The sequence below is a fragment of the Cygnus olor genome, chromosome 2, assembly GCF_009769625.2.
Source record: "Cygnus olor isolate bCygOlo1 chromosome 2, bCygOlo1.pri.v2, whole genome shotgun sequence".
NCBI lineage: Eukaryota > Metazoa > Chordata > Aves > Anseriformes > Anatidae > Cygnus > Cygnus olor.
In genome coordinates this window covers 46,287,815-46,791,352 of record NC_049170.1, presented here as the reverse complement: position 1 = coordinate 46,791,352, position 503,538 = coordinate 46,287,815, and the positions used below count along the sequence as shown (strand labels likewise).

The window sequence follows — 503,538 nt, the reverse complement described above, 5'->3', positions numbered from 1 at the left end:
AAAGAAAATGTTTTAGCTAGGTTTGTAAGTTGTTGGTGTCTCCAAATCAGAGTATTTTTGCCTGCGTGTAGCAAGGTTACAGAGGCAAGTCTTGATGGCTTTTCTTCTATCCGTAAGCCTCCATGTTGGCAACGAGAGCCTGGAAACTCAAAGTCAAGTGAATACTTGTGTCTGTTGTTGCATGAACGTTGCCCAAGCCTGAGAGAGATTTTGATCACAGTAATCTCATCAAAAACATCCTGCGATACTGAACATGGACGACATTTCCTTGTATGCTCGTCTGCCTGCGCCATGCCAATTTGCACTCCATTTTAGGGAGCCTAATTGCTCCCTCAGCAAAGGAACATGTAAACAGAAAAAGCTGAAGTATAATCAGTTGAATATCCACATTCTTTCTGCATGTGCTTGTGATGCAGCCTGGGACATTTGGGGTCTTCTAAGAATTCTAAAAGAAGTTCTTTTAAGAGCCGGATCTTCTTCAATATAATTCTCAGCAGACTTTATACATCTACATGAAAATAAACGTGTGCCTTTGTACTTGCTCTCTTGGATGCAAGTGCCCAAGTCTTGATTTTGCACACACATGGTGTGAGTCAGATGCAAGCTCAGACTTTTGCGTCCTGTGCCCCACTGGAGCTTAACAGTGGCTCTGTGGCTGCGCTCTCTGGGCTGGGTGCAAGGGAAGAGCCCGCAGTCAGACCTAAGGCCCCAAACTTCCTTATCTCTGAGTAGTTGTTTGCATGTGCCAAAAGCGAGCGTAAAAGGTCCAAGGTTCTCCTAGTACACCCACCTTCTGCTGCCAGGAGAAACACACAAACTGCTGAGCAATGGGAGTTGCTCTCCAACAGCTACGCGTGGTGCCAGCAATGTGTGAAGCTGAATACACGCAGTCATAGCAGCTGCAGATGATCCAAGGCGCACCGGTCAGGAATAATAAACACAGGACAAATAGCCAGGGCAGAAAAGAGAGCGGTTTAATAAAGCAGCATGACACGTCGCCGGCATTGGCAGCCTGGATTTGTTTCTGATGAAGATTAAGAGAGTCGGTGTAACAGGAAACTGTTTTCTGCTACAAAGGAAAATCAATTGTTTTTTAAATACTCAGCAGTATAATTAGCAAATCTTACTAATTGCTGCAAAGCAGAAATACAGGCATGCTTGCTAGGCGGGCTAAGCCAAGAAAGTGTTGTGAAAAAACTGCAGAAGCTTTTAGAAATGAATATTTTTCTTAAGTACGTCTCCATCCCTGGAGATCCACGTGGCTGGATGAAATAGCAAGGGTGCAATAAAAATATGTTCTTTGCAATTTTCCCATGTGAAAGAGCATTCAAAACCATCTGTTAGTCAGAGAGAGATCCTTCCAGGACATGCACGGAAGAGCGGGTGGATGCACTGACTGCGTCTGCTGAGTCCACTCAAAGCCCAGCAGGATGATTATTGTGGGATGGCGTCCCACTTGCAGAGAGCTCTTCCAGCCCAGGATTACTAAAGGCCACGCGTGTTGGTTAAATAGGTCACCGTGCTGTTTGCATTACTGCGCTGATAAAGAGGCAAGGAAATGGAGCTGGCAAATTCTCCAGAGGAGTTTTTGTCCCGACTGAAGGCTCTTTTTAGCAGAAAACAGAAAAGCAAATTGTTCCATATTCTTTCAGGCAGGGGTAGTGAAGAGGAAAACTACCAAAGCGTTACTTTGGTGTAACTCTGAAGCCACCAAAAGCAGGCGTTTGGCCTGGTAGACTGATGGCAAAGGGGGCCCAGGATCACACCCGCCGCCGCTGGTGGCACCTGGAGAAAGAGAAGAGAGAAATGCAGGCAGCGTGCTCTGCCCCAAAGCAGCTGCAGCAGCAGCTGGCCCAATTGCCTGGTGACTGGCTTTGGCTTTCCTCCGGGATAGGATAGATATTGAACCACTGCAGCTTTCCTTGTCTGGGCCGGGCACCTCCTCAGCAACCCAAAATTTCTCCTGCCCTGGGGTTTAACCCCATGTGCACAGAGGAGAGGCGCTGCTGCGTCCACACTTGCCCCACAGCAGCAACTTGGGATGAGGGACCCTGCACCAGGACCAGGGTGGCATCGCCCTTCCCTGCCTGTGCTCCTTGGGGGTTAAATTTGGAGGCAAAGCGGGAGGAGGCAGCCAGGGCAGGCCTCCCGGAGGAATGCAGAGGCCCCTGGGGCAGCGGTGGGGAGGAACAACATCTCCAAACTGCTGCATTCCCGTAGGTGTTTCTGAAGGTGGAGGCTGAGGTTTGGGCTCTCCACCCTGACAAAGTCCCTTTCGGCAGCCCAGCACCCACCAGCAGCTCCACTTTTCTGCCCGCCATCCTGCCCAGGATCACCTGCCACAGGCAAAAAAAAAAAAAAAAAAAAAAAAAAAAAAGGAGGAGAAAAAAATCATCTGTTTTCTCTCCCTCTCCAGAAAAGGGCACACTGCTGTGTTAGGGACAGACGGTGCTTCCTCTAATGCTGCTGAGGCCTGATTCTTACTTGCCCGCCAGCCTTGTCCTCCTGGTACAAAACACCTGGCGGATGCAGACAAATTGCTCTTTTATTGAAAGCCTTTATTGCTTTCCTGCTAAAACACACCACGGGCTGCACCTTTGCCCGTCACTGCCGCTGAGATGGGGCTGCCCGCGCCCCGGGTGGAGGCTTTGTGGCCAGCAAAGGGCGCTGGGTGCCGCAGGGTGCCCTGCGTGATGCCTGTGAGGGCGCAGGGGAAATCCCTCGGGTGGTTTTCATGCAGCATCGCCCTTCGCACCACCCTCAGAGCTCAGCCAAGCATGGCCCCAGTGTTCATAAACCAACACCCTCATTCTTGGTGAGGGATAAAACCCTGCTGAACTGCCCCTACCGGGGCAGGGGAAGCACCTCCTCTGCTGCACAGAAATTCCCCGCTGGGGTTCGGTGCCTCTCTGTTGGCCCCGAGCCATTCTCCCGCAGGGCGTCCTCCCGAAAGAGCTGCCTGCCTTCATCCTGCGGGCAGCTGCGTTTTCCACGTGGAGGGTGGCTCTGTTGTGAGTCATCAGCATTATTTTGCATGAGTAAATACAGCATGAAGACAGTAAATACACTGCAATATGTAAGCCCTGCCCACAGGAACTAACGTGGATTAAATCAGTGATGGTTTTTCTCCCAGGGACAGTGTTTATATTAAGTTAATTCAAGTAAGAATGTACATTTTGGCCTTGTACTATGACAGCAGTTGAAGACCCCTTAATTCCTTAATAGGCATGGGCTGTAAAGCTCACAGGAACTGTAAAAATTTGGGCCGGTATCTAATTACAGCATAAGGGTGTGCAAGGCAGTGTAGTGTTACGTCTCCATTCTGGTAGAAAGTTCAAGTTAATCATCTCTTCGCTTGGGAATATCCCCGGCCCAAATCTCACAGAGGGTAAATACAAGCACAAAACTTCAAAGGTACTTTGCTGCCTAGCATTCACCGAAACCACCGCGCGTTAGGCACCGAGATGCCTTTGAGTCGCTTGGCTACGATTCCTGTCCGCGGGAGCCTGCAATCAAAGCGTGTGCTCATGCGTGCGGAGCCTGGAGCGAGGCCAAGTGCAGCTTCACGTTTCAGTATCTGAAGGTCTTCAGCAGCGTTTTCCATGTTGTCTGTGCATGCATTGTTCTTCACACAGCTGATTTTATCCTTTGGCATAGGAAGGAAATGTACTTTACATAGCTGGTGAAGGTCAGCAGTGTCAGCGCGTCAGTTCAGCAAGAAGGCTGCTTCCCCCAGAGGTGGAGAGCTCCTGCAGGTCCAACTGTAAATCAACTCACAGATGTTAGCTCGCAGATAAAAGGTAACGCAGTGGTAAAATGTGTGCACAACCCTTACAAAAGAAAGTCGGAAAAGGCCATGATCTGAGCGAAGTCACAGATTCTTCCTTGTTTTGTTTTTTGAAAGCTGAAAATAGATACTTCTATTCCAAAATAGATACCTCCATTCCAAAATACTTCTGTTCCACCAAAGGGTTTGTTTCCTAGAGGTCTGAAGAGCCTCATCTCAGTCCGCAGGAAAAAAAAACACAGTAGGCATTGGCTGGGTCTCCAATGTGCTGGATAGGAGCTTACCTTAACTTGCTGAACTTTGCATCCTTTGGTGAGGAGGAGGGAAGAAGGTACGGGGAGGATGTGTGATTTCCTTCTCGATTGCTCTTTGCCTGTGAACATTGCAGATTCCTCCCAGGATAAAGCAGTGGGATTTATGCTCCATTCCTTATCTACCTGCTGGTGCATTTTCTGTTTGTAGTTCTCTTAGGTCACACAAATTCAATGTTGTTTGGTACCAACTTTGTTGCTTATTGTTTCAGCCTGTGACTCTCCCCATTTAAAACGAAAGCAGTAATACCTGAAACTGAGCCTTAGCATCTCAGCTAGTTCGGTTTCCAGAAGTGTGCTGAAGCCAGTGGGAAGGAGGGGGTGTCGAACGCCCAAACTGTCTGCTGTGGTTCTGCTCATCAGCTCTGGAAGTTGGGAATTCACAGCTTTGCACCTGGAAATTCCTGGACCTCGTGGAACAATGTTGCTAGTGTCCCATCCAAGTGCTGCCTCAGTCCTCTTTTCCTGACCACAGACACAACCAGAAGAAATCACCATTCTGAGCAAAGCAGCAAAAAGGAAAACCTAGGATGGCCTTTTGGGAGAAGCAGCGTAGACCTGTGAAGTTATCCTCTCTGGGAGATAGTCTCCGGATTGTTTAAGCCTCCTTTCCCTGCCCACTCCAGGGGACGAGGTGGATTTGCCACCATGGAGGAACCTGGGCTCACACATCCCGGCCTTTCAGGTTCCTTCCTCAGAGCACAAGCACTGCCCCACAGACATCATCTGGGTATTGCTTGAGGGTTTTCATAGGTCGGCTCAAATAAGGGAAACAAAACCCCATGCTGCTCTTTGTTCTTGGTTTTTGTACCGCAAAGGGTGAGGGAAGTTCCCAGTCCCAGACGAGCTGCGGCGGTCTCAGAGCAGCACCCACCAGCTCCTCTCGCTCACTCAAAACTCAGCAGTTTCCTTCCCAGGGCAATCCCCAGTGCCAAAGCTGGCCTTACGCACGCCTCTCCGAGGATGCTGCTGAGATTTTGAAACTCGGCTTAGGCTTTGGCTGCCCCCACTGGGTTTAATCTCAAGGCTCCGTGGTTTTGATGGAGTCCTGCAAAAGAGTTAATTAGCGGTAGCCCAAGCCAAAACCCACCTGGCACAAAACATCTGCTGGGGCCGTTCCCTGCCCTACCTAACACTCCACATCCTCACAAACCCTGCTCTCCAGAGCTGCCATTACCTGTTCTTGGTGGCAACTCTTAGCGGTTCATGTTTGGGCTGCTGTTTTTTCTGGGAAGGGAACATAAAAGTGGACAGCACCTGTTGGTTTATCGTGTCCAGTCTCCAGGTGTATTTTTCATCAGAAAAGGAGAGAGACATTTCTCTTTCACCCTGCAGGCTTTTATGTGGTACCCTCCTACACACATCCGGAGGGTGGGACAGGGAGGGGGACACTCCGTGGTTTTCATGAAGATGTCCGGTTGCAAACCAAACCCTCCTGACCTGCTGGGGCTTGTGCAGCAGGGGGCTCAGCCTCTGGGCACCCAGGCTGTCTGAAAGCGAACAGTGGTTTGTTCAGCCCGGCCTTGGGATCCTCCTTTCCCCAGCCTCCCTGTGGCAGAGCAAGGCTTAAAAAGGCCAGGTAGATGGGATCGCTTGACAGATGGGATCATTTTCCCTATGCGCTCCATCACTTAAAAGCTCAACAGGCTACAAAGGTCTCCTTCTGAGTGTTTTTTTTTGCTTCTTACAGCTTGGGGTAGCACATCCCCCAGCCTGAGGCTGTCGCCTGCCTCACCCCTGGGCCTGCCTTCCCCAGAAATCATAAAAACAATGATCTAACGGCATCCAGGCCCGCTCCTGCGAGTCCGAAGTTTATCAGCTTATCAGCTCGGGCTCGAGCACGAGACTGGCGCTGCAGGGAGTGAGCATTGGTCTTGTTTGGAGCCCGCAAGGCGTCTGTGCTGGGAGGCACACGCCTCTTGTAGGGGGGATGCAGATTGCAAACGTGTCCGGCTGCACCCCGCTGGAGTGTGCAGTGTCGGACCTGGCAAGCCGTCCCAATTGATAAGCAGAGTTTTTGTGAGGGAACTGTTAAAAAAGGGAGGGGATTCTTTGGTTTCTGACACGTTTTGGAGTCGCGATTATTAAAGGCAGCGAATATGTGCATTCCTTAACATCTGAGTCCTGGGGGAGCATTAAAAGTCTGAGCACACCTGCCCGGGCCTGCAGGATCGACCATATCAGTGCATTCACTGGGAGGCACCACAGCCCCACAAACCCCATCACAGCCTTCAGAGCCCCAAACCAGGCACCGGAGCAGGTTTTGCACGGTGGGGTTGGCTTTGTTTTGGGGTTTCTGCCACAGGCGGGCCAGGATGGGCCTGTACTTCAGTGTAAAAGCCAGGGCGGCTTAACCTGTGCTCTCATTCCTGCAGCTCTCGCTCCAGGAATGCAAACTATTTCCCTGGCAGCTCAGGGCTCTGCTTTATCACTGCTGGAGGCGGCCAAGTGCTCCGGGGGATGCGGCAGAGAGAACAGCGTGCCCTCCAGCTGGGCGGCCCTGCCCAGAGGGAAAACTTGTCCTTGCCTCAACCACACAACGTTGGCCTCGAGAGCCAGCTTGTCCCTCTCTAAAAAGTCGTATGTTTTTGCAGTCTGAGCGTTACCCGTGGGCTTTTCAAACACAGCGACGTGGCTTGGCTCTGTGGGCATGCCACCTGTACTGGGCCAAGCAGGTTGTGTGCAGGCGTTTGGTGCTTGAATCTGTGTGTCTGGGTGCGTGTGCCTTTCACAAGGTCTTTACATAAACCCACTGCTGACTGCACTGCGTGCCTTTTACAGCTCACGGCATCACAGAAGGGTGTAGCTGCCCACTCCCTGCACTGCCTTCATCGTGTGTTTGTCACCGCTCCCGTGTTAAAATTGTTAAAATGCCTTTGTTAGCCATGTAAACCCTCAGCTCTGCTATGAGGAGAGGCTGGGGAGCTGGGACTGCTCAGCCTGGAGACGAGGAGGCTCAGGGGGATCAGTGTCTGTAAACACTTAAGTGAGGACACCGAGAGGACAGAGCCAGGCTCTTGTGAGTGGTGCTCAGTGCCAGGGCAAGAGGCAGCAGGCACGAACTGAACCCAGGAGGTTCTTCTGAACACCGGGGGTGATGGACGGGGCACTGGCATAGCGGGCTCTCCCTCCTCGGAGCCCCCCAAAAGCCGCCTGGGCACCCTGCTTGGGCGTCCCTGCCGGGGCAGGGGCTGGAGCAGCCGCCCCCAATCCCCTCCCCAACCTCAGCCACGCCGTGACCCCCCGGCTCCCTCCCTCCGAGGCCACCCCAATCCTCCTCCTCCTCCTCCTCCCGCCGCCGGCAGCGCCCCCCTCGGTCCCGCACCGGGCTGCAGCTCTGCGGGGCCGCCCCCCGGCTCCGCCCCGGCCCCCGCCTCCGTTTCGCCGCCTGGGACGGGCCGGCAGCGGCGGGAGGGACCGGCAGGGACCGGCAGGGACCGGGAGGCAGCGGGGGCACGGCCCCGGCCCCGCCGCCACCGAGAGCCCCGGACCCGGCCCCGGCTCGGAGCGGGCGGCCCCGGCCCCGCGGTGCCGGCGGTGCTGCGGTGCCTCCTCCCCGGCGGCAGCTCCGCGGGAAGAGGGGGAAAAAGAAAAAAAGAAAGGGAAGACAAAACCCAAACTTCTGCCGGGCCGGCCCCGGGGCAGAGCGCGGGGCGAGATGGACAAGTACGACGACCTGGGCCTGGAGGCCAGCAAGTTCATCGAGGACCTCAACATGTACGAGGCCTCCAAGGACGGGCTCTTTCGGGTGGACAGAGCGGCCGGCAACAACCCCGAGTTCGAGGAGACCCGGCGGGTCTTCGCCACCAAAATGGCCAAGATCCACCTCCAGCAGCAGCAGCAGCAGCAGCAGGAGGAGATGCTGATGGCAGCCGCCGCCGCCTCACTCAACGGCGGGGCCGGCTTGGGCACCCCACAGCCACGGTCCAGCCTGCCGGCACCCCGGGGTGCCCAGCCGGGGGGCGGCGGCGGTGCCAAGCCACCCCTGGCCTCTGCCACCGGACCCCAGCCCCAAATGGTGGCCGAGGGTCCCGGCTGCAGCCGGCCGGGCACCTGCAGGGCCTTCCCTGCACCCACGGCGGGGGACTGCGGCGCCCCGGGGGGCCAGGCGGGGCGGCGGGGCTGGGAAGCGGAGCCCCGCGGAGACCCCCAGGAGAACGGCGGCGAGGGCCGGCGGGGCGGCTGGGGCCGGGAGCCGAAGCCGGCCGGGCAGAGGTCCTCATCCTTCTCGCACGTGCGCAGCGCCCCGGCACCCTCGGTTGGGCGCGAGGATGGCGTGCCAGCGACCATGCCGCAGCACCGGTCCTCCTCTTTTTCGGCTCCCATGGCACAGCCTGCCACGGGGTTTTCAGCCCTCGCCGAGCCCTGCGGTCCAAGGGCCGGTGTGGATGGGCCGGCTGCAGATGGTGGCCAGCTGTGGTACCAGGGCAGCCCGCGGGCCTTTCCATCCAGCTCCGCTCCCGGCGTGGACTATCAGCAAGCTGGCGCCCACCCCAGCCCCGCCGGCCACTTCGTGGCCCACGGCCACAACCACCGGCCCAACGGTGGCCCTGAGCTGGGCTCCTCGCACCCGGCAGCGGCGCAGGGGCCATTGACTTCTGATGCGCCGAAGCCGCCTTTCAAGGAGAGCATCAGCAGCCTCCATCCTGACGGCGGGCACCAGGAGGGCTCCGGCACAGCCAAAGTCAAGTTGCCCTGCCAGACCCTCCTTCCGCAGCAGGAGCAGGGGCCGTCTGCGGCTGAGCTGAAGCTGGAAGCGCTCACCCAGCGCCTGGAGCAGGAGATGGACGCTCGGCCTAAGGCCGACTACTTCGGTAAGTGTAGCTGCAGAAGGACGTAGTCCGTGAGTCGGTGTGACGGTGGTTCATTGGTGGGTGTCGTTGCAGCGTTCACGCCTTCGGGGTTGTGTTTCACGGTTAATTCTGTTGGGTTGAACTTTTTCTGTTGTTCCCATTCTTTTTTTATGTAATCGTTATTTATCACAGGTACTGGAAGCTCTTCTTCCTACGAAGCTTTTTTCTTAATCCTTAAATTTTAAGCACAGGTAGGGAAGCAGCTTTGGGGAGGACAGTGCTGAGCACAAGCTGGAGCAGTGTCTTTTGAAGTGACCATCATTGCTGCCCGGGAGTTGCTTTTCTTCACAGCATTTACGATTCTCCATGTGCTCAAAGCACATTTGGATGGCAAGGTAGCCTGCTGAAGAGTGGGACGGCATCACACCTGCGTGCCCTGCGGGACTGGAGAAGGCAGCTGAGCCCTGAGGAGGCTGTGGAGGCAGCTGAGCCTGGAGGAGGCTCTGTGCTCGGTGGTGCTCACCCCAAAAGATCCCCACGTGTGGCTTCATAGAGAGGCTGTGGTGGCCCTGGGCTGTGCAACCTGCGAGGGAGCTGCAGCTGGAGTGGGATTTGAAGGAGCTGGCTGTGCACGCCTGTGGGATCTCATGGAGAGAAGATGCTTAGGGCTGGGAAGGTTGGTGGCTTCCCAAAGTCACCAGGATTTCCCATGCCCCCAGGTGTCAGTCCCTGTTGGCTTTCAAACCAATTCATTGGATCGCAGATATTTTAGAAAAACAGGCGACTTGCAGACCGAAATGTCAGGTCCACAGGTAGTGCAGACCACCACCAGAGGTTCATGTATGTGCTTTGCAATGGGAAGAGACTGCTTACACCCATGGATATCAGCACGAGAATATAAACGTACTACCAAACTGATTTAGTACCACAGGATGGCAAAAAGTCACAGGAGAAGCCAGCGTTTCCTTTCTCCCTGCTGCTCTTTGTGATTTAACAGCAGAGGAGAGAGTTCAGCCCTTTGTCTCTTTAGGAAAAGGAGACCTGGTGTTGCTTTTGCTGGAACCACCGAGAGTGCTGCTGCTAACGTAACGAGTGACAGGAGCGGCTCTAGTTTGTGTTTCCCTCACCATTTTAGATCCACGGTCACAAAAGCAGAAGCAGGAACAGATCAGACGCTGCAGCCTGGTGCAGAGGAACCGTGTGTGACTCAGCCAGCAGTCCTCGTGCCCCCTTCCCGCTGCGAGCAGGGTGGATCGGTGGTGCTCTGCGCGTACAGGAGCCGCGTTACACGTGGACTTGGCACCGAGCTTCGTGGACATAGCTGAAGGGACCGCAAAGTGTTTAGTTGCAAATTGCATAATAAAATGTGTTTCTTGGCATCGAGTGCTGGTACTCGCCTGCAGAGGGCTTTGCTGCGATTGTTTATCTTAATATTCGAGATCGAATTTAGCTTTGTGGCAGGGCAGATATGTTTCTATTCTCTGGCAGAAAAGTGATCTGCCAAGTTGCTTTACTTGGATCGCTTTATCCTGGAGATGTGCTCGGGTGCTCTACGTGCCGTGCGGGGAGCGTGCCGCTTGGCTGAGCTCAGGACCCTACCTCAGGAGTGCTGAGCACTGCTGGAAAGGAGCTGATCGTGGGCATGGGCTGGGAGAGAAACCTTGTGGGAGACGATGTGCAAAAATGTGAAGGTTTACTGGTTGCCAGTAAAGCAGCGAGGTTGTACCTACTATACAATGTGCATGGAAATGAGGTGAGAAAGCAGACGGATGTAGTTGGAGGCTAGATTTATTTTTACATTTTTGTCACGAAATAGGTGGTAGCGCCAGGGGAAGGCTTTTATCTCACAGGAAATCTGTAATGAGGGAGTAGTAATGCTGGCAACACGGCAGGTCATGCTGGTGATCCCGCTGAGGCCTGGGGAGGGGAAGGAGCAGAGCTGCCTACTTCCCAGCAAGGTGTTTTGATGTGTTCCTGGCAGGAGGCTTTGCACCGGCGCATGGTGTGTGAGAGAGGGGAAAGGAAGGAGCAGGAGAGTGAGAAATGAGAAGATGTGAGTGTAGCAGAGGAAGACGTAAAGCTTTGTGGAGCCTCAGCTCTGCAGAGGAGGACTCACCAGCCCTGCCCTGAGGACGGCCAGGGAGGGCAAGGGCTGGTGCGGAGGTATTTTAACTCTCTGCCCTTTCTTCCTTTCTTTCTTGCTTTTATTTTCATTTTTTCACAGATGTCCTATTTCCTTTGGAATAATAAAGGACATGGTGTTTCGAATCTGTGTTTGCACACCCTCAACTTAGCAAACTTTAGGATGGAAAATGAGTATTTTTATGTTATAGTGATAAAGAGGATCAACAGTTTGTTTTGTCACAGACTTTCCCCTGTGACAGCGAAGACTAAGGCAGCAGCTTTGCCATCAGAGCCAGGGAATGAAACCAGGATAGAAGTGCAGACGGCCAAACTGATTTGTCTCACGCTTTCAGCTCTGCTGACTTTGGGTGCTGCTTTTGTTAACAAGGAGGCTTTTGCAAGACAGGTCCGTCTGTCCTGGTAGTGTAGCATGGGGCGAGGGTCACTGAGCGGAGGGAGCCTGGTGCGGGAGCGCAGCCCAGGTTTTACCACTTGTTTTAGCAGATCCTGGGGTTCAGAACAGTTCCGCGATCTGCAGGCACGGAGGGATGCTTGTGGAGGTGTAAGGTGTAGCATCACGTTTTTACCAGTGCTTATTTCATATAGCTAGATGGAAATCTCGATCTGATAGACCATCTACAAAGTTACCAAGAGCGTTTCTAAACAATGTTCGTAAATGGCTTTCTTACTAGAAATATCTGTGAGGTGTTAAGTTCCGACTTCCTTCCTTCCGCAGAGCTGATATGCTGCAGGTATTTTAGGAGGGCCCAGGCATCTTGTTTTGCAGAATAGCAGGATGCTTCCCAGCAAAACGGCAGAGAAGATCTGGTGAAGCCAACAGATTTCTTTTCCGCTCCGCAGAAGCAGAGCTGTCACCCAGTCTTTGAAACCCGGTGGAGACCTGGAACCCCAGCACGTATGGATGGGTATAATCAGCCCGAAGGCCGGTGGCACTCTTTTGAAGTCTTACACGTGGTGAAATTTGCATTTTATCACTGCAGGAAGCACAAATCATTTAACCCTAAGGCTGTCCTCACCTGCAGACTTCACCGAACGCTGCTGACAGCAGTGCCCCAGCATGTGTCAGAGGCAACAAGGGTAACTTCAGGGCTGTGGAGTGGAGAGTTTCAGGTTAAAATGAGTGTTTTCCTGAGGTTTGTTTTGTATGTGGGTGATGATAACAGTATTGTTTCCACTGGGCACTGGCGGGCACATTGCTCCCTGCCTGCTGCTGGGAGAACAGCGCAACCCACGTCTGCAGCGAAGAGAAGGGGGAGGCAGGAAGAGGGGAGTCATGCTGGAGCAAGGAAGGCTGGAAGGACCTCAGCGCACAGATTATTGCTTGTATGCAGGTCACCAAGGTCATCTGGCAGCAAGGAACCAAGCAGGTAAGTGTCTGTCTGGGATGTGCTTCTTCAGAGGGGTGCGTGCTTCCCCTCCCCTCCTCTTGGAAGATCAGCTGGGTTTGTTATGAGAAAGTCTGCACCAGAAGGAGAGAAAAAGGAAGGAGTTCAGACAGAGGATCAATAGGTCTTTCAGCCAGGACACTGTCGCTGTGGGGACTGAAAGTAATGAGGAGCCTCATTCATTTTGTGCTGGAGTCAGCACCATCTCTTACATCACTGTAAGGTACTTGTCACTGGCAGGAATTTGATTTTATTTTTCACTGGCACTGCATGTGTGACTGTGCAATGCAGCGAAGCTGGGGTTCAACAACAGGGCATGCAAATAACAGCACAGAAAAACTGCATTTTCCAGCTTTGTGATTCTTCAGGCAGGAAGTACCTGTCCTTTGCTACTTCGAGTGGTGGCGCGGGGTTGATACGGGTGGCGATACCGAGTGATGAGTGAGGTCAGGCTTCCAAGTTTTCCAAGCACTCAGTTTCTCACAGGAATCCGGATTTCCTTGAACTCAGCACTTTGGGACAGGTGATTGCTTAGTATTGGATAGCAGTGTACCAAGGCACGTGGTATGTGGGAGGGCCATGTCCCTGTCACGCTGAACATACAAATGACTTGGTAAGGTGAGGCACAGGGAGCTGGCATCGGGGGTAAAAGCAGCAGAACTGAGAGCATCATGATGGATGTGGCATGGTGGACTCCTTTTCAGTGGATGGTCTTTGAAAAGTGTGCGCATGCGTCGAGGAGTTGGTTCTTACAGAACAAATCGGTGGGTCTTCAAGAGGGGGGTGAGAAACACTGAAACGTTTCATGAGTGTCCTCCCTGTTGGAGCGTAAAATGGGAGCAAGGTAAGAGAAAAGCTGGTTTGGAGCCCGAAGGCAGCAGGGCGCGTTTCTGGATTAGCTGTGTGCATGCCTGGGCAGACAGGAAAGATGATACCAGAGGTGTTTACATGCAGGCTCTGAGGCTTCTCCCAAATGCAAGCGGGTGTCCTTCAGCACAAATCCAGCCTCCTGTGAGGAGGGGTCGAGAGCTTGCCAAACCGTGGGGAATTTAATTGCAAAAATAAACAAACAGTTGCCTCTGATGGAGAAGAATCAAACTGGTCGGGGAAACGTGTAAGCAAAAGGAGTAGGACGGACTTGCTCTTCTGAGCCATTCCTGGATGAGCTGCGTGTGCAGATGCATGCCCAGAGTCTCCTGCCACTGGGTGCCTCTAACCCAGGACTGATGCACCAGGACATTCACCTGTTGCTCCCACTGACGCAGCACGCTGTCGCATTTGGCCCTCCAGACTTCACTGGTGTTTGTGGGAGACCTGACCAGGAAGACATGCAGGAAGGCTTGGCTGTCCTGGACACTGCTGAGAAGAGGGGGATGAAACCAACCCCGCGGCATTCTTGGTGTGTAGACAGACGATGCCTGGTACGAGGAAATAAATCACAGCCACCCGCCACGGAAAATGCTGTCGTTCGCTGGTCTTTGCCGTGAGTTTTTAGCAAGGAGCGGGATATGGTCAGAATGGAATAGCAGCGCTCCTGGCCTGCTGGGCCTGGCGGGTTGGCAGCTGCTCGCTGTTGGTGGTGGGCATCAAGCATGGTGGGCACGGGGACACAGCCCCCCCAGCCCATCCTCGGTCCCCGCTGCGCCCCAAGGCTCCTCCGTCGCCTGCCGCTGCGTCACGCGGCAGGGAACAGAGGTTTCTTTGTTGCCCCGGGGCCGAGCTGCCCTACCAGCAGAAATTGGACTGAAGTCAGCAGTTCGCATCCCTCGCCCTTCCCGGCTCTGGCTGCCATTCTGCCGGTGCGCTCGAGTGTGAATTCACCGGCGCTGCGCGTCCGCGGTTCCTCGGGCTCAGCGTCCTCTTGCTGCAGGAGAGAAAAAAAAAATTACACCCTAATAACGCCTAATAAGGCCTGATGATGTTTTTTTTACTAAAAATTGCCCTACGCCAAGAAAACCACCCGGAGCTGCTGCGGTCGGTCAGAGCTGGGTTGGAGCAGGGCAGGGGCAGGGGTCTGCCATGGCATGGGGCCGGGTGCGGGCTGCAGAGCTCAGTAGCCACCGGTCTGTGGGCAGTGGGCTGTGTGCCCCCTCCTCACCTAACCAGAGCTGGAGCTGGAGGAACGGGGCCATCCCGGCAGCAGGGAGCGAGCCGTGGCAGCAGAAAGAAGCAAAGGGGAAAAAGTACTAAGAATTGCCTCTTTTCCCCCAAAGGACGTCGCTAAAAATACTGCAGAGTATTGTACTTGGAAGATGCAAAGGCTGGCTTCTGTAATTCCAATTGCTACCGGCATTTAATGGGCTTTTAAGAAGTAGCGGGTACAAGTAGAAGTGTAACAAACTATACACAGCCCTGCCATAGTGCCATTATTCAGCTGTCAACCTTGCCGTAGGACATCTATAAATATTTATAGTGTGGTTGGTTATTACACAGCGGAGTAATTAATTTAAGGTGTTATATTTTTTGCAGGCAGCATCACCAACTTATTTTACAAGCCCTTACATTCATTGCCTTTATTTCCCCCTCTTTTAGGGGGCCTAAATATTGGAATAAGTGGACGGGAGGGTTGAGCAGGAGGCGAAGGAGAGCACGGAGGGGCAGAGAGGGGCACGGGGCAGCAGAGGAGGGATGGTGGCGGATGTGGCCGGACCCCTGGGGACCACAGGGCAGTGCCCATGCTCTGCAGCACCACGAGGCCAGGCAGCTTGTGGCTGCTGGTGCAAGTTCGGTGCCCACTGCTCTCTGCAGAGGTGGAAGGAGAGCACGCAGGACGATTTCTGGAGCAGCCCTCGTTGACACGGAGGAGGGAAAAATGCAGGCGCTTCCAGCACAAGGAGGGCGTCGTTGCTCTGGAAAGCCTTGTGAATATCACGGGGAGAAGGTTTTTAAGCTGCAAAACCTGCAGTTTTTCTGCTCTCCGCTCCACATTGTTGTAGTCGGGGGGGAATTTTGGGAGCTAGCCCTTTGCTTTGTGCTGGGCAATTGCACAACGAGTTGGGCTGGAGCAGATTGTGCATGTTTGGGACAGAGCACAGGCATGTGAAAAGCCAAATTTTTCTTATCTTGTCTCATTTTATTTTTTAATTTTGGTAGTGCCTGTGTGATTCATCTCATCTTTCATTCCCGATCCCATTTGTTTTCTTAAAATGCTTGTTTCGGTAAATAACTGAGATAAATCTGCTTGGTCCGAGAAGAACCAGCGAGTTTTACAAATATGGTGCCGGTGCGGGCGCTGGGGCGGGCCTGCAGCCAAGCCAGGCTTTCAGCTGAGGTCTGATTTGGACAAAGCAGAGCAACTCCTTACTCCCTGCAGCCTCCCTGGGGGTTTTGTCGGTGTGGGCTCGGGCTCTGGGCGCAGCGGGGTTTGGAGCAGCTCAAGTGACAGCGGTGCAGTGCACAAAGCCTGTCTGGGAACATGAACTGTCTGCTCTTCAGCAAATGTGAGCTACTGCAAAGGCTTCTTGAGCGTTTTTATCCCTGTACATGCGAGCTGGCGGTCGCAGCTCTCCACCACGGGAAGAGATCCCTAACCAAACTGGGGCTGCCAGCGCCGTGCTGCCAGGACGGGGAGTTACTTTTCAGTGCTTTCCTGCGTGTGTTGGTTCTCTTCCCAGCTCTCACCAGCCCTTTCCAATGACTCCGGAGCTTGCGGTACCCCAAAAGCAGTGAGGTTTTGCTAACCACAGCGTGACTAAGGATCTCCAGTAGGATGAGGCTGTCCCTCGCGTCGGACATGTAGGAGCAAGATGTTGTGGACGATCCCTGCTGCGAGGAGCTTTGAGTCAGAGGACGTGTTGCTGGAGGGAGAGTCCCGGAGGTGGAGTCCCAAACACGGGGTTGCTGCAGAGCAGAGAGAGGGCTTTGTGCCTGCTGTGCAGTTTATTTTGTGCAAAAGGCCTTAGCTGTGCAGCCTGGATGATCATAGTGGCCACCGTTAGCAGCATTCCCCAGGTTACGTGACACCCGTGTCGCCTACGTGGTGTGGCTGCAACTCGCTGCCCGTCCCTGAGCTGAGCAGCAGTGCCAAACTGCAGGTGCAATAACACTCGTGGCGGGCCCGCCCGTCCCTACGTCAGCTAGCCAGGCTCCCAAACCCTGCTTCTGACCTCTCTTGCCCTCCGTCTCTTGCAGGAACCTGCGTGAAGTGCAGCAAAGGGGTGTACGGAGCAAACCAGGCTTGCCAGGCCATGGGCAACCTCTACCACGACGGCTGCTTCACCTGCGGGGCCTGCAGTAAGTAACCCCTCGCCCGGCGCCCACTCGAGCTCTGCCCTCTGACAAATTCCTCTGGCTTAACGTTTTTCTGGTTTAAGGGGAAAAAACAAAGAAGGATGCGGTTGTTCATTTGTCTGCCAGCTGGAGGCTGCTGCAGCTGTGTGCCTTTGTGGTGCTGCTGGCTGTTTGTTTTTGAATAGATTCTCGCAAGGCATGTAGAAAAGATACTCGGGATTGTGCCTGCCTTCTGCTTTCTGGTGGGGGGGGGAGGTTATTTTCATTCCTTTGTCTCTCAGTTATAGCCACATTTTCTTATTTACACGAGCGCTTTGTTTCCAAGCAGCAGTAAGCATGCCTTAACTGGGATTTAGGTTTTCCCACGTGTCCAGGCAGACCTTAAAGCCCTTCTGCCTTCCCGCCTGCGAATCCAAAGGCGAGCTGCTGCGTCCGACACCTTGCAGCCCGCTGCTGGCAGGACGCGGGTAGCAGTAGGCTCCCAACGTTATCATCCACCATCCCAAGCGGGGAGCCAGCCTTGAGCATCCCTGGCCTTGGAGAGGAGTTTGTAAACTGCACAGACAGCGAAACAGCGCTGTGCCCTGAGACCACAGCCCGTCTCCTCGCTCCCAGCTGGGTGCTGTGCTCGTGGTCTCAGCCTGGCGAGCCCCGCGATGTGCCAATTCTCCCCGGGGGGCTTTTCGAGGAAGCCCGCGATGGGGCTGGGCCCAGAAACCAGGCCTCTCGGTTTCAGATCGCGGCTGTGTTTGTGAGGCGGTGGTTTTTCTGTTTTGTTATGCCTAGCCCCGGAGCTAGTAGCATATTTTTAGGAATGTAGCTACATATGCGGCGGCAGTAAAAATAATAATAATCCATCTGGTGCTTTTGCATGTATCAGTTTGGTTTTCCGAGATGAACTTTTACAGTTTTTTGTTTTGTTTTGTTTTTCCTGTGGTGTATTTAGAGTTGTAAATTCATCAGGACTGTAAAGGCTAGTGGTTTTTTTTGGAGCTATAAAGTAGGAATAAATATAGAAAGATGTGTTTGCTTTTTAATAGCAGCTGAACCTTGATCTCTGCTGGTTCCCCAGCTGCCCGGCACCAACCGCGTGGCCTCACCTAGGTTTGCAGTGGAGCACTGCACCGTCATCTGGCTGAAGACAGGAAAACTGAAAAGAAAGAGGGGTGTTTGCACAGGATGGCAGCTTCCTAAAGGCTCAGAAGTCTGCAGCTTGCTCTTCTGTCCTCTCTTCTAAGCTAATTTGAAATCTTCTCCTGCAGAGAGGATCCCTGGCTGCAGCCGGGGCTTTGCTTCAGGGACCTTTCTCCCTCTCTGTCCAGGCAGCCTCCGAACTGCCCTTCCCTGCAGAGCTCCTGTCAAAAATAATCCAGCAGCAGGTTCAAGCTGTCTTAAATTTCTAAAATTACAGCTGTGCAACTGGTGCTTCAGAAATACACTGCAGAAAATACAGGATAGCCCTACGAGAGAAAAAGCCTACATTTGACCAGTGGTCAAAGTGAACCCTTTTACATGTCCTTTCAGGCAGCAGTGGTTGTCCGCCACGGGGGATGGACAGAAATACTTTTCTCATGTGAACGTTGTGGAACAAAAAACCTTCTTCACTAATGTCCAAAAACCAGAGAGAAGCAGAGTTCCAGAAATCCACTGAGTGTCCAGCCTTCAGGTTGTTCACCAAAAGCGCGTTGTGCCTTCAGGGATGTGTTCGCTTCTTTCCTTCCCAGTCCAGCCACTGGCAGGCAAACAATAACAAAAAGGCCCATAGTATGCAGATCAAGGAAATGACTTCTCCCCTTCCCTCCCTGCTCCCAGGCGATTTGTTGGTAAAAGAGAAAAGGAAATGTACTTCAAATGCTACACGCTTCTGCGAGCACTGTTCTCCTCTTTCCGGCCTCAGCGCTCGCTGCCGCCCGGCGGTGATTAGTCCTCTTGTTCACTTGTTGCTTGGACGGCTGGATTCACCTGCTAGCATCTCTTGCGAGTCTTCCTAGCTACGTTTGAGTGGAGAGAGAGGCTCTACGCAGCCAGCAGTAAATGCTGTTGCTGTGGTTCAGCCTTGGCACCGGCCCGCTTCCACTCCCAGTAACCTCTCGATGAGTGACTCTCAGTGAGGCTGGCTTAACACAGAAGGTGCACTTCTGCAAAACTGGGTGGCACACCACTCCATGAGCATAAATGAGAGCGTAACGTAACCCCCTTTCACAGGCTGAGACAATTTCCACTGTGGATGAAGTGCCTGCAAGTCTGTCCCCAGCATGCACCTCTTTGCAGGCTTTCTGTGGTCTGCACCACGGTACCGCCGTGGTAAATATGTTGGGATTTGTTTTAACTGCCAGAAAAATACATGCTTCTCTGGACAGTATCGCCTGTCTAGCTGCAAAGAACATCTTGAGCAGCATATGTGGAAACTCTGCTTTCTATCTGAAAAGTAAGTGGTGAGGCTGTGCTTTTAAGGTCAAGTGAAGTTCATCTTGGACAGCATCCAGAGCACACTGTCTTTGAGAAGTCAAGGTTGCTCATGATTTCAACCCTAAAATCCGTGCTCTGGTAGAACGCTGAATATCTCCCCTCCAATAAATAGCACAAAATTACCTATTAAGGTAAAGCATATTGTCCTCCAGATATTTATATCCGCTGTCTTGCTGTTTTCATTTTAGTAAGGATTTCTAATTTTGTTCATGGTTGGATTCGTGTCCAAATGGTGCGCTGGTTTCCCAGATACAGAAAGCTGAGAGGGTCTGAAGGGGTGGGGGGGCTGATACCTCATGGTGCTGAATTTCCTACACCCCTTATGTCCCTACATCCTATGTTCAGAGATAAATGGTAGGGGAGAGCAATTGGTCGAGCAGAGCTATGCATTCGTTACAGGGTTCAGTTGTCAGGAAAAAAATGTTCTGTATTATCTGAGCCACTGGCATGTAATGCAGAAAATTTAGCTTAGAGGTCAAAACAACAGATTTAGAGTGATTACTTTGGCATAAATGTCTCGTTTATCTTGTTGTTTGTTACAGGGCAGACACACAAATAGGGTAGCTTTCTGGAGAGGGGAGAAAGGGAGGAAAAAATGCGGGCTCTTTTTGCTGCTTCAGTAATAAATAATTTCTGCCTTACACAAAGGCCATGAAAGTAGGTTCAAAAAAAGTCCTCGAAAGTCATACAGCTATTTTCTGCGAGCTTAAGGTGTCTGCTTACATCTTCTTTGTTTTTTTTTCTCTGCTTGTTAGACAAACCTTTTTTCTTATCAAATGGTTTGTTACACATTAACCTTTCACGTCTCTGTGTAATGCCAAACCTCCTTAGAATGCCAAAACCCACAGGTGTTTCCAGATGTTGACATCTGTTATTTAACCAGTGCAGGCCAGTATCTGGCCTTACAAGTGATACATATTTAATTAGATAGCATCGCTTTAACCTGTTGTGCTGTTTTAGCATTTCTCTCTAGGACTCGGGCAGACTGGAAAACAGACCTCTAGCCCTGCTGCCAGCACACTCGAGAGCATATGGGTCTTGTACTCGCGCCACTTGGTCCTCGGAGGAAACCTGAAAGCTAAAAAAGTGCAAGGGAAGTGTCAGAGATGACTATGAAGGAAACCAGTAGGCGAGGACGGAAGTCAGAAAGAAAGAACTGATTGCAAGGTGGTTTGACATAAAACTTCAGCAGAAGGACCCACGCGAGGACCAGATTGTGACCCCTTATTACAAAGAGGTGGAAGTCTTGCACGTTCGCCAGATTACAGGAGTCGACCTTTGACATGTCTGCGTGACTTTTTTTTTATAATCTCAGATTAATGCTGATGTCTGTGTAAGGGTAACAGGCGGCTGTCCCAGTGGCAGAGTTTGAAATAGCACAAGCTGGCTGTCTCCGGCTACCCTGTGGGGATCTTTTTTTAAATATATTTCACAATGTAGTTGTGTTTAAAGGTACCAAGGGTCATTTACTAAACGAGGTAGCTAAGGTATCGAGCAGTTTAACTGTGAGCGTAGCCCTCTGCTTGAGCTAATTAGTCGTGCTTCAGTGATTATAACACACAAGTACTTAGAGCTGTGCTGCTCTTGGTATCCTTGGGCTCATTACCCTGTATAAGCGTGCCCTGTACTGGTGTATAATTCCTGGAACAACCAGGCCATGGTTTTTATTGGGACCAGTAAATAACGCTACAAGCAAGTGCAGCCTAACCCCAGGCAGACAGGCAGACAACCTTGTCTAGGGGGTTCCCCCTCAGCACGTGCATACGTACCATTATCTTCAGGTGCAAAAGCTGTTCCAGTGCTGGTAACTGGCTCACGCAGGCTCTGAATGTAAAACCACTGCACTGATCGACACGTGAGAGATGTGCAGATCTACAAAGTGGGGACTGTTAAGTGTTGCCAGGAAGCCTTCCTCAGCATCCCTTCAGTAAAATGACCATGAAGAGGCTGCGCACTAAATGATACGTTTTTTAGCAAAAGTAATCTCAGCAAAGATGCGGACATGCCTGGCTTTACAGACCGTTTGGGAGAAGGACAGGCATCAGTGCATGTTCCCGCTCCACTCTAAATTGCTGCTTTGTGCTCACTGACTTTTTGTCTTCAGGATCTCAGCTCGCTGGTGAGAAATCCCCACTGTCTGTCACAAGTGCTCGCTGTACATGAGGAACTTCAGGGCAGCTTCCATGGTAGGCTTCTCTCCTGTTCCTCTCCTGGCCTGGTCGCATGGCAATACCGCTTTCAGGTCTGAGCTGAAGGGTTTTGGCATGGTGCAGATGTCCTCGGTAGATATCCCTACTGGAAGGGTACACGTCCAGATCACACATGGCAGAAGCAGTCAGGGCTTTATGAGTAAGCCTGGTGGTTTGTGTCAGTTGTTGGCTGAGGGTCTGAAGTTGTAAGGACAAAATGAGGAAAAAGAGCTCAGTCCTTTAATGGACTATATTTCTAGTCTTTCTGGCGTTTCTGTTTTTCAAAGTAATCTTCAAAATACTGCTTTTTGTTAAGAAGAGGCATAAGATTAATTGTGCTGTGAAGATGTAGATGCGGTTGAACAAGGTACTAGATACCTCATCTAGGCTCCCTTTTCCCATGGAAGGTTGTACCTAATGATCTTTTGAGGTCTCTTCCAGCCTGGGCTGCTCTGTGATTTTAAGAGGTCCCGGCTGCATCTCACATGGGACACTGCTCAGGAGGCAGAAGCTGCCCCAGCTCCCTCTTCCTCGGCGTGTTTGAGGATTTTGGTGATGATGGGGTGGAAGGACAGCTCTGAGCACCGCCTGGTTCAGTGCATTTTGGTGAGCACAGCAGCTGTCCCCGGAGCAGAGAGCGGCCGATACTGGGGCAGGGAGTCTGAGGTCATAACGCTGCTTGTCCCAGGGTGAGTGTATCGGTCTGTGAGCTGCTGGGTTTGCCACTAGCAATGAAGAGGTGTTGCTCAGCTACGTGGCTTGCTGTGGTTTTGCACAGTTTCCCTTTGAAGAGCCATTTCTGCCTTCACCTGCGGTTGCTTTGCCGTTAGTGGTGGCTAACCTTTTGCTGTGTGTGCCAGAGCATGCTTTCAGCTTTCAGGCCTCAGATTTCTTTTCTCTGAGTTTTGTTTTTACTATCTCAAGTGTTTTCTGATAGCATAGAGGGTGTTTTGCAATTTTACAATCCAGCTGATGTAGCTGAGAGAGAGAGACTGGTAATGGGGCTGCTGTCTCAGTGCAGTTTCTTCTAAGAGAGATCACGTCCTGCCCACAGTTTCACCAAGCCTTTGATCTGAACTGGGTTATCTGCCTGTTGATCTCAGCTGAGTAGACCTCATCTGGAGTATGTGCAGGCGCCTAAGTGACCCTTTCTCACAGCCCCAGTTTCAGAGCGGACAGGAAATACTGACATTTGTGTCAGATTCGCTGCTGCATCTATCTCTAATGGTGGCCAACAGAAATGGGACAGATACCAGAAATTAATGAGAGCTCTCTGATGCTCTGCCTGGTCTGCCACACACAATGGGACACCATCCTGCATGTCAGCAAAGTCAGTATCCACAGAAGGCCCCAAAAAAGCATGTGCCAGCTGGGGACTGGTAGATCTTGTGCTCGATGGGCAGCAGGGACTTCCGTGCTGGGTTAGGCAGCTGAGGTCTCTGGGCACCACGTGCTGCTGTTGTGGTGCTACAGGATGCACACGGACCTGGGTGGGTTCTTCCATCTCAACCTTCCCAGCTTTACCTGGGGGAAATGAAAAATGGGAATGCAGCCAGAGCTATCCAGGATGGAGGAGGAGCTTGTTTTGATCCGGAGCACCTAGAAGGCTGGGATTTCCAGCCGGCTGCCCAAGCAGTGTGTCAGGAGGCTGCATCCAGAAACTGAAACCCTTCTGTCTTTCACCTGCCTCTGGTAATCACGTGCCCACATGTATCTCATAGCTGTGACACTGTGAGGAGGGCTGATTTTTGTAATGACAGAGGCTCAGGGCTGGCAGCATGAAAAGGACTCCAGGAGCAGCTGCCAGTCTGCAGGGAGTCCTGCCCAGCTCTGTGCAGATACCGCAGGGAGCTCCCAGATAAGAGAAGTAAGGTCCTTGGTGCATCCCCACCGAGCCCTGGGATCTGGACATGGCCCTGTACCACTACATGCACCGAGAGCGGTCTCTGGTCTTTGAACATGGGTTTGTGGCCTCCATTGCCCTTTTAGCAAATAATGGAAAAGCAACTTCAAAAGAGAAAGCTTGTTCCAGCTCCCCAGCAAGCCAATGACGGATCTCTCAGCATCCTCCCTGAGCCACTCCAAGTCCCTGGTAAACCTCTGTGTGTAACCTTCAGAGGGAGCGAGCTGCCAGCCGAGAAAATGATGCACAAAAGCACCAGTGGCCTGGCAGTGCGGCCCAGTGGTGTGCTTGTGATCAGCTGCTGAGCAAGTAGTGTTCATCTTAGCACGAAGGCACCAGTGACTAAGCTTGAAATATTCTGAAATTGGTGCTTAAATGACCGCGAGGCCATTCTGAAGGCCCCACAGCTGGGTAGATCAGACAGATGTGCTGGGAATGAGCACTACGTAAAAGCACGCGGCCCAAACTTCCTGTCAGGGAAGGGGGCATGAAATCTTGTAACGATGAGTGAAGACAAAAGGATTGAAATGCCAGAGAATTATAATTGTCTGGTTTTGTTTCAGATGAGAGATGAGCTAAATTGAGGGTGAAGTGAAAGTGAAATAGTGAGGAGATGGCAGTTGAACACATGTATTAGAGCAAGTGATCCTGAAAGTGGCAAGCCATGTGTTAATATTCCTGGGTTTATCAAAGGACATTGTCCCTGTAGTCATTGTGATGCATATTTGAAGTGATGCATATTTAAACGCAGTAATCATCAATCTGTGGTTCTGTAGATGCCGCTTAAGTTCCTGATACACTTTCTCACAGTGAAATTACGACAGCCCAACTGTGCTGGAGCACGGCCTGTGCCAAGCCCCTGCAGGCCCACAGTCAGAAGTGTCACTATTGAGTGGGACATGTTTCATGTCAGGCACGGTCCCACGCACGTTCACGTTGCTGGAGGAGTCTGGGGACATCGGCCATTGCCACGCGGTGCTCACTTTTTTGGCAAATTTCCTTTTGGGTTTCTTCTAGGGGCTTAAAGAAAAGACAGTTGTGGAGAGGAGCTAAAAATAAGTCAAAATGTTCACCTGGTCCCTAAAGAAAGTGATTAAATCATCCTTCCCTTCTTTCCTTAAAGTGTTCTTGGTGTTAGCACCTCTTCTTCATCAGCCCACGTAAAACCAACAGCCAAGTTAAAGATCCTTTATAAAAGGGTTTATTCCTTTGCTGAATTAGTTTCCAGCAGGAGCCAGCGCACTGGCTGTGGTGGCTTCCCTGAAGGTCTGTTGCCATCAGTCTGCACCTGCTAATGTCACGGGGTTAAAAATATACCGGGTGCAGAAAGCCCGGTAAAGGCTTTTTAGTCACCGTGGAGGAATGGCAAGGTGGCAGCTATCCCAGCGTCACCCCCTCTGCTGGGACAGGCACTGCTCCTGCACCAGCCAGGGCCGATGTCCAAAGAAATGTCCACGTTGTGTGGCCCCGTGCATGTTTTTTCCTCACCACTGCCAGCTTGGCTTTAAGGAGACGTTGCATACAGGTAGAAAGGCACTTGGGGAAATCAGCAGAGCCCACGTTACCATGTGCTCTAAAACCAAAGTGAAGCATTTCTCTTTCTCTTTTCTAAACCGACCACTGCGGTTTAGCGGGGCTGCATTTCAGACATCTCTCACCTCCGGGTAACACAGTGGTCTCCAGCAGAGATTAGTAGGAAACGATGATGAGTGTGCCGGAGTGGTATGTTTAGGGCCCCTGTGGCATCCAGTGGACGCCCCGCTGGGCTCAGTGCAAAGCTTTTGGGCTGCGCTGGAGCCTCCCATGTCCCGCGTAGCACGGCGAGTTGTTTCCCAGCCTGAGAGTGCCCTCTGGCGTAGCCAGCAAACAGTAAAGAGTTTAGTTTACTGAAGTGGCTTCTCTTGGCATCCTCCTCTTCTTAATCCTTTGCAGACAGCGTGATTATTCGTCAAAGGCTGCCAAACAGGGGTGTGCCAGAAAGCACCGAGAGGTGAGCTCCAGACCTGGTGTCTTCTGCATTTATAGACCAAGAATCAAATTACAGTATTTTTAATGATTTTTGCCACGTGCAGCATATCAAGCGGGACCTGTCTGGGCCCCGGTGGCTCGGCTCCTTCTGCAGGTGCCTGGCAAGTCCCTGTCACCAGCCCTGCCCCAGGTCCTGCCTCTGGGCATGCGCCTGGGGGCCCTTCGCCGAGCAGAACAAGTGGAGCTGCTCCAGCATTGGTCTGCGTGTCTGTGTGTCAAACCCCTGCCCCAACAGGGGAAGGAGGCTGCAAAGAGGTAGAAGCAGCTTTTTACAAAGAAGCAAAGCCTAGCCTTTTTTCTCCAGGTCCCCCTTTAGGAGAGCAGCAGCATGAGCGGGTGTTGCCATAGTTATGTGGAACAGAATACAGACTGAATGTGAGGCATAAACACTAAAGCTGTAGTAAATACAAATCTTAGCCATATGTGGAGTCCTTTCTTGGAAAACTTCATCTTCATGTCTCCATGAGGACATTTGGTTTAAAAAAAATGCTTTTCTTACATACAGTTGAACGTTCAGACTTTAGTTGGCAGCTGCAGTAATGAGCGTGTCGGTGGGGAGCAGAGAGAAGCGTGTCCGTGTTGTGAACCTCCTTCCTCCTGCCTGGAGCTTGGGGCTGCTGTCAGTATCCAGTGACCAGCACTCGCCAGCGGCTGCCAGTGAAGGGAAAAGCGGAGTCAGTGGGGCTGGAGGCCAGCAGGACCTGTGCTGGAGGTGGATGCTCTTCTCCAGCTCGTGGCTGCCCTGCTCTGATGCCTTTGCTGCCGATCATTTCCCTGTTACTGCTGTTCAGCACTTGTTTTTTGTTCACATTTTCTCCCTGCTTTTTGCTGACCTTTCTCTTCTCCCTGCGTTATTTTTTTTCCTTAGGTCGAAAGCTGAGAGGAAAAGCCTTCTATTTTGTCAATGGAAAGGTGTTCTGTGAAGAAGATTTCCTGGTAAGCGCACAGCTGACCCTTGTGCTCCCACAGAGCTGTCGCATCTCAGCCTCCATGGGAGACGCACAGCCTTTCTCCCTGGCAGCTTTGCCTGCATTTCACACAGCTCTAGTGGCCACAGTTTCAGGGTTCAGAACCCACAGTCAAAGCCATAGCCTCTTGTGATGGCTCCTTCAAAGTGTGTCTCTGTTGCCATTTCTGGAGACAGGAGGCAGGTGAATGGCTACAGAAGAACGAACGAGGGAATTTTCTTTTCCAATGAACCGTTTCTGCTTGGGCATCTTAACGGCTATCTTTACCCTCTGTGGGTTTTGTCTGAATGTATCTGAGCATGAAGCAACTCCACAGTCCTCTCCTTCACTGGTAGAGATAAGCATCACTACCCCGATGCTACAGAACATGCAAAAAGCTGTGAGTCCCCCAAGCCCTCATAGATTAAGCCTTCACTGAGACTTGAAAAAGTCATATTTGCCTACTTACTGGAGAAGATTAGTGATTTCTGTCAAAGAGAAACAGATTAGTTTCTTTGCTCTCACCAGGATAATCTACACAGGCTGAAAATGGAAACATTGGTCAAATGCATCTGAAGTGTTCCATGTTTCCACCATTTGCATTTCCACCATTTAGACAGGATTGAAACTTTAGTTAGATGATGTGTTGTGCCTGAGGTGTGTGTTGCGTGCATGACAGTCAGTTCCTTGCCATTAGATCATAGCAACAGCAGAAAAAAAAAAAAAAAAAAAAAAAAAAAAAAAAAAAAAAGATGTTCAGGGCAAAACACGATTGCAAGCAAGAGCTGGGACAACACCACCAACCTCAGACAATCTTCAGTAGGCATAGAACAGTGTAAACAAAGGTAGAATTTGGCAGCTGTTGTGATATGAATATGTGATAAATACAAGTAAGTTCCTGGATCGTAGACTCACATGGTCAAATAAGGAAGTAAGCCTTACGAATAAGTGCCTTATTTGCATCTGCATTATGGTATTTACTCATATACTAAATTAACTTTAAATTTAGGACTTGAAAGTTACAGGAACTTGTACTTCTTCTGAACACCAAATGTCTCATGTCTATAGAATATTCTCCATGACCCCATCCACAGTTTCAAATACTAAAAAAAAAAAAAAAGAACAACAGTGGAGGGTTTAGTTTGTGTAAGGAGTACAGAAAGTGGCCAAGCAAATAACGCCAAAAGCTTAATAGCGCCAAATAACGCTGTTGCTTATGCTCTACTAGCCTTGTGAAATGTTAAGCCAATTCTTTTTTGTCCTTGCAGTATTCTGGTTTCCAGCAGTCAGCTGACAGGTGTTTCATTTGTGGCCATTTGATAATGGACATGGTAAGTGATAATTGCTTTAGGAAAAAAAAATCCCACGGCGTTTTAGAGGAATGCATCAAAAGCAAAACATTCTCATATCCGGTACTGTTGTTATCATCTGCTAGTCTGCCTAGTGTGAGATTGGTAGCAGAAAGAAAATCCACTAAGCCTTTTGTTGTTTTTTTGCAAGGATGTGAAGCTGGCACCCTGCTGTGTGTGGTACAGAGACTTTGCTCATCCTGTTTTCAGTGCAAGTAGAAAAGTGGAGCCTTCAGCTCTTTCATCCCTTTTTGGGCTTCCCTGGACAGTGTTTGTGTAATCCTGTGCAAAAGGGCAGTGGCTCTGCAGTGTTCCCTTGCTGTGGGGTGCCGAGCCTGTTTTTCCTAGAGTCAAGCTGTGGGTTCCCATGTACCGTGAGGATGAAGCTGCTGCCTTGTCGCAGCTTTGTGTGTGTGCTGGAAGGCACAGGACTGACATTGCTGGGGAGTCAGTTTGACCCAGAGTGTGTGAACCAGTTCAGATCCATCCAGGTCCTTGAAAAACGTTCAGCAGATGTGTGGACATCCTGCTGAAGCAGGAATTTCTCCTTAGCTTATGACATGTTACCATCCGCTCAGGATTTGCGCAGAGGGGATGACGTCTCAAGGGGTCAGCTGGCCTTCAGCCAGCACCAGGCACTATTTGGTTGTGGGTGATCTGGAGGGAGAAAAATTCATGATCATGGTGCTGGTGGTGTAAAACTATGGCCGTGACAAAGAAATGAGGACTTTCTAGGTGATTAGTTCACAGCACTCCTCCCAAGGTTTTCTAATGCTTGTTGTTAATTATCTTTGCTTGCCCACTTACACTGGAAAGCATTAAAATCGGAAAAGTTGTTTTGTATAGAAGGTGAATTTCAGCTGTTGAGTTCAACACAGTTTCCATAATCTATGTTAAGTAGAAGGCCAGACTAGTGAGAACAAAGCTCCTAGAAATCTAAAGTGTTATTAAAACCTAGCAATAGTAATTGTTTCAGCCTCTCACGGAGAACGTAAAGAAATATTTCCTTTTGTTGGTCTGGTATGTATTGCTTTGTGATTATGCTAAGTATTCTCCACCTTTTGGCTTCAGAAATTATTTTCTTCCCCTTAAGTCCTGTTGCTTTTATCTTTTGTGATGCTAAATATCTTGAATGAGATTCCATAAATTATTTTCTTACCCATGCTAATAATTCAGCTCCCTGAACCAGGCGATCTGTATCAATTCCAGCTGACCTTTCTATTCCTGTTAACTCATTTTTTAGAAGAGGTGCCTGAAAAATGACACAGTACTGCTGATGAGCATGCAGCATTGTCTGATGCAAAGCTGTGAGTGTATTATTTTCACCTTTATTGCCTGTTCACACACTTTTTTCTTGTCTCTTGGTTTATTGCAGATCCTGCAGGCTCTAGGGAAATCATATCATCCAGGTTGCTTCCGATGTGTGGTCTGCAATGAGTGTCTGGATGGTGTGCCATTTACTGTAGACACTGAAAACAAAATCTACTGTGTCAGAGATTACCACAAGTAAGGACAAAATATACAGCAGATATAATCCCATCAACAAGCATTTAATTTATTTTTTCAGCTAATTAGGATTAGTAAAACAGATACAGGATTAGAAGCTAGAAGTTTGAGGGTGGGACTAGACCCTAGAAGTTCTTGATGTCTCTCTTCTTGCCCTGCCACCGAATTCCCATGTAACTTTGAGGAAGTCACTTAACCTCTGGGCTTCAGCTGCCCTTTCTGCAAAGCAGAGAGAGTGTTTAGTGGTCTCACAGGGTAAGTGTGAAATAGTGCTCATGAAGTGTTCAGTGATGAAAGGAATCAGTCTGCTCCAAAGGAAGACTGAGAAATCAATGCGAGTTGCTTTTGTGTAGCTGCAGGGCTGAGTTTGACTTTCAAAGAACGCTTTTAGACATCACCACTGAACATGCAAAGGAAAACTTTTTATCCAGCTTTAAATTAAACTGGTAAGTCCACTTAAAAATCACTTGTCACTTGGACAGTAAAATAGAAGAGCTGCACTCCTAGCTGGTAGTTACAACATTAGACATTAGAGCAGCATACGTTTTGAGTGCCTGTTTGGCTAACTTCTGCTCCATGCTCCTGTTTTCTGAGCAGACAGACAGTAACTGTTGCTCGAGCAGTCCCTGGAATTGTTCTGTGTTGTGCTAAGATTAGAATCGCCTCCGTGTGTCACCGTCATTCTGAAATGACACACATTTCCCTGCAATTTCATTTATTTATTGTACTACGTTGTGTTGTAGGCCCTTGATGAACCTTGTCCCGTGTGTTGAACTGTCTTTTGGTGTTTTCTCTGAGATTTCCTGCCCCAGTGCAAGGCAGCCAGTTCTTTTAATTTGTTTTTCTGGGGCCGGTCCTGCTCAGTTTCTCTTCATTCTCTCTTTCAAATCTCTTAATAATGGCCAAGAATTTTACAGTGTTTTTATTTTTATTTTTTGCCTGACTGAGCAACGTGTGCCAAGCATTACTTACAATCCATCCTAAAATTAATTTATGATCTTAGGATGTAAAACATTCCTGTGGATAAATTGTTTACAGCTGTAGCTTTTTGTCTTATCACCAAGAACAAGCAGGTCTCACTTTTTATGTCGATGTATAACTTGCCTTCAATTTCTTGTTTCTTTTGCAGAGTTTTAGCTCCAAAGTGTGCAGCATGTGGACTTCCCATTCTGCCCTCTGAGGTGAGAGCTTTTTATTTCTTATCCCCTCTGGGGAGGGAGCGTTGTGTCTCGGGTCTTGCTCTTTTTCACACTTGAGCCCATGTCGAAATGAGTGTCCCTGTGGATGGGGAGAGACAATTGCTTCCTCCAGAGCACAGCCTTTTGACCTAAGCTCGTACACTGCCTTTGAAATGTGACCCTTCCTTTGCCTGATAACGCAGCTTATTCCCTCTGGGCCAGGCTGCTTTATTAATCTCCTGCCGAGATTATACTGCCGTTAGTGTCATTCAGGGATACCTTTCCTTCACATAAACACTGGTAGTGCTTGTGTGCTCGCTTTTATGTGACCCCTGTGAGACTAACTCATTTTAATATTTTGAGGAGATGGGTCTCCTCAAAAAACAAGCTAAAGTTCTAAGAAATGTGATATATTGAAACTACCAAATCATCAGTGTGTGTTGTGGGATAGCTCTGACTAGTAAACAGAGAGAATTTGTGATGTTACATTTTAGAGGATATTGGCAGTGAACTGATGATGAAGCTTTAGTGTAAAAATAACTGTAGGTGGCAGGATTTATTTGTGGTTTCCAACCAGCAGCCAAAATGCGTTTGTCCAACATTTATATTGTTGCAGGAAGCGATCCACAGAGTGCATTTGTCTGATCATCCTGTAATCCTCTGTAATTTCTCATTTGCTTGAATGCTTACAGGGGTCTGATGAAACCATTCGGGTTGTGTCCATGGACAAGGATTACCACGTGGAATGTTACCACTGTGAGGTAGGTCAGCAGCTTTCTAGGGGAATGGGTGCTTAATAGTGTTCATAATTATTATTTTTTAAATGGAAGTAGATCTTCTCCCTTCCAGTGACAGTATATGAGCAATTCAAACCTTGCTTTGTGTAATCCTTAATATCAATGGCTAAGAAATTTCCAGTTTGAGGACCAAAGTCCCATTTGTGATTTAATTTGCTATCTATAAAGTTATGGGCAAGAAACTAATTGGCACTTTTAAACTTCGCAGTTTACTTGTTAATGGAGGAAATGTGTTGAATTAGTAAGATTCTATTGCTGCTTTTCAGAAGCCTTGAGTGCCAGATCACATTAGTGTATCTGATTTCCAAGTCAGCTTGTTCAAAAATGCCGAGGTGATGACTGATCCTGTCTGGTGTAAGTTACTTTCACTTACGAAAGAAAGGAATGTGTGGTCAGGGGTGAGGAGAGGATATGGCTGCCCAAAAAATCCCAAGAGATGTGAGCTGTTAAACATTCATGCAGGGCTTTCCGGAGAGCCTTCATACTTACGTAATGTGAATTAAATATGTAGATGTCGTCTATCGTTGTGTTTGTAATGCAGTGGAAAGAAACCCTGACTCTGCAGGTCAGTTTTGCATTAGTACGACAGCGATTAATCTAATGCAAAGTGGTGAATCCTACCTGAGAGGAAACATGAGCACATTTAAAATATGTGGGGACTCAACTCACCATAAGATAAAGCTTACACAGTAAAACTACTTAAGATAAACTTGTGCAAGGCTGCCCAGATGCTTTCCTGCTCATGACAAATATTGAACTTATTAGGAAGGAGCTGCCGGTGAGGTATCTGCTGTCCTAGTCACAACATCATCCTCCTGCAAGCCAGACCCCAGTTGACACTAGGATATTAACACACGCTCTAATTAAATGTGTATGACCTCTCTTTGCAGGACTGTGGGATGGAGTTGAACGACGAAGATGGGCATCGCTGTTACCCTCTAGATGAACATTTGCTTTGTCACTCCTGTCACCTGAAACACATAGAGAATGGCACAACCCCAGCAGCTGTGTACCAGCATCACTACTAGCCAGCGTGGCTGGCATCTGGAAGCCCGTACAGATGGCTCATTACGTGATCTCCCTCTCCCCACCCTCAGTTGATTTCCTGTGCATGTTTTTCTCCAATCGGCAGTTTTCCTGTAAAAGGATATGAGAGATTTTTGCTGGATTCTCAGAGCCTGTATGCGTGTGAGTTCCAGCTGTATCAAACTGTGTCTACTTGACCAAGAATGTGGCATGTTATCTAAGCTGACTGGTCTACTCTTACGTGCCTTTTTCTGCTCTCTGGAGATTCCTTTTGGCTCGTTTTGGAAGGCTCTTCAGAGAAAGCACAACGTGCTGTCATGCCTATGAACTCAGATCATGCCGTGCACAATTAAAAAGCCAGAGGCTGGCTTGCCTGCCTCCAGGGAACGTTCCTGGGAAGTGTTTCCTGACAAGGACGTTTCATCAGATTCCCTGAAGGACTTCAAATTATTAATACCAGTTTTTAGACACTCTCTCTCTTAGTAATTCTTTAGGAAAAGAATGGAGTCTGCACAAAATGGCGCGCTCAGACCTTCCAGTTAATTCCCTGAACTCTGGTATCAAGTCTGGCTGTAAATCAACCCAGGCATGCTGGCTAGCAGCTGGAGATTGACATCCCATTTCAAACAGAACAAGAAGCTGGAACAAACTGGACTAAAATACCATGGTGACTTGGGACCTGGGCTGCTGCTTGCGTGTTGCTGCAATACACAGGGGCCAGTCTGCTGTGTCAGAGTCTGAATAGCAGATTATGTTTGGAAAGGTTGGGATGCTGGAAGTGTAGACACCAGGGAAATCCATTCTCATTCTTGCTTACAGAGCTCACTGTGGAAAAAAGTTCTCCGCATACAAATATTTGCCTGAGGTTTTCACAGTTTGTCCCCACAGCTCAGCCCCAGCCTGGCCACTCCCTTCTGTAGTGTTTACCCAGCACAAAGCCATTTCATAATGGTGCTTATTTAGAGTTCTGGGAACAAACTCAAGATTGTTATGCAGGCTTTGTTATACAGGGATTTAGAGCCCAGCTCCTCAACCTGTACTCAAATTTGTCCAGCCACTGGTATAAACAGATTTGCTCACATGAATAATATCGGCTTATCTGAGCAAGGGGCTGGACAGTTGGGCCCTTATTTTCTGTTCTGTTGAGAAAGCAGAAAGGCAGATTGTTTCTCTTTGTGAATCCCCTTGCTTCATAGTCAAAGAAGTCTGCTCCCCCGATATGTGTTGCCTATGTGACAGGTGTACCTGCAGTGCATGTTCTGTAGGTATGAGTGCTGTGCAGCCCCTCACGTACAGGTACAAAGCTTTTGTTTAAGAAAAAGCTTTTCATTTAAAGTCTCAGATGCAATTGGGAGCCTCAGCTACCCTTGCCAACAAATACTATGTAGAAAACTAGTTAAATCCTCTTGTGTGCATGCTAGAAATGTAAATTTATTTCTGATTGATAGAGGACTGGATCACATTGGTGAAGGTCTCTTTGGTGAGCTACAGTAAATTAGCTGAGCAATGGCACTGAGACTCCAGAAATGAGCCCATCCTGAGAACCCACAGTGGTTCAACCATACACCTTTTCCCGTAGCACAAATGTAGCTAGACGGATGCTTGAACTTCACACCGTGTCGTCAGACTGTGTCACGTACTCAGCTGGAGCAGTACCTCTAATTCTCAGAGCAGTACCTCAAAGCAGTTCTTCAGGCCAGAAGGCCTGACTTACCTTGTTTTCAGTGTCAAATGGTAAAATCATTTTTCAGCTCAGCACCACTACCACAGGACAAAGAGGGCTGCCGTCCTGGGCCCTTTCGACCCAAGAAGCAGCAGCTTGCCTTTTCCTTGCCCATCCTGCAACCCCTCAGGGGGTGACCGAAAGCCCGTGGGGACTGTCCCATTGCAGTATGCAGAGAAGAGGAGGTAGAATTAACCCCAAATGCATGAGCTCCCTACAGCCTTAAATTGGGGCTCCAGATGCTGGATAGCAAAGGGATGGGGGCTGACACAAACCATTATAACCAGTGCCGTATCTAGGCAGCGTGAGTCGGATGCAATAAAACACACAAGGGCAGGCTCCCCGGTGCCCCCATCCCAGCAGGCGACGTCCATGGGTACGTATTGCTTGTCGCCTGCATCATGGCCCGGCCCAGGAGCAGTCGAAGGATGTGACGGTGATCTTGGGACTGCCTAAAGGTGCTGGGTTGGGAAGTAATGCCAGCTGAATGTTCCTGGTGAATAATTCAGATAGTCCTTGGCAGGCGGTTCCCCTCACTGAGCTTGCTTGGCAGCAAAGGCAGTATGATATCGAAGGGGCTTCTGGAAGTGAGCTGGAAACACCAGTCTCGATGTGCTGCACTGTCTCCGAGAGACCAGCGACTGCGTGGCTAACGCTGTTCGGTTTTGGAGCATCTGCTGATGCACATTTTCTGGCCTTCCTTTTGAGAAGATCTGAAAACACTAGCAGGACTGATTCTTTTCTTTTTAAGCAGTGGTTTAAACTGCTGTTTCACTCTTGCAGCCTTCCCCACACCCCAAAATAAGCAGGAAAGAAGGGGAGGGGGAGATAAGAACATTTTCCTTTGTGGAAAGCCTCAACCAGCCAGTTTGCTCTGAGCTATCTTGCCGAAGCCTCCTTTGAAGCAGTGGAAAGTTCGGCCTCTGCTTTTGTATGGTGTCTTGTTACTCCTGTCAGCCACCCTGTACTCCTCAGCACTGGGGAAACGAAGGCTGTCCTACTTTCAGTTTTGAGGTCCTGTATAAATTATTAAGTGTGAATGCTCTCCTTTTGTGTATTTACCAACAGCTGGAAATGACAATGTGAAGTTGTTGAAAATCGAGTGTCTGAGTTGATGGTTTTGAAGCTAAAGCATATACCACATTGCCTTGCTCACCTATGTGTTTTAATGTGTACCGCCTCTGTCTTTGGGAATCTGAATTAATTTAAGCTCTGTGTTACTCCTGCCTCCTCTCCGAAGCCGTGGCTGTCAGAGTTGATGTTGTGTCCCCCACTTGTCCCTGTCCCTGCAGCCTGCCTGGAAGTGGCTCCATGGGGGAGGAAGGGAGGAGAGGCGCCTGCACAACCAGGATTTTCCTCCTCACCCCCCGGGCATCTTTGCATCTGCAGGTCCTCACCTTCTGGCAGCTCCCCCCTGAGCTAAAAAATGCAGGTAGCTCTCAGGTGAACGTGCAAGGCGCTGAGTGCCAGCTCCCACTTCCCAGCTCAGTGAAGCGTTGAGCCAGGACAGGCCCTTTTCATCTGCAGCTTCAGAGACTTCGCTGGGCCTGCTGCCATGGTCATTTTGGCAAGAAAATAAGATTAAGGCATAATTGGGCAATTCAGAACAGTCCCAGTTTAAAGCTGCTTCTACAGAAGAATTTCAGAAAACACGTGTTAAATTCTGCCTGTCACCTGGCTTGTTCACATGGGATTTTGCTTTTCACACACACCTTGCCTTTTTATTTACCAAGATACTGACATGTGCTGTCTGCTATGAAAAGTTAGTTTAGTCCTTAATTCCTACCCTTGTTCTTCTGACTTGTTTTAGAGTAAGGGATGCTTGGAAGCCCCTGTGTGCTGGTAATGAGTAGCTCACATGCAAATAGTTATTTAAATGAATCCCCTAAAGCTTGCTTTCAGGAGCCAGCGTTTAATAGATTCTCGTTCAGATCATGCTGTTAAGTTTCTATTGTTTAGAATGCAGAAGTTCATTTAAACAGAGATTTTTGCATAAAGCCAGAAGAAAAAAAAAACAGCTGTAGAAGCAGCAGATATTTTTGTGTATTTTCAATTGCAAGAAGCGTCCTGGCCAAGGTGATTTCACAAACACGTCCTGACATTGAGCAAAGGGAGGAGCGTTTCCCCTGGCACGGGTGAAGGGCATTTGATGAGCCAGAGGGCTGTGGCTCTTCAGCTTTCAACTTCCACTTGGGGGCTTTTAAGACTGGGAAAACCTTTTTCGGGGTTTAAATTATTTAGTTGGGGGTGGGGAAATATATCTTATTTTCTACAAACGGAATAGTTCCTGGGCCTGGAAATGGCGCAGTTTCGTCGGCAATGAGGTGTGTTATGGCAGAGGTGAGGTGAAGCCGGGCTGGTACAGGGCTGCTGAGCCATTCCGAGAAAAGAAGTCTCTTTGGCCCTCAGGAGAGGAGAGTAAATACCTCCCTGTGCTTTTTCCTTGTGCTGATTATTAGCACTGGGCAAATATCCCTCGGTTTCAGCATTGGGTCTGACGAGACCTCCACCTCTCCCTGCCACAAGCTCACAGCCCTGGGGGGAATTGTAGGCTCTTTCTTCCTAAAGCATTTACTCCCTGTTTTGCACTTCTGAATTTCCCTGGAAATATTGCCACTTTGTTTTTCAGCAACAGCAAAACCAGGTCCTTGCTTAAAGGAGAATGACACACAGCCCCCATCCTTTAGGCAGACTGTGCCTTCATTAAACTTCAGGTGCACAGGCAGTCCCAGTGAAACCAGTAAGGAGATAAATATGTGTGGATAAGTGTGTGTTGGATCAAGGTCAGAGTGATTTAATACAAATGAGACATACCTGGGGATGCCTTGAAATGACCACTGAAATGGACTGCTTTTTTGATCCATAAACAACAACAAAATGCGCTAAAGCAGTGGGGTGCATGGGGAAAGAAGGATGTGATGGAAAGCACCCAGGAGGGCAGGCAACCGCCAAGGACATGGAGGAGCATGGAGCATGGAGGGTATGGCCCAACATCCCCATCTCCTGAGGCCAGATGGAGAGAGGTCGGGAGGATGTTTTCCCCTCATCACACAGCATTTGTGCATTCCTGTTTCTTTACATCGCCGCCGCTATAGCTGCACAGCGGCATGAGGTGCGGCTAAGGAAGGCCGTCAGGCTGTTGTCTGCCTGTGGCAAGCGGCGAGACAGAGCCCAGCTCACTGCTCCTTTTCCTAAAGGGCAGGAAACGGAGGATTTTCACAGTAAAAATTCTCACCCTGTTTTCTTCCAGAGTGGCCAGACACCCGTGCAGCAACAAGCACCAAGCAGCCTGCTCAGGCAAGCTGAGGGTTGGGAGAAGGCTGTCCCTGCGTGGACACCAGAGGCATGGAGCCCCGCGAAGGTGGGTGATGGGGACATCCCACCAGGACACGGGGACACCCCACCAGGATATGGGGACACCCACCAGGACACAGGGACACCCGTCCTGCAGCTTCCAGCCCCACTGGCAGTGACCCATGTCACACAGCAGGAGTGTGGTGCATGGCCTGTGGCTTTCTGTGTCTGGAAAGCAAGCCCAGAGCCCAGCTAGTGGTACTGAGTGGTACTAATTATTTTTTATTATTATTATTTTTTGTGGCTCCTTTAAAGGGCAACTCTGGGAGAAAGTGTTTTATTAGGGTGCCTGCTGGTGTACCTAGCTGCAGCCACGTGTGAATACAGCCCTCTTGTCTTCTGTGCCGCTGAATATTTATAAAGGCCGGTAGCAGCGGTGAAGCTGCTGGCCTGTTGTGATTTCAGTGATTAAAGACAATACCAAACAGCAGTGATCAGCATGAAGTCTTTCCTAAAATCCCGGTTGCGCCGGTCATCACCCAGAGCAGACGGGGGGAAGCTGCACCATGAAATGCTGGTTCCCCCCCATCCCTGGCCTGGCAAGGGGAGGCCTCCTTGCTGGGGTCTCCAGCTCCTTTGGAGGCCTTGGCCTTTGCCGCAGCCCACCCTGGAGGCCGATGAGTGCTGAGGAGCTGCAGGGAATGCAGTGCTGCCCACTACCGGGCCGCATTTTTTCTTCTGGCCAATGCAGGAGAGTCTGTGGTGAGCCCCCGTGCCTTTCCTGAGCCAACCCCAATGGGGGGCTCCAGCCCCATGGGGTGAGCTGGAAGGGGCTGCAGTGGTGGCTGCCTTCTTTCCTCAGTGAGGGGACAGCATTGGGGATGGGAGAAGCTGCCAGAAGGCAGGGGGTGACGCATGGAGTGCTGGAGCTGGGGGGATCAGAGGTGCCCCAGGCCTGGTCCCATGCAGGGGCTGCTGAGGGCAGCGCCCACGATGGTGTGGGGAAAACTGGTGGCTGCTGAGGGTGAGTAGCACTTCTCGTCTGCCGGCGGGGGGATGCAGGGGTGCAGGCAGCACTCCCGGGTTGGCCTCGGGGAAGAAATTATTTTAACAGGAGACGGCAGAAAAGTGAGGGGAAAAAAGAAAAAGCGTTAAAAGAGCAGCCGAGCCAGCCAGGAGTCGAACCTAGAATCTTCTGATCCGTAGTCAGACGCGTTATCCATTGCGCCACTGGCCCTGCTCGAGCAAATTGTCTAGCACACGCGCATTTCTCCTGCACACACGGGGGGCGGGGGGGGTGCGGGCGGGGCCGGTGCGCGGTGTCCCCGCCTCCCACAGGCGGTGCCGCCCGCAGGCAGTTTGTCCCGCGCCGGGCGCCGTCCGCGGGGCCGCGTCAGCCGGGCAGGGCCGGGCCGGGCCGGGAGGGGGCGAGGCCGGGTCGGGGGCAGGCGGAGGGGCCGGATGGCGGCGGCGGGTGCGGGAGCGGCGGCGGCGGCAGCCTACGGCAGCCTGGAGCTGTGAGTGGCGCGGTCGCGGGGGTAACGGCCGGGGGGCGGCCGTTGGGGCCGGGCGGGAGCCTCGGAGCTGTGAGGGGGCCGGGGGGGGCCGGAGCCGCTGAGGGGCGGCGGTGAAACGTCCTTGGGCGTCCTGCGGGCTCCCGGCGGGGCTAGGCACGGCCTGAGGGCCCCGGGGTGCCGCTGAGGGCGGTGTAAGCGCGCCTCAGAGCGCTGCTGGGGTTCGGCCGTCGCTGGGCTCCTCTCCTCAGACCCCTTGTGAGGGGATGCGGGCACTGAGTGCCGTAAAATCGTCAGCGAAGGCTGAAAGACGTGCTCGTCTGGCAGGAAGTTCTGTTTTCTTCTTGTCGCCCAAATAATATTAGTGTTTTGTTAGAGGAGCTCGTGATCTGTTTGCGTGCGGAGGAAAAAAGGTGAGCAGCACAAGTAACCGTTGTGTGACTTGTCCTTATAGCTGTGGTGGTGGACGTCAACGCGCTTCTCAGGGTACAGGCTGGTAAAGGATCCTCTCATTTCAACTTTAACCAAAAGGAACTTTTGATTATTCTAGAACAAGGCTGTGCCAAGTGTGCCCTTGCAGCACAAAGCTGCCGGCCTCCTGGGCTGCCTCAGGCAGAGCAGTGCCAGCAGGGCGAGGGACCCTTGCCCTCTGTGCGGCACTGGCAAGGCCGCACCTGGAGCTCTGGCCTCCCCAGTACCAGAGAGACAGACTGGAGAGGGTCCAGCCAAGCGCCATGGGCATGGTGGAGGGCCTGGAGCTCCTCTCCTGTGACGGGAGGCTGAGGGGGCTGGGACTGCTCAGCCTGGAGAAGAGGCTCAGGGGGATCTCATCAGTGTCTGTAAATGCCCAAAGGGAGGGTGCAAAGATGCCGTGTTTTGGACAAGACGACCTCTAGAGGCCCCTCCCAACCCCAACCGTTCTGTGACCATGCAAAATACAGTTTAGCAAATTGTTGGATTTTTTTTCTCCATGAACTTGAGAATAGAACTGTTTTCTGGCTTGAAAACTAGGCTTTTCTTCCTGTCTTCACAAAAAATGGGGGTAATGCCTGCAGACTTCCTACCAAACGCTGTAAGAGATAGGGCCGTAAGTTAGCTGATGAGCCAAACTTACCAGCTTGGCAAGGTCAAAGGGGAATGTTCTTTGGAGAAATCCAGGCTTGACTCAAACCAGGAGTTTAAGTGGCAGTAGTCTTTCTTTATCTCACTTTTCATCTTCACTACAACGTGCAACCGCGCCTGTGCTGGGTAGCCGAGTGGCCCTGCGCAGAGCCTCAGGGACTGTAGCATGCCCTGCAGGGCCCCTCTGTGTAGGTCCCACCGCATGCTCGAGCTCCGAATACAAGCTTCTTCTGGGTCGTGTTATCACAAGCGGTGACACAAAACCTTTATCCTGACTGACATCTTCAGACGCGTTTAAGTGATGCAGGTGCTGTCAAGCTTCAATGCTACCAGTTGACCTTTACCACCAGGCATTCAGGGAGGAATATTAACCCCAAAATGGTGCTCTGCTTAATTGTCACCTATGTCACTGCTGTGCTTACTTAGCTTCCTCAGGAAGAAACTGGAAAAAAATCAAACAGCCGTTGCAGGTAGCAAGCTGGTGGATGGTAGTGGAGCCACCAGTTCAGTTAATCAATAAAAACTGTTCGGCAAAGCTGGCTGGAGAACAGAGAGAATCTCAGCTGTTGTTTTAGCTCATTTAAAAACACTTTTTTTGGAGTGAAACCTTTATTTTGCTGATTTTGAAGCATCGTAAGGGTCTCCAACGCTAGCTGTGTTTCAAATTTCACTCCTCCTGCGCATCATTATGCTTACATGTTTTGTGTAAGTACTGGTCAGTCATTAGTAGCTGCTGTATATGAACACCGCTTTCTACCTGTCTGTATTTGGGGAGAAGTCCAAAAGTGCATTTTGGCTTTTGTTTTCTTCTAACTTGAGCTTTCAGAGTTTGGATAACGCTTCCAGAAAGAGCCGCTACACTTCTTTTTCCTCCTTGCTTCATCTGTCATGATGCTCAGGGCTGTTGATTGAGGAGGGCATTAAGTTATGCGGTAAATTATTTGTCATCTTAAGTGAAACACAACTGCAAATAGTTGTTATGAAGCGATGCCTTTAATATGGCGTTTGTTTTCTCAGTGGTATTTCCATTGGTGGTTTTTTTTTTACATCCTAGGATTATGCTCCTTCTCTTCCCTGCAATTATTATTCCATGGAAATGTTCCAGTTCCTTGAGCTGGTTCTGCCCAAGGAATAATATTTATTGTGGGTGTATAATTAGAGCACCTGCTCACCTAGAAAAGCTGGAATCTCAGGAGGGTTGGAACCAGCAGCGTGTTAGTGCTGTTACTTAACTGTCTGCTGGGACTGCCTGCCTCTAGTAACGCCTTGCTATAGCTCGCTGCAGACCGCTCGGTGTCTTGAGCACAGCAAATGCATTGCTGCGCAGTACAGGACGTGCTCTTGGCTCGTTTTATTACAGTATTCAGAGGCTGACATCTACGAGCTTCCTGCATTAGAGTAACGTTAAGTATTTATGGTGAAATAATCAATTACTGAAGTAAGGTTTTGGCTGCTGAGGACTAGAAGGCTTAAGTGATATTGAGTGAGGTACTATCTTTAGTGGCCATTAGACCGTGATGGGTTTTCTTTCCTGTGTTTGGATATGGCATGCATATTCTTGTCTGTTGGATCAGCCTAATTAAAATGTGAGATGCGGCTCTGCTTTGTGTTCGTGCTGTACAACACTGCTTCATAATAAAGCTAGAGCAAGTGAAACTTCACAACACACACAAACTAAAACGACTGTCTCACTTAAAGTTGGCTTCCCTTACAGTTATAATTGGTGTAAGGAAGCAGTGTTTTTTCTTCTATGTTTCTCCTATGTTAAAAATCAACCCTTTCCTTGTAACACAGGCTTGTGACTTGGATTATTAAATGGGAGCTTGTCCTGTCCCCTTCTCTGGCCCTGTTAAACAGTCTCTTGTCCGGGTGTTAAAAACCCCTCTTGCATCTGAAAGTTTATGCTGCAATGTGATGCGTGGCTCAGCTGTGGGGAGTATGGGGACTAATTTCATTAGAGCCACTTAGTTTTCTCTTCATTTACTAGACTGGGAGAAGTGCTCATGCCAATGCCTAGAATGATTTCGGAAGAGGTAGTAGCAGTGCCTGAACTGGAGAAACTAGAAAACCAAAAGGCTATATTTTAGTGGGAGTTCATCTGAATTTTCTTTTTGCTCATTAAAAGCACTCTTTAATTGTAGCCTCCGTGCACCCTTTTTACATATTTTTTTTTTCTTTTGATTGCTGCTTCAGCAACATGAGCTAAAATAATGTCTTTTCATTAATCTCCAACTAAAAGCCTGATGTCTGATTGTGCCTTGTTTTCCTTCTGAGTCGTCTTTAAACAGCTTGCAGATGCTGCTTCTTCCTCAGCTTTGAATTGTGAGAGTGGAATCCAGCAGACGCGTTGCTGTATCTCTTGGCACACGAGTTCCTGAATAGGAGACTTTCAGATGAGATCCAAGGCAGCTTTAGTTATACTTCAGACGTGAATTTGTTAGGTGCAGTGCTTCAATACCTTTTCTTGAGGGTCATGAGGTATGCTCTCAGTGTTGAATACTTTCATTTATCACTGTTTTTAGCAACACTGAGAAATAGTCTGTGATAGTGGTGGTCATTCCTTGTATAAAGGAAATTAAATTGGAGGAACTCAAACTTTGTGAAGGTCTTATGTGCTTTTAAGCAAGATTTTGCTGGTAAGATTTCTTGTTGGTTTGGGTGGTTATAGACAGCAGTAACAACATAGCAAGGACAAGGAAGGCTCTAGCATCAAATATGAAGGTTATACAAAGACAGTATAGCTCTCTGTGTAGTTTCATATAGGTATATGAAAACTAGTTTCATAAGGAACTGCGGAGATTATGGGCTTCTAGAAAATGCTGCAGCCTCTTTCATTATTTCTGATATAACACTAGCATTTGGACTCCTATCTTTATTATCTATTTCATTAAAGTTAGAATGATTCTGCCTGCAAGTTCCTTATTATGAACGATCCATTTTTCAGTATTCTGATATCTTCTCAGATCACTGAAGTAAATGCGTGTTATCTCGATAAGCTTGCGATAGGCACACAGGCTTTTACCTCAGTACTGAGGGGAAAAAGCACTGTTCTCACATGGATGTTCATCAGCTTCCTCCTTGAAAGAGAAATAGGAGGCGATCATCCTAGTTATAGCAATCTTACAGTTGAAAAAGGTCACCTCAACTAGGATGAGACTATTAGCCTACTTTTGGTAATTGGTGAGTTTGTAAATTGGCGTTTGGGCAGAAACCTCCTTGATTCTTGGCGTCTTCCTCAATTACATTTATTTTAGGAAACTTTCAAGTATTTACACAAAAGGACTAAAAGTGAAGCACCTTCCTGCTAAGAACTTGGAAGAGCACTAATTCTCCCTCTCTTTCTGAAGCAAGGACTTAACATTTTGTCTTTGTTAAAAGATGAAGGCTTTTCAGTTTGTGTTGTACAGTTGTATTTTGGACAGCTTGCAGCGGTGATCCCAACTGAGAAATGCCCAGGTTCTCTCAATTCAGGCTGCCAGCGTGATTCCCCCCATGAACTCCAGAACACAAACACCTGAAGCAGTCATCAGCGAGCCTGTTGCTGCAGGCTGCTCAATCCTGGAGCCATCTCAGTCCCTTGAGCTGCAAACAGGGAGCGCTCGTCCGACATTCTCCGTGACGGCCTCCGTGACCAGCGCTCCTCTTGGAGACAACCACGGGAAGGAGGATTTTGATTGCAAAGTTTGTTTTCTTCTGTTGTCTGGAGAGCAAAGCATAGTGTAAGCCGAGAGAGATGTACAGGTCTTGTGTAAGAGAAGGTGATCAAAAACTGTAAAGGGGGGAACAACAGAGCAGGAGACAAAATGCAGACTGGGATTTGAGAGAGAAGTAGTAGGCTCTGGTCTAACAATCAGGGCACGTGATGCTTATTGAGAGTCCAGGCATAATTTGTGCTGGCAGCCTTAATTCTCTCATTTTTCTTAACTTGTAGATAATGAAGGTGAAAGGCTTCGTGGTCTTCAGGGAGAAGTTCTTCCTGATTACTAAATTGATTTGGTTTTATAATAACCGTTCCATATCTGCAAGCTTTTTCCCAGTTTTCCCAGCTGTCTGAAATCAGACTTAACTACCGCACAGGTGGATCTCAGGGCTGAACATGACACAGTTGTACCTGTATTATTACACTTTGAAATGAAAAGACCAGCTTTTAGAAGTAGTGGTCACATAAGGAAGTGCGCGGTTGGGCTCTGTGTGCTGCAGCATTCAGGCACCACTTGCAGCCTAGGTTAAGAGAGATCTTTCCACTTAAGACAAAGCTGTCTCAGTAAGGGTGCAGAAGCATCGTGTTAAAGGCACGAAGGTCCAATATTCACCTTCCTAGTGTCTCTTCCCATTTTTTTTTAGGTGGAAACTTGTGAATAAGCTGACCTCCCAGCAACACCTGACTGGTTAATGAAACCAGCAGGAGTTATGTGGCTTTCTCCTGGGGGAGGGAAAGGTTGACAACCGCCTCCTGCCAGCTAGCATTAGGAGTCGAACTGCACCTTAAATAGGATATCCTGAGTTCTTCTCACATTCCTTAACAAATTAAGCACCTAGAAATGTCCTTAAGCCTGTCCTGCCCATTCTATCTGTGTAAGCTTGTTTGGTGTTCACTGCAAAAACTGCTCCCATCCGTGCTGTGAGACCCCGGTAAAGGCACGGGATTCTCTCGCGCCCTTCATCATAAACAGAAGCAGTGGAAGGAAAAATAACTCCGAGGCTTCAGCGTGCAGCAAATTGCATGTCTGTGTTTTTAGTTCTGAAGATGAAGGACTTCAAGGCATCTCGTGTGTACACGGAAGATTCAGAAGGATGACTTACAAGGGCGATGCTGTCGATGCCTCCTCCACGTTAGGAGAGGCAGGCAGATTTTAATTAATGAAGTTAAATATCTGAGGAACAGTTAATGATTAATGAGTTTGTTTTCACATTTTTTAAATTCAGATAAACAGTTGGTGTCTACTGACCGACCTTCCTCTAGTTGCCCAGAGGCTGTGGAATCCCTGGGCTTGCAGAGTCAAAACTCCCCCAAGAAAGAGGGGTCAGCTCTGAAGGTGGACACAGCACAGAAGTTGGGCAGGGCAGGGGTGGGCCGCCAGACTTGGGAAGTGGTCCTTTAGAGCTGTCAGAGGGCTCTTCTGACCTAAATCATGATTCCAATTCAGCTCTCTGAAGGACTTAAACCGAACAAAAAAACTATAAAAGATGTGAAGAAATGTGAGATCTACGCAGGAAGAAACAGTCTAAAAATATTTACTGTCCTGTGGAGTAAACTGCTAGAAGATTATTTAAAACTTTGACCCTTAGTCTCGTCAAGCCTCAAACTAAGGGAAATTTAAGAGTTAAGAGCATCAGTTCAGGGGAGTGTGTGTTTTGTTTAGCACTTCCTACAGCTAAAAGTCCGTTCTGCAGAGCTGTAGTCTTCTTGCATGGATCATCTGTCTTCTCCTTAGTATCTCAACAGACACTTTTTTTAAACAATCCTGCGAAGCATTCTGAAACGCTTTACATCTGGTGTTGTCCTGCATGTGGTTTACATGAAGAAAAGATGGGTGTGAAGTCAGAACAGGATGTCTGTGGTGTTCGCGTGATGCCCTAGATGGTGCGCATACAGGACGGGCTGCCGCAGCCATGTCGCAGGCTGGGCTGACAAAGCCAGGGACTGGTGATGTTGAAACACCTTCAATAAGCTGCTGACTAATTTTGCCCATGTTTCCTGTGCCATTTCTAGTGGATTTTTTTTTTACAATACTCAGAAGACTCTACTGTGAAATGTGTTTCTATTGCCTTGAGCATGACTTTTTGTTTATTAGGCTTGCATCAGGGATGTGGTGTTTTAGTTTGTTTAGTTTCTTTTTTTTTGAATCTGTTTGGCTTTATGGGGCTTTTGAAGTGACAAAGTTCAAGCTTATGTGAACTGTACAGTGGACCAGTATGTACACAAACCCAGTTCCATGTCCTCAGCTTCCAGTGTTACAAAGGATTATGTTTACAACAAGCCATGGGTCTTTCAATAACTGATTATTTTGATTTACTTTTTATACACTGCTAGCAGCAGTGACTGTTAGGAAGTAATCAAGTGAGAATTTTTTTTTGCAGCTGAAACAAGGTTTAAAATTGGATTTGTTTGTTTATATTTGCTCTGTCTTCAGGTGGTGAAGAGCCTAATCAAAGATTAAAAAAATGTTTTTCCCTCTCCATTCTGTTAAAGGCATATCACACCAGAGAAATTCTATGTGGAAGCCTGTGATGATGGAGCAGATGATGTGCTGGCTATCGATAGAGTCTCCACAGAAGTCACTCTTACAGGTACTTTCCTTGCCAGTGCTTCTTAATATAAAGCCTCTTCGTCCTTTGGTCTGTTATTTTGCTCCAGGCACTCCCAGAAGATCTTCAGAAACTTGTGTTGGTACTGAAAGGTTTTTTTATCTTTAGAGATTTAAAATAGTGTATTTCATAAATAGTGCTTTGTATTCTGTCCTCCAAATAACTTTGTTTGTGATGCCTTTTCCCTGTGGATTTTATGTTGTGGGAAACCAGGATAATTCGCTTGCCAGTTTTCAGTAAAACTGTCAGTCACACCAGTGAAAACTGACTCATCCAGACTAGTTGGGGTTGGTGCTACAAGCCCAAGATCAAGCATGGGAAGGGTTGAATGCTGGGCTTCTGCGGCTTTTGCCAAATGATCAGCGTTGGTTTTTATCTAGTACCAAAACCAGAATTTTCAAAAAGTCTTTAGAAACAACAACAGTAAAACAAACAATAACAAACAGCAACAACCTCACTGTAAATGTTTAATATTTCTTTAAGAATATGAAATTAATGCATTAAAAAAAAATCGAAGAACTTGCATTAAATGACAGCGTGAAGTTAAGGCTATGGGTGACTTCCTTTTTTGATACTTTGGGAGTTGTTACCTCAGTAATATCGTAGCATTCAGTCTGTTTAGAGACTGGTAATGCTAATGTAAAAGCAGTAATTCCTTTCCTTTTTATTAGACCTCTTTATATAAAAGTAGTGGGCATATCTCACTGTTTTTAGTGTTCTAGTATAGTATGTCAATTTCTCTTTCAAAGTTGTCCCTTCAGAACTGTTAAGACAGCTCTCCAAAGTTGTCTGTTAGTCTAGATCTGTTTCTGTTACTCCTGTTTTATCAGATGAACCTGTGAGGTGTTTAAAACACAGAAAAAATCAAGCACTGTCTCTGTTGTCTGGACTTTGGAGTAAGGGAAAACGCTTAACTCTGGATTGGGTATTTTTTTTGTGTTCAACTTCCCTAATATTGATTCTGATATTCTAGAGAAGGGGTAGAGGAAAGTTTAATATGTTAGCAGTTGCAATTGATAGTTGGATACCTTTTGTGTTTTGGTATGTTCTTTGGAAACTGTATTCCTTGCCACATCTGTGCTTTTGTTGGTAGTGCTGCAGAGAGAGATGAAAGAGCAGGCTAAGACTTCTGAAATGGAAACAGGCTAAGCAGAAGTAATCAAAAGTAGGAGTCGCAAGCACTTGTAGCTTGTTTGTCCTTGGTGTCTTGATGGATTCAAAACAAAAAGCTTCTGGAAGGTGGCAGGGCAATACATTGTTCAGGAGTCTACTTGCTCTGCTATCACATGAATGAGATTGAATTTGTTCAATCAAACGACTACTTTGATTGAACAAAATAAAAAAATGTTAGAGTGCTTCCACATCCTTTTTTTTTCCCCATCAGGCTTTAAAATTCTGATGCATTGCTTCGTATGCAAGCAAAACTTGATTTGGCCAAGAAGCTTTGACAAACTTGGTTTTCCAATATAGTCACGAAACAGTCTGAAATTCTGATACGTTTTGTTTCTGACTTTTTTTTTTCCAGTTAAAAAAGATGTTCCCCCTTCAGCTGTTACAAGGCCTATATATGGTATTCTGGGAACAATACGATTGGTGGCAGGTAAGCAAAGCAGAACTGTGCTCATCAAAAATACTTGGGGAAAATACACTGCTAGGGAAGCTTTCAAGACAAAAATAGTCTTTGTGGGTATCTGATACATTTTATTCAGCATGGTGGCCTCTTGTGGTTGCTGGAGGATGGAGGTATCCAAATATAGTTGACATGAATGTTCATGACCCTCTTAAAGCCATAGCTGCTCTAAAGATAGGGTTAATTGACAGCTTGTTGATATTTGCATGCAGTTGAAATGCGTTCTTAAATATCTGTCATAACTGTAGATGAAGTTCTCTGTTTTCATCTTAGCTGGAGGATTTAATGCAGCAGTCACGTATTTTGTTGTGAAGCTTGACTTCAAGTCAATGTTGATACACAAATAACTGAGTGACAGGGTGATAGAGTCTTTAGGATGCAGCTCTTTAGGTAATGAATGTATTCAAACTATTTTACAAATCTGAAGGAAATTCAACATTGTTGCAATCGATCCATTTTCTTTCAGTTCGAAAATGCTAGGGAGTTACAGGGTAAGGTAAGAACAAGCTGTCCTTATTTCATAATAGCAGTATTTGGATATAAACAGTCACGGCTACAAATAAATATGATACATAAGGTCCAAGCTTCCAGGAGAGTAAGCATTGTTATTCAAAAAATCTTTTGTGGGTAGATTTTATTTTTTTTAGAGGTTGAAACTAACATAGCCTGAAAAATAATGTAATAAGGAAAATACTGAATGAAGGCCTCCATACATAGAAAAGAATTAAGTTCAGTCTTTGTGGTATTCTCAACTGAAGCAAAGTTTCACTGTGTTAAATACAGTGACTTCTGACAGGATCTTAAACTATCCAACTCTATATGCTCATATTCTGAACAAGAATTGCAGAGCAAGAGCAGTGTAACGCCCACCTTTAAGCACTTGGCAAGCCCTGGTTGTGTTAAAATTGCACGGCCCCAAAGGGAAATTTTCACAACTTGGGGTTTGGTAATGGCTTTCATTCGTCTGACTGAATATTGCAGCAGAGCATGTAACTTTTTCTTCAGTAGCCTGTTTTTCCCACACACTCCCCAAAGCCTGACGCTGTCAAATACAGCTGTCAACTACAGATTGTATCAGTTAATGTTTAGCTAAGCATGGTTACACATTTCACTGTTATCTGTAAGGCTGGTTCAATATCCAGCAGTGCAGCATCACTAACAGGCATGAATATTCTTCCCCTATTAGAGTATTAGGGGAAAAACTGATAGAATTGTATCTGAAATGCTTGAAATCTCAAACCAAAAGTCACATACTCAAACAGGAAAGGACAATATTGAACATTCATGTTGGATTAAATGCCTCTATTTATACAGCCTCTTTGTGGCATAGTGATGAACAAAAGGCCCTGTTTTTGTAACATATCTGGATGCTTGTGACATACCAGCCAAAAGCAATACGTGTACCTTGATGCAAGCATGCTAGAGCCTTCTTAAGTGCTTGAATATTCCACCAAAACAAATGGTACAAAACTAGAGCTGGGGAGTTAAACAAAAAACAAAAAAAAAGTGGGGTGGGGACTTGTTCTTCGACTAACTAAATAGGCTAGATACTTGTTGTATATCTAGGTAAAGTAATAAAAAAAAAAATATTTAATAGCCAAATCAGAAAGAGTTCACATTGCAAGCTGTACATTTATCCATTGTTTTCTTTTAAATGCTTTACTAAAAGTACTAGATTTTGTGGTTTTGTGCTTCTGCATGGCCTGTGTATTGGTTTATTCAAATGAAGCTTAAAGTAAACATGTAATGGTTATATGGTGTATGAAAGATTTTTTTTTCTGCCAATGTATTATTTCATGAAATCTTTTCTTCAGAAACAAGGTGGCACCAAAATAAAGCTATATTGCATTTTCCAGCAAGTGTAAATCAATTGCTTTGAGTGTACTATCATGATTCTTTTTTGCTTTTTTACTTATGCAACCAGGAAAAGAGTAGACTTGCCCTTTTAAATTATTAAAACAAACAAAATCCCTCCTCTTCTCTATTTTGAACCTATTAGGACAATCTTTTTTAGCCTAAGGTGAGTAGGCTCTTGGAATCCCAAAGTATGCTGCTTTTCTTATATTTGTGACTTGCCTCAAACTTGATTTGGGAAGCACAGATCCATTGGCCACTTTCTACATTTGAAACCCTAGAAGCTTTGACCAAATTGTTAATAAAAGTAGCTGACTACTTGTTTCTCCTTGTCCATCTTGTAAATTCCTTAAACTTATTGAGTAGTTCAAGATCTGTGAATATAGAGGAGTTGGTAGCTTAGAAAGTGTTTGTTTCTGTTCCAGCCCCTTGGTGCTGTGAAGAACAAAATCCTAGGTGGAATTTGAAGAAACCTTACTCTTATTGGTTTCATTTTTTTTTGCTATGGTTTTAGGTTACTTTTCTTTAAAAAAAGAAGTGTTAACTTTCCTTTTTCTGATTTACAGGCACATATCTTATTGTAATAACAAAAAAGAAAAAAGTAGGTGAGATTTTCAGTCACGCGATTTGGAAAGCAACAGACTTTGACATCCTCTCCTACAAAAAGACCATGCTGCACTTAACTGATATTCAGGTAGAAGTGGATTGACTGGGGGTGGGGAGGAATTTATGTTGATCCTTATTACCACAGGACTTAATTTGGTGAAACTACAAAAGTTAGTTTTGTCTTTTTCAGAGTCTTTTAACTATACTTCTCTTCTGATTTCTTCAGCGTACTATAACTGCTGGAGTATTTGGGTATAGGTGTATATAAAGTGATGTCCTTTGAGATAACAAACTAACATTGTGCCACTTAGAGTAACAGTCCCATTGAGTTTGATCAGTGTGGGTGTTTTTCCCCCTTTTAGGATGGTACAATATGGTAGGATGGAGTTGTCTGTCTTGCTGTATCTGTTCTTGTTCCTGAATCTTCTAGCATTTTTCCTCTCCTGAGGGCCTTAATGAAGGCTTTGCTTGCCTGCTGTACTGCAGAGGTGTTCTAGTGCTACATTCTATGCAGGCTGTTACAAAGCAGTCTTCCCAAGCCAGTCATAAAACCACAACCCTCTTCCTGTTGCATCTTTCTCTTAGCTTTACTATTCCTGCAGTCTCTGAAATAAGCTGCCTTGCTGACATCTAATTATCTGCATTCTTAATTTATGGAATTTTTCAATTACATAATTACCCAGCAGGGACAAATTGATTTTGAGAGGGAGGAAAAGGGTGAAGGTTTTTAAAAATAGATATGTTGTGGATTGATAAAGAGTAGATAAGTGTCTAACTGTCAGAGCTGAAAGGGAATATGATCCTCCTTTCGGGAAAGGAATGAGATTAATCAGTATGAATCAGAACACATTTGTTATTGGGATAATCTTGACAGTAAGTTTTGTAGCCTTTCTTTTGCATTTCCATTTTGTCTTTTTTTAACTAAATGGTTTTCAGGGAAACTAGCTTATAAGAGTAGGTATTTTGACAGTAATGAATGATAACTTCTATTTTTCCTCTCAACAGTTACAGGACAATAAAGTATTTTTGTCAATGCTTAGTCACGTTTTGAGTGTGGATGGATTTTATTTCTCAACAACTTATGACTTAACACATACTCTACAACGGTTAGCCAACACCAGCCCAGAGTTCCAGGAAATGAGCCTATTGGAGAGGGTAAGTATTTCATCTTTTGTATCTGTCTCAGATGTTGTCAATCAGTTCTGAATGGCATAAGTTTATTTTATGTGGTTGGTGTTAAATAACAAACTAAAAGCTTAAAAAAAGTTTAGGATGAGATTGCTGAAATCAGTGGCCCCATTACACTTGAGCTTAAACTTTCTACTCTTTTTTTTAACAGTGACCTAATACACATTAATACCATCTGCTACCATTTAGCATGACTATCACTTAAACTAAAAATGACTTTATTATTTTAATCATTAAACTAGTGAGATGGATTTGTCTTGATTAAATACAAATCTTATAATAGTGTTTTCCCTTCCCCTCCACTTCTATACTGCTAAACTGTGTAAGCTTTATTACCTCTGATCTTGTCAGTCAAGCTGTACTGGAGCGGTTCTCTTGATTAAGAAGCTGTGACAGCAGGAAGAAAAAAGCAACCAAGCAAGTGCACAAAATACATTAAATCAAGCTATAGGTTGAGTTTGCTTCATGGTGTGCCTAGAATAAGCTTGGAAATTGCTGGTGTGTAATGCTTTGGTACAGAAGTCTGTTCAGCATTGTGGCATCCTAACCATTACAGCTGAGTATACTTGTCCACTCAAGTTTCATAGCTTGTTAGCAACATCAAGTTTTAGAAACTTGTTTGAATGTGGTGTCAGACTTCTAGATCAGGCAGATTAGAAGTACTTTCTGAGATGTCTGGTTTAAATGAATTTTAAAAACTTGAGATGGAGTTTGCCTCTGCTTTCAATATTAAACACTTATAATTGTTAAACACTTCTAATTGCAATAGGGAGGAGGGACAAGTGTATGTGTGGGGAAAGGTACTTGTCTTTGTATTCTGTTATTCCAGGATAATGTGGAACAAAACTGCAAGTTTATGGCTCTTGGCACTGGTATTCTGTTTAAACTATGCTGATTCCTTATGTTTGAAGCACGTATTTAATATGTTGTGGTCTTAAAGACAGCAGAGCCACACAGCCAGACACAATAGAGTTAAAACTGTTGTGCTTCCACAGTTCCAGAATCCTTATTCTGGTAAATAACTGTATAGTGCAGCATAAACAAGGTTGAAGCTGCCTAGGCAATAAAATACTGAAACCTTGCAAGTGAATAACACTTTTTTCTTCTATTGGCAGTAGAGTCACCAAAATGTGGCCTCTTCATTACTGAAACTGTCTGCTCTGGAGAAGCAGTTCACTTTGTTCTTTCTAAAGCTTAAACAACAACAACAAAAAAAAAAACATTTTCCAGTTTATAACTAGGGACTCTTTTGTACTATCAAATGCTTTTCATGAGGTACTCATGCAAGGAAGAGCAGCTGCTGACATGAAAAGATTGGTTTGCTGTAAAATTGTGGTACCTTAAAAGGTTGCTTGAAAGATGAATCAGGTTGTTTTTTTTTAAAAGACTGAAGTAAATTCAGATGTTAGTTGGCTAAAACCATTTTAATGCAATGTCATACTCCTTGTTGCAGTATGCTGGTTTAACAAAAGACTGATGGTGATTTCAGGGATCTCCGTTTCACCTCTGCAAAAGAAGCCTGGCCTGTGGTGGGGGGGGTGGGTCCTTAACAGTCCTAGCAGAAGGAAACAACCCCAATATGAGGGCACTAACACATCATGCCATGTTCTTCTACTAGTTCAAATCCTACTTGTGGTATCTTCTGGCAGATAGTTTTATCTATCTTTTTCTGTTAGATCAGTGAATATTCCAACACTGAGCTTGAATTCTTCTCATCCTCACTGATGCATTGTCTTGCCCGCCTCATCTTAGAGTTGAGATTTGTGCCATCTCCCTAGAGCCTGCACTGTGTTCTGCAGGAAATGTCACTTTCATGACTAATCTGCTAGCTTTTTGGAACGTGCTCAGCAACCTGCTCAAGACATTCTTGAGGTGAACTGGGAACAGGAAATACATGAAGTTGAAGAGAATCATTTATGCAGCTGAAAATAAATTTTCTTCAACTACAATTATTGTTCAACTTCTGATCCTCAGGATTATAATGAGTTCTGCATGCAGTAATCAACACTCTTACTATCTGCTTGCCTTAGGAATGTTACCTTGCTATTGTTCTTAATTTGGGGTAATCTCTTTGTGCCTTATGTAAAACAAATTTGAATGTTTCCTGATACTACAGGTGAATTGTTAATAGCTTAGCACATCTGAAGTGTCTGGTAACCCACCTCAAAGATGGGAGACAACTGTTCTTTTAACAATTTTAATTTTATACAGATTTCTATTTGAAGATATATGAATGGTACTAGTGAAAGAAGGGTGTTTCACCTCCACGCACATCTAAACTTGCATAATGCATGGATACTATGGTATTACCCTTACATTGAATTAAACAACTAAGGGTTTCTAAAAGCATGTTTTGTTGTTTTTTTTACTGCAGGCAGATCCACGGTTTGTATGGAATGGGCATCTTCTTAGAGAATTTGCTGCTCAACCAGAGGTAAACCCTTTGTAATGATTATGTTGATACAGAATGAATATACTTTTACTAAAATTATACATTTTCCTATAATTCTGTCTCTTATTTCAGACAGAAATCTAGCATAACTTGGTTATTCGTCTTCTAGTTGAGAGCAGTGATGGTCTTCTACTTTTAAGTTTCCAACTTTACATCATTGTCCTCAACAGCACACACAGTAAAGCTGGCTCTTCAGAGGTGTCTGCTTTCAGTTTACATGAGCATGGTCTCAGCACAGTATATTTTTGAAGTACAACTACTAATTTTTCTTTAGGTATAAGCAAGGTTCAGCTCACCTCTCTGAGTACAGTTTAAACTCCACTTGCCTATTGAGTAGGTCATAAAGCTGACACTTGAGTAAGACACTCTATATTCTTTATATTTCCAATAGAGACTAATGCAATGTAACTTTTGAATTTGCTTAGTCCAGCAAATACAAGTGTAGGACCATGAGCTGCACCTGTAGTATCTCGGTGACCAGACTGATCTAAGTTCCTTCCTCCTAGAGGTTTTAGAAATGTATTAAACTTACAGAATTGTCTGCACTACAGCAACCTTTTCTCTTTATCTGTACTTCCCATTTATGCAAGTGGATGATGCAGTTTCTATTTCTGTCTTGGTAACCTGTGGAGATGTGCTTTTATGTTAAGCGCTGTTTGAAAAGGCTGAATTGTGCACTGCTTCTGGAATGTGAAGATACGAATTAGCAAAGAGCTGTTGTGCATCTTCCAGAGGCATATGAATGGGTAGATGGTTTAGATGGTGTTATACAAACAATGCTGGGGAAATGAGAGAGAACTTGTGGTGGGAAGAGCAAAGACAGCTAACTGGCTGGCTGCTGAAAACAGAAGTAGGAGGCAAAACATGGAAGTTGAAGAGGGAGATAACTGATGTGTGAGAGGAAGCATGACCTAATGCTGCCTACAGGTGGTTTGCCATAGTAACAGCTGCAGGTAATGAGATGCAAAAATTCTGACTTCTAGCATTGGAAAAATTTCATTTTAAACTTCATTGAAAGAGCAGGTTATTCAGGTGTGGCAGGATGGGAAAAATACTGGAACAAGCATTTCAAGTATTAATCACAGAGAACTGTTCCTTACTGAAGTCTTGTATTGTTGACTGCTATCTCAGCTTACATCCTTCTGCTGAGATACAGCAAATAAAAGGTTTTTGGTGTAGACTGGTTTATATCTAGCATGTTTGTAGATGAGTAAATGCCGTGTATAGAACAAAGCAGCTTTGTTCTGTCTTTAAACTTTTCTCTGAAAGAATTACTGCATCCTAAATAAAAAGTAAAGGGTATCAACCATATAGAGCTATCTTAAACTCTTAAATAAACCTTAGTTAATAATCTTTTTTGGCTGTTTAATATTTTTAAAACACATTGTGTGGGGTTTTCTTCTTTGTTTCAGATCCATAGGTTCGCTACGCCAGTGATGCATGGATGTATCCTTTTATGCTGTGAAGCTCAATGCTGAATTTGGTGCTTTGTTTGCTACAGAGTTTGTGATGTTGGCAATGTAACAGAACATAATATCAAAATTGGGCTGTAATTTGTTCAGATAGGAACGCTACATGTAGTTTGATAGCCCATTTGCATGGTAACTCATCTAAATATTCTGCTTTTAAGACCTAATATACTTATTTTTACAGGCATAATTTGCATAACTGTTTTTAAGGAAGTAAAGGTTAAGACGAATATCACAAATGTTCTTACATCAGCCTTAGTGCTTCTTATCTTGCTGTAAGAATACCTACGCTTAGCATTTACACTGGATTTAAAATAAGGGAGAATAGTTTTGACTTAAGGAATGCTTGTGAATGTTCCTGTTGAATAAAAAAAATGAGTAGTTGTGCTGAAGGCTCCTGGAACACTTCTCCTAGCTGGCTGCTCTTCCTGCACCACACTTTGGGTAACAGACTTCTTAGCAAAGCAGCCTTGAGTTTATTTCTGAGGGCGCGTAGTCCTGTGAGTACGCCTAATGCTCTTTGGAAGCAACGTTCTTCATGCAGCGTGTGATCAACAGCAAGTCCTGCTTCTGACTTGGCAGCATGAAAAGGAGTGGCTAAGACTTGACAATAATTTATGCAGCATTCTCCTTCTCTCTTCTGCTGCAAAGGCGGCTCAGGTGTGTGCGGGGAATGAATGGCTTCCAGACTGCATCAGTTGCTCTGGTAGGGCTGTTAGCAACTGGCAGACCTCCAGGCCTTCTTTCCTGTGACTTCATTTAATGGAAAATGTTGTGGGAGTAGGTGGAGAGGCAAGGCAAGATAGCAAAGGGGAACTGTCAAAACAACCCAATCCATATCCTGCTTCTGCAGGTCCTGGGTGGAAGAGTCTGGGTGGATTGCAATTAGCAATTGGCAGACTGCAATTAACACCTTTCTCTGTCCTACTTTCACTATATAAATGATTAGCACGAGTAATACATGGTGCTGTACTTCTCATATTAACTAAACATGTTAGAGAACCCAAGAATTCAAACTGTTTTTAGTGCTGGAAATGCTATGAAGAGCCTTAAGTGGAACTGTAATGGTGCCACTACAAGCTAATTCATTAAAATCAAATCAAAGATCTTTTTCCATATATATTTTGTTCAGCTATCTAGACCAGGGTTCTAATCTTGCAGTGATGAGAAATAATGGACTTGAGTAATTGAGACTTTGATCAACTGAAGTCTAAACTAGCATTAATATTTCCCTTGCTGCTACCCCTTCTTTCTCCTTACCCCACCCTCGGGGGGGGGGGGGGGGGGGGGGGGGGGAAGAAACTCTAAAAACAGTAAGTTATGTCTTTTCATTTTTAGAGTGGATGTAGTCAATAAGCAAGTTGACACTTAAGTTGGGACAGACTATGGACAGAAAGTGATGAATATTACATTACATTCCTGGAGAGCAAAATGCTTTGGATTACTTAAAGTTGTTTGGGCTTTGCAGCCTTTCTTTCCTTCCAAGAAGGATTTTATATTAGTGTGAGATTCTGTTGATTGCTTCCAATACGGTATGCTAATACTGCAGCCTGCAAAAATTGCCTGTTTCAGTCTTGTGCTTATTTTAAAGGTACAGATTTCACTTATTAGTGGCAAAGGATGAAAGCCTGCGTATTCACGTGGAGAAACTTCATGGGGAATGCTGGTCTCTTTTTGATTGAATAATTTACCATAAATCCAATAAAGGCAGAATAAATAAGCAGAACAGAGCAAGAATCCAAAATTGAAACTGGTTGTTAATGACCTATCTTTGTCCACTGCTTAAACTTAGTCTTAGGGTGCATTTGTCACTTTGGGTATGTAGCCTGAGCAGGAAAGCATACTTCCCTAAGAAGCTCACGCTGAAGACTTGGTGTGCATTCCCCTGCTTGGTGTGGACTAGAAAGCCAGTCTACCTTACTGCTGGTTCTGGAATCTCTTAGTGTGATATACGTTGTACCTTACAGGTACAAGGTTTAATAGTCTAAGATACTTCCTTCTCTAATGTAAAGTTTTGAAGCGGTCCTTTTCATTAAAAGCAGTAGGGACAAGAAACTTAAGACGGCTTAATAAAGTTGTGGATGAGTTGGCAAGGAATAGAACTTCAGAAGTCAGTCCATTTAATGATATGCTTAGGACCATAACGCCAGATTAATGTTCTTTTAAGAAGTCCCCCTTCCTAAAAATTATAGTAGTTTCAATGTATGTTCATCAGTGACATCCCCTTTATGCTGTATTTTGAGATGCCCCTACTGATACGAAGAAGTTACTTTCTCTAAAGTTTAATGTTTACCTGTTCTTGATATGAGAAGTGTTTACAGATTTCTTTGAATGTGATTACTTGGTTCCTTGATGTTGACTATCTCTTGATATGTAAAAATATCCTAAGAAAAGTTTGTGGGTTTTTTTTCCTTATTGATATTCATTAGTTATCACTATGCACTCTTGTTCTATTAACGGCAAGTGTTTTGACTGGCTGCTTGTTTCCAGAAGAAGCTGTTTCAGGGCTGGTGTACGCTACTATGTAAGAGGTAAAATAAATTTCCTTACTTTAGATGGAATTCACTTTTTTTAAATATGTTACTTCCTCTAAGACCAATTGCTGTACAATGGATTGAATAAAAAATAGTTGATATCAAGACTTCAGTGCTTCAAAAGAAAAATGGGAACCTGTATGAGGAACTGAGGCATGTTCTGATATATTTTTTTAAATTGTCTTCTCTTTATTCCTCCTAGAGGTTACTGGCTTGATAGGGGTTAAACGCAAATGCACGATAGAGCTTTTGGCCTAGCAGTAAACTAAACTGAAAGCATCACTGGTGCTGCCAGGGAAACCTTGAAGAGTGATGTTCTCTAATTGTTTCAGGTTAAAAAGTGAACAAGGAAATGGTTTAAATTGCTTTTTTTCTTCTGTGTGAGTCCCAACATACGTGCTTTTGAAGAAATAAGTCAGTTTATACAGTACCTTTGCTACTGAATTATGGATATTGTAGTGTCAGAGCACTTGTGTTTTATTTTCTATTAACCTATTCAATTTCTAGGACTGTAATTATCAAAATGTGGTAAGCACAACTGTGCTTCAGTAATTAAATTTGGTACAGATCATGTTAAACTTCTGCCAAAGGCATTTTTAATTTACCATCTTCAGTATTTTCATGCTTTTTTGTGTGTTTCGAGGGGAAGGGTAGGAAGCCTTTTGCTGTTTTGTTGCAGTTCTGCAGCCAGCCTGATCTGGTTAATGAGGTCTTTTTCCTACTTAGGTATTGATTCAGAAGGACATGCAGCTAATTTTGTTGAAACGGAACAAATTGTGCATTACAAGGGGAGCAAAGCATCATTTGTTCAGGTAAAGTCAGTGTAACAAACTGCTGAGTGGCTTAAGGGGGGTGTGTGTGTATAAGTCAGTCAGTCTTTCTGTATTTATGTAGATTAAATATTTAAAAAAGATGCGCGTGCACAAATAAACCAGTCTGTTTTATTTTAAAATGGCAACTAAGTTTGTAAGTTCTGTTGTTTAAAGTTATTTATGTATTCTTTTTCAGACTCGTGGATCAATTCCTTTTTTCTGGTCTCAAAGACCAAACCTCAAGTATAAACCAAAGCCACAGATCAGCAAGTCAGTAAATCATGTATGTGAGTGCTTGTGTCTTGGGGTCTCAGTGTATTTCTGGGCTTGTGTAGATATGATAGGGTGACAGATTTATAATCAGACGAATAAAAATAAGCAATATTGTTTTTAAGTAGCAGTAAGAACCCTTGTATTACTTGAGAGAAGTTTAGAGCTTGAAAAAAAGTCCAACAGTGAGGGTAGTGGTTTCTCTTTGGTTCTTCTTTGCAGGAGCTTTAATAGTTGCACAATGCTCGTTATCCATGGCTTGCTTAAGGAGAGCTAAATGGTCTTGGGGGGTGAAAGTAGAAATATATTAACACAATGGAGAACTACCAGCGCTTTTTTAGTTATAAAATTCGCCTATGCAGTATCACCAAAAAGATGATTGTGGAAGGATTTCTTGTAAATCACATCTTAAGTCTGTTATCACATTTCCTTTCTTTTCTAGATGGACGGCTTCCAAAGACATTTTGACTCGCAAATAATCAGCTATGGAAAGCAAATGATTGTTAACTTGGTATGCTTTCACTTCTTTTTCCTGAGAAAGTGGCTGTTCTTTCAGGCAGGCTTACAAATAATGCTGTCATTTTTCCTTTATTTCCAGGTTAACCAAAAGGGTTCTGAGAAGCCTCTTGAGCAGACATTTGCAAAAATGGTGAACAGCATGGCAAATGGAATGGTCAAGTATGTGAGAAGTGAAATGATCCATTCCTGTGTTTAAAAACTGAGCTGAGTGATCAGTGCTTCATTCTTTCACCAGATAGCTGCTTTGTTAGTTTTATTTTTATGAAGTCACCTGCATATGACCAGTACCCCTACCTCAGAGCTTAAATTCTAAGCAGGCATGAGACTGGAGATGGGACAAAGAGGAGACAAACAGAACAAAGAAGGGAGGTCAAGGGTCATGGTAATGCCAGCATTGGAATAATGGTATGCTATGAGAACTGTGGATTGGAGATCTTCTGGCTTTTAGGGGAGGGAAATCATACCCTATAGAACAAGCTTCTGGTAGAAGGGCTTGTTTACGTTGCTAGCTTAGTAGGGGAGTGCTAAATGTGAGCAAAAGAGTATTGGAGATGAAGCTGGAAAAAAAAAAGATGTGTTCTTCTCACACTCGCATCTAGGCTGGTATTGATATTTTTGCTGTACGAAGTTTGGAATTCCATGCATCTTTATTCTCAGTTCCACCAGCTTACTCTATAGCAATATGTACAACTTTGTCAGGGTGTTTGTAGTGATGATTTCTGCTCTGTATGTGTCTTTAAAAAAAAAAAAAAGCGTTTCTCACTTTTTCTTAATACTGCCGAATTCCTTTTCTATTTTTAATTAATTTTGACTGGCATTTACCTGCCAGACTTACATGACTTGAGTCTTCAATGCATGTATGTGAATTTTCTTCCCATGAATAGCCTTTACAGATCGGCAAATAACTTTTGGACTACGAGAACTTAAGGGGAAGATCTTAATGCCTTTCAGTTCACAGCAAATGTATATGTATAAATGTTGTATCAAACACCAGTCACTTCAAGCACTGTTTTATCAGAAATGAATTGGCTGTTAAACATCTGACTTGGAACAAGATTTTAATTTTTATTATGGCAGAGAAGTTGCCATAATAAAGACAGAACTAGGTTTCTAGAGAGCCATTGAGGTATCTTGCTTCATGCCAGAGGAGAATGTTACATTTCAACACCTGTGTCTCTTTATAAGTGAGCAAGTTCAGTGTGTTTGCTTGGATCAGAGAAGGCAGAGGAATTCTGGGCAGACACTGAAATCCTGTCAGTGCTCAAATATCCTGACCGATACATGCTGGAAGCTCTCTTTAAAGAAAAGCAAATCTTCTGTCGCTGCCAGGTTGATAGATCAGCCCTTCCCTGTGGATTTTTCTGATACCTTCACTGCAGTATGTATTTAATCTAGAAAGATGCTTCTTTCTCTGAACAGATACATAGCATTTGATTTCCATAAAGAGTGCAGTCGGATGAGGTGGGATCGACTTCAGATTTTGATGGATCAACTAGCAGAACAGCAAGATGAGTTTAGGTAAGACTGGTTCTCTCACTTCTGTACTGTTAAAATGAGTCTGCTTTCTCACGGTCTGTTTCCTTGAGTTAAGGAATGCTAAAACAGACTTGTAATCTTCTGTAAAGATGATGTATTCCTATACATCAATGCTTCCATATCTTTTATCTCTTGCTGATACCTGGTGCAATGTTAAAGACCTGGTAGTAAGTAAAATACAGAGCCCTCTTTCACGTCCCAATAAAATGGCTCTGAGAACCACAGCAGCCCTTTGTTGTGCCTTAAGAACTGCCTTTGTCCTTTGGATAAACAATTTAATGAAGAAATCAGCATGCATACAACTGAAGTTACTTTTTAAAAAAAGTTTCCTTTGTTGGTATTTTCTAAACCAGGAGTCATTCCTTGTGTTGACAGCAAAACTTTCTGCTATGTGATGTTAAAAACTTAGTGCTCCCTTGGCTCCAGCCCTGTGCACACTTTCTTTGTTGTTTTTGAAAGTGTTTTATATCTCTAATGCACACTGTTTGTTGTACCAAACCTTGGAACAAACTCTGATTGTTGGTCTTTGGTAACAAAAGTAATCCACAAGGAACTAAATTCTCATTTTGTTTAAGTCAGGTAAAAGTAGATTAAGTGTCCAAATCAACTTAAGTGTGTATCTAGTCCCCTGAGTTTGTTGCATTAAGCAATTCTTGGTCTTTGCTACTCGTAGATGTGTAGCTTGATAGGACAATGGCATAGTTAGTTCTGCTTCTCCAATTGCTTCCTTCGTGCTAGGTCTTGTGTTAGCTGATCTACTTCCTGCTTTAGGCACAGTACAGAAATGGCAATGTTATAGTAACTAAAAAGAGGCGCGAGGTGCAGAATAGAACAGGAGTTGCATGGATGAGATATCTTGCTTCGAATGAAGACTGTCAGAATAATATGAATTTATCGTGTGGTAGCGAATACAGTTTCCCCACCACCGAAAGAAGGACCCTAACCCTCCTGAACAGCAGAATAAATTGGTTTCTGAGCACTTCAAAGAAGGAGAAATAAGTGTAGGTTTCCTACACAGCAAGGATCCTTTATTAGAGTGAACGCTGAGAATCATATTACATGTTTACTGTCAACTGCCATTGGAGGCTTACAAAAGAACCAAGTTTTCTTGATATGAAAAAGGAGGCAGTGTCTGTTACAAGATATAGAAACGAAAGCTCTTCCTCAAGATCAGGTTGCTTCTACCTTGCTTTGTTTTATTTTCATCTTGGGTGACCGTTGTTCAAATAGTAACAGGAAAAATCTGAATTCTGATGCTCTTAAAAATAATTCTGCACCCCAGAGAGAGGTAAACACTTTCATCTTCTACAGATTGCAAAAGATCTGGTAGAAGGCTTACTCTTGTGTATTAATGATTTTTAAAGAGCTATTATAGGATATGCATTACTTAATCTGTCATTAACCAGAAATGCCTACTCTTCAACTATGCTACTTATCCTAATACCAGTTCTAGGCAAAACTTAAGGGAGGAGGGGAAAACAAAGTTTTCGTGGGTGTAAGCTCTCCTTTAATCATTCAACAATGTAAAACAGTTTAATAAAACTAGTTCTTCAAGAATTAGAAAACTAGATCTTGTTAACACAGGGCTGATCAAAGTAAATACAGATGCTTCTAAGTAGGGTTCTTGACATTTAGTACTACATGACTCTAGTATGATTTTTTTTAGTCTTAAAATGCTATGCAGTAGCAGTGGATTGTATACTGGTCCAAATTCGGAGTTCAGAATTACCTAAGGGAGTAACTTAATCTACAGAGTATGATCTGCAAATCTTGAAGCAACTGGGAGCTTAACGGTACAGCAGAAGGATAAGTCCCATTCATGTATCCAGTGGATGATTTGATTTGCATATTTGTTTCACTAGCTCAGTTATCAAAATATTCACATGCAATTCAATATTTAAAATGAGCTGTTTAATACCAGTTACTGAGAGGTTGAGGGAGAAAGTGACTGGTTTAGTTGGTTTAAAAAAAATTGAGGTAATGATTAGCATATGTAGTTGCAAGAGGGAACACCTGGTTCCCTCAGATCTCCATATAATGGAGAAGAGGATGTTAAGAACTGGTAGTAGAACTACTACTGGTAGTTAACTGGTAGTTACTTAACTGGTAGTTAAGAACTACTGGTAGTAGACTTTCAGCAGTGGCCTTAAAGATTTGAATACCTTTGTGGAAGAAGCGTTCCTGACAGTTTATATTACTCTGTGGTGGTGGTGACTCGACTGAAGCTGGTAACTCCTGGTACATAGGTCCAAATCTGGTTACTTTGCTGTTTACACTCTGCTAGTGATCTTGCTAACTGTGGAACTAGGACTATAATTACACAGAAACATAAAACTTAAGTCACTGTTGCACTAGAAATTGCTCTTCACAGTGGCAGATAGCTCAATATTGCTTTGTCTGCATGATAATAGTGAGTGCTGTTCAGAGACTTCCAAATGTTCATGTACTGATTGCTGCTTTTCAGTGTGGGAGGGGAAACATTCAGGAAGGTATCACAGTTCAAAGACATGGCCAACAACTCTCCATATGCTCTAGACAACTGTTTTGGCTGCTGGAATGTTGTGAAAATGTACACTTTATATAGACTTATCTGTAAATACTTAGGTGGATTGTGCGTTAGTTATTTTCTAGTTGATTCCGATGGTAAAATCGTGACTCAGCAGGAAGGAATATTCCGCAGTAATTGTATGGACTGCCTTGATCGGACAAATGTGATTCAGAGCTTGTTAGCGCGCCGATCTCTTCAAGCCCAGCTTCAGGTAAATGTTTTATTCTTGTTTAACAAGCTCTTAAGAGGAGGAAGGCTTTGCTTGGAACTGAAGTGTAATTTAACACTTCAATAAAAGCTTGCATACTTGAGTTACTGTAGCGCTTGTTTGAAATGCTCTGGCCAGATTCTAGTTTAATGAATAAAGCTTTTTCTAAAAGCAAATCCTAATGTTTCTAATGACCTGCTAGTGAGCTTCAATGTGCTTTTTGTTTCAGAGGCTAGGTGTTTTGCATGTTGGACAGAGAATTGAGGAGCAGGCTGACTTTGAGAAAATCTACAAAAATGGTATGCAGTTCATAGAGTTTAAAAAAAAAAAACACAACACTCTTCCAAACAAAGTAAACAACTTCCTTAATCTTTCTCAATGTTTTCCTGTTCACAGCATGGGCTGATAATGCTAATGCTTGTGCCAAACAATATGCTGGAACTGGTGCCTTAAAGACAGATTACACAAGGCAAGTCACCCTTTCTTGTAAAGGTCTTCTGGGTTTTTGTGCACATTTGGGACTTTCTTTGGGTCTTAATATCTGAAAAGATCACTAATTTGGGGCTCAGGCCATTAATGAATTCTGCAATTGTTTAGTTCAATTGGTAAAATGTGAGACTAGAATCTATAGAAGAACACTATTCTTTGCTTCATACTAACGTATGAAATGAAAAAAGGTAATCTGGAAATAAAAACAAGAAAATGAGCCCATTCAAAGTACATTTGTGTCATGGGATGGAGAGAAGGGCAATTCTATTTTCAAATAAATTTTGTTACAAATGCGTGTGGTATTAATGCAGAGGTAGCACTAGATTATTTTATGTATGTGTAGGTATTCATTAAGCATAGTACACACTTGAGCAATGAAAGGACTGTAAATCTGAAACTCTGTTCCTGAATGTATACATCTATTACAAATATTTTTCAAAACTTCTTGCAGAACTGGAAAGAGGACTCAGTGGGGCTTAATAATGGATGGCTGGAACTCATTAATACGTTACTACAAAAATAACTTCTCTGATGGATTTAGACAAGTAAGTTAGGCTTTTAACTGTGGGAAAATGTATCTGATAAATATCAAATTTGCTGTGTGTTTTTAACTCTTGCTCTGTTTCTCTTCCAGGATGCTATTGATCTCTTTCTCGGAAATTACTCAGTGGATGAAGTAGAACCTGCTAGTCCTCTACACGTCAAGAAAGATTGGAAGTTCTTAGCTGTGAGTATGGGGACTTTACTCATGTTTGGAGAAACACATGAAACCTATTTAGTCCCTTGCATCAGTAAGACAAAGTGGAAATTGTCTATTTAGTAATGGAGTGTCCCTATAATATGGTTCTGTTTCTATGATACCTGCTTATAGGACTAAACCCAGACTGTTTCCTTGACAGAAAATGGAGTGTCCTTGAGGTATTGAAAAAACTGCTGCTTGCTTTTTTTAAATCTGCTTCATCCAGTGGAAAGGGAGAAATTCTACTAATCACCATCAGTGACTGTTTCCTTCTGCAGAAGAAGCTTGTGAAGATCTCTTCTCATATTTCATGCAGAAGCATAGACTGTAACATGAAGAAAACCTTTTTTTTCCTCACCTTTTATGTAGCAAAATGGGGCTTGGGGACATTAGGGATTTAATTGATAGCTAGTGTTTTTTTTAAAACTTCGCATCTTATCCAATAGATGTGTTTTAATTCTGAACCTCAATATTGAACATACTTTACCAAATTTTGGAACTCTCCAAAATTTTACAGTAGTACCTGACATCAGCAGTTGAAGCAATTTTATGGTAAAGCTAGTAAATAGCTTTGCAATACATTCTAGCTTAAAGGAATTTAAGAAATGTATGTGCTATTATATCATTTAATTATTCTTTTTTCTTTCCCTAGTTGCCTATTATTATGGTGGTTGCTTTCTCCATGTGCATTATTTGTTTGCTAATGGCTGGTAAGTTGCTACTGAGCTAAATTTCCCAAAATTAGCTTGCTTGTGTGGGGACTGTGTGTGTGTGGTTTTTTTCCCCTTCAAATGGTTACTTAGAAAATATTCAGTATAAATGTGCTTCTCAGTCATACCGGAAGGCGTTTGAGCAAGGCTCTGGAGACTGAGGGTCAGCACGATACCATGAATGTGGAAAAACCTGTAATACTATAGAAAAAACACTAAAACTTTTGTAGAAGTCACTTGGGGGCAATTAATTGACCCTGAATCCCTGAATTTAGTTCTACCTGAGTAGATGTATAGCTTTATTATAGCCTGGATGAATCTCCTGAAGAATCTTTTAACTTTTGGCACAAAGGCAATTCGGAAAAGCCAGATATAGTCATAAGTTCAGCCTGACAAATGTTGCCCTAGCCTACATATGTGCTGGGAATTAAAGTCTTTGCTTTCTGCTTTTGTCTTGGATTTTCTAACGTTAGTGCCAGTGGGGTTCTTGACTCTGTGACCTATGTAGCGGTGTCAAAGCACTCTAAGAACTATACAGCAAACAGAACGCTAGTTTATGAACAACCAACTTTTGTCAAGTCAACTGCTAGGTAAGGAAATACTGAATGGTGTAAGAGAAGACACTAGTTCCTTTGAAGCACTTTTAACTTCATTTGATATCTGTGGGAGAGCTTGCAATATTTTGGTTTTGTATTTAGATATTCTCTCTGATAGATGGAAATAATAAACTACGGTGTCTGACTCTTAACAGGTGATACATGGACTGAGACACTGGCCTACGTGCTTTTCTGGGGAAGCGCAAGCTTTGGAACTTTCGCTATCATCCTTTACAACGGCAAGGATTTTGTAGATGCACCCAAGTTGGTCCAGAAAGAGAAGATGGACTGAATTTGTGTGTGTGGAAAGCGGCTTGGTACTGAGGATTCCTCAAGCCACACCTGGAGTCTCTACTGACCTGCTTTCCACACCAAACTGTGGTCTAATGAACATTCTTCCTTGGCAGCCTTGTGGGGAGAGAAAATAGTGTCTTTTGGTGGTAGCTTTCAACTGAGATCTGACTCAGCAATCTTAGTTGCAATGGTTTTTGGAATATTGCATTTGTGGAGGGGGCTCCACTCAGTTTACTGAGATGATTCAAAGATTCCAGACACCAAAAAGCTGGCTTTAATGTTATAGGGTGTAAGCGGACTGCTTTAGCTCACAGTCCAAGTGTGCAATTTCAGCTGAATTTTGTTGTCTGGCTTGAGAGGAGGGAGCTCTGCTGTTCATATGACAAAATACCTAGGTGTTGAAGCACTAATAACGGAGCTTCTTTGAACAAATAAGGCTTCATAAGAACACAGTCTTGTTCCAAGACTCATAGCTGGATTACATTTGCTGTGATAAAGTCCATGTTAACAAGTCCTTTGTGCATATGTGTGTGTTGTTTCTTGTCCCCACCAAATTAAAGGATCCGTTGAATCCTAATGCTCTTCCAAAATGAGCTTTTTGTCCTATGTTATCTGGGACTGATGCAATATTCTACTAATCATTGTTTGGGTGAAAGGACAGTGTAATTGGATGCTCCTGAAGTTGCAAATGTCTTGCACTGTTTCAGTACTACAGCCTCCAGATGATGATTCATTAGTTAGCACATTAAAGATTTTTTTCTAAATATGTAAATGAAATCAAAGAATGTAAAAATCCTTTGCGGTGTTTATTGAACCCTCCTTATGCTAAAGGTCCAAAGTATTCCATTACTTTAAGAGCAGTCACAATGTAAAAGGTGAACTTCATATTGTTTTGCTAGTCAGCTGCTTCTATACTTTATGTTGAAATAATTTACGAAAAAAGGAGTAAGAATCTGAGGAGAAAGTATTAGCCTAACACCATGGTTGCACTTGGGAGCAGCAGCTTGCTTTTTGTGCATGATGATATAACATTTAAAAAAAAAGGTAAAAAAAGCTACACTATAATTTGTGTTGGTTAACAATAAATGTGTGTCTTTAAATTTAGTGCTTCCAAGCTGTAAACAAAAAAGTAATCCTAATCAAGGACCAATTTTAAACTATTTTGTCACTTATTTTATATGGTTTGTTTGAAACCAGAGATGAAACTTGCTTAAGGCGCTGTGCATTGTTTAATATTTCCTGTAAGTACAGCTGTATATTCAGATTGCGATTATAAAATTTAAATGGGGGGAAGGGAGAAATATGTAGAATATTAGAACTAGCACAGTTGTCATTGAAGCTAGAACATAAGACACTGATAATCCAGTGTTTCACTGTGTTATGACTGAAAATATGTACAGATTTTTGCAATTGTTAATGTTCATTTTAATCTTGAATGTTTCTGGAGGCCTCTCTGGGTTTTGTGTAAACATAACCTGCTCATAAACACTAGTACTTGCGAAGTATCTGTTAGCTTTTAGATGCTGTAATGGAAGTACCAGTTGGCGGTTAACTGGAAAATCCTCTAACTTAACATTTCTGAACATGAACTCTGTAACATGAACTCTGTAACAGACACAAAGTACAAAACATAATCTCACTATTTAATGGTTTTTATGGCTCACAGGCAGGTGCCATTTGGAACTTGGTTGTCTTGCAGGCTAGAACTGAACCTTCGCATCTGTGGTGTGGAAAAACTTGTTGTGGCAAAGACCAAACGTGATTAAATGAAGATCAAATGTGATTAAACGGATCGTAAGACATAGACTAACATAGGTTTTTGAAGCTGGAAGGCATCTGTATTTCAGTGCTTTGCACAGTCTGTATTTCTAGAATCACAAACGGTGTACTCGTAAAGGACAATAAATGCCCAACTTTTCTAGATGCTGTCTGCTGCCGTGTGTGCTTTGGGTCAGCCTTGCCTCCACCTTGCTCCTTGGGGACTGTTTCTCAGCGGACGGCAGCCGGGGCTGTGTCCGGGTTCTTTGTGAGGCGCACTTCGCTGTCTGAGGACTTAATTTCATGCACCGGAGCCAGCGCAGGGCGCAGTCGCGGACCCGGGCTCGGCCCTTTCCGCCGCGCCGCTTCCGCCCCTTGGCGCTGTGGGCGGCGGCCGCTTGCTGGCGGCGCGGCCCTGTGGCAGGAGCCCCCCGCAGCCCGTCCTGCCGCTCTCCGCCGCCCGCCCGAACCCCCCCGGCCGCGGCGCCGGGCTCCCGCCGCCATGAAGCTCGTCAGGTGAGCGGATGGGGGCGGATGGCCGCCCGGCCGCCATGGCGCCCGCCAACCGCCGCCATGGCGCCCGCCATAACGGCCGCCAACCGCTATGGCGCCCGCCCTCCTCTGTGTGGGGCTTGGCGGGAGCGGCCCCGAGGGTCGCGCTAACGCCGCGTTATGTGGTAACGGTGGGGAATTAACGGCGTGTTCTTAATTGGCAGGTTCCTAATGAAGCTGAGCCACGAGACGGTGACCATCGAGCTGAAGAACGGGACGCAGGTGCACGGAACCATCACGGGTAGGGCGCGGGGGCGGCCCGCAGCAGCGCCCAGCCCGTTAGCTCGGTGCTGGGCATCGGCAGGAGCCATGGCCGAGGCTGGGCTTTGTTGCTTTGTGCTCCCTCCGGAGGAGACCTGCGCGGATGGATGCGGGCGGCCTGCTCGCGGGTGGGCAGGAGTGAGAGGGGTTCGCTGCGGTAGGGCCCAGACATCTGCTGGAAAGTGGGGATGGTGGTGAGCTGTGACCTGCCAGCTCCCCGCAGCCAGACACACACGCTTCAAAACTTCAGTTGGTCACAGGTCCACACTGACACACGGGTGGGCGAGTTCATCCACGGTCAAACTTATGCTGCTGTTTGTCTTGTGATAAGCTTTCCATCAATAAGGCGGTGCTGGGAGGTAGTAAATTCAGTCATCCTGGGAGCCTTTCGGTCTGACCAGAGCTTTGTTTACAAGTAGGATGAGGAGTAAAGGAAGTTCATCCCATTCCCAATCGTTTTGTGGACAAAGCTGGCATAAGGATGTTATTCGCTTAGAATTTTAGTAGCATGATTATGTTGGTAAGGTAGTTTTACTACCTTATAAAACTGATAAAACTGATGGTGGATACACAGCCTGAACTTTTATAAGATGCTTCAGTGCTTCTGACTTTGATTAGAGCAGTTGTGACAAGCGATAGTCATATAAAAACATTACACCCAAGTCACCAGCAGAGGGATTTTTTCTTAAAATAGTAGTACAAATAAGCAGCGAGTGTTAAATGTTGATGCAGCCTTAAATTGGTTAAACTTCACGTGTAACCAATGTTAATCTAAAAGGGAGTTATTTCCTTCGAGCCTGTTTTTGCTCTGTTTGTGGTGAATTTGCATGGATATGCATCTTTGTATATACTTTTGTTGGTTTCGTGAAACTGATTTGAAGACATGTAGCTTGGGAAGACATGTAGCATAGGGATTAAGGGCAACAAGGAATCCTGGTGTCAAGAACGTGGCGTCCTGCTGTTGCCAAAGGTCTGTCACACAAAATAAGTTTGTGAGTATTAGTATCTGGGGAAGAGCTTAGTGTCTGTGCTGATCCCTAAAATGAAGGAGCTCCTTTGTATCGCTGAATTGAAGGCATCGGGGAGAGCCTTTGTAGGTGATTATTTCATTCTCGTGTGTGGAAAAATGCATGGACTGCTTTGTTTGCTTGAGTAACATCAGAGACTGAGTGTTCTCAAAATAATATCACATTAGAATTACTTAAAGACATTCAGGTACGTAGGGGGGGCTGTTGCATTTCATAAAGCAAACCGTTGTGGTGGTTAAGCTAATGATCGTGCTTGATCTCCTTTCCTTCACCTACTTGAAGTTACTTTTGGAGGCTCTTCTATCCTGACTAGAAGAACAAAAAACAGTTCAAACTTGGCAAAGTTGTAATTCAGGGGATTGCTTAGGTGCTTTTTTGGCCCGTAGCAATCTGCTGAGATTTGGCAAAATTAAAAATTGGCGTTATTTTGCAGCCAGATGCATCAGCGCTGATTAGCACCTGAATGCACCGCCCGGTATTCGAGTGCAGCATGCTCCATTGAACCCGGCTAGGTAGGAGGCAAACAGCCTGCATGTCTCCTTCTGACCTCGCTGCTTCTGGGCTTGATCATTGAGCAAAGTCTCCCTCGTGCTCTGCTAAGGATCTGTAAGACCTCTGAATGCAATCCCTGTTTCTAAGGGGACAGTCTTCCCTTTACGTTGGTGCACAAACCCCGGTAACAACTCCCGGGTTCGCGCCATTTCCTCTTCCTCCTTCCGCCGCCAGAGCAGCCCTGCTGAAGGAGCGGGTTTGTGTAACGCTCACGCTGCCAGGAGGGGACAGGACGGGTGGAGTACAGGAGTCAGAACCGTGCAAAACGTAGAACAATGGGGAGACAATAGGGAAATAAGAATAGCACAGTGATTCTTCTGGTTCTAGCCTGCTGCTCGCTCGCGTTATTTGCCTTGGTAAAACGTCTTACAGTTTGTTTTTCCATATTTGTGAAACAAGACAGTGTTTTGACTGTGAAGGGTTGGTTGTCTGTACAGAAGTTTGAACACACTAAAATCTTGCTCGTATGGGTCACTGAATAAACAGTAATTAATGTGTGTAAACAAATAAAAGATATCACACTAGAATTAGATGTCTTTTATCAGAAACTAAATGCTTGACAGTTGGGCTTTTTCTTAGGTGTATAGCAAGAAGAAACGATCGTTTTTTTCACCTGCTCAGTGGTTTGTTTTGCTTCCTTTTTGAAGGAGCAAAAAGACTAATGCTAGACTTCTGTAAAAAACAAAAAAAAACAAAAAAAAACAGCAGTTTATTTGTTGCTCAAAGGAGTTTTAATTGTTCACAGAATTGCTGTGACTGGCTAAGACCTAGATGAAGACCTGTAGCAACACTGTTCAGTTAGTAGCAAATGGTTCTTCCGTCAACAATTTTTAATTGAGGTGTTGTGGGCAGCAGTTGATAAATTATTGAGCATGATTTAAGAGAGAAAAAAGATGCAGTTTCTCGCAGTTAGAAACTTAATTAATTAATGGCATAGATCCTGAAGTGTGTTTTAATGAACAGGATAAAACTTCAAGCATGTGCTTACTTCAGGTGGTCCCTTTTTGAGTGTTTTTATGTGCTTTCATATGTAAAAATGAGAATTCTGTTGTTTCAGGAGTGGATGTCAGTATGAATACTCATCTCAAAGCAGTCAAAATGACGCTGAAGAACAGAGAACCTGTACAGCTGGAGACGCTGAGTATTCGAGGGAATAACATCCGCTACTTCATTCTGCCAGACAGTTTGCCGCTGGATACTTTGCTAGTGGATGTTGAGCCAAAAGTCAAGTCCAAGAAGAGAGAAGCAGGTTAGTCTGTGATTTCCCAGCCTCTCTTTGTTCTGCCTTTGAGATCTCTGAATCTGAAAACGATGAGAGTCTGCGTTGGGCAGCTCGTTCTTTCACGCTTGAGGGTTTGATACTGACCTTGCTCACTCTGCCTCGCCTACCTTATTGACCTCTGTAGAGTTTTCTTTCATGTAAAATTATTTATATGACTTCTCATGCTTCTGTTTTAAAAATGTAAATATTTTTAAGCTTGAGTAAGTCTTAACCTGTCACGTTATCAGGGGTGACAGCAAAGAGATTTACAATTCCTCTTTTCTGACTTTCTGTTTCCCCAGTTTGTATGGGGAACTTCAAATATAGCCTAATAAGAAAGTACAGAACAGCCTCACGAACAGGGCGGAACTGAAATCCCCCTTGGCAGTGGATAAAAATAATTTGCTGGAGAACTGAATTGGAGAGACTTCTGAACTGTGAGGGAGTCAAAGCAGTATTCTGATGAGCTGCTATCTGTTGGAAAGAAAGCCCTTTTCCTCAGAAGCCTAACAGTATAAGGAATACTTCAGTTCTATTTCACACTTAAAAATTAATATCCAGTAAACTCCACAAAATTTGTATGTCTTCAGGCAGTAAACATTTGCCCAGTGGTTACTGCATGTTTTTAAAAGAAGTTAAAATGAAAGTTAATTGTGCTCTAAGATAATGTCTTACCATTTCCCCTGTAATTCTTGTTCAAGTACTTGGATCTGCAGTCTTTGATCCATGCTATGTTCTAAAAATAGATCATAATTAATCTGTCTACCTTACTGAAATGGTATAAGGCAGCCTCGGGTGTGTGTGTCACAAAGCGCCAGTGTTGTGGCTGCTGGCTTTATTAGAGGATAAGGACAAGGCTCCTGAAACGGTTTTGCTCCTCTCATGTCCATTAAAAATAATCTGACCACAAGGAGAAAGTGCAGTGCAGTTGGATTACCTTTTTTCTGAACCTCACAACGTGACGTGAACCAGAACATCGCTGTGCCTTTCTAACCCTGAGGAAAGAGAAGGAGCTGTGACAGGGCTGCGTACCTGCGTTCAGTACTCCCTGCGCCCTCGCTGTGCTGAAGCAGTCTCAGACCACGCTGTGCTGCGGCGCGCTTTGCCTTAGTCTGGAAATGCCCTTGGGCTGCAGAACCTCACGCCACATGGTCTCTCCTTGGCAGACTAAAGCGGTGATGGAAGGCTGGATGCTGCTGAGAGATCTGTGGGGGTGTCTGTGCAGTGGGTTTGAGTGTGATGATGCTTCGGAGTATTTTGGAGTCAGGAAAAGGGGGTACAGTGATGTTACCACGTGGACCATATGACCTCCAGCAGTTCCTTCAGCCCGAATTATTCAGTAATTCTGTCATCCCCTTACTGTACAATGAAATAGCAGGATTTAAAAGTAGGAGGAAGTAATCAGCCTGAGAATCACGTCTGAAATTGGCACAGGCACCACTGAGAGCAGTAGGAGCTGTTTGGTGGTGGGATCCTTTAAAAATGCAGCCACTACACATAACAGCTGAGAGGGAGAGAGCTTGGAAATCTGTGTGTTAAACTGTGTATTTCCCTTTTGCAGCATACTTAATAAAGCACAATGTGAGCTGAGGCAGAAGAAAATCTTTTCCAGGGAGATGAATAGTAACCAAAACGCTCACTGCAGGAAAACCTTGCACATTCAGTTTTTTGATTCCTGAAAAACTTATCAAACAGAGAAGAGGAGCTACAGTTCTGTGTCAGGGCACTATACGTGTGCTATAGAATTTAGGGATACGCATATATAATGTATAGCATGTTTCATCCCCTCGTTATCTGTAGAGCAGTCAGAGACAGACGGGAGTCTATGGAAATTGCACACTGCAAAATCTAGCACAAAATAGGAACGTACTGTCTAAAACATTCAAGTGTTAACAGATTTAATATCTGACCTGCTGCTTCCTTACGATGAAACATTTGGCTGTTTATGCTAGCTACAGAATGTTTTAATCTAAGTTAAAGTATTGCCAGGTCTCACTTGATTTATCCTTTCTGTTTTATTTGCTAAGTCGCTGGAAGAGGCCGTGGCCGAGGACGTGGGAGAGGCCGGGGCCGCGGAAGAGGAAGAGGGGGCCCGAGACGATAACTTCTCACCACACAACTGTTACCAAATTCTGGGCAATTTTGGATTTTTTTTTTTTGTACAGGTCTTGTTTATGGTATCCATTTTTAATAAACTGAAAAGTGAAAAAGTTGTCTTTGCTGTGTTAGTTAAGTCTGGGGAGGGAGGCGCGTACTTCTAGAGGCTGTTGCACATTAAGCATGCCCTGTTGGTTATGATTTTCAAGATTTTATCCACCCTTAAGGCTGTAAAATTACCTCTTGCTCTTTGCCCCGTAGAGAAATGCTTGTGTTGGTGTACTTTGGAAATGTTTGAAACGAATCCCTCTTTTACAAGGCTCTTGCCATCTTCTAATGGTTATGTAATTAAGACGCTATATTAAGAACCTGTTTCCCGTGAGTGTTTCTCTTACGTTGTTCTTCAGTGACCTCTTTAAAAGTTCATAGATAAAATTTTTACTGTTTTCTGCAACATGAAGCTTAAATTTTAAACATGGTACTTTATAAAACGTTCACATAGGCAAATGAAACAGTTCTATGGAGCTGCTGCATTGTTGCTTCTCACGATTAAAATTAAAGTATATTAGATATGAACTTTGTCAAAGCTAATTACATGGCATACTTCTGCTTGGGTGGGGCTTGTAAAGGAGCTTTATCACAGGGTTTTTTAGTGTACCTATAGTGAGTGCATCCCTAGCAAATTCCAAGTACAGCACAGGGCAGAATTGCATACTGGAAGTGGAAGTTTACTTCTGGAGATGAGAACTTCTGCAGCTCATATATAAACTGCTTTGCTGGACACAAATATAAAAGAAGCCATGTTGGCTGTAGTTACACCATCGTACTGATTTCTCCCTTGCAGGAAAGGGATTGTTACATTCACGTTACAAAACTTCAGCAATTTCACCTGTTGATGAAACACACGCATGCGTAAGGGTTGGCTTTGTGGACCAGTAAGGATATTTGCCAGTACTTTTATCCAGGAACATGCTTAGCTGGTTGCTCATGTTTCCAGGTAGGCAGTGCTAGAGCAGAGAGGAAAGGAATTGCCTAAGGTACGTAATGGGTCGATCTGCTGGTTAATTCCTGCTAGCTAGCATGTTGTGAGCTGCTGTTCTGCTTTTCCCCCTCTTTCAGAGGCCATGTTAAAGCTTCATCCTGTTAGAGAAGAGCTTGTTTTCTGAACCGTTGTGGGACCTCCCGGGAGCGCTTTTTGGTAAATATAGCACCCAAGATCCTCAAATCTCTAAGTAGCTGCTACAGATAATGGTTGCTGCTGTCTTCCAGAAGCGCCCCGGCGCTGGCGATGCGGGTGAGGTCTTCCCAAATCCAGCTGTTGGTGTTCATGCGACGGTTGAGACTCTTTCCCTCTTCAGCCTCTTCTGTACAAAAGTGACGAGTGCCCCCAGGGGTATGCACATGGTGGACGATGCCACCAGCAGTCCTATCACTGCCAGGGCGTAGCCGGGGTAGTCTTTTGTCACCAGCTGCCCCTGCAAGGGAGAGAAGCAGCGTTGGGTCTGTGCCTTGTGGTGTCCCGAAGTCAGCCCGCCCTCGAACAAAGCTGCGCCACGGGGAAGCACCACGTGCTGCCTGGGCTGCAGCAGCTCACCGGTGTCCTTGGCACTTTCCTTTGCCCAACTTTACCAGCTTAAAATTGGTAACAAGAACAGAGCTGCTGTAGCTGTTACGCAAGGGAAAAATAGAGGGGGAAACATTTCTGCAAGCTTTGGTAAAGAGCAGAGTTTGGCTCAATTTGTTTTTCCTAATGAGAGGGCTCAGCGCTGACCTCTGTCAGGGCTTTTCATCCCACTCCTGGAGCCCATGGGCTCATGCTGATGCCTGATCAACAGGCTTGGCCCTTCGCAGGCTCCCAAATTAGTGGTGACGTGAGAACGAGGTACTTAATTTGTTTCTACACACTAGGAACATTTCCACAAAAAGGTTGGAGCCAGCAATTACTTACCCAATAGTAATTCCTTTGTGATAAATACAGTTAAGCATTCTTACAAACGTGTTTTGGCCATGAAGAAAAACGGATGTGGTAACTTTCAGCAGGGGACTGCTTTGTGAAAGATACTTATTTATTCCAGCAGAAGCTCAGTTTTGTTAAAATACCACTAATTTTGACCAAAATACTACAATTTGAAGGTATTTTTTCTGTTTAATGTCTAGTTTTTAAAAAGGTATTTTGGTCTTCAGTCAACGCAAATACAATTTTACTGTTTGAAGGGGTCAATTTATAGGAGTTTTAGAGGGAATTTAGTCTGTTTTATAGGACCATGGCATTGCTACCGCTAGGTCAAGTTTTCACTGTTCTACCTTGCTGGGAAACAAAGGCATAGGCATCGATTCCAGCTGCTTTCAGGGGACACTTCAGGAAGGAAGGCTGTATCCTTGAAATAATTAAAATAAATAAATAAACAAACAACTGTTCTACCTGCGTGGCATCCCATGCTTGGTATTGAAGTGTTCCCGTGAGGATATAGTCGGTGAGGTAAAATATAAATAGGCTTATAATCAGCAAAGGACTAGCAAAAGCCCACATAACTTTCCAATACCAGTTGAGCTTGCGTCCAATCATCATGTGAAGATCTTTCTCAAATCTGTGTTTTAAAGAAAAAAGAAAAAAAAAGGCATATTCTTGAGAGCATACATTCAATCAGCACCTTGATCTGGGTTACTTTAGAAACACCTACAGAATTATACATGCAAGCAGAGGAAGGGGAGAGCATGCTTGACCAGGAGAGCAGTGGGCAAAGAGGTAATAGCAATGCAGGTGGCCATTTGTGCACTTTTTGCTTTTTGATCTGGCAGCATATTAAAGCTCTTTCCTCTAGCTACCACCAGATACCCTGAGTGCAAACACCTTTCTCTCCTGTTTAAAACCTTTCCTGATGCAGAAACACTTTCAGCTGCAAGTGTTGACAGCCCAGCCCCTGCATAACTCTGAACCTAAGACCCTGGAAAAAGGGGCTGGCAGGGCAGGGTGACCCCCCCCCCATTGCCTTGCTGACAGCAGCACTTAGGAGAAAAACAACCCCGGGTGGCACTTTTAGTCTTGGCCTGTGGTTACCATCCCTCATGCAGTCAGGCGAGGAAAGAAGGCGGTGCGGATATTTTACCTTCTCAGCCCGTAGATGTAACACACAGCAATGGTTTCTACCAGCACAATGAGCAGCAGCGAGAGGGTGGCTGCGTAGTCATTGAAGATGTCAAACCAGTAATTGCCAGCCTCCATGGTGAATATCAGGCCAATGATGCAGTTAATGAAACACACGACACCTGCGGGGATAGAACAGAGCCTGCCTGCACACCAGGGAAATAAAACTGCGAGGGAAAAAAATGCAATGCTTAGGGGAGTGCCTGCTGCTGCCAGGGGATTGAGGAAGGCTGAATTACTTTCCCATTGTTTGGTTCCGCACTAAGTCCTATTTCAGCACCTAGCCACATGGTATCCTTTGCGCCTCATAAAGATCTCAAAGTGCCACAGAGTAAGGGTTGCAAGACCCAGAGGAGAAAGATAATTTTTTTGCCCTTTGGCAAAGAACTGCCCCTGTTTGTGTGTTAGTGAATACACTGGTGTATCCTTGAACTACTGATCACCTCTGCTTCCTGAGACCTGCATAATCGCAGCACGTTGTCACAACGGCGTCAAGAAAACTGGGTCATAGCCACAGCCTTGTGAAGTGCACGTGCAGCAGCCTGCTGGGCTCTGTGGTGCCAGCTATTACAGCTGCAGGGCATGGGATTTTTTTTGTGTGTGTGTGTGTTACTGGACTGTCCATGCCCTTTTCTCTGGCTGATGAGAGCAAGGATTTTAAATGCTTCCCCCCACACACTCTCGTCTGCATGGAGGACCCTTTGAAATCTGGACACTGATAAGAGTGGTAAAACAGCTTTTAAGGTGGGACAACTGACTTTGATGCATGAATGGGAGCATGTGCCACTTTTGGCCACAGAACAAGCTGGTTCCCAGTTGGGATACCAGTGATGTGCATGCAAAACTCAGAGCCACTTACTACAGCTGTCCTGACTTTTCTCCTGGCCTTTTGAATTTCACTGTTCTGTAGGCACCAGTCTGAATTCCCAGCCAAACGGTGTGTGTTGGAAAGCCCACAGGTGCACAGCCACAACTGTCTTGGTACTTTGAGGTCTCTCAATGGAAATTGCTAGGTATTTCCCAAGTGCAGGCAGGCCCTTCTGGCAGTATACTTGATACTCCCTGCCCCCCTCAAGAACAGAGGGACCCTCAAAGGCTGTGGGACGCCAAAGCTTTTGCACACACGCTCTCTCCCTATGAGACCTCTGCTGCTGTGGGGTGGGCACTTACCCGAGATGACCTCCTTGGGGAAGCGGGTGGCGATGACCTTGCTGTCGGTCAGGGGCGTGAGGATGGCGGCGGTGTTTCCCAGCATGCTGCCGATGCCCAGCATCAAAAGCATGACAAAGTAGAGCACGGAGTACAGCTGAGACACCTCCATGTTTTTGATTGCTTCAGAGTAGACGATAAACGCTAACCCTGTTCCCTGGACAGCCTGATGGCGAGAACGAGAGACTGAATGAGTTGGGGTCAGCTCTATCACCTATGGGCTTATAGGAAGGCAGCATTTCAATGGGGGGCATTAAAATTCCTGCCAATTTCAGTCCCTTTTCAGGACCCAGGGGTGCAGGACGTTAAGGGGGACCAGAGCCCAGACACCAGCGCAAAGCAGCCCCTTACCGTGTCTAACTCAGCTTCCAAGCTGCAGTTTTTAAGCTGCGGCAGTAATTGGGCATATTCCTGCGGGTGGGTGGCCATGAGGTAGTCTTTCATCTCGTTGAGGTTGTCTGCTGTTAAGGAGCCTTCCTCCAGGTCAAAAGCATTCAGCAGCAGCAGGATCACCCTGGGGCGGACAATGGGGATTTAGTTTCTGTTGGCTGGTTGGAGCCACCAGGGCCAAGTGATGGAAAGGGGAGCATGATGGCAGTGCTGAAAGCAGTGGGTGGACAAGCGTTGCCCAGGGAAAGCCCAGCCTCACACAGGGGTTCAGACCACCCCGGAGGCCAAGGCATAGCACTTATGCTGTTTTTACTCCCTGTCCCCATTGCCATCGGCCAGGGCACCCGGGATTCTGGGCACAGGCCAGCGCTGGCTGGTGTCCCTTCCCCTTTGCCCTCTGGTCCCACTTCCACACGCACCCCCAGCTTAACAAGCCTTTTGGCAACACATGGGGACTAGCAGCTTGGCTTCCTCTCCGATCAGCAGATAGATAGAAAGCTATAAAAACACGAGTAAAAGTGTAACTGCTGCAGGCCCTGTGCCAGGGACTGCTGCCTCGGGGCATGACCCTGCAGGGTGCTGAGTGCCTCCAGAACATCCCCACCGAGGATGCTGAGCCCCTGGTGCAGGGATTGGCCTTAAAGGGGGAGTCAGAGCATTGCTGCATTTTGCTAATCACCACCTCCATCGTCCTGAAGCCCACAGAGCAGGGCACACAGGAAAGCACTGCTGTGACCCTGCCCAGGAAAACCCATTCTCTTCAGCCAGCCTGTGCCGTGAGCCAGCACCCAGGTGTCAAAAGGCAATCCAGCTCTGACCTTTCATCTCATCCTTCATCACTTTAAATAGCACTATTACCTTTATTAGAGCAGTATCAAGTCTGGTCTCTGGCCAGCACTGCATGCTGTTATTTATTTACCTCCCCTTCTATTATTTCCCCAAGAATAGCTTGCAGTAGCAAACAAGGAAAATACACAGCTCTTACTTGTTTATACAGCTTTCGTAGTTAAACGTTGCCTTGAAGCCATAGATGGAGAAAGTCACGATGCTGGCAAATATGGACGTGGCGCTGTTGATGAGGGAGACAATGATGGCATGGCGCTCACAGTTGTTGCTCGGCTCATTGTAGCTGGCAAAGGCGATGAGGCTGCCAAAGCCCAGGCCCAGCGAGAAGAAGATCTGTGTGGCGGCACTGATCCATGTTTTGGGGTTCGACAGCTGCTCCAGCTGCAAAACCAGACAGGGAGGACAGGGCTGTGAAGCTGCACTCAGTGCCCAGCACTGCCCCTCTGAGCCTGCAGGAAAAAGGACAGGGAAAGTGATGGCAATGAGGTCCCCTACACCCAGGAATGAAGGGAGATGGGTTGGGTCCCTTTGCACACCCATTTTAGCTCACGGACATTTTTTTTGGCAGGGTTAGCACTCAGTTTGGAAGTAACATACTGCAAGATATGTTACAGGGCTTGTCCTTCACTGCAGGTGAACACAAGAAGCCCATGGTAATGTGGCAGAAGAACTTCCAGCAGCTTACAGCTGGGGGTTTTCAGAAGTCTGACCCAAGCCACTGCCACAAAAATTTAATATGAAGAGAAGTATCATTGCCACCTCTTGAAAACCTATACATTCAGTCACTAATTATGTTTTGTTAAAAATTCAGTGCAGTTTTTCCATACCTTTGGTGTAAACATGTAAATAAGCCCATTGACAGCACCGTGAAGTGTTAACCCCCTGATGAGGTATATGATGAGAACGCAGTACGGCAAGGAGGCCGTGACATAGACGACCTGCAAGAAGGAGGGGCGACACACTGGTCTAAAGAACACACAAGACTGCCCGTAACAGATTAGCTCTTTCTCACTTAATGTACATAAAACATTATCATTAGTGTATTATTTGTTATCTTGTACTAACCTTTAAACAAATATTTTCAGATAAATCTAACTTAAGAATTAGATCTTAGGGAAATAGGTATTTATTATTAATGAAGACCCATGCTACTGTCCTGAGGGTCTTCTCATTGACTGGAAAAAAAAATTAAAATATTTGCAGCTTTTACAAACTCAGTTCTGCTGCATTTAGTGGAATAACATTGGTTTGCACCTCTTTGACAAGTCAAAGGTCAACATCTTCTCTACGAGGAAGGACAGCAGACTTCATAAAAGGTCAAATCAAAGTGGAATAACAATATCTTAATTCAGAGGTGAAAAAAGACTTTAGCTTTATATAACTCAGATTTCTTTTTAAGTAAAAGAAATCTTTCAGTTGTCTTCCAAGAGCTTTTGGTCACCCCCTGAATCTAAATCTAAATCTTAAATCACCACCTTAGAAAGAGCCAAGTGCAAAAATGGGAGAAGCCAACCAACCCGTCTTTGTGTACATCCCAATGAATCAGCTAAAAACAAGTGTAAAAATTAATTCACAATACACATTTCTTGGGAAAACAAACTCCTGGGAAGAGACCAGTACACGGGGATGAGCTCAACATGTGCAGCACCAACCCCTTCTGATGTTGGAGTCCTAATGGGGAAGGAGCCCAACAACACTGCATTTGGGTGCAGGGCAACTCCTCCCAGAAGCTACATGTCTGTACCTCCAGGTGTCTGTCTTTCTTTGTAACAGGGCTTAAAGTACATTGGCTTTGAGTTCCTCGGCAAGACAGCCCTGTGCTCGCCACACAAACCTTTCTTCTGTTCTGTTGCTGCAGATGCACTGGGTCTGCCCTCACTCTCTCTGAGGAACCCCTGCCTTTGCTATGCACTTTCAGTGCACTTTGCCTATTTTATTTTTTCTTTGCCCACAAACCCAGCTGCAGCAAGTTTAAAAGGTGACTTAGTTTGCAGTCTCTTGGGTTTCTGTGTTTGTCTAATGCGATTTGTGGATTACAGCCCTCAGCTCTGTTCTTAGTGAAGGCTCAGCCAGGACATTTCTTTCCCCCCCTCCTCATAACTTCTGTTGAGAATAAAAAGAAATCAAAATTACCCAGTAGTCATTTTTTTTTTCTCTTGCAAAGCCCAAGGAATAGGTCTCTCCTGAGAAGATCAGCATCACCAGGATCTGCAACTACTTCTCACCTTGCCGGTGGACTCAGTGCCGCGGAGGATGCAGAGGTAGACCACCAGCCAGGCCAGCGTCAGGCACAGTGCCTGCTCCCACTGCACGGCCCCGCTGACCTCCAGCGAGGGGGAGATGTTCAGGGTCTGCCGGTACCAGAAGTACTGGGTGGACGACGTCTTCTCACATTCCTCCTCATACCCCGTGCGGTTGCTGTTCAGGGGGCAGGTGGCCCATGGCAGTGGGTCCTGTGAGGGAGGGAGGATGGTGGGGGAAATGGAGGTGAGGGAGGCTCTCCCCCTGGGGCTGGCTTGTCCCCATGTTGCACCACCTCGCCCTGTGCTGACTGTCTCCCTCAGTAGTGACTCCTGGGGACAACTCACTCTCCAAGGACTGCCCCTCTCCTCTGGGGATGACCCTCTCCCTAAGGGACAACCCTCTCCCTGTGAACAACCCTCTCTGTCCATCTCTGCTGGAGCCAACCGTGTCTCCTAGGTTCAATCCTCTCCCCAAGGACTGACACCCTGTCCTGGAGCCAACCCTATCCCTTCAGGATGATCATCTCCCTTAGAGTTTATCCTCAACCCAAGGAGTGACTCTCTCCAACCCCCTCCCTTAGAACCAACCCTGTCCCTTGGGGACGACCCTCTCCCTGAGGACTGAACTATGACCCTCTCCCCTGCCTTTGGACAGATCCACCCCACCCCAGGCAGCAGCCCACAGTGGCTGCTGAGCCACATGCAAGCAATGCGTAGCAGGGCTGGCCTCGACCCATGTTTTGTGATGAGGAGAAGATGCTCCAAAGCCCCTGGTCACACAGCTGTCTCACGTTTTTCCCCAGAAAGGACCCAGGAGGGTTTCTGGAGCTTGTGCCCCCCCAGGTTGATGATGGCTCTGGACAATGTCTAGCACCGATGCAAACCCCCTGGGTCCCTCCATGGGGCCGAGGCACTCTGCTGGGCGCCCACACACCTGGAAGGAGTGGAAGAGGTACCAGAAGGCCCAGGCGTTGATCACATTGTAGTACATGGAGAGGAAGAAGGAGACGACCACGCTGGCAACGCCTGTGGGTGAGAGGGAGTGTGTGGTCAGCGGCAAAGCCCAGAAACCAGCCCTGGCATGATGGTATCCTCCCTCCTCCTGACAGGGCTGGCCTGAACTGAGCTTTACCTTCTAGTCACCCTGGCGGGTGAACATTCAATTTATTTTTACAACAAAATGTGCACGTAAGCACGTTAATTTGGGACATCAGGGTGATTTAATGACTTAATAAAGCCGCAAGGACTGGGTGCTGGTAAACCTGAGGCCATGGCAGAGAAGCCAAGGCTCCGTACTGCCCCGTACTACTGGTGGGGTCAGCACCCAGTACGGGCAGCCTGGAGCTGGGTTTGGCCCTGCCCTTCAGGCCGCCGTTTTGGCAGCCTGCCTCAAGCCAGTGGGGCTCAGGCCGCTATGCACGAGCAGGGTCTGGCCCCAGTGCCTGGCAAGGGAGAGGGAAAATGCCAGGCTGGCACTATGTGCCTGGGAGGCTGCTTTGCGCAGCATGGTGGAACCCCACCTCCCGCCTGCTTCCTACTCTGAAAGAGAAAGCTCTCCACTCAAAATCATCCGAGCTCCTCATGTACTGAAATAAATAAATAAATAAGATATAAACAGAGAACGTACCAACCCCGCAGAGGTAGGGGCTTATTATTTTCCAGGCACCAATGCTCCCCTGGCGCATGCGCTGCCCCACTGCCAGCTCCAGGTAGAGCAGCGGCATCCCCTCCACGATCAGCATGATGAAATACGGAATCAAAAAGCCACCTGCAAGGGAAAGCAGACAGTGTCCAGCAGACCAGCAGCCTGCAAACACCTTATTGCCCAATGAATGGCCAAATTGCCCTTGGTGGTGGTTGCTGGCTGGAGGGCTCCCATACCGGCACAGCCCTGAGGGATATTTCAGGGGACTTCAAGCGGCGTCCTTTCTTGGACTGGGAATTTTCCATGGGCATTTGGCATGGCTGGGACTTCGGTTGTTAAATTGCATGTCACCAGCAGCTGGAGCAATGTGCAGGTTGGAATTGTTAACGGGTAACGAAACACCAGCCCGGCCTTTTGAAAGGTAATGAGAGAAAGAGGGCAAGGGAGAGATGGACTTCATGTGCAGTGTTCTGCGGTGGATAGAAAAGCAACAGGAACATCCATGCGGAATGGAGAGTTTTAAGTAACTTATTGAAGCCTGGCAGGAGGTGAGGGAGAGAGGATGAAGAGGCAGGATGCACCTCAGCTTGAATTTCTGCTGAGAAGAAAAAAATCCTCCCCTTCGATTTTGAAAAAGGGCTGCTGACTGAGTCAAAAACCGGATTTTTTTTCACGAAGCCTTTCCTGGTTCCCTTTTTACAATGAGCCAAAAATATTTACGTAAATATCTCTTATTTAGGATTTAATCTGTGGCATTAACATTCTTCGCAATGGGCTTGGCGCAGTGGCACAGCGGAATGGGCTCTGGCGGTGGCCGAGGCAAAGAACTGGAAATAAACACAGCGCAATAATCCGGTTTATTCTGGGAATTAATTTCCTACCTCCCAGCTCTGTCTTTATTAACAAGCCCTTTGTTAGCCTGTTAGATAACTTCCCAAACTGCAAGGGAGGTGACCAAGAGGGTTTTGCGACATCTTGGTGTAGGATCGGCATTAGCCTTTGGAGGTCGTAAAGCCTGCAGATATCTTGTCTGCTAGTATCATGGGTGATAAGGGCTCTATTGCTCTGCTGGGCAATACCAGGGCTGGCTCCTGCTTCCCTGCAAGGAAGATGCCAAACAAGCAGTAGTTGGCATCCCCCCAGTGCCTGGCATATCCAGCTCTTAAGTTCTTGGAACAATGTTTTGTCTGCATGGGTTTTGCAGACCCCTGGAAAGCCTCTCAATAATTTCTAAGAGGGCAGTGACAAATAATTAGGAAAAGCAAAGCCTGCTGTCAGGAATTTTAGACTCACAATAAGGAGAGCTGCCAATCCACCGGGAAATGTAACTGGGGGGGACAAAACTACGGGAGAAACTACACTTATAAAAACAAGTTTTTCAGAAAATATTTGTTTTTAATTATTCTTTTTCTTTGGTTAATCAAATGTTCCAGCTTTGGTTACATTTCAGAGAATTTTCACCATTATTACACTATTGATTCTGATAAGAGTTTGAGTTTTGCTGTCCTTCAGGATGTCTGCCAAGAGAGGCTGTTGGTGCACTCATCACATGCAGTTTAATTACTCTCTGCTTAGAAAAGTATACCCAGAATCGCAGCCCTTCCATCACTTCTGCTCTCTGAAATGTCTAAGAAAGCTTCAGACACAGCAGCACGTAGCTTCTACTGTAGTTTTGCCCATGGCATTATCTGTTTTTGTTTGTTCGTTTGTTTTTTTCTGACCCAATCCTGCAGGGCAGCTCTGATACGGTCCCAGCACTGAGCTGGCTTTTCAACAACCAGCACAAACCAAATCCTACCACCTGTGCATTTAAAAGCAAGCTACAAGCCAATGTTCACTGCAGCAAACAAGCTAAAAGCACTCAAACATGTTGGTGTAATTCTTTTCTGAAAGGAAGAAAAGTCAGAAACAGACCAGAAGTAAATAAGGCAGACATTAATCATGTCACTTAATGCACGAGTGAGATGGGTCCGATGCTATGACAATGGATGCAGCACGAGAGAAGTTGTATAAAACTGGGATGTCTTATAAAGACAGCAAAAGACTATAAAGTTTATACAGAGAGGATTCTTCAGAAAATGGTAGTTAACCAGTGGTAGTTATACACTAGAAGAGTGTTGTTTTTCAACTAACCTAATTAACTGACTTTTAATTTCTAAGAAAGAACATCTGTGGCTGCCATATGTCACAGACATCACCTTTCTCCAGTTTTAACCTAGGAGAGGGATAGACTTTCAAAGGTATTTTATTATTATTGTATTTTTTTAGCCCTAACCAATTTATTCCCTGCTTTCAAAACTTCCTGTGGGGTTTTAGCAGCAGAACTCCTGCTGATTAGGGAGTTTTAGCCAGTTTCGAGATAGACTTGCAGCCAAGTTATCACCTCCTAAAGCAAGGCTTTGTATAAAAGACAACACATTAACGACAGCATCTTGAAATGCTACAGCAGATCCATAAATCAAATCAGTGAAAGCAGCTCCCCCTTCCCACTACATTCGAGTACCCATCTGTGAACTTGCAAAGAACTGAACCAGCTCCTGGTGCCTACACCTGGCTGAAATGGGCAAGAAAGTAATAAATTAATATCATATGGACCTACATCTCCCACTATACTTCCATCCCTTTCACAAGACACGGGCCTTCCCACTGCTTCATTGTACTTCTAGGAAACGAGTGCTGCTGTCTAGGGGCAAATGCCAGGTAAATGTCTTATGCAAAACAAAACACAGATTTATAGGCAGAGTCAGCTGTATTTTATGTCTCTTGCCTGCACAGTACAAAGAACTTTCCTCCCGAAACACACAGACAAAACAACCTGACCTCCTGCTCTGCCCTGGATCCTGGTGGGGGTCAACACGGACAACACACACTTGGAGTTTCAGCTTACCGTGCTTCTCCTACAAGTAGAAAGCAAGAAACGTAAACCACCCTTACCTCCTCCGTACATCTGGCATAAATATGGAAACCTCCACACATTTCCCAGCCCCACGGCGTAAGAAATGCAGGCGAAAACAAACTGCACGGGGTTGTCCCATAGCGGCCGGGATTTCTCCATTTCCTGCTGGCGGGCAGAGCCTTCAGCAGCGCTGTCCTGCCGTCGCTCCTGCAGGTGCTCTGCCAGCCCTGCGGCCTCCACGCCAACCCGGCTCGGAGGGGAGGGAAAGGTGGAGGCATGCTTGCCAATTCCTATCAAGCTTTTTAATTACTAATCTTATTAACAGGCACATACTGAAGGAGGAATGCTGGTAAATAGATTATAGACACACACAGCACTATAAAATTGGTACTTTGGGTGAATAGCTGCTTGGGGTTTGACTGGTGTTTCTGGGAAGGATGTGAATCCAGGGATTTTTATCGGTTCACGTGCTGACTTGTCACTGAAAGGAAATAACAGTGGGGCTGTAGCTTGGTTTGTGATACTGAAAAATTGTTCCCCACATGGCTGCCTCCTCTGGGAGCAGCGTTCATGTGAGTGGGAAACCAGCCTGGATTTGATAATAAGGGAAGATGTTTCTGCACCTTTGGGACTTGTTTTAGTGGTTGTTGGAGCTGGCTTTTATTGGAAGTGTCTGTTGTCCTAAACCGGTCCGTCCTTGGGCATCCATCACTCCCACCCTGGTGCTCACCCCAGCCAGCCCAGCATGCTCCCCAACTCCAGAAGTGCCCTTGAAACAGTCTCTGTCACCTATGTGAGTCCCCAGCCCGCTGCAGCTTTGAGATCACCACTTCAGCCATAGCCCAGACTCTCTTCACTTCCTTCGTGCTCAAACCCCGCTGCTGCAGACAAACTTTTCTGAGGGGTTGCTGTTTTAGAATGCTTTCAAGCATACAAAGGCCACTGGGAAAAAGCCCGTGGCCCACTGAGGAGGCAGAAGGACTGAGGAGGTCCCTGGGTTGTCTGCAAGCATGCTGAGGTGCCAGGTCTGGACGTGAACCCTGTGTGCTTGGGCTCCTGCCAAGGTACACTTTGAGCTCAAGCACTGCAGACAGATCTGCCAGCAAAGGAGGCTACCAGCAGTGCCACCAGCAATAAAAAAGGGCTGAACAAGTCCAAGGACTCAGCTTCCTTCCCCTGTCTAACTGTGGCTTCTTTTTTTTTTTTTTTCTCAGGCCAGCACTGGGCACCTTTCAGGTCCCTTTTACAAATAACACCCACTTGCCTGCTGTCAGCATCCCTCCTCCAGCACCAGCCGCTTGCTCACTGCAGCAGTGTGCACGTCACTCCAGCCATCGGGCACTGGCAGAGCGGAGACGAGTGCCCAGCTGCAGACATGGGGGAGAACTCCAACCACAGGACATCTGGACACAAGCCCAAACCGCAGGATATGTCAAGCAGTGTTGCCGAAACCAGCAGAACAGACCCAGGTGAAGCTTCCCCAAGAGGTTCTCCATGAATGCTCCCAGCCCACCAGGCTCGGTGTAGATGGTTGCCTGCCTCTGTGACTTGCTGACCAGCCACAGGTGGTAGCCAGGTCACAAAGTGGGACAGAGGGAGACCCTTTTTTGGATGCCACAAAAGATGACTGCAACAGGTTTATGCATCTCACATAAATGAAGCCAGTATGGTCACTGGATAATGTCAGGGTTTGTCAGACGTACAGTTTTTGAGGGAGCTCGTGCTTCTGCAGCACTCTTACTGTTCCTGTCTTGCCCACAGAATTGCAGTGTGCCAGCTAGCCCTGGAAATACATCACATGGATAACACTGAAGTCTGCCGGAAGGAAAAATCTGAGACAATTTTAGGGCCAAAAGCTACTAAACCGAAGGACGCACTGAGAAGCTCCAGGTATGGTTAACTATCCCACATCAAGAAAACTGTTGCAAATTATTAAAAAATTAAATGTCCCTCGCTGCCTGTGGGATTTATTACAAACGATGCTTGTAAATAACTGACGGCCTTCAATAACACACAGGAAGGAGAGCCTTAAAAATAGCACATCACTAGCACTTGGGATGCTTCTGTGTGAATAGATTACAGCTACTGATGAGCATAATCAAGTTAAACATTTCCTTGGCTCTCTACCTCCTTCCCATTACATTTCAAACTAGCTTACTAATGGACGTGGGAGGCTGTGCAGGCACAGAGGTGTGCCATCCTCAGCTCAGGTCAGGCCAGATCAGGAAGTTCAGATGCAATGAAATGAATCATTGCCTCTCTCATAAATGCCAGTCTCACAAACAGCTCGGGTTCTTGCTCTAGGATTTTCCACACATTCCTCAGAAAATCGAGATGCTATTTCTGATGACAGTCAAGATTTTATCTTCAGTAGGTTTCCTTCCTTTAGGATGGGTGAGGACTTTTGCTTTATCTGGAGGAACAGAGATAAGTCTTTAATAGATAAGCAAGAAATGTTGATCATTTCATTGGTAATGTTAAAGGATGATCAGTAAGAACTTTTTTTGCCCTGTATATCACAAATTCAAGAGCGTGTGGTCTGGGGGAATGGGTGAAAAACAGTAGGGGTTCATCCCCAGAGCAGGCCAGGGATGGCATGAGAGCTGCCGCCTGTAAACCTAATCAGAAGGTGCTAAACAAAGCAGAGAATCCCATTTCTCACTGAAGCAAAACTGGAATTACTTAGTTGAAGGAACCAATTGAAAATCCTTGGCTTTTGTCACTTGATGTCAGTACAGTAAGAAGCCAAGCACCCTCCCAGCTATTTCAAATGCAGACAGAAAGGGAGTCTGGGTCCTAGCAACAGGATGGGGCCTATGATTCACGGGTAGAGAGAAGCCTTATTTTATTTTAGTACTGAAAGAGACGGAAATAAGGGAAGGGGGAGTAATAAACAGCAGTGGAAGAAGCCTGGTATCTCATAGATAATTCCACCTGGTAGCCTGTATGGTATTAAGCTCCAACCAACATTTAGGACTATGTCCCCTAGATTTAAAAAAAAAAGCCCACGACAAGAGGGTTTACCTTTGTCAGCCAGATGTGGGAGTGGGAACGAAGTGTCAGCAGGGGCCGTACCTGGTGTTCAGTACCGGCCAGTCCTGGAGGTGCTGCCTTCCCCGTGGAAACGTGCTGGCTGCTAGCATGTTAGATGATGAGCAAAGGGAAGCGTTAGAGGAGTCTCAGCAAATGGTATCCGTCGTTGATGGTGATGCTGTCAAAGAAAGCAGCTATACAGACGAGATGGCAGCTCCCATGTATGGTAGCACATGCTGTTGTTTCTTCACTTCATGAGAGAAGAAGAATTCAGCTGGATTTCCAGATCTTTGACAGCTCATAGGCCATGACACCACTGGTTGATTGCTCCAGATGTAGCTGGAGAGTACGGTTATTTCCCTAAGCAGTTATTAGGATTGCCGGATTGCAATTATTCGTCCTGCTTATCACTACTTCTTGCTGCTTGCTTCCAAACTGGAGATGATGCCCTTGAGGTCAGTACTCTGAACTCTTACACCCACCCCATTAATCACCCTGAAACCATTTTGCACTACCTCAATCTCCAGAGATCAATAATATAAAGCACCTTTATGGAGGCCTTATACCCAAGAAAATATGCCTGAGAAGAGTCCTTCTTTTCTCTTTCCTGGCTTTTCTGTAGCATCACTGATATCATTTCTAGACTCCGTTTATTTTTAGGGTATTCCCTCCAAGAAGATGTACTCAATGCAGTTCTGCTTCAGAGAATTGCACCTACTTCACCCAACCCTCAGACCCATCCTCTGAAAAACTAAATTGCCCTAAATATTTCCTACCTGCTCACACGCAAACCTGTCCTGAAATGACATTAAATGATTTTTAGTGTGTTTTAAAAGGCTTGCACTCCTTGAACAGCTTCAATTTTTTTGAGCTCGATCCATTCAGCCACCTTACACCCCAAGATGATTCATGTTCATTTCCTGGGGCAGAAAGAACCATTTGCCTGGTTTGACAGCCTTTGCTACCATGCAGAAAACAAGAGCTGTCCTTGAGAATGCCAGAAGGTGGAAATCAAACCAAGGAATCTCAAGAACTTTTTGGCTGGATTTAAAAAAGAAAAAAAAAAAAAGAAAAAAAAAGGAAAAAAAAAAAGAAAAAAAGATGACTGTGCTTTTCCCAAAATCAAGTATGTGGGAAACGTCCAAATTGCAGCTGTCCTGACATCAGACTATCAAATGAAAGAAAAGCAGTTGCAGATTATGGTTTATGTATTAGCATTCATTTTATGACATTGAAAGAATGGCTATTATCCACAAGAGAAAAAACATTAAGGAGTACTTTATGAACAGCTAAAGAAGGTTGGGTAATATGCTGTCTCATAAGGAAGGCAGCATGCAGCACTGCTGGCTCGTCTATTAATGACCAACTGCTGCGCTCAGGTCATGGCTGCAGCACAGGTTTGTTGGTTGGCTGTCACAGTCAATACCAGCAAAGCTGAGCTGCCTACATTACATTCCTGTAGGAAATGCTCTTCAGTTTGCAAGCAAAGCACAGAAAACGAAACAAAACAAACAAACAAAAGCAATCAACGAGAGAGAGTTCATTCCTGCAGATCAGCTGCTCATGGAGAAATTTTCTTTTTAAATATTCCCTTCAGGCATAACTTGGTAACTACCAGCTGGAGTGGAAAAAATGGATGATGCCTATTTGAGCAGTATAATAAACTTCCAAGAACAAAAGCTAGTAAAAGCAACATTAGAATTTACACTATGGGGAAATAAGTGAAGTTTTAGAAATGTCAGACATGATCAGGAGAGGTTCAGATGTCATCTCCATCTTCAAAATACCATGCCAATCTCAACAAAAAGAGAATCGCTGTTGGATAATGCTCCAGGTCTACTTTGACAGGCAGACAGACGTTTATGTTTATCTAGAGCTCCAAACAAGACCTTTCCCTTAACCATCAGCAATACAAATGACAGCAATCACGCTAATCTCATACTCACTAAACCGGCAATCAGCAAGATAGGTAATCAAAATCAGTGTTTCGATTTTGCACTGCACAGCTCCCTATGAGATTTGCCTTACTCCTTTGAAGAGACAACAAGGTCTGTAACTGCGCTAGCCTATGGCCTACTCATTTATTGAGACTGAAATGGAGAGCATACGTGCTTGCTGAAATGGTTTCTAACCAATTACTGCAGGCATATCAGAGATTTAATAGTCTAGCTAAGTCAACTGCCAAGGATTCACCAGAAAAAAGCAGCAGCCTTTCTCTACCTTTGCTTGCCATTTTAGAAATAGTAAGAGATCTTGTTAAAATTAGTTTCATTACAAAGCAAAACACAGTATTCACCCAGACAAGCCATCGTGTTGGTGTCAACATAATTGCTGTGAGGAAACATAAGCCAGGAAGCTCTTTGGTACATCCCTATTAAGAACATAACATTTTTGTGACTATACAAAGAACGAAATAATCTCTCCTGAATTTAACTGACCTTGTGTGTGGAGCACATCAACCCACAAAGCCCTGCTGTCATACTACAGAAACAATATCACGCTACAGACACTGGACTTTATTCCAAACCAAACTTCTTTAAACAGTGGGGAGAAACAGACGACAGACTACAAATGTACAGCAGATTTGACTGTGGAATCACTAAAAGAGCCATTTTAACAACTTTGCCTGTTCAAGAAAGAGTGAGGAAAAATGATCCATTTCAGCTCAAGCAGCTCCCAAGACGAGTACATTTATATGTCAGTTTCTCTGACAGAGGCACCTCTTCCCAGCCCTGCCACTGAAACTTTTTTACAGCTGTTTGATGGGGTGTGGCTCTGGGCATGAATCTGTTATTTACATCTCTGCATTTCCAGAAAGATCTTTTACTGATCTGGGAGTATTTTTTATATATTTAAAAGATATATTAAAAAATCCTATTAAAAAACAAACACAAAACCAACAGCAACAGTAACAGAAAAACTCCTTGATGTTTGAAAACATAATGGTTTTATTTGGAGAAATATACAACATACATAGGAACAGAGAAAGTTGAACAAGTAAAACATGCTATTAAGAGGCTGCCAGATAATTCAAGGCAGAGGATTACAAATAAAAGACTTTGAGAGAAGTAAACTGTTTTCTGGTGAGGTTACAAATAAGGAGGTGAAAATATCTAAAGTAACGTATTTCCTGAGAAAGCTGCTCCATTAGCAACTTCCTCGTGCTTTTTCAGATTGTCATCTTAACATTGAGAGTATTGGAACAATCAGAACTGGTATTCCAATGTTCACATTTGTTTCAAATAATTTAAAGGGAAAGATCATAGCTCCAATAAGTGGTTTTATCTGAAAGGGTCTAGTGCTTCCCCTGTAAAGCATATTTACCTCACCCAATGAGTACCATCTAGCAAAATGTTACTGGTCACATTTTGTTAAGGGATCAGCTATTCAGTGTGAAATAATGCTATGGAATCAGTATGTTTCTTTCTTTTTTTCCTACTTTTTACTGTTACTGATGCAATTTTCACATATAATGCCGCTTTGTGGCTATGTGAACTATACAAACATAAGTCAAGTTTTCACCTCAGAGACAACAATATAAAAACCTGGTGCTTATTTTTATTTTTCTTTTCTTAACAAAAATAAACTCCTTTCTTTGTAAAGAATTGTCTCAGTTCTTCAATAAGTTGCTGTTTGCTATTTCTCAAGGAATGTCAATGGTTAATTAAAAACATGACTACATAAGCTAATAGCTATAAATTGCAAATCTATAAGGAAGTAAGGTAGAAGTTTCAGCATCCTTTTTAGCGTTAATAGGAAGTTATTTCAAGCACTAGAAACATAGAATAAACCATTCAAAACAAAAATTGTTAAAAAATAACGTCAGTCTACATCTTCCTTCTATGGCAGCTTTTGATAGATTAGATGGTTTTAGTATCTCAGTCCTCTGGCTCATATCTGAGGATGAAAAAATAAATAACAGAATAGAAAATAGTCAAGAGACATTTTATCTCTAAAGAAAATACAAAACCCAAGTAATGAATTACTGCCATTAGCAATGCATTCCTGTCAAGGTGCACCACGTGACTTCGGGCACAGACAAATGTACATACTTTCCAGATTACTTGCTCCTTTTAAAATCGGCCAGTTTACCAAATAGCAGAATGAGAGAATGAATTGGAATGTACCCACAGATCCCCAGATACAGGCAGAAGTTTAAACAGAATTTTAAATTTCCTCCTCTGACCTCCTACAGGCATCAACATTGTCAAAGCTCAGTTGCCATTTGCAGAATGACCCTATTCAAGTCTTCTACCCAATATAAGGGACAGGGGGTATCCTTACTTATCCAATATGAGCCTAACCATGCTTACATACTATGCACTTCTCATTCTCATCAGGAAGTGTGGAAGAAAAAAGGTAAAGCTGGTACACCTCCCTTCTGTATCTCTTTGTCTAGGTTCTGGGGGCTTTCCCACTGCACTCACTAATACTTTGTATCCCCTCCACACTACATTACTTGATAGGCAATAGCTAAGGTTGCATGCACAATTCAGTCCCATTCACCTTGTGTCCATTAAAAGGACTGTCTTGTCAAAAATCAGGGAACAGCCTACTAGAAATTCTTTTTAAGGGAAAATTTGCAGTCTGCTTTAGAGATAGAATCACAGAATCACAGAACTGAGGGGGTTGGAAGGGACCTCGAAAGATCATCGGGTCCAACCGCCCTGCCAAAGCAGGTTCCTTAGAGCAGGCTGTCCAGGTAGGCGTCCAGATGGGCCTTGAGTATCTCCAGAGAAGGAGACTCCACAACCTCCCTGGGCAGCCTGTTCCAGTGCTCCATCACCAAACAACAACAACACAGAACAACAACAACAACAAATATGAGCAGAATACAGATCCTGTTTGGACAGACAACAGTACCACTTACTTGGAAAGCCTTCGACGTAGATCCTTTATCTGTTCATTCTTCTTAGTAAGAATTTCTTTCATGTTGCGGTAAGCAGCTGTTTGCTGAAATTTCTTCTCTAGTTCCTATGTGATAATAACAACATATTATTTGCATATTATGAAAACCATGCTAACACACTTTTTAAAATATGACCTTCTTTTCCCCCTCAAGTTTCAGGATAGCAGTTCTATTCCTTCTTCAAATTTAGATGAAATCAGCTAGTAGATTCAGATGATATTACTGGGACAGAAAGAGGGAAATACAAGCTTCACTTTCTATGGAAAGCAGTCTAAAATATTCGGAAGACTGGGAACACCATCTTCATTCAAAAATGAATATGCAGACAAAGAGGCAATTTTAAAATATTAATTTCATTGCAACCACACAGTTAGTTGTGGCTTTGCTATTCTACACATAACATGTTTTCCAAAGAAATAACAAAAATACACTAGCACCAATGTGACCCGATAAACTCTGTGTCCTGTAGCATGTGCTTTTTAATTCACTAATCAGGTAAAAAGTGAGTAAGGAGCTCATCTTTACATTACAACGAAATGCCAACCTTCTCAGCTGTGGATAGCTGATCCTGAAGCTTAAGCAAGTCATGCTTTGTCATCACCAAGTTCTCTTCCAGGGATTTTTGGTTTGCAGTAGAATCATTCAAAGTCTTCTCTAACTGGCATTTCAAAGCTGCCACTCTGTTCTCGAGTTCAGTGATATCCTTGTTTACATTTGTCTTCAAAAGAAGAAATATTTAAAATATGTTAAATGCAAGAGAAATATTTAAAATGTCAAAAGCAAAATTCCACATAAAATAGGTACATCTTATGTTTTATGAACAATGTTCACTTTTTTCCTGTAAAGCCTAAACTAAAAGTGCTTTAATTAACAAAGTTATTTAACAGTGAGATAACTAGTGAAGTTAGTTTAAGCACTAGATGATTTCTAACTTAAAAAAACCTGTTGATAAATGCATTTTAAAGATAGCTGAAATAGCTCCTCTTCCCCACTGAGATGTCACGATCTTGTTTTACTTCTCTAGGCATTAAGCAAAACCACATGATGAAGCATATCACAAGAAGGTCTTCCACACAGAGAAACAGAAAGTTACAGCGTAAGATTAAAACATCATCTATGCTATAGTGTGTTTTTAAAGAGGGTAACATATCACAGCCGTTTTAAAAGCCATTAGGGTAATGCTTTGCAGGAATGGATGAAAATGTTAAGGATCATATTATCAACCATGTACCAATAAGTGCACTGTTCTCAGATGAAATACAAGAGCCTCCACAGTTGCTACTGAAGCAACTTTATGTTTTCCTTGCGAGACGAAACAACCCAAACCCTTCTGGCAATCAGTCCTGGGTCACAAAACATTATATTCATGTAACTATCCTATGGATTTTCATTAAAAAAACCCCTATCTCAGGAATCAAAGCTGAACTTCAAACTCTCAAAAGTCTAATGACTCAGGATGAGGCTGAACCACTGGCACCTTAAAAAGCACAAAACTTGAGAACAAAGGAAGCTCTGCTCCTTTGTCTATGTGGAGTATATTAGTATGTATAGCATAGATCCCTATCTATTCTGAACTGTAACACTGAAAAAATTGCACAAAAATTCTAAATCCTCATGCTAGACTGATCCAACAGAGCAGTTGCTCCCCAAGTGTGGTCCGCACTTGGTCTGCGGCATCATATTAATCTATTAAAAAAAGAAAATGAAATAGACAAAGTCTGCTGAGCTAACAGCTGGTCCTTAAAAAATGTGGTTTGGCACTCATGACATGTTTGTCTAAAGAGTTTGAGAACTACTGCTTAATGTGCAACTGGGTTCATATGATTTTATTGACACCCATCTTATAAAAATATGAAGAGAAGCCAGATAAAATTTGGCATTTTCTCCAAACAACTAATGCATTCATTAACTAAATACAGTTGTATATATCTACACTGTATCTGCTAGCTAGTTTCAACCACATATACATGCCCAGAAACAGACAAAGAGCTGAAAAAGAAGGTGACAGATTAGAGAGAGCAAGTTAGAACATGAAAGCTGTAGATAACTCAGTCACCACCTTGACATTCAGGCCAATTCATATTTAACCAGAAAAGTAGGATGAGATTTGCTTCCAATCTTTTAAAACTACAAGCATGATTATCCAGGATTTAATAAAACCCTCTAATATTAAACCTTTAATAATTTAAGGCTTAACAAAACAGATAAAATATTTGCCTGAATGACAAATCAAATTCCCTATTAAATAGTATTATTGAATACAGATTTTGGAATTTACTAGATACAACTAAAACATACTAAGAAAGCCAAGTACATACCATAAACCAATTAGAAAGCAAAATAAAAAGAAAGCAGGATTAAAATATGAAAATTAAAGCGAAAATGTTTATGATACTGAACTTAGCTTCAAGTCTGTAAATATGGCAGGAATTAAAAAAAAAAGTTTCTCAAAACAATGGCATTACAGTGTCTGGCTTGTCTATATCCAGTTAAGTGTGACAAATGTTTGAAATAATTAGTGTTTTCTTTTGCCACACAAACAAACAAGCAAACGACCAGATTAAATAGGAAGAAAAACAAAAATAAATCTGTATCTGTTAATGCAAACATTGCTCTTAAGAATATGAACTCTGGAATACTATTCCCTGACAGTATCTGGAATAATACTTCTGATAGTAACTTATCATGGTCTATGGGACATGAAATATGTGTCATAAAATTAGCTAGCATACTGGATTATCTGCTAATTGACAGACCAGCAGGAACAAGACAATGTCAGCAGGAACGTGACAACACTAACCTGAAGTTTTGAATCTGCCATAAAAGAAACAGCATACAGACCTACTTTTCAGATGTACAGGCAACAGTTATGTTTGTTTAACACAGGGAGCGGGGTGAAAATTACAGAATTTTAGGTTGGAAAAAGACGTCTAAGATCTACTCCAAACTTCAACCCAGCACTGCCAAATCCACCATTAAACCATGTTCCAAAGGTCTACTTCTACATGTTTTTTGGGTACCTCCTGGGATGGTGACTCAACTACTTCCCTGGACAGCCTGTTCCAATACTTCACAACCTTTTCAGTGAAGAAATTTTTCCTAATACCCAACCCAAGCCTCCCCTGCCACAACTTAAGGCCATTTCCTCTTGTCTTACCACTTGGTGCTAGGGAGAAGTGCCCGAACTCCACCTCACTATAGTCTCCTTTAAGGTAATTGCAGAGCACAGTAAGGTCTCCCCAAGCCCCCTCTTCTCCAAGCTAAACAACCCCAGTACACTCAGCCACTCCTCCTAGACTTGTTCACTAGACCCCTCACCGGCTTTATTGCCCTTCTTTGGACGTGCTCCAGTGCCTCAGTGTCCTTCTTGTAGTGAGAGGCCCAAATCTTAGTTATATTTACCTTTTGATCTCCCTGGATCATCTGTAAATCCTTCAGTGACTTCTCCAGTTTGGACTTTTCATCTAATGCAGCTGTAGCCTGTGATACATTGAAAAATAAATAGATTTTAATTGAAAACTTTGAAAAATTAAAAATAATAGCCATGGAACTCTTATTTTGATTTCTTTAATATGTAAACAGCATTAAGTACCCAGGCTTACAGAAAATTTACCTGTGTTTCTATTGTCCTCAGTCTGGTCTTCAGCTTTTCATTTTCTTCTTGGAGACAAGCAACTGTCTTTGAGCACATAAAAAAAAAAGTTTGTGAACAGTCTTGTGCTATTTTGAATTTTCCAAATATTTCCTAGGCTATTCTTATTTGAAAGCAAGCAGGCTTGTAAATGCTCATAAAAATGGCCTTGCTGATAAGGACTCCTGATTTCTTCTTAAAGCCTATCTTGCAAATTATTGGGTTTTCTGCCTCAGTCAGCAAGAAATTTGAGTCTCCAGTTCTACTGTAATCTACAGGACCTCTCATTTAAATTTAGCACGTGTTTTACTGAATTGGGATTAGCCAGTTCAGCATCTTTTGAGTATCAAGATCCTCAATAAACCAAATTGCATGTTTAGAGATGAAAATCTTATTGCTGCTTATTGCTTGTATTTTCAATCAACAGGCAGATAAGAATTTATTTATGGTTCCTGTTTTAGAGAGACAAATACCAGGTTACCTCAGATTATATTCTGTGTCACATGGAATCACAGAATCATAGAATCATTAAGGTTGGAAAAGACCTCCAAGATCATCTGGTCCAACCATCCCCCTACCACCAATATTACCCACTAAACCACGCCCCTAAGCGTGGTGTTATATAAAATAAGTGTATTTTATCAGTCATAATAAATTCACTGTATTTTTGGAAAAAAAAAAATCATCAGATGTATGTGCTGTACAAAAACCTGTTGTGTGACAGATTTTTAATTTATTTTTGAAGAAAAACTACACTGAGCCATAACATACATTTAAGATGAATGTTTTAATTATTTTACAAGTAAACAACAACTTGATTCAAACATTGTACTTGACAGATCATTTGGTAATGCAGGTTAGAAGACAGAAAGAAAACACAACTCCTCACAAAATTTCTGGATTCCCCATATATTAAAAGTGTATTGTAAGAAGTGTGGCATTTTAAAAAGAGCTTGATTGTACTAAATGAGTTCAATACACAATAAAAACAATTGAAAATATTAATATAAGAATGTTTCTTATTATTCTGAAATTCTTTAACAAGTGGGAAATCAGACATTTACAAAATTATTAAATTCCAAATTCTTTAAGTGTCTATTCTTTTAGGAGGAATTTAAGCTACTACTAACAACAAAAAAGACTGCATGTAACAGGATTGACTTCCAGTGGCAAAGAACACGTCCGATAACCTAACAGCCAGATAAAAATTTTAATTTATTTCCCTGTTGGAAAGCCAGCCTCATAAAACAAATTATATACTGGTTTCTACTAATTAAACTCATTAATGGAAAAATAAATAATTACAAATCCCAAAATGTCTTTGCAAAAGGAAGTTCAATATTTCAATACACGTGAAAGGCTGTAATTACACAAGAAATAGATGATGCTTTACAAAATTAATTTATTAGCATTTTGCTTTACATTCTGTGGTATGTTACATTGACATTGAAATAGTGACAGGGACATTACAGACACACTACTGTAGAGTATGTCCAGAGTATTTCCAGTTCAGTTGAATAAGAACAGTCATCAACTACAACTGCATCAAGGGACAAATCCTTACCTTGTTTAGCAGCTCTGACCCACCTTCATTTATTGGAGCCAGTTTTGGTTTAATGAGATCTGCACTGGGCTAAAGAAACAATAAATGTTAAAAAATTACATTATACAGAATTCTAGGAGGAAGAAAAGTATTCATTTAGTCTGTAAAATAACAATTAATAGCCAATTCAAACGAATGATTGTCTAGTTAATTCTTTACTGATACCTTGGCTCCTAAATTACATATGCCACTTCCAGCTAAAGTTAAACAAAAATACTACATATAGTCAGAAAAGGATTGTGAACTTGAGTTTATAGAAGACTACCCCTGCTGCAATAACCAAAAGACAAAAAAGTTAAGAAAAAAAACCAAAATATTTAAATGTTTGTAAGAGTCAAAAATATATACAGAGGTCAAAATAATTTTAATTCTTACTTTAAGTGTTCAAATATAACATGTATTAACTAAACATGTATTTATGCTACAAAACAAATAAGATGCATTGCTAACCATACAAGGTAAGTCAGAGTCACACCCAAGATGCAGCACTAAAATATTTCAAACATCTGTCATGACACCACATGGCATTTAATTATGATAGTTTAAAATAAAACTCTACCTTCTTGTTTGAAGAAGTAAATTCTGACTTTTCAAATTCAGCAACCTGTTCCAACAGTTCTCTTGAAAATAAAAATAAAAAAAAAAGGAGGCATTTATTTACTAAATGAACTATGCTATGAAACACATTTGGCCAGGCTGATGCTTATTATTGCTTATAAGATTCCCCTTGGAAGTACAGGATGAAGTCCCAAGCAAATGCAATAAATGCTACAGATAACGTCATGCAATGGTAGGGAAGATGCATTAGAACTGCAAGATTTGGCATCCTTGATTTAAATATAATCTACTTAGACAATACATGCTTTTTAGTCAAATCCTACTAGCTGCTCCTAATCGATGAATTAATCAAGTAGGAACATTATCAATAAAAACATCTTCCTGAAAAAATTGAAAGCATCATGTATGTCACTAATTTACAGATAGAAGTCGTGAAATTAACCTCTCATTGATAAAATAGTAAAAGAGTAGGTTTCTATGGTTAGGAAAAGAATGCAAATAATCAACATTTGGAAGTTTTCTTATTACTAAAAGACATTTTATATAGCCCAATATACGTTACCGATTCTCCAATTCAGAGATGTCTGTCTGTAACTTAAGGTACCATTTCTCAGCCTGTGTAAAGAGCTGGCGCAGAAGTAAAACATTGGTGTAAGTTGTATTTATGAGCTCGGACTCCACTTCACTGTGTACAACAGTCTGCAGCCCATCCAGCATGTCTATCACCTCATCAACTGTGAAGGTCTCCTCAACAAGTCTAGACAGGGAAGTAAAGGTGAGTCATATATGATCAAGGTAACAATTTTGCGCTGTTGTGAGACCCCACTACACTAGGTATCACTTGTATATAATGCAACGTCCTCCTGAAAACATCCCCTGTCAGTAGTTATTAAACAACGACATTAGTAATTGGTTGTTGCATTTAGATTTTATCTCGATATCATTAAAAATCACAAATGCTACTTCCGCTACACTCATGCATCAAATTTACACACCAGAAGTAAGATATAAAGAAATGTCACACTGTCTATCTCTGTTAATTCCCAAGAATTCAAACAACTCAATATTAAAAAGAACTGACTTGTGACATTTGGAAAAATTGTGTCTTTCTTCCTCAGTAGGAATACACAAATGTAAACTGAGAAAAGTCACCCATAAAGCACTTTAACCTGCAGTTGTTTCCAACATATTCTGCTCTGTTCTTGCTCCTTCCATCTTATAATGTAATACAGAACCCTTTCATGGTACCTGCTGTCCTTAAGGTCCTGAAAGCAAGAATCCACTGTTTTGAGACACAGGCCACGCTTGAAACGAGCAAAGCGCATATAGCTGATGGCTTCATTCTGGTGGTGCTCATTGAGGCCTAGCTCTGCCTGCAGATACAAGGATACAGGATATAAGCATACAGATAAGGATATTGAAGCCTTGGTTTTGTGGCTAGAGCTGAGTCTTATCACGCGAGGTCAATACAACAATTTAACAATTTCAGCAACCCCTTCAGCTTACTGTGTTACATAATTTGTATTTTATACTTATTTCAATATAAGCATACAGATAAATACACACTGAAATAACTAAAAAGGAACGTAAGTATTGCCAAGAGTTACCTCCCAACTAGTTTCTGTGCTTGCTTTCAAAGGACTGTTGTATTGGCTGGTATGTTAAAAAATAATTGTATTTTCATGTGTAACCCCTACATGCTTCACAAGTGCTCCCCCAAGTGACCAATATCCAGAACCCTGAAAAGTTATAAAATGTCAGAGATGATCAGAATCAGAAAAAAAAGGTTATAAAGGATCACAATCTGAGGAGCTTTAGGGGAGAGGATGCTGTTGGAAAAATTTGTCTTTGTATTGCATGTCCATGTATATAACGTAGAACAATACATCTTTTAAAGGCGCATTAAAAAAAAAAACACACCAGAAAGTACGTTGCATTTCTTTGTTGGTTTATACGTGAAACCTTCAGCGATCACCAGATCGCCTCCCACCAGCCTGCTGTCCCGAGGCAAACATTTCCAGGACCCATTAGGAAGGATTAACTGCTCTGAGGTCTGCCCAAGCAGCCCTTCACGTACGTGCCTATTTTAATGCCTGAGAGAAGGCCGCTGAAAGGCAGGCACAGCCACCGGCCGCCCGGAGGCAGGGCCGCCCAGGGGCCGCCCCGCAGCAGCCAACGGCCCCGCGCTGCGGCTGCCCCCGGCCGCACGGCCCGGGCCGGGCCCCGCTACTCACCATGGCGACGCCTTCGCCGCTGCGGGGCGGCCGTTGGGCAGGGCGGGCTGCCCGTTGCCGTGGCAACGGAGCCTCGCCGGCGCCCGCGCCGCGCTCCTATTGGTGGAGGCCCGCTGACGTCACTCGCGGCGCCCGTTTCTCCTCCCTGCCGCGGCGGTGCGCAGCCGCGTGCGGACGTTTCCCCGGGCAACCGCCGTCGCCCTTCGGCGGCTTCAGGGTGTGCGCATGCGCGCTCTGTCCCGTGCCGCTCGGCCAGCCCGGCGCCATCTTGGTGCGGGCTCAGGCTGCCGTCGGGCGACCTGAGAGGGGCGCGCTGCAGGCGGACGGGGAGCGAGTGCTCCTTTTAGTTCTATTTCTCTTGCAGTATCTGTGGTGTTTCTGTTTGCTTGCTTGTTTTCTGTTTTTTTAATGTCATCGGGAAATAAAAAAGTTCTGGCTTTGGAGTTGTTGGCTCTCTGTTTAAAAACAGCATCCCAGCCCACTCAATAATGAACACACGAGAGCTTAAGCATGCAAATCAAGTTGTGCCTGCCCTCTGCTATTTCAGGTGCTATGAAGATGTGAGAAATGCTACCTGGAGGGCTCAGGCATTCTGAAATTTGTGTCTGAGAGTACTGAGACCAGTAGCAGGCAGCAGGAATACCGTTTTACATCAAAACCTCTTGCACCTCTCTGTTCCTCCGTAAGTCGGTCATGCTCTAAATTTGGCTCAGTCAGCAGCTGCACGGTCCTTCTGCCTTGGTAGGGGATGTACAGGCGTTACCCGTCACCTCAAACCACTTCCAGATCACAAGTTGCCTTGGGGACCCTGCCAGCAGTGCCATGCCCAAGTCACCCAATGGTCCATGATCCAGATGTGACCCTGCCTGAATTAGGGAAATGGGGGGCTCTGCTCCCTGGTTGGCACCTACTTGAAGCACAGCTGTTTTCTTTTTCCCGATTAGTATGATCAGTGATGAGCTGTAAACATGCTTGTCCTAGAGGACGCTTTTAATCTCAGTTAAAACATATGGCTAAGCTAAGCCATCAGGCTGTAGGAGACTGTAGCTAGAAAGAAGGTTGACCTGTCGCCAGGTTTCTCTCCAGGCTGCAGCTGACCAATTTTGCCATGCACCACAGTGTGTCCTGCTTGTCCTCTGTCTCCTGACTTGCTGTGCTGACTGCCATATCACCTGCTTGTATGAGCATCCTAGGGACAGAAATCCTGGCATTTGGGTGGAGATGAGCAAACTGAATGGGAGGTTATAACAAAAAAGTTAAGTGGATATGAATTTGTGAGCTTCCTAACTGGTAAACAGTTCTAAGTGCCCCATTTTGCACTGCAATTTTTGCATTCAGTGTTACTGCATGGTATGCTGCAAATTTTGTTTCATTTGGCTCATGTTGCTGAAGTAATCCTGCTGAAACTTAATTCAACTGATTCTTTACCTAGGTAACACTGATAACCACTCCTATGTGACAAAGACTAAGATCCAGTGATCTGTTGAAGTATTTTCATACAGAGCCACAATAAATTCTTGCCTCAAACAAGATTATTAGATCTTAAATATGGATTAATAGCTCTTATATGAAAGAACCTGAAACTGTTAAGGAACTTTGTTTATAATGTTGTGGTGTTGGACAGATGCATACGTGATGGTTAGCACTCACTAAAACTGAAACCTGGACACTCCTTAGTTTAGTTTTGCTTGTGCTCCACAAAGCAAATAAACAAAGCCAAAGCAGCAAACAGAAATCACAATGATAATTATCTTTAAAACCAGATAAAAGATACAATGATGAAATGAATGTTTTTCCAGCAACAATAACATGTATGTGGACTCAGATATAAAGACTTGAAACATTTTAAAAAACATTAAAGGATCATTCTTATTCATATACAGGCTTTAAAAATCACTTTTAGTGGGTTTTATTTATAGGTGATAATCTGTTAACACAGCATTTTTTTCTCAGTATCTTTGCACAGCAGCTTTAAAAAAACAATGCAAGTTCTACATTTTTTTTGTAAAGTTTGTAGAAATTAGGTATTAAGTAGTCTAGTCTGTTTGTAATAATGATTACCAACACCTTTTAGTTCATACAAAATGCACCAGATTTGTCTGTGTTCTTTACAGTTTTTAAAATGTTTTTGTCTTCAAAACGCATTGTAATAATGAAAACATTAGTCCACTGACACAGTTGCACTTTCAATCTTTTTTAATTTGATGATGAAGGAATGAAGATGCCTACAGATAAATGCACGTCCACGAATACATAAACCCCAGAGAGCTTCTGTTCCCTTGTGCTGTCTGTACACCTCCCCAAGACAGTGGGGAATCGTTACTCATAGGCTTAGATCTGTCAGTTGTCTACTGGGTCAGTCTGAACAAATTGCTGTGCTCTGGTTTTCTCTCCATAAAACAGGAATGACTCTGCTCCAACACCCTGCAGAGGTGGTGTTTGGAAGTATACTGAATTTATAAAAATACTTTGAGATTCCCGCATCAAAACACCTTGCATGTGCAAAGCATCTTGCGGTTTATCAGTACTAAGTGCTACCATTGAGGTTTCTGCACTTGTACATTACAACTTCAGTGTAATCAGGAAGTTTGCCTCCTTTTTGTGGTGCTAATGTTTATATTCCTATAACAATTTGGGGCAGAAATGGCAGGCTTATTTCAGCCATGCTGTCCCCAGAGAGGGCAGCAAAAGCAGCTGTCTGATCCCAATGTCTCAGCATGATACAAAGGATGGCTATGCTGATTTAAGTTAAGGTACTGGGGAAGTTTCATATAGATACAAATTAGAACTCTGCTTCTCAACTTCTGTGTTTTCTTCATTTTTATTTTTTCCTTCAAAGTTGGTTTGCAGTGATGAAGAGATGCATGCAGCAGCTGCATTATTTTCTTATTATCACATTTGCTTCCACTATTAATGATTCTGCACCAAGCCTGCAGGCTCTGTCTGGGCATATGTGTTGGGCTCTTGGTTAGATGAAGAGGAGCTAACGGAGGGAGAGCAGAAAGCAAACTGCTGCAATGTGTGCCTACAGCTTGGAAGCAGGAGGAAAAGAGCTATCCAGGCAGCCTGAACCTTGGAGGTGGGCAGTCACCCCAATTGGGACGTTGCCAAACTATAGGACTGTGTAGCATAGACACAGTGTGTGCCTGTTACGTATGGGTTGAGTTTAGGGCAGAGAATCTCACTGTGTGCCTTTAGGATGTATGGATAGGCGTGGTGCTAGACTGAAATTTATGTGGTGCATAATGTTGGTGAGAATGGTTTACAGCAGGCTAGGTGCATTTTTGCTAGTGTTGCTCCTGAGGGTGGACAAAACCTGACCCATGCAACCAATAATAAATTTATATGATATTGGTCCCTCACTATCTCTCTTTCTTACCTAAGTACCTTGCCATTCTGTTTATTTGCTGGATATTTCTTCTAATGTTGGCCACAAACTCCTTTTTTTTACTGGCTTTGAGTTTTCAATTACAGCATGTAAGTTTGAATTTTCAATTACAGGCAATGAAGAGAATGAAGAGCAAAAAAAAAAAAAGTGTAAAATGCATACTTCTACAACATCTTTATGGATTCCAGAAAAAGATCTGGACCTTCTGAAATCAATGAAACATCTTCAAGTGGAGCAAGTGCAAAACAAACAAACAAACAAACAAGACAAAACAAAACAAAATCACATATATGCTATGTAAAAGGAATAGCATCAGGGACAATACTACAATTTTGCTGTCTAGAACATTAATGCATCCTTCCTAAGGCTATCTATTGCAGATTTAGTCAGCCCATTTTATGTAAGGTATGCTGGAATTATAGACACAGGCAATAAAAATGATCGTATCCTTGGCGCTGCTTCCGTATGAAGAGAGGTTTAAAAAGAGTACTCAGTAGAGAAGTAAGTGAATAAGAAACAAAATATATTAGAGGAACAATAAGTGGAAAAGGGTAGAGGAATATTAGTCAAATGTGCACAATCTAGAACTATGGGAATACTGTATATAATCAGAGAAAGGAAAACTAGAGCTGATAAATAAAAACTTTTCCTATATAAAAACTCCCACTGATCTCATTGCTATAAAAAGTCATCAAGATGATAAAGTCCCAGCTTTAGGACTACAATGAGAGAGTGATGAGAGGTGAATGAGGTGCTGTGAGAACAGCTTCCAGCAGTAAACGTGGGTGATAATTACTGAGCTCTCTGGCAATCTCTTGAATGCCACTGAGAAATCCTGGGCATCGGAGTGCTCGCTGTGGAGCTTTATGCAGTCTGGGTCAACCTCTGTCCAGACTTCACTGGTCCCTGGGGCAGGATGGTGCTTCCCGTCTCATCCATAGGATGCCCTGTTGAGACCTCTGCTTCCTTTGGTAGACTTTTCTTTTCACTTTAAAGCTCAAACTATCATTGCCTTTTGTGAAAGTCTTGCTTGCTAAGAGGTTGCATTCGAAGTGGTACAACCTCTCTCTAGCACGGTGAGCATGTTTTTTGTTTCCTCAGAGACTTTCCAGTGGAAACTGCTTCACAACCACCTGTGATGTACAGGGCAGACTGTAAGTTTGGTGGGATGACATAGGATGCCAAATTCGACCCCAATTCCAGATGGAAACATTCAGTAAGATTCTATATATGTATTTAAAAAAATATGTTGACAAAGAGTGGCAGTGAGTCTACACATACGTCCTAAGAAGAGCTCACATCTTGGTCCGGTCTCACCTGGCTCTTCTGTTAGCCCTCAGTGGCACCTTTCAAGGTGCTGCTGGGGGAGAACTTTTTGGGAAGTTTTCTATGTTGGGAAGCAAAATGCCTGTTTTATATGCTGGGTGGTGTGAACAGAGCAATCAGCACTTCGTCTGTTAACATGGCTCTTCCTCCACGCTCCCCCTCCTCCAACACAGGGAGTTTCACAAGCTCTGTGTCTCATAACCACAGTGTGGCTTACTGAGCGGGTGGAGGATGTAGGAGAACCTATGATGAATTGCAGAATGAGCTGGCCCTACAGCCAGTGCAGCCACAGATGTAACTTTACTCTCAGCTCGGCTCACTCCTTTTATCTGGGAGTTCCCAAGTGCTTCAATTACTTCTTTCTGTGGGTAGGAGAGAAGGTGATGACCTCTCTTAAAAGTAACATTACAAAAAGGAAAACAATGGATTATTTTGGTTATCTGGGTTATAGCATCTGGCTCTGAAAAAGAATGAGTGGACAACCATCGTGTGGTGTTGGGAACAAGCAGCTGGCCGTGGGGAAAGCATGGGCTGACCTCAGCAGGTATCTCCACCTGGAGTTTCAGCTGACGTAAAGACAGACTAGTAGAATGGTTTGGGTCAGAAGGGACATTTAAAGATCATCCAGTCCAACATGCTGCTGTTCCTCGCATTCACAATATTAGATACATTAATAGCATTTTCTGGTGATTGCCTTTTTTTTGATCTTTGGGGTTCAAAAGCTTGTTGCTGTATTCCAGCATATTTTCCAGTCTAGAAGATAACTTTTCTCAGAGGACTCTGTGAGCTCCTGCCATTCCAGAATCATGCAGTCTGAGCATTGATGTGCCAAGACACACGGGGTGCCTCAGCAAGTGAATATCTCATACTATAAGAGGGCCATCAAACTTAGGATAAGGTCCCTTCCTTCAAGCACACCCCATCTGCTACACCTTCCCAGAGTCTTGCTTGAAGGCTAAATGATATGGTGTAGCATGGAGGAAAGCCAGAGACCTGTGCTCTCTCCCAGTGAAAGCAGTTCTCTAAGGAAGAGGGCAGAAAAAAACCCAGATCAGTATTTTGATGTGCCTTCCTCCTTGACAGGAGACTTTAAACAGACATGGGTGTGAACAAGAAACCACCTCATAAGTCTGGTTATTCTGATCGCTGACTCCATTCAGGCACTGACGTGCTGTGACCTACAGCATCGCCTGACAAGGTGTGTTGGCAGCTGTAGTCCCTGCTTTGCTGGTGAATGCTCTCACTTACAGGCTGAAGATTTTCTCTCCTGGGGCACTTCCTCTTCATGTGGGCACTACCACTTAAAGGCCAGAATGATGGAGGAAAAGATCTTCCCTGACTTATCCCCAGATCCTTTCTTGGGGCTTCACCCAAAGAGAATTTTTTTTCTCAAAAAGAGAGTTCTAGCAACCTAGCAATGCACAAAATTGTGCATTATTGTGCAAAATTGTGCAAATTATCTGTATGTTTGACGTTGATCAGCTTGCCCCATAGCTGTCTCTCATGCTGCTCTTGTGGTATTGTTCAGCACTTCCACAGCTGGCTCCAAACAGGTATGCTTTTTTGGGGCTTTATGCACTGGACTTCTCTGAGACCTGGCTTATTTTTATATTTGAAGGTTGTCTAGTTCCTTGTTGACATAGTAGTGGCCCAAACTACTATGAAATGCTTCTCAGGGGTCAAAAGTTTAGGCCAAGGCAAAGCAGTGCAGATCTGAGTAAGTGCTAAGAAAGCGGTGGCAACTGAAGTGACTCATCAAGCAAACTTTTGAACTCAGTTCTCAGACAAGGAGACCCACATTTTCACACTAAAAAGCAAATATAAAGAAGGCAGAGACTTTCAGGACATGGTAAAGGTTGTTTTCTGGTGACAGCATCAAACGCTGGTGATGAGAACTCCTTGATGATGTGGCTCCTTGAGAGCCACAGCCCAGACATTATTTCCACACAGCTCGGCTGGTCTGAGGATGGGAAGAGCGATTAAAGAGAGCAAGAGTGATCCTCAGCCTCAGGAAAAGTCATCTAGCTCATGCCACCCGCAATGGCAGCTTATTCTGGAGTGTCTGTCCTGGTCAGAAATGGGTTAGGGACTGCCTTGGAGCCCACCTAGGAGGACCACCAGGGTGAAGCTCAGGTACTCTTCTTGACAGACAACTTTTTGGTGAGAACGGGGTTCTGAGACGGTAAAAGCTTTTCTTTTGGGTATTTCTGCAAGTGGCACTTTGGAATGGCTTTCCATGTCCATTCCTCGGCTTTATTTCAAATAAAGGCTCTGGCTGAGGTCAGACCGAAGGTGGATGAGATGCCCTGTTTTGTTCCCCATGACAAGACTGCTAGCCGGGTGCACCCAAGGGATGGAGCAGGTGGTTTCTGGCTGCACGTACCTTGTTTTGTGGAGTCCCAGCACCTCGTGTGTGAGACAAGACTGACAGAAATGCGGCCTGCGCTTCCACCTGCAACTGGGTCAGTAGAGGGAAGTCGTGAAAACATGGTGTAGCCTCAAAAAAAAACAAAACAAGCAGGTCATAAACATGTCAAACTTTACATCTGAACTCACAAACGGTTTTGATTATTTTAATTACTCTATACACTCACTGTGAATGGCAATAACAATACTCTTGTTTGCTCAGCGTGGGAAACTGCAGCAAGCCCCGGCTTGGCATTTGGAAAGTGCCTGCAACGAGTGAGGAGCGGTGCACAAACAGGGGCACGCTGCCGGTGCTGCGGGGACAGGGGAAACTGAGGCAGGGAGAAGAAAAGAGATTACACAGGAGGTGAGAGACACAGCAAACAGCACAGAGTCCAGGCCTACAAGCTCCTTATACGACGCACTGTCCATAGATCTCCTTCCTTCTTGCTTTCTCTTGGTGTAATTAATGCATTGGGTTCATTACGGACTTGGGTGAGAAAAACAAATCCTAGGATTAGAGTCCTTGGGCAGGCCCATGCCTTAGTGCACAGCCTGCATAAGCAAGTCATCGGATTAGGCTCTATTAAATCTAAAAGTTTGTTCACTCGCAGGCTAATGTTCTCCTCTTACTTGGGGAGGGGAAATTCAGTGTTTTTTTCTGGAGAGGGGGGTGTATTTTAAGTCAGATTTAGTGTAAGCGCTGTACAGTTTTCACTGTGAAAAATGAAACCTCGAGGTCAGCCTCAGAAGAGGGTGTAACCCCAAGCTTTGTTCCATTTCTGCAAAATCTTTCCAGCACCTGATCAGTGCATCAAGCTAAGCACATCTCTGTCACTAGTATGTGGACTGGATCAGGAGTTTAAAAAATCACTACCAAATTGCGCCTTAAGTTAAATGCCCTGAGGTTAAAAAGAAGACATAAGAAACGCTAATGGTTTCTTATTTTTCCCATGTACATTAAACAGATGAAAAAAAAATATACACTTTTGTGTTCTTTTGGCGAGCATGAAAGTGATATATTTGTGAGGAAAGCAGAGGTGCTTGCCCAATTTCATAACAATGTGAGCTGGAGGGAAACCACAAGATTCGGTTTGGAGCTAATTATCTGTGGATGGCAGTAAGCAAGGATGTGAACAGGGAGCTGAGTCGTCAGAAATTTGGCAAGATTTGTAACGTTCACGCTGTTACACCTCAGTTCCCACTGTTGTGGGCAAAAATGCCATTCTCAATGGCAATAAATGGCACATGGCAGGAAGAAAAAGGTAACTGACAAGATTAACAATGGCCCATGCTCTGTTCTAGAGATTTGGGGAAATGGAACTGGCTGTATGAGGAGAGTAGGTTAAATCATTGCTGCTATGAAGAATTAAGCACAGTCTCATTAAAGTCACTAAAATTCAGAGGGCTCAGGTTCATAAAGGAGATAATGGAGGTTGTGAACATAATTCTACACCAGAGGATCTGCCCGTGGGCATGCCTTTGTCCTGCTACAGTTAATGTCACTCAACCAACCCTGTATTGCCTTGCATTACACAGATGGCCAGTGTAGCTTGAATTAGGAAAAACTCCCATGGTGCAGATCTCTGCCAGCCCACGGTAACCCATGCCTGCACCCTACACTTTCCCCAGCAGGGCCCTGAGCTTAGCTGAGAGCTGCTCCCCCACCTCTCCTTTCCTAGCGTAGTTATCCAAATGCATCTCCCCAGTCCTGTTTGCTCCTCTGAGGGGCTTCGTCTTCCAGCTACAAACCATCCAGGCACTTCGCCTGGCTGGGAGGCACATCCTGGCTTGTGGAAAATCCCCAGCCTTGTCTTCCTCTTTCCAGACATGGAAGAAGGAGACAGTACAACACCTGCTGCCACACAAACACGGGGAGCAAAGGAAGTGGTTATAGCATTTAAATAGGGATGGTATCTGGTAATAACAATGCATGATCAACTTAGAAACACCTTGGGGTCTCCAGCAACGAGGTCTTGGATTACCAAAAACTCAAACCGAAATTACTTTCCAGTGCTCATGGCATCTACCTTCATATCATTTACAGCTCCAGCATCTGCCGCTGAAACCTGCAGTAAAAACTACCAAAGCTTCCCAAGGAAACAAGCAGATTTTCTTTGCAGAAGAGCTGCCATCACTTGCCTGCCATTTAACTAGTTTGTTACAGACAGGCAATGCTGGCTCCTTCCCCGTGGCCATGCTCAGCCCTGAAGCCGTGCTGATGCGGATGCTGAAGCGTGGTGCCAAGAGACAGCTGAGCCCAGCCCAAAGCCTGGTGCCAGTTGTTGCTGTTCCACTAATTCCCTGGCTGGTAATTGGAGCTGAACCCGAACATAGGTTTGGAAATTTTGCTGGAGCTGGAGTGGAACCAGCGCCAGTCACAGCTGAGCACCGTCCGGCAGCTCAGCAAAGAGCATGGTTTGAGCTTCCTGTAGAGAAGGGAACTTGAATCACGATTTGCATGCCAGCTTACCAGGAAGAAGACACACGATCAGCCACTTCTCCCTGCCATTCTCTTCAAAGTTTTGCCTGCTGCATTCCCCAGGCTGGCAGCGCCACGAGGCACGCCTCCAGCAAGGGTGCACTGCCGTCACCCGTGGTCCTGCCCTGTGTCTCCCTGTTTTCACCACCCACCTCATGAGGTGGCCCTGCACCCACCCCATGCACACCGTGCTGCCCCAGCACACCTGGACACAACCTCTGGAGCCACTTGGGTACCGCTGGCAAGCTGCGCTAAGACACTGCACCCTGCGGATGGGGACCGTGGCTGAGGGCCAGCTTGGAGCAGGCAGGATGGGACTCCCGGCTCTTCACTCCCTGGGCACACTGGTGGCTCCTCAGGGGACCCAGTTCTTGTTTGGGGATTTCTTTTTTCCCCCAATGAAAGTGTTTTTCCGTCAGGATGACGGCACGCTGGGAGCAGCCTCTGTGTTGCCCTGTGCTAGCTGGCGCACCTAAGTAGAAAATTGTGGTAAGAGTGGTCTCCAATTTGCTATTGAAAGAGCTCACCAAAAAAAAGGAAAGAAAAAAAAATAATTAAAAAAAAAATTGTCATCTGTGTGTAAGCCACCTAAACCATGCAAACCACAGAGAAAACAGCCGCTCAGAGGTTTGATTAGGCCCGGGTCCCGGGAGCACACACCCAGCGCAGGCTTCAAAAAGCCCCGGGCTCGGTGCGGGCGCACAGAGCAGGCAGGGCGTGCAGCGGGGCGCCAGGGCCGGGCTGACCTCCCCCCAGAGACCCTCCCGGTGAGTGCCACCTCTGCTTTCAGGGCACCTGCTTCCCACACGCAGCCCCAGCGGAAAGGACGCCGAGTTACAAATTGCCCTTTTGTTTTTGGGAAAGTTCGCTGTCGACCTCACCCACTTAGGATCAATTTTTTTCTGTTGCAGCGCAAGGTAGGTCTGAAGGAGACAACACAGGTATTTCGCATCGCCCTGGGGGCATGCTGAGCTCCCACAGTTTCCCCAACCAAGCAGCTCTGTATCCTGCAGCAGCCTCTAGAAGAACATTTTGGAAACGGTGATGGGGGACAAACCAGCAGCGAGCTGGCTGCTTCTTGCTAGCCATGCTCACCAGTGCCTGGTGCACCTCGACAGCTGGTCTCGACATGCCAAGGGATTTTTGAGCAGACGTCCTGCAGCAGGTGGGGCCTACCAGGTCTGGTGCTGCCGGAAAGGATGAGCCGTGCAGGGCTGCCTTGAGCCATGCCTTTCCCCAAAAATAGGTGGAAAGGGGTCTCTAATTCTGGTTACTGAGCTGCCCCTCCTTGTCTCAAGGGGCTGTCTGCTGGCCGCCAACTTGCAGCATGCAGGAGAAAATCAAGTGCTCGCTAGAGCATCTGAAAGCTCATTATACCTAAAACAGAATTATTGCTATTATTAATATAATCCGTAGCAAGTGCAGCGACAACAAAACCCCAGCTTGAGGACTCTGCTGTGGTTAGCACGCTGTGCTTTCTGCTGCGAGGCTGACATTGCGATGCACTGCTTCTTGGATGGTGCAAAGCCAGCTCAGTTTTTGGCTGCACCTGCATTTACCGTGATGATCCCGTGTGTTACAAGGGGCTGGAACCAGATGGGGATGGGGACGGGGAAAAAAACCTTGTGGGGCTGTTGCCACCAGAGGTTTTGCCATTCCACCCGTTAATGCAGCACTGCCCAGCATAGTTCATATATCCATGGCTACAGCTGGTCTTAATTTCTCTGTCTTAGTATTTATGTATAGGTGTTATACAGATGGTTTCTTTCGGTCTGCTTACATATTTTTACTTTCCCTGGTTGTCTGCTTTGAAAGGAGGATAAATAAAAACTATTCTGAGTTTTGCGCACCAGAAATTCAGCCGGTATGTACAGGGCATGGGTGGTGTTTTGATAAGTCGGGTACTAAATTTATGTCTCTATTTGACCCTCCAGGGACAAACATAATTCTACATGTAGGTCTTGATAGAAAATGTAAAAAAAGCTACGAGCACATGTTTATGTCTATTTTTATTTCTTCAGTTTATTTTAAGCAAGTGCTCTGCACTGAGATTAATGTTCTTTTATTGCCAAGAACTCATGCTGCAAACCTCACTCCTAGATAATTTGTATTCATTAAAGTTGCTCCACTGAGGCAAAAAATGTAAGGTTTGGATCTCAATTTTTGCTTTCTGAAGACAATCCTTTTTCAATAGACGAAAACGACTGCTTTACATTTGTTGGACCAAATTACAAAACCCTGCAAACGTTCGCTGCGAACACCCCCTCCCAAGAGTACGGAAAAAGACAAAGGGCAATTTGGACCAGAGAGCAACCCAAAAACCCACTTAATGTCCCTAAGAGAAGCTGCTTGCTGCTTGCCGCAGTTAACACAGGTGATTTTAGCAGGCACACAGGAGAAACTGAAGGGAAAACACACGAACGTGAGCATTGGCTGTTTCCCCCTGGAAAAGTTGGGGCTCAGTGGTGGCTGTGTGACTGGGCTCTGCTTTTTGTGGTGGCAGCCTGGCTCCAACACAAAGCAATCTGCAGCACAGAAAAAAAATACCAGTTTTTCGTTGTTATGGGGGCATAATGAGCTGTTGTGCAGGGCCCAACATCGCGTCGCAGCTTGCAGATAAGAGTTGCTGCAGGCAGAGTGCAGGGGATGCCGTTATCAGTCACTGCAGAGGATGCAAATATTTTAACACTGCAAGCTGCCCCTGAAGGTGGGTACTTTTCTTTGTTAGTTGTTGTTAGACAATTTGAGACATGTTGCTTTTTCTCATGAAGCTTTTGGAAGTTATGGTGCTTTCAGATGCCTTTCTTTTTTAATGTGTGCAGTGGGGACTCTACATCTTACTAAAAATGAAATCTCAGTGACTCTAGTAAGTCAAAGGATGCAATCAGCACAGCGGCAGAGAGGAGCCGAAGCCCTGATTTAACCTAAATGTAATTTTTACTGCATTAAGGATCTTTTCTGACTCTCTATTAGCAAAATGGAAACATCTCAGTAATTCAAACCAGTGACATCAATTTCTGCTTGGTTTGCTCATCTCCTGTCCAGACTCGTTTCAAAGAGTTACAAAGCTTCGGTTCAGAAAGCTAACCATAAGTCCTGATGAGGTTTTTATAAAAACAAAATAGTTGAGATAAAAGAGTCACAGTTCTGTTTCGAAACAAAATCAGGTATTTTGCTCCTATCTTTCCTCCCCAGGTTGTGGTGCCTCCTTCAAGACCAAGTTGAGATTTGGCTGAAGATGGCACTTGCAAGCATAGTGAGTACACACTGACATTGCTGTGCAATCTCAGTTTTTCCTTCCCTCAACATCAGTTTTCTACTCACAAAAGCCAACTGTGCTGCCCCATCATAGCAGTAATGCAGAATTATTTTCCGTACCTCTTTGCAAGCTTGGGATTTTGCATTTTGTTACGTATTTGAAGCTTCTCTTGGGTGCGGGTGCATGTCAATCCATCTGAAACCCACTGTGTTTTGCTGGCAGCCTTTGTGCTTTCCCACCTAAAATGGGAGATGTTGGGGATCTTAAGCTACATCTGGTGGGGAGGGGCAAATTTATACTTTACTGGGCCAACTCAGCGTGAATTTACCTGGTGTCTCACCACAGGTCACCCAACCTAGCAAGACCAGCCTGGATTACTACAGGAACAGCACGGTGATGTCCCTCTATGGGAACCCCACCAATGACACAGAGCTCATGTGTGACAGGAGGCAGGTCTGGCAGTTTGCTCGAGCCTTCCTGCCTGTATTTTTCTGGCTCATCTTCTCTGTGGGAACAGTGGGAAACACCTTGGTCATTCTCATCTACTGCAAATATCGCTTCAGGAGGAGCACGATGGACCGCTACCTGCTGCATCTGGCCGTTGCAGATCTGCTCCTCCTTTTTACCCTCCCTTTCTGGGCCAAGGCTGCCTCTGATGGCTGGGTCTTTAGGAATTTCTTGTGCAAAGTCGTCAACAGCATGTACAAGATCAACTTCTACGGCTGCATCCTGTTCCTGACGTGCATCAGTTTTGACAGGTACATCACCATTGTCCAGGCAACAAAAGCTAAAACTTCCAAGCGGAGGCGGCTCCTGCACAACAAACTCATGTGCTTGGCCGTCTGGCTGATGTCCATCAGCCTGTGCATCCCTGAGATCATGTACAGCCAAAGCAAGCAAGTCGGTGACGTGACTGTGTGCAAAATGATGTACCCACCAAACGTCAGCATGGTCTTCAGGGTTGCTGTCCTGGCTCTGAAAGTCACGATAGGCTTCTTCCTCCCATTCCTGGTCATGGTTATTTGCTACACCCTGATCATCAACACCCTCCTCCAAGCTAAAAGATGCCAAAAGCAGAAGTCACTGAAGATCATCACCATGATCATCACCGCCTTTCTCCTCTCTCAGTTCCCATACAACATTGTTTTGCTGGTCAAGACCATCAACACATATACCGGAGTGGTGTACAGCTGCTGGGCCACCAACGGGCTGGACATTGGCCTGCAGGTCACCCAGAGCATCGCCTTCCTCCACAGCTGCCTCAACCCCTTCCTCTACGTCTTTGCCGGTGAGCGCTTCAGGACAGCGCTGGCCAGGCTCGTGTGGAGGACCAGGGGCCAGGAGCAGTGCTCCTCCGTGTGTGACAGCCAGGAGCACAGCTCCAACTGGTCCTTTGCCATGCTGGGGCGGCGGCGGGTGAGGAGCTCGCTCACCCTCAGCACCCATTTGACCTCCTCCATTGTTCCTGCTTCATGCCAAGTCTTCGTGTAAGCCAGTACCGCCCGAGGGGTACCAAGCACGGCCTTTCGGACACTGTTCCTGCACCCCAAAGACTGCCTCGGAGGAGGGCTGAACCTCCTAGGTCCATGCAAGCTGGTGCCAGCGGCAGCAAGGCCACCAAGGGCTCCTCATGCACTTCATGCTGTGCCTGGCCAGACCAGGCCTCACCGCGCAGCGAAGTGAAACCGTCAACGCCATGCAGCAAAATGGAGCCGGATGTGCTGCGAGCAGAGGTGACAGAAGATAAGAGCTACCTTTGAGACAGTCGAAGCACCCAGCTCACCTGTGGCTTGAACCACAGCCCAAAATAGCAAGCCCCTCAGAGAACCACCAGCCCAGCAGCAGCAGCAGGCCCGGCTGGAGCAGGACGAGCCTTCTTCCTAGCCATGACGAGCGGCAGGAGGGAGCCGAGCCCTCGCTGAAGACCAGCTCCACATTAACTCGTTTGTCAGCCATTGCTTGATTTCAGCATGTGGAGGCTGCTCCCTGCACACACAGACACAATTCTGCTCTGTGGAACTGGCTGCTCTTGTTGCAAAGGAAAGCTGATCTTCCATGCTCCTTACAGAATTAAATCCTCCTGTATTTTAGCTCTTTGATGTAGGGTGAAAGTAGGCTCAATTTATTTGCTGCAGCTTGTATTTCTCTGTATTGGCAAGCCACAACTCGCAATAAAAATTCAAGGCCACTGGATATATTGAGTTTTCTGTCCCTGAGAAAAAGATTGCTAGCACCCAAACCCCAAACCCATGACTCAACAACCTGCCTGTTATGTGCTGGTACCTTTGCTAGGGTGACAAAAGACATTTAACCCAGGACCAGTAAGACAGAGTCGTTAAGTCTCAAACCTACCGTTGATGACATTTTGGTTGAGATACTGCTCTTTGGGCTGGTGTAGGCAAAGGTTTGTGCAGGCGGGTGCTGCAGCACACCCACCACTTTCTCTGGGGACTTTGGATGAGCTGAGGATGGCACCAGAGGGACACAAGTGTCCTGCTAGCCATTGCAATTCCCATCCCTGGCACCCCTGAGCATTAATTGCTTGTTTTAATCCTCAGGAGGCTTTCTTTTAAATAATCAATTTTAATCTGCTTTGGCATTTGGTGACTATCTTCTTCAAGAAGAAATTGTTTGCATTGTGTATTAATCAGTAAAGCGTCTTGGTTTTCTGCAAGGTTTGGCAGTACTTTTCTAGCTAATACATTAAATCTGGGCAGACAGGGTTCTAGTTTCATATTATTATTATTATTATTATTATTATTATTATTATTATTATTATTATTATTATTTTTCCCTTTGGGAAGGAAATGATGAAAGATGCATACATTTTTTTACTATACGTGTTTGGTATTTTTGCAATCTATGTTGAACTCAAATCAAGTAGCAGCTGAAATTCCCTTCAACAAAAGCACCATCACATACACTGAGGGGATGAACTGGTGCTGTCTTTGCCTACAAGCCCGCACCAGTTTCTCACCCATCCACACAACCTGTTTCCATTCACGTTTGAGAAGGAGCAAATAGCCTCCCCTATGTTTTTAATTCCCAGTAAGTTGGGAAGCCTAAAACCAGACATGCAATGCACGCTGAAATGCAATGACGTGCCCTTCTCCCCGCACAAAATGGGTGTGCGATGGCTTGGGGCATCCATGCTCCGACCCAGGGGCTCCTCGCTGCCCCGACAGGCGACTGGGGAGCCCGCATGTGGGGTGAGCAGTGAAGGCAGCCAGTGTCCCCCGAGATGTCCCCTGAAATGTCACACGAGGGTGACAGCCCTGGCTGCCATGTCGAGCTGGGAGCTGCTCCCAAACCTCCTCTGTTGTGTGGATTAATTGCCTTGGCACTCACAGTAAGTCTTTTTAGCCATTTTTTTTCCCCAGACTTTTTAACAACTTCAAATACGCACAGCAGATCACCTAAAAAAATCCATTCTAAGCTTGCCCACCTGTGGGGGGAAAGGGTGGAAAGGAGGACCTGGGAAATCACCCCTCTCCTGGCACTAGCAATTATTAAAGCAAGGAGACTTACCCCACTCAGAGTTGCCTTCTGAACTGCTGTCCTCCCAAAAAGCAGGCATGCAAACCCAGCACCCGGTGGCCTCGAGCTGCGGGGTGGCGATGAGGCGCGGGCTCCTGGGGGAGCTGCGCTTCGACGTGCAGGTAGAAGCTGCGCCTTCGCTCGGCAAAACCGTGGTGGGAAATTCTCATGCTCGGTCGGCGAGTGAAACTGCTGAGGCTGGTGACACGGCGGTGAACTTTCAGCGGGCTCAGGGCCGCCGGGTCATCCCCCGGTCACGTTGCGTCCTGCTCTGAGTCAGGCTGCTCCTGCCGCCGCACAGTCCCCAGCGGGGGCTCGGCGCAGAGGTGGATGCTCCTCAGAGCCCTCCTCCCTGCCTTGTGTCCCCCTCTCCCCGCCCCGCAGCCAGTCCCCTACATTTTGTCATGTGGCCCCGTCCTCACATTTTCACCGCATGGGCTGCGCCGTGCGTCCTCTGCTCCTGGAACACCAGGAACAAGACCTGACACACTCCATCTACCAGGGTCCCTGGAGATGGGTTCAAGTGTTTTTGACCACTTTTTGAGGTGTTTTCCAAGTTTTATTAGGCAACGCTGAGTTCCTCCATGCTCTTGCAGCACCACGATCTGCCAAAGCACGAGGTCACGCTGCAGGTTCACACGGTGAGAGCCTTCACGTCGCGGCGCGCCAGCCTGGCTGCGGTGCAGGGAGAGGAAGCGACAGGACAGCCATGAGAGACTTTCACTTTCTGCAGACAAAGCCGCCCGACGGACGGCTGCGCCTGCCTGAGACACGGACGGGCTTTACTGGAACGCCTCTTCCAGAGAGCAGAAAAACTGCAGAAAGGATTGCAGTGGGTGCTGCAACCACCACCCGAAGGCGCAGTGAGTAGCGTAGTCCAGTTACATACGTCCTGAAACCTGAACCATCAATCTGAATTTGGTGTGCGTACACCCACCATTTCCAAGTATGATCTGGACCAACCATCCATGGTTTCACTGATCAGATACCATAGTCCCCATGCCCCTGAGTGCTGCCTGTTTTTTCCAAGCCTCCTGGGCCAGAAGAATTTCCAGACCTTGTATTTGGACTACAGAGTGACACTTCAAGGACTAATATCATTGTTTTGTGGCAGCCATGTGTTTACACAAGGTCCACAGAGCAGAATGTCATACTGGGCATGCCAAGTCCAGTATTTGGGGCACATGCTATGAATCGGGCAAGTTAAAACCCCATGTAAGACGGCATTCGGGCTGGGAGCGTCTTGGCCCTAGCATCAAGGAAGTCGTTCTGTATGGCCAAAAATTGGTCATTGGAGACTTACCCCCAGACTTTCAGCAGCTACAGCCTTCCTTGCAGAGCTGCACAGCAAGGTGCAATGCACTTACACATGCATTTAGTAGCGCAAACTTAACTTTTGCAGTTCCCTTGTGCTCTAGGCGAGAGGTCACCGAGACTTGATTGTAGGGCAGCCTTTGAGCGTGGTGCTCAGGGCTGCTGCTCCTGCTGGAGTGCAGGGATAGGAAGCAGCGCATCCTCTCTACCCCAGCAGAAAACTCCCGTGAGGACACAGAAATAAGCAGCAACTGAAGAAAGCAGCGATGACTGATCGCGACAGGCCTGTTGTGCTCCTGACCGCATTCAGATGGCCCCAGTAGGTCAGGTCAGCCTACGTGCTTAACACGTTGTGGGTCTGGGTCTACAGATGCAAACAGAATTTTTTTTTCCACCTCCTTCAAGACAAGGAGCAGAGGTGACGTGAAGAGCGCCTCTGACTCACACAGCATTTCTTTCCCTCCCACAGCCATTCAACATAAACCAGACACACAGACCCTTATTTTCTAACATTTTTCCAGCTTAGAAGTAGGTCATCCAATCTACCTGATTTATCTTCCAGACAAAGCTATCTCTACATGGCACAAAAGGGACATACACTCAATGATATATAATTTTATTTTTTTTAATTCCTGAGGTTATAAAAGGAAAAAAAAGCATCAAGAAACAGTCCAGTAGACAACCGTCTACATCTCCGTGACTGCACAGACTGTGGTATACATAAATCTCTTTTTTCCTCCATGTGGGACATGAAATTTGATGTGAACGGGGTTTGCAATTCTTTGGCAGCTAAGATTAAAAGATGTTTCTGAACGAGCTACAATATAAGTGATTGAGTATAATTAAAACTATAGTGCAATTTCAATTTTAAAAAAGAAGCAAAGTCAGGCTTTTGTAGCTTTGCTACTTTGTACTGTGGTCCAACCTTGTGCAATATATCTCAGTGATTTTTCATACAGCAACACTGAATAATGTTGACTAAAGGAACATTGTCATTTTCTTAAAGCAACTATATTCTTTCCTCTGCACAAACCTCTGCATAACAAAAAGAAATATTATCCTTCACTGCTCTAGTACCCAAGAAAAATGCCCAACTGCTTAAGCTGACCACAACATACACTTTTTCTCCTGTGGGTGTGACATCCCCTTAAATCAATTTTGTGACTGATTTTAAAAAATTATTTTCCCTTAATTGCATTGCTGGGGATGATCTATTAATAGAAGGCCAAATTCAACAAAACTGTTGGTATAAAACTGTTGGTATAAAAACTGTGGGTATAAAGATTTATTAGTGTCAAAGGCATACCTCACACGAACAGGTTCTTTGTGAATGGGGATATAAAGACCTCGACTGAAATCTCTTGCACAAACCTACACTTCTGCCAAGTCTTCCATCAGGTTTCTGGGACAATCAAACAAAAGCTTGGTAGCAAAGACAGGTTCTTTACTGTCTTCTCTGCACAGCCTCTGAGGTGGAAGTCTCTCTCATCTAGATGACACAGTGGGTTTCCTGCTCTTGAACAGTTCCTTCAGACAGCTGCAATCTTGTCTGCTTGTTGCACCTTACCGTTTGAGTATTTCCTCTACTGAAACTTCTGCTTAAATACTCTCCCCTGTTAAAAGCAAACGTTTTCTTTTCATCTTCAAACTACAGGTCCTGGCTCCCCCCCTTATTCCTCTTTCAGAGAGTAGAAAAGCCATAAAACTACTCTCATGAGGCAGCTATGGTACCGTAAAGACTCAAATGCTAAATAAACATAATCCAGTGTTTTTATTTCCTGCCTCCCAAACACAAGTTTCAGCAAGCCTCAGGACTGTGTACATGCAAAACTTGCAGAGGAAAATCTGGCTTACTAGATGGAGCCATACACTTTAAGAATTACATAAACATTGGCTTAAGAATATTTGCCACCTGATGAAAAAATATTAAGAACTAGGATGCAGAGGAAATCCAGAGACAAGTCTGTCAAATAATTCTGAATAGAGGTAACAAATACTTCTGAGCAGAGATATCATATTTTGGCCTAAGACATTTGACAGTGTCCCTTTAACTTACATTTGGCATTTTAATAAAGATACCCTATTAAGATTAGTATTCTAAGTAATACAACAACAAAACGCTTTTAAAAATCACACCTAAAAGCTTAAAGGAAAACTGCAGCAGACTTCAGTAACAGCCCTGTGAAATTGCATAGCATATGGTACACAGTATTCCATTTTTAAGCAATAAATAATTTCTTCTTGCCTCATTAAATAAAAAACACAGCTTCGATGCTGAAATCTGCCATAACTCATGAATGGATCAGTGCGTCATTTATTGCCTGTTTCAGTCTCTTGTCTATCTCATCTTTGTGCACACAGCCCGTTCCGGGTCTAACTGCATTGTAACCTGTTAGCTCAGGAGGAGGAGGAGGAAGCCAGCTCGCACCTTTCACTGACCCCTCTGCCCAGCACAGTACATCTCCTGTACTGGGAAGAGGCATCTGAAGAGAAAGCTTTCCATGAGCCAGCAGCCTAGCTGAAGGCCCCCTGACTTCAGCTTGGCACCACCCAGACTGTAATTCCTTGTTATAAAGTCCTGTATGTGCAACCTAAAATCTAGGTGGTCCATGAAGGGCAGTCATTCTTTCACAATGTTTTTCAAGACTGATGTATTTATGCATTGCTAACAACTGGAATGAATGATTAGCAACCTTCATCAGCAGTAATGTTTTCTTTTCTGTGATCAGAAATTTCCCTCTACCTTAGCTGCTACAGTGTAAATGTCAAACACTTGTATGGTGAATCTCTATTTTTAAACAACCACTCTATTGTTGTAGAATCAGATCCCCCACAGAGAGCTCATTAGGGCTGGATGTGCATTCACTTTCAGATGGACTTTCTGAGACTGATTCAACCATTATTGCTACCTTCCACTCAGTCTAGAGAGAGAGGCAGCGCTGGCCTCCTCAGAGACTGTGCTTTCACGTGAACGTGATGACTAAGGTGCTAAAGCAGGAAAAAGGAATGCTCCTCTTTCTAGTGTCACACAGTGAGCAGTACTTTATTCTACAAATTATGCCCCTGATTCTGCCACTGGTACTCACCATAAGAGCTGATTTCAGTGGAACAGCTTACAGAGTAGAGTATGGTGAGCAAAAGTGAAACGAATTGCTGCTTCGTGTTTTATTGCTTTGTAACTGGTATGCAATACCAAAGCATTTATAAAAGCCAGTTAAGACTTACCAAATCTTAGTCCAATATGTAAAAAAACTCTACATTTGCTGTTTATAAAAATTGAAAAAGATAAAAAATTCTAGATGGATTACAATATACGCCTGTGAAGACTGAAGTATTGCATAGTTGTTGTTCTGACTGTGAGAGCAGTAGAGCAGAACAGAAATGGTTATGTTTACTCCTCAGTGAAGAGGTGAACAAAGATACTTTTTTCTTTAAACTTCCTTTTGAAGGATATTTTTGGAAGAAAAGTCATTCAATTTTCAGTAGAGAATTTCAGTTTGCATTTAGACACCTCCACACTTATTTTTCTCCCCAACGAAAAAAAAGATAATTAAATGGTTGGAACATTACTTGACCTGTTAAATTAAACAACATGGCTTTTGAGCAATCTGTACACAGTACAGAACCATTAGTGTTCCTAAAAAGGCTTTGTTCTTCTAATGTATACATGTTCTCTAAGTGCATTATAACTATTGCATAGTTTCAAAATCTTCAAACAGTGGTCATCATAATGCTTACATATACATAAATAATAGCATTTCTTAAAAATGTAATTAAAAATAACACAGTGTATTCAAGGCTATGGAAAATCACTTCCATCATAGATGACAGGTCGCTCAACAGTCAAGTGATAAAACACTCTTTTTGAGATAAATCTGTCAAGAAACAAAAGAAAGGAAGATGATCATGTTAGCTGAAGGCAACTAGACAGAAAGTCTTAAAAGTTTACTCAATCTTTCAGTTTATACTCAGGCAAAGAAAATGACTGGTGTTAAAAACAAGTCTGTCTGCACATGGGCTATCAGGTCTCTTATTAATAAGATCCTGACTAAACTATCTCGCAAAGAATCACAAATTACTTGCCTACTTCCATTTACCCTCTCAGAGGTCAAGACAAAAGAGTGGAATTCTGCTATGGGATGAGAAAAAATAAACAAAGAATAACAAGAACCAAAACCGAGGTTGAAGATATTTGGCAAACAGGGAGCAATTTCTCACACCTACTTCCAAACAGCAGAAGAATGGTACATCTGAACAGTTCCACAGACTGTTAAACCATGCTTATTTCACCTTTTACACTCATGTGGGACCCACCTGGAGAATGTGTTGTCAAATATCAGTGTGTAGATTCCGGAGTTTCTGACTTTCACCTGTCCTCTGATAGTTTCCTTATGAGAATTGCAGCGGGTCATTGGAATAAGAACCTGGAATTCAATACAAATCAAACTGAAACTTGCTATTTGACCTATAAAGTGACATTTACCTTCAGAAACCCCTAAAGTGCATATACGCCTGCAAAACTATTTATTTTCACTGATTAGCATTAAAAATTCACCCAAAGTAAAATCTCAGAGCGTGACATCTGCTTTCCTTTGACATCTTCTTTCCAGCATTAAGTTATGGCTACAAATCTCAGCTTTAGAGAGATTCAAGTGCTCATCTTTTTTACATTTTTTAAACAAAGCAAGATTACTAACATCAGCAATGCTACATTAAATCTATACAAACATATCCAAGAGCAGAATTAGCTACTTCATGCCTTTTGGTATATGCTTTTATACTCCCTGCATTATAAGGGTGATGGAGAAGATCCTCCTGGAAATTATGCTAAAGCACATGGAAAACAAGGAGGTGATTGGCGACAGCCAACCTAGCTTCACTAAGGGCAGATTGTGCCTGACACATCTGGTGGCCTTCTGTGACAGGGTTACAGCATTGGTGGATAAGGGAAGAGCAGCTGACATCATCTGCCTGGACTTGTGCAAAGCATTTGACACTGTCCCCCATGACATCCCTGTCTCTAAATTGGAGAGACGTGGATTTGATGGATGGACCACTTGGTGGGTAAGGAATTGGGTGGATGGTCGCACTCAAAGAGCTGTGGTCAACAGCTCAAAGTCCAGGTAGAGACCAGTGATGAGTGGTGTTCCTTGGGGGTCAGTATTGGGACCAGCATTATTTAATGCCTTTGTTGGTGACATGGACAGTGGAATTGAGTGCACCCTCAGCAAGTCTGCTGATGACACCAAGCTGTGTGGTGTGGTCGACACAGTGGAAGGAAGGGCTGCCATCCAGAGGGACCTGGACAGGCTTGAGAGATGGCCCTGTGCAAACCTCATGAGGTTCAACAAGGCCAAGTGCAAGTGCAAGTGCCTCCATCTGGGCCAGGGCAATCCCAAGCACAAATAGAGGCTGGGTGGAGAATGGATTAAGAGCAGCCATGAGGGGAAGGACCTAGGGATGTTGGTTGGGGCCCCTACCATAAGAAGGACATGGAGGTGCTGGAGTGAGTCCAGGGGGGCAGAAAGATTCTCAGAGGGCTGGAACACCTCTCCTATGAAGACAGGCTGAGGGAGTTGGGGTTGTTTGGCCTGGAGACGAGAAGTCTGTGGGGAGACCTTATAGCAGCCTTCCGGTCCCTAAAGGGGAACTGCAGAAAAGTTGGAGAGGGGCTCTTTATCAGAGTGTAGTGAGAAGACAAGGGGTAATGGCTTTAAGCTAAAAAAGGGTAGACTTAGATTAGATATTCAGAAGAAATTCTTTACTCTGAGGGTGGTGAGGCACTGGCACAGGCTGCCCAGAGAAGCTGTGGATGCCCCATCCCTGGAGGTGTCCAAGGCCAGGCTGGATGGGGCTTTGGGCAACCTGGTCTAGTGGGATATATCCCTGCCTATGGCAAGGGGTTGGAATGAGATGATGTTTAAGGTCCCTTCCAATCCAAACCATCCTATGATTCTATGATTCTGTAAGATAAGCTTTCTCAGCAAATCTTAACCATTTAGCTAAATTTACAGCAAAAGTGGGTGTAACCATCTATCTTGCTGTAAACACCTAGCAGAGATAGCGGTTTTCATCTCAGAACAGCAGCTGATGCAGATCAAGGACAATGCTGTGCTACCCAAAGTTATGTTAAATAGATATATTAAGACAGAACCAACATGAAATCTTAAACTTTCAGATGAAGAAAACATACATTTTACCCGGAGTTAGTTACCCTGGAATGAATCGACTCATGCTGCATAAATGTCTTTTATTCTCCCAGTGAAATCACAGCCTTAGAGCTGCCCCTGATATGGTGTTAAAACAGCAACTGCCCCATCTTCGTTACAACTTTGGAATGAGCTGGGTAATGTAGATTCACTCACTGCATAACCCTCATAAAATACAGCACATATAAAATCTGGTACCTTGGGCATAGGCAAAGTGATTTTGCAGGATGTGGGAACACTATCAAGGCCCCTAAACATGAGTTTAACTGTAAGAAATGGAAGTAACCCATCCATTTATCTGTTTACTTGTGGCCTCTGCTTAAAATCTGGCAAAATAAGCACTAAGCAACTACAAATTAAGCAATACTGAAGAGGGAGAAGAGACTAATTTTGCAAGATTGGGCTTTTATTTTTGTTTAATAATAGTGAGTGAATTTCAGATGCGACTAATAGAAGCTACAGTGCTTTGCAGGCAACACGAAATAATTAAAGATGTAGCTCTGCCTCCAGGAGAACTACAGCTTAATTGGAGAAACAATTCCTTATAATGCAATTGCAACTGGCACTACTGTGGAGATCTACTGGCTGTACTGGCTGATTTCTCTGGGCAGCCTACTGAAGTGTACTACAGTTTCTAAGGGAGTAAGGAAAAAAAAAAAAAAACAAAAAAAACCACTAGGAAATAAAGGCCTTACTTTGCACTGATCCAGTGGCGTGTCTTCTGATTCTTGGTAGACAACGCTGAAGGAGATGCTTTTAGGGTCTGATGAAAATATCCAGCTAATGGTTAGCCCCATCTCTGTAACGGTGATGGGAATGATACTGTAAGTGCTGGATTTAATGAACAGCTCTCTGTTGCCTTCCCCAAAATTTAAGATCTCCTCCACTGTAAGGGGTAACTTGATCCTGTAATGGAGAAAGAGACAGTCATTTGAAGAGATCGAATCTAATACCATGACAGAAACAATAATCATTATTTTTTGTTTTCCATCTATTTTAGGCAGGCTCCACAGCAACTTTGGGACAAGTCCATAGGATGTGGGAAAATTCAGCCATGGATGAAAGCAAGAATCACAGAAAAGCCAACTGATATCAAACACTTTCACTGTTCTGGCGAATGTGAATATCAGTCATTTATTTCATTTCAACAAGAAAAATCTTGTGCCTGGAATAAAGCTTTTTAGCACTAGCATGATTTTAAAAAAAGAGTCTGCTGCCCTCTGCTGTTCTTTTTACACAGAAGTTTAAACGGAATTTCACTAACCTACTTTACTCCCTCTCTAGAAATCATTTGTACAGGAAACAGGGATCAGGAGTGCAGAGGGGAAAGACAGATGGAATGTGAACAGCAGATTTGTCTAGATCCTCTGGAGCACTTACTGATACAGCTTGGTCTGGTTTATCCAAGCGAGCTGCATAAAAGCTGATTCAAAGTACCTCCAATGAAAAAGAAGGTTCTCAGCACCCGGATGATCCTTATTCCTGAGGCATTTTATTAGCCTACCTCATTCTTACCTCATTCAGACTGGTGTGAGGACCTTGAACAGCAGAACGCTGCTTGTCTTTTTCAAAGGAAACCAGTAGTTTCTAAGAGCTGAGAATCTCACTGGTGTGGGGTCTGGAGAACAAGTCTTACGAGGAGCGGCTGAGGGAGCTGGGGTTGTTTAGCCTGGAGAAGAGGAGGCTCAGGGGAGACCTCATCGCTCTCTATAGGTACCTTAAAGGAGGCTGTAGAGAGGTGGGGGTTGGTCTATTCTCCCACGTGCCTGGTGACAGGACGAGGGGGAATGGGCTCAAGTTGTATCAGGGGAGGTTTAGGTTGGATATTAGGAAGAACTTCTTTACTGAAAGGGTTGTTAGGCATTGGAATGGGCTGCCCAGGGAAGTGGTTGAGTCGCCATCCCTGGAGGTCTTTAAAAGACGTTTAGATGTAGAGCTTAGTGATATGGTTTAGTGGAAGTCTTGTTAGTGTTAGGACAGAGGTTGGACTAGATGATCTTGGAGGTCTCTTCCAACCTAGATGATTCTGTGATTCTGTGATTCACCTACTTTATACTAACTAAAACTGATCTAACACATCACTCTTTAGGCCAAATAAATTGCTTCCCAAGCAACAAGCTCACAGTAGATCACAGTACCATGATGTGTTTATCAGCAGCTTTTAAAACCTAACAGATTTGCCAGAAAATACCACACAGTCACCATGATGATTTCCTGTTCTAGAGTAAGAAGTTCAGTTTCCAACCAATAATACACAGTGGTTAGGGATCACAACTCATTTATTATGAGAACTCTTGCACTTTGGTCAGAGAGGAAGCTTTACACTACGTTTTACCTACCTTGTTACTTTCTCCTCTTAGCTGAAATAGCTGCTACAGTGTCTCAGCTGATCTTTGACTGTAATAAACTAATGATAACTCTAGTTTTTGCCCCACAGCCCAGCTATGATTTTAGTTCATTTTCCTGGTTCTCTGAACAGCATGAGATTGAAACATGGATTAATTAACTTCACTGTAGTCAAAAGTTTAAAATCTTCCCCACAACCAGGCCAGAATTTCAAAGCTAGGCTTAAGGGGAGAGTGAGGAAAGGGGAATTACTCCAGGTCATTAGCATTTTCATGTGTCAGATCCACTTTGTGGCTCTGAGAGTGACATGGAGTATCACTACCTCACATAACTCATAATTTTTGAGCAGGGTACATGTAAGAATTGTGTGCACACAGCTCACTGTGTTTAAGCTGAACATTCCATGCTAAGCATGTATCATCCAGCACAGGTAGAGAGTTTCTGTGAGACTATAGGTAAGGGCTACCAAGAAATAATAGACACATGCTCCAGAAGTCCATGAATTCCCTTCCCATCATCAAGGTCCAACTAGTGCAGCACTCCCTGACTCTCTCTCGCAGTTTTTTTCCAGAGATTACCAGAACTACACAGCCTTCCCTCTAAGCCCCTTTCCTGTTCACAGCACCTCTCGCAGCAAGAACAGGAAGGAAGGTTTTCTGATGTGACATGGACCCAAATCTTTTCTTCGTCCCCATTTGTACTGAAGCTTTTAAGAGAGAGGACCTGGCTCACTGCTGCTGCTCTGCTTAGCTGGGCTATACTCTCTGCCCCTCCTCAGACCACGTTCTGCTGTGGGACACAAGCAATCAGCTCTTCCAGGAGTCTGCAGGGCATGTTCACATAGCTCGTATCTGAGTTCAGAACTTTATCCTTTCAGCCTGGTAGTAATGAAACTGTTCTGCTTACATGATTTCTCCTGACTTCAACAAGCTTATCTCAGCATCTTGAGCAACTTGCCACTCTTCTGATTCATCATAGGTCGAAGAATTGCATGTGCTGTTTCTAGGACAAGAAAATATAATCAAGTGGTCAAATATCGTCCGCATGCATAGGTCTTCCTGAAACAGAAATGTTTTAATAGCCTTGATGAGAAACTCTAGAATTTTATTTTGTATGCTCTAGTGACAGAACTATCTGGGCAAAAGTACAGCCCTGTTCTGCTAACCACTGCGCAAAAATGCAAAACAGCTCTTATTCTGGTTTCATGAGCTAAGAGGAAGAGATGCATCTAGAACATCTCTACAGCAGTCTTAGGATATACTGCCTACTGAGATGCTGACAGGTCTTAAAGCTTCCCTGATGGGTGTAAATCTTCATGGGGGACAGAAACAAGCAACACCATCCAGACTCTTCTCTTAAACAAAGCCTCCCCAGTATGACATTTGTCCTGTATTTAATCTGTGAGGTGTTTTACCAGAATTTTATCCAGTTCCTTATTCTGACAAATAGTACACAAAACGTATTTTCTCACTGTAGAATCGCTATCATTATCTCCTTTTCCTGGATGATTCAAATACACCAAAGAAACTGCTACAGGATGACAAAGTTTTATGCCTCCCACCCACCACGATGTGTCCCAGAGAATGAAGGAAGTAGATGGAAGAATCTCCCATCCACTCTTTACCTCAAACTGAGTACACACGAGTAGCACAGACTATGAATTACACGGCTGGGGCAGAGAGGTAAACAGGAGAGAAGAATGAATTTTGAGAGTCAGTAAACAAATGCTGACGGTTTCCAAGTAAGTTAGAGCTTCTCTATCTGATACTTGCTTTGTTTCCTGCATCTCAGCAGGCTGGTAGCTGAGACAATTAGGCTGTCATTTTGCCAGAAAATGTCCAAGATTACCTACAGGGAACCAAACACTTGGTACCTTCCAAAAGCCAGTGGAATCTAATAAAATGTGACACTATTTATATGTGCTTTTGAACAGTCAAGTCCAATCATGTAGCAAGGGCAGAATTGTTACAAATTCTGTAGACCAATTCTCAAAACCAATGCAGAGTTTAGTGTTTTCTTTTAAATCCTAAAGGGCATAGCTCTACAAGCAGCAGTGCTGAGTGGAAGAGTGGGAGAAAACATCTCCAGGTAACAGCACCTTCGTCTGTCATTAGCAGCGTCTGCATTTACTGTGTCAGCACTTGCAACCACTTGTGAGCTTAGTGGGGTAACAGCACTGGCTGGGACCAGGAAGAATTTACTGCTAGGACTGCTAATTAAACTGCAAATTACACTGCACCCACTGTCTACACACTTCCTGAACCCATAAAGCACTGTTATCTGTGGAATTCGGGTTCTCTCACTTTTTAGACAACTTTTGACTTCTTCAGAGTCACACCACTACTGGTAAGTCTCTAAGGAGACAGCTGTGAGCTGCAGGGAAGACTCAAATCTGTGACCGACAGCCAAAACCCGAGCCACAACCAAACATTACCTGCCCACTGAAATGAAGGAATGACACAGTCCGTGTTGGTACATAAAGGTTAATATGCCTCTCTCCATCACATTTGAAAAGTCCTGGCAGGCAGGTGAAGTCTCTGGTGACTGGAAAAAGGGAAACATCACTGCCACTTTTAAAAAGGATACACCAGAAGGAAGGGATGCCATCCAAAGGGACCTGGACAGGCTGGAGAAGTGGGCCCATGCGAACAAAATGAGATTCAACCAGTCCACGTGCAAGGTGCTGCACCTGGGTCAGGGCAATCCCAGGCATGAGGACAGACTGGGAGAAGAACTGATTTAAACTCAAGATTCAGAAGAACTCATGATTTAAATGGTCTCGTCAAGACCATTTCTTCCCATACGACTTCTTCACACTAGGTGGCAGCCTGTAGAGCATTATGAATATATACCACTACACAGACCCCTGGTGTATCTGTTGAAATCCACATTTTTTCTCTTCTTTTCCTTTTAAAAGCAAAATGAAGCAGGACTGATAAGCACAAAGTACCGAAGCATAGAAAAAATGCTACAACAAGAGCACAGTTCAGCATCCTTGAGGCATAGACTGCTGGAGGCTGGTAGGGCGTTTTGAAAAAAAAATTCATGCTTATCCTGTTCTTATGCTTTTCCTCAGGCATGTGCGGTTAGTCACTGTCCCTGGGCTGGATAGTCTGGGCCAGCTGGGCCTGCTGCTACCTAGCAGGTCAGACATATCACAGGCACCCTAAATTAGCTATCCACCTTCCATTGCAGCCCATCAAAGGGAAAGGAAAAGAGAAAGAAAACAGTGGAGGATCAGAAGAGAGAATGCACAGACAGCCCTTGGAAAGAGCAGGAAGAGAGGCACAATTTGGGATGAAGCACGGAGGATATGGAGCTTGCTGAGTTTGCAACAGGGTACATGAGAGTATCTTGTCTGAAGGAGTTCGTATGGTTGCAAGGAGGACAGAGGAGTCATGGGCAGACCCTGACGTACTTGAGCATGAGAAAGTGTCATGCAGACAGCTGATGAAAAAGAGTGGACAGACCTGAAGATCTCCCGCTGTGGGTGACCTGCACATTGGTACTTAGGAAGCCCCAGCCAGTTCTCAGAAAAAAAATCAGGATTTAACTATGCTACATTCTCTATGAAAACAAACAAAAAAACACACACCCCCTCCCACAAACACACAAAAAGGCGTTCCTTGCCTTAAAACTGGTTACGCTCTATCTGTAAGACCAGAGGCAACTGGTGCATACACAGAAAGCAAGCTAGGGAAATGACCAGTCATGACAAAGGGCTATCTCTGTGCATCAAGTGACAACATGAAAAATCTCATGAGATACTTTTAGCGTTGTGTTATGAAAGAGGTTTGGCAAAGGCCCTGAGATGAAGACAGCTTTCAATCATCAGCCTGTGTTTGCACGAAGTTCAGAAAACAGATTTCAAAACAACAAGTTGGGGTTACCAGGGTGCCTTCCAGCCTCTTCACCAGCAGGAGGCAGCAAACATGACTATCAGAATCAGCACGAGAAATACTGGCAAGCCTCTGCCCCCGAGACCCTAAACACTGCACCGTCTGTAGGTCACCAGCATTACAACCAGCTCTATGTGTAACCCTAGCTGTTCAGTGGTGAGGTACGTGCTCTCAAAAATGAGCTGTTTTTTTTTCCTAGATGCCTTTGAATTTTCTCCTCGCGCAGTTCTTTAGAGGATATTAGAGGGAAACCGAGGCAGGACGACAGCAGAGGCCGCTGCTGGGTTGGATTTACACTGCTAACCCCCAGGAGCATCAGGCTCTTTCAGCAGGGCTGCTGCCCAACCCAGCAGCACCCAGCCAGCTCAGCTCTGTTTTCCATAATTCCTAGGTCGCAGCAATAATTCAGTCATACTAGAATGGGTATCCTGCAGGCAAACTGAGGAATGCCATCTGGTCTTATGGAGCTGTATACATGCAGGTATATGTACCAGCAGCTCTCACCACTCCCGTGCTGGAGAGGGCTTCTTAGAACAGGCCATCCAAAAATACTTTGCAGAAACACAGTTTACGAAACCAAGGAGGACACAGGTCAAATTACAGTTAGGGGAGCAAGCTGAAATGAACTCTGAGTTTCTTTTCATTACTACCTCATGACAAAGAGTTTAAAGCTGCTGATACTGCAGTCTTCTTTGGTAAAGGGTTTATCGGAATCTAAACAGAAATGGATGAATGATGCCAGGGTACCTTACATATGGATTAGGGCAAATGGATGTGGGAAGGGTCTCCATGGGAAGGCCATCCCTGCACATACAGCCTGAGAGATGAACATCTCTGGTGATTCTGGAGGCAGCACCTGCAAGAAGGGCACTACGATCCAGATAAAGTAGCTCAGATTCAGTTCTCCCTAAATGCACAAATAACAAATTGAACAGTAGCTCTGAACACCTTCTGGTTTTCAGGAGTTTAAGTGGGCCTCGTCGGTAGAAAGGGCTTACTGTTGGCCCTCTACAACATGGAGGGAACTTCATCTTTTCTCAAGGCAGACACTGACATTCATTTTAGGGGGCGTACGCTACCACATAGCTTAGCCACCACTTTGTCATACTCATACCCTATTCTGCATCCGAAAATAACTGCTAAAAACAGGCAGCTCTTGCAACCTGTTGTTCACTTGTTTGATAGAAACAGATTTGTTTCTCTGAGACAGGAATTGCTAATACATGTACTGAAGCACAAGGGAGAGTTCAATGTAATTTTAAAGAGCATTAGGGGGCCATACATTTCTTTCGCAAGTAGTCTTCTTTCAGTAAATGATGCTGTAGGGTTAGGCCAGGTTTGCAGGTACCAAATCCAAGGACGCAGAGGTGCAAGCATACTGCTCTGTGGGGCTGAATGCCCAGAGCACTCCAGCTCTGCACAGGCTGCTGCAAAGACCTACCTTCATGGGTTGGATTCTCTGCACACTGCCTCCCTCTCTTGCAGAATCTGTCCATGAGAAAGGCTACAACTTTTCTGCGCTGATCACTGCTTTTGAAGATGAGTCTCCAAAGTTTACCAAGAGCAGTCAGGCTCACTAAGGAAGCAAGCACAGCTGATACACACACCTTGGAAACACATCTAGGAAACCACCTGAAATGCCACATACAATGCAGTACTTTGCTTTATGGCATGTGCAGGCTTCTTATATAGGAAAGAATACTACAGGAAAGCTCAAATGAAAGATACAGCTCATGAAGAGTTATGGCGGTGGCCAAGCATGTAGCTTGGTTACAAGGAGTGCACAGAGCTGTCCCTAATCACAGAAGGGACAAATGACAGCAGAGTATCACCTCATCCAGTGGCATCGCCCAGGCACCTCTGCTTCTCTGCACCCTCTCCAGAGCCTCCTCGCAACTATTTCTCTCCCAGGTCTTGTACCCACAGACTGTAAGTCAATTCTACCCCTGGAGGTGAAAGAGTCACCCTTGCATAGGGTAGGCTCTTTCCATCTCCTTTTTAAAGATATGGAGGCCCTCCCTGCTTTTTTGTTGTCTCTGAAAGAAAATTTAGCACATGCATTAACCAGGAACAAGATTGCCTTAGAGGTCGAAGACTCACTTGGGGATGGTCACCAACACACTGTATTTCTGTGCATCTCTACTCTACTCATCTCAGATAGGAAAATAAAAGAGAAAAAAAAAGCACTATTTTTCCAGAAAAAAATACAAAACCTAGAAAAAAGATGGAAAACCAAGTATTCTCCAACAGCTCTCATAAAATACATGAGTGGTCAAAACAGAAAAGTGATACATGCAGATTAAGTTTTAATTCTGCAAATTTTTTTGAAAAATAGATCATTTGATTCCAGTCATTTCAGTAGAACAGCCACAGGTAAATGAAACACAGATATTTTGAACTGGATCTTGAGAGCACAGCGCGTTCATATTACCATACCTGCAGTTGTATCACTCAAGAATGTGCCTCAAAAACAAAGGAGTAACTTCACATCACGTTGCTTTGGTCAACAACTACGAAAGCCGTGACACAGCAGCACAGACTTCAGCGCTGATAAATAAAGCAAACTGCTGCTTTCTGACTTCCTTTGAAAGATATGACAGCTGCGTATCCCCGAGATGTGACACTGTTTAGTAAGTGACTATTTTCTTGACTTCAGGTGAATAGGTAGACAGTAAAAATACAGCTTTAGCATTTAAAATATTCAAACTTGAAAGATTCTGTTAGATTAATAGATGTTGTCCAACTTGAAACGCAAAATCTAAGAGAAATGGTGGGATTATATTCAAAATGTTGGAGATACTGATTTTGCATTTTAGTTTTGTTATTAAATCTTTTCTGATGCCTTGTTCTTGCAGCAGCTTTTTGGTTTACACTTGCTAGCTTTTGAAGAAGTCCTTTAGACATTTTTTTTTGGATATCTGGAACTTAGATGATATTTGTGTTAATTATCTCCTTTCTATTTATGCTCCAGAATCTATTTTTCCTACTTATATTTGCTTGAAAACTTCTCCTCTCTTCCAACAAATACATACATGAGATAATTTCACCTTTTCTGATTATAATCTCAAAACCCTTTTGCAATGAAATTGGTTCATTTTTAAGCAAGTCAAATTAAATGATGTTGATGAGCATTTTTTAACCAAATGGGAAAACAGACAAACAAACAAACAAACAAACAAAACCACACCACTGTAACACAGACTACCAGCTCCTGGTATAACCAAATCCATGTACTCTGAATTCCCAGTGCGCTGGAAATTATAAACAGCCTTCTTCTGGTGACAGGATGAGAACTATCCATGCTGGAGCAAACCAGAATAGCAAGTTCTGACTCACCATTACTTTCCTGAATTTCCATTTCATTAATTTGACAGTTAATTCTAAACGAACCAGATCTCAAAGTAAAACCTGTATTAACATTACTGGACACTGCACAGCTTTCTTCAATTCACTTTTCTTACCATGATGTTGTTCTTGTGCAATTTAAGCTTCATTTAAAATTCTAAATCTTTTTAGAACCTAATTTCAGTCCATTACAGATTCTACCATTTTCCTGCAAATAAACTTATCCTGCTCAAAATTCTCCTGATCACAGAATTTTGTTCTTCCTCCTTTGCTATTTACCTAACACAATGCTTTCCCACTATTTGAGTTCAGGTAGAAATATTACTTCTGTTCCTTCTATTGAAAAAAGCTGGAATAACTCCATGAACAGTCTGACAAGGAACAGCAACTCTGAAGTTTGAGACAAGACAATGCGGATTTTAAGTCAGGTGTATGAGGATAAAAGCAGAATACTATAAGAGCTTCTGGCTAGAAGGTATAATAATAACAATGAATCGTGAATAAATGAAAACTTTTTAAAATGGAAGTTGTTGTACTTTCTTTCTTTTAAAAGTTACCACCCACTGGAATGAGAAAAAAAGAAAAAAGCTTACAGGTCATTGTTTTAGTGGACTGGAAAGGCCGGTCGTCTGCAGAAGGTAAGGATCTTCCCCTTCATTTCTAATTTATGCACCAGTTTATCACACTTGCAGCATATTTTCAATGTGAAAATACTTGACAGAGGTAGTCAGCTGATCCAGAAGCTGTTCAGCCTCATAATGCAGGATCAGCCTTTAAGGCACAAATACTGAACAACTCTGAAATGTAGCATCAGCTTGTCTGAAACACAACAGTTGAGACTAAAAGGTTTTCAGCTTTAGCAGCTCTTTCTGAGCTCCTTATTGGTCTCCAACATTAAATAAATAAACAAACAAGTAAATAAACAACCTATTTTTATGCATGTAGGGCTTTCTATTTTTTTAAAGAGGGGTTCATAATCAGTCAGACATTTGAGACTCATTTCTCCTGATGTCAAACCAAAAAAGAACTTAAATAGCTACATCCAGCCAGGAAAGGAAGGAAAAGAAAGAACACTAAAGCCTTTAAGATCACAAAAACTTATCAAAAAACCTCACAAAATTTATAGAATATCAGTTGACAGGTCACTTTCAAGGACTCCCATAATCTTTTGAAATCTATCTGTTTGATGGTGTAAGTCACCTCACCTCTTTCCCAGAATACGATCCATACACCCTGAGTTTAGGGGCTCTGCTAACTGAGGAATGTAAAGTGTGTGACATGCTAAAAAACACTTTTAATTTAGAAAGATCCCTGCTGCAACTTTCTGTTCTCCATCAGTATGAAGATCTGCTCACGTCAGTGCAAAGGCAGTATGTGGGGGAAACAGGATATCAGAATGGTCTACCATTTGTACGTAAGAAAATACTTCAGAGGTGGCATTCAAAAATTATTCAAGCCTGGCTTCCATATGAAATCCACAGTAAAACTCCCATCTGCTTTCACCAAAACCAAATTAGGGTATTACTGCCTGAATTTGAACATTCCTGTGAAGAAAAAAATTGTAATAGAAAAAAAAATAATTAAAATTTGAAATATTTTGGTCTGTCCAAAGGGTAAATACTGCATTCTACTACAGCAAAAACAATTATGCACTAAAAGCGGGAATTAAAAATACTTCTTTTGAAAGAGTCAGTAAGGCTCTCCCAAAGGCGAATTTCCAGTAAGCTTGGACACCAGAAAGGTGTACAACTTTGGTAGAGCTACTGATATAATGTTATGCTGTCAAAATATGTAACTAAGTACGTGGTAATTTATTTGTTTCAGCATAGAGGAAAACACATTTACTTCAGAAGAAAGAGGCAAGAAACATCAGCTGATAGCTGTTTCAAAGAGTATGTAAAGTCAAACAAAGTGCTTCCATTTCTTTCAGAATGCATTGCTTTGATGTTGTCGAGCCTAACTTACTTTTGCTGCTTATCTTCATCTCAAGCTTGGCTAAGTAAGGCATTTTACAAAGAGATGGTAACTTTTCAAAGGGACACGCAGTCTTACAGGACTTCTCCAGTGACTAACAGACTGAGTTGGCTCTGCTGCTCAGCCCCACATCTGAAACTACTTTTTTGGATGACATTCAATCTGCTGCACATTTTAACTCACACAGAAAAAGCCATCCTGCCATTCTAAATGATTCAGAGGTGAATTCTGCTAATCTTATGCTGAGTAATATATTATAGTAGGATTAGTCTCACAGAAACATGCTCTTTGTGGCTCAAGAGAGAGGACATTTAACCTTAGGCAAAATATTAAAAAACCCTATTAACATGTTTCACAAAGGATGTGTGACTCTTCTGCAGCAACCCAGTGCTGGCACTGGCCTCTCTGGGTGGGGGGTGCTATCTGTGGTGTTTTATTGTAGCCTGGTACAGTTTCTACCTTCTGAGAATATGTCAAAATTGTTTTTTTCTAAGAAACGAGCAATGAGCAATACAATTCTGGCCTGAAAAAATAGTTGTATTAAAAAATCGCCAAACTTTCAGGTAATAAAAATATAATTGAAAAAAATAGAAAAAGTAATGCAATCCCATGAATAACAATGGCAAGATGTAGTCAGGCTGTTCTAAGTCCGGCTGTTACGTCCATTAGTTTTACCTAACTGCTATGGCAGAAACCAGACTCTCTTGCCTTGGAGAGCTCAGGCCATTTTACCGCACCACCTCTAGTGACAGGGTGTGTTGGAGGGGGTTTACAGATCAGTGGTCGCTCCTATGACAACAATATAAATGTTTGAAACAGACTGACTGAAATCAAACAGGGAAGAGACATCAATGAAAATCCTCCATGTTGTCATTAACTCACTTGAGAAGGGAAACAGATGTGGTGGCACTTAGATGTGACTAAACAACAAACTGAGGCTGAATCACAAGCTCAAAAAAAGCTCACTTAGTGAGGCTCAAACCCCAGTTTTCAAGAGAGGTCTACCTCAAACGAAATGACCCTGATGCTTGGAGTACAAAATCTGAGCCTTAAGGCTGAATTTGGCCAAATGAATTCTGTTTTTCTCATGGGTGTCTCCAGAATCCCTAGATCCAGTCACTGAAACACGGAATGCATTTGAAAGCCTAATCCATCTTCTGTGTTTTCAGAGGCCTCTTTGTAATCATCTTGTTTATGCTTTTGAGTCCCCATCAGAGTAAATCTGCTAACAGATGACGCATTTAAATCCAACAGCTGTTGTGTTTGGGTCTTGACTGCCAAGACAATTGTCTTCAGCAAATTTATTTATTTGCTTTTGTCTGTGGTGGATGCCTTACTACAACTCTTCTCTGTTAGACACTTGGGACTTTGTCTGTCTCCTGGATGCATTAGGATTTAACTACTTGCCAAGTAAAAAAATCTCAATGTGTCTCCTTACAGGCTGCCTTTAAAAAGAAGGCAACATGACAACTGCAGATGCTGTTACCTTTTATTATAACTTCTCAGCCATTGATCCCAATGAAAACGGAATTGAGAATTTTTACACATTTATAAGTATCTTTCTGCCCTGTATGTATTCATTTGTTTTTATCTTAGGGCTAGCAGGAAATGCTCTGGTCTTCATCATACTAGTCTTCTATGAGAAACTGAAGACACTGACAGATATATTTTTGTTGAACTTGGCTATAGCTGACTGGATCTTCCTTTGGACACTGCCATTCTGGGCATATTCTGCTGCTCAGGAGTGGATTTTTGGCACTGTGGCATGTCGTATTATACGGGGCCTGTACAATCTGAACTTGTACACTTCAATGTTAACTCTAACGTCTATTACCTTTGACAGGCTTATTGCTATTACTTTTGCCACCAAAGCACATATGTGTCAAACCAAACGAATGAAATGGGGCAAATTAATCTGCGGCTTGATCTGGGTGATTTCACTCGCATTTGCCACACCACAGCTTATTTTTAGTGATGTGTTTACTATTGATAAGGCAATATGCCTGGAAAAATACCCAAACCACCACACAGAATTGGTTCTTGAAGTTATTCAAGTGACCCTTGGCTACTTTATTCCCATGCTAACCATGATCATCTGCTACTCCCTAATTATTAAAACCTTACTGCATGCCAGGAATTTCCAAAGGAACAAATCTCTCAAAAAAATATTTTCTGTAGTTGTTATATTTATTCTTACTCAGTCACCCTACACTTTCTTGAGACTGATGAAGATCATAGACTGGAGATTTAACTTGGACAGCAACTTTGACTACGCAATTGTTATAACAGAAGCTCTTGCTTATTTCCACGGCTGTCTTAACCCTGTTATGTATTTCTTCATGGGGGTGAAATTCAGGAAGAACTTCCAGAAAATTATTAAAAACTCAAGATGCTTTAAACAGCAAGTTACTGTTAAACAGTGGCACACCACTGAAGAGGAAGGCTCTAGAACTTGTACTGTCTCAAATAATGCAGATGCAACAAGCATGTACCCTCTATAAAACTGTCCAGAGTACATGGCAAGTATTTACAGCTTTTTTTTGATTATTATTTTATTTTTTAAAACTGAGATAGGCAGCCTCCTTGAAGGAGGAAATACTGTCCCATTAGTAAGGACACTGCAATCTGCTTTAAGCCAGCATAACTGAAAGCATCACACTTCACTGTTTCCTGCTTTTCCTGGTCAGAGCTGACCCTAATGCAAAGCTGAGAATTGAGTTAACTGTGCAGAAGTTTCCCAAAGGTAGTGGACACAGTAAGACAAAACTCACTTCTTCTCGACGTGAAGCCAACTTGGACCTCATGATTCCAGAGGGCCTGGAGACATTTACCAAACCTCTTGCCTGCTGATCTTCCAGGAAAGATGTTTGTTAACAAAAGCATTTAAGATATTTTGTTTCAAAGATGTTATGGATTTTAGTTCATCTGATTCATTTAATGAAAATTCTTGGATTAAACACACATACATATTCATGATGTGTTTCATGTACGATTTTTTTTTGGGGGGGGTGGTATTTTTCCATTCGGGAGAAGGCCTCCACACACACTCCTTTTCCTTTAGCGGTCACCTAAAATTTTGGTAGTAAAACAGCATATTCATCTACCTTCCATCAAATATCAGGTCTGTGATCTGAACCTCCCATACACATCCGTGTGTTTCATTTCTGATAAAAGATGACCGGGCCCTCTGTCAACACAAGGAACATCATACTGCACCTCAGCTCTAACACTGAACAGTGTTTCCTTAGACACAAAATCTCACACCCTAATTCCCACACATTCTTTGCTGCTTGACATTGTTCCAGTTTGTTTTTCCTGTCATCCCCCTGGCATCCTGGTTCCCTTGCCATGAAACTATGGATTCCTCGATTCCTCTCCTTCTTTGTCCCCTCAATCCCTACTTTCCACTTTTGGCCTTTTCACTTCCCAGTGAGAGGCAAAAAGATAGACAGAGAGCAGTGCAGACTTGGGGAGAAAGCATGCAAAAGCTTTTGAAGAGTAGCTGAGCAGGGGTGGAGACTGAAACAGGGAAAAACAAGAAGGGATGTTGGAGAGGAGCTGCTGTGGCTTGTCTGTAATGAAGTCAGGGATGGGTCCAGCTCAAAGGCATCAAGTCCTTTGCCTTATAGCTTTGAAACACGAGTTTTGACCTGTTTCAAACCATTCTGGCAGTAACCATTCTCATTCTGGATGCTCCTTTTCTCCTCATTAACACTCAGTCCCTTCTACCAGACTGCTGCAACCCAGTGGCACCTGACCTTTATCAGCACCATCGCGTCCATGTCACCTTCACTTAGAAAACAGCTCTTAGGCAATCCCTTCCTTTCTACATAGTCTCTTGTTTCTTACACGCTAAAATGGTGCAGAATCCTCAAAAACAAAACTAGGAGGGAACTATGTGGCAAGTAAAGCTGCTATCTCAACACGCAGCTCCAGGGAAGGCTTTGCCAGCAGAGGGTGGCAAGAGGTGCTCCTGTCCCCGTTCTTCTCAGCTGGTTCTGCCCAAGGCGTTCAGACTGTATGCAGTTACCCCTTCTGGCTATGCTGGCACCCTGCACAGTCACACGAGCCGTAATTAGGTCAGGAAAAAATGTTATGAGTCATTAAGAAAGAATCCAAAACAAAGCAACCACATTGCAAATAGGCTGAGATGTCCTTTCTACAACATGCAGTACCAAGGTGTGAACAAACTCATTGTAACCACACCACGGTAGTGGTATTTTTAAAAAACACTGTCTATGGTCTTGATTCTGCTACTCCAGCGTTGATTATTTCAATAATCCAGCATGTTATTTCAGTAATATGTTGGAAAGGAAACAGAGTGAATTGGTTTACTCTGGGGACTTTGACCAAGTGCTATACATTATCCTGACCCGTGTTTTAAGACACAATCTGCAGCTGTGAACACTTAGAAATAAAAGAGTTTAAAATACAACACTTCAAAAGAGAACCCATGAGCCTCGAAGAAGTAGGATCTACCACAACAGTACAACTTATCTCAGCTTCTCACATTACATTTTCAATCAGGTTGCTCCAAATTTACATAACAGAACCAGAAGTGTGAAACAATTGCGCAACTGCTCACTGTAAGGAGATCTGCCTCAAGGCCAGTCAGAGTTATGTTGGTAGCCATGCCTCTTGCCTTGCCACACACCTGTGCAGCTCATGAACAAGATGAGTTTTATTTGGTTCTGAACTGACTTGTGTCAATAAAGACAGTTTCTCAAAATTTGCTGTTAAGAAATAATGCTACTGTAGTTATTTCATGTCATTTCAAGGGAAAAAATACAGCTGCAGGGCTCAGTAAACAGAACAAGTTAAAACGAGAACAGCACCATAAAAAGCAAAAGGGAAACAAATAGAAAAGAAGGCATCTTTTAAGACAATTCACTGCACCAGCTCCCATTTCCAGTTCAGGAAGGACTTGAACCCAGAAAAACGTAAGGTCATTGCCAAAACCTGATGCAGACACACAGAGAGAGTACAGACATAAGAAACTCTGTCAACAGAGCATGCCTATTGCAAACCTTCTCTCAGTCAGTTTGGACCAGCCAGTCTCCCTTCTCTCACCTCCCTTGTCTCCTTCCCTTTTATAGCTGTTACAATTAACTTAAATCTCTGGAAAAAAAAAAAAAAAAAAAAAAAAAAAAAAGTATAGCTTTGACTACTTTCAGCAGAATCTTGATACAAAGTCTGGCCTGGTAACTTGTTTATTTGTATGCAACCCTCAAACATGGGTCCCACAAGCACAATCTTGGATTCTTTGCATCTTCTCCAGGCACAACATCAAAGCAAATTCTACCTCATATATTTGACTTCATGCAAAGAGAACATTATTGGGATGATGGTGGGTAATTATTTATACTTCAAGACTACCTTAAGTCTACAAATAGGAATGAGGCCCCATTTATCTGGACACTCTGAAAAAAAATCAAAGGTCAAGGTGGTCCACCTGTTCAGTATGGCCAAGAAATCTACAGTACTGAAATCAGTAGCTCAGAAAGTCCCTGGCCTGCAGATCCTTGGCAGGTGGGAGAAAACAGACTGGGAAATTATCAGTACATCTGCTATGGGCTGCTGTCAAAGACAGGAGAGAGGGTTAGCTGAACCTTTGTTTAGGTTCATTATAGTGGCTGATGCTGCCTTATCTGCTCATGTCCTGTAAACTTGGGCTTTGGGTACCTGTAAACTCTTCACCACAAATAAAGTGAGAAAACTTCTGGGCTCTCATAGTCAATGCAGTTCTCTTCTTTTTCTCTTCAGCACACACCACAGGTGCCACACAATCATCAGACTCACGTATCAGTTTTTGCATCTCTCCCGTAACACAAAACCACACAATCATCACAAGATGCTTAAGCAATCCACTATGTAAGAAGGCCATCCTGCTACTAAGTCAGTGTTCGTGCTCCTGAGACCTTCCAAATGTCCCAAATGGTGCAGGGGTGGGCAGGTGTAGTCTGCATTCTCCGCAAAGTATGTCTCAAGCCCAAAGTATAATGATACTACGAGCCTCCCCACTGCTCATAATACTAATAAAACTGAAGGATTAAACACTATTTCCTAGCTTTTCTGACTATAATTTGTGAACAACGGGAGATGGGCAGCCTTCATAAATTTGCTTGATGCAAGTAGCATGTTGCATGGGAGCCCTTCAAGAATAGTCTTCCAGTGTTAGTGGCAATCCTTCCTTTCATCCTGAATACTCTGTGGGACAAGAAGAACCCAGTCCAGTGCCAAATTGAAAAAAAACAGTCACAGACACTCATTTCTTCTCTCCTACTTGTATTCTCCAGAACTAACTCGCTAGTGACGCCTCTTCTGGCAATAGCATGAAATCTCACAGGTCTCTAATTCAGAAAAGTTGCACATTACACATTTTTTTTATCTTCTTAAAAACAGACTATCAAAGAGACAAAACCCCTCCACTACAAACTGTACCTTTGCAAAGCAAATGTACTACTAACTTCACAAGAGCACTGTGAAGTTCAGTTCATTCATGTCTGCCCAACGTGTGGTGAACATGAATGTATTGTCAGTGTGGATGGTATACAAAACTGGTGGAATACATAGAACTTACTTACCAAGAAATAAAAGTGAAGATTTTTAAAAGGTTGCTTTCTAAATAAACAACTCTGTACATTCTGCTTCTACTAAATAGCAAGTCACTGTGGTTTATGCCGGAAATGGCTCTGCTAGGGGCAAAAAAGTCTAGCTCTGCTTTCTCAGCAGCAAACTGGTTACTCTGTGGCTATTCACTGTTTAGCATTTAGATTTATCACACTGATTTTTCTGCTCAGAAGCAAAAGAAGTACAAACTTAGGTGAAAATGCTCTTTTTTATTTCCTTTCTCAAATATATAAAAGTTGCAGCTTTTTCAACAAAAAAGTATTAGCAAAAATGTTCATTTTTGAAAGATAACGTATTTTACAAAATTGAATTTTTCAAGAATACTTGAAGATATTTGAATGATAGCAAAACAACACTTTATATAAGCATGGATATGCATCAAGCTATAGTACTACTATATAGTTTTCAAACCAAATACTTAGCCTTAGCTCTTCTTCATTGTGATTGAAACCTGCATTTAATCTCATTTTCTTATGGAAAAGAAGAACTTATGCCAGATTTAACCATGCATTTCTAGTTCTTTTCCTTTTCTCTAAGCTGTATCTTTAAAGTAGTAAGGAATCCTACACAGAAAGACCACTTATTTTATACTCAGTTCAATGAAATGTGTCACAGAAAATGACAGATCTTTCCTTATTTTCCCCCCACGCCCCCAATTCTCTTGATATAAAGTAATGGTAACTTTGATAGACAGTATCATTTAGCCCCTACTGTAAATTAAGTGTGAATGACCAGTGATCCATTTGGGCCTACAAATTGATTTTAACAGTGACAGCTGGCCTGTGACAGCACAGAACTGGGACTATTCCTCTGTGCTGTGGAGAAGCAGGTAGAGCGCAATGACAGACCTGTTTGGATTTACTAGATTTGATGCTGACTGTGCAAATGGGTCAAAATTATCTTGTGTTGGTCTACTGAACATGTGGCTGGGAACAGAAGTGTCCTCTCCCTATGCAGGGGTTGGCTACCTCCACTGAATGGCAAAAAAACCAACCTCCAACCAAAATCCAGAAGAGTCCCCTCTCCATGAAACAGTGTTTACTCACAGATCTGTCACACTTTGATCCAGAGAGTCCCTCTCCATCTGACTTTCATTGTGGAGTGAGTCTGATTCTTGTACTTGGCACAACTCCTCATCAGTGATTATATCAAATGCTGCATCATCTGGTGGTTTAGAGGCATCACTTGCAACTGTGCCATAAAAGGACATGAAAAGAAACAGTAATATTAAGTAGTTGTATGTAAAACAAACAAACAAGCAAAACTGTTAAGGGGGATGACTGGGCCATTCCTCTATCTTTACAGAAGCATTAGGTAACTACCAAGAACCAATTGAAATCCTCAAGCTGACTGACACCCATTTAACATACATGCAGATTTCTGTCAATACCAATTAAATACTGAGATGGGACCAATATCATCCTGAAAACACTCTATGAACATGCAGGCCCTTGGAGATGGAGCTGACCACGTGGTTTCTTGGAGAACATCTAAGAACCCTACTTCTCAGCGGCAAGCAAAAACCACACTAACCAAAAGCCCTCTCTTCTGGTGACAGTGGTGATTCCAATGAACCTGGGGATCCTTCCTGGTTGGCACTGGATCCAGAATCATCTGCATTGTCCACGATCACTCTGGGCTTACTAAAGCAAGCTTTGCAGCAACGTTCCTTCTTCCCACCGGGTTTTGTCACCATGTAGTTGTTGCAGCAATAGTAGCAGAAAATGCGACCACACATTCTAGAAATGATTAAAAACCAAAGGTGTTAGAATGGTACCACATAAAGGTAGAACAAAATTAATGGCACAGACCGGGGCTTTGTCATAATGGTCTTGCTGCTTGGAAAAGCCCAAATGCCACATCCATGACAAAACTCATGCTGCAGACTGAGTTTTGAGAATGCTTTCTGAGGTGAAGCAAGTTTTCTTGACAAATCGAGGGCAGAAACGCACATTCAATTTTGCTGCCTTAAGCCAGAAAAAAAACATAAAAATACTACAAAAAATTACATTTAAAAATAAATACCCACAGTTATGCAATGCAGATAAAAAATGCATATATGAAGTACATATGAAACAACTGCCCTTAATCATATTAGAAAGGCCAAATCTCATGCTCGGATAGAGTAGAAATCTATATAGTTTTAAGGAGTGTAAGAACATGTCTGTATGTCTCTACTTGGTCAACAACCCCCTCTCCTTCATACAGAGAAGAAGAGACAATATTGGACATACAATATTGCACATTCATCCCTCCTGCCCTCCCTGTTCTGCAATCCATCAGCATTAAACCTGTCAACTACTTTTTAATGAACATATTAGGATTTTCACGAAGAAAAGCAGCCAGCAGGGATGACTGTCATTTATGAAGTCTTGGTGACTTTGTTTTTCAAAATCATTTAACTCTTTAATAGGTACTGGTAAAACACCAGGAGGTTTCACAGGTTTTAGTAGAAATGAGTAATTTGAAACTTCTTATTGGAAATGACTTAACTATTCAGTAATCACTACCGAATGTTCCTTTATTAATATGCAATTGAAACAGTCCCAGTCCTACACACCTTAGATGATGAATCAGGTTGTGAGGATAAAGAATAGTAAAGAGCAAAAACAAGCATAGCACTGAGACCCTGAAATGTATCAACTTAAATATATTTGAATAAATCTAGATCAGGTAACTTACAGCTCCAGGCTAGCTGTATAGGAAATAATTTAAATAATTTAATATGAACTTTTTTTTATAAGATTCCTATCCAATTGGTAATTATCTCTGAATGTGTCTAGTGTAAGTAATCAAATTCATAATTGCACAGCATGTTGGATTTGTACTGGAATACTTTTATCACAATGCAAAACCACCTTACTGAACGTTATTTACAGCATGCACAGAGCAGTGCATAATAAATATATTAAAAACACAGTCCTTCCAGCCCTGTGAAATATTAAAAACACTGAATGTTGTTCATAAGAACAGATTAAGTTTCACAGTGGGTGAGATAAATGTCCATCTAGTCAGTAATTCTGACAATGGTCAGCAGCAGCAAGTAGTCAGTAGTCAGTTTGAGAAAAGATTATAAGATATACTGTATGTAGGGTATGATTATCTTTGCTTCCAGATATCAGAAACTGATAGACTCTCCAAGTCAAAGCTTGCATCTAGATCTTTGTCTTAACATGTCAAGAGACACTTCCATTATAATGTCTCTTATCCCTTTGTGAACACATGTTCTTTCAGGCTCTACAACGTCTTCCATCTATGATTTTGACAAATGAATTATGAATTTTAAAAAGCATTTCATCTGTGTCAACAATCATACTGGCTTTTGCTTTTGAACAGCGTAAGAGTTCAACAAACTGACCTGCAGTGGTGTCGACGCACCATCCATGAGAACTCCCTCTGGCAGTCCAGGCAATGGTTAACCTCTGTGTCCCCCTGCCACCTTTGCTCTGCACTAAGCTTCTGCTGGAACTCGAGAGCATCTGATTTTTGCCACAAAGCATCCTTATCTCTACAGAGAGACAGTTAGAGAAATTAAAATCATACAAATTATCAGTGTTTACTGTTAGCCAACCTCAATTCGAATGCTGGTGAAAGCTTCATCACCAAAAACAGCTTTTCTGTAACTTCTGGAGAGCTTTCAGGAATAAAGATAGATCAAGAAACCTACTGAAATACATGGGAAGCGGGGGAGAAAAATGCATGCCATGCAGAGAACTACACATTTTTGCAAACAAGACAGGTAATTAAAGAGATCATATTGGGTATTATATTTTTGACTGCATTAAAGAAATGCAGAATTTCAGCTGCTTATGAACTTGGCCATTACCTTCATCATCAAATCAGGAAAACAAGAGTGAAACATTTAGGCAGTACCCCTTAAAATCCTAAACTAGGGTTTTAATTTCTGTTTGCTATTTGTTTTGATGCCAACCTGATAAGTTCTATTAAGCGTTCTTCAAGGAACTGTTTTGTTCTTGTCAGGTCATCCAGCTCAGCAAACAATTTCTGGTCACTGCTGTCTTTGTCTGCTGCCACCTTGCTGAGCTTCTCACTGTAATCCAGCGCCTGCTCTCTTGCTTCATCAGCTTCCTTTTGGGTCCTGATCAAATACAAAGGCAATTAAAAATCTTTTTTAGTTCATATGCATTCAAGTCTTCCCCATCTAATAAAGGGGTCCTCCATTTTAGAAGCACATAGTTTCAGTGAAATTGTTCTCAGTGTGCATATTTTTTAAAGCCAGAATTTCTCCAGCTTTCTGCATCACTGACAGTGCACACAGATCTGTTATCCAGTGAAAACTGTTAGCCATCAGCAATTTCTAGGATGCCCTGCTTGTAGCAAAGCTTATGATGGCTGCCACATTGGGAAAAAAAATAGTGTTCTTTGAAGCTATAATCATTAGAACCTGCAAGCTGAGCTAAACAGGCAAAGCCCTATAGCCACAGGTTGCCCAGTATTTGCAGGTTGCACTCGGAAGGGCCATTTAACACCTACTTCTCTATAGCCTTCATGTTTACACAAGGGAAGCAAACCAGTTTCTCAGTATAGTCTTCTAATACAGACAAAATTCAAAATCTAAAGGTTATGACAATTCATTTCACTGCATAGTCAGTGGAAAGAAGAGCCCCCAGAAAGCTTCACAGAATGTAGGTCATGGCTTGATGATATAGTAAGTTCAGTACTTAGTCCTAGCAATGGATCAAAACTGTTACAGCAACACAACGCAGTGGGCTGAGCTGGTCTGAACACTCAGTCAACTCAGCTGAATTCAAATATTTTGATGAGTTTTGTACTGACAGATTCTATCATAGAACAAGAATCACCAGTCTTCCCACAAAGACAGATGATATCAGCATAACAGTGTAAAAATACATAGGCTTTGGTTAACCCATCAGTATTCTGTGTGTCCAAGCTAAGATCTATTTTGGACTGCCAGATAACACACGCCACACAGGACCAAAATTACAGACCTTGGAAACATAGCCCCTGTTAGATGCTTAAAACTGCCGAGAAACCTGCCAAAATAAGCTATGCAGGATGTGGTCCCATTTAAATAATTCTTACTGTGTCCCTGAAACATCATGGACAGGAGAGAAAAACAAACCATAAGAGAGTGCAAATTTTCCAATCCTTATTAAAAAAAAGAAACAATACTGGTATTTTAATTTTGTGACTAAGCTATAAGATAAAAGAAGTTTATGAAATGTCTTACAGTTTCATAAAGGAAGAGAGATAATGAATTTACGTCATCAGCCGAATTAACGAAGTATTAAAACCTAAACCTTGCATTCATGTGTGCTGTATAATTTACATACTTCTTGTCTTAAATGTCAATCTGATATTCCCCACCAGTGTCCATGCACTACTTCCCCTATATAAACCCTGGGGTAAATGCCACTTCATATACCACAGCAATTTTCAGCCCCATCAGCCCCGCTTGGCTTTCAATTAACAATTTGCATAAAAGAACCCAAACTCGCACCTTTCCAAGAGTTCTCTCAAAGACGTCACCTCCTCTTCCTTCTGCAGCCGAGCAGATTCTGATTCAGACAGCTGCTCTCTTACTTCATCCAGCTTTCTAGACAAACTTGTGTTCTCAGCCTAGAGAAATATTTTACTATATTTACTTACACGTAAAAACAACACTTTACCAAGCATTGGACAAATACCAAGACAACTAAACAATGCTTTAAAGGAGTCGGTTAAAGCCATACCATCAATTAAGGTATTATTGTATAAGCAGACACGAACTATCGGTACACTAGTGATTGATTATTTCTGTCACATTGAATAAGGGATAAACTTGAAAGTAAGACAGTATTAACCACAACCTGTAATTCTTATTATTCTGTCATTTAAGCTTTTGTCTCTGTATTAAGGAAAATCTCTCAAAGATAATGGTGAAAGAATAAGCCATTACTCATTTTTTTCACCACCTAAAAGTTTCAAAAGAGAAGAAATAAAAATGAGGAAAATGCTTAGTTTTTGTCCTGTTCATATGTGGAACATTAAAAACAATAGAAACAAAAACTTCTTTCTCAGCTAGCCTCTGCAGGCAAATCTGCCAAACTGAGTCCTCAAGGCACTGAGGCCTCTAAAATTTCATGTACATCTGCTAGCAGGCAGGGCCAGGTTCAATAACCTTAACTTTCTTTTTTCCTGATCCCTTACTAACACCTCAGTACAACTCCCCTAACTCAACCATTAGATAAATTCATTACAGAAATCCTGTTTTTTTCCAGTTAGGTTATTTCTCAGCAGTATCAGTTCTCTGATTCAGTGACCCTAGCAACCTTAAAATAGTTGGATCCAAAAGTGTGGCTGTGTGGAGTGAGCCTGCAGAGCATAAGACAGACACCTTTCAAACCTGTACCCCCCATTTAAGAAATGTATACATATCCATGTCTTGGATGAAACCTGACTAGTTTAAAAGCAGGACAAGTCTGAAGTACTTCTGATAATCTCTGTTTCAGTGGCTAACTTTAGGCTGCCAAGTATTTTTGCTGCAGCATCTGTATTTGTTCAAGGGCATTCTTAGACTCACAGCCATTCATCAGAAATGCTGCCTTCCTTCTCCCTTATAACAAACACTAATGCCAGCAGACACGTACATCTCTGTCTTTTAATCAGATCGAGCACCTACTTGTAAATCTGCAATCTCTTCCTCAGCAGCATGCTGTTGTCGCTTCTGCTCCTCAAGTTGCTCTCTTACTTTCTCACATTCTTCACTGGCAGCCTAGCAAAAAGATTGAGCCAGAAGTTAGCATTTGTCTAGCTGCCCCCATTTCACCTACAAAATTCCCAATTATGAATCACGAGTGCTCTTACTGCCATGCATGGGATAAACGCAGCATCACTATCAGGCTCATGAAAGACAGCTAGAGACACCTAACTCATACTTTCAAGAACCTTCTGATGTCGTAGACTAGCTGTGTTTTACAGTTACTTGCTATGCGTATTACAGCTGTCAACAAAAAGAAGGCTCAGTTTGCTTTCCCTCAAAAGGGTGAGGTAGCCTAAATCATACGGAAGTCTAAGAAGTGTTTATGAAAAGGAAACATAAATGAACGCACACTATTTCTTCAAACTCATTGGATTTCTGGACACCACCGGTGTCACAAACCTCTGATTAGCTGCCAGTCTTAGATGCCATCTCTGAATGGCAGAACAAGAATAAATTATTTAGTGTTTAGGCATGCCATTTCACGTATACAGGGTTGATTCATGTTTTTATGGAAGCGAAACTTTGGTCTTCTTGGCTGCAACCTTGAGCAGCTGAACACAAAAGCACATGACGGAATTATTTGTAATAGTATCCAATGTCAGTCTAACTTTGTTTCATCAAAATCAGTTTTCAGGAGAAGCAGAGTTAAGGGTGTAGGGAACACTGTTCCTACCAAAATAAATAAATAAATAAATATGTGTGTATATATATATATATATATATATATCACAACTGTAACCTCAGGGGACAGTTAAAGAAGATACTACCCTCAACGCCAATGTAAGAAATCATCACCTGCTCCACTACTGGCTGGCTTTTCCATATCACATGGCCCCTCCAGGGTGCTGATAGGGCCACATTATACATCTCCAAAAAATCTCCGGAGTTATTTTACCTCGAATCAGCCTAACTCATGAGTGTAGAAGCATTTTTAGATTTCCGAGCTCAGGCTAGCTGCATACTAGTCTCAGAGCCTGACCAATGCAAACCTTAGGATTTCACCCAATACTTTTTGCAGCAGATGGTAAAGCGGGGGGAAGTCCTGCACAGTTCCTTCAGCTGCAGTAATCACATTAATTTACCTTGAATTTTGTCTGATAACTTAGAATTTCTGTGCTCATTTGAAATTTCATTGCAGACAGCTCTTCTTGGCTGGTCTCCTGGAAGTACTGTGCTTGTTTCTTTGCTGTCTCCAGCTGTGTTTGCAGAGTTGGGACAGCTGCGGCGTGTGTCTGAGCCTCCTCTAGTTTCTCTTGCAGGCTCTTGTTCTCCTGTCTGAGATCAGAGATGTCATGCTTCAGGCTCTCCTGTTGTGCTGCTGCCTGTTCTTCCAGTTCTTTGAGCCTCTTTGTGGCTTGGGCTAATTGCTCTTCTGCAAGCACCTTTTCAGAGGTCAAGGCACAAATCTGAATACCAAGTTCAGCCATATCCGTGTTGGTCCTGTGGAGGAGATCTTTGTTTTCTTCATTTTCCATTCTAGCAACGTCCAAGTACTGCTTAACCTTGAAGAGCTCTTCCTTCAGGTTCAGCAAATTATTTTCCAGCTCAGCTTTTTGATGGGCTACTGCCTCCTGCTCTTTTTTCAGTACTTCTTCTCTTTCTTTGCATTGCATCAATTCTTGCACATGGTTTCTGTTGAGGGACTCAGTTTGCTCTTTCAGCTGCTGGACAAGCACCTTCTGCTCCCCTAAGCCAGCCTCTGAGATCACCAGCTCACTTTTCACCTGCTCTCTCTCATCAGTGATCTGCTGAAGCTTGACTCGCAGGTCAAGGACTTCCGCTTGCAGCCTAGACACCTCATCTCGGTTGACCTGCAGCTGCTCTTCACTTATGATCAGCCTGGAGGCCAGCTCTTTCGCCTCCTTCTCCCGAGAAGCTGCCTGCTGTAGTTGGTGTTTTTCCACTGACTCCTTTTCCGAGGTGAGGGATTCAATAAGCTTTGTCTGTTGGAGGCATGTATTTTCAACGCTGAGCTTTTCTACCTCAAGAGTCTCTGCTTTCTTCCTATGTCTTTCAGCTTCTGCTCTTAACTGCTCACACTGGTTCTCCATGCCTTCCAGTTCTACTTCCTTCTCTGTGAGCTGTGACTGGAGCAACTCTTTGCTTTCCTTCAAGGTGCCTAAGCTTTTTTCCATTTGTAAACCGTGTTGTTTGGCACTCTTCAGTTGTTCTTCAAGTAAGGCGTAAGAGTCCTTGGTGGTCTCTTCCTTTTCCTTTAGTTCTTTATAGTCTGAGTGCAGAGCCTCTAACCTCTCCTCCAGAATTTGGCTTTGTCTCCTGGCATTCTGCAAGTCTTCATCCAACTGTTTGTTCTGGCTCCGGAGCTTCTTTTCTTTTTCATCGACTGACACTAGGGCATCGTCAATCTCACTCTGAAGCTGTTTCTCAGAGGCTCTCAGCCTGGCCACCTCAGCTTCCAGGGATGCTTTAGAGACTTCCATATTTTTCAGCTTCCCTTCCATCTTCTCCTTGGACTGCCGCAAATTTGCATTTTCGGCTTTCAGCTTCCTACTCTCCTCACCCATTTCGTTCACTGCAAAGTTTTGCTGCTCCATCTGCTCCTCCAGTTCCTTGACTTTCTGGCTGAGATGCTCTTTCTCAGACAAGAGTTTCTGCTTTTCCTCCTCCAGGCTACACACAGACTGACTCACCTTTGTTAAGCGACTCTCCTGTAGTTCAAGTTGTTCTGCCTGTGACTGGGTTTCCTCCTTCAGTGCTCTTTCCCTCTTACCATACTCCTCCTCAAGCTTCTCTTTTTCTTTCCTTTCCTCATCAAGATTTTTTTCCAGTGACCCCACCTGAGCCAGCGACCCCATTACCTGGGTCTGGAGCTCAGCCATCTCCTTTCCTTTCAGGGTTAGGGCTTTCTGAAGTACATCCATTTCCTTTGCCATGGTTTCCAGGCTCCCGAGCAGCCTTTCACTCTCTTCTTTAGAGTCAGCAGCGAGGTGATTGTATCTGGACTCCAGTTCCCTCTGTGCCTCTTCTTTCAGCTGTAACTCTTCTCTTGCAGCTTTCAGCTGAGATGCATGTTCATCACTGAGTCTTTGCATATCTGCCTTTTCCTTTTCTGCCTGCTGAAGTTTCTCTAACAGTGCCTGGATCTGTACGGCAGAGTCACATTGGGCTGTGGCTTGCTGTCCTTTTTCCTCCAAGGCAGCATCAACTTTTGCAAGGAGGTCGAGGTTCTTTTGTTCTGCAAAACTCAGCTTTGCTTTAAGCTCATCAATGCAAAGCTCCTTCATGCTAACTAAAGCCCTAGAGGCCTCCAACTCCCGATTCATCTCCTGCAGCTTTGAGGCACAGTCCTCCTTGCTGTTTGCCAGCTGCTCCAGCTTTGTTGAATATTCCTTCTGCTGCTCCACGGCATTCAGTTCCAGTGAATGCAGGCACTTCTGCAGGTCATGAACAGTGCTCTGAGTGGAGTGTGAGACCTCACACTGCTTCTGTAACTCTGTGATCATCTTTGACAGCCGGGAGTTCTCCTCACTGTAGTTATTGCTCTTCTCCTTTTCCAGCTGTACTTGTTCTTTGTGAAAACTGACAGCTGCCTGGAGCTCCTGGTTTTCCATTTCCAACTGGTGAATACGACCCTGAAGTTCTCTCTGCCTCAGTTCAGCCTGGTCAAGTTCTACACGCATCTCTTCAAAGCCCTCAAGGTGTTCAACATTTATTGAGTTATTTGCATCAGGGCTGGAGGGAAACTCTTGAGCCTAAATGAACACAAGGGGAAAAGAGAGTTGGAAAATTGAAGAAGAGCTGCATTTTTCAAAGAAAAAGACTCAAAAGTTTTAGAAATTAGGATGCCTTAGATTTTTGTTATTGGTGATAATAATGGTAAGAACATTGAGGAGTCACTACCAGGATTAAAAAAAGTAACTGAGAATTCGAGTTTTTAATATCGTCCTTGACTGATGGATTTATAGACATTTTTATAATGCACAGCACCTTGACATCTTAACACTTGAATTTTTAAATTAATCCTATTTGTTGGTATAAATAAATCTGTAATGAAGACCTAACTCAGCCAAAAATGTACATCTACCAGCTTCAGGTGGAATTAAACATGCATTTAAATGCCATGTTCACATGAGAGCAAATTCAGGTTCTCAATGCACAGTGACTTTGTGTGTTGGGTTCATACAACTAAAAGACATCAACTTATAGGAAAAGGGGCGTGTTTTCACAAAAGATAAATGAAAATATGCCTATCTGTAGGCAACTTTCTGCATATATATTTTTGTTTCCTGTACAAGATTTGTATGCAGTTGAACCAGCTGCAGGCCAATTCCCTTTCCTTTTAATCAAAGAACTCTTTTTGTAGCTTACCATTATAAGAATCAAAATCATCATAAAACTTTCAAGCTCTTTGGAACTATGCCATTAATTAAAGATCTCCTGTTCCACACGAACATTTATTTGTAATTTGCTTACCTGCAAGTAATTGCTCACTAAACTGCTCATGCTGGAACTGCGACTTGGGGGCTTCCATAAATATGCTGAAGATCCAAGCGAGGACAACGTCCTCCTGTTGATCACATGGTGAAACAATACGTAAGACTAAGCACATACATACATGTCTTTCTACTCCTATATGTAAGATTTGCCTAGTTATAACTACCACATACAAAAAGACATAACTATGACTGGTGTGTGGGTCAACGACCGCTGAAGTTGACAAAAAACAAAATAGGGGTATCAAAGGCACTTACAAAGGATTATGGGGTTGGTAGCCGTGACTTCCCAAATCCTCATGAACCAATGCAATTTACCTTTACAAAACAGTACTGCTACATGGTGGGTGCTCAACCAGGTGGTGGCAGCATGCAGCCCTGGAAAACCCCCACTGATGGACATGGATCTAGTTCAGACCTAGAAGTTTCCTTCCACACTTTGAGCTGGAATCAGGCCTTCTGTAGTGACTGCACAATGGCATCTCCACCACTGCTGCAACTGAAGCAGAATGCTTGGCCATTCAGTCACTCGGTGCCTCAGCTCTTGAAACAGAGGGAGCTAAGAACATATCTTCCTGTGTCTGTGAAGATGGCAATAGCTTGGGATTGGGCCTAAACTGCAGTTACTGGAAGGACTCCATTACAGACTTCCGTGAACTTCAACTCTTTTACACAAAATATATTGTATTACACAGTATAGTGAAGTCAAAAAGAATAGCTTGATAGCTCAGTCATAGACTGATTATATTGAGAAAGTGTGTACCTGCTCTAACACAAGTGTTCCTACCTTCAAGAGCAGAAGCTTTTACAGGTTCTGCAGCAGGTAAATATTTTATGCAATGAAGTGCTGCTATCTTACCTGGCAAATGCTGGCCAAGCAGCATCTAAATCATAGCCTCGTGATGCCAAGTCAAACTGAACATCAGTGAGCTCATACAGCTGACCCACAATATCAGAACTCATTTTGGAATTCAGAAATGGACTTCTTGCATAGTACCAGTCACTTGAAAACAAAAAAAAATGAAGTAGTATTCATTCATAAGTAAAAAAATAAAACCATCATTATTCACTCTTTCCCAGGAAAATTATAACACTATATTATATGTAAGCTGAAAACAAAAAACATCCTATCCCTCTAATGTGAATGAAACAAAACAGATTCAGTGAAGCCCATAAAGATATCCTTGAAGGAGTCCCTGCACAAAACATTTTTTGCTGTAGTGCTTGGGAAAAACACTGGTAAGACAAAATATTTGCTATACACTGGATAATCATGCAGTAAATACAAAAAGCACACACATAATATGTCAATAATGGACAGAAAGCGGCAACCAGGGTTAAACACATGGTGCGTACAGCTGGCTTTTTCTTAAAAAAAAAATGGACTTTGGATGGACCTTGCTAGTGTCCATCCAATTAACTATGAACTGTCTTTGGTGTTGCTTGGCCAGGGGCAAGCTTCTCCTCTGAGTAACAATCCACGTATATATGCAAGTGTTTGTACAAACACAACCAAATGAATCCTCCCTTATGATACACAGCACAGATCAAACCCGTGCACTTCAATGCTTATAAAAATGCAACCTTCGAAACCCACACAAAGCATCATCATCACCACCCACTTCACACACATTCAGCTGTAACAACTTTCAACATTTACCAGCCTAAGGTAAGTATGAACCTGTGACCCAGGCCAAAAGGTCTGTTATCCTTTGTATCCAATTACCAGCCCTCTAAGCCAACGGTTTGGAAGGGTTTCAATTTCTTTCAGTAGCTACTGGGTCATGTTGCTCTTTCATACTGAGTAAACACCTATTAGTTAACGAGGTACTTTGCTGTTCACCTGGTCACCTTGGTGTTCATAAAACATTGCTGCAAGGTGTCTGCTAGCCTTTGGTGAACCAGAGAGTAACGCAGAAATGCTCTTCCTTTCCCAAGAGATGTTCGTAGCTGGAACAGATTAAAAAAAATTAAATATTGTTTGTTATCACGTAGGGAGGCTTGACCAGTACAGTCTATATACCTACACAAAAACCAAACCAAAATAAAACAAACAAAAAACCACACACAGTAAGCCACTAGCTATAAAAGAAGTAATAAGAACTGCCACTGAGAGACACCTTCACCCAGTACTGTTGTTGGGAGAAGTTTTTTTTGAATGACAAACCTATATCTTTAGCTGGCTGTTGTCCACCTTATAATGTAAAAGGCATCACAAGAGCAATAAATATTCTCACATATTGGGTACAGGAGTACCTACTCTGTTAAGGGCAATTCCCAACATAATGTAAAATCTCATTGTGCCCAGGAAAGCCAGAACTGACTGCTTAAGTAATTTAAGCTGTGGACGGCCACATACACATTAGGGCTAATCTAGTCATAGAACAAAGATGTACACATATACATATATATATCTCCCTGGAAACAATAGCCCCAAAATATGCAAAAAGCTTTTCTTAATACTTAGCTATGTGAGAAACACTCCGTAGCCAATAACTTAGGCTCAGGCGAGTATCTCAGTGAAGTAGTAATTTATTCGCGATTGCAATGGCGGGCACCCCACAAGCAGGAGAGCGCACCTACTAGTTCCAAAACACAGTTTATATACTTTTTGATGACAGGACCCTCCCCTGTTTCCCCACTGGAGTGGGTAATCCAGGTTCACAATCTATCTGATGCTTCACAGACAATGCCTGGCCTTCAGTTGCCGGCCTGTTTTTGAGGTGGTAACGTTTTCTCCCCTTATCTGGCTTGACTTAACATAGTGATTTTCACCTGATTGCTCTAAGGAGTCTGGTTGTCTGCATTTACGAGGTCACCTGCTGAGCTTTCTTATCACTGTAAGCATATCTCAATACCACATTCCTTCCTTCTAAACTATGTAACACTGCAAAAACAACATTTCTATTCCCACAGCTATTAAGTTGATAAAATCTAGATCTTACTTCAGACCAAGAGTAGCTGCATTTAGTGAATCCCTTAAGAATTGTCCAAAACAAAAAAAAAACAAACACCAGAAGCCACTCAACTAACCCTATGCTTATTCCTATTGATTTATCAATATAAACAGCAATTCCTTTTTTATGCATGGAGATACTAGAACAAATTGTATGGCAAGAGAAGAATAGGAAAATATTCACATATATACAGCTACCAGCAGCCAAAGAGTATTCAATTAGCAAGCAAAACCATGCCACGTCCTGCTAGAGTCCTGCCAGCAAGGCATGCCACGTCTGGCATTGCCCGTGTTTCTATGCTGACTGCAAACATTGCAGCTAATATAGTAGTGTGCAGAATGTATGGCTGCAAAGATTTGGAAGGCTGTGTTTCCAAAACAAATCACCCTTTGAAAGAAAGGCAGAAACCTAGAGCTCACTGCTCACCTAATGCCATCAAGGACAATGCTCACTGTATAATTAACAGCTGGCCCTTTCCCAGGGTACTCCTACTCCTGTTTGCTTCCTTGCTCTGCCTCTAGCGTATCACGCACCCTAATAGAAGCACTGCAGGCAAAGCAGAAGAGGAGGCAGTATGCTGTTAAATGTATGACCATTCTTAAAAAGCAACTGACGTTACTCTTTCCTCCTTGTTCACTTTCATCTTTAGAATTCAACAAGTATTCTTCAGTGAATAAACAAATGATATTTGGAAACCTTTGCATTTTATCCAGCCAAGTTCAAATATTGGCTGCTGATTTCCACCTGTAATGAAGGGGAACAACCAACATGTTTCTCCGCTATCTGTCATTTCATTTCAGAACCCGAGTCTGCCATCTCAGTTAATATCTCAGAAGTGGTTGACCGGTATTTTTCTTTGAGCTCATTTCCTAAACCACAAGCTTATACAGAAAGTAAAAAGTCTTCCACAAGCTAATTTCTATGGCTGCAAAGAAATTGAAAAAGGAAATATCCTTCTTCCAAACAATAATTTCTGATATCATGCAAACCATTAAATGGTCAGAGGTACTAAAGAATGAGGAAAGAGTAGAACCTTTATATATGATAACATGAAGGTATTATCACAGGCAACTGAATGTTGAAGGCTACAGTACAGTCACCTTTATAGAGAAGTCAGGTTAGCTACTGCTGCTGAGAGTTTAAGGGCCAGTTGCTTCAGTCACAGGCCCTTTGCTGCAACTGCAGTCACTGCCCTTACTTCTCCAGTCTTCCTGGAAGTAGTGGAAAATGAAAGCCCAACTTCCATTGTTCCTCTTCCCAGTGATAAAACAAACCCAGACCTTCCTTGGCTTGTTCACTTTGGAACAGCAGAATTCAATGCTGCCTGAGCTACTGAGAGAAGAGAGGGAGGGAATATAGACAGGCTTTGCTATAGTATCATGGCTCTCCTTCAGATGACTCAAGACAACATTGTCTGTAGCTGCTGCAGAGGAATTATTGAGAGAATTGGTAAATCTGCTGTAAATAGTAACTTGCTAATACAAGTTAGCATTGCTCATTGATAACAGAACTGAGTGTCAGGGCAACGCTGGTTGGCACCACCACCTCTTTTACTCACAAGGAGAGTTCTCTTTAAATGCTTCTAAAGACTAAAGACAGCACAGGAAGCTTCTCACAACACTCATTTCACCCACTCGTTGAGCTGAAGATGTAACATGGCTGTTACAAGATTAAGCTTTTATTACTGCATCTAATAAAAATAAAGCGTTTTGTCCTGTTCGTGTCAGCTTACCCAAGGGGATAATGATAACCATCCTGAGACATTACATCATGATTTTTGACATGATGGAACAAATTTGAGTAAGAAGATGAAAATCTACTCTCACTTACTCCTCCTCAACTCTACTGATTAGTTGAGAAAGTCTTAACAAAGGTCAAACATTGTGGTTCTTTCCTTTTACACTTGGAGCAAGTCCTCTCTTAAGCTGTGCTTAAAATGCAGGCTCTACCATTGATATAATTTTTCATTTCTTTTTAGAGAAAATGGAACTTATTTAATGAAAAGGTATGGCACAAACAGAGATAAATAGAACCATTCATTTGTGTAAGTGATCTTCAAAATAAGCAACATACTATCCAAGCCTATATAATTTGGTACCATACCAAAAAGATGTGTAACCTTGCATTTTTATACTTTACATGAGAACTAAAAAAAACATTTCCAACATTTTTTTCCTATGTTAAAAGTAATATATTTTTTTGGTTTCTCTGCTTTCTGAAAATACATACCAAAACACAATGCATGTACTGTGATGATTAACTGATCTACTTACTTCTGTAATAGACTTGACAAAGCGGATTCCATCATTAGCTCCTTTTACTTTTGCCAGACAGTCACAGAAATAATCCCAGTAGTCTTTTCTGTTCCCCAGCAATGTGCTTTTTTCTTTCTGGTCAAACTTAATCAAAGAAAACAGAAAGCAATAAGTAAAACTTAAATAGAAATATAGTTATGTACATCTGCTGTAGAATTGTTCCTCTCCCACCAACATCTGCTTTCCTGACTCCTCATACGTATTAGCCAACATATTCACAAAGCGAAGAGACATTGTACTGCACTGATGCAATCCAGCAATTACTAAAGATACTTTACAGACAGTAACAGACAATCATGTTGTTGGTTAAGCTAAAATACAGACATCCATTCAACACTGCTCAAATAAAGATTAACAGCAGTTTTAGCAGCTGTTCAAGAGCAAGGAACTGACAGTCAGTTGCTGAGACCGCTGCAATCAAGTGTGGCAGTAACGCAAATGCCCATACCAGCACAACCTGCTCTAGCAAAATCATACTCAGAGCAGTGATGCAGTAAGGGCAGCTGACTGCAGCTTGGAGCAATCAAATCTGAAAGGATTTCTTCAGCTTCTGCTGAATCCTCGGCAACCCAATTAAAACTATCTTGACTAGATTAAGTCTAGTTTAGCATGTCCATGTTGCTGTCAGTGGCATGATTACAGTATATGTAGACACAGACAACACGAACCGAATTTCAGTTTGCCCAGCAGTGTCCCCTTTCACTTAAATTTTCAGGATGGCCAAAAAGCAGCATTCCAGATTCAAAACCAGCCTTTTGCATTAAGCTTTCTATACAACAAAAATCAATTTCCACAATTAAATTGCTAAAAATTCTCTAAATTACTCTTACTGTTATATTTGCACCATCAGCTGCTTACTAGCATTTATTTTGCATTAAAATGTAAAGATTTCATTACCATAGCTTTTCCAGGATAATTTAGAAGTGTACATCTTCAAAATCAAGCTCAAATCTTTCAGATCAATAGAGAAATGCTGTACAATCTTCAGTCAACCTGCCAGCACTGCCTTTTGATTACAATTATTTATTTTCACTTGAAATATGTACAACGAACTGCACTCATTTCAGTCCACTTACTGGAAAAAAAGAAGACTCAAATGGATACTTATGATTATTTGAGTTAAACCCCACATACTGAAGAGGCAATAACAGAAAACAAGGCCTAGCTTTGACAGTGGATTACAAATTACACACATCACTTTTTACCTGTAGAAGATACTCAAGCTTGTAGGAGAATTTTTGCAAGTTGACACTGTCATCTGTGATCGGCTCCCCTCCTTCTTTAAATTCTTTACTTAATTCAGTAACAGCATCTTTAAAACAAGACACCAAAATGATTAACTAATGCTAGAGATACATAGGACTGAATCCATAAGCAACTCAACAAACATATTTTCTGCTTGGACATTATGCATGTGTATTTAGTTTCCATCAATCAAATGTCTTAATCACAGTGCAAAAAGCTTGTTGAAACGCTTGCAATTTAATACCACCTATAACAAAAACCAGAGCTCAGGTTATGTCAGTCTGCCATACTGAGTTATTATTTCTTCTTCTTAGAAAGAGAACCTCCTCCAGACACATATAAAAAAAGGGGTAACAGACAGTTGCTAGCTGGTTCTTCGGCAGAGGAAAGAGAAATATTTTTGTGAATGTCTCATGCACATGAAAGTTTTCCTATTGCCACAGGACAAACAGAATTCTGATTAGAAAGGACAAAGCATGTAATCTGCTAAAGGGGATCAGTAAAACGATAACAGTTGTTCAGTCAGCACATTTATCTTCTCCGTGCTTTATTCAGGAAGGTTCAGCTTGTGCTGCTTACAAAACACCAATGGGAAAATAATGTACGTAAAAATAAGGATACAACAACTCCTCTTACCTAAAACCTACTCCCATAGGGGGTGAGCAAAACTCAAGTCAAAGCAAACTCTGCTGTCTCCCTGGATGCTCTGGCCACCAAAGTGTGCACTTCTCAGCATCAGAAATTAATGATTTTGAACGTGCTTTCCACTTGGTTTTGTACTTCTTTCAGGTGCCTGAGTGAGCCTTAGCTCCCAGTCACACTCGATCCCCTTTGCAAATTAATATCTCTTCCTTTTAGCAGGCACACAGATTTTCTTACCTACAGGAAGATCTAGATTCCTAGCTTTGGTGCATACTATATCTTACATTTAATAAATATGAAAAGGAAAAATATCTGGATCTTGGTACAGGCAGCTGATTAGGACAGAGAAAGAGCAGAAAAATGGTTATGGATCTGCTGCCAATTCTGCCTGCAGCAGAACTGCAGAAAATGAGATTGGCTACTGCTAGTGGAGGACAAGTCAGATGCACAGAAAGTGTGTTCCACTGCAGCAAGAAGAGCAGATGCAATTGTCCAGCACTCTCCCTCTGGGTCTCCATTCCCATTTTGGGTTGATCTCCTGTTTTTTTTTTCCCTTCCCATATTAGGAGAACTCAATGCCAGCTTTTCATCAAGTGACGTTCTAAATATCAGCCCTTCTCCTTCTCACAAGAAGTCTTATAACTGCATAGTTCTACTCATGCAAACAAAGCCCTAGCTCACACCATGCAAAAGAATAATTTTAATTTCACCCTGCAGACATTTTTTTTTAATTGTAAGGCTTATTTGTAATAGTGCATATTTAAATATGCAGGATTTAAGAATTTAGGATTCTGAATATTTTTTTTCGGAAAAAAAACAGTCACATCTGTATTGAGCACATGGCACACCTTGAACTATGTTGTTAGAATTGCTGCACAGAAGTGTTATACAACTTGAAATACAGTTCCTACTCTCTGTTACCTAAAACAAGAAGGATTCGATCCAGCATATAGAACAAATCTGTCAGCATGATACCTTGCAAGTCCCTGATAATCCGCTGCAGCTGGCTTTCACCACCAGTTGCTGCCATCTTGAAAACCAGTGAGGCTCCCCTTCTGGGTTGTTAACCTTTTCATCCATCTAGATAACAACAGCAGAGTTCATATCCTCGATGACCGCCGGGCTGATGGAGATTATTCTTCTCTGTGACACTTGCAACTCTGTAAAATTCAAAAATAGAATGCAACTCTTTATCATCTCAAATGAGCAAAACAGAGGTGCTTTGGCATTTTAAATCCTGGTTAGTAATGAATTCTCACATTGCCAACTCTTTTCCAGAAACCTCCTTTACATTTCCTTCTAGATTCCACTTTCCTTTTCAGTTGTTTCTGTTTCCACCTTTCAAAACTACTGAGCAAACCCCAGAGAGCAGTTTTCCCTCGTCGGAGTTACGACACAGTCTACAGTCCAGCTCAGGCTGGCATTTCACACAACTCATCTCATGACCCTGACGGAGGTTCTGATGACACGGGACTTTCCCTACAAAAATCCTCTGCCCGACCTTCCCTACAGCCTGCAGAGTAAAAAGATACAACAACATCGCCATTTCAGGGAGACTTTCAAGACACAGCCTAGTCACAGATCGAGGTGTCCAAAAGTGATACATGCTTGATCCTCTGGCATTGGAGGATGTTTTTTACTCATAAGAGCTAGCAAAAGATTTAGCACTTGAGATTGGTTTTAGCACGAGAAACATCTTTCATCCCCCCTCAGAACCCCCTGTTCCCAACACATGTAAGAGGATACCGCTTTATTTTAAGCTGTGACAGCATTCCTGGCAGGGTAAATATACCTTGCACATCAGAACATCCACCTCCCCTGCTCAGAACAATGATGGGTAAGTTATACCTAGCACTTGTGAAGAATTACTTATCCATTAATGAAAATAAATGAATTAAAGATCAACTAAAAGCCTCAAGCGCTTTACTAACACAACCATGCTTGGTGATCCAAACTTTCAAACACTCATGGGAACAATAACTCAAAAAAGCCACATGGAAACTAAACTACACAGGAAACTTATCAAGCGTCTTGTCCTCAAAGGTTGTACCCAATTCTGCCTGCAATGGCACAGCCAAATTTTCAAGCAAGCCTAACACCTGAAGTACTGAACCTATAGAAAATTTGCTGCTACCTTTCTGTGCTTGTGTTATAATTCAAACTGAACTACAATGAAATTAAATTGCAATGAAAAAATAAATTAAAATTAAATTAAAATACGACAAGCTTTTGAAATGCAAATGGCATTATATCAAATGATCATATTTCCTCTCCCTTCTCTTTCTTACACCTCCGAATTAATTAAAATGGCATTGCTCAAGTAGGTGTCTGGACGGATCCAACAAATCATCCTTCTACCCCATGTATCGAGGTATCATTTGCAAACTGCCCTGATGCAACCCTGTTTGTTTTTTTTCTTTTCGATACAAGGTAGAGGTGGTTCAAAGCAAATCTTAAAGCAAGACAGAAACATGGTAAATATTAAAAAAAAAAAAAACCCTATGCTTACTAGTATGTTTCTCTCAATACCTGCGTTTTGCCACCTGCTGGTTTCATTGCCATATTTCGATGGCAGTCGTTATGCCGTTGTGGGGACGATGTGCTGCCTGGGAAGGGCCTCGGCCTGCCACATCCCCACAACCGCGCTGCTTTAGGGAGAGAAGGCCAGCACAGACTGGTCCCGCTGACCTCTTTTCAATGCACCAGATGCTTCTGGCCAACCTTGGCAAAAGGTAGAAGTCTTCAAAATACTGTGCTCTTCCATGTGCGATCAAAAGGGGTTGCCAAACACAATTTTTTCACTGTAAATCAACAATATCACGTACACAATATTCCTATCTTGACTCTACTCGGTGATTGCATAGACCCCATTTCCTGGTAACTTGAGTTTGGATACCGATGAGAAAAAGTAATAACAAAGCAGTGAGTCAACGTTCCCACTTCTAAGAACACACAGTAATATCAGCCCTATCTGTTCAGACTGGCAACCGCTACCCAAAGCTACCAAGAGCAGACTGTGGCAAGCCAAAACACACGGCCGACCCAAACGTCCCCCCCTCACACGACAGGAGAAATGGGTCCTGCTCGTCCCTCCTGAAGGCCAGAACGAGCCCTGGTACAAGGCTCCTGAGGCACAAGGTGTGGCAGGAGAGCTGCAGGTGGCAGAGGTGGGATGCTGATGTTGGGCCCGTATTTTGCAACAGCCAGCGGGGAGCAGGACGTGGGGCACCCTGGGGCTGACGGGAGCAGCTCGGGACCTTGCAAATGAAGAACACACATCTTTATTCCTGCTAGGATCTCCCCAGCAGAATATGTGAGCCCTGAACAGAGACCACAGCTCAGCTGGAGGTGCGTGGCTGCACAGCCCACTCCTGTCTGCTCACCAATCCCCCTTTCCTCGGTACAGGTCTCACCGTTTCCCCCTTCCTTGCATCAGCTCCTGCCCGTGAGCTCCTGCCCATTTACTCCCTTCTCTTCTCAGAGGTGAAGGGGATCTTTCAGCCTGGTTATAGCACTTTTCTACCTGCCTTCTTCACTGCTAATCGGGGAGAAAGGTATGTCTCCCGTCCGTGGTCCTTCCACGGATGTGCCTAGAAAACGCAACACATCCCACACCACAGAAGGGTGCACAGCTCTCACCTCCCACTGGCAAACAAAGCTGACAATGCACCTGAACTGGTTTCCTGAGCTTTCAGAGTAGGAAGAGCTTCTGCAAACACCTGATCTAGTCCTTCCTGACCACAGACATTTTGCTCAGGATTGTTTAGGGCACGACCCTGCTCCTCCAAGCATTTCCTCTCCTATTATGTGTGTCTGCAATTATCTGCCTTGTCTGAGCAGCATGATACATGTGTGAGGCACAAGTGACCTGCTTTGGGTCAAAAGCTTTCTAGGTGATGCGTCACAACCTCTTATGTAATAGCATTTGACTACAGCCATGGGCATTAACTTGTAAAACACTGCGGTGCTGTAAAGGACTCAGTGGAGTTGCATCAAGGACCCGGCACCGAGTAAGGCAGCGAAAGCAAGACGTCGTATGTCACCAGTCCCCTGGGCTGTGCCTGCTGATGGCTGAAGATAGCTGTCCCCTCTCCTGCTGGTTTAAGTACCCACGTGTGGGTGAGAATCTTCTTTGCAGATGAAGCTATCCTGGAGATTAAGGAAGGAAGCAGAAAGGGAACAGCCCACTCACAAGAAAAGACTTAGTTGACAGTGAGTGGGACACAGAAGAAACAGCAAACAAAACTTAATGACTGTAATTACATTGCGTAGTGGAGTGGCTACAGTGACCTGCTTTCACTCTGATTTCATAAAATCTCTCTCTGTGTTACTGTGGGCATGTCTGCATCTCCAGCAGCTACAATTTTTTGAATTGACTGGTTGATTTCAGCCAACCTTGGCAGAATGCAGAAGTCTTCAAAATATTATGCTCCTCCACGTGCAATCAAAACGGGAAGCTGGGAAGAATTCCACAAGCAGTTTCTCTTCCCTGACCAAAAGGCTGCAGAGACCTTGGCTGCAGCCTGACAGCAGAGAATGCACCCCTCAGCCAAGGGCCTTTTCAGTGCACACCAAGAGCAGAGCTCACACTGCAGACCTGGGGTAATCCTGCTGAAAAATAAATCAGATCTGCAAGACAAATTCATTGGAAGCCAAGTCCCTAAACTGCTTACAGAAATGTTTTATCTTAACACAACTTTTCTGGTCTAGCCACCCCAAACACGGGCACTTTGCCACGTTTCCCTTACAGAGAGAGATCTCCCGTACAGTGATCACAAGACCTTTAGTCATCCGCAATTCTATACCTGTTGTGCATTAACACTCTGTATGAAACAAAACAGGCATCGAGGATACCGAGCCAAATCCTATGTCCATGAGTCACATTAATTTTACCTCTATTACTCCCTTGTGTAGTGTGAAGGTGATTTGTCCCATAAACGCAGATGCTGACCAATGATTGTGAGGGACAATTCTAGAATATGACATAGAAGACCAACCCACCTGGGCACACAGTGGCTACAATACACACAGAGAGAGGAACACAAGGCAAATCTCACAGCAAAGACGAAAGAACTGGGAAAAAGAAAGTCTGCCTCCCAGGACCGCAATACCACTGATTTAGTTAAAAAATTTAATTCCAATAGTTGTTTGGAAAAAGCACTTTGTACTTAGATATTGCAAGAAACAGAGTCCCAGTGGATTGTACTATAGCTGTGCTGCTAGCTTTTTCTCATCTGGTACCATTCAGGCACCTGCACATCCATTATATTAAGCTGAAGAACTGTTTGCTGCAAAGAAGGGTCTGAGGTGAGCAGCAAATTTGAGCATGCATTAATGCAGCTCTGCTGGGCAACTCAACCCTTTGTGCTTCCACGCTGCACATAAAGGTATGTGAGTGACCGATGAAAGGCACACTGGGCTGCACTGGATCAGACAATTGAAAACAAAAGACAGGCAAAGCGGGAAGGTCAGCTAAGGTTTCCATTCTGAGTTTTGAAGCTCAGTTCCCCTCTGAGAAGTGAAATTTTCTTGCTAAACGAATCTTCCCGCTTCACTTTCTACACCAACAAACCTTCACATTTCATTTACAAAAATACATTTTGAAGAGTTTTTTTTTTAAACTTCTTTTAATACTTCAAACAGGTAGCAGGAGAATACACTGCAAACATACATGGGATTCCCACCCCCTGACACCACCACACACAAAAGCCTTGTTTTGAACTGTTTGGGCGTATAAACATTTAGTAGTAAAATGCATCTTGCAGAAAATACATGTCCAGAAAAAAAATAAAAATCAAAGAGTGTCATAGCACTGGGGAACACAGTTAACGAGGTGAAGTGCACAAAAACATTCACGTCTTTGAGAAAAGCAGCATGTTTACAGATAGGGGTTCCCCACGGTAAAGCCCTTTTTGTGGGTAGGTCCTTGAGCTCTACAGGTATTTTTACGATGTTTTTCAGCCCAAGAATACAAATTAATGACATTCCTAAAATACTGCTTGCAACCCTAACCTGACTGTCACAAGCGAGTTGGTAAAGTTTTGCAGTCTCTGTGCAAACTTCACTGTGCTATGGACAGCTGGCTTGCGTTCTCCCCCTATTTTATTCCTTGTATTTGACAACCGTTCTCAGAAAAACGCCAAAACCAAGCAACAGATAAGGGTATACAAGTGGCTTGATAAGAACTCCATCAGCTAGAGCTAATTTTAACCCTCTGTGGGGAAAGCTAGCAACCCTAACAACTTTTTTTAATGCTGCACCTAATGAACCAGGCCTCCACTTCAAGGCCTGACTTAAACCTGGTTAAAGGATCACATCCATCATTTGCCAAACGGGACGGACACGTTAGACCGCGTGTTTCTTAGTTTGGAGAATACAGTGCGCTGTCTCTGATATTCTTCACGCTGATAACCAGCAACGTGAACACAAATCACCACTTCTGGCAGCCAGAAAACAAGGATGAGCTTGTATTTATCCCACAAAGACAAGCCTGTCTCAGCCCCATCCCCTGACACAGAAGCTGCCTGTTTGAGGAAGCAGTCAGTTCACAAAGAGAAGAGTGCTCCTCTGATAACAGGAATTGCACCAGTATCGCTCTTAACCCCTCTGCCCTTATTGCCTAGGGCATGCCACACCTCAACCCATGTCAGGAAAGCTACGCAGTGCTTACTGGAATCTACGAGTTAACCTACTTTAATAATAAATACTAAATATCAAACAATAATTTTGAGAATAATACCAGATTAACCTCCCAGAGACTTGCTTCTCCTCAGCTGCTCCAACCCAGTTTCACTCCCCATGGGGAAGCACACCCTTCCCACGATAAGTGGAGAGTCAAAAAGACAGGTGTCATTCAAAAATGAGAAGATTTTTCCCACTTTGCACCCTCATTCTTCCAAGCCACTTTCCCCATGAGCCCATGTATCCTCCCTGCTACAGAACCTGCCCTTCCTCCCAGTAACACACCCAACTATTTGCATCTCTCTTATGTATTCTTCCAACCAGAGACCATATGCTTGGATGCTACTCTGTGGAGCATCATAAAGATACCTGTACAAATAGAAAGAGTAGAGGACTTCCAACTGCAAAGTAGTGCTAGTGATTTACGATGCTCAACTTGCTTGCTGCAGGAGCTTAGGATCTTCCAAAAGTCTCTTGTTTTTCAGGTCTCCCAAGCTGGCCTCTGAGAAATGGGTGCTGTGTTAACTTCCACAGCAAGCTTGGCCTGACTAACGCATCATCTCAGGCACCTCTCAGGCTTGGGGATAGTTAAAAGCAACAACCATTACACCATAACTCCGAGCTGCCTCCATTCGAACAGGGGCTTTCCTCTCAGCAGGATTTTTTACCTCTGTGTCTATCGGTCCACACTGTCCCTCCAAGCAGAGATTTCAGAAGCGCTTGAAAAGACTGCCTCCAACTAATCGTTTTCGGAAGCACAGCAGGTGGGTGTTGAGAATTGCCCGTGTGTAGCACTCCATCTGCCCTTCATCCAGCCAACAGCAGCGGGAGCTCCCCAGGGCAACTCCTGACCTATTTGTAGTTCCCAGTGTGAACAAGCAACAAGCAACACTGAAAATTACAGGTTCTGGCTGCACAACTGCAGATCAAACAGGAGGCAAGCCCATTAAGCAAACCAAGCTGAGACAACCCAGGCTGACTGAGTGAATCATGCCACCCCTGGGCCCATAGCAAAAATTCCTGTTTTCTTCCCTCTGCAGCAGGAAGTATTTCCTTTTCGCCCTGTTGTCTCCAAGTTTCCCTGTAATGGTGACCATTCGGGGAGAAGGGAGAATTTCAGAGTTACAAACCCCAAAGATTTAGGAAGCCTTTGGAAGCGGAGCCCGTACACCACTGCTGCCTCTCAGCCTGCTGGGGACAGACAGGCTCACAGATGACGCAGGCTGGGCTCAAGCCCAGTAATTCGGGGATCGCCTGATCCAACCCGCTCACTTTCAAAACCTAAGCTGGCTTGCAGCAGTAGCAAGACCATCCTCCTTCCCAGCAGTAAATTAAATGTCATGGTAGACACACTTGCGGATTAACTGTTTACAAATATCCTGCTTAGACCGCAATATCATGAGCAACCACAGAACACTGTGATGGACAAAAATATTAAACCAGAGGGAAGGGTGTAAGAGTTAAGGCCATGTGCAGGTTTCACGGGGTTTCCCTGCACTATGAGACTGAGACAGTGTATACAAAGGGTTCTTCTGCTCCTTCCACCGTTGTTACAAAATGTGATGCCTTCTTCTGAACACATTCGGATAGCATACTTCAAATTACTACTAATATGGCACTTTTGGACACAACCAACCACCACTCCCTGAACAAACTGGAATTACTACAGGCAAATATGAAAAGGATACAGACTAGATTCACACTGAAAAAAAATATCTTTGTACTGGCAAACCAAATATAAACATGGTGTGTAAATAAATAAAAATAATAATGTGTAATAATAAAACCACTCAGGGCTCTTACAATTCCCTCTACTTCAATAATCTAAACAGCACCTAAAGAATACCAGAAGGGTTCAGGGTTTGTTTCACAAATGGGCAACTGTAATTTTTAAAGGTAATCTACTAAGAAAAACAAACAACCCAAGCTAAAAACAATTTTCAGCACTGCTTTTCCTTAAGGCCAATCTGATAATTTCTGCAATTTTGCAGGCAAACACTTTTAAAAATATATTTTAATAGTGTTCTTCCCCACTGACCAAGTCTTAGCAGACCAGGCCTTCAGACATTAGGACAAATTCCTCTTCCTTTTATGTAACCGTCCAGCAGTGGAGAGAGGAACTGCAGATATAATACACCCTTTCACTATTGTCAGCTGGTGCACCAAAGAGGCTCCTGTATACAAGAAAATAGGCTCCATAACTAATTAACTGGCTCTTCAGGAGTACCAAAACCACCCACGTTCACACAAAACGCTGGCAAATATATATACACTACAGCAAGAAGAAAAGCAAAACCAGCTTGCATTTGTTTTTCACCATAGGTGGCTTCGATACAACTTTTTAACAGCAGTGCAGTCTTCTACACACAAATGTTTGGAAACATTACTAGGAACATCTGGAACATCTAAATTTAAGCACTCCCAGGAGGATCCCTGGAGGACCTTAAGAAATTGCCTTGTACACAATATGTGGAAAATAAAAAATACACTACTGCAGGACAATTTGTCTCCTCTGCTGCACATCCTGCCGCCTAACACCAGAACTGAAAACAAAAACACCAACAGAAAGCCCATCGCCATGTTGCTGACAAGTCCATGCTGTGCCCTGCGAGTTTAATCACAGTAAACACCCGCTTTCACTCTTCAGCAGTAAAAAGATAAAAGGCCTGGGATTCCTCCTCCTCTGTTTACACTCGAGAAGCAGCTCAGTGCAAAGGGAGAGGCCGAACCCGGAGCATGACAGCTGCAGCCGACCCACTCCGCACGCCAAACAAGCCTTTGCGCTGGCAAAAATCAGCAGGCAGCTCGGCACGACGACAACCCATGGGACCAACAACTGGGGCCCCAAATTCCTCTACAAGCAGCTGAAGCAGCAAGGGGTCTGCCACCCTGCAGGCTGGGGCACAGACCCTCCGCAGAGCAACCGAGCACCGCAGGACGTCTACCTGAGGAGAATCCCAAGCGCGAAGGCTGCCCACCATTTCACGCAAGCCTCCTCCAAAGCCCACCGCTCGCTGTGTGTCGCGGGGAGCGATGTGTGCCGGAGGGGTGCTGGCATCTGCTCTGGAGACAGGAGCCAGTGCCAGCAAAACCCTCCCTGTCATCCGCCAGAGATTTGCTGACACAAGGACAAGCGGGATTAGGACCGGGGGAAATATTTGTCTCCGTCAGCGCTTCGCAGCCGGTGAGGGCACACAGCAGCGCAGCGGGCGTTTGGCCTTTGGGGAGCAGCGATGAAGGGCCAGGGGAATCGGGTGGGTTTGTTCGGTGTGGGGGGAAAAGCGCCGCGTTTACGGTGGCACAAAACCACCACAGCTCGAAGGGGGCCAGTGAGGACACCCCCAGCACCCGTGCCTGCACGCTGCCCGGCGCTGCCTCTGCCCCACCGCCCGCCCCGCCGTGCCCGTGTGCGGGGACAGCCGCACCCCCCGCCGCCCCCCGAGCTCACCCCGCCGCCCCCAGCCCTGGTAGCCACCGAAGGGGCCGCATCGCGGCTCCTCCCCTCGGCGCCGGGCCTCCGGCGGCAACAAGTGGGCGCCGCCGGAGTTTCCTTCCCCGTCCCTCCGGCCGCCGCCGCCGCCGCCGCCTCTTCCCCGCCGCAGGTACCTGCGCGGCGGCCGCCATGTCGCGGCCAGGCCGCCCGGGGACAGGCTCTGGCCCCGCTCGCCGCCGACTACAAGTCCCGTGAGGCCCCGGGGAGGTGGTGGCGGCACCGGGACGGGGCCTGGCCGGAGGGGAGGAGGAGGAGGCTCGGGAGAGGCCAACAGCGTGAAAATGAAGGGGTTTAGAAGGTTTCTCGGGGAGTTATCGCCGCTATCCCCAACGGCTGCAGGCTGGGGGTGGTTTCTGGTACTGTCAAGCAAGGTCGCCTGTCAAGAAGTATAATTTTTACATAGTACTCACTGTCACTTTTACTACAGCTCAGTATTTTTGTTTGTTTGTGTATGCGGTTTGTTTGTGTACGTACCGGTTCATCATGGTCTTTGCACGGACAACTGAAGTGAATCTTCAGAAAGTCGTGCTCGATAAAGCCAGTAAGTAGCAGATTTCTTTCTGTTCCTGCTGAGGACAGAAAAACACTCTTCCCACAGCTATAAGGTGTAGGAGGCCACATAACATAAGAAACTGGGAGAACAAGGGTGTGAAACTGGAACGTAATATCACTTCCTAATGTGGTGCTTCCACACCTCATCTCCCAGCATAAGCTTCTCCTTCCACAAACAGTCTATTTCTACTCTTTTTTTTTTTCAAACTTGCACCCTTCACTAACCCATGATTCTCTGAAAAGAAGTTTCACAGTGTCTGAAGTTGGCTACAGTGTTTTTGTATTTGAAAGATACTGGAAAATAAGTTCTTTTCCTTTTTTTTTCTTTTTTTTTTCATTATCATTAACTTAAATAAACGATTTTAAATAAAACTTGTGATCAGTTTGTCATCAATTCTTGCCACAATGCTTCTATTAATGTCATAAAATTTAGCTTTGGCAGACATAAGATCAAAGCATCCTATTTTCAAGACTATAAGGAAATACATGGTGTATGTAGTCACTGACATGCCTCCATCATTCTCATTTTTTTCATCCTCAACCTAAGGATGACTAAGTGACCTTGAAGTTTTGGTGAATAGCCTTCACCTAATGTATGATTTTAAAAAGCCTGAAAACATTTTAATGTCCTCAGACGTGCAGGTTATGGGGCTAAGCATGTTTTGGGCACATGACTCATGAAATGCAATGGGATGTCTTACATTGCTCTGAAGCAACATTCAGGCTGACTTCTCAGCATGCTTTGCCACGTCATGCAGTACACAACCAGGAGCATCTGCTGAAAACAAATGTTTGTTTTCCATTGATCAGCAGGCAACTGGGTCTTCCAAAATTAACCTTAGGGTCATATGTTGCAAATAACAATTAATCAGATCCCAGATAATTTCAGTGCAGTGGAGGTTTTACATATTTTCAAAAAATCTTTGTGTGGTTTAATTTCTCACATATAAAGAAGTAGAATGGATTGCTCCTGCTTTTTAATTATGTAGTGGCAAGCTACTTTTAGAAGTATTTAATTATTAACATTACTTACTGAATTATGATCTGTTTATACAGACATCAGTGTCTACAGAGAAAAGCACCCTGTTTCCAACAAAGTCCATAGCTGACCAACACTTCCTTAGAATTTTCTGCATATTCTAATTTCTTAGCAACAAAGTAGTTTCAAGGTTTTTTGCTTTTTGGAAGACTCCCCAGAAAAATAAATGCATTTTCTGCTCCATTTATGTAGTTTATTTTTATTTAGAGAAAATCTGTAGATTAACTTCTTCATAAACTATGATGAGCTGGATGGGAATTTTTGTCAATTTTACTATCCCAGGGAAGGTCATGTCAGTCACAGCAGCAAATGGAAAACCTTTGTTGGGAAATATCTTTTGACTAGTTGTTGGAATGTTATGGAAGTAATTGTAAATATAAAGGTACATAACTCAATAATTAAGGATCATGAAACAATCATGCTGTATCCTTTAGGTTCTGTTCCATGTGGCTGAAATGTAGGCCAAGATAACTATATAAAAGCTAAAATCAACTGCTAACATTGAATGTGGAGCTTAGATCTAATACTAGCTGCAGTTCTTTTACACAGAGTGATTCTGCAAGCACAATTTGAGAATGATTTTTTATTTTTTTTGGTGGCACTAGAAACCATTTCTGTACAAGATTTGCAAATAAATGTAGATGCCTTTGTTTTTAATGGTGCATAAGTTTGCATAAAGGTGCTCTTTTTATGTGGGGAGAGTTTCCTCTATTGAGGCAAGCCAATTCACACTGTCTAGCTCATCATAAAGTAAAATTACACATTGTCATCAATCATGTCATGCTGACAGCAGTTTGGTGCCTCATTGACTAGAGGAGATCTTTATTAAGCCCTGTTAACTAACTGGGCTCCATCAGACAACCAGAAAAAATGTTTCATGTGGCTATTATATTCTGCGAATATTTCATAGTGGTCTCTGAGTACATGTCTGCAGAATGCATTCTGTCCAGCTGTCTGAGATTATTGTTGTATGTACTACATGTTCGTATTATTTTTAAAGCATTAATTGATATGTAATAACTGGGGAGGGTTTTGCTTCCACTGGGCACTTGAGGTATTTTATGAGGGTAACAAGTTCCCAGCTTCCCTGGTCACCCTCAGTGGATTAACATACCATTGTAGCTAGACTGAACAACACACTGCTGTTCATCATCAGAGACTTTCTGTGACTGCAGGGAGAAAGCTTTGGAAGCACTTTTTTGCATTTGTTTGCATTTTGCTTTGCGTTCTGTTTTGAATAGGTGGACAAAGAGAAAATGATTGTCAGTAGGTATAAAGGTAGTAGCAGGCAAAAGAAAAACAGCAGAGCTCTGGAAAACCTCTAGAAGCAAATTTGGTATTTTGGACAAGGTGGCTGAGGGACTTGGAAGAATACTCTGCTTATATCAGTTGAGCTCCTGAGACTGCCAGCTGGCACACTGGAATTAGGAGCTATCGCTGCTCAGAACTGGCTGCACTTCACCCCTGTGTAAATAAAGTGAGGTAGCAAGATTTTGAATTGATTTAGCACTGGCTCAGCTGAATCAGCAATGGTACAGAAGAGCCAGGACACAGACTTTGGACTGTGCACTTTAAATGTACTAGAGTCTTCTGCACACATTTAGATGTGTGGCACATGGATAAAGAGCATACTAAGGCTTTGGAGATTAAGGGCTGGTTAAGATGTCTGGAAGGATGCAGCCACCAAGAAGCAGAACTTAATCTCAGAAAACAGCATTATTTGGAGGACAAAAACAAAAGTATTTTGGACTTGGTATCTCAAAAGTTCCTCAACATGGAGTGAGTACTCCACTCCCAGAACTTTTCTCTGTCATTTTTAGTTCTTTGCTTCATTCCAGAAGGGTCTCCAGACTTAAACTGCTCTTCTGATTTCAAACCAAAGATACATATCTTCTTTGGACATTTACAGAGCCTAAAGCTCCTATCTGACAATGCCCATGATCTGTCAGAAGGGGCTGGCTTCCTTTCAGACCTCTCCCGTTCATAGAGTACCTATTGAACCTTTGCAGTAAAGTAAATACTGGTCCTGTGTGCAGCAGGGATTTCTTGTTTACATGCCCATGAATGACTCTTTCCAGCCATTTCCTTACCTACATACAAAAGCAAAATAAGACCTTTAAGTAGCACTTTAAAAAACAAATGAACAAACAAACAACAAAAAAAAACAGGCATAGTCTCAGCTAGGAAATCAGTCACTTCCATGACATTCATTGCACAGGTCAGTGAAGACTTGGACAACAAAACCTAACTTTTCAGTTTTGAGTTTTGTGTTCAGTTCTTTAGAAAATGCTGTTGTTCAGGCTGAATCCTACTCTGAAACAAATTTTCAGCAACTTTTGCTTGGTTTAACATTTCTCCAGCAACAACTTATAAAATCATAGAGTAGTTTAGGTTTGAAAGGACCTCTTGAGGTCTCTAGTCCATCTTCTTGCTCAAAGCAGATGTAATGAAATGATGATGCTCAAGGCTGTATCCAGTCTACTCTTGAACACCTCCAAGGACAGCAATCCCACCACCTTTCTGAGTCTCTGTTACAGTATTTGACTACTCTTGTAGAGCAAAAAAAATGCTTATAACTAACTGGAATATGCCAGGTACCAGTTTAAATCTGTTGCTTTTCAATCCCATTGTTATGAAGCATTGTTATAATGCAATCCCATTGTTATCTCCAAGAAGAATCTGGCTCCATCTTCTCTGTATCCTCCCGTCGGGAAGCTGCAGACACTGTGTGCTGTTCCCTGAGCCTTCTCTTCCTAAGGCCAGATGAACTCAGCTCCCTCAGCCTCTCCGTGTCCATCACATGCTGCAACCCCCAAGTGGCTTGGTGGCCTCCACCAGACTGCCTCCAGTATGTCTATGACCTCCACATACTGGGCTCCTTCTCCAGATGCATCCTTACAAAGTGCCAAAGTGTCCTGGTTTCAGTTAGGACAGAGTTAATTTTCCTCCTAGTAGCTGGCAGGGTGCTATGTTTTGGATTAGGATGAGAAGAGCGCTGATAACATGCTGATGTTTTAATTGTTGTAGAGCAGTGCTTACACCAAGCCAAGGACTTTTCAGCTTCTCGCTCTGTCCTGCTAGCGAGCAGGCTAGGGATGCAGCAGGAGCTGGGAGGGGACAGACCCAGGACAGCTGACCCAAACTGGCCAAAGGGGTATTCCATACCATCTGACGTCATGCTGAACAATATATAGGGGTGGCTAGCCGGGGTGGGGGGCCGGCTGCTCGGGGATAGGCTGGGCATCGGTCAACGGGTGGTGAGCAATTGCATTGTGCATCACTTGTTTCGTACACATTATTATTAATACTATTATTATTATTATTATTATTATTGTTATTATTATTTTCCTGTCTTAATAAACTGTCTTTATCTCAATTCACAGGCTTCACTTTCCCATTTCTCTCCCCCATCCCAGAGAGGGAGTGGGGAGGGTGAGCGAACGGCTGTGTGGTGTTTAGCTGCCAGCCGGGCTAAACCACAACACAAAGAGAGGGGAAGGATCACTCTGCTGGTTCTAATGGCTATGCTCTTGCTAATTCAGCCCAGGATGTGGCTGGCCTTCTTTGCTGCAAGCATGCTTGATAGCTTATGTTCAAAGACCCCCAGATCCTTTTCTGCAAAAAAATGACTCCAGGCAACTGCCTGCCTAACCTGTGGTGGTGTTCCACCCCAGACACAAGTCTTTTCAGATTAAGTAAGAAATGAATAATCATCTTGTTTGCAAAACTCAAAGTGTTTTCTGTGTGGCTAGCTTTACCAGGTTCTATGGTCTTTCACCACTAACAATCCTACGTGAGGAAGGTGAAATGCAGAGCAAGAGTGCTAGTGGCAGTCCCTTTCCATGCGCAATTGCTGTGAGATGACTTCAGTGTTCATCGTATTCTTAACGTGGTTAGGATTCTTGATGTGAATACATGGGCCTGTGGCTCACTAAAATTTGGTCTGCTTAGGAGTGGGTGAGTTCATCTCAAGAATGGCTCTGTGCTGGTACGTAAAGTACTGGTGGTTACGTTCCTCTTTTATGGTGATGCATAACTAGTCTTCATAGGTCATCTTTACAGGTACTTCTTATAGTCTGTTCTCATTTTGACTGACAGCAAACTTACACTAATTTCTTTTCTAATTTTTGTACTTACTTTAGTTTTGCTTCCTGAAGAACACATAGGCATCTGATCGGTATAGAAAGTATCAGTCAAACTTCTCTCCATTTAACACAGGGCCTTCCCGTTTCAACACTGGATGAGCAAGAGCGTTTCAAACTGCTTTGTAACTGTAAGGAGAAGACAAAATAGAATTTTATTGATGATTTTAATAGCACTGTTGGTGCTTTCAAAATACCGAGTTATAGAAGGAGGCATCTTTGTTCCTGGTCAAAATACTCCCGGCAATAAGCAGTGCATGCCAGGCTTTGTCCAACACATTGCACCCCTTTATGAGCCTAGTGTCTGACTCTTGCTCTGACTATGATCAGAGGTAAAATTATCATTGATTTTAGTGGGAGTGGGATGCTTTTTTAAATGTGCAGATTTTAAGTATTCTAATTTAATTTAAGAATATACTTTAGATATGGAAAGGATTAATTTGGATACCTGCCTTACCCCTTACCAGTGAGGATTTTCCCCTGCTGGCAGATCATTGACAGATACAGGCTCCCACAGCTTCACGAAGCTGGGGGCTCTGATGGTTTATGGCAGTGATGCTCAGTTTTGTGTGGGCCTTTCCCCTGTGCCCCAGCAGATGGTGGAGTGAATTCTCCTGAAAGCCATTACCAAACAGCTGTGGACAAATACTGTTTGTGGCTAATACTGTTTAACATCTTCTTCAGCAACCTTAATGGCGGGACAGGGTGCACTTTCAGCAAGATCATGGATGACACCAAGTAAAACTTGATGGGCTTGATGATCTTTGAGGTCTTTTCCATCCTAAATGATTGGTTCTATGACTCTAAGAGGGAGCAGGTGAGTTGCAGGGCTACCATGCAAAGAGTCTTCAGAAAGTGGAAGGAATGACCTGACAGGAGCCCTGGAAGTCCAACAGTGGCAAATACAAAGTCCTGCACCTGGGCTGGCCTAACTCCTTGCAACTGCATAGGCTGGGGGACACCAAGCTAGAGATCAGCTTTGCTGGAAAAGACCTGGGAGCTCAAGTGGACAACGAGTTGAACACAACTCAGTCAGATGCCCTTGCAGCGGTGAACCATAACTATGTATGATCCTGCATTACCAATGGGTTGAGGAAAAACATTATTCCCCTCTACCTGACGTTCGTGTGGTCATAAGCAGAGTAGCATATCCAGTTTGGGGCTCCCCAAATACAACAGAGAGGTTGACCGACTGAAGTGAGGCCAATGGAGGATGACCAAGATAGTTCAGGAGCCGGAGCACTTGACTCATGTGGAAACTAGATTGGCTGGGTTTGTTTAGCCCCAGGAAAAAACATGGCTCAGCAGAGACCTGATTGCTCTTTTCCACTATGCAATGGGGCCATAGAGAAAAGAGATCCAGACTCTTAGAGGAGTGCATTTAATGGACAAGAGGGAGCAGCACCAGGTTACAGCAAAGGAAATTTTGTTCATGTAAAATGAAAAAAAATCCACCATGAGAATGGTTAAGCACTGGAACAGAGGACCCAGAGTAGTTTTATGCAATCTCTGTTCTTGGAGATTTTCAGAGTTTGAACAGACAAGGCCCTGAGCAGCCTCATCTAACAGGGACAACAGAATGCTGTGAGCAGGGTAGGGGAGTGGCTGACCTCCAGAAGTCTCTTGCAAACTAAATGAATCTATGAAAATACACAATTTTTCATTTGAAAATATCTCAAATTTAATAGGTAGTTACCAAAGGCAGAGAACAAAGGTAACAGTGTAATATTCTATTGAATTTCAGACTGTTTATTAGTACCACTTCATTATAGCAGGAGAGGAACTCTTCACGTGCTGAGTTACTTTGGCAGCAGTAGGCAGCAGTACAATTGGGTAATATTCAGCATTCCCTTTACATATTCAGATATACTGTAACAAAATATGCTCAAGCTACAAACATTAAATAACTTGTTAAAAACTGAGCAGAGCAGGACTGTTTACATCTTTTGTGCTTCAGTTATAATTCCTGACTTTTTTAGATATGTATGAAAAGTACTGACATTAAAAAATTGAGGTTAGTGTAGCTCTAGGACAATGAGTTGAATGACAGTTTGTTGAAATGATGTAAGTGCATGAGACCTTCTTCCACTCACTGCTGCAGCATTTCCCCCTCCCAGAGTTTTGCTGGTATACATGAAGTACTCCAGGTTTACAAAACACAGAAGAAAAATGCGGAATCCTTTGTCCTTCAGTAGGCTGTCTCTTCAAAGTTTAAGATATTGAATTCCGGTCCAAAGTCTTTTGAAGTGCATAAAAGCAATCATATTCATTTCAAATGTCTCTTATCCTTTATCAGAAGACAAGAGCCAAAGTCTGGTTTCCACTCCGACCAGATCAATGGCAGCTTCCACTCTTCCATGGTTTGTCTGAACACAAGTGAGTTCCCTATTTGATTAATGAATAGCCTTATTTTTACTTTTTAAGCTTTAGGCAATTATGGTAGTATTGGGATACTATTGACCTGTTCAGAGAGGTACATCTGGTGATAAGGGACAAGATATGATCAATGTGTTCTGGCAGCTAAACTGAAGCACAAATTAGAAACTGCAGGCAAACCCTAAGAAGACTATTTGGATGTGTCATGTATGTCTGCCCCATTCACTTTTCCCTAGGCATTTTTGCTTCCAGATAGTTCTGATACAGGGTATCATACTATGGGCATTCCTGAGTTTCTGCTTTTTATAAACTATACAAAAGCTGAGAAAAATCTCTTGTCAGCTAAGGTGGCTGCCAAAAAAGCTGAGTTATTACTTAGAACCATTGTCAAACTACTGGTTGGTGAAATTTTTACTCTAAGCTAGTTTTATATACATTTGCCTATCAATAGGTAAAATAACATTTACACACAGAGAGAACCAGTGAGTTCAGCAATGACAAACACTGTGAAGCATTAAAAGCCACAGAAATCCTTGTGTGTCCATTGCTATAATAAGTGTTTTAAGGTAGGCAAGAAAGCAATGCACACCACCATTCATGTTAAGACCCGATGTTTAACTCCCAAAGGAAAAAGCAAACTTTTTTTTTTTTTAAAGAAAAATGTAAATAAGAGAAAATCCATCTCACAGTGCAAAAAAAGCATAAAGGTAAGATTTACAGACCAATGAAGTCACTTCTCCATCCCACCACAAATACATTTTAAAGTTATTTCCCATGTTTGCAATGAGTAAATTTATGTCGCTTTCTCAAGGAAGTGACTTTAAGAATTAGAGATCATCCATGGCTTTTCAAATCTTAAAGTTTATCCAGGATAAGTGCCAATAGTTAGGTATCCCTTCAGTAGATGGATGCATCTTCATAGTGAAATTTGCCTTGAGAACAGATCCTGGGGCTGGAAACTTGACTGTTGCCACAAGGTAAGCACTGGCTGCATAGACGTATCAAATGTCTCTTGAATTTGACTCCAACAAATACATAAAGCACAGGGTTAAGGCAGCAATGGGAGAAAGCAATTTTACGGCTGATGTGAAAGGCAAGGGTGGTGTCTTTTTCATACTGACAGGTAGACGGTGGAAAAGTAATCAGAAAACTGAGGATGTTGTAAGGTGCCCAGCTCAGGAAGAAAGCCATCACGATAATGAGGATGAGTTTCACAGTTCTGTGCTTTCTGCGAGATCTTGTTCCTAGCAGAATTATCAGTATCCTGAAGTAACAGAATATAATAACCCCAAAGGAAAACAGGAAGAGTACATTTCTCTGATAAACATCCACCTTTTTCCATTTCCAATCATTGTAATCACAGGTCTTGGACCCATCCACGTCTTCTTGAACTGTGGTGTGAATCACCTCGGGAACCACAATTAAAATGCTACAAGTCCAAACAACCAAGCTCACCAGAGAACCACAGCATTGTGTCGGGGATCTCAAAGTGGAAAGAGGGTTCACGACGGACAAGTACCGTAGAATAGTCATGAGAGTCAAAAAGAAAACACCACTGTAGTAGCCAATGGAGAAAATGGCATTCATTGCTTTGCAAAGAAACTCACCAAAAATCCACCCGAAGGACTGGTCCACTACCCAGAAAGGCAGCATGCAGGAGAATATCAAGTCAGAGACACAGAGATTCATGATGAAGATGTTTGTTAAAGACACAAGGTTTTCATATTTGAATAGGATCCATAACACCAGGGTATTTCCCAGCAGGCTAAGAAAAAATGCCAGAGTGTAGATAACAGTAGTGAAATGGGTATAAAACACAAAATAGTTACCCATTTCACAGACATTGCTTTCATTAATGGAATACTCATATGAGTAATTGTTATCTGAATCTTCTGGATACTGTTCTTCATCCATTTGGCTGTGCAAACCTCACACTGTTCTCTAGCAGGTACTTCAAAGAATCACAGGAGTGAAGGTAATGTATTTGTGAAAAGCAACACAATAACATAAGAGTCCCACTCTGGATGCTTCTGTTTTAAAGAAGAAAAGAAGCAGTGAAACTATCTTATTTGTCCTAGTTTGGGGAAAGAAAGGAATCATTTCCTCTTACAAATACAGCATGAACAGGTAGATACTAAAGATTTTCCCTCAAAGCATCATCAAGATCTTAAATAATTAAGAAGTCAGAAACTAAGATGTTTCTAAACCAATATGGTCAGTGACAACTGCTAATTGTTAAACCTTTATTATGTGAATGTTGATGGCATAGTTTTTTAATATAAGTATCTCAGGTGCCAAGACTTTCAAATCTGCTACTGTTTTTTAGGTTGTCTGAAGTGGTATAAAATTTCGAAACACTTGACCATGTATGTGATTCTTTGGTACTGAGGTTCAACACTGGAGAAACAGAAAGCCACGGAGTTCCAGTATCAACAAGGGCAAGAACTAAGAACAGGAAAAGCTTCCTTCAGATTTTTGTCTAGGGATTGGTTGGTATCTAAAAACCTGCACACTCTGGTGGAAGCACCCCTGAACTGGGCACTCAGAGCATCGCTGTGGCCTGTTGGTTCTCAGAGGTGTCATAAGAACAGAGCTCACACCACAGGCATTTCTAAGGGCTTTACCTCTCCGCCTGTTTGCAGGTAGGAATGTAACCCCAGCGTGATGTCTGAAATGGGACAACAGCATCAAAGGTTACTGGGACTCGGAAGATGTTATACAACCAGGTGAACATACAAGGGTAGCATGGTCACAGTGGCCTTGTTTCTTTACACAGTTGGGCTGAAAATAGGTATAAAAAATAAATATTGGTGCCAACCAATGGTTCAAAGTCTAAATTAACATTATCCCAGATGAAGGCTTACCTGCAGCACTGTGTTTCAATCCTGATTTGACTGAAGCCAGTGACAGACCTGCCACTGACAAGAAAGAAACTCGGGCCAAAATTCTGTTGGTAACATTTTCATTTTGGGGTTAGCGAAAGCATTATCCGCCTGCTACAGCCAGGAAAAGATTCTCGTCGGAGTACCTGCCGTTGGAGGACAGAAAGGTTTTGTCTACGCCAGGAAAGAGAAGCAGGGAGCGCTGCTGACTCCTGGCAGTTGATGCCGTCCATGCCCGCAGGTGGCTCTGGTCAGCCAGAGCTTGGCACAGGCAGCACCAGGGACCACTGGGATGTGGCCACCCAGATTTGGAGGCGAGGGACGTGGGGTGTTTAGTACCAGGTAGCCCCTGAGACAGCGAGTGGTTATCACCAGAGCCACCGACCAAGCTGGGACCTGAACCTGCGGCCTCAGGCTGTGCCGTGCCGCCATCTTCAGGCAGGCTGGGCAAACACCGCCCGAGGCTGTCATCAGGTTGATCCCTCTCTTCAGCAATACATGGTCCTGACCATCGTCGTGCCCTGTTTCAGCCCAGGCTGGAGGTCTGGCTCCTTCCTGGGGACTGCCCTACGGAAGCAGAGAGGCCTCTTTGAGAAAGGGAAAAGTCCTCTGTGACCAGTTGTGTTCTGCTCTTCACACCCCTGCTGAAGGGCAGACTGTGCTCGGAGACTGGGTCCCCACTGCTCGTCCTCCTGCTCGCTGTCACGAGCTGAGCATTACTTACAAGGCACAGACAGCCGCTTTGCAAAGGTGTTTTGAGACCGTGTCAGATAAAGGATAAGTGCTAATTTAAGATAAAGATATGAACCCTTCTGTGTGCTGTCTCAGATCTGGTGATAAGAGGTGGTAATTTTTTCCCCCAGTCTGAACAGACTGTGTTCATCCTCTGTGACACCACTGATCCTGAGCATGCAGGCACACAAGTAGTTGAGACAGAAAACCCTTCCAGAAAATCCAGCTGCTTCCATCTCCAAATCTCCACCCACCCGGGTACCTCGCACAGCGGACTCAAAATGCTCTGTCCTGCGCTCTGGGAGGAGACAGAGACACGGTTACATGGGGCCAACTCAGAAAATTCACTGCTCTTCCTCTCTGGTCTTCTGCCAGGCACTTCCAGAGAAAGAAGAATGCTTCTGGGAACTAGTTGTTTCTCAGTTGCTTCGTAATGCTGCAAGGAGAGCTCTTGGTGAGTGCCCTGATTCACAGCATAAATTCATTTGTCTGCCTGGGCTTTCTTGCTCAGTGAGGCTGGAGCCACCTTCTCCAGTGGTGCTGCTGCCATTGTGATAAATCTGGACAGTGGGAATTTGAGCAGGCAGAAGAAGACACTCCGTCCTCAAATGGGCAAGTCTGTGGGCTGCCAATGCACTGGTGCAAAGCTGCACAGCCAGGCAAAGCCCCTGCACCCAGGAGCTCACCACCTTGGCCTCCAAGGACCGCAGGCTGCCTGGCATGCTGTGCCATCACGCTGTACTCACAGCACAGGTGAGAACCAAGTGGGTCTGAGGATGTGCTTTGATATTATGTTTGTATCAGCTGGGAAGCCTCAGCCAGGCTGGTGACAGTAAGGAGTGCCTTACAGGAACCAGAGCCACTTGTATCTCTTCCTTCTAGCTTCCGATTTAAAATAAAACTCCTGGGATCAAACCTGTATTTTTTCTGTATTGCATTTGATCTCCTTCCTTCTTCTCTGTAAATAAGAATGCATTACGATGCATAGATTTTTCAGTTAAGACATGCAAAGCAGATAAAAACTTGAGGTAATTAAATCAACAGGTTAAGAACATGCTAGCACCACACAGGAAATGCAAATCACAGAGCTGTTTTCAGTGTATATATAATGGTACAACTGAGAGCAGAAGTTGGCTGGAGGGTGGAAATTACCTTAATTTCTGTTGTCAGGACAAGTAGGAACAGAATAAAAACACATCCTACATTTGAAAATCATCCTTGCCCCTGTGAGGAGCACTCAGCAAGGCATTCAATGTTTGTTTCACTCTCATCCAGAAAATTACGTTTTACCAGAAGCTATCATTTTCAGCCATGCTGTACTTTGTCTTAGAGCATCACAGAAAAATATAATAATTTTAACACAGAAGTGCTATTATTAAATTTATCTAATATTATCTAATTCAGTTTTGTCTTTCTCTGAATATTCAGCTAGACCTCTGTCAGCTGGAGATACATATTCTTCATTAGTTTTTGGTGTTTTGTTTTGTTTTGTTTTGTTTTTTTCAGCTGAGCACTGGAAAGAGTGTCTGGGGGGAATTTTGCCTGTTCCTCTCCTTCCCATTGGAAGGAGAGGCAGCAGTGGGAGCCACATTGTGGTGGGTGTTACACCAGCTCTTCCCTGAGCACAGACAGCAGAGACAGCCCCCTCACAGCGGGTTCCTGGCATTTACACGGAGAAAGCGAGGTTAAGCTCATCTTTATTGGGAAGGTCCAGTCCCATTAGGGATGTGCAATATAGCCTAGAGGCTCGCAAAGACGCCCCCTATCACAAGGCATGCAATAATGGGAGCTACCTCTGGAGCATCTTGGTCTCACTTTATTCAAGCTCCTGCAGGAGCTTCTGGGCTTCATAGTTTGTTCATCAGGTTTCTCAGGAAAAATATAAAGCTAGCTGGTTCAATCTTTAGCTACCCAGGCAGCAAAGGTGAAGTCAGATTAGTTTCTGTTCCCCTGGTAGCTACTTCCTTAATCAATGTCTTGTTTCAATTTGGAACAGAAAAAAATAAATCCCAAATGTGACCTTTTTGGCAGAAAGGTATTTTAGTTTTTCAGTCAGATTTATGGAGCAGCTTTTTTTGTTTAAAGGAAGCTAAAACACTTTAAATAATGTTTCTCCTGCCCTAACCAGGACTGGCACCAGTCTAGGAGCACACCTTCGGAGTTACATGCACGAGATGGGCAGTAAAGTCCTGGAAGTCATGATTAGGATGTGGACTTGGCCCAAAGTGCAAACAGATATAGACAGCATGGTCAGCACTGAACTTCTTGTCTACCTTAGAGGAGCTTTGCACATGGTGACAAACTCCTTCAGGACATGGATGAAATACTCAGAGGTAAGCCAGGACATATGCAGACAGCCTGCCATGGCCCCTACCTGAGTTTTGCACTGACTTCTCTCCATACACACCCATGTGCACATGGCCTCTCAGAGGACCAGCCACCCCCATGGCCTCATCCCTCCTCCAAATACTGCAGTACCAGGTTGCTCAGTGTGCCTTAGGCACTGCACTATGCATCCTGACTGCACCCATACAGCACTGCAGAGGTCACCAAAATCTGCGGGGCTTTTTGCTGCAGGAGTCCAACACTGAAGATGCTTTAAAAATCTCACCTTCTTTCCCATAAGAGGTCAGTGGGGCTTCCCTTGCCCAATTCAATTCTATAGAGCCCCAAGAAGGCTATTTACTAGCGAAAACCCTTACTCAACTTTTAAAGCAAAATATTCTCTGGAGTTGGGGTTGTTTTCTGGGACTGGTGCTTACACCTGTGCCTCACAGGTTTCAGAAGGCAGGTGCCACACACTCCATAAACCCATCTCTTTGGTGGCCTCCTGTTGCCCCTGAGCTCTGCCTCTCAGTCCTGGCCATCAGCCCTGTGAAAACACATGTCTAGGGAGGAAGAAACATCTCAAATCAAGCCCCAGGACCCCACTCCTGACATTTACATATGTGTTCAAGTTTACATGTCAAGTACCACTACAGTCAAGGCAGGGACAGCCCATGGTGTATATATATATATATATACACACACACACAACTAATGCCTGTGGGACTTGCCATGCAGAGAGCAATGCTTGTTAGCCCCAGCTGAAGTGCTGCCACAGCACTGCTGAAGCAGCAGCCTTCCCCCTCATCCAAAGTGGCTGTGTGGGTACAATTGGCAGCAAAGTCTGTTTTTACAATGAGGAAGAGGTTATGATGTTTTCTTCTTGCCCTCTCCAGCTTCTCCTTTCCCAAAAGCTGCAAGCATGCCCTCTGGACCCTTTATTACAGTTTCACAATAGCTTCCTCTCTTCTAGAGGTTGGAGGGGAAAATATCTGGCATTTGCACTCTGGCACTGCTTTTGAATGAGTAGATATGTTTATAACTATCCCAAACCATGTGTCTGGGCAGAAGAGATTGCAAGGAACAAAAATGCTGCGGCGTGTCGCCTGCTGGATGTGCTGGATTTTGACAGGCCCATCCTGGAGCACTGCAGCGGCCCCTCTCCCACCACCCTGCTGGTTTGCAGGACCTTGGCTGTTATGCTGGAAAGTACAAGCAGAGCCCATGGCACTTTGCTCAGCAGGTTTCACTGGTGCTTGGCAGCAGCTATCCAAGTGCTTGGGCAGGAGCAGCAATGGCCAAAGAGACCTGCGTGGCACCCAGGCTGCGGTTGCCCACAGCAGGCCTCGCGCCAGCACGGTTGCAACTCTGGGTGTCCCCGGCACTCCCTTGGGGAAAGGGGAAGGGGCAATCTGGCCTCTTCAATTGGCTGACTTTTTGTAAATAAAGAAATATCAGTGTCTGGCACATAGTTGATTTCTCTTAGTAGCTACATTCTGGCAAGGCAGCTGGTGCTGGAGGCCTTCTTGCAGGCCAGGCGGTGATGTGACGTACCCCTTTCCCATCTGCTCCACAGAGACTATAAACGCTCTGTAACTCAGCTGTGAAAAGAGCATCACTCTGCCTAGTAGTAGCTGATTTTTTGTTTTGTTTTGTTGTTTGTTTGTTTTGCTGTTTTTTGTTTTGTCAGATTAAACAGAGCAAATCGACTTCTTACTTCCACTACTAAGGGAGAACATCTGTAGGTTTCTACTGCCAACAAAATGTTGTCACACACACACACAAAATGTCTATGTTTAGATATATCTGTATACTCCCCATGATATAGTGCAAGATCGGGCTACTCTTAAGAGAACTCAGACACTATGCCATATGTTTAATTACTAACCTTAAAGCTTCCTAAGAGTTCTATTGAGTAAAATATGTGTGAGGAAGTTAAACCTATTCTCTCACAAATTGTTACTGACACAAAACAAACATGATGAGCAAGGCAAAAGAGTGCATTTTACCCTTGGGAGAAATAATTGCATGTCTTCCCTCTAAAACCTAGTAAAACGAACCCCTCCACATAAAATTCATGAATTCATTTTCATGGTTACGGACAACTTGCAGAACATGGTTGTATTTTTCTATGAAATTCCATCGCTACCAGTGTATTTAAGCTATAAACACCCAATGTATATCTTTTTCTATATAAACAATATGCCAATATGCCTAAAGAATCTGTGCACAACATCTTGGGTGGGGAGAGCAGCATCCTGCAGTCCTGCTCCATGCAGCTTCACAAGGTTTTATTTCAGAAAGAGGCTGTACTGACTGATGGAAGCCCTGGCTGCCTTGGGACATCCATTGCTGCTGCTGGGCCTCTTCCTGCAGGAATGACGCTGAAACATAGGGAAAACAGCCCCTCTTCTGTGAGCCTCAGTCACTCAGTGCTCTCTCGAATGGGCACACTGCAGCTTTGTGAAGACCAAGACCTGACATATGTGCACAGAGGGTTATGGCATGGTGTTTGCTTATCATCAGGTTAACTTTGTTGGCTGTCATGTTATCCCTGCTTTTCTCAGGGCAGCAGCTGCTCTGTGGTCTCACAGCACTTTGGACAAGGCAACCATTTGGCTTTGGTGCAGATCTCTTGAGGCTGTGGACATGAAGAGCTATGACTGTCAAGGATGTGCATCTGAGTGCACCTTGCTGCCACTCTGCTGTCACCTGTTACTGAGCTACCAGGCAAACAAAATTACCACTCCCCATTGCAGCCAGTGAAGGCGACAATGCTAGAAAACCAAATGAAACAATAAAAATACAAAATAGAGAAACCACTCTGCCCACCGCTGACCGCTCATTTCCTTTATGCCTCACAGAAGACAGCACACAGTACCCTCACTGCACCCGATGGCTGGCTGCCTCTGGAAAGTACCAAAGGCCGATGCTGTTCTCCAGGTTAAATTTGGAATTGGAGAGAAAAGAGAAACATGAGGTGGTTGAATGTGTGACAGCTTTTAAAACAACCCGATGGCAAGGTACAACAGGCAACTGGAATGGCCTGAAGATTTACGGGGCTGAAACCCAATGGTGTTTTAAATGGAGGGGGTGAAGCCCGAGGCTTCATCAGACCCTGGAAAAGCAAAACTCAACTTTTCAGAATTAAAATGAAGTTTTCTACAGACAAAAGACAGAGCTGAGGAGTTTTCTTGTGTTAGGCTGTTTCCAAAACAGTGCCATTGTTTCCCAGTTCTCTTTTGGATATGCTGATGAGCTAACGCAAAGCCAATTGCATTTAATGAAACCTATCCACAGTTACATCTGGAGAACTGTTTATGTTAACAATGAAGCAATTAATAACTTGCACCAGAAAAAAAAAAATTCAACCACAGCCAAAAACACTCCTTTGCTGTTTTAGCCACTACTTCCCCAAAATTCAGCACTTCCCTCTCACAGGGCATGTCTACTCGTGGGTTTGAGGCAGGCCAGAAGCACAGCTTAGGCAAGGTGCATTTGCAAAAGCTTTATTTTAATACAGAAACCCCTCTCCTCAGATATTTTCCCCCAGCTGTTAAGAAGGGCTGTGGAAATGATGGCTGTGTGGGTGTTCCTGTGATGGTTTCAGTCCATGTGCCAGCTCTGCACAGCTGTGTGAGACCCACCTCTGAGCACCTCAGCCCATGCTTTCAATAGGCTTTTCAGAGAAGAAATCCTTTCCCTTGACTGCCCCTGTGAGCACAGCTGTTCCTTTCAAAGGTTTGGGCAGAAACATTGCTGCTTGAAACATTCGGACGGAGCCCAGCAATTAGCGCATGAAGATCCTGCTAGACATGGCTTGCTGTCATTCCCCCAGGTCTTTTTTGCCAACATTATGCTTGTCCCCTTGTACAGAAGATTCATTGTTGCTGAAAGACTCAGCTTGAAAGGCTTTATGCCAGTGCAGCCACTGCACTTTGCAGAAGGCATCTGCCCGTTTGGCAATCCATGTGGTTCATGCACGCATCCTTCAGCGCCCAAGTATGAGCAAGCAGGTGGGCAGCAGCAGCGAGTCCCCTGGGAAAAGCTGTTATTTAGCCAAAAGCCTGATGCAAGGCACATTCCACAGCAGGAGGCAACACTGGGAGCTCTGTGAGTGAGGCATAGACGGACCGAGACAAAATCTTGATATTCCAGTTCCTGAGGCATTTCATAACACCTCCGGCCATCTGTCCTTTGACAAGATTTTGTGGTAAGTAATGGGAGGGCAGACAAGACTTTATGCAACAAGGGCTGGCAAGCCCTTCATCAAAACTGCTCCCCGTCTCCTGGGCCACACTGTGGGTAGCTCAAGTCTCTCAGGATGTCGTCTCTCCTGCTCAACTCACATGGCAGAGGTGCGTTTGTCTTCTTCAGTGATACTATGCTCTCTTCCAGCCAGGAGCATTAAAAGAAAAACAGAGAAGCAAACCATGTCAAGCAACCACTGTTGCTCCTCTTACACAGAATCACGTTTGTGAGCTGGAAAGTCTGGCTGACTCCTTCCCCCAAACTGAAGGCTGGAAAACGGCAAGAAGCTGAAGGCAGTAATATAGTAAGTAGCTGTTAGCATGAGTTTCCAGTCTTGCGTAAAGGCCAAATAGTCTAGTAAGTCTGTACACTTACCACGTGATCCTTGTACACTCACCATTTTCAAATTATTCCTTACTTAAAACAGATTTTAATTACATTTGTGGATAATAATGCAGAGGTAAATCCACTTAATTATCCATGGTTGACCTGAAGGATCCATGTGGGATGCAGAGCTGGCTACAGGGCAAGGAGCAAGCCTTCATCCCCAGCTTCCACCAGGCACTTGTAAGGCTGTGCAGTGCCTGCACAACTGAGCATGCATTTGCAAAACCACCTGGAGTGCCTGCAGAGGCTGTTCTTTTGCTGGGCACAAGGCAGCCATGCAGGAAAGACAAGCTCAATGCAGAGCACTTAGGTCTGGGGGTCTTTGGTGGCCTCTGTTTCTCAGAAGATGCAGCCAAAAAGCCACCACACTGTCATGGCTGTGTGAAATGAAGCAACCAAACAGTTTCTAAACTGCTCCTGAGCTTCGTTCCGGTTCTTCTGCTAACTCTGCCCTAGCTGAGCCTCAGGACCCTGCACTGCCGAGCTCTGGATGCTGATGATTTGAGGCTTCCTGGAGGTGGATGCAACAGCTCTCAGTGTGGACTCCCAGCTCAGCCAGAACTGAAACCCACATTATTTCAGAGCAATCCCTACGTTTTCTTCCGTTTTGTCACAAACTGATGTTTCTTTTTCTGAAACACACTGAGATTCTCTTTTACTTCAGAATTTCCACAGTGCTGAGAAGCCCAGCTTCTGCCAAACCCTATTGCAAGCTTTGTTGTATGACACTAGCAGTAGCATTATGTGGTTGATACGAGCAAAATGAGATTTGCAGAAGATGGTTTTAAACACCAGCTGACATAGACTGAAAAAAAACCAACCAAGATTCTTGGAGTAGATGAGCCTCAGAAAGTCCTTCACTTTCAAGCTCTCTTCTGTCTTTGAGATACCAAGCGGCTCAGCTCCCTGTTCACCACGTTGTCTTTTCCCACCAAAGTTTTTTGTTCTGGCAAAAGTTGGTACCAATTGCTGCAGGTGCAGTCTTGCTGATAAAGACTTTCTCAGCCTGTGGAAGACACCAGCCAGGATACAAAATGGGAACCTATATGAAATAAATTAGTAGGAATGGATCATGACAGTAAGTAACTACAGCTTTTGGAGGAACTTTGGGGCAGTTCTCCATTAAGACCCATTAAGACTCATTTACCGGGGGATTTTCAGCTGAAGTAAATTTGTGGCATTTTACTGTCTTGAATAGAGATGCTCAAATTCCTACCTTGCAAACTGTCATTTTTTAAAATCATGTTCATAATCTCCTGTCTTTTGCAAGTCAAAATTAGTTCTGTGGATATGAGTAAAACCAAAAAAAAAAAAAAAGAGCAAAAAAAGAAAGGGAAGCCAAATCCTAATAATTACTGCTTGTATCTGGTCTGGGAATTAAACCATTATTGGTGCAGAGATGACTGTCAGGGCAATATCTCTGCTTGTTTTGGACCATGACACAGAGCTGTGTCATTTTGATGAGCAACCCAAGTGTCTGTGGGCAGGCAAAGAAATGCATTTAGCTGTATATAGCAGTGCCTGGAGTTCCCTCTGTATCCTCCAGAAGCCAAACCTGATTCCTTGCAATATCTTCTCCACTCTCATCCTAGAGGGTAGCTTGTAAAAACAAAAGCTTCGTTTTGTATTAGGCTGCTTTAAAAATGGACAATTTATTTGCTTTTGTACAACATCTTGGCAATTCTTAGACTGATCAGCTTTCTAAAAAGACTGGCAATGATTTTGCTTTTTGTCTTAGCTCAGGCACAAGAGCACTGACCTGTTTATGAAGAAATTTGAGCTCACTGTAATCCATAAAACTGTGAAGTGTAAGATCAATCAGGACTGTGCTTCCCTGGGCTTCAGACATAATGAATCTTTATAATAAGACCAGCTGAATTGACAAGAGCCCCTCACACGTCTTGCCTGCCCTGGCTGTGCAAAGTGAAGATGCACGTCTGGGTGCAGGGGGGCTGGTTAGCAGTAGGTGGCATGCTTGAACAGGGCGAACCTCTGCCTTTCCTGGACAGCCCAAGAAATGCCTTGCAAGAGATTTGGGCAGCTGTAGCTCTTTTCCAAGGGGAAGATGTTTAGCTGAGCATCTGCTCTTCAGCAGGCAAGTCCAATGACATCTGCATCTACATCTACATCAACATCTAAATCTACATCATCTACATCTAAATCTACGTCTACATCTAGACCTGCTGCAGGTGAACAGAGCTGCTGGAAAGTAAGGTTTGGTCAGACTGCCCCAGATAGGCTATTTCTGGGACCCGTGGTCTTCTCCAGACAGCCATGTCTCTCCTGCAAAGCATGCAAAAGGCTCTGAGCACTGACGGCATCTGTGTGGGTGATTTATGGTTTGGTTTGTGAAGCTAGGTGAAAAGCTCAGCAGCAACAGAATTTTTCAGGTACACTTGAAACAAAAATATTTAGGGGTTGCTATTAGCGAAAAGAAAAGAGAAGAAAAACACCCATCTGCTTGGGACCAAAATATCTCATGGGGGATGGCAGAAGGGCACTCTTATTGCCTGGTGTTTATTTCATTTTTCAAAGTGCAGAACAAGAAGAGAGGTGAACGTTGCATTTAGAAGCTGAAACCTTGCCTGTTGTCTTTTCAAAATGTTTCCCAGTCAGTGGTGGCAGGAGATGAGGTGGGGCAGTGCGAGCTCCCAAAAATATCCCCGTGAGGTGTGGGGGCACATGCAGCCAGTGATGTCCCAGGTGAGAGGAAGGATGCCATGGGCAGGGCTGTCCAAGCAGCCCCAGGGACCCCACAGACTGAAGCCCCCCTCTTTGATCAGGTGAAGACCACCACTCGCTGGGGGAGATGCAGGCCACCCTTGCCCTGTCACTGGCACCCTCAGGTGTCACCACACAGGGCAAGACCTGGAGCCCAGCCTACCCTCAGGCAGGGGAAAAGCTGGATCTGCAGCCTGGAGCTCATCCAGAAGCGATTCGGAGGGAGGGGAGAATCAGGGCTCAATGGAGCCTTAAAGGAGTTTCAAATGGGAAGCACACTCTGGCAAAGTCTGGTCCAAAAAAAGCATTATATTTTTATTGAAATCTAGGTAAGAGAACAGCCTGTTTTTTTCTTCACAGCTCCCCCACCTAAAGCTACTTCTGTGGGGAAGGAATTCGCAGGTGGCTTTGCGCTGTTTCACATGTCCCTGAATTAGAGATAACGAGGAAATAAGCAGTAGAAGCAAAAACTTGAGCAAGGTCAAGATAAATTAACTTGGCTGCAGCATTAAGGATGAGCTTTGGGCAGTGGCCAATTGCTGGCTGGCTTGAGGTGCGTGTCTGAGGGTCTCTAACCAACTGTATGACAGGTTTGGACGCGTGGACGGTGCATGGGGCTACGGGGAAAGTATATGTAGTGGTGAAAAATGGCAGTAAAGGCCTTCTGCTCAAGAGCCATCAGGAGTCCGTGTCTTTCATCCCTTCAGATGGTGACCCCAACGTGATTGGGAAAAGAGCAGCACTGAGAGAAGCGTCTGAGGGGACCCCAGCCGAACAACTCAAGCTGGCGGCACCACGGCTTTGATCCCGGGACATCACCTCAGGAAGCAGGTGAGCGGTTGGGGCATTGACTATGGGAGCTCATCTATCGGCCGAGGAGGAGGTGATAGCTGTTACTGACTCAACTCCTGGTAAAAAGAGGAGTGAAACATGACCCACATAAAGTGAAACTTCTTACAAAAGAATGGGGCCCCGTCGACAGTTTGGGCAGTGTTTGGTTTAAAAACTTGGGAAAATGCTGGGACAACTCTATGGGACGCTGCCTTGCAGGGAGATACAACAGCCACTGAGGTGACGACGACCTGGCGCGCTTAGCAACTGAGACACTGAGATCATGGCAAGTGGAAAAAAGGGTACAGACTGCGGCTGCTCAGGCTACGCAGGCAGGTGAAATAAAAAGCGGTGACTGCGTGCCGCCAGAGGAAGTAAACCTGACAGATAAACCTTGGGAATAGGGGCAGAGACGACATCCCAACCCATGGCGGCCACCAGCGCCGCCCGCCCGCCCGCCCCGTTGTCAGCTCCGGGCACCCGCCGCCGGCTGCTGCGTTCCTCAGGTTCGAGCGCCCGCCCGCACGCAGCGGGCGCTGCCATGTTCCGCCTACTGCTGCGCCCGGGGCCGCCGCCCGCCGCCGCTGCTGTTCCCCCCCGCCCCGGGCCGGCCTCCCCTCAGGCCGCCGGCCCTTTTGCTGGCCCTGTGGGTGGATCCCCTGAAAAGGCAGCCACAGATCTCAGCAGTGAAAACGAGAAACTCAATAAATCCCAGCAGCTGAAAAAAGTTTTCAAAGAATGTGGTGCTGTAGGGTTTTCATTCCACGTTGGAATTTCATCAGTATCTCTAGGAATGTTCTGCCTGGCTGTGTCAAGTGGTGTGGATATGACTGCAGTACTCTTCAAACTTGGTTTCAGTGAATCACAGAATCGTCTAGGTTGGAAGAGACCTCCAAGATCACCTAGTCCAACCTCTGACCTAACACTAACAAGCCCTCAAATAAACCATAAATGGTTGCAATCTAAAAGGGCTGCTGGTACAAGCATATTTGTGTTGGCATATGCTATTCACAAATTGTTTGCTCTAGTACGAAGCAGCATTACTATAGTTTCTGTGCCATTTATTGTCCAATACTGCTGGAAGACTGCTTTCTTCAAACTTCCTACCACAAATCCGTGATGACTTATTGTTTTTTACTCACCCAACGTGGGGCTCAAGGAATTTGAGATAAGAATGATAGTGGAGAGAAATAACAGGCAAAACATGGACTGGATTTTTTTTTTTATAAATGTAATAGTTGTAAAGAATTTAAGAAAGCAGCAATTGTGGGGAATATGTTTCATGTTAGTGTGGTGAAGGGACGAGGGGTGGTGTGTGTGTAAATTGTCCACCTCGTCGGTGTTGTGATGATGTTATGTTTATTTCAGTGTGGGGAATTCTTTTTCTTTTTGATGTAAGTGAAGTTTGTGAAGATTGTGATAATTGTAAAGTAAGAGTGTATTGTGATTATTCTTAAACATTTTCACAGAGGTGAGGGATGGAATGTAGTGGGTTTACGTGGCAAGCTTTTGGTAGCAGGGGGCCTTAGGGGTGTCTTCTGTAAGAAGAATCTAGAAGCTGCCCCATGTTAGGTAAGGGCCCCGGTGCTGACCAGAGCTGAGCCAATAAGCGATGTTGTTTGTGCCTCTGTGAGAGCAGATTTAAGAAAGAGGAAAAAAAAAAAAAGGGGGGGGGGGAACACGCTGTGCCACACAGCAGCTGGGAGAGTGAGAGGAGTGAGGAACAGCCTTGCAGGCGCCAAGGTCAGTGAAGAAGGAGGGGAGAGGTTCTCCAGGCACCGGAGCAGAAGACCCCTGCGGCCTGTGGTGAGGACCATGGTGAAGCAGGCTGTCCCCCTGCAGCCCATGGAGTACCACAGTGGAGCAGGGTTCTGTGCTGCAGCCCCGCTGCCACAGTTACCACCGTGGACACCCTCTCAGCAAGAACCAGAGGGAGGGCTGGAGTGGATGTCTCCACAGTAACAGACACCACGTTGTGGGGTACTCACGTTCATTAAATTCCATTGAATGTCAAAGGACCAATTGGGAATGACTGCAGTGTATTGCTGCTAGGACGATCAAGTACAACTTTGACCGGATTGTTCGTTTTGCTGGGGATAATTGACGCTGATTATAATGGACAAATCCAAGCTATGGCTTGGACACTGTCTCCACCATTGTCAATACCAAAGGGAACTAGAATTGTTCAATTTATTCTTTATGAGCAATAGTCTGCAGGAGTTGGTTCAAGAACAACTCCAACAAGTACATATTGTTCCGACAAACAGCCCATGGAATTCACCAGTGTTTGTCATCAAGAAGAAGAGCGGGAAATGGAGATTACTGCATGATTTGCGACGAATCAGTGCAGTGATTGAGGACATGGGCTCCTTGCAGCCAGAAAACAAACAAACAAAAAAAAAGAGAGAAAAAAAAGAAGAAAATAAGGAAAAAATAAAACAAAACAACAACAAAAAACCAGTACCTTTGAATATTGTATCTGACTCACAATATGCTGTAGGTGTCGCTCAGCACATTGAGAGGGCACATTTGAGACATGTCCCAAAGGAAAAGTTATTTCTAAAATTTAAAGAGCTGTTATTTTTTGTAGAGCAGCAAGGGCACCCATATTGTATTATTCACATGCAGAGCCACACCATGTCACCCAGTATTTTTGCAGAGGGTAACGCACGCACTGACCAGCTAACTAATATGACCCTGACTGCCCCCGTGCCTAAGGTGCTGGAGCAAGCACGGTTATCCCATGCCTTTTTCCATCAATCCACCAAAGTCTTGGCGAAACAATTCGCTATATCGATCACTGACGCCAAATTGATTTCCAAACATGTCCTGACTGTCAACAACATGTTTCGACCCCATCTTTAACGGTAAACCCTAGAGGTCTACGGTCCCTACAGTTATGGCAGACCGATGTAATGCATATTCCAGAATTTGGTCACTTGAAATAAGTTCACGTATCGGTAGATACTTCCTCTCATGCTATTTGGGCGACAGCTGTGGTGGGTGAAACTAGTTGCCATGTCCAGGCTCACTTCCGTGTTGCTTTCGCAGCGCTAGGCATCCCAAAGGAAATAAAAACCGACAATGGCCCTGCCTATGGTAGTCACTCCCTTCAAAACTTTTTTCGAACTTGGGGTATCTGACACATTACAGGCATTCCTCATTCCCCCACGAGTCAAACCATTGTTGAGCGCACACATTGTACCTTGAAAACACTGCTAAATAAACAAAAAGGGGGAGACACCCAGGAAACACCACAGAACAGGTTGGGAAAGGCACTTTACGTAATGAATCACCTATCATTACCCTTTCCTCACAAAGAGGTACCGCCCATAGTAAAACATTACACAAATATGAATTCCGCGCTGTCACAGGTGCCCCAATCAGAGCAGGCCTTAGTAATGGTAAAAAATTTAAATACAGGTCTTTGGGAGGGACCCCAGCTTCTAATAACTTGGGGTCGAGGGTATGCTTGTGTCTCCACAGGTCATGGACCAAGATGGGTACCAGCAAGGGGAGTAAGGCCGTGGTTGGCCTCCTCCTCACAATCGCTGCTGTCTTCGGTTATTGCCAGCCCTGGGTCTCCATCCAACCATGCCGCAACATCTGGGTCACCCTCGCCAACATGACAGGACAAGAAGTGATGTGCCTGTCCCTGGCTAGTGCTAACGACCCGTTTACAACGTCTGGTGGGGAACCCGGCAGATAACAAAGACTGGACTGTCTACTTACCGCAAGCGCCCCTAGAGCCACAGGAATTAGATATCCTGGGAAGTGTAGCAGCAACAGCATGTGTAAGGTTCAATTACATGGGCAAAACACAAACCATGAAACAAATTGTCAATGCCACACTTGCTCCTTATCGCAATGCATCTCTTTGCTGTAATTATACAAAACTATAATAGCATCATTCCTTGCACCAGGAGCTGCTCTGCTCGGCTGTGGGATCGACTGTGGAGTGGACGCCCCTAGGTGCACCCCGAGCATTTTCCTCGGAGGGACCTCCACTTTCAGCCACTCACCGCGGGAGTAGATAAGGACCTCCTGAAGCCATGGACAAATTATTTTAAGTGATATTTTCTTGTAGTATGAATGAGAAGTGCAAGAGGCCTCTTTGCGTGATTGTGTGATTGTGTTGTGCGAGTGAGACGCAGCATCGCTGCGAAGCAACATCCCTAGCACTTAGTGGCTTGTTGACTGATGTAGATTCTAGTAGGCATGCTACTTTACAATTGTAATTCTGCTTGTGATTTTCACCCTGTTGCTTATTGTACCTTGCTTATTGCAATGTCTGCGGTGCTTGATAGAAAAATCTATAGAAAGCGTTTGGTTGGTTGAAAATAAAAAAGGGGGAATTGTGGGAAAGGAATTCGCAGGTGGCTTTGCGCTGTTTCACACGTCCCTGAATTAGAGATAACGAGGAAATAAGCAGTAGAAGCAAAAACTTGAGCAAGGTAGAGATAAATTAACTTGGCTGCAGCATTAAGGATGAGCTTTGGGCAGTGGCCAATTGCTGGCTGGCTTGAGGTGCGTGTCTGAGGGTCTCTAACCAACTGTATGACAGGTTCGGATGCGTGGACAGTGCATGGGGCTACGGGGAAAGTATATGTAGTGGTGAAAAATGGCAGTAAAGGCCTTCTGCTCAAGAGCCATCAGGAGTCCGTGTCTTTCATCCCTTCATACTTCCACACCTTATCTGATAAAAACCACTCAATATGATAGTGAGATATTTAGGTTTCTATGTTCCCTTTCTCAAAGATGCCACAATACTTTGCACTGTCTTGGCTTCCAGCTGGGTACACCAGCATTGCTCGTAAGCACTAAGGAGGGTTGTTCTGAATTATCTCTGTGAGGTGAGTGATGGAAGCATGCAAAACCTGGTAAAAAGAGATAAAATGAATTTGTCAGAGCTGCAGTCAGTGATGCTGGTTCTACCACATAAGGACAGTGTACTGGGTGCTGTGAAACCTGTAACACAGGTAAATAACACTGCTAGAGTTAAACAGAGTTAAAGTGGGAGAGAGATTAGAGGAACTGCTCAAGTCCTCTCTTCTGTGATCCCATGGGTACAAATCATGGATATCTGATCTCAATTTGTAATGAAAACAAGCAAGCAAACAAAAACCCCAAACCAAACATTAAAACACTATTTGTAATGTAGGTATTTTTGTTCCAATTCTTCATCTAGGATTTTATAAGACTGTTACTATAAGTATCTGGGCAAAAAAGGGTATAATTTTGCTCTTTTATGCTGAAAGAGCTGTGTCTATTTCTTTTTTAATAACTACAGAGGGAAAAAATAACACTGCTTGCACCTTGGCCTGCATACGCATCTTTATGTTATGTAAGAAAGTTCAGAAATTAAATTACAGGTAAAAAAGAAAGGGGAAAATTCTGAAATTCTGCCTGCCTTCACAGCACACATCAGGTTTGACTCTTCTGCTTTTCCTAAAGTGCTCTGCATCTGAGTGCTGAGATGTTCTGATACCTGCCAAATGAAAGATGACTAATAGAGATGGGAAGTGGTTTTCCTCTTTGCAGTTTTTTTTTTTTTTTTTTTTTTTTTTTCATATCTTTTTGCCTCAAATGGTGGAGGAACACTTTGGAGAAAACATGTCTGTCAAAGGTTTGAGCATATTTCCACTGCAGGGCTGAGAAAGCTTTGAGCCTTTGTTTGTTTCTAGAGGGAACTCTCCTGGTGAAACCAGACTTCTCAACCCCGATGTAGCTGAGGCAGAGAGCAAGCAGGCCCAAGAAAGTCCTATAAATAGAACAGCCACAGGTTTACTTCTTCTGCTACGAACAGCCAGGCAAAAATAAAGGCACACCTTGAAGAAAACACCCAACACCAGGCTTCTGCAGCTCTCTGTCAAGGTTCCCACGTGAGGAGAGAAAAACAGGGTTGGGCATTAGCAGGCTGGGCTCCTGCGGGCTTTCACACGCTGTCAGAGGAGGATGGGTGGGACACGGTGCTCGTCCAGACTGCTGCCATAAAAATTCTTGAAGATTTGTCTGACTGTACCCAAAATGGGTGGTTACGAGCTGGTACAGTTAAAGCAGCACAAAACCATGCGAGTGAAATCTCAGTGGAAGTCTGGTGACATCGGTTTGTGTATGTGTGTATCAGCTACATACCTTCCTCCCATCACGGCGGGCTGAATTCATATAAGCCACGTTTAGATCAGATTTGGAGTAACTAGACACAGGTTTCTCTAAAACCTGCTTTGAGACTGACTGGAAGACAAAGTGCTTTGCTCATTTGAAGCTGAGTCAAATGACCTTGTGGTGGGTCTCTTGCCAGTCCAAAATTGCAGGGTTGAGGAGCACAGGATGCTTCAGTCCTTGCTGGCAAGAACCAAGGATTGGAGAGGGCTGGAAAGTAAAAGCTGTCCTTCCTCAGAAGATCACTGTTTCCCAATGAGAGCATCGAAGCTGACAGCTCAGGTGAGAACCACCTGCCCTGTGAAACCCCCTGGGGATGCAATCACTTCTGCTAAGAACAAGGTTAAGAACATGGACCAAACCAGTGAGGCTGCCAGCCCCCTTCCTTTGGTGTAAAATCACATCCACAGGCTGGTTCCCAAACTCATTGTGTTTCCACTCCTCAGCTTTGTCTCAGGAGTACAGCCACCCCAAGAGCCCTCTTCTCCCATCGAACCGAGTCAGTGTGAATGAGCCCCACCAGGGATGGGAGGATGAAATAAGGCCAGAAAGAAAGATCCCGGCACCATTTCACCCAGTGCTTTGTGGTCACTGGATCTGCACCCGTGTGGCCAAATTTCACCCTCTGGATTGTGCTCAGCTGCAAGGGAAAATCAGAAGGGGAGGGGACATCCACAGCAGTGAGCTGTGGTCCTGCTGCGGAACTGAAGCCATCACGGTGATCAAAAATATATATTCTTAATTCTTAATTTCACTTGTACAGAAGGAAAAACAGGTAGTGGGGGTGGGTGGGGACAATCCAGGCCTTAATACATCTTCCTCTTCCCACTGCTTCCCTTCCAGGCTTGGCCCTGACCCTTCCCTTCACACGAGATGTTTTGTAACCTCTGCCCCTGTTGCACTGCGGGCAGCAACACAAACAGTCCTGTGACGACAATCGGGGTCCGATGCGTGATGGTGAACGTTCAGGATGTTTCATCAGAGTGGGTTTTGGCGTCAGGACCTCAGGCCAGATGCTGGCTCCAAGCCCAGCTATTCTCTGCTACCTCAGAGATCTGGACCACTGGAAACGGGATCAGAGCTGGAGACCCCGAGTCCTGCTGTTCTTTGGGGCTGAGACTGGATCCTAGAGGCGTGAGATGAAACTGTTGCCAGAAGGCAAAGTCCTGCAAAGACATCTTTAATTTATCTCTTCCTGAGACACCTCGGCTTATTTTTTCTTGTATGCTTGGAGAAAGAAGCGTGTCATTAAGGTGCCACAAAAATAACACCAAAGAATGGGTGGTTGAGCCTGATGTGCGAGGCCAGGAGGCAAAGACCAAGGTCCGGAGTGGACAGGAGGAGTCACGCAGGGTGGATTACATCCTGGTGGCCATGACCCAGCTGAGGCTTTTTACCCAGGTCCCCTGTCCTCTGCTGGGCATGACTCATGGAGAAGCCTGATCCTCACAGCACTTTGTCTAAGTAGCTTTAGAAAACTGTGGGGCAATGGGGGGAAGCATGCATGCCTTGGCAGATGTCTCCTCTCCTGTCTATTCCAGAGGGACGTGGAGTAGCAGCTCCAGGGTGTGCGAGGAGGTGCTGAAGAGAGCTGGTAATGGAGCACGGGGTGTGTGGGCAGCCAGCCGCCAGCTCTGCAGAGCTGGACAGGCACACAGCTGTGGTGCCAAAAGTGGAAACCAAGGCACGTATTCAAATAGGCCTCACGCAAAGGGGAACCGGATGCTCAGAGGCCAGATTCGGCTCTCAGTTCACAGCGGGTTAAGTTAAGTGTTTGCTAGGGGAAGAAGATCATCTCTGTGTCTGTGTGGTGATGTTGGCAGCAGAGCTTGGTTCCTCTGGTTGATGCAGCGAGAGAGACAGACGAGAGAGAGGGCAACAAAAGAAAGACGAGCTTAAGCGTGGCCATCAACTGAAGGCCATGCAAGGCGTTTAATCCTACGCTCCTGGTGCTGCACCACCAGTCCTGCCCTGTCCTGGCTGTTCATGGCATCTCTCCCTCACTGTGCCCTGATCTTCACTCTCTTTACCCAGCTTCATTGCTCGCTTCAGCTCTTCACCTGTCTTTTGTGGTACAAAGCCTCTCTTACTGCAGACGCAGGTGGCACATCTCAGCTGTGTTTCACCATGGCTGGTGAAGTGAGGGCAGGTTTGGCTGGATGTCAGCCTGTCTTCCCAAATCGGGATTGCTGCTTGGAGGGACATTTCCTCCTTGAGCCCTGCCAGAAGTGGCTGCATGCATGCCATGCTGGGCATGACCTGCAGGAAGATGGATGTCCAAACCCCCATACACCACATACTGCTCTCAGACAGCTTGGGTGCAAACACAGGAGGTTTGGGTTTCCTGCAACCGTGAAGTCCTCACTGGGCACTGTGGCTACCTTGGAAACTCTTTCAAAGTGGAGGTTTCTTTGATTTGCAAAGAAGATTTGCTGCAGAGGCAGGAGTAGCTGTGGTTTTCCTGTTGGGTGCTTTTCGCATCATGACAGGTTTTCTTTTCCTGGGCACTGTGTACCCAAAAGAGCAGAGGGAGGCTGAGTAGCAGCAGGATCAGACCAGCACCCAGGGCTGGCTGTAGCATTGAAGGAAATAATAGTGTTGCAATATGTAGGAGCAGCACAGCCAGGCTCAACCCAAAGCTCAGGAGGAGTTATTTTTTTAACACAAAACTCACTCACGCCCTTGTGCCCATGTGCCCACAAATGTCAGATATTTGTCCAAGGAGTGCCCAGCATGTGAGCACCAATACATCTGTGTCCGGGTTTTTTAGGACTCCTGTCAGTGACTGGGGTCTGGACAACTTACTGTCTGGGTGCCACGAGCACACGCTGTCTGCATTCCTCCTCCTGCTGCTCTCCTGGGCTGCCCAGATGCCCCTTGCTACTCAGAGCTGCCTCTGATGTCCTGGGGTGGCCTCTGATGACCTGCGGTGGTCCCTGATGTCCTGTGGTAGCCCCTGCCATCCCACGGTGGTCCCTGATGTGCAGTGGCAGCCCCTACCTCTGGGCATTTTGGCCAGCCAGGGGTTAGTGCTGGCTTCCAGGGATAGGAGGACTGAGTTCTGAGGCCTGGGTGAGACCAAGACTTAAATGTGCATTTCCCCTGCAGGAGGGTGCTCTGGCCATTGGGACAGACTCTGGTGGGGGCCTCCCCAGGGGGACACCTCCAGCAGACCCCAGGGGACCCCAGGGGGAAGATGGTGCACAGGGCAAGAGGCAGTGTGACATGAAGAAACACCATGTCATAGCCTAGTCCAGACCAGAGGACCCACACTGCTCCCTGCTCCAGCACTGCTCCAACACAGAGCTTTTGATCCGATTTCACGGCTTACTGTAAAATCCGCAGGCAACACCAGGACCCCACCTCAGGATCTGAGGCAGAGAAGCCAGCTGGCAGCCGCAGCCATCAGGGAGACCGCAGCCTTCGTGTATGGAAAGGCACAGTCCAGAAAACTGGGCTCTACGTGTAGCTGAGCACTCGGGAAGGGGGAAGGCCCAAAACGCTGTCGCTGTGCCAGCCTCCGCTCCTGCTGCCCGCACGGCCCCCGTGGCCAGCAGCTGCTGCCCCTGCCAGAAGCTGCTCCAGCTGCCCGCTGCCTCCACACAGCTCCTGCACCACTGGCCGAGGAGGAGGAGGAGGAAGAGAAGGAGGAGGCTGAAGCAGAGCTGACGGGGAGGTAGGTACTGTCCGGAGGTATGGGTGTGTAGGAATTCATTTTGCCAAGCCAGCGTTGGGGACAACCTGCCCAAAGCCTCCCACTGTTCTTCTCATTTCCCTTTCTGCAACCTTCTTTTGTATTCTGTGCCCTGCAAGGCCAAATTTCTGCCCCGCACCTCTTCCTCCCACAGCTGTGCCAGCACCTGCTTGCAGGCTTGGTTGCTCCAGTGTCCCCAATCCCTGCGTTGTTGCACCCGAGGCTTCTGGTGGCAAAGAGACGGCGCATCTGCCAGCTCCCTAGGGCTTGCCACCTCCTGTAACCTGGCCCCCAGTGCCTGTGCCCGAGCTGAGGGAGGATTTGAAGGCCAGGTACACTAGTGAGGGAGCAGAGGATGTGTTCAGCTCAGGCGCTGTGTGTTCACGCTTTGGTGCTGGCCAAAGAATTTACCCTTTTGCACGTAGCTAGATCTCCAAAAATGAGTCAAGTGAAACAGGAGACCTCTGTTTAACCCCTCGGCTGACATTTATGAGAGCATGATTTTCTCTCCGTGCATGGGAGTTCCCTCCCCAGCAGGTGAGCCCCCTCCTCCCATTGCACCTTGCATCTGCAGTGGCCACAGTCCAGGAGGGTGATTTTGGAACACCTTGTGCTGGCACAACCACCTGTGCTGCCAAGTGGTGAGCCGAACACTTTGCTGGCTCTGCTGGAAACTCTTCCTTTCCTTTTGCTTTATTTTTATTTATTTATTTATTTATTTATGTAAGATTCATTCTTAGCCAGAGCAGGCAGAACTTTCTGCTGTGCCCCTTGTGCATGCTCTGGGAAAGCACAGCCATGCTGAAACAGGAGTGTGCTCACTGTAGTTGTGGCTAGTTTTGCTAGACAGACCTGTCTGAGTCCTTTCCAGATTCCTCAGTTTGCTTCTGAGTCTTCTTGTTGGTTGTGTGTGTGCCCTAAAGCCTGCATGAAATTATTTCCTAAAGAATCTCTCAGAGGACCCTTGGGATCAGGAGTCTGATGGAGGGATAGAAAATGCTACTTTTGACACCGTCCTGTGACACATGAAGATCTCTTGTGTGATTTTGTTGCCCACTGCCGCCCTCAGGCCATAGTTTGAGACCATTGACCTAAAATATACCAAAAAATAGTTTTGTATTAAAAGCATCTCTGGCTTGTGAGTGAATTTCAGATGCAGGCAGGGCTGAATTTTTAACAGGGCGAGTAATGCAATTGCCATTTTCTGTCACGGATTTCTCGAGAGGCTCGAGACAAATGCGTTATTTCTCTATGCAATGACTTCCTTCTTTCATGCAATGGGAGAGTAAAAGGGTGTGCTTCATACAAAGCTTAAGACTGAGAAGATAAAGGAAATCATGTCAGGAGCACACTCATATTGTTGAACAGCATGCATTGCTGGGAAGTACATTAAATGTCAACCTCCTGTGGTATATGTGGTCAATTGTCTGATGGCTTATCAGAATACCCATTCATATTTCAAAAGAAAAAGAAAACCCCAAAACATTGTGCATCTTTTTTTTTTTTTTAATAGTATAATCATAGTATAATCTCACTTTCCTGTCCTGAACTGTAGATCTATTTTACTGCATTTCAGTGGAGAACTTCTGGTGTAATTTTCTGTTTTTAATTTTCCAAAACTGGAGACTTAGAGAAATGAACTAAGATATAGCAGGGATAAATGGGGGTTCTTCTGCTCTGTCTTTGGACCCCTTATCTGATAAAAGCCCTAAGCATTCAGAAAGATAAACTCTCTTTGCCTCAGCTTATGACAACCATTGTTGGCTAAGTGAGGTGCAAGGCTCTGTGCTGCCTGCCACCACCTGCACTCTGGGCCCTTCTTCAAGAAAAGCTCACACAGGGAAGGTTTTTTGAGTTTGGCATCATAGGCTTTGCACATATTTGGTAGAATAAAGATGAAACAAGCAGAACAGCACTTTGGGTAAATGAAGGACAGGCTTCATTTCTAAGGCAATCTTTTTTCATTAACATTCAATATTTGTGACAAATCTGAGAACTTCCTTTTTCTTCAAAGATTGCTTAAAGCATTGTGTCTCAACTCAATTTCCAGATTTCTCAGATGTCCTTCGCTCTCTTCAAGAAATGTGGACAGATTACTATAAACCCTGTCTTTTGTTGGTTGTGTTGGAAAAGTTGGTCTTGTGTTTGGTCTTACTCAGAAAGGCACGTTCACACCTAGTGACTGCAAAATGTGAACTAAACTTTTAACTTTTTATTCTTCTGCCTATAAACCTGTAAGAGGGGAGGTATGAAATCATAATGGTTCTTGGAATTATTGGAGTGTATCCGAAAAGAGTCAGACAGTAAAAAAATCTGGGTGTCGTAAAAAGAAATATAGATTTTACCTATGTAGTGGCAAAAAAATCATCTGTTTTGTCCCACTCATTCAAAACCCAGTAGAAACCCTCTTGTGCTTTGGGCAAACTAAGAAAACAGGAAACTGCAGTTTGGCAGTGAGAAGGAAACCTGCCCCAATTATCTATGTACTGGAAAGACACTCCTCATCCTTTTCAACCCAACTTCTTGTTGGTCTCACTTTCCTTCTTGCTAAAAATGCATCTGGTTAATATTCACCCCTTCCAGGAATAACAGAAGGCTTGAAGGCATGCAAGATCAGGGGTGAGTTTAATGATGGTGAGCATTGGTCCCTGCAGGCTGTGTACCTGCTGTGGCCATCCCTCTCCCCAGCAAGCTCTGGAGTGGGGCTGCTCTTGTTTGCAGCAGCGTGGATGGTGGGGGAGGCTGGTTTGGGCAGCAGGATCCCTGGTGGTCTTCTGATGTTGGAAATAAGTTCCCACGAGCCTGTTCCTGTGGATAGCAGCTGTGCCCCAATACCCTTGACCAGAAAGCTTTGAAAGCCCCTTCTGATGCCAGTACAAAGTCTGATTGTAGCACAAATGTGTGTAAGTGTCCGTATTCTGCAAAGTCAAACCCTTTTAGCTTTACTACCACTGTTCTTAACTCAGCTGTGGGCTTATTCCAGTGCAATTGCCATGCCCTTGGTGCCTGGTGCTCTGTCTCACCACCACCCTCTGAGCAGGCTGAGCTAACCATGAGGTTTTCAAAACACTTTTTGTATCTTGCACATTTCCTGCAAGAGGTGGCAGAAAATGTGTTTCCTGAGATGAAGTAAGCAAAAAAGAATAGCTACAAAAAACAGACCAAAAGAACCTAAAAAAAAACAAGAAAAAGCATAAAGCTTCTCAGCAGCTTCCTGTTTATCAGCAGCTCAGATACAGATTTATCTGTGACATTACTGAGCCCTCATCACACCTTCCCGTGGGCAGCAGCAGCCCGAGCAAAGGCTCTCTTCTCCTCCCCGGGGAGGGCAGGGGGGGATGGGAGACATGGAACCACACCGTGCATGCCCCTCCTGGGAACCTCCCCCACCTCTCTGGGCAACCCATGCTGGTGTCCAGTCATCTTCACAGTAAAGAAGCGATTGCTGATGTTCAGATCCAACCTCCTGTGCTTCAGCTTGTGCCCATTGCCTCTTGTCTTGTCCCTGGGCACTACTGACAAGGGTCTGGCTCCATCCTCTTTGCACCTGCCCTTCAAGGATTTCAAGACGTTGTTGAGATCCCCCTGAATCTTCTCTCCTCCAGGATGAAGTCATACCTCTTTTTTTTTTTTTTTCAGAGTCTCAGCTTTTTTTGTGGCAAGGTTACCTTGCTAGGTCATATCCAATTTGGTGTCTACCAGGACCCCCATGTCCTTTCCTGCCAAGCTGCTTTCCAGCTGGGTGGCCCCCAGCATGGACTGGTACATGGGGTTGTTCCTCCTCATGTGCACGACTTGGCACTTCTCCTTGTTGAACCTCGTGGGATTCCTGTCAGCCTATTCCCCAGACTGTCCAGGTCCCTCTGGATGGCAGCATGACCCTCTAGTGTATCAGCCACTTCTCCTGGCTTTGTATCATCAGCAAACTTGCTGAGGGTGCACCCTGATCCGTCGTCCAGACCATTAATGAAGATGCTTAACAGGATTGGACCCAGTATGGACCCCTGGGGTACTCTCTTCCCCTGCAGGAGTCAATGTGTTCATTAATGCTCTGGATGAAGGACCACTGCAGGTTTTCATCATTTCATTTCTGCATGCCGCCACCTTAGGAGGGGGTGCAAAGACAAAGCAGGACAGGATGGCCACTTGAAGTAACCTTGATGAATTAAAAGGCCCGTGAGCAATGGGCTGCAGTTCAGTGAAGACAAACAGTGCAAACCCAGTTCTGCATTAGGGCAGGTTCAGCCAAGGCCACAGGATGAAGAAGGCGGCAGTTCTGGAGAAAAGGACTCAGGGCTGGCATCCAGCAAAGGAAGCATGAATCAGCAGTGCTACGTGACTGCAGAAACTGACAGCTACCCCAGGGAGGGGGCTCCTCCACTCTGCTTCACTGGGGTCAGGCCTCAGCTGGGGCTCTGTGTCAGGCTTTGGGCACCGTGATGGAAAAAGATTAAGGACAGCCAGGCAGCTGCCAGAGGAGAACAGTGGCTACGATTAACAATTTAGAAAGCATGACCTAAAAGGAAAAAAACAATGGAATATGAGCTATTTAGATTAAAAGGGAACAAGACCTTCGGATATTTTAAAGCAGCTGGAAGAAAGCAGCAACTGATCTTCCACAGAAAGGACAAATAACTGACTTAAATCACACCAAGGGAGCTTTGGACTGTAGGAGCAGGCTGAGCAACTGTGTGGAAGGACGGACAGTGGGACATGGCTCTGCCTTCCAGCCAGGGACTGGACTCAGACTTCTGCCATCTCTTTAACTCATCCTTGCTTGCATCCTTCTTAGTTCTCCACCCTGAGGCAAAGCAGAGGGTACTGATGTGAGAGGTGCCCATGTGCTGGCATTCCCAAGGTGCAGGACAGCAAGGGTTTAAAAACCTGAGTGAGAAAAAAAAGCAGGGTGAGAAAGGAGCATCAGCCAAGGGATGAGCAGAGAAGGGTCTTGTTCTTCAGGACCCCCTGCGCAAGTAATGTTATTTGTTTGCTTCTTTCTGTCCTGCATGCTGCAAAACATGAGCGAGAAGGCCCTGCTCCCCGCTCGCATTGTTATGAATGAGCTACTTGTCCTGGAAGTTTTGCAACACACTGATTTCTGCTCTGGTGAAACAGAGCAGTTGTGCAAGGCTGCAGCTGTCAAAGTTGTAATCTGTGTGGCTTTGGTGCCAGCAGAGGAAAGCAGAGTGTGGAGCAGAGGGAGGTGGTCCAGACCCCACAGGGCACCTCCAGCTGCTTCTTCTGAACAAACTCTGCAACATTTTTTTGTAGGACTCCCTGGCTTCCAGCTTGTCTGCACTGAACATCTGCATCAGGAGAGGTGGGCAGAACAATGCCAAATACATCCTTCTATGAGTCGGAAACCATAAACACTTTTTTACTGTAATATGAGTCAACACTTTTGCTGACCAAGCTGAAAAAAAAATGAAATTCTATCTTCTATCAGCAAAACCAATGCATCTTAGTTCTACCGGAAATTTTTTTAAGTTTTAGTGTCTGTGTGGTTTTGAGGAAGAAAGTTTGGAAGAAGAGGTTATTTATGTATATTAAAAACCCACTATATTTGAAAATGACACATTCAGAAAATGAAAAGTTGCAATGTTTTAGCTGGAACTTGTCAACATAAAATATTGTGACTGTTCTTCATAATTTTTTCTCTATTTTGGAGGCAGAAATCCCCCCAGAACAACTTGGCACTTTCAGGGGCATTTTAGCCAACCTAAATATACCTTCTAGCTGACAACAACAACAAAAAAACATAATTCCAAAAAACTCTTCCACCTTAGCACACACAGGTACAAATATGCTCTCCCTATTTTAAGAATGAGAAAGAAGCCACTCTGTTGTATGGCATATTGACATGTGTCTGTACCTCCACAATGGTGTTGGGCTGACTAAACAATTTTGTGATACCATAAAAGCTGGTCGAAGAAATTCTCTAAGACTCAATTTGGAGTTTTAGAAAGCAGGCATTCTTTTATTGCGGCGCTGGATGCACACGGGATTGCTCCAGCTAGTGTGCGTGCCAAGTTGCTCAACTACCAAGGTTATATGCAATCAAATTACAAATATTTATTAGGTTTCCAATGAATATTTAACATATTCATGTTATTTCCTGGAACTCATTAAAATATGCAAATGTCCTCAACGCATTCTCATTTGTTTCTACTCGTGGTCTTTTGGGGTCTTCTGGCAGTCATTGATCGTCTTCCTCACTGTGTTCACTGGTTGAACCCAATTCTTGAGCATGCTCAGGCCATCTCCTTCTTTCTTATCTTATTGTTTCAACATGCATGCTGAGCTTAGTCGGTTACACATCCAAGGACATATGCATAGCATGAGTTCCTCATGTAATCTTCTGACACATCGTCCAGACCTGGGTCCTCTTGCCGTCAATTTGAGATACAAGTCTGTATTTTCTTACAGATGAAACTGGCTAAGTAATACAAAGCTTCTAAACTTCCTTCATTCTAACTAAACATAGTAAAAGTTAGACCTATCTGCTCATAAAGCATTTCAAATTTTGCTCCATTGCTCTATCAAAAGGTGGGGGGGGAGGCAGAAGGGGGGAAACCGTATGTCCTTTTGGTTCAGTATCAGCAGTCCCACTTTTGTTCCCTCTTTTGCTCTATCACCTTTTCAACTGCTCTTCTGATACATCAGAGAAAGCCCTCAGCCACATTATAAGCTGTAAAGCGAGAGCAGATTTGACAGGGAAAGGCCTCATTTTGACTAAGAAGCTGCTCTCATTTTGCTGTTGAACAAAGGCAGAGGAAACTGCTTTTCTCGGGTATGAGCGCCCAGCATTGCAATGGGTGGAAGCAGAGCACCACGTTGAGACCAACCTGCCCGTCACCTTCTAGCCGGCTGCTGCGATAGCTAGCAGGTCCATGAAATACTTCAGAAATTTTATTTTCTTGGGAAATATACCACCAGGCAGCATACATGAGTTTTCCTACCTTTTCCTATCTGCAGTCACACCAACACCAAGCACGTATGGTGGGAAGGGGCCTGCCACCAGCCCTGCCAAAGGGCCGGACCCACACCACAGCTTGCAGCCCTCACCCCTTAGGCCGGAGCATATTTTTGCCAGTGGTATCTTCTGTCACAACCACAATTTCCTCTCTGTGTTCGAGCTCAAGTAATCTAAATCATCTGTAGGAGGAAGGAGAGGTTTCCACAAGAGCAGGCATAGCAGTTTTGCAGATGTTAAGCTGGCCATTGCCCCAAGGCCAAGGAGCTGCTGTGGTGCCATGGGTGAAGTAAACCCTCTGGGACTGCTGTGAGGTGCTGGACACGTCTGAATCTGGTCATTTACAGGAGCTGAGGGCTTGGCCATGTTGTTTGTTTCATGGCAAGATGTGTTTTGGTTGTGGCATTTTTCCGTTTAAAGCAGGGCTGTGGTGGAGCCTCTCGGCCTGTGGGGCTGTGAGTGGTTTGGAGTATGCGCCTCCATGTCACTGTCATGTAGTGGTGACTTTTGGGCTGCAAAGTTCTTGGATAGACAAAGTGGTGCATGTTTTTTTCCTGCTCTGAAGGGAGAATGAGAGAAGACAAAGCAGCAGAAAAAGTAACTTCACAGTGGGTGTGTTACATATACACAAGCGCTGTTGCAGTGGCAACAGCAGCAGGTGGCTGCTAAGGGGAAGCATGACCTGCCTGGCGCTGAGCGTTGGGGTGTGAGGGTCCCCAGCCCCCATGTTGAAAACTTGACCCCCACCACCCAAACAGGAGAGGGCAAGCTGGGAGGCTCATCCCACAGTGATATTTTCCGTGCATTTTTAGCCTGGCTGGTAGCTGAGGAGCCAGTGCACAGCCAGGAGCCAGGACCCGCATTTGTGAACACACCGGTAGTTATTTATCTGCACTGCCTTCCAGACCAGCTGTGCTGTCTGCCCTTGCTCCTGCCAAACGACCTGTTCCCCTGGATGCCTCTGGTTCCTCCCTGTCCCCCAAAGCAGGCATCTGCCATTGGTTTCCATCATCGTTATTATCGTCCTTCGTGCCGCAGTTCCCAAAGCCACCCCTGTGCTTCGCACCCGCCTGTGGGGATAATAACCTTCCAAAGCCACATTTGTTGTTTTCTAAACTCATCTTTGTTCCCTTCCTTTTGCTGCCTTGGAGAAATCAGACACTGTTTCACATTTGATAAATCTGTCTTTGTTGAGACAAGCCTGAAGGGCCAGCTGTGGGTCAGGAATATCACCCAGCCAGAAGCAGCACAGGTACACAAACCTTTCTGAAAGCCAGACAGAAATGTGAATATCATTTGAAACACAGCAAGGCTGCTCTAGAGGATGTTACACGAGGCACTGTAACTCTGCTGTTTCCCTCCAAAACACTTCAACCATCACCACAGTTTTTCCCCCCCTTCCCTTTACCAAATCATCATGCCTGTCCCAGGCTCAGTCCTCTCTGGTCTGCCAGAAGACTTCCTCCCGCCACTGCAGTCACCAGCCCCCTCCACCCATCATTTATCCTTTTACACTTTAATTGAAGATCTTTCCCTTGTCTTCGAGGTCCTGCATGATCCCCTCTGCACCATGTATGCAGCATCTGATGTTTCCCTGCTGTCCCGCCACATTTTGTCTGGCCACCTAGAATCAAGACCAGAGGAAATACACCACTGAAAGATTTCCCAATTAAAAATACACAACTTGAATGAACTGAAATCTTTTTGCAAAATCTTAACACATTCAAGAGAAAATAGCTCAAGAAAAATTATAGTAGTCTTTCTTGTTCTAGGAAATGTATGAATGTTTATAAATGCAGATATGCTTTTAATGGAGGCTTTCATTCTTTTATTGGCTTCATGTCAAATCACCATTTAATTTTTTTGTATGTGTTAATAACTTATCATCCAAACTAATGCAAAAAAATCCAATGGAAGAAGTGGCACCTTTAGACGGCTGATGTTTTGATCATAAGAAGTAGTGAAAATTGTCTTTAGTGGCCTTTAAAACCAAAAAAGGAAATATAACAGAGTTACATTGTGTTATATCATTGCTTGTAACAGTGGGACATACTATTGACATATTATTAATCACATAATTAAAATATAAAGAATATAGAGAAGAAAATAAAATCAAGTTCTACTACAACAACATTCCAGAAATTAATTCTGCAACAAATGAATATATAAGTAGATAAGAGGAGGTGCTGACTCTTAAGCAATAGGACAAGCTGGGTACTTGGAGGCAGAGTGATGCCGTGGTGGTTGGCAGCACTGTGAACATCCCGTGGGACCGTCCTGTTCTTTCTGACTGTGCTACTGACTCATGCCAGGTCCTTCACTAGGCTACTACTTTCATTTCCCAGCCCATTTTCTCACTTTTCATTCATCTGTCTGCAGAATTTAGCTGTGCTCTTCTTTGGCACTGCCTTTCACCATCCATGTACACAACAGCTCTCAGGCTGGGAAGCTACGTGGTGCTGGAGCTGCTATCTGCTACTGAAGAATGGGTTAATAACTTTAATGACTGACATGCTCTGGGTCTGCCACATGTTTGAGGCTTTTGGGTTCTCTGTGCTCCTGTAAGTCAGGGAAATGGTGCTTACCCATTGCTAAGATTAATGGATGAAAAGTATATAATTTGCCTGACTTATAAAGCACTATCGTAATTTACAGCAATACATGAAACAACTACAACAACAAAAAAGATTTCAGGAGATTGTGTAAAAGAAAAATTTTCAAGCCTGTTCTTGTTCTGCTATTTTGTCCTTGACCATGTGTCCTGAATGCACTAAAATATACTTTAAGGAACACCAAGGAAGCAAATAAACTCTAAGATATCTCCACTTGAACACAAGCTGCACAAAAATGATTGCAAAGATGTAGCTCTGAGTTCTCATTTTGCTCAGAGTTAGTACATTACTAATAGAAAGGGACTTAACCAGGCTTCAGTATGCAGGTTGTTATCAGCTGAAAGAAAAGAAAAAGTAAAATACGCTTCTTGGAAATCATATATCAGCTTCTGTAAAATGCTGCAGAGCTGTCAAGTTTAATGGATCTATACAAATTTCTTCAGGTCTAGCACTACTTGTGTCTAGCATTACACGTTCTCTAGTGGACACACCTCAACTTTGATATTTTTCATTTAAATTAGAGGTGGCTGTGAGAAAAGGGATTTTTGCAAACTTACATTAAAAAGCAAGCACCTCTTATTGTGCTTGTACTGTCTTCAGAAAGAGCCGTAGTTGATTTTTGTTTCACAGAGTGTAATTTTAAGCCTTCTCATCTCTTTTCCTGTTTACTGCAGCTCCAAACCCTTCTCTGTGTCTCAAAACCTTATCTGTAACTGGCAGCTGCCCATCCAACACCTGCTATCACCAAAACCACCAGCGATGGACTAAACCTCCTGGGAACTCACAAGCCTGAGAGAGGACAAGGACACGGCAGAAGGGGACCGGGAACAACTGAGAGCGTGAAGGCTTCTTGCTGCCCAGGGTAGAGACCATAAACGTTTAATCTGCTGCTCTTGAAAGTAACAGGTGAGCTCTGGTAACCAGGGGAAGGGAGCCTGCGGTGGTTGTACCTCTCTTGATACCCACTGGAAACCTGCTTTTTTGGTTTGACCCTTTTGGCCAACTGATGCAGGGAGGGGAGAAAGTGGGAAGTGCTCTATCCTGGTCAAGAGAATCAAAGGCATTGGCCATGTGAAGTCTGAGGTAGAGCATCACCAGGCTCTGTTCAGACAAGCAGAATCATGTCTGAATTCTGCCAAAATTGGACTTACTATATTTATATATCTGTACCTATATGTCTACAGATCTATCTACATATCAGATGAACATAGCTATATATTTATATATCTCTACATCTATATATCTCTATGTAACTGTATATATATGCATATATGTATACACCTATAACACAGTATTCATTACATTTCGATAATTTCTGACTTCTGCTTGTTGAACCTTTGAACTGCTCTTAACGGGTCCCTGACAGGCACCTAAGAAGCATAACCACTGCTTCACAGCATGTCAGGGTTGCACAAGAAAAGAGATGAATAGCATTAACAGTAAATATTTTTGATGAAGGGCATAAACAGCCATTATCTGGTGACTCAAAATCTCAACATTTATGCGTGAAATCCAAGCTGAAATTAATAATACAGATGTCCTACCTGAAAGCTGAATACACGAAAGAATTGCACTGTCAAGGTAGATTGCAGCCCTGCCTTTCTGTGATTGCTCATTATTCCTGAGCAAGGAGCTCTGCAGGGCTGGGTGCTGTATTTGTAACAGGTTTCTCCACAGTGCATGTGCTGATTGACTTTGGTTGAAGCAGGCCTGGTGCCCCCAAAAAGCTGGGGCAGGTCAGTGAGGCACCAGCAGCATCCACACCAGGAGCAGAGCGCAAGTACCAACTACATCCCTCGCTGTGCCACACATGCAGATGCTCCTGTTTCCCTGCAGCACGTACGCTGCATTTAATGAATAAATCACTCTCATTGGTATTATTGCTGCTGTGTAATAACATTGATTACTCCATGTGATATTTCTCCGCATCAGTCTGTTTGAAGCTCTTTTGAAGTATGATCTACCTGCATGCCAGCACAGCGTAGGTGAAATGCACAATAAATATGCAAGTGTCCTAGCAGCGACAAGCCAAACTCATCTGAAACAGTGTCTTTTGAAAGAACTGTACTTCTTAAAATGTGAATGCTTTACTCTACCAACCAGATCCTTTTTTATGGTGGTCAGGAGGTGGCATCTGAAAAAAAACCAAACAAACGGTGGGTAAAGCACTGACTCACTTTTGGAGAGCATGTAAAATGACTTTAAAGCTGTATTCATTGCAATTCTTCAGAAATGACAAAGCAAGTAACACCCTTTCACCTCCTCCCCCCCCCCCCCCCCCCGCCCCAAATTATTTTGGTGTTTTTTAAACTCAAGAACTGAAGTTGGCCAAAAGAGGCAGGAGTGACAAACTGAAGAAGCCACCAGGGAGATCCATGCCAGGACCCTTTACCTCTTGCTCTCTCTTGCACAGATGTCTGAGATGAATCCCACAAGCCAGTTCATCAGAACAACAGAGTACGACTATGGATACGATGAAAATACTGCTCCATGCAATGAAGGAAACAGCTTTCGCAGGTTTAAATCCCTCCTCCTGCCCATCCTTTACTGCCTCGTGTTTGTCTTCTGCCTTCTGGGAAACTCCTTGGTCCTTTGGGTTCTCCTGACCAGGAAGAAGCTGATGACGATGACTGATGTCTGCCTGCTCAACCTCGCGGCCTCTGATCTCCTCTTTGTTGTGCCTCTCCCTTTCCAAGCCCACTATGCTTCAGAGCAGTGGGTTTTTGGCAACGCTATGTGCAAGATAATGGCTGGCATTTATTACACGGGTTTTTACAGCAGTATTTTCTTTATAACCCTCATGAGCATAGACAGGTACATAGCAATTGTCCATGCCGTCTATGCCATGAAGATTCGGACAGCCTCTTGTGGCATAATTATCAGTTTAGTCCTGTGGCTGGTGGCTGGCTTGGCTTCTGTGCCCAACATTGTGTTCAACCAGCAGCTGGAAATCGAGCAGTCTATGCAGTGTGTCCCCACGTACCCCCCTGGCAGCAATACCTGGAAGGTTGCATCTCAGTTTGCAGCCAATATCTTGGGCCTCTTGATTCCCCTCAGCATACTCATTTGCTGCTACGCCCAGATACTGAAAAACCTGCAAAAATGCAGAAATCGGAACAAGATCAAGGCGATCAAGATGATTTTCATTATCGTCATTGTTTTCTTCCTCTTCTGGACCCCCTTCAACGTCGTGCTGTTCCTGGACACCCTGCAGAGCCTGCACATCATCAACGACTGTCAGGCCAGCAACCGGATCGCCCTGGCCCTACAGCTGACGGAAACCATTTCCTTCATCCACTGCTGCCTCAACCCCGTGATCTACGCCTTCGCTGGGGTGATGTTCAAGGCCCACCTGAAAGGACTGCTTCAGTCCTGTGTCCGTGTCCTCTGGAGCTCCACCAGGGGTTCTGGGGCCACTCAGTCATCTTCAGTGCCCAGCCAGCTCTCTGCCTGCTCTGACAGTGCAGGGGTACTCTGAGCCCACCCAAGATCCCTTCCCCCAGAGTAAATGGCTGCCCCAAGCACCGGCACAGCCCCCGAGGCTGCACCATGTGTGCAGTGTCCCTGCAGGGTGACCCATGTGCCTGTGCTGCCTTTTGGGATGTGCTGCCCAATACGGCACAATAAGCAGCAATGTGAGCTTTCGAAGAGCACCAGTGTGTTTGTAAAATGGTGATCCTACACGCTTGCCACGTGGTGATTTTTAATTAGATCACTTTTAATACATTTCAGCAAACAGGATGCTTCCTCTCCTACTTGTTTTCTCCCTTGTTGAACGCATTGCTCCTGCCTCACCCCCAGCTATGCTCTGCTTTGCAGAAGCTGCTCCCCGCACGAAGCCCTGAGTCCCTGGGACAGGGGTGGGACTCCCTCTGGGAAGTGGAGAAAGGAACAGGTATGGGATGGATTCACATTGCAAAGAGGGGCCGGCGATGGTCACCTCTTTGCCTCCACTCCCAGATAGAGGCCCCCTTGCATGGGGCTGCATCAGGTTGCTGAGGGACTCTGGGACATCCGCTGCCACCCATAGCAGCCCTTGGGAGCCCCATCTTCAAGAACAGCAGAGCAGCACCTCCAGGTGCCCCCTGTATTTGCCACATATAGAGGCACAAACACTTGCGTAAGGTACCATCGAAGCAGCCTCACCATCTGTGTCCCCTCTGGAGGCATGGGCCCTCCAACCCTGTGCCCCAGCATTTGCTGTTCAGTGTAAATATCACAAAATGGAACATAGCGCATAGGCTCTATGGCTCTTTTTTTTCCCCATACATTTTTTTCTGCCATTTTAGAAATGTTTCCTTTGAATAAATGTATTAACTGCATCTTTGTATGTCTCAGCTCCTGAAAGGTTTTCTAATGACTCCCAAGCTTAGAGGAAGCTAATGAAGGGATCCTTTTACTGTTTTTTTGAGCTGGTATCCTGTAAAATACATCTAATGGAATTCAGAGGTGTCCTGCAGCTTTTCACCAAAAGAAGTTACGTCTCCAGCTCTCTGCCAAGGAAGATTTGTTCTCAAAATCCCAATAAAAGTTCACTGTGGAAAAAACAGCATTTATGTTGAGGTTATTTTTCTGTAAACAAAAATGTTAAAGTTAACCAAGAAGGCATCTGAAACTGTGAAAAACACAGCCTGGGTATTGTTAAAGACAGAATTTTCTAGGCTACTAAAATATATATTCTGTTTACTCAGTTGTAGCTTTCCTTCTGAAAATATAATTGCTTTTTTATGTTTCTCAAGAATTTAAAATGCATATCTAATTTGAGTGTCAGAAGATTTTTGCCATTAGCTACTAAGTGTAGAAAATACTCCTTTCATTTACGTTAGATAGTACAATTAACTTTTCTAGATTTTATTCCTCAATGGGTAAGAAAAGCACTACAGCTTAACTATCATATTTTTACTTCTCAGAAGACTTCTAGGTATTTAGAAACAAAGCCCTCTGTTGATGTGTTTCGTTGGGTTTCTTTGTACTGTGCTGGCAGTTTGATGATTAAAAAGATACATAGGCTAACAGCAGGTCAGATGCCTTTCCCCTGTGGCTAGAATTTTGCAGTTTGGGTGAAAGTATTTCTGTTTAAAATGTTCAGTGACATTTACTATCTTACCCATAGATGTTTTAGGCAAAATGGAAGAAGCAACAGATTTTATTTTTTTATATACATTCTTTTGTTATCTTTTATTTTGAGAAAAAGTGAAGAAGGAATTTTTTTCTGAGCAGCTCTCACATAACGACACTTTCCCATGCAGCTTAGATGGCACAAAAGTTGGCAGTCAGGAGCCAGGCTTCCTGGCTGCAGGGAAAAGACATTGATCAAGTAAGAGACCCGGGTCCCATCAATCCTGCATATGACTTACAGCACCAACAAGTTGCCTTCAAGCGTAGAAAGTACATGTGGGGAGTGACCTTCACTTTTTAGGCTTCTAGATTTCAGGGAAAAGATAATTTAATACATAACTTAATGTAGTAGTCTGACTGAAATTGGGCAGGCGTGAAACAGGAAATGATTCACCCCAGATCAAGTTGTTTTATTGATAGTTGTGAAAAAAAAGGCCAAAACAAAGCAAAGACTGCTTTTAGCTAAAGTTAGTATTCAATGACTCTCTGATTTTAAAACACAGATCTGGATTATATCTGCAATCTTGTTATTCAGAAGAAATGATCAGGAGTAAGAAATAAGGTCTCCAAATTCTTAGTTTCCAGTAAGTGTTTAATTGCCTCGCTGAATTTGAAATCATGTAAAGACAAGAAAATTTTTTAAATCACAGAAATTCACTGTAATTTTTCAAAGACCATGCACCTTTTATGTTGCTATGTCATTCAAAGTGATACAGACCAGGTATGCCCCAGACACGCACAATTCTTTCCATCATCATCATGAAATTCTGTGATCTTTAAGTGTGAAATTAAAATGTGCCAAAGACACTTGCATCAATAATGCAGCGATGTTTTCGGCAGTAGACTAGGATTCTCTCTAGGTTACAAGACAATCACAAGGGCCAAAAGGGCCAAATTCTTTGTTTCTACTACTATTTTTTTTTTTGGTCCAGCTCTGAAATCACTGGAAAGGAAGAATAATATCAGAATTTATCCCAAATGATATGTGAAGCCTTAAACAAAGAAGTTAAAAAGTAGGTTTTGCTGGACTTACTGTAGAGCTTACTTCTGCTCTATTTGAACACTGGTATTTAAGAATCCAAAAGGGTACATACAAATCCCCACCCTCTCCTCAAGCGTACTTCAGTATGGTTGATCTCTCTGAGATCATGATCGCAGATCCCAAGGGACACTTTTCCCTTCAGAAGGCTCATTCTTTGTCTAACATGGCTGCAAAAAAGGAGCTGGTATGCTCCTTTTACCGTGTGAACTACCAGAATGGAGAGACATCACCCTAAGTACTCCAAGAAGCATTGTGCCTCTTCTCTAAACATGAAATGTTATTTCTGATGTTGTAAAGCCACTAGATTTTATGTTGCTCTTACACGCAATCAGCCAGGAAGGAATCCAGGGAGACACTAAGAAATACTCAGAAGTTTTTGCTCTTCTATGCACTGAAGTTGTTGTGGGTAACAGCACCATCAGATCAAAAATGAGGTGAAGCTCTACACTACTACTATACCATTAAGGAACTGGTACTGCCATTTCCTCTGATACACATTCTGTTTTATGTAGAAACTTGTCAACAGCAATCTGCCCTTTTTTCGCAGTCATAATATTCTCTTGGAAAAAAAAGCAGGTAGTAAATGTACCATTTCCTCAGTTTCAGTGGTTGTGACATAAAAAATAATTATGAGGAAAAAATAAGAATTTTGCAATCTACTCATAACCAGATTGCTGGAATCAGCAAATTTTCATGTACTGAGATGTCATCAGCTGCAAACACCACTGCGCAAGCACCAAGAAACATGCAGGTTTGATGTCACTTGGATTTCCTGGTGCTGCATGTGGAAATGTGAATATGTATGTCAAAATACCTTGCCCAACCTTGTTAATTAAGTTAGTGGAAAGTTGATCATTATCATGGAGAGATGGAATAAAGAGATTATTGCTGTTCTGTGGTGGCTTTACTCAGCTGGGCAGCTGAGCTCCACCACAACCGCTCTCTCACTCCCCCTCCTCAGAGAGAAAGGGAGAGAAAATATGATGGAAAGGGCTCAAGGGTTAAGATAAGGACAGGGAGATCGCCAAGCAATTATTGTCATGGGTAAAACAGCCTCAGTGTAGGGAGAGTAATATAATTTATTACCTATCACTAGTGGACTAGCAAAGTAAGAAACTAAAAGCACACTAAAACCACCTTCCCCCCCTCCACCCTCCAGAACCAAACTATCACACCTACGAGTGATGCCAAATAGCCAGCTAAAGTGCTAAACACCACTTTTCATGTTTGATAGCATTTCCCTAGCTAATTCTAAAATGTGTCTGAATCTGTTTAAACTTTCTACATCTTGATTTTCATCTAACGTTTCACAACCCTCCACTTTCCTGTTTCATGTTCTCTGCCCTTTTGTAGTTATGATACCTTTGACACAGCGCCAGGAAAGTCTGATCTTATTCTAGCCCAAGACCATTTGGTAGCACACAACAAAATATCCGAACATCTCCCAGACTTTTAAAATAACTAAAATACAGTAGAACTGTGCAAAGCAGTGCAATGGAGAACTGGGAGAGAGACAGAGGGAAAGAACATCATGAAAGAGAGGTGCTGGCAGTGATTCCTGCTGGCTTTTCTCCAGCTTGAAAAGTGGGAAACAACCCATAGAAACCACCTGCCAAAGTGACATCAGAAATCATGCAGTACTTTGGGATGATATAACTATGAAAGAAAATGACATTAAACTTTGTTTCATAATATTAAACTACTTAAACTAATCTCAGTGAGTTTGGGAAACTGTGAGTAATTGCCTCCAAAAAGCTGAAGAGTTTATTCACACTCCCACCAGCAGTACTTTGCTACCAACTAGATGCTGAGGGCAGTGGTCTCCAGACAGACCCCTGTCCCTGGCAGCCCCAGGCAGCTTCCCAGCCCTGGGAACACGCACTCTTGACAGGTTAGGCTCTTTGGCAAAAGGCATGTGAAATTCAAAAGGCGTTGCAGATTACTTGACGCTCACAGTCAAGTTCGCTTTGTTTGAAGTTCGCTCACAAGTCACACATGCTGCTAGACCTAGAACTGAAGACCTTTTCTAGTGAAGACCTAGAAAACAATGTGCTTTAGGTGCTAGAAAATCACTTTTTTTTTTTTTTTTCCCCCAGCACAATTTCTAAAATGTGCAGTTCAGGGCCATGAAGAAAGAAATTTCAAAGCAAGACATGTGCCAACATAGCAAATATAGAGGCACACTGTGGTGGTTTCACCCAGCTGGGCAGCTGGACTCCACCACAACCGCTCTTTCACCGCCCCTCCTCAAAAGAAGAGAGAGAGAAGAAAGTATGTTGGAAAGAAAAAAAAAAAAATAAAAAGCTCACTGGCAGACATAAGGATAATATAATTAAAGGAAAAACAAAGATAGGGAAAAACAAACAAGCAAGCAAAAGCCTCACAGAAGCAACAAGAGAGAAAGCAATTCTCTACTTTGCACCAATGAGTGATGTTCGGCCATGGCCTGGGAAGCAGGGCCTCAACACGTGTAGTGGTTGTTTGGGAGGATGGACGTCTTTGTAATAAGAGGCCCCCTCTCCTTCCCCTTCCCCAGCTTTTATCGCCAAGTGTGAGGATGTGTGGTGTGGAATATCCCCTCGGTCGGTGTAGGCCAGGTGCCCTGTGATGTCCCCCCCTCTCTTGCCCACCCCCAGCCCACTGGCTGTGGGGTGTTGGAGCAAGCCTCGGTGCTGTGCTGGCACTGCTCAGCAATCCCAAAGCACTATTGCTGGAGCATGAGCTCGGTCAGTAGAGCATGAGACTCTTAATCTCAGGGTTGTGGGTGCGTGTCCCATGTTGGTCCTTTTTGGCACCCAATGGGGGACATATTTAAGAAAGGGGAAAAAAAAAAACTGTTGGGGAACAGCAGCTGAGAGAGAGAGAGGAGTGAGAAGCAGCCATGCAGAACCCAAGGTCAGTGCAGCAGGAGGGCAGGAGGTGCTCCAGGCACTGAGCAGCAGTTCCCCTGCGGCCTGTGGAGAGGCCCCTGGTGGAGCAGGCTGTCCCCCTGCAGCCCATGGGTCCCACATGGAGCAGATCTCCACGCTGCAGCCCGTGGGTGGAGGAGCCTGTGGGTGGAGGAGCCCCCGGTGGAGCAGGTGGATGTGGCCTGGAGGAGGCTGCGGCCCATGGAGAGCCCCCGCAGGAGCAGGCCCCGGGCCGGAGCTGCAGCCCGTGGAGAGGAGCCGACGCAGGAGCAGGGGGTCTGGGGGGAGCTGCCGCCCACCCATGGGGGACCCGTGCTGGAGCAGTTTGCTCCTGGGGGATGGACCCCGTGGTACGGAGCCATGTGGGAGCAGGTCTTGGAGAGCTGCTGCCTGTGGGCAGCCCCCTCAGGCTCAGTTCGGGAAGGATGAAGGACGGCATCCCGTGGGAGGGACCCCACGTGGAGCAGGGGCAGAGAGTGACCGTGAGGGAGCAGCGGAGACAAAGCGTCAGGGACTGACCACAGCCCCCATGTTACCCTGTGCCACTTGGAGGGAGGAGGTGGAAGAGGGTGGATGGAGGGAAGGCATTTTTGGTTTCTTTCCTTTGTTTCTCACTTCTCTAGTTTGTTAATAATAGGCAATAAATCTTACTATCTCCCAACTCTGAGTCTGTTTTGCCCGATAATTGTTGAGCGATCTCCCCGTCCTTAATCTCAACTCTTGAGCCCTTTGCATCGCATTTTCTCCCCCTTTCCCTTTGAGGAGGGGGATTGAGAGAGCAGCTGAGGTGGAGCTTGGCTGCTCACCTGAGTAAAACCACCACGTGGTGCAATACTGGGGCTGCTCTGGCTGCAAGTGCAGAGCACAGTGCTGTGGGGGCTACTGTGGGGAAAGTTAACTCCATCCCAGCCAAAGCCAGTGTGCACAGAGAAATTGCTGCAGAGACAAAAACCTGGGAAGTCAAACGATCGATCTGCTGTGTCCAGCCTTATTAGCTGGGGTATTGTCATACAGCTGCTGGTCCTGGACCTAGCTCAGCTGTCCCCACAACCGTGCAATATAAACAGACTTCTCCACTTATTACAGCCTATGCACCAAAACATCCCTAGGACCAGCTTTTGGAGAGTTATTCGGGTTCTTCAGGGGCTCAGGGACATTGACATTCCTGGACTGTGACAGCAGGGACAACCTGAGCACTTGCATTTTGAGGGGTAAAAAGATCCCTCCTCCAGCTTTCTTAAGCTGTTAAAAGGAACAACATCCAGCCCAAAGGGCAATCTTCGGGCTCATTGCCTTCCTTGCTGTTGAGTAAAATGATGACTTGGATACCAGCTAGCACCTGCATGCTCATTTCTAGACCTGGCCTTATACCTCCCAAGCTACATTATTTCCAGGCTCCCCTTGGCTTGCAAACAATGTGTTAGCTCCTGCCTCCACTTCCCTCCCACCTCTTTGAACACACTTCTCCACCAGTCAGGGTGCTGCAATGTCAGCCAGCTTCAATATCCCACTCACTTGTTCCACATTCTCTGTTACTGCCCTTATCATTTAGAGTGTAAAAAAATCCTGGTGTCAGCAGATAATCTGTAAGGTAAGAGATAACACAGTGAGGTGAAAGACCAACCCACTCATCTCTCCGCAGGAGGTGAAAACATGAAGTTATGACTTAGCACTGCTCTTAATTCCAGGAGCTGTTTTAGCAACACTCCTACTCACAAGTTTCAGCCTACTATAATATACTCTTCAGCCTTCAGTTTCCTTCTCTCTTTTTCATTCCTCAGGGGCACTTCCCTTAGCACAGCCTTCCCTCTGCTAAGGACTGCTTCCTCCTTTTCAGAAGCCTCTAGCATCTTGATCTCTCTTCTGTTGTTAAGCAGGCCAGAGGATAAACCTGTGCCTTCATCCCCAGCCCTTTCCCCACAGCAGACCTCCGCTTCTCCTCGTCTCCCTGCAGGCTGCTGGCTGTCCAGAGCTGGGGCTGAGCAAGAAGTGCAGAAAGCTGGTGAGTGAAAGGGGAAGAACCAGAGACATTGCTGAGTTCCTCTAGCCTGTCTCCAGCTCAAAAACATAAGCAATTTATTGAAATATATTAAAATATCTTTTTAGCATTGCCTTAGGAAATATTCACCGAGTTTTGCCTCATTACAGTGACAAGGGAGAGACTTCTGTAACCCTGTAAATGGAGACACTGCTTTCTGTGTGTCTTCTGTAGCCCCAGAGCCCACCCAGTGATATGGTGTTGCTGCTGGTAGTACCAGCCACGGGCTGTGTACTGAGTGTGCAAGGCCTCAGGACTGATGCTGGCCAAGCTCTCTTTGCCTGAACCCATCTTAACCTGCCTGAAACTTTATTTTTGCTTGGTTTAGCTGCAAAAGTAGTTCTTCTGAGCAGGTGGCTATATTTAATTTGTCTTAGTTCTGCTTGCTAATGTGGAGCACAACCACAGTTTTTATATAGATAGTAACAAGTAGTTATTCTTGTAGAATGAGATATTTATGACTCTAACATGATTCTGTACACAGTCCTAGTATGATAGCAGAGGCCTTGAGAAGTGGGGACACAAGACAAGGTGTAGAGGGATCCATTTACAAGGGACCAGCAGGCTGAAGCCATTGACCTTAGGGATCAGAAGAGTAGTGGAAGAGTAAGTATTACACTTAGGAAAGGGGTAGAAACTACAAAGTGTGTATATAACAATTTCAACTACTACTACTACTACTATTATTATTACTGTCATCATTAAGATCTTTCTGCCCAGAAGTATTCTTGTTTGTTTGTTTCTTGGTTGGTTTGTTTCTCTTTTCTTTCCATTTCTGTAATAATCAGGTCTGGACTAATAAAGATATTTGGATTAGAGCACTAAGAGTTCAATTACACTAACATTAAATTCTTGGATTTATGTATCAGGTGTTTCCTTTTCTCCCTTAACAGAAGGGCGAGCATTACACTTGCCCCACAGACCAGGCCAACTGTCAGCATCTAGCACCTCAGTAGACAGTCTTGGCTGTAGCACTGCAAATTTAAGAGATATGGCACCATCCTGGGGAAACCCAAAACAAGCCTGAGTGAGTGCACCTCACCCTGAAGGCCTGTGATTTCCAAACCGATATGATAATCGGTTTAAAGCCAGGTTCTGTCACAACTGAATTTAGTGATGGGCTTGATACTTTTGAGGATTTGTATAAGATTTTTCAGGCCCGGATGTCAGTTTTAGAAACATCCAGATTAACCCTACTTATGTCCTTCTCCTCTAATTTACAATAAAGATATAAAAAAGAAGAGATGGACCACCTAAATTAATGAAATTGTGTATTTGCGGCCATACACTGTAACCTCTTGTAGTTCTTACACTAGAATTTTCGCTACCTGACACCTGAGTCTTCTTTCTGGTATGGGTGTTGCTCTTTTAATTAGAAACACATTATAACCCAAATACGTTATGTGGTTATTATAACAATGTAAACCCCAAATGCATTAATAAATTAACCCAGAGATGAGATACAAAACTTTCTGTGGTTTACAATTTTCTGCTGAAATGAACTCATAACACCACCAAATTCTTAAGCTTGCCTGCCTTCAACTTTCAATTGGGAACCTGAAAATCTCAGAGGCCTTCTCAAACTCTGGTGATCCTTAAATAACTTCCAGGCCCAGCTTCTTGGCTTTTCTCTCTCTCTGCCACTAGTTCCTTTCCTTCTTTTGAGCTGGAGGAGACAGTCAGGTGTCCTCTCTCACCCATACAATGGGGCTCCAGTGGCTGCTTGTCAGTATGTCTTCCCTTCTTGTAAGTCATCCTCTTCTCCTCCTTCACACTGTTTCTCAAGCTAGGTGATAAACTGTGCTTTCACTTGTTACAGCACTCTGACAACAGCTTTTCCTGGTTGCAGCCGATGTCCAGTGCCTCTGGCACTAATTTTTCTAGTCTTTTTTCTCAGACAATGTTAGGATACATTTCAGGACAGACTTCCCCATTTCAGTGAATAAACAGAGGTTTGTGGGTGTCCTGGTTTCAGTTAGGACAGAGTTAATTTTCCTCCTAGTAGCTGGCAGGGTGCTATGTTTTGGATTAGAATGAGAAGAGCGCTGATAACATGCTGATGTTTTAATTGTTGTAGAGCAGTGCTTACACCAAGCCAAGGACTTTTCAGCCTCTCTCTGTCCTGCTAGCGAGCAGGCTAGGGATGCAGCAGAAGCTGGGAGGGGACAGACCCAGGACAGCTGACCCACACTGGCCAAAGGGGTATTCCATACCATCTGACGTCATGCTGAACAATATATAGGGGTGGCTAGCCGGGGTGGAGGGGTGGCCGGCTGCTCGGGGATAGGCTGGGCATCGGTCAACGGGTGGTGAGCAATTCCATTGTGCATCACTTATTTCGTACACATTATTACTATTAATACTATTATTATTATTATTATTGTTGTTATTCTTTTCCCTGTCTTAATAAACTGTCTTTATCTCAACTCGCAGGCTTCACTTTCCCATTTCTCTCCCCCATCCCGGAGAGGGAGGGGGGAGGGTGAGCGAACGGCTGTGTGGTGTTTGACTGCCAGCCGGGCTAAACCACAACAGCCCATTTGGCGCCCAACGTGGGGCTCGAAGGGTTGAGATATCGACAGATTTGACCAGAGTGTGTTAAACTAAAATTGGTATAAGTATTCGACCTGCTTAATAGTTGCTAGTCACAATGTTGATTGCCTTAATCTCAAGTCTGCTATGCCTGTTTCCCAAATTGAGTTTTATAGCAAGTTACTTTCTGTATGTGCTCCCTGTCGTGCTGTTTATCCTTTCCGGGCCCTGGTTTAAGATTGTTATGGTACTGTGTGGTGTAACGATGGCTTATGAAATGATGAGATTTCTGGTCATGACTCTAACCTGGTATTTGTACTCAGCACTGTCGTCGACTCTATACTTCGGAAACCATATCTCAGAAACTATTAGCAATTACACCTATTGCCTTTTTTCATCAGGGAGTCAGTCTCTGGAGGGGACAGGGGAAGATATTTTTTCCTACCTGTTCACTCTCCCTTCCTCCTTCACCACCCTCTTATCCCCCGAGCTAGTTACGGTAGCTCTCCAAGATGTTGAATATCCTTGGGATACTCAGACCAGCATGTTCTTGTTGTTATGTCTCCTGAATGCGCTTCAGATTTTGTGTAAGGTTAAACAACTACTTAGGAATCTCATCCGGAGATCTGTCTTGAGGCGGGATATTTGCGAGTGGCAGGGAGTGTGGGAGGATATGGGCAGGTTTCTAGGGCAGTGGGCACCTCCAGTGTTTTGGACATTCACCCCTGAACAACTGCAAAATCCTAAAAAACTGGTAGAATGCTTGAAAAAAAGGTGTCATGACTCTGGCAGTTCCAAAGTGACACAAATCACTGTGGCGTGCTGGGGTCTGGCTTGTGCCTATCGAGCTGCAATTGATGCTACTATCAACCTAGTGACAGACCCTGCGGCCGTTCCAGTCCCGGCTCCCGCAGCCACTCCAGCTCCAGCTCCCGCAGCCGTCCCGGCTCCAGCTCCCGCAGCCGTTCCAGCTCCAGCTCCCGCAGCTGTCCCGGCTCCAGCTCCCGCAGCCGTACCAGCTCCCGCAGCCGTCCCGGCTCCAGCTCCCGCAGCCGTACCAGCTCCCGCAGCCGTTCCGGCTCCAGCTCCCGCAGCTGTCCCGGCTCCAGCTCCCGCAGCCGTTCCAGCTCCCGCAGCCGTCCCGGCTCCAGCTCCCGCAGCCGTTCCAGCTCCCGCAGCTGTCCCGGCTCCAGCTCCCGCAGCCGTTCCAGCTCCCGCAGCCGTTCCAGCTCCCGCAGCCGTACCAGCTCCCGCAGCCGTTCCAGCTCCAGCTCCCGCAGCTGTCCCGGCTCCAGCTCCCGCAGCCGTTCCAGCTCCCGCAGCCGTCCCGGCTCCAGCTCCCGCAGCCATTCCGGCTCCAGCTCCCGCAGCCGTCCCGGCTCCAGCTCCCGCAGCCATTCCCACTCCTGTGGCTGGGTCAGAGAAACGAACTGTAGCAGTGCAAGTTGCCCCTGCAGAGGGTACTCCAACCCCTGTGGCAGACCCTGTGGCTGGGTCGGAGAAACGAACTGTAGCAGTGCAAGTTGACCCTGCAGAGGGTATTCCAATCCCTGTGGCAGACCCTGTGGCTGGGTCGGAGAGGCGAGCTGTAGCAGTGCAAGTTGCCCCTGTAGAAAAGGTGAAAAAATGGTATAGAGACGCAGGTCGTTTAGAACGCAGAAAGTCTTCTGCTAAGTCTGGGTCTGGAGAAGACGAGGCTGGGCCATCAAGTGTGCAGAAGGATGAAGATGAGGATGAGGATGTCAGTAAGTCAACAGTAACTACCCAAACCCTATACCAGCGTGAGCTACGAGATGTGCGAAAAGATTTTGGTCGCTGTATAGGTGAACAGCTTGTCACCTGGCTGCTCCGGTGCTGGGACACTGGAGCCAATGGTGTGGAATTAGAGGGCAGGGAAGCCAAGCGGTTGGGATCCCTTGCTAGAGATGCAAGCATTGACAAAGCAATTGGAGATGGAGCACGATCTCACAGCCTCTGGAGGCGTCTCCTGTTAGCTGTGAAGGGAAGGTATCCCTACAAGGAAGAACATGTATGTGTACCAGTCAAGTGGACCACCATGGAGAAGGGAATTCAGTACCTGAGGGAATTAGCCGTACGGGAAGTAATTTATAAGGACTTAGACGATGCACAAACATCCACAGATCCAGATGAAGTCCAGTGTACTCGACCCATATGGCGGAAGTTTGTACGGAATGCACCATCAACATGGGCCAGCACATTGGCAATAATAACCTGGAAAAACGGTGAAGATCCCACAGTGGGTGACATGGCTAAACAACTCCGGGAGTACGAAGGAAATCTCTCCTCTTCCCTACAGGCCTGCGTCTCGGCTGTGGAGAAACTCTCTGAAGAGTTCCACCAACTTAAAGAGGATTTATCTTCCCCCCCACCTGAACAAACCAGTGGCCACCAACTAAAAGAGAATACTTTGGAGAAACTTTTTGAAGAGGTCCAGCAACTTAAAGAGAGTGTATTTTCTTCCCCACCTGTACAAACCAGCGTCTCGGCTATTAGGGGTAAACGTGCATCCGTGCAAAGAAGACAACATGGTGGGTACACACCCCGCACCACCCTGTGGTTTTACCTACGTGACCATGGAGAGGACATGACAAAATGGGATGGAAAATCTACTGAGACCCTAGAGGCACGGGTACGTGAGTTGCAAAAGAAAACAATCGGGAGAAAGGGGTTCTCTGAAAAGTTTGCTGCTCCAACTTCTAGCAGGCAGTCTTTTAAACACAGAAACGAAGATTCTGACCAGGACTAGAGGGGCCCTGCCTCCAGCCAGGGGGAGGAAAGGGACAACCGAGTTTATTGGACTGTGTGGATTCGATGGCCTGGCACGTCTGACGCACAGAAGTATAAGGCTCTAGTAGACACCGGTGCACAATGTACTCTAATGCCATCAAGCTGTAAAGGGCCAGAGCCCATCTGTATTTATGGCGTGACAGGGGGATCCCAGCAGTTAACTGTATTGGAAGCTGAAGTGAGTCTAACCGGAAATGAGTGGCAAAAGCACCGTATTGTGACTGGCCCGGATGCTCCGTGCATCCTTGGCATAGACTATCTTAGAAGAGGATATTTCAAGGACCCAAAAGGGTTCCGCTGGGCTTTTGGCATAGCTGCCTTAGAGACAGAGGACATTAAACAGTTGTCTACCTTGCCCGGTCTCTCAGAGGACCCTTCTGTTGTGGGCTTGCTGAGGGTTGAAGAACAGCAAGTGCCAATCGCTACCACAACTGTGCACCGGCGGCAATATCGCACCAACCGAGACTCCCTGATTCCCATCCACGAGCTAATTCGTCAACTGGAGAGCCAAGGAGTGATCAGCAAGACCCATTCACCTTTTAATAGTCCCATATGGCCAGTGCGAAAGTCTAATGGTGAGTGGAGACTAACAGTGGACTATCGTGGCCTGAACGAAGTCACGCCACCACTGAGTGCTGCAGTGCCGGACATGCTAGAACTCCAGTACGAACTGGAATCAAAGGCAGCCAAGTGGTATGCCACAATTGATATTGCTAATGCATTTTTCTCCATCCCTCTAGCAGCAGAGTGCAGGCCACAGTTTGCTTTCACTTGGAGGGGAGTCCAATATACTTGGAATCGGCTGCCCCAGGGGTGGAAACATAGCCCTACCATTTGCCATGGTCTGATCCAGTCTGCGCTGGAGCAGGGGGAGGCTCCTGAACACCTGCAGTACATCGATGACATCATTGTGTGGGGTGACACTGCAGAGGAAGTTTTCGAGAAAGGGAAGAAAATAGTCCAAATCCTTCTGAAGGCCGGTTTTGCCATAAAACAAAATAAAGTTAAAGGACCTGCACGAGAGATCCAGTTTTTAGGAATAAAATGGCAAGATGGACGTCGTCAAATCCCAATGGATGTGATCAACAAAATAACAGCTATGTCTCCACCAACTAGCAAGAAGGAAACACAAACTTTCCTAGGTGTCGTGGGGTTTTGGAGAATGCATATTCCAAATTACAGTCTGATTGTAAACCCGCTCTACCAAGTAACTCGTAAGAAGAATGCTTTTGAATGTGGCCCTGAGCAACGACAAGCCTTTGAACAAGTTAAACAGGAAATAGTTCATGCAGTAGCCCTTGGGCCAGTCCGAACAGGACCAGATGTAAAGAATGTGCTCTACACCGCAGCCGGGGAGAATGGTCCCACCTGGAGCCTCTGGCAGAAAGAACCTGGGGAAACTCGAGGTCGACCCCTGGGGTTTTGGAGTCGGGGATACAGAGGATCTGAGGCCCGCTATACTCCAACCGAAAAGGAGATATTGGCAGCATATGAGGGAGTTCGATCTGCTTCGGAAGTGGTCGGTACTGAAGCGCAGCTCCTCCTGGCACCCCGACTGCCGGTACTGGGTTGGATGTTCAGAGGAAGGGTCCCCTCTACACATCATGCAACTGATGCTACATGGAGCAAGTGGGTTGCACTGATTACTCAGCGGGCTCGAATAGGAAACCCCAGTCGCCCAGGAATCCTGGAAGTGATTATGGACTGGCCAGAAGGCAAGTACTTTGGGATATCGTCAGAGGAGGAGGTGGTCCGTGCTGAAGAAGCCCCACTGTACAACAAGCTACCAGAAAATGAGAAGAAATATGCCCTGTTCACTGATGGGTCCTGTCGTATTGTGGGAAAGCATCGGAGATGGAAAGCTGCTGTATGGAGTCCTACATGACGAGTTGCAGAAGCTGCTGAGGGAGAAGGTGAATCGAGTCAGTTTGCAGAAGTGAAAGCCGTTCAGCTGGCCTTAGATATTGCTGAACGAGAAAAGTGGCCAGTTCTCTATCTCTATACTGATTCATGGATGGTAGCAAATGCCCTGTGGGGGTGGCTACAGCAATGGAAGCAGAACAACTGGGAACGCCGGGGCAAACCCATCTGGGCTGCTGCATTGTGGCAAGATATTGCTGCCCGGGTAGAGAACCTGGTTGTAAAGGTACGCCATGTAGATGCTCATGTGCCCAAGAATCGGGCTACTGAAGAACATCAAAACAACCAGCAGGTGGATCAGGCTGCTAAGATTGAAGTGGCTCAGGTGGACCTGGACTGGCAACATAAAGGTGAATTATTTATAGCCCGATGGGCCCATGACACCTCAGGCCATCAAGGTAGAGATGCAACATACAGATGGGCTCGTGACCGAGGGGTGGACCTGACCATGGACACTATAGCACAGGTTATTCATGATTGTGAAACATGTGCTGCAATTAAACAAGCCAAACGGTCAAAGCCTCTCTGGTATGGAGGACGATGGCTGAAATACAAATATGGAGAGGCCTGGCAGATTGATTACATCACACTCCCCCAAACCCGCAACGGCAAGCGCCACGTACTTACAATGGTGGAAGCAACCACCGGATGGCTGGAAACATATCCTGTGCCCCATGCCACCGCCCGGAACACTATCCTGGGCCTTGAAAAGCAAGTCCTATGGCGACATGGCACCCCAGAAAGAATTGAGTCAGACAATGGGACTCATTTCCGAAACAACCTTATAGACACTTGGGCCAAAGAACATGGTATTGAGTGGGTGTATCACATCCCTTATCATGCACCAGCCTCCGGGAAAGTTGAACGATACAATGGACTGTTAAAGACTACACTGAAAGCAATGGGTGCTGGGACATTCAAAAATTGGGAAACACATCTGGCAAAGGCCACCTGGTTAGTCAATACTAGAGGATCTGCCAACCGAGCTGGACCTGCCCAATCAAACCTGTTACGCACTGTAGAAGGGGATAAAGTTCCTGTAGTGCACGTAAGAAACATGCTGGGTAAGACAGTCTGGGCTACTCCCGCCTCAGGAAAAGGCAAGCCCATTCGTGGGATTGCTTTTGCTCGGGGACCTGGATGCACTTGGTGGGTAATGCAAGAGAATGGGGAGGTCCAGTGTGTACCTCAAGGGGACCTAATACTGGGTGAGAATAGCCCATGAGTTGAATTATAATATGTTAATTATCATATAACACTGTATGTCATCGCTACCATGGTTGCTATATATCATAGTTTAAAATGGTGATTAATTAGAAGGTATTGGAAAGAGTGTAACCTGAGCATGACATAAATGGTATGGAATAAGGGGTGGATATCTGTCCTGGTTTCAGTTAGGACAGAGTTAATTTTCCTCCTAGTAGCTGGCAGGGTGCTATGTTTTGGATTAGAATGAGAAGAGCGCTGATAACATGCTGATGTTTTAATTGTTGTAGAGCAGTGCTTACACCAAGCCAAGGACTTTTCAGCCTCTCTCTGTCCTGCTAGCGAGCAGGCTAGGGATGCAGCAGAAGCTGGGAGGGGACAGACCCAGGACAGCTGACCCAAACTGGCCAAAGGGGTATTCCATACCATCTGACGTCATGCTGAACAATATATAGGGGTGGCTAGCCGGGGTGGAGGGGTGGCCGGCTGCTCGGGGATAGGCTGGGCATCGGTCAACGGGTGGTGAGCAATTGCATTGTGCATCACTTATTTTGTACACATTATTACTATTAATACTATTATTATTATTATTATTGTTGTTATTCTTTTCCCTGTCTTAATAAACTGTCTTTATCTCAACTCACAGGCTTCACTTTCCCATTTCTCTCCCCCATCCCGGAGAGGGAGGGGGGAGGGTGAGCGAACGGCTGTGTGGTGTTTGACTGCCAGCCGGGCTAAACCACAACAGTGGGGCTCAGACCTACGCGGCAGTCTCTTCAGTGAACTGGGTGAGGGGAGAGCACTGGATGGTAGCTGGAAGTGTCAGTGGTGAGCACTCTGTACGTATTGAATATTTAATGCATTTAACACAGGAACAGGGAGATAAGAAATGGTCCCTCATCAGCGTGAAAAACTGTAGCAGACAGTAAACTTCTCCACTATTTGAAGGCAAGTGCTACTAGTATTGAAAATGCATTGAGACTTTAAGTCTTATAAAATGGAGCGTCATTGTAAGATGTTAATTGCCCAAAGAAACATTTTGGGGATTGTTTGGTTTTGAGATTCCAGGTGAATCCAACTGCACTTCAGGCAACGCAAAGAAAATTTTTAGCTGAGATCCACTTAAAGCTTTATTTAGGACTTTATCTTGACATATTTTAGTACAGTCTAGCCATAAAAAACACCTTCCTGTTGAATTCTCTTGATGAGATGGCTTTTCAGTTGAAGTTATTTTTATCACTTCTTTGTGGCCTGCTTTCATCTTTACACTTAAAACAATCTCTTCCAAGAAGGATGTCAAACTGGTTTGCAAGCACTCAATATACCTGCATAAAACAACTACTTCAACATGATCTGAGAGCTTGACAAATACAGAAGGACCTGGCTTCACATCATACTTGCTAACAATGGCATTGTTTTGCACAGCGGCACAAACAGCTTATCTGCAGCTAACAGCACAGGTGTAAGATTTCTCATTTGTGGACCAAGATGTAAACTAGCTATTCCATTCCTGTTATGAGACAGCAATTAGTACTACGTTACAAAAAGAGAGAGAGAGAGAGAATACAATAAAATTTACCACACTGTAGTACAGAAGACACCACAGCGATCCCCAGTTGGTGGGGATAGAGAACCGCACAGTCTGTGGTATCACAGATTCTGCGGTGTGGTTAGTTTGCCGTGGACTGTGTCAAAGGCTGTTTTGCTGACTTACCTAAGTCCAGTGTTTTCTTATATTTTATCTACAGAAGCTACTAAGGAAATGGTATCTCTGTCCTGTGAATAAATCCTGTTGGGAGCTGATTAGGGACAGATTCAGTATGTCCATAAATTGCTGTAACATGGCTACCAGGTTGGCTTCAGACTGCTGAACTCCCTCTCCATGGGTGGTATTTATAGAAGGTGAGCAGACTCCACCAGATAGCTGCACAGGAGCGTAAGGACAGTCTCTGAGCAGACTGAAAAGTATGTGGGGCTGGTTGTGTCTTTAGGAATCAGTTTCATTGAGGAGCTCTGCAGATAGCCGTGAAGGAAAATCATGGAAGACTCACATTTCAGAGATGCCTAGTCTATTGTTAGAAATACTACTGGAATCTGCGAGCATGTCATAAGGCTGGCACAAGATCCACCAAGGGATTTAGGCACACAGACCTGAATTTATCCAATCTACCCGTAATGTTTACTGCTACCAAGTAAATTAAGTACCTTCACTTTTCATGTAAACTTAGCTTTTCATAGGTGGCCTCTGAGGTTTCGTTTGTCATGTTCCAGGACCCAAGGACCAAGAACCAGAAGTACAAGGGTGCAGCTACAACACATGGGAATTGTTTCCCACCATAATGCATTGCTTTGGAGGAAAACAGTTCATAAATCAGGTTCCTAGAAGGAATGGATGCTTGATGGTGTTATTCATAATCTTGGCACTTCAGCATCCTTGTTGCAAAATGGCTATAACTATATTGATTCATCTCATAAATGTGGTGAGAAAAACACTGTAGTATCTGTGAAGAAATCAAATATTACCCTAATGGAACTAGAGACATGATTATGAGAGGAAAAAGAATAATTTTGCAATCTGAGAAGTATCTGGATAGCATACATTAAATAAATCCCGGTCCTGCACACCAGTGAAATACAATAGCAAGAGTCCCTCTGCTGGGATGATGGCTTCTGCAGACTGACCAAGGCTTTGCAATGTGTGTACTCAAGAGGTTCACATGAAGGGCAAACCGCATAGGTATTTCCTAGTAAAGTTCTTCCTGTTCTCTGCAACTCAGAATATCTTAAAAATATGTTGATCTTATGGTTAACTTATATCTCAGTTGTCAAGTCTTCCCCCGGGCTTTATGAAACGCCCCAAAGCTGTGTGGCAGTACTGAGACTCCTGAGTGGCTGACAATGCCACTTCCATACGCCATCAATAGCAACCGTGTTTTGCTTTTATGCATCTTCCCACCTCTTCTAAAACATGATGTCTCTTCAGAATGCCTGCATGGCTATGAGGACATAGTGGAAGAGGAGGATGGCCTTTGCAGCCTCACTTCTGTAACACGATGTGGAACATATACTGTGTTTCTTAGGCATAAGCAGGGTGCAGTTTTTGTAGTGACTCAGTAAATCTGTTCCTGCATCTGTTGTGGTTCATCAGCAGAACTGATCTTTACCTCTGTAGCACAGGTCTCTTCTTCTTCAGCAGAGGATGGAGACAGAATCATCAGGCTTACCTGCTAAAAAAACAAGCTCAGCCCCAAAGAACAAAAATCTAAAAGATTTGCTTTGATATTTTTTTCCAAAATAAAAAATAATTTTTTGTCACCAAAAGCCCCCTAGATTTCATTCAAGTTATCTGAAACATTTGTTTGGACTGTCTAGTCCAGTTTTATCAATGTAAAAGCTGGCTGTCTAGTCTGAACTCATTGCCTAGGCTCTTTCTATCGTTAAAGAGAGATCCCTCCATATGGTGGTCCATTCTAGCCTAAGGTGGCATAGCTTAAAACAAAGGCAGTTACCCTCTGCAAATACCTGCCTCTATCTATAGACTATAGAGGGAGCCCATAGACTAGCCAGCTGGCTACCAGCTATGGGTGGGAGAGCCAACTCCTACAGCCTACAACACTTACTTTGAAGGAATTTCTGGAATGAAAGAAATGAAAGCAGAACCAGGCAGAGAACCAGGGGAGGTGGCTATCTCTGTTTTCCCTTCCAGGAAGTAGCTCAGCATTTATAGCACTTACCTGAAAGCAGAAAGAATTACATAAAAAAGAAGCTTTTCACTTGAGTCAAGGCTAGGACCAACATTAGGGCTCTCCAAGTATGGTTATAAGCTGTGGCTGCTTTAATGATTTTACCTGTTGGACATCTCAAGAGAAAATGCCACAGTAAAATTGTACATGTGCATCTGCAAATAATGCAACAAACGTTTAGAGAACAGCACTGTACGCAGCAAGAGCAGTATAGGGTTTTCATTATCTACCTAATACTAACAAATATTACACAGAAAAACTGAAACAATTACCTATAATAAACCTTGGAAATTCTTCCTGTGTGCCCCTCCTTGTGCTCAGCCAAAGCTGCCACGTGCCCATCCCTGAAAGCATGAGGAGAGTCAGCAAAATGCCTGCTAAGGGCTGCTGCAGATGAGGACACTTGAGGACTATACTGAACAAGGACTCTAATACATTTACTGAATTCCTTTTTCACAACAAAACATCTACTTCACTCAGTTTCACCATAAAAAGGCAGGCTGAAGCACACCATGGGAACAGGAAAGTAAATCCATCAGTACCCAGGTTCCCCTCTCGTGCTATCCTGCTTTGCCTGAAATTCTTAAACACACTCTGACACAGGGACTGAAGTCAACATCTCTCCCTCCACATGGCCTAGAATATGAGACAAATTGCAAGGCCATTCCTTAATCTTCGCTATGGTCTTAGAGGAATACAGCTGAGGTCCTGTCATTTCTTCTTAGGCTTGCTTTTAATTTTACCTGTAGTCTTACCAACAGTGAACTGTCTCCAGCAATCCCATCCCCTCCACAGGAAAAGCTGAGACTTCTTCAGGAAATTAGGAAAATGATATCAGTGCCCTGAGTGCCTCTGTGCATCTTGACTTCAGGATCCACATAACGTTCTAAATTTAAGGCAAAGGTATTATTGTCAAACCTAGTTCTCCTGTACATTCAGCAGCTGAAGAAGCAGCAGAATCACTTAGTGGTTTGGTTCCCTTGCTTCAGGTTTGTCAGTGGTGGTGTTGTGGCAGCTTCCAGAAAGCCCCAGCTGAGTAAGGCGCAGACAGTTTTGCTGCAGTAATTTTCCTTTTTTCTTTTTTGATTCTTCTCTTCAGCACAACCAAGCAGTGCTTCCCTTTTTATAGAATTTCAATTGATCAGCATAGTGAAGTTCATGTACTCTTCCCTTCTTAAACTGCCGAATTTAACAAATGGAGAACCTAAGCATCTCTCTACTTTTACAAGGCAAGCACTCTGCAGCTAGCAATGTCTCCCAGTTTGGGAGGTTTTTATCTAACTGCTTTCTTTGCTTCCACTTCCTAGAAAGTTCTTTGAATTGGTTAAGGTTCACAAAATTCACTAGTCCCTTACAGGAAATATGCTAAGAATAAAATCATAGAAAAGAAGTCTGAGAGCTCTCCAAAGATTATGTAGTCCTTTCCCAATAATTTCTCACAGGGCATGCTTTCTAGACCGATGAATACTTCATTCCTTTTCCTGGATCTCTTCAGAATACCTGGAAAAGGGATTTTCAGGTGGTCCTATCCTTTCTAACAAGCCCTATCTTCTACAATAAAATAAAAAAAAATATTTAGCTAAATACAATTTAAAAAGTGGTTCCAGGTGCTTAAAATTAAGTGTTTAATATGACATGCTTCTTCTCTTTTGAATCTTTCTTCTTTCCTTTATTTTCATCTCCATCAGTCTTTCTGAAGCATTTCAAATTATTTGCACTAGCGTTTTGGAAACAAACTGTGCCTGATTTTCAAAGGTCAGAGCAATGGGAGTTCAGGCAGCTTGAAAACACTGTCTCCTTGTTTTCCACCTGAGCACTCAGACTGGAGGCATGAAGAATTAGAACATTTTCAAAGCAGCGTGTACAAAACTATGCTTTCTTGCTCAAATGCTAAGTCATGAGTTTGCCATTCTCCATCCCATTGAACCCATTATGCCACGCTCAAGGCCCCTGCTTACCTCACAGACTGTGAAGCTAGCATGTATGTCCAACAATGACTTCTTCTGGAATCTTTCCTAGACTGGTCTCAGTAAGAGAGAAAATGGAAACAGGAATTTATCCTTTCCTGAGAGACTTCAGATTTTAGCAATTCTGTCAATATATGAATTCTTGCAGTTTTGTATACAATTCCTTTGTCCACATATGTTTAGAAAGCACTGTCTGCATAGGGTGCTGTCCATACAACTAGGTCTTTTTCTTCTCCTGCATGGGAGGTATTCAATTCCAAAGTGCTGCATTTGCTAAGTTTCCCAAGCTTCTGCCATCACTTACATGTTGGTTCTGCTATTTTCAGCTGTAGCTGTTTTTTTTATTTGGGCAAACCGATAGAGCAAACAAAAAGCAGGCTCCAGAAAGTCTCTGAAAAACAAAAGGGAAGTGTCAGTGTCACAAGACAAGAGGGCAGGAGGAGAGCAAGCATTCCTTCTGGTACCCCTAGACAATTACACCCGCCCACAGCCCCTGGGCAATGGACTTCACTCTCAGGAGCTGAGACAAACCCTTTCTCTTGGTGACCGCCACTCTTTCTCATAGGGCAGTAAAAATGAAGTGCCTTAGAGAAGGATTTTTGATCCTGCAAGCTAAGCATTTCTTTCCCCAAGACAGTAGCCCACAGAAGTTTAAATTTACAAACAAAACTGCTGAGCTATCAGCCTGTATGTTGAGTAGGAAGAGATGTCTGAAATGGTAAAAAAACGTGATTTCAAATTCAGACAGCAGCTCGGAGGGAGGTGGGATGGAGAGAAAATGTGGGTTGAGTCTCCCTGTTATGCACTGTGTTCCTGTAGGGAAGGCCCCTTCTGACCAGGCTTTAAGCTTTTCAGTGCTTTGCAGTCTGCATTTACAGCAAAATCTGCACACTCCCCTCTAGATCAACACAAAAAGTTGATGCTCTTTCAGCCACCACAGAGACCCCTCTTCCTAACATCTCACTTAGGCACACCTTCTGCAACAGCTCGCAGCTCTGTGAACCTCTTTTATACTCCCTGCAGTGTTACTGCTCAGGTTATGTATCACTGGTTTTAGTGAAACTCCACATAGATTTTCTAGGAAATGACAAAATCCGGCTATAATTTTGGCAAAATCCAGCCTTACACTCTTTGAGGAATACTGCAGGAAGCCACCCAGCAGAGAGAATGGTCAACTGCTGCTCCTAAATAGCTGCAAAATGCAAAAATGTAGTTTTGCTATAAATTGCAATGACAGCTTAAAAGGACCCCTCAGGGGGCAGATGAGTGGACATAATATTCATCAGTCCTGGTTTTTAATGGTTCCCTACACAGGCATCATCCGTCACTCCAGCAGCTGGAGACTGCTGATGTGGGTGTGCCAATGGCACTGGTAAAACAAATGTTTCAAAAGAAAATCCATGATGACAGCCTGTGCAGTCAGCTATACTTCCTGTCCTGCCTTTGAAGCATTACCGATTCTTATCTCTTTCTTCCCATTGCTTTCAATCTTCCTACTGCTTTTCAATTGCTGCAATGCCACCACATCAAAAAGGGAACGAGCTGCAGGTTCCAGCCCTCCTCACACGACAGCCTCCGAGAACCACAAATCATTACAAATGACTTTCCAAAAAACACAATGTGTGTTCAAGGACGGGTATGCATCCCACAGGACAGTGTGGTGCAGACTGCATGAGCTGGTCTCACAACTGGAGGGAAGGTAGTTCTATCACCACCGTGCTCTGCCTGACCTATGTAGCTCGAGGAAATGTGTGCTAGCACAAGGCCCTGACTTGTTTCTCTTCAGAAGACTCACAAGAGGCAAGTGTGATGCTGTCTAACATGACATGTATGGTATAAATGTATCTTAATTTTGCTTACAGGTTCTTTCTCACCAGAGACAACAAAAGGGAGAACTGAGAACCATGTAGAAATTATGCAGAAGACAGTAAGAGACTACATGAATGAAGTATAACTTGTTGGGGTTGTTTCAACAGTCATTTTGGAGACTTGAATATAATTTTAAAATCACACATTCTGTGTGCCAGATATTTCATACCACTCTCTGTTGAGCTGCAGAAGCGTCTAGAGCAGCTGCAAATACTTGCTGTCCTGAGAACATGATTTTATTGAATTTAACCACCTAGTCTTAACCCTGTAGAGAAATGAATAGTTTAGCCACTGAATTTCAGCAGGGGCAGAACAAGTACACACCCACTTCATCCCTCTGTTCAGAACTCGGGTTGGAAACTGATAATTTTCAGAAAGAAGAACTGTGCCCTTGATACTTGTAATATTTTGCAACAGATCACACAGGAAGTGCTGTTTCCTATTTTCAGATATAGGGTTTAACTATATGTTTGTTCACAAAGACGAAGGCGACACGGTCTGATAAAGCAAGCTTGATAAATCAGTGAGTAGCTCTTTTTTTTTCTCTTATATGTGAATGTGTAAATACAGATTCAAACTTGTTGTGTGGGGAAGCCTATGTGTCTAATGACAGTGGGGGCAGAACTGCCAGAGATACTGTCTTTAGTAGCAATTGGGTCTTGTAACCAGCTTACAGCTCAGGATAAGGCTAAGTGTAAGAGTTTTGAAGTGTAAGAGAATTGAACTGGACAAATGGTGAAGAAAATTATTTCCTAGAAATGTCCTGGATCTTGGTTTTGAAACTGTTCTGGGAGGTCAGTAGCTTGAAAATGTATTCCTCTAGGGATATAAACTGATCAGACATCAAATCCTTCACACTTAATCTAGTCTTTTGAAATCTAAGCCACATCATGTTCTATCAGGTGCAGATGGCAGATGTCCTTCATCAGTATCCTATCACAGTATTCACAGTTTCTTTGTATTATCTGAGAATTTAACATACTAAAGGTGTTTTATCATTATCACTTTATGAAGGGTTCTTTGGGATTGTTTCCTCTTTTAATGTGATGTCTCTGAGCAAGCAGAAAGTCTGTACTCTATCTCTCAACTACAGATACCAGTGTTATGGCCAGCCAGTAGCTTGCAGTTACCTTTCAATGAAGTTTTACATGAGTAAAATTCATCAGTACTTTGCTGAAATTTTACCACTCACGCCTCTGCCTTGATAAATGAGACTTGCTACTTGGGCATCAGCAAAAAAGCTACAATAGTGTAAGAATAAATATATATATATTTATTTCCTTCGGTATATTAAATATAGAGCTGTAGCAGCAATTGCTTTTGTGGGAGAATTCCACTGTCATTTGACAGGAACAGCTGATACCACCTGTGCAGAGGGCTTGAGCCTCTCTTTGTGGTGTCCTTTACAGCAGTAACATGGGAGGGCAGGATGACCACGATCCTATGACATACGTTGGAAATCTCCACTCCAGACTATTCTTTTTTATATTCCTGTTCGTCCTCAGAATGGTTGTGACTTCAATGGCTGTTTGAATTTCTCTGAATTCAACATCTTATTTGAATCAGTTTAAGCAGAGATACTGGAAAAAAATCTGAACAGAAATACTAGCATAGGATTTAGCCTGCACTACAAAAAAGCCCTCTTACACAGATGACTTAGTGGAAAACATGTAATATCTGTCTCAGTTTCTCTTTCTCAGATTACTTATTTTGAGTGCTCACGCTACTCCTTCACTGTACATTTATTTAGATAAAAACACCTACTTCTTTTGTCTTGCAACCGCCGAACTAACTGCAGAAGAGCTCAGAATTTTCACAAGTCTGCCTCTCTGTTTTTTATGGGGAATGGAAACAATTGGATCCTGAGCATTCACAGAGAATTGAGTCTGTTTTTTTCCAGCCCAAAACATATTTTTAGCTTGAAAGTTCTGCAGGAATGGAAAAATTAATCAGGTAGCAGGCAAGCAGCTCCAAAGGGAAGAAGTGTCTAATGCTCAGCTGTTAGAGGAAGAGGTTTCCAAAGTGAGGTTTAATTTTGGAAGGGACTGTCTTTCCCCAGTGATATCCTGGAAATAAATCCTGTGGTTTCTATCACATACCAAGATGTGTTTGAGGGAAAGTATCAGCTCAGAGTCTTACAAATAGCATTTAGTTTGTACTTCTACCTTTTCCTTCAGCTTTCTTGGTAACTCAAGAAAAGTGTGAACAAATGCTTGCTTCCCAAGGTATCTCTGGTCCACACATGGACTACTCTGCAGTTTTGCCTGTCCAGAGACTCCTTCTGGAAAGACCAAGGCAATGTGAAAGGGATAGAGCTGCTAGCAGGAAACAATGGTCATCTCTCTTACAATGCCCACTCTGCTATCTGGATATAGAGTATTATTTTTCTTCATTTGGGTTCCAGTTTTAATCTGTGCTACAACACAATTCTCTCTCTTCACAAAGTGCCCTCGGTACTGCTGACATACTTTTAAGCTGATCACAAGTCATTAAGTTATTTCTTTTTCTGTGTGACAAACTGCCATTTGTGAAAAGGAGGGGAGCAAGGAGTAGCACTTTGAAAGAGAAACCTTGTCTTGGGCCCTAGAAAGGGAAAGGGAATTTGAGGGCCATTCAGCTTTGAGATGAGTGGCTCCATTCATGTGCTGATGTTCCTCTATTAGTTATGACTTCAGTGAGGAAACCCTGTCCAAATCCCACTCAGGGCACAGCAGGCTCAGCGAGCTGTGATGACTGCCATCCCCAAATGAATCAGTGTGGCAGGGCAGCGGCACTCTGAGCTTGAATGCAAATGCCTGATAATCATACCAGCACCTAGACACTCCTGTAGCAGAAGGTGATAGTGTAGAGATAACAGCTAATACTCAAGAGCTAGCAAGGCTTCTCTCGAAGCAGCCCAAATGCCCAAGTACAACAATCTGAAAGACATGATTTAAAGGATACATCCTCATTACAAGAATCTCTGACAAGAGCTATGAAGACTGGCAGTAGGTATTGGGATTGCCATCACAAGGGTATATTATTGGGTGTATAGCCAGTGGGAGAGTGGGCCTAATAAAATAAGGCCCCAGAACGTGCTGTTATAGCCACAGGTAGTCTGGCAGACTTCGAGCAAATTGTTGTGGCTGCCTCACTTAGTTTCCCAGGGAGCAGGTACTTGGACCAAGGCTTGGTCACACTTTAGTGTATCAAACTTCTTGGAGACTCAGAACATAACCAGTCCTCTAAGGGGAAGCAAGAGTGGCCTCTTATTGGACTACTAGTGTATTTAGATGCTTTAGAGGGAACTGAAAAGAAAATACCCCTTCTCTTAGATTTCAAGGTTATGTTTGACTTGTTTGCCCACTTTGGCAGAAATTGTCTAGAATTTCTGTTAACAAACAAAACTACTCTGAAACTGTGAGTCAGTTCACTGTGGTGTGAGCAGGATAGTGGGACAGTGATGGCCTCATGCAGCCCATCGAGCTAGCAAGAATGCCCTGCAAATGAAAATCCTTATCCTTAAGACTTCCTGAATATTTGTAATTTCAGAAGAAATAAGCCAAACAATCACAAGTCCCCAAATGAGAATCAGAAAAAGACTGTTTATACTCACAGCACAAGAACAGAGATAAAACTCGAGACGCCTTTGCTAACACACCCATTTCTGAATGCTCGTGACCTAATCATTTCAGAGCCAAAGCCAGACTTCTTGTCAAGGGCTACAGCTTCTAGAGAAGACATTCCTTTCTGCATGAAAATGAAAACTGGAAAAATGGTTAAAGATAAATGAATCAGGAATGAAATGCAAACAACTTGTTCCAATATAATTTGTTAGCAAGATCAGATCAGTTTTCAGGAGCTCTTGGTGATTAACTTTGCTTGTGTGCAAAGGATAAGGCATATTTTAGAAAGTATTTCAGAAAACATTTTCATGTTTTATGCTTGTTGAGAAGAGGTGGATCTGACTTCTATCCTGTGCAAAAGCTCAGAGATTTCCCGTCAGGTCATAGACAGAAAGCAAAATAACCACAGCACATGCTGTATTTCTGGGCAGCATGAATATAAATTGTACAGGGAAGGAGTTGCATTTTGGCAGTGGGTAGCTGTACTGGGTCTGGCTGGGATGGAGTTACTTTTCTTCACAGCAGTTCATACAGCGCTGTGTTTTGGATTTATGACTACAGCTGGGATGGGTGAACCAAAATATGTTCCTTGTCATATAATGCTGTGCTCAGCAATAAAACTGTGTTGGAGTTTTTTCAAAGCAGGTATTGCTGCAAGGCTTGTTGCACATCAGTCTGTTTAGTGGGAGGTGGCAAATGCATCACCTCTTTTTACATTTTGTTTCCTTCACATATTAAACTGTCTTTATCTTGATTCACAAGTTTTTCTCACTTTTGGCCTTCTGATTCTCTCCCCTGTCCCACTGTGGGGTGTGTGAGTGAGTGACTGGATAGGGGGTTTAGCTGCTTGTTGGCCAGGGTCAACCCATCAGAGAAGGTAAGACTTGGACAACAAAGAAGACAAATCACAAGAGAACCAGTTACCTTCAGTTCTATTACTCCCACAATTATATTCTGATGTTTTTACATCTCAAACTAAGTTCCAAACTAGATAACAAAAGCCCCAGCTCAAAATGGACGACTACAGTAATTAAACTGAGCTTCAACCAAAAAGCAGACCAGCAGCCTGCCTCAGTGTCACTCCAACCACGGGCTGAGCTCTTCAGCTACATTTAGTCTTGCAGAACTCGAGTGCAGGGAGACTGAAGTGATGGTTTTCACAATGTGGTCTCTGCAAAAGACATCTGCAGTCACACAGGCCTACCTCTCCGCTGGAAAAAAAGTGCACAGCGAGGCTGCAAACAGGAAAGGAGCAATCATTGCTGCCTTACGCGAGTGGTCAGAGATGACACAGCAAGTAGGGGCAGGCGCAGGACCTGAAGATTTCTGTTTCAGAAGCAGTCTGCTGCCTTGTCAAGAGAACAGGCATCGTTCTGCCATGAAAATGCAACGCCTGATGAAAGCAGTCATTGTGATACCCCCTCCCCACCCCCCCCATAAAAAGTGTAGCTATTTTCCCAAATGGCAAGTAACTCTATTTGAGTGGCTACCAAATGCATCAATTTCCTCACTTAGTGACTGGGAAGCACGTTACGTCCCTCTTACAACTGTCTTCACAAAATCCTATTCCCAGCTCCTCACAGGACATGCAGAAATTCTTTTGTTTTCTCCAAGAGCCTGTGAGAAGACATTTCTCCTCAGCTTTTCAGAGACCAAATTACACAAACCTATGCTTCAGCATCTGGCTCCGAGGCCTACCAGGGATTTGGGAAAAGGGGAAGGTGTGGTGGCAGGAAGGGAAGGGTTTGGTGGCATCCAAGTCTCACGCCTTTACCTGCTTGCACTGCAACAGAAGTGGCCAAGGACTTCCATAGCTCTGTTGTACCACTTACCTCCTAGACTGGGACTCCTCTGTCTCAGGGGAGCTCCCTCCCTCCCACAGCCCCACAGCCCAAATCAGAGGGACAGAGATTTTGGGCAGCCCTTGCACTTCCTCAATTACTGTGCTGCACCTGTTGTGAAGTTGCCACATCACATATTGATCGTCAGAACTGTGACTTCAATAAAATAAAGTACGGAATCAAGGAAATCATTTGACCAAGGGCATTATGTCAGTAAAAGCCTGAACAGAGGTTTAAATCAAATCCTGAGGCAATTAAAAATTCACAGCACTGTAATTTTTTACTTTCTTGTGGCAGTTGGTCTATATGCCATGCTGACAGTAACTGAAACCATTTATACCATTTGAGAAGGTGTTGCCTACCAGTTCTTTCTATTGTGATTTTCCCTGCAGGTCATCAGCTGAGCGTGCTCAGCATAGCCCACAGAAGACAGGACTCCACAACATTTTTGTTCCAGAGATACCTAATACCAGGCCATTTTCATGACCCTGGCCTGATCAACACCCTGCAGACCAACACCACCGACTTGCTGATTCCCCAGCTGGGTACGTTTAGCTCCCCTTGCCAAGGGGCGTTTCTACACCACCACTGACCCCACTCCCAGAGGCCTCAAGGCTTGAAGCCATGACTAACCTGAACAAGCAGTGGTCACTTAGGTTTTACCAGTGGCAGAGAGCCCTTGTGGGCCTACGCCTACATGTCCGTGCTGCCTCCTCTTCCTTGGGTGAGGCTGCAGAAGGGGCTGGCAAAATGAGGAGGTGACCAGGTCCTGTCACTGTGTTTCATTCCCCTGACTGCCAAGCTTGCAGTTTCCTGCAGTTAACCACCCTTCTCTTCCTTTCCAGACCAACACACCATGGAAAACGATACCATGGGCTTCCTTGACATGGCTACTACAACAGAATTTGACTACGGCGATTCAGCACCATGCACAGGGACTGAAGAAAAGCACTTTGCAGCCAATCTTCTGCCACCGCTTTATTCTTTAGTGGTAATATTTGGCCTCACAGGCAACATGCTCGTTGTCCTCATCCTGATAAAATACAAGAGATTGAAGAGTATGACTGACATCTACCTGCTCAATCTGGCAATTTCTGATTTGCTGTTTATATTTTCTCTTCCTTTTTGGGCCTATTATGCTGTTCATGACTGGATTTTTGGGGAAGCGTTGTGCAGAATTCTCTCAGGTGTCTACCTCCTTGGCTTCTACAGCGGCATCTTTTTCATAATCCTGTTGACCATAGACAGGTATCTGGCCATAGTGCACGCAGTGTTTGCTTTGAAAGCGAGGACAGTTACCTATGGCATCCTCACCAGCATTGTCACTTGGGCTGTTGCTATGTTTGCCTCTGTTCCTGGGATAGTATTTCACAAAACTCAGAAGGAAAATTCACGGTATACGTGCAGTGCTCATTATCCAAGTGATGGCTCAATTAATTGGAAGTACTCCTACATTTTAAAGATGAACATTCTCGGACTTATCATTCCAATGTTCATTATGATTTTCAGTTACTCTCAAATTCTAAAAACATTATTGGGATGTAGGAATGAGAAAAAACAGAAGGCTGTCAGACTTATTTTTGTGATCATGATTTTTTACTTCATCTTCTGGACACCATTCCATATTGCTTCTTTTCTGCATACATTTCAAACTTCATTTTTTGACACAGATTGTGAAATCCAAAGTAAACTGGAGAAAGCAATCCAAGTGACAGAAACAATTTCAATGATCCACTGCTGTATCAATCCTGTGATCTATGCATTTGTTGGAGAAAAATTTAGAAAATATCTTTATAACTTTTTCCGAAAGCATGTTGCAGCTCACCTCTGCAAAAAATGTCCATCTCTTTATCGTGAAAAATTAGAAAGAGTTAATTCCACATTCACACCATCCACTGCAGAACATGACATCTCTACTGGACTGTAAAAATACATCAAAAGACTAGCTAGTAAATATCTGCATTAAGAACTGCATGACATTATTGAAGAACTTTATGTCAAGCACTACTAAAAACTGCATGAGCCTCAATTTTTGTGGTTAATCCCATGGATTACATTTTTTTTTTGTTCTTAAACTAACAGAATCTACCATTTTTCCAATAATTGTTAATACCATAGGTGGATCACATCAAGATTTGAATGGGGCCCAGAATAGTTTTATTCTGGTGGTTGAACCAAGTTCTGTCCAATGAACAAATGCTCATGAGGTTTACCAGGGGGGAATATAATGTTGAAGAAACTAAGGAGTAATAAATCATCTTGCAAGAAGCATTTGCAGCTATGTGAACAATATAAGATCAGGAGGAAGCTTTGAGGATTGATGTGCCTGTTCAGTATATAGCATTAAGCAAACACCTAAAATCCTGATCGCTTTTGGAAGTGACAGTATTCTTTCTGCAACATAGCCGGCCATTTGGTAGTGGGAAGCTTTCAGTCTTCTTCGTTTTACTCCTCACTCCCTTATGTTCCCTACATGAATAAGAGATACTTCCACGAAAAGGATGAATATGAGATATAACAAGAAAACATCTCTCCTCTGATGGGAGTTGACTGACTTTTATCTTGCTGCAGCCATTTAACCTATGGATTTATCTGTTAGTTAATAGTGTAGTTGTTTTTAAACGTAATCCTTTTTACTGTAGGCTAAGGTTTAGAGTTTTTATTTTAGGTCTTTAATTTTATGCCAACCATATCAGTGTTCAGTTGACAACATTTTCCAAAGTGAGTTTAATGGGTAACGTGATTTTTGTGGGTGCAGTTTCACAAGTGACTGCACACACCAATTTTACTGAGTGCAAAGAAGTCAGTGTTGCGCCCCACCCAAAAAACATGAATTTGTTTCTAACATATATTCCTCCGAGGAAATCAGCACTTATCCAATAAAGGTACATCAGCAAAGATCTGCAAGGACAGAATTAAAATCACCTTGGTATTTGCTGTGCAAGATTCTGTATGAAAATATCAGGACCCTCTGGAGGATTTTGGAGACCATGAACTCAGTACTGAGTGGAGGCCTCCCTAGTTCTGGACATATAAATCACATGTGTAGAGGAAGATTTTGTGTGACAGATGCAGAAAGCATGTCAGGATAGGCTCCTGCATGCTACAAACACATCCTGGACATACACAGCAAGTCTGCTATTTGGGAAACACTTCTAGGAAGACAGCAACCTTGGAACTACAAAAGCAACCAGCTGTAGAGGAGATACAACTCCTTGCCTTCCCAGGAGAATAGCATTCATGGCCTCTGGTGCTGCAGTCGGGACTGCACCCTTACTGAAGACTTGAGACCATTACTCACCGGTGTCCTATGGCCATACATTTATGCCATTATTGGGAATTTTCCTGTAAAAGAAAGTGGTATTCTAGGACATGATACTAACTTTAAGGTGTTGCTTTAAACTGTAAGGAAGTGCAGGTGAACACTCCTTATGCAAGTGAACAGTTCTGCTTTGTTCCCATTTGCTTCGAGGGACACTATTCATGCATGCAAGCAAGGCCTTGCTCACAGAAATCTGCAAGGACAGGTTCGACTAACCTCCAGGCAACACAAGGATGGAAGAAGGGACTCCACACCACTTAACATTAGGCATGTGACAGATGCCTACATTGACAGCAAATCTCTTCAAGATCCTTCAGCGGAGAGTAGGGAAAAAGAGATACTTGTGTCAGAAGCAGACATGATTTAAATGGCCTCTGGGGGAGACAACCTGTCTGACTGAAAAGGAACCTGAAAATACCAGCTTCTTAATTTAGAAATCAGATGGCTTAGCTGTGTGGTGTTAATACTCTTCCCTTTTTAGCCCTGTTACATCACGGTACTGCTTCTATTAGTTAGCTATGGTCCTACCAGCCATCACATTCTGACTGCTCCCCTGTGAGGTTAATAGCCACAGATATACAAAGGAAAGACCAAAAACTATGCTCACAGTAAACTTTCTTAATTGGAAATATTATTTTTCCTTTCTTTTGTACATTTTACTGCACAAAAGTGAAAGCACCTTTTTAATGTTAAAGTATAAATTAGATCAGTGTGATACAAATCCTGCTGTAGCCATGGTATTTCTAATGCTGTGCTTTATTTTCACAGAATCATAGAACTTTAAATTCTTGTCTTGTTGGAATTATGTTCCTTCCTATTTTTGTGTTAATGAAGTGAAACTAATAAAATCTGTGTCTGAAAAGTGAGGTATACCTTGTAGCCCATGTTCTTCTTGTAGGCAAAAGGACATCATCTCTGCTCTCAGAATGGAGGTAGAAAAAAGATGCAATGATGGACTTTAACCCTCGCAATACTACACTTTGAAGTGAAGCAAACCACACCAACCAAGCAGAGAATGGTCTGCACAGTCCAGAAACTACTGTACTGGCATGGCTTTTTTCCACCAGGAAGCTTGAGAAGAGCACATTACAATGGGCTTTGGGAAAAGTTTGGGGGCACATATTTTAGATGGGTGAGATCTGCCAGGTAGGAGAAACAGCGCTGTGTCAGTTATAAATAGGAAAAGGGGAGGAATAAAGGAGAGAACTAGAAGATGGCACTTTTTTCTTGACAGGAAAACAAACGAAACCCAACCCAACAGGATCAACTTATTGTTACGTTATGTGCCCTGGCAGGATGATTCTGGGTCAGTCAGAATAGGTCTTCATTGCAGCTTTGTAATGAGACAAGCAAGGCATTAATATGCTGTAGGTAGCTTTATTGCAGATTGTGCATCTTAACAAGTCAGATGGGGCTGCGGAATGGTGTAGCTGCAGGCCAGGTAGCTCCAACATAAGGTAGCAAGACTTCAAGCAGTCTGGTCACAGCAGGATGGAGCTACCCGTGGGGAAGTTTTAACGAGATCCCAGGCTCTGTGAAAGAGGGCAAATCACCTTGGCAGAGAGGTGGGGAGAATTTTTGTGTACAAAATACATAGACATTTTGACACAAATATTCCATAACTCAAGATCTGCAGGGAAAAGCATTGAGATGATGATGCAATATGTACGTAAGAGCTAGAGAAGCAGGCAGAGATTCAGGAACTGTGTGATGAACTAGAAGTAAGTTAAGAAAATGGCAGGGCACCCCAGGACTGTAATTACAGCAAAGAAACTAACTCAAGGAAAAACCACTGCAAGTGCTTGGGAGGCATCCGACCCTCTCTGGGGACATACTGAGGGGGAAAAAAGCAAGCATTTGAGAGAATGTGCAAGTAGCACCAGAAAACGAAAGATTCAAGACCCTGTGAACGCTACAAGTAAAATGTTTATTTAAAACAAATGTGGAACTGCTATATGGAAATTGTTAGAAGTTCAAAATATTTGGCACCGAACTTCTTACGAGATAGCATGTCGACTGGGTGTTATATTCCACATGGCATGCTTATGAAAGGAATCTCCATGTGTCTTTGACAAATATCTGTGCACAGCCCCCAACCCAATCAGACAGATTAGTTAGGTACGGGACAGGACAGATCCCAGCTTTTCTGCTGGGACATGCTGCTGCCACACATTCAGAAGCACGTGGGGAGGAATTCCCCACACAGCAAAAGGTAATTGTGCTGACTGTCAGGCCACTGGCAGACTTCCTAAAGGGCAAAAGGAAATGTAGAAAAAGTGCATATATGGTATCAGTGAGTGCTAAGCAGTACTCAGAACCAACCACCGGATTTATTACCACTGGCATTGGTTGGTCTGTGGCAAACAGAAGCAGTGAAACTTCTGGTAACCAGTGCATGGGGGTGTTCCTGTTTTATGACTTTCTTATTTGCTAACCCAACTGTGACCTTATGTGTACATATCTTACATAAAATAAAGGTAAATGGAGTGTAAAGGAAGAGAAGTAGATGAAAATGGACAAATATGGAAAAGTAGTGGCAAAAATTGTAAAGATGACTTTATTAGTCTTAACGGAGCCTAATAAAGCAATAGCCAGAGTAACAGGAAGATCAGAGTACAAATACTTCAACGTATTCAGAATGTTAAAAGATTTAGGCAAATAACAGGGACTTTCAGTTAAGAAGCTCCAAAATAAATATCACTTCTTCCAGTGAAAATTATAACAGGGCTAAATGCAAAGAACATAATGATAAATTCATACAGTATCTTGTTCAAGTTAACAAAAAACAAAGAAATGAAGTGACAGGTGAATGACATGATGCTGACCAGGTTAAACAGCACAGCAGACGGATACTGCTGCATTTTGAAGTTTAGTTTTACAGCTGTTTTCAACTGCTGGTACCTACTGACCTTCCAGTGGCTACTGTGGTTACTGTGACCTGAGAAGGACAGCATCTTTGTACAGTATAGAAAAAAAATTAAGACAGCAGGGGAAATAAAAACAAACCAGTAAATTCTGGTGCATTTAGAATACAAACAGCAATTAGCTAGGCCAAAACAAGTAAGGATGTTTGTCTAGAAATAAGAGTCAAAGGCATGGCTTTGTACCCACATTCTGGTGACACTTGCCTATTAGGAGCTGTATATCATTCTGAAAATGGCATGGTTGGGAAAAGTTTGTATAATAGCTGAGCAGTTTTTTAATTACCATGACAGTGACAGTAATCTCAGTTTGAGTGTTTTAAGTCTGCAATGACTGATCCTGGAAGGTGGGGCCCACCACTGAACTGGAGGAGGGTGGCATTAGCAGATACACAGGCTGATATGCAAAACTGCACCAACTTTCAAGTGGCAGTCACCTTTGCGGAATTGTCTACAAGGTTGTGCCAGCAGGAAAATCAGCATACGACAATAGCAACACAACCCATCCCAATACCAGATTTTTTGAATGGAGTGGAAACCAAGTGGATGGGAGTGAAGAAGCCACCTGGACATTACTTCCTGGGACACTACCATGAGGTATGCATGATTATAGACTATATATAATTATATAATTATATGCTAATCTTTGGCATTCTGAAGTGCTTTCTGATTCCTGGTGTATACCTTGTAATTGTACCGATTCTCTCCATTCTTTCTGTGACCTGGTTTTCACTGCGAAGAAATTTGGTGTGTGATCTTCCCAGCCTGGCTGACCAAAGGTCCAGGACATACATGCGTACTGAAGAGTACTCCTGGCTCGCAGTTTAGCTAGCCATAAACAGCACCTCTAGACAGAGAATTTATGTACTGTAAATGCAACTGGAAGCAGCAAAATGTGAGAATTAAAAGGCTGTGTAAAAATGGGGTTCTCTGCTGAAAATTTTTGGGATGTATAGCTATGACCAAAAAGTAAAATCTACTGCACTACTTTTTAATTTAATTAATTAATTAATTTATTTATTTTTAATGTAAACTAGGGTGGAACACATCAGAAGTCTGGATAAAAACAGTAGAAGGAAGCAATGTTCTCTTCCTCGCTATATCAGGAAGCATAGCTAGATCAGCAATAGCAACTCAGGGAAAGCCCAAACAAAAATAATACCATAGCAATGAAATTAGTATGTGCTGCAATTAGTAATTTCAAGATTTATAATAGAGAAACAAACAGAAAACAGATTAGTATTAGGAAAACAACAACAACAACAACAACAACAACAAAACCTACCTTGATTTCACTGCCAATAAACAACATTGTGAAGAAGCAGTAATCCAGATTAAAAATGCTTGTGTCTCCTAGAGGTTTTTTATTTTTATTTTATTTATTTATTTTTTTTTAATCCAGCTTCCTCTAATTTGTGAAATGGGTAAAATATTGTGGTTCTTCTGTTTACTAGTCTCCATAGCAGAAGTCCATGGCAGAATTTGGTACATAATGTTTGTCCCCGTTTTCCTCAAAAGTTTACATCTAACAAGTGTAAGGGCCTTTTCTCTTAAGAATTTTGCTGACTTCCTTCTTCCTGCTTTTCAGTTTTACATTGTTCAGTTTTTATTTGGGGGATCCTCACTGATAATTTTGGGTAAGATTAGATATACTTTATCTCATTTCTTAGATGGTGTAATTGAACAGTGACCGCAAAATGAAAGTCAAAAGAACTTGTAAGCCTGAAAGAAAAAGCTGGTAAGAAAAAACAAACAAACAAACAACCCAACAACTAAGTAGTTTCTGCTACTTGGATGTCTGTATTCAGCCTCTCCAAAAAAAAAAAAAAAAAAAAAAAAACATTTAATTTACTGATCTTTTACTGATTACTGGGCATATACGTTCATGCTACCCTAATTTAATTTGGAAGCAGATTTTGTTGATACAAGAAACACAATGAGATGTGATGGGGAGAACATATGGAAAAGGAAATGCATCAGGTCTGTGTACACATCTTCATTAGACCTCTTCTCCAGATGGAAAGGATGATCTGCATTTGCTGGAGCTGTAGCCTTTGATAAGAGTGTTATGCACTGTAGTATCATGTATCTCTAAGAAAGGTATCTGCCATTCTGCCGTCTTTTTTTTCTGCAATCTATTAGCTGCATTTTCAAATTTCTGTACTCATAATTCTGTCTGATGACATTTGTATGTCACACTGGTATGTGTGCATCTATTATGTGTCCTAGCAGACACAGGATAGTTGCAGGCTTCTCATAAATGGCAGCATCTCCTTGTGGAAATGCCATACTACTGAGTTACTGGATGTTACTAGTGTGATAGCCTGATGACCGTCAGGATGAATGATACAGTAAGTCACTGGACAGAAGAGACTGATGAATGCAATTTGAATTGACGGGGTACATGGCTGCACACCTGCAGAGTACATCAGCTTGAGTCCCGCGGGTGAGGAATGAAACCCACTACTATTCTAGGAATGTCTTTATGAAGTAAATGAGTGTCATGCCACTAAACATAACTCCTAGTCGTCTCTGCAAGTAAAACCATCATAGGTAACATCCCAAGCCATACCAAACCACCTACCATTCCTTTTATTTTTGAACAGTAGCTTCAATTTTGTGGTAAAACGCTGAGGTTCGATGAGGTTCACCTCATCGCCTGAGGTGAAGATTTTTAAAATCTGTAGCTCACGGCAATCTGCAGTGCACTTTTTCAAACAGTTGCTGGGCAAGGAATTGAGAATAAAACTGGAAAACTGAGAAAATCTGACTTGTAGCAATGGATGTGCTACTTGAATTGGCCATACCTCAGTGCTGATGCACACTAGCTGGAGGCAGTTTGAAGGCAGCAGGGAGGAGGAGGCCATGCAGCAGGAAGATGGCCGGTCCCAGGCTGGTGTGATGGAGCTTTGGACTGGATGGGAAGTCAGGTCCTGCAGGGGCACATTGACAGCCACTGAGGAAAGCAGGGCAGAGGAGAGGGAGACAAAAAAAGGTATTGTCCTAACAGCATCAAGGAATAGCACAACACCAAGATATGGCCCCAGAAGCAGGCGAACAGCACAAGGGGCCTGGACTCGCCTACAGCCACATGGAAGATCTGATCAAATCTGAGTTCCCAGAAGCCCTGCTTATCTGGAGTAGGTGTAGAGCTAACTGAACATCTCCTGTAGGCACTGATAATAAAGTCTCAGCCCAGGCACCCACTGCCAGGGTGTGTCTGTGGTTTTGGGCCGCCAAGTGTCATAGCTATTCAACCTCTCTGTGGAGGACCTCTTGTCCACCTTTAGGGCCCAGCTGATGAGGGTTGTGAGGCATTGGAACAGGCTGCTCAGGGTAGTAATTGAGTCCTCATCCCTGTGGGTATTTAAAAGATGTGCAGATGTGGTGCTGAGGGACATGGTTTAATGGTAGACTTGGCAGTGCTAGGCTAGCATTTGGACTTGATGATCTGAGAGATCTTTTCCAACCTAAGTGATTCTGTTTCTATGATCCTATGATTTTTGTGAGAGTGCATTTCAGAATCAAAAGTTTGATGAAAAACAGACAAGCCCAAGAACAGGTTTGAGACTGTTGCCCTTCTTCATATAGTGTGAGATCGTGAAAGGTTTTAATGCCTCTAGCAGGTTAAGTAACATGTAATAGACAGTGCTCAGTGGGGACAACAAAGCAGGGCAAACAACGAGTCAGACTTCAAAAATAAGTTCTAAAAATGACTGTTAATTTTAATAGGTAGACTGCTTACAAATTATGCATTGTAAACTTAATTTTTTACAATACCTTTTTTGAGAATTATAAGAAATCATGATTAAAGCATCTGTTTTTCTCAAATTTCAATAAAGTACTAAAGATATGTTGGCAAAGATTATGTAGGGAGCAAAGCATAAACTAGTGCTAATATGTTGTGACAAAAATATAGTCAGTATAGCCAGAGCTTGTTAAAAAAAAAAAGTATCATTGGACAAGTGAGATTGTTTATATAATGAGAGACAACTCATTAGAAGATAAAGACTGTGAAGTGAAATTCTTTTCAGGGCATGGCCTTTCATGTTTTTTTCTAGGACTCTCATCATTCCATGCTCGCCACCTCACATGATCAAGTGCAGCAGCTGTGCAGGTACAGGTTCATTGGTGGAGAACTAAGGAGGCTTTGGTGCAGTCTTACCTTGTCCTCCTGGTGTGAGGTGATGCTGTGGCTGTAAATCTGTGCCACAGTCTGGTGGTGAGCATGCACTCACGCTATATAGGTGGCTGCTGTCTGCTCATACAATTTTGATCTGAGATCTCCCTTGAGCTGTAAAGTGACACCATATTTAGGACATGTAAATCATGCCCCCATCTGGTTATGACAAAACACTGAACTGACCACTTCCCCGTTCCATTACTACTACTTTTAATTAGACAGTAAGAAATCAAACAGAAAAGGATTGGAATGAACAGATGTTCAAGCTAAGAAATATAAATCCACCTCTAGTGACTGAGGCTTGGATGAAATTTTGCATGTGGTTAAGATATTTCTTTGCTGCCTCAGGCAGTGTTTCCTGCATCTTTTTGTCACCACTATCAGGGACAGGATTATGGACTACAGTCTGAAAGTTGAGCTCGGTCTGACGCGCTCCCATATTTCAGTAAGGGAACTGATATATTTTCTTCCATTTTCCCTCTTTTTCATCGGTGAAGAGATGTAGGAATCTTCAAGCATGATTTGAGTCAGCCAAGTCTGACAGCAATTTAGGACCGTGATATAGGTGTAGTGGAAAAATTTTAAAGAGCAGCTCCTTGCACTGACTGTATAGGGGGGTCTAATATCAAGTAAGGTACTGTGAATATAATCTTAGAATATACTGCAGCAGCCATTCATTTTGATGCTAAGATACCAGCCCTTCAAGAGCTCATTGGAAAAGTGATGAAGGAAGAGAAAAAAATATTAATTTTATGGAATGAAGACCTCGATCAGACCTTCAAGCAAAGAAGGGTTGAAAAGGAACACATGTTGAGCTCTTCTCTTTTTACTCTCCCCCCCCAGTCTGAGATGTAACTCAGAAGTTGTGATTCCCTTGACTTCCATGAAGGAAAGGCAGCACCCTGCCCTGTGATTTCAGCTGGGATAGACTTAATTGTCTTCCCAGTAGCTGGTATGGAGCTGGGTTCTGGATTTCGGATGACAGTGATGCCGATAACACACCGATCTTTCAGTTGTTGCAGAGCACTGCTTACACAGAGTCAAGGACGTTCCAGCTGCTCATACCGCCCTGCCAGCCAGGAGGCTGCGGGTGCACCAGGAGCTGGGAGGGGATGCAGCCAGGACAGCTGGCCCAAACTGGCCAGAGCCATGTCCCATACCGTATGGGGTTGTGCTCAGCAATAACAGCTTGGGGGGAGTTGTCTGGGGGCTGACGCTGCTCTGTGTCTGGCTGGGCATCGGTCAGTGGGTAGTGAGCAATGGCATTGTGCATCACTTGCTCTGTGTATTCTTTTATCTTTATTATTATTTTCTTCCCTTCATTTTCTATCCTATTCAGTTTTTTTTATCTCAACCCATGAGTTTTTCACTCTTTTTTTTTCAATTCTCCCCCACCGTGGGAGGCAGGGGAGTAAGTGAATGTTTGTGTGGTGCTTAGCTGTCTGGGTTGAACCACAACACATCCAAAGCAAGATATTTCCATTTAGCATTTTAAAATCTTTTGAGGATACTGTGGACTGAGTGTGGGAAAGAGATCCGTTTAGGGTCTTCATGAGGCTGATTGGATAAGATACTCCAGAAACCTTAAAAGAAAGGGTCAAGGATGTCAAGGGGAGGCAGGGGTTTGTACTTTATTAGGTATTTACTCAGGTCTTCTCTCTCGGGGGTTCTCAGACATCTGATAAGGCACCATCTCTCACTTGCTTTCTCTGTCCTGTTCCTCCCTCCTGTGTGGTTTCTTTGATGTCTACGAAGGATCTAAAAAGCTACCCAGCTACTCACAGTGCAGACTTAGTTTAACTCTGTCTAAAAGTCACAGGAATCAACCACATTGACATACGTGGACAAGGACAAAGAAATCACATTTTATCAGGCTTTTATGACTTAATTCTATTGAGTAATAGTGCTGTTTTAATAGGTCAGACACACTATACAGACTAAGTCAAAGTTCAAAAGACTAGTTTTGAGAAAAACTGAATATATCAAATCTGCTAAAATATAAGAACTGCAGCTCAGAGCAAACCAACACAAAGCACAGGGAACTCTGTGGCTATAAATGAATAAAGGTGTATTCTAATTTCTCCACTTTTGTTAAGGGACAAATGTCATAAAAGAAATAAATGATCGAGAAATGTAAAGGGATGAATCTCATGTAAACTGTTTTTGACTCAGAGGTCAGTTAAATGAGAAAGAAAACAATATAAAAACCTTTTTCTACAACTACAGCTGTAGATTGTGAAACCTTGAGTTCAGCTCCTAAGAGGATCCTCCACAAATTTCAACATCTCTTTGCACATCTCACAGAGTTAGAAAAGTAACATCTGATGACCCATTTTTAGAAAAAAGAGAACTGCTCCTTGATTTTTTTTTTTTAAATGAAAACAGATTTGCTTGCTAGAAGTTTTCAATCTGATACATCCTTCTTCATGCAGGAAGAGGTGTTTTCAACCTTCTTCTAGTGGGTAGCAAATCGGATAAGCGTTACTCTCGATGCACTGATCCAAGCCATCACTTGCACGATGAGATATATGGTAAGTCATCTTTCCTTTTTTTTTTTTTTTCCCCCCACCTCTGCATTTAGTAGTTGTTTAGGTACTTTAATGACTGAGGTGAAAAAAAAAAAACCTTTTTGAATCTTGACAGTGTACTCAACATTAAAAAATGCCCTGGGGAAACTAATAGAATATGTTAAATGGAATACCCTATTTTTAAAGGACAGAACTGCTAGAAGAAACAAATCTCTACAGGTTGATTGGGGTATGAAATGTAATAGAATATGGCTCTTTGATAAACAGCTTACACATGAACATTTCTTTTATTTTGAAGATGATATATCATGATGGAAATTTGGATTTTAAAACTGTGAATGCAAAGATAAAACATCTTATCTGAGTGAAGAGTACTTACTTCCCTTACAGGATGTGCAGGAGTACTTATTTCCCTTACAGAAAATCTGATATATTTTAAATGCTCTGCCTCATGGAACCTGTTTACGTGCAGCATAGCTTAGCATTTTACCTCCATTCACTGCACCTTTTCCATTGTTATCATTTTAAAGCACGGTGCAAATGAACTGAAACTAGTTTTAATAAAATTTTTGTCTCTTTAAAAACAGAGAGCTCTGACCTGAAACTCAGTATGAAACAGCGACATACAGTTTTGCTCAGCTTGCCTATGGAGAGCATTTATCTTGAAAACTGCATGACTAGTAGTTTCAACCAAAACAACAGAATTTTTACAGGAGACTGCAATTTCTAGAAGTATTGCATGTATCTAAGCTCTATTCAAAATAATACAGACCTTTTTTTGAAATATTCTTTCTTCAGAGATCTTCCAGGATGATCTTTGTTTTTCTCCCACTGTTAGGAAACACAGGCCTGGTCAGATATTTCTAATTAGGTAAGCAAGCCCGGTCAATTAATGCAGTGAAGCATTCCGACAGCAGCCAACACCATTACCTAAAACAGTGAGACTATAGGATTAAGCACAAAACCACTTGGCAGTTCCTTTTTCCATTTTCCATAGTAGCATCTGTAGCTTCCATTGTCAGCATAAACTGAATACTACACACAATTCAGCATAATAAATACTTTTGCAGAGAGAGGCTTCTTAAGCAAAGGCTAGGCTCAGTTAGCGGAAAGAACCACTCAGACAGGAGACCACAATTTAAGCATGCAAAAGGGGTTGAAAGGAAGAAGATATAAGAAACAGGAAAGATATGGTTCTCATTCCAAGACGGCAGAGGAATGAAAGAGGAGGGAATGCACTGAGAAGGCAGTTAGCAGGAAGAAGGGGCTGCCATGAAAGGAACTGCTGCAGTAATATAGAGATAGCATTTTGCAATAATATTTGCATGAGCCCTACCAATCAATCACATACTTATAAAATCCCACTCCGGGTTTATGACTCAGTTGCTTTTCATAGCCACGTTTATGTATGAGCATCATGCAGGTGTAAAAATGATCAAGATCCAGAGTTAACAGGCTGAGAAATAACCCCCCCTAAGCGCTGCTGAATGCAGAACATGCTCCCAGCCCCCTGATGCGGTTAGCGGCCTCCTGCCTGCTTTGTGGTTGCAACTGTTCTTCTGGGCTGTGGTTTCAAACCCTTCCACCATGGGAGAGGAGAACACACACTTGTACAACGCTTGGCTTCTGCCCAGCAGGACAATCTCCTCATTTTCAGCAACTGCTGATGCTCTTACCAGTTGCTAGCCAGACTAGCAAGGAGGGTCAGACTGGCCTTGGTCCCAGGATGTGCTGGGGATGGCACTGTTGTGCAGCCAGTCCCTCATCCCACAGTCCCTGTGCACAGTGGAAGGACAAACTGGAAATGGGGATACTTAGCTATAAGCAGTACCAGGGACTTATATAGTTAGGGCATGCAACACAGATCAAGATGAAAGGAGTCTTAAGTATTTGTGCAGTGCTCAAGTCTTGGCATGTTTTCGAAATAAAGAAGGTAATGTTTTGGACCAAGAATTCCTTTATGAAGGTGCTTTTTTTTTCTTTTTAAAAAAAGAAAAGTTTCTGAAAGTACTTAAAAAATTTAAACCCTTAGAGACTTTCAAATCTACTTATTTACTGTCAATACACCTGAGCCACAGCCACTTCCTTACCAACAAAACCATGATCTCAGTATCGTAATGATAATGTAGTTAGTATGGCTGTGGAAAAAACCTGTTTCACAGAGGTCATCACAACTGCCTGAAAAACAGTTTATGAGGATTTTGACAACACTTATTGTCTCCCCAAGAAGTTTTATCTTGGTAAAGCTGGCATCCAACTTGTTAAAACTTGCCAATTTTCTTTTATTCCTTGTTCTCCAGAAGCAAACTTTTTTCCAAATTCTACATGTCAAAGCAATACCTCAACATGCGCATTCTCAATCTTGATACACTGGCAGCAGTTAACAGCCAGACTCAGGAAGAAAAGGAGGAAGGGATGGGGGAAGGTCTGCAAGTGCAATATGTCCTTTTGTTTGGAAGGTGCAGACTTTGCTCCAATAAGGCTTCCCCCTTTTTGGAGGGATTCATGTCTGCACTATTCTGTAACGGAACTGCCATAACAAGCTGGCAGCTCAGGAGAGACTCAGATCCTCATTTCTAAGGTCACAGGAATGTGGACAAAGACCTACCAACCAGCCCCTTCTCCAAGACCTAGGTTTAGCTAAATTATGCATTTAGATGAAAAATAAGGTGAGGACATTAGCATTTTGAATGAACTGTTCTTACAGCAGAAAATACTCCTTTCACCCAAACAGTTCTCTCTAGACTCCAAGATGTTTCAGTGATTTCACATAGTGTAAATCAGAATGGATGACTGAGAACTTCTACAAAAAAGCAGACCAGCAGCCTGCCTCAGTGTCACTCCAACCACGGGCTGAGCTCTTCAACTACATTTAGTCTTGCAGAACTCGAGTGCAGGGAGTTCTATGAAGTGATGTTTTTGACAATGTGGTGTCTACAAAAGACATCTGCAGTCACACAGGGCAGACCTCTCCACTGGAAAAAAAGTGCACAGCGAGGCTGCAAACAGGAAAGGAGCAATCATTGCTGCCTTACGTGAGTGGTCAGAGATGACACAGCAAGTAGGGGCAGGCGCAGGACCTGAAGATTTCTGTTTCAGAAGCAGTTTGCTGCCTTGTCAAGAGAACAGGCATCGTTCTGCCATGAAAATGCAATGCCTGATGAAAGCAGTCATCATTATACCCCTCTCCCCCACAAAAAAGTGTAGCTATTTTCCCAAATGGCAAGTAACTCTATTTGAGTGGCTACCAAATGCATCAATTTCCTCACTTAGTGACTGGGAAGCACATCAGGTCCCTCTTACACCTGTCTTCACAAAATCCTATTCCCAGCTCCTCACAGGACATGCAGAAATTCTTTTGTTTTCCCCAGCCAAAATCAGCCCTTGCACTTCCTCAATTTCTGTCGCCTCACTGGCAATAGTCACTAACAAAGGAGGAAGGATAATATCAAACAACAGATACACATCAAGAACTGTTAGTGCACCCTCACAGTAACAGCCATATCTGCTGTTTGTCTTTGTGCTCTCTCAAAGACACGTAGCCAACCTAAACTTTGGAGCTACTGAATCATGACTGTTAAAGATCAGCTGAAACAAGGAATCAAAACTTCTTTATTCCCTGAGCACCATGGAGGTTTTTAAGTTGTCAGGAGGAATGTTGCAGGAGATGCAGGTGTTATATGCCATGCTGACAGCAACTGAAACCATTTATACCATTTGAGAAGGTGTTGCCTACCAGTTCTTTCTATTGTGATTTTCCCTGCAGGTCATCAGCTGAGCGTGCCCAGCATAGCCCGCACAAGACAGGGCTCCACAACATTTTTATTCCAGAGTTACTGAAGACCAGGCCAGTTTCATGGCCCCGGCCTGACCAACACCCTGCAGACCAACACCACCGACTTGCTGATTCCTCAGGTGGGTACGTTTAGCTCCCCTTGCCAAGGGGCGTTTCTACACCTCCACTGACCCCATTCCCAGAGGCCTCAAGGCTTGAAACCATGACTAACCTGAACAAGCAGTTGTCACATAGGTTTTACCGGTGCCAGAGGGTGGGCCTATGCCTACACCTCCCTGCTGCCTCCTCTTCCTTGGGTGAGGCTGCAGAAGGGGCTGGCAAAATGAGGAAGTGGCCAGGTCCTGTCACTGTGTTTCACTGTATTGGGTTTACGTGGCAACAGCTTGGTAGCAGGATGGCTTCTGTGAGCAGAGCCCAGCAGTTGCCCCATGTCAGATCAGAGCCAGCTCCAGCCAGCTCCAAAAGGGACCCGCTGCTGGCCAGAGCTAAGCCAGTGACCGATGCTGGGTGGGCTTCAGGGAGAGCAGATTTAAGAAATGGAAAAGAAAAAAAAAAAAGAACAAACCTGCTGCACAACAGCAGCTGGGAGAGCGAGGAGTGAGAAGCAGCCATGCAGCCCCCAGGGTCAGTGCAGCAGGAGGGCAGGAGGTGCTCCAGGCACTGAGCAGCAGTTCCCCTGCGGCCTGTGGAGAGGCCCCTGGTGGAGCAGGCTGTCCCCCTGCAGCCCACAGGTCCCACATGGAGCAGATCTCCACGCTGCAGCCCATGGGTGGAGGAGCCCCCGGTGGAGCAGGTGGATGTGGCCTGGAGGAGGCTGCGGCCCATGGAGAGCCCCCACAGGAGCAAGCCCCGGGCCGGAGCTGCAGCCCATGGAGAGGAGCCCACGCAGGAGCAGGGGGTCTGGGGGGAGCTGCCGCCCACCCGTGGGGGACCCGTGCTGGAGCAGTTTGCTCCTGGGGGATGGACCCCGTGGTACGGGGGCCGTGTGGGAGCAGGTCTTGGAGAGCTGCTGCCTGTGGGCAGCCCCCGCAGGCTCAGTTTGGGAAGGACGGCATCCCGTGGGAGGGACCCCACGTGGAGCAGGAGCAGAGAGTGACTGAGAAGGAGCAGCGGAGACAAAGCGTCAGGGATTGACTGCAGCCCCCAGTCCCTGTTCTCCTGCACCGCTCGGGGAAGGAGGTGGAAGAGGGTGGATGGGGGGAAAGTGGTTTTGGCTTGCTTTTAGTTTCTCACTTTGCTAGTCCACTAGTGATAGGTAATAAATTATATTAATCTCCCTACACTGAGGCTGTTTTACCTGTGGCAATAATTGCTGGTGACCTCCCTGTCCTTAACCCTCGAGCCCTTTCCATTGTATTTTCTCCCCCTTTCGCTTTGAGGACGGGGAGTGAGAGAGCGGTTGTGGTGGAGCTCAGCTGCCCAGCTGGGTAAAACCGCTGCATTCATTCCCCTGACTGCCAAGCTTGCAGTTTCCTGCAGTTAACCATCCTTCTCTTTCTTTCCAGACCAGCACACCATGGAAAATGATACCATGGGCTTCCTTGACATGGCTACAACAACAGAATTTGACTATGGCGATTCAGCACCATGCACGGGGACTGAAGAAAAGCACTTTGCAGCCAATCTTCTGCCACCGCTTTATTCTTTAGTGGTAATATTTGGCCTCACAGGCAACATGCTCGTTGTCCTCATCCTGATAAAATACAAGAGATTGAAGAGCATGACTGACATCTACCTGCTCAATCTGGCAATTTCTGATTTGCTGTTTATATTTTCTCTTCCTTTTTGGGCCTATTATGCTGTTCATGACTGGATTTTTGGGGAAGCGTTGTGCAGAATTCTCTCAGGTGTCTACCTCCTTGGCTTCTACAGCGGCATCTTTTTCATAATCCTGTTGACCATAGACAGGTATCTGGCCATAGTGCACGCAGTGTTTGCTTTGAAAGCGAGGACAGTTACCTATGGCATCCTCACCAGCATTGTCACTTGGGCTGTTGCTATGTTTGCCTCTGTTCCTGGGATAGTATTTCACAAAACTCAGAAGGAAAATTCACGGTATACGTGCAGTGCTCATTACCCATCAGATCAGAGAAATGTATGGAAGCAATTCCTGACCTTAAAAATGAACATCCTGGGACTTGTTATTCCAATGTTAATTATGATCTGCAGCTACACACAAATTATTAAGACATTACTGCAATGTAGGAATGAGAAGAAACATAAAGCAGTCAGGCTTATTTTTATCATCATGATTGTCTACTTTTTCTTCTGGGCACCATATAACATTTGTATTCTCTTGCGTGATTTTCAAGGTTCATTTTCCATCACTAGTTGTGAAGGCAGTGGGCAACTGCACAAAGCAACCCAAGTGACAGAAACCATTTCGATGATCCACTGTTGTATCAACCCTGTGATTTATGCCTTTGCTGGAGAAAAATTTAGAAAATATCTTCATAGCTTTTTCCGAAAGCAAATTGCATCCCACTTTTCTAAATACTGTCCGGTTTTCTATGTTGACCCATCTGAACGGGCTAGCTCCACCTACACGCAATCTACTGGAGAACAAGAAGTTTCTGCTGCATTGTAATTTGTGCCTAGCAAAAAAGTGAAATTGACTTTTGTGAAATCAATTCTTGTGATAAAAGCCTGGAGAATCTGTTCTGAATATTAGCTCCAAAGCAGCTGCTAAAGATCACGACACACATATGTATCAAAGCTTGTATTTGCTCATACTAATGGATATTTGTACATAAATGAAAAGGATGTATCAAATTAGCTATCTAGATACGGTAATGTAGGATTCTGTAGCAAAAAAAAAAAGTGGTTTTTTTTTTTTTGTGAATGTAGTATAGTTTTTTACTACAGACACCAAAAACATATAAAGCTGAGGGTTTAAGCTAGCAGTCTCATAAACCGATATTTGAAATGAACTCGTGGTTAGAAATTGATATTGGTTCTTTGGAAACATCTCTTCGCTGTACTTTACACAAGTCATCTCACTCATTTAAACTCAGTCTTAATCCCATCTGGTTGTGTATCTCTCTAAATAATGCTAAATTACTGAGGTCTGTGATGAAGAATCTTTACAAGCGATATGGGAAAATATTATACATATAAAAAAGACTCCAGTATTATAGTGTGTATTTCCTTTGTGTATGGTTGAGTACTAACCCTTTGGGTTTTCCTCATATTATTCTAATAATAGTCTTTACTATTAAGTGTCACAAATAAGTGTCACTAAGTTAATTAAGACTTTGATATTACAGAATGCTCTATCAATCAGCTGCTGTTTTATATGCTACTTGCATTAAAATAAGTACAATAGCCTGTCATTGATCAGCAAATCAATATGTTTACAATATTTCAAAAATAAAGTATTACACGTGGAGCTTTAACTAGGTTAGATCAAATGCAGACAATTAGTTAATAGGGCTTTTTAGCTTCTTAGTGCACTTATTTTGTTCGCCATTTTTCTGGCCTACATTAAGAAAAAAAACTTTAAAATGTGGCATTAATGCAGGTGTAAAGGCTGCAAAAACACAACAGCATTAGAGGTGTGAAAATGTTTTTTGAACAAGGTTGACCCAGATGTTTTTAAAGATAAGCATATGCTATAGACGTTTAAGGTGTCAAAACACACACACACACAAGTAAAAGGATTCACCGATCTAAAGAGCCAAGGGCATATAGTATCTCTCTAGTTTTAGAAGCAGGTATCATTTAGGGGCAATGACGATTTTTTCTGTTTTTTGGGGAGTTTTACAGAGAGCAACAGCTTCCATAATGCAAACAAAATTGGTAATACTAATGGCCAAATATGATTGGGTTTCCCCTTAAAGTTCAGATCTGGCAAAGCACTTGAACACATAGAAAATGTGCTGTTGATTTAATTAATAAATAATTTAATTAATAAAAGGCCAACTTCGTCTTTCTAGCATTTCTTACATTTCCCCTAATAGTTTTGGTTTTGGACAACTCTGGAGGCAGGAAAATCAGAGCAAATATTTTTATTGCTGTTCTTATCCAGTAGGGTAGTCTCTGTTTTCCAGCTCCTCTAGATAGCCTTTTAAATATTTGCAAATAAATGTTTCAAAGAGTCCCAAAGAAATTTTACATTGCCAAGTGCATGTGAAAGCAGGAAGTGAAATACGGAAATCTTTGCTTATCAGACCACTTAATTTAAGTTATTCTGTTTTGCCACATTAAGCACCACTTTTGGACTACATCCACAAGGGAAATAAAACAGAACCATACTATGCCTTCTAATTCAGACGTTTTTTCAACTGCATACTCTTTTTTAAGATACTGCATCTGTTTTTATAATTGGTGTAAATAGAAATCAGATAGCTTCAACATCAAATGACAAATATTTGCATTTCTTTTTTAAAGAGACAGGAAGCTACGTGCAGTAACTTTTAGCTAGGGTGGCCTTCCCCTCCCTCCCCCCCCCTCCCCTTCTGTAATACTTCTTATAAAAATGGTTTCATATTTTATTCAGCTCTTGACAAGAACTTTTATTTGGATCCTAAGACACTTTTTCTGTAAGGAGTTACTTGCTCTAGAAGGCTTGAGTGCCGAGCAAGGTATGTGTCTTGACCAGCCTTGCAGGAGCAAAGCACAGCTATCAAATGTGCAAGAGCACACTGAGAAGCTTTTCTGAGAGATACGTCAAAAAGAAGCCCTAATCCTTTGCAGTTCTCTCCTACAGCACAGATCTTTCCAAGGGACAAGTAGCTTCCAAAGGATAGAACTGGGAGATTTGTGGCATAGCAGATCAGCAGCTTATCAAGAGTTTCCATGACTTCACTGAGAACGGACCATGATTCAGCAAGTGAAACAAGCCAGGTTTCAGCTACTGTAGTAAACTGTGATCGATATTGAAGGTGATAATAGAAAACACAGTACTTGGTAGCACTGGTGGTGCATTCAGTTAAGGACTCTGCCAACAGGCTGCAACAATATTTAATTACGCAATCCATTAAAGTTGGTTAACTTTTGTGTGTTAGGCTTCTTGATCCTTTCTCCCTCCCACCTCCCTTTTTATAGAATAGCCCATAAGAATGAAAAAGGAAGAGAAATTCCTCTTCAAAACAGGTTGCTGTAATGCTGAAAGAGCAGGTGGGTCAAATTCAGGGTTTTACAAGTGGGCAAAGAACCAGCATCATTAAGTAATGCAGGGCCATCAGGACAACTTCAGTGTCCTTAACTGTTTGTCACTAGTAATCTATTAATAAACATGCTATTCTGTTTGACATTACATTTGGTTTTATTATTAGACATGGGAGGAGCACGACTTCACAGATTGTCTATTAACTTACTCTGATCCTAGAAGATTAACGCTGTTTTTAAGATAAACAAGAATACAGAAGAGTTTTTAGTATGTTTCATGTCTACCCCTAGCGACCACAGAGATAACCTCGAGTGAATACAGGAGATTTGTGCCCACACCAAGTCTCTTCGGTTCTTAGGGCTACAGCGCCATCTTGGGGCCAACTGTAACGTTCAATGCTGCCATTTAAAAATTCACTAGCAAAAGTTTTGCTGCTTTCCTTACAAAAAATCAATTATTCTGAGAGGATCTTCTATCAAAGTGACTACCTCCGCTACGGGCAGCGTGCGAACAGCAGCAAGCCTTGGAGAACAGGAATGGCAAGGAAGAACGGAGGTCCATTGATTCATTGGGTGTTGTCTGCTTTTAATGAGTCAGGCAGGTGCAATAGCATGGTATGGGAGAGGCAAGGCTCGTTTTAGTTCCTGCACAAGTTTTGCATGTGCTCGTATCCGGATTCCAGCCAGCTGCTGTGGAAGGACTGCCTTTTGCTTTCCTATGCATAGCCTGGAAGTCACAAAAATAAAACGGCTCTCTACTGTCTCCAGAAGGGTTGAAATTTAGCTGGAATCGGGATGATGACACTTCCAAGCCTCCCCCAGACCCTGCCAGCTGTGATATACCCCATGCATCCCATCAGAAGTTGGCAACACCACTACCCCAAACCTATTCCAAGTGAACCCCCTTAATAAACTTAAGGGTTTGTGGGGGAAGAGTATGTTCTGGAGGTGGGGAGCACCAGGGCTCGGGACCCAGCCTTCCTTGTCCCCTCCCGTGTCAGCAGAAGCTGCCACAGCTGGAGTATTGTGTCCAATTCTGGGCTCCTCAGTACAAGAGGGGCATGGAGCTCCTGGAGCAAGTCCAGAGGAGGGCTACGAAGATGATGAGAGGACTGGAGCACCTGTCATATGAGGACAGGCTGAGGGAACTGGGCCTGTTTAGCCTGGAAAAGAGAAGACTGAGGGGAGAGCTCATTGGGGAGGGTGTTGAGAGGATGGAGCCGGTCTCTTTTCAGTTGTGCCCAGCGACAGGATAAGAGGCAACAGGCACAAACTGAAGCACAGGAGGTGCCGGCTGGGTATGAGAGGGCACTTCTCTACTGTGAGGGTGACAGAACACTGGCACAGGTTGCCCAGACAGGCTGCGGAGTCTCCTCTGGAGATAAACAAAACCCGCCTGGACGCCATCCTGCACAGCGTGCTCTAGGTGACCCTGCTCGGCAGGGCGGTTGGACTGGACGATCTCCAAAGCTCCTTCCCCGCCCCGGCCATCCTGTGATTGTGTGACGGGAGAGGAGGGACACCCCGCCCCAGGGCGGCGTTACCGCGGCCGTTACTCCCCACACGGCTGCGCGCGCCATACCCGCCCTGCCATGACGGCAGCGGGGCGACCCCCGCCCCTCCCGGCTCCACCCCCGCGCCTGCGCAGTGCGAGGCCGCCGCTTTCCCGCCGGCGGCGGGTGCGTGAGGGGCAGGGGCTGGGGCGTGAGGGGAGGGGAAGGGTCCGAGGGGTGCCGGGGGTGGGGTGAGGGGACAGCCGGGGGTCTCACCGGGTCTTGGTGCTCAGGTGGAGGATGACAGGAGGCAAGGAGCCGTTTTGCGTGAGGTTCGTCAGGTCTCCCGGCAGCTCGGGGTGCTTTTGGAAAGCTCTCGAGGTAAGTGGCCTGGGCGGCCCCCTCAGGGCCGGTTAGGTGGCTCCGGGGCGGGCTGAGGTGTGCGGTGTGGGTCTGGAGGTAAAGCTGTGTCTGTAACAGGGCTGCTTTAATTTTGTGGGGCAGATCGCTCCTTGAACAAGAATTAAATCTCATTTCAATGAGAAATTGAGCATTCACGTTTGGGGGTGATGATGGGACATAATGATAGGACAAGGGGGAATGGTCTTAAACTAAAAGAGGATAGATTTGGACTAGACATTAGGAGGAAATTCTTTACTGTAAGGGTGGTGAGGCACTGGGACAGGCTGCCCAGAGAAGTTGTGGATGCTCCATCCCTGGAGGTGCTCAAGGCCAGGCTGGATGGGGCCTTGGCCAACCCCGTGCAGCAGGTGGCATCCCTGCCTATGACAGGGGGGTTGGAGTTAGGTGGCCTTTAATTAAGGTCCCTTACAACCTGAGCCATTCTGTGATTCAAAGCCTGTAGGCATTTAGTGAAGTGACATGTAGACCAGGAAGGTCTGGGTGCTGGTCACTCATCCAGGCTCCTAAAGTCTTAGTGAGAATAGTGTGCTTTTGTTCTTTGTTTTTTCCACCTTGGGAGGTTAGAGGGAGCTGAAGGTGCTGTATGACAAGCTCATGTCCTGAAAGTTTGTATGTTGAATGTTTAAGTCTGACGATTGTGGAAAGTTGGGGGGTGTTGAGGACCCATTTGATATTTTAGCTCCCTGTTCTGCCAGTATACTCTTGCCAGGGTAGCTTCTTTGTGGGCTGTTTCAGGTAGATGTGCTTTTATAGCTTCCACAGGATTAACTAGCTGTGATTTGTCAATTAAATACATGTAGTTATATGAACTGTTTTCCTGCAGTCTATAAAAGAATTTCAGTCAGAAGAACATCTCCAGATCCTTGAAGAAGAAACAGCACTCAACATAAAAGGAAACGATAAATCCCTTTATATTTGTGATCCTTTTAGAGGCGATGTTTTCAATCATCTCAAAAAGGTATGCTACCCATCAACTTGCTTATATCAGCTTATGTCTTTTCTAGGAGCACTCATGGCCATGCTTATACTCTGCATGTTCTTTCTTCTCGCACTAAATATAGTAGTATTCAGTATTCACAGTAAAAACTTTAAAACTTCATTGCATGCTGTATTTAGGGACGAAGAAGATTAGCAAATAAGGATTATCTTGAAGCAAGTGGAAAAATAAATAGTATGATTTGTTCTGGTTCTGCTGGAGTCAGTGAGCTGGCTCTCTCTTTCTGTCTTCGTAAGTAACATGAGTTTGTGTGACCTGCAAGGAATTGTCCAGCAGACAAAGACAGACTATCTGGAATTCTGTGACATGCTAGATGTAGCATTCGTTGCTTTTATCAAGGCCAGAAAACCTAAGAGGATTGTACTGAAAATCCCCAGCAGAAAGTAAAGCAGAACTGTCACCTATCTGGTGATGCTAGAGGAGGACAGGCAAGGGCCTTGTTTTGTCCCCCAGGGTTCAGGGACAAAGAAAACTTTCCCTGCACCAGTGTACCTTCTGCTCATTTTCCTCGTTTTCTGTTCTTGTTATTTCATTGCAGCTTGGCTGTAGAATTGTTGGACCACAGGTGGTCCTGTACTGTATGCAGTCCCAGCAGTGTGTCCCAAGAGCGGAGTATCCTGTGTACAACATGACCATGGCCGACGTAACAATATCCTGTACCAGCCTTGAAAAAGATGTTAGGGTAATGCGTTGTACATGATGGATCGTTTAGCTCACTTTTCTGTGACATTTGCTTCAGATGGCTTATTACTAAGGCATCAGTTGTAGTATATATACTAAGTGTAACTGTGCCCATGTGTATACGTGTCTAGTCTTTCTATAGTTTGTAGACTATAGTTTATGTAAAGAATTGTATAATTGTATGGAGAAAGAGGATGTCTTCCCGTAAGTATGTAGTGTACAAATATGTATGCAGTGGTGTATCTATGCATGTACATGGATGGTATTATATAAACATATATAAAAGTGTAAGACATCACTAACATGGCAGTAAACGTATGTTTGGGGATTTTTATTAGCTGAAGAGGTAGGTCACTTAGCTGGAGACAAACTAGCAAGCTAGCATGCTACAGACAACATGCTGTATTTTTGGTTTCTCAAACTACGTGGTAGACATTAAGCATCCAGCCAGCTGTGGTGTACATAGTTTATCTTAAATGTTTTGTTTTAATTATTCCAACATCTCTTTCTAATTTATGCTACCTAAAAGAACAACCATCAGTACAATTTTTTTTTCCTGATACGGTATGATTGTAACATCTTTATTAAGGATATGTATTATATATTCAGCTTACCATAAATGTAAGTAAAACTGAATTTATATTTGATATTTTTGATCACTTCTTTATGCGTATACATTGTGGGTTTTTTGTTAGGAGAAACCACACAGAACTGAAATTTGTTTTTAAGGCAAACCTGAGTGTGATGTAAGTTCCTTTTTTTTATTTCTTGGTGATTTTCTTTATTTCTTTTTTTCCTCACTCAGGAAGAAGTTCATAAATATGTGCAGATGATGGGTGGACGTGTGTACAGAGACCTCAACGTGTCAGTAACTCATCTTATAGCTGGAGAAGTTGGCAGCAAGAAATACTTAGTAGCTGCATCTCTGAAAAAACCTATTCTGCTTCCCTCTTGGGTTAAGACACTGTGGGATAAATCTCAGCAAAGGTAAAACAAACAAAAGCTTACTTTGTGTTGAGGACTGATAATTCTTAAGGTGAAACACACTTCTTTCTTTTACCAATTAATTTTACTTGGATGAAAAAATGTTTTTTTTTCTCCTTTTCACTCCTTTAGCATGATGAGATATACCGATGTTAACATGGAAGACTACACTTGTCCTATATTTCTTGGCTGTACAATTTGTGTAACTGGCTTAAGTAGCTCGGACCGCAAGGAAGTCCAGCGCCTCACAGCTGAACATGGCGGGCAATACACGGGACAGCTCAAGATGAATGAATGTACTCACCTCATAGTTCAAGAGCCAAAAGGTAGAACTTAGAGAAAATATTATTTTCCCTTTTTGAACTGAAGTAGTGTAAATATGCGTAAGAGTTTAAACATTCTGTGTCTGCTTCAGTGGTAGTCTTACTGCTTCTGTACAGGGGAGTAGTGTTGATGAGAAAAGTAACACAGGAACACTGGCTTCGCTCTGAAGGCATACAAGAGGAGAACAAAAGAAGAAAACAGAGACCCTGATAGAACTGAAGGGAAGGGGAGAATCCTAGAGGGAAGGGAAGAATAAAAAAAACTTAAGTTTTTGGGGAGAGTAGGATGGGACTTAATTTATACACTGCTTGAAATTAGATTGTGGATTCATTATTTTTAACTATTGTTTGTACCTTCTGGACACTGTGTGAAGATCCTTCCTTCCCTCTTGTTTGTCGTTTTGTTGTGAGGAGAATGAGAAGCTTCTTACTTCATAGCCTAGTAGAATGAGAATTCGGAGACAAGACAGTTATGTCTGATTTCTTCGTATTTGTATGTGCAGGTGTTGTCTGCACTTTACAGCTTCTTTTTTTCCAGTTGATACAGCAATGTTACTGAAAACATCTTGTAGGTGGGTTTTGTCAAGTGTCTGGCAAGATGACATACTGTTAGCAGTGTTGTGAGTGGTGGAACCTGGGACTAAAGGGCTGCAGAGGGCTTCTTCAGGCTTGGCTGCTTAAAGTTGTAGGATGGTGCCCTGTGATGCTGTACCCATGAACTAGCCATCAATGAGAGGTTTTTGTTTTGTTTTGTTTTTCTCCAACTTTAAATAAAGGAGAGTAAATAGCTCATGAGATGAGTTCAAGATAACACAGCTTGCACCTTGAAATCACTTATTTGAGTTTTAAAATTCTAATGTCAATCCATCTTTCAGCAATCACTCCTGGAAGCATTAGTTTGTTAATAACTTGTGTCTTTTTCTTTTATTTAAATTTGAAAGGTCAGAAGTATGAGTGTGCCAAAAAATGGAATGTGCATTGTGTGTCCGTGCAGTGGTTTTCTGACAGTATTGAGAAAGGTTTCTGTCAGGATGAGACAATGTATAAAATAGAAGGCAGATCAAAATTAAGTAACACACCCAGTACCTCAACGCCTACAAGTCATGCCAGCAAACCTGACAGTAAGTAAGACTTTTTAAGATGCATTAAAGTAGGAAATATTTATAGTAGTCAGAAGGAAGAATGGCTTTGAATTAGTAGGATGCTGCCTACTTTTGCAATGATAATATTTGGAAGGTTTGGTTTCAGCTTTGCTTATGCTTAAAATGCAACAGATTACTTTTATGTACATTGTATATTCCAACATCTGTAGAGTTAAACGTGAATAATTGTTTAAACAGTCAATTTGAATTAGGTGTACCTGTCTGCTTAAGAATCAACGGTGTGTAACTCTGTCCTGAAAAAAATAAATCAACAGGACTGTTCCAACACTTGTAATTTAAATCAAGTGTCAGTTATGAATTAAACCTTAGAACAGCCTTAGAGGGAGAACAAATGCTGATTTTCAAGTATTTGTTTTTTTTTTTTTTTACTTAGCCTGTTGCTTTTAGACTTCATATTTCCTTTTAGACCTTATATTTTTTTTTCCTTTATTTTTATATATATTTTTTATTTTATATTTCCTTTATTTTTCCTTTTTTCCCTTTTTTTAGACTTTTTTAGACTTCACATTTCCTTTTAGCACAACAAAATCATACATGTTAGTTTCATATTTTGTTCAGTTAAATAGTGGAAAGAGAGGAGCGAAAACTAATGCATCTTCTTTTATTTCTACTAAAGCTCATAACTTTTCGGACGTCAGCCACATTTCCAATATCAATTTGAGCGGTGTTAATGAAACTGCTTGTAGTTCTGCTATGAGCAGCAGACTGGATCCTCCTCCTGATGAGCTGGAAAACTTGGACATAAGTTCTTTTCAAGCCCCTGAAGATTTATTAGATGGCTGTCGAGTATGTTTAACAATCTGTGTTTTGAAATGTTCGGTGTTGCTCTGTGGAAGCAAACTACACTGAGGTGCTGACAGTTCTGCTAGAGTAAATGTTTTCTCTTTATCAGCCACAAATGCCATGTTTATTTTGTGTCCGTACACTGTAGCTTGCATGTCACGTGTATATGAAATAAATTAATTATATTAAATATATACATATTTATAGACATATGTATTTAAATACTGTAGTGATCGGGTTCTAGAACTGGTGTACAGTGTTTCTTGATTTAAATTTTTTTTGTTATACAACTTCCATATTTAACTTTAGGCTGGGGGTTCATTCCATTAGTAAATAACCAACCTTTGCTAAAATAGCATGTAAAGATTACTGCTCCAGTTTCTGCTTAATTTCTTTTTTGCTGCTTCTCAGAAACTGTACCACTTATGTTCTACAGCAGTTGTAACAAATTATACAAAAAAAATCCTACCACAATTTTTTTTCCTTTTTTTCTGGTCTTTTGTCAAAGGCCTTTTTTGTTTCTGTGTTCTTGTTGTAGATCTATCTATGTGGCTTCAGCGGCAGGAAGTTGGACAAGATGAGAAGGCTTATTAACTGCGGTGGTGGTGTTCGATTTGATCAGCTTAATGAAGATGTTACCCATGTCATTCTGGGGGAAAATAATAATGAACTGAAACACTTCTTGGACAAGACACTTCACAGGTTCTTATAATTATATTGCCTATTGTCTATTTCTTTCTTGTTTTCTTTATCCCACCGCCTTGTAAACAAGAAAATACGTATCGCTTTGAAAGCCTTGTTTAAGACAACTGTTTAGGAAGAATCACAATTGGTATTCACAACTACATCTGAATGTGCTCTTGAATATGCTATGTTTTGGATATCCATGGGTAACCTCAGTAAATAGAAAACAAGCATTCTTATTGGCGAAAAAGAGGCATTGACGTATTGATATATTGAGGAAGAAGGATTTGGCAACCCAGCAGTGGGCAAATAAAATTTACGTTGTAGGAGAGTAAGGACGAAGCTCTCTGTTTGCAGACTGGAAGAATTAAGAACCCTTAAGGTCTGTAAGGTGCACAATACTTGCTTAGTATTGGAGTTGCAGACTTTAGATGCATATATGTATGCATGTGTATACACACCAGTGGTTTGCAGAGTGGGAAAGAAAAATCACGGTTTTGAAACCTGCTGTAACTTATTTGTATCACACTTTATTTTATAGGCCTCATGTAGTGACAGCAAAATGGTTGCTGGAGTCATTTACTAAAGGTTATCTGTGTCCAGTGGAGCAATATATCCCTCTCAACTACCAGCTGTTAGAGAATCCGATTTTGGAGCAACCTGGTGTGAAGTCAATTTTTCCCAAAAACAACAATCTTTTGAAGAAAGAAACTGTGAATGTTATAAAGCACCAGCGAGCTGCAGAAGATGACTTCTTGTCTCAATATCTAAATAATGATTCTGCGTTAGGTAGGTTCTAAGCCCAGCACGCCATAGACAGCTTGTGAGTCAAATTTGAGTTTTGCAGCATTTACTTTTTAAAAATCTAGTCACATCTAGTGTGTTAACTTCTGTATTGTATTTTAAAAATGAAATTTCAACAGGACCATTTAGAGCATTTTATAATTTAAACCTGATGGAAGAGAGCAGAACGCTACTACTTCTCTGTGAAGCCATTGAATCACCTTTGATGTTCCTGTCAAACAACTTTTTCTTTTTTCTCTTCCAGCTGAAGCTGAGAAACTTACCTCTGGTAGCTTTAATGATGTTACTCACGTGACTGTTCAAGAAGAGAATAATTCTTCTGTCTGTAATGGTTCTTTGGGAGAGCCTTCTGCACTGGTTGAAGGAGGCTTATTTGCCAGAAAGAGATTTCTTCTTCTGGGTTTTGGTGAAGAAGATGAGTCCTGCGTTGCAGATATTATAAAGGAGAATGCTGGGAAAATTGTGCCACCGCAAAGCAGAACCATTGCGGACTATGCTGTGGTGCCTTTATTGGGATGTTCTGTGAAGTCAACCGTTGGTGATGTTGTCACCAATACGTGGCTGGTAAGGGAGTTAACTTTTCAGTTCAGTGATTGAGCAGAATGTATTAGAAATAAGTCTTGTCAGAAAGCAGAATTACTGGTGGCTTATATGCAAATAAGGAACTGAGAAATTGGCCTTACGTTATTGGAAATGTGCTAAATAAAAGGCTTTAAAGCCTTTGCATATTTAAGGTATCTTTCACTTGTTTGATTTTGTTTTCTACAGTTTTGCTAAATAAGAGTTTGTTGTCACAACTCAAAGGCTTTTCATATGAGATTCTACCAGTATTTTCTCTAAATAATGAATTTGTAGATGAAATGTTGACTAATAATGATTTCATTTGATATCTTTGTGCTTACTGTTTCTTGCTACATGCTTTCCACAGCTTTCTGATGTGGCAGAGAGCAAGTCATCTTTATAACTCAAGGTCAAAAAAACATTAATTCCATTTACCAAGAGGGGGCATATGTTCTAGACTAGCTGCTGTTAGTAGTTTTTACTACTAGATAACTGAAGTGAATCTATGCAGACCCTCAGATCATGTTGAATTACTTCAAGGGAGTCTCCAGAGTTGGAAGAGTAGTAACTGAAAAGTTCTGAAAAATGTCTAAGTCAGTCAAACCTGGCAAAACTAAAATTATCTAGAAGAGAATGATAGCTTGTGAAATAATTTGTCTCAAGCATAAGAATGGAAGCAGGTTTGCTTGTTACTGAGTCCATAAATGCTATTGTACAGTTCCTGCGATATTGCTGTTTGCTATTTGGCTTGATTTGCATTTTTATCTCAATCATCTTTTTTTTTTTTTAAGGTAACATGTGTGGAAGAGCAGGTCCTTTTAGATCCTCAGTCCAATCCACTTTTCACACCAGTCCCAGTAATGGAAGGAGTTACTCCCTTGGTGGACTGTGTTCTTTCTTTTAGCCAGTTCACTGGTGCAGAGAGAGATTCTCTAGCTTATCTGGCAGGACTGCTAGGAGCAAGGTATGTCTCCTGTTACTGCTACTTCTTGTTCTTAGGCAGCCAATGTGATGAAATCCTTCATACATTTCATTTCTTCTTTTATAGGGCTAAAAAATTACGGTGTAAAGCTCTTTCGGACTCTGATAATTTACATTGCTGAAGCTATGAGACATTAATATGCAGTTCTTTATTTCCCTCTCCTTTAGAGAAGTTTAGTCTATTTTCATGGAGACTAATTTCTATCAGAATCCCCTGAGTCTCATATTTCTCATATTTGCTGACAAAAAGGACAGTTTTTCGGGTATTGGGCCTTCTGAATCGCTCTTTAGAGTCCAGGAGCGGCCTGTTGTTCCTCTTCAGTAATATCTGGTCCAGCCTCATAACCAGTGACAGTGCATCGTTTCTTAGAACAGTGAATTACTTGCTTACAGTCCGTCAGGAGCTTTGAGAAGCATTAACAAAACCATTTTCAGTCTGGGAGTGGCAAAAATGTATATTCTTGTAACAGAACATCATTTGATCTGATTTGTAGTCTGTTTGAACTGAAGTGTTTGCTGGTGAGTTCTCAGTCCTTCTGTCTTGCAAAATTGGGTCCTTCATGATAGAGGAAAAATTGTAATATGAAAACTGTTGTTCATTTGGAAACGATGTTTTTCGGCTCCAGAAGGGAATCCAGCCTATCCTGTTAATCTTGCAGAAAAATCTTAGGCCCATTACATGAAGTGTACATGGTAAATGGATGGCCTTAGGTAATTCTACTGGTTCCCCTTCACTTGCTTGAATGTGTTTTATAGTACTATAAACTTTCCCTAGGTTAACCTTGTTATGACTAAAGAAATGTTTTATTAATCTAATTTTAGAGTCCAGGAATTCTTTGTGCGAAAAGCCAATGCAAAAAAGGGGATGTTTGCCAGCACACATCTCGTGGTGAAAGAGCCGAATGGTTCCAAGTACGAGGCTGCAAAGAAATGGAATTTGCCTGCAGTCACCGTAGCTTGGCTTTTGCAGTCTGCAAGGACAGGAAAGAGAGCAGATGAGAGCAAGTTCTTGGTTGAAAATGCAGATGCTGAAGGTTGGTTATTAGCAAGCTAAGGGAGTATGGGAAGAAAGGTTAGGTGAATGAAGTTGCTATTTAAAGAAATGTATATGAGATTTGTGTTTAAAAGAAAAATCGGATTGCATGTTTGTGTTTGCTTTGTTTCTTTTAAAGATAGGGAGAGTTCCGTTACTCAATTTAACGACAAGACACCAGCAACTATTAAATCTCCTGATTCTCCAGAACGACCTACTTATCTGCTTGAAGCTGGAAAAAAAGCACCTGTGACCCCTCTTGATATCAACAGGTTCCAGAGTAAAGCTTTCCAAGCTGTGATCTCTCATCACATTGGGAAGACCACAAGCCCTCATGCACAAGGGGGACTGCCACAAAAAGAACCATCTTTACACCTTGACACACCATCAAAGTTTCTTTCCAAAGACAAGTTATTCAAGCCTTCTTTTGATGTAAAGGTAATGTTCTCTGCAAGTTTTTTAAGTCAGTAGAGCCAGTAGGGTAAAAAATATGCATAAACTTAAAAAGAAAACAGAAACTTGATCTTGGGCCTCTTTAAGCTGTTCGCATGCAGCCCTTCCATTTTGAATAAAGTGAGGAAAAATGGCTTTATTTATTTACATGCATTTCTAGTTAATGACCTGTGGATAAAATCTATTGTGTAGTAGATGTTTTAATGTCCTTAACAAAGCTCCTTTGTGCCTATTGCAGCTTATGTGTTCTATATCTCTCAGCATGTATTCCTCCAGATACTGAAAAATGGTTACTTGTTCTGTGATGAAATGTTACTTTAAAATTATTATGTTAAAAAGTATCAATATAATGGCTATAAAGCTGTTACTGCAAGTAGAAAAATGGACTGGGGCTTTGGGTTCCTTGTCTTGTTCTGAAAACCATGAAAAACTACTAGCCTTAACACAAAACAAAGAAGACTGACACTTGGGAGTATCTGTGCTGGAATAACTCTTGAGTGAGCTGAGTGCTCTTGGGAAGTATTCAGGTTTGTTTTTGTCTTCAAGGCCTTCAGTAAAAGGTGAATTCACTGAATTCCTGCAAAATTATTGGGGTTTTATGCATGCACACACCCCTCCCCCAACAGAACAAAACGTTACAAAACTGGAATTATCCAATGTTCTTCTGAGTTAATTCTGTTTCATGAACTACTACTCTGCTTTTTGAAATCTAATAGTTTACTACACTGATAACTTTCAAAAGCAAGATACCTTAGGTTAAAATTCTTCGTATAAAAAAAAAAAAAGAGCTTGGTGTTTTAAAAGTTCAGGGGGAATCACATTTCTCCCTTACCCAAGAAGTTGCATGTGAATGTTAGTAAATTAAAGTGCTGGCTTGGGATTAAGAATACCTGGGTTTGGCTGCTGGTTTTTCCATTAAAGGGAGTTTTCATTGATAGCAATGAAAAAGGAGATCATTAATCTTCCTGTTTTACTTAATCCTAATCTTAGAGTCTGCATATCTTGTACTGTTTTTGTGCAATGGTACTCTATTTGTGCTTGCTTACTACTACTGTAGTACATGGTCCTGGTTTATGAGTATGAGATCTTACTACTATATTTATGAAATTTGCACTTGAGTGAAATTATTGGTTGTAATGTGTTTATGAAAGTCAGTCAGTTACTTCCTTTTTTGGTAGGATGCTCTGGCGGCTTTGGAAACTCCAGGAGGTCTTGGTCAAAAAAGCAGGAAGCTGAGCACACCTCTCTCTGAAGTCATTGGCAGGAACTTGAAATTGGCACTGGCAAACAGCACACGGAATACAGAAGCTTTTACTGCCAGCCCTCAGTTGAAGGCTGCACAGCCAGAAGCGGTAGGAAATGCTAGAAGGCAAAGAATTTCAAATCTTTTTCCTCTGCCTGTACACTACCCAAATACTAAGTAGTTGCTAAGCAGCATGGTGTATAAATCTGTACCAATTTAATTTTGGTAATATTAGGGTAGGAGGATTTTATCACACTTGAATTCCTAGGCTCCAGATGATCAAATGCTCTGTTTTGGACTAAAGTTCAGAGTTCTGTTCTAATCTCCCCTAATGAGAGAAAGCAGAAAAAGAAGCAGGAGAAAAATGCTTGTACTATTTACCATGGGAGTACACAGTAAAAGGAGGGGCAAGAAAGCTAATGGTGTTCAACAAGGGAAGGCTGTCACTTACTATTTTGTAGTTCTTTATTTTGCTCTTTTTCATTCCAATACAGTGAAATATGTTGTGGCATCAGGTGTGATAATTCCCTAATTTCAGTGTACAGGAAGTGCTCAGTCTGTGATGAAAGGAGAACAATATGGTTTGGGGAGGCTGGCCGAGAGTAAATCTTTTGTCTTTGGATTCCTAGTGTTTGGAATGATAATAGTGCTCTCTTGACCATGGGGATTGGGAGTAGCAAATACAGAAAAAATGTGTTTATCTTTCTTGTTAGTGTATATGTTATCACATATTACACTAAATATTTAAATATTGTTGTTATTGATACAGAAACCTTCTAAACATGACTCTGTTTTTTCTCCTCCTTGACCAGGAAGAAGAGCCCAAGCCTCTAGCTGATGTTGTTATCTGTGTTAGTAAAAAGCTTAGTAAGAAGCAAAGTGAACTGAATGCGGTAGCAGCTTCTCTTGGCGCAGAGTACAGGTATCAACTGATGTAAACAGCTTGTAAGCTTCTGCACTGTTAGGAATTCTAATAAGTATGAGTCTTGGCATTATAATAAAAATTATAATACATTACCTTTTGCTATAGCTGAACTTTAGGTTTCACTATCTTAGATGATTTCTGTTGCAAAATATGCCCATCTTTTTCTACTGTCTCTGTGTTCCTGATAAGTCTGTCTTGGAAAGACTGTTTGTCCTGAGATCTAAAAGCACAGGAAAATGTTCTTTCTTTCTCTTTTTTTTTTTTTTTTTTTTTTCCAGAAGACTCTGAAAGTTTTCCAGCTTTTGACTAGTTTAAAATATATATTTTGGATTTTGAATCTGATCTATGGTTCAGAACTAATTATTTTACAGATCGTAGGCTTTTCTAAGAACAGAAAGTTTGCCATGCTTAACTAAAATAGGTTGTCACTAAGAGGAACTACAAAATAACTGCTGTGATTTAAGACAATTCTGGTCTTGTTAAACCCTGTTTATGTATTTTATTACTGACTTCTCTAAAAGTTTTCATTCACAATGTGGATGATGAAATTGCCCTTATCTGGTAGGAGCTTAAAATTAATATTTAGTATATTTTATATCATTTTATATTATAATATATTAATATAATACAATATATTATAATTTTATATTATAGATATAATTAATATATATTTTTATATTCTAATGGAAATAGCTTTGGAATTTTTATCAGTATAAAATTATTTATTTTGAGCTTCAAGAATTAGCATTTCAATTGCAGCTCAGTGCATCAGTGAAGAGAAAAGCTCTAATACTATGTCATATGTTCTTTTAGAAACTGATTTGGAAGTTCATTTACTTAAATAAAAAGAAAAACAAGGAAAACAAACCCTCTTTCACACCTTTCTCAGACAGACTTTTGTTTACTTCAGGAATATTTTCAGAAGAAACTGAAGCTGTTCTATCCTGAAACTCATTGCTGACTTATTTTGGTGAAGAAAGTGAGCTCATTATTTATTTAGGCATAACAAAATAAGCAAAATAGTATTTTATCATGAGCGAAGGACAGGAAAATTTCTGGGATTGGCTTCTGATCCTTTCTGGTAGCAAATTATATCCTCAAGTTGCATTTCATTTTCCTTTCTAGGTGGTGTTTTGATGAATCAGTAACACACTTCATCTACAAGGGAGGGCAAAATGATAACAACAAGGAGTATAGATCCGTTAAAGAACGGGGAATACATATTGTTTCGGAACACTGGCTTTTAGAGGTATGGAACTTGTTTTGTTCACTTCCTAAAAGTAAAGGGAAATGGAGGCTTAAAGCTAATTAGATGGCAATTGATTTTCTGTTTAAATTTACAGGGAACATATATAGGAATTGATGCTTTATGTTCCACTTTGAATTTATAAATTGAACAGTTTTCACCAGTGTACTTTTACCTTGTTCTCCATGAGGGGAAAAGAAATTCTCTTCCATTCACCAATTCTGCTACATGTTCCTCAGAATGAGAGCTACATTTTTCTCTTGTGAAAACTACTTTTTCAGTGATGCTTTTATTATGCTTTTCCCATGCTTAGATGTGGGACTTCTCTTATTTTTCAACCAGTTTCTCATCTTTCATATGTTAATTATGTTGTTACAGAGTGCCCAAGAATATAAACGGCTTCCTGAATCTCTCTTTCCTCACACCTACAATCCCAAAATGAGTCTGGACATCAGTGCAGTGCAGGATGTCAGGCTTTCCTCCTCGGGTAAGCTTCCATCAACTGGAAAACCAGCAGAAGAAAATGAGGTATAGTGTGTGATATAAATTCATGTTCTATGACACCATGGGGATTCAGTTCACTTAATTGTTATGTTTAATGAAGTAAATAAAGTTGATGCTTAGTGGTGCTCTGAATCAGGTTTAGGTAGTAATTAATAGTAGCTACTGCAGAGGATCTTTCAGGTTTTTCCTGCATTTGTAATCCTCTTCTAAGGTGGTGGAGGGAAACCCAGACACTTCAGGGTTAGATGTGCTTTCCAAATTTGAAATAATGTAGTCTATTCTTTGCTTTCTCTTGTAAATGAGTAAGAGATCCAAGACATAAACTCAACCTAGCAGACATTTAGACTGCAGAGCAGGTGTTGCCATTGATGCTGTTGTTCACTGTCTTACTGTCATTGTGGTGGCAGAAAGTTTAGCTTATTCTAAAGCAAGATTATTAATCTTCAGAATTTGTGCAAGTGTTGAACAAGGGTAAAAAGCAAAAATTTTGGCGTTTGAGAATTCTACTTGTCTTCATTGGTTTTAGATTATTCCAGTGGATGAAGATGATGCTGAGGATGATGTCACTACTGACCAAATAAAGGAAACAGTTCGTACAGGAGAAGAACAAATTGTAACAAGTGAATCCAAAGGAGGTAAATAAAAATCCCTGCTTTCAAAATAGTTGCAGAATGTCAAACTGACAATATAAGCTTTTTATAGCGCTGAATGTTAAGATCTGGAAGCTTTAGGTACCGTATTTATATACCAGTCAAATACAGCTAGTCCTCCTTGTTGCTGGAGATGAGAGACATGCTTTGCTGTCTGGTTTAAAGATTCTATTAGGCCATAAGAAAATTGTGATCATCCATAATAAAATAACTTGGTTGCTGTTTCTTAGTTTTTAAAACACTGAAGTTTGATTTTAATGTGACAAGTAAGTATTTTAGACTGTACATTTTTGTGTGATATACAGAAATGTGTTACAAGAGAATTGTGGATATAAGCTAGATCTCATGAGCAATTTCAGAAGGGATCCAAATGGGAATTCCTGCTTGTGTCTAGAAATAGGTGACTTGGGGCATGCATCATTTTCCTAGATACTTTTTCCCCTCCTTCATATATATTGTCTGCATCTTGTTGTGGGGGAGGGAAATTTACTTGAATTTCTGTACTTCTCACCTGTTGCAATATAACAGTCCTGATCCTGTGGGCTTTGTTCGTTCTCTTGAAGTTTTGACCCAAGCACTAGAAATGAGGGAGAACTTCCAGAGGCAGCTGCAGGAGATCATGTCTGCCACATCAATAGTGAAACCACAAGGACAAAGAGGATCCCTTTCGAGGAGCAGTTTCGATGGTTCTCCAACTACTCCTGACAGCACGCGGTCTATGCGAAATGGCCGCAGTAGGGTTTTGGAAGCTCTAAGGTATTGATTTGCATTTTGAAGCACCTTATTTTGTCCTCCGTACTCATGCTCAGACAGTCACTGAAACATAGGTCTGCAGGGTTTTCAGATGTATTGTCTTTCTCTACTGATCTACTCCAGTTGATTCTCCTGTAATTCAGCGTCTTTAACAAGACCTGCTAGACAGAATATTATATTAATCTTAAGATTACCCGTGAGTATGTTTTACTTTTCAAGCAATAGTAGAATGATTGCTTTTTAGTTTTGAATTGAATTTTGCTGATTTCTTTTTCTTCAGATTAATGTTCTTAGGGATTTTTTTTTTTTAAGAAAACAGTGTCACAGTATTTCAGTATGTAGGTCATATACAAATAGAAGTTCCTCACAGAAGCGCTTTGCAGGAATATTGCTCCTCTTTTTCTTTTCTCTCTAAATCACAGTGAATAGGATTTGAGCTCTAACAGAGCTGAGCTACAGTGAGAGATTAATTGAAACCTTACAAATTATTCCGTTTAGCTTGGTATTTATTTGCAAATTAATAGGTTCAGTAAAGAGCAAAGTACACTGATTATGGAATAATTTAGCAGCATGACATGTAATAAAAAAATCTCCTACTTATGTTTTGGCTGACTTTTTTCAGCTGCACTGACACTTAGACACACAAAGCCAGGCTGCCAGAGTTGTTTTTATATTGAAGCTTTCTCATTTTCTGTCCATGCTTTCTAATAAAGCCACTTGGATGCTGCAGTTGATGTAATCCTAACACATTACCTTCTAGGATGGTAGTCTTCTGTAAAACAAACAAATATTTGAAGTATCTATGCTTTTTACCTCAGGCAGTCCCGTCAAGCACTTACGGATATAAACACAGAGCCTTCCCAGAGTGAGCAGATCATCTGGGATGATCCTACTGCAAGGGAAGAGAGAGCGAGACTTGTCAGCAACTTTCAGTGGCCTAACAGTCCTTCCCAGTACCCAGAGCAAGTTCAGAGTAACATCAATAAGAACATGGATGAGTCTGCCTTCAAAGGATCCATAGGTGATTCAGAGATTGCTGGTATAGGTAAAATCACAAAATTTTCTTTTTCTTTGTACCACGCATCAGGCTGATCTCTGGGGCTTTTAAAATATGACAGCGTTTGGATTCTACTTTAAGAACAGTGGAAAGTGAGCATTGTTGGTATTTCTTGATGACAAAGATACAATTTTACATCTTTGAGCTCTGTTATGTGTTGCTGTTTCTTAAAGAAGAGCTTTCCTATCCATTTGCCATTTGTGGTTAAACACCGGGGCAGCACTTGCCTAAAAATTAGCCTGGATCAACTTTAGGAAATCTCTCTCGTATTTTTATTTGGAACCCCATCTGGTTTCCAGGTAACAAATCAGGTAGATATAGTGGAATGCAAATGGAAATGCTAGTGGCAGAGTCTTTTTAATTGTCGTGGAAATAATAGGTGAAGAGTGGAGATACAGGATGATGATACCCATGAGCCCCCCCCAAAGAGGTGTCTCAGAGCCACTTGTGAATATGATTAGGTCAAGATGTCTTTCCTATAAGTTTTGAAATCTTCAGTCTACTGCTAGGACTGAAGCAAAACAGGTGAAAAACCATACGTGTGTTTGCCTTCTTCCCACTTCTGCCTCCTTGAGAAAGAGTACAATCGCTTATTTTTCTCCCTGCTGCCTCCCCCCTTGTCCCAATCTACTTTGTGGAGATTCTTCTTACAGTAACAGGCAGCCTGAAAACTGACACCCTCCTGGAGGAGGTTAAAGAAAATTAGCTAAATACAGTCAATTTATCTTTGTTTTAACTGAATCAATGTAGTTTAGCCAACGAAATTAGGCCTTTTGAGGCTTTCTTTTCAAAACAAGCATCTGGGGACACGAGTCTGCAATATTGCAATCAGTGGTTTGTGGCATAAAGAAGAGCGTCTTTTAAGAAGGGCTGTGTTGTCGTATAACTGTGCATGTTGTAGCAGCAGGTGGGTTTGGGCCATTTAGGATAACTATTTTTTTTTACTTTGTCCATAATTATATTCAGCCAAAGACAAGTCATGTAACAATATTTTACTTTCACAGCTGTTCCTGAGGCTGAGGATGGAGATTTAATGGAAGGTGTAAAGAATCCTGTACACAGAGATCCTGAAACACCCATTAAAGATAACCTGATCCCCACTCCACAGGCTCCCAGCATTGCTTTCCCCCTGGCTAACCCTGCTGTGGCACCCCAGCCCAAAGAAAAGGTTTGTCTTATGAAGAAATGCTTATAAGGACAGGTGCTTTCAGAGATATAACTATACTTTAAGAAAATTTGAACCTATCTGAATTTAAAATCTTGTAGAGGATTACTTCTGTGCAGTTCTCTTTATGTCCCCCTTTCTCCAAGATTTTGAACAAATAATGGCTGTTTGAATAAACAAAGCTCACTTGTCCAGACAAATGAAACTTTTTGCTGCGTTAGCAAAATAGCTCCTGGTGGAACGCTGAGGTGGGCTGTGTGTGTTACCCGGAACTCCTCCAGCCATGTTAGGATGATGGAAAAAAGGTTAGGCCTTTGTTTCCTTGGTAGTATCTGGAATTCATGCTGAAGTACAAAATGAATATGTGGCTTGTGTCCATCCCCCCTCCCCTGCCAAAAACCTGGTTTAAAAACTCCGTGTGTTATAGTGAACTTGGAAGGCGCTAGGAAAATGACTTTAGTTCTTTGCTTGCCATGTATCACGACAGCCAGACTTTGAGCATCAGAGGCACGAAGTGCCCTGTTAAATGGGCTGTGGTGGAAACGCATGAAGGCCCTTGAAGTTACAGAAAGCCTGAATGGAGGAAGCAGTGCGATAGGTGGGTGATGGCTGTGTTCAACTTGGCATCCAGCGAACCTGAATGAAGGATTAGTTTTTAGGACAGATCGGTTCAGTTGTGCCCTGAAGAAAGGGGGAGCCAAGAGGATGTTAAGCAGGAGCCTAATGTCGATTTGATGAGATCCAGCTTTTGTCAAGTGATTGACAGGTTTGGTTCTTCTTTTCCTGGCTAAAAGGAAATACAAAAATAACCCAGAACGGTTGGCAGAGATACAGTCAGCTGTCAGCATAGTCTTTGTCATATTTTCAAAATCTATTATTGCTTTTTCAGGCCGTCACAGAAGATGAGAAGGCTGATGAAGAACCAGAAAAACACCGTAAATTTCAGCTGTCTTCTCTTAATCCACAAGAAAGATTTGATTACTGCCACCTGATTGAGGAATTAGGTACCAGATACTTGGGAAATGCACAGAATAGTGTGTGTCTGTAAGCCGGTCAGCTGTGGCTCTCTGGAAAAAGAAAGGGCTTCTGTTAATGACTCATCAGATTTGAGGCCTCAAATTTATGGTTTTCTGTGCTTGTGAGCAATTCCTTGAATATATTGTTATTATGTGAGTGATCAGCTTTGCCATAAAACTGCAGGAGACAAAACCATTGCTGTTTCTTTTAGCTGTCTCCACAACAGCTTCATTCTTCTTGTTGGGGTGCTTAGGATCTGCCCTCGTCTGGTGTCTCATTCCTGTCTGTGTTACATTGGCACTTTCTTCTTATCAGAGCCACTCTTTCTGCCTGCTGCTCCTTCCTTGGCAGCTTCTGCCCACGTCACTTAGATTGTGGTTATCCGTGTAAATTTGAGTTAACTGTATTTTTATTTAAATTCATACAATTCTCACTTTGAGCGATCCTTTCAGTGGTACAGCCTGACCCTTAAATAACTTGAATCAAATTCATTCCTCAATTCCAAGGTGGAATAGTACTTGAGAAGCAGTGCTTTGATCCAAGTTGCACACACATCATCGTGGGCCATCCTCTTCGAAATGAAAAATTCCTGGCCTCGATGGCAGCTGGGAAGTGGGTGCTTCATCGTTCCTACCTGGAGGCATGTCGAGGAGCTGGCCGCTTTGTGCAGGCATGTAACCTTATTGAGAAATTAATATGTTGCACTTCTTTCCATGTGTTTTGTTTTGCTTTACCTTACTGGGAAAGGATCTAACCTCTGAAAGGCAAATAGCAATTTGGGGTGCCCAAGCCTTGGAATTTTTAGAGGATCCAAAGTCTGAGAAACATTTGGCAAGCTTTTCTCTGAAAACTAGTCCCAGACAAAAACTTGTCCTGGTCTTGTACAAAATAAATATTTATACTTTATAATTACTTCTGAAAATTGAAGCTTGAGTACCTTTTGGTAAACTTTCACTGGTACCAGCTGAGGTAATGTGGATCTCATTGTACCAGGAATTAAATCTTGATTTATTTCAATAAATGAATGTAAGTTTTGAAGATTCCAACCCTATAACCATGTACTTAAACCCCTTGGACGCTCTCTTCCAACTCCTCACCTCCCTGACAATTCACAGTTCTCCTGTGTCTGGCAGTATTTTCACATTGTCCAGACTAACTTAAACAGTGCCTGGAGACTGGATCATATCTTTACATATCAAAACCAACTTGTATTGTTTTGGAAGATACTGTAAGAATGTAGCCAATGGTGTCCAGAATAGTGAGTTGTATTGGATTCCACTGTTGATATCCACAAGAGGAATCTGGTTGTGTATGATGTGAATTGATGTCACAGAAAACATGAGTTGATTTAAAACAGGGGGCAGTTTTTATGCATGGAAAAGATACTTATGTGCCATTAAGAGCCATATCAAATTTAAACTAATGCTGCTTTCCCAGATAAAATTGATCTACAAAGCTACCTTGTGTTGGGATTTTTTTTTGGACATTGTTGTTTTTTATTTGTTCTTCACCATCGGGGAAAAAAATACTAAGGTTGGGAGGACTCCTTTGTAATTCAAGCTTATGATTGTTCTAGGAAGAAGATTATGAGTGGGGAAATAATTCCATACTTAATGTTTTGTCTGGAATCAATGTAAACCAGAAGAAGCTAGCACTCGCGGCCATGAGATGGAGGAAAAAAATTCATAAAGGAAGGCAAGAAACTGGTACTGCTGAGGTATTTAGATATTTGTTGAATGTAAGCTGTACAGTGTGGGTGGCCAGGCCAGTGGTTGTCACCAGAACTTCATTGGTGGAGAAAGTTCATCTGTCATCTCATTAAGAACAAAATGGCTTAGCTGGATATATTCCTAGTTAAGTAATCTTGTTTTTTAAAAAGCTTTTTGTGCTAATGGATTAATATTAGGTCCTTATCTGTTCCTGAGCCATTGTTCATTTTTTTGCAAAGCTAGACACATACATACTAACGTATGTAAACATCTGTCAGCCATCAACGTGCCATTGTTTGTGCTTCAGAGCTCTGACTGGGGACCCAACTTGGCCTTAAAAGGAAACCACAGCTGGTACTGGCAGTGACAGTTAGAAATGCTGTGCTGTGCCACATAGGTGAACACACCTCTCTGGACAGCATTTCCATGGCGCTAGCAATGAGCGTTCTACTGCGCTGCAAACAGGGCACGAGTTTTCTCTTTTCCAAAAGCACCTGCTGTGATTTTTACAGTGCAAGTTCCGTGGTGTTTGAGAGATTTTTGAAAGTGGGACTTGAGCTCCACAAACCTTTTAAACTACTCTCTCAAACCAGAAATTGAAGCGTTCAGTGAAAGGTAGAAATGCTGCTGCTATGTCAGTTGCATCAGTGTAACGCTTGACTTGAATGTGTTTTATAATAACCTTTTTAAAATGAGTGCTTGTAACAAACCCTCTGTGCTACTTGCCTATTTGGAAACCCCGTTGGCCACAGGTGCTTTTAGTATAAATGAACACATAATATAGTGCACAGAGTAGAGGTTAAAAATGTTGTTTTCAGTTGTTGTTTTTCTTAAAATGTGTTTTTGTAAATCAGTGTCTGTTCTGGAAAAAATACTCGTTGCCAAGTGTTTTTTAATAGGCTGGTTTGCCCCTCTCGCTATGCGGGTGAAAGGGCTTGGTGGCAAGCTGCTGGAGTGTGTGGGGCTGGCTCAACAGCTATTAGTAATAGTTGTGTTCGTTTTGTTTTCCCTGCTTTTTATATTTAAGAAAGATGAAACCAGGTGATAGAAAAGCTTCATCTGATGGATATTCCTGAAAGAGATAAATTATGGATCCCCTAAGTGTGTACTTTCGTAGTAAATTGAGTTTCTTATCTAGGGAGCCTTCAGTGGCTGGAAAGTGATCCTGAATGTTGATCAGACCAAGGAAGCAGGATTCCGACGCCTTCTTCAGTCAGGAGGAGCAAAAGTATGTATTTTTGTTTGTTTCAGCTTCGTTTTTGGAAAAAATAAGGATGTTTTTATCTCTTTTGTTTTTAAGATATTAGTAATATTTCTTAAATGTTGTGCTGGGCATTGCGCGTGTTAGTAAGAGGACTTACCCCAGATTGTCTCAACTATCACGTCTCAGCATGGTGGAAGGGTGGGAGGAAGGAAGCTGTCATCTTCACATTGCACGCAGTCAGGCAGGATAGCTTGTCTGAGGTCACACGAGTCAGCAGTGCTGGTGGGAAGTGAGGACAGAATTTCTGGCCCTGGCTCTGATAATGAGGATCAGCCTTCTTGAAAGGTACACACACGATGGTACAGGATGCACAGTAAGTGGTATTTAGTTTCGTATTGGTCTGCTACTTAACTTGGTGAACGTGAATTTACAGGTCATGACCTGTATGTGTCTTGGGGAGGAAACACCAAAAAAAAAGTTTTTGTCTTTTGTGTTTTAATTGGTAGGTGTTTCCTGGTCATTCTGCAACTTTCTTCAAAGAAGCGACTCATCTCTTTGCTGACTTCAGTAAGCTGAAGCCAGACGACTCCCGGGTGAACGTAGCTGAGGCAGCAGCCCAGGGAGTGAACTGCTTGAAGCCAGAGTACATCGCCGACTACCTCATCCAGGTGTGCATGCCCGGGGCGCTCTCAGGAGGGATGGGTCAGGCCCCTCGCCTCTAACAAGCCAGGTCACTGGGAGCCTCCAGAAGTGGCTGCTGCTGTGTTGGCAACGAGCCTCTTTGCCAGCAGTTATGGCCACAAATGCCTGTGCTGAGTGCTTCGATCCGTGGCTGCAAATTTTAACAAGTCGTGCTGTAACATGACTTGTTCCAGTGCTGGCAGTCGGATCTGTTGCAGGGTAGGGAGCTTGCAAAATATTCAAAATGTAGGTGTGCAATGTTCGTTTTATTACTCTAAAACTTAGAAAACAAATGAGCTGTTTCTTTCTTCTCCGAAGCTTCTCCTTGAGCTAAGCCACTTCTTTTTCTCCCTTCCTTTATTGAAGGAGCCACCTCCCCCCATGGAGTCTTACTGCCTGCCAGAAGCTGAATCTTATGTTCAGAACAACAAAGAACTTGGGACTGGATTATCCCAGAAAAGAAAAGCACCGGGGGAAATGAGCAGAGTCAAGCGATCCAGGATACGCTGAGAAAATTCAGTGTTTTTAACTTGTACCTTTTATATTCATATTTATATTTTTTCATTCTTACCATGAAAATTAAAAGCTTGGAGTACCACTTCTAATTTGTCCTGAGACTAAAATAAGTTTACAGGAATGCTCATAGGAAAGATTGCTTTGGTTACTGGTACCATCCAAAACTGTTGCAAGAACTTCTTCAAAAAAATATTTTGTCTCCATAATGCTATGATAACTATTATGGATTTGGTTTAGAGACACCACTCAAGAAATACTTTGTGAATACTTTCATCTGTGTGTTGTGGGAAAAAGAGCAGTCCATGAGAATGCTGTTACATTTGCACACAGCAATGGACTTAGAAGAGGAAAAACATAAAACCTGATGGTTTCTTTCGGGGCAAAAAAAAAGGGGGGGGAGAAACCAGACCAAAAAAGGGCTTACAGATTTTGGTACTAAGGGTGGGTATAATAAATTATTTCTATAAAACATTTTCTGCGTTTCTGCCATTCTGAATGCTAATGATTGTGTTAAGCAAACGTAGAACTCTTTTTCACAGGAGCTCAAGGCTGGCTGAGCTCCCTGTTTGAGTCTGCAGCAGGAACCAGAGGTAGAACAAAGGTGTTAGTTTCCAGCTGCTGGAAATGTTCTTGGTCAGACAAGCAGAATGTTTGACAAGTTATTTGACCTTTTAGTAGCTGTGGGGTCTGGGTCTCTGTTTGCTAAGACCGTACTGTATGCCAGTTGCACCGTGCTGGGCTGGGTAAAGGTGCTTATCTGTGCTTTTTAAATCAGAAGAGCTTTATTGAAGCAGCTGGAATTGCTGCAGCCTATTTGAACAGCAGAGCGCAAGTTCCCCATGCCAGGGCACCAGTAGAGGTACCCAGGGAAATGTGCGTAACAGCCTCAAAGTCTATTTAGCTCTTTTTATTCTTGTGAAGGAGCGGGCTGTCAGGGGGCTGTATTCTTTCATTTTCTAGCTGCTGAATACCCCTGGTATTATAGAAAGCCTCTGCAGCGCTAGCAGTTGTGGGTACAAGGGAGGAGCAGCCACCGGGGCCCAACAGCGCAACCTGGGGGAGAACGGCCCTGCTGCTGCTGAAGGGACGGGACAAGGGGCATGAGCTGAGGGAGTCCTCCGGTGAGAGAGCAGGAGCACAGCGTGCCTTTATGTGCAGGACTGTGCTTCTGCTTCACCACGGTAGCTACTCTGTCAGTGAGCCCTGATGCATGCTGGCAGGATGACCTGATGGACTTGTCAGGAAGGCTGGAGGTGCCAATGCCCGTGAGGAGTTTGGTTCTTTTAAAAGGTGAAATCCAAGGCCCTAGCAGCAGTGGCTTAGAGAAGATGGCTGAATTGAACTGGAGGCTACAGCAGTAACAGTTGCTTTGCTTGATCTTAACAGCGTGATACTTTTTGCTATCTGGATGTCAAACACTGTATCTCTGCCTTGCTTTAATCCATTTTTTTTGCATTATTTTTGCATTTCACTGACAATTTACTGTTTTACTTCCAAAATGCAGCTTTGTGTTATAGGAATTTTAAATAGGTGTAGGTAGTAGGTGAGACCCAAGGGGCCTGTGGTGCTTTCATTTTTTTTTTTTCATCCCTGCCCTCAGAAGCTGCTGCTCTAGAAGGGTAGTGCTGCTATCCACAGGTTATGGGCCTCCCACCCCATTTAGCTAAGCTTTAGAGATGTCCAGGAGCTCCCCAAGTTCTCCCCAAGCACACACACACGCGGGGTGCTTTTGAGCGCTGCCTGTTCTCCAGGCACTTGTTCAGCACATACGGTGAGGGAAAAAGGGAAGCGAGGGGTCTTGGGGGAAAGCAGGCAGAAAGCAGCCCTACTGTACCCAGCACGTTAACCTCTATAAGCGCTTAGATTCGCTGAAGTGATGAGTGAACACAAACTGAGACAAAGGTGGAGTTATAAATTCAGTTGCTGCTGCTAAGATAAATTTATTTTCTTCAGCTTTCTTCACAGGAAACATCACAAAAGTGCTTTACAGTTTGATACCATTACTCTAACATGGGACAAAAAGACAACAGGTGTGTGCACTGCACAATTAGAAGTTGTCATATGCAGAAGCCATGATAGGTAAACCGGGGTAAAAAAATCTACTGACAAAAAATATATATATATAGTTCAGGTTTATGAACTTAAATTATGACTATAAAGATATAATTATATAAATATACAGGCATCATTAGGTTCCTGTGTTAACTGTGGGAGGCCACACAGTGATTCTCAGAAATAGATCCTGTTGTACTCCACTTTGCTGACGCGGTTCCTGCTGTGCTGAACGGGCTCCCAGCCAACCCTTTTCCCAGCTAGACAGTATCGTTCTTTCTTTTGTACTCTACCGTAATCATTCCAAGGGCTTTATCTTCGTTACTTCAGGTCAACTCTGGTGGTGAGGCATTCTGGTACATCGTTGAACACAAATTCAGTTCCCTATTCGTTCATTTATTGGTGCGTCTTCTTCACTATTCTTCACTCATCATCTCTTTATTAAAAAACAAAAACCCTAGAGGCTAGACCATGCTGATTGCTATCCAACTCAGACAGTTCTCTTTGAGCTGACAGGCTACCAGTCCTGCAACCCTATTCCTTTTCGCTGATCACGGTAAAACAGTTGGGCTGTGCTACTCCTTTCATTTTGCTGTATTCTATTCGAATGAGGCTCTCACAGAGCCTTGGATGATCTAGGTTTAAATTCCTCAGCACTCAAGGATATCACACTTACTTGCTAAGCATTTTACAACAGATGTAGAGCTGCAGTTGTGGTGCTGGAGCCCTGACTGAAGGAATATAGCCTGATCAAGACTCATGAGTTCTTGCTTACAGATCTGCTTTCTAAATAAATGGTGAGTAATTCAAAGCACCTGGCTAGAGCTCCTTGGCATGGCAGCATAGCTGAATTAAAAAAAAGGGGAATATTACAGTGGAAAAAAAGGTCAAATACTTGAGAGATTTTTGCTGTCCTCGGAGCTGCAGAAAAAAGAATAGCAGAGCCAATTACATAGAAACAGTCATGCCAGCTTAAAGAGACAGTTTGCCTTCTACCTAATTGCCAGGTTAAGGACACAGTGCAGTCAGAGAACCAGCCAGTCGGGGGGTGCTGACTGGTCAGTAAATAACACACAGGGCTCTGGTCTGTGGTAGCAGCACAGCTAAGTCTTTTAAGATGCGTAGAAAGAGGTACGAAGTACTACATTCTGACAAAGGGTATTGCTACATCTGTTCTACCTCTGCTCTCAGAGGGGTTGGAAAAAAAACACACAACTTCACCTCTAATTTGTAAACTTGATAACCCCTAGCAGCCACAATCATTTTTGGCAATCCTAGTAAGCACTACAGATTGAATACCTAACCTACAATTTATTTGAAAGCAAAATCCAAGGTATAGTCCTCTCAGAGACTGTTAGTAGCAGAAAGCAGCTGTTTTGTATGATAGTAGTCCAATACTGAGACAATACAGCTGGTAAGAGGTAGGCTGTACATCCTAACAGGCTTGAGTCCTCTGTTATACCACCTCTGCTGTGTTCACAAATGTAGCATTACTGGTAAACGCTGTCAGTACTTAGAGACTTAGCATTATTTACAGCTGGATGATCTTTACAGTACATGATGAGAGAGTGTAAGGAGATGAAACAAACCACAAAGACTAAGCCTGCCCCCCAGTGTTGCTGCACTGCCTTCATCTCAAATATCTAATTTCAATGTCCAGTTTGATATTACAGCAGGTATGTTATATCAGGCGTGCTTGAGCCCTTTTGATCGCTGGCCAGAGCAAGTAAGACATTTGTTTCAACTCTGCCAGAAACAGAGTAACCCAGAAATTTAAAACAAGTCTGCGGTAGGGCTTTTTCTCTCTTGTGCTTGATTCTGGCTGCTGTATCTAGGCTTTAGAACTTCATTTGAGATCTCACTTAATGAAACTCATCTCCAGTGACAGAAATAAGGAATAACTCCACTGAAACCAATTAAATCGGATCTCCTCCCAGAGCCTAGCTTATATGCACTTTAGCTGCTTGTCATTGCATGTTCTCTCTTTATCAGCCTGTTTTTATGGTTTGAATCATTTTGTTATTGTTGTACATATTCTGAAAGAGATACAGAATAAGTTACTTGTTTTAGTTAAAAGAAAAACATGACAACATTTTAACTAACACTTTTCTGTAGGCATATTATTTGAACTAAAGCAGACAATTATAACTTGATGACTTCAATGCTGTAACAACTGAGCTAGAAAAAAATGCAATACAGAAGATAGACAAGAAACAAAACAGAAAAGGTCAGAGTGAGTAAAAGTTAGTATGCCATGCTAGTTACTGGTAAGAAGAGTGAATTATATACATGAAACTGAAGACTTCAGCATATAGGGTGGCAAAATCCAATGCCCATAGAAAATTAGTAGGCTTGTCAGCACTAGGAAAGATGGTGATTGCCGGGGTAAGCTAACTGTAAACTCGGCAAATAGTGGCAAATGGATGTCAACAGGAAAAAAAAAACAAGGCAATGAATACTGGAAAGGCTTTAAACCACTCATACATGCTCTGGTGGATTCTGAATTAGTTGTGATCTTTCAAGGGGACGATCTAGGCATCACCATGGACAGCTTGATGAAGACATCTGCTCAATGTGTAGTTGCAGTCAAGAAAGCGAATAAGATGTTAGGCTGTATTAAAGACAGAACAATATGGAAAAATATTACAGCATATATTTCTCTTAGAGGGTCTCAGTGAATATTTGCTGTTTCATCAGCACCTTAAAAGGAGTGACACATTAGAAAAATACAGGGAGAAATGTGATCAGAGGCTTGTAGAAGCGGCCCTTTGTTACTAGAAAGATAGTAAGAACAAGGTAGTTTACTTGTAAAGGGGGAAAAAAAGCAGATGATAAACATCTTAGAAATAATTCTCCTACCCACCATGTAACAGGACATTTCTCGAAGTCATTTTAAACCAGTCTGTTGATCTCATTGCTACATGAAAAATACCACTCATCATCACCATACATATGCCCAAAAGCCCCGTGTTCTTCTTTAACGTTCGTTATTCTGCTAGTTGAACATTTCCTCTGAAGGAACTGCAATAGTTCATTGAAATTTAACAGTAATCATTTCTGACAGAGAATTGTCATGTCTGATACACATTAACAACTGTCCTAGAGATGCTGCGATGATAAAAATATCGTTTAGAGGAAATAGCTGCTGGGCCTCATCTCTCTGGCCAGTGCCCGCCAGCGCTCTGATTCATCTGCACGCACACCGCCTTCGTGTTCTCTGCTTCCATGCGGAGGCCCACTGTAAGTGCTGAGCAATGAACCTTGAAATCACCAGCAACAGCCGGCAAGGGCATATTCATAAAAGTTATTTCTTCGTGTTCCTCCTCCTGCAGTTAACTGCTAAACCAGCAAACAGTAAGCAGAGTAAGCATCTCTTCTGCATCTGTGTTCCTTCCTCTCCTCCCTTCCCAGCTCTCCCTATGCTTACTCCCCCCCCAGCTCTATCTTCTGAACGTTTCTTTCCCCCCGGCTCTTCTGAACACTTCTCTATCTTACTGCTTCACAGAAACCTCTACAAGAGGTAACTATTTCCTTTTGTCTTTTCTTCCCTTCACCTTCTTCTTCCACAGCCTGCCTTACTATCAGATTTTAGCAGTTTTGAAGGGAAGTTTATTCTCTCCCTCACATTTATTTTGTATTTGCATGCTACTCAACAAGACAAACAGTAGAAAGAATGTGTGTTTACATGCGGACAGGGGAAGAGAACTACTTTACTACTACACAATACCACTCAGTATCCTGACAACTATATGCTTTGATGAGTGAACATCTCGTTCACATCACTTGAACAAACTTTAAAACAGCCACGTTATAAGAGATGGCTGTGAGCAGACGTTTACTCATCATGGGGTTTGCAAAATACAACAATATTAATTTAGATGTATTCCATGTATGAACAAAAACATTATGCTAATACACTATTTAGTTAACCAAAGAGAGGAAACAGAGGGCTAAGCCTGAACTTTGCCCTTGCCCATACAAATTAAACATCTAATTACTAATACTTGACTGGAGCATATATTACATTCTGTAGAAATAAGTTCTTCCCACAGTAGCATTAGGGTACCATATCAAAAGCTAATGTAAAGATATTTTTATACAGATTTTAGTCCTTCTGTATCACTTTCCACCAGCCCCAGAACTTGCTCAAAGAGCAACTCTGGCCTCACAACACCTCTGAGGTATTTTTTTTGGTACACCTCGGGAAACTGAGGCAAAGGGAAACTAAATTACTCAGTTAGCAGCAGCTCAGGGGAAAAGCAATGGTGAAATACTACTCCTGGTCTTACACTATTGCTACAGAATGTGCTTGCTTCTTCTCACTGCAGTCATACGGTGATAACACTTTTCATTCTAGTTTTTCAGATGCACTTTTTCTGATGTTCCATTAACACTGTGGTGCTTTTTTAATATTAGAGCTTCATTAACCTTTCTATATGAACATGTATTCTAAGCAACTGTAGATAAACCCATGATATACATACCATTAGAAGATGCTTCATAAAAAAGGTAACGTCTTCGTAGCAATTTAAATCAGTGTCTCAGGTTTTTACCATCCAAGAATAGAAAGAAGTTTTCTTCAATATGAAAGAATTTCTTTCCTAATAAGACTGTTGAATTATCTTGGAAGTTTTGCTTTCTTGTTCTCTTTCTAGACAACTGGTTGGACAGCTTTGTGTCAAGGCAACCACCCCCCCCTCTCCAGGCACGCTTCAAAAAAGGGAAAAAAGAGGATACTTTCCCCAACTACCTAACTTCAAATGCTTTTGCTGATCTGAAGTTGGATGGATCTGTCATGTCTGGAAGTAGTCCTGACCTCTGCAGCATGTTTCCTCTTACTATCTCACCCTATACATTAAATACTGCTGCTTAGCAAAAACCCTTCCTATTCCTTCTCATTTCTCCCCACCCCCCATGTTTTATTTGATTGATTTCCACTTTTTTTTTTTAAAGGAAAGATTTGTTTTATTTTGCTTCCAACAGAACACGGTGAAACTACACCTGGTACTTCAGCAGCCAAGCTAGATACATGACAGTTATAACTTATCCAAAACAGCTTTAGCAGAAAACAAAATGAGGAGTCTGTCTTTTCTTTTCCCATCTGCTACAGCTCTTAAGTTCTTAGCTTGTCTGTATCCAGATGAATTTTTAGTTTTTCCTGAACAATTTTTTTGTCAAACATGTCAGATATCCTGCCCTCTTTACTTCTTTCTGCATCTGAAAGCCACATGCAGGCTTAAAACTGCTCAAGCAGGGTTAATTTAATATATATACATATAATTATTGCAAAAGCCCAGAGAAGCAAACTCCAAGATGTGCAGCCTTATCAAATTTTGTATGGTTTCCTTGACTTAAACGGCATACATAGCTCAGCAGTGCTGCGGTGAAAGGTTTCAAAAGCCAACAGATGCAGTCAAACACCAAAAAAAAACACCCTAGTTCCCATGATGTCAGATTTCTAACACAATTTGTACCTTTAGTAACTCATCTACTCCTAAGTAGAAGAGAGTTACCTTGGTCATGACTGGTAAAGCTAGCTACAAAGAAAACCGAAGAAGCAGGAGAGGGTCGCTTCTGCTTGTCAATTCCTTCATTTGCAGCTAAGATGAAGCACAGCACAATTACACCAGTGAGCGGGGTGGATAGGGGCAACAACAAAAGTTTCTCCCCTACATTTCTCATTAGCTCAAATAAATACACATGCCAGATTCCTACAGCAGTCGCTGGGAAGTCCAACTGTTTCAAAATTGCTTAGTTTGACATTTTAAACATAAAGCACTACACCACCAAGAACCACAAATGCTAGAACATTAAGTGTCCAGTACTGGCTGGGAAAGGAACAGTTTGCAAGTTGCTAATTTGATGGCCTTGGTAAGTTACAAAGTCTGTGGTTTTATTTTAAGCCAGAAAAAGTACTACTGAACCCTTGAGGTGGAAATTAATAACCCACCATAAAAGTGTGTTACAGAGTTCCTGAGGCAGCACAGAGGTACGTTCCACTGACTGGTATTGAGAAACTCACATCTACAACTGACAATCCTTCATTTATAGCATGAGCCTTCAACAAGCACTTTGGAGGAATGGAATTGGCATTCTTAGCATGCCTCAAATGAATGCAACAAACCAGAAAGTTGGACTTCTGAGTCCCAAAAACATACTGAGCTTCCAAAGAATACCAATTTCCAACATTTCAGGCATGCAGAACAATTAATTGTTACATGGAAGACACTGACAACGGGCATTTTGATAGCTGCTGGCAGTGATTTTTAACACAAGAAATGCTTCGAAATAGCCTAACATTCCTTACTGTGGAAATCTGTTGCATTTGTTTTTTTTCCTTCATGCCCTCCAGAAAGAAACTGGAATGATATGCTTAAGCAAAGACCCCCAAAATAACCCCTCTAGTTATCAGTAGCAGATGGACTCCTCAGAGACTGCTGTACAGCAGCAACCAGACTTTGCCATTCTTCAGTGCAGCAGAGCTACCGTAAGTGAAAAGCAAATCAGAACTTCATTCACGTTCAATTCAGTCTCAAAACAGTCCTACGGTGGCAGTAAGACATCGACAGGTAGCAAACTCGACTTCTATGTATAGAAACCTATTAACATGCACTGCTGCACGCTGTTAGCCGTCGTCCACCTGACCATAGTAACACTGACTATTACCCACTCCACGGCCTGTCCCTTAAGAGATCCAAATACACTGCATTTGCTCAGCTGTCGCAGGCTCAGAAGCTAGTACTAAAGGCAAAGATTCATTAGACTCCAGGATCCATGTATATTTTTCCATTTTATTTGATTTTAAGCTGTTACAGGATTTTCTTGAACTGCCAGAAGTCGTGCCCCAAAACCTCAAAGACAGTAAAATGGACAGTCTCATCTACCCGTCATACAGTAGACTAGAACTTGATTCACACGTACTGGTGATTTCGATTGCTTTAGAGCATCGGGAAAAGGTTTCACATTTCTACCACATCAAGTGACATGTCCATTTACCATGAATTCCACAGAAACCTTTAGCGACACATCAACAGTTTCGCTGGCAACATTCTATTTTCAAGGAAGATACATGGCTAAGAGCTCAAGGTATCAGTACCAGCCTTTCAGTGGGGTTTTGGTTCCAAATGAAGTCTCCAACTAGAAATAGTCTTTTGAGTCCTCTGTTTAATAGCAGCTTCTAGCAAAAGTTTTAAAGACTTAACTCCACAAGGGCAAGGCCAGTTTTAGTTTGTGCACAGAAGAACCAGGTGAAACCCCACCCCACCAAAGTCAACAGCAAAATTCCCCTTGGCCTCAGAGAAGTAGATTTAAAGCAAGTCAACAGTTAATCAAAAGGAACCAACTATGCAATTCCAGCACTATCCTCATCTGCAAATGCACAGTACTCTCACACAAATAAGCGAGTTTTGTTTTGTTCCCTTGTTTCTCTTGCCATTGGCAACTCATATATGTTGGGTCTTTTTTTTTTTTGGCATTTACTCAGTAATCTCAACACTGGACCATGCCACTAATTGTACTTCATTTTCCTTCTGGCATAAGAAAAGAAAAACAGTTACAGCAGGACACTTTGAGCACTTGTCAGGTTTTGTTCACTGAATCGAAGTTACAGGCAATGTCCTATACTCTTAGTGTATCAGTGCCATTTTGCCTACTTCCATTAAATTAACTCAGAAATGACAACAACATAGAGAAGTCACTGCCTTCCATTATTACGCAACTTCCCGACTTGAATAAACACCATTTACGAGTTTCACTTGGAGGATTTCTGCCTCAAAAAGCCTGCAGGCTTCACCAAAGTAGCCAAACAAATAAGGCTTACCAAGCTTTAGTTATCCCTCTGTATACAAAGTTATTTTGGTTATCAAGCAACCTTTGCCCTTCAACAGACAAATACTCAATGGAGATTTTTTTTTTTAATCTGGTGTTACTACTGCCATGTATCTTATATTTTTAAGACAACAAATTCTGATGACTGTATTTGGAGTCTGGATACTTCGGTGTCAAATCAAAACTCTAAGTTCTAGTGCCTTAGGGTCAAAAAGACAAACTTCATGACAAAAAACAGCCCTATTTCACTATGATATTGTTATTTAAATATACTGCAATTTGATACCAGAAACAAGGAAGGCATTTTTTTTTGTGGAAAATAGAAAAAATGCTTAAACAGGTAACTGTGAAAATGTCTAATGCAAGCAGGCTGTTCAAATCCATCATTCCTCAAATCTGAATGAGTTTTAATTTGTTTTGCAATTACTTCAGTACAGCTATCTAAAAAGGTAAACAAACTACAGCTCTGCGTTATACTTGGATAGTATGAGTGGTATGGTATGCTCCAGAAGTCTCTAGTAGGCTATGGCTACACGTGACAGGATTCCTCAGAAGGGGAACAGAATAGGTTTTTCATTAAGGTCACTTAAATCTTTGTTATAGCAAATTGGAACCAAATGGCTGACTTCTGCAGGATTTCTGACAGGAATCCAGTAGAGCTGGTTTCAAGTTTCAGATGGCAACTAAAACAGCTGTAACCTTCTCTTCCAGAAGTTGTGATCCACATGGTGTCCACAATGAGTGCAGCAAGTCTGAGGTAGTCAACCTTTACGAAGGCTCAGTATCTGAACATAAAAAGATTTTGAAATGACCACTGGCTGTAGGTATCTTTCTGAGCATTAAAGAACTGATGACTCTTGTTCAATCATTTACATTAATTTGCCCCATATCCAATGGAGAAGTTGTAACATATTACGCTTCCATAGTGCAGGAGAACCAATCAGTTACGCCAAAGTAGTCTGCACTTGCTGCAGCAGATCCAGCAGAAATAAGGTGGCATGTTCATCATAGCCGTTAGCTGTAGTTTAGTTACCTTAGTAGAAGGGTTACCAAAAAAGCATTCCTTAATTGCAATGTGTATGCAGCTCTACTGATCCCCAAGCACAGCATACTGGTTGTCTAGCTGAAGTTTAAGTGCCTGGTTTTTTGAGACCTCATCCCTACCTCTAGTTTTGTGTTTTACTACTTCAAAGCTCTTCTCCATTTCTTTATCCCTACGGGAAAATAAATGTAATCAGTAAATATCTTATCTCTAGCTTGTGATTTGTGAATTTCTATTAGATTTCCACCCCATCCCAACAAAAAACATTACACCATGAACATAAAACACCAAGGCCTAGAGTTTTAACAGAATAACCAAACATTCCCAAGCAAATCTTGTAAAGCCTGTTCTCTAGAATCAAGCTCATCTTCCAGTACAATTCAGATTACATTCTAAGTCTCAATACTGACATTCTCAAAAGTAAATTTAAAGTGCATTTATGAAGGATAAGTTTTAGAAAACAGATGTTCGTTCACTTTCTGGAACACACAAGTTTTCACCGTAGCCCAATTTGTACCCTTACAGCCCTAATGCAATGACAGCATGTCTCACTTGCCAAGTAGACAAAGCCACACCAAAAATAGATGGAAACAAAGCTTCAGTGAGGCTGTATTATTCAGTATCACATTGAGAAACCAAAAAGCATCAAGTGAAATAGGTACTGAGCTAGTTTTCTCATTTATAGGGAATTTATGGGAAGATCAGGACTCAAAAGCAGGGTGAGACTCAAGTCTTCAGCACCACAAATGCTTCAGCAAAGTTGGGAGGCTCATTTTAAACCACAGCTCAGACAGCATGTTTACAAATTTGCATTTGTATTAAACCCCATTCCTCTGTTTAAGTTGCCTTCACATCTCTGATGAGAAGGAACTGTGTTCAAGACATCCTACTCATTTTCACTGGCAGGTAATAACAAAGAGCCTCACCATAGCTAGTATGTAGCAGAACCAGATGCTGCCAAGAACAGAAACTCTACTTAGAGAAATCCCTCAGCAAGCCAATTAGGTAACTGGCAGTCTTGTTTGGCTACGTCCTGTAAAAGTTATTTCATGGGAAGCCCTTCCTATAGTTGGAAATTACAGTTAAGACCTTTCCCATCTCTTTGCCAAACAGAGACTAAATTCTTGGTTCTATCTTTCCTCTGTGGAAAGATTTGGGCTTAATTCCTGGAACAAAATAAGAACTTAGAGACGGCAGTTACAATAAGTCTCCTAGGGAACTAATGGCATGTACTTACTTTCGACTGTCTACAAGCTTGGCAGTGGACTGCAGCGATGGGAATTGCGTATCGCTATAGATTTCAGGTGGTCCTTGCTGTGCTCTCCGTGGCCTGCCGCCCTCCCTGGCGCCAGGCGGCCTGTATACACCACCAGTTTGAACTGGTTCGGGGGGTTCTGTAACTGGTTGTTAAGAACAACATTTAGGCAACCGAGTTAAGTTTGCATTCATCCCTAAAACCACCAATTGACAAAAAAAAAGTGAAAAACTTACAGGTATGTTTTTGCATGTCTTAAAGCTCTAATATTTTGGACAAGGCAGGAAACGAGGTGTCATCAATTTAACCCATCCTCAGTAGCCTAAATAAAATGCGGCTCTAGTGTATTGCCTCACAAAGCTCAGGGTACCAAAACCACTGAGGGCTTCATTTATCTTTTTTTTTTTTGCAATCTATTAGTAGCTTGCATTTAAAACTTGAGTTCTAAAAATATAATTATGTATTTGCCAAGTCTCATTCACAGCACTTCTGCGTATGCTGAAGAGAATATTCAAGTAGTTCATACTTAGAGTAACGATCTACAATGAACTAACACAGTAACTTTACTGCCTTACCTGTACAGACAAACAAAAAACCACAGCAGCCCACTTTTTAAATGTATTTCCCGGTGGAAGAGAATAGTCTGAACTCAGAATCATGGCTAAGTAGTTTCTCTCCACAGAGACTAAGAATTGTATTTAATCAAAACTCAAGTCCTCTCCCAGTAAGAGGATTCATTTTGCAATGTCATGTTCTGCATACCCTAGAATTGATTTGAAAAAAAAAAAACTCAGTGTGCTACTAATCACTGAGCCTTACTCAGGGACTGACATATTAAACGTCAGATATTGGCTGAACACACACTTATTGTCAAAGCAATATTTTTAGATCAACAGAAACGCTTCCAACTGATTTTTTGCGAATTGCAAAGTTTAAATTTAAAAGTGGGATGCTTTCCACCCCCGCCAACTCCCCACTTTGAAACCCAAAATTAGAAAACAACCTCTATTCATGTTTATCATGCTTAAATGACAGCATTATCAATTAAGCTCCTCAGAACCCTTCACAGGAATAGGAACTGCTCCTTGCACTCAACCTTCTGAGCAGCTTAATTTTGATCAGAAAAATCAACAACTCTGAGGTAAATTTACCAATTGTTTCAACAACAGGTGCCGGTGCAGGAGCTGACTTGTTCCAAGGCCCAGATGATCTATCTACACCACCACTGGTTTCCTCCCAGTTGTCACCAGGTTCTTCTCTTTTTTCACTTTCATCCTCTTCTTTTTCACTATGAGAGAATTAATTTATTTTTTTTTTTTTTACATATAGAGGTTTAAGACTCAACACAGATTACACAATCACCATAGACAAGACTTTCCAGCTACTGTATCAAAGATTTAACCAGACTATGTTAGTCCTGTAATGGCTGTGCTAGTACTTCTGCCAGAACAGTTTTCAGTACAGTGCTACACGACTTGACAACTGATAAGGTAAAAAAAAAAAAAAAGTAAAATTTAAAGAAAAAAGTTCAAAACATACTAAGTGATCAAATACAGTGATTTATTATTTTGAGCTTAAAGACTTTTTCCTAGTGTGACAGATATGCATTTAGAAGTGCGCTGAGATGACAACAGAAAGCAGGGAAAGGCTACAAGTCCAGCTTCTGTGAAATACTGGTCAGGTGGAAGGAACTGTGGAAAAGCAGTGGCAGAATACCAACGCGGAGGTCCTTTTTCTTATAACCACAAGCACCTAGAAAACACTCCTATATTACCCAAATACACAAAATCTCTTTTTTTTTTTTTTTTAAAGTGGCCAACCCAAAAAACAGAGACTAAAATATTCTATTTTTTTTTAATAAATCGCATGCAAAAACCTGACTATGTATTCTATTCAGACTATTTTGTTTTGCATAGAAATAGCCAGAGACTCAAAATAACGTGCTAGACCAAACTACTACAAAAAGCTGCATGGTATAATGGGACATACATGAAGGGTGAGGCTGTTTAAAAAAAAAAAAAGACACTGATCAGAGCAGCAAAGCATGAATATAGAAGAACTTTATAACACACCAAATCCTACTAATCAAGAAGAGAGAAGCTTTCTGTAAAAGCAGTGATCAGAGAACAGTCAAAAATACTTAATTTTCAGAAATGTTAGATGGCCTTTCAGTGTTTGGCCACATTCAGTAAAAACCATAAATGGGACCAAGGGCCCAAATGCTTCTCTGTCTTATCTGAAACTACAGTCAAAAGCAGATGCCTACAAACCAGCAAGAACAGAGTAAGTATATACAACATTCTCCCCCCTCAGAGTACTCTGTGTCTTGTTTTAAGCTTAAAGATCTCCTGAGCTGGAGAACTAAGAACCTCTGGTGGGTTCTTCCTCCATTTGCTTGTCCAACCTCCCCCTGAATCCACAAACTGAGCAGTTACAAAATCCTGTGACAAAGTTCCACGTGCCTGAAAATATGCCACAGCATCAAAAGCATTCAGAACACTGCCTTTGTCCAGAAAGCCACAGTACTCGCTTTTCAGTCCAACAGCGCCAGCAGCCAGGGAAGCAGCCCCACTTGTTACTTGTCCTTTCAGACACGTCATTAGCTGCTGTGACACTCCGATGGCATGGAGAGCTGGTGGACCAGAAACGTGTAAGTGGCCTAAGAGGACAGCTGTCTCCAAAGAGGAAAAAACCTCAAGAACTACATAGATCAGTGCGTGCCTGAGGCCTGCTCAAACAGTGAGGATAACATCTATTGTACTGGTTACGGGTAAAATGATCTTAAAATTGCAGTTTATCAATACCTGGACAATGAGGATTACATGACATTTTTGGGCTGAAACTAAGGTCATTAATACTTTTTTCCAGCTTGAAGACGCCTTTTTTTAACCAGTATAGACTTAAGTAGACTTATTTTAGACCAGACTACAGAAAAAAATCTAATGAAAAAGCAAGCAAAGAATCTTGGATGACGCTCACAAATGCAGTCCTGTGGGGTCTTGTCACAGAACACTGGTTTTACCAACTATGTTCTGGAAAAAAAATGCAAATGTTCAGGAATTCACCACAGATGGAGTCAGATATCCTTACATCAGTCAAGTGATTCAAGGGGAATTACTATCCTGCATTTCTCTCAGAGAAATTCCTATTTTGCAGTCTTTAAAAAAGGGAATTTTAAGCATTTGTTAAGAAAAATTGTGAACCCCAACCAAAATACAGACCCAAAACAAAGTGACAGATAACCTGAGCTACCCCACAGCAATCGGTTCTACACTAGCAGAAATATATCAGATCTCTGCTTAATTGGACTCCGTAGAGAAAAAAAGTTTTTAGAAATATGAAATGACTACCCTGGAGGGAAGAAAAGGGGAGAAAAAAGTACCTTATTTGCATGGACTGAACTCTAAGACCACTATAATCAATTTCTTCCTTTTGCTCAAACTCCTTCCAGTCATCCTCTTCCTGTAAGAAGAGAAAAATATAAGTTATCATCTTTATACCAAAAGATGAAGAGAAGGACATAACCAAGATAAGACAAAGAAAACTAATGGTGAAGGCGCAGCTCCATGGCCAATCAATCCATGTGCACCACTGCAAACAGGGAAAGAGATCCCACTCCCTCCTCCCTTAACTTACTGTATGCCATCTACGATGCCCTTGTGAGATGATTCTAACTCACTAGAACAGCTACAAAACGCCTCAGCAAAAAAAAGGCATTCAAGTGAATGAAAACCAAATCAGCACAGTAAAAAAGCCAAAGGAAAGCCAAGGCACAGCACAAAGTAGGGAATGGGACCGTGCAGTTGAGAGCAGCAAAATGCAAGGGCAAGACCTCTCCCTTTTACCGTGCTTTTATAACAGCCTGAATGCACATGAAGCTTTAGGTTTAATTTTCCATTACCTATTTCTTAGGAGCCAAACAATAAAGAATACTTGGAATAGCCCGCAGTAGATTTGTGACGAAGATTAATATTGGTATGTTCACGTTTTCATGTTCACAATCACATTTACAGCCTCTTTATTTTAAATAGTGTTTTTCTGAAAAAATATTAGTACAAAAGCGAGCTTCAGAACTACAGCAATTTTACTATACAAAGACAGCAGAATACTAGTCTTTGGAGAGAACTTGCTTGAGGTTTCAAAACGGGAGTTTGGTAGTGCGTTTGGGGAAAGAGACCCACCTAAGTGAGCCAATTTTGTCCTGCTCGATCAGCAGATTGTGGTGCTATTAAGGTAGGCCAGAAGCGGACCAGAACAGATAAGCAGTCCTCCCATGTTCCCCGTCACAGGTTTAACACACTGCCTAATTAGAAGGTTATGCGCTTCCTATGCTGTATTACTTGAAGTACGAAGACCTTGCAAGCAAGGTCTGCCAATGGCTTAGCCTCCTTCCTGCTGAGCAGCTGGGAGCACAGCTTGTTAGAACACCGGCCTAGGCCCTTCTACGTTATCAGCCTTTAGCAGAGGAACCGTGACCTGCTTTAAAGCAACAGCTGACGTAGGAAGGGCCCTCTCGTTACTGCGCTGCCAAGGATTCAGTCTTTTTTAAGAGCGTGACTCCACAGCTCCAAGCCGGTTTAGATCCCCTCCATCCCCATCTCCATGGAAACATTGCCGTTTCCAAATTAACGCACCTCTCCCATTTAACGACCTTTACTTCTGAAATAAGAGGCCCTGCCAGAAACTCGCTGTTATTTCGCCCAACGAGGAGCAGCGGAGCGCTTTCCCCTGACCTCGGCCCGCTGCTGGCGCCACGCACCGCGAGCCCCAAAGCTTCTTCCGACTCGCTTGAAGCCGCACGCCAGCTGCCAGGCGCTCCCTACCAGGGCTCGGTTATCTTGCGGCCTCACTGCAACACGGCCCAAATAAAATAAATATAATAAAATAAAATAAGGGGGGTTGGCAGAGAGCCTCCCCTCCGTGTACCCCCGGGGGGCTCCGCAGGGCAGGGGCCGGCCGGGCTCCCCCCCGAGCCGCCCGCATGGCCGGGGCGGCGCCGCTCCCTGGGCTGCCCCCTGCCGGCAGGAAGGCGCCGGCGCCCCGGGGCCGCGGCCGGAGGGAGCCGCGACCCTTCCCCCGGTACCTTGCTCTTGGCCGATCCGCCGGCGGCGCCGGAGGAGGCGGCGTTGGAGCTGCCGCCGCCACCGTCAGCCGGGCGGGGACCTTGGGCCGCCGCGGCCGCCCCGGCGGCGTTGTGCGAGGCGGCGGCGCTGGAGGAAGAGGCGGCGGCGGCGGCCCGGCTGCTGCGCTCCTTCCGCTTCTTCTTGTCCCGCTTGGCGAAGAAGTCGTCCAGGCTCCGCTCCTCCGTCTCCGCCATGGCGGCGGCGGGGCCGCTCCTAACGGCTGCGAACGGGGGGCGGCGGCGGCGCGGCCCTGACTGACTGAGGGCCCCGGAGCGCCCTAACGGCTGCCAACGGCCGCTAACGGCTGCCCGGCGCGAGGAGGCCGCCGCCGCGCCCCACGCCGCCGCCGCCGCCGCTTGACACGGCCCGAAAGGGAACGGGGGGAGGGGGCGGGGCCTGGCGGCCTGACGCGCCCCTCGGCCAATCAGCGGCCGCGCGGGGAGCGGCCGCCGGCCAGTCGCGAGCCTCCCCCGGGCCGAGGCGGGCCGGCGGCGGCGACGTGGAGAACGCGCGGCGAGCGGGCGCGGCCGCGGATTGGACGAGGAGGGGCTGGGGGAGGGGTGGGAGAGGGAAGGGGGGACGCGCGTGCGCACTGCGGGGGGGGCCCGGCGGCCGTTGGGCCTCGCGCGGCGGCCGTTGGCTGCTTCCCGCCTCGGGGCAACGGCCCCGTGCTGACGGGGCGGGGTGGGGGGTGCGCCCGCTGCCCTCAGGCGGCCCCTCAGCCCCGCGGGGACCGCCCGGCTCCTCCTCGCGACCCCTGGGGGAAGGGGCTTCGCTGAGGGGGGCCGTGAGGGTGTCGCCGCCGGCTTGGGGGCTGCGGGTCTGAGAGGAAGGCGGGTGGCCAGAGAGCTCGCCGCGGCTTCCAGGTGCCTCCTCAAAAGCTCTGAGTCGGGGCGCTTCGAAGAGCAGCCTGTCCTGAGTCATAATTACACGGAGCGCTGTTTGTGATGGCTCACTTTGCTGGTCAGCCTTCCAAAGGAGATGTACCTGCTGCTAAAGTGTGAGCCCAGACGGGAATTACCTGTCAAATAACCGTAGGTGTGTATTGTAATGACGTAAAAACAAGCATGTTTATATCCGGACTTACCTGGTGTCATTTTATGCTTTGTGATATTTTCTCCTAAAAATACATGTATGTGTATCTTAACATAAATGAAAATTTATCCTGAAAATGTAGTATGTGTATATAAACATATAAATGAAAAGTGTTTCTAAACTTTGAAGAGTATTTGACAGTGTCTTTAATTTGTGTCTCTGAAAATACTGTTGCTTAGAATTTACCATCCATAATCCTCAGCTTGTTTGAAAAAACAGGGTAGGTAGGTGTCACCGTCATGCCACAGGAAGGGGTCAGGCACTCTGTGTCTTTCCCTGTGTTTTGTAGTCAGAACTGAATCACTGTAGTCAAGTGTTCCAGATTGAGAGATTTGTTACAACCCTCTTCATGTGTCTGTTGTGCTGTGCTCTCCCTATATTTTTCGATTGCCACTGACATCCTGTGCTCTTAGGGGATTTGATCCCATGCAGAGCAGGACCCGACAACTAAAAGCTGCAAGCATGACAGTTCATCCAGTAACACAGAACGTTGCATGATCAATGACACTTTCTATTTCACGATAAGCATGATTACCTAAGGGGAGAACAAATTCTGTCACTGTCTCATTTTCTCTGCTTCCTTACGTGCTCCTGGACTCTCACCCTTTTCAGTCAATAGGACGCGGTCATGTGGAAGGGTGACACCGGGCAGCTCAGTGCCAGACACCCCTTGTGCTGAGACGCTGCCTTCCCTGGTGTTAGTGCCACGGTACTGCCCAGGAAGCTCACACACACCTCTGCACTGCACCACGCCGTGACTAGCAGGCTCAGCCCCGATAACAAAATGCAACTAAGCAGACAATTTGTACCCCTCAGCTTTTGTAGTGGATAAGCTAATAACGGCCACAAAATACAGTGCTGGGTCTGATTCTGAGATACGCTTTTTGAATTTCAGCAGCTGGTAAAATATTTTCGTTGTGTTATTGTGGGTAATCCCTAGTACCAGGCTGACGAACGTGAACCTGATGCCTTTTTGCTGCTTTTAGCGTCTGCGTCACTTGTCCCTCGCAAACACAATACTGTAAGGCTTGAGTGACCGACTCTGGATTAGAAACTTAATACCTGTCAGGAGCAGAGTACCAAGAAAAAATTCAGCTGTTAAATCTGGAACAGACTCAACGGAAACCATGGAAAATATCAGCAATGATTTAGGCCTCTGAAGGCTTAGATACAGATTTAAAGACGTGTCTCAGTTGGCACTGTAAAGGAAGCATTAGTTATGCAGTTATGCCTGGATTTTCCTCCCACCTCTAGCTTTATTTTCATGCAAAATTGTGAAAATGTGCTGATGCGCAGGATTTGTAGCTCTCAGTGAATGCACTGCATTAGCTTAAATGGTCAAGATCGCTGCTGCATAATATGTTAGAGCCATAAAAAAGGGTTGTTATGGCTATTGTTTCTTTTTCTTTTCCTCTCTCAAATTCAGTGATCCTCTATACGTGAGCAGAGGACGTTTGGCTGAAGAACGGCTTGCAGGCACCGGCTCACAGAAGCAATGTTTGCAATGCGAGGACTCTGCAGCGTGCCGCGTGGCAGTGACAGCAGCATGAGCTCAGCAGGCAGGTTTGTACCGCACGGTGTATCCCTGACCGGAGTGACCAGCCCTTGGCGAGGCGCGGTGCTTTGAGTGCCTCTGTTCAGGTGCAGGTTTACCCAGAGGACTTTGTCTCTCTCCTCCCCCACGTTCGCAGTGTGCAATGCAGCGTGCGCGTCATGGTGTACAGAGGTGCCTGAACTCCTCTTGTCTCCATCCTGTGGCTGTGATGCTGCTCCCTGCGCATCGTGGTGCCTTTTATAAAGCCTGAGGAACAAAGTACTACTGCATGTAGGGGAGGTCCCACAGTGGTCACTGCTCGCGTGGAGAAACTGCAGAATGGGAAGGCAAAGCGGGTTGTGGGTGACGACTGTGAAACCTGGGCAAGAGTTAGGAGCAGACTTCCACTTCCAGTCATCCAGTGTTTTGTCTTATCCCACCTTCTTTGTACTGAATTATCTCCATCCTGTGAAATGAAGGTGATAGCCCTGCAAACTGCTTTGACATTTGCAGATCACAAGCAGAACACCCGGTAACTTTTAGGCAGGCATCTGCCTAAGGAAATGGGAGAAGCTGCCCTTAGGAAAAGTGCAGCTGCTGTGCAGGGCAGCCTGGAGAAGGAATCTGGTGGAGTCCTTGCCACAGCATGGGCCCTGGTTCTCTTCAGGAGCTTAACCTTCATGTCAGCTTTGTTCTGCTAAGAGTTTGCTGTAATTTAAGACCTTTACAGCTGGAAGGGAGTTGTGTTATGTCCATTTCACCACCAGTAATTGCCATCTGAAAGCATTCTGTGGTGGCAACAGCGTGTGGTGTGGAAGTGTTAAATTTTACACAGTGCCAGCTTGGAGTCACCTTAAAATAATCTTTAAAACATAGAATCAATCATAATAATGCTTTTGCTAAGATGTAAACACGAGGATCATAGGCTAGAGTACCAAATCCTAGCTGGTGCGGTATGTTCCTACTCGGTACGAAGTCTGAAATGAAGTGTGGGCTAGCCCAAATAGCCCAAATCTCGGAGAAACTGCTCTCTTGTATGACAAGGATGAGGGAACGTCATGCTTCACTGACATCAACACATAACTATTCCTAGGCACATCCAATTAACAGCAACCCAAGGATCGCTGACATCGCACCTCTTGTACAACTGTTCGTGTGTATTTTCTATCATCCATCACTATTCTTGATGGATTCTCAACGTGGTAAGTTCTGCACACATATGGAAGAAAGTGTTATTGTTGCTCTGAGGAGCCTACGGTCTATAAGAGAAAAAAGGATTTTGCCATTATCTTTCTTTTGGGTTGTTGTTGGTTAATCTATTAATCTTTTTTTTTTTTTTTTTTAATAAAAATCTTCCAGTTAGTATATGCCAAAAAGGGCTTTTATCCAAAAATTGGGAAATCGTCAAATAACTGTATAAGGAAGGACTTTCCACGTGTGGGAAAACGTGCAAGGGAAGGCATGGCACTTGCCTGCTGATTCCTCTTACTCACTGGTGCATCAAGTGTAGTGGATTTGGAGTGTATTTGATGTTATCAGCCATTAAAACTAAACAGCTCTGTTAGCTAATATTTCATTAAAGATCACAATATCTTCAGCCTGTCTCGTGTGCTATATGCCATAATGTTCTCTAACATATCCCATTTCTCAGTAGTCTTTGAGTCCAGTTAATAAACATCTTATCCCCCTTTGTAACTGTCCCTATTGTCAAATCCTGATCCAACAAACACAGTGGGTGTTAAAAGGATGTGACCTAGGCAGCAGACAGAACTGCTGTCGCTCTCCTTCACCTTCAGCTTTTCCAAAAGTTTAGTCTAGAGTTAAAATATGTTTGCTGAGTGCTGCTGGGGTGTTTGCATTACTGCTTTTGCTGACTTACTTATTGCAAAATTAATTGCATCAAGTTGATGTCATTTAAGTTTAACTGCTTTATCCTTATTTGAATTACGTTTCGCGCTAATGAGCTGCTGGTCTTGTGACACAGCAGAGCACTTGCCATTAGTGCTGTTTGCACAGTGGAGGAGTAGTTCAGTCTTAATGAATTTATACCAAAAAAGAATAAGTTTACTTGCTGGAAAGTGAAGGTCCTATGCTATTACTGTAGCTCCCCTCAGCTATCATGAAAAATACTGAAAGAAAAAAAAGACAAACAAAAAAGCTGATATTCTTTATTTTTATTATAATTTTAACAACATGAGTAAATTGAAATCTTTAAGCAAAGCAATTACATGAAGAGGGTCTAATAAAGTTGTTCAAGCTACAACCTACTTCAACTGTTGAATCAAACTGAGTAAAGCAGGCTGCTTTGATGGGTTTTTAGCTTCCATGAACATACTTAGCAGTGACATCTTCTTTTGCTTTGAATGGCAATGGTCTTCTGTGGGCTGGGAATTTCATAATCAGCTGAAAGTTAAAAATAAAATTGATCACTACTACAAATAGGAAAAGTGCTGAACCGAGTACTATCTTCAGTTCTGCTGGTGAGACCTCATCAACTTCAGCAGGACCTGACTGTGCAGCAGAAAGCAAATCTGGTATACTTGGTCTTTTTGTTTTTTAAAATTTCTATGTGAGTACAAACTTTCACCCTGACCTAAGCAGAGAACAAGTCAAGATCTGTGGATCAGATTTCCAAAAGTTCCATAACTAACAGTGATTGAGGATCTTAAAAAAACAACAATCAAGCAACCCGACCACGTCAACTGAGTTTAGAGGTTATTCCCAGAGGACAAACACTGAGTCTGAGTTATGTTTCTTCACAAAAGGCACAGTCAGTGCACCAAGTTCTGTTCTCAGGCTTCATGAGCAATTTGTGTGCTGAGAAAGGGAGCTTCCCCAGGATGACAGCTGTAATATTTTGACTGGACAGCGGGAGGAGGAGGGAAGGCATAACATAGCCAAGGTAAGAAACAAGGGCATGGGTGCTTTGCAGCCCCTGGTGTAGCCCCCAGATGCTGCAGTAGTTTTTTAATCTCAGATCCCAAGTCTTCAGGGAAGTGAGGCAGATAGACCCACTGCTGTACTCCCAAACCTTGTCCTTTTGGGGCAGTGCAGGAAAGCAGCCCTCTCCAATACATCAGGAATCTCAGCACAGATTTGGGGTGTTCCCCCTTGGCAGCTTCTCCAAACCTAAGCAGCTAGCACCCAGCCTTAAGAAACACAAGAACCACCCCCACGGCCACAACTCCTTCTCAGAGAGCACTTCTCCCTTCTCACGGCACGCTTGTTTTCGATAACAAGTACCTGCTTTGCTCTCCATCCAGAAGGCAGTGATATGCAGCAATGTCTTTCTCCAGCTGTTGCTTGTTGGTCAGCAGATTTTCACGATCCTGCTGCTGCTGCTCAGTTTCTGCTTTGATTTCTGCAATCTCTGCCTCCAGCTTGGAAATGACAGAGCCTAGGTTCTGCAGTTCGATGTCATGCCAGTGCTTGGCATCGTATAAGGAGTTCTCCAGACCCCTCTTCTGTAAGGCCAGGACAGTAGACATTAAAACATTGTTTTCATATGCTTCAGAGTAATATTTATCCAGGTTTGGCCAATATCTTCATTGACTACGATTTAATATGAGAACTCCTTTCTCTAGACACTTTGAAAATTGTTTATTATCATTACAAAGGTCGAACCAGTTTGGTCCCAGGCTCCTAGCAGGGTGGTTGATGCCCCGCGCCTATCAGTGTCCAAGAGGCATTTAGACAATGCCCCCAGTGACGTGCTTTAACTTCTGGTTAGCCCTGAAGAAGTCAGGCAGTTGGACGTGATGATCTTTGAAAGTCCCTTCCAACTCAACTACTCTATTCTATGCTGTAGAATACAACCCACACAGCAATCTCAGTGAAATTTATTAATCAAGTGAGTATGAAGACATTGAAGATAATTGAAATTTGGGGCTCAGTTTTCAAATGAGGTACATTTAGTCTACCACATCGATCAAGGAAAGCTCAGAAATGTCTGGCATCTCTGGGAACAATATCCACTGGAAAAAAACAATTTATTCTCAACTCTGCACCCCAAGATGGGCATGCTCTCTTCAGAAGGCACGATGAATTCACACAGAAGATACCCATTCAAAAGCAATGTTACTTACCAAGGTTCTCAAGGATTCAGTTTCAGCCTGCAAGCTCTGTATTTTGCAGGCAGTTTCATGGAACTCGGTTCTGAGGCCCTCCACCAGTTCTTCCTCCTGGCTTCGCACTGCAGCTGTTGCTTCAGCCTGTTGCTGGTACAAGTTTATGGCTGTCATCACAGTGCACTCAAATTATGCTTTAGTTTCCTTACACACCGAAATGACGGTTAATATTTTCACAGTTTGTGGCAATTCTGATTTTGAGTTTGATTGCTATATATTAAATTCTTTGGTTGAATGGTTTGGATACTTACTAGCGTCAAAGTTATCTGCTCTCCTATGCACCTACTGTAAAATGGCTTACACATGTAAATGCACATATCTATGTCGACAAAAGCTATTCAGCATTTCTACTAGTATGTTTAAAATGACCTACAAAAAGAAAACATTGCTGTAATTTTGCTTTTCTTTGTAGCTATGCTATAACATGTTTTAAAAGTTGTTTTCATTTAGCCCATTTGATTTCAAGTAGTCACACCATGAATACTTTTTTACATGGGGTTCTATGAATGAGAGAAGTCATATCACATAGGGCAGAAAAAATGATTTCTGTTAATTGAATTAAGAATCCTATGCAACTTCATGCTCTTGTTGCTTGTTATTTTTTATATATGTTCAGTTCAGGCTCCTTGAAAATAGCCAAAGGAAAATATACTTTAGTAAAAATAAAATTTCTATACTTTTAATGAGGGCTGAGATCAACATTTTCAGGCCAGAGCTCTGGGCTCTCTAGCTAATACGATTCTTCAGTCAAATCCTATATTTTTTCTCCTGGTTGACAGTGAAGTTAAACTATGTATAATACTTCTATTCCACCCTGAACATTAATCTTGGTCCTGTCCTGCTTTTCTGATCATGCATTCTTTTATTTTAAAGGTAAGATCAAATAATTGTGTTGAGATTGTAGTCTGCACATTATGATGGTACTAGGGCTGTAAATACTTAGGGCAGGAAGGATGACTTTTCATCTAAATTTACAGCCTACACACATTACATGAAGCCTTGCATTGCTTGTTCACGTTTACCTTATAGTGACCCAAACGCTATCTATCAATCCGCCTTCCCCTCACCACGTGTGATGCTGGGGCTCCTTCAGGAGGTGTCCTAAACTCTTACAGCTTCCTAATGTTGGTGATGTCAATGGCACAACAGGCAGATGGAGTAGATGGAAGTGGCCCATCAGACCCTAAATACCGAGGATGGCACAGCAAGTGAGTGTGCACTGGATGAGCTGTAAAGATTTTGGTGCACACAAGGTTTCCCCATCCTCCTTCCAGGATTACCAATTGTGTCACCTCAAAGAGTCCATGAGGAGGGTGCTGCTGGGCATGAAATTTGGCCTCAGATTTGGGGTTCCTTCTGCAGAGAAGTGCAGACATAATGTTTGTGCCCTCTTCACGGGGCAGCTGGTGCTCTCTGGGGGCCCTGCTCTTCCTCTTCCTGAGACACTCCACGAGGAAAGGCTTTACTGAATCGTGGTGCACACAAACAGCTGGATTAACAGAGGCAGAGGATGAAATCACCCCAAATCTTTAGCTTTTTAGTGCCTGAATTTCTTAAGAATATGTGGATTTCAAGCATATCTGTGCAGTTCTGAGCCAGGCATTGTACAAGAGCACAGAATCTCTTGTTAATCTCTCTTTAATGAAATCAAGACAATTAAAGGATGATTAGGGATAGAACGCCAACATCTGATCAGCTTGATATCTGCATAGGGAAATGGGCTTTGTTAATCTCTTAACTGCTCTGGGAATGTGTTAGCAAAGCGGTGGAGGAGGGAGAAACAACTGACATAATCCACAAGATTTTCAAAACCTTTTGTGAGATCTAACGTAAGGAGTGAGAAAAGAAGCTGTGTAATTGTGTGCTCAGGACGGAGCATTTCCGTGGATCAACAGCTGGTCAAGAGACTGGACATGAAGAGGAGGGTTAAGGTCTAGCTTCATTACGACAGAAGTTTAATAGCGTGGTGCCTTAAGGTTTACTGCCCTGTGGATGAATCATGAACTAGAAAGATTTATGGGTGACAGAAAACAGTACAGATTAGTAATGAGCAGAGGTGGATGTGTGGAATCAAACAACATGAATGAAGAGCTCCGTGCCACTAAGTGGACATCTATGTAGTTTAATGCAAAGTAAAGCCTGTTTCAGGAAAAAAAAAAATAGCTTGCATGCCTTACAAGAGTTTAAATCACTGCATCAATTCAAGGAAAAAAAATGTGCATTACAGACAAATACTTGCAGATCTGAAAACAGTGGACTGGAGTTTTAAGGTTACTTATTCACCTAAGAAATCGCATGTAAAACCCCATTAGGTATGAATATAAATTGCTATGTTTGTTGCCCATGAAAAATCTACCCACGATTGCAAGTCTAGTCAGAAGGAAAAGAAAATGAGGCAAGGAATTGGTCAGAAAATAATGAAAATTCTGCTCTGACATCTAAGCCAGTGCTAGGACGTAATTTGAAATACCTTGGTCTCAACTGGTCACAGCAGTGCCAAAGACTGCGTACAGAGAAAGGAAATTAAAATATTAGGAACCATGGAAAACTCACAAAGAGAGACTGAAGAAAGTAGTAATGAAGAGCAAAGGAGAGGAGAGAACTGCTCTCCCTCCTGTGATGAGGGAGCAAGGACAAATTTGTCACCATGTGGATGCCCAAATGGTGCGACTCAGCAACACGGGATGGCAGAAGGCCACACGCTTTGGTGGAAAACGGGCTGGACATAATTAGCATAACACTTGTGATCTGTATAAACAGTAACAATCTGTATAGATCTGTATGAGGTACAAACCTATGAGTGCTACAAAACTACATCATCTAGGTTTCATTTGGGGATCAAAAAAAAAACAACAAACAAAACCAACCAACCCTAGGATGTTGTACCTAGGACCTGTACTGAGGACCTGCTCAGAACCAGAACTGATCTTCCCAGAAATGTGTGATATCCTGGTTCTTCTTCCCATTAAAAAAAGAAACCAAACCAAGTGCAACTCAAACTAATCCCTAACTAATAAGAGCTGCAAGGTGGCCAAGTAGGGACTGGCTAGGTTATGTCTGCCTACTGGAGTTTCTCTGCCACATCTGGTGTTGGCCACAGTCAAAAACACAACAGTGGGATCAAATGGTCAGGATAAGCTGGCAGTTTTCTCTCCTCGCTCACATGATATCTGTGAGCAGCTGAAAGAGCAGATATTGGAGGTATGAAAGAAATAGGAAGAACAAAGTTGTGAAGAGAGTGTTTGCACAGGAGGAGGAATAACTAGGACAGTAAAGCGTCCCCACTTTGTTATCGCTGTTGACACGGGACTTTTCTTCTGTATTTTGAAAGAAAACAGCTACCCAGAGATTGCATATATATTTGCAAACATATTTTTTGCTTTTCTTCTTGCTGCTTGGCTTTACTAGTCCTTATTCCTCCCACAGTAACTCTGTACCATGGGGCAGATGGGGCTGTGTCTTTGCTAAATATTTCTGTAGCACAGCTGATTTGGTGTGCCATGCTCTGCCATAATAGCCAACTCAGAATGAGATGGCTACTAAAACACAGGATCGTGAACTTAATGCTTCAGCTCTGCAAAAATACTTCAACCAGCCTGGAGAATGAGTGATCCTTCGTGACAGAAGAAAAGCTGCAGTAAAGGGTTGTTTTAGACTCAGCATCAGGAAAGGAGGCAACTTTCAAAGGGAACGTCTGTTATCATCGCTTTTCATTTCCAGATTAATATCCAGTTTTCCCACTGCTGCCAAAGGAAACAATTTCAAGGAGAAACCCACAAGGAACACATAGCTATATAATTAGTGTAGAGCAATGTATTTTGCCCTTTTGATTTATGGGTCCCTGTAAATTCTCCAGAGGAGGAATGGCCCTGGTAAGTAGGGTAACAGCTGTGGCTCATCCTGCATGGGAGGTATCAACTGATTAAGTTCATTTTTTGTAGACAACATTTCAGAGCCCTTAGAAGTCTCCCACAGATACCTGTGATATCAGTGGGGCCATTTCCACTGCTACTTAACTCTATGCATCCCAAGAAAATCACTGATATTTATGAGAGTATTTTTCAATGGACTTGGACCAAAATCCTTTAGATTTTGACAATATTTTTTTGTTAAACAAAATACAACCCTCCAAGTTACTACAGAGTATTAGGCAGATTTTGTGCTTGCTTCAAATTCCCTAATGCTGGAGTGAGTTATGGAGGCTGGTGTCCGCGCTTACCTTGGTACGGAGCAGGGCACCCGTCTCAGCACGATTCTTTTCGATGTCTCTCTCCCAGTGGATTCTGATTTTTTCCAGTATGTTGTCCAGGCCACTTCCCAGGGGAACATCGAGTTCTTCCAGCTGAGATCCAGCAAGCTGTTTGTACAATACCTTCACGTCCTTGAACAAAAATAACGGGCGTTAAGAAAAAGGGAAATGGACAACTGAATGGTAGCTTCAGAGGGACTTTTTAGTGCACTGGAGAGTTTCTTGTGTGGATACAGATTTGCTGTGCCTGTGCACGGGGAGTCTTGCAGTGGGTGCCGTAGCACTGGGCACAGGACATGGTTTCCCCCGTGGTGGAAGGAGGCTGGAGCCCTGCAGCAGGATGCTGCCTACAGCAGCTACTCCACAGCAGCCAGCTTCTCCAGCAGTCAGAGCCTGGCACACACACACTGCACGCCTGGACCCAAATCTGTCACAGCTGTATCGCTAGCAAAGGTACAGCATGGACCTCTGGTCAAGCAACTGTAAGAGCTCACAGCAAGTCAAACCCTGGTCCCTGCCTGTCTGCTGCAGCAATGTAGACATGCACCTACTGGGCAAGTGTATGTGAACAGGAACCTGGAGGAATGGAAACCTCAAAATGTGCTGTTCAAAGTCATCACTCAGAGCATGCAAAAGATTCAGAAGGACTTGATGTGGATTTCCTAGTGGGGACACTGGAGGCAAGAAAGGTTTGAATTAGCTCAGGAAAGTCCTTGGGACTTTATTGTGCCAGAGATCAGATGGAGCAATTGCAATAGCTGCTTCCAGCCTCTATTCTGTTGTACTTCTGTTGATCAGCCTCCTCTGGTGCCACTCCCATGGGAAAAGCAGGTCTGTGCTGGGCTGGCCCCATGAGCACCCAGATGATCCTGATGGGGAGCATCCTTCCACCCTGCACAGGCTCTGCACTGGCTAAATGTGGCGCGAGGGGAGTGGTGGGGAAGCTGTTATTCTATTTATGCCAAATGTACAGGCAGAGGACAGCATCAATGGCAACTTTGCCAGTTTCACAGGAAACATTGCGTACATGGAGGTTTAAAGAGGACCATGCATGTTTCTCTCAATTTTCTATGTTTTCCCTCGTATCTAAAACAACTTCCATCTTCCTCCTGACTTGCAGTGGACCTGAAGCCACTAGTTACGTCAAAGTAGGGAGCAGATGAAGCTTTATCTTGGAAGGCCGAGTCTCTCTCTACATGCCTGCCAATGTTGCTCAGATGTTGCATTTGGAAAAATCATCTATAAGAAATGTAAGAGAGAGCTCCTCAATTCCATGAAACATCCCAGTTCAATCTCTCCTTTAGAGGTGTCAGTAGATAAATAGCAGCTGCGTAACTGTGGTCCCATCAGTGAAGATCTGGGTCAGATCCTGAAACCCAGGCTGAAGAGAATAAACCACCTTCATGCAAATAGGGCAGGTGAATGTAATGAGTAATGTATTGCAAAACTGGCTAATGAGGTGGTCCTCTTCCAGCTGCCTGTCCCTGCGGCTTGCTTCAGTGATGCATTGCTCAGGGGAGGCTCAGTTTTGGGAACCAAGCAGCTTGGTCAGCTGAACCCAGTTAATGCTCAGTGTCAGTGCGGCCGGAGCTGGTTCCCCACACAGGAGTTTTCTCTCTGCAGCTCTGTGGCTGAGAATCAGACCTCTCACTGTTGGGATTTCTGCATACAGACTGTCCAGCCCCATGAATAAGTTGTGGTGTCCAGCAAGATATGAAGTGACAACATCTCTTCCACGTCATATTTATCAGACAAGAAAGAGTTAAAACTTACATGTACATAATTTGCCTCAAAGGTTAGCACTTTAAATTAACAGAGAAGAGAGAAAGAAGAAGTTTCTCCCCATCCAGACATGGCAGGTGCAGCTTTTCAATGCTTGCTCTGCCAGACGCACTACACCCACCGCATGAAGCAGGCACACATCAGCTCTGCAGTGTCCCAGGCCTGGACTTACTTCTTCATGATTCTTTGACAGCAAAGTCAGCTCTTCTTTCATGCTTTCTATCTGACTCTCCAGATCCATTTTAGTTAAATTAGCATCATCAATCACTTTATAAAGGGAATTAATTTCATCTTCCACTGCCTTTCTGAATGGCTGCTCATTTTCATACCTGCAGAGAGATAAAAGCAGATAAGCATGGCTCAGCAAGAAAAACTTGCATTTTTTCTAAATGACAGCATTTTGCTAATTAGCTCTCGTGTCCCAGACAGAGGCACAGAAACACATGAGATGTACTCTGCCCTCACCTTGTCTTGATGTACTTCAATTCCACTGCCTCAAGTACCTTGTCATTAACTTGGAGCCTAATAAAACTGGCCAGGCTGTCAGCCTGTGGTGTGGCAGTATCAGACTGATAGCGCTGCTGAATAAGCGTGGAGAGGCACGTGGTCTCCTGCCAGGTCTGGTATTTATGTACCAGATGAATACATGTGGATTTTTCCCTTCCTCAGACTTCAGTGTGAATTCTTCAGCTGCTGCTGCTTCCTGCTCCCTCCCTGCTGTGCTTTCAAACCATCAGGATATACTGCATAATAATGGTATGGACATTTCTAATTTCATCACTATTCCACAGCGCAAACACAAACTGGCATCAGGTGGCAGCTGCTTGTGGAGCCAAGACCTTGCTCAGGGAGCAGGTGGTTTGTCCCTTGAAACTGTGGCTGGCTCCTGGGTTAGACGGGAGCCAGCTTTGTGAAACAATTCCTGCGCTCTGCCCTTTGATAGCCACCTTTGTTGCTGGGAATTCAGCAGCAAGGGAAAGGGGAAGCTGGTCCCAGCGAGCACCAGGAGCTTTTACTATGTGGTGGATTCATTTAACGTTGTTGTGTAAACTGCTTGTACAAGTCGGTGGACATTTTTAGAGTGTTTTTTTTTTTTTTTGAACCACTTAAAATACGAGTGCGGCTTATGGGATGGAAAGCACCAAAATGAGTAGCTCAGAGCTGTACCTTTCTGGAATAAAAGGCAAACGTAAGAACATGACTAACACGTTTTGATGTGATTAAGTAAAATAATACCAGAGAGGGGAACAGAAGTTTAAGGGATGACAAAAATCATAGGAAATAAAAATCAATTTGTTCGAATTTTTTTTTGGTATCAGATCTTTCATAAAACTATTGGTAAATGATCAAGACCATTATAAGTACAAGCTAGACGGGTCAGACCTTGCGAATAAAGCTTAAAGAACTTCATGTACTCATGTACATAAATATTATGCTTTGCAAACAGACTTCAGAAGTAGCTTATCAATTTAGGATCTTTCGCTATTCATTTCTCTCAGTAAAGACAAGGAAAATCAGTGCAGCCCATTCCTCTTTTCTTATCGGATGTTTCCATAGTGAGGTTTGCAGTGATGCAGTGTCTGCTTTTCAGGTACTGCAGAAGAACGACTACCACTTCTGAAACCACTTTTGCAGCACTGAAAATTGAAACTAAAAATCACATGAATGTTTGCCTTTATAAAATATCAACCCAAATTTGAATGAATACTGACCTCCCAGTAAGAGATCAATGTCCATCTATCAGACTAATATTACGTATTAATAAATTATTAAATATTACTCTTAAAAATGTGTTCCAAAGCAATGGTAGCATGGCAGTTACTTTGCGATGTTAGAGCAACCCTCACTCAGTATTCCCAATGAACCCAGTGTTCACTAAGCATCACGCCCCTATCGAGTAAGCAGTTGCCAAGGCAAAGTTTCAGAGAAACCAGGCAGCCAGGTGCCACCACAGGACTACCTGTCTTTAAAGTCTTCAGCACAGGCTTGAATGTTCTCGGTGTGCAGCATGAGACGGGCATTTTCAAGGACCGCTTCACCCACCTGCAAGGGAGAGACAACAGAGCTCAAGCAATTAGGACTCGGCACAGGCGCTGCCTGCACGGTCCATCTATCTTCAGCAGATGAATAGCTCTGATTCTGAAAATAATCTTTTAGCCTAAGGCTGTTCACGTGACTCATACCAGGTAATTTAATCACTGAATTTTGTACATATCAATTCACAAATTGTCTGCAAATAGGCTGCAATTTTTCATCACACTGTTCATTGCTCCTGAGCATTCATCTTCTTGTGGAAACACATTTATCCTGACTGTCAGCTGGTCACAAGGGGTAAAATTCATTACTGCACACAAGGTACGTTCAGCATTTAAGTCCCACTTACAGTTTCTAGGTACGGTTTAAGCAACACTTATGCAGTTCCTATTCTACTTCCCATATCAGCAGTGCTCCTCAGGGTCATCCTCCTCCATGAGCCAAGGGATATTTGGTGCCTCGGGTGAGCAGTCCTCAGCTCCCAGAGCGCTGTTTTTGTTCTCTGGTGGGATCGCGTAAGCTCTTGCGATAGATATGAGACCTGGGAAGCAGGCATTCTTCAAAGATTATTACACTGAATGGGAAATGCTTTGGAGAGATTGTGCAAATAAGACTGTGATATCATCGCTACAATTCTTTGGTGTATCTTTAATCCCCAGGAGGCACTTGAGGGGGAATCAAACCTGAAAGGCTTGTGACACAGCAGCCTGTTGGGATTATATAAAATGATTAAAAAGGTAAAAAAAAACCACAGCCTGCCCTGGAGGCAGATGTGCACTGCGCTGTGCAGGTGAACAAAGAAATGCCCAATTTGGTACTGGAGTTAGAGCAAATACCTGGCTGGGGGCTCCCTGGGCCCAGCCACCCTGAGGTCCCTGCTTTGCGCTGGAGGAGCTGAACCCAACCTGAAGGTGGAAGTGCCGAGGTGGTGCGTGGGGCTGAGCTCTCAGGGCTGGGCATACGCTTGGGTTGCAAACTGGAGCTGGGGCCCAGCTGGAAATGCTCCCCGTACAAACTCGGCACACCAGGATGTGCAGACACCATGTCTGCACCTCAGGTCCTCACCTACAAGAGAGGTGTCCATCTGACAAGGGCGGTAGTGGGAGGACCAAGGGTGGGCTGTGTGCAGGAGGCTGCACGGTGTTAGAGGAGCCTGTGGGACCATGACAGGCTGCGTAAACAAACACCTCGTCTGCCTTTTCCAGGAGATAACCGTGGAGGTCTGTGGTGGAAACCAAACCACCACATGAATAGGAGCAGCTTTCTACGTGGGCCAGGAGGGTTCTCGATGTAGAAATCTTTCTTTGGATAATTAAGTCTGCTACTAAATGGGATTGCAAATCCCCCGAAGCACTGCGCTCTCCCAAGGTGAAACAGGCCGTGCAGCATGGAGGCATCAAGGCTGCGTCCAGACAAGTCATCCCAAGTACCACAACGGGGATCGTTGCCTGAGTGTGGGCCGCCTACCTGCTCTTTGGCCTGCTGCTCGGTGCAGGGGTGGAGGGGGAAATGCAAGGCTGGAGTGTTTGTGTGTGGAAATTAACATCGATCCTCACAAAAAATGGCTCGCTGCCCTAAATGTCTTACAAACTCATGGACTAGGAGAGAGCTGGAAGAAAAACCTATTCCCCGCATCCAGAAGTTCATAAAGGATCGTGAATTTAATAGCACTCCACATTGCTTAAATCTGAGGAGGAACTAGAGGAAAAGAAATGATTTGCTTATTTTATACCTACTGTTAGAAACAGCAGGAAAAGGCGGCCATGGCTGGTGGCACATGGTTGGAGGTCCACTCCTACCAGCTGCAACTTAGCCTGGCTTCCAGAGGAAACAGCTCACCCTATTGCATGGGCTGCCAATTTTTCCTTCATAACTCTGGGATTTACTGGCCACTTCCAACTGATATGACAGAGGGCCAGGCCATCTCAAAGACTGCCAGTTCCAACATGTGTCATGAAAATAGCATCTAGATAGAGGAGAGGAACCCTGTGAATGCCACCAATGGCCAAAAAAAGCCTCAGTTTGGGAATGAGAAACCTTCAGAGTGCAGAGCACATGCAGGAGTCAGAGATGTTATGAAAGCCACAGGTGTGGGCAAAGAGTTGGTGCCTTGTGGCATACCAGCCAGGCCCATACATGGGCACACAAGGCCTTTCCGTGCCCTCTTGCACACAGAGCAGCACTCAACACCTTATCTCCTTCTCCCTGCTTTGTTGCAGACTCCCTTGACTAGCACTGACCCACCTCCCTGGCCCCAGGCGCTCCCTTCTGGGGCATTTCAGGGCTGCCGTGTCTCCTCGGATCCCCTTGCAGGATCTGACTTTCTCCTGAAAGATGGAGAAATGACCTCAAGTTATCACATGGCAGCATCGTGGGGGTAGAGGCAGTTCTTTGACCCATACACTGATTTTTTTTTTCCTTCAATTTTAGAAAATTTAATCTGGGATTTATTTATTTTTTTTCCTTAGTTTCTACAGAAATTACTGTATTTTGTCTCCCTGCGGCCACTCATACATGTATGGATCTTCACAAAAGCTTTTATTTTTTTTCCCTTGCTCAACTCAGGGAAAATGCTGCCTCGCAATTTGCCCTGACCTGCCAAAACAGGTCCATTTGCCTCCAGCAGTGAGCCCACGCGGCTGCAATACCTGGTCAAACGTCTGAGGAAAATGAAAGCCTTTGAGGAAATTGGGAACATTGCCTGAGCAAAAATAGCATTAAATTCTGTGAGCTATACAGTGCAATTCAGAGAGATGTTGATCGCTAGGTTGAGAAGTTGAGTTCAGTGCAAAACGGCTTTTGCTCTGCAACGGAAGCGGGAGCAGGGATGAGCTAGTTGTTTTCCTCTGACTGTTTCTGCCTTTATGTGAAGGCAAACTGTTTCTTAAAAGTGCTTTTTAGTAGTAAGCTTGTGGTTTTATTGAAGCATTTGGGGTAACTGGTCAGGTTACCTCCGACCCTCTCCAGCAGGCAACAAGCAGCCCTCCTGATGAACCTGCAGCCGGTGCCAGATGTTCCGTGGCCAAGTCCGGGGCTTTCCAAGACTGGACACAAACCTGAATTGTGCCACAGAAGTAACAAAGGTATAAAAAGACTAATATCTAGAAGGTTTCAGAAGATGGCAGGCACAGCTGAAATTAGCAGAAATGAGCTGTGTACAATTTAAATACAGCAATGAACCTGGAGGAATATTACACCATACTTTCTACCTAGAAATCAGGTTTCCTGAGAAATTCTCTCTAATTTACACGAGCTGCGAAAGCCCTGTTTCAGGCTTAAAAAGAAGAGATGTAAGACTCCCATCTAGCGGCTCTTTTGTTTGATTTAATTCTCCTAATAATCAACAGCTGGATCCAAAGACACCAGTATTAGTGAGGCCGATCCGTAGCCACTTTGCTGACACACGTAATAAAACATGCAACACAGCAGTTAAGGAAACAGCCTTCTTTGTGCTCAGGGGATGTGTGAGGGCTCGCAGAGCTGCGGGCAGCCTCACCGGGCATTGTCTGCTCCATCTGCAACGCCGAGAGCAGCGCCGTGCTGCCTCGTGGTGCTGTGGGGAGGCTTCACGCACTGATGCTCACGGGGCGTTTTGAACTGCCAAGATGGCAAGTATTACAGAAGTGCTAATCCTATTCCTAATAATAGCTCCTTTAAGCCACATGTTGTCTTTCTACGCTCGGATCTGTGATGCACACACCTTCAGAACATGGTGTGTTTTATTTATTTATTTTTTCCAACTCAAATTAACACTGAATATTTGTAATACAAAACAACTAGAAAGCCTCAGGACTTTTCTTTGACTTCATTGTACCTTCATGGACATGAAAACACAACTTCAACTTTTAGCAAAAAAATCTTATTTTCAAAGAAACTTCAGGTTGCATCAGTGCACTGGGCCATTTACTGGGTGAGGTCTGGCAACAAGGAAAACCAGGTGCTTCAATAGGGTTTGCGGACTCCATCCTTGCTAAAGTGGGATGTGATATAGACACTTATGGGATGTACTTAGCCCTGGTTTATCAAAACTTTTGATTTTTAGCAGACATCTGACCAAATTTGGAAATGCACGATTTACTGTGCCTTTCAAATTGTTAGCTGTGCTTTACTGATAGCTTTGTATAGTTTTGCTGTTTGTACAAATGCCTGATCCCTTTCTGGTTGCTTCTCAGTTCATGGCCTCAGGTGTGTCCTGTGATAATGAGTCTCATGGCTTAATTATTCATGTAATGGAAAATCATTTGGGCTTTTAATTTCACAAATGATGTCTTCATGGAAAAAGAACAGAAGATCCTGGTCTAGTCTTTCCTTCCATATGCTGGAATAAATGGTTTATATCAGACCATTTTCTCCAACACATCTTCATTTACAGCTAAACCAGACTAAAGGCAAGTGACCCCCCCCCCATACTGCTGCTTGGATGCCAAGCAGTAAACTCATAATGCTTTTGGTCATCCTTTCCCTGGTGGATCTATTCTCAGAGCCCAAAGGACAAAAACATGAGGATAGAAAGAGTGGCATTTGTTGCATCACCTTGGGAGAAGTAGTACCTGGATGGAGGCTGGGAAGATTGATGTGTCCTCTGCTGATTCCTGCTGCCTCCAGGAAATTGGGATTTCCTTTATATGTCTAATATTTTATGAGCAGTTGGGATTGCATCAGAAAGATGCCTGGCTCTCCAAGAAATATCACGGACAATAAAAGTGCACTGTGTTGCATTGCAGCACATTGCACACGATGCTGGCACGGTGTCAGGGCAGGAGAGCCTCCTGCACGGGGGCTCTGCTGGTCCCACAGCAAAGGCATTACTGGGAGCACGCCCAAACGCAGTGGTTGCTCGGGCTGTCAGCCCCGTGTATTCTCCACACCTAGTACTGACATCGAGTAAACGCCAACAGGAGGGCCAGGAGCAAATAAAAGCATCCCTGCGGAAAACTCTAGTGATCTTTGATGTTTTCCCAGCTATGCATGGGAGTCAGAGTGGTGATGAAACTGGTCCCAGACATTTATTCCTTCTCCTACTTTGTCTGTGATAAGTCTCTCTGTCTCTGTGTCTCCCACACATCCATAGCTGAATGGCCATGGAGGCTGAGCTAACTCCTCTGCTCTGCTTTGTTCTGCTCTCCTCTCCTCTCCCCAATTTTCCCAGGTGCTGCACTGCTCCCCAGGAAGGATTATCATTGCAAACAGCCTCCTTTTTTTGTGGAAGAGGCACGTTTGATTAGACATGTAAATCTCTTTTGCATTTCCCATAAGAAGACTGGTGTGAAAACTAGAGGAAAGGAGTGTGACCGGGACAGAAAGAGATTCATTTATATTTCTGTCACATGAATTGCTCTCAGCAAGGATTTCTCATTTCACCTTCTTCCTGCAAAAAAATCCTCCTCCTTCGTGCCTGTCCCAGTTAGTGTCCATACACCTGCTCTGCTAAATGCCAGCTGCCTGGACTGACAGTCAGTGCTGCAGCCTGGATGGTGGCTTCCCCTCGCAGCTCTCTGCCAGCGACCCCTCTCCATAACAGCTCTGACAGGGGGCTTTCCCCCAGGGACCCTCCACTCGTGCTCTCGGATCCACTCACTGCCACTTGAAGTATTGTGGCCAGACCCAGGCTCTGCTGTCGCTGCAGTAGCTGCAGGATTTGTCCCCCAGAGGGCTCCCGCTTCCCTGCATGGGTCCGTGCAGCAGGAGATGCACTGCAGCTCCAGCTCTCTCAAATACTTATTTAGAGAGGTTTCTTGGTCTGTGGCTTTGCATAGAAACATTATTATTATTATTATTATTATTAATTATTATTATTATTATTATTATTTCCAGGGGCTGTTGTGCTAAACCCGTGGGCTGCTTTTTCTTTCTTTCTGTACTATCTTTTAGTGTCTCAGTGTAAAGATTTCTCTTCCTAAATACCTGCAAAAGCCAATGCTGGATACAGAGGTGAAGTCGTGACACTTGGTGGTTGAGTTTGGTGCTCCCAGTATTCAATCAGACCTCAGCATGAGCTGCTTGTAAGCAAGGGAGGTAGTGGAAAGTTGCCAGGATGATGATACAGAGAAGGGTTCAAGGGAAAACAGTTTGAATGAAAAATTATTGAACAACTAGGTTCTTAGCCAATTGCCCCTGGAGGCTTCACAGGAGAGGTTTCACGGGGACACTCCTCTGAGGAGCAGGGGGCTGCTGCCTGGGAAGCTTTAACCCCCCCTCAGGCCGAAGCCCCCGCCAGCATCAGCCAGGTAGCTTCGAGGCTGTTGCTTTTTGCAAGCACCCCAGATTCAGAGGGCCCTTTGCCTTCAGGAGCCAGTCCCTGCAGCAAGCTTTATAGGATTAGAGGCAGCAATGTCATTTATCAACATAATAAGAGAGCAACTTTAAAAGTGGGTGCTAAACTGGGCATTTCTGCTGGCGTGAGCTCTGCACAGCAGTTCATCCCACGGTGTGTGGGGCTCAGCCAACTTGCGGCACTCTAGGTGCACACTGCCCTAAATTTGCAGCCCCCTAAAAACACGCCCTCTTTCTGAAGCCAGAGGTAACGCTGTGGTCAGCCCATGGCATAACACAGAACTGTCTCGGGGAACTTAAAGCTGACTTTCAGGCCTCCTGAGGACACTCTGATGGCATTTCTTGCAGGACAGCAGCACGCAAAGCCTTGCTGCTTTCAGCTCCTTCATCCTCCCAGCAAAAGGAACCGGGGGGATGTGGTCCTTCTGGGCTTGTTGCTCGTCTACGACGGCGATGCAGACACCACTTGGCACCCCCACGGTAAATGCTTTCCTTTAGAGCCCCCCCCAGGAACGTGCAGCCTGCGCTGCATGGAGAGCGGGGAGCAAGGGGCGGTGGGGCGGCCACAACTGGAAGGGAAGGAGGCACTCATTTGTAGCCACGTAATTAGTATTTTTAAATAAATAGAGCTTTTGAAAATGTGATTAAGCAAACGAGGGAATAATGTAAAAATCTGAATTGCTAATTAAAAAAAAAACACACCATGCTTGTAATGATATCATGTTGATGGATAAACTAATTCAGTCCTAGCAGTTTTCTTTTAATAATTTTGATGCTTGGCGTAATAACCTCAGCTAAGGAAAAAAAAATTAAAAAATCACCCATTTTAATCAGAGCAGACTACGGTGCCTTGGGGTGCATCTCAATCGCCCCCACGCACAGGATGCCTCAGGCAATTCTCCTACTTAATAGGCATTTTCCACGCCACACTGTGAAATGATAACGCTAATTATCATGAAGATAGATTTAAAACCCTCCGTCTGGGGCGCCGCGTGCCGAGATCAGCCTGGCTTCTCATCAGCACCCACCCTCGCTGCTCAGGGCCCCCCGTGCCCCCGCCACCGCCCGCGCTCACCTGGTGGTAGATGGCCTCCCAGCTCTCCCGCAGCGCTCCCCAGCTGCCCACGCTGGAGGATTTCTTGTCCAGGTAGACTCGGATGTGCTCCTCCAGCTCCTGGTTGACCTGCTCGAGGGCTCGCACCTTCTCGATGTACTCCACCAGGCAGCCGTTCAGGCTCTCGTAGGAGAGCGCCCTGCCCTTCTCCAGCCCCGCAGCCAGGGGCACGGCAGAGCAGGAGCTGCGCAAGCCCTGGAGGAAGACGCTGCTGATGCCCAGGGCTCGGCGGGACACGCGGGTGCCCAAGCTGCTCACTCCTCCGGTGGGCACGGAGCCCACGTAGACGCCGGGGGGTCTCGACAGGCCCCCCACGCTCACGCGGCGCCCGGGCCCCGCCGCGCTCTCCGTTGCGGAGGCAGGGGGCTGCTGCCCCAAGAAGGACGACCGGCGCCTCGGCAAGGGCATGCTGCTGCTGCGGCCCACTCAGCCCCGCCGCCGGCCCCGCACTGGCGGGAGGGATGTGCCGAGCCCAGCAGGTTGGGGCTCGGACGGGGCTTTCGGCTTTGTGCGACGGCCTTCTGGAAGGCGGGCTTTGTGCCGCGCTCGCTGCATTGTCCGGCCGGCCGCTGGGTCAGCAATCCATTTCAGGGGAAATCTCCCTGCTGCTGCTGCTGCAAATGCGGCAGATGAACAGCACAATGGTGTTTACGGGCACTGCGGGGCAGGAATTCATGACAACGGACGTGTGGGAATGCCAGCGGTGTTGTCTGCGCTGACGTCCAGATGATTTCCTGCCCTTATACATCCAGCCGTGCGTTGCACACTAGCCGCTCACACCCATGCTCACAGAGCCTCCCGCAGCAAGGCATTACTCAAAATGAGCTAAAACCAACTTCTGAGGAGCCAACCCGAGCTGGCCTTTTGCTGCCACAGGGCCTCGAATCCTCCCTTGTCCCCTCAGCAGCTTCTGGATTTCTCTGCGCTTCGGCTTCCCCCAGGGCACGCTGCACTGGCCCAGTGGCCCTTGGCCCAGGGACAAGCACCCTCACGTTTCTGCTCATTTTTAAGGCTGAGCACAGCGAGACTGCCAAAGGTTAGCACTGCACATTCACACAAAGCCTGGGAATGCCGCATCTGACGGCTTTGCATGTTGCTTTGGTTAGTTTCTGGATATTCTGGATTGAGATTTCCAAGCAAACTGTGCTGGCTAAATGCAAGGAATCCTCCAGCGCGTTTGTGTATTTCAGCGTATTTGCTCTGTGTGAAATGCAAAACAAATCTGCCTCGCAAAAGCAATAGTGTGCAGAAAACAAATGCAGAAATGCCAATGTTTTTGCAAAGAATGGGGTTTGGTTCTCCGCCACCCTGTTCTTCCTTTACACCTCCCTGCCAAAACACGCAGGAGCTGAAGATGAAGGCCCTCATCTGATTGCTTTCACTCTTGGCAAGAAGCTCAGGAAGCTTTTACTGTCGTCCACCAGCAGCTTCCAGGAGGCCGTTTAGTATTCAATCATGAGGATCACAGATAGCAGGCTGTGTAGCATCTATCCCACATATTCCCAAAGTGCCCATCTGTGTCCATATATAGCCCCGTCTGACTGCCTACCCCAGCCACCTCTGAGGGAAGCAGTGAATTATTCTCTGAAAATCCAATATCTAGAAGAGCCGCTATCATGTTTCGATTTTCTCATTTTAGGAAGCCTATGGCCCACGTTCACATCTGCACGTCAGCACAGAAGCGCATGTGTGGGACGGGGAGAAAGGAGGGGAGAAGACATTAACATGGCTCCCTGATCCCAGGGGAGCTGTGTCTTGGTGCGATTCCAGCACCATTTAGCAAAGTCGTCAGCTTGCTCTGGGTAACCACAGCCACTGGGACCCTGCTGGCAGGTGGGAACAGCTGGACCAGATGTGCCACCACTGTAATTCTCTTCTCTGTTGCCAGACGTGCCTCACCTCGATGCTATGCTAACCCCGTCTTGCCCAAGCGTCCTTTTTTTGCAAGCCACCGCTAACCTGAGTGGTTGGTGGTGCAAAGCAGTCAGCCGGAGCACGCCCCGCTGTCTCATAGCCGTGATGAAGTCAGGAGTGACGGTAGAAAATAATCTACAATGACTGATGGCCAGAGGTGGGAAGCACAAGGCTGAGACCTCAAAGGACAGAGGCCATTTCACTTGCTGAACAATACAAGAGAGGCAATCTGAGGAGGAAAGCTGAAAATTGGTCCCGCGGTAGCAGTTCTGGGTTACTCGAAGAGAGAACATCGATTTAGCAGTCATTCCATGTTCCATGTTACTTTCTGCTTGTAACAGCCTGTTTTTAAGCCATCATTTAAACTTCATTCATTCACCCCTCCTATTTCTGCACTGCTATTACAGCATGCAATCTAGAGCTTAACTGGGTAGGACTGAAATGCTATTTTGCTCTGAAACACTGGGTTTGCATTCCTGAGGGAGGAAGGAAAACCTCAGAGAGGAGAGGGGGTAAGGAATCGTGATTCAATGGTGCTGGCAGCATCGAAGATAAATAAAACAGCAGGGAAATGGACATGTGGTCAAAGCCACCGCATTCAATGGGTGGGAGTTCCCAGTCGTCAGATGTCAAGACTTCTGATAAATTTAAAGGAGATTTCTGTTGCTGTGAAGGGGACTCTGCATGTGCCTTCTTTTGAGGCTGTTTGCTCTGCAGGAAGTAATTCAGGACTCACTGGCCAAAGAGCAGCTGAGAGTCCAAAGTGTAATGCTTAGGACATTTATGCACAAAAAAAAGGTCATTCTGGTCCTCCTGAGGGAGGCTCATCCAGTCGGTGCGCAGGCAGTGCTGGAACCACACAAAGGCTACCGACAGGCACACGAGCCACGTCGACTGCTGCAGGTGACCGAGCTGCTCCTGCCTGGTTTATGCTCCAGATTGGCAGCCTGAAGGAGTGACCCATGGCAGTTTACAACGAAAGAAGTGTAGGTAAGGGATGGTCACCGAGTGGGAACGCTCACGGCCCGTATGAGAGATGTCACCTAACTTCAGATCACTCCAAAGCCATTGCAGGATGCTGTACCAAAGACATGTGGTGTTCACCAAAACCAGCCTTACCTGATAGTCTTCCAGACCAAGTAGATTTATCAGCAGATTGTAAATGATAGGAAAAGAATAGTCCATTTTACAGGTGTTTTGCTTAGAAATACCTTTATTTTATAAAGCCACAGTTTGTTCTGTAAAGTTTTACCACACTTATAAAAAAGGGGTTGACAATTTGAGGGAAAAAAAAGAAAAGCTGAAAACATTTCTTGTAATTCAGGGTTACACAAAGGTTATATTTATAATATATATATTTATTTATAATTTGGAGACAGTAGAGATGAAACTGCAACACGAGGGCAGCTGCGGGGTCATATTTCAGAGACTTGCTCATGTCCTACAAATAGCGTTTCCTGACAGAAGGGGTTCACGAGGACCATCCCACTGTCGCGGTAGTCGCCGTTGGCGGGGGAGCGCGGCTCGGAGAGGTGGTCCTAGGAGAGAGGCAGAGCAGCAGCATGAGTGCTTCACATCCCCTCACCCTCCCGAGCACACATGGCAGTCCACTGCTGTGTGTGAAGGCACATGAGAAAGGGACTACTTTTGTCACTGGGGCATTTGGTCCCATCCCTCGGAAAATGCCCGACTTCTGGGGGACCCCAGCTGCTGGGAGCTAACTTCAGCGAACCGGTTTGGTCCCTCTTCAGGCAGCAGGAGCCATGAGTGAAGATAATCGCTCATAGCTCTGATAATCCTCTTTTTCTCTGATAATCCTCAATTCCGCTGATAATCAGGATGATTTTTTTTTCTCAGTATAGGGACCCAGAAATCAGACACATCAAACCTTAGGTCCCTTAGCACAATTTGAGCTTTAACATTTCTTTTTTTCACTTTCATGACATATTGCTACAGTTTTCTGTCAGCTGGGCTCGACTCATGGAAGATGCATTTGCAGCTTCTTTTTAAGGTCAGAAAACCAAATATATGGTTCCAAGCTACCTGAGCATGTCCCAGTTCAGTAACGTTCAGATCAGTTTTAACAGACTGACACGGCAGCTTTTAGAGACAATGTGAACAGTGCTGTCATGTGAAAGCAGTTTCGTGGTAAGTCAGGATCCTGCTTTTAGCTTGAGCAACACAATTGCCAGGAAAGTGGAGTTAATGAAGCAATCGTGAGTGCTCATCTAGGCACATCTCAGAAATTCCTTTCTGAACAATTTTTTTTTTTTTAATTTAATGAGATGAGTTAGTCAGTCAGCTGATCTCTTGAAAATCACTTTAACATAAGCCCAAATTCTTCACTGGTTCTAGGTTTTAAAAACTTTTGAACTAAGCTAAATTATTCCCCTCCATCTCTGAGGGCAGCTATATTTCTATCAGTAGGAAAACCTACTCATATATGAATAATATACCACGGAACCTGTCAGATCTCTTCAGTAAAGGCTGATGGCACATACCAGCACTACACACTCCCATATGCTGTTGTTTTTGATTGCTTCTGTACTGGGAGCACTCACCCCCTGAACTGCTATATGAGAAACTATAGGCTTACTTATTATTATTTATTATTATTATTTATCTCATAATACACTTGTTGGATTGTAGACGAGACATTTCAAAAAACTGTTTCACTGAATATGTGTAGGAATTTTAAGGCTTTATTAATATCACTTCCTCTCCCCTTCTCCCAGCATGGCTTCAGTGACAGTTTTCAGGCACTAATTATGCAAGTGAGGTACCTCTGATGTCTCCAGAGACTGGATCTCTCTCGGTAACTCTACAGCATGCCTGTTGAAGTAGTCCATGGTAATAGCATTATTCCAATAGCTCAGATTGTTTTCTGGGTTAGATGTCTTTTTCTTCCTCCTCATGCAGCAGACTGTCAGCAGAACTGCTGTCAATAGAAACATGCCATAAAATTGGTTATTTCCTTTCAGTAAGGACTTCTCAGTAATGGGGATTTGGTATTCAAGTTACTTAAGGATAGAGCTGGTGACCTTCATCATACAATTCACCCTCAGTTAGATCCAGCTCCCGTCTAACAGAAACCACACAATTAAATCAGAACCTGCCCCAAGCAGATGAGACTTCAGGACTGGCAGGATATGCAATTTTTTCTTTCTTTTTGATGTGAGTCTATAATCTACATAATGTGGCTATCTGGCTAACGAAAAGGCTCTGGTGTTGTAACTGATGGCATTTTAACACCTTGCTAGGGATTTATAATACCCTCTAGGACAGGGGACACTCCACAAGGACTGCAGAGGGTGCCTCTGTGCAGATCTTTTCTGCTTCTGGCTTGTTCAGACACTGCAGTCATGAGTACATTAGCAAGTCGGCAGTGAGAGACACTGGCACTAGGCTCAAATCCCAGCACTAGGCTGCCAATCCCTGCCCATGGCACCTCACATTCATAACTTGGCTTCTGGGTACTTTGTGGCCATGCTCCAAAATGTCAGAGACCAGCTACGGGAACAGAAGGGATCCTGAGTGGGAAGAGATGGAGACTGAGGAGGGGTGGAGGACCCACTCCGGCACCTGTCTTGTGTAGCTTACATTTCCAGGGCAGTACTGACCCAACTCAACCAGAACTGGGGGTTTCCTGCCTGCCTACATCAGCCACAACAGGATGTGGCATCTATCGGTAAGAAAAATGGAGCATAATCTGTCCCTTACACTTGCCTGGGCATTGGTGATGTCTGAGCCTGGCTTATTTTCTCTGTGGAGCACATTTAAGTTTCTTCAAGTCAAAATATTTGAGATTAAGGTAGAGCAATCAAGCAAAACTAAGTGACCAGAATGAAACTTGTTGCTATAACTGTCTGTCTGGCCTTAAGGCCATGGGTACCCGCCAGCTGCAGTGATGCTGGAAGAACGCTTCCCCAGCAGGAGGGCTGAACACAAAGATGCTGGAATGTTATTTTCTGGAATTGCTTTCAGTTTAGTCATCTCTGTTGCAACTCAGATTTGTAATCTTGGTGATTTTCTGAAAGCTAGGCAAACCTGTTTTAACAAACATACTGCTCCCCTCTTGTCCTTGCTCAGGCAGAATTTGAGGTGCATACAAGCTTTTATTCAGAGGAGTAATGCGTAAGATCCGTGTGCTTATTTTATATCTGTGGAATTAATTGAACATTTGTGCTTGTAATCTATCTAATTTATACAGACAGACAGGTAGCCGGGTACGTACTTACTTTGATTTGTACCTGTGAAATAGGGAATGCCCTGCTGTAAATTCACTCCATAATTTCTTAACCTCTCATGACAGAAAAGAAGTGAGAAAATATTCATGAAGCAGGAAAATATATTATTTTCTCAGCTAACCTAAAATTATTTATTAGAATTACAGCCTAGAAGAAAGAAAAGACTGCAGAGAGGTCAAAGCCACTTTGTATGTCTTGACAAACATTGCAGCTACCCAGATGCCATGGATCTAATTTCTTAACCCATCTACTCACATAAAATGGCAATACGAAAGTGCAAGGCTAGAGCTCTATTTAAAACAAAAGAAAAAGCTCCTAAGAAAAAAACTGTAATGGGTTTGAGTTAGGCAGTTTATGTCTCATTCAAAGGGAAAGGTGAGCTTATGCTATAAATCGTCTTATGAAACTAATGGAAAAACCTCCTGCACATTAAAAAAAAAAAAAAAGCCAGCCATTATCAAACTTTCTATTATCCAGCCTTAGACTCACCTTGCTTCAGCCTTTCCATCACCAATAACCCGACCGCCAGGGCTGTAATTTGCTGGTGGCCCAGCAGTACAACTGGTGCTGCCGAGCCCTCATGCAGGCCGCCCCATCACTGCCAGCAGGCCCGCTCTGCCCGCGGAGGGCTGCGTCTTCACCCCTTCCTTTGCTGGAGCCCAGGAGGCTGTGCCATGTCCCAGTCAAGCCTGAAGGCTTGTCAAGATTAGCACGTAAAGCAGGACATACATTTAGTCCTCCCACTGCTGGTGAGCGTGGGTAGAGCCAGCGAACCTTTGAGCTTGTCGGTGCTCCAGCAACAAGCGCTCTCTGAGGTGCACGGCATTTCTGAAGTTGCCTGAGGAGACGAGGGCCCCAGGAAAGCCAACTCTACCTCAGTGCAAATATTTTGAAAGCCTGAGGTTTTACAGCTTATAAAATGTGGCTGCTGACAGGGAAGTATCGGATTTGGGTTTTAGGAGCTGCAAAGCCTGACACTAAGTTGAGGGAGATCTCTGCTTCTTCCAGCAGATGTCCTTGCTGCGTGAAGATATGTTGGTCATATAACAGTAATGTTCCCTCCCTTAATTAGGCTCTTGGCCTCCAACCTTAGCACACAAATGAGCAAATGGATGAAAGACTGTGGAAAATGAGTTCCTGAGCTTCTTCGAATGTAACATATTTTAGCAGAAGGCTGCCTGCCTAAGCTGCCTCGATTCAAAGCAGAGACCTGATTTAAGAGGGATAAAGAGGACAGCAGGGCTGGAAAGGGGGCATTCCTCTTCATTTCATATTAACTAACCTTCTTGGGGCTTATTTTAGTGAAATTAATGTAGCTAACGATAGGACCTCTTGCTCCCAGAACAATACTAGGAGCGGGGTACAGCTTTACTTATAATCTTGGGTATCTATTCACTCCCATGGTTAATATTATGCCTGTTACAGAAAACCTCTTTCCACACAGACGGATGTGATAGTCAGCTAGGACATGTTTAAGTGGATGACACACAGAGGGCAGAGATGGTTTGGAAGGGTGAAATGTCAGTAACAAGAGCAACAAAGCAGAACAGAGCAAGGCCAGAAAAAAGGCTAACTCTCCTCTCATTTTCTAACACTCACCCAGATCCTTTCTGGGAGTCAGGGAAGCTAAACTGACTTTTTGCTGCGGCTGCTCCATTTTGCAGTTCATAATACCAAGTGCCATGAGAAGGGCACTTCGGTGATGTCCCTGGGTTAGCTTAAAGCTAGAGATGTTAGGAAACATCTGGAATTTTATACAGAAGCATTTTGAATACGTATCCATTGACCTGCTGCTGTTCTGGAGAGAGAAATGTCAACGTGCACATTCAGGGACTGAGAGCTGCTGGTGCGCTCCATGGGACACAATACGTACCACAAACAGGAGACACAGGATTTTCACGCATTTATAGTTCTCTAGGCTGGTGGAAATACATCAATCATCTACTCTCAGCTGCCCACCACCTGCACACACAGAGCTACACCTGGTAACTTTGGTCCCCTGCCCATGAGCATTATGTCAGCGGATGACACAGGAAAACATCCAGCTTGGTTTAAGGACTCGGAGTGACTGGATTTCCGTTGCATTCCCAGGAAGTTTGTTCAATATTTAATACCCATCATGGGGACATGTTTACATCTCGCTTGTGTGCTGAAAACCTCCAGCTTCAGCCCCACTTCCTCAATTTCCTTTTGCCTTTTTTTGTTTTATTAAAAGCCTCCACTACACCATCAGAAATTAAATGCGGGATTCAACCTTTTCTTGGACCACATACTTACACAAGTGGAGTTACACTGAATTTCTCAGCTCTAGAATCATTCACATGGCTCCTTCCTAATCTTTTTTTTTTTAAACATAAACCACCAGGATTATACACCATATTCAATACCGGCCTCATAAAGGCAGTGTGATGAGATCATACCAACTCCCTACAGTTATCTGATAGTCTTCTGTCTATTCTTTCATCTCACTTAAATATATTACCATTCTTATACAGCTATAAGCTCCACTCACTCTCCAGCTCCCACATAAAACACAATTGAATGCTGGAAGTTAAAAGTCAGGAAATATTCAGACTGCAGGATGTTAATTTATTTCTCCCTGTGCCTGCAGATCATAAAATGAACACAGTTTCTAGACTTGCTTTAAAGGCTAAAATAATGGTTTATCCCTTTTTCTTTCCTTTTTCCTCATTTACTGAGGCTGTGTATCTTATTTGCCCATCATTAAACACCGCTGTAAGAGTGTGCCTGTCACTTGGGCTGCCTGTGGCAGTACAGCCTTAGCTGTGTTGCAGGTATCATGACGGGGTTTGTTATTGACCACAGCTGCTTCCACCTGGAGACCGGAGGCTCTTCTCGAGCTCCGTCTGAGCTCACCCCTGGGGATGAGACTCAGGGCCTGGGATCGCTCTCTCTGCAGCCCAGGAGGCAAACATCTGCAGGTTTTGTGACTGAGAAAGTGGGTGAGATAATTTTGGAAAGTGTCCCAATGCATGAAATGTGAGCTGAGCGGGGTTAGGTCCAAGGCAGTTCTTCATCTATTCTTTGAGTTCTGCTGACGTTTCCCTCTGAGGCTCAGCCTTCCCCTCGCGTTTTCTCACATCAGCAGAACTGCCTGAACGAATTCACTTCTGCGTTTCTGATTTGCAAGTTTCCGTTCTTCAATGTTTTATCATGTCAGTCTGTAGCTACAGAGCTGTAAGTACTGGGAGCCCAAGGATCGGGCCTGTGAGTTTTATAATGAGTTCATACTGTGTCTTGTTCTGCATTGCAGCCAGGTGTGCAAGACACGTGTGCGCACACACACACAGAGTAAAATGTTCAAGGCTGCCTAAAGGACGCAGCAAAAACAACTGGAACTGTGACATGCAGAAAATACTGATATCAGTGTTATATACTACTTTGCTTTTCTGGGAATGTAGTAGTACAGAATCCTTCATTTTTGCAGCCCTCAAGTGGAGTAAGCAACATTATCCCCCTTATTCATACCACAAAACTGTGGTACCAAAAGGTGGGATGATTTCCCCAGATTCACACAGCAGATGTGGCTCATGTGTTCCTATTCAAAGCACTACTTTTCTGGCTAGAATTTGAAGGCTTTTCAGTGGGACTCAGAAACCTATGCATCCTTAAAAAATAAGTACTATGAGGACTGGGAAGCTAAATCCCATCTCTCATTTCAGTAGGTGAGCTCCTGAGGTGCAGGTCTCCAGGCTAAGCTCCAGCCACCGAGCCATGCCACCAGCACGGCTGGCAGGGGCTGCCAGTCCTCAGTGTGGCTCAAATGCATGGTGGTGTGTGTTCCTTTCCAAGGATTTTGGGCAGCAAGGGCTGAGCTGTGCCCAGAAGCACCCTGGCAAGGAAGGGTTTTCAAGCCTTGTCACCACCCTGTTGCAGGGAAGGAATTATAGCCACTTTGGCCCCTTTTGGGGAAAGGCACAAAGACGTGAGGAAATGGTCTCAAGTTGCAGCAGGGGAGGTTTACATTGTACATCAGGAAGAATTTCTTCATGGAGAGCACGGTCAGGCATTGGAACGGGCTGCCCACGGAAGTGGTGGAGCCCCCATCCCTGCAGGTATTTAAGAGATGTGGCACTGAGGGACATGGTTTAGTGGTGGGACTCAGTAGGTCAGGTTGGCGGTTGGACTTGGTGATCTTGAAGGTCTTTTCCGTCTTTCCATAGATGATTTTATGATTCTGTGACTCCTGGCAGAAGAGAGATGTGCTGGCATCTGCGCAGCTCTGCACCGGCTCTGGAAGCAGCCGGGATGTCTGTGGGCTGGCTCAGGGGCACTACTCATTAACAGGAGGAGGGAGCTCAGTTAATTAGATTCCTGTAGCTCTGCAGCCACGAGCAGGCTCCGGCTGCCTCCTCACACCTCCTTCCCCTTCTCTCTCGGGTGCACTGGTACCTCCCCTGCCTAAGGGCTGCCTGTCCTCCGGTGCAGGGGGCTCATCCTTTCTCACAGGTGTCTCAGCACGCGGCTCAGGGCTTGCTGCCCTCCCTCCAGGGGTCTGATCAGCTTCCTTCAGTGTGCCAGCAGCTCCAGGACAGCCTCCAGGAGAGTCCTGCCCCCTCAGGACAGCAATAACTTCCCTGATAGGAGTCCTCAGCGATTTCCTCTGTGGCTTGTTTCCCTCCTAATGCAGCTCAGGTATTCAACAGCATGAAGCCAAGTCTCAGTGCCCTGGTTACCTCCACCCTGCAGCATCCCAAGGCAGGAGAGGGCAGTGTTTCCTCAGCCCACGCTCACCACAGCTGTGAGAACCCGATGAAAACATTTCCATCCCTTGAAGACAAAATGAAATCCAAAGGGCTGTGCTCTTCATCCACCTCCTAGCATCGCTGCCCGTAGGGCAGAAGCGATGAGCACTTGCCAGCGCGGAGCCTTCTGCCTTCAGCTGCGAGCGCCTTTGCCCTGGAGGTGGCGGCAGTCCCCTTTGCCACCGCATGCTGCACAGTGCACACCCGGGCCTTTGGGACACGGGGCTCACGGTTGCAGTGCACAGCTCATAGGGGGCCTGAAGGCAGGGCCCCTATCATGGAAACACTCAGCTGTGTTGTTAGAGCTGGTACAGGTGACAACAATTCCCTGTTTTTAAATATGGCTTGCAAACACAAGAAACAGGGTAGACACAGTCACAGGAACACATACTGCTACGGCACACAGGATAAGAAAAGTGTAAATACCCACCATAGAACAAACAGTGGGTTAGAAGTTCTGCCAACAGACTCTTTATATTATTCTTGTTAATACCTATCATTAGTTATTAACTCATATGTGGTATGCAAATAGGGACATACACCAGTTTACACACTGGTTATGGTTATTCTGCCTGTGGTGTATGGTATTACATTTTGCATTTTGTATTTGGTTGTATTCTACCCAGATCAGCTTTCTTTCTCAATACTGGCTTCAAATGTAATGCTGGGAAGAATTTATTTGATCCTATATTTCTGGTGATGGATAGACAAGGCACTGTTCATCAGATCAGCAAATATTGCTTCTTATTATCATGTTGTGCTCACTATATCCCAGATTTTCCTCTCCATCTTTCACAGAAGTACACGTGCACGTTTGTACTTTGGGAAAGGACAATCACTTTGTTTTGATTGTCAGTCTTTTAGATTTAAGCTTTGTTTTCACTAGTGGTTTTAACCACGTTGGCAATGGCAGGACTGATGGTCCCAGAGGCACAACCCTAACAGATATGCTGAGCCAATCCAATAATTTTCAGCTGCCAAGAGGATTGGTCCTGCTCCCTTCCCAGGTGTGTATCCCTGCAGCTTCATCCTCTCCAGATCTTCTGCTCACCTGACCCTGTGGGGAGCTGATTCAGCCCACTATGTGCACAGAGAGCAAAGTGAGTATTTTTGACCACTTCAGTGATCTGAAAGTGGCTCAGAGAGGTACCAGGCGAGGCCCAGGCAGAGAGAGGGAGGATCGCATAGGTGAGCCTCAGAGAGGGCAGGGGAGAGCAGTATGGCCCCTTTGGGCAGCAGTATGCTCTGTGTAAGACTGGCTCAGTCAACACATCTAACCTGGTTTTCAACGCAGCTCGTGGCTGTAAATCACAGGATTAATACTCAGTATTGCTGGCTGCTACCCTTTCACTTTTCCACAGGCAGCAAAGGCTGTGAAATGTTTATGTTTTTGTTTCACTCCCAACAGATCAGCATAATCACATCCTGTAACACACTGAGTGGCTTCTCCTTGGCTCCGTAGAGTGAAATGGCAGAGAATATATTGCCCTACCTTGCTGATACAGCCCAGCTAAGCAGGGGACACACCAGCATCCACATTATTCAATCATGTTTTTATGCAACTGAGTCAAATGATGAGACCCTAAGCCAGCTCTGGAACCCCAGCTGGTGCTGGTCCTGCAGGCGGCTGTCTCCTGTGGTCTGGAAGCCAAGACTGCAAACTCTTCCTGCTCCCTAGGCAGCTGCCAAGTCAGACTCAGAATTAAAATGGAGGAAAATAGCAAATTGGTTATCAGAATGATGTGACTTTAAAATCTGATTGTTACCGCCTTCAATGAAGTATTTTATTGCACTGGTAAAATTGTTGTTCCCTAAGGTCTTAGTCATTATAATTATCATTAATCTTTTGGGTTAGCAGCGGGCTTTTAAAATCCAATTCCAGGGCAAAATATAGCAGTCACTAGATTAAAGACTTGCACAATTCTTGGTCACAGCTTAAACATTTTAAAGTAAAGCTGCTTTGCCTTTTAGAGTTGCTCAGCCTTTGCCATATACCCTCAAATGGAGAGCCCCAAAAGACTAAGTGATTTCTAATAGCAACAGAGAAAGTATGCTTTGAGTGTAAACATTATAGCCCCACATTTGGAGCTGCTCTTCCCAAGCACTTTGTTCAGCACATGCGTTACCTGTGTAGTGGTTGCTTCTCATCTGTCTCAAGCTGCCCTGGCACTGTCAGCTCTCCACCTAGACCTTGAATCATGGGCTGAAACTTGAATTTTAAGGAATGTGAGAAAGACAGAAAAATAAAGCAGCAGTTAACTTACAACATGAGGATATAGGTACGCTGATAGCCAGAATGATCCAGGCAATGTCCATCTTGCTGAGACAGATGGTTGCTCTGTGCTGGGGCTTGTCCCCCTCAGTGACATGGGAGATATTTCCTTGAACCCCAGGTTTCCAGGTCCCGGCAGGAACCAGTCTGTTGAGGAAGTTTCCAGTGGCGGTGGAGCCAGCAGTGGACATGGAGCTGGACAACCTCGTGGCGGGCGCTGTGGAGAGAGCACTGCCCAGCAAGGTGGTGTCCGTCACCAGGCCCTGCTGTGTTGGGGCGGTGCCCGTGGGGTCTCCCACTGCCGGGGAGGAGATGTTGACATCAAAGCTGGTCTGAACCGAGTGACCCACTGCTGCTGCTGCAGTTCCAGGGCCAGCAAACAAGGGGACATTTGTACTGAGATTCAAGGTTACCCAAGAGTTGTTTTTGCTCAGCATATCCCATACACCATAGCGGGTGGGTTTAAAAGGCACCGACACTGCTTCAGGATCAGTGGATGGTCCAGCAGTTGTGGTGGCAAAATCTGCTTTCTGCACAACTCGCTCGGTCCCCTCCCCTCGCTCTGCTTTCCTAAAGCTTCCCGAGGTATCGGGGTGGGGAGAAGGGTCTGAGGGTGTAGTTCTGGCCAGCCCCGTGCCATTGGGATCGCTGGAGGTTGCAGTCTGGGACTGAAATGGATGGTCTGTGAAAGAGCTCCTCAAGGTAGGGAAGGGAGAGTGCAGGGTGGTCTTTAGGTAAGGCTCTGAAGACTCTGTGAAGTTGCCTTTGAAAATCTGGAATATTTTCCCCTTGGGGCGAGTCTGTCCCGAGTACAAAGCGCTCTGGTTGTACAAGTGATACGTTTCCTTTTCGCCGACGTGAGGGTCGCTCGCTGGCTCCTGGCCAGCGGAAGCGTTGCTCCCCGCCAGGCCGACGGGATGGGGAACGGCACGCGCGGAGGTGGGAGCGGGCTCTGCCGCGTGGCGGTCCTTGCGGCCAGGCGTCGTTCCCATGGCTGTGACAGTGGTAGTGTCCATCGGGAGGCCCTGAGAGGAGGATACAGTGGGAGACAGTACCTGAACAGAAAACACCAGCTCTTCTGTCAGTGCCAAGATCAGTAGAACACCTGGAGGAAGGAACACAGAGAGAGGGTCAGGCAGCGGCAGGGATGAGCCGATGGGGGACTGTGCTTGTTTGCTCCGCTCTCCCAGGCTGAAGAGGCTTGCACGCCTGGCAGGAAGGCGCACCCTTCCCATACTCCACAACAGAGGAGTCAGTGCCTCTGGGAAATTAGGAAGAGAAAGGAGGATCTGGGGGGGCTGCAGCAGCCCTGCAGCCGCGGGAACGGGAGAGCTGCAGGGAATCTCTGCGGTGAAGGAGCTTGCAGTGAGGATATTTTAAAGCATCATAGACAGCTGCAGGTGATTGCCCTGCAGAGCTACAAAGCGTCCTGCTCTTTAGTGGTAGAAACAAAAGACGTTTTCATTTTTGTTTTGGCCAGGAGGCCACCAGATGAATGGCCATATCGTGATGGGGAACCTTAGTCTGGTCGTTCTTCTGGCTGCAAAATACTAAATTTGGCTGCCTCCAGTCTTGAATGCCATTAAGCAATCTGCTTTTGAGAGAGCAGCTGCTTAGCCCTAGGGAAAATTAGGTCAAGAAGGGATGTTTGATGAGGGGACTTCCTAGCTCACTTCCTAGCTCACTTTACTTAGTGACTTTGGAGTATTTAGCCTCTTATTCAGAGTATGAGATGGGGAAAATCCACAAATGTTAAAAATGAACAAGAAAATGTAGCTATCACAGCCATTTTAAAAAGATTTTTTAAGGATCTAACTCCATCTAACACAACTTCCCTTTCACACATATACAAAAGATTGTTTGGGTCCCATTCTGTGCTTATATGTGCTGTGGGATTTGAATCCATGAGGTTTGCCTCCCTCCTCCCTCTGTAGTGTACATCTTTTCATGGGGTGCCAGATTCACACTGCTGGGAACATCAATTCTTACATTTATTTGTAGTCCAGCTAATGGACGTGGGCAGCTGCAATAGCATAAGCCTCCCCAGGATGCGGGGCTGATGTGCCCCGAGTTAGCATAACCTGCAGGTACCACATCAATCACACGTCACCATCTCCATGTGCTGACGCTGCTGAGTGCAGTGCGGACCTCTGCCCGCTAGGAAGCACACGGGATGAGTCCGTTTTGCACAGGCCAGTGAGCGTCATCAGATGGCACCATCAGCACGATGCTGGTGTCAATTTCAGCCCACGGTCTCAAGGTGAAAGATGTCGTCGCAGTCTTAACAAATCAGGGAGACAAGTTCATCAGAACTGCAGGACTCCAAACTGGTTGCTGATCACCTTCCAGCAGAGACTGTGGAGTACCTTCCTGCCCCTTCCCCATCCTGCTCCCCCCAAGGCTTGCCAGCTTTCTCTGTGAGTGTTATGCCACGTCTTTCTGCCCTACTTGGGAACAACTATGATGGGCACCAGCAGAAAACTGGTGACTGGGATGGGACAATCTTTCTGATTAGGTGCCCAGCAGGTCCTAAGGCTCTGCTGCATGTTGGCCAGAGGCAAGTGCCCCGAAGCATGTTTCTTCCAACTCAATACACGTAGCAGAAACTCACCAAAGGAGCGGCACTTATTTGTCTTACCAGGTAAGTGCCATACTTTGATCACTAACCATCATTTCTGAACTAGAACAGTGCAGAGCTCTGCAACCAACAAAACTCACCTCATCCTGCCCCCAGCAGCCTCTTTGCAGAGCACCCAGAAGATCTGAACACTGCCTTGACAGTGTAGCAAGAGCCACTTAAAAGCAATGCACTTTCCAATGCCTGGTGCTAAAATTAGCCCATAGTTTTATTTCTGAAATAACTGCCAAATATGTGATCATCTGGAATACTGCTTCCTAATTTCTAGCCTGCCACAGACAATACGCTCTCAGCAGAACACCCAGTCAAAGAGAAAAACATATTCTGTACATTGAGATGCAACCAGGAGAGCAGCTCGCGCTGTATTCATGAAGTGTCACTCTTGGAAATGAAAGGCAGGAGTTATCTTCACATTTTTGGCAGCGCTTTTTCCGAGGTCAAGGTCAAAGCAGATATTCTAGTGTCCATATGGCTAATATTTCATGCCAAGACAAGTTGCTGCTACAGAACAAATTCAAAGAGGAAAAGATGGAGATTTATTTTGGATTTTGTGTGTGTAGATAATGTTTCAGAAAACTTTAGGCCTGCTGTTCTGAGCACACGCGATAAAGTGCACTGGCAGATCTTAGGAGATAGGAGATTACAGTGATTACGCTGTTACACTGCCTGCTAAAATTTTTGGGTGGTCTTTGTGTAGCTACTTTCTCTCATGCCTCACACAGAGAAAAACATCTCTATTGGATTAATGTTATTTTCTCCAGGATATTCTTAAGTAATAAGGAAGATGTCAGCTTTTCTGCATACTGTGCCCTGAGGTTAGCAGCCCTGATCTTTGGCTAAAAACCTAATACCCATCTGTTCTACTTGAAATGCTGATAAATGGGAAGCTTGCTGCTACAAAGATTTATAACCTCTCTGGGGCAGCCTGTTGTGGTAGCAGGTCACCACACGTCAGGCACGGGAAGCCAGATACATTTAGCTGGTACCTTTAGAGAGCTTGTAAAGTACTAATAATTATTCCAAGGAAATACTATGTCATAAGCCGTTTATTTGACAATAAACAATAATACCCGTGACATTTGGCTCTCTCAGGCTGTGACAGTCAGGCTCTGCTTCTCTGCTAGCCTCCCTTTAGCAGTCTCTGCAGGACCATCACAGCCCCATAAGCTACAGCTCCTTAGGACTATTTTTTTCCTGGTTTAATGGGCCACGGTAACTCTTTCAGTGACGACCAGTGCTAATCTGTGTCTGTAACTACTTAAAAAACATTCAGCTTAGCAGATCATTGTAAAAATAGCCGGTGCTGTATATTTAGGGAAAACCAGCTGGTAATAATGACTTCACAGTGGGCTTTGCTGGCCCTTTTAAGTAGAATTAATTGACTTTATAATTGATCAACAGCCAACTGGAAAGCAAAAGTAAAGTTGGAATCAGTGTTTTCAGACGCTCTGCATCATCCATGCAGGGCCACATAAATACGTGCTGACGGGATCTGTGGTGGCCTGGTTGCCCAGAGCTCCTACTTTTGTACCACTTGGGGGTGTGCAGGTTCTTACCAAATGGGGCTCTTATTATGGCCCCCGACATTAGACTGCCCTGTTTGGCAGCTTTGGCCTAAACCTAGGGAAATAACAGACTGAATTTCTCTACTAAGGCACAGGAGGCATTTAGCACAGAAACAGACTTAACTAACCCCTTCGGAGTTCTTCCCTCCCCAGCCTCGCCCTGCTTCAAGTGTGCCTGCATGGAGAAAAGGGCCATGGAGGGTACGGCGCTGATTGTCCCCTGTGCTTCAGCTTAGCCACGGGCAGATTAACACTGAAAGGAAACCTTTTGGTAGCTATAAGGTTGTCATGGCCAAAGAGATGATATACCAGATGATAAGGTACATAGCAGATGCTCTTGGCCAGTTCTGAGTCCAGTTCTGCAGCTCTCTGCCAAAGTCCTTCAGTCTTGGCCGCCTGAGGCTCCTCGGACTGACCTTACCTAGGACGTGAGCCCGATGGGGTAAGAACTGGCAGTGCTATATGCTGCCATAATGGCAATACAGACTGTTGTAAGTACACTATGGCAAATAACAATTATTAATTATATTTTCAAAGGTCAGTTCACGCCATTAGCTTTTTTTTATAAAGGGCCATTTCTAAGTTATAGGAGCTCACGCTCAGAAGGGGTCATACTGGTTTGGCTTTTAAATGCTGCGTGTCAAATTCTCACTTTTGGAGTCTAAATTTATGACTACATTAAAACCATTCAACCCTAATGAGAAGGTTGATTGACCCGATGTCTCAGTGGTGTGAACTGTGTCATCTCGTGTTCTTGCATACTGCACCAAGAATTGAATGTTAAGTACAGCACAAATTAACTCAAGGATGAAGCACAGAAGAGTGTACACAGAGGGGGCTGGTGTGCGTTTAGCCATAAAAACCCTTCCTGACTACGTGATGCAGTGGTTCAAATCTCAACAGGACCTCGCTGTAGCACTTCTTCCCTTTGTATGCTCACAGAAGGAGTCCATGGTTTTGCACGTGAGAAAAATGAAGAAGCTCCTTTACAGACTTTTTTTGTAAAGACTGATGTCCTCAGCAAGCCTCCAGAGAGGTGGGGGTTAGTAATATTTTTCTTTCCCAAATGATGAAACAGAAGGGAGTCTCTACCCAAAGTCCTACCTTTGAGAATCATTTGGAACTTTCTCACTCTTGTTTTGAGGTAGGAGGCAGAACTGGGTCCCTCCAAATCAGAAAAACAAAGCAGTTCGGGCCCCAGCAGGTCAAATTCTTTGACTGCTTTAGGTCAGGACATCAAGAGCCCCTGCTAGGAGCTGGTGTCCTGGCTTCACGCAGGAGTTAATACCGCCTGGTGCTGCACTGGATGCTTTATGGGCACTCTGAGTGCAGCTTTTCCACATGATGGCAGACCTTGTGTGCGGCTGTGGAGTCAGCTCACGCATTCAGCCTCCCTGGAGCACCTCCGCTAAACAACACAAACTTGTGTAACTTGTGATCCAAAGCCCGTGGAAAGGTTCCCAGTGACTTTAGTGGGCTTTGGACCAAGCCCTAATTACCAAAGATACAGTGGAAACTTTTGAGCTGCACATTCACATTTTCTATAGCAAACTAATTTGCACGAAGAGCTCAATCTGGCGTTTGACCCCTTCTGGCCTCTGCTACCTTGGACCTTGCAGCAAGACAAACAGAGCCACCCCGAGCGGTACTTGGCAAACGTTTCTGCTCTAGAAGTCAGGAAGAGCTTTTCGTGCAGAGCCCTACTGCTGGAGTCATTATTTCAGACTGCCGTGGGCAAAGAAAGCAAAGGGAGCTGCTCTACAAAAGGACCCATTATCTACAGACCCAGGGCTGGGAGGCATGTGGGCAGCGTGCAGGATGCCGATGGCTCTCCGCGCTCCTAAACAGTCGTGACTTCCTAAGTGATAGCAAGAAAAGGTTGTGCAAAGCCTGCTCAGAGCAGCAACAATGTTATTGTTGCAAAGCAAGCTTTCTTCCTGATGCTATTGACTTATCATGTGGCTCTCAGCAAACCCAAAACATTACAGGGAGCAAAATGGATCTTTAACAGATGGAAACTGTGGAGAAAGTACGTATTATTATTTTTGTTATGGCCATTTTCTTTGCAATCTGTCAAAGCAATGTGATTTTCACACACTGTGAGGAAGCCTTTGTACAAACAAAGAGTTAAGCAAATTTCATCTCCATGATTGGTGGCAGAACTGAAGGAAAAAGTAGGTTACTCTGCATAGAAAATTTCTCTTCTCTGCCTATCAGTGGCTGTCAAGCCAGAACTCCCACGTATTAACTTACAAGTTATTGTCTGCTTTCTCTCGTAAGTATTAGACAGGGTGATCAACCCCAACTTCCAAATACAAGGTGTTTGATAAAACGGAGAGAACGAGTAACAGCTCTATTCACAGCAACACAACACAGCATCAGCAGAAGCTTTGGCAACCACATGTATAAACACAAATTAAGCAGCACTCACTGACACTCCCCATGAAACAACGTTGATGTTAGCCACAGTTTTCATGTGGCAAGCATGTCCCGGCCCTTTAACAACACACAAACATTGCAGAGCACCATTACTGTTCCTAAGATGCACTTAGATTTCAAGAGAGAGCGAGTCTGTAAATCAAAATTCATTTCTGGTCCTGCCGTGATTCCCACAATGGGTGATACAAACAGGACGCTGCCATGTAGTAACAGAGCAGGCATCTCCCAGCTCCTTTCTGCTTGCACCAGATACTCACAGATACTATGAGAATAGATGCTTTCGAAATGCTTTCGATCCCCTATTTATCTAAATATATACAGACACCCGAGCTGTTGATCCTTCTGAAAAGGCTCACTGACAACCTAGGACAACAGTAATTACCGAGGGGACGGTAACAAAAAGAAAGAGCATGACTCTAGCTGCTTGTTCAGGGTAATCACTTACCTGAAAATATCATTTGGACTTGTCAGCAGACATCCTCACCTGCTCACATCACACAGATTTGGAAGGTTCATCACTCAGTAGAGAAAGGAAAAACACATCTTCTCCCCAGCGAGGCAGCGGCAGGCAGGAGTTGCTGTTATTGTTGGAATTGGTTTGGAGGAATGAGGACAGAGACAGCCAAGGCAGGCGTGTCTTGCAGGGCTGTGCAGCGAGAGGGCTCGCTCCTTTATGGAGTACCTTTGCAACTGCAGGGAAAGATTACTTACTGAGCCAGTCCCCCCCTCTGCGAGCAGATCGAAGGGCTGCTTGGTATTCCAGCTTGGTTTCCCATCAAGTCCAGATACAGTTTGTCTGACACGGGTCTATTCAGATGCCAGAGGATTGCTGGCAGTTCTCGTTTTCTGGGAACAAAACAGCAACAAGCACCCCAGCTGCACGTCCTTGTGAGACTGCTCATTCCCTATTTCAAGGCAGAGTGCCCTCCCTCCAGCGCAGCATTTAGCTTTTTGTGTGGGGATGGATTTTACAGATCCACCTCCTGCTTCTGCACCTCCACCAGACTTTCCACTTCATTCAATTATCTCTAATGGTATTAATAATCCTGTCAGAGGAAAATATGTGGAATGAAATAGGGATGCTCTTCTCTCCTTCTCCTTCTTTGGCAGGAAAATACATGTTCTCTATGTTATTTTTTCATTTCTCTGTGATGAATGGGCAGTTGCTACTTTGCACCTATAAAATAAGTCCACAGATCCTGCGATTCTTAAAGCCATAATCCTGCCTCCCTTCCTCTGTTTCTTCTTTTTCTGTTTCTTCTTTTTCTGCTTCTCTCTTTCTCCCTGTTACAGCTGGGTGTCTGGAAGAACGCACAGCCCAAGAACACAAAAATGTGCCCTGTTCAGCCAACAACAAATCCCTCAAAAGGCAGGGGGAAATGTTGAGAGTGCAACAAGTTGGGGGCTGCTTGAAAGCAGCACAGGAATCCCCTAGGAGTCATAGGACAAATTCCTGCTCCTCAGTCTTTGATTCAGAGCCCCTGTCATATCCAGGGGTGCTGCAACAGCCCAAGTAGTTTGTTACATGGGCTGCTCATAGAATTTGTTCCTAACATTTTACTACACGGAAAAGCCAGTTCCTTCTCTCTCATTGTACCAGGTGAGAAGATCACAAAGAAGCAACACCGTGACAATAGGCTTGAGGTTTGGCAGAGCTCGCGGCTACGGGGCCTCAGACAGTCACCCCACTGCTGATTTTAGGAGTGTAAAGTCCCTCTGAGGAAGGATATGTATATATAGGTGCATGTATATCACAAGGGTATTTTACCCCTATTTACACATACCATGATTTCATAGCCACAGTCATTTCACAGAGGATGTGCAAAGACAAACAACAAACTTAGATCTGCTTTGCATTTTTGTGCTCTTGTGCTGATGTTCCTTTTCTCCCTGCCATTTGCAGTTCACTTTTCATCCTCCCTGCTTCCAGTCTGAAGGTTTCTCTAAATAAAGATACTCAGAGCATTATAGGAAAAATTGCTCCTTACAAATATCAGCTTGTTTAGCAGTTTCTAGAACTCAGGGCTTATTAAGAGCTCGCTGCTGAAACAATGATTTAGCATGAAGCTGCAGCTGGCGTAACAAGAGAACCATGCCACGTATTTTAACCTTTGCTGGAGGATTTGCCACATCTGTAAGTAGTAACTCACCACAGATTTCTTCCCTGTGTGCTGTCATGGATGGAAACATATGGTTCAAAATTGCAGAGACCATCGTTTGGAATTTCAGATGAAAACTGTTCACAAGGACAGAGGCCCCGTGCTTTCCCTTGTCCAAAAACACATGGAATGAACCAAAAATAATTTTAAAAGCACACAAACGTTCCCCAGTCTGACAGCTCCCCCTTCACACAAAGCTTGTCCAGACCCAGCTTTGCAAATGCACATCCCTTCCTTTCCACCCTTTCCTTGGCAGCAGTTTTTGTTGGCAGGATGCTGTTGCCAAGGGAGACAGAAAGGATGTGCAGCTGGCTTTTCTTCCACCTGCACTTAGTGCTGCTGATCCTGTTTATGTTGCTGCAGAACCTTTGGCTTCTAAGAGACCTAGCATCAATGTCACCGGACCTTTTGAAGAGTTTTGACAATGACACGAATAGCCATGACCTCTGATGGAAGGCTTAAAATAGGATCTTGCCAAAGAGAGGATGTAGTTGATGTCACAGATGCTGACTCAAGCGAGGGTATCCATTTCACAAGCAGCAATAAAAAGGGAAAAAGGAGGATTCAAAGACATCTTAACAAAGGTTTCTGACAACTGCGCAAACCTCAGGTATGTCGAACTTACATGTCTAAGGTAGCACGGCTCTGGCAGGCCACTCACCCCATCCTAAAATGTCTCTAAGCTGCCACGGATTGACTAGTACCCTGGAGAGACTCACCTCTTACCATTAGCAAAAGAGGTCACAGAGGAGATGATGAGCTTTAACTCAAATGTCCAGCTTTCAGATGATGAAAATTGGGTGAAACAAATCCCACCCCATATCCCTCTATCTATTTAGATGGCATCATCATAAAGCAAAAAGAGGACTCATTTAGGACAATAAAGGGAGAAGTAGAAGTGGTGTCTGAAAGAGGTAAATGCAGTCTTGTGTGTTGCGATACTTTCCAGGAGAGGAAATCCTCCTGCTTTGGACATTCAGAACCAGTTCCTACTCAACACAGAAAACAAGCCTTAGAGAGCAACATTTCATTGGCACGAAGAGCGGACTGGGGCAGGGCCTGGCAGCCTTTCCATGGTAATGCATTAGGAAGCATTTTTCTTTCCCATATAAGAGGGTAAGCGGGTAAGCACTAATTTGGCTGAGGCTAGGAGCTGCTGCCTCTCAAAGACCCAGCACGGTACGGATCAGCCGTGCCTGACCCCTGCAAGGCACGACGTCTGGTGCCTGCTGAGCTGGAAAGCGGTTGGTAGCATGGCATGGCAGGAGCCACTTCTTCAGGCACACTCCTTTTTCTAAAAAAATCGTAGCTCTTAGACCCGCCAGACTCCTTTCAAAATCTTTGCAGTTTGGGGTAACTGAGTCACAGGTTTTTGATTCCAGCACCAAATGATATGTCTTTGTCAAACCTAATTTCTTTAGGATGGAGCCACCAGCTCTTACTAATTTACACCAATGAACCTATCAATCAGGGACCTTTATTCTAGACTCAGGATAGTCTTTCATTACAGCACAGTCATTTTTAGCTTGTCTTTGCTAAGGAAATGAGGTTTATATGACCAGGTTGTCTATCCCTCTTTCTGTCCGTCTTCCCCAGTAACTTCGATCCATGGCTGATTTAAAATATTGTAACACACTGTATGAAAACTGTCGAGGAGGCAGAACAGAGAGGCCTACTCATGGATCCCCCTGCTTCAACGAAGCAGTCATTTATTTCCCTACTTGCAAAAGCTGTGCTCAAATTCTCCAGCTGCAGGTACAGAAATGTTGATCCTGCAGTCAGAAGGGATGTTGTAGTTATGCACAGGCTGACTAACTTCTACAACCCCTTACGGTATTTCAGTCATTTCGTCTGTTCACCGAAAGTAATTTGGATGATTTATTACTTAAGGCCCCTTCAAACTCATAATTGCCTCCAAGTGCCTGGTTATCCCTGTGTTTGATCTCAAATGAGAGCTTGTAATGAGGACCTTGCACTGATTCGTTATGTGAGCATGTAACACAATTAGAAAGCAACTTGTGCATAAACTATTACATTTACAGGGAAAACCATTACATTTATGCAGGAAAGCTTTGCTCTGATTTTTGACCATTGCCCGGTTTAAGGAAAAAACACACCGTGTCTCTCAGAGTGAGTAAATGACTTGTTAAGGGGCTTGTACAATAATTCACTGCCTCAGTTAGTCATCTGGGCAAGTGAGAACAAAACCAAGTCAGGATCAAGGGAGTTAGCATTTTTCAGTATGGGAGACTGGCTACTGCTTTTGCGGAAAAGAGGTGATATTTGAATGTGACTAATTCCCAGAGTGGACCTGGGCTACAAGCGGCAGTGAGGGTTTCCATACCCAGATTTTCTCCTGTGAGCACAGCCCAAGGATGTAAGGTTACACATAAACCAGCCAGAAAGGTTGCAATGTGATGGTCTCATTATCTGCTGGATTATACAGGGCTAGCGAAGCCTCTGGAGTGCATGTGAGGTTGATAGGGAAAGAAGTGAGCTGTTATTTTTAATTTCTGTTCATCCTTCCTAAAGACCAGCGACAGCTTTCTCTTGGCTTTCGGAACTAAACTTTGAATTTCCTTTTAGCTGCTTTGAGTTGAACTGGGCTTCAGCTGAGGCTGATTTTGGAATAACTGGGGTGTTCGTCATGGCCCATCTCCATGGAGCTGCACGGCTGCTCTGCAAGGAGGTCTGCTGATGGCCCGGGTCCATTGGCAAAGGCCCTGCACACCAAGCTGTTGGAGATGCATACCTGAACCTTAAGAGTGCCAGGGGCACGAGCATCAGCATTAGGATACATCAAGATAAAAAGGAAAGGATCAAATTCCATTCTTGAAAATATCAGCTGCTCACTGCAGAGATCAAGGAAGGGTTTTTTTTTTTGCTCCATCAGGTGAACTGCAAGATTGCACAGGTATTGAGATATGGATTTTTTTCCCAACCTTTGAAGCTAGGTATTGGACTGGAAGGAATGATGGTCCAAGTCGGTGTAGTAAATCTTATGTTCCTTTAAGTAAGGTCAGAGCAGCTGCTGGATATAATTTCTGCTAACAAGAGCAGGACTGTGCTGCTTTTATTTCACTCAGTGTTATTGCTCCTGCATTAGATTCAATAGGTGGAGATAGGCAATATCATGCACAAGGAACACAAGAGCGAGATGGTGATAGTGTACTTGATTAATCAGGGGATCAGTAATTCAGCTGGAAATATACATGAAGTTAGGACGAGGACCTCACTTTTTAAAAATATGCTCTATCAATTTAGCAGTACATTCATTTCTGCAATTCGTATTTCCTATTCAGCATGAATAATATTGCACGACAAAGTGCAATGTTTCACTTTTTAGTGTGGATGGCCGTTTTTTGCATGCACACTGGCAATTCTTTTAAACTCCATTGCTGCTATCATGTACAGCTTCTGAAAGTTACTTTGAACATGTACTGGCCTTGCCTTTTCTCTGTAACACACTGCATGTCCACAAGACAGTTTGCAATCATAAGGGGTACAGACAAAGACTTTACAAATCAGCTAAATCAGCAAATCAACTAAAATCACTAATTTTGATGTTATTTTCTGTCTTTACAGGGATACTCACACGAAATGTGTATTTAAGAGATGATAAGTAAGTCCAAAGCTTTAAACATGAAAACTTTTCCTTGAGCTTTTGTTTAAGTGTTCATAGTGGACTCAGGTCATTGGAGTTTCACCCTGCCTCAATGTGACAGGCTGGTACTGTCACGTGTGCTTCTTTGTTCCAACAACACGGAACTGTTGTTTAGATAATAGTAATAATAGCAGACATAAACAGCATTATCCCCCTAACACTTTATAAGCCATCTATTTTATTTGTTTTTCTTTTCTTTCTGGTTAAACCTGCCCCTATTTATATACAGGATAGAATCTACTTCACCCATTCCTGAAATGTCATCACCTCCACACTCAGCTTTATTCTGGAAGGAAATTGGGCTGACAACCCTAACAACTTCTGATTATTCACACAACAGCCCTTGTGAAGAGATTAAACGCACCAGCTTTTCCATGTTGCCCTGTCAGCACACAGCCCACAGGGGTCTTCTCTCGATGCGAAAGTTAGCTCAGCCTCGCTGTTCGTTCAGCCTTGACTTCTGCTTCGTTAACACCCGTTTTGCTGTCGGTGATACAAAATGGACATCTTACCTCTCCCCTTCCCTCTCCAGTAGCTACACCAGAAGCCTCATTTTACCTCAGCCAGGCTATTGCACAGGCCCCAAAGCACAACACTGCTCAGCTGGTGATGCTGGGGGCTGGAGTCAGAGGGTAAAGCAGCTGCTCTCCTCCTTTTGCCTGGCCCCATCTCCCACACAGCTACACTGGATGGCTGCTGGCAGCACCCGGTGCCCAGACACCTCTGCCTTTACAGTGAGCCCCACAGAAACTGGGGGTGTGCTGTGCTGCCTGGGTGTCCTGCTAAGAAAGCATCACAAGAACAAAGTCCTGAGGCACTTGTTCTGCTGCTTTTCTGCACAGTGTGTCTCCAGCTCTGTGATCTGACTGCTGTGCTCCTGGTAGAAGGAGCAGAAATTGATTTTTTTTTTTTCTGGTAGAAGTGCGGAAATGCCAGCCTTGTAATGGGAAGATTCAATCTGAGGTGGTTTCAGTGCTTACCTCAGTGGTAGCACCTGGCTTCACCGTGCTGCCCTTATGGTACGTATGGCTGCCTGGCTCCCAGGGAGGACGTGAGGTTTCCTGATGCATCGGGAACAAACTTCAAACACAGCTGTATGTTGTTTCTTCCAAAATGATGCAGGCGCAAATGTACCAAGTGGTGCATTCGGAAAGACAAATTCATCCCTGACATAGCTAATAACATGTTTCTGCCAGTTACACTGCTCTGATGCAGGCTTTCCTTTGGTTTGGACTTAATTTATTAATACACAAAACATAACCTTGAAACCAGGGAACCGCAGAGCCAGTGACAAGTTATGAACTTTCTGCTCAGGCGTTTTGAATGAGCTACAATTAAACATCACTCCGGGTTCTCAACAGACACGTGCTGGAAGAGCTGAACGGCAGTCAGATGTTACATTCCCAGGAAATGTAATGATAATACTGACATAAGTGTCTTGTTGTCACACTTCGCACTTATTACATTTTCCCTTTTCTCCCTCTCTTTTAAAGCATCCTCAGCTGTCATTGTACCGGAGCAGTAAAATTATTCCCACAGTAAAGCGCAATATAGGGAAGCAATCCTGTTTGGAGCCAGAGCACTACGTGTGGCATCTGCATTACAGCTGCAGGAGAACATTAGTCTTTGCATTAACATTAACTACTGTGGCTGAGCGAATATATTAGCAGCAGCCTTAGTAAAGGTCAGGACACAGAGAAGAAGGAATATCAAGAAGCATTATACAGAGGACATAATTTTCAGGTAAAGTGCTGAGTTTCAGCCCCATTCAATATGAGTTGAAAGGACTGGATGGATATAAATAAAGGCAGGCTTGCTTGAGGGACCAATTACAGGGCCATCGATAGCAGTGTCAGGAAAAGTCCATCGGGAAAACAGTGGCTTCTGCTACACTGGTGTAAATCCAGGACAACTGCACTGCAATTAGTCAAATTATTCAGCATATAAATGACTCTGAGAGGAGAACATAGGAAAAACTAAAGGAACCAGCAGAAATAAAACACAGTTGGCAGCTGAAGACCAATGTCGCCAAATGGGAAAAAAGGAACTATCTGAAGACAAACAGCAATTAATAACTGGAACGAGCAGGCAAAGGAGCAAGAGGATCATCTTCTGTTCTCTTCAAGTTTGGGTGCTGGTGGCCACAGGTTGTGCTGAGCAATCTTGAAAGCTCAGCACAACCACGGTTTGGCTGTTTCATTTTCCCCTTTACCTGGTTTGTTGGAAATTAGTGTTTCAGTCAAATAGGGGATTTAAATAAGTCTCAAGTACTTTTCATACCAAAAATCTGGAAAACAGCTGCTTGGCCCAGGATTATTCACAAACACTAAGTCACATATAGCAGCTAAAACCAAGTTATCTGGCATGAAGCAAAGCCAGCTGCTGAAATGCATATGATAACAAGAAATCTGTGTATCTCAGCCTGAAGTTTTAGCTTAGTGCAGTCAGAATCCGGCCTCTCATTTTGGACACAGCCTCAGCAAGGTATCTGAGCAGGAGCTGCTTCCCTCTGACTTCAGTGGAATTGCTCACTCGCTGGAGGTGTCACACACGATTAATACTTCACTGAGCTGGGACCAGGGTGGGAGCAGGCAGATAAAGCAGAGGGAGCACTCAAATAAACGTGCAGCTATGCTGTTACAGGCATAAACCACAGATTTTTGTGGAGACGTACAGCGTGCTGCTCTTTATGTAGATACATTGTTCTCCTCTTCTGCTGCGCTTATTTACTGTATATTTATTCACAAGTGTCCCTGCTGGGAGCTGTTCCTGCATGCTCATTCACTGTCAATTACATTCCCAGAAACACGGCAGCACCTACAGCAACGTTTCTATTGCATTACAACTCTTTCCTTAAGATGACCTTGGGTCTGAGATATTTATCAGCAGGGAAATAAAACAAAAAGACTAAAAAAAAAGACAGCAAGAGTTTGCAAGAATTTGTTCGTGAAGGTAGCATGATTTGAGCTTACAAATTACAGGCAAACATTTTGTACTTGCTATGGCAGTATTAAAGCATCTCCTTCTAAGAGCTCCACATCAAGTTATGCCTCTGTCTAAATTAATGCTTCCAATTAGTTCTGTTTTATTGTGCATCCATCACAGGAGGTTCACTGTTAGGGCTTTGAACAATACAAATCCATACACTGGTAATTATGAAAAAATACATTTAGCAAGACACAAATGTTTCATATTTATCAGCAGTGCCTTGGGCCCTTTACATTTTTTTTTCTGACATATTTTTAATTTCTTTAGCCAGATTAATCTTTGGGTTTAGTAAGTAACTGCAGTCAAAGGCTGTATTACTCTTTGCACTAGGCTTGGGCTTGGCTACTTGTTTTTTCCATCATGTCTCTTGAAAAATCATCTAGCTTCCATGCACATGTCAAAGGCAGCGGCTGAGTTTCCAAGCTACTACGTGGCACACACCATGTAGGGGAAAAAAAGAATACAGACTTATTCCTTGAATTTGCATCATATTACCTAACTTATCCAGCGCTGTTTCCAAACTTTCTTTTTATATGTAAAATCTTTGGCGCATGTTAAAAATGTATGTGGAATAGCTTAGAAAGGGCTGAAAAGATGGTAAAGGGATTGAATGTACTTACGGCAATGACCAAAATTATGGTTCCATAATAAGCCTGTGGTTTTCAACAGACACATAACTGTCACAATAATTATTTAATTGGGCTAAAACTTTCCAGGTTTGGAGTCAGTCTAGATGTGATATTTCTAGAAGGTAGAGGGGGAAGGAGCAGTGTAAGCAGCCCTAAACTGAAGCAGAGAAAGCGCTTATCCTCTGCTTGCTCACCGGGGTCTGAGGAGCAGCTGAGCAGAAACACTATGTGCTGGAACAGCCACTTTTGCAGAGCATGATTGAAAGGTGAATACGGTGACAACAGTTCTCAGGAGTTATTTTTAAAAAATGATATCTGGAAACAAAATAAATATCCATATTTTTTAAAATGAAAGACCATGAGGAATTGTTCGAAACCACAAGTGACGCCAAGCTTTAATCTGAGCAGGGACTTTTCGCTGATTCCTTATTGCCCAGTCACCTACAGAGTGGCTCTGGAGGCACAGGGAGAGTGCAGCCTCCCTCATCAAGACCCCTCTGATATAAGAGGATCAACCATGTAGCTCTGAGCTATCTTAACCGCTCTATCTCACCGTCTATCCCAGACTTTGACACAATTGTGGGACAGGGACATGAACAAAGGGGGAAAGGTGTAGCTGGAAAGCCAAGCCTCCGGGTTCCTGGAATGGCCCGAGGAGAGACTGAGTCACTTTGGAGAGAGCTGCTCTGCTTCATTTCTGCTTGAAAGGGAAACATTTTAGTTCTTGATCCTTTGATGGCTCCAGAACAACAACGTCCTGGTGAGGAAGCAAGGGTATCTCAAGTGTTGGGGTATGCTCAGTGCACACAGCAACAGGGTTTTTCTGCTTGCTACCATACTGCCCGTACGGGAGCCTGGGAGAAGAACCATGTGGAGATCTTAACAGGGATGAAACTAGGTTGCTGTAGAAGTTATTCTTTAAAATCCTTCAAATTTTAACAGTGATTAAGATCTACAATGTGCTAAAACTTGTCCTGTGCAACTCCATGGAGGCTTTTAACTCCACGAGGCATTAACGTTTCCATGAAAGACAGAGGTAAAGAGCCCGTGGATTGATGTTCTGCAGCCACACATGAAGGAAGGAAGGAAGGAAGGAAGGAAGGAAGGAAGGAAGGAAGGAAGGAAGGAAGGAAGAGGTTCATTTGTCCTTTCCTGCAGCAGGACCTTTGGGGTGAGCAGGCCTCCTCTGGCCCATCATTTTGGATTTCTAGCACAGGCAACACACCCGCTTGACCATCTTATACACGGTTTAAAGCAGCAGACCAGATCCTCAGCTCGCGTGAATTGTTTGGCCCTAGTGAAACCCAAAAAGCACAGACAACATGGAGCCATCCCAGAGCTGGCTCTGTACCTGGAAAGCTGAAAGGCCAAGAGCATTTCATTGCTGGATGACATTTTTACAACTCACTCAAAGCCAGAAGTGCAGAGCAACCCCTCCAAAGCTCCAGCCCAGTGACTGCAGCACAGCTCATTAACAGGATCACGTAAAAACGTGCTTCTCCCTACACTTCCCTCCTCAGACAGAGCCGTTGAGATACCAGCCTTAAACAAACACACTGATTGCAAGGAGAAGGAGGAAAGGAAGGAGAGAAGGGGAAGGGAGAAACTGAATAATATTTTTAGATGTTAGGACAAAATAACCAATTGTGATCTCCATTTAAAAAAAACGAATCACCCTTTCATTCACAGGAATGAATATGATCAAACTCAACCTCCACAGAATAAGAGTTGCTGATGGCGAATATGCAAATCCCATTCTTAACAAATGCCTGACGGTGTACATTTACATTTCTTTCAGTGATGTGTGTATGATTATGCTGAGGAGTCTTCTTGTCCAAAGAAATCTCTGGATTGACAATCCATCCCTTCTGTGTACCCACAGGGACAGGCAGGCTATAACAGCAGTTGTGGGGGAATAAGGCTGGGCTTATCCACGTTATTTTTATTAACATACACATATATTTAATGTTTGACTTTTGTTCATCTTTTAACAATAAACAGATTAGAAAAAATGCAATCTTTTATAGTTTAGATGTAGGCCTCTCTTCCAGTAAGCACATCAAGGTCTTTAATTTGTCTGAAGTTAGAAAAAAATATCAACAACCCCTGCCCAAGAAAGACAGTCCCATGAATCAGGTGGAGCACACTGAGGTGGTCTGAAATGTCTGCACAGGGTATTCTCCATTGGGACAGAAGATATAAATCCAGACTTGCAAGATTCCTTGGTAGTCTCTGTTACAGACCCTAGGCAAAACTGTCTCATAGGACGCATTATCATCTTGACATATGGCAAAATCTCATACCAAGTATGCATGGCATACAGCTTAGGAAGATAAAGCATATTTGAAAGGATGACTGCTCATACAAAGTGAAGCCACAATCATATTTGCTTAAATCTAAATGTATGTCATGGTGACTGAGGCTCAGCTCAGTCATAAGGACAGAGTGCTGTGACCAGCTCACAAGGGGTAAAATAATCTTGAAAATGGATGAGATTGAACTGATGCACCAACCTTAGCAAAACCCTGCTGTGGGCCCAAGCAGAGAATTGCTTCAAGGGATGTCAGGGAATGGTTGGGCCATTTGGGGACTCTTCTTGTAATGGCACAGGAGCAGACGGACTCCATTTCCTAACTGCTGTTCATCTGCAGTTTGCCTGATACAGCACGTGACAATCCGCTAACGGGCAGGGACTGGAAAAATCCACTTTCTGTAAATATACCATGGACATAAGAGGTTTTAACACATCTATTCCCTTTAACCATTTACAGCTCGTGGTGATTTTTCTTGGACCAAACAGCTCATCTCAAGATGAAGGGGCACATTACCGAAGGGCCCCTTTGGTGGCGTTTTGTAGAATTTCATGCAAGGCCTCAATTTGACAGAAACAACAATAAGCCTTTAATGAAAACCCCAAACTGAAGGCTGGTTAAAACCCACTCCATGGATTTACGTGACTGATACCACAACATTTTAATAAGACATAATCTACTGTGTTCTGCATTTCTAAAAAAATGAAAGATTTTCCTCAGTATGTTCTCCTGTCACTAACATGTAAAGTTGAAGCCCAAAACTGACACTTAAATGTCAATGTTAACTCTTTAGTTACTGCTCATTGGCATGGGAAAGATCATTAGAGAGATCTCTGCAGATAACAGTCTTAGAGCATTGCTGTGAGGAAGGAAAGGAAGAAGGAAGGACAGAGGAGAGGCTCTAAGACAGGGAGAAGGGAGAAAGACAGAGAAAAGGAAAAGGGGAACAGGGGAAAATAAAACTGGAAAATGGTGCAGCTTGCATATTTTCTTACTGAGTGACACTGTACTGAGTGATACAAGAAATATGTCCAGAATAAATAATTTTATCTGCAAAGGTTCTATTTCAGTTCATTTCACAAACCTCGCATTGACATGGCAGAGATATTTGCTCCTTGCTGCATGCACATTATTTATACCTCAACCCATGGATTGGCATCAGAGCTGGAATTGGGCCTTTCATGCAGAATAAATCTGACATTCTTCCTTTCGACCTCTGTTTAGCATTCTAGGAAAAAAACAAATTTCTTTATGAATATGTACAAAATGTGCCAAGATGAATCTGCCCTCAGACTGGCATTTCAGGGGGGCCGCACTGCTGTAATTCAAAGCAAAATTTAGCCTTCGACTCTAATTGCTCCCAACTCCAGAAATATTGAATTGATTTTCTTCAGACACGAACTGTTTTCTCCTTCATCACTGAGGTCTATAAAACAAGCTGAGTTCAAATTTCCTAGCGTCAGCTGTTCCTGAGTTATGAGGGCAGAGAAGCTGCAACCGGAACAAATAGGAATAGCCGGGTTCTCTTCACACCCACATGTCATAAAAACAGCCGAGCTGATTTTGCTGAGAGTTCTCAAAATATTCACCTTTAGGCTGATGCCAAACCTGAAAAGTACACTGGACCCTCCGAGGAACTTGCTTGAGAAAATTAGGAGCGCCTGAAAAATGGAGGTAAGCCTGGAAACAGAAATTGAACTGAAACTGTAATAGTGTTTTGCTTTCACAGGACTAATTAACATTTCCCAATTCTTGGTCATAAATTACCTTTGTAAGAGCCTACATGTTTCTGAGTGGGCCTGTGGCTTTCCTCTTTCCTAGAAGAGACATTTTTGCTCTTAGCATCAGATAATCATAGGTTGTTTAGGGCAATTTTAATCTGTTTCTTATGTCTGGCAGACAGGAACCCTGCCACAGTGACTACTGGGAACGTCTGCAAGACTTCATCCAGATCCTCGCTCTCTGCCAGCTTCGGCAGCCCCATCTTTCAAGTTCAGCCTCGCAGCCAGAACCACACGAGCTGCTAGCAAAGCCTGTCCAGTACTTTTATCATCACCCAATGTATTTGTGGCTTTCACATCGAGACACATCGATAGGATCAGGGGCCCTCACTGCGTTAGGCATTGCAGGGACTTTGCAGTCATGCTGACTTGGTAGTTCATCTGTTCTCCAAAAAACACTCAAGCTCATGCTCATCTTCTGCAGTGTTGGTAAGAGCAAAATAGATTTAATAAAATCTGAACCAGTGGGAACAAAAACCCCAGGTTCACCTGCTCGTAATGGAGTACGTTGCTTCAAGCAGGAATTTAAGTTGGTGCCTAAAAAACCAACTTGCTTTCTTGCACAAATGACACACGGACTAGCAAGAAAAGCTGTTTCAGTTCGAGATGTCCCTTTCGGGATAAAAAATATTTGCATTCAAAAACCTTCTGACCAGCCTATTGGCATGCACATCCTTAGCCAAAGACTAATTATGAAACACCACGTACACACCGTTTCACATGTCACTCCCCAGGACAGGGCATCTCTAGTACAACTTGTAGCCACGGAAGAGATCACGTGGAGCCACCATGTGAAAACCTGTTATTACTCAGTTGTCATGCTGTCAAAAGCTGCAACCACTCACTGCTCTAGTGAGCCATGAATGACTTGCTTTGCTCTTGTTCAGGCTTTGCTGGCAGATTTGGAAATACTGAGACAGAAGTGCCCATATCCAGATCACCCAAAAGAAGGGATGCCAGGGTGCAGAAACATTGATTTTGGGCAACCAAGGGCAAGCACTTGGGCAGAAGACAGCAATTTCTCAAGGACCCAGACATCTCCTCTGCCATTTCTGCTTTATGCTTCTGAATTAAAAGTCCTGCATAGTCCCCCCGTGCTATCAGGAATCCCTGTCAGGTTCATTCGTGCACCGATGCTCTGAAGATGATCAGGACATAACGAGACACGAGGGGAGCGGGCTCTGCCTTTCCATGAGGCACCTGCGTTGCACTGAAGTCATGCGGGTTACAGAAGCAGAGCCGAGAGCAGATTCCGACCCATTATCTTCTGTCTGGTTTGAGAAATGAACTGTAATAGCAAAGCTGTTCCTGTTTGGAAATGGGCTACAGGGTATGCACATTTATGGGGCTTTGCTCCCCAAGGTGCACACGTGCAACTCCCATTTAGCGAATGTGTTTAATGTGGGAATGCTGAGAGGTGGAGAGACAAATTAAGAGGAGGTTTACCACTCAGATTTTCAGCAAACATATAGCATTCTTATTTAAAAATAATAGAATAATGGTATTTGTAAAGCATCTGCAACACAGCATTTAGAAAAACAGGCTAATTTGATTAGAAAAACATTACAAATGCTGAAAATAATGATATGCTGCAATAGTGGCAACAATAAAAAAGTAGATCAAACTTGCCCAGGGGCTTAGAGGACTAGAGAAGGGTATCTTTTATTTTATTTTATTTTATTTTATTTTTTAATGAAAAAAAAGTTTTTCATGGTGGGAAAAGATCAGATGGATTTTTTGGGAGGTGCTGAGGTGGCGAGCAGTCATCAAGGCTGTGGGATATATCCCAGTAGAGAATACACGGGATTTTGTTGTACTTCATATGACATGAATTACATTTAGGTCACAGGTGACCTTCTGTTCCCACTGTTTCTCCCTGACTTTCCAATGAGCAGGTGATTTAATATGGACTCAACTGCGTGGGATTTGCATGTGGAGTAGCTCTATGTCCTGGCTGGGACTCAGCAGCCCCAGAGCCTGCTCTTGCTGTCTGTAATGCAGAACAGGAGTAAAGGAATGATGTCCACAGTGTAGGGAGCACTGATGCATTGCTCAGGGTTAATTTGTTTTATAGATTCACTTCCCAAACATGTAGTTAAGCAGTCCAGAATCTATAAACACCAAACCTCAAGCACGCTCTGTTGTGTCATAAGACAAGTGACTCTGAAGATCTAGGCTGGGACCTCATGTGAATGCTTTTGTCTTTCTTCACAAGGGACCTCGGCCACACAGGCTGCATGCAAAGGAACGGGCAGGATTTGACATCAGGACAAAGGGACTTTAAAATGAAACCTCCCCAAGCCTTGACATCAACTGTGCTGCCCTGCCTGCCCCTGCCTTCCCAGCAGCCACTGAAGGAGCCTTCTGGTGAAGCTGCACAAGGGCTGTCTGCAGCCCCAGGGACTTTTATTAAGGATATAATAAGAAAGTTATCTATCTATCTATCTATCTATCTATCTATCTATCTATCTATCTCTATGCGACATATACTGTTTTATATCTATCTATCTAAACAGTATAATATCCATACCAGTATATTACATTGTCACAATGGTTTAAAACATTTGGTGTGCAATTTCACAGTTGCTTTATACAGCCAGACATCCCCCAGTCCATTCAACGCATTCTGACTGAAATATTTGGTGGAGAAGCACGCAGCCAGCATCGCTCTGCAGCTGCCCTCGCACACAGGCACGGCGGCAGCCAAAGACACGAGGGCACAGCAGCATGGCGAAGTGACCTCCCCCAGGTGCCCGCGCTATTTCTGTTCTGCTAAAGGGAAGGAGCCCCAGCTGACTGGCTCGCTGCTGAGCGAGAGCTGGGATGTAAATTAGACAGAACATTTGTCTGCATGTACACAGGGGGGCAAATACGAAGGGAGGGAGAAGGAGTTGATACATAGCAGTCACTGTAGAGCAGTAAATATTAACATTAATTTTGCTCATCACCATTGCACATTTGTTACACCTTTCCACATACCAAATCTGTAAGTATGGATGTGCTGAGCCAGTGGCTTGCCATAGCAAGCAGCAAATAATGAATGATATATCACCTCTCTTATAATGGATTGGTTATTTCAACCATACTTGCCTTGATGTGATGAAATAAATGACAGCAATTTTGCTAATACATGGCTTTTCTGCTCTCCCCCTCCTTTCAAACAGGGCAGCAAGGTGTCCTTTAGCATTTAAAGCCATGCAAGAACACAATATGTATGATGGTAAATGACTATAATGTAGTATGCCATAAACTGTAAGTATCGTCTGGTTTGAAAGGAAGCTGATACGAGGTATAAAGAAGGTATTTCATACATGACAGAGATAATAAATCTAGGGTTTGCTGCAGGAGGTAGATCCAACTGGAAGTAAACCCATTGCAAATATTTTTGAAGTATCATATAGCTGCACTAAGAAAGGACTCTGCCACTGAGCTGAAAGTGCTTCTGGTTCAGCTGGTAACGTCACAGCTTTGCCAGTCAGACAGTGATCTTATCAACCAATTTTCCGCTTCAGCCTGGTGATGGGCAAGTACTGCATGAGCAATGTTATTACATCCTCCGTTAAAATGCAGCCCCTGATTCAATGGCAAAGACTGCCTGCTCCACGACCAGAGACTGCCAGCTCCTGCAGAGCAGTCCCTCGGTGCCAGCAAGAACTGCAGAGGAAAGAGACTTCAGTGGGACCTCCGGAATAAGATTATCTCAGGGAAGGAAACCACCAGGCAGCGGGAAGGCGGAGTCCATCTCAGGGCTGGGACTACTGGCAAGTTTGTAGGATGACACACATGACCCAGAGTTCAAATTATTCAGATTTGTTCAAGACAAACTGCAAAGACTCGGCGCCTGATCCCAAGGCCACCGACATCAGGAGAAGGATCTCCACCAACCTAAAGTGGCTGCAGATAAAACCCTTAGCTTGCCTCTCCTTTTATACAAGCACCTGGGTCCTGCTCTGCTCCTGCAAAACAGCAGTGGCCCCTGACTGCCCTCATCCTTGGCAAGGAGACAGATCATGCTGGGAAATCGAGTATCCCCCACGGCGTGAGGGCTGCCCTGCCTGGTTCAGCAGGGCTGGATGCTAAGCCAGCTGTTAAGTGCTGCCTGCAGCCATCTGCACTTTTTCCAGCTGCTGTGGCTCTCATCTTCCCTCCGAGAAGAGGCACCAGCTCTTGGTGATATGGCAGCTCCCCCTTCTGTCTTCTGGCTTGGACGTGGAAGTTCCAGCCACCCCAAGGCTTCTTGATCCCCTCTGGTTATTCATTTTCCAGCATTCCCATTGCTTACTGGGGTTCTCAGTCTTCAGAGGTGTACCACTGACTGGACCCTACAGCGAATGTAATCACTCCTGATGGTTATAATCACCACTATTAGTGTGGTTTTTTTTGCTTTTTTTTTTCTACAGATATTTTTCCCCGATGAATGCTGACTAGTCTCTTTCCCTTCTGCCACTTTGCTTAAGTCACGTGTGCCCTCAGAGAAAAACGTGGCAGCATCACGAACAGGAATGGAAAGCTCTGTCATACAGAGATGCTGGGATGCAACGTGATTATCATATTAACCAACTCACCGCCCTTTGGATGCTTGGCCCGCATCCAGCAAAGTGACATCAATACGGTGCTTGGGGCATGCGCTGCAAGTTGTCATATTCTCCTGAAATGTCAAGCAGAGCCCTGGATGCTGTTGGGACCTCATGGGCTGATCAGCAAAGTGCTGCACGTCCCTCTGCTGCTGCAGAAAATACCGAGAGCGCTGAGCAGTGCCCGGGAGGAGCTCTGCACCCAGCTGGATCCGGGCTCCCTCAGCAACACGTGCAGCACGTTGCATGGAGGCAGCTGTGCCGCCTGCCCACCCGCTTGGAAAGCCTCTGAAACCACTGTGTAATCCCTCGGAGGCGAGCCAGCCAAAGGACACCATTAACAATTTTCTACAGCAAACATCAGGTGCAATAAGCCAAAATATTCAATGGACATCTGGCCTTGCCTTGCTAATAGAGAGCCTTTTCTTGCAGGATTTCTTTGAGACCTTCTACTGAAATGCAAGGATTTCAGCAAGCCTTGTGCGCTTTCCCTTGGGTAAGTGAAAGATCAAATTTGCACTCTGCTGCTGAAGCTGCTGCTGAAGCTGTGGTGTCTGTGTGCAAGTGACCGAGATGTGACCCACCTGGGGTGGGCAAAGGCACAGAGTGAACCCCCTCTTCCAGCACCTGGCTGCGAGCTATACCCTTTTTTCCAGTGCTGTCACACATGAGTTGGGCCACAGCAGAGCCACGACTTTGCTTTAAATGGCTTCTTCAGGCCTGGTAGCAGTAGAGCCATGACCAAAATCTTGCCCTTTAGCAAATGTAGGTTCATTTCCTACACAGTCTATCTTTTGTCTTCTCCCTAATCCATCAGCGAAGTTACAAAGCCGAATTTCCATGGCAACAGACTGTGAGGTCACAGAGAAAGTATTATGCAGGATCAAGCATCTGAAGTGGAATTGGGGATGGGAAAGAACAAAATTACTTAAAAAAAATAACAGTCATAGCAAAGGGAATGATGGGGAAAAAAAAAAAAAAAAGATAGGTCAGATAATCTGCTCCTGGAATGAAGTCTCATTTTTCGAGAAAGCTGGTGCTGGTACTTGCCCCACTGGGGCACTGGGGTTGGCAGTGGGAGGTGGGAAAGGTGTGAACGTGGACAGCAGGACTTTAGCAGGAGAGACCTGGGAGAGAAGTGGGAACACACATTTCTCTTGATGACATTCCCATTCCTTCGTTGAAGCCTGGGGTTGGACAAATAGTCGCACGATTTCCTTTTTTGACAGGAAAGCTGGCAGTTTTCTCATCTTTTAATAGGGTCTCCTGCTGTGCCTGGGACACATTTGCCGAAGCGGCCCCATGCGATGTGGCATCGCTGAGGGGCTGGGGCCCCGCCACACCTACTGCGTTTCCACGTCTGTTACCACCTTCCCCCTTCTAGGGGATGATCTAGTACCTACAGTTCTCTGGAGACATCTAATTAAGCACGGTGCATGAGCCCCTTGTCAGATGAAAGGCGCCGATTCATTAAGCAGCGGGCTGGCTGCCTGCCCCCCAGGACGTGCGTCTCCCCTGCAGCAGGGCTGCCTTCCCTCCTTCCTGCGCGAGCAGCAGACGCTGCACATCAGAGGAGACGGGAGGCTCGGGGGGCTCTGCCTGCCCCACAGGGGATCTTTGTCCCCTGCTCAGGAAAATAGGGGAGGCAGGCGGTGTTGGACCTTGAGAACATGCTGGTGGGGTCAGGGGGAAGGCAGGCAGATACAAAGAGAGACCTTCAGCGCACATCGAGGATTTATAATTGTGACTTAAATTATTGCCTTTTCCGCCGCTTGATCTGAGAGCATATTTGAGTCGATCTGAATACCAAAGCAACTCAGGAAGGCAGTGTGGCAAGGAGTAGGGCAGGGTCTGGCAGGGAATAAAAAAGCAAGGGAGGAGGCACAGAGGTGGTACTGCACATAGCCCGGAGTAAAGGTGAAGAGAAGAGGTGATGTGCGCAGCCAGCAGGTAAAGCTACTAAACTAAGACATGGCTGTATTTTCCCGCTTCATTTTTTCACATAGACATTTTATGACCTACTCACAGGCTTCATACACTGTTTTTGAAAAAAATGTTTTCTGACATGGGGTGACAGGAGAGCTATGATACAGCTTTGCACTGAAGTACTGTGAAGTAATCCCTGCTGCAAGACAGTTCCTCCAAACCACATCTGCAGAACAAATCCAGAGCTTGACTTGGCTCCTAGGGATGCACACTGAGTGCACTGGGCCAGAGAAAAGCATAAACAAAACCTATGGGATGAAATGACACTCTGCAACCCTGAAAACTGAAGAGGAACGTATGTGTGCATGGTGGGATGCAGCAGAGCTACTGAAGCGCTCCAGCCTCTTCACAGTGCCTGGCTGTTGGTAGCTCTAGGAGGTGGAACATATTCAGGCCCATAAAACAGAGCCGGAGGAGACAATATGTTTATAGCCCCTCTGTAGAAGAACATACAGAAGATCTAATTGTACCATATAGCTTGAAAGACCATATTACTGCTTCTTTTATTAGTATTACCCCTTCCCAGCAGAATACTCCTTGTCCTTAATGCCAGGAAAAGACTAGAAGGTATTGAGAGAGGGCATGCCAGCTCCACAGCATGTTCCCCATCACTCTGGCTCTACTTAAGTCCTTCAGTAGGTCACAAAACAAATTCGCAGACATGAATAAAAACCTCAGCCTGTGCTTAGTATCCAGGGATTTACCAGTAATGGGTGTTGTCACCAACAGGATGGCTGTCTGGGAGCTGTATCACCAATGGCTTAAAGAGAGCTGGAGATGCTTGCAGCTATAAAATTGTACACATAAATATTATGCGTGTGTGTATGTGGATATAAATATTCATGTGCACACAGATACACACACAGATACACAAAACTATAATTAGCATTTTCACACTCACAGGTTCTTAAACTGCCTTTATGATATTATTATCGTTCTTCACCGAAAGGGTGGTTGCACAGTGGAACAGGCTCCCCAGTGAAGTAGTCACTGCACCAAGCCTGTCTGAATTTAAGAAGAGATTGGACTGTGCACTTAGTCACATGGTCTAAAGTTTTGGGCCGACCTGTGTGGTGCCAGGAGTTGGACTTGATGATCCTTATGGGCCCCTTCCAACTCGGGATATTCTATGATTCTATGATTAGCATTATTATTCTATTAGTTCAATTCTTCTTCTGTGTTGAATTTAAAGATAGCACATATGGTGGTTTGCATTACTGAAGTATAAAATAATCAGTCTCTGTTTAATTCTGAGCTAAGAGTCCTCTCACTTTTCCCCATATGTTGCTTTGAGGGTTAGCTTTGCTGTGATCTCCTTCCCTCCCTTATTGATACTGAAATGTTCTTAATTTTGATTCCTCTTTCCTTGCTCCTATTGGTTTCACACATTTTCTTCACATGGTCACGGGTACTTACTGTTTTTATGATTTGCATATTTCCATCCATCTACAAATTGGCTCTCATACAAGTCAGTCAAAATCACATTTTGATTAAAAAAGACATAACAAAGTCGTTTTTTCCATCAGATCAGTTTTGAAATGAGTTAACGAAATCTTGGCTTGTTTATCTGCAGTTCCTAGGTTGGCTTATAGTTGCATTTGGGTGGTCATTTTCTGCCTCTTTGTTTTGTTTAGGATCTACTCCAAACTTGGCAGTCACTTAAAAGTTGTGTGCTCCTCTCAATACTTGTCATATACCATCTTTATTCAGGCATTGCACTTGGCTACCTTTTGAGACTTAAAATTAACATGTTATTATTGTTTCTGAAGACCCTTCAGACTTTGACTCCTACCTATTGGAGAAATTTTGATTTCTGTTTATGTACTTGCTCATAATTTGGGTTCTGTTTCCAATCTGTCACTTGCTAAACCATCTGTGCCATCTGGAATGTGCTTGGCCCCAGTTTGGTGGGATTCTCTTCCTTATGAAATTCATGAGATTCAGCCTGCAGATGCTTTCACTGCTTCTCTGACAAATTTAGTTAATTTGGCAGCTTTGAGGTTTGCATTTTTCTCAGTTTCTAGGACCGCATCTTGTTCTTGTTATTATGCTATAGGTGCTGGGGGTCTATGGAACATGTATACTTATGAAACACTATAACCCTTCCAGCTTCAACAGCTTTGACATACAAGTTAACACAAACATTTCAGTAGTCAAGATCCTTATGAGCCATTTTACCTCCTGTATGCCATAAAATCAAGGGGACTTGAGAGGGCAGGTATAACGTACATGAAATTCACAGCTGAGCAGAGGGTCACCATCACGTTTATATTCCGGATTAAGTGGTACTGGGGACACAGCATTGGAAGAACCAGAATTGCCAAGACACTGGCTCAAATATTCCCCAGAGGTAAAATCATTACTTAGCCATCGGTAGATAAACCTTTAAAGGTTTTAGTAGATAGAGTTGTTAGCTTGGAAGAAACAAAAACATACTGGAGATCTAAGGATCTGACTTTGGTACTTTCCAAACCAACTAGGTGGGCCCAGTAGGCCCATGAAGGCTGATGAAACTGGCCAGACTTTTGGTGGATTATCTGAAAGACCCCATCCTAATCCAAATATACTGGACATGGGTAAAATGGGGGTAAACAGAGTCTACGTGCTTCCAAATCTGGCATTATAAAGGTTATTCACTTATCAATGCCCAGACTTAAAGACCATGCAGGATTTTTTTTCCTACTCTTTCTATTTGCCAACTCAACCCTTTTCTGGACCACATTCACCTCTTAGGGACTAATGTTTTGGTGTACAGTGATGGAAGAATTGGTCCAAAGAGCGCAGTTCTAATAAGAGACAAGCATCAGTGTATTAGATTTCAATGAAAGAAAAAAGAAATTTTCCATACATTTTTTTCCCCAGCCTTCATAGAGAAATCATCAAATGTGAACATGTAAAGTTAAGTATGTTAACGTGTATTCCAGCACCTTACAAAAGTGAGCCTATTGCCAGGGTGGTAACCCCACACAGCTGAAGTGATTTGGAGAAAATGAGAAAACCCAGGTAATGAAAAACGTCTGAAGCCAGATGGCACATAAGTCCATCCTGCTGTGCTTACCTCTTTTTCTCTGTCACTACCCCATTGCTGCCATGGCTCAGTCTGCTTCATATTATGGCATTAAACAAAGGTCGGCATTTCTGTCAGCTAGGTCATTATCAGAAAAAGTTCAAACTGAGCAGAAGGTCAGGGACAAACCTTACCAAACCAAAAGGGTTGTAGTCTACATGGACAAGGACAGGACATCACTAATACCAACATCCACGCAAGCATTTCCTTACTACTGTAGACATTGCCTCTTGCTTTGTGGGGCAATCACAGCTCTTTGGAAAAAAAAACAGTAGTAGGACCACAGCAAACAGGGAAGGGGAAAATAAACAGTAAACAGGCTTTGCTGGCTATGTTTTCTTCAGTGCCGGGAGTCATGGAGCTGTCTTTTGTATTATTAACAGCAACCCAATTGCCACAGCTTGAAGCTCCCACTAAGATCGGATGGTGAACTTGATACCAATTTGTGGATGCACGTTGCATTTCCACATCCTAACACTGCTGCCCCCTTCAGATATAATGTTACTTTGTATGTAACTGTGATTACAGTTGTCTTTAGTAATACCAAAACACACAAAGAAGCCATATAAGGTTAAAAGGTGCTATCTGAATTTATATTTGTTCATGTCGTTAATGTCAAAGACTCCTTTGGAGGACCCAAAGCACTGTGACCAAGATTGATGCTAATGGGAAGCTCCCCAGCAGGAAGACTGATGCATGCTTCATCACCATGCTGGAAGGAGTTTGTCTGCTGGCCAAAATCTCTCTCCTACTGTTTATAAAACACTATCTCACTGAACTAGCCCCCTTTTTACAGTTCATTACTGCACAGTCTTTTAAAGGGGTTGGCTGCTATTCAATTTCATGGGTTCAGAGGTGCAGAAAAGCACCTTTCAGGGCATCTAACCTTCCCTCCAACCTCCTGGCTACTCAGAGCACTAGGTAATATTTCACTAGGTGTCTTGCTTTAAAATGCCTCGTTCTTTGCTCCCTTGATAATCCCAAGTGAAGAGAAAATCCATCGATCTTGTGTACAACAAGTAATTAGAACTGGGGCTGCATATCATTCTGGTAAAGTAGTATGGGTAAGGACTTTAAATATGAAAAGATTTTCAGTAGTTCAGCACTCTGTCTCAGAATAATGCAGCCGATAAATTGAAAATGCCTTTAAAAGATGACTTTTTAGTTCTTCATTGTCTTCAATTAGTGTTGCTATAATTTAAAATCAAAGCTGGTATTTCTCCTGTTTCTCCTTAGGTTTGTGGTGAAAAGTACTGCATTGTACATTTTGTAACTTTTATTTCTCCTAACAATTTTTATGATTCCTTGCAAATTATCTCCCTTGTGTACTCATATTTCCACTTTTGATTGCAGGCATTTAATTTTCATTACCATGAAAAAGCATTCTGAAATCCTTTTATGACGAGTTTGTTTAATTTACCTAGTCTTTGGCCTGTGATGAAAGTGATGCCTCCAACTTCAACTTGCAATATATACAGATCTGCTGCAAGGGTAGGTGTGTATGTATGGGCTTCCAAAAGCTCATGCTGGCCACCAGCACTTTCAGCCACATCTCTGGCAGGAAGTAATTTATTTGAATTCACAAGATGGTTTTGAAATAAAAGAAAATGCACATCCTTTTGGGGTACCACTCAGCTGCAGATAAAGAGTATTCTGACCTCTGGGAGAGCTGATTAGAAGCATTCATAATCTGACTGACTTGCCTCAGCATTCAAATGCCTAATAAAATTAGTCCTGTCCTTACAAGATGGAAATGTTGTTTCGGAGCACACATTTCTGTTGGCAATGCATGTAGTTTATGGGGGGACTGCAACCTGGGCTCAGTCGTCTCAGCACTGGGTGAGATTGACAGTGGCTGAACCAAAAACCTTTCCTGGGGCTTGCTAGGACTGCATGTTGAAAGCTTCTGTGAACTTGGTAGTTGTTACAATAATGAAATATTTTTGCTTAGTAACTGTACACAAATTTTGGTTAATAGTTTCACGTACTGCAGGAGGAACCCAAAATGAAACTAGCTTTATAACTGTGAGAAACACACTAAAAACCAGGGAAAACAGATTATATTTTCAGAAAATTGGAATATGCTAAGGAGTGAAAAAAAATGCTGATTCCTAAGGAATTTGCCAATTTTCTTTTCAAGCCTCTTTCTAATGCACTTACAAATGCATAAATTGTTCTAATGCTCTTTCGTTCATAAAAAGCAAATCTGTAGGGTAAGAACTGTTTTTCCTTGTCAAGTTGGGCACCCTACCTAGTTACAGAAATGAAGACAGCCTGCTTCCTTCTCCCCATGCCACCGTGATCAAAGGAGCAGGATGTGAAAAATTTCCTCACTGGAACATACTGTTATTCAAAGCCCTTTGTAGGCACCTCGCAGCAAAACACAAGTGTCTGGTACGAGATAAAAAGAACGCGCATACATTTCTTTATTCACGATGGCATTTTGCAGTCCAAAACAGAATGTATGTATGCGTGTATGCATTCATGCCCGTACATGCGGGTCGCTAAGGTGGTGAGCGCTGTCTGTAGGGCTTTCTCCTTCCCCTGGGCAAAACCTCGGCGCTGAAGAGGACTCGCAGACTGCCGCTGCCTCCTGGCAGGGCCCTGCCATCCCCTCCTCCGTTACCAGGCAACATTATCAGCAATGCTGCACATGTGCGCCGGACATTAATTACCACTTTCTATTTTCATTTATGCATTTTACTTAGGAACCATGAGGTGTTCTCAAGTGAACAAGGGTTTCCTTGAAAGGATGCCAGTACCCACAGCCGGCCCAGTGGCACGGGGCAAGCTAACGGCCTGCGTGCTCCTGCTCAGCTCCAGCCCCGCTGAACATGGCGGTGTCAGGCCTGGTGTGGCCGGGGAGGTGCCCAGGTCCCCCAGCTCCCACCCTCTATGTCAGCCGCTCACTGCATCGCAGCATTAAACCCTCAGTCCCCCAAACCAGAATCACACTGGGATCGGTGGAAATTTTACCTGAACTGGGGATTTCACCACATGAGCGCATTGCCATCCAGTTAAGTCATGGTGCGACCCTGTCTGGTTTTGATGCAGGAACCAGACACATGAAAAGCCAAGCGGTTGTTGTCAAGTAATTTAGTTCATGTCATAGCAGATGCCTCGTGATCTGTCCCCCAGTAAAGGACAGTGTAGTCCAGTCCTTCGTGGGCAGCCAGCACTCTTAAGCCGTACATGTAAGAGGTGTGGAAATGTTCCAGAAGGCACATGACATGACTCCAGAAAGGCAGAACTATCTATCTGTCATTCTCCTGCCTATGGCTTCACTTTATGGCACAATACTTCCAGTCTTTTACAAGAATCTCCAAGAAAGAATTTAGGGTATATGGCTTTTCTAATCCTCATAAATCTGGAATTACCCCAATTACAGAGAAGAGCCATCATTAAAAAGGAATGACTGTGCAACCACCTTTTCAACGTCACTGTCACTATACTGACAATTTAATTAAAACTGCTGTGGTGCATTTAGTTATAATTAGTTCCTATCAATACAGAAGATAGAGATTTTTTTAAATTCTCATAATGTACTTCAGCACTGCTATGTAGGGATTCCACTGGTTAACAGATTTTATCATTCTTGAAGATACATGAATACCTCAAAGTAAAATCCTTATCTTCATACAGGATCTTCATGCCAGCATATACATGGAAATGACTAGCAGTAATCACCCTTACCACAAAAGCATGACCCTGACTGTATGAGCATCATGGTCATTATATCATACTCTACATTTTTTGCCCAGTACATTGCTGGCTGAAGTAGAAAACAAAATAAAAGAAATGTGAAGGAATTAGAAAGTAAACAAAGAAAAGATTAATTTTAAATTGATTGCAGTATTTTTTTGTCAGCAGAATTCCACTCTGAGTCTGGTCTCACACACTCAGGTGTAAATCTGGAGCAGCTACCTTGGTGCCTGTGGAGCAGGTAGAGCCAAGTGCATGTCCAGTGAAAGATGACAGCGTTCTCCTTCTGAGATCCAAAAATCTCCTCAGCTTTTCAGTGATTTCTGACATCTCCTGTGGCTGTCTTCAAACATGGAAGCAGACCCACTGAAAAGCTCTGCTTCACTTCTTAATAAAAGTATGTTCCTAACCAATATATGCGTGAGCCTTTAATGCTTCAATATCGAAAGGTAACTAAATTAACCCCAAACGCATTTTCTAATCTCATATTATTTAAACCAACCTCGTGAATTCTCAAAGCCTGACTAATGATTTTCAAATACTCAGGACTCTGATGACTCCAGCAGGGATCTGATATCCTCTTACTTTATTTAATAAATTACTTTATAACAACTGCTTTTCTCTTCAGGTGTCCGATTCTTGACATCCGCTTGTATAAAAGCTGAGCCCAAGCCCGTTCCAGCAGGTAGGCTGTGTTACTCACTTTAGGCAGACCCTTACTCAGTGCTTTTTCTGTCTGGATACACATTCACTGAAGAATATTCACCTTCACAAAACAGAGCTAAAGATGACTGTAAGACACACTTGGCCCGGTGATGCAAAAGATGTCGGCATAGCAAAGGAAAGGCCAAAAAGTGACAAGAAAAATCCTCACTGAAGTCAAGGAGGTAGAAGCACACTGAAGGGTGCAAAGGTTGCCTTTGACCTTCTGCTCTTTTCTGATGTGCCAGTCTCTCCGGAAAGAGGAAATTCAAATATGACCTCTGCCTATTTTCCTGCCATGCACCTGATTTGCAGTCCTTAGCAGAATGAGAGAAGCAGCAGAGTAAGGCAGATGGAATAGTTTGCATGCAATTAGTGTAAAGAAACAGGTAGTGCTTTAAGTGTCAGCAGGTTGTATCTGCTGGAGGAAAACCCAGCTCTTGGGAACTACTGTCACGACATCCAGAAAAGAAATCATGCACCTTAAGAGCTGGATGTTGCACAAAAATCCAGTGCTGGCTGGAAGAGTCGGGGATCTGGGAAAGAAAGCTGACCAGAAGGTTAAGCTGTTATCTGCCAAGACGATTGCATCCAAAAAGCCTCACTGGAGGTTAGACCCATGCCTGTATCTTACCACACACCTTAACTGATGGTGAAGAATGAGAGGTGAATTTTGCTGAAGAGGAAGCATCAGGGAAGAGGGAAGGTTTGCTGCAAAGATAATCATCTGGGAGATCCGTTCTGCATTTTGCTTTGTTTACATATGAAATTCCCATCAAAACGCGTGCTTTTCTACTGCTGCTGCTGTATTTCAGACATTTCCTCCTTTCTGGGAGCTGTGTGTGTGTCAACTGTGCTGTTTATGTTCTCCTCAGCTTGCGTACCAGCTGTGTGGCAACACGCTGCAGGTTGTCAATAAACACAACTGGAAGCCGATGAGACGAGAGCATCTTTGAAGATTCAGGCAGTGTTCTCCTTGGGGTGACGTGCCACGTCTGATTCAAAGCTCTCTGCATATCCAGACATGGACACTTGACACACCACAAATACTAGATTAGTATGGTCACCTCATGATGCAGGAACCTCAAGGTTGCTTAGCTTTTAGAGCCAGATGAACAGCACAGTCATAACCATTTGATTTATACACCCTCTCTAAACATCATTCCTAGGGAGAGCTTCCAAAACCATTCAGATTTCTGATTAAGTGCTGTCTGGTTTGTTCAACTAGATATACCATCTGTAAGGTTACTCATTCATCTCACACATATAACTGAATCTTCACCTCAGACCTTTCCCTCCCCTGTTCCCCCTCTATTCCGCAGGTAACCAAGTGGACTCCCACAAACACTGATGGTGTAATTTAGTTTTGTCTTTTCTGAAGACAAATGTCCCCCAGGCTTCCCCCTTCTTTCAAAAACTGGAACACTTTCAGTGTTTTCAGTTTTATACAAGCTAGTACAAAGTATTACTGACTAAATCAACATTTTCATTGAAAAATGTGTTCAGAACCCCCATTGTTATGAAAAAAAAGTATCTGAAAAATAGACCTTTGCCCCAAAAAGAATGGAATCTGCCTTGACTCTCCACCATCTGATGCTTGGGGAGAACATGAAATACTGCTGCAGTTTTTGGGTTAGGTACTGAGATACGACTCAGTGCCACTTAGAGACACTAGCTCTCCAAAAGCACTTACATTAGCATTGGAGCCCCATGCAGACATATTTTCTCGACTCCCAGAAGAAGGCTTGAGTCATCCTGTTGTTTCTCCTCTATAAGGAGGACCAGGGAACTCAAAACAAGATGGCACAACTGCAGATATTCTGACTAATCTTGTTCCGAGCTCTACCTGGGAGCATAATCACATCTCTGAGCTGAGAAGACTTTTTGGTTTCCTTCAAAATTCACTAGCGTTGCCCAGCCTTAAGAGGCAAAGTTCTTCCCTCTCTTTCACCCTAAGTAATCCCAAATCATTCACTGGGATAGCATGTCAGGTTAAACCATGACACACAGAACCTGGTCACTATCACAACTATAGCCAGTAGTGACAATGAGCAACAAGTAGGTCACCCTTCAGTATTTTCTCTAGCTCAGTGCAAGCTCCTTAGACATCACCCCTTCTCCCAGAAGTGCCCCTGCTTACATTTTTGCCCTTTTCCCAGTATCTCCTCGCTACAGACCGATGGCTCTGGGGATCACGTAAAGCACGCTTTATTGCAGCTTAACCAAGAGTCTCCGCAATACAAGTGTTTTCATGTAAAACATCTTTTCTCCTTCCTGTACTAATTCCTCAGGGCTGTGGAGGCGCAGCGCTCAGCGTGCTTGGTTAATTTTTATTAATACGATCTCTCCCTCTCCCTTTATTGGTTACATGTGGGCGTGAAGTTGATTAGCCAAGGGAAAAGTAAAGTTACACATCATTCATCTTTTCTTACCTTTCCATTGATCAATCCATACAAAATTATCCATTTTCCATTAATTTTCTATTTGCAGCATACCTTATTTTTAGAGTCGCAGTTAGCAAATTGATTTGCTGCTCTTAATCAGCAGTTTCCATTTACAACCTGAGAAGTGGGATTAACGCAGCATACTTGCCGCTTTGTCTCTGTCAGTGATACCTCACACTAAATAATTTTTTACGTTCAGCATGTTTTGCTGATTGAGTTTTCCTACTGGAAGAAGAACAAGCTGTATGAATGCACAGCCTACTCACTGGGCTCGGGACCAAGTCTCTAGCGTAGGCACAGATTATAGGGTCTTTCCAGCAGCACTGACAGAGTGCGTAAAAATCTAAGGAAGCCAAAACATCTCTGTTCAAATTCACAATGCAGTGGTTAGAGCAACCCTGTCTCCTCCATTCACTGCCTTCATCCCCCACCCCTCTACTGGATTTTAAATGAAACTTGATCAGAGACTCTGGTTATCTGATCTTATCGCTCTGAAAAGGCATCATGAAGGAAGGATGGGATTTTTTTTTCAAAGCATCACAGAAGACTGTTCGAATGTATTAGAAGATAATCTGTTAACTCATCAGATTGTTCAGGCATAATGCACACAAATGATAGCCAGAGTAAGAAACATTGCTGGTTTTCTATTAATGGTTTCACATAATGCTGCCTTCCCTCCTGAGAGTTGATTAAAATGTAATTTAAATTGCTCCTGTCTTAGAGCTTCATTGTCTATTATCTTGAATGGAGACAGAGGCACCCTATCGTGAGGATGTTTAACAGCAGAACATTAAGTGATCTCACTTTTATTTCATTGCAGCCAAATTCTCTATCTTTCTCATCTGATCGTGTTCATTACAGAAAGATGATGAACACAGGTGATAGGATCCAAAAGAGATGAGCCAGTAACTGACAGGCATTTTTTTCTCTTTATTCGGCAAAAAACACCACCAGCTACTATTACCATCTTTTTCAGTGGAACAAAAATGCAACACAACAGAATATGATCTATTGCTGCTGTTGCAATTCTTTTGCTAAAATTAAATAAACTCGGTTGATGCATATTAACCAGACAGGAACAAGCCTTATTACAATACATCATTGCAAAAAATTGAGTCAGAACTTTCTGGCTCGCTACATACTGTTTAATCAATGGAAACTGTTCCTAAAAATGCACTGTGTTAAAGTAATTGGTTTGGAAGGGAGAAGTATTTGCCATATATTCTGATTTATATTTAAAGACTTCTTTTCTTTCCCTACTGAAATTAAGAATGATTTGGAAACTAAAAACATTCCTCAAGCAGGCTGAGAAGAAACACACTTTCCTGGTTATCTCAGTGCAAAATCCCCATCCAAGAGACAAAAACTACTGCACTGAGCTCTCTTAATATACACTCATAATTTAATATCACAGTAAAACATAACACCATAGTAGATGAACTGCAGTAAACAAAACTTCATAACAGAAATCGGTGAGGTTTGCTACATGGCTGTTTTCTTTCTCCCTTGAGTCAGGCATAAAGCCAGAAAGTTTTCTCCATTTTTCACCATAGGTACTAATACAGTGCATTTCCACAGAAATTTGGCAATGTAATTTAGCTCAAAAAAAGTAATTCCATAACTGTTCTATATCACATCAGCACCAGTGCTGATCTGCGTGTCTAAAGTATCTGGCTTTGCTCAGTGTTAGTGCTCCACAGAACAGCCATGCAGAAATCTCATCTCACTTCTATCCCCTCTACTCTGCTACTGCTCTTGCACAACAACTAGGCAGCATGAAAAATTTTCAGTGTTTCTTTTGGAAATGCTGTGAAATCTTACTATCATCTCTGAGAAACATAAAACTTGCATTGTGAATCTGACATAGAGACTTGTACTTTTTATGTTCCTTGGAAAATATCACACAGATGTTGAATAAAGCTATGTCTATCCCAGTCAATGAAGCAGTAGTCAGGAAAACCCTGGGCCATGGGTTGCAGTTCTTGTTTTCTACAAGTTGAAGGGTTCCCAGGCTTAGGGCTGATGCTTCTCCGCCAGGGCTACCACACCGGGTGCGTTGGGGACCCAGCCCTGCTGCAGCTTGCATGCAGCCCCCTGCCCTGGAGGCTGGGGGAGTTCCTACCCTATAGATGTCAGCAAGCCTCAGGAGCCCACTGCTTCACGCCAGTTGGCGTCAGTACTCAGGATTGTTCTCAGGCACACTTAATTTGCTAGTATAGATACCAGCATAAATAGTTTGAAGTGCTCATGAGAGACGTGGAATAAGATTGAGACCAGATGGACCCACTTCTAGAAGTGCAATGTTAAACACATGCTGAGTGGGAACAGGGCTGGGAAAAACAGGACCTGCCTGTACGGTTGATTTCACATGTATTTACACAACTTGATAACAGGCAAAATAATAATTTTGTCTATTTGTATCACAAAAAAAGTTATTGCAAAATGGACACTCTTTGTTGTAAGCTACTTAAATATAGTATCAGCAGAAGTATTTTCGGATAGCAGCTTTGCTGTATACCAGATATACATTTCCTGATTAAAAACTGATGCTATATTCCTAACAACGTAATCAAATGCATAAATATTTTTTTTTGAGAAGCCATGACTGAGCTGCAAGCCATTATGTATGAAAGAAAGCTTACAGAGCAAAGATGAGAGAGGTAATCACACAGCCACAAGCACTGAAACAAATCTGCATAAGGGTAGAGTTGTGTTTATGGTTGACAGAGCTAGTAGAAATGTGTTAAGTAGATTAAGTAGAAATATGCCATCAGATGAAGATAAATTATCTCTTTTGGCATTGTATTAACTCTGCATTGTGGTTTAAAACACAAAGACAAAAACTTTTAGAATCGCTGTAAGGGATGATGAAAGAACTAAGCATTTCACCACAATGAAAGGAAATTTTTTTCCTGCTCCTTCAAGACCCATTATGTAGCATTTCTATTTTAATCCCCCAATTTGAAACCATTTGCTTTGAACCTCTGTATTCTACATTTGAAGTAGAATGTAGTAGGATTTTATTCAATTATTTTAAGCATTTACCAAGTTAGCCTAACTGCTTTTCCTATCACAGGCAGAAAGGGGTTGAAGAACTGTGTCAAGAGGGATTTTGAAAATGTCATGATTTGCTTCTTCTGACCAAGTCTTTTGAAGTAATTACACCTCACAACAGGGGACTTGAAATCTGATAGTGCACGAAAACTGAGAAATAAGCAAATTAAGACAAACTTGACTTTAACTTGAGTTAAATGGATAAGTTTTTCTCACTTGCTGGTAATTATGATCTTAATATGGGCAGGATGACTTTTGAACTACATAGTCAGTAAGAGCTGTACATTCATTCCTTAAGTCACTTGCCCACCCAACTCCCAAGGAAAAGTTCTGATGTTCATTTTGCCTTGTGGAAATCTGTAGTAATTCCTACAGTAGCAGTGGTTTTGCTTTGGAATTATAATGGGCTTAGGGTAGCTGTGAGGCTGAGCCTGTGGACTCTTTGGAGTCACCTGTCTCACCCAGAGATGCTGAAGAAGGGTGGAGAACCCTATCTGTGCGCAACCCAACCTGACTCAGAGCACTAGGGGACTCTGGAAGCAAGCACCAACTTGCCTATATTGGCAAATACTGTGGTGCAATAGGTGGGGACCAGTAGAGTGGAGCAGCAGGTGCTGAGGTCCCAACGTCTACACTGTACGTGTTTTGGGGGGCTATTTTTGAGTAGCTCTGGTTTGGTTTTGTGGACTGAACACCCATCAGCGGCTGAGAAGCATCAGTGTGGTCCCAGGGTGCTTCCTCTGGCCTAGTTTCATCCATGGGAATCAAAGTGGTACACACTGAGCTCGCTCCCAGATGTGAACCAAAGCGCAGTAAGTGGGGCCAGGCAGATATTCTCTTCATAAGCATCTTCCTAATCTGAACAAAAATGCTGACCTGGCCTAGACTGCTTGGTCTACATGAGAAACCACCACTGAAATCCAGAGTGCTCTTGGGAAGAATACCAGGACATTGAATAAAGTACTCTGAAGCCACGTTAGGGGCAGCCCCTTATGCTTCAGGCATTCTAGAAATCAAGAAACTGATGACGCTACCTGTTTACAATTAGGAGACTTTAAAGATAAGTTAAATAGACAGAAGAAAAGACAGTGAGTCAAACACAAAATTTCCACATAAGCTGTTAGCTTTGTGCTCTGTTTGGAAAGGTTCCAGCAGTAAAACACTGTAATTTCTGACATCTTCCCATCTAAACATCGCAGCAGAATCGGTGCCTCTTCATGTACTAGATGTCGGATGAAACCCAACCTGAAAGCAGACAGCTTTCATACTTAGTGTTTATGCATTGCTTTATGTACGAACTTCAAACTGCTTTGCATAGTTTTAGGCATGCAGCTCTCACTGAGTTCAAATGAGTTTCACATGACTGAACCACGATGAGCTGCTTAAAAAATAACCCCCCTTGGGTCTTAAGCAAAAACTCATTGTTTAAGTGTTGATTATTATTTTTTCTCCACTGAGACTAATTAAGGTCTTTAAGGAGCACAAGGGAGAAGAAGAAAGAGGACTTGCTCATCCCATGAATTCTTCCATGTGCGTGTGGCTAATTTTCAGTTGTGGCTGAGATGCAATGAAAAGAGGAATCAGCATGCACATGTGCAGACACAGATCTGGTCACGGACCTCAAGGTAATCAGTCTGGGTAACAATGCCAGTTCGCTGACAGAGAAATCAGAGTTGAGAAACCATGCAGACATTCATAATGAGGGACAGATCCACCCGCGCGAATACCACTAGAAACCAATCCTAGGCAGCCAGATGCTAGCAGATTCTTTGAAAGTACAAGCATGCTTCTGCTTTAACAGAAATACACTGTGGGAGCTCCAAACTACCTCTTGTTACTTCCTCTGCAGGATGAAGCCCACTGAAAAAAAAAAATAAAAGAACAAAGGTAGTTCTTCCTTTGGTGCAGTATAAATGGAGACAGATCTGCATTTCTGTACTCCACCAGCTGTAATGATCATGCTGGCTTAGTCCAGCTGAGGTTCTGCTTATAGAATTGTACTCCATGACGGTAAATCAGTCCTGGAAAAACACAATTTAAGCAAATCTGTAGGTTAGAAATCAGGATCCAACCAACCTTTTTTCCTCCCGTGGGGCTGATTTGCATGAGACTGATTTAAAATGCAGGATAATACATGAAGTGCGTGAGCAGTTTAAAGGTTTATAAAATATCCTAATGCTCTCAGAACCTAGACAGCTAATTTAGATTTTTGCTGTGGATTAACTCACAAGCAGTCCAAACTCATCTTTCCACTAACCCATCTTGATTAGCAAGATCCCAGCTGCCATATGAGGAGGGAGCTCCATCTCAGATGTACTCATTTGGATTTTGAGGCTAAAGTGCCCTGATTACTGTTCTCCTTTGTGACAGAGGGTCGTTTTAAATGGCTTCACTAATCTGACGTATGGGTTAGATGGGGAGGAAAATCTTCAGTCACATCGTCTTAAGAACCAGCCACCACGGTACACATTAATTGAGGCGGTGCACACTCCCACTGAAGCCAAGGCACCATCTCAGACAGACTTTGAAGGGCTCGATCTCCTCCCTCTGCCTTAGACACAAATGATCATGACACAGGATAGTTGAACAAGAAAGCCCCCCAAGTACCCAACAGAGGTGAGACGACAATAAATGTAGTGCCTGCTTACAGAGTTAATCAGTTCCTGCACACCTGAGGTAACATTAAATACCATCCCAGCAGGGGATGCAGTAATTTGTTGAGTAATAATTACAGCTCCCAAACAGGACACAGTGGGAATACTGTTTATCCATCAGCATGCTACTTGTTTGTACATGTTCATAGGAAAAAGTTTCTTGGTCAGAGCAGAAAATACTCAAGGACAAAAGCTTCAAAGCTTGCACTGATGCCCTGAGACTAATCCTGAGCTCTACAGATCTGCCTTCAACCATTTCAAAAGACTATGATGCATCAATATACTTCAGAATATTTTGATGTGGGCCTGGCCAGGATACGGTCAATGTGTAGCAGCTGTTAACAATTGGTGAAGCAAGGCCAATGTTCAGAAGCGCCCCAGGTTGTTGACACAACTGAAAGAGACAACAGTCTCCACAAATAACAAACGCAGATTTCTTGTGTTTTAATACAATGAACTGTCCTGTGCAAGAATTTTGTTTGTTTGGTTGGTTGGTTGGTTTGGTTTGAAAAGAAGCTGAAAGACTGAGTGATGAATGGTCGGTCTGTCCCGGAGGAATACCTTCCAGCTCACTGCTGGGAGTTGCAGAGAGCAGGGAACTGTGCGTTACTGCTGCCTGCGAGCTCTCCAACCTGAAGGTGAGGAGAGGACCTTCTCCAGAGGCGACAAACAGGTGCCCTTCACAAACACTGGCACGTAAGAAAGGTCTTGAAGAATCAGGCAGAAGCTGGGATCTGACATCATGGGTCTGTGTGCGTGTTGGATTTGGCTCCCTTGGGGCAGTTATCATCTTGTAAGTGGAAGTCTGATTTTCAAATACTCACCCTTGGAAAAACACAGGCATAAACCATAGCCATATGAATCACAAAGCACTTAAATACTACAACAACCATGTGAAAGCTGCAGATTATTTTAAAATATATGGCTTTTGGACTAAATAAGAAAATGAATCATACAATTTGGGCACTGTTGTTGACGTTACTTTGAGAGAGAGTTTTCTTTTATTTACATCGCACTCCATTTTTTTCAGTGTTTCATTTCATGCTTTTTATTACTAAAAATCCCAGTAAGATGAATGGGCTAGTTCATATTTGCTCGAAGCCAGTATTTCAGGCTATGTGCAAATTTAGGCAGACACAAAGCCTGTTATACAGACAATGTAGTAGGCACTAAAGGTCATACCTTCCCTCCCTTCCTCAGTGAATGACTCTCTAGCATGTAAAAAGGAGCTGTGGAGCAGTACAATGGGGGCTGGATTTGTGCTCCAGACCTGGGTGCATACACACATCACCTTGTGCATGTAAGAACAACTTTTCTCACTGGCTTCCTGAAGGTACTATGGAGCAGACTGGCTCAGGAGCCCCACAGAAATGGGAACTGGGTCTTAACATGTGTTAAGTAGCAGATCCCAGCTCAGGTGTCCCACCGAGTTCAGCGCTCGGGCTCCCAGCAGGAGCTGGGTACCATGGTGGCTGTTGGAGGCATCCGGCTCCAAATCAGCATAAGCGAAGAGCACCGAGCCACGGCCGGTCCCTGGTGCAAGCCAGTGCTCCCGAGCTGAACTTGCTTTTGTGAAATGAGCTATCTCACTGCCTCTGTTGACTTGGGAATTCAAAGAGTGATGGAAGCTGGAAATAGCTGCATCTCCCAAAGGCAAGATCTTGTTAAGATGAGAAAGCCTGTTTGGTGAGAACTGTGCACCAGGAAACCTTTCTGTAAAATCGAGCTAGCAAAATTCACACATGTATGCATCTGTGTTGGAAATCATCCGCCATCTGCATGGGCTGACGATGACATTACAAGTAGGGTCAGCATGCAGATCAGGGGTGCTTCAAGCCATCCCAAACCACAGCAGGAGACCAAGCACCTAAAAGGCTCATCCACCCCATCAGTGGGGTGTCCTGTTACACTCAGGTCACATTCTTGAGCTTTTCCCACAATTTTTAAGGCTAGAAAGTGTTTTGGAAACTTAACCTGAGCCCCTGAAGGACAATTTTTGTAGCTAAGCACAAATGCAGCAGGTGTTGAATTTGCTCACTAAAATGCATGATAAAGTCATATACAAGAAATTGCCTACTCAGACATGTATGTTCCAGGATATTAGTTGGACAAAACCTCACAATCCTGTCCTTTGTCAGGCACCACCTGGTCCTTTCACACTTCCCACTAAAAATAAAATAAGAAAAAAATGACCTGACAGTGGAGAGAGCAAAACGCTATTAGTTTGCAGCTGACTTAGAGAGGCCGATCATTCCACAAGGTGCATCTACTTAACGTATCAGGAATGAAGAGCTGGCACGGCATGAGATGGAGGCATCTACCCACACCAGGCAGTGGTTTCATACGAATTCATGCTTTAGTACCACTTGTGCCAAGGAAGTGGAATTATATATTTAAAATTTATTGCTGTAGAATAGACATATTGCTGAGGACCAAACTTATATAAATATATATGTATGTACCCCCAAATGCATACTGAACAACCCCCACATAGCCCAATTTTCAATTCAAGCAGTAGCTAGCACCGCCGTCTCTTTCCAGGGCTCTAAAGGATTATGGCATATCATATGACAACAATAGCAGAACTTTTGCAGCTGATATAGATGATTTTGCAGCAGGCATCAGCAGTAGCATTTACTTTCACCAGAGATGAAAGTGGCTTAATAAACTGTGTCTGTGTCAGTGCAGCATGATACATGTGTACAGTATTAGAGAACAACAGACAGCACAGGAATTGATGACTCAGGCAGCAGAATTATGGTTATGCTGAAGGAGCAGGACTACATTCCTCAAGCAGAGGTCATATCTCCCCAATTATTTATAAGTTTCCGTTCAATCACCTGATTGTTAAAATGTCACTTCTTATGATCTGTTTATACAATTAGCAAGCCTGTCCTGTTCTCCTTTTTAATTATGCGGCCAATATTCTGCTAGATATGCTGAAGCTGAAGTATAGACATATGCATCAGGAATAGACACGATCAGATAAAGAGTATTGTGTTGAGCCCCCAAATTATCAATACTTTGTGTTTTCAGGCAGGAGGAAATATGTGAATGATGTCAAAAATAATTAAAGCTGTTCAGGTTTTTCCAAGGATAAATTGAAGAGATGGAGACTTTTTGTTTAGAGAAGATATGCACAGAATGGATTGTGAAAGAGATCTGCACACCAGAAAAGGTAAAACTGACATTCCTATTTATTCTGACTGGGAATTCAAGAACATCTAGACCTCTAGAACAGCAAGGTATGTGAAAACTGAGAGGCTGTAGAAATAAAACTAAGTTGGCATAAGGTCCAGAACAGAATAGGAGAGGGACAGGGTGGTGATGACAATTAGCCTGTGCTATTCTTGTAGAAGAGGAATTTAATAAGGCTCAAGCAAGACCTAAAAAAAAAAAAAAAAAAAAAAAGAACACACACTGCTAATCTAAATAGAGTTAAATTGAACAATAAACTCTTTTATTTCAGGACAAAAGTCAGTCATTAAGTGAAGTTAACCTAACAATTGTTCCCTAGGGAATTTCCTACGTTGTCTTCTGCATTGTCTGGTATATTGGGCGTTCTCAGGAAGATAGCATCCGATTAGATTTACACAGCTTTAGATGTTAGATGTCCCAAATTGGACGAGCTAGTATGTTCCTACAGTATAAGAGTTCTTCCCTCATTAAAAAAAACAAACCCAAACAACAACAAAAACTAGGAACAATCAGCTTCTAATCACACAGTTTTCAAAGTGTCATTAAAATTAATGAATAGGAGCAATGGGAAAAAAAATGCCACCAGGGTGGGTGCACTAAGCTTAAGGGTTTGAGGGCAGTATATCAAAGATGGCTTGACTCATTTCATTCAGTTGTTAACGAGGGACAATCAATAAATGTTCTTCAAATAAAACACCAGAGAGACACACATGAGATAAACAAACAACAGGAATTTGCCAAGAGGGGATGCACCTTTCTTTGTTATTAAGGCAGTTGCTAATGTCTTGACTTGGACTCAAGGGACTAGTGTAAACACTGTTTCCTCACTGTGTTGTATACTCTGCGTTGAAAATCCAGTCCTAGGCATTCCCAGCTAAAGGGGATCCAAAACAATTCCAACACTAGATGCTTCGGTGAAAACAAGGATCAGGGTGGATTTTCTGTTTAAGTAAATATTCATAATTCACATCAATTAGTTGTCTATCACATAATTATAGACAGCTACAGAAATTTAAAACTTTTTCAAGAAATACTTTTCCTGAAAGATTCATCCATTTTTTTAACAGCTCCTTTCCTAATCTGCATGGAAGTTCTGAGGCTACGTGCCCCACTGCCCTTCATTTCTTTTGCGAATTTGATATATTGAGCAATTTATATTTTATGAGAACAACACAAGCTTGAAAATTCCCTGACTCAGAAGTAGGTTCTCATTCTTTAAAATATGTAAGAATTAAATATAGATTTTTAGCTAGATATAATCCTTTTCTCTGCTTCTGGATTCAGGAACATTTAAGTGAAAGTCTACAGATTAATCTCCAGCTAAAAATTAAATGACTTTACCAGGTGTCCACAGCAGGGACAGTCTGTAGCTTGTCTGTTATCTCATCTGCTCTCCCCAGCTAAGTATGGTTCGCAGTAGTGAATTCTAAGATGACAGACCTCTTAAAAATTGTAGGTTTCGGGTACTGCTGACAGTAGTATTTGTTATTTGCTGGGTGGCACACCTCCGCCTCTGTCAATGGTTTTAGATGCTGCTAGCGATGCTATTTTTTCATATGAAATAGAAGACAGGAGCATAAGTATTATTTGCAAGGGTGAGACAGGGATTTTCATTGGATTTCCATCACTGATAATAATTAACAATTTATCTTTTTCTTTCCATATTTACTATTCCCTCCAGATGAAGGTACTGGCATGACAGGTAACTAAATATTTGGAGCCACTGCATTGTTCCAAGATAGGGAAAACCCTTGTTGGAAGTGTGCACTAAATATGAGGCAGGTATCAGGTTTTTGTGAGGTTCTAGGTAGTCTAACATGCTCCCAGAAAGTGGGTTGAGAAGATCAGTCTACAGATACTGCAGCCTGGCAGGAGCATTCGGTAGGTATGTATGGCTGCACATGCATAGGTGCAGAAGGAGCCTTACGGTTTGTCCTGTTGTATGGCCAGGCTATAATTTAATCCAGAGTGACAGCTGGTGAAGGTCAGAATTTCAAGTTAGCACTTCAAGTCCATGAGCAGTGGCAGTCCATCAGAAAGCTCTCCAGTGTATCTGCTGGGACTCTGCTGTTTTAATCTAGATTTGCAAGCCCCCCACCAGCACACGCTGCGGCTTTGAAAACCTCAGCCTGAACCTTCTTGTGAAGGGGTACTCAGTCCCTGCCGCTGGGAAGGCCTTTCCCCATTCCTGCCATGATCCACACATTCTGTTTCTCTTAACATTGCAAAGTAGGAGTAATCACGGGGAAGTTGAGAAGCAAAGAAATGCAATTCTTTGGTAGAAATGGTGCCAAGGGTAACCCCACACACACACCCTGGGCAGACCCCCAGTATGCAGAGCACACAATTTAAAAATGTCAGGAATCAAAGATCCCTTCTTGCTAGAAAAGAAGTAAAAACCGTGCATTTGGGGGCTTTCAGAAAAAAGAAACGTACTAACTCGGCACTGACTGTCATTTAACCTGCAGGCAAAAGTGCCAGGACCTTGTAATTACAAGCACCTGAATTATACTGCAGGTATTGATCCTCCATTGTGTGGAACAGGAGCGATGTGATGACCCCACTATTCCTGCTCACAGAACAGCTGGAGTTTGACAACAACAGAGAATCAATGTCTGGGTAAACCTGTTTTTTTTTTCTTTTCTTTTTTTTTTTCCCTCTAGTGATAATTCAATTTAGCAGCTATAAAGCAGAAGTTAATTCTTTGCCTGACTGTATTTGGGTTTTCAGAGAGTTGCTGCCCTACTGGTTTCAGAAAATAGCCCTGTCTAAAACTGTTGGAGCACTTTATTCAAAATCACTGATTCCCTCCCATCAGTCTTGAGTGGGCCTCATTGTAAGGAGTCTCTTCAGGATTTTTCAACTGAAAAATCGTATTTCTATTCCAGTTTTCATGGAACAGCCAGTCTCTCTTGGTGGAAAGAGGAGCTGGCATTACATTTTGGAAAAAATGTCTCATAAATGTATTCTTTATTACTAATATCAAAAGCTTGATGCTGCCACGTTTACACAAGTTGACTGGCTGACTTTAATGGAAATTCTCTGTTTGATGAAGGAGGGAAGGACTGGTACAAAATAAACAAATAGTAAATAATAATTAAATTATAAAGAAAAGTTCTGAGGATATTGGAGTTTCAAATCTAGGCTCACATCCTGCAATCTGCGTTGGGTACTTTTCAATTTGGCTCCATACTGAGCAGCTTGGATGACAGTCGTCTTAAATTGGAACTAATTGCTTTGCTATCTGTGCACAGGAATCTGTCCATTTATGATCTCCCATTGCCTTGCCAAATTCCAAAATGGATTTCTTGAAGCACCGACTAAGACAGGAGGGGAAGCTACATGGAAGGTGATACACAGTCTCTATTTCTCTCTGTAGAGCCAGTAGCTGGTGCCAGGGACCCTCTTCGCTGGCCTGCAAGGACACCATAATAACGCTGGCAGACACACATGGCACATTAGGCAGCAGGGTATCAGTTAGCGGGAGTTTGCAGTCTGAGAATTCAGAGTGCAAGGTAACAGAACAATCAAACTCAACTGAATAGATGATAATGAGAGGATGGAAAGAGCCATAGGAATACCTCATTTTTAAAAGTTACAACTTAGCCTCATGCCAGTCTGAGGTTTGATTTAAAGTTGTTAGTGCTTCTAGCATAGAAAAAACACAAAAAAATCACCAACCAACCAACCTTCTAAATTTGACCAGCACAACGCATAAGCAGCAGCCCCAGCTGTGGAAGTGAAATTTTCTCTCTGACTCATTACAGAATGTTCACTCTGAATACTAATGCTGACAAACAGTATCATCATTCTAAGATGTTCATCATCTATCTGATCAACAGAAAGAAGTGCTTTTCCACTGGTGGTAGACAGTGGTTGTTATCATTATATAAAGCAATATATTAATCTGTTATTAGGAAATGCTCCTTGAGCACTCACTTTAAGCTATCTCCAACTTTGTGCAAAGACAGAATGAGAGGGAAGGCTCACTCCAAATCAGGTTTTTAATCAATATTATGTAATACTTTCTAAAGTTAGAAAAGTCCTGAAAGATGTACTCTTGTTACCAAAACCTCGAACTGGACAACTTCTGTAATGCACTGGGGCATGTGCACATTGCATTTTACACGAGCACATGAACAACTCACCAAGAGTGGAACCATTGGGGTCAATATGAAATAAATGGAGCTTAATAACAAAAACAAAGGCGTACAGATAAGAAGAAATAGGAGGCAGGGAAAAAGTTTGTGGGATTTTTCACTTAATTCTAGATCTGCTGCATATTACTTAGGTTTTATGTACTGCATAGTCGTGAGGTACTGGCAGAGATAATAATAGACCTTACATTCTTATTCCTTAGTAACTCTGAAACTCAGAGGTGTGATTAAAGAGAGGAGTGTATCAGGGCTGGAAAATATGATGTGAGAACATCTGGAGACAATTGGCAGAGTGTAAAAATAGACTATATGTCCTAATATATATATATTTTTTCTGTTTCCAATGTCTGTGAATCTGTTCTATCAGGCAGTTTTATAAACTTTTAACAGCAGACTATCAAAACAATGAGTGAGGCTGTACTTAATCACGTGGCACCTAACACTTTGTAAGGATAAGACTAGAAGAAGTAACCCTTCTCTCAAAATTAGAGCATGTGCTCATCCCTGGCATAGCCAAACGTCTTCCACTCACACACTGCCAATATGCTGAGCATGTCCCCAGCCTGAACACTGACACTGAGCTGATAAACAAACCCCTGTCTCCCTCTGTCTCTCTGGATACGTGAAAGGTCTTGATCATGCCACTAACTCTCTGCACAAACAGCACTTGAAAAAACAAGTTTAGGGTTTGGTTTATAAGGGTGATCGCAAAGGGTCAGCAAGAAAGTGTGTTTAACTGCTCTTCACAAACCAATGTGAACCGGAGGAATAGCACAGGTCTGAGTTTATTTAACAGACGATGCTTAGATCAGACTTGAAATCTTTACTTTCTTGGAAAAGTCAACCTGCAGTTTTCTTCAAATGTGCTCATTCTGAGGAGCCTCCAGGGCATATTTGGATTCATGCAGAATAAATGGTTCATTCCCTGCTAAAGCTCATCAACTCCGGAAGGTTTTTCCATCTGAGAACACTGCTGAAGGGGAGTTAGCTTCCGTTTAAAAAGAAAACTCACAAGAAGACATTAAGCCATCACACTACTTTCGGCCACCAGCTCTGCTATGTTTGCAGACCCCAATCTTTGCACAGAACATGGGCAAGGTGGGGTGCATGGATGGGGAAACAAGGCAAAACTTCATGGATGAAGCTGATCTTTCAAGACTGAATGGGAAGTGGGCAGTGGGCAGTGGAGCCACTTATTCAGAACCTTTCAGCCCTACTTTGCTACGCTTAAGCCAAGACATCCCTCCTCCCCCAGCATGATAATGCCACCAGGAAGGGTCAGCAAACCGAGCAAATGTGAGAAACAAAGACTCCACACAAAGACAATAAAAATGCATGAAAGGTAAGGAACCTCAGTCAAGCAAAGTACATGAGACAGTAAGAAAACTCAAGATAGCTGAAAACACCAACTGAAATAAAGATTTGCATCTGTGGTTCTTAATAGGACGAAAATGTAGAAATCAGTGCAATCTCATTTCTCCCAGGGAAAGTGGGAAAAGAAGACATGCACACAAACACTGGGGTCTGTCATACCAGAGATTAGGCCAGCCACTGACTACACCCTGACTATGCTGTCATTTTGCTAAGTCTAGCATTTTGCTCTATCTAGCCTTAAGCTTCATACTCCCTGGGGCCAAAAAAGGGAGAATTAGGACCTTTCATATAAAACACTCAGTTCTTCCTGCCGTGGAAGAACAGAGTGAAGAGCTGGGGAAGGGAAAAAAAAAAGCCTGAATTCATTCCCTTTCCGTTTTTCATTACACTAAATGTTCTCAGTAGAGATTAATGTCTGTTCACGGTCAGGCATTACTTCATCCAAGAAGGAGAACTACCCCGGTCATCACTCTGAGAGATGAAAGCAACCTGAGATGAAATCATCACTCCTGCTTTAATCAAATCATCATCTGAACTAAGTCCAGTCAAGGAAAAACAACAACAACAACAACAACCAAAACAATGTGTTTTGAGGCAAAACCTCAAAACCTGCGTCCCTGTTCACCAAAATCATACAATAAACAGTAATTACATAGGAAAGACCGCTCTTCAGATATTTCTACAACAGGATTCCTATTGTCCAACTGTACCTGAAACGTCACTCTGGCAAAATTTCCGTGCTCAGGATTGAGGCCCAAGAGCAAAGAAGACTCCCACCTAGAAACTGACACTTGAAGCCCTGGTGCCCTGAGCAGCCCCAGGTCGGGGCTTTCTACACCCTATGTCAAGGCATGGCAATGGTGAGATGCTGCAGCCGGATTGCCCTCTGGTGGCTAGCAGGGCGACAGGAGCTGGCACCCCAATTTTGCTCTGCCACTGACTTGCTGAGGGTCTTCAAGTAAGCCTTGGGCCTCTTCCCTGCATAATTTGGCTTCCCACCTGCAAAACAGGTAGAGAAACTAATCGTGCACCCTTGTTATGGTTCTTATTTCTATTTATGACAAACATTTAGAGTACACTGAGCACAGAAGCAGTTAAGGGCTATTCATTTCTGGTCTCACTAATGAGGTATGAGTTGTTCGATTTATCTGCACAAAACACTCTGAGAGCCTCAGAAGAAGAAATAATGCACGACACCATTATTTTGTAATTTTTTGTAACTGCATCTGTGTCTGAATTACCACAGATGTTTGTGTCTTCGATGCAGCATGAAGTAGCGAGGTTATTATTTTTTTTCTTGTTGCTTTGGTGAGAGAAGCACACTGTGCCATGCCACGGTAACTCACAAGACCCCAACATTACTACTATTCACAGCCAAGCTGAGGGGGCAAAGGTGCATATAATCACATGGCTGGACATTACCATGCCTGCCATCTGCTCCTCCTGCACCTACAGGGAAGTGAACCAGAGGCATCCATCTGTCACTCCACTCGAGTTTCCTCCTTGGGTCAGGCATCATGCTTTGGCTGCAAAATTGGTATACTTTAGGGGATCATTTTCCTACAAAGCATCCTGCTCCTGCCAAGTGTCTGCTATTGGTCCCTCTGTCTCATGTGATAATCAACCAGCTTAGATAGCTGTTTGATATCTAACATTAGTGTAAATGGGCAAAATTTAAAGAAAATGCAACAAAGAAGAGATACGAAAACATTAAAATGATTTGGTAGATCAGTTCTCTCTTTGGAACTGGGGGTGCAGGGAACCAGGTCATATTTAACACCAGTATAAATCTAAATATGATCTACTGAATAGAAATTTTTCCCCTGAAAATTAAACTATCAGAGCCACCAAGACCAGAACCTGGAGCTGATCACACCAGCTGTGGGCTGACAATGACTAAATTACTGTAATAGCAAAAGCAAGCAGTCGTCAAGAAAATAAAATAATAATAAAATACAATAAATTAAGAGATACTTGAGCAATCTCAGATGAGTATTCATGTGAGTAGCTGCATGTGAAAAAGGACTTGAACACACTTTCCATACACTGATGTGGAAAACAGGAGGAACGTCCTTAAGATGGTGTTCTAATGGATACCTACTAACTTTAAGTTTTTCAAATAAATGTTCTGCAAAATCTATGCATTTGCAATACAGTATGAGTGTTACATTAGCTGCAGTAAAGCTGTGCCAAAAAGATGAGTTTTAGTGGGAGATGTCCCTGCCCATGGCATGGGGTTGGAACCAGGTGATCTTTAAGGTCCCTTCCAACTCAAACCACTCTGTGATTCTGTGATTCTATGAGCTGAGCAAGCCCTAACTTGAATTAAAACCTGCTTTGTCTTCATTGTTGTCTGAATCGAAGCAACAAATCCAGAGATTTTCTGTACTACAGGCACGGCCCAAGTTTAAAATTATGTACATCAGAAGGACAAAGCAATGAGTACTTGTACGCTGTGGCTTACTGAATATACACAGTATGCATTGAAGCTAATGGAAAAAGTAGGGATTGAAGCTTGAACATGGTTTTCAACAACATAAACGTCAACAGAAGGGCACAAGAAAACCAGTCACAGCTCATGTAACTAATTGGTCTATATTCATCATACTTGTCTGTACCATTTCTGTATTTTACTAATATAATATGTGAAGTAAATACATAAAGTAAAATACTGTAATTTATTTCAATGGAGTTCTAATGACTTAAAGCTAATCATGAACTCAAATATTTCTGTGAATCTGATTCAGTGAATTAAAACAGCATCCATCAGTGGAGTGACTTTGGACTTACTCTAATAGAAGCATAGGCAGAATTTAATCTTTAGATTAAAAAAAAAGCATTAATAAAAAACTACTTTCATTTGTTGCTTACAGCAGTGAAACAATTTGGTATCCAGCAGCTCATAGACTGGAAGATAAAAGTTCAGAAAGAAACCTTCAATTGTTATGCAGAGCAACAGAGATCCCAGGATTTCCCTTTGGTGAGAACCTTCTTCTTGTTACAGACTCAATTCACTATGATTCACATTCTTGCATCCTCTGTTCAGCTGTGTGAAGTATTTCCTAAACAATATTAAAAGTTAACCATTTCCAATGCTTTCATGTTCCCATTAAATATGCTGTTACTTCATCGACTGACCTGTAATTACCGAGCCTTCTCCTTACCAAAGCATGCTAATGATTTCTATTTCAGTTGTAATGATAATTTTCAGAGAAGAGAAATTCAGGATCATTTTTTGTCTTCCTCGAGTATTCTGGATATAATTTTTTTTTGAATTGTAGCTTCCATTCACTCTTTCAGGCTAAGCATTGAATTCAGTGACTGCAAGCATAACACAGTGGAAGGGACAGACATTGTTTTTTGAGGGTGAGCAGCTTGGGTTGCCTACCTAAACTTTTCAGCATTCTCCTTGCAGTCTGATTAATTCTTGTTCAAATGCTATTAAATAAAATTAAAGGAATGAAAACTGCAGGTGCTCTATCATTGCCAGCAGTGTTTTAAAGTATTGCAATCTGAATATACATTAAAAACAGCCTAAGGGTGCTTTTAGCATAGTGGCTTAGAACTTAGCAAAGCTCCTTTAAAAAAGAGACCCATTAATCCCCTCCATCACAAGAACTGGCTATAGAGAGGAGCCATCATAAATACAATTCAGTTCAAAGCTGAATAAATAGCTAGAAGGCTGCTGATGGGAATATTGTAGAAGCACAGCGGTCAGACATAGATTTCCAAGGTCTCTTTCTTTACATCATCTCCAAAGTGTGCCATGGAGCACTCTCTGGGGGTGAAGATTAGCTATCTGCAACACAGGTTAGCCTCTGCCTCCCTGAGAAGGCTGTAGGAGACACAGACAACTTCAATGTCTCCCGACAAAGCACTTGAGAAATTGTGGCATTTTTGTCAAAGCAATCACTGCAATGTATTTTCTCCACAAGATGATAGCTGAGTGTATAGTGCACTTTCAGATATCCATCAGCTTTATGCTTGTAGAGTATCTAAACAGTGGGTTCCTAGTCCTTGCTGTGGTCTGTAGAAGCTCCTGGGCTGGAACCAGTAACACTGAAATACCACTGCCCTAACAAGAAGGCAGACCAAACAGCAAATTCACTGATGACTGTTTCCATGTTGTGCTCCTTGCTGCTGCTCATGGGCATCTCCTGAACGAGTTACGGGCAAAGCTACACATCTCCTTTTTTCCAGTTGAGCAATCCTACCACGTTCCTGTGTCAATCAGCAGTGCCAAGGTCTTCTACAAATGAAAACAGGGATGAAGATGGGGAACAAGGCACAAGATTGATGCAGTTCATATGCAAACTTGCCTTGGAGGCAATATCTTAACAATCTACAGCGCCTGATGAATGCACCATAGGGTAGTAAATATGCTTAATGCAAGTGTGGCAGACAGGCTGGAATTCTCTTATGCTGAACAATGGAAAAATGGATTAGGTATTGAATAAAAATAAATTAATATTTTAAAATGCTGGAATGTGTGGCAAATTCAGTAAACTATGAGGTAGCTGTTTCCCTCTAGATAAATACAGTTCCCAATCTTTAACTCTTACAGTTTAATATAAACAAAAAAGCCTCAGATCTGTCATGAAAATACATCATTGATAGTGATAAGAAACAATATGAATGGTATCAATGATATCATCTAATACAGCTGATGATTTTATATATGAAAACTGTAAAAGAGGTACTTATGAATGGTGATTTATTTCTTCATTAAAACACTTGTCCTTCAAACCAAACCCTGTAATTTATTGAAATTAACAGGGTCTTAAAATTGGAATAGGTATTATAAATTAATGCCTTTTTGAGCTTATATAATGTCAAGCATAATGTTATTGGCATCCTACCTTTCCTGTGTAAAAAATACTGCATGCTGCACTAATACATATTGGCTTACTTAGAAAAGCAAAGCTAAGAATGTAAATCTCTAAAGCCCGTTTACCAGAGGCTCTCACAATACTCTGCCGTAACTCAATCCAGAACTGCCATAGTTCTACATTTTCCAAACTTGAGAAGCTCTCAGTTCAGTGTCTAGTGCATTTCAGGGCTGTCAGACTGAAACCACTGCACCTAACAACTTTATAAAGGGAAAACCTTCTCACTGCGAAATTCATGACTGTTTCCTACTCTTGCACAGATGCATTATACAAAATGCGTTTTGCTTTGTCGTGAATGAAAAAGCAGCCACAGACGACAAGTCTCACAGAACGACTTCATTTTCTTTCTTACTACAGATTGGATGTGCAGAGAACCACACTGATCTGAGACAATCTTCTCAACCTTTGCTGGCTGAGTTACCCATGCCTGCTCCTCTCTTCTCCTCCTTCAGTGGTAGGGTTTTGGAAGGGCTTTCCAGCTGCACTTTGGAAAGGGCACCCAGAAATGCTGCTCTAAGAAATTCTAGGTTTGGTCCTCCTTGTTGGCTGTAAGGGAGTTACTTCTTTTAATAACTCATCCATGGCTGTAGATCCTAAGCAACAACAAAAAAAAAACAGACCTGCATACTGGGCGGGAGTCAAACGCTGGTATGGTCATCCAGCGGCTTGTGTGAAGAGCTGCCTGGCATTGTGAAGCAGAGAACTAATCCTCACTGATCCCATGACTGAGAAACTACACTGTAAAAAGAAAAAAAAAAAAGCCCTTGATTCCCTCCTCTACCTAATACATTTTTTTTGCTTCCCTCTTTGCACAAGAACTGGTGGATCCAGGTGAAAAGCAGGGTACTGAACATGAAACAATGCCACCTCTGCTGTCTTTTTTAGCTTGCTTTTCTTTATCTGTCTTTTCTACAAAGATGATGGAAGCTTCCAAAACGAGAAGATAGTGCCACAGGCAAAATCAAAATAGGTGATTTTCCCCCTTTGTTTTTCAGAAGTTTCTTCTATAGAGGATTCCCTTGCTGGTTGCCAGGGGCTCTCGGCAGCAGAAAAGCTGACTGAGCTTTGTTATGAAATGTCATTCTTAAAAGTCTTTTTATTAATATTTTTCCCAGATTTATTTGTTACAGCAGCAAAAGATTTACTGCAAGTTCTAGAGTTATGTTTGGAGTGTTCATAATCCACAGACGTGAAGGATGTTGAAACTATGCAAAAATGTATTCCTTTCCAAAGTAACATTAATAATACATTTGCAGATATTGAGACCCGCTCTATACTAGTTGAGATAGAGTATGGGTGTAATGTATTCCCAAGCACTGTGGATAAATCACCTCTATAAATTCTTCATGTTATGTTGTAATCTCCAAAAGCTCTCTGACTAGTAAAAATCAGCCTGGCTGAGCAGTCTGGGATTCTTCTCACTATCTTATTATTCATCTGCCAGTGTGCGGTGGTTTTACCCCGCTGGGCAGCTGAACTCCATTACAACTGCTCTCTCATTCCCTCTCCTCAAAGGAAGAGGGGAAGAAAACATGATGGAAAGGGCTCAAGGGTTGAGATAAGGACAGGGAGATCACTCATCAATTGCTGTCGTAGGTAAACAGGACTAAGCATAGGGAGATTAATGCAATTTATTGCCCATAACTAACACACTAGAACACTGAGAAACTAAAACCAAACTAAAACAACCTTCCCCTCATTCACCATCTTCTACCTCCACACCCCAAGCAGTGCAGGGAAACGGGAAATGGGGGTTGTGGTCAGTCCCTAATGCTTCATCTTCCCTCACGGTCACTCTCTGTCCCTGCTCCACGTGGGGTCCCTCCCACGGATGCCGTCCTTCCCGAACTGAGCCTGTGGGGGCTGCCCACAGGCAGCAGCTCTTCAAGAACTGCTCCCACATGGCTCCGTACCACAGGGTCCATCCCCCAGGAGCAAACTGCTCCAGCACGGGTCCCCCACGGGTGGGCGGCAGCTCCCCCCAGACCCCCTGCTCCTGCGTGGGCTCCTCTCCACGGGCTGCAGCTCCGGCCCGGGGCCTGCTCCTGCGGGGGCTCTCCATGGGCCGCAGCCTCCTCCAGGCCACATCCACCTGCTCCACCGCGGGCTCCTCCACGGGCTGCAGCGTGGAGATCTGCTCCATGTGGGACCCATGGGCTGCAGGGGGACAGCCTGCTCCACCAGCGGCCTCTCCACAGGCCGCAGGGGAACTGCTGCTCAGTGCCTGGAGCACCTCCTGCCCTCCTGCTGCACTGACCTTGGGGGCTGCATGGCTGCTTCTCACTCCTCGCTCTCCCAGCTGCTGTTGTGCAGCAGGTTTTCTTTTCTTTTCTTTTCTTTTCTTTTCTTTTCTTTTCTTTTCTTTTCTTTTCTTTTCTTTTCTTTTCTTTTCTTTTCTTTTCTTTTCTTTTCTTTTCCTTTTTTCTTTTCTTTTCTTCTCCATTTCTTAAATCTGCTCTCCCTGAGGCCCACCCAGCATCGTTCATGGCTCGGCTCTGGCCAGTGGCAAGTCCCTTTTGGAGCTGGCTCCAATCTGACATGGGGCAGCTTCTGGGCTCTGCTCACAGAGGCCACCCCTGCAGTCCCCCTCCTACCAAGCCCCTTGCCACCCAAACCCAATACACAGTGACACCTGAGGTTGAAACATCCAATGTCTTTACACATCTGGCACCACACAACTTTACTTCAGCAAAGTCTTGATTGTTTTTTAAAAACACTAACACAAACCTGCACACCTCTCTCCTAAACCCCGCCCGTGCATATCAGATCACTCTTAAAAATGTATTTGTCTGTGCTTTGCTTCTCATGATAGGGCACAGTAGTCAAAGCTTTTCAGTATTTTTTGCTTGGTCTCCTTAGTTATACAAGTATCTGGTATAAAAGGCAGACTCATGTTTCCACTTGTAGCAACATTCATGTGCATGCTTTCCTGGAAGCAAATTTAAACATGCAATCACAATAAAATATTTGTTAACACCTCTGAATCAGTTCTTCCAAAATCACTTGAAATGGACATACTGCATGCCAGTCCTTTCTTAATGGTGATAAGCATCATATTCTACTCACAACTAACCTTTGGAGGAATATACCTCTATAAGCTCACGCATTACTTTAAAAATCACCTGTAAATACCACTTTGAAGATTTTAGTACCTAGGCAAGCCGAATACTTGGGTTGAGTTTCATTCCTTTGTGAATAATGCTTTCCAGAGCAAACACGCAGAAGCACATCCCTTCCGCTAGATCGTGGGCTAGGTAACATACCACTCCTATCAACATAGCCACTGAACAGGAACAGAAACTCTTGTCACAGCCAGTGACAATATGCCTCCAGTCCAAAAAGTAGGACATACAATACACAGTTTGGAGATGCGGCAGGACCATGTGTGATCTCCTTTCCTCCATAGATACAAAGCTTGAATCCTCTCAATCCACAGGACAAACCAGGCTTTTCACTTGTCCATGCCGTGCTGGAAAACATCACCTTTGCTGGACCATGAACCACTGAGGGCTGAGATTTCCCAGTCTTCCCTAAGTCAAGAGACAGCGAGTATAAGAGGGACTCTGTCATAACTTTGCTGCATTGTCTGAAAAGCTGAATGCAACTTGCAAATTAATTTGAGAGCAACATGTCTCTACTCCATAAATCTCACGTTTATGATTACATGCGTAAGGATAGGTGTTGGTAACATCATAATCAAACACCATCTGATTTCCAGATGAGTATTTGGAGTCGTGAATTCATTTGGATTCATATCTCATCTGCTGACATTTTGACAGCAGACACCTGAGGGTGCAGAGAACATTCCCTGTAGGGGACACAACCCTTTGAGGACTAAACACAGGATTATTCAACCAGAAAATTAAATTTTAAAAGATAAATACTAGGAGACAGATTTCTTTTTTTCATTCATTTTTCACACTTTCTGTAATAATCCAAATACTTCTAAAAATAAAACCAGAAGGATCGCATAACCAATGCCTGTTAATAGAAAAATAATTGGCTTAAATGAGGCACATGCTCAAAAGCACAAAATAAATGGCCCAACAATTCTTTGGAGAGTTACAGTATTTTTAGCCATATGGTATTTCTTATTAATTGTTATAAATACTATGAGCCAACTATATGTTCGGCACTGTACAACACATCCACATACTGTCAAATCTTAACCCAAAATGCTTCAGTTCGAAAGATTAAGACATGTAGGAACAGGGGATACTGAGAAAATAGTGACAAGAACAACAGCCCAGGTGCTCCTTGATATTAGACGGTGAATTAGTCCCTGCTCCTTGCAGCTGCATCAGGATCATCTCTCATTGGGGAATTACAAAATGGACTCTAAGTTCTTTCTCCCCCACAGTCAGCAAAAGGAAAGAAGGAAGAAAAAGGGAGCATATTTAGGGGCTTAACAACACACACCAGCTCTACAACATATTTTGGGCCTTTAGCAATTTATGATAATTGAAAGTAACCCTCAAGCTGTTCTTTGTGTGATGGGGCTGCTCTGGAGCACAGCCAGCCTGGAGTCCAGAGTGGCATAAGCTCCCACGCTGAACTGTGCCATGCAGCTCTAGGTCACAGCAGAGCCTGTGGAACAGGGGAACAGTGCTGAAAATTTTTATAAAGCAGTGAAAACCACTGTAGGAAAGACACATTGCTCTGCTAACAGTGAAGCACAGGCAGCTGGATGTTCTGGTTTGAGCTTGGTGCTAGAGCATCCCCACAGCTCTCCCTGGTGCCTAGTTTACATGAGGCCACATGCAGGAAACTGTGACTTTCTCAGGGCTGTGAAGAACCACATGAAGTCAGCAAATGACATCATTATCTCCCATAAGAAAGGATATTTTCCATACTGGTAAACACCAATGAAGACAGGTGCCTTGTAATCCAGAGGATAAGGTCAACGGCCAGGAAGGTTAAGAGATGGTCCCAATAATAATATAGACCAAGACATTTGCCTCAGAACAACCTTTGATTTCTGAAACATTCCTGAAAAAAAGAGTGAGTCAAGTCTATGTGGACTGCATACCTCTCACCCCAGGTTTTCTCTGGCTCTGTAAACTACAAGGAAAATGGACCTTCCTTTTTCCTGCAGCAGCCCTTCCTTGGAAGATGTACACTAAGCACTCTCTGTCTTGTGATGTCTCCTGTCCAGCAGTCTCTACCTCGGAGCTCAGAGGATTTCTATCTGATTCCCTATCAGCAACATCTATGCTTTGTGGCTATTCTGCTAGTAATAGTCCCAGTCAAAAATGTCCCAAGGGTCAGGAAAGATGCACTGCAAATACACACAGCCAAGGCCCAGGGTCCTGTTTCCCTATCTTTTAGATGTTATCCTATCTTGCAAATGATCTCTCTCCCTAAGAGATTGCTCTGCTTGAAAAAAAAGCTGTCAGTGTCCATTCCTATTAAGCCACTGCAACTACTCCATTCCTGTGCATCCTCCTTGTCCACTCCTGGGAATCACTCGACACTTTCTTCATCCCTAAGCACCAAGCATTCTTTCCCTCTGTCTGGCAGAGCTGCCCCCCATCTCTCTCCAGTGCAGGCTTCATCCTCAATAACTGTCAGTGCATTTCTGTGCAGAACAGGCTGTAATGTGATTAACTTTATGCTTCACAACCTCAGTGTAAGGAGTAGGTCCCGGGGTAGGGATTTGACATGAAGCTCTCATGCATGTACAGGGCCTCGGTCAGAAAAACAGCTCTTCCTTCCTGAAATGGCAGAATAATACAGCTTTGAACTACACGAAATGGCCAATTGCTCTAAGGAAACAACACTGCCAAACCTGAGCACTACTGAAGGGAAAGACATGAAACAGGAGATAATTGCTCCATTCTACCTCCAAGACAAGGCCAAAAGATCACAGGGTTTGCAACCATTTCTTTCTCTCTGTGTGCTGCACTTTAAGGCTCTGAATTAACTCTCTCAATACAAATACAAGTGGTTTGCCTTGCAAGCATATACTTACCGTTGTCCTTTTATCAGGTACTTGCATTGTTTGCTATCTTCACTTTCTCCTCTCTCTGACATCTTAATTGTAGTGTCTGCATGTTAATTGTTAATGCCCTCAGCGATGAGAAGCTGTGATATTACAATGAATTTGCAGCCTCTACAGGAGAGAGTGCTATCTAATGCTTTAAAACATACTGCAAAACCATCGTTCTCCTTCTCATGGGATGCTAACTTCAAGAAGCAGTGCCTTTTTCAAATGGTAAGGAATTAGAAATGTCATGCTAAGAACTGAGAGATTCTCATGGGCTGGCTGCAAGGGAATTCCAGCAGCAACAAAGTCCTGGGACCTACAAAAAGGGCTTCTAATCTGGTCAGAAATGATGCTGTTTTCCACGCAGTTTACACAATAGCACTGTCACTAATTTGCTACCACTGTAAATGTGTGCTTGATTCAGTGTCCCTTTTTAAATTTTCCTTTGTAACTCTTGGTCTTGCAAAGCATTGATTATTATTCATTAGCTCTGAAGTAAAAGACATGTCAGGCTCTGCACAGTATTACAGTTTTGAAACGAAGTCTGCTCCCTTGCATTAGAAGAAAAGGGATCAGATTTTCCAAAGAATCTTGGCACTCCATATTAAAGCGACATGCCTACTGCAATTCTTAAAGGCACCTGCAAGAGTTTCACACTTAACCGCCATTAAAATAAAAAGCAGATTAACATCTGGTTAGTCTGCTTAAGTACTTAGGGAAACTCACTGAATTCTCAACTGAGTTATTAAGCATTTGCTGATTTGGAAAACCCAGCCCAAAAGTCTTGCCTTTGTCCCTGAATATGACAGGAGCCAGCTCTCAAGTGAGAAGAGTAGCTTGGAGAACCATGTAATCATCCCTGTACAGAAGAAAAGCTCAGTGATGGGAAAGCTGGTAGAGCTATACAGCAGTGCTCTTTCTGCAAGTGTTTGTTGCAGGTGGAGTTTTGAAGTCTTTCGTTGAGTTGAATGTGCTTAAATTTTGACATGAGCTCAAGTTCTTTGTCGATCTACTGTAGAATTGGATAGGACATTTGTATATTTGCTGTTTAGAGATGTGACAGGGATAATACCCATCACACGAGGCCATATTCTTTGGATGACACTTGGTTTTATATATGCTTCTTCTAAATTATTTACGCAGTCTACAATGGACATACACAAGTGATCAAAGCTAGCATAACCTCTACAGTTAGAACTTCCTTGTCAAAAAGTGCCAAGGGGTGGGTGGAGGGGGAAGCGTTCAAAGGCTTTGCAAAAAGTTGAAGACATTTCTAACACAGAAAACTTCCAGAACCTAAAGTCAGCAGTATAAATATCCCTGTATTACTGATAGCAGTACTACGTGTCCACGTGCCTGGCAGTTCACACATAAGGGAATATCAGATAACAATGTTTATTAAGTATCTAACAGTTAGTCATTTTTCTGTCCTTGCAGGAACGCTGTCACAGGCACTGGATTATTCATGAACATTAGACAGCAGTGTGTGTGCTGCCATAAAAATTGTTGTATGTCAAATTATTGGAACACAGTCCAACAGAGATTCAAGCGTATGGCTAGTGCTGCCGTAGGAGTAAAGCTTGCTAAGAGCTCGATTTAAATATTTAACTGCATTTGCTGGGTTAGGGCTTGATTACATTGTCAGAAACATACCAATGTCTCCTAGGCACAAAGAGCAAGAAAAGAAGGCTTTGGTGAAGGAACAAAGTGTTTGACAGGATGTTTTTGGTTTATAATGCAACATAAAGCAAAGCTGGAGACATGGAGGCCAGGAATAAAATCGCAATCCTGCTAAAGTCAATGGGAGTTTTGCCACTGAACTCAACAGGACCACTATTTCATGGTCACTAGGCTCCTGTCAGTGTATCAGTAACAATTCTTCCTCCACTTGACTTGATGCTGAGTCTCAGAGACACACACATTACATTACACAAGCTGCTGAGTCTTTGTTCCTGAAGTTTCATTTCTGTTAGAGATGGATGAATAGACTTTTGAAAAGGAAAATAGGGAAAAGTCAAATTTTTACTCCTGTCGATTCACTTTCCCTCTAAAACCTCTCGCAAGGCTTTAGGCAAACAATACTGGATCTAAAATAAAAAATTAGACAGACACATTGTGTTATAATGGGGATTGCTCCAGGTCCAAAACACAAATAATTCACAACACAGAATGGAAGAATATTATGGATTAATTTTTGATCTGTCAAATAATCTCTTTAACAAGAGTGAAAGGAATTTTAAAACCAAACCCTCGCAGCATTTTCCAGTTTGGGTAAACAAACACATTTATGCAAATGTATTTAATATCTCTTGGTTTTCTAGCGTAATGGTCATAGATATTGTTATTAGGATGTCCCATCACCAGTCTGAATGCTTGACGCATACAAACACCGGAAAGTTATGCGTGTTCTCATTAATTTTCAAAAATCTACAGGGTTCTAACACAAACAGTGCCAGTATAAGCATATAAATGAAGGTACTTAATGCCAAGAACATAATCAGACTATCAAATGGTATGTGCGAAAGCATGAATTGCTTGTCTGCCAATAGAATGAGCAAACATAACAACCTAACTGACTGCTGGCTTTTTATTCCAAATTCAGTGTCAAGGACTTAAGCCATGACCTGAAATTCTATAGCCCCAGGCCTGCTCCATATTTTTCTCTGTTTCACCAAATCTGCAAGAACAGTGAAGGAGCTCTCACAATGTGTTAGTTGCTCAGGAGGGTCCCTCTGTCCTAAATTTGTATCTGCTCTTAGCAGAACAATGCAGAATATGCCCCCCACCCTGTCAAACTCTTTATTGAGTTTGTGTACTCTGTGAAATGCTACCCAAACATTATGTATTTAAGGACAGGACTGTTTATGGAACCAGCAAATTTAAAATAAATATTGCAGACTCCTCTTGGGAACAATCTCAGGTTTAGAATAACCAGAGCCATATGATTCAAAGAGCTGTGCTTATCCAGCCAGTGAGCAGGGACATGTTCTCTTGTGTGTGTGCAGCAGCAATCTCACCAGAGGGCACATCAAGGACGCTGGAGCCTACATCTGATAAGAAAATGTATATTCAATTAAACTTCTTTATAAGCTATGCCAGTCTGCTTTTAAAGTCCTCTTTAAAAGAGAGCTCTGTTTTTCCAGGAAAGGATCACAGAAGGGAAATGGAAAGCAGTAGCTTCTTTCAAGAAGGCAAAGTTTCTGTTAAGAAACTGAAGCAACAATCTGTAACTGAAGTGTGGGAAAAGCAAGCGTAGATTTACTGCTTGCTCTGTGCTGCCTGTTACCAAGCCACGTGACTCACAAATACAAATGCAGCAACCCAGGGAGTATCCCAAAAAGCTTTGTACATGAAACACTGCATACCCAGAGGCTGTTTACCTTTCTAATTTTTAAGCAAAACAGATGGACTCTTTGCTAGATAACCACTCCCCCGCTGTTCTCTTTGCTTAAGCTATCACCTACCAGTCTAACAGAGCACAACGAAAATGGCATTTTCTTTTCTTTCTGCAAGTTCCAAGAATGATCGAAAGAGACTCTCTCCCAATGTGCATCAAGTGATCCCAGTACCTTAAAGCATACGTCAGCCGTATGTTCCTATCACATGGATTAATTATACATGGCTCGTGCAAACTGAGAGACCTCTGTCAAAGCAGGCAGGCTCATTTACGCTAAGGACACAGTACCCAGAATATCTACATGGTCACAGGATCAGAGGGTTTGATGGGAGCTTTTGAAATCATCTAGATGACCCCTGTCTCCCCTGAGAAATGTTTTTTTCCATTAGGTGCTTCAGTGGCAGAGCGTCTAAAATCCTCCTGACCATCCTGTTCTAGCATTTCAAGGCCTTAACCTGCGACAGCATTTCAGCCTGTTGTCTAATGACAAGCTCCCTGCTGCTTTATAAATCCATTTCTTCATGCCTTATCTACTATGGGCACAGAACAGGTTATTCCCCTGCTTCTGGCTATCGTCTTTTTTGTACCGTTGCCATGCCTCCCCGCTTGCTCACAAGCATAGGTGCATACCATCTTAGTGAAGCTATGTAATTATTCACAGACACTACTCGGCAATAGAAACAGGAGTCGGCGGGCGCTGGTTCCTATCAGAGCCGTTAGGGACAACGGTGCTCAGCACCTCTCAGAAGCCACTGAGAACTGGGTGTTCTCTTAAACAGGAATTTGACAAACTCACGTTGCTTCTCAAATATTTATGGAAAGAGGGATGTGCTCCAGGAAGAGTGTCAGACTTGCATGGAGCACTGGCTCGTGGTAAACCTTTCTACAGTGTGAACTTCACTGCAAGAGACTTAAAACGCACTCAGGCTGCCAGGAGGAAGGCGAGCCGAATCCACAGTCAAGAGGACACAAGATTTGTGACAGTGTGTGTTCTAAGGCACAGCCACTCTCTGCCATTTTTGCCCGGTTTGCTACTGAGAGTTGTGCGTCTGCACATGGGAGGCTCTTTCTACTGATACTACTGGGCATCGTGCCAGGCCTCAATGATGAAAGAGTGATGCTTGGGAACGCACTAAGTGATAATGGCATGAAGAAACACTCAGACTGGCATTCATTTCCAGATGCTATGGTGACAGGTCCTCATACAGACGCTGGTGCTGTAAGTAAACAGAAAATAAAAATCGTTCCATTTTTCAGGAAAATAAATGTCTGAAGAAGAAAGTCTCATACACAGCTCGTGTGCCAAGGGCTCTACCAGTTACCTTTCTCCACATTTTCCCTCGTTTATATGCAACTTGGATCCTCTCCGTGAACAGTGCATGCATGGTAAATTATAATGTGCATGTTTTATTACAGAAAATGCAGACATATTGTGGCTCATGCTGTAGGGCTTAAATCATCACATTAGGTCTTTATAAAAAATGGAGATCGCTCAGCCTCATGGGAAAGGCATTTGCATCTTCATCATTACAGAGGCAACAAACTTCATCCATAAAGATGTGCCTAGAACAAATGGCAGCAAATTGTGGACACATGTTTTGCTTTAATTGGTCCTCATCAACTCAATCTAGCTAGTGACTTCAAAGAGCTCTCACTAAGAAACCTCTTCCAAAATTTTTGGTTTAATCTTTTTATGTTCTTTTTTAAACGTCTCAGAGATTTCAGATTAAATAGAATCTTTGAAGATACAGTTTGAAAGCAGCGCTTCTTTACAGTTCTATCACATGTTTAATTACTTATTCATAAATTATGAATGACTAGAGGTAAAGCAGCATTGCCCAGAGCCCCTGTCCTGGGCCAAATGTGGTATTGCAATTTTTACAAAGTCTATCTCTTGACAACTGGGATCAGATTCAAGCCAGCTACAACCATATTCAAAAGAGCAGCTGCTGCTAGTGTCATTTTCACATACTATTCTTGATCAGCATAAATGGATGGAATATGCTCTTTTTGGAAAGCACAGCAGAGGAATATGGATGGCAATAGACTGATTACATAACTCATCTAAAATTCACAAAACAGACAGATGCTACATTTAGTCTCTCAAAATCTTATTTAGATATGGGCCTGATTCCTTAAAAAATACAGCTAACATTTCCTACCGGTGTATAAAGCAGACGAGTAAGCCTTTTCTTCTAGCCCCCAAACCAAGCAGTCCTCACAAGTATGAGGGTCCCACTGTCTCAGACTCTGTATAGACACACAGCTGAATACAGTGTAAATGAACAGAGGTGGAAATGAATAGATAGAAGGGTGTAGCCACTACTGTCCCAGTGGCACAGCTGGGACTCAACAAAGGTGTGACCGAGTCTCATAACAGTGCACCAGGTTTGGGATGAAACTACGTCTTGCCTCTCCAGCTGATCACTGGTTGTACAAAATCCACTGACACTTTATTCAAGACATCTCAGTTTTTGATTCATAAGAGTACCTCTCTCTGTAAACCTAAGCCTCAATTAACCACTCATAACATACTAGACAAGATGAAAATCCTGCTACATCAGAGAGGCAGCACCACAGACCCAATTGTTGCAGTTGCAGGTAAGAAAGGAAGGTGTAGGACCTCAGTGAATCAGGCCAAAATAAAACATATTCATTTGACACTCTTCTTGATTTTCTTTTTTTTTTTTTTTTTTTAAGTAAATTAGAATAGCAAAAGCAGCCAGTCTAGCAAAACAAAGAAATCTCTTGCTTTATACCCTGATGGCAATGAATAAAACAGATATATTTAACCAGATTTTTCTAAAAGTCTATAAAATACTTGTTAGATTAATTTTCACACACACCCCAAAAAAACAATATTCCTTGCATTGTTCATCCTGTGAATATTAAGCATGTTTTTGTGGTTTCTGTCTAGCTTGGAACAGAATAAGAGAAATCTATAAATAACTGTGTAATATAATATGCACATTGAAGTGAGAAGTTCTGCTGAACTAGAGACAACATAAACTTTTTTAGGTTCTTACTGTAAACTAGCAATTTCCTTTTCAAAACATATGATGAAGATAGTACAGTTATATTTTGTCTTTTCTCATTTGACTTACCTTCCAAAATTTTGAAGAAAAAGTTATGAATTATGATGTTTGCACTAAAAATATCAGTCTACAGAAATGTCTTAACAGTGTCAATACTATCTAACATCTAAAATCTTATTTTATGCCTGTGGATAGGGCAAAGAGTCCTTATCTGCATAATCTAAATTTCACCTTTTTGAAAGTCTTTTTGCTGGGCTTTCATACTGTATATGCTCTTCTGAAAGCAAAAATTTAGAAAAAAGAATCCAGGAATCTCAGGAAGTAACACAGAATTTAGTCTGTGTGAGTCTGGGGCTCCCTTCCCATCACTCTCAGACCTTGTTGGAAGACCACCACCAGATGTTAGATGGATCCCATTTGTCCACAGCGTAATAGACAAAAATGATCTTTACAAAAAGGTTGTTGCATTAGTTCTTCCAACCAACATCCTCTGCTTCTACTTCTCATTCTCCTGAGGGTGTTCAGTTTCAAGGCACAGTAGATCGCACTCACCCTTGTACAAGACTCTGTGGAATCACCTTCACCCTTGTACAAGACTCTGTGGAATCACCTGATACTTTAATTTCTTTCTTTTTTTATTACATCTCCAAATATCTCAATGAACAAGAGAATTTAACTTCCTCATGGTTCCTCCAGGTCCATGACACAAGACACAAGACACATGGTTATGTGCCTTTCTCAATTGTGGCTGGCATAAATAATACTACCTTATTTATGAATTTGAATGATTTAATTCTTACAGGTAAAAAAAAATATATTTACTTACTAAACAGTTGGCAATAGAGGACCTGTAAGCTTCTCTTCATGGTATCATGTGATCCTGCTGGTCTGCCAGTTTATTCATGATTCTGTCAAGGAAATCAAGAGAAGAAAATAATTTGTGATTTACTACAAAATTCATGCTTTATTATTACACCTATTGATTACAAAGTAAGATGGAGCTTCACAGGAAAATTGTATTGATTAGCAAAAGGAAAATGCCTAACCGTGCTTTAGCCTTTTTAGCCATGCTTTCCAACAGCTTGGCAGTGAAGGTTATAGCTACAAAAAAAAAAAGGAAAAATTCTCAGGAGTATAAAAAGCATGTACACTGAGAATTATTTTTGTGTCATGCCTATGACTTGATAAAATGTTATCTCACAAAACTTATTTTAGTTTGGAGAAAGGGTCCTCACTGAAGAGCAAACGTGAGATGCTGACGCTGCCAGGCAGTTGTGCAGGGCCCACAGAGCTGGAGCCACCTCCTGGAGTCTCCCCTTCTTGCATCACTCCAGAAGTCCTCAGAGAATATTTTCAAATACTTGTCACAGGTATTTTTCACCTCAGTTTTAAACATCAAACCCAGTCACATTGATGTTAATTATTCACATTTTGAGGAAAATAAATGCATAAATCAGAAGTGAGAAGCAAACACAGTCCCCAAACACTACGGTGAGTAATGTCTCACAAAGGACCCAAAGACACCACAGCATTTATGCTTTTCATTCTATAAAAAACATTTGTTGGAGATTCATAACCAACTTTGAAAGACAGGACACTGAGATCATCCTCTTGTGAATATTAAACAGTGTGTTATATCCTCTCATTTTCAGTTCAATAATTTCTTCTTCCAAACTACTTGGGACATTCCTGAGTCACTTTTACATGCCCTCATAAAAATCTTTCAGAACTTACTTAAAATGCAGTCCTGAATATATAAGATAAAGAATCCAAACCAATGAGTAACACTTCGGAACTGAATAAATGCTGACCGGTTTGTGAAAACAGAACTGTATTTAAACATATTTTATGCAGAAGCCCTGTAAGGATTATCACTTTTCCTTCCCGTGTTCCGTAACAAAAGATGCTTGGTTTTCGTTAAGTTACTGGATACAGCAATTTGTGTACACAAATTTGGATTCTCTCATGCTTTCTTTTCCATTTAAAAAGGGACCTTAAAACATCAGAGGAACTCGCAGAAATTTCAGTATTTGTAAGGTGTTTTCTTCTAAATGAAAGCGATCATCTGTGAATGAATTTATTATTTTTTAATCAGAATTAGGCTCATAATGATGCTGGATCATGAAGACTTCCTGAAGGACTCCTGGTCTTCTCTTTCTTCTTGAGGTTTATCAAACAACAAGGCAAGCACAGTAAAAAAAAAAAAGTATTTATGCATAATCATATGCATATCATACAGTCCATTACAGCACTTTTCAAAGACACATAGAAAAAGCCTGTGGATTTAGAGTTGCAATTTCAAATTCTCCATTTTTTGTTGTATTTACATGACTCCAGATTGTTCAGTAATTGTAAATTCTGGTCTGACATACACTTAAAGCCAGAGCCCTTGGGGATATGGAATCTATATTGTCAGTGGTTTATCTAGTCCTTACCCTTTTCTGCATATATTTTTATTAATACCTTAATGGTGAAAGCACGGTCAACACAGACTTTTTGTATAGTTCACACTGTGCTTGGCAACTGTGATGCAATACACTATTTTGGGCTGTGAACCACAATTGATTCATATTTCCCTTCCATCTCCATGTTAACGCTACCTATAGCGTATAAAAGCATTTTACTTATAAATTCTGGTCTTGTGGTTAAAATAAACGGTATACTGTTGAATATTTATTTATTTAGATGGAACTCTTAGGGTAATTTACCCTGTGCTAAGATGTAGGAATTAGTGTGTATATGGGGAAAGAAACAAAGATTAGCACTTGAAAACTTTCACGATGTTTTTCTGTTGTCTTCAGTTAGAAAATTTATCTTGATTACATGGCCACAAAATTCTACTTAGAGAACTCAGGAAAACTGCATAAACCAAAACTGCCTTGAGTTTACAACCTCTAAAATTTCTTCAAAGTTCTTGGCATGACTTAAAGTTAAACATAAATGTGTGGAAAATAGTGCAAGTAAATTCATATTTCTGAATATCTCATTTCTTGTGTAAAAGAGATGCATGCAATGCAAGGATTTATCTGACAGATATTGTAAGATAAGATAGATTTAATGAGATTTATTTGTATGTTTGGAAGCCAAATGGCACCAGCAATGATTTTCCAAAGACAGGGTCTGCTTGCAACCACTATCAACACTGCAAAGTGTTCAGGCAGATGAACCATCGCATTACAAGGATGAACCTGATGTTTGACCAGAGGAACCATGGTATCTAGCAAGGTGAAAACTCCAGCGAGTCCACTGCCTCATCTTTAACATTATCTACCAGCAGAACCAGAGGAAAATAACATGTGAATCAATCTGAGTATAAAGAAATCCTTGCATCCTACCGCATCTGACTCATTTTCCAGCAATCCTGGGCTGAACACAGGATCTGAGCTGCCATGTCTTATTAATAACATTGATAATTATTCCTTACTCATCTCTTCCTGGTCATACACAATTTTAGTCTTCCATTGGATCACTTGGCACCTCTTCTAAACTGAAAAGCTGCAGAGGAAACCTCCTTTCTGAGAGTGTCAGCTTATGTCCAATCATCACAGTACTACCTTATGGCCATGCAGGCTCACTTAAGTCAAACTTCTTTCTCCTGGAAGTACCTGCTTTTTGTAGTCTCTAGCTTACGAAAATCTTTGCAGGCCTGTTGGTAATAGAAGATGAAAAATACAATATTGCTTAATATGTGTTACATTTGCAATGTACTGTTCCGGGGCTGCGCTTGGAAGGTACAAAATATATGTGCAAGGATAGCATGAGAGAATGCACCAATTCATGATGAGGAGTAAGGAGGACTAAAAGAATGCCAAATTTGCAAGACATTTAGATAACTGGGGCCTCTTGGAGCCCAGGAACTGGATCAAACCAACCTTGCAGTTTGGACTGAGACCAAGGGCTCAGAGAGCACGCGTAAGAAGAAAAGGTTAAAAAGTTCAACTCTGATGAAGACATCTTACTTCAACCCGACGACCACCCGGACGACCACCAGAGAGTAATACGCAAGTGCAGAAGGACTGATAAGATAATTAGCATATGAAGCGGAGCTAGGCGGAGCTAGGAAATGAATATGCATAGATATGTTGTGAAACTTAATGCATATGTAATATTTTAGGAGATAAAAGAGAACTGAGTGAACAAATCGGATGAAGTTAGATTTGGGCAGGCATGCCCCTAACTTCTGGCGCCTAATAAAGCACCTTCATATAATCACTTTGTGGATTATGTGTCTTTATGAATGCTAACACAACCATCACAGTACTACCTTATGGCCACGCAGGCTCACTTAAGTCAAACTTCTTTCTCCTGGAAGTACCTGCTTTTTGTAGTCTCTAGCTTATGAAAATCTTTCGCAGGCCTTCTGTGATAAATACATTTATCTGTATGTCTTATTATCTGTAATTCTTACTATCTGCTGGAGGGAAGGGATGCCATCCAGAGGGACCTGGGCAGGCCTGAGAGGTGGGCCTGTATGAACCTCATGATGTTCAGCAAGGCCAAGTGCAAGGTCCTGAATCTGGGCCAAGGCAATCCTAAGCACAAATACAGGCAGGGCAGAGAATGGACTGAGAGCAGCCCTGAGGGGAAGGACTTGGGGGTGCTGGTTGACAAGAAGCTCAACATGAGCCAGCAATGTGAGCTTGCAGCCCAGAAAGCCAACTGTGTCCTGGGCTGCATCAAAAGCAGCGTGGCCAGCAGGGTGAGGGAGGTGATTGTCTCCTTCTGCTCTGCCCTTGTGAGCCCCCACCTGAAGCACTGCATTCAGCTCTGGGGCCTTCAGCACAAGAAGGATATGGACCTGTTGGAGTGAGGCCACAGAGCCATGAGGATTCTCAGAAGGCTGAAGCCTTCCTATGAAGACATGCTGAGGGAGTTGGGGTTGTTCAGCCTGGAGAAGAGAAGGCTCTGGGGAGACCTTCTAGCGGCCTTCCAGTACCTAAAGGGGGCTACAGGAAAGCTGGAGGGGGACTTGTTATCACGGAGTGTAATGATAGGTAATGGTTTTTAAACTAAAAGAGGGGAGATTTAATTTAGATACTAGTAAGAAATTCTTTACTCAGAGGGTGGTGAGGCACTGGCACAGGCTGCCTAGAGAAGCTGTGGACGCCCCATCCCTGGAGGTGTTCAAGGCCAGGCTGGATGGGGCCTTGGGCAACCTGGTCTGGTGGGAGGTGTCCCTGCCCATGGCAGGGGGTTGGAATTAGATGGGCTTTAAGGTCCCTTCCAACGCAAAGCATTCTGTGATTCTGTGATCTGTCATGAACAAGAGAGGTTAAAAACTGAGTGTTAGCTGGGCGGGCTCCAGTTCACCAACCCATGCTTTCTGAAGTAACTAAGGGAGCAGTTTTAGGCACTAACAGATTAGCAGAGCTATGCACATGCATATGGAAAATGCAGACACACAGCCAGCTCCTGACCTTGCACAGATTAATATAAAACCAGAGTATTGCCACCTGTTCTAAATCAACTGCAATTAACAAGAAGAAAAAAATATAAAGAGTGAGCAGAAACAAAAAATGGTCCAGGAAAAAAAAAATGCATTTGAAAAGTATGTGTTAAGCTTTAAAAATCTAAGAACTATTCTGAGAGATGAGTTTTGTGCGCATTCTAGCTTCACTATTCTTTTAACACTTCCCCAAGTTTTCACAGGAGTACGCTTTGCCAAAATATTCATTTTGAAACATATTGAGCTTCAATATTTGATGAGCCATTTTGACTATTTGAGGGAATTATGTGTTACAAATATGTTGGATCTTTGATTAAGATTGAAAAAAATAAAGATTCTTAAACTTCATTTCCTAGATTTGTAGTTATGTTTCTAAGTACTTGGGTATATTCCCAATCACTCTGAAGACCCACTGGCTCTCCTCTAAAGACTAGGAAATAGAAGTCTAATTAAAGCTTTTTCATTTTTTGTTCTAGATTGCAATTCATGTTGGTTTACCTATTGATATATTTAGAAACCAAGTAATTAATCTAGTGCAAGACTGTACACTCAAACTCATTTTAATTTATAAAGACCCATCTTCAGTAGTAGAATTGGTGGAAATTTGTATCCACAAAGGGTGTTACATGCCTAGTCTTAGATACCTGTATTTGAAAATACCAGCTAACGTGGTGTTTGAATAGAGCTTATGTATTTTGCCCTTTTTAGTGCACAATGTTTCACATATAGTTTATCTTAGGCATGATGATGAATAGATATGTGAAACCCCTATGGACATCTAGCAATATTGTCTTTCACAGTAAGTGATCCCTTCAACGTCTCAGATAAATTAAAGAGGACAATGAAGACATAATGATGAATAGAAGACAAAAGAGTCCAAAAGAGCTGACAGCTCCCAGCCATTCATTATGTCTGATGAGAAAAAAAAATACCAGTGGTGCCTTAAATTAAAGAAGAAATGGAGGAGAACAGAAGACGAGTGTTGAGACAAACCTAACAGTCAATGGACAACCATTTTTGCCTTTTGAGTCTGTCACACAGAAACCAGCAGACAGAAACACAGAAGATGAAAAACGGGTGATGGAAAGAGGAGATAGGTGAAAGACATACCAGTTGTAACCCACGAAGCACAAAAACTTTATTATTTTATTTCTGTCTGTCTTCTCAGCTATACTATTCCTGGTTTTGCAGAACATGAAAGAGGAAAAAAAGACAGACCCAGAAGTACCTCCATCTTCAATTATCATTGGTGAATCCCCAAGGAAAGTCAACTTTGACCCTTTTAATATTGTCCTGTTCTTGAGGGCTCCACAAATCCTTACAAGAAGGCAACAGCAGAGGCTCCTAACTTAAAACTCATGGAGATGTGATTTCCCCATGAATAAAATGCCTTTTGCAAAGGGTATTTTAAACAGCAACCAGATGTCTCCCAGCAAAAAGGCAAGACTCTCTACTCTTCCACCTCTCTTCCTGGTTGGACTGTTCTTGTTCCATCATATGGTGAATTCAAAATTGCTTATCAAAGCCTGTGGTCCTGACCATGAGGTGGGCTTTCATGGCCAATGGGAAAAGGCACAGGTTCTCACTCAGTACTGGCTCAGGGCCAGATTCACACAGCTTTAATTCCACCACCCATTTCCCACAGGTTAGCCACTCTGAGAGTATGCAAGCGTGTCTCATAACAGGAAGCAGGTGTACTTTTCTTGTCTACACAAGGCTCAAGTGTAGCTTTGTGTTTTCATGTTTGTGTGATTTGTTTCTTAATTCAGTGGCCTACTTCCACAATCCAGCTGTTATTTTGCAAAATTTATGTCCCTGAAACCTTCGGGGCATGCTAATAAAAAGATGATTAATTTGCTGCACTAAGATTCCTTCAAGCAAGAATTCTGTGTTCTTGTTCAGCATGTGCCACATTTTCCGCTGTGATTTATTTCCCGCTGCTTGGAACAGGCAAACCATAGTTACCATCTTTCTTCATAACATCCTGAGTGCAGCAACTTTGATATTTATGTCCCCTTTATGCTTAGATCTTTAAGCACTCTTTGGAATGGATTCCTCTCTGCAGAGCCAAGAAAGAGCAATTCACATCTACTTTCACAATTATCCTCAGAAGTGCACACCTTTTGCTTTCTTAAGGTCTCCAAAGAGCAGGGTTTGCCCCCAGGATACCACAACTAAGCAGAACCAGTCTTGTTAGCGTTGTGTTGACCTGTCATACGAGCATGAGGAGTAGTCAGGTAGAAGCTGAACTACATACTATTGTGCTTTTCTACATGGAAAAGGCTTGTACCCTACATGACAGAGACTTACAGACACTGCTGTCAACAAGCAGATAATCTCACACCACCCGGGGAAAAAAAAAAAGAAAACAACAAACAACACCAAAACCTCTCTTTGCTTTGCAGAGCATCTATGATTCCCCCTGGGCCTGAGCGTGGTTGTGGATATTCTGGTATTGGTGTTTGAACCCACATCTTCCCATTACCACAGGCCTAAACACAAACCAAGAAACTTACACAGAGAAAGGAGTGTCAATACACAGGAAAACCTGGCAGCAATTGTTTCCTTTTCTCCAGTTCCCTACCTCATCATTAACTTTTACAATCCTAGTCCCGCCCTGCTCTCTAACCTAATAGTTCAAATGACTGCATCCCCACAGGCCTCCTCCTGACTCTTTCTGTGAACAGTCTTCTCCATGAACAGAGGAACGTGGGGAAGTCCTAGGCTAGGAGATCACTTACAGGCTGCTGTCATTGGCATAGTGAGTGGAGGACAGTGCCAGTTACCTCAGTTGTTCCTTATCATCCTCCTTTAGCCACATGTTGAACCTGAGGCATGTCAATGAGAGGGAGAGGGAGGAAAGGCTTATGCTCTTTGTGTGCACTGCCACAAAAATGGACAGGCATTAAAGGACCTCATGTCCTGGTGACCATGGCCAGGGGAAGAAGTTAGTCTGAAAAGGCCAGGTAGCCCTGCTGTTGCCTTGGGCTGTCTAATGCCTTGGCATCTGTGGTAACATTATGAACGATCACTGGAACATCCAAGGGCAAGTGTTGAAAGGGTAGGAAAAACAGAGAGGAAAAATACCAGAGTGTAAATGAAAGGTCATTTAATGTGAGATTTCCTGGCTTTGATGTGTGCTTGCCCTCCAGCAAACTTGAGCCCTGTGACCTTTTTGGAAAAGCTGTGACAGACAGGGCTACTCTCTGGGCTGATTATAACTGGGAAGGCCCAGAGAAGGTGATCAGAAGAACTACAAAACATTAGCTACTGAATGTCCTTTACACTCTGTCAGTTGTGCAAGGCACTTTATTTCTTACTCTTTTCTTAATTATCTGCTGTTAGCAAACAGTTCTGAAGGCAACTCCAGTGTGAGCGAAGTCTGACCACTAGTTCTTCTGATTGCTTCTTGCTCTCATGGGTGCTCAGGCATGATGCTGTGTGTCTGTCTGTCCACTTGGAGAATGAGGAGCTAAGAGTAAGCCTCTCCTTTCCATCTTTCATCTCTGTGGAGCTCTGAGAAGAAGCTAACATATTTATAAGGATCCAATTGACTTAGCAGCTATAAGGATCATTGGAATTTGGTCATTAATACACATTAGGAGTGGAGAGAAGACCAATGTGTGAATTTTATAACTTTTCTATGGTAGAATTCGGATCCAGTAGCATTTATAAAGCAGAAGTTCCTTTGTTCCATTTCCTCCTACACCATTACTTAAGCTATACTGCTTATTAGCTAGATATCATTTTACTGCAGTTATACCATACATAAACCTACTTTTCCACTATTGTCAATTAGTTCCAAATGAATTAACCATCTGTTTACTGTTACCAAGTTATGCATCAAGGTTGAAAGACACAGTCCCACAGGGCACTGTCAATTTTCTGCAACAGCCTAACACTAGATTGCGACACCATAGTCATTTTAAGGAACTACAGAATGCCATTAGATACTCTAAGTTTACAACAAATGTTTTACTACAGAAGGCTTTCTGGGTGCCCATTTGTCTTCTGTTGCTTACGAAGGCAATTTTTTTCCAGTCATAGTACCACAGTTTTATTTTCCAGGTGGAAGAAGTGACTTCTGCCACTTCAATTACATGAAAATCTCTATTATCTGAGTAATACAAGGCATAGGACACATAAGTGAACCATTCAAGCCTTTTTCAAGAAATAACACACATGCAAGTATGGGCTTTGTGAATTTACTTCCACTGGAAAACTAATAATGATATGTCGAGGTCTAGCTACATAAATATTTCCCTTATAGTTCTTTCTTTGCAGTTACCAATGGCCATCTGGAACTTTGATGCTGAAATTTTATGGCACAGCTTGAAACACGCTATTTTTGCTAACTGTTTGAAGGAAAAGAGCCCAACTACTCTGAGGTTGGGGAGGGAGCATCTTTCATGCTGCAACTTAAAAAAAAAAGTGAAACAACTGGGTCAAGAAAGTTGGACCAAAATAGTCCTTAGTGAAAAGAACCTTTCACTGTCCCACTGGCCTCTTGGAAAGACTTTTTTTGTCCCCTAATGAAATATGATGTATCTAAGTCTAAGCAGTGTAAATTTTCATTTTTTTCTTTATGGATCTTATGAGACCCAAAACAATACATATTTTAATATAATTTCAAGTTCATGACAAAAATTTCCATTTGTGGTACTGTGCTTAGGAAGCACTCAGCAGTGTAAACTGTCTGCTCTTTGACATGAAAACTTTATAATCATTACAAGCTCTCCTGCTAGGAGACTTTCTTGGCACATAAGGCTACCCCAGTCTATCATCTTCTAAGATGCCCCCTGCAACTGTTTTAGATACCTCTGTAACTTCTAGGAAAATAAGGAAGGAAAGAAGCTCTATTTTCTTTGTCAATTGCAGCAGGTAACGAACACAGAAACCAGCTCCATTTCCACATGGCTCTTGTGATGGTGTGCTTTCCCAGGAGGATCTTCCACAGCTTCTCACCTGACTCAGGGTGTCCACAATGTGGATGTCAACATCTAATTTACTCATCTAAACTCTCTCTGTAGGTAGCAGGCTCCTCTAAAGCCTGGCTCCCATGAACTGTTTTAAATGCCTGTGCTGGAATGAGGAGACCCATCCCTTATACAGGGCGGTTTCTCTCATGTGAAGGCTGAAGACCCACCTTTAATTTCAGCTGGTGACACTGAAAATGAGGATGCCAACAGCTGTACAAAGGGGTCCCATCAAGTGTTCTCTCCAGCTGCAGGGATCTCAAGGTTTATGGGGTTAACTCCTCTGCAGCTGTGTTAAACTGGTCCCTTGTTCCTATGGTGTAGGATACACAAGAAAAAAGACTTAGTGTAAGGAACAAGCGAGCCAACAGCTCTGCCTGCACTGTAATAAACACTGGAGAGTAGGAGAAGGGTGTACCTTTGTGAAGCAGCTGAAATCAGGCTTTTCACATTATTCTGCTTGATTAAACGCAAATATTTCAAGTAGAGAAAGGAAAAAGGGTGCAAAAGAGAAGGTGTTTTCTGTCTTTTATAATGTAGTACTGTATTCCAGAGATTGGTTGATTGGCTTAAATGTTCAGGAATGGAAATCATCAACTGTAAACAAAGAGAAGTATGCATGCTCTGCATGTCTGAAATCTAGGCCAAAATACCAGTTTCAGAAAGATGCTTAAGCATTTAAAGACATAATCAGGTGCCTTGCTATCAAAACCACCTGTATTGTAGCACTGAAAACACTGGTCTTACACTGGCCCTAGATGACTTCCAAGAAAATCTGTAGTAGAGATGGAAACGGTTCAGTCTAACATTTTAACTGCATGATCAACCTTCCCTCTAGCAAGCAACACAATTATCCAGCTAAACAAATAACCCTTAACAAATTACCACAAAGGAGCCTCAATATTCTGCATCACCGTTACCTGATTTACAGTGAACTAAAGATGCAAGCTAAAGCAGGAAAAGACCTATAATTGTTTTTACAAAAATCTCATGAACTGGGCTTTGGCTTTGAAAACTTGTAAACAGGGTTCCTTTTACCAGCATTCATCAAGACACTGTAAAGATTGAGAGGGTGGGATACAAAAGAGGAAAAAGGTCAAGATAGACTAAGTTCTGGCCCATCTCTAGGCGAATTTCAACTGACCTGATGTAGGATAAGTATAGATGAGGCCAGCCCCAAGCCCACACATTCTGCTTTGTCTCCAAACTTCCTGGCTACTCTACATCTATAAAGCACAGAGGAAATAATCACCAGTGAGGAATACCTATGCAATACTCTTTCTGACTCCATCAGCTGCTGAATCCAGTCCACAAAACCACCGTCTTTTGGCAAACTGAAGCTGGGTAAGGAACGAGAGCTTTGATTCAGGTCCTAGTGCTCCACCAGCAGATTCTAGATGTGGCCCATTCTATTTTATCAAACATGATCACACAGCTAAGGAGAATATAAACACCTCAGCTGCCGAAAGTTTAAGTAAAAAGTAACACATTCATTATTGTAATTGTAATTTTGAATTGTACATTTATGTTTGGGTTTGTATGTATATGGCAGATGATGACTGTTTTCTGCTTCTTTCCTTATTCCCTTATTTATACTAGCGTGCCTTTCCAGTGACAAGGGAAAACAAAAAAGGAAAGGAAAAAATGAATAAACACATACATGGCATTTTCTCTCTTTTTTTTTTTTCAGTGAAAAGAAAATCATATTAAATTTCCAATCAAAATACATGTTTAAAAATAATATTTCCATCTCAGTTTTGGATGGAATGTTTTGAATCAGTTCTAATCACAATGTGTAAGTATGGCATAAGGATCTAATTTCACAATGACAAGTTATAATAGACATATACAAGTACCTAAGATTGAAAGAAACATTTTATTACATTTGAAAAAAAATGGTAGGAAAGCATAACTGCCTTTTGAATTCTTAACAATCCAGTCTCAAAAGTGCAATAATATATTTAATACTAATATGTACTGTTGGTTAAATAACATAGGGCATAAATTCCTAACAAAAACAACGCAGTCTGTAATGATACTTTAGTAAAAGTATCAGTACAATAAACAAACATGAAAGGTGCATTTTTGAAGATCTCTGTGCGTGTTTTGCCAGATCCTTTTGCCCGCATGACCTAGTGTTAGTTCTGGGGCAATTCCAACTGAAATGTTTGTTAGTTTCCTATGAGCAGCTATTTTAGACCACACATTAATCTTGGAATAATTTTTATCACTTCAAATCTGCCTGAAGTAGCTTCTTGTATGAAATTATAATAACTCACGCTCTAAGAACAGAGATATCTTTGGCAGATTTGGACGGATGGATGCATAAATGCATGTACACAGTCATATGCCATGGAAAGTAAGATGATGTCTTGACCTACGTCTGCCTGGTTAAACCTCCTCTTAAGAGAGCTATTTACTACCTCTCCTATAATCAGACATTCAATATGGTAAGAAGAGAAGGGAGATAAAGTGAGCTCTGAAATACGACTGCTCTGCTTTGGAGGGCTGATCAGCATACACCAGAAAGTAGAAGAGTACACTAGCTTAGACTTGACATTTCATCTCAGAGTTTATTATGACTGTGTCTAGTTCAAGAGACACCATTTATTTATCCTCAACTTTCAGCCCTGGGGTTTGATGTCAAAGGAAGAAGTGGCCTCAGAAAGAATAGGGGACTACCAATCAGTGACCCAGACATAAACAGCAACCCCTTTTATATAAGAATATTTTGCACACCATTTTGACACAGCAGGGGAGAATAAAATGAAAATTCGACAGGGCAACAAACAGAAATATAGCCCCATAAAAATTTAGGTTTGAAGGGAGGTGGCAGGAAATAGGCACTTGGTAATTTCCAAGTTATTCATTCTTGTCTACACAAGGTTATTGCGGTGCATTTCATTTGAGAATGTATGTAGTCCTGCCTAGTTCAATAAGAAGAGTTTCCAAGAAAACTAAATGTCAGAGCGGTGCGGCTTATTGGTTTTGCTCAATGTAAATTCACTTTTTATGCAACTCTGAATAATAATGCCCTGCTCTGTGTCAACATGATGAATTAACTTCAGTGGCTTTGGAGGTAGGGGGAGTGAAGGAAAGAGAAGGAGAGATAGGGGAGCTTCCAGTGCTAACCTGGCACTGATAATGGCACTGTCTGAGATTTAGCTCTACATGACAGGTCTGGAGCTTTAAACAGGATTTAGCACGCTGATGACTGTGTCTTATTTTCTTCCCCATTGCTTTACGTGGCTAGCCAGACTGCTATTGGCTGAACAGCTCATTTTCCCTCCTTCACTAGGTTGAACACTGGCATAGACAGACATGCAGGTAAGCCAGAAGGAAATGCATATAAAAGAATATGGGAAATCTCAAACAGCAGCATCTGAAACCATGTCATGCTGTCAAGAAAGATTATGTTCAGATGCACTATTTATTTTAATAGCTTAGTGAAAACTCTCATTTACTGTCCAGAAATGTGATGTTCTCCCTCAGGCAAAATCCACTGACCCCAAGGGGAGCTTTGCCTCAATAGAGACCCCAGCATCTGGCCCAGGAGTTGTAAAGCAGTGCAAGTGAAGACCACTGTTTTAAGAAGGATGTTTTGTTTTGTTTTGTTTTTCTTATAGAGGTAAGAAACAGCACGGGCAGGAAAAGAATAAGAATCCATGTGACTGCACATTTGATAGATGGATTTAATAAATAAACATCTGGCTGAATGATTCACCTCAGCTAAAATGTAATGAGGACAGTTTCAGGTGTGTAAGATATTCTTTTCCTACATCATAACTAAGATGGGCTAAGCCATGTTCTCAGCTGCCAAAGGTCAACCCAGAGTAATTCCAGTGACTTACTTTGTCATAATATGATGTGATTAAACTGGACTTTGAATATGAAAATGAACTGATCAAGAAGAACGGGGAAGAATGGTCTTTATCTTCCTTCCCCTCTGTTTTCCTACTAAAGAAAATTCTCCCAGGGAAACAGACTGCCTTTTCCACGCCATACCTGACTTCACCCTCACTTCGTTTCTATAGACTGTAAAAAAGCTGGGGGAAATGTGCTGCCTCTTCTGGGTGCAATTAAATTCTGAGCTGTGAGTTCATCCCTGCAGGAACGGAAGACAGGACGTGCCCAGCCATGAGTCTGTTGTACAACACGGATCCACCTGCACCCCATAGCAGCTCACACAACTGAGCCCAGGGATGCAATGAAGAATCCTTTAATCCTTTTCAAACAAAACTGCAGCTACTTTTGCTTCAGGAGCCCCAGTACCAGTGTTACCATTGCCATGGCAGCTAGAGAAGACAGGAATCAGCAAGAAGCAGTGACAGCCCTTTTGGTACATCCATCCCTGAAGAGCACAAGTTGGCACTGGCTCCGGTCTGTATGCAGTGACAGTCTAAATAATTATCTTGCACACTTGTGTTTTTTTTTTTTTTTTCCCCACTGTAATCCAGCCTCATTAAGTGTAAGAATGCACGTTCAATGAGTCAAGGTCATGGCAAGAAGGAACCTGCTGTTTGCTGCATCTCTGCCTCGCCATTAGTGGCGATGGACAGCCCAAAGAGAGGGAGGTAATGGCTTGGAGAGCAAACGCTGTTGTGCTTCAGGCAGCTAAAAGCTGCCCGGGGGAACTGCATTCCCTACCTCTGCCAAAAAGACACAAACACCAAACTCCGTGCTGGTGGTCATTAATTGCATCTTCCTTGTTTGCTAAGAGGAGAGCACAAAACACCTGCACTCTCATCTGTGCAAGCGTGGAGCAATTCCTGCTGCGATGGAGTCAGCAAAAGCCCACTACAGAACAAAGAAAGTGCAATCAAACGCTATTTCTGTGAAACTGGGGCACAAACATCTCAAGTTGGGCACCTAAATTAAATGTCCCTTCTTAACATTATGTTTCTGTGCCTCATTTTCCCTGGTGTATAACGCCATTTCACCTTATCAGTACATTGTGAAGATAAATTCATTAATGTTTGCAAAGTACTCAGATGCTGCAATAATGAGAGCCGCAGAAGTGCTCCCCAGGAAATTAATAACTCTGGCTTCAAATCTGGATGTGAATGATGTACAGTTATGGGAGGAAGGGGTGACATAATGAACTACTAAGATAAAATAAAATATTGATTCATCTGAGCAGTGTTGACTGAAATCTTCCCTCATTTAAGACAGTTTTGCTTTGCACCCTTAAGGGGCTTTTCAGTGTAACTTTCACAGATTTAAAAAAGGAAAATGAAAAAAAAAAAAAGACTCCAACCCAGGAACAGTATCACACAACTGCATGGACAGCCACATGATCCTCTAGAGAACTTTAGCTTGTCTTTAGCTCCTTGGCCCAGACTTCTGAATCTTGAGTGAGCAGGGCGAGGACCAGCCACAAGAATTTTAGGTGCTGTCCTTTATGCGGGACAGGCACAAGGGAGAGGGAGGGGAGTGAGGAACACTCAGCTGTGGAAATCCTGTTTTCTGTTTCAAGTGCTAGGGTAGATTAAGTCTAATGATGACAGGCTCCTCCCTTGACCTTGCGTTACCACAAGTCTGATCTCTTCTGCCTGAGTCCTGCCAGCCTCCCTTTCTCCTGCACAGTGTTACTGTCCTTTCTTCCCACTCCCACTCATTCCTCCCCAGCACCTCTGTCTTACCATTTTATTTCCACATATTCATCTCTCTGCCCCACTGCCAGTTTCTCCTACACACAAACCGGATCCCAGCCCTGCCCTTTCTCTCATTTCTCTACCTGAGTCAACCACCTGGATCCTGGTCACAACCTTTGCATTTCTGGTCTGCTGACAAAATCCTAGGAGAGCTGAGCTGCAAAACTTAAAAAAAAAAAATAAATTGTATGTGAACAAGGACTTCTTGGACCAGAATGCAGACTGATCTGGCAAAATTCCACTGAAATGCAAAAACCTTTAACCTTGACTGCCCTCAGTAAGTCCGTCTACTTGTTGTCCTGCATCCATCTCTCTTCCTGACGAATTTCCTAATCTGTGATAAGGAAGGCCCACAAAATATTGGAAGGTACTGTAACTTCATGAAATACATTTTTTTCTCTGGATCTTTATTTGTTTGGAAACTACTTTTACGGAAATGAAAAAAAAAAATACAGAAACTGCAACAGAAATTTTCTGGGTTGGAAAACTGCACTTTGAATGGTACCAAAAGGGCTTTACTGAGAGAAGCATCTGGCAACCTTTACCAGACTGAAGGTCAACACAGTCCTTCTCTACACTGTTCTGCATTCAGGAAGACTCTGACCCATCAAATAGCATCAAGAATTCAAATCTTTTCACAGAAGCGAACAAACCATCAAACAGGGGAAGTCCTGTAGAGAGCTGAGTCTGATTCTTCATATAATTCCCTCCAAATCATTCAAGCAAAACTTCTGGTTTGTCTGTACCACATATGCAGAGGTGCATTATGATTTACTGAAGGTATCAATTCAGATTTCTTTAATTTCATTTATATTGAAAGATGTGAATGCAAAGCTTTAACTGAAAAAATATTTAAAGAAATTAAGTGAAATAAACTCTATAACTTATAGAATACTTTAGCAAAAAAATGCATTAATTGTATGCAAACTGAATTAAGTCTTTTATTAGCACGTAATTGGAGGAAATATTAATACATTATTTTAATTTGAAAAAATCACAAGTTAGAAGCTCAGAAACAGAAAGCTGCATAATTGCAACTTTAACATTAAGACTTTATTGTAAAAATGAATGTATATAATGAACTCAGAAAAATAGAAATATAAGCTTCTGATCCTTTCCTTGTTTCCTGTACATCTGCATTGGAGTTCGCCTATTGTTATTCAACTAGCTAATCATCAGCTTTTGTTTGGTGTGATTGTGTTTTTACTCAGAGAGGCTAATCTGTGAAGACATCTGTTATTTGATAGATAATAGGCCATTTCAAGTCTCAAAGCCCCGCAAGGCATTTCTGAAGAAGGAGAAGTAGATGCATCTGTTCCCACCAGGTAGGACTACAACTGAACGTACTGTGACACAGCAGAACATAAGTCTTTCTCTTGCTTTTCACCAAAATGCTGAAGTGAACAGGCAATGATACAAACAGAGCAATTCTGGTGTAGTTTGTTCGGGCTGGGAGAGAGACTGACTTCCTATAAATCAACTAAGTTTTCATGAGAAAACAGAACGTCTTGCACCAAAGAACAGGGGATTTGTCTCAATGGTCACAACCAACTGGATCTATAAGGAAGGCACAGTCACAAAAAGCAGCAGTCCACTGAATCTGGTGTTCTGCTGTTGGTAAAAGTTAATAGTAGGCATTCTGAGGACACTGCAAATGCTTTATAATTCACTTAGAAAGAAAATCTCGTGCTACAGCTCCCTAACTTATCCATACAGCTCAGTTCTCTGCACATTCCACTGAAAATATGCTACCTCTGCATAACCCGTGAATCAATCACAACCTTGAATAATCCTTCTCATCATGAATTTGGGAAAAAACAGGCCATATCTTTATCTTTAGACTGCCGAAGTAACCTAGCACACAGTAGCCACATTCTGAAAGCCCCCATTCCTTACATCTCCATCACTCTATCAGTCTGTCCTATCGTGCTGTGAACGAGACCCATATTTTCAGATTTATCTTACCTAGGGTTTGCAAGATTTTTCTGACACCTTACTTCTCCTAAAGAAAGCTGACCATGTAAATAGTACTAATATGTCAGCAGGAGGACGATGCGTATTTGTGAACTTAGACTACATATAGGCTTCTTGTATTTAGACTTTGGAATGGCATTAGCCACAAACTGCAAATTCAAGGAGTTACGTGATCTTTTATTCCAGCTTCAACTACTTATGTATTCTGAAGAATTATCTAAACAGAAGTTAAATTTTTTTTGGCTTGGTTTTTACTGCCTCAGCTCACAGGTCTAGAGTACTGCAGAGACAGCAGAGTTGATGCAGTGTTGCCACATTCTTTGGTGAGTCATTTGCAGAGATGCAAACTGGAAGCGTGATGTGCGATGCTGACACTTTCTGCTAGAGCATCTGACTGAGAACGGTTCAGCTTCATCAGTTAGGTATGTTTCCCATCCCATTTTTTTAAGATCTCAGATATTTTCCCACCCTTCTTGGATGAGAAAACAGGCTTTCAACTCTTTTCTCAGAAAAATAAGGATGCACCCTGCGGTTTGGTGGTTAAGTTATACACCTGGGATAGCTAGTTATCCACAAGCTAGCTAAATTCTCTACCCATCACTCTGCTGAGCACTCTAACATATGACTTCCTTCAGTGCCCTGCTAGAGCTATTCCATTTTGTATAAATAATTAACACATCAAAACAGCAAGGGCTTGAGCCCAAGTCCCCTGCATGTAACGTGAGTGCCTAGTCCAGTAGGTGACAGAGCCAGTTTCTCTGACACTCTCTGCCTAATGACCCCTCAATTATTCATTTGAGGCTGAACAGTTCTAGCAGGAGAAACCGAGAGGAACAGACTGACTCTAGCCTATAATTTGGGTGAAAAGAATAAACCAACACACAGCTTTAAAGCTCAGGTAGTTATTTCCTCCCTCTGTGTCTTGACTCGGAGAAATAACAACAACCATTAATGTTCTGAGACCTCTGGACAACATTAAACTGAGATGATCTGTTCAAAAATCATGCACATGTTGTCGGGGATATTAAGCAGAGGCCCCTGGATGCAAAGTAGCTGAGCTAATTGCAGGTCTTTTGTGAGGACAATGGCTGGTCTACAGAAAGAGTGAGGAAAGACAGCTGCTGGAGATGACTGGCAGGTGCCTCCAAAGCCTGCGCGTTTGGTGACATGATTCCAGTCAATGCCACGGCACGCTCGGACCTTGCACTTGCATCATAAGAGCATTCCAAACAGATGTGGAGTCCCAGTTTCACCACATGCATGACAGGGCTTCAAACAGCTTAAAGGTTTGGGAACTGCAGAAACTGTCATTCCTAGATAGCATCTACAAGTAAAGATGTATCTCCGCAAGGAGCCAAGAGCTTGCAATTCCAGGCATGACAGACACACTCTAAACATCTGTGTTACATCTACGCTGTCTTTTGCAGATAAGGGCAAACATTCTGCCAAAGATGAGAGTCTGCTGAAGGCAAAAGCCACACAGTGTGAGGCCATGCTCCAGGGAATAAATCCTTTTTTTTTTTTTTTTTTTTTTTTGTCAGAGCTTATTGGATCAAGCATAGCTAAGACCACTACATGGTTTCCTATTCAGGGCTGTGGTTTCGAGGCAGTCAGAAGCAACGTGAACTCAGATGGGTCTGCAAAAGGCCATCAAGAGACAATCAACAGGAGATATCTCTCTAAAATATGAAGTAGTAGATCTGTGTGGAAAAAAGCATCGTGCATTTATGTCATGCAATGCTCCACAGATGAAGAAGGAAATACTGGAAATTAACTAATAACATAAAAGATCAACAGTAACAGCATGCAATACAGCGCATCACACAAAAGTTTTTAAGCAAAGCTGCAACTATTTTTTACTTCAACAATGGATTTCCTCTCTGTTAACACAGGAACCAAGTACACTAATTCTTGTTTCACAGAACACCAGGGTGTCTGGAGGAATTATTATCCAGCTTAGCAGTGCAGTTGAGGCAAGGCTTATCTCCCCTTAGTTTAGCTATATAAAAATTTGGAATCTCATTTGAGCTTGTTGCATAAGCTCTTTTTTAATCAATGCAAAAAGACAGGGCATCCTGGGTGAGAACTGATCCTGTCTTAACACAGTTGGGATGAAGCCCTGTCTTAAAATAGGCTGGCTTGCTATCTGCAGGTGCCCATCCCAGCACGACCATTAAATAGAGGTCTAGGTGCCTTGCTCTATGTGAACAGGCCTTTTTTTGGACACAGACCTAGTAAAACAGATTCAGCCCCACTGGTCAACCCCAAATCAGATCTGGGGATTTAAGTAGGGTCAGAATTCAAACCAATGCTTCTGGAGTCTCTGACTTTCTTCTCAAAGCAGGTGTTACAGTGGAACAGATAGATGAGATTCCTCCCTATGATCTGTCTAGAGCAACTGCATATACAATATGCTACTCAGGCTATGACCCAGTATTACCCAAGAGCTACTGGTACTGCAGTAAGCTCAAAACTAAATGCGATGAAGCAGCTGGTAAGATTATCAACAAGGAACAATTTTAATAGACAGTGGATAAATACTGTATAAGCATATGAAGTATAGAGATAGTAGAAGTAGGATAAACAAGACAAATTAAGAAAGATAAAAATACACGGAGAGTATCACAAAGATTTCATGGTACCCAGACACATTCTGTTATGGAACAATCTTCTAAGAGAACCAGAGGAAGCAAACCCTGGCACTTTATAAATTAGATAGGTAAAAGATTTGGAAATATATTCCCAGACTGAATATTTTAACAGGAATTTTGTGCTTGAATAGACCACGTCTCTCCCTAACGCCCATGCTTCTATTTTATCATAGGCAGTTCAGCATTGCACTTGCTTTTCAGTCCACAAGAAATATTAAAATGAAATCTGGAGACACTGTTTGAAATTGCAAACAATGATCAATTAGCATTTCTCACCGTGCAATTTATTACCTTTCTTTTTCATGGTCTTTGTCATGCCCTTTAGTGCCATGCTGATTTACTACACTGTTCTACTTAATTATCTCCAGTGCTTTATTTCAGAAGTGGTGCTATTCTTAGCTGTATCTTTATTGGTAGCATCATCCTATTGCCTGTTTCAAAGCTATATCAGCAAGACCACATCTGTAGTTTAGAAACAAGGAATAAGTTTTGAGTATTTGAGGAACAAGATACAGCTGTAAATTATAGAAAGCAAACTCTAAGATTGGTGTACACCAACAGGCCTGAGGAAAAAAAAGCTAGCAAGCTCCTCTTTGAAAGGCACCAAGATTATTGTGAGAGTGAGACAAGACAATGTTTGGATACCTAGGAAATTAATTTTTGCTCGGAGTCTTTAACTCAGCTATAACAGAGTGCAAGGATGCTCTCACCTATCTCATCTGGGAACACAGGGATATGTTTGCTGGCACAGGTGAGGGCATGGTGTGAACTGCCTGTGAACATATTCATTGTGGAAATAAGAGGGCACTCACTAATCAGCAGAGATTTCAGCCTGCAGAAGTGGAATAAAAATACCTTAATTCTTAAAATGGAACTCAGTGGGTCTATGAAAGGGTCAATGAGCAGCAGCTGAGATGGAAGGGGACTGGATTCTAGGTCTGTGTTCCTCTGGCCATGGGAATGCTGTTATGTTAAGTCCAATCCAAATAAAAAGAGTAACAATGATCTGTGGTTTTGTTATTTGTGTTCTTACATAAGAGTGCTTCAGAGTATGAGTGAAATCCAAGTAGAAAAATTACAAGAATTAAAAGTGAATTGAAAAGATAGTTGTAAGATCTGTATCTAAAGAGTAGACTTACATAACTAACTCCTATTACTAAAAGCAATTCGTATGTTCAATGAGGCTGAGATTCTTGCAATCCAAAAGCACTGTTGACAATAGGATGTAGCCCCCTGTGATGTTTACTCTTAAATATCCTACCCATAACTGAACCAGAAGTCTCAGTCGAGGGATATAATATCTGAATAGCCTCCCCAGCAAGTATATTGTTCACGCCTGAAAGTCAGCCTTTGCCAAAAAACAACCAACATTTCTACAAGACAATGAGAAAGACCTGTTGTAACTTGGATCCTGGGCACGTGCTGACAGCTGAACAAAAGTTGCTTGTTTATCACTGGACACTGGATAAGGAAGGGTAGCCAAGGTAATGGGACGTCTGTTTATGCACAAGAGAAAACATATTAGGTAGCTAACAACAAAACCACTTTGGCAGAAAATGTGTTTTTGCCTCCTTTCAGAATCCATAGAAAATTCAATGCCATTTCTTAAATTGTTCCTCATTTCTACGTTCTTTATTTTTGGTGCCAATTGCTGCTCCTATCTCTAACAGGAAAGTGTCAGTGTCAAAAATGAGAGACATGGTATAACTGCAAATAAAAAGTTAATTACTGTGGAAATTCAACTCCAGCACTTTAATTAAAGCCTGACAAATGTATCATGGACCCCAGGCACCAGTGTGGAGTACACCCATTAGAGAGATTACTCCTCTTTCTATGGCCTCCCATGCTAACACAAAGGAAATATCAATCACACCAGAAAATGGCTTTTCCAAATCAAGGATGCCAGGAATTATTCTATTACCTTTCTCACAGAGAATTTTCAGAGTTGTTCAGAGAGATTTTTATGCAAGAAAGCAGCATGTTAGTGTAAATTTTTGCTTAATTGCTAGGTTAATGTTAAATTGCAGCTTTTCTTTTAGGAAAAATGGCAGCTGGCAAGTGCCTTCGGTAAACCTACATTTCCTCCATAACTTTATGATATGTAAATAGGTATGCAGGAGACAAGTAGCTTCAAAATGACATGTGATGAAAAGGAGCAGAGGACGCAGAGATGCTTGAAGCAATCTTCTCGTAGGGAAAATTGCAGTGGGCTCCATCGAGATTCTTCAACAAGCCCCTGTATTTTTTGCTGCACTCCAAAACCAGTCTGCTGAGACGAAATATCTCCAGTGGAATCCCCATTAAGAGCAGTGGGAGATGAGTCACCCTGGCTCACGATGTGGGCAGCATCACTTTCTCTTTTGGGCTCAGACCCTCCAGCCAATTCCTGCCAGGACACTGCTAGGAGGGAGAGGGTGTTATTAAAAATACACTTTACTGCCCTAACTGCAATATTTCATCATCTGCTGGGCACTTGGAAGTAAGGAGCAATGCTGACAAACTAATACAGTACGACAGAGCAGCACGTTTTTGCTTTTATTTGCTTGATATTTAAAGTTGTGTTTTGCAGGGGTTGGTGAGTGAACAAGAAATAAAAAGAAAACATGCTCAGATCTCAAGAGTCATTTTGTTGCTCCTTTTGCTGCTAGGATATTTAAATAAAGAACTTTCTCTTTCACAGCCTGGGTTCTCCCCCCTCTTTGATCCTGAAGCAATAATCCCATATTTATGAGATTATTTTTGTTGCCATGGAAATTAACGACGTAAAAAATGCAGCATTATAATTTCTGTCTAAGTAGGCAAGATGCAGTCCTCTTTAAAGACAAACATTTTCCTGACACCTCTGCCTCCCCCCCCCTTCCTACAGACGTGGCAGATCACAGCACAAGGACCACGACATGTGTGCCACATACAGCACAACCCATGGTTGTGATGCTGATGGTGATATATGGTGATATGGTGATGATATATGGTGATATACAGTGATATATCACTTAATAATGGTGACCACCCATAGACTCTCTGTTCAGTAAATCTGCAACCCACCCAGAAACAAAACCAGCCCCAAAGCTTCCCGCTCGTACATCCTGCATATGCTGGTGGCTGATAAGTTACACTGCCTGCAAGTTTTAAGTTGTACCTCAATAAATTATTGGTCTAAATGCCTTATTTTCTCCACAATTTTACTCTTGTAATGGCTGTTGTTATTCTGAGAAAGGATGCAGAGCCTGGATTCAAGAAATCTCATTTTCATCAAATCTTAAAAGTATACAAGATCCCAGGAGTATCCGATGAGTAGGACATAAGTGCTAAGAGGAGTCAGTGGAAGAGTTTGCACAAAACTCCCCCAAAATTCAAAAGCACACCCCAAAAGCACTCAGATCAAGCCCCTGTTCTGATAAAATCGCTCCTTCAGAGTGATCCCATGCTCTGGGGGATTGGGGGCTGGGGGTAAAACTAAATTCCTTTTCCCACTACCTTTGCAATAAACCCTTCATGCACCCCATCCCAGGCTGAGCACAATGTGAGCAAAGCACCACACAGCAATACTGCCCAAATCCTCTGGGCTACATGTCTGTTTTAATAACGTGATATTCCTAAAGGGCTTGTGCAGAAAGCATGGGATTTCAAAACCCTTCTAATAGAAACTGCCAGTAACAACACAGGTTTCTTTACTCTCCTTTGCTATTCTCTCAGGTCTGATCTAGAGAGACCAAGAGAGGTAAAACTTCCCATTTCTTCAATTCATAACTGCATCTGTGAGACAGACAATTTGAAGCCAACTGTGATGATGACTGTTATGATGTGGACATCTGTTTGCTGAGACTGGCACATTTTTTTCCTTACAAACGAAAGGGTGAGAGAAGAAGCCAGTCTTTAATCATCTCTATGGATTTACTGACAGTAGTACTCAGGAAAAATAAAAATCTATATTCTGGTATATTTCATAATTTCAATTGTATAAAAAACGTTGGTTTAGCTAAAGGGAATTTCTCTCGAAGTACAAAACAGCTTCTTGACCAAAGTTTCTGTGTTTCCATACTTGAAAAGGAGATTAATTTTGTAGAACATCTCTGAAGGCAAAAAAGGGAGAGCTAATGTTGAGCAATAATTCATATTAATGTCCCTAGGTATTAATATTGCAGTTAGTCAGCTTTCTGACCATTCTCCATGAGCACATAGAGAAAAGGACATTGATTATTGCAGTTCCCAGCACCTGTCACCCTTCTGTCATGAGTGTAAGTTGTACCTGGCTCTTGGAGGTGCTTTTAGCCAGTTAACAGCTTAGAGCTGATGCTCGCAACTGACTGGATACACACACATTTCTTTTCCTCCCTCACCATTTCCTTCTCTAGTGATACGTCTCCTTACTTGTTGTTATATCCAGAAAGCAGTTGCAGGCTTCAACTCACACTATTCAGTGAACAGCAGCCAAGAAAACTACATTTAACAGATTTATTAGAAACTCCTCACAAGTAGAATGGCCATCACAGGGCACTGACAGCAGTTACAGCAAGAGGGATATTGCAATCCACCAGCAGCAGCAGCAAATTCCCGTCCTCCCTGCACAACCACCACTGGATTTAACTGCCAAGTTTTAAGGGGATGCTGCACAGCCTCTCTGCTCATATGGATGGAGGCAGATTGGAAGAACTGTACCCTGCTGCTGTGTCACTTTGTTTTTCTCCTTTGTTGTTTGCCAGGTGCTGACCACTAGACAATAGAAAAGATAACACCTCTCTCCCTTTCCAAATTCAGTGCTGTTTAGTAAAACAGAAGCTCCACGTACCTGGGGTTGCCAAAGCAGAGCCATTCCTGAGAGGTGAATTCACAAGACGTAAAGAATTATTTGGTGGCCAAATTGCTTTCCTGAAATTCAAAGACCCCTCACGCTCAGAGAAGACACATTTGACTGTGTTTACAAATGTTCCCTCAGCCAAGCTGTGATACCTGAACACGAACACGCTGCAATTCTGATAAGAGATGGAAAGATTAATGTACTCTAAGTCCAGAGGGAAATCCCTCCAGACATTGTTTTTGAAAAGCTTAGAAATCTGCTTTTTTTTTGTTGTTGTGGTTTCTGCTATTCCTTAGCAACAAAGCCAGTCTGAGCATGGCTCTGCTGTAACACATTCCAGAAATAACTAGCAGGGCTGGCATTGTTTGGACTAACAGGGGAAAACTAATCAGGTCATTTGTTATGTGTTAGTGCTCTCCACCTGCTGACCACCTGCACATCCCAGGGAATCCGAGAAATACCCACATACGCGCACACGTCTATGTACATAAGCATACAGATGTATATTTAAAGAGTACTTATAAAGGAAGATTTTTTATAACTCTTTTGTGGGGGATGGAGAGAAAGCTGGAGGAGGAGAAAACAAAGGCTTTGTTCTGTCTCTGTAAGAAGACAATGAGTCCTACTGAAGTCCCACCAGAGTGCTACACCACGGCCAGGAAGAGCTGATGCCCATGGCCTCCAGGCAGCACGAGAACCACCCCTCTCCCAAAATGCAAACTCCACTCGTGGAGTGGAGACGTTGCAGAGAGGAGCTTACTTCACGATCCCACATTTCTCCATCTTTACAACAGCATGGAAGTAACAGCTCCAAAAACTGGTACGCTAATGCAGAAACTCCCTTGTCACACAGCAGGGAGACTTTCCTCCTCATTTTCCAAAATGTGCAAGAGACACAGTGGACCATGTCCTACAGGTCTGAACTACTCCATCATGCTTTCTTTCTGAAAGAAACATCAGTTAAAAAAAGAACTCCTCACAATGTAGTATCAATTCTGATTTTTAAAAATGTGAAGCAAATTGCCAGCATTTCAAATATCTTTCTTCATTTCTGTTCCACACTGGGATAAGGAATTTACACTTAACATTTCCATGAAACAAAAACCCTACACAAAAATTTACACACAACGTAGAAAAAAACCAATGGCTCAAATACTCTTTTGGCCCAACTGAACCGGGGACTTGAGTCTATATCTCCAGTTTTTCATGTGAGTGTCTAAATCATTACTGCCTGTTCTGGAGATGGACAATCTTCTTCAGTGGCCAGAAGCTCTATCTTGTACTCAAGAAAAAGAGGCTAGACCAAATGGCTATGTTTTAAAAAATCAATGCTTACCTCTCAATGCAACAGTATTTTCTGACAAAGCTTGCTGCATGTCTAAATGTGCAGGCTTGGTCTAATTTAGAGGTCAAATCCCAAAGCTTTGTGCCAACAAATGCAAGACTTCATGCAAACTTCACATGCAGAAGCAAAACTACAACATTATTGGTCACAACTTTCCCATCAACTAAATGCAAACTGTAAGTCTCTAATAACAAAGTGCAGACAAGAACCAAGCGTCCAAAATTGAGGAGAACAGAGCCATGACGCTGATGAGTAGCATTTAATCAGTTCCAGCCAATATCACACCATCTGAAGGTTTTTCCCTCCATTTTTCATATTTGTGCTGCTGATAATGAACTATTACGTTGCACAGAATGGTGTCACGGTACATTCAAGGTCAAAACTGAACAGAGATTGGCTGAAAAATTAGCAGATTTAGAACTCTTTCTACTCTACGGGAAGAGTATAACTTATACCAACAGAAGTGAGTGGAAAGCAAAGAGAAGCATAAATCACACATGGGAAGAGCTCGACACGCATGCTCCCTTTCTGCTGTAACACACGCTGTGCCTGAAAGTGCAGTCTAGCCAACCATGTATAAAAACCATTTATAATTTTACGTTTGCCTCTTCATAAAAGAGCTTTGTACTTCAGTACCAATGAACCAATGCAGGGCATGGATTAAGGCACCACTGGTGCACATTCAGCGTTCCCTGATGTGCTTTGCAACATACCTCAGTCAAGTTCAATGGGCTGCAATGGACACTGAGGGTCCAAAATCACTCTATGCTGCCATATATACACCGTACCTCACAGTGCTTCTCTGCCACAGGATTTGTCCAAATGCTGACCCTATCCAGCATGATGGTGCTTTTAGGAAGAGGCACGTGGCGAAAACATGGGAGTGTATGGGGTGCACCAGGTCTTGAGTGCACCACGAAGTGTGGCAGCCGTGAATCAGCTGACAAGCGAATCACCTTGTAAATTAAAAGCTAGCTGTTAAAATCTCTTCGTCTGACAACCTTCAATTACAAAGACTTTATTCACACCCAAATTAAATCTAGAAATCTGACTTTCAACTGCTAATTAGCCGTGGAGGATATAGTTACATTTCTGTTATGGCATATTATACTTTCTGGTAATTGTTATTTACCCCCACTGTTTTGAAACTATCATTTGATACCTAGCAATGGTAATGCATTTCTGTAAGACTTAAAAAAACAAAACAATAAAAACAACAACACATGAAGGTCCAGGCATCTCTTTTGCAAAAAAAGGCACTGCAAAAAAAAAAAAGCAGGCCTTTGGTGGAAATCAATGTGTATCTATTGAAGTCAATGGAGCCGCATTGATTTTTATACATGCTAGAAATCTGCCCCAATATTGCTTGTATGTTATACAGACAAAGCAAGCAGCCCCAGAAGTGCTTATAAGAGATACTACTAATGATGGAAGGAGATAAAAATGAGGGGGGGGAAAAGAGGAGGAAACTTTAAAAAAAAAAAAAAAAAGAAAGAAAAAAGAAATGTAACCTTTTGGTGACCTTTTCCTTGGTAAAAAATCCATTTCTGTACTTTATTGTATCACATCGAATGTTATTAACATAAGTAGCATCAATGTCTCCTAAAACCTACTTTTCTGTTCTGATGGTTTATTCCTTGTCTTGTGTATTTAGCTAAGCTGGTGCTCAGAATTCCCCGCCCTGTAAGTCAAAGTCAAAGCTCAGTAAACAAGGCTGTTTACTGTCTTAATCTGTGCTATTTTTTATACTTGTGCTAATTATAGAAATAAACACACATTATACATCAAGGAAATATAAAGAATGGCATTGGATCAGTTTCTGTTCTCGCTCACACAGAATTTATAGAGATTTTAATTTATTAAACTGAATTACAGTTTCATGAGACAAACATCAGACTCTTCAATAACTAAAAGTTACGCTGCAAAGAACATTAACTTTACTGCAATATGATATTTTTGCAATGAAAAAATCAGTATTTTGCTCTAAAAAAATGGATCCTTTTTAATAACACCAGGCTGTAATATCCACTAGCATATGATCTCAGAAGATTTGACACTATCAAGTTGGTGAGTACATTAAACACTAAAAAGCCATTGAGAGAGGAAAATGACCCTTAATGTTTTATTTTCTTTTTCATGTCATTGAGCTGCAGTAGTGCTCCAATTCATTTTCCAAAGCTTACATGTATATTCAGAGGAGCCTGAGGCCAAATTTCACCCCTTTCTAAGTCTCTGGTATAATTATTATTGATTTCAGGAGGGTCAGATTTTTGCTTTACATAATTTTGGAGTATAAAATACCATTTCTGTTTCCACTGAAATCAATAGCAAATCTATTTATGGTAGGCTTGGGCTTCAAATATGAACCAGACTATTAAATGCACATCACAACAAGGAATACAAGATTGTGCCTCCTTTTTCCATGTCATGAGTTACAGCAATTGAGGTAATGAAAACCTGACCCATCTGAAATACCTCATTTGGATGTGGTTTCAATAAAGAAAGGATTATTGCAACCTTCTTTCATTCCCTAAGTTAATCATTAGAAATCAACTAATATATTTCCTTTCTGCTTAAATGATGGCTACCAAAATGGCAAATATACTTATTAAAAATGGAAAGGTAGCACCCGGTAACTTGAGAAAACAGATCAAGCGCTTAACTGGTTACATTTAACCTGCAATACAACAGCCATGAAGATGTCTAAACTGAAAGCAAAGGAGATTTTAAGAATAATGGAAATGTAATCAGTGGTTTTTTTTCCCTCCCATAGGATTCTGTCACATTGCTCAAGACTGCTCCCGATATCTTCTGTTCCAAAAGCTCAATCTTCTCAAGCAAAGCTTTGATGTACATGTTCATTGCTAAGTAGCTCTAAGTATTATAGAAATAATAACTATGCAGTGTATTTCCTCTTGCTTAATTCTGCAAGCTGCATGGTTCTTCAGAAAACCAAACATTATCTGTCTGACAAATGGCACCAGGGTTATTTGGAACATTTAATTTGGCAGTTTTCTAGCAATTCAGTGGTATTTTCAGTTATGGTAATAAACTACTGAAAATGTTGATATTATGCAGTTATCACAGAGACCGTTTTCTGACACAGCGTGAAAGAAAAGAAGCCCTTCCATCTGCTGTGGGGCATCTTGGTGGTGGCATTTCTCCACATCAGCAAGGAAGGAAAATGAATCGCAGAGTTCCTATGGATGACATCTCTAAGGGACCACAGCTACTGTACAACAAAGGTCCAGTTCCTTCCAGGCCAGCAGCTGCCCAACTGGTGGTGTCTGGGGATGTGATCTCACCCTCCATGGGTGCACGTACATAGGGGCTGCTGAAACAACTGTCAACATCTCTGTCACGCTGGGTATTGAACAAGCAGTCCTGTGCAAAGGAGTGGAGATACGCAGAGGCTTGAACTGAACTCCAAGGAGTGAGCTGCTCTACCCAGCCTGGTAGTCATGGGCTAAGTACATTGAGCAAGTAGGGTGGCCTGATAAGTGTATGTTTTCTATGACAAACATAAGTACTAGGGGCTCAGCAACACACTTCACTATCACAGAACCATAGAATCATTAAGGTTGGAAAAGACCTCCAAGATCATTTGGTCCAACCATCCCCCTACCATCAATATCACCCACTAAACCATGTCCCTAAGCACCACAAATGTGGTTGTGTCGTGTGTTTACTGTAGTCTCGCATGGACTGAGTAAGAATTAGCAGCTGGATATGTTGGGTGCATCTTCTGGTTAAATTTCATCCAGGAGGAATCCAGCTGATGAGCACCGGGACCGCTGTGAAGCACAAGAAGTGTGGGCAAGTGGAGGGGTTCACTTCAAAAGCACATTCCTAAACCAAACTCAAATGCAGACCTACCCTCTGCTGGCTGGTTTACTTCCTCAGTGGGGTTGAACACTAACACCCAGATGTGAGGAGACGGCAGAAGCATGGCCAAGAAAGGGACTTATAGCGGGGCTGGGACAAGCGGTGTTTCAGCTTTTGCGCCAACAGAGGTAAGGTGGCTCTGAGTCTGTGCAAGGGCTGATGCTCCCAGAAAAATGGAAATTTGCCCCAAATTCACTCTTTTTGTAACCCCATAGCTGTAAATGAACGAAAGTGATTGTGCTAGCTATGGAGCAGGGAGCTGTGGAGCACACGGAGCAGCAGACACGGGACATTGTGCTGGCTGCCGCGGGCTGGGGCACAGCCACAACTGTGGTCTCCTTTCTTTGTCAACAATGGCCAAGGGACAAATACAGTACTCACAATGGACAGCACTATTCAAAAAAAATCCTGTCACACTCCAAGGATGCAGAGCAGAACAGAGGAGAACAAATAACTGAAAGACCTACTTTAGCAGAGTCTTTGGATTTCTTACGCTAAAGCAATGTGCCCTAGCCTGCAGCTCCTGGTATCCTTGCTAATCCGCTAACACAAGGACAAGGCGATGGGCCTCAGGATAGATATGCAATTAAATATAAACTCTCAAACCCATTTTTGTAGAGGAAGCTAGGAGGAGCAGTTAATAGCACGACAGAGCCAGGCAGATGATGCAAATAATGCAGCTATTTAACTGCCTGATTATAACTTGCTGTGGCATGAATCTGCTGCTAAAAGGCCCACATTGCCTCTGCAGCCGCTCTGGGTAACGGTTAGCTTTGACCTCTACATGCTGAAATGCTGGCTGCTTTATACCGGCTTCCCCAATGTCAACTTCAAAGCTCTCAAAAAGAGAAAACTCCTTCGCGAAGAAGCTGGAGGGGATATTTTCACTTTTGAAAATACTCTTCTCTCATTAAGTGACAAGTCAGCTGCAGAAATATCACGCTGACCTAACTCCAGTATATCCTGAGCGGAGATGCTGCAGAGGATCATCTAACGAGGCCATTGCTTGCTTGTGGTGGACTGCAAAAAGGAAAGTAGGCTTTCCATACAGAAAAGGCTGCTCCACATCCATAGCGTGTCGTCTATGGGTTTCTGAGTAGCAGCTTGCAAAACAGCACTCATGGGACATTGCCTTTCACAGTAACCCTGTTAAGGCAGGGCTTCATTTGCACTAGTGGTTTTTGCTGATGGCCACCAATGTTTCAGCTGTTCTGCCACCACTTAGTTCTTGCTCTCCCAGACAAACACGCTGCAACATCTAAAAAACCCCACACCGTTGTTCCCTTTTTGGAAACCTCTCTCAGGGACAGGTACATCATGTCAACACACATGATGAAAATGAACTAATTTTTTCACTGAAATTTTCACATGTGATTTACCACATACATCAGACGTGGCTTGATTAGATGCTTTAGACAAGCTCACTGTAATCCCACACTGGGTGCCCCTGCTCTGTTGAAACCCCCAGGGAACACGTTCAACTGTACTCACGCTGGCAGGTTTAAAGCACTGACCCTCACACCCCAAGAACCACAGTTTTGGCATGTAGTGATCCTTACCCTGCACAAAAATGAAGCCTTTTATACTCACACAGCTCATACTGATGCCTTCATGTATAACACGGATGAAGAAAACCACCACTGTGCCACTGAACATAGCCTTGGCAAATCAATTCAACATTTCTGTGCACTTCTTCCTGAGTTGCACTGATTTGCGCCACAAATCAAATACAGTGCACAAAAAAGCACCTGAAACTGTGATGTTTTTAATCTTTCGGCATTGATTAGAAGAATATGAAGAAGGAAAAAAAAAAAAACACAAAAGAGAGAACATTTTGTTTAATACCACTGCAGCTGATTACAGTATATAACATGAGCTCTTTAGGGACACCTCCCTTGCATCTTGGCCATTCTGAGTACTGGGAAGTATTTTTATTTTATACATTCTCTTCTCTCAAAAAAAACATGGTAATTTGGAAATGAGACAGTCTTGTTATTATGTGAAAAATGACACTCTGATTAAGCTGCAATTAGCTCCCCTCTTTTCAGATACACAAGCCCAAGTCCTAACATGGGGAGGCAAGGTCAGGATTTCTGAGCCAATAAAGCCATTCACATTGCTCTGGTAGCTTTAAGCACGTTTACAACCAATTTTCATGCCCTCTGTTTCGCCATCTGTCCTCTAGGAGCTCAGAATATTTCCCAGCAACATCTCACTGCTAGGAGGGTTTGTTGGAGCCAAGTGATGGCTGAATACCCAGAGCATGAGGCCCTGCTAACTTCTGACCCTGGTCAGCCCAGTAACACTGCTCTACCAAGGCGGCAATGTTATTTGAGACTTCTGGTCACCACTGCATTATGAGGAACGATACAAACTAATTGAACAGGATCAATACTGGCAACCCACCTCTTAAGGCACTGGAATAACCAAAGTGCCCACATCTTACAACTTCACGGAGCTTAAAGGGAATGGCTGGTCTTCACAGGTAGTGCCTGCGCTATGCAGGCAGCATGTCAGGAAACGCTTATCTCATCCATTTCACTGGCAGACCACCTGACACTGCAAAACGCAGCTTTCCACGCCAATCACCAACGTATGTATATCAACTAGCAGAATAAATTTCATCACTCAGGCTACTATTCCAGAATATTTTACTGAATACAACACCATCTACAGACAGATCACAAATTTGATAGAGTAAGCCTCGGTCATAAAGAGTAATTTTAGGGCTCTCTTCCTGTATTAAGCTGAGCCCACTCAACTCCCACTAGAGCCGAGTAGAGTTGAAGGAGCTCCCTAAAAACCAAAACATTCAAGTGAAAGATCATTATTCCAAATGTTTGGAGTAAAACAGAAATCTATTCATTCATAGAGGCTGATTTAATGAAATACTCTCAAATTACAATGTTTCCTGGTACTCTGGAGAAGCTCACTCCATTCAGCTTTTTACCCATTTTACAACAAGGAAAAAAAAAAAAAAAGGAAAAAAAATCTATTCTCTGTCATTTTACATGAGTATTGCATATCATCTCCAAACTTGACAGTCCGATGGCAAGCAAAATCAGCAAGAATGTTAATCATTCCCAACTGCTGATAGCAACCAGCCTTGCAAATTTGAAGGGAAAAGTCAAAAATGAGACAAGAGGTTCAACTACGTTGTTTAAAGGTCTTACCGTGTCTGGGTAAGACCTATTAAAAATTATCTTGCTGATGCACAAACACAGAAGAAAAGAACTGGCTGTCAGTTTGTTTTAATGCCACATGGTTAAGAGACCAGACTCATGGGAATTATTTCAGCTCATGGAAAACATTCATCTTCCAAAAACACACATATATATACAATTTCAATAAAATGAATATGTAAGTAGCCAAGACAGAAAGTCTTTACCAGGTACGTGCAGCAGGTGATCTATCTGACATCCTCTAGGTTACTTTTAGATTGGCTGTGGCTTCAGTCACAAGCTGTAACAAGAGCTCAGGATGCTCCATCTTGTAATTAAAGGCTTAATCTCCTCCTAGTCATCTGGGCAGTTGTAATGAAATATGCCAGTTACTCCCTACTCTTGTTTTGGAAAAATGCCCAGCAGATTACAACGGCAACAAAATTAAATTATCCAGTCTGTACGTCCACTTCACAGCATAGTCACACCACCCTTCACCAGACTCGCCTTAAAGCAAGGGATATTTAGACAAAAAAAGCTTTGTGTATTTTTCAATGAGTGCCAAGGCTTCACTACCCTTCAGGAAAAAAAGAGAAGTCTTGCTCCTATGCCATCTAATTGCGATTCCACTGCCAGTTTCTTCTCCTCTCCCCTTCTCACTTCCTTCCAGCTCAGCATACTGCAGGTGTCAGTGAAAAGTCTGAGTCACATTTGGGTGGAAACAATGCTGAAGCAGAATAAATGAAACAGGTCAAAACTGACAAGTGAGTGAGCAGAAAGTAAACAGCAGCTGTCTGCTGGCTTCTGAAAACTGTTCAACAGCACTGCTGAACTCAAAGGATTCACATCTTACACACAAACACACACACTTCTACTGGTCTAGACTGAAAAATTTTCAGTCACATCCTGCTGAGATAGCTCTGACTGCATACAGAAACAAAACAATCCTGCAAATTTGGTCATTTAAAAATTACCCGAAGTTATGCCTGTGTACATCTCCACTGTCCTAGAGCTCCTCGCAAGCCCTCCTTCTGCAGTTCATGTGCCAGCACAAGGCCAAGAGTCCCTGAAGTCATGGTCAATACCCGAATGTTAGGACTGCTAAAATGAAGCACCCAAGAATGCTTCAGGATTGAAAATTCACCTCTTTTCACATGCACCAGAACACACGTGCTTTGGTAGCACTGAAGATCTCTGAACAGAAGTGGGAGAAGAAAATCTTGGCATTCTTAGTGTAGAGTACAGGGATCAGGACAAAATTCAGGACAAGTCTTGAGAACCCATCCTGCACAAATGCAACCTAATTGTAACTGGCTTTCTTACAAGGACTCCAACAATGGAAAAAGTGAACTATACTCTGGCTGGCTTTAAGAGAAGTTGAAAGACAATCAATTGAATACTACCTAATAAAGAAGCTGAAATAAAGTGGAATGGCTAGACATAAATACAGTAAAAAGCTAAGTACTAGTGGTATTGCTTAAATCTATTTATGGAGCATGTAATGAACTCAATGACCATTTCATTCTTAAGTTCTTCATTGAGGAATAAATTATATTCTCAATTAGCTTGACAAAAGTATGAAAAAAAATTTGTGTTAGTTGTTTTGGATTTATAAAACTTCAGAAACCACACTCATCCAGAAAATCATAGTGATAGTGCATGCATTTATGCAATGAAAACAGGCTCATGCAGAGCCCTTGCTCCAAGTCCTTCAGGGGATGGGGGCAGCAGATGCGTGGCGCTTGTACTCTGCCCCAGAACAGCCGCTGGGTCACAGCCTGTCCTCGATGTCACTACAAGGTGCCGGAGGGGAGGGAAGAGAATAAGAAACGGAGGTGTTTGTATTTAAGCAAAGAACTGCTCACACGCAGAAGGGGGACAGCTTTTAGCAGGGCGCATCTTGCACCAATGCTGTTACTAGCAAAGAACCAGCGATGCAGTCTTCATCCACATACACCAAGAACTTCAATGTGGGTCAGATAAGGCCCTGCTAACAAATAACCATTCCGATTTACATCCTAAATCTGTCTTTTCCAGTTTCCACAAAGCTGTTACAAGGCAACTTTAGGTAGCACAGCACTTGCAGAGTTGAATCCCAGAGTGTGATTTTAACCAGCAAAGCACGAATCTCATATTTATATTTACATATTTGTAGATACTTTTATGCAATGAGGGTGCCCAGCTTAGTTGACTCATTTCTTATACAAGCACAAAAACGTCAATACTCATGGGAGCACTAAGGAGACAACAGTCAATAAGCAGACAACTTGCAAGATACACAGACCAAATGAATGACATAATAAGAACGGGAATTGCCCTTTCTTTTGTTGCCTTTTATTCCACTCCTGGTCAACCTCCAACAAAATGATTTCTATGATGTTATTAAAAATCACAGGTTCTTACAGAAAATGGGCTCAGAATGTCTCAAGGCAGCTATTCTGGCTCCTGTAGCCAAGACCAAATTAGCTTGTTGCAAAAGGGTTGCTTCTATAACCAATAAAAGTGACAGTGGGGTTGATGCAACAAACAGCAGTTCTGGAAAATCTCCCAAGCAATTCATGTTTAATTTAAGAATTTGGACAGCGTGTTTGACATTTGATTAAATCTGAATTTCCAAATTAAACAATATAAAGAACATTAAATTAATAACACTACTATGTCTTGCCGGTGACATAACAACTCCCAGTGCCTCCCCAGGTGCTGTTAGGCACCAGCAGTTCATCAGAAGTACTGATAAAGCTCAGAGTCAACTCTCCCCAGACTGATTAAATGCAGGTGCTTTTAGCATCTTGTTTTCAGATTCTGCACAAACCTGTTGTGCAGCACAGCTGAGACCCATTTCACTACTGTTTTGCAGCTCAGGCTCTTTCTAAATTAGCTCACTGATCACTCCAGAAGCAAAGGTGTTCACCTTCAGTTTTTGCTTCCTGACACGCTACCCCAACTGAATTGCTGAATTATGCATTTATCTCATGAGCAACTATTTGAAAATGTATGCAAGTGCTCACCAATGCTCCTACAAGAGCAATGTCTAGCAGCAGATGTCCAGCATCTCAGATGATGTGGTGCTCAAGCCAGAGCTGGGGAAGCCAACAGACAGGTGTTCCTTCTCCTTTGTGCTGCCAGGTCTGCCCCATTAAAACGACGAGGCTGAAGGCCATCAGCACGACAGTCAAAACTTCATGTCCAAATGTGTCTCTGTTCTAAATATCTCTCACCAGCTGGTTACCACTTATCTTCCTGATGGTGTCTGGGCATGTTCCCTCCAAAAGGCAATAAGCCTCTTCTGATGCAGTGTGAAAGGCCAACTCTGCTCCTTCTTCAATGTATGGGCACACAATCCACATACAAAGTTTCACAAAGTGCCAAAAAGAGTTGCTCGGCAAATAAGTTTTTCATGCTGGGCTGGGAAAAGCCCCGCCACAAGCAAGGCTGGCATTTTGCTTCAGTCATCAGGCAAAGGAAACCTTTCTGGTGCAACAGAAGCAGCATTACCGTCATCTTCATCTGTCCCCTGCAGTTGCCAAAACACATCAGACCAAATTCTTCACTGCTGTGAACAGATTCAGTGGAGAATGCAAAGCAAGGTCGGTCTTTTCACAGTCCTATCCCTGCTTCTGCAAATGTGCTTTCTGACTTGTACCCAAAGGATGGTACAAGTCAGGAACGGGTAAGCCATATCTTATCAGAAAAGCAGCTTCTTCAAAAACATAAACGGATTTTTCTTAAGAGAACTATGTTTTTAACTGTAGTCCCCATTTCTGTGCAGAAAAATACCTGGACTTAATTTAAAAATCAGCATTTGGGCTTCTTGCCTATCTCAGGGACTTTCCTGAAAACATTCAGTTCTGAACTTGGGAATAGCAACTGCCAGCACAGGAACGCAGAGAAGTGACCTGAGAGGGTGAGCACTGAACCTGTGTCACATACAAAACTTCTATCACTAGGCACTCAAACACTTGACCACATTTGTTCCTACTTATCCAACCAGGGATTGAAGGTTTCTGCATGGCTGCTGACATTCACTTTGGGTTTGCATCCAGGTAACAGGTAAAACGTTGTCCTAAAATACGTGTGAACCTCTAATGGCTACACTTAAGTGCTACAAAGATATTCCAAGTATGAGGAGGTGCACTGTGTCAAAATAGAAACAACTCTTGTTTTCAGTTGCGTTGCTAAAATATCTGTAAATTATTAAGAGGGTGAAAAGAAAAACTAATTCATTTTTATGATCTTTGTTTACTTTTTGCAGGTTACCTACCCAGTGGTGTTGTTTCTCAACTACCAGAGAAATGCTACTTTGTTCCTACCCTGCCAGAGGTATGCTTAAGCTTTCCTTAGAAATCACAAAGAAGGATTGTCTTTTGATCGGAGCAGCATATTGGGACTCAAGAAATCCAGGCTTGCTCCCAACTCTGACGGCGATTTTGTTTTTGACATTTGGCAAAATGTTTTATTTCCCACATTTCTGAAAGCAGTGTTACTGTTCTGTTATCCCACGTGAATAGCGACACCCCATCTGAAAGAGAGAGATAGCATTTCCTTTTTGCTATGCCTGTTTACACTACAGTCTCGGCAGGACTGGGACTTTTCCCCTCTATGGGTTTATGCAATGTCTGTGATACAATGGGGCTGTGCGATATCTCAGAATCTCTAGACGCTACTTGAATAGTAATATTAGTTCAACAATTACCACTCAGAAGTCTAAATTACTAGGGGAAGGTAATCTGCAAAAGATCCAAATTCAAGTCCTGTAGCGCTCATACTGACAAAACTCTTCCTGCTATTAGGATATCAGGATTCAGCCATAAATGAGGCGGGCATTATTTTAGCAGCCTTGCCTGTAATGCCTTTTCAGTAACAAAGGTAAAGGCAGAGCCTAGTCCTGCAAAACATCCTTAAGAATAAGAGACCTAAACCCTACCTGAACAACAAATTCAAGTTTTTCATTATTCAAACCAGAGGACTCCGTATGAAGGCAACTGCAAAAGAGAGCGCTTAATTTATCCTACATTAAGATTCAAATTGTTTGGAGCTAGACTATCACTGATTTCACTCCACTCTACAAGATACCATGGCCTACGATTTAATTGGCCAATTACTTATCCTTGATGAGAAACTGGTGAGAATGCCATGCCTCATACATGAAGCAATGGATATGGTAAGGGATGAAGTGTGTACGTCTGAATGAGAGCATTATATCAATCATTTGCGAAGCTGATAGTTTTAATGGGTTTGGAATGATGAATAGATTGGCATTTTATTATTTGTCACAAGCTAATAGAAAGCCCTATTAAACTTATGCAAGTTCTTTGTCCAGAATAAACAAACGATGATCCATATTCATACTTTCTCCAGGAAAAATAACACACATACATTAACTAGTTATCTGTTTTTCTTGGCTCATACTTCACACAGTGGGGAAATTTGCTTTTGCAAACATCCAACCACACTTCTCAGTTTTTTTCCCAATATTACCAGAGAAATCAGATCTCCCTTAACTTCGAAGTCAAGCCAGGGTCAGGAGGCTGCCGCTGGTGCACACAGTGAGCTCTCGTCCATGAATGTCCTCTGAGTGCCTAGAACTTGGGAATGAGTTTATTGATGGCTAAATAAAAAGCCCCAAGTCTGGCTGGTAAACACAGAAAATGGAGATTTTGCAAGGATGGAAAGGACGTTTCAGTTTTGATGCAGTTTTCTTTCACAGTCCTACACCACGAGAACAGAAAGAACACAGGAGCATATGTGTCTGTGCATGGGCAGTCACATGCTTCATCATACTCTTTTGAGCAATATATTCACTGACTGTGTTGATATTCTTTGTGGTGAAATGCATCTTTTGCTTCATCCACTCCAAAACCTGTTTCTGTGCCCATTCAATTCATCTCCTTACCAGGGATGAGGACATTTCCATCTCTTATATTGCACATTACACTGGCTGAGCATTTCAGGCTCCATTAGGAGTTCATTGCTCACACAGCTTCAGGGTAAATGACACAAGGGACTACCATGTGCAGAACCAGACAAGGCCTCTGCTTTTTTTGCGTAAGAAAGTGAGCAGGGGACAGTGGCATCCCCACTGCACAGCAGAAGATTTACATCATCTTTTGTTCTTTTCTTTTTCCATTGCCTTATGACAGTAATGGGTTATCTCATTTATGGTACCTGAACACGAAAGCATTGTCCTTTCTAATCCAAAGGGAACGATCTGCAAGGACAAGCGGCTTTGCTGCTTTATCACTTAAGGGACAAAGGGTCCCAATACTTTGGGATTGAGTGTTCACAGTAACTTCAGTTCCTGGGAAAGTAAAGAGGGAGAACAAGCTGTGATTTCCCTTATTTCTTAGGTGGCATAGCTGCATGCATCTTCATTAAAAACAAAATAAAATGAGAGTCTTTAATATTTGGGGGATCCACAGCTGAAACTTAGATGGTATCATGCTTAGATCCATCCTGCAGAGCATGATATTTAGGATCTTGGATGGAAGAGGTGATATCATTGAAAATTATTACGGCACAAGAGGTATTCCAATGAAAACAGCTAAAAGAGGGAAGACTTCCAGTTGGAGGGGCCCGAGAGGAACATCAGGCCCTCCAGACAGATCTGTAAACAATGTCAAGTGAAACGAGGCCTTTAACCAGGCACCTTTGGATTGCTCAGTGCATGGAGGGAGAATGCCTGAAAACTTCAGGCACACTAGGCTAGTAACACAGCTGGCCAGCTGCCAGCACACACTATTATTGACTGCATAAGGCAAGTCCCCTGAGACTCACAAAGAATGCTTCTGCAACGGTGTTCGAGGCTCCTCATCTTTGCTTAGGTAAATCACTCTGCACTGGCATCCAGGAAAGAGCACTGAGCTACATGGGTTCAGATTAAATGGCTGTGGCTGGGTTTCTCCTTTGAATGAAACAGAGTCTGATTTAAAGTCCACTGCACTGAACAGAGGAGCTCAATAGGCCTTGGAGCAGGCTCTTAATCACAAAACGCATCTCGAGACGCAAAAGAATAAACGCCAAGTGTTGCGCTTACGGGATTTCCACATTATCAAACTATTAATGTGGAGTGGTGTCTAGGGAAGTGGCATTGGAAAATTGCATACTGCTAGTGCTTTTAAAAATTTGTGCTGCTACTGTGCAGGGTATGAATCTTATTACGCTAGATAGTATTTCTGCATATAAATGAAAGTAGAAAGAAACCATTGAGAGGAATCAATAAGCTGAATGGAAGGGTTTTTTTCCTTCTTAATCATGGTCCAATTGGGTGTTTTCTGAAAGTTATTCTTGTCTTTCTTTCTCTCTATTATCCTCAAGTGCCTGAAATGCTCTTTGATGGAAGACAGCTGCATCCTACTCAAGTTGACAAGCCCTGGAAAAATGCATCTGACAACCAAACCCTAGAAAGATGCATCTGTAATGGCTTCTTTCAGTGGAAAAGGAATCGATGCAGCAAGGTATGAGCTCTTGCTCAGCTGCTGCTTTCTGACACTTCAATGGCTGCTTGCAATGTGACTTAGCCTGTAGGCATGCCAGAGAGGTCTCCAATCTTGTCAGATCTCATAAGCAAAGCAAGACTGGAATTGGTCAGTATTTGGATGGAAAACTACATTTTGCAGGAGATGATGTAGGGAATTCAATAGATGGCAGTCTTACCTCAGAGTCAGGACATGAGGTTTCAGTTTGCTGCTGGAAGTGCCATGTTTTAGAGGAGGTGCAAATGAAAAAGCCCTAAGGTACTGTTTGAAGATCAGGAGCAACTGTTAATTTTGCACTGAGAAATGACATTCTGCCAGCCTGTGGACTTCCTCGTGCAGTTTCAAAGGCATACTCTTATGAAACCATGACATGCTCTTTAAAATCCTTTATCTCCCACTCCACAGATCATTCAGTTTAGTTAAAAGTGATTTAGTATCTGTGTATGAGACAGAATCTCACTGCACATGCCACTGTACAATGCACTACACACGATGTCTGATGGGCAGATATCAGAAGAGTAACATGGCAGTGTGGATTTTTTAACCTCTAGTTTTGAACAGCTCACACATTACACAGCTAAGAGGTGGTTAAACTGTGACTTTGACCGTATAATCAGAGGGGAGAGAGGTAGATGAATTTCATTTACATCCTTTTAAGATTTATCCTGTGCTTGGAGTTGTGAAGAAGTGTGGGCTCCTGAACAGGTAGGAGATAAAAAAAAAACTTAGTCTTCTGCTGCTCATGTACAATTTGGCTAGCTAGCAGAGCTGAATCACTGTTAGCCATGAGCTGTCTGGAACAACAGCAATACTCCATGTCAGACCTCTAATGCAAGAAGCAAAGTTACATCAAGGATCACACCTCTCCAATTGTCATATCTTCACTGGCCAAACACAGTGTATTAAATCAGGGGGTCAAGGCACCTGTCCTTGTGGGCAATACACCATTTCCAGTCATCTTGTCTTGAATAAGAGCTGACTTTGGGCTGCTGTCCCACTGAACCTACTAAAATTTTGGGGATGAGGCTTTTGGTCTTTAAAATATTCTATGTAAATATAGGAACAGCAACAGCTTTAGATTTTTAAGAGTGAGCTCCCTAAATGAAACTGTCATCAAGCCAAATGAGAAAAATGCAATGCTGAGTACCCCATGGGCAACAACAATCACTAGGGCAACAAAAATCCAAAGAGCGCGTCCTTTCCAGCCTGAAGCACACAGGTCTATGAAGGGCACTAAGGTCATCCTCGTCCCTAGGAGGAAGGCTGTCTTGGGAAGGCAGGCCCACTTCATTGGCCATATGACTTCTCTGTTTCATGACAATAAAACATTCTTTGTTAATGCAGACAATCTGTTATGAAAGTCTGGCTGTTCTAAAGTAGAATTTGCCATACTTAGAAATAATCTACAGTGAAAGGTTAGAGACTTTTTCCCTTTTTACTTGGGTATGGAAACACAGGGCATCTGGATTCACACTGACACGCTCCTTCCTTGAAGCAAGAGAAGATGACAAGAATTTCACGCTAATAAATATATCTAAATGGCCTGTCCATTCCTTTAAAATTAGTAGAAATACAGTGGCATAATTTTAGAGTAGCATACAAACTGCTCTACATTGTACTTGTTTGTGAGTCTGCTAGGATTGCTTTCACCAGGCAGGGCTGAACCCAGTGATGTTTGGACCTGTGTGGTATACCCCAGCACCATCCTGGCACGCTTACAAACAAAGCAAAAACCAAACTGCACAGAGCTTGTACCACTGGTTGCATACTACTCACAGATTCAACCCTGTGAAGAAACAAGCAGGAGGACAAACACAATTTGATGCTTAGCTTTCACTCCCAGATCCTCTGCTTACGTTTAATAAGGCTGCTAGTAAATTACTCTTCTCTTTGACTGGCTGGGTATAGTGTTCTTCATTCATTCTTTGGGCCTCTCGTTTATCCCAATACTAGACAGTGCTGCAACAATGCTTATAATCTCCCTCTCATTAGCCTCTCCTACTTTCCTAACAGATGCATTATTTTGGAGTAAGACACAACCAAGTTTCAATAGAACAAGAACTGGGCTGTTACCTACCCCTGAGCAGCTCTGGCACCAGCAGGCACACTTGACAGATAATTATTTGCCCTGTGGTCCAGTGGAACACCTCTGCTGAGAGCTCCAGCGTGCTGGTGTCACCCAGAGCTGCAACAGCGCTGATCAGCAATGTTTCTGCAGTGATTTGGCAATACTGGCCACAGGTATCTCCAAGGTCAATAAAGGAGTGTGGACAAAAACAGACTCTTGCCTTATCATTGTCACATGCACAGATGGCATGCAGGGGTATAGCTGGCTGCCACTGGTAATGATGAGCCGACACAAGAACAAAAACTACTCTCCTTATACAAGGCACAAGTGGCTTGATGCTTTCCCCATACCAAACCCCAAACAGTTTTAATAGTTCTGGATCAAGGTCTTCTGACGGATTCGCCACTACATGGGATGTCTGTCTCCTCCCTTTCCTTGTCAGTGAGCTGAAGGGACATAATCCCTGCAGTTCCAGCTGAGAGTTAGGAAAAACTACAAACTCAGATGACCTTTTGCACTGCCAGCATTCAACAAAGAATAAATACCCCTTTCTTTCTGGATTTTTCACACAATGTCAACCTCATCTCACACCACTTTTTTTCCCTCTCATACAAGAATAAATTAGGTGTTGATGTATGTGAGTTGACACGTTCATAAATGTGTTTGTGAACACGTAAAACACATCTAGAGCATTTGGGGTGACTGAGGAAAAGTGTGTATGGGTATGTGACATTTACTTATTGTGCACACGTATTTACATGCTTATATATATGCACAGCATTTTACGTTTTTAATTTTGTATGCTTAATTGCTTCAATTTGTTTCCACGTTTTTCTGAATACAGAAAGGTAATGCTCCATACTATTCTTTACGTACATATCATTTTGCCTTGTTTTCAGGAAACAAAGTGGCTTTTAAATGGTAAAACAGAAAAGGAAACCAAGCAATGAACAATGATCAATGGAGACGATCTGAAAAGGGGTAAACAAACATATTTAAGAACAGCCCTAGCAAGGAAAGCAAGTTACTCTTTCAATCCCTTGAAGAATTTCATTACCCATTCCATCACAGGCTAGATTTACTGTACAAAGCAATCAACTCCTCTCTGATACCTGGGAAGAAAGATCTGGATACAATAGAGAAAAAGCCTCAAGAAGGTTTTTATTAAAGTTGACTCTTGCCCTTTTGCTAGTCTCAGTACATCAGCAGCACAGAATTCAGAAAATACAAAAAGAACTAACAAAATAATAATAATAATAATAATAATAAAGCAAATGGTGCTGTTAAATAAACAGCATATGACTGGCATGAGGAAACAGCCAAGAAATACAGAAAACTACATTCTTGTTCACTTGTGCAGCTACATGCTAATCACATGCATATTACTGGGTAAGTACACAGCAGCACAGACATTTAAAATATGCTCCAGTGGGCATTAGGAACTTGTGAGTTCCAGCCTTGTCTCTGGCAGTGATTCTGTGTTGCTTTTGACAAGTCACTTTATCTCTTTGCTGGAGTTTAACTGGCTGTAAATGGAGATAATATTACTTACCTACCTTAGGGGAAGTTCAAGATTCCTAACTACATAATAGACCTTAAGTGTTGCCATCAAAAAACCTTTAACTGAAAAAACCCATGATGTACATTTCAAGAAGTTTCAGCCATTTGTATTGATTCATTTCTTACAAAGACAGAAAATGTTTAACCATTAGATGGAGAAAAGAGACAGAAAGTAACAGACTTCTCAATCATTCCTTTTCAATGTAAGGTACTGATGCAACTACTACAGAGCCACTGTGGATTGCATGGGAGGGCCACTGCTAATGATACCAATACAGCTCTGAGACCTGAAATATCTATGATTGCACATACAATCAAGTACAATTCCTATTCTTAACAAGAACAAGAAGTTCTCTACCTAGTTAATCTCATAGAACAGAAGATCTTCTGTCCTGTGCCAGTTCAAGTTTCTCAGTTGTGAATGAACTACTGTTACTCCTGCTTTTGGTTAGCAATAAGGATTCAGTGAGACTCCTCTCCTGTTTTCACTAGAAACCAACCCTGGTGACCTAGCTTCCTCTAACAAGAAACTTGACTGAACAAAGAAGCTGTTTCTCATCCATTTCACATAATGCAGCACAAACAAAAGCCCTGGAAATGGTTTATTCCTCCATATTCCCTGTCACAATGTAGCTTTTCAGCAGCACCTCACTTGTCCTCTACCGACTTCTACACAGTAACTTCACCATCAGCCAGCCCTGGAAAGGCAGGAACTTACTGCTGCTAAAATGGGGTAACACATCTTGAGCCTCTTGATGCTCACGGCAGACTGCAAACTCAAGTGGTGGAATGAGCAGTCAGCCTTTGGCTATACGGACCTGCACTGCAGGGCTTACGTGGAAATGGTGCACCAACTGAGGCCTGCCCTCACACTTGTATCCCTCACAGGCAAGTATCCCTCACTCCTGGCAAGTGAATACAAAATCTTGCTGTCCTATAACAAATACTGTAAAATTTGCAGACGTATTCCATAATCACAAGTTGCAGCTCAAAACAAAACAATCATCCATTCTTGAAATTGAAAGACATCAGCAAATTTACTGGGAAACGGCACTCAAATTTCCAGTGGAAATTAGTTTGAAGGAATCTTGTTGGGTTTCTATGCACAACAACAAAAGTGTATCTCAAAGGATCTCTATTGCTGTTATTTCTGTGCAGTCATATTTCTAGCAGAAATCAGGAATTACTTCTGAGAGGAATACCGCTGAGTACGTTTTCTTGCCCCCATACAGATTTTTATTGAGTTCACCCCAAGTTTTTAATATATATTCAAATGAACTACTGTGGTACCTAGCTCAGTCAGGTTTGGCTCTGTTCTTGCCCTTCCTTTTTATTTAAACCAATAACTCCATTATATTTATCAAACTGCTTCCATAGTCCTGATATTAAGAAATGGCTTCATATTAACTACAAGAGATGCTTGCCTCAGTGTAGCATTACCCAGTATCCAATCCCTTCTGCAGTTTGCATATTTGGAGGAAGCCTATCTTACAAGCCAGTGAAAAGGGTTTCCAAGCAGATTAAAGGATAAAACTGCCAACTGCACTAAAATACATGGTCGATACGCTGTTAACCACAAATCCATAACTGTTTTGCTGATAAAACATTGCCTAAGCTCCAGTTTGTTCAGATTGCTGCTTTTAGATTCCTCACGACACGATCAGCAAAACAAGGAGCAGAAATTCGGCTGTTTTCAGAAGAGCTGTGCTGGCTTGCAGTCAAATCTGCGTAATTGATTTTCAAATTCCTCTGTTGATTTTCAAAGTGATTAAAGGAAATCGGCGTGGAATTTCCTCTTTGCATTTCCTTCAGCACACCTGCTCATGGAAAGTGTTTTGACTGGGCTCGGTAGGTCTTATAGTTTAAGAGGTTAAGTTACCCTTCTGCCTAGATGTGGGTGCTCATGAAACCCTTGCTGGTTACCAGCTGAAGCTCCAGCCCAACAGCCAAATGACCACGCTGGAGAGCTACTCTGCTCAGGGAGCCTGCAGAATCTCCATCTTCAGAGGTCTGCAAAACTCAGCAAGGCAAAGCTGCCGTTAACTTCATCTATTGCTGGCAGTAAGCCCCACTGACCTCAAGGTTGGATGAGAGGACCTCCAGAGGCCCCTTCCAACCACAACTTGTATGATTCCATCTCTTTGTATTTAGTGGGTGACTAAAAGGTAGAAGGCACTTCTCCTGGAACCGCTATTTCTAGAGCACAAATCTCCCAGTGGAGGGTCTTTAGCGAAAATACGAAGTGGGAGATTTTATTTTATATGTTTATATGTATTTTCTATGTTATTTGATATGTTTAGAATTCTCTGCCACCCAGCATCCTCAGAGGGATCCTGTCTTGTGGCAATAGAAGAACGTATGCTTGAAAAAAACCACTCATAATACTTTCCCCATGCTAATCAGGGCCAAGAAAAAGATCTTCAGCAAGCAAAAGACATAATCACATGGAGGTGTGTAATCAGTACAGACTTCTCTGTTAAGTTCCCTCTGTCATCATAAGCTCCTTCTCTAGCCGAAGAAAGCTGAATGAAGACAGATAACTTGCAAAAATCCTTCTGACTCTCTTAGTTCAAGTATGCAAGGTATGGAGCCTGTAAGACTAGACTCCCTCAACATTACAGTAACCTCTCTGGTTACTGGGCTCACAAGTATCCCCCTTCATTCAATATCGGGGTCAAATGAGAACAGAAAATAAGCCCATAAAAAGCTGCATAATGTTAGTATGCACACGCTAAAAAATAACAAGCATCTCAAATGTATTGAAACAAAGGTAAAACAACAGACTATTCAGCATACTGATATATCCTGAAAGATCTAGCCTACTAATACTTTCTAGTCCAGCCTAATATTTTAGAACCAGACATTCAGGCAGGAAGCAGTCCACAAATATTTATACATGTGATCACCTCAATCTCTAGATAAAAACACGCATTTAGAATCTAAACATCAATTTATGCATGAAATCTGCCTCAATTACAGATAGCTTGAGAAAACATCAGCTTTGTATCAACTAGCCCCATCCCTTGAAACCTGTTTTTTGTTGTTAATCATATCATATGCCATGTGAGCAAAAGTAACTAAAGCTGACTGTAAAGCTCCCCTTGTAAATGGTTATAATTGAGTATACAAATATCACTGTTGAAGATACTTAAAACACAAAGCATAAATCACACTAATAGCAGTCAGAGACTTTGATCTGTCTCTTGAGTACAATCTACTTAGAAAGTCATTGCTAGAAGATAACAGTTGTGCCAAGTATTGTTTGATATCTAAATAATTGATTTAAAAGTCTTGTTAATTGATGACTGACCATAAAAGCATTCTGTCTGCTAAAACAGTACCAGCCAGAGCAGACATGGAGGAAAGCTCTCATGAGTGATCTGGTTTTTGCCCTGCAAGTCAAAATCTGATGCCTAAATGCTCTTCATTTGAAGAAGTCAAAAGAAAAGCATTTTGTTTTCCAGAATATACTGGAAGCTAATTGTTAAAACAACCCACCTTGGGAGCTTATAGCTAGGTTTAGATTAGCTCCTCTTAAACATACATACATAGTAGTGTAGTCCAGAGATTTTCCTTCTTTCTCCATTTGCAGACCTCCCCCCCGGGTATTTTCTGATGGAGGTGAGACTATCTCTATTGCAAATTTAAGCCTCCTGACAGTAAACTTACTTGACTGTGATCTCTGCCGTAGAACCACGTAGAAGGAATTCACAAAGTCCCATGGATCTGCAAACCATCACCTCCATGACCCCAGCGCTGCCACCACAGGTCTACTCATACTGGCACGTACACATTGTTGAGTGGGAAACCTTCAGCAGGCAACTGATTATTTTTTTTTTCTTTTAGTTATAATTATGGAAGCCTTGTCCAACATGACACACAGCTATAGAGAATAATGCAAGGCATAACTAACACTCAGATATCTGAGTTAGGATTTTTTAAAATAAATAATAAAAAAAAAAGAGCAATCAAAATTATTTGCTTCCCTGTATCTTGATTTTCAGCTTTTTAATATATATGAACATAAAAAAGATAAGACTTTCATTACCGATTTTACAGAAAGCACTGTCGTGCTTAAAAAAAATCTGCACTGTGTACAGAACTCTTTAAAAGTTTTTGCCCCAGCTATTTCCACTTATTTTTTTCTCCCAAACATGATCATCTTTACATCCTGGTTGGGTATCTTACCTGGCCATGGGTCTAAAATAAAAACTAGTCAAAGTCAGATTATAAATCATTTACAAATTGAGGACCTTTTTTTTTTTTTTTTTTTTTTAAACACACTATTCCCAAGAGCTGGGAGCACTGAGTTATGTTGAGAGTGAGAAGAATTATGTTCTCTTCTCTGCTCCCGACTAGTAGTATTAAAGCAGACACATTCTTTGCATTTCGACCTTGCATTCAGACCATAAATGCTACAGAGCTGTTGGGGCACTTTGCTAAGTCAGCTCAACAAAGGAAGGTTGCTTTAGAAGACATATAAAATCAGTAATATAAAAGAGGGACAAAAGTTGATGGGCCTGAATATAGGTTACATTCTTTCTTCAGTGATATTCATGCAAAGTAAACTCTAGTTTTAGTGAAAATGAAAATGCAATATTTACCAATGAGGCTGACTGAAAGATCAGGTTTGCACAAGCATGTCCAACAAACACCTACAGAAATGTTCATGCTTTGGTTACAACAATGACAAAAAACACTTTATTACATACAAAAACAACAGTTTGGCTGTGCATCCTGATGGTTGTGCTACCTGTTTGTAGGCACCACGATCCAGAGTCCTTATTCAAGAGGGAGTTTTTGTTTTCCCACAGGCACGAGTGCATTTTTGCCAGAAAACCTCATGTGTTTGTCAGCTGATATTCGTGCTCCCAGAAACTGCAGGACCAATGCATCCTGTCTCATCTTTTGACAGAGGGCTGTAATGACAAATGCCTCATTTAAAGCCTTGATTTATATAACAAGTGGCACTGGATATAAGCAGATTAGTCATTGCTACTCATGTAGCATGTTCCTATAGACTTACAAGTACTTATACCACTTACAGCTTGCTGTTTTCACAAACTATGCAATAAACTTGCATCTTTGTAAGGTGTTTCATTAAAAGATATGACAGTTGATGTAGAGTCAAAATTTCCTCTGACACTGCACAAAGTTAATTTTTATCCCGTTATTTACTTATGCAGAATTTCTGAGCTCTAGTCTTTACTGTTTTTATTTATTTCACAGCTCTCACGGTGGAGATTAGAGCTCTGGTTTACTTTGCTGTCAGTCCAGGCCCGCAAACTCACAATCCTATATAAATGAGGCTGCATGCTGGGTAGGGATGCTTTAAAAACTTGTTATAAGGATCAGGAACAGGCTCATGACCATTAAAAAACCTCCTTAACGCTGCACAGAAAAACTTCTAGATGTGTAATCACTTAAAGTTGCCCTGCATTTTGAGTACTTGAAAAGTCTTTTTTTTTTGCCGCCAAAAAGAAAAAAAACATCAAAATTTCCTTTAGATTTCAGAGCATTGTTCACAATTCATTAAAAATTTACTGAAAGAGAACAACTCCTGAGGAGAAAGGTTCTGCAGTCCAATACCTACTTTTACTGATTTTCTCAACAGAACATGCTTTTCAACTTCAGCTGGCATTTTACACAATTTATTCTAATATATTGATTTTTCAGGCCACAGCTGTTGTCCTTTGGACTTCATTCACAGCCGTCCCTTCTTTTTCTTGTAATCAATGCAACTACAGCTAGTGTAATATTTACTCTTGCCAAGTTAGTTCATACAAGTCTGAATTTGCCATTTTTTTTTTCCCAACAGCATTTTATTTCTAGCTTAGTTACAAAGTTGAATTGAAACTATTTGGCTGTATCTCTCATGACTATTTACTGTACATTAAACAAAAAGTAACCAAGCATGAATGACAAAAGTAAGGCTAATTGAAAAGTCTGCTTTTCTCAAGCATGTAATGAACCTTTTGCACAGGCTAGGGATTTAATACCATTGCAGAGCATTTTTGGATTTTTTTAACAGGCAGAGTCTCAGCTCCTCGTGCATTTCACCACCAGCGTGCTGCAGCTTAAAGAAGGAAGTTTGCATCAACGTGGGCAAAACAAACGGCTAAAGTCAACGCACAAGATTTACATTTATGTTCCTCCACTCTGTAAAAAGACAAGTGATGTCTAGAAAGTGTGTTTATTTTCTACAGGTGCCTCTTCCCTTCTCTTTCCCCTCTCTGCCCCCCAAAACCACAGCATTAAGATCCAAGCTTTGGAGCAGCCAGAGTGCAGCTGTAAGCGTGCGTGCTGAAGCACAGCTGTCATAAACATCACGGCATCAGGACTGCCGGACTCTAGTAAATGATTGTAATGAGTTCACTATCAATCAAACGTGCCCCTCTTGTCAGAAATAAAGCCCGGTTTTTGACTTTTAAGAACAGCTATTAATGTCAATCATGATTCTAAGTCAGTCGCACCAGGAGGGCCATGGCTGGATCTGGAAAATTATAAGTATGACATGACAGATGGTAATAGGATGCCTTTGTTACTCGTGCAGCAGCAACAACAGCTACTCTACTGCCAGGGTATACAATGAGAAACACACGCAAGGCTTTAGGTCAACACTTCATACCAAGATGAGACACACATAGCAAGGAAGGGCTGTTTGTTGTACAGGCTAGCCTCTAATCCTGGCACTTCCACAAAAATGAGACCTGCATTTCAGATACCTGGAATGGTATTGCGTGCAAATAACATCAGCCCTGTTATCAAGGCATCTGGAACATCACTCCCATCAAAAGTGGGTACAGAAGTTTATAAGGTATGTCACAAAATGCCAGGTTTGCATGTGTGTGGTTTGCTCCACAGTATTTTCTGGGGCTGATGACTGGGCTTCCTGTGCTTTTCTTTGCACTTTGCCTTTGAAGACCTCTCTGCAAGTCACTCCATATCTGGAAGGCCCCACAGCCATCTTCAGGGCTGGTTGCTTTGGGCTCATGTGCCCAAGGACCAAGAAGCCAAGCAAAAAATCTTTTCTTCCTTCTACCCTTGGTGCTTTACCTACAAAGTGGATATCTATACTGAATAGGCCTCTCTGAATGGCCAAGACTAAGAACTTTCCTGTTTTTAGACACAGAAACCAACACATTTCAAAGGCAGCAGTATCACAGAGATGGCCAAGCAGGACCCTGAACAGTGTTTTCTTTAAGGCCTGAAGATGACTTGCAAGAAGGCTGAAGAGAAAAAACACATGCCTAGAATCACTCTAGCCGCATTAGGGAAACATTGAACAGATTTTTGGCACAGGATAACGGTATAAATTTGTTTTGCCACTGACTGCTGTATGCCCACAAAGAAAAAGGAGGGCAGGGCCAACGGCTAGGATCCAAACTGGTGTCTGCCGAAGAAACCACCAAAAGTGACCAAGATCTTTGTACTTCTGGTATTTGGTGTTTTCATTTTGCCCATCAATCTACATAGTTCAGTTTGCAACATTCATGGCTACCTAAAAATTTATCTCCGTAGAGCAGTCTCTGCACAACTCCACGTATGAAAAATCAGCCTGTTCAGGCCTTTAGGATTAGCTCTTTCTTACATTCACGAGGATTTGCAGGACATGCAATACTAACACCCTACAGCTAAGAATTCCCCAGCAGCACGTCAAAACCTTTTCCTCCTCATCAGGTAGCTGCAGTTGAGAGGCGCTTCTACCACTCAGCCCTGGCAGGCAATGAGGCATTGCAACGACTGCCAAAAGAAGGTTTGCAGTCTCTGAAACTCTCTCCTAGCTCTCAGCGAGGTTCTCTGCCTTGATCTTACAAATCTTGTGCAGAGCACAGCACAAGGTTATAATTCAAGGCAGGTATTGCTCAGTTGTCTAAACCTTCCAATTAGTGTCCATCATGTGCTCTTCTCATCCTCAGAGGCCACGCTACAACACTGCAGCTGCAGAGGTGGTAAATAAACAGTCCTTCACCATCCGAGTGTGCAGGATCATGCTCACCAGTGAGCAAACAGAGCTTCCTGGAATAAGAGGAGGAACAGAGAGATCGTTAAAGCAAGAGGAGGTCAGTAAGCAACTTGCTTTTCCTCAGGCAGAACAGGTGAGAACCTCTGCTTTCCACCTGCTTATCATCCTCTTTCCAAGTGAGCCCCCACCAACTTGCACAGAAGTCAGCAAGGGAGAATATGCTGCATTTATGAACTGCAGATCACCAGCCCTACTTTAAAAACCAAAGCCTATCACAATAGACAACCCCATCGGGGCAACACTATGTCCAAGTTTTCCTCTTCATGTCTTCATTTTTTGCTGCTTGAAAAGTTGTATGGACAGGAGAAAAAAAAACATTTGTCTGGAATTTTTGGACACTGAACAGCCCTGGTCAGAAAGGACTAGCTGATAACCAAAAAGCAAATGACAACTGTAGGTGCCCAGACCAACTGCAGAAGACCTTCTCCATGAAGCAAACTTACCAAAATTCAGCATGTTCAATTTGCCTAGAAACACATTTTTCTTGCTACGTAAAGCATTTGGATTCCTCATTTCCTTCCCATAATGTTCTGTGTCAGGCACTCGTGTGAGGGGAGCTATAGGAAATGTTATAATTTCATCTCATAATTTTAACCTACTAGTGATTTTTTATTTTTAATATCTGAAGTATTAATGCCTAAATTGATTTACTCTGAAAAGTTGCTTTGGATGTGGAGAAGGAAAAGGGTGGGAAAGGGGGGTGATGTCAGCTCAGTAATACAGTTGCTGGAAGAAAACACATTTCACATGAGTAGTAAGGGTCATCAATAAAAACCATAGCCATATAAAACACTAACAATATAAATGTGACAGCCATGCTGAAATAGGGCTGGTGGGTTTTTAACTGCACCGTGAAATATGACATTTCCCAGTGTTTTATGTCAGTTAATGGTGGCAGGGCCATGTTCAATGTGTGCCTATTTGTTTGGTTGCAATAAAAACATTTTAGCTCTACTTCATTATTTAAATTTTACAATGGAGTCATTCAGAGCCGCAGTAGGGTTTAAATTGTGCAGCTGGGCTACGACTGTCATAGTGGGATTTTCCATTTCCCCTTGGAAAACGCTGTGTGAGGACATTGCTGGATTACACTCTGCTTTCAGCTGCTCTTCAGACATATTGATCTTGCTGGATGCATGATAAATGAACACATAAATGCATAAACAAATAAAATAAATATTACATAGAGATGCAGGGAAAAAAGAAAAACTCGTCTATTAGAAATTTAGTGTACGATCCAAGCTACAATGGCAGCGTTATAAGAGGTCAGGTAGATATGTAAGTGGTATCCAGGAAAAATGGACAGAAATCTCAGTCTTTCTGACTCATAGCCACGCAGACCCACAGCCACAGCTGCAATGCAGGGAACAGCTTAGATGGCATTTATCAGGAAATTTCTGAGAATCTTCTAACCTTGATGGATATGGTAGTGTGTTATTAGGAAGCAGGCCAAGGATGCATAGGCTCTTTTTCCATGGATCAAGGAAGATACCAGTTTTACCAGATGCTGATGAAATCAGTTCAACCATTTTCTCAGAGACAAAATTCTAAAAATAGACTAGAGCTATCCCTTCACAGAAATTACTTCGGCATCAAAGCAAAAACTGAAATGGGAGTCAGTTCCTCTTGAACATTCAGTTTTCTGAACCTTTGCCATACTTCTGCAGATGAAACAACAACAAAATCTTAACAGTCACAAACTGTACCCATTGAGTTCACAGAAAGCAAAAGGTAAAGCATCCTATCCTTGGACAAAAGAGGATACACGGAGAAATGACCCTCATTATACAGAGGGGAAAAAAAAGCGCCATCATGGAAAATAAAGTCTCAAATTTATGTAAGAATAGCTCAATATACATAAATAGCAGATAAAGAAATTTGGCAATGCTACTTTAAAAAGCATTCACTCCACTGGTAGACTGCTTCCTAAACAGTAATGTTTCTCCCCCTTACTTTAATAAGCCCTGGAAGGCCTCCTGCCACCCCAGTCCCCTCTGATCTCTTTGCTGGGTAAGAGAAACCCGTGCTGCGGCTAAACCAGAGCTACAAACCCGAAGCCCAGCCAGCTGGCTTCTGCCAAGCAGGGTGTAGAGCAGGTGAGTTCTGCCTGCATTTCCCTCCACAGAGGAAACAAATTCACTCTTTCCCTTCTATCCAGACATGGAGGGTGTTTTATGATATTCTTTCTCTTTTCGGAGGAAAAATAAATACCGAATAAGATGAACAGCTTGTTGTGCTTAAGCATGGCGGAATAACAACAGTAGCCATGCAGTGTTTCAGCTGCATGGCCCATGCAAATTAATCCTTTAAATAGCCCTGAAACACACAGCATATGTCTACCATATCCTACCCAGCCACCACGTGGCCACTGAACATACAGCTCCAGCTGCTGCTCCTGTGACATTGAAGTTGTCAAGGGCATGCCAAACAACGACTCCGGGGCACGCCAAAAAGAGACGGGTGCTGCGGGGATTAGCCCGTGCTTTTGGAGAGAGGATTTACTGCTCATCAATCTGTGGGCTTCGTAAGCCTCACAAGTAGGGAGGAATCTGATAAAGGGATCCAAAGGGTTCAGTTACATGAGTCCCAAAACAACACAAGACGCTGGCAGGTCAATCTACTTAGTAAAAGTATTTCCCAATAGCGGGAAGCATCGCACACACTAGAGAGAGGGGGAAAAAAAGAAAAAAAAAGAGGAATATTTTCATCAGTGGACTCTCTCCATTTGCTTTGCAACTCCACAGCACTGCAGATGAGAAATAGGGCCAGAACGAGCCCTTGGGACACCGGAACGACTGGTTTCCTTCCCGTGCTACAAATAACATTGTGCGAAACTATATCCAGCAACAACATCTGACACAGCAGGCTCTGTGTCACCTCTCTTCAATACCCTGGCAATAAGGCTGCAATATTCCGTGCCATGGACTAAATTGGTCCTCACGAAGCCCTGTGCCTGGGAGTCATGAAGGTAATTTAAAGCTGTTTGTTCACCTTCTCCCCAAACAGCTCTTGTACAGAGCACGTGGTTCTACCGCTTGGGCCATGAATTAAGAGCCTGAACAAGCTGTGCACGGGCACTCTTGTGCCTGGCCGCTAGAAGGACGCGCATGATTCCCTCTGCCGCGCGTTAACACCTGCTTTAGCAGCAAACAAGTGTCCCCAGTGGATGCTAAAATCTACCAGGTTTGTGTAAGGCTGGACAAGACGACTCTCCTTTTGTGTTTTAAATTAAGGTATTTAGGCTAGATAACAGCAGGGAAATATTTAAGTGAGTGCCACGGGGTGTTTTGAGCTTGTTTTCAGACTTCTTTATGAAAGATCGCAAGGAAGGAATGTCTCGAATCACAGACTTGGGGATCACTTCATCTTTCTTACTACCAGCAGCTTATCATTTGAGCCGCGTCTACTCAAAAGGTAAAGCAAAGAAGCACAGGCAAAGGGGGTCTGCCTGACCACTGCATATCTTCCAGTATTATTTGTACTACTTCAACTCAGCAGAATTATCTTAGCATGAGACTGGCATAACGGTGTCTAATCAGCCTTATTATCCTAAATTCTCAATTGTTTCCTGGTAAGCTGCATTTATGTCTTAGCTGATTATCCACTTAAACTATCAAGTACCAATTATAAAACGCAGTAACATTAACGTCACAGATGCTTGGATTTGGAGAGGAGCAACCCCAGATCAGTTTTTGTGTAATAAATTGCACTACAGACACAGCAGAACTTAGTATAAAATGCCTTTCTCTGTGATTTAAAATAAATAAATAATCATTCTGGTATACAGATTACTTATATTCCTAAATAACACTTTCATTAGTTAGAAACAAACCATGGTCTAAGTTTGCTTACAGCGCTAGTGCAAACAGGAATTAGGATTGCATTCATACAATGGCATTGCCAAGTGCAATTCCTTGTGCAGTCATCAGAAAGTGCCTCCATTACGCATTGTTTTATGACTGGTCCTCATGGAATAAAATCCCAAATACCTTGTTATCCTTTTGCAGAGAGATCTGAAAAATTGTAGACAGCAATCTGCCCCTGCTTGCTTTGCCAGCTAAATTCCTCAGGCTCAAATAAACTGCAGAAATTCAAAAGCAAAACTCATTCAAATCATTCTCTCTGTTCCTGATAATGGGTTAATTAAAAAAGACCACCCCAAAACACCATAGTGGCACTGCCAGGATCACTGTGTCTCATTGTGCACTCTCACTGCCCATGTCTGACCTGTTGTTATCGTTGTAACAGCAGCTCCCCAACCCTTTCCATACTCTGCAGAAAAGGCCAACTGGTTGCGCCCAGGGTCATGTTTGTAAGATACCCGTTGTAAAGGAACACCCATGGGTGCTGGAAATCAATCAAGCTCTGTTGAATTATTCAAATGGCCACTGGCCTGGTTTCAACCACTCTCAGGCACAGTTTAGGAGTCAGCAATAAGCAGATCTCACCCCCAGTAAGGAGTTTGCATGTAGCTGAAGCTAAAAAAGTTTAACTGACGAGGGATGGGCTGCACACAGCCTGCTGCCCTCAGAGCCCAAGATGACTCTGGCCATGCTGGCCACATTTCATTTATTAATACTGATGCAGTCACAGTGGCCAGGTAAGGTTATGAGCTTCCAGCTGCAGCACAGCCCTGTAGCTTTCTCCCTCGCAATGTGGCCTAATGGCACAGGACGGGTTGTTGCTCCATCCTGAACATAAGAAGAAACACAAGAAATCACCTGAGATGACTGTACATTTTTTGACCTAGAAACCTAGGACTTTTAGCTGAGTGTGGAGAAGCAGAAGGTTCACCTTCACCAGCCTGCAACCCACCAGAGGCCCTTCACCAGAGAGGATGCTCAGTCTGGGAAGGCTTGTGTTTAGTCTCCTTTTGAGTTCTCTGGCTTTACCTTAGGTCCCCAGCTGTGACTTTCTCCCCTTACATATTACTTTCTGACAACATTGCTCATCTTTCTTACGGAAATACTGCTCCCTTGCTTCTTCATGCAAGGCTTCTTAGCTCTCCCTTCATGCCATCTGTTACCTCTTCCCTCCCTCACTGCCGACACACACATCAATAGGCTGCTCTCTGAATTGTGCAGCAAAAACGTATTAAGGGAGCTATTTCTCTGCATGCTTTCTACTCCATCTGAGCACTACTGTTAGAAGGACAGGTGAAATTAAGGAATAAAGGGAGGAAAAAATAAAGAAATAAAAAAACACACAGAAGGTACAAAGCAAGGGGAACGTACACTATGATGCTGTGGAAGAACAGGTTAGTGTTAGCTTTGGAAAACCACTACAACCTGAATTGTTTTCAAGACAGAGTCATTAAACCGTTTATTGCAAATGGAATTGATGAGCAGTAGGAGAAGTGAGTGGTCAGAGAAGAGCTGCTATAATAATCTAAAACATGCCATCCTGAAGCTGACCAGCCATCCATCTACCAGCATCCTGTCTTCAAGGAAGAGCATGTATGAATAAGCCTTTTATTTTCCCTTCATAACATAATCCTTGTCTACTGAAAATCTTTCATATTAAAATGTCAGTTACTTAACACAGAGTAAACAGCTGGGGCTCTAGAAGAGGTAAAGAATGAATTTCAGCTCTAATGACAGGGGAAGAAGTACAAAAGGAATTAAAAAAAAAAAAAAAAGACCCTTCCTCCCCACACTTCCCCCTCTTCCCTCCAGACCTTGCATGCATTAAGCTGAGTATCACCCCATACTTACTGCAAAGCCAAAGTAACTTGTAGTAAATGTCTAAAAAACCTTGTGGAATTACTTAGCAGCTCCCAGTACATTTCTTCCAGTCCTTCTATGCTGGAAACAGTTCTGAGCTCCAGAACTGCACTGGGCTGAGGTGCACGTCTGTATTTCTGCACCTCTGTGTTTCCGTCTACATACAACCCTTTTCATTCAATGTTGTCAAAGCATTTTACAATTAAACACCAGGACCCCTTTTAAATCAGGTAGCACGCATGACCTTCATGAAGACAGGCATACTGAAGGGTGAAGATACTTTGTGTCATGGAGCAAATCAGTTAGACTTCAGCTCTGAAGTCAGGAATTCTGATCCCATCTCTTCCCTTACTTGATTTGCTGAGCCACATTCACTTTCCTCTGTCTTGTTTATTTTGCCTTCTCGTCTTCCTTCTGCTCTTATTTTGTGACTGAAGTGCTTTTGTCAGCACAAATCCTTAAAGATGAGAACAAGTTTTTAAACTAAAAGAGTGTAGATTTAGATTAGATACTCAGAAGAAATTCTTTGCTTGGAGGGCAGTGAGACCCTGGCACAGGCTGCCCAGAGAAGCTGTGGATGCCCCATCTCTGGAGGTGTTCAAGGCCAGGTTGGATGGGGCTTTGGGCAACCTGGTCCAGTGGCAGTTGGAATTAGATGGTCTTTAAGGTCCTTTCCAACCCAAACCATTCTGTAATTTTCTGCAATAGGATTATTTAACATCTCTTTTCAAAATAAAGCACAGACCATTTCCTCCTATCCTACCCCCTCCACACACACTTTTTTTTTTTTTTTTTTTAATCCTACAGATATAATTACCTGATCAAAATTGAGAAGACTGGGCAAACAACCTCATTTCCACGGGGACGGGAAGAATAAAACTTAGTGGGTGGATCTACTAATCAAATGGGGGTAAACCCTGGATTTAACGTACTTCAGTAATCACTTGTGCTAGCTCGTATAAGTGACAATGGCTACAGTGGCTCAAATTCTACAATTCTTTCATATGTTTTGCTCTATTAAGTAAGAGAGTGGAAAAACCTTCTGCTAGGAAGTAGCTCATTTGAAGCACTTTTACACTGGCAATTATGTTTGGAAGAGATTATGAGTGTAATCTGGGGAAAAATAAAGTAAACAGAATAAAAATAAGCTGGATAAATCCTACACAATTAAAGGCTTAGTTAAAGACTGAAGTTTGGTAGACTGCAGGAAAGAAGAGAAGTTTTACTTGGATTAAGAAGTCTTCACATGACAAGGCTGGACTGCCAATTTGTCCATATCGTTATGAGTTATTAAAAAAGGAAAGGACTCATATTAGAGATCATCTCTTAGTTAACCTGCCTCTCTACAATACATGGAGTTTGGTAATTGTGGTTTTGGAGCACTGCCACTTCCCTAACAAGGGCCTGAAGCCACAACTTCTGCCAGACAATCTACTCACCACCAAATTTATCACTGGAGGTTGGAATTTACTGACATGCCCTAAACACAATCACTTAAATAAACTACCTAAAAAGACTGTATATAGCTACAAAGGGGATAAGCGATGAGAGTTTGAGTAAGAAGGTCTTGGTGACTTGAGGGAGAAGTCCTCCAGCAAAGTGCACCTTTCCCCCTTATACGTAAAGCTCTGCTAGTCTTTAAACAACCCGCAGCATTTGCTTACTCACTCAGCTGTTTTTGCTCTCCTGCAGTAAGACACAAGTTGCATTGTCATGTGGCTACTGCTCAAGGAGAAACATCTCTGCCTTTTCTGACCCTTTTAAGTGAAGGGGTCATGTCTTCTCTTCCAGTTGCACCATCCAGCCATAAAGGTTTATAAACTGCTCCTTTATTACAAGAAATACATAGATACATCTCACTCTACCCAGCGAGTCATCCTACATTGATGAACTGCTTACTGAAACAAAGAACGAGCCTCTTATTGAAACTCATCTAAGGATCTGAGCTGTACCTAGGGAGGAGGAGGAAATTATGGGCAATCTGTCTTTCAAGTCACCTAAAAGTGTACTGGGCAAAGCAATGGAAAGTATGACACCAGGAACAATCCTGCTTCAGCTCTGCAATAAATCAAGTCATCTATGATGTTTTTCATCATCTGCTGTTGAATTATGTGAACTGAAAGACAGTATAAATACATTGTAATTATTAATTAAAAAGAGAAGACCTGAAATGACTGGTATTTCATTTAATAGATCAGAAAAGATAAACTGATTTAAGACCAGATTCTGATACTGCTGTTCACACCACACAGTAAGTTGGCCCAAACTCACCTAATGTAATAACTGTGGGAGAATCTCTGAGAGGACATTGGCTTTAGTACATAGCTGTGAAATGACATGGTCCTGAAACAAGAACATCAGAAAATTGCCTACAAGTTTTAAGGTAATTTATTATCTTACCAGACTTTTCAGAAGCTCTGCAGTTAGCTATTACATATCAAATGATATTTTCACTGAAAAAAAGAGAATAAAAATATTAATAGTTGAATTCTTCCTCCCTATGAAGACAAAGTAGAGAAAAAAGATGTGGAGAGGAGTAACTAACACTCACTGTTTATCCCTAAAGTTCCAAGAGTGTTCATTATTATTATTATTTTCTGATCTAAAACTAAAGTAGATCATAATATATCCACCTTTTAAAGGCAGAAAGGTGACACTGGAATCAAGGGCTGGTCTTCTTCATAAGACTATAAAAGTATGGTAACATAAACCCACTCTTGTACTGCAAAAGGACAGAAGAAATTCCACTTTGCGGCAAAATATAATTCTCAAATGTGCTAAACAATGTGTAGTACAGAAAATAACTGAAGAATACCATAATCCCTCAGTGAAGAATTACAGCTAGAGAAGCTGCACCAAAAATTGTAATTAAGACTATCATCACTAATAGCACAGGGCCCGACACCTGGAGCAGATCCCATTTTTAACAACTTTATCTGTACTTTCTGGTATCACTGATTTGAAGCTGAGAACTGATATTATTTCTAGTAAAAGTCCTGCCTACTTAGGTGGTCTCTAGGGCCACTGCAGGACCACAAGGTTTCTAATTAACCGTTCTTTCTTGCTATCAAATCTTTGTCCCACTGATGTGATCATTTTATTATTGAAAATAACAGCACAAAAACACCAAACACAATTTCCACCATTAGTCTGTTTTCTGCAGCCAACATATAGGCATAAATTACTCGAGATGGCCTTGTACTAATTAAGGACCAGATTACCTGCCCTGCAGAAAAAGATGAATAAATGGGAGAAGGTGCCTCTAGAAATTCCCCTGAAGTGATTGAAAAAAAAAAAGATTAAAGTTCAAAATGCAGAAGCAAACAGTGGAAATAAATTCAGCCAAAGGACTTGTCCCAGAAACAGGTGGAGATCTGTGCAAAGAGTCTGCATCTCTGTGATAGTTCTTGCCCTCAACCATACAGCACTATGGTAACAACTAATTTCTCTGTTACCGAGCTGTACTTGCTGTCTATATGTTATTTCGGAAGATAGAAGGGTTGCAACAAAGCAGTGAGTATCCAGCTATTTGATAACAGAAATTGGGTAACACCTTTTGAGGTATGAAAGGCATCACAGCCACATTAAACTAAGCTTTCATTAGCTACTTTTCTCATTATAACACAGCTCATTACTGTACTTGGAAAGGGTCTGCAGTGTCAGAATGTGAAGGGGTGGATTAATCCTAACCTTTACCTATTTACATGATTGCTTAGCTGTCAGCCATGGACAGTAAGCTCCAGTGATAAGAGATCAGCTTGAGCCGTCCTTTGGTGATCGCATTTCATGAACTTTGCTGAATTTATAACGCTGTAGCAAAACAACAACAACAAGCCTGCATTAGACCTAACATGATAGTCCCACAGATATTGGACTGGAGTTGTGCAGGATCTCTGAAGAATAAGAATTTTAGCTTTTAACATCTATGCACTTAGGGAGGGTCATAAAATAGGAAGAGGAGAGAAAAAATGGTGGCTGTGTTTTTGTTGAAGATTTCCAACCAAATAACAACTTGCCTTGCACCATGGTAATGGCATTCTGTTAAAAAAGGTGCCTAAATATTGTCATTTTTAATTCACTACTAGCTCCATGGTAAGAAGCAGTTCAGTATGATTCCTAGGATATCTAATTTAAACAAAAACAAAACAAAACAAAAAAAACACGATCACCAACACCAAGCCCTCACTGAAGAGATTTGATTGCAATTACCTTTTGTTTAAAAGCTAATTTAGTGAGAGACTGCTTCTCTGCAACAAAGGTAAGGGAAAAAAAAAAGAAAGGTGGACTAAGGTAGACAGACAGAAGTTCCTCAGAGAGGAAACGCTGCCCAGCAATGAAATCACACTCTCCCTGGAGCCGAGAACCCTGATTTCTATTTCTGGCACTCCTGTTGTCACAGTGTTAAGACCTTGGGAGTAGGATATGTGATAGGGCTAGCTTCCAATATATTACCCACATCATACTTCCAATCATAAATAGCTGCACTAATTACAATGCAACTACTCACAGACCACTATCCAGCATACATAAGACGCTGCCTTGGATGGGAGTGATGAAGTTTCACTAACACAAAGTACCTGGAGTGCCTCAGACTAGTTTGCTACATCACTGCAAGGTAGCATGTTGCAGCTGCAGAGCACTAACCATTACTGGTAGTTTGAGGAAAAATAGCAAATGATCCTCTCTTTGCAATAGCTTTGAGTATTTGTCATAACCCACTAAAACATTTTATATGAGACGGGGAAAATGAAGGTGATTGAGTACAACTGGAAGTTAAACTGGAGATAAAAACATTGAAAAATACCAGTGAAAGTGTTTCATTGCTACCCTTCCTGCAATGCTTCAATGACTTACCCTCTCCTTACATAAAAACTTTTTAATTACAGTCTTTGAATATCCCCAATGGATAGTCATCCGTGTCAGATTTCAAGATATTAAACAAAGAGCTTATACTACTTGTGCAGAATGTGAAAATTATTTTCCTACTTCTCCCATCCCTCTCTCACAAGCTCCTGCCTCAGACCCAAACAGACCCAATAAACATCTGGGCTGCGCTACCAGATGAAGCGCTGCAGTGGTTTTGCACTGTAACAAGTTGCTGATTTCTACAAAATTGCTTTTCCTTTTGAGAAAAAAAAATAAAAAATAAAAGTCACCACCAGCAGACATATCAAAACCTAATTCCAAGGAGCCCTGCTGGTAACCTCCACTTCTTGCCAAAATTTCTTTAATGAGCTCCAAATTCCCTTCTCTCCTTCAGGCCTGGAAGTCAGGTGGCCTGCAACTTGATCATGAGTGAAATAATGTTAAGTTAGGAAGGAGGCTGCAAGAAACAGGCTAGATGCTCTTAAGAGATATCCAGGAGAAAGCCACTGGGCAGTTGCACACAAGTGTGCGTGAAGAGCACAGAGCAGCATTTTCATCTATCCACACAGAAGCGAGGCTGCAAGGCAGCACATGCTTGTCTATTGAGTTAGGACAAGAGAACAGGAATGCTAGCATAATTTCTTTGCAGATTAAGATTCATTCAGATTAAGATTCATCCTTGTGAATCTATTTGATCTGAAATTAGATAAAGCAAAATACTAACTGCCAGCATGAAAAAGAGTTCGATTTTTGTGTCTGTGACCAAGAAGCAGAATAGTTCCACTTCTCTACAGAGCAAAAGTTCAAGGGATGACATGGTCCCAAGAGAAAGAACCACACAGAAGATCCCACTTAGTGCAAAGCTGGATAAAAGCAGACTGATCACCAGTAAGCAGAGAGCTAAAATTAGCCTGGAAAGGTGCAATAAGATGAAGGAAGAATTTCAACAGCCTGAGGGGAGGAAGGAAAGACATCAAATTCTCTAAAAGGGGAAAATTAAGGCAAGACAAACATACGCATTTTGAAAGATGAAGGAAAAGACAAGTTACCTGCTGAGAAACTGAAAGCTGAAGAACACAGTAACAGACCGCCAAAGATAGACCAAAATGAGACCAGTGTGGTGGCTCCTGCTAATTGGTACCTGACAGCCTCCATTCTGAAAGCTCTTAGGTTGTGTGGCAGCCTCAGGAAATAAAGCAGACACTGCGGGAGAATTGCAGTACCTAAGACAAGAGCACCTTAAGAGAGATCCTACTCCAGGAGATGAAGATCGCATCCAAAAAGAGTAAGCAGCACTTGCAAATTAATAAAGCTTGATGTGATGCATAAAATATCCTTCAGTTCAGAGGAAAGCTCTGATAAATAAACTTTTACATGCACCAATGAAATTCTCTTCTGGGAAATGGGTTGAAAGAGTAAAAACAAAGAAAGCCAAAAACAAACAACAACAACAACACACCAACATACATCATAAAAGACAGTAGCTGAACCATTTGAAGTTTATAGACAATATATTCTACGCACAAAATTTGACTAAGCTTAGCAGGGAAAGCCAGCATTGGATGCTGCTAAATGAACAAGCAGTGCAACTCTTCAGAACATTCAGAAGAGCTCTGGGTTAAATAAACTTATCACTTTCAGGGAAGCACCAGATAATCTCGTGTTTTAATAGTTATCAAAGAAAGCAAGAATTAAGACAACGATGTAATGAAATGACAACCTCGATATAAGACGTAGGACATTAAATGCTTGTTTGGTAGTTCACCAGGATACCTAGACAAAGTTGCCAGCTGATTATATTGCACATACTAGACCAAAGTCTTACAAGAACAATAGTTTGCATTTTAACAACCTGGATCTTCAACAACTGCACACTCATTTTCTCCTTACTTCCTTCCCTAAGTCAAATGAAGCTAGTGCTATTGCTCCATTCAACAGAAGATAAATAACACTGATAAATTAGGTGATTTAGCTAAAGCCATGGAAAAATAATTAAAAATAATTTTTAAAAGTCAGATCGTGTGGGCAAGGCCATACACAGACCATCTTTGCCTCACATTCTAGCATAGTAAAAAAGAAACCCCCATTCCTTCTTCTGACATAGTATACCATGCACGCCATTTTCCCATGCCTTTTAATACACATTTAGAAAGATGCCAACAATTTAAACTCAGATCCCAGACTGAAATGCATAAACACAAGCTTTTACAGAACATTAAGAAGTCAAAATCTTTCCCCAAATTTTAAACACTTTGATTCAGCACTCTGCTACCTCTTTGCAGCTATAAGCAACTCCAAAGTAAGTGCAAAAAAGGATGCTGGCTTTCACTTGTGAAAATTTGCATGATGCGCTTCTGCCATCCTAGACAAGAGCATTCATTTAACTTCTCAGCATTGCTGCTTCCATTCTAAATGCTGGAGGAAGACACTTGTTTAAAAATATATATATTTATCATTTGTTTTTAGACAGTTTACATATACAACAATCTAAGCAATTAGCCCGTATGTTTAAGGATTAATAAAAATATGAAAACAGCAACAACAAAGAAAAGGTTACATCACAAATAGAACTTTTAAAATCCACTTTTAGTAATCTAACAGCACAGATACAGAAATAAATACACAAGTCATGCAGAATATACCTGTAACATTTTCTATACTGACTTCATTGCAGTAAGAGGATCTTTATTTACCTCTCTAGTACAACAAAGTGATGCTGTCTCAGCTACAACCTCACCTTTACAGGCTACCAGAGTTCAAAAGTTCACTTTGGCCTATTTCTTGTAAGAAGCTGAACTCTCTCCAAAACGGAGTGTCTCCTGAATTTCTATAGTTGTCTGTACTCCATTTACTATTTTCAGTTCTCTGCCTGAACAGCAAATAATTGAAGCAGAGTGTGACCTTCTCACACTTTTAAGTCTGACCTAGAAATGCAACAGCCTGATCCTTACTCTAATTGAGGATAGGGGTGGTATGGGCTATTCATTGCGCAGAAAGACCAACCCTATGGTAGAAGAGCACTGAGCGACCAGCCAAACCTGGTGCTGGGTTTTAGAAGAGGAATTTCGTTCTCTGCTTTGCACAATCCTGGGCTAAGCTCAGTGACCACCTGTATGGGGGAATGGGGTAAGGATATTTCCCTGCCACATGCAGTTGATATGAGGTTGTCCTCAAACCCATGACTCATCGGTTGTGGGGAGCTTGAGAAGAAATAAACGGATAGCTAGAAGTAGCTGACATCCCCAGCTTTTGTCTCTGTGCTTGGCAAGAAAACAGAGGTAGCACTATGCATCCTGTATACTCAAGTATCTGCTTCCTTCTTTTTGCTAGTTCTTACAGACCCTCTTAGGTTAATATTATAGCATGTCTACCTTTATACTGCATTTCCCAGTCTGATTTTACTGACTATACCAGTTTACTTTTATACCAGCTATCAAACAAGAGGTCATACTCTCAAGCTATGTCCGCGCACTGGTGAATTTGACACCACACTTCAATGAATGTGTTTAACTGCACCCATAAGACTTTCACCCACATCATAGCAGCAGGGTGCTCCCATCCTGACAGAAGCATTAGTGCTTACTATTAGGAATAGTAACAAAGAAGGGCAAATCACCAAGTGATTTGCATATTTGCAATTATATGCAATTCTGCATATTTGGTGGCACCAGCAGGAACAAAATGTTATCAAAAGCAACTATAGTTCCAGAAGACTAGATGGAAAATAACTGCAGCATATCATGTGCTACTCAAGTAGATGACTAAGCAGCAACAAGTGTTTAAACATTCTTCTTTACTGAAGAAAACACAGACTCTCCTTGGAGAAACAAATTAAAAACAAAGTTGTAAAAATACCCTCTCAGTGACCCACATCAAAACAAAAAAACAGCAGTCTTTTTGATTGTGAAGGCTCTGGTCTCACTCCACGCCATTTTCCTTTTGATGGGTTTTTAAATATTATGTTTTGTGACTGGTGTCCAACGTCAGTAGTCATAAACAGTGGCACACACAAAACCAGCATATTGCTAGTTGACTCTGTTGTTACTTCTATATCAACACCTCTGCTTTGGAAGGGTTACCTCCTGAAGTGAACTCCTTCAGGATTTAGTTGATGAAGGATCAATGACTTCTAGCATGATCTTATGATGCTGTTACGTCAGTGGTAAAGAACATCTGGATTAGTAGTCGCTACCTCATCTTTTTCCTTCAGGCAGCACAAGGAAACACTGCAAAGCAGAATTTACCACTGGGGACGAGGGATCAAACAGGCTGAAATTAGGAAAGACAGTTTGGCTGTTTTCAATTCAAGCAGAAGTATTATTAAAAAGTGTTTTGAATTATGTCACACAGGGCAAGTGTCACTGCAGTAAGTACGAACTTACTGTGCCAGCAAATGTCAGGACAAATTATACTGCAGGACAAGCAAGCTCTATGTCACCCTCAATTCCAAAAGGCAAAGCTTCCACGCCCCCGCAAAGAAGCTGCTTCCATTTCTGAGTCGATTTATATCAAACTGCTCTTACGCAAATCAAAACAGTGCACAGGGAGTATGACAGTGACATTACTGGCAACTTCAGGATCCATCTCTAGCTGGAGGGATGAAATACTTTGATTCTCCACCACCTTAAAATACAATCACTTTAAGTCTATGGAATTGTATATATAAATGGCTGCCTCAAAGAACTTGAAGCCACTGCTTACTGTGCTAATGAAAAAAGTCTGTCTCGTATACTCCAGGGTCCATCTACCCTTCTAGTCTTTCTTGCCTCTTAGATAGATGCTCTTTGCAGAAAGGAACATTTGCATTTATGCTAGGCCTGGCATGGGACCTGGTACTATTGATGTCTCGACAATTCCTGGGATTCCTCAGCACTACTGGTAAAAGTGAAAAAATAGGAACATGAAATTCAGTGCACCAGAGAGGAAAAAGATGTGGCTAAGTCATAAATAATGTCAATTTATTTAACTATAAGGAAATCTTTCACTCAGCTGTGAACTCCTAGCAAAATAAACTGGTTTGGTTTCAGCTCTCCCAACATTCGAAAATAAACATTTCAAGTAAGTATGAGAGAGTTTCAATATGGAGAACAAATATCCTTGTCTTCTGCAGAAAAAACAAGAGCTATAATACATTTTGATGAGTTGAAGGAAATTCTTATTCAGTTTTGAGCTCTTCTAGTATTATTTCCCATAAGTTTTCAGGTGCTCTTCCAAAAAGACTTTCGTTTAAAACCTAGATTGCTGAAACAAATTAACTGAAACCTGCATAATTCTGTTATTATTGATATACCTGTGTTGAGTCTAAACTAGAAGGAAGTCTATTCCTTTACTTCCTCGGCTTTATTTTATGGTTCAGACATTTCTTATTAAAAAAAAAAGGATAAAAACACCTAAAAGGCTACAAAGAGTAATGCCCACAAATAAATGGCAATATGAAAGTTTGGCGATTCAAGGTCTAGCTTACATTTATGACATTATTACCTCCAGCTATCTATTCCATCCCACAGCCTACGATCCAAACAGTTTACTATGGTAACTCTGCTATCTCTGTTGTTTTAAAGCAGAGAGTAAACAGCACTAAAGAGCAATGAAGTTTTAAATGAAGACACAGACAGTACACAGAAGTAGCTGGGTTGCTGGCTCATGTTCTACGCCGCAACTACTGCAGGGATGACAGCCTTTGGCAAATGAAAACTAACAAAGCAACTCTGGGGCTTTAACAACATTTTTGCTGTGCATAAGTGCCAATAAATCCAGTTAAGTAAGACAGTGTAGACATTCTGACCCTGTACATTTTTCTTAGCCCCTAGTACCAGATCTTCTCAGAAAGGAGTCAATTCATGTTCAACTCTGTCCGTGATTGACTTGTGTTCTGAATGAATGAACCTGAGCTATGTCCATGTAAGCTGAATTTCCCTCTATGTATTCATTCTCCATTCCCAGAATGGCTGCTGCAGGAATGCAAATCTTATTTGGAAGGATTACTTGTCACACAACAGCCAAAGACCCTATCCAACGCTGGGCTCCTTCCTGTGCCAGAGAGCACAAACTTGGAAGATCCTATTCAGAAGGGCACAGGATTAAAGTAGGCAAGGTGAGAACACAAAATGGTATCCTCATTTTTCATAAGCAGAATCAAAGCTTTTGCTCTAACCTCTCAGCCCCCATTATATTAGGGATTGGCGCTAAAACTGGGGATTTCACTAAATGTAAGTGTAGAGGTGTACAGAATGAGAAAGCACAGGCCAGAGCAGTACTCATACCTGTTGAACCAAACAATAGTAGGTAGGTAGTGATACAGATTCCATCAGAGCACCCATGCGTGGACACCAGGCATCACCCGAGCATATGGGAGGGGAAATGAAACTTCAGAGAAGTGTCTGTCATCTAGACCAGCTCTTGCAGGTTTTTATGGTCTTTCTATGTACATTCCATAGCAACAATTGTGGAAATTTACTGGAATGTCCCAAGCACTCAAGAGCTTCAATGTGTTTTTTCCTTGCACGTTTTATTTGCTGATGCTTATCTGTGCATTTTCTAAATACTTCACACATTCCATTCCTGTTCTTTCAGTGTACAAGGGAGCATTTCCTACTTCATAGGATGTCATGCCATAGCTTGTTTCCTTCTCCACCTTAAGAGGAACTCTTTAAAACTTAGGTCTTCCACTAAAGAAGAAAGAGAGGACTGTATGTCATGCTTGTGAAAAACACAGATAACACTGATCAGTATTTCTGTACAAAGTAGAAGCAACGGCAATGCATCCCCCTGCAGAGATTGCTCCTTCATCATTTAACACAAGCTGGTGAGAATGGAGTGTCACACAGACTTCTGCTGAAAGTCCTCCCTGGATTACAGCAGGCACCAGCTAAGAACAGTTGTAACTGCCCCCTTTTTTGCAACTGCACAGCTGCCTAATTTGAGTTCTTAAGTAACACAGAGCTGGTGTTGCAGTTTTGTATTTGCTCTGTAACAATCCTGTGTTGATCAGAATTTTTGGAATATGAAGTCTCAAATCAACCGTCCCCCAGCCATGCAGAACTACACCCACTTCAAAATAAGGAGAAATTTTATTTTAAAATATTAGCTTGTTTTACATCTTTCTACCAGTTCATTTTTTTTTTTAAATCTGTTTTGTATGTATGTTTCCTGAAAATAACTCAATAAAGGAAGCATTCAGAATAAGTGGCAGTATTTGCAGGCATTAGGCAAAAGATAACAAGAAAATGTATGAAGTTCTCCACCACTACCAGCTTAAAACAATGCATCATTAACATTTTTATTGAATTATATAGAAGAAATGTACCAGTTCTTGTAAACAAATCATACAGCAATCCTAGAAGTGAAAGAATATGAAGACTGTATGAAGAAAATGGCATAACTTGCGTCTCTAAAAACATTTAGTTTAGATACATTTTCTCCTGATTAAGATGCAGCACTAAGAGACACAGGTTTCAAGTATCCTTCAATCTACATCACTGGGCAATTAATAAGCACATAAGCGGATGATATACCACATGTAAAAAAGTTGAGGACAGGGAAGGCTCCTATTGGTACATCCTAAAAATACAACCTGTAGATCTACCTGAGCAAATACTTTATATGTTATTTTACAGGCTCTGAGAAACCCATTTGTCACTAACTTTGAAAACTTAGGCCTTTTCTGGTCTGAATATTGTCCAGTTACACATTTATTGTAGACCACGGTTATTAGCAGTGAGCCACTAGACTGAACAAGCTTCAGAGACCACCTCAATTGCCACCTCGTGCAATGCCACAAAAGAGATAGCTGCACTGCACTGAAGAGAAACAAGCTGGCAGCAAAAACACTTTCGTGCTTTACCTTGTAATGGGAAGTGCTGATATCTTCAAACACATCAATATCCATACAGTCCATTGATTCTGACCTTTCTGGTAACAGCAACTCTTTGAGCTTCTTGTTTTCTTATTTTTAATTTGCCAACTGGTGCAACCTGTAAATTTACAAAAGTGGGTATGTTATTCCAAGATGTTTATCCATCTCATTCTACAAGGCACTCAATTTTAATACATATGGCACTGTGCCATGTGGCTCTTATTGCTCTCAAGAGCTTTCAGTGCAATGACTTACAGACCACAGTGTTTCAGTATGTCACTGATTATTTTTGGTGGATAAAGAAATACCTTATTCTGTAGGATTCCTTTGCTGACTCTTCAGAAAGTCATTTTCCATATGTGCATATCATATATTTGAGAACATGCTCCTACCTTATTAATTTCAAGCACTTAAGACTTCGAATTGTCAATTTATTTCCAAATTTATCTGTTAAAGGTTGGTTCTTGTGGAAAGAGGCTAAGTTAAATTTAAATACTGGCTCAGGAGTAGGAATGCTACTAATTTGAGAAACTGGAGGTTGACAGAGTGGCCAAGATCTATGCTCAGCAATTAAGATAACAAAAGAAAAAACTCCTTCAAAACATTGATTTTGAACACTGCTCAAATTTTTTCAGCAGCAGAGGGATTTTTATTTTTTTTTTGGTAGAACTACTAAGGGAAACACAGTGAGATTCCTCGAATGCATATGTAACTGCGCTGCTCGTATTGAAATTTGGGCATCCAAATCAAAAGGAGCTCTGAAAACCAAGCAACAGGTTCTCTGCCTAGGCACTGGCAGGACCTGTCAGGAAGTCACATATGCTTGAACCGTGGACCAGATTGTTTGGCTTCTCAGGAGGAGGCAGTAGAATAAGAAAAGGGACATAAACTTTACCTGTATGCAGGTAAAGAGAACTCTGAAGGCATACCACTGCCACAACACTACTAAAGAACTGATTAATTTTTTTAAAAAAATAAATTGGTTGTCATGTGCCAAATTCCTATAGAACAAGGACTTGGTGTATGCAAACATATCAATTATGTGACTGCAGGAATAGATTTGGAGAACAAAGAAGAATGAGCCAACAGCAGCAGGCATGATAAAGAGTTTGTGAAAAGACATCTAAAATTTTTTTTTCTTGGTTGCTCAGTAAGATTAATCATCCTCATAATGCACAGGCTCTGCTCAAAGGCTGATGAAAACAGAGAAATTAATAGGACATCTCCTTAGTCTACCATTACATACTGAATGCTACAATATTATTTGTATTCAAACCTTGGATGTATTTTATTTCCAGTCCTTTGTACATAACACTGTGTTATTATTTTATAGTGTTTGTCCCACATAAAGATAGGCATTACATGAAGTAATGTCCAGGTTAACTAACAAAATGCCTGGAGTGTCTTCAAGTGTCTTGTTACATGATGTGCCTTAAGCTATTTACTCAGAAACTAAAGCAAAGGGAACTGTTAGAGAAAACATGTATCTTGATTAGCTTCTGCCCTGATTTCAGTTACACTATTAATCTACATAGATACAACAACAACAAAAACAACAACAAAAATCACTGAGCAGAGGAGTATTAGCAATATGTAAAAGTGACTGCATTGCTCTTGGCTCTACTTGCAGATGTTAGATCTACCCCCCAAAAATCTTACCGGGTGAAAAACACACCTCCATTTTTCTGTGTGCTTTGTGTACACAAGTACTCTACCTGCACCACTCTAATCTGGAAGTTATTGTAGAACATGCTAAAAAACATTGCTTTAGCAGCTTGACACAGATAGTATGTATCACCCTTCCAAAGTCTCTGAATAGGAACTCCACTGATCAAGCAAAATCCCTCTATTTTATGTGTCTCGAGTGCATTTTTTCTTCCAGAAAGTAGAAAGTCAACAGGCACAGTGCATGAAGGCCACACAGGTACCACTCCACTGATTTTGATTAACCTGTTTACATTGGATGTTGGTCTGGCCCAGTGATGACAGGGACAAAGCTGCAAGTATTTCTCAGATAGGAAGAACTCCAAAAATAGCTATGCATTTCCAGTTTTGAAAGAATTATATGCAAAAATGTGAATGCGTACATGTATTATTAAATCCCACAATCAATTTTACCACATAACTTCCATTTTAGAACCATCATAAAGGACACCTACATGTAATCCTGCTTAGAGGACTACCTCTGGATTATAATCCCAATGCCAGTGATCCTTTAAGGCTTCTTTCACCACCAATTCTCCCATGTCTTCCACAACTAATATATCATACTAGTGGCTTGTCATAAAACTCCACCTGCTTCTCTGAAGCACTGTGATGCTTCACTTGAAGGCCACTCCTGGTAAAGTCTCCCTTAGTAGATAGAGCTTAATGCTGCAACATGAGCTGCTCAGCCAAACTTCTTAATTAAAGTCATACCAAAACTGCAGTAATTATGCTGAGACAAATTCTGTTGAAAAGGAACGCATTTTGAGTGCCCTAAAAGCGTATGTACCCACCTGAGAATAAAACTCATGTGTCCTTTCTGACTGGTATTAATGTCACTATTTATAGTTCCAGGATAAACTAAATCCTGTCAACATTACCATGCACAGGAGCACCTGTAGATTTACAGCCAAGCCTGTGGTTGTCCCCCAAAGCATTGTAAAGAGGCTGAGCTAAACCAGGCTGCAGCAACTAGCACACTGGCTCCAACAGCCTCCATTCCTCTGTGCACTTCTCACCTTCTCTCCCACTTTTTTCTTTTCTTCCTCACTTTTTGTTTACTCAGTGGGACAAGAATTTCATCTGAGGTCTCCACTCTATGGATGGAATGGATTGACGAAACAAGGAATTTGAAAATCAAACTGGATGTTGGAGATGTTCCTTACTCTAACGATCATACAACTCCTCTTGTGCTTCTCTTGTGAGAAAAGGCCCTGGCAGTCACTGCTGCTCACAGCAAGCTCAGTAGTTCTGCATGCAGCATTCAATACATTTCCCACTTGTGACATTACGTTATGCCTCTTCCTTTATATCATGCTCCCAAACAAAGACTGCCAATGCAATTTGAGCAAATCTTTTCCTCTCTCTCGCAGCACACTGGACAAAACCTGCCTTCTGATGCTGAAGTGATGAGAGAGCACGGAGAATCTCATCCCCCATGATGAAAGACAAACTGGATCCTTACCCAGTGCTAAAGAGAGCTGTGCAAAGGAAAACTGGTAAGCGTGCCAGCTCATACACTTCTTTCAGTCAATGCCATCAGCATAGCAAAGGCCACGGGTGCTTCCACTGTAGATTACACAAACAGCCAGCCAGCAGCAAGGAACACCCAGCAGGCAGAGATGCATCACACTCATACCAAAAAGGTGGCCAAGTGTGCTGGACAGTCCAGTTCCTCCATCAGCCAGAAGCAAGGGGTGGATCAGAGCTTCCCACCACCATTGGGGAGTATCATATCCCTAACATTATGTCACTAATTATCTACAGGTAACACCTCTAACCTCAACATCCTGAGTTCTAGTATCTCATAAACTCAAACTGGAAGAGCTTTATTTACAACAGTGTACAAAGTGGGTCCAAAATTACAATCTGGTCTCACCTCTAACCTATTAAGGGTGAGGAATACCTTAGTTTTCAGTCAGGAGATACAAGCGTGAAGCTTTCTTTTTGTGAATTTTAAGTCAAAAACTTAACTGGTTTATTTATTTATTTTGTATATTTAGCGTGGCCAGCATATGCCTCCAGCTGAATTATATACTGTCAGCCCACACTAACTGTGTTGTCTCATGATTTCCTATGAAATAATTCAGGGAATGAAAAAATAGGTTTTGGTTCCCTTTAATTTGTGCCAATTACACTAACTTAAGTTTTACAGTCAAATTCCCACTTTACCACTCAACAGAGATCTGTTGCAGACACTATATTGTCTTGAATTGTGCTCCATCACAGGATGAGCTTTGAAGGCAAACACTACACTATTCATAAATTTCTTGCTTATTCATTCATTTAATTATTTAGTAAGTGTGGCCAGACATAGCAGCTCATATATTCCACAAACAAGGATGTCATGAAACAATTAAGTGAAATAATTTTTACACAGATCCATACATTCTGACCAGAATAAATCAGTTGCAAGTATCTACACTAGAATTTATTTATACATTAATTGCCTCTGTTTACCTGGTAACTGATTAATCCCATTTATAGCACGGTCAAATACTCTGGTCTAGGTTTATCCTCACAGAAGGATTTGTTTACCTGCAATGAGCTAGTTTGGAGAATGAGTTTGTTGGGTTTTATTGATGGAACTGAGGTATGTTGCATGCCACCAAGGGATTTGGCTTAGCTGAACTCTTGCCATGGGCAGCTGCAGCCTGTGAAGAACATGATGCCTGCTGATTCAGCTTATCTGTTACGGCAAAATTCAGCCCTGGCAAAACCTCCAAGGGAAGGCAGCACCAGAGCAGACGCTACAGCACAGGCACTTAGCAATATTGCCTCCTGTTGCCAGGAGAGGAAAGATTGCCCAGTGTTTTCAAACTTTTCAAGGCAGGCTGTGTCAATACATAAAACATCTTTAATGTATGCACGTTATTGCAGCTATTTTAGCATAATATTGGCATGTCAGTTTTATTAGCAGAAATAAAAGGCCTTTTCAATAATAAGCTTGAGTTTTATTTTATTCTGCATTATGCTATTCTAACTGCAGATCCTGTATACAACTGCATAATTGCCTCTCTCCCATTGTAACACTTGTAATTGCCTTCCTTTTTTTTTTTTTTTTTTTTTAATCTCTCCAGTGGAAAGACTAAAGTTCAATCTATTCCATATCTGGCATTAATTTAGCAAACATCAGTTTAAAGGGTCAAGTAAATTCCATCACTCTTAATAGGATTAAAGGTATTTCTGCTGTTTTGCTGTTTTCAAATCCTTAGAAATGACAAATATCTTTAAAAGGAATAGCTGGTGTTCACACAACTGATTAGCATGATTCATCACAATCAGAACAGCTGCTATTAAATTTTACCATAATTATTTCATTGCATCTGCACAGGTTACTTTATGGCTAGGACCTACAATAAACGCTACAGAAGGCAGGTAAGAATAGGTCACACTGGGACAACAGCAAAGTAGGCAACACTTAAAGGCTTGCATGCCCAGATTTAGTTCTGATTAATACAGTATTTAAGTAAAGTTGCTAGATTACTTTCAGATACAGGTAGTACTGCTGTTACCATACCGTTAGCTGTTCCTGCAACTGATTTGGTTAAGTCACACTGCAAATGTAGGAGTGGGAACTTTATATAGATTTGAACAGTTACACCTGCTTTCCAGAAGTACTGCTGCAAAACACCAGGAGATATTACAGCTTTTAAAAATCTGTTTTCTGAACTGCACTCCTTAAATCCACTCTTCTCCCATACCCACCCCGCAAACAAGTGTCTGTAAAATGACCGAATCACAAGCGTGTTCCCATCACTGCTTTAGCACCTGAAGCAGTAAAAGGGTCGTTTTTAAACATGAAATTATCAATAGGAGAAAGAGGGATTGGCCCTGTTCGCTGTAATCGGTGTCCTTTTCCGCAGATGCCCCTCCACACGAAGCACTCCCTCCGCAGAGCCGAGTGCTGTGGGTAGTTAGGACCGGTAGATTTTCTCCGCTAGATCAAACATCTCGTAGCTCTGCCGCACAAGCACGGCCATTTATTTACAGCACAGTTCGATTCCCTTCCCATTTCTTCCTGCAGAAGTCAGTTCAGTCCTTAATTCCTAACCCAGGGCTGTCTAACTTCTCCTATCACCCCTTTATTCACTGTAAGCTTTAAAATATTTTCCTAAAACAGTCCCTTGGCCCCTCCTACGATTTAAAAGAAATACACGAAGGCTCTCGCTTGCAAACCGCCCAGATAAAAGGTACTGCCTTTTTAAGAGCTACAAACAGGCTTTCTTTAGGGCTATGCTCCCAGAGCTGCTAAAAAAGGGCCGCCGTCTTCCCTGCAGGGCTCTGTCACCGTGAGGAGCGGGCTGCCAGCCGCAGCCCCACGGCTCCCTGCAACAAGGAGCAGCCGGTGGGTGCCTCAGCAGCCATGTACTCACCGGGTAGCTGCTGCTTCACAAGGTCCTGCCTCCTGCTAGGGATGCGAGGCGTCGCAGGCAGCGGCAGATATTCATGTCCCCCCCTCCGAGCGGCTTCCCCGCCCAGGCGGAGCGGGTGGAAGCGAGCCCCGCGCTGTTCGCGGTGCGCGCCTGCCTCCCCAACCGCGTATTCACACGGAACGGAGGGAAAAGGGAAAAAAATGAGAGAAAAAATAAGGGGGGCGAGCAGAGCCCCAGCCCCTTTCCCTCCTTCGCCTGGCCCGGGCACCGGCACGGCCCCCCCGGCCCCGCCGCCTTAGGCGGGGCTCCCGGGCACGGTGCGGGGTGGGGGGTGGGGGGGGAGCGGCGGCGAGGAGCCGCGGCCGTGAGGGGGGCGATGGCCGCAGGGCCACAAGGCGCCCACAGGAGGACGCGGCAGCCGCTTGGTCAGCGCCGTGCCTCCCGCCGCAAGACAGCGGGGTGTTAAAAATCGGCTATTGAGCCCTCAGGGCAGCGCTGGGGGGCTGAGGGGGGCCGGTGGGCCTTGGGGTGGGCGCATCTCGCCAGTGAGGAGCTGCCCGGGGTGCTGGCATGGAGCAAACCCGGGGCTCCCCTCAGGAGCTCCTGCTCTCTGACAGCCTAGAGCCTTCACTCCCCTTTCCTCAGCAACCATGGCATGGCTGGTCTGTGAGGTCCTGTATGCGCTGTAGGGTGGAAACACCGCCTTTCTGCCGCACCTTCCTGCCCTGGGTTTTCGGTTGCTGTATGGTCATTAGCAGCAAGCACTAACCTGCTGCATCTGTCTTCTTCCAGCATAGTCTGTCTTACTTTTCACATCCTCCGGTGCTTCAGTGGAAATTCCGAGTGTGCCCTAGGAGTGGGACACCTGGAAGGTCACCCTGGCAGCCTGGTCACTCCACAGCTCACCCCAAAGGCTTCCCAAACTTCTCAGTCTTCCTTCTGATCCAAGAAAGAGTTGCTGCTGGTAAAATATTACCAACATCGAGACTGCTGAATAGTCGATGAGACACTTTCTTTGCCAGTGAAAGAGCACCAACTGCTGCGCTCTTTGTGGCTTTCCATTCTCTTTTCTTCTTTTGCCCAGTATTTAAAGTTTTGAGTTGCCTCATGCTTAATAACAAAATGGCTGGCTGAGTCCATGTCACACACCAGCAACCAGCAACATCTGAAGTTGGTTAAGTTTTTGAATCACAGTAACATACGAAATAATTGGGCCCAAAGCACTAACTGAGCTGTAATAATGGAGTATCTCACTACTGGCTAGGAAGTGTAAGATTCCTGGCCTCCTGTAGGATGAGCAAATATAAGGACAATTTCTCAGATCAGCCTCCCCAGTTCTGTCTGCCAGCTGGTGGATACTCAGCTTATAGCACTCACACTAAGTAAACCAATTGCCAGCTTATAGACTCAGTAACATAGTCAACAGCTTTTAGAGTTATAGAGTACAAGAGAGCATCAATGCCCCAGTACTTGGCCGCAAAGAGTTTGCATCTGTAAAATAAATGTTTCACCTACACTAAGCGCCCAGCTTGCAAGGAATGTGAAAATCCCAGCTGTTAAATGTGCAGTTCAGCTTTGCAATATGCAATGCTTTCTAGCAATCAGTGGGATCAAGCATATCCCCCTTGAGCAAGTGTTGCTTGCCACTAGCCCTTCAAAAATACTCTTTTTCCAGGTTTTATGCAGTTACTGTACCTTTACTAGCACAGTAATTGGTAGTAGCAGGAATATTACTGGAGGTGGATAATAGCTTTATATCCTTTTCCAATAGAGTAGACTTGATGCAGAGTCCATGGTGGAAATGGAGTAACTGCTCAAGAAGCACAGGTTTCTTTTTGACAGAAATGAAGCCCTTGTCCAGATTCAAAGAGAAAAGGAGCACCAGTTTGCTCTTCCGGCTGGGCTGTACAGAATAAGGTATTAGTCCGAAGTTAAAAAGCACCCCTATGCTCCACGCAGAGGGGATTTGTTTGGCAGAACGTCCATCAGCTCTGGTAACTTTCAAAATAATTTTGATCTGTAAAAGCTTTTTCGTCTATAGTTGCTTAGTGCAATTCAGTAGGAAATATCAACTTCTGAGAAAACATTACTCTAGGATTCATGTAGACCAGATATGAAAGCCATATTTCAGAGAAATCACTCGTCTGTCTGTGTTTTACATACCCGGGGTTAACCATTTTAAGACAATTTAGTGGTTTATTTTTAACCAGCCAGCACTAGTTATTCACAGGTTAAAAGATGTTTTCTGAAGAAGACGAAGGTTCAGCCTCCTCAGGGATCTGTAATTTAAAGACAGGTTATGGCTTGTCTCTGGTAGAAAAGCCAGAAAGTGTCACTCCTTTGAGGCACTATAATTCATAAGTAATTATACAGAACAAATGAAAAGAATTGGATTTTCTTCCTCACTGGAACAAAATTCATTTTGATGTTATAACTATAGTTATAAGAGATTTTCAAAATCGTCATGGGATTTATAAAAGCACAAGACATTATTAATTCTTGTAAGTAACGAAAAATAAAGAGGGAGTTCTGAACCAAAATAAATGGCAATTTTCAATGCATACAGAATCCAAATTGAACTATTTTATATACAAAGTAAAATTTGTCTTTATGAAATGGATGTAGGGTATAAGGTAGGATGAATGAGGCTGTGTACATGAATTCTAGAGAAAAATATCTTAATCCATGAAGTACTCAGCACCCTGAGAATTGAAGCCTGATAGATCTCCACCAGCCTGAAGGGGTCTGGATGAAGTATACAAGCAATACTGATCCAGTGTGAATAAAACATTTATGGAGGAGCCAGAGGAAGTCTGTTCTCTCTTCCCAAGCCTGCCACCAAGCTAGCACATTTTTTCTGACAAGCCAGGTCACTTCTCCAGCTCTTCTCTCTCTCCTATCGTTGGCCAGCTTGACTTCAAGTTTCCTGGGACAGACACAACCTATAAACACAGCTCACAGACAAAAACATTCCCATTTTCAGCTAGGAATAGTAGGTGCAATACAAACAACATTTACAGAACCTGAGCCAGCGAACTAAATTAATACCAAAATTTTCAGAATTCTTTTGCAAACAAGCCCCTAAGATCTGCTCTCTTGGGCAATGCACAAGAGATGCAATTGCCAACTGTCAGAGCTACAACCATGAAGTGTCCCAGATGAGCTGAAGAGGTCTGGATGGCCCTACACAACCATAACCATTCACTCTCTCTACAGATCAGTCTCATGGTAGGAAACAAATGTTCACCAGGAGCTTATAAATATGCAATTTTTAAAGCTGAATCAGTATGTCACTGGGAGGACAAAGTATACAGAACTTACTACACAGTATTTTTCCACCCCCTTCTTATCCTAGAAGGACTGTAATTATTCCCTGTTGCAGGAGCTGTACAGTAGTAATTCCTTTCCTCCTACATGCTTCATTTACAACTTGAGAGCTAACAGCCTATTAAGTTTTTAATAAATTATACTAAAATATTGTGGCAGTGTTCTAAAAGTAAAACCTGGAGATGAGTTGTAATGGATATGTTCCCTACGTAAATAGAACTACCCCTTAAACACATTTTTTTAACAGAAATGTCTTGGCTTATAAACATCTGTGATCATAAATACTTCTCAAAAAAGCACTGGCAGTGAATGCGTAGTATTAGAGTCACTTTTTTTAAAGCAGAAAGCTTTTTCCTGTTCACTATTAATCTCTTTTCCTTTCATCTCAAATTTAATTTATCTCTAGGTCTTTACAAAGTCATGAAATTATTCATGTTCTAAGAAGCACAGGTAGTGTCAGAGAAGGAAAGACCTCACAAAGATAGGATAAAAGTAACGATAAAATACTGGGAAGAAAAAGGAAAATATTAGACCTTCAGTCTTTCAGGATTACAATATTGGCCTGATCCATTTAGAAAGTTTGAAAAATAATGCTTCCCATTTTATGTTCACTGGACTAATTTTGATGGGGAGTTCAGCTGTGCTATGATAACAGCAGGCAATGGAGCCTTCTGTTACTACCACCCTTTGTATTTAAGCTTATGCTTAGGAATGGGTCCCCAAATCCATGCTTATAATATTTCATTGAAGTAGTCTTGTTTTCAGGCATATGGAACATTCACCTACTTCACTGACAAACACAGAATCTATAAATACTGAGCAGCTTTCAGACTGAGCAATTCTTATTTAAATCCCCGTACATGGTCCTGGAAGTCTAGCATTAAGTTTGCAAACTTCAAAAACCTTAGACCTCATATCTGGAGTTCTTCTATACCTTTCTGTCTCTCACAATCACCTTACATCACCCCAGAATTTGTAAAGAAATGGGAAGGACAGAAGAATCCAAAGATCATCAGATAAAAATGCCAAATTCATTCACACAGAGGACATGCTTACATGTTGCATGGCTTGAGGAAAGTGCTCACAGATTTGGTTTTGACACCCATTAATCAAGAAAGTTTGCTGTCAGTAGGGGAGAATTGTTCTTGTGTCAGTTTCATGAGCATACCAGAAATTTCAGAAAAATACCAGCTCTCTAAACATATAATTAGCAACTTAAAGATGGAAAATCAGCAATATATTGGTAGTAGGGTGATGGTTGGACCAGATGATCATGAAGGTCTTTTCCAACCTTAATGATTGTATGATTAAAAATACAAAATCTTAAAACAAAAAATTATCAAAGCTTTAAAAGTTTTCAGAGAGAGAAGAAAAAACCTTAAGCCTTAAAAAAAAAATCAAAACATTTTTAGAGTACTATTCATTGAGTAAGACTGCAGCTTCTTAGGTATTCTGCTGAAGAACATATAATATACCACTGAAAAGTACACACTAGAATATAAAATTTTCAATGCTTGAATGCTTGTTGCAATTATTTCAGTTCAGTCCTCTAAATATTACTTATCAGGCTTCAGAATATTGATGTGTTGCTTTTTTTTTTTTTTTTTCTTTTTTTACAAAGGCACTGAAGAGATGATTCAAAACCAGAGGTGCTGAGGATATATGTGCTTCACCCATATCTTAATGAAACACATTTCTGAGAATGTTCACTGGTGACTGAAAGTAAAAATAGGGGATATTTGTTCAGCAGAGCCATCTGAAAGAAGTTTACATGCAGAAAAGCATTTCTTACAACAGGCCAACAAAGAAACCTAGATTAAAGAAGCCCTCAGCCATAAGGAACTCTTACTGCTGTTTGAAGCAATCACTACTGTCCGTAGCTATCTTCCTGAAGGGGCACCACCACATCACACCAAAACAGTGGGGGATTCAGTTATTGTTTTACTGTGTCTATCAAAGTCAGGAATAAACAGTGGCACAGCAGGGAAGAAACTTGGGCACCCTGGACAGCAAATGCCTGAGAAGACCTCCCCTCGTGGCATCATAAGCCTTTTCAACAAACCAACATCTTCCATAAACTCCAGCATTTTGTTGCTGCTGCCTGTTCCTTCATCTTAGGTGCTTCCCTTTTTTATGCCCATATTGACGATAGAAATGTTCCGTGATCACCTTTACACTGAGGTTTCATGCATACTTTCCAGCAGTCAAACTTCACCAGTGGTCACCTGGTAAATGGCTTTGCACTGGGAACCTCTTTGGACTGTTTGCAGAGCTTCCATTTCACCATGCACGGCAACACAGCTGCTCGTTTACCATCCAGCCTCCCTCCATAACTAGCACTTCACAAGTAAGTTTCCTTCGGGTATGTTTGAAGGAGTGCTTTCAATAACAGGATTTGCAGACCTAGAAACAATGGACTTTTTAAACGAGAAAAAGATTTGCTTCCTGCAAGAACGACTCAAAATAGTATGTGGCTGGAACAAATGAAATAGTTTTGGATTGTTGTCTGGGAGTCAGATGTACCCCTTGCAGAAACTTAGTGGCATCGAGTAAAATTATTCTCAGAAATACCTTATGGCCAGATCTTGAAATCAGGAGGGAGAATGACTACAATGACAAGTAGGTGACTAAAGTAATAAAAGGAATTGCAGGAAAAGTTTTGATTACAAAAGTAGCAAGATTTTCAATTCTTTTCCTATCTCTTGCTAAATGTTTTTAGCTAAGTACTTAATCCTGTATTGGGGTTTTAATAAACTGGTATTAGGGCTGTTATTGTGTCAGCATCACGATAAAAATCCAGGAGGCTTTTCCAGAGATCATCACCATGACAGCAAAAAGATAGTTCTTGCTATTTCCTTAATAAACAACAGATAAGATACAAGCTTCCCCTGTATTTAGACCCTCCCTCCTGTCCAGGAACTAAACTCACTGTTTCATTATAATTAGGACCCTTACAGATTTCTTTATAATTGCTAATTACTTTTTAATCTCCCTGGCAATAAATAGCTTTTCTAAACTTAATTGATTTCACTCACAAGGACTAACAGATTACCCAGGATTCTGCTCACCATCTGTCATATAAACACCGGCAAAGAAAAAATTTGTTTGCTTTTTCCTTCTAAATTACCCCTCTTTTCCTTTGGAGTTGTTCTGTCCGGATTCAGATTAGCATACAGAACCTTTGATTGGATGCATTTATTTGTCATGGATTTTTTCAGAAGCAGAAATGAAGCATACAGTGAACATTAGAGACATGCAGTAAGTTGCAAAGTGTTCTATTAAGTTCAAAGTTCCCCTGCAAAGATTGTGCTGTTCTTATTCCTAAGTGTAAAGATCCATAAAATTACAATCAGGTTCAAAAATAGCAAGCAACTTGACTAATTCATTATACTATTTCTCCAATTAAAACGAAAATAAGCTGTTATTTGTCATCTTCTGATTTCTGCATTTCAGGGAGTGAAGGAAAAGAAAACCCATGTTTTTACAATCTCAAAGGTTGGGACTGCATTTTAATGAAAACTAATTGCCTTATAACTTACAACTCTAGGAAGTGAGATTTTAAAAACTGTTGTCTGATAAAAATTGTTTGCACCATCTCTGATCCAATTAGAAAATTATCTCCTTGACATTGTAGCACTGTATTTCTGGTTTTATAAAAATACAACCAATTAGAGACTGCTGGATCTCTTCTCTGTAGCTCAGCATTTTCTAGAGATTTGTAAGTGCATTTGGTTGCAAAGCATACTTTAAGATTCTGATTCACTCACGCATTACTTTTTTGCCCTTGTGACCCCACTGGAAGTCCCCCAGTCACAGCAGCTTTCCAGAAGTGTTCTACAGCAGCCTTGATGTCCTGACAATAGTAATTTTTCCTCACTTTGGCAAGGAAAAGAAAAATCAGGTCTTTTTCTAATTCTAACTTGCAGTAGAAGTGTGGAAGTGTTTCAGCCAGAAATCCAAATAAAAGACATGGCCAACATATCAGCCTATTATTTGTTATCAAATATAAGCGTGAGGTGTTGTTGAACAAGTAGTATATCACTATTTTCTTTAGAAAAAAAAAGAGGCATAAGTATGTTTTGTGCCGAAACCTGACATATGATTTGTTATAAGTATATTGATTTCCTTTGATTATTTTTGTCCAAAGATAAGAGTGTTAGATTTTTTTTTTTGCTAGCAGATAGGGGGAAAAGATCATTTACAGTAACAAAAGAGCTTTTCTTTTCTTTTAATGCCTTTGGTGACAAGGAAGGGTGTCTATATGTTTTCCAGCCGCTTGCTATTATTTACCCTTTACAGGGCCAACCTCTTCAACAACCTCTGCCCATCCATTTCCAATAGGTGCAGGTGTTTGACTTTCTTGTTTGATTCTTCCAAACTTCTGGAAAGACCAGCCCATAGCTCTGCAATACAAATCACCATTAAATCCCAGATTTGTCTCATCATTCCTGATACACAGTAATTCAATTTGGAGGCAATCCAGACTGCACTGTATTTTGTGCTGTGTTTTGCGCAAGAAGCTTCTGATCAGTCAAGGCCAGATTTTATTCATCTATTTCTATTACATGTCAATAAAACAAACAAACAAAACCCTCTTAAGCACCATGCAAATTATGCTGTCTGAGATTGTTAATATTACAGAAGGCAGGAGTTGTTAATGGCAGGTCGCACTGGCATTCGGAGAGAGCATTTGTCAAAGTAAAGACGGATTGACTGGCAAGGAGAAAGGGCTTGTAAAGGAGAAATAATAGAAGTTTTAGACTCCAGATTACATTTTATAGATCATCCCAGCTCAGTAACAACTGTAAGACATCGGCAGCTGACCCATGGTAACATCAATAAAAGAGGACGGCGAAAACAGCTGCATTTCTAGTGAATATTTATCTACCTCCTAATGGGTATGAATTAGCTGTATTAATTAACTCTGACATTAATTGCCAGACACAGCACTGTGATCAGAGAAACCAGTCTGAAAGCGTGCCGTTCCCGGGCTTCCTGCTGGGATGAGGCTGGGCTCAGGCGATGCGCTCGGCTGGGCAGCCCCAGGCAGCTCCCGTCAGCCAGGTGCTGGTGCAGGGGGACAGCACCCTGCAGGCACGGCTTGGCTCAGCCTGGGCTCACCATCACGCTGGGTCAGCTCTGAACATCCAACGTATCACCCAGCTTGTCTCGGTTTTACAGCAGTTACAAGACACACAGCGCATCCTGTACAATTGCTGATACCCTCGTGTAGGAATTTGCCTGGAAAGGCTGGGTCAGCAAAGGTTTTGGCTTCATATTCACAGCCGGGAAAAAGGCAGGTCCTAAATCATGGTGATTTTGTTTATAATGCACCATGCTTTAAGGTGCTTGGCTGAACATTGGTCACTCCCTGAGCAGGACCCATCAGGCTGGGATGGCAAGCAGGCCCATCCTTGGAAAGAAAATTGCCATATTGCGGCTGTGAAACCTGGAGCAATGATTCACCCAGCCTTGTGGCAGGAGAGTAAGGAGTCAGGCTGGCAGACACTTGAGCCTGGATTTATAGGATTTATATCCCTTCTCTTAAAACAAACAACCCCAAGCAGGTCTTTGGAAGCGGGGCCTAGTGCAATGCCTTGAATTGGCCTAGCACACAGCAAACGATGTCCCTGTGTGTATGTGTCCATGTGCAGCATTAAATAAAAGTTGTGATGTGCACCTCAGTTCCAACATAGTGTCTGCATCCTCTTTTGTCAGTGTGAGTCAACTATTTTTTCAAGATTAGCAGCCATCTTCTCAGATCAAAAGCAAGGATTTGTTTCTTTGACCACTTAAAAGTCTACAGTGTTCCTGTCTGTCCCGTAACCTCCTCTTTGCCCATGGAAAATGCACATTTCCAAGCTATTTGTCTGGTTCTGTTTAGAATGCTAAATTCAACCTTGTTATTATTGCCACCCTCTAGCAATTCACGGTGCTGTGACATATCAACCAAGATGATCCTAATGATTTTTCAGGCCCACGGCCACATTCTGAGACTTTGAAGTTAATAATTTTGCTTGAATAATGACTTCAGAAATGCTAAAGCATTTGGTTAAGAACTACAGACACAGAAACAAACAAAAAAGAATGCAATGTCCCTACATACCCCTTGTTCTCTTCAAGACAAAGCAGAAATATTTGCCTCATTCTTTTCTCTTCCTATGCAAATGTATCCAGTTTCATGAGGTTTACTTTATTAAAAATTATCCTCTGAGGCAAAAGTTGTAGAGCCAACTCAGTGCTGCTCATTTTCAAGTCAACAAGCTTCTGTTTGTACAGTCAAGTCATACAAGTTAAGATAGCAGAAATAAGAAAGTGATAATTTAGTAATAACACAGTGGGAAGAGGTATGAGGACTTATAAAGCCTCACTCCCTCAGGACTGCACAAATACGTCCAAGTTTTTAAAGATCCTGGGCTTCAACTTACACCTTATGCATGGAATAGAATAGGTAAAATTGACAGATTCACAAGTTAACAGTTTACTTCAGTGAGTAATAAGTCAGCATATCATTTATTTTTCATAAGCTGCCATTCAGAAATAAAATCAATTAAGGAAATGTAATGCAGAGCTGTGTTTAGTGGAAAAGAACGTGCACATTTTGGTGTTCTTTTTTTCACTTGTCTTCTCTTAAAAGAGGACCACCAGTAGATTTTCCCACTACAGCTAATTCTGGAAGGATTGAAGGAAAGAATGAACAAACAAACAGAAAACAAAGGATGTTTATAAAAGACTGACTAATATAATTTGTCCATGGAATTTTAGCACTCATGCAGCACATGTTTGTATTCAAAAGTTTGAACTTCTCTTTCTGAATTTATTTTAGGAGATACTGACCACATTGCAGCTTTGACGTAACAGTTTTCCACCTAGACAGCTGCCAGCTGTAACTATTTAGTACCACCGTGTCAGAGAGCTGAAACTTTGGAGTTCATCCTCTATATTTCTTCAATAAGACATCTCTAAACTCTTTCTTCCTCTACCCTTCCACCCTCCAGTGGGTCTCCTCAGCCTCATCACAGACTAAATTCAACCTTCAGCCAACCCATAATCAACTCCTTCCAACCAGTGCTTTTATTTGTTCAGTGCCTTTTGATTTATAATGCCATTCAGCGTGGCACCTGCCTCCTGTCAGCCCCATTCGACGTCCACTGGGGGCTTGTTAGGCACTTGTTTATTCATCTCCTCCAAGAAATGCTTTACCTAATGGAGAGCTGCAATTCCCCGTTTTTTAAAGCAAGGAGCGAAGGAACCCATTTTTCTTTGTCAGCCGCATACCCGCTCATATGCACATATATTTTCATTACTCACTACAAGCTTTTCCAATCACAAAAGCTTCTCTGTCAGGCTGTCGGAAAAAAATCTGTGTTCTCACATTACCCACATTAAAGGCAGCTCTGACTCCATCACTACTACTAACACAAACTAGAACTGATTCTCCTGTTTCCTCCTGGTTTTTATTTCCTGTTTTCCTAGCCAAGGCAAGAGAGAGCATATGGGGATCAGAATACATCTGAGCAAAATAAAACTTAGTCTAAAGAGACAAGCTTGGTCCAAATTATTTCTGAACGCCACCAGAAATGATAAAAAAGTAAAAATAAAAATAAAAATAAAAATAAAAATAAAAATAAAAATTAAGTCACAGTAATTCTTTATATAGTGCTGATCTACCAGTATTTTTCTACTTCCATTGCATTCTTTATAAAATGTGCTAGATGTTCATGTAGAATGCATACTTACAGAAGTGTATTTTTCCAGGTTCTGAAAAGCATTTTGTTCTGTTACCCAAGGTAAATTCCAGAACAATCCCACCAGATCTGTCACTAAAATTTGTGCCTAAGTTCAGATCACTATAAAAAAGGCTTGGAGGACAATTCTGTCAACTCTGTAGTTGGGAAAGTTCAAAACCAGATTTGATCTTTGAGGCTTGATTTTATTTTGGTTAAAAATTCCTTCTTCTGTTTGGATTCATCACTGAAGAAGGAGAATAGAACAAGGAGAAAAAAGATTTCTTCTGCACACGTAGCTTCTTGCTGTGTTGTGGGCAACTTTGCATCTGCTCTGTGTTTGCTCCTGCCCTAAGAAGTCTCAGTAGTCACTGTGGCTAACTGTGTTATACAGCAGAGGCTAGAAAGAAGACCTTGCTGTTAATATCAAGGGTATCCCTTCAGCCCCCCTGACCTGTTGAGCAGTGTGCTCAGCATCTGCATTGGCATCACAAGACATTCTGCACTGGTAACGTCCAGCTGCCATTAATGTAAGCGCTGCTGCTGACTCCCGGGATCAGGAACTTTATTACAGACACAGATCAGAATTTTGTTTTGTGAAAAGTGTTTGCTGATAGCTTCCAAAGTGTTTTTTCCTTCTCTTTACCAGTTGCTTCCTTCCTATCTTGTTCAATAGAAAGAATGACTAAAAATCTTTACCTGGTTATAAATAACTAATGCCCCTGGTACAAGGGGA

General features: G+C 43.3%; 16 protein-coding genes, 3 long non-coding RNA genes and 1 other non-coding gene across 53 annotated transcripts; 11 read left to right on the top strand and 9 right to left on the bottom strand.

Moving 5' to 3' along the window:
- The first annotated feature begins 7,505 nt into the window (after positions 1-7,505).
- On the top strand, positions 7,506-34,921 carry LIMD1 (LIM domain containing 1). The gene is made up of 8 exons (XM_040548433.1): positions 7,506-8,912; positions 16,553-16,654; positions 26,109-26,176; positions 27,456-27,518; positions 28,912-29,042; positions 30,172-30,223; positions 30,913-30,981; positions 31,908-34,921. Exons 1-8 carry the CDS (start codon positions 7,757-7,759, stop codon positions 32,043-32,045), a joined length of 1,779 nt encoding a protein of 592 aa, XP_040404367.1. The 5' UTR covers positions 7,506-7,756; the 3' UTR covers positions 32,046-34,921.
- A 3,303-nt stretch (positions 34,922-38,224) lies between these two features.
- On the bottom strand, positions 38,225-38,297 carry TRNAR-ACG. Its single transcript has one exon. It is a non-coding gene; the product is annotated as a tRNA-Arg (tRNA).
- A 155-nt stretch (positions 38,298-38,452) lies between these two features.
- SACM1L (SAC1 like phosphatidylinositide phosphatase) lies at positions 38,453-68,380 on the top strand. 4 transcript variants are annotated; one of them, XR_005817139.1, is made up of 21 exons: positions 38,453-38,577; positions 45,890-45,987; positions 47,531-47,605; positions 50,056-50,186; positions 51,101-51,250; positions 53,658-53,717; positions 55,148-55,181; positions 57,634-57,735; positions 58,465-58,550; positions 58,747-58,833; positions 59,263-59,331; positions 59,419-59,498; positions 60,759-60,857; positions 63,496-63,634; positions 63,861-63,930; positions 64,028-64,100; positions 64,572-64,665; positions 64,755-64,847; positions 64,992-65,038; positions 65,512-65,569; positions 66,321-66,368. XR_005817139.1 is itself a non-coding variant. In XM_040548431.1 (20 exons), exons 1-20 carry the CDS (start codon positions 38,522-38,524, stop codon positions 66,455-66,457), a joined length of 1,788 nt encoding a protein of 595 aa, XP_040404365.1. In that variant the 5' UTR covers positions 38,454-38,521; the 3' UTR covers positions 66,458-68,380. The 4 variants fall into 4 exon arrangements, 3 of the variants coding, with proteins under 3 accessions (XP_040404365.1, XP_040404364.1, XP_040404366.1); XM_040548431.1 differs by lacking the exon at positions 64,992-65,038 and having other exon boundaries at positions 38,454-38,577; positions 50,056-50,183; positions 66,321-68,380; XM_040548430.1 differs by lacking the exon at positions 64,992-65,038 and having other exon boundaries at positions 38,454-38,577; positions 66,321-68,380.
- Positions 61,445-63,103, bottom strand: LOC121065571. Its single transcript, XR_005817152.1, has 2 exons — positions 62,997-63,103; positions 61,445-62,946 (listed from the first exon to the last, which is right to left on the bottom strand). It is a non-coding gene; the product is annotated as an uncharacterized LOC121065571 (long non-coding RNA).
- Positions 68,381-68,568: 188 nt separating the features above from the next.
- On the top strand, positions 68,569-74,081 carry SNRPD1 (small nuclear ribonucleoprotein D1 polypeptide). Its single transcript, XM_040548479.1, has 4 exons — positions 68,569-68,733; positions 68,934-69,010; positions 71,668-71,859; positions 73,899-74,081. Exons 1-4 carry the CDS (start codon positions 68,720-68,722, stop codon positions 73,973-73,975), a joined length of 360 nt encoding a protein of 119 aa, XP_040404413.1. The 5' UTR covers positions 68,569-68,719; the 3' UTR covers positions 73,976-74,081.
- A 145-nt stretch (positions 74,082-74,226) lies between these two features.
- Positions 74,227-86,563, bottom strand: SLC6A20 (solute carrier family 6 member 20). The gene is made up of 11 exons (XM_040548480.1): positions 86,381-86,563; positions 83,429-83,569; positions 82,736-82,827; positions 81,784-82,011; positions 80,386-80,496; positions 79,698-79,939; positions 78,674-78,836; positions 78,284-78,488; positions 77,076-77,235; positions 76,391-76,556; positions 74,227-75,443 (listed from the first exon to the last, which is right to left on the bottom strand). The coding sequence occupies exons 1-11, from the start codon at positions 86,499-86,501 to the stop codon at positions 75,294-75,296; spliced, it is 1,779 nt and encodes a 592-aa protein (XP_040404414.1). The 5' UTR covers positions 86,502-86,563; the 3' UTR covers positions 74,227-75,293.
- A 5,736-nt stretch (positions 86,564-92,299) lies between these two features.
- LZTFL1 (leucine zipper transcription factor like 1) lies at positions 92,300-102,414 on the bottom strand. 3 transcript variants are annotated; one of them, XM_040548466.1, is made up of 10 exons: positions 102,311-102,414; positions 101,325-101,449; positions 100,639-100,833; positions 100,078-100,138; positions 99,480-99,548; positions 97,898-97,963; positions 97,687-97,764; positions 94,829-95,002; positions 94,246-94,349; positions 92,300-93,272 (listed from the first exon to the last, which is right to left on the bottom strand). In XM_040548466.1, the coding sequence occupies exons 1-10, from the start codon at positions 102,311-102,313 to the stop codon at positions 93,254-93,256; spliced, it is 894 nt and encodes a 297-aa protein (XP_040404400.1). In that variant the 5' UTR covers positions 102,314-102,414; the 3' UTR covers positions 92,300-93,253. The 3 variants fall into 3 exon arrangements, with proteins under 3 accessions (XP_040404400.1, XP_040404401.1, XP_040404402.1); XM_040548467.1 differs by lacking the exon at positions 102,311-102,414 and adding an exon at positions 102,118-102,253; XM_040548468.1 differs by lacking the exon at positions 102,311-102,414 and adding an exon at positions 101,997-102,019.
- Positions 102,415-112,586: 10,172 nt separating this feature from the next.
- On the top strand, positions 112,587-117,763 carry CCR9 (C-C motif chemokine receptor 9). Its single transcript, XM_040548450.1, has 2 exons — positions 112,587-115,168; positions 115,517-117,763. Exons 1-2 carry the CDS (start codon positions 115,151-115,153, stop codon positions 116,660-116,662), a joined length of 1,164 nt encoding a protein of 387 aa, XP_040404384.1. The 5' UTR covers positions 112,587-115,150; the 3' UTR covers positions 116,663-117,763.
- Positions 117,764-120,624: 2,861 nt separating this feature from the next.
- Positions 120,625-173,820, bottom strand: FYCO1 (FYVE and coiled-coil domain autophagy adaptor 1). Of its 5 annotated transcripts, none has more exons than XM_040548418.1 (18): positions 173,050-173,820; positions 163,738-163,922; positions 162,081-162,187; positions 160,834-160,959; positions 157,447-157,553; positions 156,463-156,606; positions 155,584-155,677; positions 152,232-154,862; positions 151,069-151,161; positions 149,908-150,026; positions 148,357-148,524; positions 147,784-147,933; positions 145,959-146,164; positions 145,472-145,616; positions 129,484-129,579; positions 126,927-127,137; positions 124,337-124,446; positions 120,625-123,897 (listed from the first exon to the last, which is right to left on the bottom strand). In XM_040548418.1, the coding sequence occupies exons 2-18, from the start codon at positions 163,790-163,792 to the stop codon at positions 123,822-123,824; spliced, it is 4,638 nt and encodes a 1,545-aa protein (XP_040404352.1). In that variant the 5' UTR covers positions 163,793-163,922; positions 173,050-173,820; the 3' UTR covers positions 120,625-123,821. The 5 variants fall into 5 exon arrangements, with proteins under 5 accessions (XP_040404352.1, XP_040404353.1, XP_040404355.1 ...); XM_040548419.1 differs by lacking the exon at positions 173,050-173,820 and adding an exon at positions 172,389-172,836; XM_040548421.1 differs by lacking the exon at positions 173,050-173,820 and adding an exon at positions 167,656-167,889.
- Positions 134,926-140,773, top strand: CXCR6 (C-X-C motif chemokine receptor 6). Its single transcript, XM_040548463.1, has 4 exons — positions 134,926-135,106; positions 136,375-136,459; positions 137,646-137,713; positions 139,236-140,773. Exon 4 carries the CDS (start codon positions 139,259-139,261, stop codon positions 140,294-140,296), a length of 1,038 nt encoding a protein of 345 aa, XP_040404397.1. The 5' UTR covers positions 134,926-135,106; positions 136,375-136,459; positions 137,646-137,713; positions 139,236-139,258; the 3' UTR covers positions 140,297-140,773.
- A 6,505-nt stretch (positions 173,821-180,325) lies between the features above and the next one.
- XCR1 (X-C motif chemokine receptor 1) lies at positions 180,326-183,237 on the bottom strand. The gene has a single exon (XM_040548465.1). The coding sequence runs from the start codon at positions 182,957-182,959 to the stop codon at positions 181,943-181,945; it is 1,017 nt and encodes a 338-aa protein (XP_040404399.1). The 5' UTR covers positions 182,960-183,237; the 3' UTR covers positions 180,326-181,942.
- Positions 183,238-194,741: 11,504 nt separating this feature from the next.
- Positions 194,742-219,166, top strand: LOC121065557 (C-C chemokine receptor type 8-like). 3 transcript variants are annotated; one of them, XM_040548460.1, is made up of 4 exons: positions 194,742-194,896; positions 195,051-195,174; positions 215,290-215,521; positions 217,029-219,166. In XM_040548460.1, exon 4 carries the CDS (start codon positions 217,029-217,031, stop codon positions 218,091-218,093), a length of 1,065 nt encoding a protein of 354 aa, XP_040404394.1. In that variant the 5' UTR covers positions 194,742-194,896; positions 195,051-195,174; positions 215,290-215,521; the 3' UTR covers positions 218,094-219,166. The 3 variants fall into 3 exon arrangements, with proteins under 3 accessions (XP_040404394.1, XP_040404396.1, XP_040404395.1); XM_040548462.1 differs by lacking the exon at positions 194,742-194,896 and having other exon boundaries at positions 194,939-195,174; XM_040548461.1 differs by lacking the exons at positions 194,742-194,896; positions 195,051-195,174 and adding an exon at positions 204,168-205,012.
- Positions 219,167-242,196: 23,030 nt separating this feature from the next.
- LOC121065556 (C-C chemokine receptor type 5-like) lies at positions 242,197-269,489 on the top strand. Of its 3 annotated transcripts, none has more exons than XM_040548458.1 (4): positions 242,255-242,290; positions 260,072-260,170; positions 263,934-264,086; positions 265,469-269,489. In XM_040548458.1, the coding sequence occupies exon 4, from the start codon at positions 265,480-265,482 to the stop codon at positions 266,548-266,550; it is 1,071 nt and encodes a 356-aa protein (XP_040404392.1). In that variant the 5' UTR covers positions 242,255-242,290; positions 260,072-260,170; positions 263,934-264,086; positions 265,469-265,479; the 3' UTR covers positions 266,551-269,489. The 3 variants fall into 3 exon arrangements, with proteins under 3 accessions (XP_040404393.1, XP_040404392.1, XP_040404391.1); XM_040548457.1 differs by lacking the exon at positions 242,255-242,290 and adding an exon at positions 253,566-254,053; XM_040548459.1 differs by lacking the exon at positions 260,072-260,170 and having other exon boundaries at positions 242,197-242,290.
- LOC121065555 (C-C chemokine receptor type 5-like) lies at positions 242,202-251,401 on the top strand. 2 transcript variants are annotated; one of them, XM_040548454.1, is made up of 3 exons: positions 242,205-242,290; positions 247,606-247,758; positions 248,059-251,401. In XM_040548454.1, exon 3 carries the CDS (start codon positions 248,070-248,072, stop codon positions 249,138-249,140), a length of 1,071 nt encoding a protein of 356 aa, XP_040404388.1. In that variant the 5' UTR covers positions 242,205-242,290; positions 247,606-247,758; positions 248,059-248,069; the 3' UTR covers positions 249,141-251,401. The 2 variants fall into 2 exon arrangements, with proteins under 2 accessions (XP_040404390.1, XP_040404388.1); XM_040548456.1 differs by lacking the exon at positions 247,606-247,758 and having other exon boundaries at positions 242,202-242,290.
- Positions 269,490-270,679: 1,190 nt separating the features above from the next.
- On the top strand, positions 270,680-293,620 carry TOPBP1 (DNA topoisomerase II binding protein 1). 3 transcript variants are annotated; one of them, XM_040548425.1, is made up of 28 exons: positions 270,680-270,751; positions 270,859-270,946; positions 271,812-271,946; positions 272,524-272,667; positions 273,472-273,653; positions 273,783-273,976; positions 274,915-275,094; positions 275,753-275,922; positions 276,458-276,621; positions 277,145-277,392; positions 277,652-277,971; positions 278,760-278,932; positions 279,772-279,983; positions 280,122-280,420; positions 281,614-281,787; positions 282,491-282,600; positions 283,729-283,852; positions 284,228-284,377; positions 284,880-284,988; positions 285,567-285,759; positions 286,575-286,777; positions 287,818-287,981; positions 288,868-288,982; positions 289,502-289,665; positions 290,572-290,712; positions 291,843-291,932; positions 292,415-292,576; positions 292,956-293,620. In XM_040548425.1, exons 2-28 carry the CDS (start codon positions 270,866-270,868, stop codon positions 293,097-293,099), a joined length of 4,545 nt encoding a protein of 1,514 aa, XP_040404359.1. In that variant the 5' UTR covers positions 270,680-270,751; positions 270,859-270,865; the 3' UTR covers positions 293,100-293,620. The 3 variants fall into 3 exon arrangements, with proteins under 3 accessions (XP_040404359.1, XP_040404357.1, XP_040404358.1); XM_040548423.1 differs by having other exon boundaries at positions 270,681-270,751; positions 286,575-286,801; XM_040548424.1 differs by having other exon boundaries at positions 270,716-270,946; positions 286,575-286,801.
- A 1,388-nt stretch (positions 293,621-295,008) lies between these two features.
- Positions 295,009-310,886, bottom strand: CDV3 (CDV3 homolog). 7 transcript variants are annotated; one of them, XM_040548471.1, is made up of 6 exons: positions 310,365-310,793; positions 308,664-308,743; positions 306,433-306,569; positions 305,264-305,426; positions 304,149-304,198; positions 295,009-297,768 (listed from the first exon to the last, which is right to left on the bottom strand). In XM_040548471.1, exons 1-6 carry the CDS (start codon positions 310,596-310,598, stop codon positions 297,764-297,766), a joined length of 669 nt encoding a protein of 222 aa, XP_040404405.1. In that variant the 5' UTR covers positions 310,599-310,793; the 3' UTR covers positions 295,009-297,763. The 7 variants fall into 7 exon arrangements, with proteins under 7 accessions (XP_040404405.1, XP_040404406.1, XP_040404404.1 ...); XM_040548470.1 differs by lacking the exon at positions 295,009-297,768 and adding an exon at positions 301,929-303,769; XM_040548472.1 differs by lacking the exon at positions 304,149-304,198 and having other exon boundaries at positions 310,365-310,825.
- A 75-nt stretch (positions 310,887-310,961) lies between these two features.
- On the top strand, positions 310,962-314,630 carry LOC121065566. 3 transcript variants are annotated; one of them, XR_005817146.1, is made up of 3 exons: positions 310,983-311,442; positions 312,926-313,062; positions 313,191-314,630. It is a non-coding gene; the product is annotated as an uncharacterized LOC121065566 (long non-coding RNA). The 3 variants fall into 3 exon arrangements; XR_005817147.1 differs by having other exon boundaries at positions 310,988-311,442; positions 314,127-314,630; XR_005817145.1 differs by having other exon boundaries at positions 310,962-311,442; positions 312,926-314,630.
- Positions 314,631-314,782: 152 nt separating this feature from the next.
- BFSP2 (beaded filament structural protein 2) lies at positions 314,783-335,696 on the bottom strand. 2 transcript variants are annotated; one of them, XM_040548449.1, is made up of 7 exons: positions 332,574-335,696; positions 325,152-325,234; positions 323,364-323,520; positions 321,380-321,541; positions 317,119-317,250; positions 316,277-316,497; positions 314,783-315,436 (listed from the first exon to the last, which is right to left on the bottom strand). In XM_040548449.1, the coding sequence occupies exons 1-7, from the start codon at positions 333,018-333,020 to the stop codon at positions 315,433-315,435; spliced, it is 1,206 nt and encodes a 401-aa protein (XP_040404383.1). In that variant the 5' UTR covers positions 333,021-335,696; the 3' UTR covers positions 314,783-315,432. The 2 variants fall into 2 exon arrangements, with proteins under 2 accessions (XP_040404383.1, XP_040404382.1); XM_040548448.1 differs by lacking the exon at positions 314,783-315,436 and having other exon boundaries at positions 316,139-316,497.
- Positions 335,697-335,715: 19 nt separating this feature from the next.
- Positions 335,716-491,988, bottom strand: TMEM108 (transmembrane protein 108). 9 transcript variants are annotated; one of them, XM_040548440.1, is made up of 7 exons: positions 491,749-491,988; positions 489,911-490,026; positions 485,657-485,786; positions 415,032-415,113; positions 345,804-346,916; positions 337,310-337,464; positions 335,717-336,064 (listed from the first exon to the last, which is right to left on the bottom strand). In XM_040548440.1, exons 4-7 carry the CDS (start codon positions 415,069-415,071, stop codon positions 335,942-335,944), a joined length of 1,431 nt encoding a protein of 476 aa, XP_040404374.1. In that variant the 5' UTR covers positions 415,072-415,113; positions 485,657-485,786; positions 489,911-490,026; positions 491,749-491,988; the 3' UTR covers positions 335,717-335,941. The 9 variants fall into 9 exon arrangements, 7 of the variants coding, with proteins under 7 accessions (XP_040404376.1, XP_040404374.1, XP_040404373.1 ...); XR_005817142.1 differs by lacking the exons at positions 335,717-336,064; positions 337,310-337,464; positions 489,911-490,026 and adding exons at positions 340,637-344,964; positions 345,063-345,221; positions 345,666-345,729; XM_040548442.1 differs by lacking the exon at positions 489,911-490,026 and having other exon boundaries at positions 335,716-336,064; positions 337,310-337,461.
- Positions 353,941-361,451, top strand: LOC121065572. The gene is made up of 3 exons (XR_005817153.1): positions 353,941-355,222; positions 358,198-358,234; positions 359,770-361,451. It is a non-coding gene; the product is annotated as an uncharacterized LOC121065572 (long non-coding RNA).
- Positions 491,989-503,538: the final 11,550 nt, after the last annotated feature.

What these genes read in the sequence shown, in the direction of transcription:
- LIMD1 (XM_040548433.1), top strand. Translation starts at nt 7,757, where the DNA reads ATGGACAAGTACGACGACCTGGGCCTGGAGGCCAGCAAGTTCATCGAG. An exon ending in CTTCACCTGCGGGGCCTGCA is followed by an intron (nt 16,655 to 26,108) that starts GTAAGTAACCCC and finishes TTTTTTCCTTAG; the next exon opens with GTCGAAAGCTGAGAGGAAAA. An exon ending in TTCCCATTCTGCCCTCTGAG is followed by an intron (nt 30,224 to 30,912) that starts GTGAGAGCTTTT and finishes GAATGCTTACAG; the next exon opens with GGGTCTGATGAAACCATTCG.
- SACM1L (XM_040548430.1), top strand. Translation starts at nt 38,522, where the DNA reads ATGGCGGCGGCGGGTGCGGGAGCGGCGGCGGCGGCAGCCTACGGCAGC. An exon ending in AAATGAGCCTATTGGAGAGG is followed by an intron (nt 51,251 to 53,657) that starts GTAAGTATTTCA and finishes TTTTTACTGCAG; the next exon opens with GCAGATCCACGGTTTGTATG. An exon ending in TTAAAGACAGATTACACAAG is followed by an intron (nt 64,101 to 64,571) that starts GCAAGTCACCCT and finishes AACTTCTTGCAG; the next exon opens with AACTGGAAAGAGGACTCAGT.
- SNRPD1 (XM_040548479.1), top strand. An exon ending in GGTGCACGGAACCATCACGG is followed by an intron (nt 69,011 to 71,667) that starts GTAGGGCGCGGG and finishes CTGTTGTTTCAG; the next exon opens with GAGTGGATGTCAGTATGAAT. An exon ending in GTCCAAGAAGAGAGAAGCAG is followed by an intron (nt 71,860 to 73,898) that starts GTTAGTCTGTGA and finishes TTATTTGCTAAG; the next exon opens with TCGCTGGAAGAGGCCGTGGC.
- SLC6A20 (XM_040548480.1), bottom strand. Translation starts at nt 86,501, where the DNA reads ATGGAGAAATCCCGGCCGCTATGGGACAACCCCGTGCAGTTTGTTTTC. An exon ending in ACCTCTTCCACTCCTTCCAG is followed by an intron (nt 82,012 to 82,735) that starts GTGTGTGGGCGC and finishes CCTCCCTCACAG; the next exon opens with GACCCACTGCCATGGGCCAC. An exon ending in GCACTGAGTCCACCGGCAAG is followed by an intron (nt 80,497 to 81,783) that starts GTGAGAAGTAGT and finishes TCCTTCTTGCAG; the next exon opens with GTCGTCTATGTCACGGCCTC.
- LZTFL1 (XM_040548466.1), bottom strand. An exon ending in TTACTTCTTCAAACAAGAAG is followed by an intron (nt 99,549 to 100,077) that starts GTAGAGTTTTAT and finishes TTGTTTCTTTAG; the next exon opens with CCCAGTGCAGATCTCATTAA. An exon ending in TGAGGACAATAGAAACACAG is followed by an intron (nt 97,765 to 97,897) that starts GTAAATTTTCTG and finishes AATGTATCACAG; the next exon opens with GCTACAGCTGCATTAGATGA.
- CXCR6 (XM_040548463.1), top strand. Translation starts at nt 139,259, where the DNA reads ATGACAACTGCAGATGCTGTTACCTTTTATTATAACTTCTCAGCCATT.
- FYCO1 (XM_040548418.1), bottom strand. Translation starts at nt 163,792, where the DNA reads ATGGCAGCAACTGGTGGTGAAAGCCAGCTGCAGCGGATTATCAGGGAC. An exon ending in TTGAGAGAACTCTTGGAAAG is followed by an intron (nt 148,525 to 149,907) that starts GTGCGAGTTTGG and finishes GTATTTGATCAG; the next exon opens with GACCCAAAAGGAAGCTGATG. An exon ending in CGCCACTGGATCAGTGCAAA is followed by an intron (nt 124,447 to 126,926) that starts GTAAGGCCTTTA and finishes ATTGAATTCCAG; the next exon opens with GTTCTTATTCCAATGACCCG.
- XCR1 (XM_040548465.1), bottom strand. Translation starts at nt 182,959, where the DNA reads ATGGATGAAGAACAGTATCCAGAAGATTCAGATAACAATTACTCATAT.
- LOC121065557 (XM_040548460.1), top strand. Translation starts at nt 217,029, where the DNA reads ATGTCTGAGATGAATCCCACAAGCCAGTTCATCAGAACAACAGAGTAC.
- LOC121065555 (XM_040548456.1), top strand. Translation starts at nt 248,070, where the DNA reads ATGGAAAACGATACCATGGGCTTCCTTGACATGGCTACTACAACAGAA.
- LOC121065556 (XM_040548459.1), top strand. Translation starts at nt 265,480, where the DNA reads ATGGAAAATGATACCATGGGCTTCCTTGACATGGCTACAACAACAGAA.
- TOPBP1 (XM_040548423.1), top strand. Translation starts at nt 270,866, where the DNA reads ATGACAGGAGGCAAGGAGCCGTTTTGCGTGAGGTTCGTCAGGTCTCCC. An exon ending in GCCTTGAAAAAGATGTTAGG is followed by an intron (nt 272,668 to 273,471) that starts GTAATGCGTTGT and finishes TTCCTCACTCAG; the next exon opens with GAAGAAGTTCATAAATATGT. An exon ending in TTGTCACCAATACGTGGCTG is followed by an intron (nt 277,972 to 278,759) that starts GTAAGGGAGTTA and finishes TTTTTTTTTAAG; the next exon opens with GTAACATGTGTGGAAGAGCA.
- CDV3 (XM_040548469.1), bottom strand. Translation starts at nt 310,598, where the DNA reads ATGGCGGAGACGGAGGAGCGGAGCCTGGACGACTTCTTCGCCAAGCGG. An exon ending in GTTCAGTCCATGCAAATAAG is followed by an intron (nt 306,570 to 308,663) that starts GTACTTTTTTCT and finishes ATTCTCTCATAG; the next exon opens with TGAAAAAGAAGAGGATGAAA. An exon ending in AAGCTTGTAGACAGTCGAAA is followed by an intron (nt 304,199 to 305,263) that starts GTAAGTACATGC and finishes ATTTTCCCGTAG; the next exon opens with GGATAAAGAAATGGAGAAGA.
- BFSP2 (XM_040548448.1), bottom strand. Translation starts at nt 333,020, where the DNA reads ATGCCCTTGCCGAGGCGCCGGTCGTCCTTCTTGGGGCAGCAGCCCCCT. An exon ending in GGGAGGCCATCTACCACCAG is followed by an intron (nt 325,235 to 332,573) that starts GTGAGCGCGGGC and finishes TCTCCCTTGCAG; the next exon opens with GTGGGTGAAGCGGTCCTTGA. An exon ending in CTGAATCCTTGAGAACCTTG is followed by an intron (nt 316,498 to 317,118) that starts GTAAGTAACATT and finishes CTGGCCTTACAG; the next exon opens with AAGAGGGGTCTGGAGAACTC.
- TMEM108 (XM_040548440.1), bottom strand. Translation starts at nt 415,071, where the DNA reads ATGAAGAGAAGCTTACAGGTCCTCTATTGCCAACTGTTTA. An exon ending in CCTCTATTGCCAACTGTTTA is followed by an intron (nt 346,917 to 415,031) that starts GTAAGTAAATAT and finishes TCCTTCCTCCAG; the next exon opens with GTGTTCTACTGATCTTGGCA. An exon ending in CGTACCTATATCCTCATGTT is followed by an intron (nt 337,465 to 345,803) that starts GTAAGTTAACTG and finishes TTCTATTGACAG; the next exon opens with CAGTTCTGCTGACAGTCTGC.